This window comes from Larus michahellis, chromosome 21, assembly GCF_964199755.1.
Source record: "Larus michahellis chromosome 21, bLarMic1.1, whole genome shotgun sequence".
NCBI lineage: Eukaryota > Metazoa > Chordata > Aves > Charadriiformes > Laridae > Larus > Larus michahellis.
Genome location: NC_133916.1, coordinates 5807648 through 6368912, shown reverse-complemented (window position 1 = coordinate 6368912; position 561265 = coordinate 5807648). Strand labels below are relative to the sequence as shown.

At 51.0% G+C, this 561265-nt stretch overlaps 14 protein-coding genes and 4 long non-coding RNA genes across 63 annotated transcripts; 9 read left to right on the top strand and 9 right to left on the bottom strand.

The window, feature by feature from the left end:
* Nucleotides 1-103703: 103703 nt before the first annotated feature.
* PLXNA2 (plexin A2) lies at nt 103704-277701 on the top strand. 7 transcript variants are annotated; one of them, XM_074564009.1, is made up of 32 exons: nt 103704-103723; nt 126223-127477; nt 128247-128429; nt 177411-177545; nt 208061-208161; nt 213330-213453; nt 214401-214554; nt 215680-215776; nt 218982-219096; nt 229341-229541; nt 231389-231485; nt 231816-232009; nt 238059-238210; nt 241441-241558; nt 245069-245205; nt 248346-248513; nt 249845-249938; nt 251693-251932; nt 252110-252253; nt 253440-253674; nt 255134-255276; nt 257087-257355; nt 262229-262295; nt 262944-263090; nt 263556-263715; nt 264272-264375; nt 269341-269440; nt 271629-271819; nt 272449-272618; nt 274855-275067; nt 275667-275817; nt 277243-277701. In XM_074564009.1, exons 2-32 carry the CDS (start codon nt 126290-126292, stop codon nt 277336-277338), a joined length of 5688 nt encoding a protein of 1895 aa, XP_074420110.1. In that variant the 5' UTR covers nt 103704-103723; nt 126223-126289; the 3' UTR covers nt 277339-277701. The 7 variants fall into 7 exon arrangements, 6 of the variants coding, with proteins under 6 accessions (XP_074420110.1, XP_074420108.1, XP_074420106.1 ...); XM_074564007.1 differs by lacking the exon at nt 103704-103723 and adding an exon at nt 104645-104730; XM_074564005.1 differs by lacking the exon at nt 103704-103723 and adding an exon at nt 105105-105244.
* Nucleotides 277702-305358: 27657 nt separating this feature from the next.
* CD34 (CD34 molecule) lies at nt 305359-318966 on the top strand. Of its 2 annotated transcripts, XM_074564481.1 has the most exons (8): nt 305359-305702; nt 310561-310689; nt 311402-311685; nt 311782-311859; nt 314363-314510; nt 314829-314869; nt 315616-315780; nt 317404-318966. In XM_074564481.1, the coding sequence occupies exons 1-8, from the start codon at nt 305624-305626 to the stop codon at nt 317593-317595; spliced, it is 1116 nt and encodes a 371-aa protein (XP_074420582.1). In that variant the 5' UTR covers nt 305359-305623; the 3' UTR covers nt 317596-318966. The 2 variants fall into 2 exon arrangements, with proteins under 2 accessions (XP_074420582.1, XP_074420581.1); XM_074564480.1 differs by having other exon boundaries at nt 305481-305702; nt 311402-311859.
* An 11807-nt stretch (nt 318967-330773) lies between these two features.
* LOC141733749 (uncharacterized) lies at nt 330774-335380 on the top strand. Its single transcript, XR_012584385.1, has 4 exons — nt 330774-331501; nt 332049-332207; nt 333912-333998; nt 334426-335380. It is a non-coding gene; the product is annotated as an uncharacterized LOC141733749 (long non-coding RNA).
* On the bottom strand, nt 332347-335514 carry LOC141733748 (uncharacterized). The gene is made up of 3 exons (XR_012584384.1): nt 335374-335514; nt 333281-333584; nt 332347-332845 (listed from the first exon to the last, which is right to left on the bottom strand). It is a non-coding gene; the product is annotated as an uncharacterized LOC141733748 (long non-coding RNA).
* Nucleotides 335515-339120: 3606 nt separating this feature from the next.
* Nucleotides 339121-367148, bottom strand: LOC141733746 (membrane cofactor protein-like). Of its 5 annotated transcripts, XR_012584382.1 has the most exons (15): nt 366701-367035; nt 365463-365654; nt 365159-365255; nt 364372-364457; nt 363769-363975; nt 362775-362957; nt 361593-361784; nt 360832-361023; nt 360472-360498; nt 359695-359761; nt 344321-344487; nt 343682-343770; nt 343242-343377; nt 342818-342941; nt 339121-339243 (listed from the first exon to the last, which is right to left on the bottom strand). XR_012584382.1 is itself a non-coding variant. In XM_074564545.1 (12 exons), the coding sequence occupies exons 1-11, from the start codon at nt 366918-366920 to the stop codon at nt 357773-357775; spliced, it is 1554 nt and encodes a 517-aa protein (XP_074420646.1). In that variant the 5' UTR covers nt 366921-367110; the 3' UTR covers nt 353901-355816; nt 357758-357772. The 5 variants fall into 5 exon arrangements, 4 of the variants coding, with proteins under 4 accessions (XP_074420643.1, XP_074420646.1, XP_074420644.1 ...); XM_074564545.1 differs by lacking the exons at nt 339121-339243; nt 342818-342941; nt 343242-343377; nt 343682-343770; nt 344321-344487 and adding exons at nt 353901-355816; nt 357758-357863 and having other exon boundaries at nt 366701-367110; XM_074564542.1 differs by lacking the exons at nt 339121-339243; nt 342818-342941; nt 343242-343377; nt 343682-343770 and having other exon boundaries at nt 344274-344487.
* On the top strand, nt 340313-347606 carry LOC141733747 (uncharacterized). The gene is made up of 3 exons (XR_012584383.1): nt 340313-340922; nt 342599-342704; nt 343215-347606. It is a non-coding gene; the product is annotated as an uncharacterized LOC141733747 (long non-coding RNA).
* Nucleotides 367149-367539: 391 nt separating the features above from the next.
* On the bottom strand, nt 367540-402835 carry CR1 (complement C3b/C4b receptor 1 (Knops blood group)). Its single transcript, XM_074564186.1, is given in 62 exon segments — nt 367540-367900; nt 368553-368637; nt 368908-368983; nt 369138-369167; nt 369409-369588; nt 370910-371092; nt 371388-371570; nt 371658-371667; nt 371878-371893; nt 372121-372255; nt 372257-372307; nt 372456-372492; nt 372495-372620; nt 373255-373434; nt 374172-374257; nt 374807-374903; nt 375155-375346; nt 375578-375760; nt 376712-376894; nt 378367-378561; nt 378794-378885; nt 379026-379125; nt 379301-379492; nt 380101-380283; nt 380458-380640; nt 380792-380974; nt 382016-382198; nt 382487-382681; nt 383228-383313; nt 383480-383579; nt 383745-383936; nt 384041-384220; nt 384570-384764; nt 385612-385697; nt 386035-386134; nt 386386-386577; nt 386855-387079; nt 387363-387545; nt 387740-387919; nt 388036-388218; nt 388852-389034; nt 389229-389408; nt 389525-389707; nt 390417-390570; nt 390633-390689; nt 390903-390955; nt 391081-391146; nt 392459-392786; nt 393124-393235; nt 395444-395630; nt 395738-395779; nt 396022-396045; nt 396440-396646; nt 397220-397305; nt 397638-397731; nt 397868-398059; nt 398619-398801; nt 399229-399420; nt 400180-400262; nt 401007-401103; nt 401824-402009; nt 402220-402835. Coding segments are annotated over 61 exon segments (8379 nt in total). The 5' UTR covers nt 402272-402835; the 3' UTR covers nt 367540-367900; nt 368553-368555.
* A 502-nt stretch (nt 402836-403337) lies between these two features.
* On the bottom strand, nt 403338-414489 carry LOC141733535 (complement decay-accelerating factor-like). 4 transcript variants are annotated; one of them, XM_074564021.1, is made up of 15 exons: nt 413208-414486; nt 412814-413005; nt 411961-412152; nt 411630-411726; nt 411362-411447; nt 410751-410945; nt 409316-409387; nt 408707-408733; nt 407955-408015; nt 407664-407774; nt 407203-407394; nt 406243-406338; nt 405425-405541; nt 404341-404492; nt 403338-404174 (listed from the first exon to the last, which is right to left on the bottom strand). In XM_074564021.1, exons 1-15 carry the CDS (start codon nt 413290-413292, stop codon nt 404170-404172), a joined length of 1680 nt encoding a protein of 559 aa, XP_074420122.1. In that variant the 5' UTR covers nt 413293-414486; the 3' UTR covers nt 403338-404169. The 4 variants fall into 4 exon arrangements, with proteins under 4 accessions (XP_074420122.1, XP_074420121.1, XP_074420124.1 ...); XM_074564020.1 differs by having other exon boundaries at nt 404341-404552; nt 413208-414484; XM_074564023.1 differs by lacking the exon at nt 405425-405541 and having other exon boundaries at nt 404341-404552.
* Nucleotides 414490-415533: 1044 nt separating this feature from the next.
* LOC141733534 (complement decay-accelerating factor-like) lies at nt 415534-424168 on the bottom strand. 7 transcript variants are annotated; one of them, XM_074564014.1, is made up of 9 exons: nt 423169-424168; nt 422489-422680; nt 421722-421821; nt 420636-420718; nt 419948-420142; nt 419673-419732; nt 419120-419554; nt 418697-418793; nt 415534-418557 (listed from the first exon to the last, which is right to left on the bottom strand). In XM_074564014.1, the coding sequence occupies exons 1-8, from the start codon at nt 423761-423763 to the stop codon at nt 418702-418704; spliced, it is 1752 nt and encodes a 583-aa protein (XP_074420115.1). In that variant the 5' UTR covers nt 423764-424168; the 3' UTR covers nt 415534-418557; nt 418697-418701. The 7 variants fall into 7 exon arrangements, with proteins under 7 accessions (XP_074420115.1, XP_074420114.1, XP_074420119.1 ...); XM_074564013.1 differs by having other exon boundaries at nt 415534-417467; XM_074564018.1 differs by having other exon boundaries at nt 415534-418793; nt 419120-419314; nt 419426-419554.
* Nucleotides 424169-424387: 219 nt separating this feature from the next.
* LOC141733604 (complement receptor type 1-like) lies at nt 424388-443661 on the bottom strand. The gene is made up of 22 exons (XM_074564185.1): nt 443010-443661; nt 441181-441339; nt 440498-440689; nt 439861-439960; nt 439226-439311; nt 438612-438824; nt 437888-438070; nt 436520-436708; nt 435839-436033; nt 434785-434967; nt 434228-434416; nt 433701-433880; nt 433393-433562; nt 433047-433197; nt 431684-431845; nt 429795-429971; nt 428779-428958; nt 428107-428289; nt 427350-427538; nt 426823-427002; nt 426154-426353; nt 424388-425907 (listed from the first exon to the last, which is right to left on the bottom strand). Exons 2-22 carry the CDS (start codon nt 441266-441268, stop codon nt 425743-425745), a joined length of 3555 nt encoding a protein of 1184 aa, XP_074420286.1. The 5' UTR covers nt 441269-441339; nt 443010-443661; the 3' UTR covers nt 424388-425742.
* A 1282-nt stretch (nt 443662-444943) lies between these two features.
* Nucleotides 444944-463152, bottom strand: PFKFB2 (6-phosphofructo-2-kinase/fructose-2,6-biphosphatase 2). 20 transcript variants are annotated; one of them, XR_012584391.1, is made up of 17 exons: nt 462942-463146; nt 462022-462147; nt 461812-461908; nt 461349-461415; nt 461121-461195; nt 460928-460984; nt 460339-460463; nt 459760-459967; nt 459427-459573; nt 458779-458883; nt 457997-458126; nt 457293-457355; nt 455781-455854; nt 452877-453068; nt 451448-451470; nt 450298-450767; nt 448572-450004 (listed from the first exon to the last, which is right to left on the bottom strand). XR_012584391.1 is itself a non-coding variant. In XM_074564637.1 (16 exons), exons 1-16 carry the CDS (start codon nt 463015-463017, stop codon nt 448217-448219), a joined length of 1581 nt encoding a protein of 526 aa, XP_074420738.1. In that variant the 5' UTR covers nt 463018-463146; the 3' UTR covers nt 448077-448216. The 20 variants fall into 20 exon arrangements, 19 of the variants coding, with proteins under 19 accessions (XP_074420741.1, XP_074420744.1, XP_074420753.1 ...); XM_074564637.1 differs by lacking the exons at nt 448572-450004; nt 450298-450767 and adding an exon at nt 448077-448232; XM_074564639.1 differs by having other exon boundaries at nt 448572-450767; nt 451403-451470.
* A 61-nt stretch (nt 463153-463213) lies between these two features.
* Nucleotides 463214-468197, top strand: YOD1 (YOD1 deubiquitinase). The gene is made up of 2 exons (XM_074564655.1): nt 463214-463502; nt 463971-468197. Exons 1-2 carry the CDS (start codon nt 463295-463297, stop codon nt 464675-464677), a joined length of 915 nt encoding a protein of 304 aa, XP_074420756.1. The 5' UTR covers nt 463214-463294; the 3' UTR covers nt 464678-468197.
* Nucleotides 468198-471933: 3736 nt separating this feature from the next.
* On the top strand, nt 471934-479664 carry C21H1orf116 (chromosome 21 C1orf116 homolog). 7 transcript variants are annotated; one of them, XM_074564554.1, is made up of 4 exons: nt 471934-472470; nt 475423-475553; nt 476910-477087; nt 477570-479664. In XM_074564554.1, the coding sequence occupies exons 2-4, from the start codon at nt 475467-475469 to the stop codon at nt 478769-478771; spliced, it is 1467 nt and encodes a 488-aa protein (XP_074420655.1). In that variant the 5' UTR covers nt 471934-472470; nt 475423-475466; the 3' UTR covers nt 478772-479664. The 7 variants fall into 7 exon arrangements, with proteins under 7 accessions (XP_074420655.1, XP_074420656.1, XP_074420653.1 ...); XM_074564555.1 differs by having other exon boundaries at nt 471940-472358; XM_074564552.1 differs by having other exon boundaries at nt 471957-472358; nt 476910-477192.
* Nucleotides 479665-494715: 15051 nt separating this feature from the next.
* LOC141733603 (polymeric immunoglobulin receptor-like) lies at nt 494716-501726 on the top strand. The gene is made up of 8 exons (XM_074564183.1): nt 494716-494752; nt 495423-495764; nt 496032-496361; nt 496445-496774; nt 497436-497643; nt 498948-499060; nt 499771-499908; nt 501463-501726. The coding sequence occupies exons 1-8, from the start codon at nt 494716-494718 to the stop codon at nt 501495-501497; spliced, it is 1533 nt and encodes a 510-aa protein (XP_074420284.1). The 3' UTR covers nt 501498-501726.
* A 2342-nt stretch (nt 501727-504068) lies between these two features.
* On the top strand, nt 504069-518284 carry PIGR (polymeric immunoglobulin receptor). The gene is made up of 11 exons (XM_074564457.1): nt 504069-504223; nt 510540-510635; nt 510876-511208; nt 511912-512241; nt 512921-513244; nt 513701-514015; nt 514971-515172; nt 515724-515842; nt 516127-516252; nt 516405-516463; nt 517670-518284. Exons 2-11 carry the CDS (start codon nt 510554-510556, stop codon nt 517799-517801), a joined length of 2022 nt encoding a protein of 673 aa, XP_074420558.1. The 5' UTR covers nt 504069-504223; nt 510540-510553; the 3' UTR covers nt 517802-518284.
* A 4631-nt stretch (nt 518285-522915) lies between these two features.
* On the bottom strand, nt 522916-525491 carry LOC141733828 (interleukin-20-like). Its single transcript, XM_074564779.1, has 5 exons — nt 524852-525491; nt 524676-524741; nt 523557-523709; nt 523101-523175; nt 522916-522993 (listed from the first exon to the last, which is right to left on the bottom strand). Exons 1-5 carry the CDS (start codon nt 525068-525070, stop codon nt 522916-522918), a joined length of 591 nt encoding a protein of 196 aa, XP_074420880.1. The 5' UTR covers nt 525071-525491.
* Nucleotides 525492-534918: 9427 nt separating this feature from the next.
* LOC141733625 (uncharacterized) lies at nt 534919-538143 on the bottom strand. Its single transcript, XR_012584357.1, has 3 exons — nt 537686-538143; nt 536958-537073; nt 534919-535701 (listed from the first exon to the last, which is right to left on the bottom strand). It is a non-coding gene; the product is annotated as an uncharacterized LOC141733625 (long non-coding RNA).
* A 3279-nt stretch (nt 538144-541422) lies between these two features.
* Nucleotides 541423-545815, top strand: IL10 (interleukin 10). The gene is made up of 5 exons (XM_074564277.1): nt 541423-541587; nt 542944-543006; nt 543315-543467; nt 544138-544203; nt 544504-545815. Exons 1-5 carry the CDS (start codon nt 541423-541425, stop codon nt 544594-544596), a joined length of 540 nt encoding a protein of 179 aa, XP_074420378.1. The 3' UTR covers nt 544597-545815.
* The last annotated feature ends 15450 nt before the right edge of the window (nt 545816-561265 follow it).

The following is a 561265-nucleotide window of genomic DNA, read 5'->3' as shown; positions in this document are numbered from 1 at the left end:
TCTTAACAGGAAAATGAGAACTCTTCAAGAAGAGGCAGAGCCTGGTGGGTTCGGTGTACGTGCGGTGCTCCTCCTCTCTGCAGTAATTTATCAATAATTCCATTGCTCAGAGGGCTTTTGAGTACAGGCTGTGGAGCTTTAGCACAATCAGGGAAAAAAAAGGATTAGATTAGAGGATTAGACATTAGACGTTTATATGAATATGAATAGTCTTTGCGGCTACATCAGCTAGGAGAAAATTACATGGGGCTGATAATCTTCATGCTTCAGGGCATAAGCCGATCATGAGAGCTGGTCAAATTATTTGTTGTGAGTCATTTATTTGAAGAATTTAGCCCTTTTCTGTTTGTGTGCAGATCATGATTTTTATTAATACACTTCTTATTCAGGACTGTTTGACAGTACTTTGCATGGCTAGAACTGAGCTGTAAATGGTTTATCATGGATATTCAATCAGTCATTTCCTATCTAGGATTTATTCTCTGGGGAGGGAAGGTGAGGAGAGAAGAAAGAGCATCCCATGGGTAGCACTGAGCTGTGAGATAGAGCCGAGCCCTCTCCCCGCCGCCTTTCCGCTCGGGCTGCACGAGGCAACCTGTGTCTATCCATCAAGCATCTTTTCTTTCTGCAATTAATGGAAAGCTGGAAACTTGCTGCTGATTAGCATTAAGAAATTAAAAATACTGATGTGATCACAATGAACAAGCAGTAAATTGGCGCAGACAAGCCGGAGCAAGACCAGTAAATAAGCAAATGTTTCTCGCTTCTGGGGGAGTTCCAGGCTGAGAGCGGTTTGAGGATTTAAACAGCAGCGTTTTCTTCTCCTGCTTCTTCACGGTCCTTCCCTGGCAGGTGAAGCCCCAACCTGCGTGGAGGGCTCCGTGTCACCCTCCACCGAGTGACACGTCCCCAAGCAGCAGGGTCTGCCAGCCGAGCCCACCACCGCGGCTCAGCCGTTGCTAAAAAGCATCTGCACGTGTGTTTGCCCGCCTGAATCATCACCTCGGCGTGTTTGCCTGCCTGAATCACCTTTCTCCCTATTTCTGTGAGATTATTCTCCTCTTGGCGTGCTTCCTGATCTGCTGACACAGGAGGGATTGGAGCAAACAGGGGGAAGATCAATACAAATTAAAAGCAAATTAAAAAATGTACAAAGGGCCAAAGCGCATCTTTGAAAATCCATTAGCCTCTGATTTGTAGTTTTGTGACCCATGATTGTTTGCTGTGTGATAGAAGTGATCACAAAATCTATTAGCTTCCTTAGGCTGCTCGGAGAGGCTCGTATGGCCACAGAAAATCTCGCATTTAGATTAAGTTGAATAAATCACACGCGGCCTGTGGCTCACGTGTAATTAAAGGGCGTTTCTTCCTGTGGTCCAGCAGCGGAGGGAAGGCTGGTGCCAGGGGGGTCACCTGAGTCCTTGAGCCCACAACGGGGGGGCAAAGAAGAAGGAAAGAAGAGTGAGGAGTCCTCTAGGGCAGGCTCCGAACCCTGCAGCTGATGTGGGGAATGTGAACACCTGAATATAGCTATAAATTCCTCACTGCACCTCTCTGTCTCATTTCCTCGGTGTGTTTTATAAGTTCGTGGGTGTTGTGGTTTTTTTTTCTTTTTGTCAAGCTGGTTCCACTCTAGCCTTTGATTAATAGCTCTGAAAAAAAAAAATCACACTCTGGTTGCGAAGAAGTTTCTGCAAGTGACAGTTTTCCTAACACGTCTGTGCAGATTCACAAAATATTGTAGAGGAGAAACGTGTGTGCGTGTGACTTTGCAAACAGACGTGTTCTGCACATCCCCTTTGTAAAGCCGGGCGAACACGGGTCCCGGCAAAACGGGGCCTCTCATCCTGGCAGCGGCTTTAACAAACGTCCCAGACACTGCGAGCCCATTTGGTGTACATGGGAATATCATGAGATGTTCCCTGACCGTTATAATGCAGTTAGTAGCGATAACGTTGTCCTAGTGCAATGTCTTCTCACTGTTTTAGCAACCTGACATGCGAGTCACCTCATATTATCACTTCAATGAATCCATTAAGCACTAAAGGCTTTCGAGAGCTGGATGCATCGGCAATGAGGGGGCAAACTTACATCGCTGCTGAGGAGGGATTATACTTGGGTTTGTTTAAAACCTTCAGTCTGGACACCAAGCGAGAAGCAAAGCAGTGGGGATATTCCGTAGGTGTGAACAGCGCTGCGCCTGGCAGAGCCGATATTGGATGTGACTGTAGGGACAGAAGCACCTGGAGAGGCAGCGGGAAAAGGAACCTCCCGCGGTGACAGGGGAGGAGGTGCGGGAACAGGAGACGCCCAGAGCCAGGACTTTGGGCTGGTAAAGCTGGACCCAGGCAAGGAGCCACGGGGCTTTTACAGGTGAGGCGGAGCAGCACCGGTTAAACCAAGGCAGGTGACCAGAGCAGTTACCTCATACGCCGAGGCGCTGCAGGACCTGAGACAAAAACAGCAAGTCAAATTCAGTGATTTTAAGTGCAACATAATCTGCATGGAAAATGGAGCCCTCGTTGTGTACAGGTAATGAGCAGCATGGACACCGATTTAAGCATTATTGCTCAAAAACTTTCCAGTGAAGCGTTTGTGGGTAGTTCTCTGAAGTCATAAGCTGAAGCTGCAGCAAAGGCCAAAAGGGGAGCAGAACCGTATGAATTATTGAGGAGGAAATACAAAATGAAACAAACAAAAGAAACCTTACGCAGCTTTTTAAATCCTTGGCGTGCTCACAGTGACAGCACCGGCCACCATTCGGGTCTTCCAGCGGCAAAACGGCCCCACGGAACTGGGAAGGATACAAAGGGCAGCGACAGGGATGTCGCGAGGACTGGCCAGGCTGCTTCGGAGAGAACTGCTGGAGCAGAACCCTCACCTTGGAGCAGAGGTGACGGATGAGGTTTTTTTAAAAGTGTGTCAGGAATGATTATTCATGAATTCTCACATAGCAAATATTAGGAGACACCTGCCAAAATTATCTGGTAGTAAGTTTAAAGAAACAGAAGGGAGTAATTTTTTTATATAATTCATAATCAAGTTGTGTTACTCCGTGCCACCAGGTATCACAGATGCTAACAGTATAAATGGGTTCAGAAGGGGATGAGACAAATTCATAGAGTCGTTAATGAATACGTGGTTCATGTATCCGGGTGGATGTCGCTAACCAGGAGGAACGTGCCAGGGAAGGAGCATCTGCAGCCGGAGCCGGCGCCGCAGCCCCGACCCTCTGTAACGCGGCGTCTCGGTGGAAAGCACCTGGGCCAGTGCACGCGTCCAGGGCGGAACCGGCTCTGATGGTATCGCTGGTGGAAAAGAAAGCCAGAGGGAAATAAAACAGCAAAGGATTCTGCTGATGCCAAGAAACCTTAACACTTGTGAGCTCCGAAGCGCCTGGCTGCCACGGTGCCGTGAGCTCAATGGTTAACGAGAAGAAAAATGGTGTTTCCGCTGCTCCACAACCTGCTACCGTCACATAAATTGAAACCGACAGAATTACCATTGATACAAATTAAAAACAAATAAAAAGGGTACACAGAACTGATTCTCAGAGTTCAAACTCCATTACCAACTGATTTACTGTGCAGTGACCTGTGATTGTTTGCACTGAGAAAGTACCGCGCTCGGATCCTATCGGCCTTGTGGCTACGTCTCACGCCAGTCAATAAGCTATTTAATTTAATGGGAAACAGTATTGACAGACCTGGAATGCAGCTCAAAAAAAAAAAAAGAAGGAGAAAAAAAGATGCAGCTGCAAAGAGCAGATAAAGTCTTCAACTCGGGGGTTCACTCTTTGGGTGTTTTCCCTTTTGTTATCTCATTAATTAAAGTCCCGAAAAGTCTCAGCTGGATTTGGGAGTGTCAAAGCCTTGCAGGAAAGGTGCTGGAGGCATGATTACTGCGGGGACGGGGGACGCGGGGAAGAGATAATACGGAGTACAATGTAGTACCCTGACCTTTCCAAATAAACAAATCTAGAAAGAAACGAAGTTGTTCAAAAAAAAAATCTGTCAGACGAGTGGAAGGGAGAGGAGGGGGCCACTTGTGAGACGAATTCCTTCAACAAACACAATTTTTGTGGTGCCTCTTAACCGGCTCCTTGGCTGGAGGGGTGCGGTGGAGGGTCAGCACCCCGGCCGCCCCCGGGAGTCACAGCGGCTTTTGTTTCACGTTTCTAGCAGTGCTTTTTGAGATGATGTGGTTTCCAGCATATTCAGTAGGAAAAAAACTACTGGGACTGTTGTGATGTGGCCTCAGCTTTGGGGAAGAGGGTCGGGCAGTGGGGCTGAGCCGGGCTTCGCTCCCTGCTTCCCCGAGGCCCTTCTGGTACTCCCCCACATTCCCCTGCTCATCTGTGAAATGGGAGTAACGCCGCTTACCTGCCCCGCTGCGCTGCCAATTGCTAATAAGTATGCAGCTGCATGGTGTCCCAAGGAGCGGCTGCAATAATAATGATTATTATTGTTATAATAAACACTCATTTAGCTATTTAGGTTTGCTTTTCCTGAGCAGGCACATGGCTTTCATGTTCCAACAGCTATTTAATTTCTGTCTGTGACTGTGGACGCAGACGTGCACGTTTGCTTGTAAATTAACCCTGTGGACCAAGGCAGTTTATTCTCTGGGTGCAGGAGCTCGGCTGGGGGGAGCCGGTGCCGGGGACAGGAGCGGGGACCAGCCCCTGCTGAGCACTCGTCATCCCAGCGGGCGGGAGCTCGCAACCTGGTGACTCCCCCGCTGCAATTTCTATGGCAACACTCCGAGTTTCCCAGATGAAAGTTGCATTTGCAATGTTCTCTCTCAAAAAAAAAAATAATGAAGTGTGCGCGTGTGCCCAGGCACCCCCCCTCAGTGCTCTGCGGAGGTTTCCAATTAGGTGGCACAGCAGGGTCGCTCTGGTGCTGCTTTTGACAAGGAGAACATGGCCAAGAAATGGCCACGGCAAAGGGCAAGGTGGGAGAGGGGAGATGGTTTGGGAGAGCCCGCAGGTGGGAGGAACGGAATGCCTGTGGAGCGCGCTTCTGCTGCTGCCTCTCTCCCTCTCCGGGTCTCCAGTGCCTCACATGGAGCCGACATGGTCATTGACAGGAATCAAAAGCCAGTTGAAATTCAGAAAATTTGGAAAAATTTATTTTTTAATAGACCCGTAGAGAGCAAAGGTTTCAGAAAGAGGAAGGATACCACAAAGAAATAAGGATGCTTGATCAAATCGTGTTTTAATTTTTAAATTGGTCAAGGAGCCTTTCCAATGGACAGCCCTCTTTCAGACTCCTGCGTGTCCCTAGATGCAGCGGCATGATTCAATTTCCAACTTCATTAAAGGTCACCGCCCCCTTGGAAATGAATTCACAGCTAACGAAGTGATATGTCGATGCATAAACTTCAGTTGATTGCTTCAAGTTTTCTGTAGTTAGTAGCCTGTAAAGAAAACACACATTTAAGGAAATTAGAGTAGCAAGACAAATGAGGTGGAACCATCAAGATGAGCAGAAGCTGGAGATAATCCATATTTTAAAATATTGCGGTGGCTTTGCAGTGTTTGGAGGGAGCGCTATTACGTGTTTTTTATGCAGAAGGCTTGGGGCCTCACAGCTCTCCTCTGCAATGAGACGTGAACAACCCGAGGGGGAAAGCCGATGTCTCGTGCCGCAGACAAACCTGAGCGTACGTGTCTTCTATCCCATTGAACCAAGCGGCTGCAGGTGCGCTAATCCAGACTGATCCCGCTCCCCTGGAGTCGCTCCTCGGTCAGTGCCAAGGCTCTCCGGCACTTCTGGCCCGTGGCCGTGTGGTGATGTCCTGGGAAGGGGATGGACCACACAGTGGTCGACACTGGGGGGGCTTCGCCCCGATCCTGGCAGCAGCGCTGGAAGGTGGGAGCTGCGGCACCGCAGGGATGGGGAGGGGGGACCAGGGTCCTCATGCCACGCTCGGCAGCTCCCAGGGATGGGAATCATGTGCCTCCTCCTGCCGCCGCAGCCAAAAGCAAGTCAGCCGGGTGCATCCTCCATTTCATTCTCTCTGTTCCTGGATTCTTCGTTTAATATTCCCCCTGGCCTTGGCTAACGCAACTGTTAAGTTCCTGTGCTGCTGTCTTTGGTGTAACAAGGAGGATGTACGAAGGCACAGGCCACAAGGAAGCGGCTTATGAAGCAATTCCATCAACAATCTGGGCCATATTGTGCGTTTCCTCAAAGCAAACAAACAATTTGCAGGTTTGACACGGCAGGGGTGCTAATCCCTGGGGGTGGGAATTGGAGAGGGCCCTTCCCAGGGGCTTCTCTGCCACCGTGCCCGTTTGCTCTTCATACATCTCTTTGTGTCACGAACAGAAGGGGAAGAGGAGGACTGGGGGCTGTGTTATTCTGACTCAAGAGAGGGAAACAAATGAGGAAATTGCGTGATTTGCTACAAATGGGCTTTTTTTCCTGCTCGTGGAGCAGTTTGGTGTGCAGACGGGCAGAGGTTGTGGTGCAGGGGCCCGTCCCAGGTTACACGCTCTGATCGGCACCAGCGTACGGGGAGGAAGCAGAAGCCTCTGGATGCTCGTTTGCCAGTAAACTGGATTCTGGAGAAGGACCACCAGACAGCAGAGACTGCGCTTTCATGAGCCCAGGGTTTCTTATTATGTATGGCAGCTAAGATTTCTTATATGGGAAGCATTATTTTAAGCAAAAAAGGCAGATTGGGAATGCAGACACAGAAAAGCATGTCAAATGAGAAAAACTTTGATCAAAATTCAAATCCAACTCAGCCTCTAGCTATCTTCTGAACAGCATGCATTCTCCTGGATGGTTTTTTTCCCTTTTTTAAGAACAGGAACATGAAGAAAGCACTTGGTATGAGGGAGGTCAATAGACACACTGCATCTTAGAAGTTCAATTTAATCTCATTTTCTTTGGCCTCAGTGATTTGCTTTTCCAGGTTTGGTGGACCCTTGAGAAACGTTTTATCCTCTCCTTTCAGGTGCTCGGTAATGTAGTGCTAAGAGGACTTTCCACTTTGTGGCCTAATTATGGAAAAATTCATTTCTGAGCGGGCTGTCTGGGCTGCTTTTACGCTGCCTCCCTGCTCTCAGCTCAAAGGAGGCCCCTTGCAAGGCATCATTTACAGGGAGCTAAAACCACCCTTTAACAGGTATTTCCCCCGGTGGCATTTAATCCCGGGCGTTCCTGCTGCTGTGCCAGCACCTCGGCACTCCTGTGTCCCACGGGGGCAGAGCAGGGGACAGCTGTGTCCCCCGTGTCCTCCCTGTCCCACCAGTGCTCGGCTGGACCTGGCTGCCGCCTCGTGCCCAGCTCTCCCCGGCAAAGTACCCGCCTCCCAGGAGCTTCTGGAAAAAAACAACATTTTAAATAACTCCTGAGGCTGCCTTGCATACGTTGAGAAAACAAACCTAACACAGACCATAGATTTAAAATGTAATTACCTTGATAGGGGAGATAGGCTTGTGTGGTACATTTTGACATTAAGTTACATTATGCTGCGACAATTATTCTACTTTAATGAAGGGAAAAAAGCGTTTAAGATATGTTAAAAATCAGCCTGTTCTGACACCATCTACAGTTTCGCGATATGTTAAAAACATATTGGAGTATAATCATAAGTGTGGCTGAATATATTTCATAAAAACATGAAACCTAGCAAACTTTGTAAGACAGAGCGGTAAATATGTCCTCGATACCACTCCTTCTACAACAGCCTGTCTCTGGAAGAGCAGCAGGAGCTGGGCTCATTTTTATATTTCTTTCATGGCAAGAACACGAGAGCACCCAGGGAAATTCTCAGACAGCAGATATAAAACAAGCAGGAGGAGGTCATTTGTCACACGATCCATAATTACATGTGCAGGGCAGGACTGGCTGCCGCTGCCATCGGATGGAGAATGCTGGGTACGAAGGAGTTCGGAAAGGAATGGGGCAAATGAATGAAGAATAAGTCAATGGTGGTTAGTAAAAAGAGGAGGTTAACTGCGATTTCTGGGTGAACAAGTCCCTAAACCAGAAGCTGGATGTGCGTGGTAGGAAGATAAGAGTGAGCCCTGTTCTCGCACACGTTTGGGTTTGGGCGCTGTTGGGGATGTGGCAGGACAAGCTGGTACCTGAGAGGGAACCGTGGGGCAGCCCAGGGGGGAGCGACCTCGGACCGTCGCCTGGTCCAGCCTTCCCCGGGCGAGGGAGCTGGATGGGGCGGTGGTACGATGGTCTGACCCGGCACAGCAGCTCTTCGTAACATTTGCCCTTAGAAAATAAGTCCCTTGACAGACTCCAAAGCAGGAATGAGGGAGTATTCGAGTTTTGAGCTAATCCTTTATCTTGGCAGCAGTGAGGAGGTCGGGGGGGGCTGCTGCCGTGCTGGAGCAGGGTGATGCGGGTGAGCAGAGACGGCGACGGCAGGCAGGAGAACGGGTGGCCCGTCCGAGAGCAGGCAGCGGAAAATACTGAGGTACAGCATAGGCAGTGTTTTAACTACATACAGAGGCTGCGTGGTCTAGCTCCGCAAGCCGAGTGCTGAAAACACGCCTGAAAATGATGTGCTGCCATTAATTTTAGATCTGCTTTTGAGAAAAGTCTTCAAAATTCATTTAAGACAGCCTGTTTCCAAAGTTCTTGCTGGCAAACTTGCTTAGTTGAGATAAATGAAAAAAGAGTGGAAGATGGATGTGATTATGGCCAATGATGTCATTCTTTTTTTTTTTTTTTAAGAAAATGACTATGTGTTGGGAATGATTTAGATTTGTCAATTTTAGTGAACTCTTAGAAATAAAACAAAATAAAGGAAAAACTTTTCCTGTCCTCAGAAAGCATTAGCTGGTGAAACACAAAATTCTGCATGAGAAGATACTCTTTGCTGACTGACAATGATTGCTAAAAAATTATCACAGATTTCACTTCTATTAAATAGCCCTAAGTTATTTTAGGAAGAAAAACAAAACAAATAGGGTTTGATGAAAAAGGCAAAGCCTTGGCTCTATTTCTCTCCAAAAACTAATATCCTGTCCTAGAATTGGTAACAGAAGTGGATGTGATTGTCCTTGCAGTTTACTCTCTCCTGCAAATGGGGCAAGGAAATGCTGCATCACAAATACAGAAACCCACAAATCACCGACGTTTCTGAGAGTGAACTCTTGAAATGCTTTTGCCTGTAACAATATCGTTCACCCAAGGGCACGCAGCTCTTTACAGGGTACCTCCCCAGGATTCCCCAGAAAAGCAGGTGATTTTATTCCTATTTTGCAGGTTGGGAAATGAGAAATGGAGAATTTAAGTGCTTTGCTCTAAGAACAGTGAATCAATGTCAGACCCGACTGAAGCCCCAGCCTTGCACCCTTGCGCTGTACCTGCAGGTTGCTCTCCCCCGCGCAGTACTGTCGAGGGCATAATTTAATTTGGTTTTTCCCTTGGGAACCTTCTGCAGCCACAGATGTGCAGGAGAGATTTGTCCCTTAAATAATCAGATTAAACAAGTCTCATGCTTCATGGTAGCCCAAACGCTGCATGGGACAGGGAGGATTTGTTCTGCCCCTTGCAGAGCGCGGCACAATTGTCAAATACAATAGAGGGACGTATCGGGGGAGGCTTGTTTTTCTCTGAAGCACTGTGTGTTTGACACTCTTGATAACAAGATAGTGCTCTCCATCTGAAAGGGAGGTGGCCAGTCCCATCAGGCTGCTGCCTGATTTAGTCTGACTATCAGAAAAGCCTTGCTGCGTTTTCAGGTTAGGCTGGGGAGCGATTCAGGATAACTGATTTTTTCTTTCTTTATTGCTAGCGGTTAAGGGAAAAAATGTATGTAGATACGTACAAAGCCTGTGGGGTTTGCTTTTATCTTCTTGCCCTCTTCTTGTGATTTCTGTGGTGACCCAGACAGCGTGCCCGCTGGCACCCAGCCTCTCCCACCCCGCGCAGGACGGGATTCCCCCAGGCTTGGGGCCTGTCCCCCCCGCTGCAGCGCGACGTGCATGACCCCAGCCCTCCAGCGCTTGCCCAGCTTCGGGGCAGCAAATACATCCCTAAGGATGGCAAAGATAAAATTCACACACTTGGAGTTAATTACATGCTTAAGTAGAGCACTGGAGCCGGGGCTGCCTGGAAGACCCCCACCGCCAGCATCGATGCTGGCTCTGAAATGGCTGAAATGTCTGCCCTGAGCCTGAAATCCCAACCGAAACGGGCTCCGGAGAGAGCTGCAGGAGCTGCACTTAACTCCTTCCCAAAGCCTTTCTATTAAAGGCTCATCAGCCCAGCTGATAGAGCAACATTAAGAAGCTCGGAGTGTCCAGAGACCCCTGCCAGTGAAAAATGTTCTCTCTGAAGTTGTGGTTGGAACATCAGGGACTCCTCCTGCACTGCTTTTATTAACATCATAACTCACGGAGCCTTCTCCCATCTCCAGGAAAACATTCAACAAAGCATTGAGGCTGCAGACCTGCAGGCGAATCGATAGACTTTGGTTTTAGCAAAAATATGCTGTGATCAATATTTAAACAGGAGCCAAATGTACCTCTTTCTTTCCAGCTGCCTGCCAGAGCTGTGCCGGGAGCAGGGAGGGCATCGCTCCTTCCAGCGTCACTAGCCATGACCTCCCCTCGGAACCAGCCTTCCCATGCCAGGGGCTGCCCAGCAGCGGGACCTGGGCACCACAAGCCTCTTCTGCGGGAGGCTGGAACCTCAAATATGTGGAAAATGGATCAAATACATGTGTGGAAAAATCCCTCTGGAGCAGGAGCAGGGGAATGACGATGCTGCTGTCTCGGGCTGTGCTCAGCCGCTGGCAGGGATCAGCTTCAAAGGCAAGGCCAGTGGAAAGGGACTCCGAAAGAGACCTTCGGTCCACCTGGAGGCCAGAAAATGCTCGGCAAAACCTTAGATTTCCCCAGAAGATCCTGGAAGTGTGTATGTGCCTGAGCAGAGCGGAGGGACTGTCTCATCAGCGGCCATCAGAGCCAGCTGTGGGTTATTTTGTTCTTCCTGGGGGTGCCAGCCGAGATGGCCACTAAAGATGGCACTTCCTGAAATTTTTGATTTATCCCTTTTGTTGGCTAAGGTCAAGAATGAAAACAAAACTAAATACCTTCAGAAAATATGGGATTTATTATTATTTATTTATTTTTCTGCCACCTGAGTGGGCAGATTTCTGTCAGTTCAGCCTGTTTTTATCTCGGTGGGATATTACTTCACATCCAGCTCCCTAAAATCAGTTTGTCTGATTGTAGCTCGGACAACTGAACAGAAACCTTAGGCCGACGATTTCTTCTTGCTGACTTTGGTCATTTGTATCGTGTTTCAGGCCTTTCTTTCTAAGGGGAAGTTCTGGCTGAATTGCTTTCAAAGCAATATTCATCCTTAACTTCATCATAAAGCATTAAGGAGAATTTAGATAATCAAATCCAAGTCCTCATCTCCTAAGAGATACATACGATCTATACTGTGTAATTACTTCTCTTTTCAGAGGGGCTGTCATCATTTGATTAGTTCAGATTAAGGCTGATCCGGAGATGCCGGCGGGTGAAGATGTCCTGCTCCGCGCCATCCATCTTCAGGCACCCAACCAGCACAAGGATCAGGTTGGAAGGAGCACTTTGCTGGGAGATATAACCATACGTAATCGGATAATACAATAGGAATGGAAAAAAGGGGTGAGTATAAAGGGGAAAATTCTCACGCTGAAGCCCAATAGCTTGTGAAGGAGCCTCCCAGGGGAAAGAGTGAAAGCTCTGTCAATCTTGAGTAATTTAATATGGAGCCGACCAAAGCAGCAGATACCAACCAGAGCGAACGATAGTGTGTTTGCTTGGAAAGAGCTGGGCACCTGCAGGTGTTGCCCATCTTTTTACTTTAGAATCAGCATACAGGAACATACTTTTCTCTGTGTCGTCCTTGAAACCGCAAGACTAAGCGCATTCCTTACTTCAAGCATATGCATGGTTTTAATGACATGAAGGTGGTCAGTGAGTGCCTCCTGCAAGACACGTGCTTTGTGTTTTGCTGATTGAAGATCTAAATACTTGGATTCAGGAGAGGACCATGAGTTGAGTTTTAAGTTCAAGCACGTGTTGAAGCTTTGGTCAGACACTACGGCTCCAAGGACGCCCTCATGGTGGCCCTTACCACCAGGCTGTCTGTCCTCTGGCCGCCTCGCCTGGCCTCACGCACGGCTGGGGACATCCTGGATCAAGCGCCGTGGCCAAGGGACTGAGGGACCAAGAGCCAAGAGCAAGGGATGGTGCTGCACCACGCGCTGTGCGCCCAGCTCTGCTAACGACCTCGGGCATCGTCTGGGTCAAGCGCTCTGCGCCTGAACCTTTTGTCAGATAAGGACAATAATACTCGCCTGCACCAGGGGTGATGGTAATGAATTAACGCTTTTTATCAACAGTGCTAAAGAAATGCACAGTTTTATCACTGGGAGGATGGAAGTTTGGTGTCAGCACTGCAGCATGTGCTGTTTCAACCTCCCGTCCCACCCTGCCCCATCAAGGCTGCGTAGAGCACCGTTACGGCTGGAATTCTCAGCCACTGGAAAAGTAGGGTAAATGTGTCTGGGTATTTGAATAAAACTTAATTTCATTGTAACCTTGGAACAAGAAGAAAAGTATTAATTTGATTTAAGACACTGGCAGAGATAGCTATTTTTTATTATAATAATACAAATAATTCCCTTGCTCTGCCCCACTTTTCTTATTTAGATTGGAAAGAAGCAACTTGATCAAATTAAATTAGGGCAGCCTGAACAATTAATTAATATTTATTAAGATTTTAGTGCAAGAGTCATACTTAGAACAAAAGCTTGATTATGGCTTTAAACCTTCTTGCACAAAACCTGACCTTTTCCCACTGGGCTGTTCTCCAGCAGCCGATAGCGATCTCCAGCTGCGAGCGGCAGAAGTGGGTTCGGAGAGGAGGACTCCAGGCTGGACGGGCTGGGCTTCAGCACGGCCGTTTGAACACATTTAATGTTCCAGCTTGGGTTGGCTTGCAGAAAATTCCTCAAGTTTTATGGCTGGTGAAGGGGAAGAGGATGGGAAAAAAATAGGCTGGAATAGGAATAACTGGACACGGGATTAATTTCTTGTGTCTGGCAAACAGGAAAGCTGCGGGGGATTTTCAGTGGTAGTACAGTGGCTCCTCAGACGGGATGCAGACCCGTTACCATGCTGGGGAGAGATGCGTCATGGTCACAAATGCGGCTCCTTGGTGTGACCACATTATCATCTTCAATATTATTGCTACCACGAGTAAATAATAATAGCAATAACAGCAAGATGAGTGGAATGCAAATTAGAAACTAAGTCTTAATTAGAGAGGGTGATTAGTGCCGTGTAGCCACATTTCTCCATGCTACAAGCAAAGTCTCTGTGAAACTTTAAGTTGTAAGTGCGTATGGGTTGTTTGCCCTGAACTTCTTGAGGCCTTTGCTTTATGTCTCCACGCTATTGGAGCAAGGGACCAGGAGGAGAGGTTGCCAGGCTGCGGGCTCTGACCCACTGAACGCCTGCGCGTGCCGAATATAATGTGCTTATGCAGAAAATGCTGAGGGATGAATCAGGCTGGAAAGCGATTAAATTACTGCATGTCTGTGCAAGTGATATGGATTCTTTGTGTCTATTTTCATTTCCAGGGCTCTGCCTTTTTTTCGGTTTTCCTGGCTGGCACAGCATCCTTGCTGACCCTCCTCTGCGACTACCTCTCGCGCATATGGTAATGCCGCAGGAGCCCTTCCCTCTATTTTAAGATACAGAAATGTGGCTAGAAAATGTGCATACCATGAAACAAGCCCTCGTGCGTTATTCCTGGCACTTCCCTGCCTCCCCTTCCTCGCCCTGACTGCAATATTTGTTGTAGTTTGTAACACGCAATTGATTTTATTTCTCTTTCACTTGGCCATCCTTGGGCTTCCAGTGCCCTCTATTTTTTTTCTTTTCTCTATCAGAAAAGAAAGTGCAATCTCAAAGGGGAAAAAATGGGTGGATAAAAAAAATATTCAGCTTGGCGGTTATCTCCTGCCTGGATGTTCTCCTGAGACCGCTGCAGAAGGTGGTCACCACCATGTTTTAATTAACAATCTGCACGTGTTCCAGCTGTTTGACAATTGTAGCTGAGCTTGTAGGAGCAACAGGGGGGATGGTTTTTTCCTCTCCAATTTCCACACTTAAATCCTTTCTTGCTCTAACTGTGCCCACATGCAGTTGTACACCTGAGTAAGTCTGATGCTCACGTTGAATCAATACTATGATTTATGCATAAAAGCCCAGAAACCCTGCAAAACAATTGTGCAAGTAATTTTTCATGAACTAGACTTAAAGCGCTTGCCAACAGGCTAAATTACCCTCTTGTTAAGTGTTGTATTTTGTTCTTCCTTCTTTCTTCTCTTCCGTGTATGCCTTAATATTGATAAGTGTTCTCCAGCATGAGAGAACATTTGCATTTTTGCTAAACATCATGTGGTTGAACACATCAAAGGATCCTTTTGTTCTTTCCCTATTGCTTATTCCCTCAAATTCAGGACTTGATTTTGGAGATAGCTGCCTGTGCCGTGGCTGGAGGTTCTGTAGAGGCTTGTTAGTACGACTCAAGCCTCAGCAGCCTCCGAGCAGTTCCCTTAAACACACAAAGTACCGTGGAAAGCCTTTCCCTGTGATACTTGAGTAAGATGTTTGTGTTGAGGTTCCCTGTTTGATTCTGTGCTGTGCAGAGCTGACTCAGTGGCTTCCCTGGGTGGTTAGACTTCAAGTAGCTGCTACAAATCAAATTAATGATATTAATAATTTCTTTCCTTCCTTGTGTGGCTGCTTACAGATCTTGACTGCTCTTTATTTTCAAGAAACTGGTTTTCAGTCCCCCTGTCAGCTGTCTTTCCCATGCACTTGGTGCACATCTTGGCTTTCTGATCTTGATTTCAGAGGTGGAAAATGTACTCGGCCTGAAGGCAGGAGCTGCGCGGTGTGTGTGCCTCTGGTGTGCGCACACGTGTGTGTGCTCCTCCTTCCACGCGGCCGTCACACACTGAGTCGCGCCTTTGGACCTGCTTTGAGGGATGCTCCGTTGGCAATGGGATGCTCCGTGGTTGGGTTTCAGGTCCTCTGTGTGTACCTGGGGCTCCCCCGCCACAGCTCGGGGCCTCCAGCACTGCTCCAGAACGCTGGCGTGGGGCACGGGCACCCTCCTGCTGACAGCGAGAGCCCGAGCCCCAGCGTGGTCTGTCCTTGTCGCCAGCTCGGTGGTGGCTTCTGCAGTGCCATCCTTCAGGAGGGGCTCCCTCGGCCGCGCACCTGCGTGGGAGAGGGCTGGGAGGAACATAATGGGAAACAGACAATCTGCCTCTTTTCCGCATTGCACTTTGCAAAAGGAAACGAAAACAGGTTGGGAAGACTGATTCCCTACGTATAAACCCCAGCCAAATGAGATAATCGAAAGCTTTGACCGGCTGTCTCGGCCTCTGGCAGCCAACGAGGCCCCGTTCCCCTCCCCGTCCCGGCACCGGGGTCCGGGCTCTGAGCCCAGCGCCGAGGCAGCACAGGGAAAGGAGCAGCTATGGGCTTTACTCTACCTAGTCTTCCTCTAAAAATGCCGCCTATTAAAAAGAATAAGACTTTAGCAATCTTGTCTGTCAGAAACAAATTGCTACCGCAACATCGATGTTCCCCAGCTTAGTTAATGTTTATTTAAATGACCGTTTTCTGCTGGCAGATAAAGGATTGAACTGTTTTGTTGCTATTGTTGCTTTTTTAAAGTCCTTGAATATGAAGGCGCCTGAAGCCAGCATTTGATTCTCATTATGTTATGACATTTTTTTCACCTGACATAATTTGGATAACACTCTGTTTAACTCAACAGCTGGAGGGATATGGCTTTTTCTTTAAATTTTAGAAAGTGAAGCTAGTTCTGTGAAAACCTCCAGCCTGGTGTGGGTAGCAGAGTGCTCATTTTCCCTAAACGTCTTTACACGGTTCTGGAAATTATCACCCAGGGTTTTTATTTACTGCAGTGATTAGTATAGCATAACCACTCAGACGGAGAGGAGAGCGGCTAGCACAAAGGGCATTTTAATGGCGCGCACACCTTTCCATTAGGAAACAGATTGATAGTTACCCACTCTTAGATTTCCACCTCTTAAGGGATCATTAAGATCAATTAGCCTTCTCCCGTCTAGCACGGGCTATAGGGTTTCAGCTGCTTGTTTTTGATTCAAGCTTACATCTCACGGCTTGAACTAAAGCAGGTATTTAAGAGGAGGCAATCCTGCCCTGGCTTGATTTAAAGACTTTAAGTAAATTCCTTTCAGGCATCCCTGTTCTGCACCGCTCCGCATCCTCTGCCCCGTGTTGGGAAGCCCTGCGAGCCACGCTGCAGAGCGGGCTACCATTCGCCTCCCTTGGCTTTGCTTTGCATCCAGGCTAATCCATCCCCGATCGCTGGGCGTTCGGCAGCCCAGACCGTATCCTTCACCCCACGTTTCAGAAGAGCATCAGGTCCTTGCAAAGTCCAAATCTCAGTTGGAGCCAAATGGATTTTATCCCCCTAAGACAGCATTGCCTTCAAAATGGTATTTCTAGGGCGCTTTAGATTTCTTTACCACCCTTCTCGTACCTTAACCACAAAGCATTCCTTCCTCCCTGATCATATGCGAGTTGAAATGAAAGTCAGATTTGATTTAAGTTTTCTTAAATCTTACTTCTTAGTGCTCCTCTGGGCGCATTATTGAAACTCCAGACACTCTTCCCTGTTTAAGGAGTTAATGAGAGTCATTTTAAACTCTTGAAACATACTCATGGTTTACCTGCTATACGAAATATATTTCCAGGGTCTCCCAAACAGCTTTGCTCTATAACACAGTTTTAGGCAGCAGTTTGCCACGCTGCTTTGCTAAACGGCTGCACTCCATATCCTGGCATTCCTGCATTTTTCTTTGCCTCTGTGCAAAATACGCCTGTCTCGGATTTCCCGTGGTCCTTGGGAAGGTCACTGCAGGCTGCCTTCAGCCACAGTAACGATCGTGCACTGGATCTGGTCACCCTAAAGTCAAGGTCAACATACAGCTCCGTAGTTTAATTTTTCATAACCTTGTGTCTGTCTGCTGCCTTGTGTTTTTTCCTACAAAGGCCAAGTCCGCTCTGTTTTCTTAAAATCCTCTGACGCCCCGTACCAGCGGTGTTGATTCCTCATTAAGCCTGTTCCATGTTTCATAACTCCCTCCCTTTTCGCCGCAGGCTTCCAGATGTTGCTCCCAGTTCCGTGCTTGGCTGCAGGCAAGGAGCAGCTGGGCGAAGGGCTGCCAAGCGGCTGCTGCTGTGGTGGTGTCCGGTTCCTTTCTTTTTGTCAACATTACCCAAAAGCTGCCTAAACATGTCAGTAGAAAAAACCCATGAAGTGTTACAGTAGTTTTTCATTAGCTTTCACACCAAGTCTCACTTCCAAAGTTGCAGAGCGCTCACAACTATCACAAAAGTCAGTGCGGGCTTCATTTAATTTAATTAATTAATCCATCACTATAAAAGTTTGAAGGGAAATGGAGTAATATATCTAAAATACAGGATCTAGTAATTTATGAGTTATGGCATAAAACCAGTAGCAGTTTTTCTCAGAATATGATTTACAGACAGGGTGCAGGTTAGCAGAAGCAAGTGCCCTAAAGCCATAAAATAAGGTTGCTCACCGGCAGGACCATGCTTCAGTCTGACAGGAGGTCACATTTCCTTAAAACACAGAAATCAGTGTCACAGGGAGCTGAGGCCGCCAAAAAGCTGGTCCAAAACTGGCCAAGCGTCAGTGCGGCACAGTGGAGGGAGGGGGTGTCTCGGGGGGCACCTGTGGAAGGAGCGAGATGGGGCGATGCTCTGAGGGCAGAGCTTCCTCTCCCTGCACCGACAGATTGCCTTACCTTCGTCCCTGGAACTACCTCGCTGCGTGTTTATTATTGTGACTTGCGTGCCTGACCTCGGCTGGGCGAGCGTGAGCAAAAATCAGCATTTTAAATCTTAGGAACGGGAGAGACTTCCTGATGTTAGCGGTGGTGATGCTGCGGCAGACTCAGCATTTGCAGGCTGGGTCTCGAAAGGCTCAGACACTGAACCAAACACTCGGTTGTGTATCAGGACCTCATCTGAGCCTGACCATCAAGCTACAAATCTCACCTTCACCGGGGTTTTGATAGGATTTCCAGAACTTCCTTCTGGGGTCAGCCCCAACATGTGCAGAAAGTGCCTTTCTCACCTTACTCGGGGTTTTCATTTCCCTTTCATTCCATGAGCTCGGGAAGTGTTAGAAGCTGAACAGAGAGTGAAAATTATTTTTATCCAAATTAACCTGACCCTTCCAGCAATGCTGGGTTCAGAGTACGGAGGTCCCTCATCTGTTTATATTCTCTCCTAAGCCACTGGCTCAGAACAAAGGAGGTCAGCAGCCATCATTTCTTTGACCTCTGAATTGCTAAACTCTTCTCACTTCTGGCTGTCTCTTGCTGGCTCCAGAAAAACAAAAGGTTTTGCACTAAATCCTTTGCCGGTCAAGAAAGAAATCTATCCCCAGGGGAGAAAAGGCAGCAAAGGAGAAAACAGACTCTCAGATTAAATTTTAAAATTGCTTTATTAACACTTTTTTCTTTCTGAGCCTTAGTTCCCCTGTGAACAAACACATCTTGAAACCTTTCTATTTCTTAATAGCACCATCTCACTTATACCGCAATAAAAAGATAAATGTTGAGGGAAGGATGGAAGTGTCTCTGATTCCCCCTTAACTCCTTAAAAATTGCTTTGGAAACAAAAACCATAATATTTCACTGGTCATTCTGCATTCATATGGACGGAGCTTTATTTGCGATTGCGAATGCGGCGCGATGACCGTGTTGCAGATCGGCTGCTTGGGAAAAGCTGCTCTGCAGAGCCCCCAGCCTGGGCCGCTCCGGCTGCCCGATGCTGAGTCTGGGTCTCACCTGCCCCAAGCATGGGCTGTTTTGCAGCCCCCCCCAGCAGCGGTGACTGTCACAGGTGTGACAGACCGGCCTCGCATCTTTCGATAATTTCCTGTGAAAGAAAAATAATGGACACACATTGATTCACAGGTACAGAGGATGTGAGCTAATTGCCTCTGGAGTGCTTAAAGCCCCAAGCCTTTAACCGGTGCAAACAAGCCCCCACTACTTTCTTTCCTGACAGGTCACTGGAAATGCCTGAGGGTATTTACATGGTGCTGATGGGGCATTTGGATGACGGTGACGTTTCCAGCTTTGCGGGCCAGGCAGACACCTGAGCAGATTATAGTTATTACAGCACAAAGCCACTCAAATCGCCCTCTGTTCTGGGTACCCAAGCGGAAGCAAACCTAATTGTCTGATGTTCAATTCATCTCTGTTTGCAAATGGACATCATAACTTCATTTATCTTCCTCCGTGCACGCGCCCCGCGCTCTGTGGGGTGAGTACAGCTCTTCTCCCGCTGGCCTTGGGAATCCACATGGATCTGGCGCTCTTTGCTGGGGAGACCTGGGCTCCATTGGTGTCTGCCGGTGGGTGACAACTGCCCCTGTGTCAGTGTCACTAATGAACAGTCCCCCTGTGCCACACCGCGGTGGGGGACAGCCCTGGATGCCAGCACCCACCGCCAGCACCGAGAGATGGAGCCGACGGGCATCGCCTGCGGCGTGATCCAACAGAGCAGGTTTCCCACCACCTATTGCCAATTCCTAACCAACAGCGCTCTCCAGTCTTTACAGCCTCATACAGCCTGTATTTGTTTATCCTTTCATTTCCATAGGCTGTGTGTACCCTACACACAGCGTTGACAGTGATTAATGTCTTTCACAGTTTGATTCCATAGAAATTGCCTACGCCAAAAAGCTCAATGTATTTCCTTAAACAAATCAAGCATAATAAATATTAATGCACAGTGTCCTCGCTGTACATTAAGCCTGGATCTTTGCAGCTAATGATTTGAATGGCTGATAAAATTGTATTTAAATATTTTATGCAGAAGGAGCTCTGTAAGAGCTTGTACACAACGCCGTGGGGGCAGGAACGCTCCAGCCGGTCACTCGCTGGCACTGGGCTCCAAAGAGCCGCGGCGATGCAGGCTGGCCGCGCGGCCACCACCGGGTTAAACGGGGTCCCTGAACTGGGGGACGCGTGGCCAGGGCCGGGGATGCTCTCCTGCGGCCTGCCGGCCCCGAGCAGGGCTGCGGCCCAGCTCCCGCCTTCCCGCGCTGCTTCAGCAGGCGCTGAACGCGGACAATGCGTGTGAGGCACAAACGGAACCGGCGCCAGGGCTGCTCCTTTCTCTACAGCCTCGCTGCGCTTCTTTCTTACAGGTTTTCGGGGTCAGTCAATTCGGAACGAACCTGGTCAGAGGAGGAGAGACACTGGGTTTCGCTGAGGAGAGCCGAGTACCGCCCCGGGAGCACAGGCCACCGTCTGCTCAGCTCTTCTCTGCCTTGGGGACCACGAGACGGCTTTCGGGGCGAGCTCTGGCGTGCGGGGAGGTGCCAGCTGCTGACAGGGGCAGAGTAAGTGAATATTTCTTGGGAAATATCACCCGACAAGAAACTTCAAAGGCTTAAATCCCCCAGAATTCCTTGGCTTCACAGGGGTACAGGCTTAGCTGCAGCTTTGTCACTAGTCCTTGATATCCTAAAGATATACCACGGGGCTTTCAAATGAGCCTCAGCGCAGGCCACGTTTGTCAGTGTGTTGGAATACGCAGCGATGCTCTCGTGTTATCGCTGAAATGTGCTTGCCAAAGTACCCTGTACTATGCCATCCCTCTCTCCTCCTTTAATTTCAGATCCATGTTGAGGATTTTCCCCTCTGTGATATATTCATTTCAAATATTGACTCACCAGATTCTGTGATTGATAGAACTCAAACATATTAGTCTTATTACATCCTATATACTTTAATTAACTTCAGCGGGTGATGTTAATCAACTTGAATGCTGAGATGTGGAGCAGCTAAGTAAATGAAAGGGAGATGGAAAAATATCTCCGTACATTATCTACCCTTGTGTATAGCTCCTACTCCCAAGCCTGACGCATTTAGAAGCTCATGTTTTGAACCAAAACCTGTACATGGGACATTTGATATCAGGTTGCTTTGTTTAAGTTAAAAGAGATGTTCAGGCTGTACAGTAGTTTTGTCGAGTTATGAGAAACACTGAAAAGAAGTGCTATTTAAAATAGTGATGCTTCAAAGAAAGCGTCCAAACTACAGGGGATTCAGTGCGGGCTTGTGTCTCCATAAGGTGGTGTGTAAACTCACACGTGAGCCTTGTGTACCAAAATTTAGTATTTCTGGGGTCAACAGCTAACGGGGAAAGGAGAATCAGGCTGATGTCCTCAGCAGCCAGTGTCTTAACTTTATAATCACCATCAAAAGTGCTTAAAAAGAAAATCCAAGTTTCCCCACAGCCTTGGAATAACATGCACTCACGGGAAATATGGTTTAATACTTCGAGGTTGCCTTATGTCCTGGCAATCTTCCTTAATTCCGTTATCATACCTTTGTGTGTTCCTCCTAGCCGTCAGCATTTGCAGTCCTGCTAAACTTTTAGCTTTGATAATAAAAGAGGTTGTGATTCCTATATCAAGACGAAGAGCCAAACACCTTGGTCTAGTAGAGCAAACGCTTCAGCAGGTGATTCGTCTCGCTCATTGGGGGATCCACTGGGTTCATTAGTCGATGTACCTGGTTCAGTAGATGGCACATTTGATTAAATAAGTGATGTGTTATCATTTTGGTTCTAAATGAATGATTCATTTTTCCTTTGGATAATTTACCCACTGCCGAGGAGGCTGTGCTCAGTTCATCAGGCAGTGTGCCTGTTTGGTTTTCAGTGAGCCTTCCGTAAGGATCAGCCCTAACTATACCTACTTGAATGGCCAATATGTCCGTGAAATTATCAAATTCTGCACTAAGAAGCACTTTATATGCAAAACATAATGTGAAAAATGTCCAATATCTTATGCAAATCGAATGGACTGTTTCTGAACTTGCAAAACGTGCAAACATGAAAATATTATTTGCAAAAGACAAAACTGTAGTGATAAAAAGGGGAAGATACTACAGAGGTGGCCAGGGGCGGACAGTTCTGGCCTTGCAGAGGCCGGTGTGGTGTGTATTTAGTATGAAGTTTACTGTCCCGCAACCCACTGACCAACCCAGCATCCTCTCTGCCGCCGGGGTCACAGCCACCTGGATCAGTAGCCGTCCTTGGCAGCGCACAGCAATGCCACACTCCGGTCAGGACAGAGACCGAGCCGTCCCCAGCCCCGGGGACGTGTCGGCTGGGAGTTAGATGGGCAGGAGATTGCCTGCGCTGGAGTTTGGCCAGGACACTGGGACGAGCCAAAACAGCATCTCCCTGGGACAAACGGTTCCAATTTAGTCTGGTCTGTTGTAGCCAACTGTACCCAGCCCAGTAACAACATCCCCTCTACATCTTGCAGCTGTATAAATCATTCTGCCTTTAATTACTGAAACGTGGTATTACATACATACAGCATAGAGTAATCTCAAATAAATGGAACTCTGCCCTGAAATTAATACTTAATCTCTTGGTTTGCTGATTTTTTTCACTCGCTGAATGCAGTGACCTTGTAGTTCATACCGTTCGTGGGACTCTGCTCCACATTAGAAGCCATTTTCAGGAGCAGAAATGGTGTGAGAAACCCGGAATTTTATAGCAGCGAGATTTAATTTAGATAGCAGGAGCTGATCATTGAGACGTCTTTTGTACGATACTAAACTTCCCACGTTAACAACTAACAAGCAAGCAGCAGCCTGGGAGCAAAATGAATGCGTGGCACAAAGAAAGCTGCTCTGGCGGCCACAGTGGCCACTGCCTCGCTCTTCCCACTGGCGCCACGCGTGTTCCTCAGCCCGAGGGGACGGTCCCCGGTTCTGTGGTCTCGGGAGCCGCCCTGCCCGCACACCCAGCACAGGGCAGGGACCGGGGGCTCCGTCCCACCGCCCGCTGGCGTCCTGCCCTTTGCAGCGAGTCAGTCTTGTGCCCTCACCTTCATCAACCGGGGAAACCACCCTTCTCGCTTCCGCAGCCTTTGACTGTCTAGCTTTTTTTAGAAGACAAATTTATCGGAACAAAGACTGTCTTTTCCTATGTGCATTGAGAGCATCTGGCACCAATTATGAATCAGGCTTCTAAGTGCTTAAATACTATAAATGCAAACCAAAACTGCCAAAACCTCTTTTTTTTCTCTCTCTCTACACAGCTGGGTGAATCTCTGCCATCTTGTTATCATAAATGACCTTGGTTTTGACTTTGTGATTTATTTGACATAAATTTGGTGGGTGCAAAAATCAAGTTATTTCCTTTGATATTGCCATATGAAGTGCTCAGCTCTGCGTATAAAACACGTCCCCACACTTCTCCTGATCAATTTGCCTGGCAGCCTGGAAGCTGTCAGTAGTCTGGATAGGTTTCACTTCAGACCTGAAGATATAGCCGTTCCCCAAGTTTAACCAAACTTTTTTTTTTCTTTTCTTAATCTTGGTAATCAATAAAATGCAATTGATTTTTACAGGCATAAATCATAAGGGCCTTTTAGTGCTCGGCGAGTACGTTCAGTCTCGGTAATGAGCCTGAATGATCTACTCTTTGTTTTGCTCTATGAGCTGTTTGTCATGTTGAAGAGGCTGCTGTGAATGACTCACTTCACTTTGAAGAGAGATTTATTTTTATAAACCATTCTTCCTTTTCTTGCAAAAACATATCCCCCCCCCTCCCCATCTTGGTGGTATAATTTAAATGCCTGTTTCCATGAGGACTTCGAGGGGTGCGATCCCGGGGTGCCCTTCCCTCCTCCCCACCATCCTGGAGGCTCCTGGTGCTGCCTGGACCGGGGCTTCTCTGCTGCCAGGACTTTTGGCTGCGGGCACACAGGCCCATGCTGTCCTGGCACATCACTGGAAGCGCTGGTACAAATTATTCCCAAATGAGATACTGGTATAAAGTAAGAATATAATGTTTTTTCCACTCTAGTGATACAGTTTATTTTGTTCAAAAAGAAACAGCCATGCTCACAGGTATAAACCCCGGTGTTTTCCTTCCCAGCTGGCCGTGGGTCACTTCCAGCCCTCCCCAGGGGCTGCCCGCGGTGGGTTCCACTGAAGCCCGGCAGATGCTCATGGCAGAACCGCTGAAGGGTCACAGCCACGTGTGGACAACCTCGAACCACGGCAAGGAAAGCTGTGTCGGGAGGGGTGAGTGCTGCCGACGCTGCGGAGCGGGACGGGAATGCAGGGATGGAAGGATGCGGGGATGCAGGGATGTGGGAATGCTGTTCCCCGAGGCTGGAGCCACTGGAGAGGCTGTGCAGGGCCTCGGCGGGGACGTGTTGTCTGCTGGGCACACCGGGCTGCAGGACCCTGCTCCTCATTTACACCATCTTCGGTTGTTCTGCGGCTTTACCGCAGCCCGGGGAGGGCCATGGGCTCGGCTGATTTTTAAAGCTTCGTATCGTGAAGCCGTCTGAGTGATGTAATTCCCCGGAGGAGACAGCAGCATATGTAGCCTTGAACTTATAAAGCTGAAGTTGTTCGTGTGCCTCCCGTTTCTGAGCTCTGCTCGATGGAAAACAGGTCAGCGACTGCTGCTGCTCGAAAAGCGTCTCCTTGGTTCAGTGACCTGGTTTGGTGTAGTTTGTAGGGTTTTGTCCTGCCGTAGGACTTTTGTCACAGTGCGAGCTAGAGAAGCAGGCTCTTCTTTTGAAATTCATTTATATAAAAAGTAATATCTACCTTGTCTGGGATCTTCTTCTTGACAGTGACTTATAACTGATGTTTCAAAAAATATGCAAAAATTCCTGCAATGTCTCCAGCCTGTCAGCATTATATGCAAGAAAATTGCTTCCTGACCTCCATCATTTCATAACCTGAAGCATGAGGACTCATAATCTCAGCAACTGTATATGCTACAGTTCCTGAAGCTGCAGATTCTCATCTTATTATTATGGACAGATTGGACGCCAAATAGTTATAGCTTAATTTAAATGTCCATTCTAATCTTTACTCTTTACTTCCTCCCTAGCTTTTATTGAAGTAAACAATCTATTTGCAAAATGAAATGCTTAAACCAAAATATGAGGGTTTTTCTGTGGGGAAATTCAGACCTAGAATTATTTATATTAGCTGGTCAGAAATTGGTAGCTGTTTTATTTGAGAAGTTAAAAGCTTTTTAGACAGCTTTCTTTTCCTTCAGAACATAAATATAAGAACGGAGATCCGTTTGTCTTAATGTTTTGTTGACAGAAACTGATGGCGTTATGGCTTTGTGCTAATGAAGAGTGTATTAGAGGTGTACATTTCATTTTAGCTGGCCGTTTTCTTGGGTTTTTATATTTGTCTTCACCCCACACATCATTTACAGCAGCATCTTGGCTCTTGGTGCCAGGTTTGGGCAATTCCTAACACCTGTTATAGCACGTTCTGGTCAGCGCCGGCTGCCATCGTCCCCCAGGTCTGTTGGGTTTGCGGAGCCCTGTTGGACCGAGGGAGCCCCTTGTGCCCATCTCGGTTAGCAAGCGATCTACAAATTGATTTCTGTGTCTGCTCGAATCAATATTTATGTGCATTAATATTGTTTCCAGCATCTAACCAACAGGGACATGAATCTTCAGCCAGTTCCCCTACACTCTCCCTTTTGGGGGTTGTTTTAGTTCACAGGCACCACCTGTTAGGGAACGTTTCGTTCACATGAGGTACATGTTGAGCAAACCATGGGAAGTCTGGATTAACAGCGCTGAATAAATCTACCCAAAGACCTTCCTTCCTTCCATTTTTCTAATCAGGAATGTTGTCATCTTCTTTGACAGATTATTAACGCCACACACAAGCATGTAATAGAGATGGTGTTTTTTCATTCAGGGATTTTTGTCCTGATAAACAGACTGGCATAGACAGGTTACCCCAGTCACTGCACGAATGTTTGCTGTTAAACTCAGCCAAATTCTTGAGATCCCCTGGCCCCGAGCCAGAAGACCTCTGTCATCGCTCTTGGCTCCTCCTCTGCAATCCATCACCAGTGACCCGTCACCCGGCAGCTACCAGAAGAAATCTGGCATCTGGCGCATGTTTTTATCCCAGCCCAGGTTCTGGTGCCTTTCCTTTATCGTCGTGTCTGGCTCAGAGCTGCTGAAGCAGAGAGGGATCTTTATGTGGAATTCAACAAGCTTTGGATCATGCTTTTCTTTCCTTAGATATGTCCTCTTTCTGTTTATTTTTGATGTTCCTGTGTGTAAGGGAACAAAAATTACCCCCCTCTCTATGTTTACTCTGTATCTTTACTCCATCAATTCTATATGTTCATTTTACTGATTATTTATTTCTAGCTGTTTATCTTAGATATTCCTTATCCTCAGCATTTCTCATATTATGGGGTGGCTGGTAATTTAAGAGATGTGGGGCATGTCACGGCTAGGCCAGCACTTCAGTTAACCTAGTTCAGTAGTGAGTAAAACTTATAAAAACCTGAGCTTTTGGGGTGCTGTGGACCAGGGCTCTGGACTCCGCGTTGCCCCAGAGCAGATGGTTCGGGTTGGAAGGCGGAGAGGAGCACGGTGGGATTTGGGCTCTGCAAACGTCACTGTCCCCAGGCACAGAGCCTGGGGCAGGTCCTCTCCTCCTCCCCTCCACCCTGGGCTCCTGCAGCCACCTCGCTGAGCCCCAGCAGGTCCTATCAAGTGCAGGGACCAGTGGGCTGGTGTTTTTTGGCTCCCTGGACACTGCCACAGGAGTAACCAGAGCACGGTGGCATCAGGGTGACCGAACCCTTAATGCACATGGACCCTTCAGTCCCCCTGTGTGACCCAAAAGGCCGGGAGGAAGGCAGTTGTCTCATTCATCACCGTGGGCTTTTTTTCTCAGGAGACAGAGCCAGTGTTATCACGTAGTCAGCGCCGGCATCGCCCCTATGGCAGGGGGTGTGCACAGCGCTGGGGGCAAGGACGGGGTCCTCCTCAGGACATCATTGCTCCCAGCTGGAGCCCCTGTTCCTCCCCGCCCCAAGCTCCGATGACCGTCAGCTGGCTCTGCCCTGAAATACCCCTCCCAGGGGCATGGCTCATCTTTCCCCAGTGGGTTGAGGGCTGTGGGCTCCCTGCAGGGGTGTGGGGCAGGAGCAGCCCCCCTGGCCGGGGCTCTTGGGGCAGGAGGTCCAGCAGGAGATGCCGTCCTTCCAGTGCTGCCTTGGTTTTGGGAAGCAGCAGGCTCTCTGCAGTGACTCTGGAGGCAGGCTGTGCTCCTGCAGTAGGAAAGATAAAAACAGACCATGGGGAGTGAGGAAGGGACAAAATGCAGGTGATGCGGCTGGGTCTGTGCTGAGGAACAAGCGTGTAGCCAGGCTCACCCTGCAGCCCTGGGGCTGCTGCCTTTTGCCACCGCTAAAACCAGCGGGAGAAAAGAAGCCTGCGGTGCTGTCGTGCCCGCAGCTGTCTGCGAGTGTGGGGAGAGCAGCTCTGGAGCACTGGCCGTGCCCATGGAGAGAGCCTGTGAGTACAGAGCAGCTCCACAACTGTGTTTTCTGATGTGATATATAAGCTGTTGCTTTAAATTATTCATTCGTTTGCCATAGTTTGTTTGTTTTATATTTAGTTTGACATGGTCTAGAGGTTGGAGTAATTTTCTAACTCACTGAATGATCTTTTTTTACTCTCTTAAGCACCTTCTCTGTCACACAAAAACAATTTTCAATCAAGAGCACAAAGCACCCACTCGCAGCTGATGGACTTTATTTCCTGTGAATGTAATTTAGCGGCTTTGGATAAATTTCATTTAAATACATTTGCATGGTGAGGCCAAGTTAGCCTTTGACTTAGGATGAACCAAACTCCTTTCCATGCAAATACTTACAGAAGGGAGTGACCCCTGTAGCATCCAGGTTAAATACACTTTTGCATAATGGTGTGTGCTGTGAAATGCAATTAGGATAGTTCTGCCTCTCTCTTTCTTGTCTCTTTTTTTTTTTTTTTTAAAGGAAAGTAATTAAAGTGTTTGAGTGTCGTGGAGAGGATTTTTTTTGTTTGTTGTTCGTTTCAAGCTGTGTTCCACAACCAGCGTTGCAGTGGGAATTGCCCTGCTGGCGGTGACAGCCTGGCCAGAGCTCCTGCCCTGGGTCAGCCCGACAGAAAGAAAGGCCATAATGCCCCTTTCCTCCCCAGATTCTCTTCCACTGAGTAATTTAGTAATTACAGCATGTCCACTGGAGAACAAAACCTTGGCCTAATTTTGTTTTGAGTGTCATCGGATGAGAGCTTGCTGAGTAGCTGAGAGCAGAGCGTTTGAAGACCAGGCTGTAGCAGGACAATTGAGGTTTGGCGGAGGAGTATTTTTAGTTTTCATTTAAAGATTTCAATGCGCCTTACAGAGGAGAGAAAGGACCATTTTACAGACTGGAAAATTGAGACATGGGGAAGAGAAATGACTCGGTGAAGGTCATACAAGAGGTGAGTTGCTGCCTGTGATCCCCAGGGTTTCTGCTAGAGTTCTGGTTCTCATGTTCATCTAATTTTCTGACTATAGATGATAACCTCAAAGAAAGGGTGAGGGAGGATGAAAGTCTACAGCCAACGTTGTAGGTTAGATGCAGTAATTTCAGACTATTTTGGCCTCAAAAAAAATCTACAAATTAATGAAACATCATCCAGGCTGAGGTTAGAGATTCTTGATCAGCCCATCATGGAATCAGACTTGCGAGACTGGCATTTCATTTCCAAAGCTGCATTTATATACTTTCAAGGAAAATAAATTTTAAATGTTGTCACAGAAATTACTCATACAAGCAGTAGTTACACCCAATCATAGGGCAAGAATAACATCATAAATTAGCTATATAGTCAAAATAGCTTATATTTGTGGAGAATCCTGTATGACTGAACCACTGTTTTAAAAAAAACCAAACAAATACAGGTAAAGTGTGTGAGAGTAGATCCATGTAAGAAAATCAAGACTTGATCTTGGAGAGTTTGAGAGAAGAAAGAAACTTGAAATGAAAAGCAATTTGATCGGTTAACTTTTAGCAAATAATTTGCTGAGCTCACTAGTGTCCGTGCTCTTTGGAGATGCACTTAGAGGCAGCGGCTCTCTTAAAATGCCTTGTGTGTTCAGCGCCTTCTGTAAAAGAGGTTTGAACTCTTGTCAGTAAACACTAAATAAGTTATAACAATAATTAAGAACCTGCCACTTCCTATAAAGCCTTGCCTTTGCTCTACTTTTCCAAAGGTGAAAAAGATGGTGGCTGTTCATGGACAACGGTGTTTTGTCTGTGGTTCTTGTGGGTCGGGGTACGGACCTGGTCTGAAGGTGCTGGTCAGAGATTGCCCAGCCCAGGGGGCTTTGTGAGTGCAGAGGAGGAAACAAGTTCTTTCCTAAAGCCTCGAATGGCAGCGGACAAGTTTCAGCTCCCACTGGTTTTACCTGGTGATAGAACCTAAGTACCTTGAAATATCTTGAACGCAGCACTCAGCCTTTGTTGAGAATTTTAAGCTTTACCTACTAACCTGAAAATTCATTTTGCTTGCAATAATGTGGAACACTTCAAATTCCTATTGTTTCTAAAATCACTTCAGATAACTCCTTCTAGCTGTCTTTATAAGCCTGGAATGTGTTCAGATTCACCAAAGTATTCACCGCTTAAAGGCGCGCCTTCCTTCTGCACTGGGAAAAATAAATTGAGGCTTTCAGAAGCAGAAAACGAGCAGGCTGTGCTGTGAACTGGCATTGCAATTGCCGTTCCTCCTTGAAACTGCGATGCGTTCCAGCTGTTTTGATTTCATAATCCATGGTCTTTCAGTGGGTCAACTGCATGACCCTTAAACTTGGGAGGGATCCAATACTGTGAGTTTAATCTGCCTAAAACTGGCCAAGTCTGAAATCCTGAGTCAAAATTGAAATAGAGCTAATCTAATATGTATTGATTTTTATATTTTTTTGACTGAGCTTATCTAGGAAATGCTGGTTTTCAAGAAATGTCTGGGGTAAAATTCACTTACTCTTTTGTTTGTTAGAAAACGTGAGGGATAGATCTGCTATCATTTCGGTGCCATGTTCTTTCTATGAGTTTAGGGAAAGCAAGAACGGTTTAAATCCAAGTTAGAAGTAACACTGGATCATTTCAAGCAACTGCTTTCTCAGAGGTGCTTGTCTTTTCTTATGCCACCGAAGAAAATGTGTGTGGGTAACTAAAACCACAAGGATTCGCTAGTTCACCTGAAAAGCAATTAGTTGTTTTACCCTTCTGAGAAGGGGCAAATTGGGTTATGTTACCACTGATGCCTAATCAGTAGCTGAGGGTGTTCAAGCCTATGGGTTAAGTTTTTCTGGAAGCCACTTATTGAAAATGAGAGTGAAATTTGGGCTCCTAAACTACAGCTTTATGAATTCACCCTTCATGAGTGAAGCTGAGAGAGATCCCGTTTGTCCTGAGTGTGTCTGAGTTAAGCACTGAGGTTTCTAACATATCGTCTTTCCACAACCCTGACCCCGGTAAGGGATGTGCTCTGTGGGCACGGGCTTAACACGAGTCGAATGCCAGGGAAAGAAATCCTGCCATCAGGAAGCCCTTCCAACGTGGGTTGTGTGATATTTATTTTTTTTGTTGTCTTACACTTATTTGAGATAAAATATTTGCAGTTGTCATAGCCAGCCTTCACAACAGCCAGATCTAATAGCTCCAAAAAAAAGATAGAGCTAAATGACATCAGCTCTGACAAGATGTAAAAAGAGGGGAATACTGCGTTCCGTACGGAGGCACAAACCTGAGCTCCAGCCCAGCTGGAGAAAAGACAAAGAACTGGCCCAGGGTTCATACATTAAAATGCACAGAGATGTGTTGATTCACACCGGGTAGGATTTGATCCAGAGCATTAGCTCCCTGACTACGTACCAAACTCACACAGAAATCCTGCCCAGAGATATTTTCCTAAAGAAGAATGCTTCTAATAAATTGGATTTCTGCATAGAAAGATAAAACCTTTGAGAATATTTTGCAGCATGTTCCCATGGAATGTAACATTTCCTCAGATGGGCAATGGTGTAGCTATCATATTTAATTAATCTTCTTCCTCAAAGAGGTTCTTATCCTCCCACCTTTGTAATGCAGTTCAGGTCACTCCGCTGGGATTTTCCCCCCGTGTCTGGCATTAATGCCCATTCAATGCATCAGTTCAGATGAGAGGATGGAGGAGTTCAAACTGGAGGTGAGCTGGGGTTATGCGGTTTGGCAATGCAGGAGGTCTTTTGCTGAATATAGATGCTGCCTCCTGATTCAAAGTCACGCAGGAGCCCCGGTCCGCTCATCCTAAAAAAGGCTTCGTCATGCTAACCCTTCTAAAGCGCTCTCTGCTCCCCTGCGGGGCATTTGCTTGCGATATCTTGGATACGATATATTTTTTCAAAAGCAATAGAAGGTACAAAAGCAGAACAAATTATAAAATATTTTCTTGGTCTTTTTTTATTTCGTTTCCTATTTTTCCTGTGCTCTGTATTTTCATTCCTTTAAGACTCCCTCATCTTACCCCCACGAATGTCACTTATGTGGCACAGGCAGATGTTTCTGATGCAGCCTGTGCTTGCTCCAGTGGTGTATCCCTCTTTGAGCCATCGTCCATTAAATACCTGCATCCCAATATACTCTGCCTGGCCTAAATCTGAAGTGCATTAGAGTGATGGGGATCAAATGCAAAGTTTGGATTTGATTCAAATTCTCAATCCATGCTAAACTGAGGCTGTTCTTAGCCGAGCTTTTAGTTAATGTATTTAACAAGAAAAAAAATTCTGCTGCGGTGGCTGCTTTCATCTGTACAACAATGAGAACTTGCGGCGCTACAGACACATCTCCTTGAAACTTGAGTTACCTGCTGAAACCAAGTCTCTTTCTGCCTGTTCTGAATTCACACCTTCTTTCAACAACTAAAAGCTCAGTATTTTGCTAGTGTGTGTACAGCATGGCTGTTCAGTGGCCACCAAGCACTGTGTTCAAACACAGCACCGCTGGGCTGATTCCCCCGGAGCAGTATTTCCAGCTTAGCTACAGCTCAGCTCTTCCAAACTCTCCTCCTGCAGAAGCTGGAGATACACATTTCCCTCTCCAGTAAGGGGCCCCTTAACCAATGTGTGCGAGTCTTCAGTATTTACCTTGTTGACCTCGGTTCTCCGAAGCCCCGGGACATCTAGAAGGCGGCAGAGGTGCCTTCACCACCCCCCCGCTCTGTGGGTCCCAGGGTCGGTCCATCCTGGCAGTGCCGGTGCGGATGTGACCGGAGCAGCACTTGGCATCCCGCAGCTCCTCTGTTTCACAGGTTGCCTCTGACAGATTCAAATCTAGATTTATTTGCTGAGCTCTCAATAAATTATCCCGGTGTTGACAAACCAGCTGAACTGAGAACAACACTCGGGGAAATAAACAAATAGGCAATGAGGAATTTATGCCTCTACATAAACTGTCAAATCCCTGGATGATTTATGTCTGTCTAAATATGGTTGCTAATTGTTAGCTTCTGTTAGGCTTTCCTTATGGTGACGGGGGGGCAATGGAGCCCCTAAAGCAGGTTTGTACCTGAAGATCAGATTTTCCCAGGGTGGATGGGAAGCTGCTTTGTGTGGGATGGAGAAGTGAAAGCCAACTGCGGACAGGCAGCGAAGCTACACACTGCCTTACCCCGTAGTGCGTCAGCTCCCCTTCTAAGAGGAGGGTATTTCTTCTGCTCGCTGACTCAGTCTGTCATGGGGCCTTGACTTTAGGGCATTTCACCTCTTACCTCCCTTTCTCCTGTGTACGCAGGACCTGGGGCAGTGGGGTGTCTGCCCGAGAGCTGCTGTGACACAAATAATAAGAGTTACCTCTAGAAGAGCAAGTGTGAGAACTTGCTGTTCTAGATGTACAATAGTGTCCGAACTCAACCAAAACTTATTTGGAAATAAGTACTAATTTTCTCATCCTCTTTTGTGTAGTCTCTTGGCAAATGTTTAAGAATCTGCCTCTTCCTGACAGCAATACTCACGCGAATCATCAACAAATCTGTTCCTAGGACGCTTTCTCTCCTACTACAAAGGGTTAAAAACACAAACATCCTCTGAAAAGAAGCCTTTTTCTGGGTAGATGGGACAAGGAACATTTAATTTAACAAATCTTTTGTGTGCAAAAAATGACTGAGCCAGTGAAATTCTAGGAGAAACCCATGTGCTGTGTCGAGCAGGCATCTCATCCGTCTTGAAACTGAATTTTTATTTTTTTTCTGGAAATAAAGAATGCCGTTCCACACCCTCACTGCTGTCTCCTTCTGCAGAAACAAATGCCTCTTAAAAACCCTGGGAGCTTAGCAAACTAAGAAAATCAATGGACTTCTTTTTCCCCACCAATATCTAAATAGACATTTTTATGTGTTTTTACATTGCTAGCTGTTGAACAAAAGGTCACTACTGATTTGAAGTCAGGCTTTATAACCCAGATAGCTTCCAAAAAAAAAAAAAAGCCATTTCTTTGGCTTTTCTTTTATCAGAGGGTGAATAAAAAGATAAAATAAACAAATGTATAAATTTACGTATCACTATGCTACGTCACTGCAACAGCTCTGCAGAAAAAGTCACGCTGTTGACAAAGTCGGGGTAGAACTGCACCAATGAACTTGTATCGCATTTGGCAGCACAACCTTCCCGATAAGTCAGAGTGGCATTGGTCTATAAATCACGGAGATTTATGGACAAATACTGTAAGAACAACAACCTTTCTCCCTTCTAATATTCACTTCCTAGTTCACGTTGTAGCCATGGATTTCTATCGTGGGCTGTTCTTTGGAAATGTATTCTGTCGAAACCAATCTGCTAGAAATGGTCTCCAGATTTAAGCCAAAATCAAAGAGAATCAGGCTTATGCTGAAGGAGGAAGCGGAACTTAGTGCAGTTAAACTGACCCTACTGGGTAACAAATGTCTGCTGTTAGCGTTGCCCCAAATGAAGTTTTACGTTCATGAAAGGAACCCCTCGGGTGGCTGCCGGGTGAGGGACCGGCCCTGGCTCCGAGCGGAGGCGTTGTGCTCTGAGCTGAAATCCTCTGGAAGCAGGTACGCTGGAGGGAGGGTTATGTGCAAATTCCTGTTCCTCCTGTTGTCCCTCCCAGCAGTTCCAAGGCTTTTATACCTGGTAACAACTTTCAATATTTATCTTTGGAAAACATAGCAAAGCTATGTTGTGTTTCCAAAATAACAATTGATGGCCAAAGAACAGGAAGACCTTCCAGGAGGACATTTTCCTTTCAGCTGAGCAGGAGACTGGGCTCTGTTTTGAGGAGGATGCTGCTCTGCTTCGGTTGGGTTTTGCTTTGACTCTTGCTGCTGGGGGAGGCTCGTGCAGCCCTCCCGGCATCCCAGCACCGTGGGGCAGGAGGGGATGCTGCTGGGCTCTGTCTGGGCACATGGGATCCCTCTGGTCCCTCTGTTGGTGTTCACCAGCATCAAGAATGGAGACGCTCTGCTGCCTGCCAGCAGGAAAAATAAATGAGTATTCAGACCACTTGTAACTTAACAAGTGCCTCTTTTCTAAAAGCAAACAAGGGCCTGGGCAGAGGTGGAGGGGGATTCATGACGCGGGTGGAATGCTGGCACTGCTGGAGAAAATGGTAGCTTTCCACTGACTCTGAAAAGGCCAGAGTACTATCTTAGGATTTTTAAGGGCAACACATCCTTTGGTGGAAATACACCAGATGACCTAGACCGCCTGGTAATCTGTCCCTTCTAAGGGACAGTCAGTCACCATAGAGTAAAGCCCAGCGGCTGGGCTCCTGCTGCGCGGACGAGCAGGATTTTCATCCAGTTGCAGAAAGAGGGCGGGAGGGAGCCCTGGGACCTGCCTGCTCATCCCGGGCGGGACCAAATCCCAGGAAACGTTTGTGACAAATCTTTGTCTAAGCAACACTTAAAGACCTCTGGGGATGGGTATTTCGTAGGCTCCACAAACAGTCCCTTAATAACCTGCTACGGAATGAAAAACAAATTGAACGAGGACTCCAGCAGCTCCCAATTCAAACATCACTTTAGAAAGACAAAGAAGTAAAAGAATTGAGTCAATTTACATCTTTTGGCAGGAAAGTGTAAATCGCTAGATGGAAAGAAAGGCATATGGTAAATACACTCTTGAGTTTGTAGTAAGGGAGGGAAACTGGCGCAGCAGCAGCTGCATTTACGAATTGAAATGTGAAAAGTCAAAATAATCTTGTTGAAAATATCAGATACAGCTAATAGCACCCAGTACTAAATTAAAGGAATAAACATCAAAGAGGCTGCACAAGGTACAGTGCAGGACGTACTGGGATGGCACAGCCGTGCCCATGGGCCAAGTGCCATCTGACTGCGTGGAAGGAGGAGGAGGAGGACTCTGGGCAGCCGAACCAGAGCTACAGCTGCCATAATAAAAAAGTTTCTTCCAGGAGAGAAAATCAATGAACTTTTTTTATTGCTTTTATTTAAATTAAAAAAAAATCTGCAATAATTTATGACATTAGAGATGAATGAAATTATTCTTTGCAAAAAATCCATTTGTGACATCTTACTGCATCCTAAATATAGTAGGCTCTGGGATGCGCCGCTCGCTTACCAATAGAATCGATGATATTCATCACGCTTGTGATAGGCACGTGGCAGCTATGCTCAGGACTGGCTCGCTCCAGTATGATTGCTCTGTCGGGTGGAAAAAAGCAAGTTTAATGTGACATCATCAATCTAAGACCAAGAACAGGATAGATTTTCTGATTACGAGGTTAAGTGATGCATCAAGAGAGAGCACAGCTTGGTCATTGCTAATCATTTAAATTTAGGAAGACTGAGGACCATGACATTATTGGCTGGCATTAAAGAGCAGCTCTTTGATACCAGCCATTTGTATGTGTCTTTTCTTCTTCATGACTATATTTATTATCCAAGCAATAGGAAAATGGGCTTGGGAAGCCATTCTGTTCAGTCTTTTGGTCTTCAGGTCTCTCTAGCTGGTAACAGCACCATGATGTAACCCAGAAACCGAAGGAATGCTTGCACAGGACTGAATATAGTGCACGTTTTGCTCTTGGATCAGCGCAATCCCAAACCACACAAGAGGGAAGTGTATCAGGCATAAAAGGAAATCTGGCACAAGATTTGCAGACCCTATTGCCCATGAGCTGTTAACTTCAATGTGTTGCTGCTGTTCTGTAGGCTCAGGAGCCAGTTTCCAGATTTAATCTGTATTATGCAAAACGAGGGTTGATTCTTCCGCCGCAGTAATGTGAAATGCTGAGATTCTTTGGCCTCATTTGATACCACAGGAGCTGGAAATGATGGGGAAAGTGGTGCTGGTGTCTCTGTACCTGGGTGGGGAAGACGTGTTGCTGGGATCTGGGTGGCTGAAGCCCACTGGTGTTTAGGAAGATGCTCAACTGAGGCTCTCGACAGGTCCTTGGGGCAGTGTGTTCTCTTCTGCACAGACCTGTCTGCTTGTGAGAGCAGCTCTCTTGAGTCACACAGTGTAAAACCATTGTCTTCAGTCACTGCTTTTATTAGAAATGCGATATTATTGATAGTGAAGTGAAATAATGTGAAAAAAATGTCAGATTTAATCTTTAGCCAAGCAGGGAAGTACAGGGAGGGGCATCCATTTGTACACATAATGGGCTGGTCCACCCTTGTCTCCTTTACCCTGTTCATTCTTCATACTGTACTGGTTTTAAAGCTGGCTTGCGGTCTGCGAGAGGGTTCTTGTGTTTCTACCACCAGCTCTGTCTATGCAGGTGTCCTGAGTACTCCATGTGCTAGTCCTTGCTACGTAGATGTGCCTGGGCGAGCTGCTCTGTTGCTTCTTGGGAGACCAGGGCGAGACCCAGATGAGCTGTTGTGACTTTTGTCTTATTGCTGTGAGACCAGAGAACAACCTGGGAATAAGCAGTCCCCTGAAACGTGATTGTCCTCCACGTTTGTTCTACATTACGCTTTCTATGTGATATAACTTCCCTCAACCAGTCCGACAATTCCCATTAACGCAGGTTGGTTTGCGTTTTCTGAAATGCCCTGCCTGCTCCCAGTGAACCCCTGGTCCTCAGAATTCAGTGAAGTGAGTAGATGAATCAAGGCAGACCGTCCTGCTGCGGGGCTGACTCTGTTTCCCCTGGCAATAATCCCTTCATTAAACCACTGCTGCCCTGGTTCAGAATGTCATATCTTAGTGGAGATGAGATATCTTAGTGGAGGATGAGACTCCTCTTTTGTAAAAGAAAAAAGAAAGACAAGGTTGGACCCTCAAGAGCGATTTTTAATTATTTCCAGATCTTCTGGATCATTAGGAAGATGAAAGATGGCATCAGTTAAGATGCAGGGCACACTGATATAATGTAATTGATTTTTACATATATTTAACTGATGATTCATAAAATGTGATATGGCTGAAGCAGCACAGCCTTAAGTGCAGGCTAAATATGAAAGGTCCAAGCTCATAATAAAGAGATTACCGGGTCTGCCACTTCTGAAGGTGAGATCCTGAGGACAGGATTTTTGAAATTCATCATCATTATTCTTATTTATTATTTGCGTTACAACAATGTCTGCAGGCTAGATCCCGATGCTGATTGTGCTAGGTGCTCACCAGCAGAACAGAGACATGAAACGCAGGTTTGGAATGGTTCCCATCAGGGCGCCTGTCGGGGCTGGGATTTCGCCCGTGGAGCGTCGCCCTCATTGCGTGCTGCTACGTGCTGCCCAGGATCCATTGGAGCATTTTTTTTTCCTAACTTCTGTAAAGGGGCTTGCCAATCCCACCATCTTTAGATAATTTTGGTGACTCTGGCTTCCTGGTATCTACCCTGCCAGCAGCTAAAACTGGGGGTGCTCCCAGCACCCTCGCCGGGCGAGGGGCACCCGCAGCCCCCTGCCTCCCGCAATGCTCCGTCGGCTTCGCCGTGAAGGTCCCCCACCCTGGGAGGGGCCGTAGCTCGCGGGACAGGGTGGCTCGGGGCAGAGGGGCGAGCTAAGCACACCTGAAATAATCTGTGTCGCTGCCACGACTTGTCAGGCTAAGGGCGCTGGGGATTAGAGCTGACAGCCAGCCTAGAAAACCTGTGCAAACCCTACTCATCTAGGAGATGTTCCAGGCTTTGATAGCTTCAATTTTTCATTTCAGGGACTTATATTGATTGCTTTAAGAATTACACACACACACACACGTATATACACATACACCAGAGTACAGGAAAATCAGAGCAAACTTTTTCCCAAACAGTCATATCCCAAAGGACTGGGAAGGATTGATTTTCACACGTTCGGCTTTTAGGCTATTCACATCTCAATCCAGACAATTTTCTTTCAAGAGAGTCCACTACAGTCCACTTAATTGTATTTTCTAACCGAGCAGTGGAAGAGATTTGTTGGCTTTACTGTCCAAAGAAGACACAAATCTTTTCTTCCAATTTTTTCCCTGGAGTTGATAATATAGTGAGTGAATTTCTGACCCTAAAAGCAATAAAATATCAAATTGTTGAGTCCAGCACCACAGGGAAAAGATTAGTTCATGGAGGAATTTAAAGACTTGGAAAGGAGGACCTGGCTGTATGTTTTTCTATTTTTTTATTGGGTAGCAATTACTCTTAGTATAACTTTCCAATTTGGTCAGGACAGTGTGCTAGCTCTGATTCTGTGCTCCACGTAATAACTTGGAAAAATAATCCCAGTATGGGCATTAAAAAAGCATTAGTTTTTATATTTTCTTTGGCTCCCAGTTTAATAGTTGAATGTATCATATACGACCAGGTTAGGTATTTCAATGACATCTTGTAAATTGGGTTAAAAATACAGTTTTGTAATACCGTCTATCCAAGTTTGCAGGTTTATTTAAGGCTCAGACGTTATAAAATAATCAGTTAAAATACGTGGTTTTATTTGCAAGCTGCACCGCACCTCCCTTACCTTGGAAGTAAGAGCGTGAGGACGGTTAGGTCAGAAAGGTGCTGCTTTGTTGAGTAGCAACACAAAGACAGTTATCTAATTATCCGACCACGTTGTTCAGCACTTCACAAGCTGAAGAATTAAAAGAGCCAACCCGGTGAGATCCAGTGAGGGCTTCACTCGGTGCTGGACTGTTCTAAGCTCTCCGGAGGGCGGGTGGCAGCAGGAGCAGGGGTGCCGGTGTCCCTCCTGTCCCTCCGCGCCGTGGCGCCCCGGGGGCTGCTTTGAGGGGTGGCGATAGGCGAGAGGAATCTAGTCCGAGAGATGACAGGATGCTTCTTGCACGAGGAACCCAGCCCAGTTCTGACCTGATTTCGACAAATTCAGAGCCTCCGTTAAAGTGAAATGTTTTTCAATGCTTTTATGAAAATATTTTTTTTTAAAAACACAGCAAAAAGTCATTTTGGTCAGAGTATTTTGCAAGTCAACGGCTCCACGCTAGACCTTCTCTCAATTTTTCCAAGCTGACTGAGGAATCTCATTTCATAAAACAGCTTACCAAAAGTGCCCCCGTATACAACCTGGGAAAACCAAAAGTAAAGCTCCAACCCGTTTTGTTGAAGCACAGGTTACAGCCCCTGGGGGAGAAAAAGTGGGGTGCGCTCAGCAAGCAGGCGTTGACCCTTAAATGCGGTGTTGCACGCATGGAGTTGTAATAACAGTTACTGCGAATAACTGTTTATTCCATTCCAGCAAAACAAGCAAATAAACTGCCGATGGTGGTTTGAAACTTCATACAGTGTAATATTCCTGTAATGGAATGCTTTTAGAGAGGAGCCATAAAAATAAATTGAAAACTGCTTTTCTGCTGGATACAGCTGGCATAAGCACCATCTGAGCAAACAGGATAACACGAAGCTTAACGTAACATCGCTGGTTTTATTACTCAGAAGCGACAGGTCTTATAATAGTATAAATTCACTTAAAAAATGGACTTTTTTAGAAGCCCTCTGTGTTAATTCTGAGCAGTATAATTACAGGTCTTTTTATGATTTAGGTTAGAGACCAATTATCTTGCTTCTGAGACTCTTGAAAGAACTGGTTTTCCCCTTCTCATCCAGGTCTTGCTCTGCTCTGAACTTAGACGCGCGAAGCAGTAAAGTGAAATTGTTCATAACCAAGGGAAGTAACTGTATCTCTCGGCTTGGCTTTGCTTTAAGTACATTTTCTGCAAGATGGCTGTCATAAGAAATGCAAATTAGCGACGAGGCGCTTGCTCCTGTAAACCGGAGTACATAAAATGGTTGCGTGGTTCTTGGGAGTCATCACTGTTGTGCAGCCTCCCGCCTGTCCCTGTGTCACTCCGTCCCGGTCACAGGCTCATTCCCTGTCCCTCGTGCAGCCGTTCGTGCCCTGTTGCCATCCCAGTCCCAGCGGCTGACCCAGGCTCACCCAGAAACTCACCTGTTTCAACAGTGAAGGTCATTGCGTTGTCTCTGGAGACTCGGATGCAGAATGCTGTATAAAAAATATATACTGTCCTTTAGGAAAGATATTCCAATTCTGTGGATTATAACAAAAAAAAGTATGTATTCTAAGTGGGTATATAAGGAGTTGCTCAAGTTCACGTATCTGCTTACTCTTATGTTTTGCATCTTTCACCAAAAAATTCATCAGTGGGTTGTATGTGGGTCGCAGAATGGCCTTACCTGGCGCTTTTGGAGCTACCTCAACTTATCTTTGTGAAAAATTAAAAGCATGTCCTATTATAATGACTATAGAAAGATAGAGAGGATTTCTAATTGCTAATCATATTACTTAATCTTTCAGCCAGATCTTTAGCTGGTATAAATTAGAGATATTCTTTCCCTGCGTTTCCTGCCGTGCTTACGGTAACCTGCTAACGGCTCTTCTAGTGTGAGGTGGGCTCGTCTTAGAGAATCCAGAATGGGATTTTCACTTCAGCTTTCACTTGAAACGAGTACAGAAAGAGCGTGACCTCACTGCTTGAAGTTGTTCTTGCAAATAGAGCCTTTAGTCTTCAGATTTCCCTCTGGAAGGTCATAACAAGTGAAAGCTGTGATATAGCCCAAGGAAACTACAGCACTACCACCAAATTCTCTTTCCACTTTCTTTACTAAGCAGCCATCTTACGCTTTATTTTCCTTGCTTTGTGCTCGATAGTACTTGGTGATAATATTAATTTGTGTCATTCGTTGAATTCTAACTAAAGAAGGCTTTACATCTCCATGAAGGGAGTTGCTTCATTGCTGCAACGTGGGGTTCTCTGGGACAGACTTCCCTGGCTGTGTAGCAGTACCTGCGCACAACAGCTCTGGATGTGAAGCGACAAATCTGTTATTAATATGTGACTAAGTAGCCCAAGGGTTCGATAATGTCTTTCTCCTCAAGGTCACCAGTTCAAATATAACATAAGCTGGAAGCTGAAGTTATTACCGTTTGATGGCTTTTTGTTAGTCTGTGTAAAATTAAGATTGCCCATCCTGCACGTTAATGGACTTTTTCCAGGACATGTCTCGATGTTGTGTGCTTGGAGAACTATTGGATGTGCAGAATGACGATCCTTTACCGGTGGGCAAACACTTTACTCTTTGCTGGTGCTGCAGAACTGATGTCAATTGTTTGCTATTTTCAGAGGTGTAATGCTATCTCTGTTTTGCTGTCTTCTCCGTGGCTTACATAGCTGCGAGCAGGTTATCATGGATATATTGACAGTATTTTATAGGGAAATGCAAGCTTGCTCTGCCTTTTCTCCAAGTATTTTCATCTGGAGGCTGTGTTGTCACAGTTAACCTAAACTAATAATTCTGCCGAGACGTAGCGCTCCGCGACGGGCTGATGCTCAGCTTCTGGTTGTCTTGAAATGCAGATGGCTTTCATCTGCTAATGGATTGTCCCATCACAGTGGGAATAGAATTCCTTCTACCGGGACACCAGTGCTCCTCAGGAAACCAAATCTCTCTTCCCCATGAGCTCCTGGAGCCGGTAGCAGAGCGCAGCCACCATCACATCTCCATGACGAGAATGGACATGGCCCTCGTGTGAGCGCAAGCTGGCGGCAGGCGAGCACGGAACCTGCCGGCTTCCCTTTATTGCTTTTAATCAGGCGTGCAACTCTGGTGATTGGGTCTTTAATATGTGACAAACATCTGATCTGTTCCCCATTCCTCAGGCCTGTCTCGTTGCCTTTCTTGTTACAGCAGAATGATTATGGAGCACTTTGTCAATAATCCAGCAAACCTATCATACAGGCGATCAACGGGAGCTGGTTTTGTCCGAACGTGCCTTAGCTGTGTGTCTGGAGAATGCCAAGAGCAGGGATATTGCTTTGCCACTGATCAGGAGACATTACCCTTACAGATATTCCTCTCTGTTGCTTTTTTCTATATAAAACCTATTGTTGCCGATTGGTATCTCAGGGCTCTGCATAAAAGGAAATCCCCCGAGTCCTGTCCTGCTCTCCATCAAGTCGGTCTGTGATGAGGGCATCGGTGCACGGCAGCCCTGGGCAGGGCCCTGGCCCACGGCGTGGAGCGGGCAGGGAGGCAGGGCACGGGCGGCAGGAGGAGAGCCTTGTCTGTGCCTTGTGGTAGGGAACTTGGAGGGGCGAGATAAGCAGGTGGCCCCAGGTCCCTGGGAGCAGCGCTGGGCACTCGCTGAGTGTGTGGCAACCTGGAGCCTGCACCGTTCCCGTGACTCTGTGTGAGGAAAGATACGGAGCTGTGGGATGGGTCCCCGTAAACATCCTGCTGGGGGTTTTCCTCCTGTGTCAGAGGCGCTTACCTGCAGGAGTTGAACTGGGAGCAGAGTTGCCCATAAGAGAAATACCAGACACCTCCAGAAGGTAATTCAGCCCATCTGCAGCCCAAGAGCTTCCAGAGGTGTCTTTCTGGTCACTGCTCCGTAGCCATTAGCCATTGGATTTCTAACTTGGAAACCTCAGTTAAGTGCTCAAGGTGGGGTAGAATGACTCCAAACCCTTATGTTTCCATTTTTCACTGTTTTTAATCCTTTTATGAATCCAGGATCTTGCTGGCAGGGACTGAAGGCCCAGGGAAGTGAAGCTACAGCATTTCTGTTCAGTGATAACGCTGTGCCGCTGCGGCCTCCGTGGCTGTGGCTGTGACCGGCGTTCACTGCCCGCCTCTGTGCTGCAGCCCTCCTATCGGCACATCAGGAGAGGAAAGCTCTGGTAGTTCCTCCAGTGTATATCCTTGCTGTTTAACTTAATGGCCATTTTAAAGAAAAACATGGGTGAAAACTACAGAGAGAAAATACTTTTGTTAGCTGGTAATTTGTAAAGGCTGGTGCAAAAAGCTCCACCTGACCAGGCTGTAAGATGTTTCCCAGTGCAGAAGGCAGGAAGGAATTTTATCCCGTTTGGTTATCTGCTCAATTCTTCAGCCCCTGGGTTTGCTGCTGAGGTTTGTCTCCACTGTTAACTCTGAGAAGAAGGTGCCCAAAGGCTTGGCTAGTATCGTCAGTCCCTTTCTGGCCTCCTGCTCCCTTGTCCTCGCTGCCTGTCCCCCACCACGGTGGCCTTCAGTGACCTCCTGAGCAGCTGTGCGGCCGCAGAGAAAACCTCTGCATTCGTGTTCTGTGGGTCTAAAGGTTTCCAGTATGAAGTTAGTGGTGTCACTGCTGCTTTGGGGTCCAGAGAGCACTTGTAGAAGAGGCAGATACACTGAATTTGATATCCAGGGATGCTGTCCAAGGACAAAGCGGTTTGACCTAAATTCTTCCATGTAATGGCGGGGCTTGCAGTAATGAATTCTGTCTTATCTGCGTGATGGGGTTATGATTTGCAGACATCAAAATCTGTAATTCAGTGAATGCTGCTCTAAACTTGGGAGGGCGGCTAAATAAATAAATAAAATTTGTCAATGCAGAATAATGCGCTTGCACATGGTTAGCAATAGCCAGGCAACTGTATATCACAGCACAGAATAATGTCAGGTTTTGGAATCGGATAAATTGCAAATAACAACGCAGAAAGCCACTGAACCTTGAGGAATATCAGCAGCTAGGCTGGATGAGGTGGCTGCAAAAAGCCATTGTTTGGAAGAGGGAAATAGAGACCAGTAAGACAGAGGAAAAGAAAATGGGGAGGGAGCAGCAGGCCATAAAGCTGTGATCAAGTGCAGGAGAGATGATAAAATGCCACGGACAGCCTAGAAAAAATATTAAGAAGCAATAAAATGCAGCATCAGTGGAGATAAGATGATAATTTGTTCTTCTCAGCAGAGCCATTTGCGCACCAGGGCCCTTTCTAGACTCAAAAGCCAAGCTTGGCTCTGCCTTGCACCTTGTGCGGTGATTTACACCTTGGCAAAGCGGGAGGCAAACCCTCCCACCAGGGAGTAAGAGTATTTGTGTGGCTACCTGTGCGTGTGTGTGTATGTTTTGCAGGGAGGCAACCTATTTCTGGCAGAGGTTAAATTTATCCCAGAAAGGGCTTGAAGGTCGTTTCCAAACTGCTTGGGCCGGTGAGGAGTTGTGTGTCTGTGACTTCAGCGCAAATGAGGATCAGACCCACTTTTCCCTAGGAAAAATGACTTGGCAAGGCAAGGGGAGATGTGAGAACCAAACACCTGTAACAGCTGGTGGGAGAGGTGATACGGATGCGAAGGACAGTATGTACCACACCCATCTTAAATCCGGGTGAAGGATTTGGGGGGATTTTTGCGCGGGGTGGTGCCGGTTGCTGTGGGGACACACAGTGTACTCACCGGACACACGCTCCCTTTGCTCCCAGTCGCAAGTTTCAGTTCAGCCACAGTCAAACACGGTAGTTCAAGACACCTTTGACTCAAAATAAATTAAAATGTCACTGGGTTTGGCTGACCTTTAGAGTCGTGATGTTAGTCCGAGCATTGAGCAGGCAGGTGGGTGCAAACGTGTGTGTACCACAGGGCAGAGCCACCGCCAGGGACGCAGGAACCAGCCTGAGAGATGGGGAGCGTGGACCGGAGCATCCGGGAGAGCCTCTGGGGCCGGGAGGGAAGGGAGATGCATGGAGCTATCTCTCAGCTCCATCTCTGCATCCTCTAAATGGCACAGGCATTGTTCAGCAGTTTTCAAAGATGCTGATAAGAATGATACAGATCCCTGGTACTTATTAAGCTGATGGCTTTTAAACATTAAATCCCAGCTATAATTAAATTAACTGAAATTGTTTTTTAAGGAAAAAAAAAAAAAAGAATTCTAAGCACTCCCCAGTAACATTTAAAAGGTGAGGGAATTGCCTGCAGGCCTAAATAAGCATTGCTGCAGATTGCATCCAGGACTAATTCGCTAGCTAATGACTGAAGCTGCAGTCAGGGGACGAGAGAGGAGAGGGGGAAGAGGGAGGAGGGACAAGCTTCATGGCTGGGGAGGATTTTGTAGTGGTGTTGCTGTTTTTCCTGGAAAGGGATTCCAGGCCGTCCTCTTGCGAAGCCAAGGAATTAGCTGCAGAATGGCATGATTATCCTGTTTATCAGGAAGTGATTTCTTATTAATTTTTTTTCAGTTCCAAATAGTTTCATGCAATCGTCCAGCACAGATCTCCCCAGCCTGCCCTCCCTCTCTGCGAGGGCAGCCTGACTGGGGGTAGCCGTCCGTCGTGGAAGAGCAATTAGTCTCTTTGGAGCTTTTAGTACCTCCAAGACTTTGGCTTTCTCATCCTCCCTGTCCCACAGACAGCCTTCGGGAGGGAAGGAGAGAGCACGGAAATGGCAAGAAGCAAAGATCTGGGGCTCAGCTCTGCTGAGCTCGAGTGCAGGGGGGTCTGGCAGCAAGTGGAGGGGGGACCCCTGGCTGTCTTTGGGCTCCAGCCTTTCTGTGCCCGCTGTGCTACGGACTGGGGATGCTGCTGGACGTGACAGCAACGTGGGAAGGGATTTCCCATCCATCCCAGCACAGTGGGATTGCCCACATGTGGATTTCCAAAGGCCTGGAGAAGGGCAGGCTCTGCTGGAGCCTCCACTGACCTTAATCCAAGTGTAGCCAAGCATCAGCTTCCTGAGCAGGCAGCCTGGGAGCTCTTGTGAGCACAAAAATCCATTTTTAAAGAGAAGACCTGAAGGAAATGACAAACTAAGTTACACAGACTCTAACCTGGCTTGCTGTTCTGTATTTAAATCCATTGTTATAGCCTCGGGCGTCCTTGAATAATTACTTTTGAGGACTGGCTACGACATGCTCCATTGGGGTCCAGATGATGCTGCACAAGGTGCATCACGGCTCCCCAGGTTCCGTGATGCCAGCGGGGTCCGAGCTGGGTGTGTGGGGCTCTGTCCTGCCTGGAGAGGAGGAACCACCACTGATGGAGCCCCCGACTCTGTGGCTCCCTGTGCCGGGTCTCCTCCCTGTCTACGTGTTTTACATGTGGGCATGTCCCAGGCTGTCCTTTAGCAGACAGGCTGCTCTTCACAGGGGCAGCCCACCTCAAGGCCTGAGGTAGAGTCAGATGGTCCCTCAAACATCCCTGGGCCCCTTTGCTGGAAACTATCATACATGGGGGAAAAAACCCAACAGTTCTCATCACTCCTATGTAAAGGACTTGGTGCTGATTAAGCCAGTTTCCACTCCGGCAGCATCATTTGCCTGGGAGGGGGGACAGCTCTGCAAGAGGTCAAATGAGGAACAAATTTCTTCTGGGGAAAATTAGGATTTGGGTTCAACGGGCGAGAGAGACACCCTCCAGTAGAGGTTAGTCCTCATGCCAACAACCCAGGGGTGTCTCCGGTCCCTGTTCCCGTCCGTGGATGTCGGGTTGCGGTTGGAACCTCGCTCGCCGTTTGAGATCTGACCCAGCAAAGCTCCACAATACCCGTGTCCATGGGGGCTGCCAGGGGGGGCTGCCCGGGCGAGCGGTGCCAGACTGTTGGGGCAGGGACACGGGCTGAGCATCGCCCTCGGCACTGTGGGTGTGCGGCAGCGCCCGGGGAAGAGACGGGTGCTCTGCCCGTGGCGCCGCCGCTGCATCCCTGTCACTCCCCTTACCCCAGCCTGGGGTCAGCAACTTAATGCAGTGAAAAAAGACTGAGAGCGGTGTTGGAGTCTGACACACGCTCAAAGGTGGTTCTGCCCGACTAAGAAAAAACCGACCAGGACGTTCAGGGTAGAGCTTGCAGGAGAAGCGCGGATGCAGGGAACTGTGCCTAAATCAGAGCATCCCCAGGGAAGGCACGTGCTCTGGGCTGAACTTTTTTAAGTTGTCTGGGCTGCGTGCGCTGCGTCAGCCTCGCGCTCGTACCTCCGCACAGGGGCGGGTTTAATCTTTGCAGCCTGCTTGAGTAGGTGAGAACAAAAGTGAACGTGAATGTCAGAATCTTCAGTTTGTAGCAGGGGTTCTGAGCTGCAGCACATGCTTTTGTCAGATCACCTTCGCCAAGATCACTTCTGCAGAAATCGCTTCTGAAAGACATTTAACATTTGCGTTCTGGCTTTGAAGATCTGATTAAGCTATGTTCTGTTTTGAAGGAATTGAAAATGCACTTGTTAATTTAATAGATGGCTTCCTTTGGTTGCGGGATTTGTCCCTGTTAGGTACATCATTCAAAAATTATCTATTGTGGTTGAAAAAATAATTCCAAGACACCTGGATTTGTGCTAATATCTGTCTTCGATTTCCTTCATACTTCATTACTGGTGCGGCCCAAAAAGCAATCTTTTCTTAATCAGGGCTTGTTTTTCCTGTCAGGTTATTGTTCATCATAATATATGAAGCAACAAGAAGGCATTTTCTTGATTTTCATAAGTTAAGCTAACTGTCCACTGCTGACAGCCCTATTAGAGCAGAGCAAGTTGAATGTTTAAGTCATAGAGTTTTATATCAAATCTATCACTTTGACAAAGCGGATGTTTGTTCCTTTCCTCCCACCCTCTGAATTCCTTTCCTGGTTGGGTGTTGTAACCTCCGCTTGGGGGAGGACGGACAGGAGGACAGGCAGATGGACGGACACGCAGGTGACAGGCTGGCAGGGGCATGCGGGAGCCCAGCGCTCGGCCACAATTCAGGCTGAGGGGTTTCTGTTCCCTAAGGCAAGCCAGAAGCGTGGCAGTCTTGGAAATCGCACTCCTCCGTGTCCCGTTTCCCTCTGACCCTCTGTAGGATAACGACCTCCTAATTCATCCCAGGGAAAGCACTGCACAGATTAATCATTTAATATTAGAACAGCACTTTGATAGCCAAAGCACTACACACCTGCTAATTAACAGTAACCGTGTTTGGACCATTGAAAATTAATGTATATTTTATTTCCCAGGGTGTGTTTGACACCATGGGCAAGAAAAGGATGGCTGTGTTATGGGAAAAGGGGCAGGGAACACAAATTCCTGTCTCTTGAAGTGACCTCAGGTGTCTGAACCCCCCCAGCTTTCTCTTTTCCTGTCGGACTTCCCGAGATTAACCTCTCGGCTCTGCTTCTGCTGAATAGGCTATTGCTGCTGCGGGAAAGCCAAGAGAGAAAATCCTCTCTGGAGGCAGTAGGTGAAAATGCACCGAAGTTGATAAAGATGCCCCATATAAATCTCTAGATGTGACCCAATAAATCCAAAGTGACATTTTCTGTTTTTTCCCCGTACTGAACAAGTTGCTTTTGTTCTTCAGGTCTGAGCGTCTTCGCACTTCCATGTTGTAAGTTGGCATAATCTGGCAAAAGTAACAGATAGCGATCTAAACTAGAGCAACATCTGGCACTTTGTTTAGCATGAGGAGTAAATCAGTAGGGTTGCAGCATACATCTTTGCTATCATATCGCTGTTCTGAAATGAGTCATTTTGACTTTCTTATCTGTACCCTGGAAACCTGTGTCCTTACATATGAGTTTTATGCTCTGATGCAGTATGTCAGGAAAAAAATTAAGTAAAAATAAAAAGATTGCATCTCTTACCCACCAGTTGGTGGTTTCTTCTGTGTTCCTCCTGACCAGTTAATGCCATAAAGTTTATTTCCATTAGTTGTATTATTGCTTTTTATCTGCTTTTCCCCAGGGCACTTACTGTAACATCAATGCACCAAATCTATTTTTATGAAATTGCCCTGTAAAAAATAAAATAAAAAAAAAATAAAAGGCCAGCAAGAAAAAAAGGTGATGGATTAGACCTTAAAGCATCGGAACAGCTCCTTATACTGCTTTCTGCCACTAGCTTCATTTGAAAATGTTTTGTTCCTTTGTCCCCCGATTTTCTGTGGTCTGTTTTATTATCGCCTTTGGTATAGCATGCACCTAACGCGATAGTAAGTGCGAGGCTCTTGAAGTGCACTTTGCAGAGGAGCTGGTGAGGAACTGGGTAACTCCACAAGGCTGGTGGGGAGGCGCTGGCGGGGTTTCTGAGCCAGCCCTCCGCCCTCTCGCTTAGTTTTGCTAATTGGAGTTTGCCAGCGACATCTCGCAGCCCTGGTGGTGCCGGGCCAGCGGGAGAGAAATCTGCGCTATTGAGTTTCCCCACGGCACCTTAGGATTTACTCTACATCCCCAGACAATGAGCTTTGATAAGTTACAAACGAAAACAAATATCCCTTTGAAACAACAGTGGTGGGGTAGCCTAGTGGGTCCTTCAGAAATGGAAGAAGTAACACTGAGTTTTGTAGCGATGCACAGAAGCAGTGGCTCAGCTGTCCAGTCGTATTTCACATGCCGCATCGCCAGCAGAGAGGCAATGGTTTGGAACAAAAATCTCAGACTGTGATCATGTGGTTTATTTTCCCCCCAAGATTGTTTTTTTTTTTTAAGATATTCTTTTCACCAGCAAAGGTCACGTTATCATGGCATCCCAAATAATAATCACATCCAAGAGGTGCAGCTGCAATTCATCCCGGCTCCTGGGCAGGTTAGATGCCAGGGGATGTAATAAATGGGGCAAATGAATGTGTGAATGGTGAGAGTGGTTTTGCACTGATCAGTTTTCTTTTGGGCTGCACAGTTTATCTACTGCAGGGTTTTTTTAAAAAAATCATAAAAACATTTCACTTGCAAACCGCAGTAGTATATGTGGTTTTCCATTTATCCACGTTTAGGAGGTGTTAAATGTACTGGAACACAGCAATAACTACAGACTGCAGCTGTATCCCAGCCTGAACTCGTTAAGGCAATAGGTGCTAAAACCAGGGACTCCAGCTCCTGTCTGTGGGTCGTGCCCATGGGATGGGGGTGGTTTAATCAGGCGAAGGGTTACGCTTTAATTTGAAACTAATGCTTCTTGCTAGAGGTATCCAATGTGGAACCACTCCAAACCACAAAGCGGTCCCAGCCTCCTGTGCTCTGACACTGCCAAGTCCCGCTTGGTTTGGACCACCTTCCTCTGAACAAGGAGCATCTCCATGGGGCTCCAGAGGGGCATTCAGAGACTCGATTGGATCTTTGAAGCGGGTTATTCATTTTAGATGCATTAAACTTGGCAGTCCAAACCCTGCTGTACATCCCTATTTGACGTCCTTCTGCTGCCTTGGCTCCAGAAGAGCATTAGCGTAGTTTTTTTTTTTATAAAATTATATATGCCAAAGGCTCAAATCCTTAACTTGTATGGAACTGATTTATAGTATTACTTGGCAATCTTGAAGCTGTTCAGTGTTACCCACCAGCTCTGTGTATGCATTTTAAAACAGAAAGGGAGACAATTTACTAATCTGGTGTGCAGCTTAGTAAAAACTTTAAGCTTTCTTTGGAAATGGCAGCTTTCTGCTGCACTTGGAGCTCACAAGCTTCCCATGAAATTATTATGATTTCTTTTGAAAGCTGAAGAGCTTTAAATTCCAAGCGTACCTTACGCCTGGCTTTGCTTCCTCCTCGCTTTGGCACGTGACGGCAGCAGAGGTGACTTTGAGCGGGGCTTGCTGGGCTGGAGGAACGCAGCTTTTCCTCGCAGCGGGCTGAAATCGCCACTTGCTCTCCGGCAGACCTGGCTCCTGCGTGGGGCTCTCCCGCCTGGCTGTCAGGCCGTCAGGAACGGGGGAAGCAAAGGAAAGGGGCTGCAGCACAGAGTTAGTTAGAGCTGAAAGCTGGTGTTGACATTTGGCCTTGTTTAGGAGCTTCAGAGGAGGCATGCTGAAAAGAGATGGAGAAAGACGCCTTCAGTCTTTTTTCAAGTAGGATAAAACCGTCTTAAAGACACCATTAAGAAAAGAGCTATTGATGATAAAGGCCAATAAAGATGTAGCTGAATCTTTATTCAGCTGGAGAACTACTGAGCCTAGAGAACCAATAAAGTTGGGTTTGTATTTGAACTTTTCTGTTTCATCTGCAAGGGCTGGATTTGTGTTGGCTTTGGCTGGAGAGCTGGGTCCCGCGTTACCGCTTTGGGAAAGGGATAAGATTTGTTGTAACATGGAGTAACCCAGCTGATGAGCGAGGACTCTAACTGTATCCCAGCACGTCCATTTAATCAGATAACCAAATCCTGGCATCTACAACCCTCTTAACAACGGAGACAAAAGTTCAGCCAGGCATATTAACCCCTTAATTAATAATCCTGACACATAACTACTTTGCTGTTACCCATTAAGCTTCTGCTGACATTGATGGAGTACCAGGACACGTTGTATGTGGTACGTTCAGTGGAGCTGGTGAATGGTGCCTGGGTAGTGCTGGTATGCAGCAGATGTGCTTTCTGGGGTGTTCGCCTCGTTTAGCGATCTCCCTGGAAGTCGGATTTATTCTGTAGTTCTTCTGCAGGGTCTGTTGCCTGAGTCCTGCGGATATGGACTGTCAAACAGTGGTTATACCCGCACTGGCTTCTCCATGCCCTTGCAGATAGCTGCCAAGTCTGCCTCAGTCCCCAGATCGGTGGCAAGTCACGGAGAAGGAATCTCCATTTTATCAGTGGTCTGGGATTCCTGAGAGTGAAAGGAGAAGTTCTACCATCCAGATAAAATCTCTGCAAGGGGAATGGCAGAAGGCCATATGTTCAGAAGGGGTCACTGTGATAAGTGGAACCTTCTCATCACTAAGGGGACACCAAAGAATGAAACAGCCCATTCTGAAGAATTATGTCCTATGCGCCGTCCAGCAAAAATACCATATACAAATTCTAGATGAACTGAAGCGTGAGCAATGTGATCATTGATGTGGCTCATGACCTTTAATTGCTTTTGAATTTTTAGATGCTGTAGAGTGTAACGTGATACCCTGAATGTGACAAAAATGTAGTGTTTCATCTTGCAAATGATCCAGAATACAGCCTGCCACATTCGTTTGCATTAGGACATCATGCTATGTTCTTCTTCGAAATAAGTAAAATTAAGTTGAGCCAAAGCTTATAATTCAGCTGGCTGCTGCTCAGCTGAAATTTTAGGGTAAGAGTCAAAAGCAGAATAAGAATATTGTAGTTTTGAGTGACGTGTAGAAATGTGCAGGAAGGCTGGAGGCGCCCTGCGAAGAGGCTGCAGAGCGTTGAGTCCAGCTTAGCGCCAGGCTGAAGCTCGCATTAATATCTCAGAGCGGATGGACCAAAAGCAGTAAGGTTACTCATGAGTAAGTTTTTACTTAACAGAGGAGCATGCTGTCAGTTAATATTCGGTATCATACACTTGATACAAGTGGGTTTTAAGCAGTGCTGAGGCCTTGTGCAGCATTTTTTTAGATAGATCTTTTCCACTTCACATTCTCTGATAAGGTGCTGGGGTTTTTTTTAAACCGTCATGCCATGACTTTCCCAGACGAAGTACTGGAAGGTAAGGAGAGTTGTTGCTGGAGGGCAGAGCTGTGTCCCTGTTCGTGCCCAGTGCCAGCGAGCAGGGAGCATCGGTTTCTAGCGCAAGACCAGGAAAACTCACTGCACGCTGGAATGAGGGTATCTTCCTCTGCTCTTAGGAGACAGGGCAGACACGGCTTCCCAGAGGAACGTAGAATTGCAAATGCAAATTCCTACCAAAACTGCATTTTCATGCTGTATCTTTCATCTTTGGCGTAACTCTCGGTGTCTATCTCTCTAAGAAACTAATGCTCTCTACCACACACTAATAGCAGAGAAAGTCGAGGGAAGAATAAAGGAAATCCTTTGTTGTCTCTAAAAAGACAGTCAAAAGCCTGAAAGAGTCACCAGTGCTCCTCTTCTCTAGGTCTTAAAAACAGAGACTCCTCACTCAGAAAAATCCATTAAAACGATAGAAGTGTTGCTACAAACTGGATGCGATCCCCCTGTTAGGGGGCTATAGGTAACCAACCATCAATATCTTGACCTGATCACTCAGCTGGCTTTGGGATTGGCCACAATGTATAATTCAGTAAATAACCTTGAGCATAAAAATGAGATTCTACTCCAGGAAACTCTTTAATCTCCCTTGTTTTTATGGATCAGCAAAGGTGTCAGAAGTTTGACACTCTAGATAATTGAGCTCTTGCATTTAGAGCACAGCCTACAAATAATGGCAACTTTGCTTTGAAATAGTCTTTCTAAACTTTGGTTTGACAATTAGCATTTCAAAAGGTTGCAACTATGTAGCTGCCATCGCCTAATGCACAGTTTGAGTCAAATGTAAGGATTAATAGCACAGCACTAAAAACAGCCATAAAATCTACCTGCCTTGGAAGTGTTCCTGCTAACTCTCTAACAGACGAAGATCCCGTGTCACGTATCGATGGCGCAGAGCTGGCGTCGCCCGTCCTCAGCATGGGGCGGGAGGAAGGGGACGTTCGCCGCCCTGCACGGGCCAGACCTGGCTGCTGGAGCTGCTTTCTGCCCCAGATAAGTGCTGCGACACGTGGACTTATTTGCACGAGAAAAGCATTGAGAAGTTTCCCATTGCAAGACGACTTTGGGCACTCCCGGGTGTAGATGGGAACCCGCAGCTCTGTCTCCCTCCTGTGCATGTGCTGCAGGCAGAGGCTGAAGTAGCCTGGGAGGGACCACAGCCACGGGGTTTTCAGCAAAATCTGTCATTTCTGCGACTCTGGGCCCGCTGCAGTCAGGGATAACGTCTGTTTTGGCCATGTTGAAAACAGAGGTGTCAGTGCCAGGTGTTTTATCAACCATCGCTGACGTTGTCAAGGGGATACTTAAGAGGCGATCCGAACAATGGGAATTCTCCGTGTGCGGAGGAGAACAAGAGGCTAACGTGGCAAACGAGATCCACTCAGTTCTGCACTAGCCAGGGATTCGAGGGTTTATCTTCAAGGGTATTCACAAACTAATCAATATGATACGTGTTTAGAAGAGAGAAGCGACGCCCGATGAAGGCTAAAGCCACCCACGTTTCTGCTGGGAGTGCGCAGGGTGACACGGTGCCGTTGATGTGCTGTGCTGGAGTGTACCGGGCATGGAAACCTGCCCAGATCGCTGCGGGAAAGCGGAGCCAATGCCGGAGCAGTGCTGCAGTGCCGGGACACCTCCAGGAGGACAACCTGCCGGCCGCTTTTCGGCATTGCCCAATGCGACGGAGGAACCTCATTTGGGGCTTTTTTCTCTCTCCTTTAAGTGAAGGCAAACAACAGGGGTTTTCTTTACAGCTCATTCTTTAATAACTCGGGTTAGTCATAATGAAATCTGTTCTTAGGGTAGAATTAATATGAGATAGTAATGGTGATTAGGTAATTAGCAACTACCAAGAGTATTTAACCTTCCTGGTGACAGCGTGTCTGACATCACCTGAGCTCGTGCAGACTCTGTGAAAAGAATTAACAATTTCAAATTACCCCATTTAAGTTATTAATTATGAAATACAAATGGGCACAGAAATAATGGCAGTGCTGCCCGGTATCCTGGTGGTTTTTCCACCTCTGCATATCTTAAATCTATATATTTTCTGTCTTCCATTTCATAATAAAATTGAAATAGGATTGCAAATATCAAAGGACATCTGCTCTGGCAACCACCGGCTCCTCACACTGTTATCCCTGCTCCCATGAACAATCAGGAAGGAAAATTTCCTTTTTCACCCCTTTCCCCTGAAAATTCAGTTCATACTGAAATGTTACAGTGGGCAAGTATTTTGAGTGTGGTTTCTTTTGAGTCCCAATGTTTTCCTTTGGAGCAATATTCACTTTAATCAGTAATGTTTTTTTCCTCTTCACACATGTCACTGCAAGAGGTTATTGAGCTGCAGCCATACCCGAATTGATTTCTTTGCGCTGCGATGTAGCAGCTCCCCGAGCGTAGGTACACCTCACCCGGGCCCCCAGGAACAACGGAGCTTCTCCTTCTCTGGAGAAATGTCCCCAAACGGAGCTCCCCCACCAGCTCTGCCGACGGAGAGATTCAAAAAAAGTGACTCTTACTGAGAAGTTTCACAAGCAACTTGTCGGAGGTATTTGTATACAGATGTGAAATCCTGTTCCAGAGGAAGTTCGCAAACGTTTGCTCCTGTAATGCCTGTGTACAGCTTTGGAGTTGGCTTTCATAAATTTTCTATGTAGTCACTTCATGGATTGTAAACGTGCCTGTGTGAGCGCGTAACTCTGCTTGTGCGTGCCCACCCGCGCCCGCAGGTCTCTGGCCGTCCCAGCCGGGCTGACCCTCTCTCTTTAATGCACATTTATAGCTCTTCTCCGAGTTCCTCACACTGCATTACAGTTTCTCTTTATTAGCAGCCAGTAATGTATTAATGCATTCCTCGGTGGGAAGTGTGCTCCTAACTATTACCTTGGACACTCATTTAGTTGAATTTGATAGTGACAACACATTGACATTGGTAAGGTTAATGACCCAATACTTTATTTCATTGAACAAGTTGAACAACATTTAGTACATTGTTCCACAATGTCCTAGAGAGCTGTCTGCGCTATTACTTTAATGGCACTATGGCATCTTTGCCCTTTAAGTAATTGGCACCGTGAAAATATTCTCTAGATCCTGTCACAATTGATTAGTACTGCATTGAATTACAAAAAAATTACTTTTATTTTCCTTTTTCAATCTCTTTTCATGGAAGGAAGGCAAAATTTGATCTCCACGGATGGGAAAGGCTGACAGCAGTAAAAGTAGAGTGGAGAGACAAAGTCCTAACTGCTGCTGAGACTTTTTGGATCTGGAGCCAACACGAAACTCCCCTCATCCTGATCTGACGAGTTCATCCTTTCTGGATTTCACAGGAGATGGTCCTATTTCTGCTTTTCTCTGGCCAAGGCAAGCAAGGCGCAGCGCTTCTCAGTGTGTTCTGCCTTTCCCCTTGCCCCGGCGTGGCTGGGGGGGTGTTTGTGGCTTAACCCCATCCGACATTGCGTCTGCTGGAGCTCGGCCTCACTGGGTGCTGCTGGGAGGAGGCTGGTCCCTGCAGCGAGCTGTGGAGCACACCGGCGTCATCGTGGAGCACACCAGCATCACTGCGGGCTCCTCCACGAGATCGTCTTTCACAGGACATGACTGATTGTGCTCATACTTTCTAGAGGGAGGAGAAAACAAATAGGGGGAATAAATTGAGTGGATGATAGATTACAGCGAGGTCGGCTCCTATTTGCCTCCACTGCGAGACGTGCTGATGTGCTCCCTTCACACTGCATTTGTCAGGAGTCTTCGTGGCTCAAAAGCGGGGAATTCTCCATCTTCCAAAGAGGCTGGAAAGATGAAAGGAAAGATGCATAAGATGAATTCTCCGTTCAGGGCGAGAAACAGTAGCACAGCTCTGAAATGACAACATCTGTAAAGAGAGAGGTGGCGTCTGGTGGCAGCAACCCAGAAGACAACCAGTGTTTTCAGCATGGGACTTGAAGGTGCAAAGTAGAACATCATTTTTGTGTTTGTAGCAGCAACAAAAAATGTCTTGACTTCAGATTCATTTTGTCCTTCTATCACCTTCCCCCTCTCTTTTAAATTACCCTTGATTGTACAACATCTGCTCCCTTCATGCTTGCATATGGCTGTCTCCTTAAATCTGCATTTCTGTCGAGGGGCTGCATACAAATATCCAGCTGAAAGTTTTCTTTCAAAGATCTGATTAAACAACTTATTCTCGAAAAGAAAAATTAGTATCGGCATAGCTGTAACAGCCGGCAGCGGGGGAAGGGGGTACCTATGCAGAGAAAGGGTAATGACAAGTGTCAGATGGGGACACTGACAAGGACCAAAGATGAAGCACTTGAAGGATCAAACTCTGCGTCTTCAGACAGGAGGTTGTGTTTCATTCTTGAATTCAAAAAATAAAATCCTCACAGATGTGAAACTCTGAAACATGAGAAGAATATAATTTTTTTTTAGGCATATGAGAAAAATTCCTACAATTGACATGCTGAGAACGTCTCCTCACCAGACAGTTGCTACCCAAAATACTCACCAAAGGTTTTCAACAAAGCTCTGGGTTGCAAGTGTATAGGATGGCAAGATAAAGGCATATGTGCCTCTAAGCTCTATTTAGTAAAACGTTATCCCTCTTTTGATTTTGGACCTAAAAAATAACTGTATAAAATTATAGAACTGTTCTGTGATCATCTATATGTGCTTACAACACTGTGTAGCTTTTTCTGCTGTCTTTATAGGATAGGTTAGAGGGCTTTTAGTTTTATGGTAGAGGAAGTAGATCCATCTGTATATGGTAGAAGGCTGAATTTTTTCAAGGGTTAAAGCACAGAAACTTTGGATTCCTTCCTGGCTTACCGTATGCCTGTAGGCCGCTTAATTAACTTCTCAGTGCCTTGACCTCTGATGTAACAAGTCCTTCTGTTATCTCCTGTCCAAGTCCTTATTTTGAGCCCCTCACCGTGGCATCTGGCTGCGCTCTGTCACCTCCTGCCCTGCATGAGGTGGGAATTGGCCGAGGGGGCACCCTGGGTCCTGGGGAGAACGGGGAATGCTCTGCCCATAGACCACGCCGCCGCGGCTGAGGATGCTCCTGTCCGCAGGGGCAGCTCCAGCGCCCGCTGTAGGACAATGACATCCAACATCACAAGGTGAGGCAGGAGCATTTCTCCAACGCTGCGAGAGAAGGGCCTCGTTTGATGAACAAGTTTATTCAGGTCTTTTTTCCTAACCTTTCTCCCTTCTGCCTTCCCTCCCTGCGGACCACCCTCTGGCCCTTTTACCTCCGTTCCCCAGCTGAGCCTTTCTGGAATATACTCTATATTTGTCTCCTGCGTCCCTGAACACCCATTATTATGTAGAATAATAATGCAGGAGCTCTGCTCGGCACCTCTGCTCAGTGGCTCCAAGTGGGTTGAATTGTAGCCAGCGGCAGGGGGTGATAAATGTAGCGTAAGATGCCTTTTCCACAGCAAACTGCAAATTGCCTCAGCAGCACGGCCCACAAAAGGTTCCTGCGGAGCAAATTTATCTCCCATTGTCGACCCAAGGAGGGAAGCGAAGAGGACCAGGCATCCTATTTTTAAAAAAGTCACATTTGATCTTGCTCAGGCTCAGAGTCCGGAGTATTTTAAAGGACTTTTCGTGGAAAAGGCAGGCCTGAGAATGCAGCACAGATAAAGGGATTTATTTTTAACTGCAGCCCGGGTTCATGACCATGTAAGCATTTCAATTTTAAGCCACTCAGTTTGAATAATATATTTTGCCAAAGTGAATGTTATGTCATCTAATAACTCATGGGTGGGAGGAGGGATGGTGGCTGGGGAAGGGAAGAATAGGACTGTTAGAGAGAAATCGCCCTCTAAAGATTACCCTGCGCTTCCTAAAAAAAGGAGGAGGGATGGCGAGATACCGGAGGGTTTATCTGCCCACTCTGAGTTCACGCTGCGCCTCCTCCCATATGGTTCAGTCCTCAGATAGCAGCATGATGGACATTCCTGAGGAATGCGAGGTGATGGATATATAGTTGGAAACCTCTGGTGATGGATGGCAGAGAAAGGGAGAGGGGGACACTTGGTGATTGATCGATAGCAACGCAACCGCAGTATCCACAATTAATGGTATGAGGCACCTCTGATATATGATAACGCTAAATACCTTTGTATTTGATGCTCGCTTATCAGGTTTCTGCTATACTGTCCTCTAAATGTCAGTTAATGAATTAAATGGGATATTTGGTATTAGTTTGCCGGGCAGGAGGAGCCGTTCCTGAGCATCCGCTGCCGCAGAGCCGGACCTGGGTACCGCCCGCATGGCCCTTCACTCGGCTGAGCTGGGCGATGGGATTTATGAGTATGTTTCCAGGAATAAATGCTTGACTGCCTTTAATTGTATCCTTCATTAGCATCCTAGAGTTATTATTTGTATTATAGTAATTGTTAGTATCCACCTCTGAGATCAAAGCTCCACTTTGCTGAGGAACGGGCAAACAGAGAGCAGAGCAGCTCACGAGCATCCGCAGGTGGGAGACAAGGGTGGGAGGTGGAAACAAGGTACTGGGAGGCAGGGAAAATTGCCTGGGAATAGCCGGTGGGTGAAAGGAAAAGGCAAGACTTGAATCTCGGCATCTGCACGCTGCTCTGCGCCTTCCTTATGTGCCAAGTCCCATGGAAATGCAATTTGCTTGTGTTCGCTTAACTTCAAAATCAGGTTAACAGTTTCAAACTCTGATGTACGCCTGCTACGTACCCTTCCAAAGCGTATTAGTAACTGCAAAGGAATTATTCTGGCATTAGGAGTGTGTAAATGAAAGTAGATTAGCTCTCCTTGCCTCAGTGTACCTATTTGTGATATAATGTTAAGTAAATACTTTAAGGCTGGTGTGAAGTCAGGCTTAATTTATTAATGTCACGCCTCATTAACATTTCAAAATCCTTCCTCAGAAAGAGGATTATTAGTAACAATAATATTATTATTCCCCTGGTGTTGATTTTAGCTGAACTGAGATGAATAGCTGGTTAGTACCTGTAAGTCGAGAGGCGATTAGCAGCGCCCAAGGGTGACCTGACCGGGCTCCGGGCGCTGGCAGCAGATTCCACCCACCCGAGGAGGCAGGAGCTCGGTCCTGTGGGCAAACGGGCAAAGGAGTTAGTGAGGAAACATCCAACAGACTTGCACTATATATTCATTTCCCTTCAGCTTAGTTTAAAACAGATCACCCTCTTTTCAATTCCAAGTTGAATTCGAGGGATTAGAACCTATTTTTCTGTGTTAACATAATGAAAAATAAACAGAAAGTTGTAGGTTTTTTTTTTCAAATGGCCTTTAGGCTTAAGGTTTATTTATACGCTATCTGTTTCCCAAGGACAGAAATAAAAAAGTATTCTCTCCTCGTCTTCATCTAAGATGTCTTCATATCTTTTCCCATGAAAATAATTCATGTCGCTGAGAAAAAAGTCTTCTATGAATCACTGATGAGTCTTTGATGCTTAATGTGCTGTCCAGCATATGCACGGAGTTCTCTTGGAATTTAGTTTAACAAGAGAATCTGATTTTCTTCCTAACATCATTAAAGTTTCCCCTTCAAATTTCACTTAACAAGCAAATGAATGTTCTCCTAGCATAATTATAGTTTCTTTTTTTGAGTTTCATTTAGAAAAAAGCCAGCCTCATCCGTCCTGTGTTTCTACACAACAAGGAACCCAGCCAGCTGAGCCGTGCTGTGAGTTATCTCCTCTATGGCCTGTAGCGTGGTTTAAAACATGAGTCTGACAGGGCTCCTGGGGAGGCAACCTTCATCGTGCTCAGGGAAAACACGGCGAACCCGCGTGTGTAGGAGCTTGGTGCTTTCTGAACCATTTTCTATAGAAAGCCATATTCTGCTGAGTCGGCTTCTACGTGCAGTTGTTCAAAATGTCATGGGGTGCTTGTCTGGGAAATCTTTGAGCATATGGGTGTTCTGGCATGACCCGTCTTTGCTCAAACCTCTGTTCACTCCTGAAGGAGACTTTGCAAGCCCCAAGAAGCCTCTTCGTTATTAATATATTTTGTTCTCTGTCCATCGGTCCTCGCTTTTGTGTGCTAAAGCTTTTCCCGAGCTTCCCCTCCAGAGCAGCGGGGACAACACGCAATGCAGAGCCGTTGGTACACGCTGTAGCAGACTGTAGCAGACACGTTGCCCAGATTATTTTCCCCCCATCAAGTTCTTGCTCATTTCCTCTTTTCTCGCCCCCCACCCCTGGCATTGCTGGCTCTGCAGCTCCGCGGTGCTTCAGCCCCTGCTTTCCCGTGTCTTTCTGCCGTGGGCTTGCAAATCATTCTCCTTCAGAATAAATGGCATATATCCCTAACATCTGAACTGGTAGAATGTGAATAATTAGAGTCGAGTGCAAGTAATTTTTTGAGTCAAGGCCTTGGTGTGTCATGGGTTGTAAAATTTAATCTGCCAGCAGCTCCTGGCCTCATATCAATTACATACAGTAAAATGAGGGAAAGTGTCCCATATTTCTGTGCAGTTATGGGAAATGCCATCCTTGTGTTTGAACATCGCATATTATCTCCGTTCTGAGCTGTATGGCTGGGTCACTTAGCCAGAAGGGTTGGGAATTATTTCTGTTCTACACAGGTAAGACGTTCTCTTTCTTAAAAGCACCCAGAGGGTTCCTCTCCCCTCTGCCCCCGGGTGCTGGTGGTTTGTAGGTCTCTGTTACCCACGGTGGTGTTGGTAGGTCTTTGTTACCCGTAATGGAGATTGCAGACAGGTAGAGACCTGTCCCCCATCTGCAGAGGAATTAGGTCCCATACGCAGCAGTTCTGTCTCGTTTGCCCTTTAGACAACCGTGCCGTGTGTCGTCACTGGTGAATAAACCACTGGGAGGGACAGTCAGCAAATGAAATGGAGCTGGTGGGCAGTAGCGTGGTGGTCTTTTGGCTGATGCTGTCTCCTGCCTTGCTGTGTGATGCCATCAAAATAAATAAAAAATTAGGAGCAGAGGCAGAGTAGACATGGTGCTGAGGGACACGGTTTAGCAGTAACTCGGCAGTGTCCGGGTGACGGTTGGACTCGATGATCTTAAAGGTCTTTTCCAACCGAAAGGATTCTGATTCCCTGAAGCAGGTGCTGTGACCCAGTGGGTGATCCGCTGTGGGAGCCTGGGTGCACATTTCCCACTCTCTTCCTCCCCACCGGCCATGGGCCAGGGGTGTCTCCCCGGGCTCCTGCCCCAGCCGGGGCAGTTTTGGGGCCGGTTCTGGGCCCTGGGGCACCAGCTCTGCAGGTTGTGCAGCCACGGGAGCGAGGGAAGGCACGGCGGGACTGCGGGGAGCCAGCCTGCCCCGCTGCAGCTGCACAGGCGCGCGGCCTTAGCCTGTGAGATTTCAGGGACCTTGATCCTCTCTCCCTGGGGGTAAACTGCCTCCCGTTAACTTGCCTTTACCAAAAGTAAAAGTTTGCACGTGAACATTCACTTCAGAGCCGCTCCGAGTCCAAAGTCGCTGCTGCCCGGCGCTTGCTCCGGCTGCAAATCTGGCTGTTGCTGTGTGTCTGCAGAATGATTAAACAATCACGCTACAATACAAATAATAATAAAATACACAATGCATCTCAAAGTGCCTGAAAGAGAATGAATAATTAGCCATATAGTAGAATATATAAACAGAAACTGCATTAAAACCAGAAAAATATGTAGGGAACAAGCTATTGTTACAGTTCTCTCCCCCATCTGAGTATGTCTGGGGATGCTTAAACCCTACTCCTGAGAAAAAAAGCCCTTCTCATTCCTACTCTATTTGTATGCTACTGTAGCAGTTTTGAGAAATTAAAAATAATTGATACATTTGAGAAAGCACAAGCAGTAACTATTTCATATTTTTAAAAGCTTTGCAAATATCCAGGAAAAAGTGCTGTGCATGCATAATACGACCGCTAAAATCTGCTCAGAGTGATGCAATGAAGGCCTCTTTTATGGGAATAACGGTGTCTGCGTGTGACGAACCGGTAGCTGGAGGGTTTCTGCTGTAACTGAGAACTGGGAGGGATCCCTGGGTTTCAGACCTTGAGCTCTTTTTCCTGGGCTGGGGAGAGGCTTTCCCCTCCATCGGCAGAGATGCTCGAGAGCGCGCTCCTGGCCGTCACCCACCCTGCTAAATATGGACTCGGTGCTGGCCTGAGACACCCTCATTCTGTAATGACAAGTGCCTTAATTACAAGTAATTTGGAAAAAGTCGTGATGGCTATGCGTGCATTAAATGGAACAGATTAAACCTGAGACTGGGCATTTCTGTGTGATACTCTGGCAGCGGTTTTGTACAATGTTTTTGATGAATATCTAACACATCAGTGCCCTCAGCTGTATACAGTATCTGCATTAGGAGTAATCACCCAGAGTGGACCTCCAAAGGAGGCTGTTTTATTAGGTAAAAGGGAATGAAGCACAGAAAATAGTATTAAAGATGAACAAACGCCTCCATTATTTCACAAAATTAAATGCACTTTTCCAAGTAAAGAAGGCAAAAGTCAGTCATTATCTGTCTGTAATACATCGCAGCAGATAATAAAGAGGGGTTTATGATCTCTGAAAGCAAATTAGCGGATATTTAAACAACACATCTTTCTATGAAGGAGTGATAATTACAAAATCAGGTCAAAATGCAGAACAATCTCACCCTGCCCCAAGCTAATGTTACTTGAATAAGCTGAAATCTCCTACATTCTCTCTCAGAAGAAGGATTCATTTGGGATGCAGCTGTTCTCATTATTGTTTATCATCTGGACTCATAAACCCTTGTTAGTGTGTGTTGCTACTTGTCAAATCCCAACTCAGCCCTGCTTTACGGGCTGATCCGCCCCACGCTGCTGCCTTCCCGCGGCTGCCGCACAGGCCCCCACCGCCACCTCTTTCGGCATTTTAGGTAGGAAACTTGTCTTCCTCTGGCTTATGCAGCCACACGGTTCCTACCAGCAGCACACATGCGGTCCTGAAGGCTGGGGGTCAAACCAGCGCTCACTCAGATCAAGAGGTGAGGTGCACGGTCGTCAGTGAACTTTGCGTCCAGCCCTTTGGTGCACTTTTTCGTTGGTGTGTCCGTATTGTTTTGCTTTTTCTTATTTCCTCAGTGAACATTGCATCCAGCCCTTTGGTGCGCTTTTTCACTGGTGTGTCCGTGTTGCTCTCCTTTTTCTTATTTAGGTATTTCCAATAACACATTTTCTTTAACATGCAGGTTAGGCCGGGCTTTGGGAAGAGTGTTTTGATAACCTGCTCTGATACAACCCACGTGAGTCCAGGGCTGTGCATCCCAGGTGGCTTTGGAAACCCCAGGAGCTGTGAGGGATGCAGTCCGGCCTGGACGCAAATCTGCTCCCACTGACGTGAGTGGGATTTTTAACCCAATACTGGTAAAAATGTCAATACACAGCACATCCAGGGGATGGATCCCCTGACAGGTATTACACCGTTTTGACAGACAGAGGGAATTAGGTTCTAAATCCTTTAGTTATCTTTTGCAAAGTTACCCATAGTCTATCTTGTAGTGATTTTAATGACTTTTCTGGGACAGGAGAGCTGCCAGCATAGCTGGGGGACCGGGCGATGACAGTCACATTGAACCTCGCAGGAAACGCGGGTAATGATCGGTCCTTGTTACCAGGAGCTATAATATCAGACTAAAACAAGTGTTTCAGATTCAGGACACCTCTTTGCTCTCTCCCTGGCATGTGAACTCTGAATTATCAAGCATTCAGCAAAATGCTTTCAGTTTCCCACTGATTTAGCCCAGAACAGAATTTTGCTGATAAAAACAAAGGATGAACTGATTCCCTAGACCTTCATCTTGTCTAATCCTTTGTGACCCACAGTATGAAAATTGAACTGATTAAAGCACTAGAAAACGTACTGTGGGAATCCTGTCTGCATTTACCCCCGAGGGAAGACTGGAACAGACTAAAAGGTCTTTTCCCTGCTCTAATTTTGGTGATTTTCATGATTCGCTTTGCTCTGCTGTGGGAATAAAAAGGAAAAGGCAAAGCACCTGGACAAATTGTTTCTGGCCCTGGATACTGATGGAAAGAAAAATGTCAGAGTAGATGAAAATGAGGTGGTTCCTGCCAAAGGAGGGCGGCTGGTGAGATCAGAGCGCAGCCGTCAGCCCGGCCTGGCCTCTCATTGGCAGCGGGAGAAGCCCTGGGATGATGGGGGAGACCAAGCGGCATCACTCGCAAGAAGCTGAGATACGCTCAGCAGAGGAGAAAACCTCCCTGCCCCCCAAGAGATCATGGGTTGTTTTTCCTTCTCGCCAAGAAACGGGAAAATCAGGAATTCCCAAGCATCTCTCCGTCCAGGTTCGTGTTCCGTATCCCTCCCCAGAGCTTCCTCACAGACACCGCAAAACCCACCCATCCTGGGACAGGATTCGAGTCCCTGCTGCCCCACAGACAGCTTGGGCTGGGACTCCCTTGGAAGATGACTTGAGTAGCAAATGCAATTATGCAATTTAATGAATTTAATGATTACCACCACCTTCCTAGTTGTGGTAAAAATATTACTGTAGCTGCATCCTTGGAGGAACTAAAGAGCAGGCTGTGAACCATCAACCTTTCTGCCTCAGCGTTGCTCCCAGGCATCTCAGGATATGTCTGCAAACATTAAATTTCAGCGCTCTGCTGTCTGACAGTTTGGTACTGGAAGCGGGTCCAGAGCAGACTCGGAAGCAGATCAGATGGGTGATAACTGTGTAATTTATGGAACTCCTTGCCTGTGTTACCGAAAAAATAATTGCAGCAGCTAGCATAAAATAATGAGATGTGTTTGTGCTGCGTATTGTTTTCTCTTACTTTTATGGCACCTGACATGCAGTGCCTGTGCCGGACAGCACAACGTTATTGAGAGAGTCATTCGTTACACACTGCGTGGGGGAAATCCTGGTTAGAGCTGAGCTCAACTCGGAATAGGACGGTGCAATCCTCTTGGCTGTGCCACGGTGCCGCGCTGGCACCTCGCACCGACAGCTCTTCTGAGGGCGAGGGGATTTCACTAAGGGGCTGCCCGGCCAAGCCGGCGCGGAAAACAAATGGAAGCCCAGAACTTCGGCAGGTTTGAGGAGATTTGGAACTTTTCCTAGGAAAGGTGGTGGTTGGAGGCCTGGCACTGCACTGGGAGCACATTACTCGGAGACTCAGAGTCACTCCGAATCGTCCAAAACCAGCCTGAGAAAACGTGCAAGTGCCACGGGGCCGCGCCACGGGGCCCGCTGCAGTAATGCCAAGCAAATACATGTTGTCAGCAACGCAGAAAATGAGTCTTTCTTTAGGACAAGAGGTTTTTCCTGCATCGATATTTCTGCTTAGCAACTCTAGCCAGATTGAAGAATCCAGCAAGAAACTATATCTGCTTAGAAAATTCCTAAATATCTCCCCAGCTTTAATTGAATGGCTTCCTTTCTAGGTAACAGCCATACCAGGTACAATTTTCTGCATTAAAGCATTTATTGTGATTAATTTTGTAGGCCTTATCATGTGCATGCACACCGGTTACTTATTTTTGAAGCCTGTTCCCCTAAACATGTGTTTTAATGGATTTCCAGGGGCTGGTGGGAGGGGAAGAGATTGACCACTTGAGATTCCTCAGTTTCCCTTGTAACGACTCCACAAATTAGCGCTGTCACTAGAGATGATGCCCCAAAGTCTACAGCCATGTGCTGTACTGAGCTATTAAAAAAACAGCAGCTTGAATTTTGGAGGTACCAAGAAATCGCTGGGATGATCTGGACGCTCGAGTAGGAATTAACTACAGCCTCATCGTGGGAAGAACAAACCTCCCTTGCGATGGCGCTTGCCTGACTCGATAAAACGCGGTGGGTTTCAAAGCTGACGCCCTCCGGAGGGTGAGCACAGCATCCCAGTCTGTGGGTTTCGGGAAGCAAACGTAGAAGCCAGCAGTTTGCAGGGAAGAGCGGAGGAGAGGGAAGGGCCCCGCGCCGGCCCCCGGCAGAGCCCGAGCCCCGGCAATCCAGCCGCCAGATGAAAAGGAGCATCCAAAGTCACAGGGCTTTGCTACAACCTCCTATTTCCTTCTGTGTCTCTCCAGTTAATTAGTTATGCTCTTCTTCCAGTTAATTAGCTCAAAGAAAAACAGCCCTTTGTACTTAGCCTTATAAATTACAGTCTTTTACTGTCTTCTATGTTATAAGAGATGACACTTTCTGCATTTTCTTAGCAGGGTCACATTTACAATTCTTAAAGGTTTGGAAGGAATCTCACTTAGCCGTGCTGTGTAGCGTGGACATGGGGAAAGGCGTTTCAAAGTTACCATGGTTTCTTTTAAAAAATTATCAGAGGAACTGGGAGAAAAATTTGTGAGGATCAAAGAAAATGAACTCTACTAAAAAAGACTAAGTGATGAAAAAAGTTACTGAAGAAATGCATGAAAGTGGCAAAAAGAACTTCAGATGTTCGTAAGATACCATCTGAAAAAAACTGGCGAGTATTCAATTAGCAGGTTGGAGGTTGACAGCAGGTTGCTACAGTCAGTTTTAAGGCCGCAAGCACGTCGGAACAGACTCATCTGTTAAAAGAAAAGGGATCGCTGGCCTCTTCTCCTGTGCTGGGCAACGCAAGGCACAAAGCGAAATCAGATGCACCAAATCGTGGGGAAACACAGGCTTGGGGAGACGCAGCTCACACAAAGGAAGGCGGGAACAGCGGCCCCGTCTCTGCTGGTCCATCACACATCCCCTCCGTGGAGCATCCATGACATGAGCCCCACGGGAGCATCGTGCCACAGCCCGTCTGGCAGAATCCCCCTGTCCCACGAAAGGGCTCGGGGTGTCTCTGAGCACTGGGAGGAGGAGGAGGAGGAGGCTGGACCCTGGACCCCCGCGAACCCTCGGCTGCCCCTGCCCCGCGCCAGAGCTTCTCCTCACCACAGCTTATAAGAGAAAAAGGTAATTCACAGCAACTGCAGGAAGAAATATTCAGAGAAGGGAATTCAGTGATCTTGGACGGTAAACAACAATACGTTACCAGTATTAACGTTCGGAAGAGGAGACTTCAGAGAAAGATCGATTCCACTGAAGAGTGTTTCTTCCAGATTTACACCAGGGTAAGGCAGAGCAGAACTGGCCCCGTGCGTGCATTACTGCCTGACTCATCATCCATCAGCCTCTGCTTCCCGCTCCGGCAGAGCCGCCCGGGCTGGGATCCGCTGCGTGTCACCCCCCCGTGCCGTGCATCTCTGCGGCGTGGGCCTGGGCTGTGCTCCCGCTGTTTGTGCAGAAACACACACACCCCCCAGCAAACACCCCCGGCCCCACACATACACAAAACGGACACACAGACGGTACTGTGGTAACAGCCTGTCATTGACTCAGGGAAAGGATTCTTGCAAACTTGACATCAAAGTCGGTGGGTAATTTTTTTTTGGCCATCACTCCAGCCAGAAGTGATGTTAAGCGAGGGGGCCCCTGAGCTCCGTTTATTGTTACAGAAAATAGTTCATGTGCTTTATCATCTGTTTGAACCTTTCCAGCTCATTTTGGGGACTGGACATTGCTTTCCTCGGTGGCATTCGGAGCACGGTTCTTAAGCACACCGTATTCTTCTACGAGGTTATCATGTAATATGGAAAATGAAGTCTGGGCTTGTGCCCCCAGAGCCGAGCCGCGCCATGTCACATCGCTCCGGGGAGGGGGCTGAGCAGAGCCGTAAATCACCCTCTCGCTGGCGCTGCACCTTGCGCCCGTGTTAACCAAAAACGGGAAAAATCGGCCCGACAGGGGGACAGCAGAGTTATGATGTGTCGTATTGATTGATCTGCACAACAAAAGTGAAAGAATATAAAAAGAGAGTTTAGATAATACAAAGGGAGACATTTTCAATACCGACTTAGGGTCATAAGAAATTCTATAATCATAACTTTAACTCATCCACGTCACTTAGGTTTTGCAGCACAGGATAATATACGACACATCAGTCAGAAAGCTCGGTGGCAAGCAGGACAATATTTTGAAAGCTGTGTCCTTGGAATAGCGTCCCCTTCAAAAAAGTGGAGAACCAAATCATCATGGAGTACATTTATCTCTCTCTAGGCTCTGTGCTGCGTCCCCAGTTATTAGGAGAAGAAAAAAGCCCTGCCAGACCGAGCAAAGCTTAAGTTTGCCATGAAAAATTCACAGAACAGCTGATCTCACCTTGATGTCTTCTGCGGGTACGGCCACATAAATCCAAGTGCCCGCGGTTAGTGCTGAGCTGAAGCACCAACGTGGAGAGATTAGATCAGAGAGAGAGCGGGAGCGGGAGAGGAGGAAAAAAGGTTCAAAAGAAATCAAGATCTTAATCCCAGCAGCAAAAAGCTGGAAGAGGTTTCAAAGCAACCACATAGCTACGAAGCGTTAGCAGTAGCGGGCATGTTTCTCATTTTACGCGTGGTGGGATGAGCTGACACGCTGGAGCCAGGCGTTAATGATGGAGAAAGGGCTCTGCGGTCTGAACAGACACCGGCCGCATCTCCAAACCTTCCAGCTGATGGCACACAGCTCAAACCACAGTTGTGGAGTTTGGAAAGAAAACGTTTCAAAACTCCTTCATTTTCCTGGAAGTGTGTCTGAAAGTTTAATAAAGAAAAAAAAACCTTTTCCTCGCCCATCTTGGACTGAGAACCAGATTGGGCATCGATCCCTGGCAGGGATCAAACAGTTATCTGGCAGCAATTCCACAGGTCATTTTTAGGCTGTAGCCTGTCCCTTAATTATTTTTCAGGTTCACCCACAGACACGTCTTTCACCTCCAGCTCATCCCCCCAGGACGCACCATCTGCTGAGGCTTTTGAGGGGCTTCGTACTCGGGGCAAGGCAGGGCTCACCTTTGGGGAGCAGCCTTTGCGCGGGACCTTTTGTCACTCAACATCAAAATTCTGGAAGCAGGTAAAAAATTCACCCCGGGATTTTTTGGATATGAGCCTAAACTCCAGAATCCACAGGGTTCCATAGCGCCTAATTACAGCCTGTCCAAAATGCTAATGGATCCCAGCAATGCAATATTCATAGTGGAGAATTATTGCCTTGCACGTACTGTACAGTTAATCTAGTTGTCTGGGTTATTGGACAAAAAGATTCAGTAATGGGAAAACAACCTGCTGTTGGGTTGCATTTTTCTGGATTATTGATTGAGTTTTTCAGTTTAATGCAAGGACACGGTTGCGTAGTACGAAGTGTAATTTAAGCATCTATTTATTAAAGCTGAATTGCGCTAGAACTTCTGTTCAAAAGTACACCTGACAGCTAAATGAATAGCAAATTATTTCACAGCGATCAGTGCTATTTTCCTGTAGTTTCTGTGCGGCTAGCTCCTTCACGTACGGTAGGCTAAAAGAATTCTCAACCTTCTATTTAACACAATAAACTTTGTCAGATGTTGTTATTATTTTTGCTGAATGGTGTATCCGAGTGTAATATATGCATAAAAGTCTCATTGACTCCTTGAGCAGCCGAAGTCAGGTGGAAACAGGCTGCGGTCGTAAGGAGAAATCAAGCAAGGTGGCTTTTATTTAATCTGGTTCAATCAGTACATAATGATAGGCATTAAAAACGCTGGCGAATCCAGTCAAACAACATTATTTGCATTCAGCAAGGGCTCTGGCTGTTTGCTGTGCGGAGCGGGGAGCGGCGGTGGGATGCTCTGGGCAGGGCAGGGGCTCCGAATGCCACAGCACACCTTGTCCACGGAATAACAGATACCCTCGCCATGGCATCACCCGCCTGAGCACCCCAAGGGGGAGGGAGCACCCTCAGCTTGGCAAGGAAGGAGTTAATGAACTGGAGTTAAGGAGGGCTGCCCAGCTGGGTGCCCTCACAGCTGGAAAGAATCACCCTCCTGCAGGCAGGTGCTGGCAATGGCCAGGGTTCTAAAGGCTTTACAGGGCAGGTAACTGCCATAGCTCTCTTTAGAGGCTCTTGCTGAATTTTTTGATGAGATGATGTCTTTGAAAGAAGAAATAGAGATTCACTTGAGGTTTGCTCAAGAACAGGTTGTAACAGCACATCTCCTTCAGCCAAAATAAGGTATGAGAAATAATAGTATGGGGGGGGGAAAAATTATGCTGTGAATCACTGTATGGGCACAGGAGTTCATCGCATGGGATAGGGAAGTGCAAGAAATGGCTGTGTGTAGCCTGGAGTGGATTAAAGCAAAGATTTGGTCTTTGTTTAACCTGAAAAGTTGTGAGGTGACTTCCATGCGTTAATTGCTCTGGCTGGAGGCAGCTGGGGTGGCAGTATGTATTCCATGGTGATAACTTCACCTCTTGTGCTGGCGCTGCTCTGCTGCAGCTTTTGCAACAACAAATGCTTGTGCTTCCTTATTTCTGGGGTTTGGTGGAGTTTGGTTGTTTTTTTTTTTTTCCATCGAGTTCCTTCGCTTGAATTACCCCGTTCTCTGTGAAACGCTCCTGTTGCGGTTTGCCTTCAGAAAAGTGACTGTACGGGCTCTGGGTAAAGCCTGTGCTGCCCCGCGCCTTCCCGCGAGCTCTGAGCGATGCCCTCCTTCGCGTGGAGGCCCCTTCCCCGATGGGTGCTAAACAGCATTTGTGCTTTATCTAAAATTGAAGGTGCTCAGAAGAGGCCGACCGGGGGGAGGGAAGGATGTGGGAGTTTTATGCACAGTGGGTGGGAAAGCTGGTCATAAAGTTTGACCTGATTTATTTAATTTTCTGGGAATGGTAATAATTCTTCCCTGAACTGACAGTCTGCACGTCAAAGTTTCAGCTCAATTTGAAATGGTTGAAAGATGAATTCCAGGGGAAAAATAATGCCGGTTGTGTAGTGGACGTGCTGACAGTCTCTAACCACGGTGTTGCTCTCCACCTTAATGCACCGCAGAAAAAATTATAGGCTGGCAAAAAAGGGCTGTATTTCATGTGATTATGGATTGTTTGTGTTGCTGTCCATTAGAAAGTAAAAAGGAGAAAAAGCGTTGTGGGGTTTTGTTAGTATTTTTAGGCTTGCACTGAAAGCGTTTCAGTCTGGAATAACTGAGATACACGCGAAAATAGTAGTTTTGATGGTGATGTGACCACTTTGTGGGGGGAAATGTCTGCGCTAGAAGAATGTAGCACTATAACTTTATAGTGGTGCTGCTCTGAAAATCATATGCATGATTTAATGTTTTCCCTAAGTCCATAGCATTTTAAAAAAATTAATTAATTCTGGCTCTTATTTGCCTTGTCATAGGACCTTTAAAAATCGGGTGTCCTGATTCACTTGCTGTTCACTCTCCTTCATGTCCTGGTGTAATTTATCATACGAGAGCAAAATGTCCTGTGTAAATCACAGCTGAATACCTGAAGAAGTATATATGATAGGGACCATCAAATTTCCTTTTTTTTTTTTTTTATGATAAAATGTCTGAGAGCTGTTTCTGATAGTACACTGGGTATCTTTTATTAAAGATCTAATTCCAGGAGCTTTAGGTGTGGTTGGATTTTGAAGGTCTCGGGGGGTTAGTTTATGAGAATAAGAACAATTGATGAAAATGGGCTGCTGTCTGTTGTGCTCTCCCGGGCGGCGGTGGGCAGCGATCCCCGCACGCACCACTGGCCGTTACACTGCGCAGCAATAACGTGGCCCATATACTGTGCAAGGACCGCCTGTAACTTTTAGTCCCAGATTCTTTAAAACATTGATGTATCTTTATCAGGGAGTGTAACAATAGGGCAAGGGGTAACGGTTTTACACTCCAAGAGGGGAGATTGAGATGAGATCTGGGGAAGAAATTGTTTGCTGTGAGGGTGGTGAGCCCCTGGGCCAGGTTGCCCAGAGAAGCTGTGGCTGCCCCATCCCTGGAGGGGTTCAAGGGCAGGTTGGACGGGGCTTGGAGCAACCTGGGCTGGTGGGAGGTGTCCCTGCCCAGGGCAGGGGGTGGCACTGGATGATCTTTAAGGTCCCTTCCAACCCGAACTATTCTATGATTCTCTGTATGTTATTTAACTTCACCTATTAAAATGTGCCCATTGACTCCAGTGGGCAAATGGAGTGTGTTAAAGCCGAGCGTGTGCTTGGATGTACCTCTGCGGTCTGTACTGGGGTCCCTGCAGCCCCGGAGCCCGATGGCACAGAGGGGTCTGCGAAGGGAACGAGCCCATTCACTGGCCACATCTGGCAGCAGCTTTCTTGCCTTTTTCATAGCATTATCAGGTCTGAATTCAAACCTAGCTGGCAACGGGTTTAGTTTATTTTTTAGGATGCACAGTTTGGCTGTGTTTCTCCGGATTTCTTTGTTTTCTTTAAAGAGCTAAATAAGATTTGCAGAGTCCATATTCCATCCATTGATGCAAGTGTAAATCAGGGAACTAGCCTGCCCTACCCCATAAAAGGCTCAGTACTCTTCTCTACAACTGCCCATTAAGCTTCACAAATGGATAAATAAGGAACTGAGATGTGTCATTTATTCATAGCCCTTGGAAGGCAGGGAGGAACGCCATAAATCCATGGGCACCTTGGACTTCAGAGCTGTCACTAGGCAACCTGGAGCATCGCGGCTGGCGTCGGTGCTGGGCGAACTGGAGCATCGCGGCTGGTGGTGGTGCTGGGCACACGTCCCTCCGCTCTCCCAGCCTTCAGACCAAAGGGGACCTGCACTTCGCTGCCCACCACCCAGCCCATGCCCAGTCCCCGGGTAGCCCAAGGGACCGTGTGCTCTTTGCTCTGTTTGTTTCCACCTCTCATTTTCTGCCATCTCACCTGCCCAGACCCCGAGACTCTTCATTTCTCTCCACCTTACAGTTTTGAGCTCTGCAGACGTGGTTCCTACTGCGCCAATACAGTTTGCAGGGAAGAAAAGCCCCAAAAATTTGTGATATAACGGTATTGCTAAAAGAAGCAGGAAATAATTAAGAAGAGATGGTTCTTTAGCTCTCCCTGCGTGTGCGTACATGTTCTGTATGTGGAAGGGAGGGCTTTTGCAAATGCACTAGGAATGATAATTAAACTCAAAGCTCATCATTATTAAAATGGAGTTAGGGGAATGTTTCTGGCCTTCAGGATTATCTGCCCATCCTCATCGCAGCATTATTTAAAGCCGAAGGCTTGGAGAGACCAGCATCATCTGCAGTAACAACAACATAACTCTCCGAATAACAGAAAGCTGGGGATTTGAGGGGCTGAGGTAGGAGACAGGAGCACCGTGCTTGCTCCGCAGCAGAGCCCAGTAGTGAAGGGACGGAGGCAAAGGTACGTTTCTCAAAGAAAATGATGCAAATGAGAAAAGAATCCCTCTGGTTAGTGAAGTTATTCCAGCAAGTGGCTATATAAATGTCTTTATATTGTTATTTCCGATATTAGTTTGTTGTTCCTCCATGAAAGCTGATTTATTTGAAATGTTATTACTCGAAACACCCTAATCTTTTTGTAATAATTCATATACTGGAGATTACAGTTTTGGAAGGCAGCCCAGCTCTGGCTGGAATCCTATTTATGGATTAAAGGATTTGAACAGCATTGCAAGCTAGATCTCCGAATAGCAGGATAATGTAAACCTGGTTCCATATAAAATGCTTTACCTCTGCAATAGTAACCCCATTAAAGGCAGATTGTTGGAGGACGTTGGACAAGAGGACTTCCATTACGGTAAAGCAGGATATCTTGCACCCCTGAAGAGCAAGGATTTTCAGAGCAGAGTCTTCCCCTGGTTAAGATGCCCTGAGCTGCGTTTTGTATCTCCCCTTTCTTCTGGAAACCATCATGCCAACTAATTATAGGGTCTTTGTGGTGGGTTTGAACAGACTTTTTGACAGAAGAACCATTGTTTCTGGTGGGAATTGAGCCACCACAAAAAGGCGAATCAGGTACCCCAGCAAAGAGCTGCTCCTGCCCCGTAACGGGAGGAGGGCGGCTGGGAGCTGTAATTTCCATGTAAACGGCAGCCTGAGGGCCCTCCCCAGGATTCACTAGTGTTATTGGAGGGACAAGGCCACCCCAGGAAACTGTAAGCTTTTGGGAGCGTTGTTATTAATTTTCCATTTAATGTAATAGCGCGTGGGGAACCCAGTCGCAGGCTGGAGTGCCGTTGTGTTGGTAAGTGCTGTGCCGCATCCAAGCTAGAGAACGGGCAATGGCATAATTTAATTATAAGCATGCTCATAATCCATGAGAAGATAAGTACAGAACTAGTCTAGAAATAACGGCACTATGGGAGAACAGTAAAATTAATGGTTTCAGGACACGGGCAATCTAACTGTTTTCAAGCCTTTTTCACACATTGCAGCAAGTGAGGTTTGAGACAAGACTTGAAGCAGAGCGCTGGCGTGGCTTTGGGGGTGTTTCTAGGCAGCTTTTACCATAATCAATGTGCGATAGAGCCTGGCGCCCTGGGCCAAGCGGAACAAAAGGTGGGAAAGGGAGGACAAGCTGTGAAGGGCTCTGAAAACTGAGGCGACCTGTGTGTGATGCAGTCAGGAGGGATGAGCCAGGGGAGAGATGCAGGGAAAGGGGTGATGCAAGCAAAACCTCCTGGTGTTCTGAACAAAGATGAAAATGATGTGGTTGTTGCAATAATTAGGCCACAAGATGATGAAAACCTGGAGAAGGTTAGCTGCGTGCCCCAGGGAAGGCTGAATCTAAGAGATACTATGCAAAAAACCTGCAAGATTTATGGTGCTGTGGATGTAACGTCCTGGAGAGACTTCTGAGTTTAAGCTGATGCTCAGCTTTTTTTTTGTATGATATGTTCCCTATAGAAGCTGTGGAAGGCATTTGGGAAGCGTGTTTAGGAGAAAACTAAGATCTCTCTTTTTTCCATATGGGTGCAATGCGAACACTGAGGAGGAGGTGGGGAGGAAGACTGCTGTGATCACCTGCACGGGATCGCAGGGGGGATTAGAGAACACAAATATTGCAGGCATCACCTGTTCTGGAAAATACCACTGTCAGGTGATGCAGATGCTAGTCTGCAACCATCGTGTGTCAGGCTGTAACAAACAGTTAGGTGCTCAATGGTGCTCAATACATGTGTAGCTGTAGGTATCGCTTGTACCCACCCGCCCACGTGTGGTCTGGAAGCAGCAGCCTGGTCTGTGGAGCTGAAAATGATTCGCCTTTTCCCCTGCCCCGCTACAGCATTGCCCTGGGCAAAAATCATTTCACTGCTCTGGATCTCCGCTTCCTCTTCTGTGGAATGGGGTAATATCATCTGCATCCCAGAGGATTTGAGCATTACTTATTATTTCTATAGGGATTTGAAGGTTAATAGCTTTACACAAGCCTAATTAATTGCTATTATTTAGTTTAATATTCTATCAGAGTGCTTTGTCCATACAAAGCTTGCTCTGCCATCCTCCGTGTAAAAAGCTTTAGAAGCAGCGCGTTTTGGCTGCGGTACAGAAGGGTGTAGCGCAGAGGAGGGACTATGCAATAGCGATACAGGTGTGCGGGTGTTTATTCCCTGGCGCATCGGTGGTCACTCAGAGCGCTCGGATACAGGCAATGGTAGGGCAGCTCTTCAGTGGAGACAAACTCAGGTGGGACAACAAAATAAATTAGGATAAGAAACACTTCCTCCTATGATGGTGGTTTTCTTCACTCTATTCACGCTGTTGGTTGACTTGTACTAAGTGGAGATAGGATTGAGAGACCGATAGCTCGAGCGTTAAGTGTTGTTTTTGCAAGGGTAAGATTTCACGCCTCTTCAGACTGTTTTCAGAGAGCCCAAACACTTTTGCAAGAGAACTGTGTTCCGTTAATGCTTCTGAAATAATTCATGGAGGCTTTTGATGTGGTCATGTTCTGGCTGACAGCCCCAGTGTTTAATGGAGTCAGAGACCGAGCTTTGATAGACATTTGTACAACTTTGAATGCTTCTGCATGTAAACAGAACCAGCGTGAATCCTGCTGCAAATAGCTCCATTTCGGCCTGGGGCAGGGAGAGCTTTCCCTGCGGGTCTGCCAGACCCTGCTTTCCTGGCGCCTCTTCCTCGGGGAATTGTGGCACAGAGCGATGCAGGCGAAGCCTGAAATCGGGGGGTACTTGCTGTCGCTACAGGTGGTTTTTACTAATGGCACCGTGCAGGATGATGGAAGGCTGCAGCTCTCCTCTGCGCTGGAGCCGTTTGTCACCTCCCCGGCAGCGAGGGGTGTCCGGGGCTGCTGCAGCCGGCGCCGTGGGGAAGGGCATCGGGGGTGAGCTGCCCCTCCGCTGCAGCGGTGCCACAAAGAAAGAGGGTTGACAGGCAAAAGAAATAAGGCTGTTCCAGCCTGCACATGGGATTTGGGAGGGTTTGGCTGTTCCCTGCGCGGTCCCCTCTAAGCAGACGGCGTGAGGGCTCTGCCCTGGCAGGCGCTCGGTGCTGCGGAGCCTCGTCTGCCAAAGGGGAAACCGTAGCCATCCTCCGCCGTGTCTGAACAGGAACCGCAGGCTGATCCTGATTAAATAAAATGTGCCGTTAATAACAAACCAACCAAAAAGATAAGAGCTTTAATGTTAGTGCTTAAAAACCCCACGGTAACAAATAAAGACTGCTGTAGTGTAATGTCATTTGAGAGGGGACACGTGGTGCGCCTGAGAGGAAAGATGGATCGCGTACATTGTGTGCCTGACAGTAAAACTAATAGCTATTGGATGGGGTGTTAAGTATATCATAAAATCAGTGTTGGCCACATTCAAGAAGATGCATTCGAAGTGTTTTGAGGGCCTGTACCGAGCCGGCTGACAGCAGCCGAGGGACCGCAGCCATCGGCAGGGGCGAGGGAGGGCACTGACGGGCTGGATCCCTGGGGCTGGCCCGCGGCACCCCGGGTGTAGGGACGCGCTCGGTGCTCCAGGGTCGAAGGGTTTGCTCTGACAGCCCTCACAAAACCTGTTGGGAACCTCAGCCAGCCCCCACTGACCGCAGATCCCCCGTGGGGCGGCAGCAGGGTGTGCACAAGGCAAGGTGCCTTACGGAAAGCGAGGAGTGCACAGCATGTAAGGCAGTAACGTTCCCCTCCCTGAAGCTTCCAATAGTTGCTGGTAAAGTGAACTTTCTTTTATTCTGGGAATTAACCCAGGAATGATTAACTGAGGGTTATCTGCTGCTGGGCAAGCAGGAGCAGGGGAAGAAGAGCAGCAGTATGAACAGGGATTCCTGCAACCATTCCCAGCCCTTCCTTGTAACTGGCGGGGCTTCAGACTTGACTTCCTTCACGGCATCTTTCTGAGCTGCCTCCTGGCAGCCTGGCTGCGTGTCCCGGCTGTGGGCGTGCAGCAGGGCCGGGAGAGGGGAGAGCAGCCCGCCGGGGCTGGACCACGCGGTGCCACCTCTCTGGATGTGCACGTCCTGGTCCATAAATACACTGTCTGTACATACAGAAGGGAATATCCGAACCCCCACAGGGCAAGGAATGCTGGTGTAGGAAGAGGAATGCTTCCATGCAGGGAAATCGGTGGAGACAGACACGGACTTGGATTGCTTGCTCAAAAACTTCCCAGTGTCTCTGCAACTAGCCAAAAATCCCAAGTCCTGTTTTTTTCCAGTTTGTGGAAGGCTGATGTAATGTTTAGCTGCAATCCCATGGGAGGAAACCAGCGGAGCTGTCGGGAGGTCACATAGCTGGATCTGGGCTCTGTGCATCCGTTCCTCTCCTCTGAGGGCAGTGGTATTTCCAGGTGGCCAAGCTCTGTGCCGGGCAGGACAACTAGGGATTTATCTCAGAGCTCCTTTGGCAAAAAGGTCTCAGTTATGTGGTACTTAGCCCTGGGGGTTAACTCAAAGTCTCTTACTGGGCCAACATATTCATTTGGAGTCTCAGGGATTTTCTGGGGGTCCATCATTGGCACTTGGATGCTACATGACATAATTCCTGTAACAGATGACAGGAATTTTAAAATGGAAAGAAATGAGGGATGTTGTCTTTGTCCAAAATGTCATGTGAACATCAGCTAAAGTTAATAGAAGATGCTGAAAACACGGCTGCAGGTCTCCTCCTAATAATTTACCAAAAACCCCACTCTCTGCCTCTTTCAGGATGGCCAGCTGCTGCTCTCTCTTACTCAGCATCCCCCCAGAAAAGCTCGGGGTCTGCTCGCGCCGCTGTGACCACCTTTTGCTGCTCAATTGAGTTCGCTGGGTGGCACAGGGAGGTGATTACAAGAGCTACGAGGGCTTCCAGGAGCACCATTTCCTGAAAATAATGGGCTTCAGCAATTCAGTTCATGACTCCATCTCTTTCTCCTTCAAATCCGCTGCTGCCAGCGGGTCACACGAGTACGGAGTGAGCAGAGTGTGCTCCTTTGTGATTTGAGGGAAGGTGACTTCTGTTTTCCTTGCAGCAGCTTGCTGGAGAAATTTAGGCGGGTTTGTGGCAAGCGGCAAAAGGCTGTATGGAGACAGGGCGCTGCCAGGCCGAGCCTGGATGTGGCGTTGTCTCCTCGCATCCCTGGGCATGGAGCCGGGCTCTGGCCGACCTTCCTTTGGCAACGAGCTGCTCCTGCCGGGAGCTGTTGTGGGGGCTACAAAAAGGGAAATGCATCCTTGCGAAGCCCGATGTCCGAGCTTGCGGTGCCAGGGAGGTGTGGGGAGCGGGGTGGGTGCCGGCATCGGACCAATGTGCCTCACCGGGCAGGGGGGACGTGCCCCACTGAACCTGGGCAGCCAGCGCGGTGTTGGAGCTGGGCAGCGGGAAGGGTTGGGCTGCGCCAGCTCGCGGTGCGATGAAGCAGACGTAGACAGCTTGGGCTTCTTGTCATCCGCCCAAGTCGGGGCATCGCTGTCCCGGCAAATGCAATCTGTGGCTGTAACAGTGGAGAGATGCAAGAAGCTGGGGATGTGCAGGGAATTGATTGCTCCGACCTGTCCTGGGAATGGCCGGCGCGGCTGTGCCGGTGGGGCTGCACCTCTCCAGAGTTCCTCCTCTCTGTGTTGGGCACCTGGATGGCCCCAGCACTGGTGGCTCTGGTTCCTGGTGGGAGCCCGGGCACTGCCACAGAGTCACTGCAGACAGCGATGTTATAGACAGCAGCCCCAGAGAGCATGGCCACTGCGAGCCCCTCGCTCCTTAAAACGTTAATTTGGGAATGCATCCCAGATCCCGCATCTGTCCCTCGAGCTCACCTTTTCCATGAGGTGGGAGACGGTTAGGTACGAGCGAAGGAAGCACTAAAGCCCTCCCTGTATGGGGAGAGGAGGAAAAGGGGGGAGAAACGTGTCCCTGCTGCTCCCCCCCCCCGTGCCCTCCCAGCATTCGCCCTTCAGCCTCCTCCTCTTTCCAGGCATGAGCATCTCCCAGCTTCATCTCCTGCCTTCAGCTGGCGATTCCATGCTGTAGGGAAATGCAAGTGCTAATTACTCTGGTGTATCCCTACAATTCACAAACTGCTCCGAAAGAGGCTGTGAACACGTTTTCAGCCTCTCCCAGCCTGCAGCAGAATCCGTGCGTGCTGGTGCAGCCTCCCTGGCGCTGCTGGAGCTCGTCCTGCTCCATGCTGGCACAAGAAAGAAGTGAGTACCTGAAGCTCAATGATATAATTTAATAATTATATTTAAAAGTCTACCTGGCTCTATAAATTTTTTATGACAAATTAATTAAGAGCCCAGTTATGGAAGCTTTGGAAAGGAGACATAAATATTTAATCTTTATTAAAATATTCATATGCTACGTGTTTTTTAATCTTGAATAAATATTTTTGGATAATCAGTTGCTTTTTTTGTTGTGCTAAAAGTTTGCATTGTAAATTCAACCCTGATTGATTCAAAGAAGAAATGTGCAATCTATTAATTATGTAATAGCACATACGCTGCTCAGGACCTGGAAGAAGTACATATATCTGTTTTCCATAACCAGAAGAGTTATCAAGGTAATTTGCTTATTGAAACTCAATGAAAGCTTTGATTTGTGTAATTATGGCAAGATCTCTACTTTCATCTCTATGTAAATACAACTTTGAGGGTTTTTTTCGTAGTTCTTCCTCCCCACGTCTTATTTATTTGAAAGGAAGGGATGGCCCTTCACAGGGGATTGGGAATGGCTGGGAGAGCTGGGGGTAGTGTTGAAAAGCTCTATTTTGTTTATATATGTTATATCAACTGAAATGTTGAACTCCACTCTCAAGTCCGAGGCTGGGACGCTGCAGGTGCTGACGTCTGTCCAAGCACGGCCCGGGGAAGCGCTCGCGGCACCGCGCAAAGCTTCGCGTCTCGCTCCAGCCATTACTGTTCCGCAGCTGTCACGGAAAGGAGTAGTAATGACTAAGTAACTATTTTACCAACCCTGTTTTCAGGGGTTTTAAGACTATTTCTAGTGCTTCTTGGACTCTTACGTTGTCTGAATGAATCACAGCAGCATAAATGGTTTCAAAGCAAATGGTCCTCAGCGCTCGTTTTTCTTAATGAGCGGCAATGCAGGCGGCAGGCGCTGACCCTGCCGTCTGCACCCGGATTGAGACGCTGCTTCAGACTCTGTCACTGAAGCTTAAGGATCCCTTAAGTCTCTTTTTTCCGCTGCAAGAGAAATAAAAGGCTGTTATTGCAAATTAGAATGAAAGTCAGAGCTGCTAAAGACACTGCAACCAAAACAAACAAGGAAAAAATAAAAGGATTGTTTGGGGGGTTTTGTTGCTATTCTCAGAAGAAGGATTATTGTTGATTTTTATGAAAAGTTCATCCTGGAGGCAGTCGGCAGTTGCATTACTTTAGCAAGATTGAGCTGTTTAAAATTTCAGGGTTGTCCGCCAAAAAAATAATAATAGGAAGTTGTATAGAGAGGAATGTGCTGACAGCAGTAATGTTTGGGCAATAATTCATGTGTTGTAGATGATGCTCTGGAAAGCTGCCCGGCTGGCTAATGCAGATTGGGGATGCTCTCGTGCTGATGGCTGTACAGTTGATTGGCGGTTCTGCTCCATCATGAAATCAGCTTGCAAATGAAATAGAGACGGTTTCAGAGGGCAGGGCTTGGGGATGCAGCGCTGGGCAGAGGGCTCCAGCCAGTGGCACTGTGTGCAGGTTGGGGTCCGGTCCTTGTTAAAGGAAAGCCCTGGGTTGTCAGCCCGGTTTGATGGGAGCTCCTCTCCCCTCTTCCATTTGTGTTCAGATGGGGGCAGCTGTCTGTGCATTGGGCTGAAGGACAAGGTGATGTTCTCCAGCAGCAGCAGGGGTGATGACTTCTCCCAGGAACACTAACTTGAACAGTCTTTGGCATCAGACCCGCACCGCGGGGGTCTGTCTTGTGATAAGAGCACGTGATTCTTCCAAGCAAAATGGTGCTCTTGGCCCTGGTGGTCTGTTGTGGGGCTCCACGTGGTGTTACTGCTCCTGATTCTGCAAACCCGAGATGCTCTGGGGTGGCTGCGCTCAGTCTCAGGCACAGTTTGTGTGTCGTGGGTTTGGTTCAGTCCTGTCCCAGATCATCCCGCAGCACAAAAAAGCAGCAGCTCCTTCATTGTCCTGCCGCTACAGCCCATTTCTGTGCTTCTCCACAAACCCCAAAATAGGGATTGCCTGTTATTAACAATTTCTGAGTTGCTCTAAACCCTATCAAAGGGACTTAATATGAGATAGAAGATCTGTTGGTGATATTATATTTTAGATTATTTTCTCACGGATTCCTTTCTCTAGAAGGGGTTGAAATGACAGATCACTGTTGTGTTATTTTAGCTCGGTGAACAACGCTTAACAGTCCCAGTCAGCGTGCCTACAGCCAGCTTAAATGCAAATTGCACACCACCGGCAACTTTATTACACATGAAAAACAAATTTCACTGAGCTCATAAGTTATCAGAGGGAGAACAATAGTCTATTCCCACTCCCGAGCAGAAACACAAGAGGAGGCCGCGCTGTCCTTGAGAGACCTGGCCGCCAGCCATGCTGCAAAATAGGCTCCTGGGTACCTACTGGCGTTGTATGGAGCATCTTCATTAATAATTAAAAAATAAGCAACACCTGAGGAATAACTAAGTATGTTTATTGACACGAGTGCCTTGCTCTATATCACGGCTTGTTGGTGTTGTCGCTGTTTAACCTCCGCCAGCTGTGGAGGAAGGGGCTGCCGGCCGTGCCCGCTCCTGCACCGGCCACCTGGCCGCGAGGATTTATAAATAGGCATTTGCTGCCGTGCTGGGGTAGGGGAGATCCTACTGCACCTTCCGAAAGGATTTAAAGACAGGGTTATTCAATAGCATCTGGCCCAGCCATGGAAGCAGGCACCTCTCTGAGCCCACGGCACAGACGGGGCGACCGAGAGCTCGTTAAAATGATCCTACTGACTTCATCAGCTTGGACGTGAGAGCCTTCTCCGACGGCAATATCTCTAGGTGTGAATATCCCGATTTGGTGTAGAACCTCAGCACTTACAAATCGTCGGGGGATTAATATTTTTCCTTGCAACTACTTGGAAGCATGATTGGGATCAGCTGCAGCTGTGAATGTCTAATTACCCCTGCAAATGGCTCCTCCAGAGCCTGAGTAACTTTATTCAGGCATTTGTTGGTTTCCAGATATTACAGGCACAAAAAGTATAACGGCCTTTAAAGCCTGACTGAAAACTTGACTTAAGCCCCCGGAAATAATAAAAAAGAAAGTAAAGAACACAGTAAAGCTGCAGAAAAGGATTAAGAGGGGGAAAAAAAGCCAACGGGGACAAGTAATTCTGGCTCTATGTGATGGGGTGATATAATGCTTATGCTGTCACTGGAGCCAGGGGCTGCTTCCAGGTCTATACACAACCTCTTCTTTTTTTTCTTTTTAAATCTGCAGCCATTCTCCTATATTTTTGTGCTATACTGGCATCATTTAAGAAGGAACTAAAGTTTAAGAGCAAAGATATGATTTTTTTTTTATCTATTTCCCAGAAGTGTTTTGTGTAATAAAGAGCCTGGAAATGTTCTGCTGCCTCTGAAGTCTTCACCGAGAAAACAGGGATGCTCTCAAAATCAGCAACAAAAATTTAGGTTTGGTTTGTTGGTTTTTGGTTGGGTTTGGGGTTTTTTTCCACAACTTAATTCTGTTCCTCTGCTGGTGCCCCCTGGAAGGTAACCATGGGTGTAACCATCGCTGTTTTCCTCGTGAGCTTCCCTGGCTCCCGTCCCCTCTCCCGTTGGAAGAGGGTTGTGTGTCCCAGGGGCTGCTGGTGGCAGCGGCAGCCACCGCCTCTGCCCAGGGCACTGCGCCTGGCGCCCCTCACGCGAGTCTGAGCGCCTTCCAATGTCAGATGGTATTAATAGGGTTATAAATTCTTCCGGCAGGAGTCTGCATTTTAGGATTGATGAGTGTGATCAGCAAACCATTCAAATAAGTATCCTTATTATTAAAACCCTGCTAGGAATAGGATGACATGCAGAGAAACTAAAGCAAAGCAATTTCTCCTTCATTTCTGAGCCTTACCCGGTTTTCATGTAGGCTAATAACATTAGTTTTTAATTGTTTCTTTGCGTAGATTGACTGCTTTTGTATTTGTGTGTTTCCACAAGTTGGGATTTGTATGGCTTGTGTGGGAAGTGGCCGTACATGCACAGACATACACATCGCGCTAGCCAAAAGTGTTGGAAAACCATCCAGGGCCAGGACTGGGAGGCTAAAATGGAAAAAATCTAGCAGCTTTCCCATTACTAATATCTACATTTTTATGAGCTTGGTTGTAATATAATTCCCACCTACTGGGACAATTCCTGAGCTGTTTGTTCAATATTTGCCTGGTTCTGAGTCAGACAAAACTCCCAGATCTCCAGGCAACAAAAATTACCATGGATCCCGTAGCTCCGCAGTTGGTGACTGGTCTCGGCTCAGGCCAGGATAATCGCTGAGATTTTTGCCTTATCTCTGCAGCAGTTACGTGACACCAGTTGTACTACAACGTGTGTCTGAGTGTTAGAACAGGATTTAGCTCCTGCTTTTGTAAAGCCAAGAAGTAAGTGACTGATGTGTTGAGCAAACCGTGCGGCAGCTCTCCAGAGGGAAACCTGGAAACCCTCCTCCCGGTCCGGGGGTAAATGCAGCAGGAACACGCGTGAACAGCAAGGAAAGCTTCAAATTGCTCAACTAAGCAGAGCGCTTGTGTCTCGTGAAGGTGTTTGTGTGCAACCACAGCAAATGGGCCCCCACCGGTATGAACGGGTCTGAGCTGGGGGCCGCAGTAGAGGAAAAGCCCCAGTGGGCACATCAGCTTTCCAAAAAAAAGCCTCTCTGGGTATTTCTGGTACATGTTGAGTGTCCTTCAGTTCTGTTTCAACCTTTTAAATTTATAGGCTCGCATTTCCTGAATGGCTTAAGGTGGTTTTTGTATAATTGCAGTAACAGAAAAGCCTCTGACCGGCAACAATTAGCCAGGTACCAAATCAGGGGTCCCAAGTGCCTCCTCCCAAACCCAGGCTTTCACTGCACGCTGGAGAATTTTTGCTTGGTCTTCAGCACAGAAATCATGAGAAATGTACAATAAAGATCTCTGTTTTCCCTACACAGGTAATTTTGGATGTGGTAATAATCTGTTTCCTGAAGAAAAAAAAAAAAAAAAAAGTAGAAAGTTCGAGAATAGAGAAGAGGGGAATAAAATGTGCTACAAAGTGTGAGCAGAACTCCTGGGAGCATCCCTGGGAGCTGCGGGTCTCGCCCCGCGCAGCTGCGTGCGGCTCTCGCCAGCGCACAAACCCAGGTGCTGTCTGATTGCTGCTCGAGTTCAAGGGGGCTTTAAAATGTGCCATTTCAAAGGATGAAGCGCCATGGCACAGGTTAAGAGCCGTCGTTGCCGGAAGGGTGATCTGGCAGACACGTTCCAAATGTGACTTCTTAAAGATGACGGGCACTTCTATAAAACTCTCCCCATTTATCCGCAAAACTCCTGCGGATCAAGACCTATGAATTATTAGCGTAATGAGATTAGGCATACATTTATGCTACATGGTCTTAAGTTGTTTTAAATTCTGAAGATGAGATAGGGTCAAGCAGGAAAGGGCAGTGCGGCAGAGCGCCGGTGGCAGGCTGCGTGAGTGACTTGTCTTCCTATTAACATTGTCACATCCCTGTTGGGTGCGTTTCCCATTTCCCTCGCTCCCTGGGAGTTGGCTGGGAAACTTAATCTCCAAAATTGGCAAGGAGAAAAATTTAGTGTTTGTGAGGACTCAGACTGTAGGAGGCGGGAGGAAGGATAGAGGGGAATGCGAGATAGAAAAAGACTGGGGAAAAAAGATGAAGAGGAGGGGTAGCGTGAAGGAGGTGGTGTTGTCCCCACTACACAGCATGAGCACAAGTGCTTTGGGTATTTCCTCTTGTAAAGATTTTTGTAACCTCTGAATATTGGCAGGAGCACGTGTATCCCCACCAGCCCTCCCACTCTTCTGATTTTCTTCCTGGAGGAGCGGAGATGAAACCCCCTGAGGAGAGCTCTCAACTGAAGAGACACGAGAGCATCAATTTTTCTCTCATTAAACAGAACGCTCGGAGGCTTGTGCCGCACCGTTTCCCGAAGGTCGTCCTCCGCGTGGCAGGGTGGCACACGGCCATGTGTGACATGTTCCACAGCCTGCAGCTGTCCCCAAAACCGCTTTGCCAAAGAGAAATAAACATGCAAAAAAACCAAAAAGCAAATTGGCAAAACATCCCGAGACTGCTGGGTTTTGCTGAGCTCTCCTGTGAGATCAGCTCCTGGCAAAGTCCGCGTGCTCTGGGTCCTGCGCGTGTCCTGCGCTTGGCTGCAGACCCCCCCGGCCAGGGATGGACCTTGGGGAACTTCGGGAGCCCTGTGGGAACCCCCGGTGCCACGCCTGCACGTCGGGGTGCTCTGTGAAGGGGTTTGTGTTGGAATTTTACCCTCCAAATGACGGAAGCCCAGGGCAGGACAGCTTTCCCTCTTCTCCAGGTCCCCTGGCTTCTCCCTGGTCTTGCTCGCAGACTTATTCTCTCGTGTGGGTTTTTGAAAACACCCCCCCTGGAGCTGGCGTGGGCAGCGCCTTGCTGGGGGGGCAGTAGTTTGGGGGGTGAGGAGACATAATTTAGACATTTTGCAGACATTTGCTAATTCCAACAAACAGTTTGTCTAAGAACTAGAAGGGGGGAGGGAGGGGGGTATCACTTTAAATAATGATTTGTAAAAAAGTATTCTGAATGTCAGCATTAACTCGAGAAACGGCATTTCCCGTTAGCTGGGGGCAGAGGGTGTGTGTTGGAGAGAGTTGGGTTGTTTTCTGCAAAAAGATCTGCTAATTTGCAATCAGTAAATCGTCTTTTTTTTATTATTGTTATAGGAGCACGCATGAGCAGTTTCTCCGGATACTAAACTTTCTGCTAAATACTTATATTTGTTTTCCTAAACCCTGTTTGTTAAAAACAAAACCGAAGGTCACATTCAAACACAGGGAAAACAGGAGCAATGCAGCTCTGAGGCAGTCTGTAACCTTCCATCGAAGGGAATGACCACAGCAGGCTCCTACCGCCACCCTTTTGCCTGCCCAACGTTAGCAACTTGCGTCGTGATTTGGTTTATTTGCCGTAGTGGGATGGTTTCCCGTCCTGTTGCTTTGGTTTGGGCAAGTCTGGGAAATAAGCGCGAGAACTTTGTGTGCTTCGATTTTCCTTGTCCTCCGTTCTTTAAAGTTATTCACCTTGAACATGAGCACTTCTCCAGCTCCTCAATTAAATATACATACCCTAGTGTTCTTGGAGGGATGCGTAAGGGGAGTGACAAGGAGGGAAAGCATTGTAAGATGAATTATAGATCAGGATTTTGATAAAAACAACAGTCGCTGTACGCCGCCTGGTTGGCCTTTGTGGGGTTAAAGACGCCGACCTCTTGCCTGACAGCGAGTCCGTTTGCTGCCTGGCAAATGTGTCTTCCCTGAGAGTCCACACCCTAAATCAGAGCAACCACAAAGAAAAATGGAAAAGGCTTAAAATATAACAGCCTGTAGGATATTTTGGTAAATGATCATGATGTAAAATTGCGTAGAGATGGATTGGTGAAGGGATAGACAGTTATAAAGTTAAAGAAATGATGTCTCTGAAACTAATTCTAAATTAATGACGCCTTGTAGATCTTTACTGCCTTCCATCTGAGGAACTCAAGCTGACATACTGACACTTATTAATTAGGATTCATTTTACAAGAGTACAAGCTGAGGATGAGAATGGAGAAGTCACTCTCGGCCCATCATAAGTCAGATGTCAGGGATGGAGGCAGCAATGAAGAACGAGAGCGCGGGTTCCCAGCCCCGTGCTTGAAGCCTGTGGTGGTGCAGATCAGAGAGGCAGGAGAAATAAATTCCGCACAAAGGTGGAAACAACGCTCTGGGCGAGGAAGATTTATTTTGCTCGGAGTTGAAGTCGATGCGAGGGAGGAAGGAGGTAACAAATTTGTGCCACGAAGAAAAGCTCAATGTGAAAACCCACACGGGGTGTAACCCTCTCGCAGAATTAATTACAGTACGATGAGCTCCGTGGATACGCTGTGCTCTGTTCATTTATCTAAAATATCTCATCCAGACTATACTTCCTAGATAACAGGCTCTGATCTTACCTTTCCTCATGTTTACTTGTACCTGCTTATGGGTTTAATTAAAACCGAAACATCTTAAAACAAATGGACAGAAATGAGAAGTGATGAAGATGAGAAGAGAGCGGTGAGAGCAGAGGAAGGCAGGGATGGGGAGGGCTCTGCACAGCCCCTGGCTGGGTTTCACGTTGCTTTGAGGAGCCATCAGGTAAAATTAATTTTTAACAACGTAGACTGTACAGACTAATTTCTGTGCCAGGACCAGACTGGGTTTTTTCTTGATCAAGTTTAACAGGAAAGGCTTTAAATTGCGGTTCCTGGACTGAAGAGATAGGACATTAATCTAAACTATTATGCAAGCCGGAAACAAAGTCAATTTTTTTTAATGATGAAATAGCTTATCTGCTAGAAGATATCCTCCCAGATTGACACACTACCCACAACTGAAAGTCTGCATGAAATTACTAAAATTATATTGGGGGAAAAAAAAATGCAGATTGACTAAAACTCTAATTAGCTTCTGTGTCTCTTTGTGATTGAACTCTTATGGTGAGGCTTCATTGTGATTAAACACTGTCTTGGTGGAGGCACCCAGCTTTCCAAGACCAGAAAGTGGGAATCCTGTAACGGACTGCAAGGCTCACAGAAGCACGCTGAAAACTTTTGAATCCCTTACATCACATCCACCTTCTCCCTGCCAGCAGCCGCGGAGCACACTGCGGCCCGGCCCCTGCATCCCTGGGGCCGGGATTCTGCCTGCTCCTGGGTTTGCTCCTGCTGGGACGGACCCTCGACTGGGATCGATACCCCTGAAGTCGGCAGAGCTGGGTTGCCCAGGGCCAGTGAGGATCTCCCTGTTAGTTTTGCGTGCGATACCGGGTGCCAGAGGCGTTGGCGGAGGTGAGGGTGTGTTTAACCAGGACCCCGGCGCAGCTGATGTGCCGGCGCTGCGCGGGACGGCGTGGCTGCAGCTTGCCAAGCTGCACTGCCAGTCGCCACTGATAATCCTCTGTTTGGGTAGCACGCTCACCACGTCTGTCTCTTGGTAGGGTATGATGCCACCAAGGCAAGATTTGCTCAGACTCGACAATAATTTATACGGAGCCAGAGCCAAAAAGATAAAACCTACTACCAGCGTTATCCTTGTTTTACCATAGAGGAATCCTCTCCTGGTGGAGACTAGTCATCTGCCAGCCCTGCTAGAGTCCTAGGGAAATTAAGCTAAATTATGTAAATGTTAGGGATCACCATTCTAAACATTTCAGTGCTTGGTTCATTCTTTCTTCCCTGAAGAGTATTATTTGGTAAAGCAAAATAGCTCTTAATTAACCGCCTGCCTTGTTCAGATGGGAAAACTGCTTGATGGTATGGGAAGGATCAAACAGCAAGCTTGATTTTAAAATAAAAAGGAAAAAAATTGAATATCCTTTAATACAGTTAACTAGATTTTGTCCTCTTCTGTACGAATGGCTCGTATCTCAGTTACCCACTGACTCCTGATGTCTTCCCTGGCAAACTGGGGCAGCATTCAGCCAGGTGCCAAACTGCGGTATTAAAATGCCACAGAATGAAAGTGAAATATTAGTTTCCCTTCTCATATCCAGCCCCAGTCTGCCTTTGAAGAAAGTGAGCCATATAAAAAATGGATGAAAAGATTCCTTGGGAAATTGCAGCATTTGCCTACAGCAGAGTCTGGTATTTGGGGACAGATCGACAAGAGTATTCAGGCACTCGGAGGGTTTTACTGACTCCCTGTGCAAAGCTAACGAAGCATTAGGTGCCCACCTAACGAAGGCAAAAATGATCAGTCTCTCTTATTCCAGCCCTTTCTTCTGCCTCAGAATGAGCCTGAAGAGCAGATGGGAGCCTGAAAGCCCGTTTTCACGTGGAACCAAATTGTGACTCTGCTCCAGGGGCAGATGGAGAGTCCTTGGGCTCCGGGAGCCTGGCTCCAGGGATGTGGGTGCCGTGGGGCTGGGAGACCCCCTGCTGCCCTGCCTGGGGGGGGGCTGTTTGAGGAGGGGCTCTGAGGATCACGCGGAGCAGCAGGATTTATGTTAACAGATACACTTTTTGGCTTAAAAATCCGCATTGTCAGATGCTCTCACCCAGTCAAGCATTAGTGTGTGTTTATCTTCGCGGCCGCGTTGTATGATCTGGGAGCTCAGACTGGAGAGCACTTGTGGGCTTTTTGGTTTTTTTGCTCCTACTGCTCTGTAAATCCCCAGATGTGCTTTATTTCAGCAGGTTGGTGTCGCTTTAGCGTAGAGGAGTGGGAGGAAAGGGTAAGGTCTCGGGAGAGGGAAATAGGTTGTTTTTTTCCAGGGGAATGCGGGGATGGGGGGCTGTGGGGATGCAGGGATGGGGGCGCTGGCAGGCAGGAGCTCCTGTGCCAGCTTCTACAAACCATTGCAAGGAGGCAGAGCTACCGGCATCTGTCGCTGCAGTCGGTGGTGGAGGATTGCTCGGTTCTTTCAGCCAAGGTTGCCTCCTGTGCTGGTTGTGTTAAACAGCACTTCTTTTTCCAAAAAAAATATGTGAGCTGGAGCCTTTTTTTCAGGCTGTAGCCGGAGCGTCTGGGCTGCGGGACAGGAGCGCTGTGAGCTGCACCGGGCTTCGCAGCCAGCGCCGCTGGGCTGGGCTGGCAGCCAGCGCCGGGGAACATCCCTCACCCCTTTTCGGGAAACCTGAGCAGAGCCGGCCTCTGCGGCTTGATTTTTCAAAGGGATGGAGCCTGACTTCTGCTATGTGCTTCTGTGAGGGCTTGTAAAAAAATAGTCTGTCCCCTTCAGAGAGGGACTACATGGGGGTCACTCACCCTAGGAGATTTAAAAGGGGATTCAGTTATCTGTCCTCCTCTGACCTTAACATCTGAAGCAGCAGAGAACGCCTCTGTTCGGGCACCTGGGAATAACACCGCATCAGTCTTCCTCCTGCGGGGTCCTCTGCCTTGCCCTTTTTATTGTCTGAGATCTTGTTCAAATCCTGGCTCTTTCACATATGATCAGCTTCTGCTTTGCTGGAGTCAGACAGAAGTAAAAACAAACAGACCTCTATTCCCTGGTGCAGCTGCTGGGCTGGGTAATACACGGCCCTCTGGCCTTTTTCCCTGCGGAGGCTTCGAGCCCTTCCCCTCCCAGTGCCGCCCCCGTTAGCGGTGGGACTGTGCGGGGATGCTCCTCCATCACCTCCCTCCCCTCGCCGAAGGGCCAGAGCAGGGGGATGATGTGGCCGGACCCCGCTGGGGCTGTGTCACCCCTCGGCAGGGCCTGTGCAGGGCTCGGAGGGAGCTGCTTCTCCACCGTCTGCGGGGAATGTGCCCCAGGACCACAGTCCCAGCACACGGATATTTATTTGCGGGAATGGGAACATCCCACTGTACTTGCAGCATCAGTGTCCCTGTGCTAAACTTACCGAGGTGACAAACTGATGTGCTGTGGGACACCTTCCTTCTCCCCAGCAGCCAGGGCCGGAGGAAACGCTTCTCCACCATTGCATCCCGCAAGCTTGTTCATCAGGAGGCCTCTGTCCTCAGCCCTTGTGTTTAGCTGGAAAGTGCATTGTAACCACTCGCGTGCCCAAGAGCTTCATTGAGGCTTTTCACAGCTCTGTGAACGTTACACAAATTGATTAAATACTGTAACTAATCTATGGCTATTTAGGCGCTTCATGGTTGTCACCGTACCGCGAGGCTCTGGGGAGCCACGACACGGACTCGCTGATGCTGGCGCAGAGGAGAGGGACCGTGCCCGACAGGACCAGAGGAACATGGATGTGCCCTTCGGCTTTCAGCCCTTTCCAAGCCCGCCCCAAGGTGGGAACATGCAGTTTGCGGGAAAGAACCCACTTGTATTTCTATAACATTCTTTGTCCTGCAAGATCCCCACGCATTTTTTGACCTAGTCTGATAATAGTTATCTCCAGTGTGAAATATTGTGAAACAACAATACTTTACAAAAATTCAGAAAAAAAACCCCACATTTTCCTCTGACTGTAGTTGGAACTTCATGGAGCAGAATCTCTATGTGATCTAAAAACTTAGCAGGAGTCCGGCTTGGAGGTCATGAACAGGGCCAGGAAACACTGTGGTCAGGATTTGATTTAAAGCATTAATATTTCATTTTAATGAGGAATCTCTTGTACCCACGCGCCTCTCATACACCTCAGAGTGTCAGTAGTAAGTCTTTAGCTTAATTTTACACGACTGGAGAAACATCAGTAGCGTAAAGCTGCTGTGGCATGCAGGGAGATTTGCTTACGCCCTCTTAGAAATGATTGATCGTGTTTAAGTATTGGCACCCAGCTAACCTTCCTGCCTGCTGTCGAAAGCACACAATATTTTCTAGGCTACTTTCCATTTTCCATATTAGCATACAGAAGGCGAGAGATCATGCTTAAACGAGTTTGTTTAGCTTTTAGTAACATTTCCGAATGTCTCTAAAAATCACCCCACCACGATTGGCTCAGCGATGTATTTCAGGCTTTGATTTAAATGTCTCTCCATTTGTTTGGGGTCAGATTAGACCATCAGTAGTGTGTGCACACAGCTTACCGCTTCCATCTCTGGGAAAACGCACACGCTGAGAACCACGTTAGCCAGAAATGCTAACAGAAACGGGCTTTGCAGCGTGCGGGTCCTGGGCACGGTGATTCGTTTCCTAAAAAAGCACCTTCAGTTCTGGGCTGTGCCCCGTTTGGGGATGTTTTGCACGGTCTGAGATCCCCGGTGAGGGTCAGGCACTTTGCTGGCGGGAAGAGGCAGGGTTCTCCTCTGCCGCCTCAGGGTCAAGGCTGCAGAGACACTCCGGGAATTTCAGCCTTCTGTTTATCGCAAATTTAACAGGTAAAAGGTGGAAGCTGGCAAACATCAGAAATTTGGTGTGTGCGTTGTTGATGTGATGATTTATCCCCGTAACCACCTGCGACGCTGTTACCCCGTCCCTGCGTCTCCCTGATGGCGTCTCATCCAGTTTGTTCCTCCCGCAGCCCAGCCCTTCTGGCTGCGCAGTCCTGCTGCAGACATTCATATCCGAGGGATAGAATCAATGTCTTGATTTCAATGCTATAGGCGTTGCCTATGGAAATCCCCTGCTCAGTCAATTAGTAGGAGTGAATTTCATATTACTTACACCCAGACTCCTAGAAGGCAGGAGATTCCAGCATCTCCATCTATATTTGCTGGGATTATTGCTTAAAGGTGGCTTAGCTACTAAGCCACTGCTGCAAAACCTCCATTAACTTCTTTACTTGTTGTACATGTGAGCTGGAAGGATTTCAGTACCGCAGGTCGAATAAAGAAATCTGACACCCATTCTTCGAGCAATTAAACTTTGTAAAGTAAACTACGTGTATTTCATTAAGGAAATGGATCCATCAGCACTGGGAATACCATTTATGAATATTTCCTTGTAATGGAAAAGTGAGCATGTTGACAGGATGAATTATTAGGCGTATTTACAAACAGCTGTTAAAAAGCCTGTGTGGATGTCCCAGCTGTATTTTTTCCCTTTTTATGCAGGGTTTATAGCAGTTAGACTTTGAAAAGCCAGCTTGATTGGCTTTCTTGCAGACAGAGGTAAGCTTGATTAATTTATTCATACTCCACGAGGCCGCAGTCGCAACTGGGGGAGCAGTCTGTCCGTCTGCGGTTTATTCACGGGAGAAACCCAAGGGCAGACAACCAGCACGCAGCCTACCTCGTGCTTAATTACAGCTATTGTGCGCGTCTGATACTGGAGTCAATGTGTTTGAGTCTTTCCCCAGTCATGCCGATTTCTCGTGGAATTCTTCTCCTTCGCTGTGGACTGTATGAGATGAGAACCGAGGTCGTGAGTGGGAGTCTGACACCAGGGAAGAGGGTTTGGGTCTCGGTGACGCTGCACAGGCTCTGACGTGGTTCACGGGCTGATGCTTCAGGTTGAAGGGGACAGATAGGAACGAAGGATTAAGACCAAGATATTGCCACTTGAAGTATTGTGAATGCTACTGCTAAGCATGTCAACTTGGAAGCTGTAGGAAATGTGAATCCGTGGCATTAGACAGATTACAAGTACAGAATATGCAATGAGATTATTGCCAAGATTTTCAGATTTTTCTCCTGCCTGCATCCCCTCCTGCTGTCACTTCCCCGCCTCAATCTTTTGCTTCTCTGCCAATGAAATAGATACAACAGCTCTCGGTTGGAGAGGTACGACAGGACCTTGTGCTGCACCCAAAGCGCTTTGGGACCCCGGCGTGCGTGGCATCGCCGCAGGGAGAGCTTGACCTGAGAACTGCTGCCTCCGCTTCCCGCGGCGAGATTCCCCCCTGTCCCCAGCCACCCTCCAGCAGATCCTCTTTTTTCTCTTTGACTAGACGCCATGTGGAAAGTTCCTTGTGTTGTTTCCGTCTGAGTGCAGCAGCATCTGCTGCTGCTGCTAAAGAATTGGGAAAGGACCGGCCCCAGCCTGTGCATTGCCCCTGGGCAGCATCAGCCCCCCGTGGGTCCCGGTGAGCGGTGATGCTCCGGAGCAATCGTCACCCACCTCGCTGTGCCCCATTGTCACCCCAATTGCAATGCCCTTGGCCATGTGCTCAGGTCCATCTCTATTTACCGAGGCTGGAGGTAACAGAATGCCTGTGCTTAAACATAACGCAGCTTTAGCGTGTTTTCTCTTTGGGGATCCACCACCGTCTTAGGGTTCTCCCACCATCCATCTAAATCTCTCCAAGCATTTCCATCTTCTCTGCTCCACAGCCAGTTTCTCCAAGGGAGAGACTGTGGAGCTGGAAGTTGGTGGAGAAATGGAGCACTTGGGGCTTGAGAACCACTTGGAACAAGCCTGACACTGTAATGATGTATTTGCTGGGGTCAGTTTTCGTATTGTCTGAATCTGGGTCTCTGGTTTCCTTCCCCCAGCTCCAGCAGTTAGCCGTTTGCCATATAGGATTGCAGGAAGAATATTGTTCCTGTAGCACAAGAGATGATAATGTAATACAAGCTGTGCGGATTCTCTGTATTTATAGCCATAAACCAAATTTATTTAAACAAATAGGCGTAGTCTGAAGCCAGCTCTGTTCTCGCGTGTCGCGATTCCCCCAGTATTTTGGGTCTCTTTAAGCCAAAACCAGGAAACGAATATAGTATTTTTAAAAGGAGATTTTAAAGCTAATTAAAGAAATGGAAGTATCTATTTTGAAAGAAGTCAGATTTGGCATAGCATCTGTATGTAGTACACCTAGTTTCAAAGGAGGTCTGGTGGAAGGACACACTCTCTCTCTAGGGTGCTTACGTTGATGAGAAACCTATTTGTAAGGAAAATTGACTTTAGAAATGGTTGAGAACAGGCTGCTGCCTTTTTTTTAAGTCTCTGCCCAATGATTGATTTGGTCCATTGGTTCATCAGATCATTGCTTCCAATAATATCATTTTGCTTATTTATTTCATATATGATCGATATGATAAATATTCCAGAAACATGGAAGTGCCAACTAGATTATTTCTGGCTGCAGCAGAGTGGCGAGGGGGCACGCTCCAGCTTACACTATGTGCCTTGTGAAGCAGAAAAGCAATTCAGTCAGAGTAAAGGCTACAGATGAGGCTGTATGTTCTCTGCAATAAATGCAAATGATTTGAATTCATTTCACTGGTAAGAGGAGAAGAGAAAAAAAAAATTAAAGCTAAAGATGTTGCAGATCAAGGAATTCAACTTTAAACAGACGCAAAATTAACATAAAAGAAAACATGGCAATAAAGAGAGGGGGAAAATAGATTTCACTAAAATAATCTGTTTTAATGAATAGACCATGATCTATTTCTGAAGTACCTCTCTGTGGTAGTGTTTTTTCCCCTTTTCTTTTTTTTTAGAGCATGTACAATAGCATTATGGCCTAGCTGCAATCAGTCTGCTGCGAACAGCTTGTATATATTTGGATGTTCACTGGCCCATGAGAGCAAATCGTCCTCCCTTACCGTCAAAGACTTTCTTTTCCAGTTCCTTTATTAGGTAACAAATGGCTCCCCTTCCCTTTGTTCTTCAGTGTTAAGCACCCTCAGTTTTTCTGGCTCTGTTTTATTATTTTTGTTTAGATTTGTTAAAGACTTATGTCTTTATCGCTTGCAAGGGGTGGGGGTGTGTCTCTTCTGCTTTTCACTGAGAAATACCTTGTAATGAAATACAGCCCAGAGCTTCTCAATGCAGAATATAGACCCAGCTGGGATTCTTCCATGACACATTCGCTGCAGCATGGTGGAATAATTCTTCTGAAGCCTCTTTAACAGAAAGTAAATTCTTACTTGTTCATGGCAAGTGCCATAACTGCTAAACGGGAACCCAGGATCTCTCACATTTGGTGTCCAACGCCGCAGAGGAAATAAATGATAAAATAATCTTGGATAATCTGCTCAAATCTCTTCTTACTTACATTTAGTTTGAATTATTTCTAGGCTAAAGAGTTCTTCAAAGGAGCTCTGTTCTTCTCTGCATCCTGAGAGCGAGAGAAGGAAAGGTCATACTCTCATGGGAAACCTGCTGGTGCCACTGCGAGGGCTCCTGGACCGGCGCCTGGGTGGCCAAACACAAGGTGAGGGCTCTGCTCGTGTGGGAATTACCCCATCAGGCAGAGAAACGGGCTCTAAAGCTTGGTTTTGGAGTGACCATGAGTAACTTGAAATGACTCAAGCCCTGAAAATGCCGTGGGAGGTGGAGCCTGAGGATGCTGCGGTGCCAGAGATGCTGAGGAATTCAGAGATGTCAATCAGATATTGGCAGATCTGCATATTTGGTTTCCCCCTTCCCCTTTTTCCCTCTCCCTGAGTTAAACCTTTGGCCCAAGCAACATCAGAAATCATGGAATAGTAAAATACGAGGGTTCGTAATTAGAAACAGCCTTTTCCTTTTGTCTGGGCTGGGTATATTTAACTGGTCCAATTCCGCTGCCAATACATACTTGCCAAGGAAAACTTTCTCTTTTAAACCTTCCACTTATCCAAATAAATAGAGAGGAGCTGGAAGTAGGTCTTGGCACAGCCATGGAGCTGGGAAAAATAATACACTTGGTCTCCTCTTGTTTTGATCTAGTCCGTTGCTATCATTTTGAAATCGTGAGTTGCTTTGCTTAACTAGCTGACCAGCAGGTGCACAGCTTGCAGACCACATGGCAGTGTTTCTGGTGTCAGTCACGGAGTAAGAGGAACACAGGGGTTTGGACAGGCGCTTTATTCTTTTTTTATTCCCCAGAACTCCATCACAGATCCCAGTCAGCAAGGGCATGCTGCCCACCAGGCTGGCACAGGGATGATGCCATCGCCACCACCCTGAGTGGCCTTCTGGGAGGAATAAATGGTGGTTTTGGTCCTTCTCAAATGAGAAGAAAGCTGCTTAAAACCAGCCCAGCTTGCTGAGACACCAGCAGCTCAGCAGAGACCGCCTGGGAGAGCTCTCGGGGCTCTCGCTGGAGGAATCCCGATGTTTTCTCCTGGGCTTGGTGTAAGCCGAAGTGGAGTCCCTTGGCTTGTGGTGGTAGGTTGGATCCCAGCGGGAGCTCGGACAGTCCGCACTGGAGTGGGGCGTGGGCTCGTCCACGTCTCCCAGAGCCGAGCGCTTGGCCCGGTGTCTGGAACGCTCAATCCAGAGCCCACCGAGGGCAGTGGGCGGCCATCGGCAGAGCTGCCGGCACTGCCAGCTCCCCTTAATTAAGGCAATGCAAATGGGCTGCAAGGGAGAAGGTGCCAGTGAAAGTAAAAGCAGCTCATGAAAGGGAGCGCAGGCAAGGAAGGGAGAAATTATTCACATAGCCCTAAAGTTTACTTTTAAGAGGCCTTTCTTTTTTCAATTTAATATATTTTCCTTGATCATTTGAGAGAAAAGATCCATCCATAGACAGATCTCCAAAGAGATTATTATTTTTTTTCAGCGTTGCTATTGCTTTAATCCGTGGTCTGTTCAAACAGGGAATGTTTAATTGGTGCACTGGTGAAATAAAATGTTTAAATAGTTTGAATGGCAGACTTTTTCCCTCTGTTGTGACATTAATCCCCCAATATTCCTGGGCCCCTTGCTGGGTATTGAGGCAAAGAAAGGAACCAGAGGAGGTCCCTCTCTATACATCTGCCCGTGATGTGAAAACTCCCTGGATACACTTATCATACATGATCCAATACATCAATTAAACCGAAGACCTTTCTGCAATAATCACTCACACACATGAAATAAATCACTCCCTGTATGATGGATCTTTTCCGGCTCAGGGCGGACTGCTTGGCAGAGGAGATGCGACGGTGGAAGGTGGGAGAGGGGAGCCCCGGTTCCCGCTGGTCACCCAGTCTCCAGCAGATCCAACATCTCCCCAGAGCTCTGAACCCAGGGCTCCTGGCACAGCCCGGCCCAACGCACGTGGGCGCCGAGGGAGATGGAAGGGGATTCCGGAGAAGCGGCTTAGATGGAAAGGTGTTCTGCTAAATTAGGAGGTAAATTAAAAGGTTGGTGCTCTTGAAGTCTTCTTTTGTTGTTTTTTTTTTTTTTTTTGCTTTGGCAGTCTGCATTCTTCATGATTGCATCAACACTGATATAAGAATGTTTAGAATGAACCTGTACCTCTTCTGCCTTTCTCTGACTTCTGCCGAACTCCCCGAAGAGAAAGGAGTTTCTATAAACTTCTGAGTTTGCATTTGGCTACAAACATCTCCCTCCCTTTCCTGAAAAGATTCCTAAGAAATACTGAGAAGAGTAGGAAACGATAAGCAGAATTCAGGCTCCTCGTTCCTCAGTCACTTACAAAATGCTTTGCAGAATTTGCAGCAGCAGATTAATGCTCACAGACCCACAAATCAAAGGGTTTCCAGCTCCACTCCCCTCCCACCCATTATGTAGGCGAAAAATCTCAATCTGCTCAGACAAGAGGGGAAAAAGAGACGAAATTAAGGTTTAAAATAATTTAGGTTTGCATTTAATTTAGTTTTGCATTGTCAGTTATACACACGGCCTACAGAAAAATTAAAAAGTTTATTGTAGAATTAAAGGCAGAGCCACAGCGTGTTTGACAATACGCTCCGTATTTTATGTTCATTAGGACAGGGAGTCTGAAATACTCATTTCTTTATGATGAAGGAACTAAAGATTTCCGATGAACATGCTGCAGTGAGCGTGCTGAGGAGATTTATTGCTAAAACTCCTTGTTAATCACAGCGACCGCCTTTCAGGCTTCAGAACACGAGTAACTGGGTTGTAGAGATGCTTCTGCCCCCTGACACCCCTTCGGTGGACAGGGGAAACGGGAACCCTGCGAACACACTTTAGCAGGAACTGAGGAAATTCAGATGCAGGGGTTTAGAGCAGAGGTTTTGGGAAACTACAGTTCCAGCTCACTGTTAAAAGCCTTCCACCTTGGATACCCCTCTCCTAAACACTGGACATCTGTGTCCTAATGGGCCCTGCTGCCGTTTTTGAGGATTTCTGCAAATCTTCTCCGAACTGTGGGTGCTAAGAACCTTAAAAGCTGCCCAGAGGGCTCACCAGTAACAGCCTGGGGTGGAGATGGTGGGAAACGGGACCAATATTGGCCACCAGCATCTTGGAATAAGGGTGGATAATGCGCCTTGGCCTGTGCGTGTCTGGAGTTCAGAGCACAAAGACTTTTTCCCCTGTCAGTAGAACAAGCCCAGACTGGATATCTTCAAAGGCCACTTCAAGTGCAGTGGGCTTGTTTGTAATTGCGTTATTAGTAAATAATTAATAATGGAGACAAACCAGTGACAGGAAAACCCACGATCTTGTTTGCTGCATCTGCTTCAGCCGACGCAGAGGACCAGGTGCGGTGGGTGCTGGTGTGCAGCTCAGAAGTGACCCCACGGGCAGGGACACGTCCCTTCCTGGCTGGAGAGCCCCCCCGCGATCGATGGCGAAGCAGGCGCGCTCCTGTCAGGACAGGATTTGGCCCTTAGGAAATCATTAAGCTGTAAATTCTCGACGTGACAGGCTGGAGTAGTGCTGGTCTTCTGTTTCATGTCAAAGGCTGTGCGGAGACTCCTTCGTTAGCGGGTCGATAATTGACTCAATGGGCTGTGATGGCTCAGCCAGGCTCCGGGGGTGGAGGTGCAGCCGCGCAGCCCTGCCAGGCTCCAGCAAAGCGGGTCCCAGCCTCCAGCGTCACTCCAGCAGCTCCAGGGGCCGCTCTGGGGGCCAAGGTGGCACAGCTGGGTTGTAGGTCCACAGCTGGGATGGGCAACGCTCCCAAAAGTGATGGATGGATGCCCGGCCCCGTGGCCTGGTGCTGGGGAAGGACCCTGCGCCCTGTTCCTGGGCACCCACCAGTCCCAGTCTCTGTCCTGCTGCCTCTGCACAGTCCTGAGGGATGGCGATGGGCTCAAAAATGACGTTGATGATGTTTTTGAAAACAGACCGGAGTGCCACAAGGAGCTGACAACCTCTTCACATGACCTGTTTTTTGGGCTGTTTTGCTTAGTGTGTGACTGAGGTGGAAAAGCTGCTCCTGGCAGCGTGCTGGGAGGGAGATGTGCAGCCCCAGGAGGGTGCAACACAAAGATGCAGCAGAATATTTACTTAAAACAAGAGATGGGAGCTGCGTGATGTGTAGACCTTGAGTGGTCACACTGTGGAGCCAAAGGAAGAGCCAGGCAAAGGCCATGCAGTTACCTTCTGGGTATGGGCTGATATGACCAGTATTTCACGTTGCATTTTTTTTAAAATGGCTAAATATCACTAGTATCTTTGCAGGGTTACTTTTGTGCTCTTCCCTGCATGATCCCCCTTTTTTCAGCTGAGGCAATTCTTAGCTGTAGGAAGACGATTAAAAATGGCATATTGTCTGCACCTTGAATTCCTGACACAACCTCAGCACAGACGTTGTCAGCAATTGTGTTTTTGACAGTAACAAGACACTCTGTAACTCAGGATTCGGAGACTTTCTGTTCTCCTGCCCTTGCACTTAATGAAAGCAGAGTTTGTTTTAGAAAGAAAAAAGCCTTTCTGAGTTAATTTCGGCTCAGTTCAAACCAGGGGATACAGAGGCAGGAACCGAAGCTCACATTTATGAGAAAATTTGAGGAGGGGAAAGGATAAGGTGTGTTAGGAAAAGAAAAATCCTTTTCATTTTTTCATTTTCCAAGAAGGTATTGTGAACAGTAGAGAGAAAAAAAAAATCACTTGACAAGGTTCTTCTAAAGAGGAAGAATAGCATAAAGTGCTGGTTAAATTCCCATTGATCTTTCACTCAGCTTCCCATATACATGTGGGTTTGACTATTTGATATTTCCTTTCACTGTCATAGGTAATAACTGAGTGGAAACAATCATTTCTAAATAACTGCCTATGATTCTTCTATTGTAGTGATTAGTGCTGAATAATTATTAGCTCTGCTGAATATCGCATGGATAGCTATGATGCGCGTAACTAGAAGCTGTCAGCCGCTGGCACCTGCGCCATCGCCTGATGCTGCGCCGCAGCCGCCGGGCGCCCCGTGCCTATAGACGGTACCTATAGACGGTGCCTATAGATGGTGCTCTTCCCCTCGCACAGCTCCAGCGGCTCCCAGTCGGCGCTGGCTGAGCATCACAGGCCTGGGCTGTGCTTTCCTGAACTCGGTGGCTCGTCCGAAATGCCCACACGGAAGGAAAAAAAAAAGAAAAAAGGATATTTTCCTGCTTTAGAAATTAGGAAGAGCAGAAGCTATTTTATTACCCTGGGAATGGCAAATGCAGAGCAAATACTGACATCGGGTCCTGCTGCGTCTGCGGGCACCGGGAGAAGCGCCGGAGGCAATGTATAAATCCATGTTATCCAGGACTTCTAGCGAATATGAAGAGCCGGGTGCTGGGAGGATTGAAAGGCTCGTCGCTTCGCACGGCTCAGACAGATTCATGACCCCTGTGCTCTGAAGCCGGGGAGTTTATCAAAGATGAGGACAGAGAGAAATTGTGAATACACAGGCTAGAAACAGAGACCGATCTTTCACTGATGCCTTGCTTCACCAGCTGCTTAAAGCCGGCTTTGTCATCTGCGGGACGGACCCTGCCCCACAGAAAAGGAGCGCTCGGCGCAGCTCCCTGTGTCAGAGGATGATGGGGATGAGAAGTTGTGTGCCAAGAGCTTAAAGATGGCTTTATAGCCGCTCTCTCCTGCTCGGCCAGCGGTTGTTGGGCTCCTGGTTTGCTCCATTGCACAGCTCAGAGCCCTCTGGGAGACGGGCTGAGGGGCTCTGTGCCCACGCCGGCACCGCCCACGCTTTCTTCGTCAAAGCTGCGGGTGCCCGCGTGGGTGACCCTGCTGCCAAGGACGCAGCCGCTGGCACCCAGGGGATCCCACGCTGCTGTCCCCCGGCACCGGCCGAGGGACCTTTCTGTCCCCCAGCACCAGGCGCCCGGATGCGTACGGCGATGGGCAGTGCCATGCGTGGACTCGTATTTGCACTCCTGGGTATTTAGTTTGTGTCTCTGTGGTGATACTGGGAGTGTGCGTAAATACGCCCGTGTGCAGAGTCTTGTGGACACAGGGTTGTACGCTGATGCGTATGCGCATCTCTGCATTTGTCACCATATGTATTTGATTGAATTAGAGGCAGGGCCTTTCTTCCGTTACGGCTCCGGACTTTGATTCCAAGACTTATGCCTACCGCCCTTTTCAGGAAAAGGTGAATTTCTCCGGCGGTTGTTTCAGCACAGAGCTTGCTAATACTTAAAGCCCACAGACAACTCATTAGCCCAGCACCACATCCATCACCTGAGCAGACCCAGGTGAACCTCCACCTGTTTTGTTTCTCTCCCCACATGCTGGAACAGCCCTTTGCTCACATGCCCCGTGCGTGAGCTGCTCGGCAAGTCTCGGGGCTGCTCCCCAGCCCAGCAATCCTGTAATTAGCTTGAGACAGACTCTCCATACAGGAACATAATTGACCATCAATAAATAATAAACAGAAGACAGGATGCAGGCAGTCCTGCAAAGAGGAGAAAAATGGTTGTTGAGACACTCTGACCTGCCTTGTACGGCTTTCTGCAAAAGGAGAAATTGCATTAGTGGGATGCACATTTAACCAAGGCTGGTATTTGTAATAGGATTTCGTACCGTTTGCTGTGAATGCATGGCACACTAAATGTATTAGGGACATAGTGAAAGAGAATAGTGAAAGAGAAAAGCTTGCTAAGGAACCAGTGCTGCCATCCACTGAGTGTCTTCTGTTTCCTCTTTTGAGCTAAACAGCTGCAACCTGTGTACCTTTCCGGGATGTCAAATCCCCTGCTCCAGAACTTCCAGTGGAAGCTTTTCCTGGGAGTGGGGCTGGGCTTGTGACTGGGATGTGCAGGGAGGCGTGCCCGTGCTCCACTGATGGTTATACAGGCACTATTGGAAAGGAAATCCTCTTCTGAAGGATGGTAAATGTAGGGAGGATGGGAGGAACAAGGCAAGCTAACCTGTCATTTGCTCCCAGGAGAGGGGCCAGTGCAGGCTCTGGTTTACAACCCTCCCAGGAGGGGGGAAAAACGCGGGATCCAGAGCTGCACAGTGGGATGCAAAGACATTCTCTGCCAGACCCCCCCGTGAGAGGCTCCTGAACCCTCTACATGGGGCAAACAGCAAAACTAACAGCAATTTTGTCTTTTCCTCCCCAAACCGCTCTTCCAGGGTCATGCTAAGAGGCACCAAGCGCTGCATCAGGTGTGTCCCTCCATGCGATGAACCAGGGGACGATGCGGCGAGGCCACTTCTGCAGCCACGCTGACGGCAGTGGAGGTGAGAGGGGCCGGAGGGGAGCTGCCCTGTGCGCTGCTTTCCAAAAGGAGGTTGGGTTGGTTTAGTCACTTAGGTTTATTGAGGAAGAGGCCCAGGACGATGGCTATAATTTTCTCTCGTAAATATTCCAATATGTAATAAATAAATTGTTAAAAAATTCTTGATGACAAGAAATGGAAAACAGCAATCCATCATGTTATTGATTCCCTCCACCAGTTGCACTCCTCAAAATTGCTCCCGTGCCGCCTCGCTGGGGCAGGCTCGGCTGGACCGTGGTGCTTGTGGGTTTTTGGAGCGGCGTGGCTGTGCGGTCCTGTCCTACTGCGTCACTGGGACTGGCTTTGCCTCCTTATTTGCAGGCATTCCCAGGCCCTTGTAGGGCATGGGGGTTGGAACTAGATGATTTTTAAGGTCCCTTCTAACCCAAACCATTCTTTGATTCTCTGGTAACCGGTGTGGCTCAGGGGTTGTTGGAGATGCTCCTCACTTTGGGTACCCTACAGCTTCCAGGTATTTTCCAAACATTTGTGCTAGTCCAGCAGGAGAGGCCAGGAGTGAGCCACTCCATCCCAAGGAGGGAATCCCTGGTTCCCAGCAGTGGGTGCCCGCAGGGCTCCCTGTCCCAGCTGGCCATGGGCCACATGGTTTTGGCAGGTCAGGAGGCGTGAAGGTCGGTGGCTTCAGGGGCTCTATGGCACCTGTACAGCTTCTGTTCTGCTGGAGGTGAACAACTGTCAGAAAACCGAGTTGTCAGCTTCATTTCATAGATGGGGAAACTGAGGAACAGAGCCCCCAAGTGCCACCGTCCCCACCAGAACTGTGTGTGAGGATGTACGGGGGGTCGGAGCTGGGAGCAGGAGCCAACAGCCTCCATTCCCCTCCCTCCCACAGCTGATGGCAGGCAATGTGGGACAGCTGAGGGCACAGGTGAAGGGAGCCTTCACCTCCATCACCACTTGGCCCCAGCCCAGCTGGAGCCGGCGCCGGGGGACCCGCAGCCTTTGGGGGTGAGGCGGCCCCGCTCCGTGTGCGGGGCTTTGTTTCGGCGCGGTGCGGCTTCCCCGGGGGCGGGGTGGGGGGGGACGTCGGAGGGAAGAGGGGGGACGCTTTTCCCCGCACCGCTATTTCTGCGGGCTGAGCCCCGCTGCCGAGGCTGGGGAAGGGTTAAGGCGGGGAGCGGGGGCGGCGCGGGGGCGGGCGGCGGCGGCGGGCGGGGAGCGCGCCCGGGCTCGGGGCTCGGCGGGGAGCGCGCCCGAGCTCGGCGGCGGGCGGATGCCGGGGAGGGCGGCGAGGAGCCGGGGCTGGCCGCCGTGCTCGGGCAGGGGCTGCGGAGGCATGAGAGGCTGGCGGAGCTGAGCCGAGCCGCGCCGAGCCGAGCCGGGGGAGGCTGCGGGAAGGCGGAGGAGTAGCGGGCGCCCGGCCCTGGATTTCCATGGTGGCGGGGGCCGTGTGGATTACCCCGCCGTGAACCGGGGAGCCGGCACCCCGAGGAGGCGGGCGGCACCGGAGCTGCGAGGTCTGGTGAGTGGCTTGAGGCTGGCGATGGGCTTCTGCCCCCCACCGGACGTCCTCGGGGCTGGGGGTCCCCCGGGCATCCCCGCGGCCGGGAAGGTGTGGGGAGGGGGGTCTGGGCTCGTCCCCCGTTCCGACCGCGGCCCCTTCCCCGCGGCCGCCTCCGGCGGGTGGCAGCGGGCGCTGCGGAGCGGGGGCGGCTCCGGCGGTGCCCGCCGTGCCCGGGGAACCGGCGCCGCCGCTCAGCCCGGGAGCGGCTCCCGGAGGCGCTGCCCAGAGCCGCCTGCGGAGGGGCGGAAAGAAGCCCCTCTGAACTCCCCCATTCCCGGTCATCTGCCTCCCTCTGCTCCCTCCCCGTGCTGCTGTACGTGCGTATACACGGTATTCATGTATGTATTTTCTCGTTAATTCTGTTGTCGTTTGTTACCGCTCAGTCACGGTCTGGAGCAGTCAATGCACCAGAATAAACTCATTTCCATAAAAAGTTACTATAGGCAAGGAGGGACTCTTTTCAGAACACCCCTGAATCTTGGAAAAAAAAAAAATCCCTGTTAACACTTCCCTAAATCCATGCAAGACCCTTTTCGAAAGGCGATGAGGGGAGGGAAGGCAAAGGCACTTGTGCTGCCTTCAGGGAAATCTGAACTTGTGTGTGATGGTCCAAGTCCTCCCCAGCCCCACAGCCTTTTGGGTGGTGGGTTGGTGACAGCGGAGGCTGCTCGGTGGGAGCGCTGGAGATGCCACGCTGTCCTCTCATCGTGACCTCCGTTTAACCTGGCACGGGCAGGCTTTGTTTCCATTCAAGCCATGGCCAATACTTCCACGTTCCTGGAGGTGAAGTGAATGATGTTCAATTAATCTGTGTTCTAAAGGGGTATCAGAAAGTCAATAGGTTAATATTAAGTGAGGTGAATAGTAAGTGGTAGAGGAAAAAAACTGTAAGTCTGTGACCTACGGTTCAAGATACTGGCTTGGAGGTGAGAGAATGTGAAGTTAGCAGAGTGCCATGGTGTAAAACCCACTGCTGACAGGGTTTCCCTGTTATTTGCTGAGCACTTGATGCTTCACTGGTGGCTCGAATGTGTTTAATAGATCTCAGCTGACTGGGGGAGATGGTCCTGTCTCTCCTTCTCTGGATGGCTTCATTGATACGGTGTCTAAAAGTTAAATCAAATGACCTACTTTACAGCTGAAAGACAGATGCCTCAGAAGAAATCTGTACTATCTTCAGAACAGATGTTTAGCTTTTTTCCTTTAACACGGAGGTGTTAGATCCTTTAAAATGCAGTGGTTTTTTTTTTTCTTTATTGCTGTCCTTTTGCCATTTGTTGTTGCTTTGAGGACCCTCAAAGCTTAAATGTGATATTTTGGGGTGGTGCAAGGAACCAGACAAAATAGCTTTGATTTAAGAAACTTGGTGCAAGCAATGAGAAACACGAATGTACAACCGCTGTTGTGAAATGGCTTATCTAGCAAACCAGTCATCTTTCTCAACTCTTCTAACCACAGCGCTTGTTGCAAGAAGATAAAGTAACCCAATTTACTCTTCATTGTCTTTATAGTGTTGTTTGATGTAATTAATCGCGGAGTTTCCCCCCGGCTTATAACAAGTTTGTGCGGTGGAAACAGGTAACAGATGCTGCACAAGATCTGCACACAATCCACCAATATGATAGAAACAGCTTTTTCTGGTGCTCTTACTGCGCTCAGTCTTGCTCTCCGCGTTAACCCTGAGCTTCCCCTGCCCCTCGGCAGAAGGGAACCTCAGCTGGGCGCAAGGGGGAAAACGCAGATCCAGGCTGGCTGCGGGCGCCTGGAGAGGAGCTGGCTGCTACTGCCCCGTGCTCTTTAACTCTCTCCAGCAAATTGCATTAGTATGTGACAAATTGGCTTGCAAAGCAGCTAAATGGAAATGACATTTGGAGCAGTTTGCTGAGCAGACCCTGTGGTGTCTCGGGGAAACATGTGATTTGCAGTATCTTCCTGAGATCCCTAATTTAACTTCCACTACAAGGCTTTCCAGAACTTACTTTGGGAACTCCTGTTGCAGCTAAATGTGGGAGTCTGGAGCGCGTCTTGGAATTGCTGCCCAAGAGCTAGGGCAGATGCAGGTGCAGACTGTCTCATGCCGTAGGGAGCTCATATGAAGAAATGAACTGGGAAAGAAAGGAAAAGCTAATACAAGAGAAATTGCACGGGGCATGTGGCAGGAAGGCTTAAGGTTGAAAGCTGTGCTTGCTGTTGGGTGCCAAGATGATGCTTTCCTGCGGGAGCTGGGTTGTGTCTCAGACGCACCTTTGTTGAGCTGAGGGGGTCTGGGTGGCTCTCGGAGGAGCGGACGGCGCCGTGTCGCAGCAAGAACGCTCACACCTGCCTCATCCCCTTCCCTGAGCGTACACGCGTCCGTCTGAATGTGGCAGCAATCAAGCTGTTTTAATTGGCCCCTCTGCAGCTTGAACAATAAATATGTAATGGGGGAGAGTGCCCCCCCTCTTCGGCGTGGCGTTGAGGCTGTCATTTTTGACGGGGAAGCGTGCGCTCTCGGCTCGCCTCGTCCCTGCGCGCTCGGGCGCCGCGCTCCCTCCCGCCCGTCTCCTGCAGCGTGTGAAAATCGCGCTCCCCCAACTGTGTTTGGCATCCTTAAAAAGAAAAAAAAAAAAAAGATGAACCTGAGCATGCAGTGCTCCTGAGACAGGCCCCTTCACATTTCTAAACACTCTTGATTATTCAGCTAATCTTTATTTCATGGGCCTGTTACAAGAAACACAAACGGGGGAGAAAGTAGAAGGCGGTGACACATTTAAAATACACAAGAAAAGTGCTGGCAGGAATATAATCGTTCTTATTCCAGCGATATGAAATATTTATGGGCCTAAGTTGTGGCAAGATTCTCTGACCCCCCCCTCCCACCAAACTCCTTCTGAGATGTTTTTCCCAGTAAAATACTAATGGGGGGCAGAGCCCTGTGTCCCCCCCCCCCGGCAGTCTGCAGGGCAGGGGCACCCAGCTGCCCGGGCACAGCCTCCGTCTGTCCGTCCCTGCGGAGGGGAGGCAGGCGGGCAGTGTGCTGGCCAAGCTGCCCAGCGCGTTCGGGGAGCGCAGCATTGTGTTACAGTCTGTTAACTCGAAATAATTCAGAAGCGTCCCCTCGGCGAGCCTGTGAAAAGCCCCCTTTGAGGTGCCCGTGTTTTGTAGGAGCCCGCTGCTCCCCCAGGGCATTCTGCTATTAATTCATTAGATCTGAGGGTTTTTTCCTCTCTTCCCCCCTCTTTTCTCTCTTTTTTTTTTTCCCCCCTCTCTCTCCCTGGCAATTCAAACAGTGATGAATGGACAAAAATCCCTCAAGGGAAACATTTTTTCACTTAGTTACAAAGATTTCATGGCTAATTAGAGTAAATGTGGTTTTTAGAGTGTTAATCTCTTAACCAGCTTGGCTAGGAGGCCACCGCCACAACAGCAAAGGGGAGGGCAAGGGGGAGCCAAGGGGGGAAAAGGTGCTACCAAGTTCTGCCCTGGTCCGAGCCACAAACGCCGATGGCCGGATCCGATGCGTCTTTATCGCCAAGAGCATCCTGTGCGCGACCTCCTTAGCTCTGCTGATGGGGTGCCCACCTTCCCTCCCGGCGCAGGGCGAGGGCACGGCTCGGCTCTGCGAGGCTGGAAGGCGTTTTGGTCTGAGGAGGCCACGAGCTCTTTGTCTGCAAAAGTGGTGCAGAGGGAGCCTCCGGGATGAAAAGCAAAGCGGGAACAAAAGCAGAATTGAGGGCAGCGTGCTGTCCTTGGGCGGCAGAGGCGGCTGCCCGGGGCTTGTGTTCAGATTCTTTCTCTGCAGTGAAAATATATGTATTTGCTGTGTGGTTTAGTGCCAGTGAGGGAGACGGCCTGTGAGTGCACCCGCCGGGTGCCTCTGGCCGGGCCCCCACGTGCCGCTGCACCAACTTGGCTGTGGGGTGGCCACGACGCCTCCAGCCCACCTTCTGGTCAGGCTTGCTAGTGGAGCACGTGGTCCAGGTGGCACGTTATTGTCAAAAGCAGATGTTTTGCTGATGGAAGTCATCATCCCCCCTTTGCTGCCATGAAGCGGATTTATCCGCTATCTTCGTCTGCTATCTTCTTCCTCCGGTCCTTCCCATCTGCGCCGCATCCTCGGCATCTGCCTTTCCAGCCTGGTTTTGCTCCAAATGGCTGTGGCAAAGTCCGGCGAGTAATTTGTGAGCTGGCTCCCCACTGCAGCCCACCCTGGGCAGCGGGGCCAGCCGCGGAGGGAGCTGGGGAGGAGGTGAGAATGGGATGTGGGCTTGAAATTCCTCCTCATCCCACTAGAGGGGATCCTCCGGATCAGGCTGGCGGAGCCCAACTGAAAAACGAACATAAAACCAGTAACTGGCAAAGCTGCCCCGAGATGCAGGCTCTGGCCGGGGTGTGAGCCCCGGCCCCGCGGAGGATGAGGATGGGTTACAGGGGCTGCCGGTCTGACCCGGCGCTTTGCTGAACGCAGCACTTGGGGGTGGGGGGGCAGGAGGATTTTGGTGCTTTTCAGCCATTCCCAGCCGAGGCAGCCTGGCTGCTGCCTCCCCCTGCTCCTTGCCCAGGAGAGAGTGACTCCACGGCATGGCTTGTGGCTCCTCTGCCCAGCGTGGTCCGAGCCCAAGCGCTGGGAGCTGCTGGAGTGGGGGTGAGGATGCTCTAGCAGCACTTCACCAGGAAAACACAAGTTTAGCAAACACACGAGTGCAACATATGTCAGTGATGTACCTAATCTGCTGCGTGTTCTCTGCTGGGTTTTGAGCCTGCGTTACGATCCATCTGTGCAGTTCGGGGGCCCGAGCGATGCTGTCAGCCTGAGGCTGGGTTCCGGGATGCTGGCTGCTGTGTGGTGGGGGGCTGCCAGGGCCGGGGTGCTGGGAAAGAGGTGCCCTCCCCTCTGTTATCGGGTAGAGCCCATCTCATGTTTCTCACCATAATCGCTGCTTCTGTTTGGGTGAAATTGAACTGGGAGGTGGTGACGAGGGGGGGGAATGAAAAGTGAGATAAATGTATCACATTATGAAAATTTAATCCTGCTTTGCCTGGGCTAAAATTACATTCAGAGCAGGAGATAAAAGGCATCAGAAACATGTTATAAAAAAGTCCAGATCATCTTAAAAGGCAGAGCGATAGCGAGCCTGGGAGAGCCCTGCCAGCCAGGGCAGCAGGGAGGGCCAGCCCCGCGCTGCCTGGGGCTGCAGGGACAAAGCCCCGTGCCGGGATGCACGCTCGGTACCATCTCCCCTCTTGGTAGAGGAGATAGTTCCTCCAAGAAACAGATCCACTGGGGAAATTTTTGTTATCCAGCCGATGCATTCCTGTCTTAGCGCCCTGCGTGTCTTGTCTCCTGTGGGCTCCTTAGAATCATGATCTGGAGGGTTGTGTGATGGGCTCCTGGCTGACTGGGGGACTCCTGAAGCACAGGGGACCTGGCGAGGCCCTGCTCCACGGAGGTGCTGCCTACCCCAGCCATTCCCTCTGTTGAGGCGGATGGCAGCGATGGCGGGAAGAGCCCAGAGCCCGTCCCCAGCCCCGTGTGGTTTTTGGGGTGTAAGGGGCTGATGGAGAGCTCCTGCCCCAGCCAGGCCCCGGCTCTGCGGAGCCACTCTGGAGCCACTGCGTGTTGTGCTTGGTGTGACAGCGGCTTCCCAGGCAGGAACGTCCCTCACAGCCCTTTTCCTGCTCCGGCACCGCTTCCCTGCTTCATAAAAGTGAAAGGTGACGTCTGAGTAAATATTACACTGACCTCTCACCTCGCCGCCTCCTGCTGCCGCCGCTCCTTTCTCGGGGCTTGTTAACGGAGCCGCCGGCTGAGCCGGGGCTGCGTGGCTGAGGAGGGGGCTCGGAGCGCGGCGGGGGCTCGGCGTTGGAGCCCCAGCCCAGCATCTCGTGGCTGGGAGCTGGACGGGAAGGGCAGGCTCCGTCCTGCCAAACCTCCTGCCCAACCCGGTAAGTGGGGGTTGGATCAGCCTTTGCTCGGTCTCGGCGTGGGCTCTCCTGGTGGGTGCCGGTGCCACGTAACGCCGGAGCTGGGCTCGCAGCCCAGCCGTGGGCGCTGATGGTGGTGGGAGCAAGGGGAGGTGCTGTTTTATGGTGGCTCTGCTCCAGCAGAAGCCTCTGTGGGAACAGTTACAGCAGAAAACGTGTGTGAGCGGGAGGCTGTTGGGAGGAGCTGGGCACGGACACGGCCACGGCCTCTCCACAGTGACTTGGAGGGGCCGGGAGGGCTCCCCCAGGGCTGGACCAGCAGCTCCCGCTGCCCTGACCTCGACTGGGGCGTGGGGCTCGGCAACGGGAGTGCTGGGATGTGGGGGGGAAGCCCTCGGGATGCACAGGCAAATATTACTCAGTTTTCCCAGTCAGCGGATGGTTGGATGGGGGAGTGATGGTCCATGGAGAGGCCATTCCCTGTGTATATCAGGGAAGGTTAAAGGAAACAGCTTATTTTGCTTTCAGCTCCTGGCTGGCTTTTAACAGCGTTTGAAGAACAGCGGGATTAACTCCCGCAGCAGCTCGGTGTCAGGCTCCGGAGCCCCGTTTCCCTGCACGGTGTCTCGGGAAGCAGCGCTGGGGAAAACAGGAAAGCTGTGGGGCAGCGTGGGGCTGTTGCTCGCCGGCTCTGCTGCCCATGACGCGCGCCGGGAAGGAAGCGGATCCACCGCGGCGGGGCCGGCAGCCGCCGACAGCCCCTGACTCAGCGTGGAACGAGTTCCTTGTGTTATTTCCAGGCTCGGTGAGCCTGGGAACAAATGCCTCCTGGAGAGATTTATGCGTAGTTTTTCCTCTGTAGAGGTTTAATGTCAGTGGCAAGAGAGCTCGGAGCGATCCCTGGTGCGCGGCGCGGTGTGCTGGAGGGAACGGGGCGTCCAGCGAGAGAAAGGCAAACATCTGGGGGTGTCCAGGGGCTCTCCTTCGTGTCGGTGCTTAGCACCGCTCGGGTTTGTTAACCTGGGAATGAGCTTCCAAAAAGTGAGTTTGAGCTCCAAGATTCTGAGATTAATTATCTCTGTGGGAACAGTTACAGCAGCAAAAGTCTGTGAGAGGCTTTGAATTCTTTTTATTTGTTTCCCGATTGCTGGACTTTCAGAGTTTACCTTGTCGGGTTTTCTTTTTATAGCCTAAAGTGGCTGCTTTTCCCCCCAGGAGCGGGAGGCTGAGGTTCTGGGAATTGGCTGTTGGAAAGGCAGGTGCTGGAATGAACAGGAGTGTGTCGGTAGCTGGACTAAAACATTCCAAGTCGTGTTACCAAACCGGACAATTTCCCACTTCTCTGAGAATGTTACGAAAGCAGCAGCGAGCGCCGCAGACCACAGTGGGCTGGTTGCTTGCCCAGGTAGCCAAATAGGAGGGATTCACATGTAGCCAGCTCATGTGAAGAGCTTTGTTGCCCGTGGCTGGGTAGATTTATGGATGTCAGAGCAGAGAAACGGTGAGTTGGCTGCTTAACAGGGATGTTACAGTTCAACTCCATAAAACACGCAGGCTGTCTCCTTTACTCATTCATTTGCCAAGTCCCCAAAAAGTCGCAGCGACAGGAGCAGAGGATGGAGCACTGCCCTCATGAGCATATTTCCTGCCTTTGCTGGTTTATGTCACAGCCTGTAATGTTATTTAAACAGCAACAAAAAAGCCTGTGAATTTCCTTTTCGTTTTTAATGGAAGTGCGAAGAGCCAGGGTGGGGAGGAAAAGGGAGCATGCCTGTAGGTTTCCTAACCGGCTAAATTAATCTCAGGCTGAAGGTTTGCCATCTCGCAGGTTTTAAATCCGCGCTGAAGGTAAAACACGGGAGCTCCTGCTCCTCCCGGGTGTCGAGAGCAGGGAGCGCTGGGGGGCTGCAGCGCTGACAGTGGTGTGGGAGCGCGGGGGCGTCCCGGCAGCAAACCCCCAGCCCCAAGTTTCTCTCCTGCTGCCGGGCTGCGGCTGGTTGTTCTGTGGGACGTGGGGGACAGCGGGGTGTGACTGCGTGCTCCCAGCATCCCGTTATCCTGGGCTCTGATGAGAAGGGATTTTGTGGATGCGGTAGGCACCTGCTTTACCAAAATCCACAGGGGCACCGGGGAGCCCTGGTTTGTCAATGGACGTGGATGCAAACTTCACCAGTACTACTGCAGGCTCCTAAACGTTTCTTCTGCTGTTTTCATTTTATTTAGTGTTGATGCTGAGGGCACGAGTAAGAATGAAGGTTCCTAAATCCCATCCTTGGTTCAGCCATTGACTCTGGGAGATGCAGGGGAGCCAGGAAGGCACGAGCACTTGTCATGGGCAGACTGTGAGGGGAGGGCTGGGCGTTCTTCGGGTTTTCTGAGTGAGTTTGTTGTGCATTGAGTGCTTTCCAAAAATGCTGCTTATGCACTTGCAGGAGGGAAAAGCTCTTCTCAAAATTGTGAGTGAGCAAATTGGGAGTAAGAGCTTCTCAAAATCCACCTTGGAATGAGAAATGCTTCTGTGTTTGCCCTAAACCTTCTAAAAATTCTCGCCTTTGATGTCTGCCCCTCTGTTTTCCCAAATCAATTTAACATTACAGAGGTGTCATCTGTGGTGTTACAGAAAAAGGAGGGGCCAGATGAACAGCATCCCCAGTAAGCAATCCATTTGGCTGAGAGATGGTGCAGCAGCAAAAGGTTCACTGCAGGCTACTTCTCCCCTCGTTATAAAGTTTTCTCTGCGGTTCACAAGGAGTTAATTGCAGCGGGAGTGACGAGCCCTTCTCTGATCAGTGGCCTGTGGTGTGTTTGGCTGGACTGGCAGATGAGGAGCCTTATGGAGCTGGAATTGCGTTAAAGGCCCATTTGGTGGCAACAGGTTTAGACTGTCTTTAAAATCTCATAGCAACCAAGGAGCGTGGGCAAGCACTCCGGAGTTCACTGGGAGAAAGAGGCAGGAGCCCCTTTGCTTGTCCGATGGGATATAATAAGGTGCTGGTGCAAGCGCTTGCGTAACTTGGCTTTTCACGGCATAAATTGTGTGACAGGGGCAAATCTGTTCCATCGGTTCCACCAAATAAATTTTCTGACTTGGAGGTGGTCACAACTTGTCTCAGGCTGAGCTGAGAAGTGCTAGAACAAATTCTCAGAAAGAAACAAAAGCAGAGGCTCTTCTAAGGACTTCCAAGGCTGCTGTATAACTTGTTTTAAAAAAATAAACCCTGCCCAGGGTCCTGGGTCACTGGGAGACTTAACCTCAGGAGTGACAAGTTGGCTGGGATCAGACCGACTTTGCAGATGAAGTTCTTCACTTCTGAGTGTGAATTCAGCAACATGTGGGGGTTTTTAACCATTCACTTCCTTGCAGACGTGTGTGACGTGAGCCGTGTGTCAGTCCCGTTCTTGAGAGGAGCTCTCGTTTGCTTTGAAGAGGACGAGTGATCTTCAGTAGGCCAATTGAAGGGCTAGCTGCTTTTAAAATTTTCTGGGCCAAAATTTTCCAATTTTCCAGACCGAAATTCGGTACCTTGAAGAGCCGATATCAGTGGTGGTTTAGAAAACACGGTGAATGCTCTCAAAGTTTCAAAGCTTTAAGTTGGGGAGCAGGTTGAAGGCGGTGGATGGTGAGAGGAAAGCAGGAGTCCTGCTGGCACAGGGCTTTGGGCAGCTCACCACCCCTGCCGGCATCTGCTCGCACGCTGCAAAGACCTCTTGAAAACCAAACAATTTTGGCTTAATTTCCTTCTCCTTCCAAGATTTAAAACAAAATAAAAAAAAACAAACCCAAACAACCCAACAAAAAACAACCAACCAAGCCCAAACCAGTGTTTTTTTCCTACAAATGGTGCAAATTCTAACTTGAGAAAAAGCAAAATATTAACTCATTTGTTCATCCCTGACATTTCCTGTTACATTCTCTGCAAATTTCCATTATAAACATGACACTTTGCCCGACTATCTGCTTTAGCCATCTTGTTACTGAAGAGGATACAATATTAATTTCCTTGTCACTTAGTTTTTCTGATGTATGTGGGATCATTTGTTTAACAGTGTCCTGAATGTTAGTGTAAATCAGTCGGGCTTTGCTTTGGACCTCTAAAAAGACGATGGAAGCAGCACTGATGTGATCCTTGAAAATGCACCAATTTTCCTCAAACTGCATGGAAACTCAAATTTGGGTGCGGAGAGAGTCTGTTTTTGTCCGAGCATCTCGACCCTGCTGTTTCAGTGGAAGTTCTGCAGCTCTCGGGCTGTATATGGCTCAAATCATTGAGTTTTGCCTTGGTTTTGTCCTCAACGATCCTGATGAATTCGATATAAATGTATTGTGGATCTGGAAAACCAATTTGTGGTTGTAAAGGAGATACTTGTAAAATTGAACCAGCTGAAAGTATTCCTGCGACCTCCGCTGGTTTCCACATGTCGCTGTGCTCCACTGTATTTTGTAGAGCAAACTCCTTTGGTGCCGCAGCCTTCCTTCGGTCTGCCAAAGTATTGGGGCAGTCCTGCAACAAATTCAGCTGCAGCTTCTCTCCCCCCTAGATTTCCCATATGTTTTATGGAATGAAGGAAATTTCACTATCGGTTCGGAATCCACCAGCGCTTTGGTGATGCATCTGGCCAGGGCTGGTGAGGAGGCATCACTCCGCATGGACCGTGGGCGCTGGTCCGTGCTTGGACATCTGCGGTGTCCTGGTGCTGCCCCGGGAGGTGGGATGGGGACGGCTGCTGTGCTGGGACGGGACGGGGGCCAGGGCAAGACAGCTTCCACGGAGGAATGTTGAATTAAAGGGTGTGCGAGGAGCTCTCCAAGCAGGCAGGCTTGCTGCATTCCCGTGAAATATGGCCTTACAAGTCCTTGAAGGATTTATTGTTTTCCGGGCACTGCTGGATCCAGTCCGATAGGCTGGATATAGGAAGGAAATGACTCAGTTGCTCTACAGACAAGTGCAGCTTTGAAATTCAAAGAGGCAGGAGACAGCTGAGAGGCTCCAACTCATTCCCATCGGGAGTTGGGTCCTGGTGTGTCTGTCACTCTTTGTGCGCCGCGCTCGGGGGTGGCAGCGGGTGGGGAGGGAGGAGGCCGCACTGGGTAGCGGTCGCGCTGCCAACCAGCTGGGGCCTCGAAACCCCTCAGCGTGAGGACACCGCGGGGGAGCAGATGACAGCAAGTGATGCCCGGGGTCGGTGGGGGGAGAGGGCTGTGGTGGGGGGAGCAGCTGCCGGGCTCCGCACGCGCCTGGCCATTGCCAACGGATTGCTGCGGTGGGGGCATGGCGCGGGGCAGAGCTCGCAGCAGTGTAAGGGCTCTCTGGTTTTCCGAGGCGTGTTTCCCACCCACAACAGGGTAGAGAAGCGTGGAAGCGCAGTGACCTTCCCCATGGATGGGCCGTGTGAAGAGTTTGGGAGCTCCGGCTCCCGTGTCTCTCCTTCCCTCTTGCCCATGTTGCCTGGAGCTGGCCGCGCGGTCCCCGTGTTTGGTCTCTGGTCTGAGCTATGCAGGGATTTGCCAAGTGGAGAAACGCTAATGATTTTTCAAGATAAGCTCAGGCTTTTGGGCCCTCTTACCCATCAAGGTGTCCAGTCCTTCTTTAGCCTCACGCGGTAACTTCTGGCTGGTGTCAGATGTGGCCGTAAGCAGATGCTTTCTCCATCATACTGTCGAGTGTTGTTGCAGAGAGAAGTTTTTAAATGACAGAAAGATCCTTAGCAAAGAAACAAGAGTTAGTGTTAAAAATAAAGAAAACAAGACAGCTTGTTTCATCTAAACAGAAGGGTTATTAAACAGGCTTGAATTAATCAGTGATCTGCCAGAGCTCTGAAATTGAAAAGCAGGGCAGAGGAGCATGGAGCAGATGAGTGGGAAGGAGCCACTTTCTCGGGTAGACACTGATGTTCAGCTGATGGTGGGATGGAGCTGAGATGGCTCCAGGCTGTGGGGTCCTTGGCTGGAGCTCGGAGTGTGAGGCTGGGGGCATCTGGCTGGCACTGGGACCCCCCCAGGCACTGATGCACGAGACCCCCGGGGATCCTGCCAGCAACCAGCCCCTGTCCCCGTGGCCATGGGCTCTGCGAGAGTCGCTGCTTGCCGTGCTCGGTGAAGCAGATGGGGCAGGGAATGAAGATGCTTTACGTTTCCCAGGGTTCAGGCACCTCGAAACACTTTAAACAACGGCATCGAGCACCCCAGCGATGCACTTCAAAGGGCAGGCAGCCCTGGGCGAAGGGGCTCCGAGAGGTAAAGTCACTTCCTTCGTGTCACTGATAAAGCTGGTGTTGATTGCAGTTCATAGCACATACCTCCACTAAGACAGGCCTGACGGGGGCTGGTTAATGGTCCCTGAAGGGTTCTTCAGTGCTGTGTGGCCCTCTCCTGCATCAACCTGTCTGCTTTGGTTTTGTTGTTAATTTGAGGGCTTTTGCAGTTGTGTTCTGCCTTTCCAAATCCTTGTGATCCCACGGCGGGACCTGGATGATAATTCTTCCACTTCTGCGGTGGGAATACCGGCATTGTGACTGACAGCTGAAATCTGGAGCAAAGCAGTGAGCCGATGGTGCTGGTCACGCACCAGGGATGAATCTCTCCCCTTGCGTGTCCCTCCACCTCTCATCCCGCCGGCTCCTGCCCCGGTTTGGTGCCAGACCATCCCTCCCCTCCCGGTGCGGCGGAGCGACGGACAGCACAATGGCCTGCGGTTGTGTAGGCTCGACTTGGTGGTTCTTGCTCATAATCTGAAAAGATAATCCCGTTCTGGGGTGGCATGGAGCATCGTAACCAGTAAACACCTCTCGAATGGGGAATCGTGCCTGAATGCGCGCACAGGCAGTGGCGTGCTCTTAATAATTTCAGCGCTGCTGGCTGAGTGAAATCTATAGCTGCACAGTTGGGGATTCAGCATCTCAGAACCTAATTTTAACAAATGTACAATTTCCTGGTTTACTTAGGTAACAGCACTGTGGCTACTGTGTAAATACATCTGGCTGCCGTAGGGAGTGTTGGGGATAACGAACACCACTCGCTGTACGGGGCTGGCACAGCCAAAGGATTTCTGTTTCAGGATTTCTGTTTAATGGAGTGGCTGGGGACCCATTTAATTTGAAGCTGGGGTTCTTCACTTGCCTGTGGTGCACTTGGAGTGAGGCCAGGAGAAGCTGCTGCTTATTTTTCTCCTCCAGTTCGATGGCCGCTCTGTGATCTTCCCTTGTGCTGCACTGTAATATTCTCTTGTAATAAACTGCAGCTGGATGTCACCTGGGGAGAGAGTGCCGGGCTGGGGCTCAGGAGATAAAACTCCTAGCTTTGCCACTGGGACCTTTTGACTAGCCTTGGGCAAAGCATTTAATCGTTTAATCTGCTTGCACTTAAGGTCACCATCTATTAAACTCTATTTTGTTGGGAATAAAGTCCATGAATGATCAAACGATGTTCAGGTGTACCGGTGAACAGGGGTGGATAAACCTCAAGCCATCAGGGCTTGGGTAAGAAACTCAGAAAAGCACTTTCTGAGGGACGGAGTGACCTAGATTGCCTGGAGGGGTTGGGGACTCTGTTTCTGGAGGTCCTTAAGGACAGTTTAGAGAGACATCTCCTGAATTATGATTATAGCTGGTCCTTGCAGCAGGAGACTGGATTAGGGAATCACAACTTTCTGGCTACAAATTTGTATGATTTAATGTTATCCAAAGCCATTGACCTGTTTATACAGGTTTGGATGAAACTGAGAGTTCCCAAAACTTGAATAAACCGTCTATGAAACTTAAGAAGTGCTAAATTTTCCCTTTGTGTCATACTTCAAGGCAACTGGGGAAAATAAGGGTCTATTCTGCTCTGTGCTCCAGTGCATGGTGTTGTCGCCAGCCTTGGGTCTGTCCTCAGGGACCACACAGGGAATAAAGTCCTCTTTTCCCAGCACCTCTCCTGATGCAAGGTAATTTATAAGCTGTTTCGCAGCAGTGTACTTGAAGCTCAATAGCTGCCAGCTGTGGTTTCTCAGATAGCAAGTGTCAAGTATCAGCACAGGGAAAGAAAAAGGTGTCTGATTTCTGCCACCTGGGTGTCCTAGGTTGATTATGAATTTTCCTGGACGTCTTTTGGGGTTGGTGGGTTAAATGTCCCCAGCTGCAGCGCACAGCTGGGTGTAAGCCACGCCGGAGCCACAGCTGCGGTTCTGCTTTAGATTTGCCAGAGGAGCCAGTGCTCCCTTGGAGACGGTGATGATTTTGTCAGTGTTAAAGAGATGCCTCCTCGCTCTGTCTCAGGCATGTTTCAGCATCCTCAGGGATCAGAGGTACCTGTGCCTGTGTTTGCTTGTCATTCTCGGGGGAGAGCAGCCCTGCTCTGGTGAACAATCTCTGACCAAAGGGTTTATGAACAGGAGCGCACCAAGAACGGCTAAACCAGTCCCTCACACATACTTTACTACAGTGGTTTATGCCTGGAAACTCCCTTTTGAGTTTTCCATCAATCGAACATCCGACTGCATCATGTATGAAATCATTATGCCCATTTCACAGGTGGAACAACTGAGGCCAAGTAACACAACTTGTCCAGGTCTATTCGGCAAGCCTGGGACAAAGGCAGGAGTAACGTCGGGTCAGGGTGCTGCGCCGTGCTCTCCGAAATGCCGTTGCACAGATGGTGCTTACAGCAGGTCTCCCCCTGGGATTTTCTGTTTCTCTTTACCCCAGACCTGTTGGGATGTGTGTGCTCAAGAGGGAGATGTGGGGGAGAGGTGGCTTATCCGGTATGCATTGTATAAACAATATCTGAAGTCTGGACAATATGAACAAATTTTGTGCATAATTCATGCGACCGTGTTTGTTATCAGGGAAATGCCTTTTCATGGCTGGGTTTCGTTCTTCCCCTCCTCTTCCTTGTCCCAGGGCTGGAGGAAGCAATAATCACAATGCTGTATTTTGCCCTCTTAACTCTTTCTCAGAAAGCTGTCGAGCCTGTGAAATACCATCCCCGTGAATAAGCAGCGCCGGGGAAGTGGAACCGGCGCGGTTCCTGCCTGCGGCTGCCAGCACAGCCCTGCGGAGCGGGGACAGGCACCGCCGAGGGGCAGCGGAGCAGGAGGGCGAGGGGTAAAGCCGGTTTCCAGCCCAAAACCCAAAGGGTTCGGTGCTGTGGGTTATGCTGGAGGAAAGGCTCCGTATTCCTCCTCCCTGTGGTTCAGTAACCTCTGCAGAAACCTCAGACCTGATGCCAGGCACTTCGCTGGTGATTCACAACTTGCTCTTATTGTTGTTAGAGTCAAAATATACTTTAAAAAACCCCAAAGAAAAGGCGCTAGGAGCCCTCCTTATTGCTTTGTATTACAAAACTGTAATTACTTCGCATCAGGCTGCCGGTAACTTCAATTGGTGTGAAACTCTGAAGCAAATGACTGAGCGGGGTTCGAAATGCGGCGCTGCTGCGGTGTGCGATGGGCGCTGAGGCTCCCACAACCCTGCTCCGGGACAGCCGGGCAAATCCCCTGGGATGTGCCAGGGCCTCTCTGGCTGGAGAAAGAGGCGAGGACACAGGAGGAGGGAAGGGAGTGAGCGGGTGTGCGAGTTTCTGCTGGGAAAGGGGGGATTCGGCAGCATGGGGCGCATCTGGCTGTGGTGGCTTGGCCGAGGAGGCAGGACTGAGAGCCGGACCTCCGATCCGGGCTGGGGACATCCCAGAGCTCAGGGGCGCTTAGATCAGACAGTTTGGCTCAGAGCTTTTGTCTAATTAAAACAAAACCAAACCCTGTTAATTATTGTAAGGTCTTCCTCCATAGCTGACAAATGTGTCCTGAATATCACTTCTTCAAAGGGGATAAATCACTGCGGCAGCTTTAATGGTTGGAAAGGTTTCACAGGAAAAATCCCAGTGGGCTCCAGGAGGGATGCAGACCCAGCACGTGTGTTCTCACTTGCTGTGAAGAAATGGCCAAACTCTGGGCTTTTTTCCCTCGTTCCGGTTGGCAGATACGATGTGGAGCCAATGCAAAGAGAAAGGGTCAGGCTGGCGCGAGGGTGAGGTTGGTCCAAACGGTTTGTTCTTGTAGTTTAGTTTATATAGTGTAGCCTGCCCTTTGGGTGACCCTTTCGATAATTCTGGGGGATTTCTGACAGCCCGGTGACCTGCCGGGGAGGTCAGCAGCGCGAGCCAGCCCATCTCCCTGCTTCGCAGCAATGAATCTTATTTGACTATAAAAAGCAAAAAGGGCAGAATCCACCTCGAGCACAGAAAGCCATCCCGGGCCTGGCGTCCCTCTCCCTGCAAGCTCAGTTGTTTCTCCGGAGGCTTCATTCTGTGTGGCAGCTCCCCAAACTCATGCGGCCTTAGGAGAAAAGCCATAGTGGGTTTTATCGCCCTGCTCTGCTCCCCCTTTGCCAGGTGGCTGGGGACCCTGGTGGCCTCCGGGTTGGGAGCGATGCAGGGACAGTCCGGGAAGAGCGGGTGGCACTGAGATGCTGAGAGCTGGGGCCGGGAGGGTGCTGGGGCCGGCGCAGATGCATTCGCTGGGTCTCGGAGGTGCTGGGGCTGTGGGAGCCGCCGCCTCCGGAGGGGATGGGGGGTCCCGGGAGCGCAGGACCCCACAGAGCAGACCGGGGAGGACACGGCGGTGCTGGCGCGGGGCGGTGGATAAACCGCTGCTCAAAGACCAACCCGACCCCAAAAGAAAAGATAGCGGCACCGCGAAGCACACGCAGCTGCCGCACTGGTGATATCAAAATTGGTCCTTTGATCCGTCATTTTCCACAGGAGAGTCTCTTTTTGGTTTTTGCTTTAATTTTCCTTTTTTGCGCTTTTTTTTTTTTTCTCATGTGCATAAAATACCACTAATGACAAACTGTGGTGCCCGTGAGTGAGTGACAGCTGAAATAAGAGAAATGACTAATCGGGCCTCCTGAAGCCCTGTCGCATGGAGATTAAATGAGCCCTTTTTTCTTCCCCCCTCAATGAGAATCATGGGCATTTGAATAATAATATTATAGTCTCCATTAGGATGACAGTGGGGGAAAAAAATCGGCTCAGACCTGTGATTATTCCTTCAATCTAATAATTATTTAAATACCAGATAACTCCTTTCAGCCTAATTGAGGCCTTTCAGCTGCTTGGGTTTATATTGTGTCCCTGAATTTACTCTCTCTTTCACCTTGCGTTACTAATAGCTTCAGATTGCTTTTGAGGCTGTGTTTTAAACTCGATTTCAAAAAAAAAAAAAAAAAAGGAGGAAAAATCAATGGTCAAATAATATTAAGGATCAGTTAAAATTGCCCGCTCTCCTGTTTCCCTGGTGTTTAACCCCCAGCTGCACCGAGCCATTCCGGACCCTCCGTAGGGCACGCAGTGGGTCTCTGATGTTTGAGATCTGTACTGCCGAACGCTGCGTGGTCCGTGTCCTGCACCCATGCGTTGCCCCCGGCCCCGGGAGCTGCTCCCGCGGGTGACATGGAGCCGGGGATGGATTGTCAACCCCTGGCGCGTTCAGGTAGGAGGTCAGTTTGCGGCCATGCTCTGCCGTCTTCAGATCATGTTTGGAAGCACAGATCCTTCTTCCTGGATGATCTCTCTTGCCTTTGGCAGTGGCTGTTCGCAAATACTCTGCAAACCCTTCCCTTGGCTGCAGAGAAGCTGGGTTTCAGCTGGCGGCTCTGCACGGCGGCTCCAGACTGGCCCTGCCTTTTGGACTGTCTCTGCATGAAAACCGTGCCGGAAAAGATCTAAAACTGCTGTGGTCTAAGGGAAGAGTTTCTGTTGTCTCACATGTATATAACATTTAATTATTTAAATTTATTAATGTCTAGCTTGCACTGTTCTGTTCTCACTTCGCAATTGAACAACTTTTTAAAAAAAAATTGGAAAGGTGCCAAGTAGGAAAACTGTTGTGTGCTGAGCTTTACGGCGGAGCCTCCCCGTTCTCTGCAGAATTTCTTTCCTTTTCTGGACTGCCCTTGAGCCAGAGCCCCAGAAGCTTCTTAGAGAATGAGACCGAGGTAGGCTTTATTTTTGGGCTCCTGCTAGCGAAGGATGCTCTGGCCTCAGAGGGGAGCCCGTGTGTGCTGCCCGGGGCAGAGCCTTTTCTGTGCCTTTCGGTGCTGTGGCCACCACCCCTGTGCCCTCCCCGAGGCAAGGGGAGCTGGGTGGCCGTGTCCGAGTGCTTCTTTGGGGCACCGTGGTGCTCGAGGTCTCTTGTGTCTTGACCTGGAGGTGCTCTGCCACCGATTCGGCCGCTCTGCGGGGACTCCTGTACATGCAGCTCTCCTGCCAGCTTCCCTGGGCTCCTCTCGAGCTCTTCTGTGGTGCCCTGTGTGGCACCTCCCTGCCAGTGACACGCACGGAGTTCTCTGTGTCCGGCTGCACTGCTGTGTTATTCAAGAGCAAAGCTGCTCCAAGATCCCGGTGCCCATGATCCGCTGGTCGGTGCCCACCGTGGGTCACCAGCAGCCCTCCCGTGGGTGGGCGGCATGAGCAGGTCCTCAGGAACAGTTTGATTTGTGCCCTTTGGAAAGATTCTGTATTCAGAGAACAGTTTTGGGATGTTAACTCAGAAATTTAATGAGAGGAGCTGGGCGGGTCACCCCGGTGGTGTTGTGGCACGTTGGGGTCCGCAGTGCGGGCAGCTGCTCTCTGCCACCATCATCCAAACAATAATAAGAATGCGGCAGCCGCTGCGTCCAAGCTGGGAGAGAGAGAAACTGCTTCAGCCAAAGGTGGAAATTAAGAGACTGGAAATAAGAAGCAAGCAGCTGGGGAAATGTATCCCTGAGCAGAATGAGAAACCCATTACCGCTCTCTTTCTCCTGTCTTGTCAGTGACACTGAGACGTGCAGCCCAGGGACAGAGCTCCTTTGTCACCTTTCAGAAACACCCGTCTCCGGCTCCCGGCGTTAACAAGCCTAAAGAGCGGCCATTCGGTGACACTCGCTTATGAGCTCAGTGTAGGTTTTCAGCAGCGTGAATTATTTTAAATACCAAAACAGAGATCAGCATCAATCAAAGCGGTGGCTGCCCGCAGGTGGGGACAGCTGAGCGTGGGCTGTGCGAGGAACAGCCTCCTGCATTTGTGCCCAGGGCAAGGGAGGAGAGTCAGGTCTGCCAAGGGTGCGGATTCCTCCCCAGTGTGTGCTGGGGGCTCGCCTGGCTGTGGCGGGAGGTGATGGGACTTCGGTGCAGAGGGGGCAGGTGGGATGGTACCTCGTCCTCAGCCTCTTCCCAGGGCTGGTGTGACCCTCCGGTGCCGTGAGGTGGTGGAGAGCATCTCTCCACAAGGCAGGCTGAAACGGTTCCTTTGATCGTCCAGCCTGGAGAGTGTAAGGGATGCATAATTTGGGATAAAGGAGAACTCTGGTGGTTTTATGCGTTCCAGCATCAGACACACCTGTGATGATGAGCAAGGCAGAGGGTCAAGCCAGGAGCCCAAGTCACGGTCAGGTTTGGAGATGATAACGAAGATGAGACACAATCCAGTGACCTCCAGTGATGTCTGTGGTGACAAGGGAGGTGCAGAGCCCTGGTGTGGGGCTGTTCTCAGGGTCCTGACATGGTGCCCGCTTCAGAGTGGTGTTCTGCTGGCCCCACGGCTCCGCTGAGCTGGGTCCTTGCTGCCTGGCAGGGTGCTCGGCTGGCATCGCTTCCAGGTGCTCGGTGGGAGCCCGAGGAGGTGCTGGAAGTGTGGAGCTGAGCTGGGAACGGAGCCAATACCTCCTGCATGGGATGGTCCAAGCCAGACCAGTCCCTTAGATGAGACAGACGTGGAAATGCATGGATTTGGATTGTCTTTAATGTTCATATTTTTGCTAGGGGAGTCTGCTCTCTTAGCAGAGGTGCCAGGTGATGAGGGGGAGCAGGCAGAGGGTCATAAGTGTCCTCTCCAGCAGCTCCTGTGTGTGTGCTGTCTGGAAGGGAGGATGGAAAGCTCTGATGTAAACATGCCTCGGGCAGCCAGAGCCTCTCTGAGGCAAGCGCCCGCTTCCTAAGGAAATTCCAGCTCGGCGATTCCTAACTCAGCCTGACAGCCGCCTGCGCCAGCCGGGAGGATGGGGATGGGGACCAGCGGGGTTTCAGACATCCCTGAATGAGGTCTAGGTGCTTTGGGGGCACCCACAAAACCAAAACAAACAGCAAACCAACCTGCCTGTCTTTCGTGCCTCACTTCCACAAAGATTTTGGCCAGAGGTTACCTCACCTTGTCCGTATGGGTGAAAACACGTCGCTCAAAGGAGACTCTACTGCTGACTGGTATCCATAGAGCTATCAGGAAGGGCGTACGGGCAATTTGGTTGGCATCGTGTCTTCTGGACCCAGCGTCCAAGCTGTCACTTTGTGTAGGTTTTGATCATCAGCTGCAAGTTTTGTTAGGGCGGGAAATTTGTCCGAGACTCCCAGATTGGAGGTTCTCCCCTGCACGGGGTGCTGCTGGCAGTGTTTGGTTGCTGATCTAACCTTGTGCCCCCACCCCGGAGGCAGCTGCTTTTCAGCAGTAAAGTACCTTGTGAAGGCAGTGAGAAGTTTCTGCCTGAAAAGCACCTGCAGAGGCACTTGTGGCTCTGGGGAGGGGTGGAGGGGAGACGCTGGCGGCTTTGGTGTGTATATGCTCAATGAACTTGCCTGCATGAGACCTCTTCCTCGGGTTTCCAAATTAAATCATAAAGGATTTAAAGGTAGAAAACACCTCTTATTTCCTCTGTTGCTTCCAACAACATACCCTGCAGGAGACATCCTTTTAGCCAAGACTGCAGATTGATGGTTGGGTGTGCGAGCTGCGGGCTTTGTCTTGGGCTGAAGCTGATTATCCCCTCCCATGGCTGAGCAGAGTACATTATAAACAGCTAAACCACATAACGAATTAACAGGCAGAGGCTGAACCAAGTGGCAAAACATCAAGCCTGAACTGTTTACCAATAAGTTAGGAGACCTCCTTAATTCTTGCTGGGCTTAGAGACGTCCTCACTTTATCTCAAGGACTGTGTAATTAGAAAGCGTCCTTTGAATTTTATCTGCAGGGCACACTGGATCTAATCCTTTGCTCTGTGTGTTTCTTTTCTTTCCCCAGAACCATGTGAGGGACGTTGCTGGGACACAGGACACGCACGGGGAACACTAAGTTTGCCTTTCCCAGGATGGATCAGAGGAAGAACTGGCCTCGGGTACCGGACTCCGATGGCTGGTCGGTGGCTTTGCTCTGTCTCTTCCTGGCATTGCTCTCCCGAAATGTGTCCAGCAACGCCTTGTTCAGCACTTTCCACTCTGAGAACCGGGACTGGACGTTCAACCACCTGACTGTCCACCAAGGCACCGGAGCAGTCTACGTTGGAGCTATCAACAGGGTTTACAAGCTTTCAGGTAACCTCACCATTTTGGTGGCTCATAAAACTGGTCCTGAGGAGGACAATAAATCCTGCTACCCACCCCTCATCGTCCAGCCGTGCAGCGAGATCCTCACCCTCACCAACAATGTCAACAAGCTGCTGATCATTGACTACTCTGAGAACCGGCTGCTGGCTTGTGGCAGCCTCTACCAGGGGGTCTGCAAGCTGCTGCGCCTGGATGACCTCTTCATCTTGGTAGAGCCCTCGCACAAAAAGGAGCACTACCTCTCCAGCGTCAACAAGACCGGCACGATGTACGGTGTGATCGTGCGCTCGGAAGGTGAAGATGGGAAGCTCTTCATTGGCACAGCGGTGGATGGGAAGCAGGATTATTTCCCCACCCTCTCCAGCCGCAAACTTCCCCGGGACCCAGAGTCATCAGCAATGTTGGATTATGAGCTCCACAGTGACTTTGTCTCATCCCTCATCAAAATCCCCTCAGATACCTTGGCCCTTGTTTCCCACTTTGACATCTTCTACATCTATGGGTTTGCCAGCGGCAACTTTGTCTATTTTTTGACTGTCCAGCCAGAGACCCCAGAGGGTGTCTCCATCAACTCCGCCAGCGATCTCTTTTACACATCTCGCATCGTCCGTCTCTGCAAAGACGACCCCAAATTCCACTCCTACGTCTCTCTGCCCTTTGGCTGTGTCAAGGGGGACACGGAGTACCGCCTCCTGCAAGCAGCATACCTCTCCAAGCCAGGAGATGTGCTGGCAAAGTCCCTCAATATCACGGCCCAGGAGGATGTCCTCTTTGCCATTTTCTCCAAGGGACAGAAGCAGTACCACCAGCCACCCGATGACTCTGCGCTCTGCGTCTTCCCCATTCGCACCATCAACGCTCAGATCAAGGAGCGCCTGCAGTCCTGCTACCAGGGGGAAGGCAACCTGGAGCTCAACTGGCTGCTGGGGAAAGATGTCCAGTGCACTAAAGCGGTAAGGATGCTCCAGCTGCCGGCCATGGTAGCCCTCAAGCACCATCATCAATGCCTAGCCCTAGGGCACGTGAGCTTGTGGAATAGGATCAGTCTTTCTGTGCCTCAGCTTCCCTGAACACAGAACAGACATAGTAGTCCTTTTCCTCTTTAATCCCTGTTGTTATCAGGCAGTTGGTGATGACAATGGAAGGAAGAGGTAGCATTAAGGCAGACGAACAAAGGTGTGCAGCTTGCTGGAAGTGTTTGCGCTTCCCAACCTGGGGCTCTGGAAGCCAGAGGAAGGCTCTCGCCCTTCCCTGAGCAGGAGGGTGGTATCAACAAGCTAACAAGATAAATACAAATGACAGTTGCATCTTTTGTATTTTTATTCAGCTGATTTCTTTAATCTTGATTCACATGCAGATTGTTCTGGGCTGACTTGAGAATCCCTGGGGCCTTCTTTTGCCAAGCATATTAAGTTTGGCTGGTGGGAAGAGATAAACGTGGGCAAAATTAAATGAAAGAAGGAAGGCAAAGAGAAGCTTGAGCTCTGGCTTGCAGAGGGGAGAGGTGAAATGAGTGGAGGAGAGAGTTCCTGCATGGCCGCAGTGTCTTGGCCTCGGGCAGTGAAGGGAACAAGCCATTGCAGATGGTGGCTGAAGCCGGGCCTGGTGGTGGCTCCCACCCTGCTCCCAGTATTGCTGGTTCCCCTCCACATGAGCCCGGGTGTGTGGGGCTGCCCCGCGCTCTGTTTCACTCACGGCTGCCCCAAACCTTTGTCTTTCCAGCCAGTCCCCATTGACGACAATTTCTGCGGGCTAGACATCAACCAGCCCCTGGGAGGCTCGACGCCGGTGGACGGGGTGACGCTTTTCACCTCGAGCCGGGACCGGATGACTTCTGTTGCTTCCTACGTCTACAATGGCTACAGCGTGGTGTTCGTGGGGACTAAGACTGGCAAGCTGAAGAAGGTAAGCCCATTTCCACGGCTTCAGAGGATCCATTTTTCATCTCTCTTGGGAGTCTCAGATGCGCGTAGCTGCTGCCGCGTCTTACAGTTATTTCCCAGCGTGAAACTGGGGGCCAGTCAGGAGCAAAAATCACAGGGTTTGGGTCACAGCGAGCCTTGTGTTGGTGAGGCTGGTGAGGTTGGTGAGGTTCATCCATCAGCACTGTTAGTACAGAGTGGTGTTGCTGCGGTTTCTTTTGAAGCGGAGAAGTGCCAAGCCTTGGGAAAGGTGCAGCGGAAACTGCTGCAGCCTGGTCCTGGGAAAGGGACCAAATGAGGCCACACCGTTCCCATCACTCTGCGCCGTCACAGCTCTGGAGCATCCCCTTGCACGGGCTGAGGGCACCTTCCCGTGCTTCCAGCCAGCAAAGCCTTCAGCAGCAGGGTGATACAGGGCTCAGCACCCTGCCGGCTCTTGCACTGCCTGTACATTACAGCGTTACCCTGTTGTTTGGGGTTTTTTGTGTTTTATTATTCAGTAAACTATTGTCTGTGTGTTTGGGGGGCTGATGTGGAAATTAGCGGGGCAATAATGGGCTACTCTGATTAGAGTGAGGAGCTGGTTTTCGGTTTCTGAGTTTGAGCGAACCTCAGCAAGCTGTATCCAAGGTCTGGGATCTTTCCTTCTTTTTGACACACCGATGGAAATCTTGCAGAGTTTTGAGTTGTTTCCCAGCGATTCTTTCTGCAACTTGTGTAGAATACCACAAGTTAGAAAGCCTTCGGTGATGGCAGAATTGCTGATGGTGGACGTTTGGTCCCGGAGAGATAGGAATGGGTTAACTTGGCTGCTTTTGGAAACCAAGCCTCAGGGCAGAGTCCTACAGCTTCTCTCTGCCTCTTCCCTCCTGCTCTTCCCTCTGACAGTTGGGTGATTGATCAGTCCTGGAAGATAACATTCCTCCCCTTCTCATCACAAAGCTGGGGCTAGTTGCCCAGGGCAAAGAGATGCTCCCGCTGGTTTCCTCCCCCAGTGCAGGGGGTGGGGGGCTCCGGTGGGTTTTGTGATTTTGAAGTCAAACTGTGATTTTATTTATTCCCCACCCCCCCATATCTTCTGAACCACTCTTCATTTAGCAGCGTGCAAAGGCTGGTCGGGCCCAGTCGTACATCTCTTGAGTGTGGTCCTGGCCAGTCCTCCCTCAGGAGTTCCATACTGAAAACAGTGTGGAAACGGCCTCGGGGTGTGTAGGCGGAGGGGAACCCCCCTCCCAGGGTTGGTCTGGGGGGACCGGAGCTGCAGCGGGAAGCCAGCTCATCAGTGTGTGCGGGAGTCTGAACCAGCTCCCGCAAAACCAGCCTTAGAGATGCTGCCCTGGAAAGCTGAGATCCTTCAAATTAACCTAAAAGATAAACGATAGCTTTAGGTGAACCGCTAAATGCAGATCCTGCTTCTTCGTACCAGGGAAAGAGTTAACAAATGTAATCAACAGCAGGCTGTTAATTTTTTTGTGTCCTTAAGCAGCAGGGAATTTCTTCCTCATCTATCCAGGAAGGTACAAGGACAGGCAGATACTACACTTGAATGTCTGCATCATTTTAATTACATCAGTTCATTAATATTCATTCAGCACTTTACAAGTGCTGAGCAGTAGTAAATGAGGTGCCTCCCTGGTGCCTCTCCGTGCCAGTGGGGCGGTTTTGGACATGGGGGGAGTGGGGTGTGAGCAGAGTCCTCTCCTCCCTGCCCGCCCCTGCCATGGCACGCGGGGAGCGCCGGGATTTTTCCAGCTAAATGCATGGAAGAGGCACCCTCAGCACATCGCAATGCCTAATGCTGTCGGGGCTCACACAGCCACGCAGGCCGGTACCCGCTGTTGGCAGTGCTTTGGGGGGGCCGGGGAGGTGCCTCATTTAGAGGCAGTTACAGCGAGGAGCTCCTGCCGGTACACGGGGTGTTTACTGTCGCCTCCCATGAATTATGCAGGATTACAGAAGAAGCGGTCTCTCCGGCACGGTTTAATTCCTCCTCGTGCTGTTCTACATGGAGCACCCACCTTTTTGAGGCGGAGTTGGTCTGTTCGTGCCTATCCACTTCGCTCAGTCCGGAGGCGGGCGGCTGGGCAGGACTGGGGAGATGGGGAAGGGGGGCTGCGGGAATCCTTCGCGTTTTACCTGTCCTTGAGCCAGTGGTATCTGGGCATGAGAAAACTGGTTCGTCTCTCAAGGAAATTCAATCCAGGCGTTCACTGCAGTCAGCCTCTCATCTGCCAGGCACCCTCATTTCACAAGTGTCAGAGTTGTCCGCAGCCCATGAGACCTTTGCCTCCTGTTACCATTCGCTGGAGCGATACCGGTCCCGTCCTCCGCTGCGTGGTGTGGGGGGAACGTTGTTCTTCTCTATCAGCGGTTCTGTACACAACTTTAGTAAACCTTTTCCCATTTGACGTGTGGGATTATCTTTTACATGGCCTAAGAGAGGCCGCGTGAAGCGTAGGCAGCAGCTTGGCATTGACCCGTGGGGCTCTTGGGAGACTTGCCGCAGAGCAGGCGCTGCCGACCCCACGGGAAGTTAACAGGTTGTCTCCGGTTTTTGTGTGTGTTCCAAGACCAGGCATGTCTTGAAGACAGTGAGTGCTCAGGATGCCCAGGACTGTTTCCATAGCTCTTCTTCCCCATATGTGAAATGAGGGTGGTAAAAATGTACACACCTCTGTAAGTGCCAGAGATTTACAGATAGACGCCTTGTCTTCTCCCGCTTGCCACCTACCTACACAATTAATGTCTGAAAGCTACATCACACCTATTCCCTCTCCCGCAGCCGCTGATTTACTTTGGAAACAAGCTGGTGGCTCAGTCTGGGGTTTCAAAGAAGGCACTTTTGTGTTGCTGGAGGAAAGAAGTCAGGGAGCCAGCTCTGAAAGCTTTCAAATTTGCCTGTGCTTCCCTGGTGAGAATTCATTACTGAAAACGCGGCGTTATCTCACTGATGTCCTTCTTCCCATTAGCTGTTCACCTAACTGCCTCGTGCCACGGTCCCTGGGAGCGCGGCGGCTGCTGCTGCTTCAGCCTCCCTCCTCTGAAGGAGCTGAGCGGTCCCCATGCCCCTGCCTGCCTGCCTGCACATCCCTGCCTGCGCTCTTGGGTACAGGCCTGTGTTTGCTCGTTCTTCCCCTTCTCTATATCCTGGGCACATTTGAAGCCCCTTTTTGCTCCTTTCAGCGGCCAGCGCTGGCGGTGAGTTCGGCATAGCTACGCCGCGCCGGAGGGGTATTGGTGCTGGAGCCGCTGACAAATAAGTCAATAATATCAGGTAAATCAGCTGACAGCGAACTTGGCGTCTTTCCTGCGGGGAACCAGAGCCTTCGCTGGGGTCAGGGTTTGAGTTCGGGGTTGAGGGTGTGTTTGTACCTGCTGGGGCTGCCCCGGATGGGTCGACTGCTCCTCGCGCAGCTGGTGGCACACGCAAGAGCATCGTCTGTCCCTGGTTACTATTGAAGGGGGAGAAGGATGAATCGATGGATCTATTCTCCATTAAAACTCAGTGCTGGAGGAGGAATTTTCTCACACAGCACTGGCTCGGCCAGCCCGCTCTGCTTTCTCTCGTGTCGATCTGCCTGCACGTGGGGCATGGCTCGGGCAGGGGACTCGCTGTGCGCTCGGTGTGTGTCCCGTACGAAATGGCTTTGCCCCCGCCTGCCCCCTGGCAGCCCACTCTTCTTGGGAACGACTGTTCCTCAGCAGTTTTCTCTAAGCGGGTGAAAAGCAAACGTGCTGACGATGTCGTGACCTTTCGGATAAAGCACAGGTCCACGGGATGTAGTTCTCCCTGCACTTGGTGGTCCAGCTCTCCTTCCAGAGCATCTCAGCTTCCTGGCTGGGGGAACAAGGGGAAGGGGGGTCACGTTAGAGACATAATGGTTCAGAATTGTGGATTCCTGCAATAAAACAATTTTCATCGCGCAAAATTAGAAGAGACATTAATGCAACAGTTAAGAGCAACTAACTGCTGTGGGGGGGATGTGTCGGCTTGCTTGTTCTGTTTATGGGCTTCGTACAATTCCATCAATATTGATGTGTGATGCCTTTGATTTTGACACTAATCATTGCTAGGAATTAAATTTGCAGCCATATAATTAGGACTGCTATTAATAGGGCCTCAAGCTAAGCACTGCTGTGCTAGTTGTCTTTTTCCTGATGGAAAACGGCATCCACGGAACTCAGCTAATGTGGTTTGCCTGTTAGATGCTGAGACTGATGTGAAAATTATACTTGCTATATTTAGAGGGGCTCCTCTGAAAGGCAGATTCATGGGAAGGGTCTGACACGGAGATTTCCCAAGAACTGCACCGGAGTTGCCCTTAAACTTCCTAATAGTTTGCTGCTCTTCTCTTCAGAGACATAGACTTAGTGGGAGAAAAGGATTGCAGGAAGAAACGAGGATCCCTCAGTTTGAAAGGCTGCTATCACAAGCCTTGTTTCCACTTCAGCTCCCCTTCCTTGTGCCAATCTTTCCCTTTATTTCTCCCACCCAGTGCTGCTTCGACTCTGTCCCTGTTTCATCTCATCAGGCTGAGCGCGGTGGCTGGGATAGCAGCATGGCTCACCACTAAAAATCAATCTTGTATTTCATCCCGAGAGGTGTGTTTCTTATTAGATCTAATAAATCAGTGAAGTGCCCTTCATTCAGCTTGTCAATGGAGGACATTGTTTGTGATCTAGAATAAATAAATGTCTCTTCTGTGTCTGGCAGCGCACCGACTATGTGTTGTTTTGCCATCGGGCTGGTTGTGCCTGCTGCGGGAGAAATGTGGTTCCTGCGGCCTGGCCACCCCTTGCCCACCTTTGCGGCAGCTGGGTGCGCTCCTGGGTGACACATGCGATGGCTCCCAGGGGAAGGCAGTAACGGTGACGTTGTACCTGGTTTTCACCCAGCACTGAGTTGCTCCAGTGGTAACAGGGCTTTGATCTGTGTGCTTGGAGATGCTCGGGGGCCAGGCTGCTCAGAGCTGCTGTATTAGAGCTCTCCGGGCCAGCTCTGGTGGCCGGGCTCTGCGTCCAGGAGTTGCTTCTATGAAGGAAACTGAAAATGCCTTGTCTGTCTCCAATGCCAGTCAACTTTGGTGCTGTAGGCAAGAACCAAGGTTTGGTGATTTCAGATGCCCCGAGGTGAAGCATAGCGTGTGCATCTCGATTCATACCCGATCCTCCTGGATAAAAGGGCGTCAGACGTTGTTCTGAGCTCCCGTAGCACCCTGTCCCGGTTGCAGCTTGAATGGATCCTGGCACACGGGCTCACCCCTGAAGAGCTGCCTGGGGTCAGTCTGGAGGAGAAGTGCTAGAATAAGTAGTTTTCAGGATTGGAAACGCTGTCCTGTTTCCCTGTTGAATGCCTGAATGCGTGGTGCGTGATGTCTGGCCTTGCTTCCAGCAACGAACCTCCGCTTTTGCAAGGGACAGTGGTAACTGACTGGATTACGCAGTCAGGGGAAAGGCGAACTTTAAGTGTGTTGTTGTGTCTTGGTATGTGATAGTTTTACTCAGCTTGGCTGATTTAATTTGTTCCATTAGTGGGAATAAAATAGGTCTTTCACAATGAAATATACGTCCAGACCTGTCCTTATCTGACTTCATTCTATGGATGGTTATCTCATCCTTTTAATTTATCCTTAATTATCGCCCCCGCACACATTCCGTAGCACTTTAGGAAAAAGTCAGTTGCATCAGTGTGTGGAGAAGCCAAGAGGACATCAGGCTGTTGTTGAACAGATGAAAATCATCCGTTTGCAGACGCCTTCCGAAGGAGATGCCCGGCTCTGGCTGTAGGTTGTAAGGTCAGGTGCTTTGCTGACGCGGTGATCGATCCGTCACCCTCCGAGCGTGGCCCTCTGTGTCCCAGCAGAGGTGTAAGATGGCAGATGATTCTTGCTTGGCAGGAGAACTTGTTTAATTGAAAGGTCTGAGAAACAAGCCTCTGCTTCTTGCCCTAGGATGTGAAATAAGGGCGTATTTATTTGGTACTGTCTTGCTGGTCTTTTGCTCTGGTGTGGTCGGAGAAGCTGAGATGATTTTTTTTTTTTTCCCCCTAAACAAGCAATTTCCAGCCTCAGACAGTAATTCCCCTTTGCTTCTGTCTGTGTATAAAGGCTGCTGTCAAACTGTGACCTCAGAAATGTCTCCCCAAAATGCCCAGTGGTCCCTTCCATTTGTTATTGTTAGTAGCCAGAAGTTGGAGTCTTACTTATTAATTGGAATTTGTGCAAAGGGCTATGAAAAGTGATGGAAGCCAAAGGAGAGCGCTAATGTGCACGTTTCAGGGCTGGAGAAGGGGCAGAGCTGCCAAGTCCCTCTAGACTCTGGTTTTGAGCGGTTCAGGAGTGTCCTCACCACCTCTTAATGGCATGAAATTGGCCGCCTCTTCTCCCAACATTACTTCTCCGGTTCTGTTATCTGTTGCCTGGCAGAGCAAGTGAAATAAGAGGGGGGGGGCGGGGGAAAAAGAGAAGCTGGGATGTATTTTTCTAGCTGCTGGAGAGCTGAGGGGGGCAGGTGTTCAGGAAATGCCATGTACGTGAAATGGAGCCAGGTGGGCTCGGAGTCTGCCTTAATCTGTTTCTTGGCTCATGAGACGGCGATGACTCCGGTTCTTACTCAGGTTCAGGCAGCTTGAAATTCTGGAGGGCGACAATTATGTTTTATTTGTTTCCAAACGAAGTGGAGCTAGTAAAGGCTGCGAGTGGCCGGAGAGCCTCCTGTGTGACAAACAGCCTCGGAGATCTCACCAGCCCCACCAGCAGCAACCAGCACCCCCAAGGCAAGGCGCTCCGTGTGCTGAATGGGATTTCTCTTGGAGAGATCTGTCTCTGGGATTTGGGCCTGGCGCTCCCAGTCAAATGCTCTTATCGATTGTCTTACCCATGGGAAGGCTGGGCCGGGTTCTGCTGGCGATGCCTGCGGGAGGATTCCTCTCCTGGGAAGGCGGGGGAGGAGGATGCTGTGGCTCCCGCGCTGCTGGGCTCCCCCGCAGCATCCGCCCCCGACACTGCGAGGGCCTGGGAGGGGTGACACGAAGTCCCCCTTGGCACCTCCCTTAGGTGCACACAGCCTCAAACCAGAAAAATGTCTTCGTGTCTCACCTTCCCCAGTGCTCTTGGGTTTTTCTGCAGGTTTTTCTGCAGGCAGGATCAAAGCTCGGAGGGCACGCATGAGGGTAAAGGGAGATATGAGGTGCATCAATCCGTGCACTTTGGGACTAGTTACCAAAGTAACTATTGGGAAATAGTTACCAAAAAGGCTGTTTTTCCCCCTTGTGCACATATGGTTTTTTTTCTTCAACACATTTAGAAGATAATTAATCCCCACACCTTTTACAAGAAAAGGTATTATCTCCTTTATGAGCATGAAGTGAGGCAGAAGTTATTCCTCCTCCGTTCCGTGCTAGAAGCAGAGCTACACTTTCATCTAGTTCAGTAACGCATTTCTTCTTGAAGTAATCTTGGTGAAAAATATCAGGAAATACCAAAGTATTTTGTGAATTCGTGCTGGCTTTTCTGCCTGTCCCCTGCTCTCCTCTGGGTCTGAAGCAGTTGCTGTGTTCTGGATGCCGTTGGTTTGGGGGGAGGGTGGTGTTAGGCTCCTGCCTTTCTATTTATGAGTCAAGAAGTTCATGCTTTCTTTACTATATATATTTTTTTTTTTTCTGCAGGCTTTTAAAATCCTCAGAGGTCAAAATAACATGAGTTTTGGTCCATTTGTAAGATCTTAAATCCCTGGGTGGTAAGAAATACTGTGAGAAGACCATGCTATGTTGCTTTCATAAATGCCTTCTTGAGGCAAAAAACCAAATGTGGCAAACACAAACGTGCTGGGAGGGACAGGGGAATCCGCAGGGAGAGTCCCGTGTGCTGGCACGGCCCCTGCACTGCTGCTGCAAAAAGGATGGGATTTGGGGAAAAAGCCGTGCAAAAGCAGTACCACCATGGCTTGGGATGGGACTCGCCGTTAGGCTTTCCCTTGCGCATCTGACTGATGCCGCCTTTAATATTTCCTCAATCCCACAATCAAGTTTACTACCCGTTGTTGTTACGGTTGCTTTTTGCTGCCGGCCAGGACAACGACAGCGTTAGCAGGGCTGTAAAATACTGCATGGTTTGCAAAGGCAAATCCATCACTTGAACGTCTGCCCGATATTTATGGATGTGCCAGGCAGGCGTGGATTGGATGCGGCCAGTCTCTATATTAGCATTAGTCCATTACGCCTGTTATGATGCATAGTCTCCCCACCTCCCCCTGCCTTTTTATTACCCTCTTTTCATTTCTGCGGAGATGCATGGACAGGCAGATGCCTACATTTCTGTGGCCTTTGGGGAGCTCTTTCCAGGAGCCGAGCCCAAGCGATGGAGGGAGAGAACCCTCTGCCCGTGTCAAGGAGCTCCCATGGGATGGGGAGTGTGGCACCCAGGGGAATTCTGCACCATAAATGTTCCCCAGGGCCTGTAGTGGGGCCACAGGCTTTCCTGGCTGTGACTTAAACAAAAATAACAAAATGCTAAGTCTAAATGTGACCGCTTATTACCAGCAGTGGCAGCAACTCCTGGCTCTTCTCCCAGCCACCCGCCCTGCGCGCACACTGTCCGAGGCACATGCAGTCTTTCCATGCACTTAAGTTTTGGTTGTGGGGTTTTTTCTTGCTGCCACCTTAAGCGTAGGTTGGAAAATTATGGTCACTCATTTCTCACAGAAATCTGGGATGATGCTAATCAAGGAGGGAGGGAGCCACATCCAGCGGCTGGGGGACAGAGATGTGGCGGTCCTGTGAGGTGCAGGGTGCTTGGATTATTCTTCTCATGTTGGTCACATGTTTTGTTGAGCTGACATTGAATATGTTACTCAAGCTTGCAATTTTCTGCTCTGTAATTTGAATTTGCACGTTGTAATTTACGCCCCAGTACACGGCCGTATCCCGCCTGAGGCTCGGTGAGTCCTGGGGATGCTGGAAGGGATCGGCGGTCCAGGACCGAGGGTACGTGGCAGAGACCCCGTCTCTCAGGCGGCTCTCCCTCCCATGCAGGTTTCCCTCTGCATCCATTCCCTGTCTATAAAATGATGAACCTTTTCCCAGCCCGGTGCGCCAGGGCCTGCTGCCAGCCGTGCAGTCCCACCGCGAGGGGACGATGGCTGGCAGGGGACGAAGCTGCCCCGTGGTGACCGAAAGCTGTCGTGGGGCTTACACAGGGCTTTGTCACATTCCCGGCCAGGGCTGAGCTGAGGGCAGCTCCCACCAGCACCACCAGTCCGTGCTGGGCAGCCTGAGGGGACCAGGGGAGGACGGTGGGGGAACAATTGTCTGAGCGAGGGTATAGGATTCCTCCCAGACACATGCGAACAGGAGAGCGCAGGCAGCAGCACGGGCAGGTCTGGAGTAATTAATAAGTGGTTGTGGCAGCATCTGTCCCGTCATCCCCTGCCTTCTCCGCAGCCGGGGACCCTGCCACCTCTCCCGGTTGTTCCTTCTCGCTTGGTTACATGTCTCTGCATCAAACAGATACATGTAGATGAAAGCGATGTGCGCTTAAAATGAATGTACACATCATACAGCCTCACTATTATACAGCGTGGGATTTTTCTTTTTTTTGTGGTAAGCTGCTAAATTATTTATTGTGTGCTGGGCTTTAATCTCCTAAACCTGCCTGCAGGCCTTACGCAAACCAGCCTGAGCATCCCGTAAAGCACGCACGCCAGGCAGCACAAAGCGCTGCCGTGACTGTAGGTGGTAATTGTTCGTCTTGCTTCGGCCTCTTCCTCCCCATCGTCAGCTCATTAAAAGCAGTGGGGCCTGTTAAGTTGGTCATTGCCACTAACTTGGAGAGCGATTTGCATTTGCTGCTTGGAGAGGATGCCAATCCGGAGATCCGTGTTAGCGGGAATGAGCACGAGTCGGTCCCTTGAGCTCCTCAAAGTAAAGAAAAAAGGGTGAGGGAGAGACACTGGGGTAAAACAAGGTCTTTCAAACAAACATTGCTGTGCCTCCAGCTGGGAGCACTTACCTTCCCCAGTGGCTGGGAGCATTCGCAGCCTGCAACCTCGCAGCTCTGAGTTAACATTTGGCTGACTAATGCGATGTTTGCTTTCGCTAGTCATCCTGCAGCCAGTGGCTTATTAGCGGGAAAACAGAGCATCCTTTCGCCTGCGCTCGGTTCTGAGATTCTTTGATGCTTTTTGCCTGACACTCCTAAAGCTTCCCGCTCGGAGAGACCAAAGGCAAGTGAGCATGCAGAAGCGAAGGGGTGATCCTGGTCTTATATGCTTAAATTAGTGAGTGGCAGAGTTGGAATAAAACAAGAATCCACCCCTCCCACCTTCTCCTTGCTGTTGACTCTCAGACCAATGGCTCTTCTTGTGTATATTTGGGCTAAATCATTGTGCAGCGCTTTGCAGCCAAAGGCCAGCAGGCTGACCCACTCCGGTTTTCTTTTATACTTTTTTTGTGTCGAGCCTTTCACATTGGGAACTTGGTCTTGTTATTGAGAGATAAGTAATTGGAATAATCTGGAAGGTACAGGTTGAGGGACAGGCGTATCGGAAGAGAGACCGAGCATTTTGAAAGACGAGCAGGCTTTCTGCCGGCGGTTTTCCCACCAGCAAAGGGGATAACATCACTTCATCGCTTCCCAGTGAGTTTGTCTGAAAACTACTTTGTAATCCAAAGTGCAAAGAAAACAAGATAAATACTGATCTTCGCACTTAGTAATCAACTGATAAATATGTTTAAATGTCCTGTATTTCAGAACAAAACACAGAGTGCTCATTGCATAGGGCACAGCTAATATTTGCCCTTGGTTTTTACAAGGCTGCCCACTGTGACGGGGCGCTGCCGTGTGGGGTGCAGGTGTGGGCTAACGCCCAGAGAGCGGCTGTGCCGGGGTGCGGGCGTGGGCTAACGCCCAGACAGTCTCTGTGCCGCGCTTTTCCCACACCGGTGTTGTGCTGGTGATGCTGTTCCTGTGAGGAGCTGTTGGAGAGTTTCTTGCAGCTGGAGATGTGTCCTGCAGCTTGCACTTACTAATTAAAAGCTAAAGTGGGAATTCCCTCAGCGTGATTCAGCCCAGCTGCTGTGAGAGCCGACCCCGTGTTTCCAGCACTTTTCCCATTGAACTAGTGGGACGTTTCATCAAGGGACAACAGGCGTCCTCTCCCGTTTCCCTGCTGCTCATTAAGCTCGGCGCATGGGATGCTGCTGTGTGGGGAAGGGACTGGGGGCCCTGAGCTCCTTTCCTCCCTCCAGGAAGCTGTTTAGGAGCACGACTGGGGACTTACCAGCTGTAAACGCCAAAGACTTAACTTTGGACTTATTTCCAGCAGTTTGGACTGGACTTACCCCTGCCTGTGAGAGGGAAGCACTGACCTTTAGAAAAGCCGTGGGGCTTAAATGATGGCAGCATGGTCGGAGAGGAAGGTATCCACATCACTAATCAAAGCAGAGTGTTCGATGTTGGCAGCTGAGGGAGCGACCAACTCCTCTGCGTACAGGGGAAGCCCTATTGCCGTTCCTGGGGTTAGGCTGATACCGGCAGCTTCGGAGCCCGGATTGCCATGGAAATGCAGCAGCGACGGCTGCAGAAGCTGTGTGCAGATACAGGGCAAACAGCACAAAATGCCAGTTATGGGGTGCGAGAACAGCGGCTCAATATTTGCTTGAGAAAACAAACAAGCCTAATGTTTTTCAAGTGTGCCGCAGCGGGGCTGTGATTGGTAAGAAGCCCGTGATCAGAGGCACCAGGCAGCCCTGGTTCAGCAGGACCAACGTGTTATTCCTTGAGGAGCGTTAAAGAACAGCCGATGCCTTCTGGAAAATGTTGATAAAGCTCTCTTTTTAGAGTAATTTCTGCTTCTCTAGCACAAATGTACTATTTCTTGTTTGTGTGTGTTGCTTTCTTCATTCCCTCTTTTATTATTAGGGACATTTACATGAAAACAGCATTTTTTTGCTCTCGCAGCACATTCCCCAATTGCAGCTGTGCTTCCTCAGCCGGAGATCTCCACCTTCCCTCGGATGGGGTTGCCCTCTCTCCTGGTGGGACTGCACCCGCGCCGGCGCAGGGACACGCGCTGGGGATGCTTCACCTTCAAGTGAGGCAGCCACCAAGGGATGTCACGGCTCCAGGTTCATCCCTTGCTGTCTTTAAGGGATCTTGTGAGGTGGTCGGGATGCTCAGAGCATTAATTTTGTCCCGTGTGCAGGAACTGTTTGTACCTTTTCAGGAGAAAGAGGCCGGTGTAAACCCCCGGCAGGGAGGGATCCTCGCAGGGTGTCCCCGAGCGACTGCCTCTGGCTGCGGGGCTTTGGGCAGCCGGAGAAGCAGCTTTGAAAGGACGAGCTAAGGGGGGATGTCTGGCAGATAGTGAGTATAGGTGGTAGTGTAGACTAAAGAAAAAAAACCCCAAAAGCTAGCAGTTAGTGCGTGATGACATAAGCAATGTGGGATGATATATTTATTCACCCCAGACCCTGCTTGCGAAGAGGCAGCGTGAGCCAAACTCCTTCCCCTTAGCAGGCACCTGGAGAGGGACCTGGAGGACCTTTGCTTCCCCGGGTGCCTCCCTCAGCTCTGCACGTGGAAAATGTAAACTCCAGATGTGTTAAAGCACATCTTTAATTTCCTCTTGCTCTGTTTCTGCTGTAAGCTTTGCTTTGGGGGGTTGGCATTTGGGTGTGTTTTTCCTGGCACGTTGATAAGCTTGGGGTAACAGCAAAAAGGAGCAGAGCCCACAGGAGAGGAGGGGCTGCGGGATGGGAGCCCCCCCCTGCCCCACACGCCCTGGGGGCAGCCCAGCACTCCCGTGTGCCTGGCAGGAGCTCTCTGGCTGCTGATTCATGGGAGCGAATGGTTGGAGAGGTGAAATTCCTCCCCTCTCCGCTGCTCTCACCCCTGACCCTGCTACATTTCTTCCTTCTGACCCCTGAATTTCAAACCCGACCTTTTGTATCATGCGGGAGGGAGGGCAGGCAGGAGGGCGAGGAAAGGGCGAGATGAATTTGGGTGGATTTGGGACTAAAACTGAAAGGCAAGTGATGCCTGAGGCGTCAGGATGCTGTGGGGTGCTGGGGCTCCATCACACAGCGTCCATCGCGAATGCTTGCCAGTGCATTTCGTTTCCTGAAATGCAAGACTGAAGCGAACGGCTGAGGTATTTCATCACCACCCTGTGCTTACTCTTACCACCCTGCCAAGCAGCCCTGCCCTGCGGGGAAGTGGCAAAATCACTGCAGGTGGCTGTTGGTGTGGGGCGATGGCTCTGATAGCACAAGGCAGGGCGAGCTGTGTGTGATGCTCCTGGTGTTTGGTTTTTAATGTGCAGGTTGGTGGCAGGTCCTGCTCCGTGTCTTCTCGGGCAGCAAGTGCTGGGGACAATACAATGGGGCATGGCTCAGCCTCGATGGGCTGTGATGTTTCTGCGTCCAAACCCAGGCAAACGCGATGTGCTTGGTGCAGTCGTCCCATCTCAGCTTGCTTCTGCGCATCCCTGTGCTGCTCCTGCCCTGCTCTGCCGCAGCAGCGGCTTGTTCTCACCCCTTTAGATGCTTTAGAAAAAGCAAAACGTGCCTTTTCCCCTGCAGTAAAATGGCAGAGGACCCGGCTCTGCCCCGGCTGAAGGAAGCACATTTCCAGTGCACAAATAGGACTTAATTGTCCTCCCGGGACCTTCACCCACACCCTTTGGTCTGGGGCTCCAGCGCAGCCCTTGGCCTTCAGCCCTGCCTGCGCTATGGGGTGAGCTGCAGTTCATGACTTCTACCCTCTGACATACTGCTGGGGGGGGGGGAATTTAAAAAAAAAAAAAAAGAAAGAAAGAAAAAGCCCTGCTGCCTTGTGCAGAGGCAAACTGATGCTGTAAAGTGGCCCAATCTGTCTCTGTCCCCCCCCAGCACGTTGTTTGCTCTCCGAGACCCCGGGGAAGGCCCCTGTCGATAAGGTGCTGCATCTTGTCGTAGTGGAGACGAGTCCTCCGGAATGGATGTGGAGGCTGGGAGCGCTCAATATCCTCCCTGACAGGTAGAGTCTCATTTAATAGGATCCTGCCATATTCATTACCCTGGCGAAGCGGCTGTCGGCCAGGAGCGCAGGTGCAGTGCGCAGCCCCGCGCCCCCCCGCCGCCCCCGCCTGCACAAAGGCTCTGTGTGAATAAGTATGCAGTAAATGTCTCCCTCGCCCAGATTTATTCCTTCATTAGGTATTTAAATACATTCTGCTGTATAGGATGCTTCTGTGAGGCTGCTGCCTTTGCTCTCTGTGGAATAAATGTGGTGGCTGCGGAACGGCTCTGCCTGGTGCCGAGCAGAGCTGCGGCGTTTTTGGCAGGGAGCGGAAGGATGGGAGCGGGGCGGCAGGAGGGATGCAGTGGGAACAGGGATGCGATGGGAGCGGGGCTGCAGGAGGGATGCGATGGGAGCAGGGGTGTGATGGGAGGGGGCTGTGGGAGGGATGTGATGGGAGCAGGGATGGGATGGGAGCAGGGATGGGATGGGAGTGGGGCTGCGAGAGGGATGCGGTGGGAGGAGGGATGGGATGGGAGCGGGGCTGTGGGAGCATCGCTCCGCACCTGGTGAGGATGTGGGGGCTTCATGCAAGGACACCCCAGGGGAGGGGCTGTGTGCCCCCATGGGCTCTGGGTGCTGGAAGGGACTGAGGGTTTGTGCACATCCACGGTGTCATGGACACGCCATCTGCAGACATATTGACTTGTGCATGGTTGGTAACTGGCCCTTTGGCCACCCCAGACCAGCTCAAGGACCTGGCCCTGCTGGCTTTGTCACGGTGGGGATGGGACCTGAGTGGCTCTTCCCTGCCTTCCCCTTTCCCCCTGGTTGGACCATCCCAGTGCGTAACATTTTTAGGCAGTTGCAGCAAAGTAAACGCTCTAAAACCCTACAGTCATCGAACCAAACGGCTGAGGGAAGAACAGAGAAGCTAAAATTAGCAGAATTGCCCCAGGCAGAGGGCCACCTGGGGCTCTGTTTAGTTTCACTCTTAACTTTCATCTCTTTTATTTATAATTTGTGGCTGATTGATTTTTTTTTTAACATCCTTTTTTTTTTTTTTTAAACATCTTTTTTTTTTTTTTTTTCTTCTTCTTTCCTCCTCTGAAAATGAGGAGCTTTGCTGGCTCGCGATGTGGCCAAGTCTCACCCCTGCAAACCCGAGGGTGGCGTTTGCCTCCCCTTTACCTTTCCTGCCCCGATTCTACCCGGTTCTTCCCCCTGAGCACCAACATCTTCTGCCATCCAGAAGGAGACGCGGTGGGAAAGCCTTGGGTCCATGCCTGGGACACGCGCCCAAGGCTTTCCCACCGTGTCTCCTTTTCTGTCCTGTTTTTGCTGTGTTTTTGTACTTGGTGCTTCTCCATCCCAATCTATAACAGGTCCATCCCTCAGGACTTGGACCTCCACGCTCTGGAGGACCCTCTTGTGATGATTTAGGGCCGCGTCACCCAGTTGTGTGCTTTGCTTCACACCTCCACCGGTGATTTAAATTGATGTAACGGGCTTTGTCCTGGGCTGCTGAAACAGATATATGTCCCTGCCGCTAACGTCTCTGGGCTCGGAGCCGGGGATTGTAACTTCTTGGAACACATCAGCTGAATTTGTTCAAGTCCTGATCCGTAGACCCAGCAGGCTCCTGAGATCTAACGGCTAATTCTGTTGCAAAATGTCATAATTGGATCTGTGTTTTCAAAGCTGCCTTTCATTTGAGGTGGTGAAATAGTCAGATCGCCGGCAGGTGTTGGGCAACCAGAAAGAATTTGATGTTTTTGAAGATCTCCTAAAATTTAGGGGAAGCTGCGGGCGAATGAAGCTCCGAAGCGTGAAAGGCTTCAAATACAAACACACCTATTTATCTATGTCCAGATAACATTGTCAGCCGGTATGTACTGATGGGGGGACATGATACAGCTGTTTTCTTTGGAGGTGATGTCTCCTACGTCTCTCCTCCCTGTCCTTTCTGGCCTGGGGTTGGGTTTTGCACAGCATTTCTACCCAGGCAAGTGGCTGCACCCTTGTGCTGGAGATGGCTCGGTTGTGGGGCAGCAGAAGACTCGAGTCTCTGGCTCGTTCTGTTCCTGGCTTTGCTCGCACGCCGGACCCGTGCCAGCTCTGCTGCTGATGGAAGCAATGTGCCCGCAGTTGTCTAGAAAATAAACAAAATCTCATTCAGCTCTGGTCAGCAAGGCGATTTTTTGGGTGAATTCCAGTGGAGTGGAAGCTGGAAAGGGTTTGAATCGATGGTATAAGGTCTAACAGTGCCTCACCAGACCCAAGCAAAGCACCCCTCCCGCCCTCTTCGTTATATAGTTTATTCTTCTAATGAGTGTTACTTCCCCCAGACTGACCCACCCTGATTTTCTTTGGTGTGAGGTGGCCTGACCTCTGTCGCGCTGAATCACTGTTGTTGCTTTGCTGCTTTCCCCAGAGCTTCCTTCTGCTCCCGGCTTTCAATGCCTTTGGCTGGGGATAAATTCACAAACAGGAGCCGGATAAAGCCCATCCCTGAGCTCGTCTCGGCCGCTGCGCTGAGCGGGACGGTGCCAGGCTTGGCCTAAAACTGCTTGAAGGTGTGTGGTGGAGGGTGGCAGCCAGGCCCCAGGGTGCTGCGTCCACCCTGGCATCGGGCAGTGGAAGATATTTGGTGGTTTGTTTGTCACTAAAGCCTTTCACAGCGTGCCTTGACATGGGAAACTTGGGTGAGAGGAGGAGCGAGAAGCAGAAGCCCTGGGCGCTGCCAGGGAAGCGACCGGAGCTGGAATTGGAGGGGGGGGACAACGTCACTGTGAGTCAGTCTCGTCCACGAGTCTCATTGTAACACAGATTTCAGTCCACGTCTTCGGTCAGTGTGGATCGGGATTTCCTTTTTCTACTGGGAATGGCTCAGTAAATGAAATATTCATCTTAAACAAGGGCATATTTTAAAAGCCCAGAAAATCCAGTACCTTCCACTGAACCATTGTTCTTTTTCTGCCCTGTCTCTGGCTAAATTAAGACTTTCTTAGAAATGCGCAGGTTAAAAGTTTAAAAGCTTAAGGTTTCATTCATAATTCACGTATCAATGAGGCTTTGATTCCTCCCGGGGAAAAAGCCGCCTCTATCTGCAGTGCATGTTGATAGGGTTACCCTGTGCCAGAGCTGGGGACCTCTCCGGCTTTCCTTTCTAAGCTCCTTTTTTCAGCGGCAGTGCAGCAGAGGATGGCTCCCGGGGGCTGCTGATGGGGAAAGCAAAACCTCTCCCTTTTGGGTCATTGGCTTGAATCTGACCCAGGTCAGTAGTTGCCAAAAGTCGTTAACATCTAATGGCTGCTCAGTGCCCTGTGAAATATGAGTCACCGGGTCCTGGTCCCGTTCCCAACATGAGCAGGCATCCATATCCCAAAAACCTGCTGTCACCGCTATCTCTGATGGCCTTGAGTAGGTGAGTGAAAGACCAGCTGGACCCTGTCATCAAACAATACCAGTTAACCGTACTCCAGGCTTGTGCAGCTTTTCCTATCGGCACATCCCGAATTGTTTCTGAAGAGGTGGAGCCTTGCCGTGCCCCTGCGAGGGACGAGGGGGCTGAGCTTGCAGGAGGCCGTTGAGTTGATGGAGGTCGTGGTGTATCAGCGGAGAACAGATGCGCTCTCTGCTGTGCCTCCAGGATGAAAGAGTGAGGGAGGAATAAAACCATATCAGAGGAGAGCGACCAGGCTGGTGAGGGCTCTGGAGACCAGGGCATACGAGGAGAGGCCGAGGGAGCTGGGCATGTTTAGCTTGGAGAAGAGGAGGCTGAGGGGAGACCTCATTGCCCTCTACAGCTCCCCGAAAGGAGGGTGCAGAGAGGTGGCTGTTGGCCTCTTCTCCCAGGGGAATGATGACAGGACCAGAGGAAATGGGCTGAAGCTGCGGCAGGGGAGGTTTAGGTTAGATATCAGGAAGAATTACTTTACTGACAGAGTGGCCAGGCACTGGAACAGCCTGCCCAGGGAGGGGGTTGAGTCACCATCCCTAGAGGTGTTTAAGAAACGTGTAGATGTGGCACTTCAGGGCACGCTCTAGTGGCAGAGATTGTAGGGGGGTTTTTTGTGTATGTATGGTTGGACTCGATGATCTCAAAGGTCCTTCCAACCATGAAGATTCTATGATTCTATATCAGAATAATGCAACTTTTCTCCTCTTACCATCCTTTAGTAGTGGCTACATCCTGAGAGGTGCCGTTAGAGCAGGCGGGAAGGCAGACCAGGCGTCAGTGTTATGGACTGCTGCGGGGAGCCGAGGTCTCATCTCTTGAGCAGTAGGACCCAGCCCTGACCCCAGCGCTGCCTTGGACAGACCAAAGGGCGAGGTACTGCTCACAAGTTGTGTTGGCCACCAAGTGGGACTTCCATGGGTGCCCACATGTGGGGAACGCTGTGCTTTAACTGGCCCTGGATCTTCCTGGCTTCACAAAAACATGTCAGAGGAAGCAAACCTGCAGAGACCTCTCACGGCTGGAAGAATTGCTGTGCAACCAGCCGGGTCCTCCACACCAAACCAACGTGCCTGTCTCTCTCTCTGAGCTTCAACCTGTTGCTTCATTTTCTTTAGGAGAGGAGGAGGAGGGTGGGAGCGGGTCCCACGCAGGCAGCTGGGAAGACCTGCCTTTCCCTGGCTGGGCTGATCCTTCCCATGGCTCCCCTTGGCACCCTGCCCTTCCTCCCCTCACCCAGATGGTCTCAGCGTCTCCTTGTCAGGCATCCAAAAATATTTCCCATGTGCTCTTCCCATCCTTTCCAGCAGACTCCTTGCCTGGCTCAACGCTGGAGCCTTTCAGCTTTAATCTCCTCTTTGTGCCTCTGAGACACCTCTGCAGCGCTTGGCTGGGGTGCTGCCTTTCAGCCGCTTCTGCTCTTTCGCTTTTTGGGTGAAGATCCCCCCCCGCCCCCTGCCTTTCCCTCCCCACGTATAACGCTGACGGTTTTGAGAGGGATTAAGAGAGAGTGGGGGAGCCTAGCAATTTGGCTTGAAACTTGTCCCCTTTGAGAATCTTTTGCCTTTATTATCCAGCAGATAAATCTGCTTTCAGCTGCCTTTCTGTGCCGGGAAGGGGGGTGGCGTGCAGAGCCCGCTGTGTTAATCCCCCCACAGGTGTGGTGCCGCTTCTCTGCCGTCCGGCACCGCTGCCCCCGTCTGCCCAGGGGTGCGGAGATGAGCTGGGGGCTGCTGCTCTCTGCCTTTAGCTCCCCAGTCGTTATTCTTCATAATAAAATTATTTTCAGATATTAATCCCAAGAAGGAGAGGGTTTTTTTTTCTTTCTTTTTTTTTTTTTTTCTTCCGCCCCTCCCAAACTTGACCGAAATATGTGTTGGCAGGAGCCGCGCTGCAGCAGCGGGGCCGGGAGGGCGCTTGGCAGGCGGTCCAGCGGAGAGGATTGGGTTGCAGGAGCAGAAATCCCTCCACACTGTGCGCTTGGTTTTATTCTGCCATGTGGCATCTGCCCTGGGAGTTCTGCCTCTTCCCTGCCCCGACCAGGGATGGTGCCTCTCGCTGCCTGCAGCCGCCTCTGCTCCGCGCTCTTCCCTCGGTGTGAGAAAGCACCGACGACCCTGTGCGTGCGTGCTGTGGCTGTTCGGGTTTCTCTGGGGTGCTTTTTGGTTCGTTTTGGTTTTTTTTTTTTTTGGTTTTGTTTTTAACCTCTCAAGATCTTTATTCAAAATCTGTTGAAGGATGAGCTAAGGCAGCTGCTCTTAATACTGAGCCATCTTCAGCTTAGAGAGCGCCAGGCTGCGGCAGGCACAGCTGTGTCGGACCTGGGACTCGGCAGGTTCAGGGTGAAGGTCTGGGCAGGTTCGGAACGTGGGTGCCAGTCGGATCTTCCCCTGCCCCAGTCCGCAGCGCTGTAGTGGTGGGGGATCAGCATCTGGGGGTGTTTGTGGAGCTGTCTGTGGGAACTGGCTGTGAAGACAGCAACAAGCACGGCTGTAAGACCAGAGATACGGTAACACAAGAAGGTTTTTGGGTTTCCACTGGAGTTACATTTGATGGCCGATCTTTCCTCCCTAAAGCCCTCAAGTGGCTCATCCTCACCTCCTTTCCCCTTCCCGATGGGCCACATCTGCCTCCTGTCTCTGCTTATCCAAAGCTCACCTAATATTTAAATCTGTTTGTAGGCTTGTGGCATTAACTTAGTTAGTAGTAGGGCACAATGCATTGATATGTACCAATCCAGTCCCTTGTTAATAATGCAGGTGCCAGGGGCAGTGATAGAAAAGACACTGAATTTCCTCCTAAAGGGGTGGGAAACGAGCAAGCAAAACCCACCCCAGGACCACAGGAAGGCAGCCATCCTGCGGTGTGCCCTGCTGCTGGGGGGCTTTGGGCTATATTCTACCTAGGAGGTAACAAAAGTAATTTCCAAAGTCCTGGAGAAAATGCTGCCACGAGGCTGCGTTGCTCACTCTGCCATTCCGTGTGCTTTTCCCCTGCAGCCCTGTCTTCCTCCAGCAGCCGCCAGCATGGCACGGGCATGGGCAGGGGCTCTCGCCGGTGGCAGCGCCTGGCTCCCAGCAGCCTGGAGCACCCGCGGCCCCAGCTGGAGCGGTGGAGATTAGAGCAGAGCCCGTCTGGGCTGGCAGATGCTGTGTTAGCTGATCTTCTGGCTTTAGTGCTCCGCTGTGAACCTTCACAGCCATTCCTTCAGATTTTTCCAGGGGTCAGGTTGATAATGAAGGGATTAATTTAATTCCCTCCGCCTTCACCCCAAGCTTCTCACGCAGCTGGTGTGTGCCTGTTCATCTGTTAGTGTTTTTATTGGCATAATTCAGTCTCTGGCTAGTGCCAGAGCTCGTGAAGTCATTGGGTTGTGGTTCTCCCAGTGGACCGGCTGCCGCGGGGTGCAGCCGCACTGGGCTCCCCGGCATCCCCGGCACCCCCCGCTGCCCGTCCCTGGCAGCCGGGATGGGAAGGAAAAAAAAATATTTGCAAATCCTAATAATAATTGAAAACATTTTGGCTGTGATGGAGTGGAGCAGTTCAAAAGCTGCCCTTCTCCTCTGCGCTGCCTGGCAATGTATATTTTTATTTCTGTTTTTCCAGCAGCGGGGACTTTGCATAAGACTGGTCTCCTCTGGTATTGCCGCGGTGCCGTTCAAAGGGACTTAGTGGCCTGTGATAGAGCTGCCAACGTGCCACACAGCCCCTGGTGCGGGGTGCCATGACCCCTTTGAGAAGGGCCCTGCTGGGCTGTAATCCCGTCACCGCTGGCATCAGCTGGGGCTGTTTCGAGTGCAGCTGAAAATAGGGAAGCCCAAATGTGAAGCCAGGTCTGGGGGGCCGGGACGGAGTCGCAGGATGGTCTGGATGGGGCAGGAGCCCAGGCTGGACCATGGATTCCTCCAGACTGGTGTGATGGTGTCCGTGTGGCAGAAGGTCCAGACTGTCCACGGCCCCCAGCCTGGGTGAGGGTGCGGGGTGCGACGCGCAGCCTCAGCACGGGGTGCTTTTGGTTGTTTCTGTGCATAGTGCCGAGGGCGGGTGTGGTACAGCTCGGCAGTGGATTTTGGACAGAATTGCAAAATTAGAGCTGTTTGGGCTCCCCAGACCCCGCATCCCTTCCCCGCAGTGCTCCCGGGGCTGAGCCGCCGCGTCTCGCTGCACCACCCGAGCACAAGCCCGTGACCGGGGGGCTGGGGGTGCCCCCGGCTGATCCCCCCTGACCAGGTCCACCTCGGCACGGCTTCTCCCGCAGGGATGTGGGGGGGGGTCTGTCCCTGCCCTGGGGAGGGGGGGCACATTCCCACACTGACGCTGGAAACGGCAGGGTGTTTGAGGGTGCCTCTGATGGAGAGGGTGGCTGGAAACCGAGGAACGCATTAGTATTGCTGGCTGCAGCTTCCCTGCCTCCGAGGAGCTCTTGTCGGTGGGTGGCTGTGTGTTTTTTTTTCCTTTTTTTTTTTTTTTTTAATTCTATCCCAAACCTGTTTCAGATTAAAAACAAACGCTGTTGCATATCAGTTTGTCAGTCACTCTAGGCCTAATCTCTAAAAATAATCTCTTGCCAGCCCTCCCTCTCCCCCTAGATGGGCAATAATTGTTTCAAGACATGTCAGCATTTGTTTAAGGTTCGTTTTGTGCTTTCTGGAGGCTCATGTAGAAAGTAAAGGCTGTGGTTTGTTCCTTTAAGGGAAAGAAAAGAGGTACTGAAAAAGTATTCCCTGCGGGGAGCTGTGGGTAGGGAGAGAAGATAAGGGGATGTGCTTGCTGTTAAAGAGATGGTTTGGCTCGGCCTCTGGCAGCCCTGTGGTGCCGAGGACAATTTACCTGTTGGCACGGGACAGCCGGGACGGTTACACACCGCCACGTCCGAGCAGCCAAACCGTGGGTGATGCCTCGGGGAGAGGAGAGGGACCTGCTTACTGCTCCTGCTTCATACGCAACAAGGTCTATTTCCAGTCACCCCTGGAAAATAAGCCCTTCTGCTGATTTTGATGTATTTTGATTAAATATTAGTCTACCCCTTGGCTCCCTTCACTGTGTTTCCTACAGGTAGGTCTGTGTGTCGTTTCCCAGAAGGCTCCTCTGGTGCCGTTTGCCTGTCCCTGCCGGCACGCTCGGCCAGCCGTGTTTTTCACATCTGCCTGTGTACGTGGTGCGTGATGGGTCTGAGCCCAGAGCAACATCTCGTCTGTGCCACTCGGGTCCCCTCCGCGGCGGCCGGCAGCGGCGCGGGGCCAAGGCCGAGGGTCGGTGTTTGCAGGGGCTGCCCCACGCTGCTCCGGTCTGGGAGCAGATGGAAATGCCTCCTGGGTAGGTGTTTTCAAAAAGATGAGGGCTTTTTATCTGAAGGAGGTGAAGGAGGAGTTTAAAGGAGATTGAACGCGTGTGCTTTAAAGGAATAGTTTTCCAAATATAACTTTTAGGAAAGAAGAGCTTGCTAGTTAAATTAGGAGAAATAGCTCAGATTCCTGAAGCTCGCAGCTCCTCTGCTCGCATCAGCCGTCTCCCCATCACCTCCACCTGTGTGTGCTCATGGCTGTGCCAACACACGCGGGTCCCACGTGCCCAGGCAGATAAATATCGCATACTTGGTCAGGTAGGTGACAGTTACCCCAGGGCTGTCATGTTCTTACCTGGCTATGCCGTTTCTACTGGTTTTGGCCATGAAAGGGAGATTGACAGTGCTGGGAATTGGCCACCACTCCCAGGAGGAACTGGTTTGTAGGTTCTTCTGGCAGCCTGAGCATCTGGGATGCATCAATTCACAAATGTGGTAACAGTTTATCAGGGAATTGCGGTTTGGATTACAGGAAAATCCCAGAAAGAGCAAATCTCTGTTTAATCCAGTGTGCTCTGTCAGCCTGAGTGTGATTTCCAAAAGGACAAATGATTTTACAGAAGTTTTGTATGCCCTTGGGAACTTTCTCACAGTTCAGGTCCCATTTGTAATAATAAAGTGAAATATATTGATAGTTGCTCCCTCCCTATTTTCTTTGCCTCCCTGCATTTGCCTTTTCCATTGCTTGCTTTTCCCGGCGGCATTGCTCGGTGCCAGAGACAGTGCTGCTCGTTAGAGACGAGGTTTGAAAGGAGAAGTTCAGTGGTCGGTTCAGCTCCAGGTCCCAGAGGGCAGGTCCGAGGTGAGGACCGGAGCCATAGGAGCATTCAGGTGAGTCCGCGATAGCCGTGAATTTCAACTCCACCTTAAATCAAGGGCTGGGAAGCGTTTGAGCTATAATGCTCTTGTGAAATTGCCAACTGGACTGTTAAATAGCTGCGGTTTGTGTTACGAGGAGGAGATATTTTTAATGCATGGACTTGCTGTGCTGAATTCTAGCTGGTGTTTGGTAGCGCCAGGAGAAAAGCGGCCCGTGTTTTACCTTCACATACCTCCACCCCCAAGAGCTGTACATTAAGCTGCGGGCTCCGACATATGCAGATAAATGTACGTGGAAGCGGCAAGTTGGCCTGATGTGCTGGTGGGAGCAGGGGAGCATCCTGCGGGTGGGATGCAGCCCGGGGAGCCCTCGCTGCGTGTTGCCATCCTTCGTGCATCTCCCTCGGAGCCTCGGTGGCCAGCCCCCGAGGGGACAGCCCCGGACCTGCTGAGTGCTGTTTTCCTGTGCCAGCGCAGATCGTACACGGAGCCGTCATCCACGGCTCTGGTGAGACCATTTGAATACAAAATCCCACAGGGCACCTTTTGACAGGTCCCCAGCAGCTTTAAATATGGGACCTGCAGGAAGCTGGCAGTTTGGATGGGCTAAACAAATTATTTCCCTTGCCCAGCCGCTGCCGAAGCTCTTTGTGCATCTCTGATCTATCTCGGAGCCGGAGTAACCACAAACGTGAGCTAACAAGCAGCGAGCAGACACCCCACCTTCCTGGGTTTTGCTGGCTGCTCTCGCCTGCATTATTCAAAACCACCGGGGATGTGATTTGCATTCTTTATGGCCAAGCAAAGGCACCGTGGGATCCCTGATCCCCTTTGGGGGGGAGATTACATGAGACTGCAGAGAGACTGGCAGGGAAATTGCTCAAAATTGCACCTATCATACCAAGTCGGCGTGTATGTGCGCGGATACGGGCGTGCGCGGTCCCCGGCACTCCCCGCCGGCGGGAGGGGAGATGGCTCGGAGCGGGCGAGGAGAGACACGGGGGTGGGCTTCTGCAGAAAAGATGCGCCCAAGAGAAGGGCGTGTGTGATATGGGGATGCTGGAGATGAGAGTGCTCCATCAAAGGGGAGTTAATTTGAGCAGGAGGTGGTGAAACGAAATGCCAGGCAGCATCTTTTTTTGGGAGAAAGGAATCAGGAAGGTGGAGCATGGACAGATGGGATTTGACTGTCTAAATCTTTAAGGAAAATAAGTCTGGAAGCACGTAGGATTCTGCTGTGAGACGCTTTACCTCACATCCCAATTAACACAAGCAAACATGGAAACTGTGCTGAGCACAGGATACATGTGTTGATATTTAATTATATACCAAACCCCAGGTCTGTTACAGCCGCTCCGGGGAGTGGGAGCACAGGCGATACAAAGTGTGCCCGAGTTAATTTAAAAATACTTTGATGAATTTATTAAAGAGGTATTGGGTCCTCTCTCTGTCAGCACCACGTGAGGCAGCAGGTGGGTCCCGGTCCCCTGTGGCCGCGGGGAGCCCATGCCACCACCACGTACAGCACTGTCCTGGCCAACCCGTCCCCGTCCCCCTGCCCAGACCATGCTGGGAGCTCTGCTGTCACCGCTGATGCCGAAGTTGGCCTGTTTGAGACATGGTGTTGCTGTTCTCGTCCCCAAGCACGGCGTGGGCTCGCCGTGGAGGTGGGTGCTGCGTTCTGGCTCAGGGACAGGCAGCAGCTGGGACACGGGCTGGAGCGGAACGCGGGGGCTGAGCCCCAAGGACTCGCTCTGCACTGCAGGGACTGCCCAGTGTCCCTTGGCGGTGGCACCCCGCAGCTGGGACGGGACAGGCTTTAGCTGGGACAGCCCGACTGGCTTGGCTCTGCTTCCAGCCTCCAGTGTCATAGAATCATAGAATCTTCATGGTTGGAAGGACCTTTGAGATCATCGAGTCCAACCATACATACACAAAATCCCCCCTACAATCTCTGCCACTAGAGCGTGCCCTGAAGTGCCAAATCTAGATGTTTCTTAAACACCTCTAGGGATGGTGACTCAACCCCCTCCCTGGGCAGGCTGTTCCAGTGCCTGGCCACTCTTTCAGTAAAGTAATTCTTCCTGATATCTAACCTAAACCTCCCCTGCTGCAGCTTCAGCCCATTTCCTCTGGTCCTGTCATCATTCCCCTGGGAGAAGAGGCCAACAGCCACCTCTCTGCACCCTCCTTTCGGGGAGCTGTAGAGGGCAATGAGGTCTCCCCTCAGCCTCCTCCAAGCTGAACATGCCCAGCTCCCTCGGCCTCTCCTCATATGCCCTGGTCTCCAGAGCCCTCACCAGCCTGGTCGCTCTCCTCTGGACACGCTCCAGTGCCTCAATGTCCCTCTTGTACAGAGGGACCCAGAATTGAACACAGCACTCAACGGGAGGTCCCCGAAATGGTTTCCCAGCAGCATCAACAACAGGATAGAGTGATGATAACACTGCAACTATTTAGGCTGGGGAGAGCAGGCAGAGCTCTGCTGACCTGCTGAAACAGCATCTGGGTAATAACCTGGGAGCTGCGCTGCTCTCCGGCTCCTTTGTTTCTTGTTCACTTTGCTTTTATTGGCTTTCCTGCCTTTAAAGGTGCAGGTTTCTCCCTGCATCTCCCAACTGCTCTACAACTTCTTGGAAGAAAGATCAGGGCCTGACCAGAGCTACTTACTTTTAAAATGCATTCAGTACAAGGAACTGCAGTTTTACTAGAGCATAAAGAGCACCTGCACAAGCTCCTCTTTCACGCCTCCTTTTGCCTTCTTCTGCTCAAGCTTTTTGCTCAGATATCAGCAGGGACCTGTGCATTATTTATTTATACTGCAGTAATACTGAGCAAATCCCTCCACCACTCCTGTGCTGGCTGGTCCCTGTACACAGCCCCAAAGAGCGTATACTAGGATGGAAACGAGGATAAACTTCATGTCCATTTTACAACTGGAAAAGGAGGACAGTGACGTGCCCAGGGGCATGCAGAGAGGATTGCTGGAGCTGGGTTACAAGGTCGTAGCTCCCCAACTCCTCTCCTGCTGCAGGGGGAAGCTGTCGTGGCCCAGAGGTCCCCTTCCATCCCTGACGAGACCTCTGTCCTTGACTCGTGGCTGAAATGTGAACCCATCCCGAAACGGCACAGGCTGCCAAACCGCTGTCAGAGCAGCAGCATCTTCCAGCCTGGACTGGACCGGAGCCAGTGGCTTCATGGGCAAAGGCTTTGTATCACAATCCACCGCGCTGCGCACCCCCCGCGCTCCTCTGGCACCGGCGGCTGCTGCTGCGGGGACGTTTCTGCAGATTCCCACAGAATGGTGCCTTCTCCAGAAACTTCCCTGGCTGTCTTCACCGCAGGAATCCAGATGGCTATTTTTCATTTTTCACACAATCTGGTCACGCCAGGCTCAGCTAGAGGTGAGCGCTTCTCTGCCTGGAAGGGCTGGCAAACCTCGGCTCGCATCAGGCAGGACTGAGGAACTTTGGGGGATTTGGATGCCTCCTGGATTCTGGGGAGAGCTTTACCCTAAAGCTGCAGGCCAGGCCGTGAGTCAGGGCTAATGTCACATAACAGCAGCCAGTCGGTTCAGGCCAGTTTTTGGTGTTGAAGTAACATAAACCTGGTGCAGGTGTTTTCACTGGGAAGCAATGCCAGCAAAGACTTTGGCTTAAATGTGCTACTGAAAATGGCTGGAGCCGCTGGCGGGGTGTGGGCAAAGCTGGAGCAAGGCAGACAGGAATCACTGAATGGTTTGGGTTGGAAGGGGCCTTAAAGCCCACCCAGTGCCACCCCCTGCCCTGGGCAGGGACACCTCCCACCAGCCCAGGTTGCTCCAAGCCCCGTCCAACCTGGCCTTGAACCCCTCCGGGGATGGGGCAGCCACAGCTTCTCTGGGCAACCTGGGCCAGGGGCTCACCACCCTCACAGCAAACAATTTCTTCCCCAGATCTAAATCCCCCCTCTCTCAGTGTAAAACCCTTCCCCCTCGTCCCATGGCTCCCCTCCCTGCTCCAGAGTCCCTCCCCAGCCTTCCTGGAGCCCTTTTAGGGACTGGAAGGGGCTGGAAGGTCTCCCCGGAGCCTTCTCCAGGCTGAACCCCCCCAACTCTCTCAGCCTGCCTGAGAGGATGTCCTGGGAGGCGTCTTCTGACCTGCTCCCGATGCCTTTGCCCTAGGAACAGGCATTGCCCTGCGAGGGATGTGCAGGATGGGTGCCATCCACGGCTGCCCTCATGCTGTGGGTCCCCCTGATGCTGCCCAGGGACGCAGCACAATGCATGGGACACAACAGGGCTCTCCAATGTCTGCCCCTATAAAAAATCCAGCCGCTTTTATTTTTCCAATAAAAGAGTGCCCCGTGCTCTGGGCTAATGACACCTTCCACCTCCCCCTCGTCCCTGCTGCTCCCCCGTGCAATCAGTGCCCTCCGCAGAACGGGGCGCGTTGCCTCCTTGCCAAAGAGGTAATTGAAAAAGTCGCGGAGACGTAAATAATTAAGGCTTGTTGTGGTGTACGGGGAGCATCCTCCCAAGTGTCTTGTCGGAGTCGGTTAGTGCCAGCTGATTGATAGGCAGTTGCCTTGATCGATGTCCCTAACTCAGGGACGCTCGTGTTAAAGTGACAAAGCTGCTGTCAGTGGGTCAAGACAAGTCCGTAGACAAAGGCTGCATGTTGTTTTCTACAGTGAAACCATGAAGCTGGGGATAGTCGTGTGCTGGCATTAAAGATTTCAGGTGGTTGCTGTGGGGGGAGGAGGAGGTCCCACTGCGCTGCTCCTCTGGCGGGTCTCCGGTCTCACCTGCCTGGTTTTCACTCTTGCTGTGTAGCTCAAAAACTCCGGGTGCACTTAAAGATATTTGCAGATGGCAGCGTTTCAGATAGCGAAAGCAAAGTGGAGGCTCCATTATCTGGCTGGCTTTTAGGCAGGCAGTGGAAGTGAAGAAGCTTTTTTCAGGATGAAAACTGCCGAGCCCGCGCTGGATGTGGGCCAGCGGCAGGTCCTGCTCCACCGACCCCTGCGCTGCTACCTCGGCGTTGCCTCCCATATCGCACCTCTATTGCGGGCACGTGGATCGTGAGCCCCTGAGCAAGAGACGGAGCCAAAACCACGCGACAAACAAAGCATCTGTCTTCTGTGTCCTGTGCGGGAGATGGAGCCCGTGGAGGCAGCCTGGATCAATTGTGAAGGCTTTGCCCCTTCTCTCTGTAAAACATCCAGAGCAAATGTAGAGTGACAGGAAAGGGGTCACTGGTCTGGGTCACCACTGAGGTGGTGGAGGAGATAATCAGAACCTTTTCCTTCCAGTTCAGTGGCTGCCAAAAACGCCGGAGCGCCTTACAAAAGTGCAGAGCCCAGCGGAGCGGAAGCACTCAGCCGGCCACGCGGAGGCCTGGCTGCGGCCATGGGGGACTGGCGATGGCGGGGATGGAGGAGCCCAGCTGCCGTGGCCCGGCGAGCCATGGCCGAGCCGGCTCTGCCCTCGCTCCGCTCGGCGCTGGTGCTGGGGCCTGCATGGCAATGGTGGGCTGCAAGTATCTTGCCTCGTATTGCCCGGGAGGTGGCAAAGTTTTCCTCATCGGATGCTTTTCCAAAGTGTTTTGCAGTCCCTCGGGGACTCAGGGGCGTGTTGAAGCATGGCAGCCAGCTTCTATCAGTATTGCTATTAATAAAACTAAATAGCGTATATGCTCCGTATGGGCCTGAGCAGAACCAGACGCCGGCGTTATTTAAGAAAGAGCTGCATTAAATTAGACACCGCTAACGCTGCTGTAAGGGGTTTTCTATCTCGCCGTCTCACAAGGAACATATTGATAGTTTGCTGCTGTTCAAATCTTCCTCCCCAAATAAGGCTTTGCTTGTGATAGCATCGTCAAAAAGGCTCCCTGCAGGGGATGTTTTGACAGTGTGATAAAATATAATACAGTAGATATCGTCCCATTTGCGATTTATGAGGAATTTTGTAACCTAGGGGGATTAATTCTATATCATGTTACGGCACATAGTATAGAGTCTCTCCTCTCGCTGTTTCTTTGCATACATAATGAGCAAACCTGCTTATGAATTTGCCTGTGTCTGAAAAGTTTTGTGGCTGGGTTTGAGCTAATCAGGTTCCCGTCTCCGGTACCTTTTCCTCGGTTTGTCCCCAGACGATCTCAGGGAGCCGCAGTTATCCCAGCTTTCTCAAAAGCGCAAAACAAAATACTTTTCTGTGGAAGTTGCAGTTGCTTTTGACAGCTCGGTGGCTCTTTGCAATCGGGAAACCACGAAAACCCTCCTGGTCTCCCCAGTTCAGCAGCTGATCTCTGCCGCTTGGCGCCTCCTCCGTCGTTTACAGCCCTGCGAAGTGGATGCGAATGCTGGGAGCGAATGCCAGGCGCTGATTTAGGAGCTTTGAGATATGTGGGTTTTTAGAGGCATCTAGACAATTTAACAGTGAAAATCAATGGGACTTGTATGTTTTTGGAAATCTATCTTTGCTGGCTGAGCACACGTGGAAATGATCAACAACTTGAGACGGGAGATTTGTTCCCTGCTACCTCTTTCTGTCAGCTTTTATTTGCCTTCTCTTGCCCTTGTGCGCAATCTATAAGCCCTCCTCTTTTGCATGATTGTCTCAATTTGCATTTCCAGCAGATCCACTGACATTTGGCTGGACTCTGGGTGAAACACTCCTTGAAATTAGCCTGCATGTTGAGTTTGTTCGGGGAAGATAAGAAGGAAAGTGGCAGGGGGGCCTGGGGGGAATTATGCATGTGAAACTGCACTGTGAAATTAGCACCAACAGTCAGACTCTAGGCCAGCAATATTTCTCTGGGATTTGTTTTGGAAGCAGAATTTTTTACCGTGGGCAATAGACTCGTCTCCCTCACCCCACTGGCTTTCAATCCCAGCACAAGCCCGTCTGAGGAAGCCAAAGGATAAATTGTCTGCAAGCTCACTCTAAAGTTGTTCTGTAGCGCTGGCAATATGATACTGAAGAGGAATTTTAATTTCATGCTGTGTAAGAAGAGTGCATGCAACAGTAGCAGCCGTATGGATTTTCATATGAATAGACGTACAGTATTCATGACAGGGTAGCAGTGTTGTCCCGCAGGTTTTCATTCTTCTTGTTTCTTTGCTGTTTTTGCGTTTCCCTTTGCTGTCCACCCATTCTCGCACTTGCTGAAATGGAAAGTATGTCCTTGCCAGACGGATGTACAAAGTGACGAGCCTGTTTCTCGGTTATATTGCAATTGGCTTCAGAGACCTTTTGTTGCTTTAATTTCTGTGCAATCCAAGTGCAAGTCTGTTTTGCTCCAGAGGGAACGTTTTTTTAGCCTTGTGCCTCTCTTGCTCAGCTTTGCGGGTGTCTAAGCAAGAGCAGTTTTCAAACAGTAGAGCCCATTAATGCTGCTCTGTCTCAAGGACGCTCTGAAATAACGCGACTGAACTGGCTGGCTGGGGGGGGGGAGGCAGGTCACGGGAACGGACGATTTGCCAGCGGCGGATCTGCACGGACGGGACGGGGCTTCACTGGGAACGGCCGATGGGTTTCATCCCTTTCTGCTTCCGAGTGCCGCTGACCCCTGTAGCGTCCACGCAAGGGATGCAAGTCGTGTCTGTGGCAAAGAATTGGCTTTGTAAAACTATCAGCATGGCACTTTTTCCTGGGGGTGTTTTGTTTTATTTCATTCTATAATTTTGGTATGTATTTGCCAGGGAAGGAGCCTGGAGTGATTTTTCTTGAGGTTGCTGATCTAACACGTTCTCTGCGGCCGTAAAATTTGCTTTAAATGAACTTCTCCTAATAACATCTGGGAGGTGCGTTGCTTTGCCGGTTTCCATGCTGAACTGGGCATTAATGCAGCTGCACATCCCTGCGTGTCCGTCAAACCCTATCGGTTTTGCCAGTTCGGACAGGTGAATAAATCTGCCTGCCTGCAGACGCCGCTCCTTCCGATCTCCCTGTGTGGTAGGAGAAGGCATGATTTGGGGAAATCTTTTTCCCAGCTGCTGCAGAGGTGTGTACGTGCAACAGGAGACGAGCAGAGAAATCCAAGGGAGCAGTCCACGCAGAGCTGGCCCGGACATTAGCAAATGAGGCTGGAGGAAGAGTTTGCAGCAATGCAAATGATTCTCGCTCCATCCTCGTCTCCTCTCTGACAGCCGCTGGCAGCACGCGAAGCCAAAGCCCAGCAGTGCCGGAGCTGGCTCCTTGCTTTTCTTGCCAGCCAGTGTGAAAGATGGAGAAACCCGGCAGCGTCACCAGATGGACTTTGCTTTGCAATCATTTACAATCCTGATGGGTTTGTCAGGGCGCATCCTTCTCTCCAGTCCCACCGTGTCCCTTTGCATTGCTCCGGCTGGGTGGGATGGGAGACGTTCCCGGGGGTGAGGTATTTAAGAGACAGGTAGACGTAGTGCTTAGCGGTGTGGTTTAGTGGTGGGTTTTGTGATGGTTGGACTCAAGGATCTGAAAGGTGCCTTCCAGCCTAGGCAAATCTGTGATTCTGTGAGGGGAGACGGTGGCTCTGGCCGGGGCCTCGCACCTCTGGGCTGACCCCGGTGACGGATGCGTCCCAGCAGAAACGTTACACGCTCGAGGCATTTAGATTTAATGGCTTCCTTCACGGCTGTAGATTGATACAGCTGGGAAACACATTAAAGAGTTCAGCAGCAAAGCAGACGCATAATTAATAAAATACAGATTTTCATTTGAAATCATTGCCCAAAATAGCTCACTAATGGAGGGAGAGCTGTCTGTGGAGCTAAAGTGCCGAGTCTGCCCTGCCTGCTGGCACGCTCAGTGTCCCTTCAGACAAGGGTCCAAGCTCCGCATCCCGTGCCCCCGGCATCCAGCAAGGGGGGAGCAGCCCGGCTGAGCCGCGATGGAGCAGGGACACCACGAAGTCCGAGCTCTAAAGAGCAAGTGCCCAGCCACCACCGGAGCCTGGGTAAGTCCGGCAAAATCCGACCAGCCTGTGAGATCAGCCATTTCTCGGCCAAAATAAGTTAAAAGCAATTTGAAGACAGTGAGTTCACAATTAGGTTAAGCCAAATAACCCCCCCAGCTGCTCCCCTGTTGAACATGGTGAGCTCCACGGAGGGATGGTGGGTTTTTCTCCGGGGTAGGTGTGAGCGCAGCTCCGGTGGCCGCAGCAGGGAGGGGTTTGGTGCCTGCACAGCCTGGCAGGAGCTGGCACCGCTGCGGGAGCCATCGCTGCTCTGCCGGCAGCCTGCCTTGGAGAGGCTGCGAAGAAGCTGTTTGAAATGTGGGTTAAGAGGGAAGCTAAAGTGACCAAGAAAAGAGCCCTTTAGCACTTGTAGAGCCTTTGAGATCCTCTTATAAACCAAAGCATGCAGGTAGCCCCCAGGTGTGGGAGCACAGAACCACAAAACGGTGTTAATGAGGCTGCGGAGCATCCTTCCCGGCTCCTCCTTCACGGCTAAAGCAAAGGCGAGTGTGTTTTATCTTGCAGAGCCTGCAACTAATGACGGTGCAAGTTCTTCAGAAGGAAAAAGGGGACAGTCTGGGGAAAAGGACCTTCTGGGCTGGCTCGTTCCCAAAGATACAGGAGCGTATGAAGCTGCTCATGTTGCTTGCCTGCTAATTGGAGTTGGCTGTAACTGATTTAGAAAGTGATGGCCTTAGGGAGCTGAGATTGTTGTTTGTGTTTGTCTGGGATTAAATACAGATGGAATTAAAAGGAAAAAAAAAACTTGATTCAGGAAGGAAGCTTTGATGGAAATAAATTCACACTGGTAAGAAGAGAGCGGGTAGATGCTGCGGTCGCCTGGTCTGGGTTTCGGTAGCGTTCCCACAGAAGCACTTGGGGAAACAATAAAAGGGTAGAGACAGAAATAGAAAGCAAAAAGATAAGTGGACTCTGATGAAAGAAGTCATATTAATAATGGAAACTGGAGTTTTTGAAGCTGCTTTAGAATGAATTTTCAAGGCATAAAGCCTCTCAGGAGCAGACTCTTTGGAGGTTGGCTCAGCCGTTCGGTTAAGTCTCAAATCACAGGACTCCAGATGTGGAGAACAGGACCCGGCTCTAGACCAGGCTTCCTGCTCTGCCCCCCCCGAAACACAAACTGTGAACACAAACAGACAGTGAAATACCTGCTGCGTCAGAATCGCCAGGCCGTAGGACTCCAGCGCCAGCAAAATTCAGGTCTCGTGGTTTTAGGTCACTGAAAGATTTCTTTGCAGCCGAGTGCAAACCATGACATAGCTAATAAATCATGACACTGACAAAACATGAGGCCTGAAATGATTAGCAGATTACATTATGCAGATGTATGGATATGGAGAGGGGACTGTGTTAAAGGAAGAGAAAGGCAAGAAGTAGCCCAGCTCCTCTGATAATAAGCAGCGGCATCAGGCTGGAGGTGCAAAGAGGCTGCGGCAGTACCAGCACTCAGTCTCAGGGAAAATCCGCCCCGGAAGGTAGTTTTCCATACCAGTTCCGTCTCTTGGGTTTTTTGACTCAGTTTATAGCTCTTACTCTAAAAGCTTTAGAAACATTTGATGCCTGATCTGTTTTCAGTGAGAGCAATTCAAATAACTTACCTTGTTAGAAACTTCAGCTTCTGGGGTAGGAAGGTGGCAGCTGGTAGCCTCATGACCCCCTGTTGTCCTTCGGGTCGCTTAAAAGCTGGCCATGGGTGAAGCCGAGCAGCTCCCTTTCCTTTGACACCTCTTTCTGCCCCCGTTGTCACCCCCTGACACTTCTTACCGCCAAGCTGCAAATCTCCTGCCAGTGCTCATTAACAGGAATGCGAAGACTCCTGGATCCGTCTGGAGACACTTCCATCACCCTCTGGCTAAAAGGTGGCTGAGAAAATGTCCAGCTCGCTGGGATGTAGCTTTGATGTGGCTTTATCGCCTCTGAGCCGGCAGCAGAAGGTGCTGGGGTGGCTGCTGCACAGACCCGGTCGGTGCCTCGGGCCCAGCCTCCTGCCAGGCCGACCCGGGACTGCGTTCCCAGTTGTACGTTGCTGGATGAGCAATGGAGAAAGTGAGGAAAAAAGGCAGCCAGCCTCCAAGGAGCTGCGTACAGCTCTTCTCATCAGCTAGCAGCTCGCCACAGACCTTTAGATGCCTTGCTTTGGGGAAGGCATGGCCGATGGAGAGAAGAATTTGTTGAATCTAAGGCAAAGAGGCCACAGACCAGTCAACACACAGACTCCTGTGTCACTGGTGTTCGATACTGGGGGGGTTTGGCAGGAAGAATTTCCCCAAGGCTGGCTAAAAGCTGAAATAATTACTATGAGACAGAAAAATGAAATACACCCGGGTCGCTGCGACCACTGACAACCGCAGGGTGCAGACGTGAAATGCCACCTGGAAGGCGTTAGTGTCCTCATCCCTGGGTTTGAGTGGGTGCAGAGAGCGTGGGCGGAAGGGGAAGGGTGAGCACGTCGCCGCGTTGGGGGGTTGGACACGCGACTCGGGACGTGCCTGCAGGCTCCCAGCTCCTGAGCCAGAGCGAAGGGGAGGGAGATGGGCAATTTCTAGCATTGCCTTTGGAAACGTGGTCACCAGGCGCCTGCGCGACAGGGGCTCGCTGGCTGGGGTCCTCTGGGAGGCCCCTAAGCTGCAGGTCAGTTGCTTGGCTTGAAGTGCTGTTCCCGTGTAAAGGGAGCGATGGCAAAGCACCAAACGGTGCCATATCATTGCTGCTCGCTTAAATCCATATTGATGTGTTGCCATCCAACCAGGAGGCTCCGTTCGCAGTCGATAGTTCATCCGCAGTGCATTCCATGGAAAATAATGTGTGTTTGAAGGGGGGAGGAAGAGGAATTGGCTTACCAATACAATGCAAGCAAGCATCTGGGCTCGCTCTCCTTAGGGGCTTCTCTTTAAAAGGAGCTTTGAGTTGATAAATTTTCACTCATTTTTGTGTAAAGAAATCTCCCTGGCTTTGATACAAAGGAGCAGCTTGCTCTGCTCGCTGCTGGTTTGTTTACGGAGCATCGGCGCGATGAGGGGGGGAGAGGGGAGCCGTGCTGGGGGGACCAGAGCCTGGAGCCCAAACATGGGCAAAGCCCCCCCAGCCCCCGCCTTCCGCCAGCCCGTGGCCTCTGTCAGAGTTAGGAGTTATAGCTGCAAAAACATATATGGTTGGCTCTCGCCTGCCACAGCATATAAACAAGTGTTCCGTAAGAATTCGGTCGGCAGAGCTGAAGCTGTGAAATGGTTTGCAGCTCCCTCCTTATGGAAAGTGGGCTGGTTGTTTTTGCAGTCTCCCAGGCGCAGAAATTTGGCCTCTACAGCGACATTAACCAAAACTAGCAAAACAGAGACTAACGCCTTTTTTTCTAAAAACAGCCAACCAAAACCGCAAAACCTTTGTAACGTAGCAGAGGATGAGGATTAAAATCCTGCTTAGAGCAACCTCAACAAATACTTCCTGGAGCAATACCATTTTCAAATGCTGTATTTCAGGAGACTGTCTGATATTAAGTGTGAAGATGAAAGATGTAACTAGTTGAGAACAGGAGTAGTTTGTAATTTCTATCATAGGCAACTTTCCAAAAGGCAACAGAAATATTTCACAGGGGCTTAAGTAGTTCAGATCCTTTCCTCTTTGCTGGGGGATGGATTAAATGGTTAAACAAAGGTATGTTCTCGCTGTGCTTTCTTGGTTTCCCTGCCTCCTCGTTGGCACATCAATCCCACGTTCTCTGTTCCTCTCCCATCTGCTTCCACTTCCCAAATTTCTAACGTCTTACTTTTAAAATTTTGTCTTCATGTATATGAATGGAAAAGAAAAATACCGCTGTAAACCATAAAGGCTCAGTAGCTGGGGTGAATTTTGACCTACACGGTAGAACTCCTTGTAAGCGTTGCTATCGCCTTCCGCTCCGGCGGGCTGTGGTTGTGGTGCTGAGCATCACTCACGAGGAGACTGTTTCTCCATCGGAGTCTTAATTGTGACTATCAGATCTTGAGTTTAGGCAGTTAGGGGTGGTATAGTCGTAATAACTCGGTGGCAGTGGCTTAAGGGTGCAGATGGGTGGGAGAACCACTGAAAATCAGCGTGGTTGTCGGGGAAGCGGTTGGTTGTTTCATGACCGGCCCTTCAGGGACGTAACCGGAGCTTGGTGGAACAGCAGTTTCAGGGGTATCAGGCCTGTTGCAGTCATGAAACACTTAGTGGTGTTTAGGACAGCAAGCCTGTGAGGACAGCAGAGGGGGAGTTGTTTCAGTGTTAAATTACTGAACCACACACACAGTATTTGCCTAACCAGCTAGACCTGAATTGCTGTTCAAACAGTGCTTTTCTGCCTGACGTTGGCAATCAGGGAGCTAATTACACTGGATTAGGGTTTTTCTCTTAATTACATGAAAAATTTAGCGCGGCTGATGTTCATGAGGCTGCAGGGGATTAAGGCGGAAGCCATGTGTTTATCTACAGGTCAATTATGGAAGCGAAAGCAGTAATGTGCTGTAGCTTTGTCTCCCCCATCCATGGACCCCAGCCTGAACCTATCTCATGATGATGTTGATTTTGGGCCATGGGCACGGTAAGGGATTAGCTGTGCTGGCTGGTGTGTACAGACGCAGGGGCCTGGGGGAAGAGCTGCCTCGGTGCTCCTAGCGCGGTGTCTCGCGGCTCCAGGGCAGATCTGCTCCACCTCATCGTGCAGAGAAAAGTACAAGCAAAACCTTTCAGTGTGAACCCAGGCCTGGGCTGGCTGGGTCCTGCCGAGGCGTTCCAGGGAGCTCTGCGGAGGGACGTGCTGCTCGTGCCACTCTTCAGGTTCACCCTTTGGCTGTGGGCCCTCTTTCCCTCCCTCCTCCCAGTTCGGAGATGTCTAGTGGTGCTGGTGTGCTTTGCTGGGCTCACCCGTGTTGTGCTGCCGTGGCTGCTCTTGTGTTCACGTGTGGCATCAGCTTAAATGACGCACAGTTTGCCACCGAGGAAGCTGTGCACAGCAAGCGGCGTGGCCTTGGGCACATTCCCTCGCCACTTTTGTGACTTTTTCCACCGCGAATGAGGTGAAGAGGGAAGCCCAGAGCTCCATGTCCCTGGTGGTGGCTGGGGCTCTGCTCCGGGGTGTCCATGTCTCTGCAGGACTGTGTCCCTCCCTGATCCCGGTGCTGCAGAGATTACAGCCACAGCACCAACATCCTTCAGCTCTCCCCTCCCTCCTCAGCTGAATTTGAACTTTAACTCTGAATTTGTACATTTGAGGACCAGAGAGAGTTGATTCTATCCATCCACCAGCCTCTTCCTCTCCGTCCTCCCCAGCCCGACGCACAGCAGGGTGTTTCATGCTGTCCCAGCTCCGCAGTGGGTGCCCGAGAGCTGCGCTGACTCCCCTCAGATGGGGACAGACGCGTGTGTTGAGCCCAGCAATTGCTCTGCGGCGTTCGAGACTGTTCAGCAGCATCACATGTGTGGCAGATACAGATTATTTAGAGCCAGTTCATCTACGTACCTGCTGATTAATTCTGAGATGCTGTCAAGGGCATATGCTGAAGGCTTAGTGAGTTAGTGCAGGGATGGAAGAGAGATTTGTTTGTTTGTTTGTTTGTTTTTAAATCCTTGATCTGCCCCAGAATAGCATTTGTGAAGCAGCTCACAGGGGTGAAAGTGGTCTTCCTCACCACGCGTGCCAAGAAAGTGAGCTACCTCCAGCCTCCATCTGCTGGAGACCAGGAGATCTGAGCGTGAATGAGCAGATAGGAAAGCACAAGGAGAGATTTGTCTCCTATGGATTTATGTTTGTCTGAATCCTATCAGGAGCCTTTAATGCCTCTAGCGCAGGGCCCTGTATAAGCAAATGTCCCTGAGCAGCGTGCCAGCCCGGCAGCTCATCGTGCCTCTTGGTTCTGCGTCTTGCCTTGCCTGATGAAACCACGCGTGGTCCAGCTCCCCTGTGCCCGGCGATGGACACGGCCCAATTCCGTATCCCGTGGTCAGTAGTTAACACGGATGAGCCGAGGTGCCGCGGTGCAGGGGGAAGGGGAGAGAGCCATGAGCTCTGTGGGCACGGCCGCCCCCCGGGATCCATGGGGCAGTGCCAGTTTGGCTGTGGCTCTGCCCGTCCTTAAGCGACCTCGCCTGCAAGGCTGTTGCTGTAGTAGAATTCAGCCTGTATTACAGACAGCGTGGTCAGCCGCTGCCTGGTGAGGGCTTTTCACTCCTTTGTGCTCTGGCCCAATTCTCAACTAGAAAATACCCGTTTGCGACCTGCACCTCTGCCTGCTGCTGGGCATCGGCAGCGGGGGTGGCCCCGGGGGGGGTGGGATGTTGCCTGCAGCTGGCCTGGGCCGGAGCAGCAGGCGATGGGGGAGAGCCTCATTTCCTGGGATTTAAGCTAAGCTGCGTGCTCTGTAATTTTCTCACATCCTCTGCCCGAGCAAGGTTAGATCTGATCAGTAACACATGACTGGTTCTGCATGCTCAAGTGAAACCCAAAATATGCACGGCCTCCCTGTTCACCTGATCGCTCCTGTCTGACCTAAAGCATTGCAAAACTACCAGGCAGGATTTCTCCACAAGTTTGTAAAACCAAAAGATAACAAAATTTAGATTCTTTTATTTCCTTCTGGGTTTTGGCCTTTAGTGGCTCGCAGTTTGGCTTGTGTTGCAGCGTTCCCGGGAGGTGTTGGGCAGGAAGTCTAAGTCATTTGGAACATATTACTTACATGATGTTTTTGAAAAGAAAAGAGAATAATATTTCCTGAGGAACTTTCTCATTCCCACCTGATCAGCTGGAAGCTGTGGCTTGGGAGAAGCGGGTTTTTCATGTGACAATTTTTGACAGTCGTTTAGTTTTTTTCCTCCTTGGGGAGAATCACGACTTGCTGCTGCTCGTTTAGAGCAAACTCCACATTAGACAGTCTTGTCTAAGTGCCTTTTTATTCCATTTTACATGGCCACTCAAGGTCAACAAACCAAACTAAGCAAGACCAATCCCTTCAGCTGTGAAATGTTCTGCTGTAGGAGGGTGATGGCAGGGGGAGAGCCTGACACCGAGCTGCGGAGGATTATTCAGCTGGAAGGGCACAGGTGAGGTGTGGATGGATAACACAGATACAGTGCTATTTTGGGGACTTTGGTGAGGAGCTGCAAATGGTGTGTGACAAGCAATTCTGAGCAGATACGCAGTACCTCCATCGCTCTAAATAATACCAGCTCTGCGCTTCCTCCCGTGTGTACTGTCGGTCACAGAAGACATAGAGAGGCTTAGCACCCTGCTCCTTCTTCCTTCACTGGCTGTTGCTCGCTCCTAAGATGCTGCTTGCAGCTCCCTCCATCACTAATTGTGTCCTGCAGGCGGCAAACGAGGCATCCCCTCTCCTGTCCTTGCCCGTGGGTCCCTTTGGGTACCTGCTAATGCTGAGCCCAGCTACGGGCTCAGGGCAAAGAGGAGGAAGAGCCGGGGTATGGCCCGGGCATTTGTAACACCCGGAGGGCTGAAGGGCAGAGCGGGACCAGCCCGTCCTTCTCTGCACAACCAGGGCTCCTGTTGCAGCCGGTTAACCCGGCTCTGCATCCCTGCTAAAGACTGCTAGCTCCATGTAGAAGAGGATGCTTTGGCAAAAAAAAACCAACTTTCTGCCTGTTCCTGGAGCTGTCGTCCTCTTGGCTCACCTGTGCTTTCATTTACTTCCCAGCTATAAGGGATGGAGCTGGATTAAAGCGGCACGGAGCGGGAAGAGCAGGGATGAATCGAGGGAAGAGCGGCAGAGGCTGAAGGAGCACGTTGCAGGAAGGTTAGCGTGCGGTGCCTTGTGCTGCAGCAACACCTACCTCGTTCCTTTCTCTTGGAGGCCAACACTTAGTCTCTTTGATGGTTCCCTTGCTCAGTGCCCAAATGTAAAGCCTGCAAGCAGCCAAGTGCTGCCGACTTAATGATTCCCATTTCCCAGGGAAGCACTGAGCCATCTCTTTAAAAATAATACGGGAATGTAAAGGGAGAGGGGTGCTTATTGCTGAACAAAAGAAGAGGAAAGTCATTGCACATTGTGGCTCTTCATTAGGGGGCAGATTAGAAGTGAAGAGGTTTTGTACCAAGCTGCCCCGAGCTGTCCTCCTTCCGGGGAGTAAATCCACAGGACGCTCTCGAGTGTTTCTGCCTTTAATGGGTTGTACTTTGATGCTGGTGGAAGGTGCGAGGCTGATAGCCCTCAGCCCCCAGCAATTGGCTCTTTGCAACAAGTGCTCCAAAAAAAAGCGGAGCTCCTTTGCGGCGTTCCCTGCCTGGCAGCCTGATCCCCGCAGCCCTCGCGGTAATAGTCTCTACCTCTCGCTTTTGAATTGGGCCCTCGCCTACACTGGCTTTCCTGAGCAGGAGAGAAGGCAATCTTTCGGGCACTTCATTCAATGAGTTTTTTTCATCTCACTACTGATCTCAGCTGAGCTGTAGGTCTGCTCGGTGCCATGCAAGTGGTTGGGTTTGCACCGATTCACTGGGGCGTGTGGAGCCCTCCCGAGAGGGCAGGGACAGGAAAGAGCGTCCCTCCTGATGGGAATCCTGATGGGAATCTGGGACTCGAGGAAAAGGCAATGCTGCTGATTTAGAGCACTGTCCAAAGCAATATGACCTAGCCAGCCAGCCAACCCAAATTTGATTCTAATGAATCCATCCCCGGAAGAATACTACTTAATTAATTAGCAGCTCATTTGCATGAGGTGGCACATTATTAAAGTTCTGCTGCTGCAAGTAGGGCTGTGACAAGGTGTGAGCTGACAGCTTTTCAAATAAAAAGTCCTTTAAAGGGATGATCTTCCGAACTGGCAGCTTTGTTCTAAACGAGCCTCTCCTGCAGTAATAAATTAAAGACACGGGGACTGCTGATTAGTCTCTGCATGGTGCCTCTGCACCATCCTCCCTGTTTTATCTTGGAGGATCGGCTCTCCAGAAGGGTGGAGGGAGCAGAAGGATGGAAGAAGGAAATAAAGGCTTAGTGGAGAGAGAGATCAGCTTCAGTGGCAATCAGCTCTTGCGGTTTTGTACTGGTACCTGTTAGGATGCCTGAGCTGCAGCTCACAACCCAGCAATTGGCTTCTTTCACCTCCAGAAGCCAGCAGGGAGGCAGCAAGGGACTCCTCTCCCAAGCTCCTCTTTCCAGCAGTGACTGGGAAGGGCTGTGTGTTTGTGGAAGCTCCTCTCCCAGCGGCAGATCCGAGTGCCCAGCCTCTCCCGGAGCAGCACCTTCAACGTTGGTATGGCAGCTGCTTGCCATTAGCCAGGGGACACGTGGGGCTGCTGAAGGAGCTGAGATCTTTGGTATGGTAACCTGTCAGCTGTGCCTTGGGCTTTAGCACAGAAGGAAGCGTGGTTTTTTTCTTGGTTTTGTTTTGTTATATAAAACCTATCTTGCCTTCCCTGTAGACGCGTTCCAGCTCTTTGAAATGGTAAGATTGAAAGCGTTCAGGTCTCTTTTCAGTTTACTTGTGTGTGCTGATTCTTGCAGCTTCCCTGTCCCGCAGGGGTAGGAAGAAAGCCTTCTCCTAGGAACAATTCTCCACCCTTAGCACTGGAGATGCGGGAAGTGAGAGTTAATTTGGGCGGGTTGGTTTGCTTGCTGGGTTGGCGTTTTTGTGCTTAGCGGTGTATGGGGGTGCCAGTGCCCCAGACTGAACCCCCCTGTCCCTGGGGAGCTGCCTGGGACCCCAGGGGGTTTCTCTGCTCTTCCCCAATTAGCCAGTGGTTCCTCTGCCTGACTCTTCCTCTGGGGAGCTGCAGGTTCCCAGGTTGTGACTTTGAACACTTAGCTAACATTTCCCAAGCAGAAGAGACAGGAAACACACGTGGGTGTGAAAGACACATACATAGAGACATTTTTGACATGAGTATTGAATTCGCAGAAACCTCAGATCTATAAATAATTCGGGTCATGAAGCCTGATCAGAATAGACTCCGGCTGGAACCCACCCTGCCTCCCCCCACGCTGTGCCTGTGCCGCTGCCAACCCCGCGGTCCCTCCCGCTCCCTGACCTGTGGCACGGAGCTCCCTTCCCTCTCCCCGGCCCCTTTTGAGGGTATAAACTCCAGCGTGCAGCCGCACAAGCAGATCCTGGAAATGGAGGCGTCATCTGAGCGGAGGGTACCAGCAGTTTAATCCAGTGGGAAAGCCGAGATGTGAGCGAGACAGGGACAGAGGAGGTCTGTTTCCTCGCACCTGGAGTTCCCTTAAGTAGAGGGAGGGGATGGAGGAGGAAAACGTCTCCAAAAAAAGGGGATTAGGGCTCAGAAAACACGAGCAGAGAAGGTGGTCTTGGCTTTGTGCTGCCTTGATGCTTTGTCTGTATTGTGCCCAGCAGCAGGAGGGAGAAGTTGGGATGCGAGGCTGGGTTTGCCTGGATGGGGCTTTCATGTCTCTTTGAAGTTCAAAAGGAGCCGTGATTCGAACACCAGGACTTTGTGGAGCAGCGTCGCCGGTGCAGCCTTCGCTGGAGAGTTCGGCACTCGCACCAAAGTGCCAGTGACTTACCCACCCCTCGACATTGCCCCTTGAAACCGAGTCCTCGAGCAGCGTCCAGGGGCAGCGTGAGAGGAGATGCTGACATGATGCCACCGGGCTGCTTGATGCTGGTCCCACCAGTCCCTTCCCATTGTGCTGATGGCCCCTCTCTGGCAGTTTGTAAAAGAAAGAGCTGTGTCTGCAGAAATGTAAGGAGTAGTCACAGTGCTGGCAGACAGTGCTTGAGGAAAACCCCCCTCGGTTGCCGTCAGCTCCGGTGCCTGTGAGCGAGCAGGGCTCACTGCGACGAGCTCTTTACCAAACTGATTTTTCTCCCCAGCTCATCCTGTAGAGTTTTGTAAGGGCAACCCCAGTGGGGATTAGCGAGTGTATTTAATGTTTAGTCAGACCGTTAGGCAGTTTAATTCTGGAAAGGATGGATTTTCTCCTCCCTCAGAGACCAGATCATTTGGTCTTGAGGAGCTGTTTTGCTACAAGCCCCTCAGCTGACAGCGCCATGGCTTTCTGGAGTGGACCCATCCACCGAGGCTTCCCGGTGCTATCTTTGGAGTGAAAATAAAGGTGATGCCCACCCGCGACAGACATATTCTATCCTAATTTGGGAAAAAAGCATAAATAAAACGTGACAGGAGAGAAAGAGACTGGGATATGAGGGAGCCTCCAGGTAATGAAGTTAATTGGATATGCTGATTTGAATTGAATGTGCATGTAAGGGTTGTCATTAACTTCCTCACGGACATATCTATGATTTAAAGGAAAGATACTTAATGGGATTACTATTTCACTTTAATTTCAAGGGGGAGACTTCCCACACGGAGAGCAGTGAGCTAAATCACACTCCCGGTGTTCCTGGCTGCGGAAGGTGCGTGCAGGGAAAGCCAGGGCTGGGCTTCTCCTCCCGCCGATGGAGACGTGGGCAGGGATGCTACCCAGCGGCTGGGGCAGGGCCCCGTGCATCTGCAGGAGCAGCTTCACATCCCAGATCTGCCTGGGACTGGCTTGTAGGTTCCTCAGCAAACCTGGTTTATTAATGACCTGCAAATGGCTCCGTCCTAGCTCCCGAGCATCGAGAGTTAGCTGGTGTTAGCAGCGCTCCGACGGAGGCTAAGGGGTATAATTTTGTATAGGGTCTGAAGGGCTCTTTGAAACTTCTAGCGTAGAGATTTGCAATTTCTGTTCTGGATTCTCCCCTCCTTAAAATTGCCATGCTTTTTTCTCTCTGGCTGCTGAAGGCAGACGCCAGCGCGGGTAACCCTGTAAATGTTCTGTGGGAAAGGATGTTCCTGAAGGGGACAGCAAAAGTGGCAGGTCATCACGTGCATCTCACCTCCTTTTTAGCCTGGTGTGAATGTAGAAAAACCCAGTTTAATTAAATTGGATTAGCAAAAGTAAACCCTTTCTGCAAAGACTATTTGGCAGAGGCACACACAGAAAATCTGGACTGATATTTATTTATCTTGTCCTGTCTTTGGGGAGCTTTCGCGTTGCTGAGTCTCTTGCTTGTGGAAACTTCTTTTAGTACCAGGTCTAGGTAGGAAAGACCCCACAGAACCACAGACAGAAGGAGGCAGGGAAAGGCTATTGAAGCTACATTGCGCTCCAGTCTGGTTCAGAAGAGCGCTGCCAGGAACAGTCTTTCTGCTAAATTTCCAGCACTGAAGCAAGAAATCCATCCTAGAGCTTTCTGAGAAGCTTTAATGGGAAATGCCCAAGAGCTGAGATGTGCAGACGTAAATGGCAAAAAAGTGGCAGTTCTGCAAAGATGCACCTTGGCAGCAAAGGCTGCTCCTTGTTGTCTTTGGTTTCTATTTCAGGCAGTGGATGCAGTAACGCTCCAGTGCGCATTCCCAGAGCTGATGCAGTTCTACTCGAAACGTCCATTTGAGACAAATGCCATGTTATTTGATAGTGTTCACTCGGAAGGGCTCGAAACCCTAGCATGAAAGGAGCAGTCTTAAGGCTCCGGGCTTGACTGGGCTTTTCACTTTGTCACCATTACATACAAAGCTGAGCATGTTCAGCCAGTGCCTTGCGCCTCCTGACCCAAGGGCATCAGTTCAGGAGCCCATCCTATGCCTCCACGGGCCATTTCGTGCAGTGGGGCAGCCAGCAGCGAGGTGCTGTCTGCTCCACTGCATCTCCCATCAGGCGCCTTCGTACATGGGGAGAAGCTGCAGTTCTTGAGGAGTTAATGGGTGGCCTTGCATCTATGATCCGGGATGGGGAATCAGTCCATGCATGGACTTATTCAGCTGTTTTTTCTGGCACGGGGCATTTCATCATGAGTCAGCCTCATTGAAACACTCGTAATGAAAACAGACAGGTAATTTAATCATGGAAAGTTCCTACAAAGAGATTCAATGTCTTCTAATGGGAGCCTGCTGGGAGGAACTGGAAGGGAATCCAGATTTATCTTAGCTGGGGCATAGGCTGGGCAAAATACCTAACAGAAATCCGAGTACAATAGGTGTGTTGGAGCTTCACATCACGTTAGGTCCTCGAATGGCTCATGCACTTATCGCCCTGGGTGCTACACTGCAGCATATACGTGACACGATATGGTATTTTGCTAATCTCTGAAGATAACGCAGAGCTTATGCCTGCGGCCAGTATTGTGGGGGCATTAGAGACACAGCTCTGCGCAGTGCCTTCGGAGGGCTGCAGTTCCCCGAACGGAGCAGCGCTGCTTGTCTGGGTGCTCGGCTGGCCCTGGATTTGCAGATTGTGTCGTTAGGCACTTTTCAAGCCACATTTGTAAACATCTGTCAAAAGCGATTGAGGAAGGTGGTGTATCTGTCCCAGACGACTTCTCTGATTCACGTCCAAGCATGTGAGCCTGTGATCTGTCCTCCTGGTCTTCGCTGTGTCTCAGGTGGTTGAACCCATCTCTGGTCCTGGACATCTCTGCTTTCCATTGCACCAACGTGCTTCTCCCCATTCCAGCCTGCTCCCTGTTTTGCTGCGCTCCCACCCATTCCGATCTGCACTGCTTCCTTCCAGGTCTTTCTCCTAAGCCCTTCCCCCACTCCATCATCATGTCGTGAGAGAAGAAAACCTGGTGGAGTTAGGAGGACATAAGGAAACATGTCCATCAGCAGTCCAGCGCCGTGTCCCACCCCTTCCCTCTCCAGCATCGCTGTGCCTGGAGCTGGGGATGAACCCAGACTCGTAGGGTTGGTACCACGCCGCTGTTCTAGTGATGGGGCAGTAGTTTGGCACTGAAAGGGCACCCATAAGTTAGGCAAAGGGATTATTTCTCTCTCCAAACGTCAACAAGAAGCTTCCTGCTGTGGAGATGATCCCTTTCTTCTTCCACATTCACAGGAATCATCATTCTTCTCGTCTGACATCATCATTTGTTGTCATGGAAACCAAGCCCTTAGGAAGAGATGTAGTGGAGCATCCTGGTGGCAGTGGGTGCACCTCCTCCCCGGCATGCCCAGGCACTGTGCTGGGGACGGGGGCTGTGGGGTACCCGGGTGGGTGTAACACACCCCACAGCGAGTGGGGCAGGAGAGCAGCAGGCTCTGCTCTTGTCCCGTGGTGTCTGAGTAACCCAGAGCCATCTCACCTTGACAGGCTCGGTGAGAGACCCCGGGCTGCTCCTCCTGCCTTGCGGGGGAGGCAGGAGGGTGCAGCAGCACCCAGCACCCTCTGCCGGGCTCCGGCTGCGTCCCAAGACACCCGTCCCAGGCACGGCCCCAAGCACTTGTCCATGCTGGAGGAGCCATCACGCACGTGGTGCTGTCTCCAGCCCAGAGCCCCAATTCCCAGTTGGAACTGGCCTGCAAAAGGCTTGTCCAGTGGTATCTCTCTTTATTAGCCCTGTCTGACCTCATTACTAGAAAGAAGCTCAATTTAACGAGCTGCTGGTGCCCCGAGGGAACTCTGAAAAACAGTTGTTTTTCACAAAGGCTGCTGATCCTTCATGTCCGGCGTTTCCATTCCCGTTTGGCCATTAATCAGGTGTTTGCGTGGAAGCAGCTGTGTGTCCCTGACAGCACAATGTCCCTGCTATTTATCCCTCAGGTGATTTTGCAGCCTTGTCCCCGTGTCCGCGGTGCGGGAGGTGGCAGCGGTACGTGCCAGGTGGTGGCTCCGGACGCGGCAGAGCTTGCTCGGGTTTGCAACACCCAGCAAGTCACTGGTCTCATACTGGTCTCAACCTGCCTCTAGTTCTCAGTATTTCGTGAAGGCAATGAAGTATCCGAACTCACACAGGTGTATCTAAAGCCTTTTTTTTGATTTTCATTTCTGAAAGTTCAGGGCTTTTGGTCCAGGCTTGGGCTGCCCGCGTAATCCTGCCGGAGGCTCCCTGCATCTGGCTGTGGGGGTTAAACCTGACCACTCAGACTCACACCTGGTTGTCTTTTATATCACTGAGAACTCAGGAGGTAAGCAGAAAAGAGAGAAATCCAGAAAATAAATGTGCTTTTGTACCCAACATGTCTTTACATGGCAGGAGGCATCAGGGCTCTTTCCAGGAAGAGGATTTATCTGGAGGAGGGTGCAGGGGAGCATCTCTCCTCTATGAGTGTGAAGATATCCTTATATTTCCAGCTGGGGTGGCACATTTCTCAGATAAATCTTAAGATGCTTAACAACCTGCTCTCTTACCTCCTGGGGACATGAACCAGAAAAAATTGACGTCCCTCTCTGCTGCTCCGTCCTGCCTCTTCTGAAGGCTTAGACTTGTCCAAAGCCGGTTCTTCATGCCTCTTCCTCCGTACCGCGGCCAGGCAGGGGGTAATCGAGCAGCAGAACGGGATGTGGCAAGACAGCTCGGCGTGAGGCTGCAGCAGATGGCATCTTTGTGATAAGGGGTTTTTCCAGGGCCAGGCGGTCCCCGGTGTGTCCCGCTCCTCGCAGGGCAGCGTGCACGTGCTGCGCGACACCCCCGGTGCCGAGCGCCATCCCAGCCCCCAGCTACGGCATCGCTGTCGCTGCGAGCCACGGGGCCGGCCCCACCAAGCCCTTGGCTCGCCTGACTGCTCCCGTCTCCCCGCCTGACGGTTGCCAGTGTTTGCAGCTATGTCGACACCATGTTGTAGTCAAATGGCTATTCAAATATGCAAATCCTGGTAGGAAAGACAATGTAAATTGTTTGTTTATCCTCCTCCCTTCCCCTTGCACAGCCCCCAAGGCCATAAATTATTAACTCTTGGAAGAGATGGCATATCCTCAACAGCAACCGCTCCTGGCAGGGATGGGATTTGTCACAGCTCCGGCAGGTTTTCCTGCAGGAGCGGGGAGTTGTCTTTTGGTGGGGTGGACGGTTCTGGGAGCCTGTCAGACTGCACAAGCCATATGGCTGCCGCCTTCCTTCTCCGCTTGCTCAGCAGCACGGGCTGGGCTGCCTTCGCCGTGCTGAATCCTGTAAACTTGAAAGGAATGGAATGGCAAATTTTTGGCAATGGCAAATGGCATCTCCAGATTTTTAGGCAGAGGTGGTCTTGTAGGAGGCATCTGTGGCAAAAGAGATGATGGAGGTTGTCTGAGTCCTATTCTTTATGCATCTGGAGAAAAAAAACATCTCTGCTATAACTTGGCTTTGTTGTGTTGCCTGTGGAGTCTTGTGGTCTTCCTTCAGGCTTATTTTGGAAATAATCTAAAAAGTTTACGATCTTTGTTTCTCTTGGATGGTCAGTCATAGCACACTGACAGACAGTCTGTTTGCTCCCCTTACGACCGCAAAACTTTCTCGTTATTTCTCATGGACTGGAGAAATCACATCAGCCTCAGTGGAGAAGGAGCCTTTGCTTTAACGCCGGTGCCAGCTCTTTGCTCTGTCTCCAGGTTGTGAGATGAGATTTTGACTTAGATTCCTTTTCCTACCTTGTCATCCTCCCCTCGCTCCCCACCCCCCAAAATAAAATTGGAATTTGGCTGCTATGAAATCACCTGTAATCTGTTTGTGCTTCTTCCAGATCCGAGCAGATGGTCCTCCCCATGGTGGAATTCAGTATGAAATGGTGACAGTTTTCAAGGATGGGAGCCCAGTCCTTCGAGACATGGCCTTCTCCGTCGATCAGAAGTATCTGTACGTCATGTCGGAGCGACAGGTAAGGCATCTGCTTCTGTACATCTGTGGCTATGGCTTCCTTCCATATGGAGCGTGTTGTTGGAGCGCATGGAGCTGAGGTTGTGCGCTGAGCCCCGCGGTGTGGGGATCGGTACGGGTAGAAGGAGCGCCTGCAGAAGCTCAGTTTTATCTGCTTCTGACCAGAGATTGTCGTCGGTGCTCAGGGGAGAGAGTAGTGCCCGCTTGCTCTGCTCTGCGGGCGTTGGAAGCGGAGCCTGCTGCTGCGGGGGAATCGTGGCTGGGGGCTCTGAACCATCCCTGCCGCGATACGGAGATCCTGAGCCGTGAGCGTTACGGGTTCACTCTCTGCGGCGAGGCTGCCGTTTCGCGTAGTTTCGTCTGAGCATCCTTTATGATGCCTTGATTTATTTATTTACCGGAATATTTTAAGTTGGTTGCCGAGTGAGTGATGCTAGCGCACAGAGGTGGGACCGAGCGCGGTGTGGGCACGTGCTGCGTGAGCAACGTTAATACTGAGTCTGCGCTGTGCCATCCATTGTCGTGCCAGTTCTGCTGCTGCCCTGGAGGTGGTGCCACCCTGGTCTGGTCCTGCCCGCGGTCCCTGTCCCTGCCGGCGGTCCCTGCCTGGCACACTGGCTGCGCGGGGTGCTGGCCTGCTGGGTGAGCCTCACCTCCGGCATAGCGAACGTCCCTTCTCGGCTGCGTGTAATCGGGAACAAATAATGTAATATTTACCATAATTTCTCATTTTAAAAATGGGAGTAGTTCTATTTATTTATTTATTTTTAATACCATGGTATTACAAGGAAAATTCACTCGTGTTTGTACAGTTTATAGCATCGGGGTGGTGGGAATTCCTCCGCACGCTCACAGTGCTTTGGGTAGGGCAGGCCGGTTAACAGACATCCGTCCTGAGCAGCTGAAGTCTGCAGTCCAGGGACAGCTTCTTGTTCCTGGGAGGTGATTTCTTTGGCGACAGTTTCACCACACAAACTCTTCCCCGGAGACCAGCAAACCCGCGAGGCAGGTCTGAAGCAAGAGCATCATCTTGCTCGGCACCCACCTGAGCCATCACTCAGCATCCACGAGGGACGGCCCGGCGCCGGGACACCGCTCCCCGCTTTGCCAGTGTCTCTGGGACTCACCATTTACTGTCCACGTGGCCCTTCCTCTCAGCCTGGTTCTGAGCTGGATAAAGTGCTCTGATGAGAGGGACCAGACTGTAGAAAGCAAAACTGGAATGATTATGATGGGAATTTATGGCCAACGGTCCACGGGAGTCTGTTGCTTCGGGGAGATAGCACAATGTAAATAATCTGGGACCTTCTGTTCTTCTCCGAGACAGGAAAACACACAAAGTCCCCACCATTAAGCCAGACTTCTGGGTTCACTGACTCTGCTGAGCATTTTATTGGCTGTTACTCACGACTGTGTAATTCAGATTAATAGAGCTGGTGCCTTGTGGGTGGTGGAGACAGGAGAGGGGTTGCATCTGAAGACGTCTGGACGCTATTAAATTGTTCTCTGTTGAGTTAACCCTCTGGTCACTAACAGCTTTCCATGTCTGCTGGTAAACAAATATCTGTCCTCCCTCCCACCTGCTCCGAGGGAGATGCTGTGGAAAGGTCTCGGTGTAAGTGCTTGAAGATCTCCTGATGGAGGTGAGAGTGAGCAGCATCATAACAGCTCGCCTCGCCCCAGGGAGCTTCCAGCTCCTCCAAAGCCAGCGAAACCGCTTGGCTAACCTGTAGCAAACCAAAAAATATCGGCAAATACTTAGCTTGGTTATAAAGTTATTTAAAGCCAGGAAATAAATACTTTAGAAGAGTGCAAAGTCTCCTTCCTGCTAAAAGACTTCACTGAATGAATCCCTGTGGTTCAAGAAGGCTTTTTATACGCTTGTTACAGCAACTCAGTGATAGAAACTGCCACAAACAGCCACAAATTTAGGTTCCTGTTCCAGCTTGGACTTGGGTTAGATGGTAATAATGAGGATCTGTGCAAACTTTGAAATTGAATTATTTTATTAAAATGTTAATGTTGTGGTCATTTTCTCCAGGAGCCGTGCGCTCCTCGTGCTCTCACCAGGGAGGAACCCATCCAGCGTCTGTCTCAAACGGTTGAGGAACTGGTTTCCTTAGGAGGAAAATCCAGTGGGAATGCCTCCAACTCATCTTTTATGAGGCAAGGGCGGCTTAATATTCATCAAAGTGCTAATTTGCTTAATTGTGAAACAAAAAAATGCGAAAAGAATTAGCAAATAATAAAATATTCCTGGAACGTTAATTCCATTTCCAGCTCCGGCAAAGCACTTGCCTTGGGGGAGACTCCAGCAGCGGGGGGACACGGTCCCTCCTTCCTCCCTGGATTCACTGTGGGATTTGCCTTTTGCCCTTGTCGAGGTGCGTGCTTCGGGTCCAGAAGTCCCGGTGTGCCGTTACATACGGATTTTGTCAGCTCCTGTGACCCCGCTGCCCTTATCCTGGCAATGTGATAGTTCAGCAAAGCGGAGGGGAGAATATATTTTTTCCTGAGTGCCGTTTTCTATAGCAGTGATGATTGAAAAAGGGGCAGTCACAGGAGAAGGAGAAAGGTCCCTCAGCTTCAGAGGGCTGGGGCTGTAAATGGTGGGAGGTGCCCTCAGAATTACTGAGAATATACAGCAAAAATGCCTTCTGAAGTCTTGAAATCTGGAACAAAATGAAATTCTGCCACAGTAAAAGAGAGCAGCTGTTCTTAACGTTGAGCTGCTGCGCGTTAACATACTGGGGGAGGATTGTCCAGAGCCTGTGATTTTAAATGTCTGCTGAGAAAGGAAGAGGATACGTGCTTATGTCAAAACACATCTTTCAAAAAACGGGTTTTTTGGGGGGATTCAGCTAAGAACCGTGTGCTCCCCGGTACTGATCGGTAGCGGGTCTTGAGCTCCTGCGGCTGTGGCGTTGGGTAGAGACCGGCGCTGAGACGTGGTGCTCTGCGTTGGACCGATGATGCTGAATAAACCCAGATGTGTGGATGCTTCCCAGCAAAGAGGAGACGTAACATTGTGGTCTGAAGCCCATCTTCCTTCTGTGCTAGCAGCAGCTAGGATCAGCTTCGTGCTGAAAGGCATTAGGGAAAGCAGTTGTTTCGTCCTCAAACGCGGAGTTGCAGTTGTGGGCACGGTCCTTCCCCGCTCCCCTGGCTCCCGTCCCAGCCCTCTCTGTGCCTCGCTCCAATTTCTCCGCCGTCCTTTTGAGCTCTCCCTCAGCCTTTCATGTTTCATTGCCAACTCCTTGCAAAGCAGAATATTTGACATTTGATTTCACTCCCACAAAGCACAGAAGCAACAGTTGCACAGCCCAGTCCGGGGGAGAGGAGGATAAAGAAACTTTGCTTCCAGCCACTTATTCTGAGTTCTTTAACCGCATGATTTAAGAGTGCTTATTAGGAGCTTTTACAGGCTCTCTTCCCACTCCACCTGGTTCCAAATAGCTCTTACGGCAAAAGAGAAACGGTTCTGACCCTGGCTGTTTAAAGCAGAAGTTCATTCCTCGGCATCGCTCTAGCAAGCAGATACCATCTCTGCCCACAAGGCTGGGGCTGCGCGAGGTGCCGCTGGATGGGGACGTGTGGCATTGGCGGGGCCACGTGGGGTGCCGGGCCGGGAACAGCAGGGGGGGCCACCAGCATTGGCGGAGCCCCCACATTGCCGGGGGATGCTGCGGGGGGGTCGGTGCCGGGGGTCCGGCACCGCTGCGGCGAGAGGACTTTGCACTGTGGCTCTTCCCAGCCCGTGGCCAGCGTGAGCTGCCTCTTGTTTTCCATGGGTGGATAAATTCAATTTACAGTTTCCATCAGGAACCCCCCCACCACAAAATCGCGTAGCGTTGCTGCTGTGACGGGCTGCTTCGCTGACCTCCGCTGAGGCGCTGAGACATGGGGGTGCACCCAGGTGGGACCCTCCCAGCCATCAAGCGGCAGGCGAGGAGTTAATGGCAGTGCAGGGCAAACCCAGGGACAAATGTCTCGGGGCCACCAAGAGCCCCCAGATTTAAAAATCTTCCCATTTTAATGGTGGGTCCGTCACGGAGCATGTGCAGAAAAGCTTCTCCGATTTCTTGATTTCAGAGGGAAAGACTGAAGGAAAAGTGCTGGTTGTATTGAGTAAAGTGGCTTTATAATTTAGTCCTGAAGCATTAATTGTCTGTGCATCAGGGAGACGGTAGGTTTTTTTAGTGTATGAAGGCTCAGTGCATTTCAATTAAATAAGCCCTGTAGGACGAGAGCAATTTTATGACTCCGCGGCTGCGTAACCCCGTTTTACTGGCGTTATCTGCTCCGTGCAAGTTCGAACTGTTGCAGCCCTGGTTTCGCAGGCAGCGGGTCTGACTCCGCTCCCACGTACACCGTCAGCAGCCGCGAGCTCACCCCGCCAGAGATGGTGGGCACGCTGCAGCACCGGGATGCTATAAGCATCCGCGGAATTGGGGCCAGAGATTTTTGCAGCTCTTGATAGAAGAACGAATTTGGTTATTTTTAATCTGGGAGCGAGCGGAGGCTCAATCAAACGCATGGCAGGCGCCAGGGCAGGGATTGCCGTCTCCAAAAGATTTCACCACCTAATCAAGGGCTATAAACACCAAATTTAAAGCAGCGGGATCGAGATACTTGCAGGGCTTGTTGGAAGGAATATCCTTGCGCTAGTGAAGAGAAAAACGGCCCAACGGTTCTGTTCCCTTCCCGAACGTGGAGCTGTGAGCCCCGACTGCAGGAGGAGCGATGGGCGCTGGGGGTGCAGAGGAGCCAGACCCCGAGCAGGCACCCCCCTCCTCTCCCCGTCTCTTCCCCCTTGCAGACACACCACACTAAGACATATTTTCCCTCCTTTGTTTTCCAACGCGCGTTTTTGTCAGCTAATGATCTATCACTTGTTTGTGCTAATCACGTAAAATAGTTTGATGAAGCGCTGGGGTCACGCCATGCGGGTTCTGCTCCCTCATGGGTGAAGCAGCACCTTCCTAATGAGATACCTGGCCAGGACGTCACAGATGCAAAATTCATCTTCCGTAAGCATCCTCCAAAACCCCTGCGCGTTTCATTGCCTCGGAAACACTGCTGCTCTCAGCTCAGCCATAGTTACTTCGGTGGTTAATTCTGCCACAGGGGGATGATTTTGTTCTGTGTTTATACGGTATGTAACAGAGCGGCATCCCGCGCCGTGGCTGGGAACCTCACCATTCCCGTGGTAGAAATAATAACTCATAATCACCCAGTGAAATGCAGATAACATCAATTAGCGCAGCAGAGCTCAGAGGGCCATGGACCTCTGTAGCCTGAGATGTACGTGAGGAATCCTGTCCTCCTCTAGCGGGTACCAGATGCTCCGTGGTCGGTCTGCCTGTGCGCGTGATGCTGAGCCCCGCGTGATGCTGAGCCCCTCCATGCTCATTGCAGGGTAACTGTGCCTTCGGGGGAGACAAGGTGGGTTCAGTGGGCGCAGGCTGACTTTTTGCGGTTTATAAGTGAGCACTCACACCTAAGCGATTTCTTGTGGCCGCTGTGACATTTTTATACCCGGTTGATGTAGTTCAGAGAACCCTTATGCAGAGTGCTATGAGCGGAGCTGCGCTCCTGCCCGGCGCTTGGTGGGAGGCAGCGAAGATTAATGCCGGCCCCTAAAGATTCCCCTCACGGTGTGGCGAGAAGGACGCGGCCCTGGGGAGGGCAGAGCCGCCGTGAGTGATGGCCCCGGCACTGGGAGGGGGCTGCGCTCGCTGCCGGGGGTGCACGGGAGGACTCCTGAAGGTGATTTGGATGGAAGAGGTGGAAGGAGACGGTTTTTGTGCCTGCAGCCGCTTTATCCCAACCTCGTCTCTTAACCAGCGGCGAGCAGTGCCGTAGACATCAGTACCGTGCGCGCGTCAGCGCTGGGGGGCATTCACCAGTATGACCAGTATTGACCTGGCTGTGAGCATCTCGCGTGCTGGGGAGGGCAGAGGGAGTGGGCAGCAAAGACCTGTTGCTTCCCCGCCTCCCTCTTCCATATACATCATTGTGGTTTTAGGTAAAGAAACTGTCTTTCCGTGCGCTCCGTTAGCTGTGAAATATTTGCTTTGCAAATGCCCCCGTGTCAGGAGCTGCAGCTCCGCAGGAGTCTCTGGGGATGATTTGTTGCGCGGCTCCCTGTCCTGTAACCCCGAGATGTTTAAGTCCTGTGAAAACTGCTTTGCTTTGGGCTGAACTTTCTGGATGCCGATCGAGAGGGAGGCAGGCGGGGGCTGCCCGGATGATTTAAAAGAGGTTGGAATTGGAGTGAGGGTTGAGAAAAACAAGAAAGTCCATCAATTCTGGAGTAGCGAGGCTGTAAATACTGATGGTGTCCTGAAAAGAACTGAGAAAACACAATAAAAAATGCAAGAGATGTGGATAAAAGGGTCTGGAGTCATCAAGAGGGAAAAAATGAACTGATTAAATTTTTAACTACATTATATGCTAGTTGAACAGCCAGTTAGCTGGACATAATCTTAGCAAAGTTTGAACCGCTGGGACAAGGAAAATGGCTCAGCAGAATCCCAGAGGTGTCCAAAATCCCGTCTCCCATGAACTATCCCGCCCGGCCATCCCAGCGCAGATAGCTGTGGGTGCAGCGGGACGCATCGGCCCCGTGCACAACTTGCCTGGGGGGGACTGGCTGGAACCCCCGGTGTCACCAGCCACGCTGGACCTCGGGCTGCTCCAGCACCTTGGGGTGCCTAAACACACTTGAACTTGCGTTCCCCCACCACCGCTGCCGGAAAGGTGTGAAATTGCCGTAGGCTGGGGCAAGGCGGGAGTAGAGGAGGGGGATGGAAGAGATGGGGAGAGCATCCCCCGGTCCTTGCTGCTGCCCCCGAGCATGGGCTGTGCCCCATGGGGAGGTTGGCACCAGCTCCGTGCCCTCCTCTTCCACCGCCACCTGCTCATGCTCCTAAAATTCATGAGTTGATGCAGGTTATTTTCTGCTTTCCTCCCTGTAGTCAATTAGGAATAATTAAGAAATTCAGCTAAAAACTTTTCTGGGATCATTAGCAATAGCTACCTGACAAGAAGGATGTGTTAATTAACATCAATTGACCACGGAAAACCCCAGCCTGGCCAGGTGGGCCAGCGTGCTGTCTCCTCCTCCTGCCCTGCCGCAGGCCGTTTGTCACGCCTGCAGAGCCCTGGCCGCGCTGGGGCTCGGTGTCCGTGCGGAGCTCCGGCCATGTCGGTGTCCAGGCTGGTCCCAGTGCGTTCCCCCGGCCCCGCAGCCCGCCGACATCTGTGTACAACACACGCCCCGGCACCCCCGGGTGCGGAGCTCGGTGCAGGAGGCTTTGAGGTAACGAATACTCGAAAAGAAAACTTTCCTGGAAGAAGCGGTAAAAAACGCCCCAATGTAAAAATTCAGCATCCGGGTCAGTGGGTTTGTTTTTTCTAAATGAGTTCTATTTTAGACATTGCTCATATGGTTGTTTCTTTCAAGTGTTTGCTGGGTTTGCTTTCAAGATTTGTTTGTTTTGCTTTGTTTTTCCTTTGTATTAGTCTATTTTTTCCCCTGCCAGTCACAGCCACAGGGTTCCCGTGTGTTTGCTTCGCCGTTTGCTTCCCTTTCCAATTCCTCCTCATCCACAGACCTATTGTTTAATTTTCAGGCAAGCAACCACAGTGCTGAAATATTTCCAGAATTTCCCTTACATGCACGTACACGCACACGCAGACACAAACCCCTCAGCGTCGGGTGTTTGTAAGGGGACAGTTGACATCCTGGATGGCTGGGGGAAGGTCTAACGTCCCTCCGGATTTGATGCCACCGCCCCGTCGCCATCTCGAGAGCCAGCGGAGGTGCCTGGTGCCTCTCTGCGGGTGATGCTGGTGCTCATGGCTGTGTTTGAGCGGTGCCGGGCGCGCTGCGGAGCTGCGGGTTTGCTGCGGGATTTGCACGTTTGGACGGACAGACAGAGACACAGGTCTCCTGTCCTTAATAGCAGCGGTGAGAGAGGGAGAGAACTTCATTCCCAAGAGAAAAAATTACTTGAAGGAGAAATCTGAAATTTCACTCTCGGTGCTCGGCTATGAAATTTAAAAGCAAACCTCAGATTCCTCTTTCTCCCCACTAGAGCTTTTTAAACTTTTTTTCTTCCCTCTCTTCCTACGCTGCTGTAATAGTTTGTCTTCTCGGCAAATGAGGTTGGCGGCTATTCAGCCGGGGAGGAGGGGAATTGTTCACACCGGGCGCTAACAAAAAAGAAACATAACTCACAATATGGTGAGGGGAGCTCTGAAATTGCACAAATTATTCTATTTTATACTTTAATTAGTTTGAATTAGCAATGGGAATAGATGCATAAAATGATCCAGTGAAGGGTGAAATGGAAAAAGGGATACGGTATAGAGCATCACTTTATTATTATGAAGTTTGCAGGAAGTAAGCACAGATGATGTGCAGGCACTTGCCCGGCTGAATCCGTCTCCCGTGAGCTCCGACCGAGGGCTCTGCCAGGGAGGACGGCGTGTTGCCTCCCGCAGCCCTTGGGCACAGGTTTGTGTGTGGCCACGGAGCCGGGGACGGGGGGCTGGGGACAGTGGGGCACCTTCTGCAGTGGTGGGGATGGGATGGGGAGCCGCTGAGAGCCCCCTCCCGCAGCCATCCCTCCAGGCTTGGCTCCTGGCTCTTCCTTGAACCTCGGCATTATCGTCAGCCAGAATTCGGTGGCTCAAAGGCGCAGAAGGATTGCAGAGCGTTCAGATCCACCCTGAGTCTTGCAGCATCTTTTGCCGTTTTCTATTTTTCCTCTCAAGGTTCTGAAAAGTTCTACAAACTCAGATTGGCTGGGTTTTGGCTTTCCATATCTGTGTTTTTTGGTTTCATTTCAAATCAGTTGAGGGAAATACAGCTACAAACACAGATTCCTGCGATAACTTTGAAATGAGCAGGGCTAAAAAAAATGCAGCGCGAGTCCCAGCCCAAACCTCTGAATGCGCTCAGCCAGCAGCACCCTTAGGCCAGTCCCAGTGGCGCAGCTTTAACACAAACAAGTATTCAGCTTGTTTCAGATTCCCACCAAACTACTTGAAAAGTTCAGAAACATTCAGAAAAAAAAAGTTCCTGTAGATTCCAGATAGGTTGCAAATGATGGAAGTGCCCCAGGGGAATTGGCTGTAATGGCGTTTCAAGCTGGGACTAAATATAAAAGTTAAGGCTGGTTGAAAGCAGAAAAACAACTGTTCGTGGGTTTTGTTCTCGCTTTCCCTCCTCCTTCCCTGGCAAAATGTTAAAACTTTGCTGTAGTGAAAATGTTGAGATTTTTCTAGAGCGCAGCCAGACCGTGGGTATGGAGGGGAAGGTACTGGGGTTTCCCTGGGGAGCCTGGGACATTTCTGGAGAGCAGGGAAGTTCAGCATCCCAAATGAAAATCCTGAGCACCAAACCTGGTGCAGCTCCTGGCCAGAGCTGTCTAAGCAAGAAACACCTCCGTCCCCGGGGGTCCTTCCATCCCCTGGGGTTCCCTCCATCCCCGGGGGTCCCTCCAGCCCCTAGGGTCCCTCCATCCCCGGGGGTCCCTCCAGCCCCTAGGGTCCCTCCATCCCCGGAGGTCCCTCCATCCCCTGGGGTCCCTCCATCCCCGGAGGTCCTTCCATCCCCTGGGGGTCCCTCCATCCCCAAGGGTCCCTCCAGCCCGTCCCTGCCGCCTTCCTCAGGAGCCACTTGATAACTGTGGCATTTCTGACCGATGCTAGTGAAGAAAAGGAGCTCCATTAATAATCTTCTATTTATTTTAGCAGCGCTCAGGAATGTGCCCGGCAGACTAAACACTGCGGGCTCCCCCTGCGCGGAGGGGGCCGGTTGCCAGCCCCGTCCCTGCCCAGGGCTCTCTTAAGCCCCATCCCTGCCAGGTTTGCTGGGGGCCAGAGCGAGAGGAGCGCAGCGTTCCTCAGAGCTGGGGAAACAACAGCGGCGTCCTGAAGGTTCCTGTGCGGGAAATCATTTTTATTGTGATCGAGCTTAGAAAGTTCTTGTTTTCCTTCTTTCTCCTCTGTGCTTACCTGCCTGTTGGGTTATCACAGCTGCCTGATTTTCACTGGCTGCTTCGCAGCAAACACCACCAGCCTGTGAACATTTTGCTCTCTGCTAACAGATTTATCCTCCCCAAAGCCCTGTGAGATGGAACAGCAATATCACGTTTTAGACGAGGAATTGAAGCATAGAGATGCTACGTGACCTATCCTAAGTCACACAGGAAATCTAATGGCAGAGGAAGAGATTGAACTGAAACCTCCCAAATCCTTAGTCCCATAACAAAGGACCGTTCTTCATGTCATCACTGTTCAGTTCGCTGCTCCGTAGTCGCAGGGAGGTGGATATGGGAAGAGAAAGCGCTGGTCATGGTTTGCAATGGCAAATAGTTTACAAAGTCTTCATCAGTGTGAGCATTGCCTTCCTAGCTGTGGTTAATCACACAGACTCTTAGAAATGTGCCTTTAAAAAAATAAAAATCTTTGTAAACAGGTGATTTCAGTGCACAAAATCACTTGGAAAGCATTTAACTTTCATCAGCAAACCCCCAAGTGCCTGTCACGAAGCGGGATGCTCCTTGAGGGCGGTGCAGGCAGTGGTGCCGCGCAGCCGGCCGGGTCCTGGGCAGCATGTTCCCATCCCGGCAAAGCAGCTGGAAGTAGCCGTAGCCGGCGGCGTGTTTCCAGGCTTGACTGAGCAATGGGTTGATGCGTTGTGGCAGCCCTCGAGTTTCAAATGAGATCTCGTGTGCGCTGTAGCTGCCAAGCTACACCTGTGAATATTAATAGATTCTGTGTTTTTCTTCTTCCCAGACTGGGAACTTTTTCCTTCAAAGCGCCTTGAACTCTGGCAGGGCCAAACTGCTGGTTTTGATGGCAAAAGACGAAGCTCAAGTGGGATTTTGCCTTTTCTGTCCTGAAGTGCCTGTGTTACATAGAGCGTCTCCATGGCTCTGTCGTTCCCAAGTACTCACAGAACGGCGTCACCGATTTCAGCCGCCTCTTGTCCGTGTGATCAAAGCAGGGCAGAGTGTTTTGTGCTTAAACCTCACCCGGGCAGGGGCTCAGCCAGGAGGTTTCTGCTGCGTTTGCAAAGGGCTGGACCGAGAGGCAGGACCGCCCACCGACATCCAGTCTTCCTACCGTGACTGCTCACCTTTCTTTGTTAGGCAAAAATTGGTGGTGTTGGGTTTTTGGTTGGTTTTGGTTTTGTTTTTTTTTTTTTTAAATCTAAGAGGTGGCAGGAAAAGATGAAGCTTCAGATGCTCGTTATCCTTCCAGTCTGCCGACTGCGGCCCAGAGGGCTGCTCAGTTGCAGAGCAGTTGGCACGGGCGCTTCGGAGCGTGCTGGAAGCTGGCATGGAAATACTGCTTTACCCGGCCTTCGGACGGGGCAAAATATTGTTTCAAATATGCATTACTGAAGTCAGGGCAGCCATGGATGTCTCAGCGGAGGAGGAGGGAGGTTTAAGGCACTAAAGGAAGTCCAACACACTCACATAACTCCAGGTTTGCTTGGTTATAGGAGTATTTTAAGTGATGAGCTCTACTCTGAAGTTGTGCCACCAAAAACAATGACACATTGCCTCCTCCCCTCCCTGGCTCCACTTCAGAGTGTGTCTCTCCAGTTTCTCTTGCAACACATATTTATCTGCTCTGTGCCCTTATGGCTGTTTAATTAGTATTCATGTTTCCTTTCAAATAGAAATTGAGTTGAGTGCTCAGAGAGCTGGAGCGACTTGCCTTGCGAGCACATCACGCGGGCAGGATGGTGCCTGCTGCTCTCCCACACGTGGCGTTGAAAGACCTGGAGGAGACCAAATTAGGTTGTCAAGGCGTCAAAGATGCTTTTCAAATAACTGAATTAAAAGACCCGTTTGGAATCCCAGACCAGCAGCAGAGAAATAAGAAGATCTGAGTAATACAGGGGCCCAGAAACAAGACCCAGGCACGGAGGGTCTGTCAGCAGCTGGGGGGGATGCAGGTGGTGGTGGGCTCCATCCTGCCTCAGCCCGGGGTCGCAATGACCCAGAAGACTGTCGGCAGTAGGGACGTGCCCTTTACTGTGTTAGTGACACACTGAACGATCCTGGTCAGTGCTGTGGACTCCAGAGCACTACCATGATGGAAATCAAAACCAAAACGATGGAAATCAAAACCAAAATGGCCAAAGTCAACTGAGATTTAAGGTAGATTTGGTGAAGCCTTGCTGCCTGCCAGCTGCTTCTCTTGCTGGTTGTCCCGGCGAAGGCTGTGTGACGGAGTCGGCCCCGGCAGACCCAGCTGCACTGGATGCGCGCTACATGTGAGCATCTCCCCTCTAATCTGCCATAATAAGGGTATTTAGCACTACGGTTCATGAATGATATTTTCATTGTCTCCTAACAAACCACAGTTGTAGCAGGCTTTTTCTCATGCCTTTAAGAAGTGACTCACAGGCAGGCAACTGTCAGTGCCTTGGGTGCTATTAATATCTCCAGAAGAACATGATGATAAGTTGGGTTTTGGGTGTGTTTTTTTTTTCTTTTTATTTGGGGAGGAATCAGAGGGGAGGATGGGTGTTAAAAAATAACTCCTCCTCGTGTCGCTGGGCCTTTGTGTGAACCAGCCGGCAGTCCTGGCCACAAAAAGAATTTGCTTAAAATCCTTCCATCCAAAAAGAGCTGACCACACTAGAATCGCATTATTGGAGAAACTGTGCCAGAAACAGCATTCCTGTGACTGCGGAGAGGAGCGTGCAAACTCCAGTTGTTAGTCAAAGACAGCCTGGATTTTTCCATTTTAGGTCTTTGCTTGCAGAGCGCCTGGTCCAGGCTGGTGGCTGGGACCCAGCTCGGTCCCTGTCATCTCGGTCCCTGTCATCTTGTGGGAGAAGCGTCCCTGTAAGGCAGCAGCGGGGTGCCGGTGGAGCTGGGTTTCAGCTTGGCGTGGGTTCGTTGCATCAGAGGATGCCCCATTCCAGAAAAACTGCATCTCATCCAACAAAGGACCTTGGTCCATCGAAGTGCGTAAGGAGACGGTCAGCTTAGGGCTCTCCCTGTCCTTACAGGGGTGCAGTGGGGCTTGGGAATACAGTTCCACCTGCCACCACCCCTGAAAAAAACCCCTGTCCCCTTCCTTGGTGCCTGCAGGGATGGGGGACTGGAATGCTCGCCCCGGCTGGGCTCCCGGCCGGTGGCAGCAGAGGTGAGAATGTCATTTAGATCCCAGCTGGCAATTTCCTATCCTTTCCTAATGGACTGAATGTGGTCCCCATACCTATAAATTTTCCTGGCTTGGGTGAGTTGAAATTGGAGACTTAATGCTATAGAAGGGCAGGTTTTTATTTTATTTTTGTGCTCTGTGTAATCACATTGATGGCAGCAGTGTAACAGTCTTGAGTTATGGGTGACCAGAGAAAAAGAAGGCATCTCCTTAGCTCCCTGTTGTTATTGTCTCTGGGTGCAGAGGAAAATGTGTAGGCTCCAGGCTAGATTGTGTAAATCTCGTTAGAAAGCCATTCCCAGCTAATGAAACCCTGGGAGAGAGGGATTTGGCTTCCCAGCCTTCAGCCTTATAGCAAAGGCTGGAATAAATCCATCTTCAGTTATGTGTAGGCTGTTCTCCCCTCTCCCCCGTTGCGAGTGTGTATTTATTGGTGGAGTCGAGACATCATGGTCGTCGCTTGAGATCAGCCGCGGGTCAGCAATTTGTTGCGTCCGCACCTGAATGATTTCAAGTGACAATTATCTTCTCTTAAAAAAAATAAAAAATAAAAAGAAACTAGTGTGCGGAGGAATCTCACCTGGTCTTTAATCCTTCGATGGAAACGGCGATCCGACATGTAAATAATGATACCGCCCCCACCGCGAGCCCGCTCCGCAGCTTGCTTGGCAATATGTATTAATTCAAGGGGCCGGAGCTGTTAAGGAAAGCTGTTGAAACGAAGTATCTGTGAGAAATGCATCTCATCTTTCCCTGTTTGTGTAGGCTGAGAATGTGCCTGCCGGAGCCATAGATCCCACTTGGGGTCAGGTTTGTTTGGCTGCGACTCTGTTGCCCTGAGCGTGGCTTTACCAGCTCCTGCTGAGTGAAATACGATTGTCTTTGTCCTCTTTCGCTTGATGGCCGTTATGGTGTTTGCTGAAGTTTTGAGCGCATCTGCTGTAGTATTGGTCTCAGTAATACGCCGACGCCGGCTGTCGGCCCCAGGCTGCGTGCCCGGCGTGTTCCTCCCGGCAGGTTTTGGGGGCGATTGGGAGACCCTGAGGTGCAGATCCCGCTGCCACCCACGTGCCTGCAGAGATCCCTCATCCCTCCCTCTCCAGCCCATCCTCGTACCGTGCCGTCTCTTCCCATTCCAGCGTCTCGCTGCAGACGCCGCAGCAGGGTTGTTTATTGCTCTGTTCCCTGCTTTTCCTTGTTTCATCTATTTTTTCTCATGCGCCTTGCCTAATGCAACCAGACCCAGGGCAGCGTTTTCCCCCTCCGTGTCTGGCGGGTCCAGACCTCGCTCGGAGTTTGCTGTGTGTCCTCCAAGTGTCCGTTGGCTTTTGTTGCTGAGAGCAAAGCTCCGGCCAAACCTGCAGGGCTGGGGGACGGTGCCAGCGACGGGGACACACCTGCGCGGACCCACGGCCCCTCGGGCGCACGGGGAGTTGCTGTCGTAGTCCCTTGCTGTGCCCGGGTGCGTGGAGTATTTCAGGCCATCAGAGTTCAGTAAACGTGTGCTTCCTTTAGTGAAACAAACTTTCTGTGCTTGGAACCGACCTGGGAAATTCGCTTGGGTAACAAAAGGTGCCGGTGGAAGCAAAATCAGCTGCGCCAGCCTGTAGTGGAAGTGGGAAACCACATAGCCCTCGGTAGGGACTGCGTGCAACAGTTGGGATGAAAATCCAGCAGCGCAGGAGCGTCCGGGCCCTCCCGGGGCAGCACGGGCCGCTGGGAATATTTGCATTGTTTTGCATTCGCTTTATCTCCCGCCCGTCCCAAAGAATAGAGGGTATCCTCTGCATATAATGAAACCTCTGAAGGTCTGAATACTTTTTTTTTTCTACTCTAACTAATCTTTTTTAATACTTTACAGCCTCATGTTCTGTAATTGAAAGCATTTTATTTAGAAAATAACATTTAGTGCCACTTTGGATTTCCAATTATTCTTCAATCGGACTTTGAGGGGCCTGATGTCTTTGTCATTTTGATACGCACAAAAGATGGCAACATCAGAGCAGCCAACAGCAAATTACTTTCACTGCTGATTACTCGGCTTGGGAGTAAAATACGCAGGGCCAAATTTAGTCTCAGCGTAAATGTACTGAAAGGAATGAAAGTGTTACACCAGCAGCAAGTTTGTCCCATGGCCTCTGAGGATACTGGGAGAAATTAGAGTGACAGTAGCTGTCAGTGGAAACCACCATGACCGTCTCCTTGCTGCGGCTCCTGATGGGAACAGCCCTGGGGTGTCACACAAAGGGTCTGGAGTGGGTTTGAACCGGGGATTCTTTGGAGTCCGGGGAAGGGGAGAGACTCGGTGACAGTAGAAAAAGCCTCCAAAGAATGGAAGCTGCAGCGATGCCGACTGTATCTGTCTCTTCATGTTTGTGATGGACTTTAAAGTCCTTGGCGACACCTTCTGTTACAGGAGGAAAAGATGAGCGCCGTGCAACAGTAAATGCTTTATAATAATGACAGATTTTCTTGTAACTTGTTGCAAAAGGAGAAGTTACTCCCACCTAACAGCTGTCCTTCGTACTCGGCCAGGACGCAGCGGTTTGATCTGCGTCTTGGAGAAGCTCTAGCGTTAATGCTGGCCTGTGATGAAACAGCTAATTAATGGCGTGTGCCGCTCTGCCAGAAGAGTGTGTGTGTGTGTAAAACCAAGTGTTGGACTTTTAGAGGAGATGGGGTTGACCTGAACCTCGCTACATGCCCGTAGCGAGGTTCAGGTCAACCCCATCTCCTCCTCCTCACCTCGTGGGGTTTCTTCTGCGGACTCACCCAACCTTTCTCTGCATGCATCCCTACGGGAAAAGTGAAATGCCTTGCCCAGAGTAGTAAATAAATTGGCGTAATCCATGTGTATGGTCTCGAGGCTTGAATGCAAACAATACCTCAAACTCCAGCCCATCCTGGTCCCGCGGTGGTCGGGGCGGAGGGTGTGCAGGGGCTGCGCGGGTACCGGCTGTGGGGGCGTATGCCTGGCTCACGGTGGGATTAAACGCGATGCCTTCTGCGTGGAGTGAGCAAACGGCATGTTTTGACAGCTCTTTGTTTTCCTCTGTTTTGATACGGCCCTTAAGCTTTGCCATGTTGTCCCCTGAGATGTTATTTTTGGTAACCAGCCCCCCTCACCGGCAGGCCTGTGTGCGATAACGGCCGGCGGGCTACAGCCGCCATGGGACGGTGGTTTTCTTCTTTGGGGGAAAGGGCTTAAAGCTCATTTTCTTCCAGAATTAGAGAGTTTGGGATATACTTAGGAGGGTTCATTTCTCACACTGGTGGTCAGGTTCCTAAATTATATTTTTGACAGCCATATGTAATGATATACAAATGGGAAAGTGATGGAGTAGCAGAAAATTGACTGGCAAGGACAGTGTAATGTAGTTAGAGCGCAATACTTACTAAAAAGCCATGGAGACTACGGCAGCATTCCTGGAGCAAACGAATAGTAGGACCGTGGTCAGGCTGTGAAAACAATAATGATACGACTCTGTGACCTTTAAAGCTACTTAGGGCATTCAAATGCTTTGGATTTTCAAAGGCTCTATAAAATTACACAAACTGGTCATGCCTGTGACTTTCCTCCTTGGTTTCTGCAGTATTTAAACAAGCTGAAGAACCCTGAAATGGTTCACATAATGTGGAATCGAGGGCTGCTCACGTGCCTGTGTTGCAGCGTGCAGCATCCTTCGTGACCGGCTTTGGAGAAGAGTTGAGCAGGGTCTGGGATGGCCGTACTGAATCCCTCCCCCTGAGACTGCCCCAAAGCGCTTTGTCCCCTTGGAAAGGCACCATCCCGTGGGACATGGGTGTCCAAGGGACCAGCCCTGCAGCCATCCTGGCCAGAGTGCCGCTCTCCCCGCCTGGGGGTGTATGGTCGGACTCGATGATCTCAAAGGTCCTTTCCAACCATGAAGATTCTGTGCTCTCCCGGGAAAGCAGGCAGAGAGGTAAACGGGCATCAGAGGGGCTGGGAGCCATCATTTTCTGCTCAGCCTGTTCTCTGGGCAAAGCTGCTGCTGAATAATAATGTCAGTCACACGCGAGGTGCAGGGCAGAGCCGAGGTTGGGCTATTTAAATGATACTTGCGTGTGCCAAGAAAACAAACAGAAAGGGCCAGTCAAAGCTTTTCAGTGTCATTGACACCCTCGGACGTGCCAGAGCTGGGAACAAAGGCGGCATTGTGGCGGAGCACAGCCCGCGAGTCTGTTCGGAGCGGGCAGATGCGGGGTTGCCCACCCTGCTGCGCCGCGGCCAGTTGGCCACGTGGGGTCCCTTTCAAGGTGGGTGGCGAGACACGTCCTCCCGCGCAGCCCCGGGCTTTCTCCTGAGCAAGGAGGGTAAACATAATGTGGCCTCCGTGTCCCTGTGCGTGCCAGGGGTGGCAAGTGGCCAGGCACTCAAGGGGGGATGCTGGAAGGGCAGGGGTGGGGAGAAGCCGTATGGCAGAGGGAGCTCCAGCTCTGCCTCTGTGGGAGAAGGGTGGCATCGGGACACTGGCCCCGACACAGGGTGCCCCAAGCATTTTTGGGCAAGTTGCCGCAGGCCTTGTCTGCGTGCCCCTAGAAAGCGCCATGCAGAGACCTTCAGCCGAATGGGCTCTGGAGGAAGAGCAGCAGCGGTTCATGGAGGCAGCCCGGGGACAGCCCTTGTGCTGTGCCCCATCTCGCGGCTCTCACCAGCGCCAGTCCCTCGTCTATAAACCAAGGATAATGTTTCATCTGCTCCTGGGAGCAGCTGTGGGCTGTGATTTCGTGTCTACGCACGTTGCCCATTCCAGCAGGGCTACAGCTTCTCGTAAAGCTCCTGGGCACGCCAGAAACGCGGGGAACGCGCTGCCCATCGGGGGCACCGGGTGTCGGTGACCGTCAGGTGCAGCCCCGGGTCCCTGTGGGTTTGGCCAATTTGCTCCGTCGCGGGTACATGTGGCAACGGAGCCAGGCAAGGGTTAAGCAGGGGCCCCGGCGGAGAGGGGGGAATAAGCAGAAATAAGCAGCGTGGCAGGGGAGCGGGAGGGAGCCGGGGGGTCCCTCGCTCTGCAGCGAGCGCTGGGCTCCAGCTGCCTCCCATACATATGCTGCTCATTTTTCATACTGAACACAGCTGCCGCCAGCATCTCTTTCCTACCCCTGTTCCTGCCAGTTTTATGAGAAAAGAATAAAGAGGGGAAACAGATAACTGCAGAGGTTCATTTGCCAATTGTCAGGCTGCCGGTGCATCAGAAATAGAGTCATCGGTCTGCTTCCTCCACCGTGCTGGGGCTGCGCAGGCATCTTTTCATTAGCAGCATTATTTATTCATGGCCCCCCCAAGCTGCTATCTTTTTTTTTTTTTTTTTTTTTTGGAAGAAGGGACCCGCTGATGCTCCCGTTTTTTCCAGGGAGGCTTTGGCCTTGATTAACTTGCTCCATGTGCGGGTGGGATGGGAGAAGCTGCCTTTCCCCGAGCCCTCAGCCCCTACCCAGGGCTGGAGCCCTTGCCTTCGCCGGCGGGCTGCGATCGATCGCGTCAGCAAGGGCAGGCGCGGGCAGTGGGGTCGGGCTGGCGCTGCCGGCTGCCCCTCTTTCTTTAGCTTGGTAATTAGAAGCTCTCAGAGAGAGGGAAGAGAGGTCACGCATGGAGTGGGCCTATTAACCCTGTCCCTTGCCAGCTTCCCTGCAGAGAAATGCCCTTGGAGCAGCTGCTCTGGTGCAGGCTTCCAGCGGGAAGGCCGCTGAGGGGGGGAAGATCCCCTTCCACCTCCGCTGCCCGGCACACAGGTGGGGATTCGCCTCCCGTGGGCGGGTTGCAGCTGAAAAGCAGAATGCCAGGGACTAAATTTTGCCTAAAAATGTTGGTAGACACATCTCTCTCATGCAGTGGCCAGAGCCACCGCGGTGGCGCCCCATGTCCTGCCAGAAGCAGGTGTCCCGCGGCAGAAGACAAAGCGGGTCATACACCCGCCGGTCCTTCTCCTGCTGCACCCGTGCAGGGTTTTGGCATTCCCAAGTTGGCCCTTAATGAACTGATCTTCCGTGAGTCTGTTCAATGCCATCATCTACTTTCAGCCTCCGGGGACAAGGAGCTGCACGTTTCGATAGCTGGGGGGACTTTCCCCTCATTTCCAGCCTCGCCAGAAACTGAGGGCTTAGTGATTTTCATGCAAGTGGGTTTATTTTGTGATTGCAGAGTCCGTTCAACCCCGTGGCTTTTCCCAGAGCAGACCTGTAGGTAGGCTCAGCAGAGTCTGCAGGATCCCTCTCGCGGTCTGTCGGGTCTGTCGCTGTACTGATGCCAGTGATATTTATGGAAATATATACAGAAGTTCCTCAGGCTCTGGTGGAGCAGAAATAGTTTCATGGCATTGTTTGCCCAAAATGCCACCGTTTTGAGTGCTGTATCCGGACAGTGAGAAGCTGATGTCAAAGTAACTGTTTACAGCAGGAGCTGATGTGGCTTCTAGGGACAAGTGACTTAGCATTGCAGCACTGGGAGCATTAATGCAGCAACTCTGAAGTTTATGTATAAGCTCTGAGCTTCTATCCCCTCTGCCTCTCGTCAGAGCCGTGCCGTCGCCCCACAGCTGCTCTTCGATTCCGCTTCTCCCATGCAGCACAACAGCAGCCCAAGGAGAAGCAGGTAAAGATGAAAGCTCCTTGCCCAGCCTGCTCTGGCTACAAAACCCATCCCAGCTTTTATTTCAGAAAATGGGAGGCCCTTGGTTAGTTTTCCCAGTTTCCCAGGGGCACTTCCAAGCCGCAGGCAGCGGTGTTTGCTCTGCGGTGCGCGAAGGGAGGGGAAGTGGGTGTTTAAAGCGCTGACTTGGTGGCGGCACTGAAAACGAAGTCATGTCCCAAAGGATGGGAATGTTGTGGGGAAGGTTTGATGGGTAAAAACCACCATGTTGTGACTTGTGACCCACCGAAACCCCTAATTGTGTGTTTAAAGTAAACCCCAGACTAGCGCTGTTTCTTTTGCCTCCGTCTTGGCAAGTTGCCTTTGGCTTCGAGGGCTCCTATCACTCATTTTGTGGTTAGCTGGGCAGGAGTCACCCTAGTAGTTAGGAAAGGAATGTTAAAGGCCTGTTGTGTAAACCAACCGCTGTCTGAACAGACTTTGTTTTCAATGTAAATCTGCTGCAGGGAATGATTTAACCTTCGTTTATTCTTTTTTTTATTATTTCATTAAATAAGATTTATACAGGTATAGTATTGGAAAGGTCATCCATCCCCTGAGCTGTGGGAAGAGCTCTGCACATTCCTCTCTCTTCGCTTCCCTGCTTTGCCGCTTCTTTCAGGGTGGGAAAGCACAAAGACTGGGTTTTGTTGCCTCCTGGAAAGTTAATTTATATCTGTGTGGTACACACACCCCCTCAGCCCTCCTGCCCCCCATTCCCACACTTCATGAATCCTCCGGGCTCAGCGGTATTTCAGCTGGAGAAACCGCCGTGGAGGCTTTCCCCGAGGGATTGCATCCCAGCTGAGGGAGAGCAGGGGGGTGATTCCACTCCTTTCCCTAAGAAAACACCAGGTGACGTACCTGCTGACTGCAGCGAGGGCTGGGCTTTGGGCTGAGCTTCTCTGCCTTGCCGTGCTGCTGGCGATTCGCTCTGCCCACTTTCTGCAGGCTGCTCCTCTCGTATCTCTGAGATACTTTATGTTTTTCTTGTTTACTGATACGTTTTGAGGCTGAATGAGGTGGGTTTTTTTGCAAAGATATTTAAGATCCCATAGCAGCAAAGCACCAGTGATTTGACACGCCAGAGGTGTGCGTATAGCCGTGCTCTGTTTCTCCTCTCAGCTGGGCTGGCCGTCCTGCTCTGAGCACAGCGGCTGCCCAGAACCGTCCCTGGTCACGTAGAGAAGGCTTCATCCAGGCGCGAAGGTTCACGATCCAAGGCGGCAGAGCTGGGAAGGATGTTTAGCAGCTTTCTTAGCAGCAACCCGTTCTCCAGGGCTTTCCTGAACCCAGAGAACAGATGGTTGGGCTGGAGGCTGGGATGCAAGGATGAGGGACTCTTGTTGACATTACCTTTACCAGAGTGCCTTTCATCATTAGCATGTAAATGCCACCGAGCACCCAGGAATTATCCATCTATGATCTCTTCATTATAAGAGGCCTCTGATCAGGTTAATCTTGCCTTCCCCACGCGGAAAGGAGGAGCGGGAGCAGCTGTATCCACCAGCAAGTGAAAGCAGAGGGAATTTCTGAGACGGAAGGATGCTGCGAGCATCGGGTTTTAAGTGAATCGGCAGTGATTGCTTTGGCTCTTGCACAGAAATGCAAGGGCTGAAGCAGCGGGGTTGATGGGGGTGATTGAGACTACCAGGACTGGTCCTCTGCAGCAGGTGCCCTGGAGAACGTGTGCGGTGGATGCTGGCGCGCCCCGGTCTCCTGCCGGGAGGAGGGGAACCGAGGAGGCTTCCAGCCTGCTGCGTTTTTCCAGCCTCTCGGTGGTCTGCTCTCCCTCTTGGGAAGCAGAAGCCAAAGCAAGCAGGGGGGAGGGTGGAGGATATGTGTTTTAACAGTAAATATGGCCTTGTTATTTATCAGGGCAGAGTAACTGAAGTAATTTCATGTCGTTTTTAAATGCAGCGCCTAGGGATCTAATCTATCTGTCTAATATTAATGGGTAATATTTGGTTGCCTCATTCATTCATTACTGTTTTCATTAAGACTCTAATCCCATTTAGGAGTCTGTTTGTCATTTTAAACTCCTCTGTTTTATCTTAGCCTGCCACAATCCTTTTTAACAACTTAACTGAATTCATGAGTTCCAGGCTAGCAGCTTGGGGGAAGGGGCCTCTGCTGTCTAGCATGTGGTTTTTATGGGGAGAGAGGAAAAACAGACGGCTGAAGGCAATTGCAAGCAGCAGGCACTGAGCTTTCCTGTGATACACACCGCTGAGATTTAGGTCTTTCATAACAGATCTGGATGTCTGCGTTTCAGAGCATGGGGCTCCCTTCTCTGACGGAGAGTGCATTGACACCTACTTTGAAGCCTCCATCATTTCCAAACCAGCGTAAGGAGCTGCTTGGAGCAGGGCCGTTGCTTATAAATGCTCAGGGTGTTTCCAGACAGGCGTTATCGTTCCCTCCACAGTATCCCCGCTTCCAGCTGTTATCACATCATGGTGGTGATGCAGGCTGCAGGGATGGACACTGTAGTGTTACCCCCAGCACACCTCTGCCGGTGCGGACTGAGCAGCGCAGCCTCTGACGTCAGGGAGCAGGAGGCTGCGTCGGTGCGGCTGGTACCTGCCAGCGCCGTGGTGTGGTACCGGCGCTGCTGCCCGGGGAGAAACACCCAAACCCCCCCAAACACCCTGCGGGAGATGGGGCCGGAGGGACGGCTGTTGGCGGGAGGGGAGGTTTGTCCTGCTGTAGCTCATGGTGCAAATGGTTCCTGCGCCGGCCGCAGCCCTGCGGTCAGCGTGGCTGTGTGCTGTCCGAGCTTGCACGCTCTGGGGACAGAGTTAGCACAAACCTGGCCGTTTTCTGCCTGGAGCCCTGCAGAGCAGCGCACAGGAGACATAAAGGGGTTTCTATGAAGTGGACCGAGATCGTCTCCCCGAGGAGGAAACAGCAGAGCCCGACATGCCCCTGCCTGCGCCATCCAGCGTGTTCACTGCAGGCAAAAGTAAACCCCGAGCCAGAGCGGTGGCCGGGGCGTTGGTGTCGCAGAGCGACTTCTTCCCACCGCTTGATGCCGGGGGCTCCGTCCCCTCTCCTACCTCTCCTCCTGGCCGGGTCCCCGCGCCCTGGGGCTGCAAAGCACTCGGGAAGCGTTGGTGGGGTCCCCACGGCGCCGCCGGGCATCACCTGGAGTGCCGAGCCGGAGCCGGGCATCCCCTGCGCCGCGAGGCGTCCAAGTCTAATTAGAATCCCGGGGAATCAAACCATTGTGCTGTTAATGACTCTCTGGCAATGTTCTGACTAAAACAGTAATTTTAATAAGCACAGCCCAATTGTAAGTGTTCGTTGAACACCTAATTACATTGGTTATAACTCCAAAATTATTCAGAATTCTATTTTTTGCCACTTCCTTGCAAAATAGAGAGAGAAAAGAAGCGCACACTTTATAATTATTCACCTTAATTAATTTTCTGAGCTTCTGTTAAAACTTTGAAATGACTGCAGGGAGTGTGCTGTGAGTTACATGGCAGCAAGGCAAAGCACTGAGCGCAGGGGCTGTGAACTGATGCGAGATGAAAGTTCACTGTGTTGGATTGATCCCCACCTGAGCCCAGAAATTTTGGAAAGCTGCTCCCCTTTTATCCTTATTAATTAGTTCCCCCGAGGCCTGGACTAATCAGTGCCGCAAAGGCCACTGCTCGTGGCTGGGTGGCCGTGGCAGGGTGGTCTCGCCGAGCAGCGTGCCATTCGTCAGAAGACGGTGCCAGCGCTTCAAGAAGCCACTTGCGATGGCAGCAGTGATGTCCCCCAGCAGGGACATTCGGATGTGCCACGCGGCCGCTCCGGGCACATCAGCCCCTTCATCCTGAGATCCGGAGTGAGCCCAGAGGGACCCCCCAGGGCAGCGAGGAGGCTGTGTCACCCCGGCCGGGGCCACCAGCACTCAGAGCGGCTGCGAGGGATCTCCCGCTGCTCGGTGGCAGCGCCGTGCTGCTCGCCTGGAAAGAGCCTGGTTGCCAGAAACTCGTTTGAACTTTTTTTTGCTGTGAAGAACAAAAATGCGGCTCCCCTGAGGCGTGGTGGTTTTCCAGGGGAGGAAACGTGTGGATGTATTGCAGCATAACCTCGGGCTTGTGGTGGAGACCTTTAGCACCTCATTCCTTGATATTAGTGTGTCTACACATTTATCACATCACCGACGGTTCCTGTCAAGTAGCGGTTCTGTGGGAGAAGGGAGCAGTTTGCTGTCCCAAATGAGCCAGATGCTGTGCTGGGGACACCGTACCCCCAGCGCCGTGCGGGGCAGGAGCGAGCGTGTGGCTGCACCTCTGTGGGCAGCTTTGACCTCATTATTCAATCCATAAATTTTCCTGCATTTGCTGATTCCAGAAGCCTGCCTAAATACGTCAGCCAGTGTTTCTGTCCCTGCGCTGGAGCTGCCAGGTTGAACAGCCTGAGCATTCGGGGAATGGTCGCGGGCGGCCCATGTTCGAGATGGAAACCCGTTTCTCTTCCTCCAGGTTTACATGAGACTGTGCTGCTCCTGGGAGCAGGGATGGCATCTCTGCCCGGCACTTTGTTATTCCAACAAATCTCGCTCAGATGTTTCATACTGATGCAACGATTAACTCGAGTCCTGGTAAACCGCAGGAAAGCGTTTGTCTGCAGGAGCCTGTGTGCCAGAACACGAGTCTGCTCTGAGCCCGAGCCCTGCCGGCTGCTGCTGGGTTGGATGGAGGAAATTCTGGCTTGAGGATGATTTTACAGCTTGATTAAGCTTTACTCTGGGGCGTTTGCTGGTTTTTTCATTGTCTCGCGCTTCCCAGAGGAGGCAGCCCGTACTTTCAAGCCCTCCCCGAGGAGCCTGGCGCCGTACGCGGCGGGCAGGTGGGAGCCAGGCAGCCAGGTATGCTGGGAGAAGGGCTGATTGCTCGCTAGGAAAGCTAGCCGGTCTCCTGCGCTCAAACACAGCTTGGCCTCGTAAGATGCTAATGAGGTTCTTATAGCGGTAAAGCCAAACTCATTGAAAAGGTTGCTTGGATCAGAGTTTAAGGGACTTTCTCTGTATGCATCTGCAGCGCTGTAATTAAATAATCCCTTTGTAGCCATGGAAACATTGTCTCTGTGTCCTCTCCCACTCGCTGCTTTTCTGCCAAAAGTTACAGGCGTTGATTTGGTTCTGACAGCCCTTCGGTAGCTCTGATAATCCTTTCTCTGCTGAGCAGTGTGGGAGAAGAGAGCCGGGTTCCCCAGTACTGCTGTACCTGTCGGGAGAACTCCTCCTCATCCGCTCCTGGGTACCTTCATCCATTACGGGGACTACCGACTGGAGCAGGTTCTCCTGCCTTTGAGGAACCAGCTGCACTTCAGGGATGCTGCTCAACGCTTTTCAGGTGGAACACTGCCCCTTTGCCTTCTCCCCTGTGTCCTGGCTGCTGCCCCAGGCAATGCTCTGGCTGCATCCCTCTCGCTGCTGGCTCTTCCGTGCTCGCTGCTGGAAGTCTTAGTGCGTCCGAGATCTCCGCTGGCTCTGCTCCAGTCAATAAGTCATTTCCAGGTGGGACTTTTCATACAGTGTGGGGCAGATTGGACCCACAGCTCTTGCTCCCCAGAGCAACAAGTGCTCCGCAGCCCTGCATGCTGGTTTTTCCCTTGGCAGAGATGATATCACAGGAGGACTCCAGATTTGAACAGTTCTGCATGAAGACGCAGGGAGGAGAACCAGCGAGAAGAAGAGTCTGTCAAACTTTTTACAAGCCTGTAAGAAAGTTTGACTTTATTTTCCCCAGCTCTGTCACCCTGACACGTTAACGGCTGGAACTGATGAGTCCTCCTTGCTCCTTCCCACACTTTTTCATGTCTCCTGCAGCAGCATAAAGTGGTGCTTTTTCATGAATGAAGGGAAGAATAAAATCTCATTGGAAAGTTCATCAACTTTGGGCTCCTGCTCACTGAGTGATAGATAGCTTTAATTACATTAAAGTAGTTGGCATCTCTACTCCACTCCCCAAAGTCATTAAAAATAGATTTTCTGTTTGAAGCCGGCCCCCCGCGGGGTCTGCAGGCAGCGTGCCGTGGCGGGGGGTCGCCCCGGGGGCTCTCCGGCCAGCCAGGTCAGAGCCCCGGGCTGGCAGCAGGCATAAGCTATGGAAACTGTGCTTTCTTTGTTTATTTTATGTATTTATTTATTTGGAACTGGTTTCTCGCACTTATTTTATTTTCTCTAGGGGCTGGCAGAGTCTGACTTCGTGTGTTTTGGAGAGTCTGTATTGATTTTTTGTTTTTCTTTCTTTTTTTTTCCTGATGGTATGGGTCAGGCAGTCAAGGAAAGCAGTAATGAGACTTTATCATTTAATTATTGAGAAGCAGGTTCATAAATAGGGAACTGAAAAACTCAGGAGCAGAGTTTTGTCATGGACAGAAGGAAGAGAGGGAGCAATCAGGCAGGAGAGAGGAGGGCTCTGCCCTTCGGAATAAGGAAATTCCCCAGGAGCGTTGGTTTCTTGGCTGTTGTCCTTCATGCGGATGCTCCTCGGCTCTGCTGAATCGCCTTATCGCTTTGCATTCGCTTTGGCCACACTGATGTGGAGCGTCCGTCACCTTTTCCTATCCCCGGCGCGCCGTGCTGCTTGCTTCGCAGAGGGGTGGCCTCGCCGGGGTCTGCGGCTCTGACGGGGAGCCGTGGTCCATCTCGCAGGCCAGGAGGTGCAGGGTTTGAGGCTGTGTTTGGAAAATTCCTGCATGCCCCATGTTTCTGGTAGCTGGAGCAGAACTCTCCAGGCATCCAAAATTGGCATCCGCTTTCGAAAGCTGAGGCTTCGCCGCGAGGTCTGTTGGCGCTCCAGGACGGGGCTGAGCCGGGAGCTCTGCCCTCCGGGGCCGCAGGACCTCGTGCTCCTGCTCTGCCGATAAGTTCATCAGCTCAGGGAACAGCTTTCTCGGGGCTTAGTCTGGGGTGGGGAATACGCTCCTGAAGCGGTGATAGACCTTCTCAAATGTTTGCTCCAAGAGCCAGGAGCATTCCTCTGACCTATCTTCTCTAATGTAAACAAGGAGAAGTATTTACATTTAAAAACTAAATACTGAAAACCAAAGCCCTTTCCAAATAAACCATTCTGCTGCATGCAGAGCTGCCCCGGGGGCTGGCAAGGATGAGGGAGCAAACAGACCAGGCTGTGACAGATGGGAGTCACGTTGGTCGTGCATAGTTGTGAGGTGCTGGTGCCTGCAGGGATGGGGATGCCGGGATGGGGATGCCGGGATGGGGATGCCGGGATGGGGATGCCGGGGTGGGATGCCGGGGTGGGGATGCCGGGATGGGGATGCCGGGATGGGGATGCCGGGATGGGAATGCCGGGGTGGGATGCCGGGGTGGGATGCCGTGAGTGCCTGTGGCCATCGGAGCGGGGCCAGGCGGGCGGGACCCAGAGGTGGTCACGATTTGGGGTTCCTGAGCCTGATGACAGCACCCACTCCTTCCCTGCTCTCTTTGCCTCCGCTCTCTCTTTTTTCTGTTCCGTGGTGGCAGTCCGTGGCTGAAGGGGACAGGAGGGGAAATTCTCGGACTTGGGAATACGCTGTCCCCCACCCCCATCCGTGTTGGTTTTCCTTCCCCCGGCAGGCATTGGTGTGCCATGTCTTCTCATCTCTCCCTGGCGCAGCGGTTCACACACACAAATCCTTTGGTCTCACAAGGATAACTAGGCTGGCAGAGAACAGTTTTAAAATGCCTAGAGCCAAGGGAGCGTTTCCAGCCTGCAGCCAGGAAGAGTAAGGACATCTGAGCTTTGCTTCTGTACTGCCTCTGAAGGAAGTAGAGCTTTCAGTCCTCTGTGTTCATGATAGGTATGGGATGACATATGCATGTATCCTATTTCTCTCGTTTTTCCATTAAAATGAAACATATTCTTTAGAGGGTTGGAATATTTTCCATATTTGGATCATGGACGGCCAGTTGTGCATTGCTATTGTGAGAGCTGGACAAGTACTGCAAAACCCCCCAGCCTTTTTCATGCATGCAAATATTTATGTGCCTTCTTCAGTGCCTTATGCCTGTTCATAATCTTTGTGAATTTCTTCATTTAAACATTTACTTGGGTATTGGGGCAATGCGGGTTTTCTGGCATTAATTTTTATGAAGGGTGAATTTCACAGTTACAGGCGTAAGTGTTGGAGAAAAGCAGATGGTTTATTTGGTTTATTCTTCCCCAAAGTCTTAGACCTCCCTCCAGCCAGGGGCCAGAAACCCGCGGCCGCGGGGTGTATCTGGGCGGTCGGGGCTGCAGAATCGCTGACCTGGGGGCACCCTCGGGGCTCGGTGGGAGCAGGGACCCCAGCTCGGGCAGTGCCAGCCCACCTCCGCGCCTCTGCCACGTCTGCTTCGGTCCCTGAGTGCTGCCAAGAGGAGAGCGGGTGAAGTTCTCTGCCCTGCATTTGCAGGCAGCAACAAAGACAGGATCAAATGGGCCCATTTGGGCTAGAAACCTGCGGCTCTAGGCATTGTTCAGAATTTCTGGGTGATTTTTGAAGTGTTATCATGTGCAGAAGCCACAGCTTCTAAGCAGAAAAAGAACCCAAATGCCTAACATAAAATCATCTGTAACGAACTGTTATTCATATAATTCAAATCCTCCGTTATTTATAGAGCACCGCGAGAGCATCCAGCTCCTCGCAAACATGAAACAAGCCCTGAGCTGCATATAAATCACAGGGACGGATCCTCTCAAGCCTCACATCGTGGGTAAGAGGTGGGGGACCAGCAATGCCCATTTGGGGCTGCCCTGACCTCCGGGGTGGGTGAGAGCCATCGCAGCGACGTGGCTCAACAGATCGTAGGGGAAACCCAGAGACCTCCCTCGCCGCATCCTGGCGCTGGTGGCTCCCAGGGGGTTTCTCAGAGCCACCGCAGCTCTGTGGGCTGCTCGTTTGGTTTGAAAAACATAATGTTTGCTCCCAGGTTCCCATCCAGGAGAGTGCGATGTCTCCAGCTCTGGTCTGCACTGGGAGATTTCGGCTCATTGCCGGCAATGGGGCTGCGGTGCCGTGGCTGCAGATCCCCGTCCAAGCCTGGAGTCAGGCGCTCCGGGGACGCGGTGCCTGCTGGGGGGCTGGTGGGCTTGCTCCTGCCCCACCGGGTGCCCGTAAAGTGCTTTGAGGTCCTTAGGGGGACATGCAGCCACGTGCTCAGATGAGACCCCAGGAGGGGCCCCTGGGTGCCTTTTGCAGCCAAAACCCAAACCCAAGCCTTTTTTTACCCCTCTCTATTATTCCATCGCTCTGCATTTCTCTTCTCCATTTCTGAAGCTCTTTACAGGCTAAATGCATCCCCAGCGTACCTGGCCCTGCCTCTCGCACCCCCTCGGTCCCTGCCCTGGCATTCCAGCTCCGGGGCCACTTTGCTCTTGGCACACCCCAAGCTGAGCCCCGTGCCCGTCCTGCGGACTGCATCTCGTCGGAAAAAAAATGCCCATCCCCGCACAGTTTTTTGTTTTGGGAAAAGCTGTTGAGTAGGGCTGAGGAAACAAGAAGAATCGCAGCCCTATTGGTGTCGTGTTTAGAGAGGAACTGGGTTCTCACTGTGTCAACAGCACTTGGCGTGAAAGTGGCCGTTGTGTGGCGAGACACTGCTCCTTTCACCCCGCGCGCCCCAGCTGCTGGGAGCCGGGCGCTGTTTTGACGGACAGAGCGAGTGCGACGCCGACAGTTGTTTTAATTTCCAGCCAGTTGCAGGCATCGCTCCCGGGGCCCGAGGGGAGCGGCCAGCCCCCGGCTGTGCTGGGGACGGCAATAATTATTTACAGTATTTGATAATAGAGATGTAAATAGAGGGCCAGTGCAGGAGCACCGCGCTGCGGCGTCAGGACAGGCAATGCAAACGTACCGTGCCTGCCCGAGGTGGCGAGGGGCGGGCTGGAAAGGTTAAAGTGGAGTTTCTTCACTGGAGTCAAGCGGCGACCCGTGGTTAAAGCTGGGTGTCATTTTGGAGCCGTTGGGGTTTTCGGTGCTGATAAACGGGCCAGGACTGTGCTACACCTCGGCGTCGTGCAGGGGTGGGCGACCTTTGGGGTGGGTGATACAAGCGAGGGGGGGCTGCAGCAGCGATCCGGGTTGGGGTTCCCGCAGGCACTTCCCCTTCTCTTCTGCTCCAGTATCTCTGGCCTGGGAGAGACGGGCAGCCCGCAGGGGGGACACGCATGGGGTGGCCAAGTCCACGCTGGTGCTGGAAGGGCTCAGGAGGAGCAAGCAGTGGAATACCCATGCAGGCTAAATAATCTGCCAACCTGCAAAATCCCAATGGTTTTTATTCCCTGCCAGCTTTCCTCCCCGAAGCAGCTTCCCCCGCGGCGAGTGTAAGATAGCAAGCTGTAAATCAGGGAGGAGAGGACGCAGGTTTCACCCTGGAGCGTCCCCGGGGGCTTGGGAGGGTTCCTGGTGCCAGGGGCTGGCCGGGTTCCAGGCTGCGGCTCCGCTGCGCCCGTCATTCATGGCGTGGCTGCGCCCGAGGGATGCAGTGACTTCGTGGCTCAGTCCCCAATATTTCCTCCTCGTGGCTGACTTCTGCGTGGATGCTGAAACAAATTCATTTGTGAATCGCTGTTGTGTTACTCGCCTCAAAGCGGCAAAGCGGGACCCAGAGCAGCTCTCGCTTGGCTCCCCGCCGTGCGGTGAGGAGCTCTGAGCCCCTGTGTTTGCTTCCTCCGCAGGTGTCCCGGGTGCCTGTGGAGTCCTGCGAGCAGTACACGACCTGCGGGGAGTGCCTGAGCTCGGGAGACCCCCACTGCGGCTGGTGCACCCTCCACCACATGTAAGTCCAGCCTTGGCTGTTTCGTTTGAGCTGCTGGTGGTGATCATAAACCCAGCTTTCGAAGCCACCACGCAATCTTTGCAAAAATGAATTAGGTTGAAGTTCCTTAAATCCGTTCTTCCCTTCCCTGGACATTCACTGCATTGCAGCGCGGATGCCATTGAGAATTCCTGAGCTCCTGTGAAGATGTAAAGAAGAACAAATTCCTGCTTTAGGGTTTAGTATTTAGGAGAAGGTGGCATGGAGACGATGCGAAAGCAGAATTTAAAGCGGTGGGAGCAAAGGCCTCCTGTTTTGCACACTCCTGCTTGCCCAAGCCGCGAGTCCCTCCCAATTAATGGGGAATGTTTAAAGGCAACAGCAGACTTGATTGTATGAGTGGGACTTTGCTTTCAGAGAGGTTACAGCGCTGGAATGGAGCAGGGCAGAGCACCAAGCCCTTTTAGGTGTATTGGGAAGAGATATTTAAGTTCTGCGTGGCAAGGTGAGGGGCTGCGTGCTCCCGCTGTCCCCCGTGGGCAGAGCGGGCAGCGGGGCCGGGAGCTGGCAGCCCCTCACGCACATCAGCAGCCACAAAGGGATAAGGGTTGGGGTGGGTTGGTTTTTTTTCAGGGGAGCTCCAGGAAACACTCTCTGCATTCAGGAGGTGTCTGTGTCCTTCCTTTCTCTCCCCTGCCATAATAACGATCACTTCCTAAGGCGGAAGGGGGACCACCGGGCAAAGGCGGATCGGAGGAGGAGGGGAAAGCCTCGAGGAGCGGAATAGCAATCCCTCCGGCCGCATGCCAGCCCCAGAGCAGCCCCGTTAAATGCGCGGCAGTCGGGGCGGAGGCAGAGTGCGGGGACCCGCGGCGGCGCTTGGCCACGTGCCTGAGGAGCAGGTGCCGGAGGGGGAGCGGGGGGCGGCAGCTCCTCCGCAGATCCGGCCTGGATTCGCCACCTGTGGGCTTTGGGGTGCAAACTCGCCCCCCGCAGCTTGCTCGGTTTGCGGAGTCCCTGCCAGGCTTGGGGAGATGCAGGAGAAGCATTGCAGCCGCTGGCCGGGAGCATCCCTGGGCATCCGGCGGACCCCCGCAGGCAGGGGATGGGGGCAGCGGCAAAGCGGCCCCCGCCAGCAGCACAGACACGTGGGGCACAGGCGCCCTGGGCATCTTCTTTATTTTTTAGCTTTTTTCTTTTCAACAAGCCTGTCCAGCCCTGCAGCTAAGCCACCATATGTGCTGTTGCGTCTGAAAGTCTTTACTGTCACGGTGACTTTGTCAGAAGGAAGTGATTGCCATCCCTTTGCCTCTTCCCTCGGGGCAGCCGTCCCCTCTGCCTTTCCAGCAGTTGGGACAAAAGCCATCTCAGCCTTTTGATAGGAAGAAATTGTTTGCTGTGAGGGCGGTGAGCCCCTGGCCCAGGTTGCCCAGAGAAGCTGTGGCTGCCCCATCCCTGGAGGGGTTCAAGGCCAGGTTGGACGGGGCTTGGAGCAACCTGGGCTGGTGGGAGGTGTCCCTGCCCAGGGCAGGGGGTGCCACTGGGTGGGCTTTCAGGTCCCTTCCAACCCAAACCATTCTGTGATTCTCTGATAAGGGAGGCGACAAGGAAGCGAGGAAAGGGGACATGATTCTATGATTCTATGATTCTATGATTCTATGACATGCTCTACCCAGCATCTGGCCTGAGCTGCGGGTCTGTGGGTGCTCCCCAGAACCAGCTGCAGGGTACGAGAGCATCCGCTGACCTGGGGACAGTGGCCTTTTAGTGGCTGGTGCTGCTGCGCCGTGCAGCGGGAGGGGACGGGGGGTGAGGGCGTTTGGAGCTGCTCCGCAGACCTCTGCAGCAGCGCCTCTGCAAGGATCACCGAGTGCTGTCCTAATGCTAATGAACTGAATCTTCATAAACCACCTGGGAAACAGGTAAAGGTTGTTATCTTCATTTTGCAGAGAGAAAACTCTCAATGTCAAGAGGAGAGAAAAGTGTCATTTCCTCCGCCCTTTTGGCCATGACATTTCGGCATTAACCTATTCCCAAGAAGGGTTTCTTCCCTGATGGTATTTCTCAACCCTCCCTTCGAGCATCTGCACTTTCATGGCCTGCTTGGAGCAATGATCATTTTTTTTAGCTTTTGTCTTAAGCTGTAAATAATTGAGTTTATCTTGCTGTTCCTGAAGCCTCTGTCATATTTGTTTGGAGGCCCCAAGTGCCGGAGTGTTTGTATTTAATTTGTCATCTCTCTCCTCTAATTCTTACGTGTCCCTCCTGCCAGATGGACCAGCTGCTGCTTTGCTGAGCGGAAGGGCTGCGGGTCAGGGTGCGATGCTCACGCTGGGGCTTCTGAGGGCTGGTGAAAAGAGTGAGGGGCGGAAAAGGAGAAGTTTTTGTCCTTGAAAGAGCAAGGGAGCGGCTGGCCGCCGGCGCGAGCCTGGCTGTGGTAAACACCGGCACCGAGCCACACTCGGGGATTGAAATGCAGTTGTTTGTTCCTGCTGCTTGCTGGGGGTTTTGCTCCTCGGGTTCGGGGGTAGCGAGACCCTCAGGCAGGTCGGGAATGCCTGGGCAGAGCTGTGTCCTGCGAGGAGCGGGACAGGGCAGCGCTCAGGCAGCTCCTCTCTGGGCACTCGGCAGCCACGTTTGCAATTGCCGGAGCTGGGAGCGCGGGCATGCAGGTACTGAGCTATCAGGGAGCCAAGACAAAATCAGAATTTTAAATGATGTGTTGGATGTCTGAACAGGTACAGTTGTGAGATAGATGGACAGACCACCGCTCCAATCCAGGTGGCATCAGGCAGCACGTCCTGCCTTCCGTGCTGGCAGAGAGGAAAAATAAAGCAAAAGTGAAAGGATCTGAGTTGTCCTGGGATAAGCTGTCATTATCCAATATTACATAAAGCTTTTCTTGTGGGCTGGTTATGAATTACTGTCTCGTAGAGGCCCGGTCAGGCTTGAGGCTGTGCTGCACGGTGGGGTGCTTGCATACACGTGTGCTTACCTGGAGTGAAGGGCAGTGATAGCGGCGACGCTGGTGAACGAGCTCCCTGTGAGGATTCCATCAGTGAGCTCCGGAGGCAGGACTCGGTCCTGCCGGCAGCGCAGGCTGGCCGGGGTGGCTCTCGCGATGGACTTGGACCCAGGACGCAGCCCACGGGCTGGGCACGGCCACTGGAGCAGACCCAGAACTTCTGCCCTAAACGAGGTGCTTGATGAGGTGGTGGCCGTGGGCAGCACCTTGCGCCGGGCTCTGAGGAATCCTGGACATGGGAGATTTGAGAAGATGCTAAAAACCAGGAGGAAAGGCAAGGTGCTCATCCTGGAGGGCTCCTCTGCTCACTGGGGGACTCCGGGGCAGCATCGCGATGGCCGAGCATCCCGTCCCTGCCCAGCGCCTCCGCTGTGTCCCCCCCACCGGGGATGGGGATGAACACCCATGAGAGTTCATCCTCTCCATGTGAGAGAAGGATCTTCTGCTCCTCCTCTTCTACAGCCAGCGCTCCTTGGGAGCACGCGGAGGCCTCAAGGAGATTGTTAAAGAGTCTCTTCAGCCCAGTGGGATTTGAAACCTGCGAGACTTCCATATGCTGCTCTCTGCAAGTGTGTTATTGTCTACAGACCTATTTATCTCTGTTAGGGCTGTTGCCATAAATAGTATGATAAAAAAGAGCCATTCCAGCGAGTCAATGAGATAAAGGCTCCAGTCAAGAGCTCACTTTAAAGCTATCTTACAGATTCACTTAAACCTCAATAATTCTTCCTTTGGCAGCATTCATATTTAGCTCCATTATACTCCAAAAAAAAAAAAAAGGAAAGAAACCCAGAGGGTGAGGAGGAGGACAGCAAGACTGTTTGCTGGGCATCCCACGGGTGGTTTGGAAAGGGAATGTGTAAACTCCGCTTTCCTCCATCAAGAGCAAACGGCCTCGCAGGGGGGATGGAGTCCACCCTGTCTGGTTTTGCCGGGTGCCTGTCAGGAGTCAGAGCTCGGCGCGGTGGCAAAGCTCAGCCTCTGCGTGGGCAGGGGGTGTTCTGTTCCTGCTGATGCGTGTGTGTGCCTGAGAGCGCCCGAGCCGCTCCCCAGGGGAACCAGGAGAACAAGCCGTTTGACAGCAGCACCTTGTTAATTTGAGTAACATATACACACCAGTAACTGTCAGAAGGGAACTTGCTGGTGGCACGTGGAGCTGGTGACAGCATCTCGATCCTCTGACCTTTGCGCCACCGTTTGAAATAGGGTCCAAGATCAGCAGTGAGTGAAAAGCGATAAAGTTTGCTGATACCTTGTGAAGACCATTAGCACCAAAAGGCCAATGTGTCATCTGCGCCCGGGGAAGGGGCCTGGAAGAAAAAGATTTCCCCCAAATGACATGAAATAGAAGATCGCTGAGGGATGCCAGTGCTGTGCCGCAGTCTCGGGGATCCGCTTTGAAACGCTGATAATTCTTCCTTGGTTTCCCAGCGGGTGCTCCTCTACCTGCTGGAAGCAACTTCACTTTGCTCCACTGGAGGACACCTGCAATAAAAAAACCGGGATAAGGTGCCACCCTGGAGCTCGCGGGATGTGAGGAGCCGTCCTAGTCACTTCGGCATGCTCGGCAGCTTGCATTCCTGACGGCGGGCATGGGAGAGAGCTGGGAGCCCAAGGCGTGAAACTGGACAAAGCATCAGCCGGCAGCTGCCAGAAAGTCCCGTCCCTGGCCCTGCCATGCTTCTCAGCTCCAGGAGGAGACGATTAATGAACTATGTGTTTTTGTTTTAATTAGAATGGAAGCATCGTCTTGTTACTGCCTGTTACTGCTTTACAGTTTAGTTTCTGTGCAGATTATGGATTTATGGCATGTAGGGGCCCCGGCCGAGCAGCAGCAGAGTGTCTGGTCACCCCGCGCCCGCAGCGCCCGTCCTGGCACGGGGCACTTAGCAGCTCTGGATTGTGTCCCAGTGCAGGAGGGACCGGGAATCTCTCCTGAGATACTGTGATTTGTCTTTCCTCTGATCGCAGAATATTTTTCAGTGCCCTTTGGTCCTAACCTGGCGTCTGTGCCCGACGCCTGGTCCCGGCGCAGAGTATCGCCCTGCTGATGACTCCCCTTTCCCTCGGCCGAGGCTTTGCCCTCCTGCTTAGCTCGCCCCCGGTGCTGTTTGACATCTTCCCCGGGCGCTCTGGGGCTCTGATGTGTGCTCCTGTGTGGCAGGTGCTCCCCGAGGGACAGCTGCGAGCGAGCCGACGAGCCCTACCGATTTGCCGGCAGCATCAGCCAGTGCATGAGCATCACCGTGCAGCCCAGCAGCATCTCCGTCTCCCAGCACAGCCTCCCGGTAGGTGCTGCTGCCAGCGGGGAGGGGGGCGGCCCTGTCACTGAGAGGCATTTCCAGCATATTTCAGATTCACAGCGAACACTCCATTCTCCACCTTTTCTCCCTGCCCATCGGCACAAATGTTTTCCCATGAAGTCAGGGACTGGTGAGGAAAGGGGTCATCCGAGCCGGGGAAGAAGGGGGTGGGAATGGCAGAAACAAATTCCCCTTCCCCTTGGGCCTCAGCTCGCATTTCTCTTGGTCCGGTTTCATTAGCTGTTGAAAGGGAAGGCTTTGTTTCCCAAAAAGCTCATCTGTGAGCTGTGCTCAGGCCTGGCTCTCTGAAGCATCCCAGCTGCTGCTCTCCGAGCCCCCCAGCACCCAGCGGCAGCTGGCCTTGCTGCAGCCCCTTCCCGAGCCCCCCGCCCTCCCACACTCCGTGTCGGAATGGTGTGGGGCTCTTGGCAGGGGGCATGCGTCCCTTCGGGCACCACTTTGCCGTGGGGATGGTCCCCATTCGTGCTGGGGTCAGTCTCGTTTCTGCTGGCCATGCGGGCCGTGGGGGCTGCGGTGCGTGCGGGGGCTTGGGGGCACTCGCTGCTGCTCTCCCTCCCAAGAGGCAACGTGCTGCGGCTGCTGCCGCAGGTGGCATTGAGGGTGGCGATGCTTCCGTCGAGCAGCCAAGGGGACAAAAAGCTGCCATTGCCACCTCTCTTGAACTGCAGTACCCAAAGGCTCAGCAAGGCGGTTTTGTGTCGGTAAAGAACCTGCATCCTTGGCTTTCATTTTCCTCCTCCGCTTCCCATGAAAGGGCAGCTGGCTGCCTCCTGTGGGCGGACGGGTAATTTAAGGGGGTCAGTATTGAATGGGAAAACAGCAGGTACTGAAAACGTGGAGGAAAGTCGGGCAGCTCTGACCGCTAACAGATTGCTGGCTGTGTTTGGTTTCCCCCCCCTCCCCGGCTGCAGCTCAGCCTGCTGGTGAGCGATGCTCCAGACCTGGCGGGCGGCGTCACCTGCCTCTTCGGGAACCTGACCGAGGTGGAAGGGAAGGTTTCGGGCAGCCGGGTTGTGTGTGTTTCGCCAGCAGCGAAAGATGTTCCTGCCATACCTGTGGATCAGGGTAAGTAACTGGCTTCTGGGCAGTCATGCGACATCTGTGCCACCGCAAAGTGGAAGCATCTGCTGGGTGGAGCAGACCCTTTGGGGCTGCTGCTGGAGAAATCCATGCTCCTGTCAAAGACCGTTGAGTCCAGGGAGCTAGATGTGCTTTGTCCTTAAGGAATGCATCCCACACAGGCTGGGAGCAGGCAGCACCATATGCTTGCCCTGTCCCTACGCCCTCCCTGCGCTGCCAGACAGGTCCCCAAGACAGGACAGGAGCCGCCTGTCCCCCCCGGGGTGGCTCATGAGTGGGACAGGGGCTCCCAGCCTTCCCATGCTGGGTGGATCTGGAAAGCAGGAGCCCTCCCCTCGGCCTGGCTCAGCACCCACAAGTAGGTGGATGCAGTTTCTATTTTTCAGTCCTGATCTTTGGGTTGTTTCTTCATTAATGTCACTGCTGTCATATTTTCTCTTCCCATAACCAAAACGCTACTTGCTTAAAACTCATTTTCTCCTTGGCATCCTTCCAGGTGTCAACTGTGCTTCCCTGCCGCTATCTTTGTATTTCTAAGGCATTATATGGAGCCTGAGACTCCGTGAACACTGGGGGCCGAGAGCCACCGTGGTAGCAGACCAGTGTAGGCTTACCCACAGCAGCTCTGGAAGAGCAATCTGTTCTTAATTAACCCAGTGCTGAGGCTCCTGAAGAGCTTCACTAATGCCCTCGTTTCCAGCATTGTCTCTGATTCAGAGTAGACTGAATTAGTGTGTTTATACTGGAGACAGAATCCTTGTAGGGAACAGGCTGAGAACCCACACTCATTTCAGCTGTGACCCAAGGCAGCCTTTAGACCCCAATGCCTTTTGCCATCGAGCCTGATTTGGTTTGGAGGCATCGCTGGAGCACCCTGGGGTGCTCGAAGGCAGGGTCTGGCCGGGGGGATGCTCAGCCCCCAGCTTGGGGAACTGCTGCAGACTCACCCACGGGTGAGGGTCCTGATGGCAAGGAGATGAAAGCAACCTGACTTCCACCTTCAGCAGATGGCTCAGCATGCTGGCAGGCGGGGAGCGGGTGCCCCCGCGTCTGCTGTTGCTGCCTTCATTACTGCTGCGGGGACTGACGGGCTCTGGTTTGCGTCCCCAGACTGGTTCGGCGTGGTGCTGCAGCTGAAGTCGCGGGAGACGGGGAGGACGTTTGTCAGCACGGAGTTCAAGTTCTACAACTGCAGTGCCCACCAACTGTGAGTGCTCCCTCCCCATCTCCGAGAGGAGCCAAACACTGCATGAAAAGAGAAAGGGCTGGGAAATGGGTGCTGGGCTCCAGGACCAGCCTGGGGGGGTTATCGCGCTGCTTGGTTCAGCCAGCAGACACCTGCGGTAGAAGAGGAGCCCGCCGGTCCCTGCCTTCTCTGAACTCCTCTGGGTGCCTGTGGTGCTTTCTCTGCCTGGTGAGACGCAGGCGGAGTGAGCCTGAAAAAACCTTAACCTGCTGGTGCCCCCAAGCTGCGCGATCCCGCAACTGTGAACTCGGATCCAGCTTCACAGGCAGCTGGGCAAGGCAGCAGAGGGTCCAGGGTGGGGGGCAGCGGGGCGGTGGGCTGTGGGCAGCCGGAGGAGGCAGAGCCCTTCCACACTGCACCAGCCAGGAGTGCAGGGTGCTGGCTGCTGTGAGGATGCTCCATGGGATGAGAGAAGAGGGCATGGCCACCCAAGGAGAGAGCGGCAGGGGCTGACCTGGAAGTCTCCAGCCCTGGGGTCTGAGCGCAGTGGTTTATTTTAGATGGGGTGAGCAGGAGCTCCCTGCCGCCTGCCTGCCCCCGGGCTTGGGGCAGAGCCCCCCTGAGAGCCCGATACAGCTGCCCAGGCATGTGGCAGGCACCATGGGATGCTCCGTGGAGGGGCTCCATGGGGGGCTCAGTGCTGCTGAGCATCATGGAAACCTATGCCCCATGGGCACATCTGCTGCTGGAAGGCAGCACGCAGCTGGCTGGCCTTAAAAACACGTTTACAGACCTGAAGCGTTTATAGATTTCTCTCTGGAAACACAGCAAGCCCCAAAGCACCCAAATGAAGCGTGGGCAGGACCTGCCAGAAGTTGGATAGGAAAAGGCAGGCCTGACCCGCAGGGCTGGGCGGCATCTTGGGTGGCATCTCCGGCAGCCAGCTCTGCTCCAGGAGCGTGATTTGCTGCTGGAGCTGCCCGGTGGGAGTCAAGAAGTGCCAGCACAGGGTCACTCCCCATCTTTCTGCATTAGATTTGAAGCCTCAAGCCACACGACCTTCCCTGCTGCACTTGGAAGCGTGCGCTGATGGGCTTGGCTGGCCTGCGGTTTTTCTAGGCGTGCATTCAATTTTTTAAAATTTTGGTTTGAGCCATAGCACAGAGCGGGGGTAGCAGGATGAAAGGAGCCCTGTGAGTCCTTCAGACCCCTGTGCTGCCTCTGCTGGTGGTCTGTGTCCCTTACCCCCGTGATCCCTGTCCCCTGCCGCGCTGCCCCTCGCACACAGCTCTGTCCCTCCGTCCCTGTCCCTCAGTCAGGCTGTACGGCACCAGCCTCTCCTCTGGCTGAGAGCGTTTGCAGTCCAGCGGTTCCTCTGCATCCTTGTGTTTGGGAATTTGCATGAGGGATGGCAGCACTGGGAGCCCTATTTTCACTTAGGAGCAGAGGTTTGAATCAGGAGAGGCAATGCATCTTTTCTGGCCTGTCATTTGGCTTCATCTGAGCGTGCCTTTCTACCAGCTCCTGTTTGGAGATAAAGTGCTAACGCGGTGGTAAATTCTGCAGCACTTACATCATCCCGAACTCGTTATCAGTGAGTTCAACAAGGGCAGGAGCCTGGCAGGAATGAATCACAGCATGCAAAAAGGAGGAAGGAATACAGGTGTCAGCCAGCAGAGGAGAGAGACCTATTGATCCTCAGACTCCTCACTGCAGCAGCGAGAGCGTTTGGAGAGGGCAGGGGAGCTGCCGAGCCCTTTCTGGCTGCGGGGCAGCACAAGAAGTGGTGGTGGTGGTGTGTGAAACACGTACCCCCTGGGAGGCGGCTCTAGGCTGAGAGGTGGTGACCTGCTGTAAGCCTCTGAGAGCTCAGCATCCTGCCGGGAGCCCCTTGTCCTGCTCAGCCAGGGCTGAAAGCAGCAGCCAGAAACCCACGGTGCGGTGAGTGATGCTGAACCAAGCCCTTGGCCTGGGTGGTTAGAGAGGTCCTCCTCCCCCGGACCCAGCGGTGCGAGGGCAAGCAGAGAGCTCCGTTGGCCCCAGACGGGAAAGCTGGAGGCCAAGGCAGGTGGGAGAAGGGCTACAGACCGAAATGGAGACAGAAATGGGTCAAACAAATAAGTAATTAAATAAGCTTGCAGCACTTGATATTATTGCCCAGATTTGTATATGCATGATTAGAGTAAGCTTCCTTGGCTATTAAGGTCACTACGAATGCATCAGAAGGAAAATACAATTGAGTTATTAAACCAGGCATTCTCGTGGCAGCAGCCCACGAGAGGCATTGCCCCAGCACCTCTGCCCAGCTGGCGAGAGACGCCCTGCCCAGAGACCCGCTGTCCTTGTTTTCCCGAGTTTCCTACCGAAGGCCACGCTCCCGCTCCCCTGGTGATGCTCATCCATCTGCCCTGACCCTGGGCTCGCGCCGGTGCATCCCTGTCCCCAAGCACTGCCTGCTTCAGGCAGCACCACGGTCTCTGGAGCCACAGGTTGCCACATGGAGCTGAATCCCATGGGATCCATGGAATTCCATGGGATTCAGCTTCTACGTAGGCCAGCAGACGGTCACCAGAACGCTGCCACACGGCAGGGAGGGCTGGCCTCCGAGATGGAGGAGGTGGTTACTGCAAATACCAGCAGCTGTCGTGGACCGTGCATCTAACTGGCAGCCAGTTAGTGTGGAATAAAACCCACCCAGGCAGTTCGCTGGCAGCTGGGCCACCCCCTGTCTGAGAAGGGTCTGCGTTCTTTCAGAAACATTTCATAAACAGTTAATGTCTTCCAACATGAATCAAAAGTGCTTGCTGGACTCTTTGCACTCCGAGGCCAAGCAGAAGTGTTACTGTTGACTTGAAGCATTCCTGACTAGGAAAACATGTGGTCCAATTTTTGCCAGGTCTGCCTTGCTTTCCACTTTCTAGAAACTAAAAATCAAGTTTGGTGTCTGTGCAATATTGTGCTTTATTTTACACCAGCGCAATGCTGTGCAATGAATCCCAACTTGTGTTTTATTACTGAATGAATTGTGAGGTTGTCTCAAGCCTGTCTTTCGAGTGTGTGCTTTCCCAATCCTGTTTCTTTCTTTTGTTGTATCAAAACACCCCTCCAAAGAAATAACTTTCCCAGGAAGGACCCTGAGCCTGGAGTCCTGGCTCGGCCTGTCCGTTACCGTACAGACCCCCGCAAGGTGATAACCGCCTCCCTGACTCCTCCGTTCTCCCCGCAGGTGCCTGTCCTGTGTGAACAGCGCTTTCCGCTGCCACTGGTGCAAGTACCGGAACCTCTGCACCCACGACCCCACCACGTGCTCCTTCCAGGAGGGACGGATCAACGTCTCTGAGGTACCGGACCGGGGTTTCAGTACTCCTGAGCTCGCTCCTCTTTGCTTGTCTATGACACAATTAGCATAATTGTGAGGTTTTTCAGCTTTCTGTGTGTCGGGGCTCCTCTCTCGGCTGGCATCGAAAAGTACAGATACAGCTTTAAAGGAGTGTAGCAAGAAAGTGTCAGTTTAGCAAAAACCATGTCCCGACCTGAATGCCAAAGCTGATCCCACCCTTGCTGCGTGGGTGCGCCCGGGCGCGACGATACCCGTAATTGCTGTGGTGCTTCCTTCAGGGGTCTCAGAGCCTCCTGCAGACCAGCGCGTTCCAGCAGCTCCGCTTTGCCTACGAGGCCTGCAGGGATTCGCCCCACGGCAAACAGCAAGTCAGGTGCAGAGCTCCTGGTGGGACTCCTTCGGTGGGTTGTGTTGGCAGGGCGGGAATTTATGGCAGGAGCCCGACTGTAAACTGATAAAGAAGGGAATTACAGACGTGAACAGCCCCAGACTTTGGAAAAGAAAATCGATTCAGGTTCCAGCCCCGTGGACCAGGAGCCATCTCTCTTAGCAGTTAATAAAAGGTGGGGGGCTTAAGTCCAAAAATGCTTTTAACAGTTGGAAGGAGGCATAGCCCATTAACGGCTCTGCCAGATCTTCTGTGTGTCCCGAGGCCAAGGGATCCATGGAGGAAAGGAGTTTGTTAGCACAAATTCCTGATGAAAGGTTACCACTAACCCCTTGGTCTGGGGTTTCTGCACCCGTTGTCTTGTCCGATTCCCGTGCTGCTGTCTGCGTCGGGTTCCCCAAATACAGAGCAGACACAGCCTCCGACGCTGGTGGAGTCCTGGTCTTCACCCTCACTGCCCCTCCACGTAGCTTTGTAGCGCCTGAAATGGGTGCAGGTCCTAAAGCTGGAGGGAAATGGAAGGTTTAAAAGGTGTTTTGAAGGTCCCGAGTGTCTTATAAAGTGGGAAAGGCAGCAGTGAGGACATGTACAAATACTGGAAAAGGAAAGGAGGGTAAGGTTAGCCAGCGTCAAGGTACAAACCCTTATCCGTGAGTAATGGAGGCAGAGAAAAGCAGGAGAGATGGGCCAGTGGAGTAAAACACTGAGCCGTTAAAAAGAAGGGACTGAAGCTGCCAGGCTGTGGCTATGCCAGTGGGAAACTTGAAACGTAACTCGTGGGTCTTTCTGGGTGAAATGCTGCCAGGAGGCACATCAATACAAGGCAAGGAACGTTAACGAACTGCATGAGTACGAACCTGGGTGGGAATCTGCAAGAGCAAAAGTGTGGACAGTGGCTGTCCCTGCCACCGGCAAGGGAGGAGCAGCGGGGCTCACGCAGCAGCCTCAGCGCGCTGCCCCGTGCGGCAAAGAGAGCGGATGCCCTAGGGGAAGCGTCCACCCTGGGGACAAACCAAAAGCTTTCTCAGTCCAGTTCAAAGTCAAAAAACTTCCTTTCAACGTAACAAGAGAAAGCAAAAACCTTTGCTTTTCCTTCTCTCAAGTGTCGTGGGGGTTTTTCTCCTTCACGCTCAAAGCATCGCTGTCTTCCCAGGCTTTGCAATTGTGGTTCTCCGTTTTATAGGTCTTCAACCCCATGATCTCAGAAGTGTTTGACGAGTCTCTGGTAAAGTGGGACAATCCCATTATCTCTGTTTTTCTCCTGGGAACGCACAGGACTTGCCTGAGATCAGACAGAGGGAGGGAGTGGAGGAGTTGGTATCTGCCAGTTCCTGCTGGGATCACAGGACTGTCGCGTCTCCAAAGAACTTCCTCTGTCGTCTTCATCTTGTAGAGGTGGTTTCTTACCAAGGGATGTTATGAGATATCTAACACCTTCCTGGTGGTTACTTTTGATAAGGGCTGATGGTAACGGTACAGATGCTCCGCTGTTTGTCATGACTTCTCCATGAAGTCGGCTCTGAACACACAGGCAAAGCCAACCACCAAAACCTCATTTGTTTGCTGATTGAAGGCGAATGAATTGCAACCTGCGTACACAGTGCAGCGCTAATGCCTTTATTATGGGCATTTCACTCCGGCTAACACAAGACATCAAAAAAACGCCTCATAAAGAGCTTCCTCTCTTAAAACAATTCAGATCCCAACGTTCTCCTTGTCTCATGGCCTGATGGATGAGCAAAATGGGTGTGCTTACCAAGATCGCTCCCTTCCTAGCAGAGGGTCGGTTGTGCCTGGGGCCGGCGCGGTGCTGCGGGTGCTGCGGTGATAACGGTGGCCGTGCCGCCACCACGGAGGGAGCAGCGCCGGCGCGGGCTGCCCTACTTTCGGTCCCATGTGCCTCTTCTCATGTAAGATTTGCACACGTGTTCACACAGGGCTGGAAATTTTCTCCTGCCTTTATATTTAATTTAAGAGAAAATATCTTGAATATTCCCTTTTACTCCTGGCCCATCAGAATTTGTGTCCCAGTGGGATTCCATGTGTAACGAGCTCCCTTTGATGCTGCCAGGAGTCCTCTGTCTTGAGAAGGGAAAAGAGCTCGGAGCATCAGCCGCTTTGCGAGGTGAAGGGGGAGAGAAAGCCCTTCTTTGTGAGCTGTACCCTTGCTCCGTGCGACCTTCTGGCTGTATTGACCGAGCTAAATGCTGCCTTTTTGCCCTACTTTCCATGAAAATACAGCCAAGAGAAGGAGCTTTTTCCGTCTCTCCGCCTGCCCTGTCAATAGGAATTCTTTGCCACCACCTAAGGGCAGAGCTGGGCGGTAGGGGCAGGGATGAGGAGGACGCCCCCCGGAGATGGGCTAGTGCTTCGTCGGGGCTAGTGGCCTGTGGAGCCATCGGTAAGTGATAACTGGGATGCTTGAGAGGAGATGCCCCTTGAGGGTCAGACCTCTGTTTTGCGTCGCGCTGTTGTATTTGCGGAAGTGAAAATGTGCAAAGGCTGTTTGGTTTGGAGTCGTGGGCAGATAAATACGGAACCTTCACAGCCTTTAAAGCAGAGATGTCTTCCGGGACAGGGGTATCCTTGATATCCTCTCTCTGGTGGAAAGTTTCTGACGTGGGGTAAACCCAACTCTTTTGAGGCCTCTGTTTCGAGATGGCCAGTTCTCTAGGAGTTAATAATTAGTTAAGCAACTCTATTTTCTCACCCTTTTCTTAGCCTGAGGCTTCATTTGTCCGCAGAAGGTTCCTGCCCAGGCATTGCTATCCAAAGAGCAATGGGAAGGCAAAGGCCTGGGGCTGGCTTGCACCCACAAAAGCTGGGTTTCTCCAAGAAGAGGTCTCGTGGGTGTGTGGCACTGATTGTCTCGCTTTACAAAGCTTCAGATCAGGCCTGTGATACCATTTTAATGCGTCTGAGGTGGTTGGGTTTGTGTGTGTGTGTGAGGCTATAAGATGTCTCTCCCTAAATGTAAAAAACATGCAGATGAAGAGGAAATTAGATGCATAACTATATTGTTACACCCCATCCCAATGGAGAGCTAGAACCAAATAAATCCTATTAGTTTCCCAGACTGTGGGATCCCGTCCCTCTTTGATGTCCACTGTGTGTAGATAATGTCATTTCCATGTGTGAGATGCTGAATCGGGGACGGAGCGGTGCCGATTCTGGGAGTTTTAGTGCAGAGCCAGATGCCAGCTCTGGTCCAACTCCTTTAAATTCACATTGCTTTTAAAGCAACACCTTTGCTCCTGGCTGTGCCCTTGGATGCTGAGTGTTGCTTGATGCGCCTCAAAGGAAATAAAACAAAATCAAACCTTCCTCGTATCTGTCCTTACGTTCCCCACCATTGAATCCCTGAATGGGAACTATGATGTGTAGGAGATAACTCAGAGCCACGTCTAAGTCCCCCAGAGTCAGCAAATGACTTTGCTGGGTCACATCTAACTTCTGGAGAGATGCGTTTGGCTGAAAAAAGTACCAATAGTAACAAAAAGCCCAGCTGCAGCAAGATTAACTCATCTCAGTTCGAGAAGATTGGTTTGAGCTTATTGGCAGCACTTTTTTTCATCAATAGATTTATGATGTGTATAGCCTGCAGTGTCCGGAGGTGGGAGGATGCTCCACAGGGCTGCAGGGAGCCAGAGGGAGATGTTCCCACCTGGAACCTGCCCGTGTTCCAGGGAATTGCTCCCATCCTCACCTCTGGTACACAAAGGGTTGTTTGTAGGCGAGAAAAAGGCTCTCCAGCCTGCCGTGGTTTTTTGCACGGCTGTAAATATCACAGTACTTCATAAATTAATGTCGAAGACCCAGGTTACGGCACGCGCATCCAGCACGGAGCTCGGGACAAAAGGGCACTGGGTAGGAATTTACCAGCGAGAACAGTCTCGCTTCAGTTGCCTTTCTTTTCATGTTTGGTTTCTAAGGAGCGAGGTCTGCTCTCCTTTCCAGTAGCATAAATGAAGAATAATGTGTTTCCATGAGTGATGGGAACCGTAATTTATATCATTGGGAACACAACTGTGAGCCAGGGGTTTACATTCATGTGCCAGATTCGTTTATATTTATAACTTTAAAATATGTGTAGCAAGTTAACATTTGTGGAGGGTTTTTTTTTTTTTAAGATGAAAAGTATGAAAACGTTATATTTCCTTCCATTTGGACTAAATCCCATAGTCAAAAGAAATGCCTGCCATTTCTAGGCAATTTCTGCAAATAAGAGCAGAAGATTTGACCTACTAAAACTGCTCTGTTAAACACAAATAATAACCATGGGTGCTCTGTTCTACTCCAGAGGCAGATGCGTATTGCGGGTCTTTAAGGTATTTATAGACCTTGGAGTCTTTGAGGCTAAAAAGTGTCGGAGAAGCACAAAATGTCTTTGTAAATTGTGTGTGATGATACTTCATACGCGGAATATTCCCCCGGAGCCTGTGTCACTCATGCATCGGAGCCTTGTCTTCCTCCAGCAGATCTTCTGATTTGTGTTTATTCTGGTGTGCAGAAGTCAAGAAGGATAATGAGAGGATTCAGCATGTGTTTGTTTAGCGAGAGGAGGCAATAATGGCCTTTCTAACTCACTGCAGGATTTACTTCTCATGAATTAAAAAACAAAGTAAACTGATTATGGAACAAATTGTGTATTCCACTGGCTGCAGTCTCCCTTTTATTCTGTATTTTCTGGATGCTCGGCTCTTCCTGGCACTAGCATGGGAAAGTGCAGAATCGAGCACCCAGACCTGAGCCTCGCAAACTGGGGATGGTCTCGTTATTTACCATCGCGAGGGGACCTTTCCCACAGCCACAAGGCTCCCACTCCAGCAGCGGGACTGGTGCTGCCAGCTGCTTCCCAGTTCATCACGAAATTCCTATAAAGTGAATCAGTGTTGACAGAGGCGTTGCTAAAGCTGACAATATACCTCTAACAAAACAATTTCTGTTAGTGCTGGCTGCTAGATCTGGTAGCAGGTAGAAGAGGAGGTGAATCACAGAATCACAGGCTGGTGGGGGCTGGAAGGGCCCTCTGGAGATCATCCCGTCTGTCCCCCTGCCAGAGCAGGGTCACCCAGAGCAGGTGGCACAGGAACGCGTCCAGGCGGGGTTGGGATGTCTCCAGAGACGGAGACTCCCCCACCTCTCTGGGCAGCCTGTGCCAGGGCTCTGCCACCCTCACAGCAAAGAAGTTCCTCCTCGTGTTGAGATGGAACTTCCCATGGTCAAGTCTGTGCCCGTCGCCCCTTGTCCTGTCCCCAGGCACCACTGACAAGAGCCTGGCCCCATCCTCCTGACACCCCCCCTTGAAGTATTTATAAGCGTTGATAAGATCCCCCCCGAGTCGTCTTTTTTCCAGACTGAAAAGCCCCAAATCCCTCAGCCTTTCTTCATAAGAGAGTGGATGAACCAACCTGCCAGGAGAGCTGTCGTATGGCATCACCCCGTCAGCTCTGGGTGCGCAGCTGGGACCCTGCAGCAGCACCCACGTGGGACCCCTACCCTCTTGCCCACGCTCCGCGGGACATGGGTGCACGTCACTGCGGCAGCGATTTAAAATCAAAATTTAGAAACAAACAAAAAGAAGGCCTGAAAGCTGAAGGGTGTCCCTGGATGTGCGATGGCACGATCAGGGAGGAGAGGGGCCTCGGGCAGTGCGGTCTGCGTCTGAGCGAGCCCCGTGCCCTCCGCCAGCCCCGGCAGCGTTTGTGGCTCCACTCGCTCGGCTGATAAATTCAGCAGCCACCGCCAGCAGCACCACGGCTCCCCACGAGCACCCGGGGCTTGCGGCAGTGTGGCATCTTCCTACGTATCGCTCCATCCCAAAATGCCTATCCCCTTATTAGTGTGATCACTGTAGCTGTCAGCCAGCACAGAGGGTCTGCCTTTCCCGGCGTTCCCCCGAGCGGCGTGCACTCGCAGGCTGTGTTGCCTTTTTTTTCACCGGAATCTCAATGTGACGTTTTTCTCCCACTGAAACCAAAGGAAAAAAAATCTATTATGTCCTACTCATCTCTAATGATGGCAGAACAATTTTTGCTACCAGCATTTTCAGCACTAGAGAGCAGATTTGAAAATGTAAGTCCTCTCCCATGTCTCTAAAGCAAGAAGCATTTCTTTAACAGTCCTCTCACGAATGGCAGTGCCCAGGAAGGATAATGGTCCATAACATATTCATTATTTTCAGGACTGTGCACTGAGGTTCTCCCACCGGTGGTGTGGCTGGAGATTTTTTGTTTTCAATCATAATGTGATAAAAGATACTGCGGCTCCAGGATGCCTTTCCTCCCAAACGCGGGCTTTCTGCAGAGTGGGGACCTCTCTGGAGCGGAGCCGTTTGTCTCCCCTCGGTCCCCGCTGTGACTTTGAGGTTAAATGCAAAACCTGAAATGCAGCCAGAGCTCGGGCAGGAGGTGTTACAGGTGCACGGTGCGTAATGAGGAGGACGGAACGTGCGTGTAAAGCTCGGAAGAGCTGGCAGATGGATGGAAAACACCAGGAGTCTTAGGAGTTTGCTGGAGGTAAAGGCTGAGCTGGGGGTTGGACCCGTGATACCAGGGTCTGTGGGAACCTCAAAGCTGAGCTTCCCGGTGACGTTCCCTTCCTGCCTGTAAACCTGCTCCACTGCAGAAAAGGGCTTTCCTTTCCTTCCCAGCGTAGCCCGCTTTCTGGCTGTTGGAGTTTAAAATCGTTCTTGGCTGTTAATCCGTGAAAGTCCCTGTTAGAAATAAAATAAAAAATATATAAGGAAAAATGCTACTAAAAAGGTTTATGAGGCAGCACTTTAAGCTACTGGCTTCTCCAAACCGGGGCAGCATCTGTTTCTCATTTACAACTTGCCTGAGCCAGTAGCGAAACGCCATCCCGTCCGTCGGGCTGCGAGCTGGGGAGGCAGCGGGCTCCGGTGCTTAATGGTCATCAGCGGGAGATGGGGATTGTCTCCCTGGATACCCAGGCCTAGCGGGAGCCGGGAGAGGACGGCTCTCCTCGCGTTGCCATCCGGATGATTTACTTCAATTGCTAGGCAGGGTGGCAAAGGGCTTGGGATGCCAGTTTGGGATTTGGCAGAGGGGAGGGAGATGTCCATCAGGTTTTCTCTAAAACTTCTACTTTAGCTTGGGATTAATCATTCAGTGTGCGATACTTACAGGTACTTAGGTACCTAGTTCCATTAGATCAAAGCAAATTAGAGCTAAACAGAATGTAAATGCTTCTGACGGTCAGAGCCTTTGTGTCTGCGTGTTGCAGTTCCCCATATATAAATTGAGGAAAAACTGTCTCCCAGCGTGTTATGAAGAGACAATGTTTAGGATGTTGAGATCTTATGGGAGGAATGACATACGATTACCAGGCATCGATAGCTCTTTTTTTTGGTGGTTTGTCTCAGAGTATCCTTTAGACGTCGAGTTTGTGCCAGTGGGGACCTGGAGCTCTGCTCCTCTGTGCAATGAGGTTTGCAGGGAGAGTTTCCTTTTATTTTGCATTACGGCATCTTGCATAGTGAAGTCTTGAGCTACTGCAATATTAAAAACACGCTATTAATTTACAATTGCATTATTTTGGCCAGATAGCGGCAGAAGTGGAAACAAATGACACTTCTCTTTACTTGATGTTTTAATTGCTGTGCTTAGTTTTCAGAATATGTGGGTTTGGAGGCAGCAGCGCTTTGCTCCTTTCTCCATTATTGCAATCACACAGATGTTTGAAATATTTTCACATGGTTTTCAATGGAAAATTTAATAGGCTGCTTCCACTTTCATGGCATTTTGCAAACTGAAAAATGAGGCTGTTTTCAGAGACTGAGGAACTATCCTTACCCATTTTTTCGCTGCTTCCAGCTGAGAACTCCTGAGCCTTAACTTGTTTATGAAATTACCATCAGGGATGAAGTATTGTTCTGTATGTAATGCCAGCTTTTCACTCGCCCTTGGGCCAGTTTGGGAAGCCTTTGGGGTTCGGGGAGGAGCCCGTTCCATCCCGCAGGGGGTGGTAAAGCTGCAGGGGGCTGTCAGCCAGGCTCCTGCCCCGTGTCGCAGGGGCAGGACCTGTTTCATCTCCTCTCTCCTGCAAGAGGCTTCAGTTCCTCGTCAGGAAAGGCCTGAAGTGAAATGTCTTTGTGCTGTTTTGTCTCAGCCCCCCCCCTCCCTTCTCCTCCTCCGGACTCCCGCTGAGCAGCCTCTCCCGGCTCCTGGAGCTCAGCATCCCTCCCTTTTTCTGGTTCTCTCCCCAGTGCCTTGGCTCTGGCCTGGCAGGTGACAGATAGCGCTGTGAGGCTCCGGCTGTCACATACTTCTGCATTTGCATTTGACTCGGGAAAATACATTCCTGGAGCACCTCCCGATTGCATCCCAGAGGTGCAGAAAGGCTTTGATCTGCAGGGGTGGGGGGGCTGCTGCCCATTTGTTTGAATCTTGCTGAGCTGGGCTGGGGCATCACCTTGCTCCTGCCCGTGGGGCTGGCAGGGTCCCCATGGGGCTGGCAGGGTCCCTGTGGGGCTGGGGTTGCTCTTTCCAGGTTGATGTAAAAAGCCTTAGGGTGCCCGAAGGGACTGTGTCCAGAAGAGTTGGAGGCTTAAGGTTTTGAAGCTGTGAAGAAGGCAGAGACCTGGGGCATCCGAGCTTGTTTGGCATCCTTTGGGCTGGCCTTTCTGCTCACCTGATGGTCTCTCCGGTGAACACCCAGTGGCAGGAGACCTGCCGGTGGCATCACTTAGTGGTAATTTTGCTGTTTCCACAGTTCGTGAAATGACTTGTGGCACTCCCGGTCACGGCCCAGCATCCGCCCCACAGATACACACTGAGATACAGTTGTACAAAAATTAATTAGATTTTGTTTCAGTCCTCCCTCCTCTGGGAGAGATTCCTCCTCGGATCCAAGGACGGACGCTCTTTTGAAAGCCGTTAAGACCTTTATGGCCACTCTTAGCTGGGGGACACTCCGAGTTTATTGCAGATGCCAAACCCCTTGCTACGGTTCCTAAGAGAAAGCGCCAGTTTTGCAGACTAGCCGGAATTTCAGAAGGCCCGGGGGGATCAGGATTAGGGTGCTTAATCCCATCGGTGAAAAACCCATCCCTACTGTTCTGGATACTGACTGCAACCAAATCCTCCAGTCCTTGGATGTCCTCCGCTTCCCAGGAGCACAGAGCAGGGAAGAGCATTGCTTTAGAGACGGAAAGGGCAACTCATTCCCGCTTGCCCGCCTGGCTGGCAGAGGCAGGGACCCCCCTGGGGCCCCCCTGGTTAAGGGAAAACCAGGACAGCAGGAGCATCACCGTGAGAGGACAGAGGTGTCAGCGCATGGGAAGGCGTGAGCACAGATAGAGCAGAAATTAATGTCACCTCCGAAATTAACAGCACGCTGGGGTAGTTTTACTCAGATAAAGCAAAGCGGCCCAGTACCTGGGAGCGAGAGGGAAGCACATCCCATGCTGCTCAGTCTGGCTCTGAAGCGGCACACGGCCGAGGGGTGTGAGGAGGGGAACGGGGTTAGGAGGAGGCGCGGGGAGCGCAGCCCATCGCCCTCCCAGAGCAGCTGGTAACGCGGGAGGGCAGGGTGAGAGCCAGTGTCCCCGCAGATGAAACCCATGGCAAGCTCAGAGCGGGGAGGATGCCTTCCTTCTGTTCCCTGAATAGCGGCGTTCCTTCTTCTGCAGTGAGAAATTCAGCACCAGTCCCAGGGTGGGGGCACTGTAATGGGGGTTTCTTTATTTCTGCACTTAACCTGCAGCGTGGGTGGACTGAGAAGCGGCTGGTCCTGCGTGGGGGGGATGTGCTGGGACGTCAGCCCTGCTGCCGGAGAGCTGCCCGGACCCATGGACACACTGCTGTAACCTCCCCCTCTCTTTTATTGCCCCCCAGGACTGTCCCCAGCTCTTCCCCACAGAGGAGATCCTGATCCCAGTGGGAGAGGTGAAACCCATCACGCTGAAGGCCAGAAACCTGCCCCAGCCCCAGTCCGGCCAGCGCGGGTACGAGTGTGTCCTCAGCATCCAGGGCGTCATCCACCGCGTGCCCGCCCTGCGCTTCAACAGCTCCAGCGTCCAGTGCCAGAACAGCTCGGTGAGGGACCGGGACGGGAACCTGGCCAAGAGCTGCCCAAAATGGGGGTCAGCTCTGAAGGGGTTGGGCTCAGCCGCGGGGAGAGTGAAAAATCCCTGGGTTAAACGAATCCCGAATCCCAGGTGGGAACCCGCCGCGGGTGTGCGAGGTGTTTCATTACACCGGCCCGGAGAAGACCCTTTGTCCGGCGGTTCCCTGCCTGACTGCGGGGGGTCAGCGAGGGGAAGGGGAGGAGGAGGAGGGAGCCGAGGAAGGTGTTAAGACAGGCTAATTCACGCGGGGGAGATAAGGCGAATCACAGACCCCTTATCGGGGAGCTGTCGCATTCCAGGTCACGGTAGCTGGATGAATACCGTAATGCTGAAAAGCAGCGTGGTGCAGGGAAGGAGGGGGAAAGGAAAACTGCCAGGGGAGAGCACGGCGCGGCAGAGAGAGGGAAATTATCCGAATGCTGCTGCCGGAGAAGCAGGCAGGGGAGGATGGCTCTCCTCCGCAGGATGGGGCTCAGCCCTGCCAATGGAGCTGGTAGGATTTTAGCGCAGAACGCCCCAAGGCAGGTACTCGGGGATGCTGAAACATGGATGGCGAGTGCAGGCCGCCCTCCGAGCCCAGGTCTGGGTCTGGCGTGACACGCTTCAGCTGGAGGACAGGCAAGGAGGAGCACGGTCCTTCCCCGCCTCCCCGCACGTCCGGAGAGGTCCATGGGCAAACAGGGCACATCCAGTTTGTTTTAGGCAGCGGAACAGGGTCTACTTTAATATTCAGTGCAGATGGTCTTAAATTGTTAATGAAGTTTTGAATTTTTAAAAATTTCACTGGATATTTATATATCACTGGCCATCTTTGGGCCTCGCGGCTTGGTGGATAATAAATGTATTAATATTATATAGTACTTTTCCTATCCAAAGCGATTTATAAACACTGGAGAAGCACTTTTATTGCTGTTAGGCTAATAGGAAGCGGTAGGTAGAGAACGTAAGGGCAGTTCTGTGCTCACGAGCTCTACCACTGGTACAGAAGATCGAGTTTTGCACCAACTTAGTAAAGCCCAGGCGAGGTGAATCAGTACAACCACATGTAAGTTAAAACTGTACAATTATTGCACGGGGACAGAGAAAGCAGTCTGCTTTGGTTTAATCATCTTTCCCTCAGCCCGAAGAGGATGGCAGTCTTTGCTCACCTTTTTAAGTCTTTTTAACAGCTCTTGATCGACTTAAAGGGGGTGTCAGAATGAGGCCTCCTTGGGGCTAATTGTGATAACGGGAATTTCAGAACACACTGGGAATTCCCCTAAAGCATCCAGATGGACCCTGCCACGGCGCCCAGGATGTCCGTGAGATGGTGAATAATTCAATAATTCAAGGCAGTGCTCTCCTGGCCTGGGCTGAAGCACAGACCGGAGAAGAACCTCTCTGCACCATCTCTTTTTTCTCAGCTGTTGCCTATTTCATCAGCCAAAGCTCTGCAGCCTGATTTTTAAGCTCCCAGTCACACTAGGGTGCATGGTGACTGTGTTAGGAGATAGCCTGAAGGCAGCAGTCCTTCCAGTATGATTAAGTAGAGGGGCTGTATTGATAAGCTAGAGACTGAGTGACAAGAGCAACCACTGTGAGTGGAATAATTAATCTATTACCTCTCACAAGGACTAGATCTGATTTAATTATCTCTTCCTGGTGAGGAGGGAGGGAGTCAAAGCAGGACCCTGGAGATGAAGTGTAGTGGTTCAGACATCAGCACGCGTTTTTAAGCAGAGAATAATCATGGTTTCTTGAAAAAAAAATAAAATTCTTTTCCTGTTAGTGTCCCTGATACATCCTCCCAAGCATTTCATTCTCCATCTTCTTCAGTATCTCTACGATGGGATGGACATAAGCAACTTAGCAGTGGACTTTGCTGTGGTGTGGAACGGGAACTTTGTTATTGACAACCCAGAGGACCTGAAAGGTAACGTCCGCGTGAGTTGGCTCCCAAGTCGGGGGTCGGAGGGCGGTGATGGGGGTCGGGGGGTGGCTGTGGGGGCAGAGTGGCGTTAACTGCGCCACTGCAGCTGCAGGCAGGGCCCTTGTGGTCTCGGTGGGTCCCGCTTTGGGTGAGAGCAGCTCACTCTGCTCCAACGATAGCGGAGCTCACTGAGCACCACCGGTACAGCCGTGGCTTTGGGAACCGCGTACGCTCGTTCAGTCAGAACTCAACGTGTGCCTTTGCCGTGAGTCCAAGAGCAGCTGTGCTCCTCAGGAATATTTCCATTCCCGGCTTGTCCCCTCTTCCCTGCAGTGCACCTCTACAAGTGCGCAGCCCAGCGCGAGAGCTGCGGGCTCTGCCTGAAAGCCCACCCCAAATTCGAGTGTGGCTGGTGCAGCAGCGAGGCCAAGTGCACGCTGCGGCCGCACTGCGCCGCGGCCCCCGCGCAGCCCTGGCTCGACTGGTCCAGCAGGAACGTCAAGTGCTCCAACCCCCGCATCACCGAGGTAAGAGCAGTCTCCCACCCCCTTCTCCTTCCAGAGCGGGTTTGTGTCTGCCTCCCTCTCCTCTGAAAAATCCGCCAGCGCTGAAGAACAGGGAATAAAACGCTCCGTTACTTTGCTGTGAAATTAATGTGCGGATCCGCCGGCACGTGGCGGGGTGTGCAGCCACTGTCCCGCCGAGCAGCTGCCGCTCGCCCGCGATGCGGCCAGCGGTGGGGTGACCGCTATGGACCGTTGCAGGGATGCTAATTAAACGAGGGAGCTAATTAGTCTATAGTTGATGCTTCTGATGTTTCTCTTCAGACCACTGAGGGATGCAAAATGTCTCCCAGGAGCATTTTTACCACTAAAACTGCACTCAGTCTGTTAATGTTACTATTAGGAGCGACACTCATATCAGGTGGGGATGAAAGAAGATTTTGGTTTCTCACTTAATTAACTCCCCCCAAAAGCCTCCCTTGCCCTGCCATGTGTCCATACCGCAGGAGGCGGAGGGAATGGATATTAAAGTGTTGGATCCCAGCAACCCGTTGCAGTGGTGCTCGTGGCCGGGGAGGAGCAGGGCTTCTCAGCACATGAACTTCTGCCAGCTGAATGAGGACCCCAGCACAGGTGGATGTTTCCTCTTAACTCAGATTAGTTTTTGCACCCGCTGAGCTGAACTGGCTCCCGCTCGCGCCCTCTGGGAGGAAGGCACCAGCCTCCTCTTTGTGGAGGAGGGGAGGAATCCGCAGCGGTGCTGTGTCGGCTGGGGCTGACTGGAGGGTGCTGCTGAGGAGATTCCATCCAGCCCACGGGGACGTTACCAGGCCCCTGTTACTTCTTTCTTAGACCTTCTGCCGAGCCCCGTTGTGCCTTTGATGGGTGGGTATTTCTCATGTGCTGGGTTTCGTAAACTGCAGAGTGGCGCCTGTGGGGCTGCGGAGGAGCAGGGGAGGCGCTGGCGGTGCTGGCTGTGCACAGACCTGAAAGCATTAAGAAATGTTGAAAGTCTGTCCTTTCCTGGGTTGGTTGGTTTGTTTGGTAAGTCATAGCTATCTTTACAGAGAGATAAAATGAGCCTCAAAGGCTTGCCTGGATATTCACCTTGTCCTGCCAGCGGTCAGAAACCAAAGTTTTCTTTTCCAAGTGCTGTTCTGCTTGCGCAGGGTTGTGCTGCAAGACGCAAAACAGCCTCTGCCTGAGATTTCCTTCACCGTAAACCGTTCAGACAGTTGTAACGTTGAAGAAGTCTTAGATTTATTTATTTACCCCTCCTTGAGCTAAGCAGAGAAGGGGAAAAACACTCTGCTACAGCCACCAAGTGACTTGCGTCTAAGCGCTGCCAGGCTGGCTCTGGCGGCTGGCTGCGGGCACGGCGCTGCCACCGAGTGTTTTATCACTGTCCAACTTGAAAGCAATACTTTTGGTCTCTGTCCAAGGAGAAAAGAGCAGGGCTTTGCTGTTAGAGATTTTTCTCGTCTCCATAACCAGGTCTGTGTCTCAGCCTTCAAAGCAGGATGCGCGGGGTGCCTCGCCAGGGGATGTTTTGAGCCTCAGGAGATCGCCCTGAGTGGATTCGGAGATGGGAGAATTGAGTAGGAAATGTCTGTGCTTTCGCTGCTTTTTCCACAGGGAGGGTCAGCGAGAGAAAATCCAGATTTCAGGGGGGTGTATTGTCCCGTGGCCTCCACCGGCTCTGGCAGTGCTGGGAGCTCTTGTGAATTTATCAGGGGTCTTGCAGTATTTGGCTGTTTTCCTTGAACTCCACCTCCTGCCCTTCTTCTTAGGAATTCATAGCTTTTTTTTTTTTTTATGAAAGTCAAGCTTGCAGTTTTCACTTGTAGAAAAAGAAGGGGGAAAGCAGAGAGAACTAGTGGTCTTTTTTGTGTGCTTTGAGATCCACAAATGGGGAGGGCACTGTACAGGGCTCTTGCAGAATTTTGCTAAGTTCTTGAGCCATCAGCTCTATAGAAAATGGCAAAGCCTGAGTAGAAGCCCTGCAGGGTTGATATTCCTAAACCCAAACCTTAACTTCTCTTATCGCCCATTCTCTCCAGAAAAGTGTATGGGATTGTCTTGGAGACCATGAGACCTTTACAGCCTTCATGGCCACTGGGTCCTTTTTACTGGTACCCAAGGGGTTTTTTTCAGTATTTTGGGTACCATTTGGCAGTGTCAGGTGCTGCAGCGCTGGGAGCTGGGAGGAGACCGCCCTGCCCTGCTGGGACCTGCCTGCTCCCGGCAGGTTTAAAGGAGATGCTGGTGACGCTGCACACACCGGCTCCGGCAGACTTGGCCGGGGAGCAGCGTTTGGTCTCGTACCGGGGCTTGCGATGCAGCCTGCATCACTCAGGCTAAAAGAGCCTTTAACACGGGCTGTTTTCCACTCCTTTTGCATCATTTGGCCGGGTTCACTCTTTCTGTCAAGCCAGAGGTCAAGGGCCCTGCTCCCAGGTGCCGGTGCCGCCGGGGGATGCATAACTAGTAAGAGATTGTGTTTTAATAGTCATAAAAGAAAATGAGCAGTAGGATATACGCGGGCCTTTTCTTTTTCTGAGTGAGAGGCCCAGCTGTCACCAACGGTGTCCCTTGAACAGCATAAAACTTCCACACGGTCTGTGGTCTTAGCAATAAATAAATAAAAATCAGTTTTCTTGCGAACAAGCGGCACTCTGATCTCCTATTCATTTATTTGCAGGCCTCATTAATATAACATCAGTGCAACAAACAGCTGAAGGGGGGGCAGTGTCAGGCTGAATAATGGAGTTGCTCTGCTGAGATAACAATTAGGTTCTGAATGTGCTATCAGCGAAGGCAGAGACAAGGAGGGATCATGCCGGGATGACAATGCTTATGTGCTGGCTCCCCGCTGGGCTCATCAGCCGGGATCCAGCTCGCTTGGAGCGGGATGAAACAAGACAAAGAGAAGGAAGGTGGATGACATTTTGGGAGGGGGCAGGGGTTATGCTGTTTGTTCTGCCAGCCGGGTGCTCTCTCCGCACCCTGACAGATGCCAAGTGGTTGTTGCGTGGAGCGGTGTCAGGCTCCCGGCTTGGCTCCAGCTCCCAGAGGGAAGCCCCGTCGGACACGCGGCTGGTCCCGGCTCTCCCCGTCTCGTGCACAGACCTCGTCTGGAGGCTAAATACGGCTTGGGGTCAGAAACGCTGAACCGTGCAACCGGCAGGACGTGAGGCTGAGAACATTTACCCTGCATCGTTCCAGCAGTGTCTTCTGCAGGCTGGGGAGGGAAGCGTGCTGGCACTGTGTGGGGACTCCTGGATTCCAGGGATGCCCTGGATGCTGGGCTTGGAGATCCCTGGGATCCCCACCTTGGTATCAAACAAGAAGCAGCAACAACAGAAACGCAGTGGTGCATCTGCGTCCCTTAGGCGATGTCAGGGTAACCACGCTCCTGCCACCGCCCACCTCATCTCTATTGGGATCCTTTCTGGGAATAATGCACGGACAGGACTTCGCACTTGCGTAAGTCCTTTCCCTGAGAGCAGGAACGTGCTTTTTTAGAGGCGGTGGATGGCTTATTTGTCTCACGCGAGGTGAAGCTGGTGCAGAGGGGAGACGTGACCTGCTCGGAATAGTTCGGGAGATCAGCAAAACCAAAGGCTCTACCTCCCAGGCTCCACTCTAGATCTCAGGGACTTTCAAATTGCTTCAGTTCTGCAAACAACCTAAAAAACTTCTAGCCGAGGTACAGACTCCTCAACAGCAAACGTACAATTCCTGGTAACAGCCTTGTTTTTCCTTGGCTGCCCGTTGCAGGTTCTCTTGATGTTCCACAGACCCCTGAGTGAAAAGCCACTGTACTAAAGTGTATTTCTTGAAATTGGGGAATATTTCTTCTTACACCTCTGTGTCTCGGACAGAAATCCGGACTGCGGTTGCAGCCAGCCCCGCAGCCAGAGCAGCTCCCTGGAATGGCCAAGCCGGGGGTTAAGGTTGCCCATGGGCTGGCTCCGCTGGAGGAGCCTCGGCCGAGCCTCTGCCCGGCACCGCGGTGACCCAGGGACGCTGCTGGGGGGTGCTGCTGGGGGGGGGTCGCCAGCGCTCGCTGCAACGGGACCTTTAAGACTTATCTTCTTTCTGCGATTTTGACTGAATCTCTCCAGCTGTAATTAATTGAATGCATCTGTTCTAACCCTGGGGCTGCTTTATGGCACAGTTACTTCAAAACTGTTCAATTAGCGGCCACTAAAATCTAGGTCGAGTGGAGCTCCATATTGGGGATTTTCCAGGTCAGGACATTTTCAAAATACAGCATCAGCTCTGCTTTGTTCGGCGAGGCCGGTTGGCTGCGCCGGTTGTGGTAAGGTCGGGAAATGGCAAACTGTGACTTCTTTTCTTTGGGGTTTTTTCTTTTTTTTTTTTTTTTTTGAACAGTGATGAGACAAGGAGCCTGGCGGTGTTAAGTGCTCCGGCAAACACATTTTAACGTAATCTAGAGCTGCAAAGGACAGTTGTAACTGTCAAGTAGGCGAAGTGCCGAGTTCAGGTGATTCCCAACTAGCGATGTAAACGTTACCGGTGCAGGACTCGGTGTAATGCAATACAACTCGACTTTGCAGTGTCTTTCATGGGCACACAGTGCTTCGCGGAGCTAAATGATACGAGACATGCTATGCGGTATGAGTTACAGAAAACAGCAGCACAACAGGCAGCGTGTGGTGAATAAATGAGAAACCTCAGTCGAGGGGAGAGGGAGGCAAAAATTGAAGCGTACGCAGAGGAAGAGGGGGGTGGTTTGATGTGCGGGGCAGCTCCTGGCTCCGCTGGGTGCGTGGGGCCGGCTGAACCCCAGCAGGGGTGGCCGCGTTCATTAGCGGCACCCAAAACGGGAGCGGAGAGCAAGACACGCAGGGATGTGCGCCAGGGAGAAGGAAAATGGCTTCAGCAGGGATTTGAAATGTGGGGACGAGCTTGGAGCCCCAGGAGTGATGGGCGACGGGGGTGTCCTGATGGCGCGAGCAGTTTGCATTGGGTGGGAGCGGGGGGACGTGGCTCTGGCAAGCACAGGGGGTCCCCCAGGGCTGCTTTGGGGCACACACAGCCTGCAGCGCGGCAGGGGCTGGGGCGTGCTCTCGTGGTGGGGCTGGTGGTTCGCAGCCTGCCCAGCCCCCCCAGGGCCGGGGACAGCGAGCTCTTTAGAAGGTGAAGGAAAAGCAGCCGTCCATCCAGAAACGCTACGGAAAACATTTTGAAGAGCTCAAGTCTTTTGCCAAAGACAAGGGTGGAACAAACAAGCGTAAACAAGATTTATCCATTAAATTAATTAAATTGCATTATTATGGATTATGTTTGTTTATTAATAACAGCTGTAGTGTGGAGAAGATTAGTAACTCACCCAAGAGCAACAGCAGACCAGTGGCAGATTCAGGACAACTCTTTGAGAGTCTTAGGTCCAAGTTTTGTGACTATACATTATTGTAATTTATACTCCTAATTGAAGAGGATATTGTCCTTAATGAAAGTCTGTAGAAGCAGAGATGATTATGGCTGAGGCAGGCTATAAACAGCCAGCTTTAAAGCACGCACCTCACTCTTTAACATTTGTAAGTCATTTGAGGTGCCAACTTACTAATAAAATGTGACATTAACGTTCAGAGAAGAGCCAAGGCAGAAGTTAGCAAAGTTCTCCAAAGCAGCAGGCAACTTCTGGAAGGTGACTTACCATCTTCTGTATATATAAAAAAGGAGCCAGTCTTATCCTTGCGCAAGGGTTTCTGGGGGAGACGTTGCCCACACCTCTTGGCCAGCTCAGGAACCGACCTGGATGTCCTCTCTTGGAACTCAGCACAGCTGGATTTCAGCATCCTTGGGCTGAAATCCATCTGTGTTGGGTTGGGCTGGGTTTGGGCTTCTCCAAGACATCTAGAGGGCCCATGAGAAGGTGGTGCTGGCCTGGGTTTGGCAGTAGGAGCAGGTGGAGGTTGCAGCACTCAGCCTCCCTGGGCAGCCTGCAAAGCAAAAGCGTGTCTCCACGACAGACACAGGGCTGAAGAAACAGGGGTGTTGCGGGGACACCAGCTCAACTTTCCTGTGTTTTGTTTTCCTCTAGATCCTGACGGTGTCAGGCCCCCCGGAAGGAGGGACGAGGGTGACCATCCGTGGTGTGAACCTGGGCCTGGATTTCTCCGAGATCGCCCACGGGGTGCAGGTTGCTGGGGTGCAGTGCACGCCCCTGCCCGAGCAGTACGTCGTCGCAGAACAGTGAGTGGCCTCCAGGACCTCACCCATCACCGCCGCGGGACCCCAAGGCTGCCCAGCCTTCCCAAAGCCTCTTCCCTGACCTTTAGCGAATGCACAGGAGGCCAATAACTCATCCAAACCCCAGGCATCATCTCTCCACCCTTCCCAGCCCTGCAGGAAAGGGTCTGGAGGTGCATGGTTCCTGGAATGGGGCATGCCTTTCCTACACCAGAAGCGAATGAGGAGCTTGGATGCTCTCTCGGGGGGTTAAGCAGCCCTTTAAGCTTTCATTAAGGGTTTTGCTTCCTTCCACGCGGTGGTTCCTGCTTTGCTAAGCAACTTTTCTGATGAGCACCTTGCTGTTGATGCTGAGCCTCTCTGCCCCCTCCGCTCCCCATCGCACTTGAAATTCAGCCGGCGCTGCTGGCTACACGCAGCCATTTGTTAGGCGGGTGAGGCGGTGACAGCCGCTTAATCCGAGTGGGCCTCCACTGGAGTCAATTCATTTATTTCACTAAGAAAAATGTCAACCGAAAATTAGAAAATAGGCATGTAACAGAGGATGGGCGAATAAACCTCCCCAAGTGACACAAGCTCCTGTTGCTGTTTCGGGGGGAGGCTGTTCTGGCGTAGCCAAGGTGCTGGGGGGGTGTTGGGGGTCATTTGTGCAGGGCAGGAGAGGAGCAATGCGTGATGTCTCCCCTTGGGTTGTCTAATCTCACCTGCTGGGGACCAGGATGGTGTCCTGTGTTCACAGGGCCATGGCTGCTCCCAGCGAGCGTGGGGGAACCCAGGCCCCATGAGCGGTCCGAGCAGCACGGATCTGCCCCAGCTTCGGCAGCACCTCATCGCCTTTGTCCTCTGCTGGTGAAATGCATTTGGTGGGTCCCAGTCTGACCCCCAGTGCAGTGGAAGGACCTGTCACTAACACATGTTGGCGTTGGCTTGGCTTTTTGCTCGCTCCTTGTCTTTGTTTCCCCATCTGTAAGACAGAAATGACATTAATCTCCTCTCCCGAGCAGCGGGGATGCGCAGTATACCCGTTAGGAAGTATTTTCCGATGGCTGGGCGAAGGGCGCTCTGGGCGTGTTGGTGTTATTACGGGAATGGCTCCCAGCGCTGCACCGACAGCGCTGTCACTGCTCGCCGTTTGGGCTGTTCTGCTGAGAAGTATTTTGTTTTATTTTATTTTTCAAATAAAGGCTGGAAGATTATAAAATTATCCTCCTTTGATGGTATGAAACCCTGATTTTATAATCATGACTCTAATTACGGCTCTTGAGCTTTCAAAGTTTGTTAACATCATTAAAACATTTACCCTGGGCAGATAACAGCAAGCGTTTGCATGAGAGCTGCCTTTTAAAGATGAATACAGATAAAAGGACCCTCTTAAGGGTTCTGTGGGCAGACTGAATTCCAAGACTGTAATGACTCACCATATGCTCCAGCCACGCAATCTATCAGCCAGCAATTAGGTTAATGTTGGTGAAAGGGCCACTTAGCCCAGCAATCAGCACCCTGCAGCTCTGCCGAATGCATCATTTTGTAACAAGGTACCTGCTGGGAATTTGGCTTTTATCAGGAATCAGGCCCAGGTGTACCAGGTCACTTGTGCCCTGTCCTGTGCCCCTTCATGCCCGGTACCCTACGGCAGCTGGTGATTTGCTGGCAAATAGTTGAGTATTTGGTGTTTCCCCCTGTATACGCTTGGTGTATCCTTGCTTCTTGTGGGAGAAAACCTCCGCTCTCCTCTCCTGCCCGTGGGGTGTCAGGAATCACTTCACCGCGGTTTGGTGGCCCGTGGGCTGGCAGGAGCCGAGATCACAGCTCCCCGATGCCAGCCCTTGCCCGGCAGCGCAGAAACCCTGCCTCCTGCCCGGCTCGCAGCGGGGGAAGGAATGAAGTAGCAGAGAGAGGAGCACGGGCGATGCCTGGTTGAAAGGCAGAGAGAGCAGCACGTGGCAGATTAAGGCACGCGGCTGAGATGCTTCAGTTCCTGTCCTCCAAAGGCAGCGTCTCTCTGGGCAACCCGTTTTGATGTGCAGTAATAAGGACTTGCACATTAGAGCTCTTTACTAGCGTGTGTGTATTTCATTAGGCCTCCTGGCATCACCTGTGCGCGCTGTCTGCAGGTTCTTTTTTCCTTTAGTCTTTTCATTTTATTTTATTTGTAGTGAATTTAAAGCCGCTGAAGGCAGCTGAAACGCTGCCTTCGCAAATTGGAGCGTTTCATGCATTTGCACGTGACCGGCAGAAGAGCGAGCGTTTCCCTGCTGCGCTGCGGAAGCACCTTCAGCCTCACGGGGAAGGATGGGGAAGGATGCTCTGGCGCCTTCTCTGGTCTCACTCTCGGGGACAGACACCAACAAGTGTCTTGTCAGAGGCGTTACAGCATCCCCCTGCCCCAAGGCGGGTTACTCCCATCCCGAGATTTCCAGTGCCTGGCAGGATGCTCTGGAATTGGTCTTCCCAGCGTTGCCATGGGAGCGAGCAGCATCCGTCCCCTTCGGGTACAGCGGGAGAGCCCTGCCAGCTGACGTCCCTTCAGAAACCTCTCTCGAACCTGCTGGCACGGCAGGCGTTTGCTTGGTCTCCCCTCCAGTAGGTGTTAGGCATTCCCAGCGCCCTGGGATTTTTGGATTGAGGGTTTCCTCCTCTTCCAGCCGGGCCCGCTGCGGTTAACCCCAGCAGCTCTCCCTGTCCTTACGGCTTTCCCTGCCTCGGGGTGTGCCACGGGGCTGAGCTGGGCCACGCGACGAGCACGAAATCAGTCTCTTTCAGTGCCACCAGCTCCTTTTACCGGCATCAGTATGTTCTGCGTTAGCCAGCCCTGTCTCCCTGCACAGGCTGCTCTCCACGGCTGCCTCTATCATCCCCGAGCAGGTTTCTCCATTTTTGATTAACTGGGAGACTGCAGTGTGAGCTGTTCCCTTAATGAACTCATCTGTTACTCTAAGGACTTCGCACTCACTTTGCTACTGGCTAATATATTGCCATTAGTGCTCTGCTTTGCTCTGGAGTTTACAGCTTGTAATAATTATGTCTAATTTTGATTTTTTTCTTTAAATTACTACATGGGGTAAAAATAGACTCGGTAATTAACTTCTCCTAAAGAGTCAGATATCAAAGTTAAAGTGTGGGGGGGGGGAGGGATGGGAAGAAGAAAAAAGGGCAGGCAGCCCTGCGCGGAGCCGCAGAGGGCACGGCTGGCGCCTCCTGCCAAAGCCTCACCGCCGCTTTTCTGCTTCCAGGATCGTCTGTGAAATGGGGCAGGCGCTTCCCGGGATCAGCTCCGGCCCAGTGCTCCTGTGCATCGGAGAGTGCAAGCCGGAGTTCACGGCCAAGTCCACGCAGCAGTACGTGTTTGTGGTGAGTGTCCTGCTGGGGGGGGATGGGGACAGCGCGTGCCCCCCACGGGAACAGCCATGTGTCACATGTCGCATGGATGGGGCTCAACACCAGAAGACAATCCCAAAATCGCCATCTTTTTCATTGCGCAATTTCTTGGTAGCCCAGTAAACGCGCCCAGTTCTCAGGACCTAGATCTTATACCGGTTACAGAATAAACAGGATTTGTGTGGGAACCTAAAGCCAGGGTTCCCACAGCGTTTGGTTTCAGCTTTGCACCTCCAAAGTAGTGATAACTGTCTGGATTACCAGGCTTGGTTACTCCTGGCAAAGCACATCGTTGTAATCCCGGCAGGAGCGTTACACAAAGCGTAAATTTGTTCTGTACCCGAGGACTTCCCGTGCTTGAGGAATTGTCAAGGAGTTGGAATCACACTCAAAATTTTCCTCTGTTTGGAATGGGCGTTGTTACTTTGGTGCTTAGTTAATGGGGCTGAATCTAGGGCTCTGCTTCTTGCTTTTGGAGGTGTTTCTGTGCAGACGTGCGTACGCATACAGGCACCCATAGACCTTTTTGCATGAACGCAGAAACCGGCACCGGGAGAGCGAGCCCCAGCGTCCATCCTTCCGCAGCTCAGGTGCTGAGGTCCTGCTAGAAACCTAGCTGTAATCAACTCCCTGGGAGACCCCAACGTATCTGAGTTAGTTTCCGTGGCTATAGATTTAATTTTTTCACCATGATGCCCTTTGGGATGGAAGGGTAATTCTGCATCCAAATATTCAGGGATTTTTTTTTCCCCTGCAAGGATGCTGGCTCAGAGTCGGCTTTCCCTGTCTGCCTAATGGAGAGCCGTGCTTCGGGTTGGTGGCCGTCCATTGCTTGAGTGGGTCGTTCCTTTCTGTTGTTTAATTAGCAGCCTTTTGATTCATAAACCTAAAAGCCCCAGCTGGGGTTTCTCATATCTGCAGTTTTGCCTAAACAGGGCACTTCATCCACCCACATTGATTTTGTGCTTAGTGGAATCTGTACGCAGGGAAATGCCAGCACTTTCCAATTGTCCGCAATTTGTAAACTAATTGAGAGATAAATCAGGCTGGTCCCTGCCACCCTATCGGCGTTGGAAGCGACGCCCTCCCCTGGGATTTCAGTTATTCAGCGACATAGCGGGGGTGCAAGATATCACCATATTTTGCTCAAATATGCCAGAAACCCGCCTGATCGTCATGGGGCACTGCCGGCGCGGTCCCCGGGTTTGCCGTTACTGAAAGGCAGGTTCCCGTGCGACACAAGGAGGATGCTGTCTTGCTTTGTGTTAAATAATAACCAGGAGCCAGTGGAAGGTAATTGCGGAGATGAATCTTGGAGTAGTACCTTGCAGCAACCTGGTGAGCATATGCCGAGCATTATCATCCTTTGTATTGTTGCTTCTGATTTCCAGCACTTACCCTGATTATATCGCTCCTTTTTCTAAGGCAGCTAAAACTTCTAGCACATCATTTCCTTTTGTTAGCTGGCCTCTATTTTTCTCTTTAGTGCTGCCACAAATTCCATTACAGCTGGTTTATGCCATTAAAGTCAGTAGTAAAATTGATTGGTACCTTAAAGCAGAGCTCTGTTCTGACCCTGAGAGGGTTCATGCCTTGGTGAGCTCATCCGGTGCCTGACACCGCGCGGGAGCGATGCTGTCACCTTAATTACACCCGTTTTATCTGGGGAGGTGGAACCTTGGAGCTACATTGGAGCTGTAAATCTGTCATAATTATCGCCAAATCGTGGGTTGAAGATGGAAAATTCTTATTCAGCTTCAGGCCCTCGTCCGGCGCTGGCCTCACCCCAGCCTCAAGAGTTTTTGCAGGTCTCTAGGTGAGCCCTCGGCTCTCCTGTCTTTTCCTTGGGTACAAGAGTGGCTGCTCGGGGTTACAGCCTGAGTTTCTTGTTTTGGGCAGTGCTTTGAGTTTCCAAGGATTGCAGCGCTTAGCCGAGGTGATGCTCACACCAAAAGTGTCGGATGCTTGTAGCCAGGAGGTGCCGAGAACTCACTTTGAATGCAGAGGAGGGCTCTGCTTCCCAGTATGCGTGTGGCTCTGGGCACTGGGGTGTGTATGGAAGGTGCTGGACCTCATGGAGACGTTCAGTAACTGCTCCTTAATGTCCCCAGGCTCCCGCGAGCAGACTGGCCCCGGGGCCGGAGCCGGGGGCTGGCCGGGATGGGGCTCTCACTGTCTAGAGCGTTCACGGCGTTGGGGCTCCTTCCTTGGGAGCAGTCGCCAGGTCGGGCTGGCGGCTGAAGGAGGGTTTTGATGGGCAGTCGTACACTGAGCATCCTTTAGAGGTTTTTTTGCATTTTGGAATCACTTCTCTTGGTTGTATGAAGCACTCCCAAGCCTGCCTCGTGTAAATATCGCTATTACCATCCATATTGTCTAGTATTGCCATTAACTGGGCTAATCACAGAATATCCTGAGCTGGAAGGGACCCACGAGGATCATCGAGTCCAAATCCTGACCCCAGTTAGGATCAGAGCTGCGAGCTAACCATGAGCAGTTGAAGGATGAATCTCTCCCTCCTGTAATATTATTCCATAATTATCCACAACAGGGTGGATTGTGGTTTTTTTTCTCTGGTCCATTCAGGAGTCGGGGGTCAAACAGGCTTTTGGTCTAAGCCACTTTGGCGAATGCTGCGGCACCCAGGAAACACATGTTGCATTGTGAAAACAGTAGGGAAAACAGGACAAACTCACCGAGCTGCCAAGCAGGTGGTGCCAGGGGAGCGGAGCTGGGAGGCTGCCAGCCTCCGCAGATGAGAGTCATAAAGGGGGTAATGTGGAAGCATTAGTAAAACAATTTGGTAATATTCGCTGATTGAAAACAAATAAAAAGGTACCTGCTTTCTGCAAATTCTATTAAGGGGAATAAATAGCTATCATGGTGCAAGGCAGGATGAAAAGTGGCATCGCTGCAATCGTATCACCGATAGAATGTTGAGTGGGATCTAAGTTCGCCCACCAAGGATGGCTTTCCACCAGCAGCGGGAAACAGGCTCTGGCCCCGCAATACTATCGCCGATTGTTCATGTGAAGCTGGGGCTGTTGGTGCTGCCTTTTGCTAAAGCTGTGCGGTATTTCCCATTACCGGACCCTGGTGGGGTTTGTTGATGCTTTGCCACATTGGCAAACTTTAAATATTTGGGTTCAGATTTCAATTGCGGCAGTTTACTTGGCTCGGGATATATTTCCATTTTGAAACTGTGGTTCAAATAGCTTCCCTTTAAGAATAAAGTTGAAGAAAGTAAATGCAAAATTTTGCAGAGGCTAAATTTGCAATTGTTTTGTTGAGACGTGTCCCTCTTTCAGAGCTGGACTGAAAATTTAGCAGGTTTGCTGGAGGCCCAGGACGCATCCCTGTTTCGCTTTTCCATTTTACAAAGGAGTCCCCCCTCAGCCAAAGCATGAAGATGCTCGGGGGCCAGTGCTGGCAGCTCCCCTCGCAGCAGGCGGGAGCGCTGAATTTGTCATTTGCTCTCCCCAGACGCCGGCGGTGAGTTTTCTGAACCCCAGCCGCGGCCCGGAGTCGGGAGGGACGATGGTGACCATCTCCGGGCACTACCTGGGAGCCGGCAGCCGCGTGTCGGTGCTCCTGGGAAACCAGACCTGCGAATTCTACGGGTAAGTGGCCGAGCCGGCGAGCACCTCCTGGCTATCACGTATCTGCTGTAGCTGAGCACGCAGCCGCCGCAAAAATTCATCTGGCAACCCCTGAAGGCTCCCATTCCCTCTTTTATTACATGAAACCATCTTCTCTCTTAATGTGACTGAGCCTTGCTTGGCAAGGGAGGGATTGCATTGCGATTAGTGCCATCCATTATTTCATTTTAATGCCGTTACAGTGTTAACTGGTCCAAAAATCTCAGGCAAGCATCACCGCGATTGTAAAATGTTTATAGTAGTCATCAGTACCTGCCCCCAGCCTGGCCGATCGGAAGGAAATGTAACGTTTATAAGGAACATCTAGTTTCTCTTTTCACAGATCAACAGCTTGCGTTACTTTTATTGCAGCTGCTGCTGCAGGTACCTCAACCTCCGGGAGATGGTCTGAGCCGGGGGTGGGCTGCTGCGGGGCACAGCGAGGGGCTGCTCGCACCTTCTGCTGAGAAACCTGCGCAGCCATCAGTCTCCTCCGGGATTTCTATGGCAAATTTGCTTTTCACCCAGCAGTGTAAACACAGAGTTGACATTTGCAGGGTTTAATGGGTTTTTCTTGGGGCTTAGTTAAAAAAAGATACATGCGGTATACATCTGTGTGCACCCCGTACACAGGCGTACACCGTGCCCCGGCGCAGCCGGCGGTGCCGTTTCATAGTGTGGGCGCAGCCTGTGCGGGAACCTCAGCAAAGCAGGGTGATGTGCCGAGGGATTCTGCCCCTCGCATCCTCGCCCAGGCTTCCCGGGAGGAACCGAGGAAGTTTCTGGGAAAGTAAAGGCCCCTGGAGGTGAATTTCTCATCTGGAAGACGGAGAGTCTTCCAGTGTGGGAGCTATGGGCGTTCAGACGTGGGAGCACGTTGGGATATTAGCGGTGCTTGTCCTAGGTCTGTCCTGGAATGGTGCTTGAGGAGATCTGGGCGTACCGAGGCCTTCATGTGCAGATGAGCTCTCCGAGTGCTAAGCACTGGAGCTGATCCATCAACATTTCCCGTATCCGAAGCAGAGATGCCAGATTGCTGTCTCGGAAGCAGACGGGTAACGGCGTCACCGCCGGCGGAAGCAGCCTCCAAGCTGGCCTGGGAGCAGAAACCTAATCCCTTAAATATGTGATTATATTCAGGCAACCTGCAGATACTGACCTGTGAAACCTGGGAGAGTTTTGAATTCTCTGTGTGTTCTAATTACAGCAGGCAAGCAGAAACTTAAACAAAGCAAGCGGCAGTGTATGAACGGCACCATCCCTCACGCGGGGTCACGCTGTGCACTTTGTTTTGCTTGGGCTGTTTTGAGGCAATGAACTTCAATTGTACTCGAGGGTGTGGGGGAGCCTGATTAGATGAAGCAGTTTCTAATGAGATTCACTCTAATTACAGCTTCCCCCATTCTCCCCTCTCTGATCGGAGGAGTGGGTAGATTCACCATGACGACATAATAATAGCACAGAAAGCTAATTAACTGATCACAGGGAGCTGGGAGCAGCTCTGCCAGCAGCGATGCGTCACTCTGCATCTCACGCCAGAGCTAAGCAGGCGCGGTGGGGTCTGGGGGGGCTGAGCGGCTGCGCGGGCGCAGGCAGGCAGAGTGGGCAGCAGGCAGAGCAGGCAGCAGGCAGGCGGGCAGCTCTTCAGCTGCACGGGCATGCACGGCAACCCTCCGAGAACCAGCAAGGAGGGTGGAGAAACACACTCCTCGCACAAGGATGCCTCTGTGGTTAAATTAAACCTAGGTGGAGAGTGAGAATAAGATGAGGGAGGAGGAGAGGGGGAAGGGGTAGGGGTGTAATCGCAGCAGTAGAAACAGTCAGGTCCAGTTTGTTTCAGATATTTTAGGAGGCTGTTTCCGTTCCCGCGGTTGTGGTGGGTGGGAGTGCCGAGGTGTGAGCTGGGAACGTCGTGGTACCCACTGTTCGATGCCCTGTGCCAAGTGATGTGCCCACGCTCCTTAGGGAGGGTGGGGAGTGTGTAAGGGCTCTAAAAGGGGACCACGCAGCATCCCCTTTCCCGGGTGGAGACACGGGAGCTTTGCTGGAAGCCGAGCAGGGGCATGGCTGCACCCAACTGTTCAGGCGGCTCCAGGAGCTGTGCACCTCTGAGGATGAGAGGATGGTGAAGACGTGACGTTCAGGAGTGCCAGTTTTTGATTTAAGTGCCGAACTGTCAGTGAGGTGCTGAAGACCTGCCTGCCCAAAGCTACATGAGCCACGGAAACAGCGTGGCCTCTCTGGTGAGCCAGGGGCAGGTTTGGGCAGGCAGGATGACCGGCAGGTGGCCGTGCAGGGCACTGGCCTTCCAGGGATGTCACTCCAGCTCTTTTTGTAGGAACAGTGTCCAGGCTGGCCACAGAGCTGTGCAGTTCCTCACAGCTCTGTCTCAGCAGCAGGAGCTGCGCCACTCGTATCTCATTGCCCTTCTCCATCCATCCATCCATCCATCCATCCATCCATCCATCCATCCGCCCGCCCGCCCGCCCGCCGACGCCTTTGTGCTTTGACAGCGCCTCGTTACCCTGTCACCGCGACCTTCTCCGGGGCTGCGATGGAAGCAGATGGTCTGTTGTGTCCAGCCAGGTGGCGCCGAGGCCGAGGTCACCCTGCTCTGACGGGCAGACAAAGCTGGAAGGCAGCGGTGACGGTGGCATCGCCCTTCCCAGGCGGGGGCTTCCCGGGCTCCATTATGCCGCTCACAAGGGCCCGTGTGTGCGGTGGGGTGGGGAGGGGAAGAATTTGGCTTTTGAGTGAGCTTCTGCATCCCCTTTAAAAAGCAGCCATCTGTTTTCACACGCCCAGCAGAAGGCAGCGGGTTCACAGAGGGGTGCGGGCGGCTGCAGTTTGGCACAAAAAGTAGTTTCAGGGAGCTTGCACGTCTCTCTCGGTGGGCAGGCGGAGGCCCCTCCCCGGCGGAGCTCCATTCCCTCCCTCCCTCCCGTGCCCGTGGAGCCCTCCTGCCCGTCTCGGGAGCTCATCCCCTTCCCAGGTGTCGGGGTCTGGGACTGAGTGATGGCTCAGCCCTTGTGTGAGCTGCCCCGCTGCAGCTGCGCCAGCACCAAGGGTGATTTTCTGCCACCACCGCCTGTTAACGCGTGCCCGGCTTCTCTCTCGCACAGGCGATCCATGAACGAGATCGTCTGCGTGTCGGCCCCCTCAGCCCACGGCCTGGGGGCTGTCCACGTCTCCGTCAGCGTCGACCGGGCTCAGCTGGAGCAGACTTTGGTGTTTGAGTACATCGACGACCCGAAGGTGCAGCACATCGAACCCGAGTGGAGCATCGCCAGGTAACGCCAGGCTCTAACGGCAGGAGAGGAGCCAGCTCGCCTGGGCTGGGTCTTCTCTCTCAGCACACGCTCAGTGAGGGCAAAAATGGGTCTATATGGAAATGCACGTCCCGCCCAGCATCCTGGATTTGTCAGTGCTGGGCGTCTGCGGCATTTGCATTTACCAAAAATCAGGTCCAGAGTTACTACGGTAGTTGTGATTACCGAGGCAATTACAGCAGTAGCAGTGTGCACCGAGATTCCGGGAGCACGAATAAAGCCCCAAGATCACTTCCATCTGCTGAAGAAGTGCACAATTGCTCATTAAAGGCTCCTTCTTGTAGTTCTGGAATAAAACAAAACCAGCAACCACCAAGGAAAGAAAAAGCTGATGCTAATCAAAATGTGCTGTTTGTCCCAGTTTCACTGCTCGGAACGGGGTGGCCGGCGCTGTCACATCACCGTGACGTCGTTGCTGCTAAAAACCCCTGGCCGTACTTGTCCCCTGGTGTTACTTTAATGGTTGTGCTTACAAGGGCTGTAACGCAGCTATTCATTTCAAATTCCAATTATTTTTTAAAATTGCCCTTGAAAGAAGTAAGTGTCTCGCAGCAGGAGATGTCTGCTTTGAGGCCAAATTCAAGTTCGCGGCGGGTTTGGGGTGGGATGGGTTTGAGGGGGCGGCCAGGGCTGCTGCGGGGTGGTCTGAAGGGGGCAGCTGGGCTCTGGCGCAGAGGGGCTGGAGACTCGGGTGAATCGGGGCTGCGCTGCTCCAGTTAGCACATGAAAGAAGAAGCCAAGAGTGAAAGACTTTGCTCAGGGGCATTGGCTGGAGGAGAATTGGGGGTACTTTAGCCTGGGGGTTTGTGTCCTCCCTGGCCCTGATGGCACCGGGTGCTCTTCCTCCCTCCCCTGCTCTGTGTGACAACTTGCTGTGTCTGCAGTCCAGATGCAAGTGCACGTCAGTTCCTTCACTGCACGTACCATTTATCGTGTTCCTTAAAAACATCGCTATGTAAATCATTAAACACTGTGACTAATTTATTGTCTTACGTATTTAGTCTCAGCTCAGTTGGTTCCTTTGGTCCCATTTCTCATCCCGCTGCCTTGCGAGGCTGTTAGGTGGGAGAGGGTGCAGCCGAGAGCAGAGGAGCTGGCTAACTTGTGAGACGCCGCTCCCCAGCGACTCGGGGAGTGGCTATTAATCCACTCCGTCGCCTGGTGCCTGAGGTGTCTGCAGAAAACATCTTTCTGAGATCAACGAGCGTCCTTATTGCCAAGCAGAGTCTCCGTGCACAGCCCCAGCCCCTCCGTCCCGATGCATTAATCAGGTGTCTCCCGATTCTCTGCAGCGGACACACGCCTCTGACTGTCACCGGCTCCAACCTGGACGTCATCCAGGAGCCGCGCATCCGCGTCAAGTACAATGGCAAGGAGTTTGTCAACGTAAGTAGCTGCTGTCGGCGCGGTGCCACCGGGCTGTGCCTGGGAGCATCCCACTTGGATGCACACGTATGGATACTGGTGCCAGTGCTCCCTGCGTGGTGAGGCTCGCCGTGGCTAAAGCTGCTCTGGGGGTATTTCCCTAGACTGTTAGCAGCAAACCCTGGGGACCCTGGAACACACAAATGGGAGAACACAGCAACTGCCAAGGAGTTTTCAAAGTGTTTTCGGTCATCTCCATCACCTCAAATTCGGTCTTGGGCCAGGTGAACTTGTTTCACTCCTGAAATGCCCCCTTTTGTCGAAGCCCCTGAGCCCTGAGAGCTCTCCTCTCCCCAGCATCCTTCCCCGGACCAAGCTCAGCTCTACAGGCACGTTGTGATGGAAAGTCCAAGTGCAGCCATCCCCATCCCCAGCTGCTCCACGCTTCCCATTTTAGTCCTGCTCTTTCTGGAAAAGCCCGGAGCTGGGCGCTGGGACCTGCCAGCTACGAGGCCGCTATGTTTAACTAGTCTCTCCCTTGCTGCCTCTCTGTAAATAATCCTCCTATTGCTGCAGCTCTGGGCCCGGCAAGCCTGTACCAGCCCGGGGAGGGGAGGAGAGAGGGGAACTGCTTCCGAACAAGCAGCTTTCAGGCCATTTTTGCAGCTTGATCACCATGGTAAGGCCAGGTGCTGCTCCCTGCGCCCTCCTCGCCGTACCACTTGGGGGTATTTTGGTGAAGCTGGGCGTTATTTTTATGCCTCCTCCTCCTCCCTCCTGTCACCCTGACGTTCCTGAAGCAAGGAGCTGGTAGCAGAATTTGGGTTTGATCTGGAATGCCACCTCCTGCCCCTATCTGTATTTTTTCAGTCCAAGAGTGAGAGACTGAAACGAATCCTCAGCTAAATGGGAGCTAAGCGATGTTCTTGTGTGCTACAAATAAGAATTGTACCTCCAGGACCCGTAGAGATTATTTTGACCAAGTAAAACTGAAAAATATTATTTCTATGCAGTGATCTTTCTGACTGAATCTGTATTATCTTGGAAAGGGCAAATCACTTAGCAGTCTTTTCCTATTCCCTTTCTCCCTTCCCCTCTGAAGACCTTATTCTTCTGAGCTCTTTTTAAAAAGACATCTAATTTTGTTGTTAGCGGTTGCAGTTATAGTGCTACAAAAATAATTTTGAAGACACAAAATGGAGTGAAATTAAATCTTCCCCATATGGAGGGAAGCCAAACGGTCGGGCTCTTGCTGTTTTCTAAGGCAAAAGTCTTGTAAATCGGCCAGCTCCCTGCTTCCAGGGCTGGGGGAGCTGGGGGTGTCCTCAGCCCGGTGGGAGATGACCTTCACGTTACCTCCAGCCCACCAGTGTCGGGTGGTTGTTCTGGCATTAGGGAACTGCCTCTAATCACCCGTTTGTAGCGGGGACCAGGTATTCCCTGTGGGTCTGCTTCAAAGCCAGCGTTGCCAAAGAGGATGCAACTGGAAAGAAAATAAAATAGAAAGAAAGAGGGCTGTTACCCGCTGTGTGAGCCTCTAGTGCCTTTAAAACACCGCTCGTTTTGAAGCTCACTCTCCATCTCTGCTCCAGTGCCTTTCTACTGGCCAGAGGGGAAGCAAATTCCCCCAGACCATGGCTGTCATGCATCCAGCCTGGATTAAACATTTCCAGCTAAACCTGAATCCGCTGGACTTTTCAGGAATTAGAAGATCATCGTGCAGGTCAGGGTGAGGTTTTTCCCTGCTGTCTTTAAAAGCATCTCCTTCCCCGCAGGTCTGCAAGGTGGTGAATGCCACGGCGCTGGCCTGCCTCGCCCCCCCCCTCACCCCCGAGTACCGGCCCGGCCTGGATGCCGTCGAGCGGCCCGACGAGTTTGGGTTTATCTTTAACAACGTGCAGTCCCTGCTGGTCTACAACGACACCAAGTTCATATACTACCCCAACCCGACGTTTGAACTCCTGAGCCCGACCGGGGTGCTGGAGCAGAAGCCGGGGTCACCCATCATCCTGAAGGTAGGGAGACCCTTACCTGGTGGGAAGCAGAAAAAAAAAATCCCCGAGAGAGGAGTTTTATAACCCCTTTGGAGAATGGGGAACGCTAGGTGCAATCCCATTGTTTCCACAAGCTGGGAATGAGGTGAAAATGGGAGAAATGCTCTACATCTTTGTCTTCTCCCCCCTTGTCCCTAGGGCAGGAACCTGTGCCCACCCGCTCCTGGAGGAGCAAAGCTCAACTACACCGTGCTGATCGGAGAAACGCCCTGCGCCGTCACCGTCTCCGAGACCCAGCTGCTGTGCGAGCCCCCAAATCTCACTGGACAGCACAAAGTGATGGTGAGGGACCAAATGCTCCTGTCAGCATCCTTCCTCCCTCCCGTCCTTTCTCCTCCTCCTCCTCCATCCCCCTGACTCACTCAGACACTGAGTGCAATTTCTTGTCTGAGGATCAGTAGGATTTTAGATCTTTATGGCTGTCTAATTGGAAGCTTAAAATATTGATGTGGATTAGCAGGGAGATCTTATTCCCTCCTTGAGACTCACCACCTACTATCAGAGCCTTCTGGAAAGAACAAATCTTTCCGGCGGTGCCTTCAGCAGCGGGTACCAGCCTTTTTCTGCTGCTGCTCGCTCTTCCTCTCACTCCGAGTCAGTGAGACCGTTTTCAGTGGTTTGTGTTCTCCCTCTTGGAGGATGGGAAGGGATTTTATCACTCCTTGTAGCCAGACCTGATCTGCTAAGGGGGTGGAGAGGTTTCGCCTTTTCCTGGAGCAGAAGCAGCCAGGGACATCTGAACACTGGACTGGATGGATCAATGGCCTTGTCCAGGACAAGAGTCAGTGCCTTCCTCTGCTTTTGGTTTTGGGCATCGCTGCTTCCTCTGATCCTCTTACAGACCAAGCACGCAGCTGCAGAAGTGCTTGAGTACAGCCCAAATGAGACTGTAATTGTGATTTATTTCCCTTTAAGTTCAGCATCCAAAAGGTACTCAGATTATCACAGTGCGATTCACAGAAGCGCAACCTGGCTGAGAGCTGCTCGCATCTGTGGCCAGGGCACATCCAAGAAAAGCCTGTCCCAGCATTAGCCTCCAGCGTGTTTGCTCTGCGGCTTCCACATGGGGCTTCCTCTTCCCTTCCCTGTTCTCTCTATCCAGTTGCTCTGGCTTCTTGTCAGTGAAATTATCACTGGGTTGCTAATGTCCACGTTTTACAAAAGGGAGTTGAAAGCTTATAAAATGAAAGTCAAATGGAGCCATCAGATAATAAGAACAAAGCCCAGATAGTGAAGGGCTGGCACATTTATCATGACTTGAAGCCTCCCTGTGTTCGCATAAGCTGCACCCTCGGTGTTCGAAGGCGATGGGAGCTGCTGTAGTCTTGGCTGAAATAAATGCGGTTCAATGCTTCCTCGGGAGTCTGTGCAGCCCGAGCAGTGCGTGTCCTGGCTGGGAAGGACAGGGGTTTGGGACAGGCTGTCACCCTTACCTGAAGCTGCTGGTTACCCCCGTTGTGCTTTGTAGGTGCGTGTTGGTGGTATCATCTTCTCCCCTGGTTCGGTGAGCATCATCTCGGACAGCCTCCTGACCCTGCCGGCCATCGTCAGCATCGCGGCCGGAGGCAGCCTGCTCCTCATCATCGTCATCATTGTCCTCATCGCCTACAAGCGCAAGTCCCGAGAGAACGACCTGACCCTCAAGAGGCTGCAAATGCAGATGGACAACCTGGAGTCCCGGGTGGCCCTGGAGTGCAAGGAGGGTCAGTACTGCCCGTGACCAGGCACTCTCTGTGTGCTGCGGCCCCGTGCTCTGGCTGTCCCCGCTTGAGCACCCCAGTCCCCCGTTTTTTGGGCGAGGAGCAGGGTGCGTGTCCCCGCGAGGTCTGCGCGCCTGTCTGCCGCGGGAGGGTGGGCAGCGACCGGCGCGTGGGCGCAGACACGGCTCTGCTGCCTAATGCGCAGAGAATAGGATTAGAGCTTGATCCTGCTTAAGCAACACGCCTGGACCCCACCGCCAGGACGGCGCGAGCCCCAGGGTGCCCGGCACAATATGCCCCCTTGTCTAATGGCCTTTTAGTAAAGAGCTTTTAAAAAGGCACAGAGTGAGACAGGGAGCAGAGGAGGCTCAGACCCCCAAGAAACAGACTGCATCCCAGGTGGAAGGCGGTAGGGCTGGAACGCTGGTCCAGTCCCTGCTCCCGTCTGCAAGATGTGAGCCCAGGGGGACAGGAGCAGGTCTGAGGGAGGGGAAGAAGCTCCTCAAGCTTTTGCTTCTGGGAAATCTGGTGTGTTATTTGGACTAGCTAGACCTGCTGCTGGTGGACTTCAGGGCACACAAGTCTTGTCCCTCGCAAGGAGGCGGCAGAGCCTGGCCGCTGCGGGGGGAGCCAGGGCAGGGGTGGGCAGTCATTGCTGTAGCTGGGGAGGGATGCTGCTGCTGTTGTGTACGGCCTTCCAGCTGGAAGGGAGCTTACTGAATCAAAGACAAATAAATAGAAAGCTGCAAATTTCATAGTGTGACCTCTGTACGTATGGAGAGTTGCACTGGATTTGTTCAGCTGATGTGAAAAGGATAGCCTTGAAAGCACAGGACAAAAAATGAGATGTGTTCAGGAGAGACCACAGCTTCAGCGTGGGCACAGCCTGGCTGGGGGCAGAGACCTCACCAGGCCAGCATTTCATACTCTGGAGAATGAACACAAGGACACACATACAGCTGCGTAACACGGTGATGTTATGTTATGAGAGGAAGAATAAATTCTTTCGTGACCCCCGCAGCAGGCAGTTTCTACTTGGATTTGATCTGCATCAGATTTGATTATTTTGGCAACTGTTGATAGAGGAGGAGAAGAAGAAAGGAAAATGTGGGAGGTACCAAGTTATGAAAATAGACCCTCATTTCTATCTGCAGCCTTTAAAGGTGCTTTAGGTGTGTATACACAGGTGTGAGCTGCATACAAATTAATAAGCATCTTTTGTTCTCGGCTTGTGCTCGGTGTGGTGAGTGCTCTTTCGCTCTCAGTTGCTGAGACAGTCTCCAAGGGTGAGGGTCTGTCTGAGCAACGCACCGAGCTCTCCTCCGAATCAGAGCTGTCTGTCCCATTTATGGCTGCTGCCGTGCCCCCGAGGCGAGCAGCCAGCCCTCCCCGCGCCTCTGCCCGCAGCCTCGGCTCCCGCAGCTCACGTGTTTCTCTGTCTTGTTCTGTTCTCCCCAAATAGCTTTTGCAGAGCTGCAGACGGACATCAATGAATTAACCAGCGACCTGGACCGCTCCGGGATCCCCTACCTCGACTATCGGACATATGCCATGAGGGTCCTTTTCCCCGGCATCGAGGACCATCCCGTCCTGCGGGAGCTGGAGGTAAGGAACAGCCTGTGCTCCGGCCCTTCGAAGTTTCCCTGAGCCCTTGGGGAAGCCAGTGTGAAACCCTGAAGCACCTTTACACCTTCCACACCAAATCTTATTAGAGGCACAGGGGTTAGCAGGATGAGCCCCGAGTTCATTTTAACTAAGAAGCTGGTGTTTTATCTCCATCACACATTGCTTGTTTCCACTTGGTTTCTTCTCCCCGGTGTTGCTTTAGTTTTATTTTATGGGGTTTTATATCACTGTAGGCCAGCAGCAAAGCACGCCAGCTAAGTTATCGGTGTCCTTTTAAAGTCCTCCATAATCACCTTATGGTGCTGGGGCAGGCGGTGGGCCTGGGAGCATCCCGCCTGGGAGCATCCCTCACGGAGCATCCTGCCCTGGAGCATCCCTCCCGGAGCATCCCACCTGGGAGCATCCTTCCCAGAGCATCTCGCCTGGGAGCATCCCGCCTGGGAGCATCCCTCCCGGAGCATCCTTCCCAGAGCATCCCGCCTGGGAGCATCCCTCCTGGAGCATCCCGCTGCTGTTCCACGGCGTGTCCACGGGAGGGCAAGCGCCGTGCCTAGCCATGGCCGGCCTCCCGTTCGGCTGCCAGCAAGCCCTTTTGTCTCCCGGGTTTTTCCACCAGTTTATGCAAATATATAAATAAAATTTTAATTGAGGGTTTAGAAAACTTGGTAACATAAAAGGGTCCGTCAGATCGCCTTGCAGATGGGCCCTGCGCACAGCGAGAGCACCAAAATAAATGATGGGGCTTCAAGAAACATTGTCTGCCACCGAGTGTGGGGCTGCCGTCCTCCGTCCAGGATGCCCAGAGGTACCCGGCTCAGCGCTCCCTCTGGGACGCTGGACACTGGCGTTGCTCCAGTGAATCCTGAAAGTCCTATTGCCCTCACACAGCCCGGGGGGTGGCCCAAACCCCAGAGGCATAAGAGGACGAAGCGTTGATTGCTGGTGCTCCATACAGCTGCATTGCTTTTCCAGGCAAGCATTACTTAGCGTTAATGCATCAAATTAGATTCCTTTCCAGTGGGCCGCCAACGCCGAGCAGTTGCCGTGGTGTTGGTAAAACCCAGCGGGCTTCGAAGCAGCCTCTCCCAGCCCCTTCCCATGCCCTGAGTTTTCCAGTCCCACACATTATGTTCTCTGTTTAAATTTCCAAATAAGCTGATGCTCTAGCAAACAAATATGAATGCTTTTTATTTGTTTTACTTATGAAAAACAGAATTGCAGAAGTGATAAATGTGTTGCCAATTACACAGTTGCTTAATTATGTAACGTTAGTAAAACCAATACATAAGTCTCCAAGATGTTTGGTAAAGAGTTGCTTCGTGTAGTTCATCATTTTCACTTGTAATGAATTACTTGAATCCGCAACTGGCTGAAAGCCTCAATTAATTTTTTACACTTGTCCCATAATAAAGCAATAGTCTAAATTAGTATTTAATTTACTTATAAGAGTGTCACTTTTTGTGCAGAACAAGCAAAATTGTCTGTCATTTATAGGGCTGTTAGCCTCAAAGCAGCAGCTTTATGGCATGCAGAGGGTGCAGCTCGGAGCAATGATTAAGGCAAGCTGTGCCGAAATGCTGGGGAAGGACAGAAGGGGTGACGCTTGGTCAGGACCAGCCATAGACTATGTTCAGGGATGCTGAGACCCTGAGAGATGCTTGTGCACCCAGAGTTAAACCATTCACCCCCCGACCAGGGCTGGCAGAGTGACCCCATGGTGGTGCAGGGCTGCTCTCCAGTCCCTTGTCCTCCATGCCTGGGCTGATGGGCGTTCTTTCCTCCACTGCAGGTCCAAGGGAACGGGCAGCAGAGTGTGGAGAAGGCCTTGAAGCTCTTTGCTCAGCTGATCAACAACAAAGTCTTCCTGCTGACCTTCATCCGAACGCTGGAGCTGCAGCGCAGCTTCTCCATGCGCGATCGCGGCAACGTGGCTTCGCTCATCATGACGGGGCTGCAAGGCAAGCTGGAGTACGCCACCGACGTGCTGAAGCAGCTGCTCTCCGACCTCATCGAGAAGAACCTGGAAAACAAGAACCATCCCAAACTGCTCCTGCGCAGGTAACGCAGGGCGATGGGGAGGGGACGGGGCTGCGGGCAAGCCGGCGCAGTCCCCCAGGCTGGCACGGCCACACTGCTGGTGGCATATGGGGGCTCTGCGGGACCAGGGGGCTGCTGTCAGAAGGAAAACACTGCTCTCTATGGGTGGCTTTGGATGACCCATCCATTTCCTCACCTGTCTCCAGGACACAGGGTTAACTCATAGAATCATAGAACGTGTTGGGTCGGAAGGGACCTCTAAAGGCCATCTAGTCCAAATCCCTGCAGTCAGCAGGGACATCTTCAACTAGATCAGGTTGCCCAGAGCCTCATCCAGCCTGGCCTTGAATGTCTCCAGGGATGGGGCCTCCACCACCTCTCTGGGCAACCTGTTTCACCAACTCTACGGTGTGATCCCACAGGTAGAATCATAGATGGCTGAACAGGGTCTTAAACTGGATCCAAGAGAGCTATTACCTCTGATGTGACTCTCTCTCACCCACAATCTCTTACCTTGCCCCAGCCCTGGTGTGGCTGAGAGCAGGTGATGACGGCAGCACTGTCACCTCTGCCGTCCACCTGCCTCCTCCCTGCCTGCGCCCGCCTGCCCGAGCTCCTGAATCTCTCACCGGTGTGTACAAAGGTGCCCGAGAGGTTCAGCAACAGGGTTTACCCCCCGCTGCCAGCCCTGTGTGGGGCTGCCTCAGGGCAGTGTGGTGGCAGAGTGGTCAATGGCACAAAAACTGGGGCTCTCCATCGCCTGCACGTTGCTGGTACCGAGCAGTGCCCTGCGCATCCAGGCAGGGCAGAGGAGACACCGGCTCAGGTACAGCAGGGTCAGCAGGAGCAGAGATGCAGCTCTTTCAGTCATTTGGACCCGATGATCTTAAAAGTCTCTTCCAACCAAAACGATTCTATAATTCTGTGAGTCTTACTGGGCTTCAGGCTGTTAAGGGCAGGAGCCTGATTTCTTACATACAGTACTTGGGGTCCTCATCTCCCACGAGCTGTGGTATTATCGTGGTGAGTAAAGCATTAACATGAAGAGAAGTACCTCGTGGAAAAGTGAATTGCCCCTGGAGCTGCCAGGGAAAGGCGGGCTGCCCAGCAAGGCTCGGTCCCCCTCCTGATGGCAGCCCATCCTCTATAGCCTGGGTGACCCCGAGACCCTGCCGGCTCTGAGCTACCTCGCAGCATTTATGGGCTTTATCCTCGCAGCAGCCGTGTCTGCCTGGATGGAGCAGCAGCGTTTGTGTTTCATAGCTGGGAAGGAGTTGGATGGACTGAGTGACTCACCCATGATCGTGCAGGGAAACAGCAGAAAGAAAAAGGGGAAGAAGCGTGTGTTGATGTAGGCCAGATCACTGGCCACAAGTCAAAGGCTACCCCTGTCCTCCGTGTCGGGAGCCACCTCCATCCCATGTCCCTTCGCGTCCTGGCCTCGGCTGGCGGCAGGAGTGCGGCTGCCCCATGGGCTGCACCCGCGGCGCTGCCGGCATCTCGCTGCGGTGGGTGGACGGAGGAGCGGGGAGAATTTCAGAGCTCTAGGAAAGTTTCAGGGATTCCTCCAGCCATAATGAATACACTTGACAGGAAATTGCTTTAAATCTGGCTGTGTTTGTGGAGGCAATAACTCATCTCGGAAAAGGAAGCCGTCTTAATTTCCCCAGTGGTTTGACGAGTCGCTGGGAAGGCATCTTCTGCCTCAGCCATCAATAATGACTTTTCGCGCCGCTCCAAAAAATCCACGGCTGGTGATCAGAGCCATGCCCGCTCCTCCCCGCAGCATCCAGCAAAGAGCCGGGGCCACGGGCAACGCCAGCAGCGTCGAGGCCGGCTGTCCTGCTCCAGGATTTAGCCATTTCATGGGAAACTTGACCTGGAATGTTACCAGCGATGGGGCATCTACCATCTCTCTGGGCAACCTGGGCCAGTGTTTCACCACCCTCATCATAAAAAAATTCTTCCTTATATCTAGTCTGAAATCTACCTTCTTTTAGTTTAAAATCCTTGGTTTAAAACCCCGTTACCCCTTGTCCGGTCGCTCCAGCCCCGTTATACCTGGGACTGAGCCCTGTCCCAGCCCGGTGCCCCGCGCGCTCCCAGGTGCTGGTGGTGCACAAAACAGCTGGAACGTCGTGTTCTGCCTTAATAAGGAGTGATCAGCCACAAAGTGAGATATTTCTTATTTTTATTTTTTGAGCTCTCTGGTGGCAGCGGTTGATAATTGGCGCTCAGTTCTCTCTCTCTTTCTTCCTCGTTTTTCCCCTCTCTCTTTCTTCCATAACTACCCCTCGCGGGAGGCAGCAAAAAAGTTGACATTAAATCAAATAGCTGCTCTGGTTCCTGGCACAGACAGCAGCACACAGCAGTTCAGAGACCTAGATATAGCAGGGAAAATTAATAAAATACATATTTATTTTTTGGGTTCTCTCAGCTCTTTGTGTGCAGTTTTGTTTTTATTCCTGGTGCCTCAGAAAGTCGGAGGAGCAGCCAAGGCGCTGGTTGCTGGCGTCAGGCTCCTTTGGAAAACCATCTCTGGATCGTGCTTTGCCCCTGTTATGTGGTCAATACGAGAAGGGTTCTCTCCAAGCCTAGGGATTCTCCCCTGCCGGGTTAATCTTCAGGAGCTTATTTTTTATTTTTAGAGACGGATCTATAGCAGCGTTTCAGACACCAGCCCGGCCAGTAAGAGCGATGCCTGCCCTCCCAGAGTGGCAGAGAGACAGCCAGGCCAGGGCTCGTGGTGGCCGGCAGAGTTTACGCGATGGCTTCCCCAGCCGTCCCGCTCCGACCCCACCTCAAAGGCAGGGACGGTGGGGAAAGGAAATACACGGACTTGTTTGCAAGGAGCCCTCGGGGCTCCTGCGGCTGCAACCCGCAGCGATGCGGGTTATAAGCAGCCCCTTTCCTCAGCCAGGGTGGGAGAACGATGATTAACTTAGTTGTCGGCGTTCCCCGGGACTGGGGCACCGCAGGTATCTCACGGCGTCAGTCTGTGCCGAGATGCCGTGAGACCGAGAGTCGGTGCTTGAAGGGAAGGAGAAATGGGTTTTGACAGAGATGCTCCGAGGCGTTTCTTTTTGCTGTTCCATTCAGCTGATCTTGTATTTCTGCTAAAGAAATAAAAGGGAACAGCCAGGCACCCGAGGATCCGATACCCTTCTCCCACACAATGTGCCCCAACTTCTCTGTCACTCCGTATTTCAGTTATTTTCATGGTGTTGGTGTCAGGCCATGAGCCACCAACAGGGACGGGACACAGCATTACTTCACTGGGAGGGCTAATGGGGAGGCTTGCCAATTCTTAATTTAATTTCCTATTAATAAAGTAGTTAATTAAATTAATATTCACTCTGAAGTCCTGAATGTATCATTTTCTGAGTTTTTCACCTATTCTTTAGTTTGTATCACTGACTCTCCCATTTTCCATGGCTTGCTGGCGCAGTGGTGTGCTGGTGCTTCTCCTCCTTAATTGGGTGACTGAAATATTTTATACAGGAGAACAATGTGTGTGTCAATTTGTCGGATGAATTTTTAGGCAGTTAATCAATTCAGGCTTAAATTCTTTGGGGATCTGCAGACATTTTCACAAATTCCTGGCAGATGTTGTGATCCTAAGAGATGATGGAGAATGTGACCCCGGGTCCGTTTGCCGACTGGCGTCAGTTTTTGTTTGCTCAAATCTGTGCGTCCCATTTATACATGATCTGCTTGACTTTGGGATCAAACACTGTTGCTTCAGTAGTGTGTGTTTTTCATTAAACACCAGAGTTTTTAAACATGCGGGGTGCTGTATAAATACGTACCAAGTGGCAGCCCTTAGTTCAAGGCAGCGGAGCAGATGGGGGGAGGATGGGGAAAAGGGGTCCTGAGCGGGACGGTGACTCGCTGCGGGTCAGGGTACGGGCGGAGGAGGAGGTTCGGTGCACGGTGGTGGCCGCTGGGCATCTCCTGGGCGGGTTGGTGGCACGATGGTCGAAAAGGCAGTTGGCAGGAATGGCACTGGGAGCGGAGCTGCCGGCCGAGGGATGAAGTGCAGAGAGGTGCCCAGACCCGGCAGGGGTGCTGCCTTGCTGCAGGGTCCCAGAGAAGGTGCAGGAGGTCCTTGGAGGAGCGGGTGCTGCAGAGAGCAAGGTGTTGGATCCCCCGCTCTCTGCTTGCTGAAATTTAGACCAGATCTTGGTGTCGCATGTGGCATGAGGGGAAGGCTGGTCGCAATGGCAAAGCCAGTGGTGCAGAGCCAGCCTGCCCGGGGGCATGTTGGCAGCTGGCTGGGCTGGCCGCAGCCTTGCCTGCCTGCCGCCCTGCCTGCCGCCCTGCCTGCAGCCCTGCCACGCTGCCGCCCCCAACCTCAGCTGCGTGCTGGGGGCTCAGATGTGGCCTGTGAGACCCCCTGCCACCAGCACAGCCGCCCCGTCCCAGAATAAAATGATTGTGGTGCTTCAAGGAAAGTCTCCAGGTCCTGCAGAGCCAGCATTAAAAACTATCATTAGGAGGTATTGTATTTAAATTAGAGATAATCTCGGGCACAATGTGGGGAGAGGACGCGGGGTGGGACCGGGGAGAAAGCTGCAATTTCCCTGCCATTGTCACTCTGCTGTCCCTGATTGCCAGCAACCACTGTAAATTCCAGTGATTTACTGAACCAGGCTGTAATTTGCACCATGTGCAAGGAGCCGAGTGTCACCAGGCTCCCTGTCACCAGTCCCATCAGGGCTGTGACGGGCTGTCAGCTGGGCAAGCTGCTGTCAGCTCAGTGCATCCCGGGGTGGGCCAACGCTGGCCACATCCTGCTGCCTGCCTGCTCCAGAGCTGTGCCCGGGCAGATTTGGGGTCTCTGATGCATGATTTGGTTTTGTATGTAACATGCGTGTCCTTGTGGCTTCCCTAGGACGGAGTCGGTGGCTGAGAAGATGCTGACTAACTGGTTCGCCTTCCTCCTCCACAAGTTCCTGAAGGTAAGGAGGGATGGAGCTGAGAGCCTGCTGCCGCTTTGCTGTCTCCCCCGCCAGCCCTCCCCACGGGGAATCTGGGCTTGAAACTCTTCAGTCAGACTCCAAGTCAAAAGATGGAGTAGGGCAGGTGGAAATTTGCTCGGAGATGGCTATGCCCAGGGCTGCTGTTAGAGGGGCTGAGCTGAGCCGTGCTCAGCCTTCTTCAACCCTCAGATCACCTGTGTAATCCTCATGTAATGGAGTTTCTGTTGCACCTCTTTAGTACTTAGGAGAAATCCTCACATCTCCATGCCTGGGCTTCCATATTTTTTAACTTTATTTGTGGTTTTGGAAGCCCCACAGAATTTGGTTCATGGGAGTGAACAATGAGATCAAGATCTCAAATTCCTTTTTTACAGCTATATAGATTCAGTAGAGGTTTACCAAGCCAAAGACAATATACCCGTTGAGCAATGGGGCTCATGGTTTTGGCTGTCCTCTCCAGGAGCTGCTGGGGGCTGAGCCTGGGTTGCACATGGGCTGGAGACTGAGTCAATGGGACCATGTCTCTGCTGAAATGAGTCATGTGCAAAGCCTGTCCGCAGGCCAGGGGCCCTGGAGGAGATGCACCTTCACCTCTGGGTTAGTTTTCCTGCCTGTCTCATTGTGTAGGAATGTGCTGGAGAGCCGCTCTTCATGCTCTACTGTGCCATCAAACAGCAGATGGAGAAAGGTCCAATTGATGCCATCACAGGAGAAGCCCGTTACTCCCTCAGTGAGGACAAGCTGATCCGGCAGCAAATTGAGTACAAGACTCTGGTGAGTGATCGCTGTAGAAGCTGCCATCAAATCGCTTCTGTCCTGCCCACTTGGGCATGAGCTGTTCTGACCTTTAGGCCAGCGATTAGGACGCTGCCGTGAAGCACAAGTGTTGCCAGTGCAACAAAGCCTCGTGCTGCCAGACCCGTGCCCAAGTCAGGCGTGTCCCGAATTTGCAGGTACAAATAGCCTGAGGTAAGGTTTAGAAAGGCAGGGTTTGAGGGCGGCATTTTATCTCCCTGGGAACTGAGCATTGCTGTCCCTCTAGCAAGTGAAAATGGACATCCAGGACTCCTGCCTTTATAGTTGTAAAGATGTACTAGATGCAACAGCAATGATCCCCCACAAATGGGGATGTGGTGGGCTTTTTTATGAGAATGGGTTGTTGTGACAGACGTGGTTACAGTTCTCCTGGATGCTTGTCCGAAGCCTTTAGAGCATGGTGTGGTTCTCCTTCCCTTCCAGATCCTAAACTGTGTGAACCCGGATAATGAGAACAGTCCAGAGATCCCTGTGAAGGTGCTGAACTGTGATACCATCACTCAAGTCAAAGAGAAGATCCTCGATGCAGTATACAAAAACGTCCCGTACTCTCAAAGACCGAGAGCTGTTGACATGGACTTGGGTAGGAGCTTCTCTGCCTCCCAGGAAGGGGAAGATCAGAGAGGGGGACGTTCTCAGGGATTCTCCGTGGGTATTGCAGAGCTTGAAAACTAGAGCTCAGGCTGCACAACAACCCAGAGGTTTCTGCCCCTAGAAAGCATGGGCGCTGCTCCGACCGGATAGGTTTTATACTCTGTGGGATCAGCTAATTGTCCACTGATCACGGAGGCTTCGGGAGTCATTTGCTCTTTCGCTCTGCTGAGCAAAGCCTGTCCCCAGGGTTTTGTGTCCTGCCAGAGCCGGGGTGGGGGACAGTGGGGCTGGGAAGGTCCCATGCCTTGGTTTAGCTGAACACAGCAAAACCCTCTGCGTGGGAATTAAAATGCTGCCCTTGACCTTCTTTGCAGTTATAAGATTGAAGAGCAGAATTTAGCATTCTCTGGGTGCCTCTTCCCTGGGAGGTGGGCTCTTCTGCAGGCTCCTTGGGCCAGTAGCTGCTAGGGCCAGAAGTGGATAGAGCCTGTTGGTGCCTTCTCCTTCTGACCAGTGTGTCTGCCTGGTTTTTGCCTCTCCCGCAGAGTGGCGGCAGGGCCGGATAGCTCGCGTGGTCCTGCAGGATGAAGACATCACCACCAAGATTGAAGGAGACTGGAAGCGTTTGAACACCTTGATGCATTATCAGGTAAGAAAGCAGCCCCAGCAGACAGCTCCCAGAAAGCTGCTGGGAGGGAAGAAAAGAAAAGCAGAAATTTAATTCCCAAGTATCTCGTCTACCAAGACAGACAGGGAGGTCACATTTGTATGATAAACCAGAAGGGTTCAATGTGCTTATGCATTAGACAGGAAAGCAACCTTGACATGGATCTTAAAGAAACTAGCAGAGTTGAAAATTGGCTAAATTAAACCCGCCAGCCGTGCTGGTGAGAGAGAGGGAGCCGCGGAGAGGGCTGAGCTGCCGCTGCTGGAGACGCAGGGCCGGCGGGGGACGGCCCATGGGGCTCGGGTCTTCACGTGGGGGTCTGGGACAACCAGGGGTGCAGCAGAGGAGGCTCTGTCTGCCTTCAAAGCTTTGCAAACACCACGCGGTCAGACATTCTAGAGCTGCATTCTAGGCTGCAGTGGCAGCTCGTCTCTCCTGCTCGTGATCCTCCTATGTGTTGATTCTTGAGCATCATGCAAGGTGTGAAGAAGGGACACGGAGCAAATACTTCAAATACTGTCACTTGGGAGGGTCAAGGGAGTGCTGCGGGGAGATATGGGATGAGGCTGGGTCAAGAAATGGTGAATATCAGGGGCTACTGCTTGCCAGGGTACGTCGAACCTCCTGAGTCCCAGACCTAGTCTTCCAAGCCAAGTAACAGGAGTTTTACCACTAAGGTCATATAAAACAAAGCTAGACAGTGAAGATGCTCTACTGGGTATCAGCCAGGTGGGCAAGGTGACCTAAGAAATTGTTGCCGTCCAGTTGCCCCACTCGCCTGCCCCAGCCCAGCCTGGGCTGCAAACGTTAGGGTGCAGATGACAGGGGTGCAAATGTTGGGAAGGGCTTCCTACGGTGTGTGGAAGGCGGAAAGGGAGGTAAAGACGGAGCTGAGGAAGGTTTGGTTGAAGGGAATCAAAGGCTTTTACTCAAAGCCTGTCTGCAGCAGAGGATAACTGCATTAATTGGGACCCGCGACCTACTACTGTCCATCACTACCTACACAGAAGTGTTTAGTATTTAATCTGGCATCTTTCCCTGTTTATACACCATCTCAAGTCCATCAGCGTGACTCATGCTGTGTAAGTTGAATGTGAGCCAGTATTGACAGGAGCCATATAATCAGGGAGTGAGGCAGAGAGAATGGCATAAATATGCAAAGTGCATGTAAAAAAGCACCTCGAGGGTCAACTTTTCCAAGCAGCCCCAAGGATTTAAAGACCGATTACTGTAAAATGTCACAGGAGTTGTGCAGATGAATTCCATTGTTTCTAAAATCTGTTTTACCTGACAGTTGCAAGGGATTAACCAACACGCAGGGAAGCGGCGAGACTTTATTATGCCTTGATCTTTAAAAGTCATCTTAAGGAAGTCACAAGTGAAAGCTGTTTGATGTGTGTTGGGTGCGAGGGGAGGGATTATTTTCATTTCAGCGCCTGTGGGAAAACCTGAGCCACAAGTTTACCCTTAAAATAAACAAAATCCTTGCAGCACTCGAGATGCTGCAGCTACTCCTGCCATTTGAATGTCAGTTTTGCTCTGGGACAAGGCAGAAGTTTGCTGCCAAACATCTAAACAGGTACCGACTGCCCGTGGCTCTCCCCACGCTGGCCCGAGCTCTGCGCAGCGCCACGGAGCCGTCTCAGCCATAAAAAGAAGCCAAGTTCTGTGCACCGCAACAGAAATCTTGTCAAGGCAGGGCTTTTGCCAAAAACAAACAGCAATTTTTTTTTTTTTTTGGTATTCTTACCAGTTTTTTTTTTCTGTTTGAGTAATAAATGTTTTTATTAGGTATCAAAAATACAGATGCTCCAGGACTACGCAGTAAAACAAATATGTGGGCAAAGGCACAGCATAGAAGAGGGTATCAAATCATTTGAGTTTCAAGCGCTGCCGTCTCACCATTGCAGCCAGGAGCGCTACATAGAAAACAGGTGTGGTTCAAGCCATAAAAATGAAATCTAGATTTCTCCGGCTTCTGGAGGACTAGTGACGGTGACTTCTAAATTTCCAGGGGAAAAAAAAGAAAAAAGAAAAAAAAAACAAACCAAAACATAAAAGCTAGCTCTTTAAAGCTCTCTCCATCTTTTATTCAGGGCTGTCTTGTCTTTGGCTTTGGTCGGATGCCATCTACTTGTATCTGCTGCTCTGCAGGCGAAGCGCTCTGTGGATTTGCGCGCAGTAATTGGAGATGCGCAGCCCCAGTTTCCATCCGAGAGCTCCGGGCGCTCCGCGGTCTCTCGGGGAGGTGCTGGCACCCGGGAGCAAATGCCCAAGCAAGGACCAGACCCCGCCTGGTCCCCGCAGCCCTGTCCCTGCTCCCCCCAGCCCCGTCCCTGCTCCCCGCTCCGGGGGTCCCTGTGCTCCCTGTCCCCAGCCCGGGGGTCCCTGTGCTCCCCAGCCCCATCCCCGCTCTGGGGGTCCCTGTGCTCCCCAGCCCTGCTCCCTGCAGCTCCTGGGCTCCAGCTCAGGCTCCTGCCAGGTCATTTAACTCCGCGAGTTTCTCAGCTCCACACCTGGCTGCTGCATTTTGACACTATTACATTTGTTTTCTGGGTGTTTAGGATGGTAAAAGTACAATATACATCTGCATCAACCCATAAAATACGTTTTTCCTGGGAAGCCTTCGCATGCAAAAGCCCGATTGCGTTTAAAGAGAAACATTCATCTTTCTGTAATGTTTTTGAACCTCTTTATAGAATTATGTAGGGAACTGTATGCCTGCTGCTTATTTCTTCATTTATAAAAATAGATGTGGAGGTTAAATAGGCGTAATGCTTTGTTAAGTTCTCTGGAGCTTTTAAACTATGTTGTAAGGAATTGTATTACATTTGTGTAGTATCCTTTTGGTTTCATGCCTATTAAACTCCATGGGAGAGTCTCACTCTGCATGGTTTTACTCAGGAAAAATGAAACACTGAATTTAATATCAAATGATTTACAGTGGCTCATGCAGGGTTAACTCAGAGGCAGCAGAGCATGAATACCTGTCAGCCACTGTGAGTCTGGAAGGGCCGAAAGACTAGAAAACTATTTTAAATGAAAAATTAGAAGCAGGGAGGGAAGATTTGAGTGGAAAATGAGATGTAGGAGCGGAGGGTGGTGTGGATGTGGAGCCAGCATCCCCCCTGCATCCCCCCTGCATCCCCTTGCATCCCCCCTGCATCCCCCTTGCATCCCCCCTGCATCTCCCTTGCATCCCCCCTGCATCCCCTTGCATCCCCCCTGCATCTCCCTTGCATCCCCCCTGCATCCCCTTGCATTCCCCCTGCATCCCCCTTGCATCCCCCCTGCATCCCCTTGCATCCCCCCTGCATCCCCCCTGCATCTGGGCTTCGGCGCTGCTGCGGTCCCTGCTCCGGTTTTTCTTTTTCTTTTCTTTAAGGTGTTTTGTGCCCCACGTTTCCAGCTTGTAGAAGAATCGGAATATTTATAAAGTTGTAAAACAGCCAGCCAGCTTCGCAGGCGTCTCTGGGGTTTTATGGGAGTGTGGCAACAGCGGAGCGAGATAGGAAACGAATGTGTGCTACATCTGATGCTAATTTGCACGCTGGTGTTTTTTAGCTGACAAGAGCCATTCGACCCAAAATTTAGAGAGTGAAAGTGCTCTGTGTGTGTGTGTGTATTTTTAATGCCTCTCTCCCAGTTAACCACAGCCTTGGTGGAAATGGATCCCAGCACGGCGGCGGGGGAGCAGCCTGGGCCGCGGTGCGCTCGGGTTTCTCCCCAGTGAAAGTGAACCGAAGTGGCAGCTAATGACAGGCTAAGAAAATAATATCACCACCGAGCGTTTCTGCCATTGACTTAATAAATTGGATGAAGTGAGGCAGGAGCAGAAGGGGAAATAACAGAGGTGTTTGAAGTGTTTTGCTTAGACAGATCTCACTTTTGTACTGTGAAACACAAGTGACTATTATTTCCACTATCACTAGCAATAATAACAACTCAGATTTACATGCAAACTTTCGTCTGAATGGAAGCCAAAGCCTTGAAGGCAGCGATGTACCCAAACCCCTTCTGCAGAGAGCGCGGGGAGATGCTGGGGAGCAAAATCCAGCTGCTGCCCGGGAGCTTCCCCGTGCAAAGGGAAGGGGCAGGTTTCCTGGCAAATAATGGAGAACTAATCCCCAAAAGCAATTTCTCCGGCATGAAGGGGCATTTCTTTCGTGCAGCTCCTCTAACTGGTTTGTCGGCTGGGCCCCGGCGGGTCCCTCAGCCCGCGAGGTGCGGTGACTCCGCTCTCTGCTGCACCACGGGCCACGAGTTCAACGGTAAAAGACACTCAGGCCCGTTCCCTGGAAACCTGCAGATTCTTAATTAAGGGAAATCAGTTAAAAAACTTCCAGTGACTACTAGATTTATAGGGAGGATAAAATTAAACATGGCTACTAAAATCTGCTATAACAAAATCTTGTTAGCACTAATGTTCATTTATAGTTTGACTTCCCAGCATTTAATTCCTTCTCTGGTGTAGTGGAGGGACTGGCAATTTAATACCCTGAAAGATGGCTTTATGACTTGCTCAGCTGTAAATCAAACTTTTAAAGTTCGTAAAAATTGCTAAAATAAAAAATGGTTTAATAGGAATGTTTTATGGTCCATAACGTTATTATAGTCGTTTTATTCCCTCTGCATTGTTACTTTAATTGGATCACAACAATTCTTGAGATTCTCATTTTTATGGGATAAAGCGTAATCTTAAATCACAACGACCCAAAACATCTTCAAGACGTCTTTTGATTTATCGCTCCTTGCCGTAGGGCTGCTGCCCCCCCCGGCGCAGGGCTCAGCTCAGGACCGGTCCCCGCCGGGGCTGGCGGGCAGGATCGCTCCCGCGTCCTCGCAGCCCCCCGGAGCTGGGACCTGCCACTTCTGCTCCCCGGCTGAGCAGCTGGTGATAGCAGGTGGATCTCGCTGATCTTTTCTTCTCTTCCTTTCCCTCCCCAGGTATCAGACCGCTCAGTGGTGGCTCTCGTGCCCAAACAGACCTCCTCCTACAACATCCCTGCCTCCGCCAGTATCTCCCGGACGTCCATTAGCAGATACGGTGAGGAGCAGAGTTAGGGGCTGGGACAGGGTGGCTCCCGGGCAGCGACTGGGCATCGCTCCTGCTGTGCCACGCGTTTACGGCCAGCCTGGAGCGAGGCGTGACACCACCGCGTGTCGTGCGGCCCACAGCTTAAAATGAGAATTATCCCGGTATTGAAACCGCCTTTGTTGCAGGAGGGCAACACCTTACGGGAATTAGGTGGGGAAAAAGCAGCAGCCTCCCCCAAGGAAGCACACCACCTCAGCCAAAATGAAAGTACATTCAGAAAAATGTCCATGGCTGCTGGTTTTTTTGCAAAGGGAACAGAGGAGGTGAGAGGAGGGAAAAGGAAATGCCAAGCACAATGTGAGCAGCCTTTGGAAAAACAGGAAAAGCCCAGGGAAAGGCTTTTGGGATGGATGGATGGAAGCTGGGGAGCTCCCATGGGGCTCCCGCTGCGGAAAAGCGGCTCCGTGTCCCTTGCACGTACAGAGAGAAGCCTGATTCCTTCATCTATTTCTTCTCTAAGTGGAGGATCCTGAATTCTTAGCTAATGGGTCAAAAACGGGTAACAGCAATCTTAACTCGGCGTGCTCGGATGTGCACACCTGGGAATTCATTATTTGCATAATGGCAGGGCTCGGCACTTACAGAGGGTCCCTGAAGACGCTGCAGCCTGAGTAAATGAGTCTGCGAGGTGCCAGGTGTGCGTTTATAGCACTAAATCCACAATAATAGTAATAATACACTTCCATAAAAGGCAGCAGTGGCAAAATCTCTGGTGCGCTGATCTTTCATTATCTTTCATTTTACAGAGTGTTTTACAAACGAGAGGTCTCCTGACAAACCCGTCTCCTTCTCTTGTTTATAGCTCCCAAAATAATGTTGTTTTTTTCTGGAGCGAGCGTTCTGAGGAGCCGTCCACAGCAGAGTCTTTAGGCAAAAGCCGGGAGGAGGCCCTTCTCCCTGTGAGGTGTGATCACCCCGCTGCCCAGCGCTCCCCCCGCTTCGGGGGACGGGACACCCGAGGCTGGGTCACACAACCTGAGTCCTCATCGGTCTGTGTCAGGTGGAAAAGCTTTTGCAAACTACCAATATGAGCTATCGTTGCTCACGTTAAGATTAATACTTCTAATTGTGCAGACAGAATTTAAATGAGATACTTATTTACTTCCCCCATTATATATCAGTACAGAGCTATGTTTAAAAATAGAATTACTAGATGCTTCCCTGGCTGTCCCCCTGTCTGTCTCCTTAATTATATCAGTTGGAGTACTCATTTATCTAAGCCTTAATCAGGGATGAAAATCTAGCTAGTTTGGTAATGACTTGCGTATTTCCCTCGGCTGATTTATGATTGATCCCCTTACTCTTGCTGAGGAGGCTGAGCGGCAAATTGGAGGCGAAACTTGAGAAAAATGCACAAGGTTCCCAGAGAACAAAGAAATTTAGTGAGAGGAAAAAACCCAACAACGCGCGGTTGTGCTGTTCAGCCCCGTGTCTGGGCTTGGAGGCACCGTGGATGGGATCCAGGGAGGCGCATTCTTTGGGAAGTTAAATGTATCTCACATCCCTTCGTGGTTTCCAAGCAATTAAGGGGAAAAACCTCTGCCTGCTCCCCTGTGAGCTCCCCGTTCCCTGCCGGGAGGAGGGCAGAGGCAGGGACGGGAGGGATGCTGGACCCGCGCATCCCCGCGAGCGGCACGGCCGGGATGCAGGACTGGCCTTGGGCTCTGCAGTCGGTGCTCAGCTTGAGCCCGCGTTGCTCTAATGAAAGCCTCAAGAACAGGAACAGCAGTTTCTTCTGCCCTTTGTGCCGGTTGTGCCAGGCAGGTTGTTATTATTTGCAAAATCCTGACATGGAGACTCCGGTGCTGCAGGAGTTGGTGCTCAGGGTTAACGAGCATGTGGCCCGTGGAGCTGTCTCACGTGGACCTGTGTTATTGAGTTCACGTAGGTAAAGGATGCGAATCAAGTAGAAAAGTCCCACATCTGAGTGCGAAAAGATAAAGGCTTGAGTCTGAAGGGCTCTATTCAGTGAACACCAAATGCCTGTCGGTGCCTGGTACATTTCATTACCCCATTAAAAAAACCCAACAAGCCACTGCAGATGATTTTTGGCATTAGCGAGCGTCACTGCGGAGAGTCAGGGAAATGAAAAAGGGGGTTGCTTTGAGCATGACCGACTTCTCTTCCCGTCGTCCAGACTCCACCTTCCGCTACACGGGCAGCCCCGACAGCCTGCGCTCCCGGGCCCCCATGATCACCCCCGACCTGGAGAGCGGGGTCAAGGTTTGGCACTTGGTCAAAAACCACGACCACGGAGACCAGAAGGAAGGAGACCGGGGCAGTAAGATGGTGTCCGAGATCTACCTGACCAGGCTATTAGCTACAAAGGTAACTGCTGTGTGGGAAATTCCCTTGGGAAATGCATCGGGAGATCCATCTAGATGCAGTTGCCGGGGGTCCTGCGCAGCCCCTAGTGATGCTCAGCTCCCGGGGGAGGGGGACTGTCCCTGCCGGGCTTTCCTGGGTGCCCAGGGTTGGGTGGCTTCTGGAGCAGCAAGAGGAACACAGATCGCATTCCCTCACGCTGCAAGGTGATCGCTGCAATACCTCATCCTTCTGCACGGCATTAAACCACAAAGAGTTGGAGAGATGCAGCAGTGCCTGTAGATGGGTAATTGGTTTCCTTGGCCAGACAGAGTTTTCTGGCCTGTCTCTGTGTGTTCATCGCCGTAGATAATGCAGATTTGCGTTTGAAAGCAAAAAAAATTGTTTCAGGTTAGAAATAAAGAGTAAGTGCAGCTGTGAGTAGCTGCAGGCTGGAGCGTTCCCTGGGGTCCTCCAGCAGCGCAGTCAGCGTTCGTAAAGCCCCCAGCCTTGCTTATTCCTGGGGGTCCGTAGTGGCACTCTGCAGGGCTGTGCGGAGCTGGAACCCCATCTGGCGTCCCCTCCTGCCACCGCAGCTTAGCCAAGCGTGCGCCCATCCCTCCCTTCACCTTCTCGCTCGCTGCTCCCATTAGGGAACGCTGCAGAAATTCGTGGACGACTTGTTTGAGACGCTGTTCAGCACGGTGCACCGCGGCAGCGCGCTCCCGCTGGCCATCAAGTATATGTTCGATTTCCTGGATGAGCAGGCAGATAAGCACGGCATCCACGACACCGATGTGAGGCACACGTGGAAGAGCAATTGGTAAGAACGGAGGAGGGAGGAGGGTGGAAGGGGGAGCGGACCTGAGTACTGAGCAATTATCTGTGTCCTGGGGTAAAACAAAGATGGGGAAGAGCTTTGGGAAGGCTGGGAGCAACCAAGTCCCACAGCTCCAAAGCATGAGATGTGCCATGAAGCTGTGCTAATGCTTTTCATCCAGCGCCGCTGTTGTCACTGTGCCCCGGGCTGATGTGGCCAGGGGGGTTGATCCTGGTCCGTGCTGCTCTCGGTGCACACACGGACTGAAACCCCGGTGTAGTGTTAAACCACGAGCCCGGCTGTCTCCAAGTCCTCTCCAGGGGTGGGAGCTGGGCACTGGCTGTACATCCGCGCCCCCGGACACTGGAAATGGCTGGGTTGGCAGAGCTGGTCTGCTCGTGGGAAGCCGCGCTCCATGCCGGCACCACCCTGGCATCACAGTCCTGCTGTGACAGGAATGCCGGAATGCCGGCACAGGGGCTGCACCTTCCCCATCACTTCGGGTGGCAGCCGGAGCATTTGGGCAACGGAAGGAGGGGGGAAGCGGGGAAGGAGCCAGCCCTGCGTGGAATGTGGCCAGGTCCAGCCTTCTCTGAACAATGGGAGTTCTCACGTCCCTGCCTCTGCTGTTATTTTAGGATTAAAAGCTCCGTGGGTTAGAAATTTACCTCTACAAGGAAGAAAAAAAAGCACAACAAATGGTTGCTCCCTGAAGACTTTGTATTTTCCCCTGAGTCCCTCATGGTTTAAAAGGCCTCTAATCATCACGGCTGCAAAAGCTGGGTTCCCCGCTAAGGCTGTGGGAAGCTAAAAACAATTTATTGAACGCCTTAGAAGAAGGAGTTATTAGGATAAAAACTCTAGAATCACAAAAAAAAAAAAAGATGAGACTTCTTAAAGCAGTAAAAAAGAAAGCACCGACCAGCGGTTTGCTCTGCCAGAGCCATCGGACCACTCGAGCCCTGGCCCGTCCTTCTGCCCCGGGGCACGGGACGCTCGGAAGAAGGGCGAAAATCTGGTCTCTGTGCTCTGCTGAGCGCTTTGGTCGGCTGCAGCGTTCCCAGAAAGGGAATTTTGGTGGGGAGATGGGCGAAGGCTTGTGCTGCTGGTGCAGGTCAATGCAAACGGGGGCTTGGAGCAGAGAGGTGGGTCCTGGGGGGTGAGGGGAGCTGGCACTGCCGGGACGCGGCTGAGCTGCCGGCCCGCAGTGCAGCAAGGGTTAAGGCTTCGGTGCAGCGAGCTGGGTAGACAGAGAGAGCTGAGACTTGAAAGGTAATAGAAAGCAGCAGCTGTTTTTTTGATCCTGCTATACAGCCAAAGAAAAAAGGAATAATAATTCCCCTTTGATTGCAAAGGCCTCAGGATTTGGGGACAAAGCCTCTGATGCCTGCTGCACCGCTCGCGGATGATGGACTGCGGAGTGGCCGGGCAGCGGCTGATTAGCGTGGGGGCGGCCGCAGACTCCCACTCTAACGACCTCGGCTTAATGGGCTCCTGGCGGAGCCGCTCACCCGGTGCCACCGAAGGCTGCTCCACTCTGCCCTGGCACAGCCAGCCTGCCCTCGGCGCCCGCTGCCCCTCGCATCCTCCACCTTTCCGTGCAGGATCAGAGCCCGGAGCAGCTCCCGGGGCGCGCAGGGCAGCAGCGTCCATCCCAGGCATAGCAGGACCCATCACAAGCAATCTGGGCAGCCCTGGGCTAACTGCTGTTTGGTGGACCCTGCCCAGCTGTTACTCAGAGCGTTGCTGCTTCCCACCGCTTGTATTCTGCTTGGGAACACAAATGCAGCAAACGTTCATTTGTAGCTTTTGTCTTAACATCTGATTTTGTTTTGCAGAATCGCAGAATGGCAAGGGGTTGGAAGGGACCTTCAGAGATCGTCCCCTCCAACCCCCTGCCAGAGCAGGGTCACCCACAGCAGGTGGCACAGGAACGTGTCCAGGCGGGGTTGGGATGTCTCTAGAGACAGAGACTCCCCCACCTCTCTGGGCAGCCTGTGCCAGGGCTCTGTTACACTTAAAGAAATTTTTCCTCATGTTGAGATGGAATGTCCTGTGTTCCAGCTTGTGTCCGTTTCCCCTTGTCCTGTCGCTGGGCACCACTGAAAAGAGCCTGGCCCCATCCTCCTGACACCCCCCCTTTAGCTATTACTGCACGTTGATGAGATCCCCTCTCAGCCTGCTTTTCTCCAGGCGGAACGGCCCCAGGTCTCTCAGGTGTTTCTCCATTTCCCTACAGCCTCCCTCTCCGATTCTGGGTGAACGTAATCAAAAACCCGCAGTTCGTGTTTGATATCCACAAAGGCAGCATCACGGACGCCTGCCTCTCCGTTGTGGCTCAGACCTTCATGGATTCCTGCTCCACCTCGGAACACCGCCTGGGCAAGGACTCCCCCTCCAACAAGCTGCTGTACGCTAAGGACATCCCCAGCTACAAGAGCTGGGTGGAGAGGTGAGCGGCAGCGCGTGGCGGCGGCAGCGCGGGTGCAGGGCTGGCCTGGGCGCCCCGGTCCTCCCGCGCCGAGCAGCCTTGCTCTCGGTGGCCCACGATGGAGCAGGGCGGCTCTTGCAGTGAGACGGTGGCACAGCTCAGCCCTGCCAAGCGTCGTTGCTCTTATTCATCTTAGAATCACAGAATCACCTAGGTCGGAAGGGACCTTTAAGATCATCAAGCCCAACCATTAACCCGACACTGCCAAACCCACCACTAACCCGTGTCCCTCAGCACCACGTCTACATGTCTTTTAAATACCTCCAGGGATGGTGATTCAACCACTTCCCTGGGCAGCCTATTGCAATGTTTGATAACCCTTTCAGTGAAGACATTTTTCCTAATATCCGTCCTAAACCTCCCCTGGCACAACTTGAGGCCATTTCCTCTTGTCCTTAAGAGGACCTTGCTTCAGACCAGGATCCCATTCAGCTAGCTGTAAGCAGGAAGCAAAATGCTGTCCTTTCCCCTGCAGAGCTTAGTTTAAATCCCAAGGAGAGGAGGGGCGTTTTGAGCCGCCGTGTGTCTTATGGCCCCCCCTTGGCCCTTCCTTCCCGCAGGTATTATGCAGACATCGCCAAGCTCCCCGCCATCAGCGACCAGGACATGAACGCCTACCTGGCCGAGCAGTCGCGCCTGCACTCCGCCGAGTTCAACATGCTGAGCGCGCTCAACGAGATCTACTCCTACGTCAGCAAGTACAGCGAGGAGGTGGGTGTCCCCCCGGCACGCGCGGCCCGGGGTGGGTGCGGTGGTGGGTCCGGCAGCAAGCCCCTGTTATGGTTTGAGAAACCCATGGCAATTTCTTGTCATTTAGACAATTATTCTATCACCCGATGACCTCTTCCCACCAGGAAAGGAGAATCAGGGAAAAACAAGGAAACACAAGGGTTGAAATATAAATAGATTTAATAGGATAAGACTAAATAATTAACATTAATAATACTAAAAACCAGTATTGATCCCGATACCAATATAAAATACACAAGGATTATACCCAACCACGGCAAAAAGTTCTCTCTCACCATCAAGGGAGAGAGACCGCTATGCAGCAAACTTTCTAATTTCTATGGAATGTGCCGTTCACGGTGTGAAATAACCCTGTTGGCAGCTTGGGTCAAGTGCCCGGGTCTCGCTCCTCCTCATCCCCGCACCTGGAGAGCTCGAAAGCACTGAGACCTTGAAACCCGCACCCCAGAGCTGGCTGTAAAGTAAATATTCTCACAAATTCAGACACTAGAGTCTTCTAAAAGTGCAGTTTTCCCAAGCGTTAGAAGAGAAATTAGTCCTGTGTCACTCCAACCAGGACATCCCCCTTGCTGCCACCCGGAGCTCCTTCCTCCTCCCTCGTCCTCGATGCAGCGGCGCCGCCGCTCGCACCACTGCCGCCCCGCTCCTCCCTGCTCATGCACAAATTGGTTCGGGTCCTGGCCGTGCCTGTCGCGTGCTTCCCAGGGGACTGAGAGCTAAAACACTGTGGGAGCAACTGCATTCCTCAGCCTCGGCATACGCCCAGTGCAGCACGCTCCTAAATGCAGTGGAAAATCATCATGGCCCAGCGAAGCTCCCCGGAAACATCCCTGTCTTTTGGGAACGGCGCGGTACAAATCCCATGTTGCAGTGACGCAGACTCCTGTTTGCAAAGAACCCCTGGCAGCATGAGCTCCTTTAATGAATGCATCACTTGAAACCAAGTTCTCGCCATCTGTTCCACCCCTTCATTTCAGTGTAAGGAGAACCTATTTTGCAATTATGTCCGTTAAAAGGAAGGGTTTTGTCGTTTAATTGCATGTATGCATTTGTGATACAATGCCCCAGCTATTTTCCCATTGGGGCTTAAAAATCTCATAACTTCTGTGCGAAATGAGACGAGAAACGTTGAGCTGAAGGTACAGGAATGGTTGTGTTGTGCAGGGAACGTGGACCGAGCGGTCCAACAAACCCACGAGCCCGGCTGCGGCGTGGCGAAGCGCTCGCCGCCTTCCTCTGCCACCCCTTATTTAAGTTTCACACATCCATGTTTCGAGTTGCTCACATCTTGCTGCCCGCCCACCCCTGCCACCCCTTCTCATCCACTGACTTCTTTCTCTGTTTTGTTTTTTTTCCCCCCTCCTTTTTTTATTTTTTCTGGACCAGCTCATTGGGGCTTTGGAGCAGGACGAACAGGCCCGGAGGCAGCGCCTGGCATACAAAGTAGAGCAACTTATTGGTGCCATGTCTATTGAGAGCTGAAGAAAGGTTGCGGTGCTCGCGGGCGGCAAAGGGCAGAGATCGCACGGACTCTCGGGAATTCAGAGGGAGAACAAGCAAGAAAGGCGCTGGACACACATAAATACCGAGGCTCTTTCTGGAGGGAGCAGAGACTGGCCCAAGGACCGACTGTGTTCAAAAATCCTGTAGGATCCGGTTTGAAAAGGCAGGAAGAGAAAAAGACAAAGCATCTCAATCAAAGTCAAATCAAGATGGATCGTTTTTTCGAGCATACACAGAAAGAAGGAACCTGGAAAGTCTGGATGTCTCCATGACTGCTGCTTTGCATGAAAATTGTTTGATGTATATTAGAAAATAAAACTTTATTTAAAGGGTTTTTTTTTTAAAAAAAAAAAAAAAGGGAAGAAAAAGGAAAAAAAAAGAAGAAATAGAGCAAAAACCACAGAGGCCACAGAGAAAATCCTGGCAACAAGGTCCAGCTCTGAATCCTGTCCTCGAGAGACTCCCGAGGACGCGGCTCAGGCACTCTGCGAACGGACTCTTACGCCAATTGGAAAGTCTGGAAAAAACGAAATTTTCTTCTTTTTGGGATCTTACAAAAAATATGAGCACAAGTTTGCACCACACCTTTTTACACAAGTAAAATAGCAGTTTAGCCAGAAAATAGTTCAGTGGCTGAGTAACTTATAGGCACTAGAAGGAACTTTACCTGAATTGCAAAACCATCAGATCATCCAACCCGTCTTGAAATCCAGCTTTATCTATGTATTTATATAGTGTCAATATATATATATTTTTTTTAAGTCCCATTTACTGTTGAATGAGGAAAGATCTGATTTTAAGTGCTTTCCCCTTTTCCATCCCCATTGCTCCTTGCCGGGCACCGGCGTGGTGATGGGGCAGCAGCCGGCGCGGTGCCGTGGCCACGGCCAGCTGCGGCCGGCGCGGTGATGGGGCAGCAGCCAGCATGGTGCCGTGGCGGTGGCCGTGGCCATGCCCAGCTGTGGTTGGCGTGGTGATGGGGCAGTAGCCAGAGCGGTGGCATGGTGTGGCCATGGCCATGGCCAGCCGCGGTCAGCGCGGTGATGGGGCAGCAGCCAGCACGGTGCCGTGGCCATCGCTGTGGTCATGGCCATGGCCAGCTGTGGTCAGTGTTGTGATGGGGCAGCAGCCGGCGTGGTGCCGTGGCCATCACTGTGGCCAACTGCGGTCAGCGCGGTGATGGGGCAGCAGCCGGTGTGGTGCCGTGGCTGTGGTCATGGTCGTGGTCGTGGACATAGCCAGCCTCAGTCAACGCGGTGCTGGTTCCTGCCGTGAGGTCTGAGCAGAAGTGGCCGGCTGCCCTCTCCCCATGGGCAAAGCTGAGATGAAACCTCCTCGGTTGCATTTTGGTGGTGGTTTCGGGCAGCCGCCTCTGATTTCTTGCAGTAAAAACCAACAAACCCCCAATGTTTACAGTGAGCGATACTTGAAAAGACTGGCTGTCGTGAGAGGAGATATTTATTGCTTTTCTGTCTGACTTGCAGGGTTGGTCAGCACGGGCTCCCTTTGGGTTTCTCTGCCGGCATTCGCGGTGTCGCCCAGGGTCAGGCGCAGGTCTTGTATTTCCAATGGGGAGGGGAAAGAAATCTTTGCTGTAGCCAAGGGAAATCCCCAACCAGCATCCACAGGCCGGCTCCGCTGCTCTCTTGTCTCTGTCTCGGCGTCTCGTTGTTACATTCAGTTCCTCGCTGGCCCCCACGGCACGTGTTCTTGTGGCCAGTGACAGGCAAATGTTTGTGAGTGTGATTTCTTTCAAAGACACCAAAGCTTATGTGTGTCCCTTTGTAGAGTGCCAGGAGGGGAAGGAACGCTGTAAATATTTCTCTCTGTAATAAATATTGATATTTGTGCAGGCCGCAGTGGGGAGGACAGGGTGATTAGGTCTAATGGAAATACAAGTATTGACTGCGTGAGCTTGGCAGTGGCAGCAAAATAGCTCCCGGCGTCTGCTCGGTCCCGGGCAGTGCCGTGCCAGAGCAGGACCTTAGTTTGCAGCCGGTGTGTGTCGAAGGAAAATCCATTTTCCTATCTGTCCCCCTCCTCCTGCCCAGCAGAGCCCGGGAGGGTCACTGCGGGCTCCCCGGGCACCGAGAGCGCTGCCGGCGTTTGGTCTGGAGACACAGTCCGAAGGGGAGCCGGCAACAGGGGAGGGGAGAAGCGTGTAGAGAAATACTCAGGAAACTTGTTGGTTTAATTACCGTTCAGTAAAAGCCATGCCAAGCCCACTTTCTTTTGGTAATCCACTTTTGTGAGTTTCTCTGGGCCCTATTAATACTCTGGAAGAAAATACTAATGATCAACCTTGTGCAATAAGTTCTTGACATTTACAGCAGCCTGAGCTTTGTAACTGGAGGGCTCGGATTTACTGAGACACGGAGAGAGCTGGGAGAAACGTAGACTGAGAAGCAGAGCAGGATTCCTACTGCCCGTTACCGGGAGAGTTCCCTTCCCGGGGATCCTTCTCCTGCGCAGTGAATCGAATTTCAAAGACAGAAAATGTGCGAATGTCCGGGTTGTCCTAGGAAGGTCTGATGGATGAGCCATCGTTGCAGCAGCCGCCAGCCGGCCCTGCCCTTTGCTGCTGGTGTTACAGGGGATTGCAGGGCGTCGGGCTTTGAAATCCTCCAGGTCTCATTTTTTTTACTGGTTTCTGTTACTGCTGTTTGCAGGATCTGGGGTGCAGCTTGTGTGAGTGATTTCCAGGTCTGTATTCCAGTTGTGGTCATTGTTTTGGGTATTTGTATTCAGATTGTTCACCAAATGCTTATGGTACTCTGAAACCCAAAGAAAGCACTCCAGATGGTTTCCAGACACTTCTAAATATTAGTCTGAATAGTTATTTCTGCAGGATTCACAAAATATGAATACTGCCCAAAGCAACGACCTGGCTTTTCATCAGCTGGGTGCTGGTGAACGTGTGCTTGCCCAACAGCCCCAGTGGGGCCCTCGTGGCCCTCTTCTCTTCACATCTATTTGAGAGGCTTTTGCGTGGCTGCTTTTAAGCCTGCTTTGCTCCTCCTGCTCTCTGCATTCCGGCCAGGAGCACCCCACAAGCAAATCCATCACCCGGAAAGGCGTTAGGAGGATGGCGCAGGGAAGAGCACGGTGCTGGCTGGAAGGGGCGGCCTATAAATAATCTGCCAAGTATGTACTGGTGGTGGTTGATACCAATTATGGATCTTTACAGGCAATTATATGGAATGCAGCAACATATCCCCTTGGGGCAAAGCGCTTGTAATCTATTGCCCTGTTTGCATACGTCTTTTCCGTTACTCCTTTGGGAAGAAGAAGCTTCAGATCTCAAAATGGCATTTTCTTCGCGCTTGCAGCAAACTGGACTCGGGGTTGGGTCAGGAGGGGGCAGTGGCTTTGCCTTAGATGAAACGATTTCGCATCCCTCTCATTGCCCCCTTCCTCCTGCAAGGCCAGTTGGTGTTTTGATTCTCCAGTTCACTTCGTTTCAGGTATTCCGACATCAAAGTGGGAGACATCATTTTTCCAGAATCTCTCTGCCTGGTGTCACTGCTTAAATAATTCCATTTAATCTTCTGCTCATGAGCTATCAAAGCACCCACTCCAAGGGAGAGCAAGGTGCTAATCAAACGCTTCTCCACTTTGAAAGCCTTTATTAAAAACCCATATACAAGAGTCTAACTTACAGGCAAGCTTGTCTTTGCATGAGCCCCGCTGTGGAGCACCACAACGCTGCAGCCCACCAAAGTTACGGAGGATGTGGACATCAAGTGGTCCACGCTTTGCCATAAAGGATGAATTTACGTTTAAAGGGAGGCAGGAGAGATCAGCACGGCCAAAGTGCTGGAGCCCCTGAGGGAGCCAGCAAGGACCAGTCTGCAGCTGCCTGAAGACCCACCACGGGGACCAGCATTGAGAAATGAAACAGCTGCTGGTGGGCAGCATCCCCGGCAGCGCGTACGTCGGGGGGGTTTATCCCCGAGGGAGGCTGGATGTGGCCGTGCCGGATGGCGGCGCTTCCCGCAGGGTCTCGGTGCTGTCACACGCCGGGGATGGCGAGCGCAAGAGACCTTCATCACAGCAGTGCCTTCAACACACTGTCTTAAAATCCCAACAGCCCGTCCCCATGTAAGTTCTCTCTCCTACCTTCTGCTGGACTTCACCAAAAATGTCATGATGTAGGAAACAATTTGGGTAGGCGTGTGGAGGACAAAAGGAAGAGGGCTTAAAGCTCTGGGGTTGCGTTCCTGCATGCTGCAGGCTCCGAGCACCTTGGTGCGAGTCGTTTAAGTCTGCGTGGAAAGGGCCTTATTTGCAGAAGCCCCAAGCAGCCAGCGGGGATGGGGAGGACCGACCTGCTCTTGCCCTGTCCCCGGGGCAGCAGGTTGGCAAAGGGCAGAGCAGGTCCTGGCGCGGTCCCCGCGATGCTCCTGTCCAAGGCTGTGCCTCCAGCCTGTTCCCCGGCCGCAGCCCGGCCACCTTCTCCCTTCTTGCCGGCTCCTCTCCATCCCCTTTGCAGTGCGGTCAGAGCGCACCCGTCACGGGGACTCGGCTCGCCAAACGAAACGAAACGAAACCAGACTGACTTGAATAAGCTGGGACAGCAGGGAAAGCTCATGAGTGACTGTACCCTGGAGAGAAGAAAACATGTTCAGAGAAGGATAAATAACTGACATCAAAGATGCATTAAAATGCCACAAAGCTTCAGCCATCCGATTTCAGAACTGCATTTGTACCATTAACCGCAAGCCAATAACGCAGGGAGCTGCGACCTTGTATATAGTTGCGTACTCGGTAGAGCTAGGTGAGCAGTCCCCGCTGGTAGTGAATGTGTCTTCGGTGAAAACTCCCATACCGCCCCAGCCCCCTCCCAGCCTTCGCCCAGGGCCACCAAAACCAGTGGGTTGGAGGCCAAAGGCAAAGTGCTGGTGACAGCCACGAGGCCACCCAGCACCCGCGTGGACAGGATGCTTTTTTTCTTTTTTAAATTAGACATTCGGTGGGGAAATAATTGGAGTAAAAGTATGCACTGCGAAGAAGGTGCCGTTCAGGATCAAGCTGAGCAACCCTGGATGTGCAATTTAAATGTAGGCTGGTCGGGTTGGTTTTGAAGGGAAAAGGGTAGGAGTCTCCGAACCGATTTTCGCCGCCTGGAAGGCTTTGCGCAAAGCCTCTGTTTGCCATGAAAACTCCCCAGCTTTGGGTGGGTCCCGTTCTGGGTAAGGCTGGGGGCGAAGGCAGCGTGGGACGGCCAGGACCGGCTGCTCCTCGCGGGAAAAGCAGCTCCTCGTCCCGCCCAGAGCTCAGCCGCAGCCGAGGGTGTCCTGGCCGTGCTGCCCACGTGGCCTTGTCTGTCTGCTTGTTCTTTCAGATCCCCCTTTGCCCCCGTGTTACCCGTTCCTCTCCTTTCTTTGTTAAAGTGGAATATAATAATTAAAAAAATAGACATTCCTGCAGTGCCTAAGAACATGCTCAAAAGACCTGCAGGGTCCGTCCCATTGCACGGACAATATCCCAAACTCTCTGGGCCTCCCGAGGCTGCCAAATCAAACACGAGATCTCCCGTATGGCCTTTTCCTTTGAGATTTCTTTTTTTTAATACCTCTATTTCGAATAAGCTTGGAAGTTTATGCAGCAGCTTCTCCGTCAGATGTTTCCACCTCGTGGACTGGAGAGCAGAAAGGCAAGAGGAGCCGGCGCAAGGTAAAGGAGCTGCTGAGCTGATTTTGCCCCGTTATTTCATACCTTCAGAAGATACTGCATCAAAATGTCCTTCTCTTCTTGACGAGCGTTTCTGTGTTAATGGCACCTTGGGGGCCGTTACGAGAAGCGGTGGGAAGCAGCAAGGGGAAGGGAATGTACAGGTACTAAAACTTCTGGAGTCCCCAAAAATGTCACAGAATGTAGAGATGTCGGCTGTGGAACAAATTCTGATTTCTTCTGCCCCCCCCCCCCTCCTTAAAATAAACACGTGCCGGTTTGGGGGGATTTGTGTGTTGGCAGGAATAACGAATTGATTTGTATCCGTACCCATTCCACCGTGTCGTTCTCTGGCTCCTCCCCTCCCCGTTATACTTGACACACTGGAGTTCTGTATTATATATATTTTTTTTTTAAGATGATTGTCTGTTTTTTGTTGTTTTTACAAGTGTTGTGGAAAAAATGTAAGAAAGTTTAAGTATTTAAAAATGTTCCAAGGAAAAAAGGGGGTTTTGTTATTATTCTAATATATTATTGTGTACCTATTGTAAATATGAAACACTCCTATTTTGCAAGCCAAGGACTCACTTTGTACTGTTGTTATATATAAATAAAGTTTACTGGTTAAAAAAGCCTTCCTGAGCGGGTCCTTATTTTCTAACACGTGGTGTGTGGCATTTGTTGTATAAGCGGAGTATATTGGTGAGAAATATTTACTTAGTGAATCACACCAGTAATAAACGGGTAACTGGAAATCTGGAAGCAAGCCCCGTCCGGCGAAGCCGGGGCTCTGGGATTGCCCCTGGCCTCCAGCCTTTGGAAAACAACTTCTGCCATTGCAGCAGGGAAGAATTTTCCGGTAGTAAACGCAAAGCAAAGTGCGATAGATGCAGGGAGAAAAAGGGGTGAAAAAGAACGAGAACTCCCACGCTAGCTGGGGAAGGAGCAGGCAAACACCATTTACAAAGAAAAGGCCTGGACGAGTTCTTCGTGTTTTCCCTTCCTTGAAACGATCAGTCCTTAAGGTAAAACGCGTTTGCTTCCATTTCATAAATTCAAGCTAACGTTCTAGCAAACGCTGAGAGGCATCTGCTGAGTAGTGGGAATCAGCGAGTGACTTCTCCAGCAGCTGTCTGTCAACTTTAATGACCAATATGGTTGCAATTACAGCAATGAACTTTCTCTAACAGCCCAAAATTACTCTGGGTGATGATAAGTGACAGAAAAATGGAGACCCTTAAGGAAGCATTAAAAAAGAAACATGGGGATCCGGAACAAGAGGTCTTACTGCTTTTTCTGAAGGATCTTCGGTTTTGTCTTGCTAAATTAGGTACTAAAAAGGATAAATCTAACCCAGAAGGGGGAGGCACGGCACACTGGGGATCACAGCGGGGAGTTCAGGGCTGCCCCAAGATGTAGTTTTTATGCAGACGTTCGACACTGGGGCCGTTCGTTGTGGTGTGGGGCTAATAGAGTGATGGGCAGCTACTCCTAGTTGGAGCTAATGCAAACATACCATGTCAGAGCAGCATCTGCTCCTCAGGCAGGTCGTTTGATCTTATTTCCCTCAAATTGAGAGCAAAGCTTGACGTGAACCTTCGGAAGGCAGTTGGGACACATCCTGCCGTCTCCCACTTGAAACCAGTAGATTTTAACCCCAGCAGATCGATCCCATGGGCGCTTTTTAGCTCTGATGCTGGCAGTCCTGTGCAGAACTGGGGTTTTCCAACCCAACGCTGAGTGAATATTTACATGATTTGTGAAGTTAGGGAATAAAAGAGGAGATGATTGTTTTTTACTTGTGCCTTGGGTTAGTTTAAATTTATACCAAGAATAAAATATGAACAGAACTGGGATTCCCGGAGCTTTCCTACAGGCTGGAGGAGCGGGATATGGTATTTTACAGGGGACCCCGGGGATGCTGAGCTCTGTGCTGACTTCTTGTGGCCATTGCGTTGTGGTGGTCACCGGAGGCAGGCGGCAGCTCGGCCACTGGCCAGAGGCATTTCCACTCCACGTGTGACCTTTGAGAGGTTATTGACTCCTTCAGCTCCGCAAAGGCGAAAGAAATGTCAATGTGAATCGACAGCATTGACCATGGGGTCGTTTGTATTCATCTGCACCTTGTTAATATATTTAATATAACAGGTATACTCAATTAAAAGCTACATTTTATCTGGCATGCACTTCACAAGGCTTTATCAGCACTGACAAGGTCAAGTGATGCTTGATAAAGGTTATATAAAATGCAGACAGCTTAGGTCCCTCCATCATTTTCCATGTCCAATGCAGAAGTGCGAAGACCCACAAAGACGCGTTGGAAGCACCCCCGGAACCGCAGGTTTGGACCTTGCTTGGGTGAGGTTGTGTGGGTCCGAGCAAACATTCCTCTGAAAGGGGCATTGGGCTGGGGAGCACAGCGCCGCCCACCACCAGGGCCGTTCTGCTCTCGGAAACAGCAGCAAAACAGCTTCGAGCTCATCCTCCACTCCCCCGTTTTAGCTTTGTCTGTGCTCACCCTCCGCACCCGCCAGGCCAGCTTTTATTCCACCTTCTGAATGTCTGGGATTGCTCTGTTGCTGGCTAATCACCATCGCTTTGTAAATAGTGGAACGGCTTTTGGACATCCCGGTGCCGGCTTTTCAAGCCCGGTTATCAGGGCGAGCTAATGGAGGTGACACTTTCAATTATCAAATACAATCGTGGCATTAATATTGACCTGTTTAAATTCCAGCATCTTTTCTCCTCTGTGAACGCTTAGCTGGAGGGTGACACGTAATTGTATGTAATCAGACAGTTACCTTAAACTGGCAATGATAACCACAAGAATCTCTTGCTTTTTGTTGCAATAAGCATCCAGGGTCTTGTTATATTTAAGTGGCTAACACACATCTGTAATGGAAATTTAGCTTAGTGTTGATTGGACACTTCGTGGCTTAAAATGGAGCACGTCACTAATAACCGTGCTAAAACCTCTCCTTCCTAATCCAGAATTGTTTCATGGGACACTCAGGACCCCTCACCGTTTCCCCAGGTGCCGGGTCAAGCTGGAACCTGCAAAGCACTGGTGCTGCTAATGGGGGCTACTGGTCTGACATCAACGGGGTGAGAAGTAGCTAATTAATTTAGACATCTCCCAGAAGAGAGATCTTGTATCTGCTCCACTATGTAGAGATGTTTGTGCAGACAAGTGTATATAAAATAACGTGAAAGTGTAGTAACACAATATAAAATAGATGCACGGCATAATACAACATGAATGTGTCTATAGCTATTTATCTCAAGAGTATACCCCAGGGTTCATGTTAAACTTAAAATTACAAATATCAATGCCAAAACAAAGGATTTGGGTTTTGTTCAAAATAATACTTACGAAAATGGAAACCACTCAGGCTTTATTGTCACTTCATAATTAACTTCAGTGAAGGAATCTAATTACAAATGTTCAATGCTGCCCTATGGCAAAATGTCTAAGGAAAGGGAAGGAGGGCGGCCAGGCTTAAACAACTCAGGTAAAAATTAACTCCATGGTAATATTTGATAACTAAGAATGTCTCTATCAGCTTGTCTGGATGTTAATGAATTGGGCTGCTCTTTTCACATTTGATTACTGGAGTTTTATGGCTGCAATTTCGCCCTTATTGCTCCTGGAAATAGGCCTGTCTATGGCCTGAGCACCAGGAATAACGTTTGGGGGTTTATGAATAGATCCGGTTCTTTCCCTAGTTAAAATGCTCTTTTTTTTTTTTTTTTTTTTCTTTTTTTTTTTTTGGTCCAGACTTACTTCAAGGCAAATCTTGGAGCTCCATAACTGGGTGCCCATGGGGCTGGGCATGTGTCCTCCCTCTGTGCTTACAGCCCCTCTCACAGCGCCCCTGCTTCGGAGCGGGCTGGCAAGGGAGCGGGAGGCTCCCTTAGCAGGGGGAAATACAAGGCACGGGGGGGTCCTTTGTAGCGCATTTAAAACGAAATCATTGAGAGCTCCTTTTCCACGGCTGCCCAGCCCTCTCCGAGAGCTGTGGGGATGTGCTGTGCTCCTCGCGATGGCGGGCACCCCCTCGTCCGCTGGTGCGCAACGCCGGTCCCCAGCGGCGTCACCCCCTCGGGGTGGGAACGGGGGTTGCTCTGGGGCTGCAGACCCCCCCCACAGGTCCCCCCACCTCCCCGGCACCTTCCAAGGGCGGCGGGCGGCCAGCTCCTGGCTAAAGCCGAGCCCAGAACTGGAGCTCCAGCTCCACAGACATAAAAGCTGGAAATACCACGGCCTCCTGGTGTTTCAAAGCAATAAATAACCTCCATTTACTCCTGCAGTGGAGGGAATTATTCTCCCCTGTGGTTCACTCCCAGCCCTGCCGCTGCCTTGCCGTGTGAGCAACCTGCCTCCTTCCCCTCTGAAAAAGAGAACGGAGCTGCTTCCCACCCCTCGCGCGGGTGTGGGGAGATTTAATTACATTTTTGAGAGCCTCAGATGAAAGGCACTGTAGAAGCACCGAGGAGTAATCCATTCATTAGCCGGGTTCCCGCTGGGTGCCAGGGCTGGCTCCGGACACACACCCTCAGTGCAGGACCCGCCGGGATGCGGGCAGGGATGCAGGATGCAGGCAGGGATGCAGGTGGGGATGTGGGCAGGGGTGCAGGATGCAAGCAGGGATGCGGGATGCGGGCAGGGATGCGGGCAGGGATGCAGGATGCGGGCAGGGATGCAAGCAGAGATGCAGGATGCGGGCAGGGATGCAGGATGCAGGCAGGGATGCGGGATGCAAGCAGAGATGCGGGCAGGGATGCAGGGTGCAGGCAGGGATGCAGGATGCAAGCAGAGATGCAGGATGCAGGCAGGGATGCGGGCAGGGATGCAGGATGCGGGCAGGGATGCAGGATGCTGCCTGGCTCCGCACAGCCGACATTGTCATTCTGCTCCAGCCGCTGCTGGCTGCCCGGAGAGGAGAAAGCATTTTCTCTTTTGTTAGCACTCAATTAGGCTGAGCTTTGAGGAGAAGATATAAATGCTTAAAAGTTCTTTTTTTTTTTTTGCCATGTTCGGCTGTCACAAAGGGAAGTGTTGGGATCATCTCGGGGGGGAGAGTTGCTCTTGCACAAGTTTTTAAGCATTCTTTTGACGTTCATTTGATTTTTTCAGCGGGAACCTGCAATCTCTCTGAGCTCCCCACAAAGGCATTGCCTCAGGCCGTACAGGAGTTTATAGACTGGGTCACAGACTTCATGAATATTTTATATGTGCTCAAATAACATCTTAGCCTTTGACAAGCACGGGTCAGAGTGCCAGCCCCCTGCCCGGGAGGGAAGTGGCTCACGGCTAGTGACACAGAACAAATACACCAAACAAATAGATCAAGCCCCAGAAATGCTCAAATCCACTTTGGAAGAGAACTCAAAGGATTGCTCTGTGCCTGCTCTGGCCTTTTTGCCTACACAGGTAGGAGCAGGGGGACGGCCTGGTGCTTCCAGGATTGTAAACTCTGCTGGACCAGGCTGGCAGCCAGCAGCTCCTAAGGTGCTAATGGGTGGGATTCACCTCTCCTGCTACAGGCAGATAAAAGAGATCAATGCCTCTAGAAGATGTCACCCCATCTGAGCAAATCACCCTCTGGAGATGCTGTAATTCCCTGTCTGGCACAGGAGAGGGATATTCCTCCTGCCGGAGCAGCAGCCAGAGCCGGTGCTGCCAGGGCTGGGCGCACACTGGCATGGCGAGGCTGTAGGAAGTGCGTCCACAGTGGTCTCTGCGCCATACTAATTGTAGGTCTCAAACAAATACCTCATTTACACACAGGCTAATAAATTGACTGCCTTCTGACAGAGAGCTGTGAAGCGGGGAGCTCTGCGGGGAGCCCGCTCCCAAGGACGCACCTCTGAAACAAGGCGGAATCTCCTCCATTTGCAGAGGAGCAGCGAGGTGGGCTGGAGGATTAGCAGGTTGGTAATGGGTACGGGTTGAGTAATAATCTGTGGAGTGATTAATATGGATATGATTTTTGGATTAATAAGGATGCAGCAGAGCTGTCTGCTCAGGAAAGATGTTTGCACTCACCAGTTCGAATGCAGTGACCGTTACCTTAATGCTGCGATTAAATCCACATTTAAGACACCTCATTAAATTAGAGTGTAAGAGTGAATTCTTATAACCCGCAGCAAGAAAGGTATCCAGGCCTGGTGGGTGAACAGTGCAAGAAAATCCCTGGAGAGCCTCTGGGAAAGTGTCCGAGAGCTGCCGCGGGCAGCGCTGCACCCAGGCACCACTCGCAGCCTTTTTGCCGCCGTCTCCTTCATCCGCTCTTTGGAGCTGCCGCCCTCTGGCACCGCTCCTGCCCGCGGGCACCAGCCACTGCTCTGCAGCTGCGTCATCTTCAGTGAACTCTGTTCAGCTGCAGGATGAATCTCAAGCCAAAGCCTCTGCTGCACACCTCAGGCGTGGGGTGCCGGAGAGGATCTGAAGTGGATTGAGTTTTCCCGTCTCTGCTGAGCCCTGGAAACGCGGGTGTCCTTCTCACTTCAAAAACCAGGTTAAACGCGCAGACGGATCCCTGACCTGTCTGCAAAGCACTGACCTAGAAGGCAAGGAGACTTTCAACTGCCTTATTACCTACCCTGCGGCTCGGAGCTACAGATCATGTCCCCCTCAATTGCCTTTCATTGCTGTCAGGATGAAAGCCGTCTTTGGCAGAGGGGATTTGAGAACCAAGGGACTGCAAATCCTTTCCTGCCTCCGCTGCCCTCACTCCAGCGCAGACAAGCGCTGCTGGGCGCAGAGGGGACCCCGGCCCTGCCACCCCTCACACGTGTGGGCACACGCGCGCGTGCCCCCTGCGTGTTCGTAAAACAATCTTTTTAATTTTCTGCTTGGCTTGGCAAATCACAGCTGCTCCTTCCCCAGAGCTCCTGAGCACAATTTGCACAGGTTCCCATTTGCATACAGTAGGATTTTTAATTTCTTTCTCGCCGCGTGTTTCACGAATAACCCATCTGAAATACTGCAGATGGCTGGGACAGGGAGCGGGGTGTGGGATACTGGGGGGGGACTGGAGCCGAGCCCACAACACGGATAACACAGGTTTCGCCTGATGGCGGGGCCCAGCTTTGCTGTGGCCACCCTGTGGCGGAGGGTTACGCGAGGGTTTGCTCGCCGCTTATTTTTGCTTTAACTCTGGCTTTGCGTTTACCAAGCCTGAGCCAAGGTGCTTGAGTATTAATTGATTCCTGCAGCTGAGCGAGGCTCATTAAACAGCGGCTTTGGGGTGCGAGTGGCAGCTCAGAGAGGCAGCAACGAGCAGGACGAGAGGTTCGGGACCAAAACTTCTCCCCTCCTGCATCTGTTGTCGCAATTACACCCCCAAACCCACGGCACCGGCCACCAAGCGCACACACACACGGGCACAAGAGCCTGATTAAAACAAATGGCCCTCCCCAGCGCCCCCCATTCAGGGCAATGAGAGGGGTTTCTCCGCCAGCAACACCCTGCAGCTGGGTCAATCGCCGCCGTTCGGGAGGGCGCTGCCCCGCCGCGTCCCCCGCGCATCTCCCCGGCGGAGGCGGGGGAACCGTCTCCGGCAGCGCAACCCCCGGGGTCCCTCCCCCCGGGGCAGCGGGCAGGGTAATTAGCATCCTGTAGTGATTAATACAGTACGATTGGTGCACATGGTGTAATTACGGGGATAATTTACGCAGGCAGTTGATGAGGGCGGGGCTCGCTTGCTGCCGGTGCCGGGTTCCCAGGGCAGGGCTCCGCCGCCCCCCGGCGTTCCCCGTCCCCCGGCGTTCCCCCCCGCGGGAGGAGGAAGGAGGGGGGGCACTGGATTGTTCCCGGGAGGAAAAGGGCGAGGCGAGGTGGGCGCAGGGGGGGCGGGAGAGGTGCGGGGCTGCCGGGGGGGGGGGTGATGCTCCAGCTCCCGGCGCTCTGGCTGCCATCTAGTGGCTTTTCCAGCTTTTTGGTTTTTTCCCCCCTGGATTCAGGGCTTCCGGAGCAGTTTGCGAATCCCTTCCCAGACAGGGCAGAAGTGAAGCGCTGGCCAAGTTTTGGAGGGCTCAGAGGGACATGAGGTAACAGCACATCGCACGGGATTGGCACCGGGTGGGGACTGAAGTCGGACCTTTGTTTTTTTCTGTGCCTCGGCTGCTTCAGCTTGTCACTGTTCAGGCCTTGAATGTGTTTCTGACCCCGTGCGCACAGACAATGAAATGCAACCCTTTCTCGCCAGTTAAGAAGTGATGAATTCAAGAACAAAGGGTCCTGACTAATTATCTGAGACGTCCTGTCTTTGCAGGGCAGTTGTGATCTAGCGGCTTATTTGTAGCTGTGTAGCAGGGCAAATGGTAAACAACAACAACAAAAAAATCCCAGTCTATATGTAGAGGCAGTGGGTTGTAAATGGACTGGCTTTAAAGTATCTGAAAAGGTTCTCCTGTTTGTAACGCCATGCTGGGGGCTGGGACGTAGCACTCCCTTTTTCTGCTCCTGAGCTTTAGGGTTATTGTCTTGTTTGCAAAAGAAATGCAAAAAGAAGTGAGAATTTACAAACTCGGTGCCCAGTTTAGAGGTCCTGTGGTGTGGTCCTTACCCCAAAGTGCTCTAGAGGCTTTGGATCGGTGCTTTCAGTTGCCCGGAAGCTACGCACCTTGCAGCATCGGGAGCTGGGCAGAGCTGGCGAGGGGCATCCCCTGGTACCAATATTTGGGTGCTGAGAGAGGGGACCCCGCTCCAGATGTGCCGGGACCCTCTCTGGCCACAGCACTATGGCCATGGCTCTGCGAGGACCGGCTGCAGAAATGAGCCTTGTTAAACGAGTGGGATAAAGTGTGTTTCGGTAAAAAAAAAAAAAAAGCTCTCCGTGGGCCGGTCTGCGCGCACGTGAGCACAGGCATCATTCAGCCCATCACCGCCCTGGCGATGGCTGCTCTTCTCTAGTGAGTGATTTGAGTTTGAAATAGCTTGAATTCCCTGAAGGGAATTCGACGTGCCGTATAAATGTACAAGAATCTCATTCCCAGGCTGGCTTTGCGGTGTTGTTAGCGGAGGCTCTGGAAGGCGCAGACATCAGAGTAAATGTGACCCTCTTAAAGACGGCTGATGTTGCAAAGGTCAAAAAAAGTGATTGACAGGGAGAAAAGTACATGCTAATATTTCTCCAAGAGGAGAAAGAATTACATATAATGGGTGTAATATTCAAAAAGAGCTAGCGCATATGGTGAGTGATGCCAGCATTTTAATGGCACTTAAGCCTTAAATTTCCCCTTGATAAAAGTTATGTCACTCTTACACAGTGCATCACGCTGACATGCTTTATGGGCAAAGTGTCACGCACATGTACCCGAAGGAGAGCAGCAGTGCCAGCGTAAACAGCAGTGCCGCGGGAGCAGCGGGCGGGTGGCAACCAGCTCCCCACTCGGGGCTTGCGGCTCCCGCCGGTGGAAGCCCCTCCTGCTGCTTGGGGTACGGCCGTTGCGGCGGGTTCCTCCGGAGAGGTGTGCGGCTGTGCTCCTCGCTCCTCTGGGCAGACGGATTGTGCAGGTTTTTTGTTGTCCTGCAATCAAGAAAAAACAAGTCGCCCTTTCTGCTCTGCCTTAGGCGCTCAGCAGCTGGTTTTGATCACTAGCAACAGCATCACACCCTCAGTTTGGACATGCCCAAGGGTGGGACCCTTGTAAATCCCGAGCTCGCCTTTTGTCCAAGCTCAGAATTTTTGTCTCAAAGCTCTGTATTGCGAAATGAGGAACAAGGGCTGCGACAAATCCAGTGCTTTAGGCAGAAAAGGGCCTGGGATGGAGGGCTGAGGATGCAGCGACATGATGGAGCACCCGCCCCGGCAGGTGCTTTCTATGTCTGAGCAGCAGAGATGGAGCACCAGAAACCTTCCTGATTTATTGGTCTCTAAACTGGGTGCAAAAAAAAAAAAAAATAATCAGGGTAGTAATCAAAGTGATAAACTTTACGCTTCTCTATCAGAATGAAATAATTGTTCTGCCTGAGCATCATTATCCTGCCATTTTTCTGCTCCCATGTCACTTACTGAAAATAAAGGCTCACTTCTTCCATTATAATGAGCTACAGTTTCAATAATTCACAAGGATTTTTACTGGGCTTTATTTTTTAATCTTAATCACAAGGTTATAAAATTTGTGCCACTCTTCTATGTGCTACTGAAGTATCGGCAGAAGGAGAAGGCAAGCACAGATTCGCTGCAGTTCGTTTAATGGGATTTTTCCCGTGCTATACTGGAACCTATTGTTGTTATTTCTCCCAGTAGCTACTATTGGGGGAAGGCTAAGATTGGGAGGACAATGTGGACCAGGCTCAGGATGGAATTTGGGGCCCAAAGATCCCATCCAGGCTGTTGATTTAGAGACATTTCCTATTCCCGACTGCTTTGTTACCTGGAGAAGTTTCTAAGCAGTGTAATCCTTGCACAACTATTCTAGGCTAAAGAAGTGCTATTTTATTCCTCTCCCTCTTCTATTGTTTCTTACTGGTTTTGATGTATGATACTTCCATATGTGCTCTGTACATACATATTTAATTTTTCATATACGAAGTTCTGTCTGTCTTCAGGAAAAGGATATGGGATTTTTGAGTCATCAATCTGGTGTATCTTGAATTATGGTGCTATTTCTGAAAGCTTTCTTCATATATATATGAAGTGATTATTTGACAGAATGGCATTCAATATTGTCGGAATAATTATTATGCTCGTTTAATACATCAATTTAAGCTGTTATCGTGGGTTCTTTGAAATGCTGGATAATTACATAAATAATTATGAAACATTCTATCAATGCATCTTAGTGCAAAGTATTGCTGCTGATCTCTTATAAACCCAGAACTGAAAATCGCATTTGTGAAAGGAAGAGGGAATCCACGGCACCGTGCTGAACAGGCTGTTTCCCTCGTGCCCATACCTGAACACCAGGCCATCCAAGCACCAGGTCAAGAAATAAACGGTCCCCACTTCTCTTGCTTCCCTTCCCTCGCCTTTCAGTTTCTCGGTTGCCGCTGCCTGGGCCCACGGAGAAGAGCTGGATGAGGCTCCTCCACCTCCAGGCTGCTCAAAACTTCTTTTCAGCTGCAGAGAACCGATAATCTGGTTGATCTGATACTTTTCTCTGAAGTTGGGCATTAGGATGATGATTCAGAGCAGCACACCAAAACCTTGTCCGCAGTGTAGGCACCTCTGTGTCCTGGTGATGGCCGGGGGGCAGGAAGGTGAGGGGCTGTGGCAGGTGGTCCCCATCCTCGGGCTGTGAGCTCCGGCGGCTCCTCCACGTCCTCATCCTGCCCCGATGCCACGGCGCATCCTTAAAACCATGGGATCACCTGGTTGGTTCCGAGGCTCCTGTTCAAATGAGCTCCCTCAACCCAACCCGGTGTCTTGTATCCGGCGTGTGCCGCGGGTGGGTGCTGCTTTCCGTAACCGGGAATCTCACGACTGATAAAGCCGCACTTGGCCCTTCCCTCTCCGGGGCTGCGGCTGCCGCTGCTGCCTGGCGGGTTTCGCGCAGCGCCTGGGAATGCAACAGCTCTATTGATCTTTACTCTTCTGGAGGTTTATTAACACATTATTAATTAGCGCATGAGGCCAAGGGGAGGTTTGTTAGCACCTTCATCTGGAATTTCCAAACTTGTCATCACTCTCCTCTATTTGCACTGGCACCTATGAAGTGGCTTTTTTTTTTTTCCCCTTCTTTTTAAGAAACAAACCTTGAATGTGTATGAATCTTGGTGTGAGCACTCAGTGAGAAGATAGGCCCTCTTGGTTTGGGAATGGTGGGGGAAGGACGCAGGAGTGGCACCTCTGCCTGTCCCCAGCCCAGGCGGAGGACAGACGGGAGGGGGCCCGTCGGATGCCAGAGCTGCCGCCCAGGGTGCCTCAAATCGGCACTTTGGGCGGATTTCATAAGAATATATCAGTGTTTCCAATCAGTGGGGTCCTTAAAGATTTGATTGGGAAGCATTTGAGTGAAGATCTAGGTTTGGACTGAAATTTTCCTTCCTTTGTTTAAACTTCTCGTTGTCGAGGGGAGGCGGGGGCACCCCCCTGGGCGGTGAGACCCCCCCCCCAGCATTGACCCCCTCCCGGTTTGGGTGGGAGCATCTGGCGCTGCCGGCTGAGCAGTCCATCACGGCTCGGCACGGCTGTCACCGGGAGACACGGTGGAACGAAAACAAAAGACGTGACAAATTTGTCCTTTTCTCTTTTATAATTAACCAAAATATCTCGTTGTGTAGCAAAGCATGGCTCCTAATTAACAGACAGGCGAGAGGCTATTTTTAAAATCCAGACCCCACAGTAATTATATTTGCAGCAGAGAATGATATTTCAGTCAAACGCGACAGACAGTGAGCCAAGCTCCCATGTGAGGCAATTAGTATTTCACACCTGCCAAGCAAATCAGCGGCGGGGAGAGGAGGGGATGGCATCGAGAAGGGGATGCTGCGCTGGCGGGGGGGGCACCGCTTGCAACGTAGACCGAGAATCCTTCACTTGGCTGTACAATGGCCAGTGAAGTAGCTACTGGCTACTGTTGAGGCTGACAAAGAATTGGCCAAAAGTCATCAGCAAAACAGCTCGTGTTAGGGAGAGGGCCTGCGGGAAGGCTGTGTGCCATCCCAGCCCGGCGGGGAAGGAAAACGAAGGGAAATAATCAGAAAAGCTGACAATAATGGCCCGTTTGGGAAGCAGACTCCGACACCAGGACAGTCAGCCCTCTCCCTTCCATCATAAAGTCATTTTTCTTTTCCTGGTCCCGGCGAGGCAGCGGGCGCTGGCGGACGCGTCGCCCTGTGCGTGTGTCTTCCAGCGCCTCTGGGCTCTGCCAGTCGCGCCGTCTGCTCGTAATGGATGTAACTGCACCTCTCCTGTGAGTTGTACATATTAGCGTGTTCATTTTCCCTGTTACGGAGACAAAAGCATGTATTTTCCTTCCCACTGTTTTTGCTGTTCAGGATTAATCTGCCCATTAATGGATAATCTGTCAGCATTTGGAGGCATTGAAGTTGGGAGGAGATTTACAGGCTTGTGATACCATCTGCTTTATTAGAATGGTTTGAAGACGGGACGTTCAATTTGTTCCGCAGGATTTGACGACAGATTATTCTCTGGATTCCAAAATAATTAAGAAGACCAAAAACCAGAGAGAATGGTGAGGAGGGGGATGGGCAGAGGGAGGGGAGGCAGCTCTCGACCTGTCCTCTGGGTAGGAAGCGCTGACTCACCTCGGCGGCAGAGCCTTTCTGCTCGGCTTCGTTCCTCTGCGTGGTAATAAAACGCCACCAGAAGCACGGCGGGGACATCACCGAGCCAGCAAGTCTCAGCCTGGAGAACAGCGCTGCCACAATTTGTCTCTGATGCCTTGGCAGTAATTATAAAGCTTTTTGTGTTTAACGAAGGAGCTGGTAGCGGGGAGGTGGTTGCGTGTTCCATGGCTTGTTCTGGAAGCCAGAGCAACGCGCTGGGGAAGGTACCTCGAACGCTGCGGCTCTGAAAGTTTCCCGTCCGAATTATGGAGGAATCTCGCTCAGGCAGGGGACTCTATTGACCTCCCGCCACCCTCCTAATGAGAAAAGATGATGGTGAAGCTCCGGGGGGAAAGAAAAGCAAACAAATCTTCTTTCTTCCATAAAAACAAACCAACAAACCTGTAACAATTAATCTGCAACCATCTAGGAGAGGTCCCGGGAGAGGGCTCGCGTTTCCAAAGCTCTCTCTGAAGCACTTCTTGTAAGTAATGGAACCTCAGCCTCCACGTATCGATCGTGTGCCCTCTGTCACCAAAGTGCTTTAGCTAAATGATGCGGCGTCACTTCTCATCACCGATGCTCTCCCCAAGATTACAAATGCTGCTGAGAGGGGCTGCGTCCCCCAGGGGTCGGAGGAAAAGTTCTCGGAGGTGGAAAAAACCAGTCGATTTGTAGCAGTCCTCATCTCGAACTTACTGTGCAGACTCCCTCGGGCCTCCCCCTGCCCCAGCCGAAGTCCTGGTGAGCGGCACTAACAGCCATGCCCGTTGTGATCCTCCTGCGTGGGGTGTCACGGGAAAACACAGCCCCTGTCACGCAGAGGCTGGGCACTGCTGGCCGCCTCCTGGGGCTGCCGTTTGCCCTTGGGCGCCCACGTATGCCCGTGTACCATCCTGCTCCCCTCCGTCCCCACTGCGGCATCTCCCCCAGTCCCGCTCCGCAGCATCCCCCAGGGCCTCCCTCGTTCCCCCCTTAGTAGACCCCCGGGTTCTGTCTGTATAAAATTAAGGTGCTCTTTGTTCATCATAATTGCCTGCGATCCTTGCAGAAAAGATTTTTCTGAAAGCACAAACTAGAAATATTCCCATTTCGGCGAGTTCTGCCCGTCACAAAACAGCTGACGGAGGCTGTTCGGCAGCGTGTCAGGACCTTCGGCAGCAGTAATTCCTGCGTGGTACCGCGGGGGGAAAAGTATGCATTTGATGGAACTAAGAAGAAAAATATCTGGAAGAAAAATGTAATTGGAGAAACCACCACAGCGTTTATTAATCGCGGGCGAAGGGGAGCGGTGAGAGGATGGCTGTGCCTCAGCCCGTGCCCGCTCTGATGGACGGGGAGGTGCCGTCCTGGGCATGGAGAAGACAAAGGTGCCGTGCCTGGAACGCTCCGCTCCGGCCTGAAATCCTTCCTGCAGCTCAGGGAAAAACCAGAGTCGTTAACTCTCTGTTACTGTGGGAAGTATATTCATCTTGGTCATTTCTAATGCATCTCTTATTATCTCATACATAGATTTATTCCCCCCACCCACCCCAGATCATCATAATACTGAGAATATAGGTTTGGGATTATGTCCATAATTTGGATGTCGGTTTTATGCCGCTTCTTTAGTTGGACTTTATCAATAGCATTATATGAGATACACTATAATCTGTACGGTGAAATAGGACTGTAATTTTAAACGCTAATGCTCTTGGATGTTTATATTTTAATGCAACTGTCCTGTAATACCCCCCTCCTTCACGGCAAGAGCTAGGCTCGTACGATGCCCCTCGCTCCCCTTCCCAGGAGGTTTAACTGGATAGCATCTGATTGCATATGCGCTTTGATTTTCAGCAATACTGGAAGCTTTTTGTTCTATTATTCACTGTAGGTCTGTGTTGTCTGTGCTTATTATGTGCCATCAGAAGGTACCTGCGAGTCTGCAGCCTTCCCAGCCACTCCTATTGTACAAACACATCAATAAATAAGTGGTGTCTGAATTTAGCTGTGTGCTCAGAACTGTTAGCAGAGCCCTGTCATTTTTTCAGGTCATCTAGCGCTGAAGTTGAAATAGTTTTGCTGTTGCATCCTTCTCTTCAGGAGACAACCAAAGAAGTGGCTCTTAGATTTCTCTTTCATTTTATTTATCCCTCCAAGACCAAGGACACGACTTTAAAATCAAAACAAAAGGATACTTTGAGTGCGGGCCGTTAGATTTTCCAGTGCGGTGGGTCAGTAGCAGTTGGTAATGACTGAGGATGCTCCTGTCTGCGTATTTGAAGAAACCCTCCTTTGAAAAATGGAAAGACTCGTGCCTCTGGGACCTCATTTCCCAGGTAGAAACCAGCAGCACTTTATTATCAGCAATTGCCAGGGTGGAGATGAGAGCCCTTTCCAGTCCTTTTCCCCTGGTGCTATTAAAGATGCCTTTCGCTGCTGCCACTGATGAGTTTTACGTCTCATCTGATGCTTCAGTACCACCTGGCACTAACCTGATATTTACTCAGAGTAAAAGCCATTCCTTTATTTCCTAATTACAGTTTTGGTTTCTCTCTGAGAAATACCACCATAGTTTGTAGGCTGTACTTACTTTACATAAATAACAGCCGCAGAGGGGGTTCTCCTGGAAATAAAGGCAATGTAGACTTTCTTTTGGTTTTTTTTTCCATAATCTTGGTCAGTGTTGCTTGACCAATGACCTCTTGCAGCTACTGCCACCCGCGCTGCCCAGCTGTGGGGATGCCCCCCCACGACCCCCCGCTCTCGCCGGCCGGCTGCCCCACAGCGGGGCAGAGGCGATGCTCGGCGGGAGCCAGGCGTCTTGCTGGCGATCACCGGGCCCAGCACACTGTCTGTAAACTTGGAATAAACAAGGTAGCTCATTAGGTGGCTGTATTTAAAACGTATTCGCAAATACATCAAATTAAAAATGTAATAACAGCCAATAGGAAAAATATCTTCCCTGAAAGGGTTGTCAAGTGTTGGAAGAGGCTGCCCAGGGAAGTGGTGGAGTCGCCATCCCTGGAGGTGTTTAAAAGAGGTGGAGATGTGGCACTTTGGGACGTGGTTTCATGGTGGACTTGGCAGTGTTAGGTTTACCATTGGACTCCGTGATCTTAAAGGTCTTTTCCAACCTAAAGAAGTCTATGATTCTATAATTTCGTTACATTTAAGATGAACAGTATTGCAAATAGCGTTTATTTGGAATTAAAGTTGAAATTAAAGCATCTCGCCTATCTCCGGTGTGGTTCACGTGGTGCATCAACAAGAGGGACGCGCTGCGGTCCTGGTGATGGATGGAAGGCCCGAGCAATGAATCCAACTCGCTTGTTTATATGACATCCGTAAATGGGAGAAATAAATTGCAATCAGCAGGCTGCAGATCTGGATGGAGAAGCTAATCTTTGTACTAAATTACGAGACGTATGCTTTAATGATTTTTATTGGTGTTTTGTGGTGCTGCTGTTTATTATAGTTAAGTACTTTGGATGGTGCGGCAATGCAAAGCAGTCAATGAAATCAGCCAGGTTAATGAGACTCCGATACAGGCCGAAAGTAGTGACGGATAGGAACAGGAATATGACTAGTTCATCTCTGTCCTCTCCTCTTCCTTTTCTTGGGTTCTGCAGCTACTCGTCGCTCTTTGTACATTCAAATGTGCCTATTTCCAGAAAAACAAAAAGCAGATCTCGAGGATCTCTCATGGCTTCAGCGCACCACCAGCAGCCACCTACGGCCACGCTCCGGGTGCTCCACCGTGCCCAGGGCAGGCAGAATTGATAGGGGCATCCTATACGGGTGGTAATTAGCTTATTTGCTCTTTCCGAGGCAGTAGCGTGACTTTAGTGAGAGTTTGTCCTCTTGCACTGACAAAAGCACTATTTGAAAGGGTTATCAGCCAGGTTTCCGTGCTGTTGCTGGCTTTTCTTGTTCCCTGAAGCAAGCTGGAAGCTCCCGCGCCGCTGGCCCTTTCCCTGGCGATGCTTCGAGCTCTCCGACGTTGCTCTTTCTGTCCGGTGCGTGGTGAGGTATCAGCTCCATGGAGCTCCTTCTTTCCGCCACAGAGCCGGCAGGAATTACTTTCAAAGACAACAAAGGTTTTTAGGTAGCGCTGGGGCAGCCGGAGTGGTTTCCTGCCTGCGGAGCTCCATGTGCTGCTGTTTCCAGGTCCCACCAGCAGCTCCGGCCGAGCATCTTCTGCCTCTTTGCTCCTCCTGTGCTAGTCACTGTCTTCACTTTTAGCCTCGTCCCCCCCAGCTTCTCACAGCTTAGAAAGGCTCCAGCTTTTTGCAGGCTTCTGATTTTGCACATTCTCGCCTTGGTTTTCATGGCAATTCCTTCTGACTCATTCAACCTCTGGTGTTGCTGCGGAAAAGATGCATCTGGGGAGCAGTTTCATGGAAAAATGCTTAAGTGACTTGATTTACATTGTAGCCTGCCCCTTAAAACTAGATTAAAGACCTAGTAATATCCTACAAAGTGCTGAACAGACAGAAGGTAGTAAATGAGCATAGCCTTGATTAGATTTGAACCAACAATCTTGAAGTAAAAGTTTAAGGCATAAAACTGTTAAGCAGTCTATCTACCATATGCTTTGCTTGAATGTAGCCATGTGTATGCTTCGTATTTGCTTTATTATTTGAAGATATTGATTTTGGTGGAAGAATCATACTAAGCAATTTGTTTTAATATACCACTTCTATTAACAGCGTGTTATAGTTGCAACAACCATGCATCTTTTTTCTTAAAGATTTCCAAAAGCTTTTTAAAAATACTATATATGATCTATGGATCAAAAGTCTGATATTCTCGGGTTTTTTCAGCTGTCTCTCTCCCAGGAATGACTCTGCTGAGTGCAAATGAATAAGCAGTGGCTGCGCAAGGGGGTAATAAATAGCAAAGCGCCCGCTAAATGCAGTTGCAAGGATTATGAAAAGGCAAGGCTTTGCCTGAGTTAAAAAAAATAACTGTCTTTGGTCTTTAATTCTGAGAACTATGTTTAAGTAAGACTTAGAAAAAGATAAATAGTGGTGTAGAAAGGCAGCCTTCTTTCATAAATGGTCCACGCAGGGATGGGTCTTCAGGGGCGAGCGGCTCTTCCAGGGCTGGGAGAAGCCGATGGCTTCGGAGCAGCTCGGACGTAGGAACTGAGGCAGGAATCTCTCCAGAACAGCCTTCGCACAAAGGATGCCTCGATAGGACTCTCAGGATGTAGTTTCTGAAACACTAATAAAGGAAGCATTTCCTGCCCCGAGAGTTACCACATAAATATAATAACGTGCAAAACCAAACACAATAAAACAACTAGATGACAAGTTCTTAAGGAAATCGCGATAAGGCTGATAACATTAGGGAAGCTTTTGAGCTCTTTGCCCTTTCTTAGATGAATCACAATCAGGTTGTTCCTCGGGAGGCGTCTGCTCGGAGCAGAGAGCTTGGTCCTGCCTTAGCAGCGGACAGGAGCTCCCCGTGCTCAGCCCCGGTCAGGATTTGGTACCGTGCCTCCCGGGAAGACACAGGAGATGTCCCAACAGCATCTTTGAAGCTTTACCAGGAGAAACAGCCCAAGCTTCACTCAAATACCATTTTGTTTGCAGTTTCATCCTCTGCTCCGCCTGTCCTGCCCTGTACGGGCGTAGGGATGCTCATCCCGCTCCCCAAAGCTGGATCTTCCGCAGCGGTTCGTCGGATGCTGGGAGATGGGTTGTGATTTCCAGCCAGCGTTGGTCTATCTGGGAAGCAGCATGGTTCGGTTGCTAAGGCCGAGGATTGGGAGGCTCGGCTTTCGGCTTTCGGGGTTTAGCTGTGGCGTGGCGTTGCTCCAGGAGCCTCCACGTGCCTCTGGTCTCACCCGTGCGGTGGGAGTGCTGTAGCGCAGGAATATTCACTCGCTTCCCATCGCGGTGGGAAAGTTATTAAAATGCCTTGAAACTCTTGAATGGCGATGGATTGGTGAGCGTAGGGTTTGATGGATTTGATGGGGGTTTGTACAGAACTGGTCCTTCAAGGTTGCACATCCTCTGGGTCAGCAGCGCTGGTGCCTGGGGAGGATGGTGGCAATCTAATTATTTCATCTGTCCAAAATAGCAACTTTTAAGAGGTGGGGAAATGACTACACCAAAACTATTGTATGCCATCTGCCTGCTAAAATACTTATAGAAAACATGTTTCCTGGCATATAACTTCCTAGCCATATGTCTATTGCATCACTCACAATTAAATTAAATTACCCTTAAATACTTGGACAAATTCCCAGCCTATGTGAACAAGCCTTCATCACCGTGCTAGTTGAAATCTGGACACTTGATCCTGTAAATGTTTAGTTGAAATTGGCTCAGCCGTTGTTAACCTTGTACAGCTGATACAGGCTGCTTCGAGGTAATTCAAGGGCGTGTTTCTTATTTTGGCCTTTAAATTTTTAACTATAAAAATTTGTTGTGAGTCTGAAAGGAGGAAATAATTTGCAGTATTCATTTGCAATGTGCTCAAGTGACTTTAAACAGAGGTTTAAATGGGGAGCCATATCAATGAGAAAAGGTGTTATCTTCCGCTCGTTGAATAAACAGACGGAAATAACTGAAGGGCCTGGATACAGATGGATATTTGGAATATTTGGAGGTTTAAGGCATGGTCTGACATACACAGTCCACATAGCGGACATAAGTATTAATGAAACCCAACATCTTTGACACAGGGGATGTCATTTAAATGCAGCCCGACTTCCACTGGAAACCAAACCCGGGAGCTTCCCGTGCCGGGTGTCGGGCAGACCCGCTCAGCCTCTATTTTTAGTCCAAGTCACTATTTTTAGCCTGGTTTTGAAAGGTGAAAGAGAACCGGCAGCCAAGCCCGGATGATTCTGTTGGTTTCTGTCATTCAGGAGCACGGAGCCGGGCTGGAGGAGAATGGCAGGAAACCCGGCAGGGCGGAGGGGAGACCTCGGGGGGGCTGGGGGGAACTGGGGGAGACTGGGGGATGCAGGGGGGCTGGGGGGCACAGGGGGACCGGCCACCGGCGGGGACACACTGTGGGGTCGTGGTCCGGAGCTCCCCTGCAACTCCCCTGCAGACAAGGGGCTCAGCACGGGCTGGTTTGTTTTATTTTTTTCCTACAGTTCACTTATTTTTAGTATGAAAATAAAAATTTTCTCTGCATTTCTAAGGTTTTTGCCTTCCCGGTACCAGAGCAGTCCCGAGCCCTGTCCTGCCAGAGGCAGCTCGGCAGCTTTTCCTGATGCTTTCCAGCGTGATGGGATGTTGGGCATCACCAGAGGGTCTTCTGTCTTCCTGGGGGCGGATGCTTTGGAATTTCAACTTTTTATTTTTAGTTGCGTTAGTCAACCCAAATTCTCACTTTAATAGAAAAAAAAAACCTACAACTGTTATTTAAATAGGACCTTTCTCTCACGCTGCTTTTCTCATTTCATCTTTTGAACAGATTTTTTCAACTGATCCACCTGCAAACCTGTGTCCTGTACTGAGGCAGGCGTTTCCCTGTGCGCGTGTGTGTGTTTGAGGGAGGAAAAAAGGGAAAACGCTTGGTGGGAGCTGCTGGAGGCAGCCGGGCTGTGTCCACACTCAGGTTTTATACCGTGTTACAGACCATATTTTACTGGTCTTTTGGTCTTTAGTGGAGCTGTGTAGCTCTGTCATTCCCTCATAGGTTACTGAAATAATAGAAATCTTTATATAGCTGTTGGAGCACATTTCTTAGCTACAGATGTTTCCTTCCAAGAGATATTTTCCTGTCATACAATCACAGACTGGTTTGAGTTGGAAGGGACTGTTAAACATCATCTCGTCCAACCCCTGTCCTATGCTGAAAACAAAAGCTACTGGAATTTTGTTATACCAATGCATGTGTATACTGGAAATGCCGCTTGGGGATTTCTTTGTAATACTACCTTATCTTTTTTTCTGCCTTTCAGTCCTTTCGCTGCCTGTAGCCGTATGACCGTAGAAGTGTAATGGGGGCACCCACGTACAGATACCACATTGAGCAACCGCTTCGTTGTCTTTCCTTCCACAGCTATTTTCCTGCCCACCTCATTTTTGAGTTCCTGTTAGCAATGACTCCTTTAGCGACTGCAGCATTTAGTGGTAAAAGAAAAGGAAGAATTTGGACTTAACTAGAGTTTAGTTTCCCAAATGATCATCTCTCTTTTTTTTTTTTTTTTTTCAATCCGCAAAGGCCAAAATGATCGCTGAGGCATTTCTGCTGTCTTTGGTGTCCCCCCCAAAAAAAATCAAGAAATGGAAACATCAACATTAAATTAAAAAAAAAATACATTTTTTAAAGTGATTTTTTTTAAAAAAAGCAATGATTTTGGAGATACTCATCTCTTTTAAGGCCCCATTGGGCCGTATTCACTCAGCTGTGTTCGCTGCCCGCTGCGGAGCATCCCTGGTCCTGCCGGATCCAGAGCTGGTCCTGCGCGCCCGCGGTGCCACCACGGGAGAACCGGGAGCCCCGGCCAACCGTTTCCACTTGGGCAGGTTCAGCCTGGTAATAAAACTGAAGTCAGTATTTCTATACTGGTTTTAATGTTTCTGTAATGCGTTATTAATGGAAATGAGCTCCAGGAAGTTATTTATTAGTCTCGCGTCCCTCTTCTGCTCCAGGTTTTATGCAGAAGTTTGTGCCTGTGGGTTTTGGTCTCCCCCAGACCTTCACTGAACCGTTTCAGTCGTGCTCGCTGTTTGACCCAAGTCAATTTAGTGAAGCTAATGGAGCTACTTCTCTTCAGGTCAGTGATGATTTCGCATCCTTGAGTTCCTTGCTTAATTTGCTAGAGAAAATTTCCACTTCTGAAGTCAGTTTTCTGAGTTTCCCCCCGATCCACAGCGCTGGGACCGTCACGGGGCTGGATGCCAGTGGCTGGACCTGGGGTTTCTCCACTTCTCTGTTCCCATCAGATTGTGTTTACTTTGCTTTGAGGGAAGTTTAGCAGCAGGCTCCACTGTAATCCCTCCTTCCAGCTGGAGCACGTTGTATCCCTGCCTTCGCTTTACCGGGGAAGCAAGCAGCTCTCAGGAAAGAGTTAAGCCCGGCGAGGCTTTGGGCTCCTTTGCTGGGGAGAGGGTTGCTCTTTTGTTTGTTTTGAAGCACTGGCAGGAAAGCGGGGAGGAGAAAATTACCTAAGTGATAGTGAGGTTGCCACGAACTATATAAAACTGTGGAATCAAATCGGAGAAACTCCACCTCGCAGTCTTGAACCATAAGCACAACCCCTGAAGAGAAGCCCACCCCACAACCGAGTCATCTCAAAGGCTTGAACTGAACCCAAGCTGCTCAGAGCTGCCGCGGGACGGGGAACCCACGAGCTGTCCCAGCCACATCCAGTTTCAGTGGGAGCTGCGAGCAGGAATGCTGTTCTTGGGAAGTTTAAAAATAATGAAGTGGAGGCAGCTTTTCTGGATCGCGTTCTGCGTTGCGGAGTTGTCTGGTGAGTATGGACTGCAGCGAATCCCAGGGCTGAGCAGCAGAGCAAGGAGAGGCGAGTGCATGGGGCAGCTTCTTTAGAACTCCTGAAACTGCAGCCCGGGGGGATGCGTTCGACTGAGTGTGGAGTGGAAACTGCCATTTCCCAGTGCAGGGACGTTTTACAGACCAGCACCGGGTCGGGCATCCCGGCCAACACAGGCACAGCGATGCGCTGCCAGCAGAAAATGCTGCTGGGTTGAAACGGAGGGGAATTGAGGTCTAAGAGCTCCCAGGAATATTACAGATAACACGAGGGGATGCAAATGCAGCACGCAAAGCTGTGGAGTGCAGCCACAGCTCAAGTCGTTTCTCAGTCTGCATTGGTGTAAATTAGCCTTACTTTTGTTTTGTGGTAGGAACTAAACATTTTCTGGAAATCAAATGAATCTCCATAAATATTAAAATCTCCTATTCCAGCTCTTCAAATATTCATCATATGAAAAAGTGAATAAGAATGCAGAGATTTTCTCTAGGTAATACTTTTGAAAGGGTTGTATAGGAGGGAAATATTATCAGTTTTGTCCCAAACCCAACAACCATGAAGTAATAAAAAGGGACTAAAAAAAGTGCGGCAGCGCTCTGTGCGCTGCCTAGTGTGCTGGGACAGGAGCCAAGAACCTGCGGTGTTGCCTCAAATGTAATTTTTCCTTACTCACACGAACGTGAGCAACTAGATCCAGGGAAGGAATTTGCTGTATTTTGTTCTTCTGTTTCACGGTGCTCCTTTCATGTTCCCTTTGCTGCCAAGGTGTATTGCCCACCCCAGCCGTTGTGCCCGACCCCCCCAGTCTACGTTAATTTTACAGGAAGGAAAAAACCCAAAAGCTCCTCAATTAAAATTCAAGTCTCTCTGGTCGGGCTGAAGTGAGCAGCGCGGGAGGGTGTAAGACAAAAGTGTTTACCTGAAACGCGCAACTTGAGTTCCTTGTAGTACAAAGCAAGAGTGATACAAAAGTGATAAAAAGCTTTGCCTTTGTAAAGACAAAGCTACCGGGCGACGGGGGGTTTAATGCTGAAAAATGTCTTTTTTTTTTTTTCTGCCGGCACAGCCAATGCTCCGCGTTTCTGCGGGATATTATGGGTCTTTGCTGGAAGTAGAGATTTATTTCTGTTCAGAGCAGAGAAAAGCTTGTGAGCTCATCCCTGGGGCTCCGCGTGTTCTTCACCTCTTTGGGGAGTCGAGTGGATTAAGCGAAGGTTTCAGCTGTGCAATTCCCGATGGAAATCCCAGTTCAGGGAGTCTGTGCTCAGGTTGGCTCCTGGAGGCGCTGCAGAGGGTGGGACGACCGGCCTCCGCGCCCCCAGGGCAGCTTCAGCTAAAACTACGCGTTTTACAGGGGAAAACCCCGGTCCCACGCGGGGCCAGGTGCCACTTTGCAAGTGCCACGTGTGGCTGCGGCATGGGGGGGACAGTGGCCGGGTACCGAATAGCTGCGGTCGGACCCCAGAGCAACGGGCGGCTCCGTCCGGCCTCGCGGGGGGCGGACGGCACGTGAAACGCTCCGTTCTGGGCTTTGCTGCATCCTTTGGGGAACCGCTGAGTTCCCATGAGCGAGGGAGAGGTTTGCGCCCGTCCCTGGTCCGCGGAGCGGGTGATGCTGTGGGGCCGCTCGGGAACCCTCTGCAAACGGCCCGCGGTGCCAAAATCGGGTATTGATAAACCACGTGGAGAGCCGGCCCGTGCTTGTCTCAAAGCTTACATGGAAAAGAGAGTATATATTCTATTTGTACCTAATGCAAGCACTTTCCTTTTTTTAATCTTTTATCTTTTTTTTTATTATTTTTTTTTATTAATCTCTGCCGAACTTGATTTTTCTTTTTTAAAAAAATCTTTTCTGGTCATTTTAGAGCACTCTCTCTTTCCATCGTTCCTTTTGCAAGATGTAGAAAAGCTCTAAAAATCAGGGAAGGAAAAAGGAGCTTTTCGAACTCTCAGCCGCTTGATTTTAACGCCCTTTCGAGGGCTGCACGTCGCAACAGCGCAGGGCAGGAGAGACCTCAGTGCCGGGGGGGTGCGGGGCTCCCAGCAGCCCCCAGCCCAGGCCGCCCCTCGGTGCCGGGGCTGGGCGCAGGGGTGTCCCCGCAGCCCCCGGCCCTGGGCACCCTGCGTGACCGCGGCCCCACACCCATATCCTGCCTGGGAGGAGGAAAAGGGGGAGGGAAGGGTTTTTTTTTTTTTATCAGATATTTCCAGAGGGAAGAGGGCTCCACCCGCTTGAATTCCTGCCACATGGCTGAGCGTAGGGAAGCTGGGAAGGCTGAGTAATGCCGGCTGGAGCCCTCGCAGCAGCTCCGGCTCCGGGTCCCGCGGCTCCTCGCCTTCCTCTCCTGCGGCCGCTGGAACCCGCGGTACCGCTCACCGGTGGCGCTTTGCCGGAGTTCGGCCCGGCAGCTTCTAGAGCATGAGCTGAACTTGGAAAAAATTTATGTTAAACACAGAAAAGTTCGCAAAACTGTCCTGGCACAGGGTTCCTGGGTCAGAGCATTGAGGTGGGCACCCAGTTAGCAAAAGGTTCTCCAAGGTTGGGTTACTGTCTGCACCTTCCAGCCTGCAGGGACGGAGGCGCAGGGCAGAAACCCCCGTGTTTAATGTGCCGCGGGTGCGGGGTAGGGCACAAATTACAGAAAGTTTTCTCCTGTTTGCTGAGCCTTTGCCACTGCAGAGTTTTGCCATCTGTGGTCCTGGTCTGGGGCTCGGGGGTGAGTGTTAGACCAAGTCAAGGACTTCAACATTTGTATTGTTGCTTGTTTTAATTTCATTTGAACTGAGATGCTTCCTAAGCCCCGTTAGGAAAATATCTTCAAAAATCACAGGCATTTACTTTGTAAAAGCTAGAGAGGTGAATACAACAGGTACCGTGAAGTACAGTTTTCTTTCACATATCTACATGCTTTTCCTCCCACATGTGCTTAGCGCTACCAGGTGAAGATTTCTCCGAGGTTAATAAATGGCTTGGTTTAAACTCTCAAACCCTTAATACTAACAAATTGACAAAGTTCAGCAAAGCTAGTAAAAATGTATGGTGCAATAAATGACTCACTTTAGCTGAGCACCGTGTGGATTATCCAGCTCACATCTGGATCATTATTTATCTCATGAGTCCTAAGCTTTCAAAAAACTTAGCCATGTTTTCAATAAAAGTGCCTGCACACGCTACAATAAAGGGAAGAAAAAGTGAAATACTATGTGACAAGTCTTCTTGTGAATTACACTGAGCAATAATCCAGGCTTCAATTTATGACATTCAGTGGTGAAAAGACTTTGATTAGAAATACCTCTGGTGCTTTACAAACATCTGGAATAGTTCAGAGGTGCTTGGGTGGCTGTGGCACTTGGGGAGGTCAAGTCCAGGCGCTGCATTGTTCTAGCGATGTAAAGTTTCCTGCTCGTGTCCATGCAAACACAAAGCCGTACGCAAAGCCTGGATTTAACTTTGTGCTACTCATTTTTCTGGGCACGCAGTCCTGCCTCCTGCTTCTGATTTGTTAAAATTCATCAGAAAAAAACTTGGTGATTTAACCGGCTGGAACTGAATTGTCTTGGAGAGAAGAAACTTCTCCCTTCAATAAAAGCGGTGCCAGAACCTAAATCCCAGCTCCAGACACCTGCACCGAGCCCTTGCAGGGCCCCCGCCTCCCCCACTGCTCCCGCACCCAGAGCAGCTGCGGGATGGATGGGATGGGATGGATGGGATAGGGATAGATGGGATGGGATGGGATGGGATGGGATGGGATGGGATGGGATGGGATGGGATGGGATGGGTTGGGATGGAGATGGATGGGGTGGGTTGGATGGGGTGGATAGAATGGGTTGGGATGGGATGGGTTGGATGGGATGGATAGGATGGGTTGGGATGGGATGGATAGGATGGGTTGGGATGGGATGGGATGGGTTGGGATGGGACGGATGGGATGGGTTGGGCCGCTGCCCTGACACCAGCGCCGGGCGGCTGATCAGGACCTGTCGGTGCTGCTCCATCTCAAAGGGTTGTTTAGAAAGATGAAGTAACTCTTCTTGGAGCTCGGGTTCCCCTGGGCAGAAATACAAATGAAACAACGTATTTTGTATGATTTTGTCTTTAGTGTCTGGATAAGAATCTTAAACAGCAACAGCCCTGGAGTAGAGACTGAAGCTGTTTGTTAAAAGTGGAAATAGATCTTAAGAATAGGAAAAAAACGGGAAGAAATGCATTTTCACTGACTCATGTAGTTCATTTCAGAAGGAAAAGCTGGAAGTGTCATCTTCGTAACGTATCAGGAAGCAATATATAAACTTTAAGTTAGAACAGCAAACCGTTCTCCAAACATTCTGTTTTACCTCCAAAGATGTTTTTGCTCATGAGTCAGAGCTGATCCCAGGCCAATGGGAATGTTTCTATTTACTTTGAGATTGTGCCTGCAACTGCAAATCCAACTTATTTTTCCTGAGGCGCACGAGTGATCTCTTCCAAGGCCTCAGTCTTTCCTCCCAGGATTATAAACCCAAACTACGATGAAACGCAGCTTTGTGCAGAGCGTTGCGCGTCCCTGGCTGAGCCCGAGGATGGGGCGGGAGGAGGGCAGGCACCAGCCCCCTCCTCCTGCAGGAGCCCCGGAGCCTCCGCAAGGGCTGCACCAAAGCCTGGGACCTGCCCAGCCGAAATGTTCGGGCTCTGAGCTTCTCCCACGCGGGCTCCGAGGCAGCCTGCCATTGTGGGGCAAGAAGAAAGTAAATTTGTGAAAGCAGCTAAACTCCTCCCTGCCCTGCCCGCAGGGACCCTCGGGGACAGGCAGGGCTGGGGTGGGGGGACAGCAGCCCTTGACACCTCCTCTGCCCCCAGGCAATGCGTCTGGGAGCCCAACGGACACCCCCGTGGTCACGGCCATGGCCACGGAGGGCGGCAGAAGCGCAGCAGCCACCGGAGCCACCGTAGCCGCCAGCAGTGCCAAGCCAACGCCAGAGATAACCGGTAATCGCCCCCCTCGCCCCCCCTGTGATTCCCAGTAGTATTGGCATTAATCATCAGATTTATTACGTGCACAGGCTTGCACAGTTGGTGCATGGGTTGTGCTCTCAAAGAAGACCCTGAGTATGGTCAAAAGCTTTAATTCTGCCCAGAAAATCCCACCTGGGGCAGCTTAACACTGCCGGCTTCAGGACAGGCCCCTGAGACCCATCCTTTTCCAAACACCCAAGAGATGATGGGACAAAATGCTCGTTGATCTTTTATCTCAACATATACCCATTCCTCGCTCAGCACACGGCACCCGTAAGAGGTCTGCCAGCCTTTCTGAGCTCTGAAGGGCTGTGAAGCAGGGAGCCTCGCACAGATGTACGCTGCCCTTCTTTTCTGCTGTTTGAGATCAGCACAGCGCGTTGGAGGCTCTGGGTCCAGGGGGAGACGAGGGCGACGCGGGGGAGGTCGGGCAATGGCATCCTTGCTGTGGTGCCGCGTATGCCCAGGAAATTAGCCCATTGTAAACAGATTATGAAGCGCATGTAACAATTAGGCAAGTGAAGCAAGTCTAATGCGCGTTTCTTATACAGCCAGTAACACGTTCTGGTACCGCTGGCTATGACAAATCAATATTGTACTTCAGTCAGCGCAATGCCACGCATTGATTTTAGAGGACTTAAGCTTTCTCACGTATCCTTTTCACTACATTTCTTCCAAACCGAAGCTGCGACCGGGTCCCTGGCAGCCAGCGCCAGCTCCCCGGGGCTGGGCCGTGAGCAGCCAAGCCCCCAGCCCAGCCGAGCCCCCACGCAGCCGCAGGGCACCCCCTCGGAGCCAAACCACACCAGCCGGGGGGTCCCCGCAACCGGGAGCCCCGCGACGCGAGCCAGCACGGTGGCAGAAACCCCAGGGCCCACGTCGGCTCTGATGAGCTCCTCTGCCACCTCGGAGCATCCTGGCATCTCGGCTGCCACCACGCCGCCGCACACAGGCAGGGACAGCCCGAAGGTGAGGATGCGGCGGGGCACCACGGGCTGTGGGACCGCCAGGAGGCTGGACTTGTCTCATGGATTTTTTTTCATGCATTTTTTTTTTCCCTTCCAGCTCATCACGTGCCACAATGTCAAAGAAGTGAGCGACACTGGAGCCATCTGCTTGCAGCTCAACGAGTCCAACACTTGCGTGAGTTGTTGCCTGGGGTGGCCGCGCATCTTCTGATGGGGGGGGACATGCAGGAGGAGGGGGCTGCAAGCAAACAGCCAAGGGCAGGTTCCTGCAGCACCCTCAGGCTCGCAGCGATGGGGACACCCACCGTACCTGGGGGGTCGGTTTGGGGTGAGAGTGCACACCGTTATCCCTGGGGCAGAGCATCTGAGCTGTGCCAAACTGACGGAGGTGGGGATGATCACAGCAGTCCCAGGAGGATCCCGAAGGGATGATCACGGCAGTCCCAGGAGGATCCCAAAGGGATGATCACAGCAGCCCCAGGGGAAATGCATCCTCCTGGTTGCATAAAACCTGCCTTTTCATGATTAAGCTCTGGGGTCAGATTAGCTTCTAAAGGATCTCCCACCACGTTTAACAGGAAATTGCCTTTGTTCTTCTTCTTCCTCTTCCCTGTTGGGAAGGCGAGCGCCTTTTTTAGTCTTGCCAACTGCCCTAGCAAAGAAATCACTGCATGTGAGTGAGCACGGGCCGATCAGTGTCCCCATCTGCACCGACTCCTGTGGGAATCCCAGGCTCGCCCTTGGCCTTGTGCACCAAAAATGCAGCAGTAATTAAAAGCAGGAGAGGTTGCAGCTGAGACACTATTGTGGGTGGGAGGAAAGAAACCTTTCACTCAGGAGCTACAACCTGCAACAGAGGCCAGAGGTGTTGGACCTGGTGGGAGAGCTGGTCTGGCAATGCTCTGGATATAAGGGCATATATACATACATATATATATATAATATATATGAGACAATGATTAATTTTACTTCTGCTGGTCAGCCATACTGCCACCACTTAGGAGGAGTGAATTCTTACTTGGCTTCTCTTTGCAAATTGGCGATTCAATGGCGTTTAGACTCGCTCCTGTTTACAGAGACCGCGCTTGAGCAAGAATTCACATGGGAACTCCTGCGGGAGCGGGTGATGCCGATCACAGATGCCATCTAGTGGGCATCGGCCCCTCCTGGGCACAGGGCTTATGCGCACCGTGCTCACATTGCGTACCCGCACACAGACGAACGGGTGCATATATAACATACAGAGCATCCTACGGAGCCATATCGAATTGCAGAGACTCTTAACCCTCCCTCCATGTGAAACCAGCCAAACGGCCCCGCTTCCAGCCGTGTTTTTCTGGGAGCTCTGGCCCCGCAGCAGACCTCCTCCCTGCCTCCACCTCAACTAATCATCCAGTGGGAAAAACCAGCTCCGGCTCCGCAGCCGCTGGACCTGGGAACCAGATAAGAGCGTCTGCGAGGAGAGCAGATAGGAGGGACCGTGCCGTGTCTCGCTTTCCTGCTGGCCTTTCCCAAAGCAAGTGAGCAATACGCTGGCACCGCGCGGTGCTAATTGCAAAGGGAAATTCTGACACTCCGATGAGTTCTTTCCACAGCAGAGAAAGGAAAATACACACTTGGGTCTCTTGTTCCATCTTGGCCTTTCTCGCCCCAAGCCAAGCTCTATAGAAACAGCTGAAAATGATTTGTTTGTTGTTCTCCCATGGATAAGTTTCTGCATTTTTGGATGCTAAGAGGATGTGGCGATCCGAGCACAATAGTGAGGCAATTTTATGGCAAGGAGAGGACGGCACTGAGCTGCCTGGCTCCGCACAAGGCTGCGAGACCAGAGGGCTTTCTCCTCTTTGGTGGATGCCTCCAGGGCGCGAGCGGAGGGCAGGGGCAGGAGACGGGACTGGGCTGGAGCCCGTCTCTGTCCCCAGGGGGTGGGCACAGCTCGGACGATGTCCCCAGCTGGGAGGATGTTCGGGAAGCTGATAACGTCTTTCAGCAACTGTGGGCTCTGTCTCCAAGCCTGACCGTGGCTGAAAATAGACCCAAGGAGAAAGCCTATCCTGTCCGACAGAGAAACTGGCCCGCGGAAGGGAAAGGCAGCAGCTCCTCACTCCTCTTCCTCTTCCACCCAAGAGTCGCTTCAGCTCTAAAATGTGAGAAATTTGTGGTTTTTTGCCTAGCCTTTGATCAGCAACCTAGCAAAAACATTGAAGACATTTCCTAAACAGGAAGGCTCAATGCTTCTTTGTTATTTCCCTCCTTTCCCAGTCCCTGCCTGGGACTCTGAAACAATAGGGCTGTTCAGGCGCCTGTTTCAGTCCAAAAATCGGAGAGACTTGCCATACAATCCAGATCCTAAATTTAGCTTCGTTTAAATGCCATTTGCGAGAGTTGCTAAGGATATCTTCATTTAATTTAATCTCATTAAGTTAAGACACAAGAAAGAAGCATCTCCATTTTCTAGGTGTTGGCACTGGGGCCCAAAGCAGTGGTGACGTGGGAGGCGAAGGGCTGACACCCAGCCCAGCGCCGATCCTCACTTGTTGCTTCTGCTCAGCTTTGCACAGCGGAGACAAGCTACCAAAACACAAGGGGCGAACGCGCAACACTACGAGCAGTATCGCCAGTCGGAGAGCTAAGTCGGTTTGGTTGGCTCAGGGGCTGTTTCTTTGAAAATTTTGCAGAAACATTTTTTAGAGATGAAGGGGTCGGACTTATGGAGCGCGATCTGCGAAGGGAGCGCCCACCGCCTTCCCTCCCCCTGCCAGATCAAGCTGGCTAAATCCGAGGTGGACCGCGACTGCATGCTCCTCATCCTCGTCGGCGAGAGAGGTCAGTTCAGCCAATTCCTTGGGCTGTCGTTGATCCCGCTGGAGAAGGACCTCCATGTGGGCAATGGGAGAGGGAGCTGCTTGTGGGGAGAGGCTGGGGGACACAAATCCTCAGTTACAGCCTGGGAGGAGACCTCCCTGCAACCACTGCTCCTTCTTCTGGGGTCTTGCTAGATCTGCGGAGCCGTGGTGTTGCCTCCAGAGCAGTGAAGGGCCTCACGGCTCCTCCGTGTCCAGCAATGGCCAGGTCCTTCAGAGCCGGCATGAGCCGCAGCGTGACCCTCTATGTAACGTGCCTCTCCTCTTTTAAACCCTATAGATCCTGCCACAGACATGCTCCAGGAGTCTCACTGGGAAAAGGTAAATTCCTTAAGCAAATTCAGCTGCAAAAAAAATGGGTGGCCTGAGTGGCTGGAGAAAGGGGATTTTTAGATGGTCAGCTGAGGCTGGGGCAGGCGGCTGAGACCTGAACCAGCCTCCGCCTCGGAGGCGTTTGTTGAGCGTTGGCACATGGGATGGTTGGAGCCAACCATCAGACGTGCGGCGGTGCACCCTCAGAGAACTAATACAACCACCAAAGGCAGAAACGCTTGAAATAATAGTTGTGTTAAAATTCGGTAGTATTATCTTTAGGAGGCCTAGATCCCAACAATAACTCCTAGGATGTAACTGGCACTCTGCCGCTTTGAAGCACCACGCTGGCATTAATTAATTCCTCCTCCCAGCGCTCCAGTCAGGCTGCCGTGGCCTTGCGGAGCTGAGCGCCGAGTGCCCGTATAAATGGCAGCGGCAGCACACGGAGATGTTTCAGCCCTGCAGATGCAAACTCTAAATCTCAGGCCCTGGGCGCTTCTCTCTGGTCCGAGAGAGAAAATATCCCCGTGCCCCAGAAGACTTGCGGAGGGAGATGAGGCGGTGAGGATGGGAGAGCTCACAGGGCAAGCGCAAAGCTCTGGGGTTGGGTAGCAAAGCCCGGCTTTGTTTACGCGGAGTTTAACGCGGAGGTGAAGAGCAGCATTGTTTTAAGCCCGGTGCCTGTTCAGCAGATGCACATGTTTCCTGTTTGTCAGACTCCCGGCTCTCTTTGGTGGTTTTTTTTTTCCCAGTTTGGAATAAAATCCCTTAAACGGGGGAGCGTGAGGAACCATCAGGACTTTTCTCAGAAGACCCTGATCGCCTTGGTCACATCTGGCCTGCTGCTGGCGTTCCTGGGCTTGGCTGGCTATTTCCTGATGAAGCGGCGGAGCTGGAGCCCCGCGGGAGAGAGACTGGTCAGTGCTTATCGATGGCAGAGCCCCCGGGGGGGCCCGGGGGGGAGAGGAGGGGGCTGCTCCGCCGTACCCTCGGCCGCTCCGTGTGTCCCCAGCCCCACGGGACGTTGTGACGCGGGGCTGGGCCAGCCTGGGCAAGGCGAAGGGCAGGAGCGGGGAGGCCGGACCCTACAGGGTGCAGGGAAACCTCCCTCGGCTTCTAAAATTAACTGATGGCTCCTGCGGGAAAAAACGCCCCTTTCTTGCTCCTACTTCTGGGTCTAACACTTATTTTTGCTCAGCAGTAAGAACTCATCCAGCAAGACCCCTCCAGAGACACCGAAACCTTATGAATTTGTCATTAAAAGTGTCACACTTTAACTCCCCATTTGATGCGTTTTGAGTTATATTTCTGTCTTGTACCGACGCTGTAATAAAGGCTCTATCTCCCCTCACTTAACAAGCGATGGTAATAAAATACCTCAAGAAAGAAAGAGAAAGAAATTTCCTATTTCCGTTTTCCCCTTTCCAGGCAGGAGACCGCTGAGGACTCTTCCCTACCAGTGAGTTTCAGGGACGTGAGCCCTCTGTAAAGTGAGGACGGGCCGTGCTTTTTGTGCTCGTGGGCAGGTGAATGGTTGTGTCCTGGGAAGCCATGAGGTTACTTCATTGCCGGAAGGGATGCTCTCCAAACATGCAGATGGGAAGTCGGAGGCAGGGACTGCCCCCGGGTACCATCCCCGGGATGCTGGCGAGGGACAGGCAATGTCACTGCGTGGCGAGGAGCTGCCCGTGTAAATGATGGCTGTGTCAATCCAGTGTCCAGGGGCGATGTGTCCAGCACACCCACCTCACTGCCACAGACGAGGGTGTCACGACGGGGCGGGCAGGAAGCCCAGCAGCCTGCCGTGGGTGCTGGATGCCGCTGAGCAAACAGAGCGGGGCTATCTGCTACCAGCTGGCAGTGGCCACCCGCAGCCCAGGACCACCAGCGCCCATTGCATTGCTGTCAGACCTGCCACGGTCCGACTCCTGGGGAGTCATCGTGGTGGGGACAGAGGTGGCTCTGGATCCTCCATAGGCATCTGCTCCTTACAGCAATATCCCCACAACGTGTCTTTGCATTTACAGCCCCACACACCTCTCCGGGCTGATGTTGCTGGAGCGCAGGCCTGCGCCTCTGCTAGCACCTTGATGCGAGCTGGGTATCTATTTATAGGCCAAAAGAAAGAAGGCCGGGGAAAGAAAGAGGGAATTTCCATAGCTTTCATTCTTTTGGTGAATGGGTGTTTTTTTACTTGGCCAAAGTGGAAAGCGGAGGTGGTCTGCCACGGCGTAGCTTTGCAAACCCGAGGCAGGGTCAGCTCCAAAACCTGGTCATGAGAAAACAACAAAACCTGACGGCTTCTCTTTTCAGGTCCAGGAGAAAAAAAAACAAACCTGCGGTTCCTGGCTGGTTTTCTTGCTTCGTCTTGCCACGGCGTGGTTCAGGCCCTCTGTTCCCCTTCCCATGCCTGCGGTTGTTTGTAGCTCCTGTCCAGGAAGCGCCGGCCGCCGGCCAAGCCGCTGCCTGCCATCAGAGCCCATTGCCGTCAGCCCTTTCCTTTCCCTAACTCTGCCTTTGTTATTTATGTACCTGTTTAGGCTGAAGACCCGTATTACGCGGAAAACGGTAGCCAGGCAAACACGATGTTGATGATGCCCCCCCAAGAGCAACCTGAGCTGCAGGAGAAGCCAAACCTCAACGGTGGGACTCAGGAGAACGGGACTGGCCAAGCCTCCTCCAAAAACGGCCACTCGGGCAGGCAGCACAGCCCCGCCGACACCCAGATGTGAAGCGGCCGGAGAAACGCAGCCTTAGCGCGAACTGAGAGGGGACAAGGGAGGGCGAGAGTTTTCTGTGGACAGTAAGGGAATTACCTTTTTTTTTTTTTTTCTAGTATAATTTCTGTGAAGGACTTCAAAATCAGCCGAAAGCACATCAAGCTGCCAAAGACCTGCTTCTCTGCCTCCTCCTGTTGACCACACAAGAAACCTTTCCGCAGCTGTTCTCTGCTTTTGTTGTTAGAAGAACATAATGAGAAACACAAGTGCCCTTAGCCCCGCACAGCTTTTCAGCAGAGGCAGAGTGAAGCTGCAGACGCCTCGAGCCAGACCCCACGAAGTTTTGGTGGCAGCGTGTTAGGCTGATTAAAATAGTTAAATTGGGATTTCAGTGACAAAAAACCTCTCAGGTTTCAGATAATTTTGGATAGAGTTGGGTTTTTTTATCTCATCTTTGTGTTTAAGTGCAGGATTTCTTCCTCTTTTAAGAACACCAGGCATTTAATCCCCCTTCTTGCGCTTTACGTCTTCTTTAGTATTTCCTACTCCAGCAGAATTTGCTGAAGCTCTGTGTAAAAACTTTCCACGTGGAATTGAAGGCTGAAATGTGAATAGACCTCGAGCTTTTTTTCTTTGTTAACCCCACCAGTACGCAGGTAGTTGTTTTAGGGTAAAAATCTTCCCCAGTCTCATGCCAGGGACTGGAGGGGGGTGTTTGACAGGGCAGAGCCAGTAATCGATCCCTCCAGCGATGGAGAACCTTCGCTACGGCTGTAGGCGGCTCCGCAGTCCATCGCCCTCCCTCCGACACGGGGGGCAGTGCCCCGGGTAGGACCTTGGGAATAACAGCTGCCAAAGGGCTCCCGGTGGGGCAGGACAGAAACCTGGCTCCGTGATGGGTGGTTCTCCTCTGCATCAGCAGTGGCCACAGGAACAAAAAGAAGTATTTTTCGCATCGGTAAGTGAAGGCCAACGCCAAAATCCCAACAGCCGGAGAAGGTCCCCCCAGCCCTGATCCTGCTCCAGAGGCAGGCAGTGCTGCCGCATCACCGCGGCCGAGCCACCTGCAGCTCGGTGGGTCCAAAATAAGGACAAAAATGGTCCTTGAAGCTGATCTACCCTCTCAGTAGTGAGTTTATGGCAACCTTTTCTCAGTGCTGAACACCTGAGGGGAAGGCTTTTTTTTGGTACAGTGCTTGAAGGAATGACAGCGACATCCATCATTATCTGGGGCTGTTTGCGTGGGTGCGAGAGTCATTTAAACACGGTTTAAAATATTTCCGGTTTTGTTTCTTTTCTTTCGGTGTGAATTGCTTCTCCCGGATCGCATTGTAAATAATCCCGGTTGAACCAAAAAAAAAGAAAAAAAAGGATTATTAAAAATCAACTTCTCCGTTGTGTCCTTGGAACAGCAGCGTGTTTATCCCGGCGGGACGCGTGGCTCTGGCCGCGGTGAGAGGCCAACGCCTCGCGGAGAGGTTGTTTCCCAGCAGAAACGCGGTGACTAAGGGCTGGGGCTGGTTCCGCGCGTGTTTTCCATGTCTTTCAACAGGCGCGTTTGCAGGACGAGTGACGCACAGCTCACTGCTAAACCTCCTCTCTTTGATTTGCTGGTGCTTTAAGATGCCCAGCTAATTCCTGGGTAAATAAATGAGACTCTCATGGAGTGATGTGCAGGGCTGGGGGCTGACCTGACGTCAGGGATGGGGGGTTGTGTGTATGTATGCATGAAGATGAAGATGATGAAGATGAAGGGTTCCTCACTGTGTGCGCTGTGCACTAACCAGCAACGGGCAGGGCGATGAATTTGCAGGGCGATGCACGGGAGTCCTTTAATTCTTGGGGAGATGCTGGAGCTCCACGGGAAGCAGGAGGTTTGGGGCTGGGTATTTTTACCCACCCGGCCCCCTCCCCTCTGGGCTGCCCGACCCGTCCTTGTGCATGGGCTCACGGACAGAGACACACCGGGTACGTCTTGGGGGGTACCGAATATGGCTAGAGGCCAGTTTTCTTGTAGTGCGGGGTAATTTGACCTCCACCGCCTGGCTGCAAGGGGAGCGGATGCAGGAAAATTAAATTACTTTCTCTCCCGAGAGCCCCGGCTGCCGTGGGGCGTGGGGGACGCTCTCCCGGAGGCTGGATGTGCACTGTGGGGTGGGACAGGGGGCTGGGGTTGCCTTTTTTTTTTTTTTAATTATTATTATTATTTGGCAATTGTTTATCTAATCAGCAATACTCGCTCTATCAAAAGTAGGCGATCTAATCAAACGTCAGGTGCATTTTTCACAGCTCAGGATACGTCCTACAGCCAAGCCGAGACAATAAAGTTACAGTCAATTGCTTTGGCAAAACAAAAGCTTTCCCTAAAACACCCCGATGGAGGGAAAGGCGGGGAGCAGCGGGGGCCAAGAGGAAGAGGCTGCGCTTCCAGCTCAGGAAGTTTTTTCCCTGTGTGTAAACACCGGCAGGCTCAGCTCTGGCCTTGCCGAAAAGGTTGTTGTTGTTATTCCTTCCTTATCAAACCCCTTGCATTCCTTCCTCGCCGGCCCCACCGTCTGCCTCCTCCTCTCGCCAGCCCCCGCTGCTGCTCGCAGCTGCTTTTGGGCCACTTCGGGGGGCTTTCGGGGAGCTAAATCCATCCCAGCTTCCACCAGCCACCTGCTTCCCATAAACGCGGCTCAAGGCTGAAGCAAGTGCTCTTGGCTGGCCCGTGCTCCCACCTCCGGCTCCTGCACACAGCGCGTATACGGTGTGTTTGGCTTCTGCCGGCGCAAAATGCCCTGATGAAAATAACTGGCATGAACGCATCCTCTGGGGAAGAATGGTGGCAAATAAATATACAAGGTATATAAATATATTTAAATATAAATAAATATATAAATAAATATAAATATAAATATAAATATAAATATAAATATAAATATAAATATAAATATAAATATAAATATAAATATAAATATAAATATAAATATAAATAAATATAAATATAAATGTGACCCAGCCATTACATGACACGTCCATGTCCCAGCCTGGAACAGAAGCAGGAGCTCCGACACCCGTCCAGGCAGCCCTGGATCCTTCTGCAAGTTGAAATCAAGGACTTTCTCGGAAATGAAGGAACGCTTTTCCTATCTGAACTGCCAGAAAATGCTACTGTCAGTTGAGGGTGGCCTGCTTTGTGCGTTGCTGAAACCAGTCAGATTTAGCCGAGCAAACAAGTTTTAATTAAGCCTCATTAACTATGTCCCTTCCCTTCCCTTTCATAACAAAACCAGCAGAACCCTCCCAGGTGAGAAAACTCCTGCCCTGCGCTATCACAGCAAAGCAGCGCGTCCCAGGTCAGAGAAAAAATAGCTCCTTTCTCTGTTCACCGGTTGTTAATGTCTTTTTCATCGATTTAGCGCTGGGAAGAGCTGCCCCAATTCCCGAAGGTCCCTCAGCAGCAGGATCAGTCCTGCACTAGCAGCAAGACGCCCAACTCCTACTTGTGGCCCTTCCAAGATACCGGCGTTTTGCCTTGGAGGCCCCCAGAGACAGACGAGCTTTGCTGCTGCTCTCCGCGCTCCAGATCTGCCGGGGCAGAGTTGCTTGAGAATTGCGCTAAAATTTCGGTTTAAGGGTAGGCGCCTGGCGTGGCTTGTCGTGCTGTGACGTGCTCACACACACACACCCCCCCCCAATGAAATTTTGCTCACTGCAGTTTAGCTTAGAGGCTACAGAAATTCTGCTTCTCTCTAATGACAAGAGGTAGGTGTTGGCCCCGCAGCCCAGCAGAGCTCGGTGCCGGACCCACCGCCCCGCTGGAGGGGGGTCATGGCCTCGGACTTCAGTGCGCCAAGGTTTCTGCATGACTTCTTTGAAACCGCAGCAGAAGTAGCCCAGGGTATATTATATATACAGCAATGCTGCTATCTGCTGGCTGTGCTCTGCTAAAACATGGACTGCTTCGCTCCAGGGGGAAGCTGGGTGGTGGTGCCCAGGCAGAAGCTGCACCTGAAGAAGACCCTGCTCCACCACCGTCCCCCGCTGCACCCCGGGGCGCTGGCAACGCAGCCACGGGGCCAACAAATTAACAATAGGAGATTACAAAAGAAGTGATACATACAGTGGGCTTTGAAGCTCATGTGCAAGGAATGGGGGACATTGAAAACGGAATTTCCAAACTGAGTATTTCCCATCTGCTTGTTCCATGCCTGATCCCGCAAACCTCGTGTGGGAGGTCTGCGATGTCTGCGGCACCATCTGCTGCCAGGCCAGCCGGGCTTTTCCATCCATCCCAGCGCAGGGACCGCGGAAACTCGGGTTTGCGAGTTTGCGAATGCGCCGCGTTACACTTCAGGTGCTGCTGGAGAAGCGGCGCTGGCGGAGCCAGGGCACACCCAGTGCCCTTGCACCGGTTGGGGACCAGCGCAGCACCAGTTCTGAGCCAGCCAAAAGCTGTCATCATTGTGTGGCCGTAAAGACGTCTCCCAGCATTGCTAAAGGATGATATTCAGGCTTTTTTCCTTTTCTCTCCTTTTCTAACCATAGAAAAGAGACTGGCGTCACGTAACGCCCGTGTGTCTCGGCTGTCTGCACCGACGCGATGTTTCTGCCTTTGCTTTCAAGGTAAAGGGAACAGCATCTGTGCGGGGCTCTTCCATCCCTCAGAAAAAAAATTATATTTACAACTGTTTGCATTACAGGCACTTTGCAGGTGTTTTAATTCTAAGTCTTTAATCTTAGCCTTCAGATCCATTTAATTTGCCGGTGTTTTGATTTGTAGTAACAGGCGTAAATGAGATTATCCATCCCCTGAGATAAACTGTCAAAGGCAAATGCTGAAGAACTGGGCTCTAAAAACATTTTAATACGCTGGTGTTGCAAACCCGGAGATGGAGCCATAGATGAAGGTAGTTTCCTGCGAGCCAGGACGCGGGTCAAACGCAACACCCCGAGCGAGAAGGCCCTTTGGGTGCTGCACGGAGCCGCGCGCAGGCTCCCTCCTCTCACCATTGCTTAAGGTCCCATAAGGACCTTCAAGTTTTCATTTTTTTAACCTTAAAAAAAACCCGGTGGGCCAAGACCGGGTAAGGCTGGGACACTGTTTCTGGGGCAGAGGGTTGGTTTGGAGGCGATGGCATCCAGTCAGATGGAGTCAGATGTGGGAATTGCGCTGCGTTATGATTTTCCTATTGAAAATTGTTCATGTTTTTCTTCTGGAGAAAAAAAAAACAAAACAAAACACAAAACACAACAATTTTGAACAGTTTTTCTGTTAGTTTTCTAATGGAAAGTTATTTGTTTGGGGGGGAAAAGGAGCCTAGTTCCAGTTTCTCACTCTAACTGTATAAATAAAGGCCTGAAACCAGTTGTGTCTCTTTTTGTCTCGCGTAAGGCACAGAAGATGCCCCAAGGGCCTCTACCAGAAAGTTCATTTTTCGGGTATGTATTTTTTTTTTATTCCTGTAAATTAAACAATACATTATGCTACCAACTCTTGGCTATTTATTTGCTATTTCTGGTACTTTTACTTGAGATTTTTTTTTTTCTTCATTTTTTTTTAATCTTTGTGTTTGCATCTTCCTTCTTTCCTTATCTTCTGCCTGCCCCAGAGGCTTACTGCTGCTTTGGCAACATGCTAACGTGTTTAGGAACGATAAGACGTCTAATTAATAGTTTAATTAGCAGTACAAGGTCTTAATAGCTTATTAAAGGAAATACATTCAGAAAATTCTTTTCCTTTTCTTGCGTTGGTACAATATAATTTACCAGCAAATGGTAAACCAGTTTTGAATGGCGTTCAGACTTTTAGTAAGGAAAGTGGCGCTGGATTCGTGATTTCACGGGGGATTTTGCACCACTAATACTATTATTTTTGTTGTTGTTGTTGTTTAAAAACAATTTAATTACCAAAAGCAATTGCGAAGGAACAATGTGACGGGGGTGTGGAGGCAAGAGGCTGAAAGCGGAGTGAAGTCCAACCGCCGTCTCTCCTTCTGCACAGAAACAAGCCCTGGGGAAAGGGAAACTTGCTCTTTACAGGGCTGAAATGTCAGGTTGTGCCAGAGCCGCCGTCAGGCTGCGATCCCCCACGCTCCTTTTCCGCTCATGTTTGTTAAAACTGATTATTTTTATATGAAGGCATCCTTGACAGAGTGACGACCACCTCGAAACCCTCTGGATCCCTCCTGCTCGGCGTTAAATCCCGGCAGCGAGCGGAGCCGCCGGAGGGAAACCAAAGCGCGGGGCTGCAGCTCGGATTCCCCAGGCCGCCGTGTTTTTCCTCTGACCCACACAAAGATTTCTTTCTAAATTTATCGCAGCAGTTCATCGGCAGTCCCACTTAGTGGCAGATTACCAGGCCGGGCAGGCAGGGCCCATTTAAATGAGGGCAGGGGAGCCTGGAAAAGCCAAGCTGGGGCTACCGCAGGCGGCGAGGGGGCAAGCGGGGCTCCCAGCAGCCTCCCTGCGCCGGAGGAGCCTTCCCCCGAGCTGGCTGCGGTGGGAATGCCGCACCGAGATGGCAGCCTCCCAGCTCCTGGCTGGGTCCAGGGAGGTTTTTGCCGGTCCCTGGAGGCCCCCCCCCGCTCGCCCCCCCGCTCCCCGGTGCTGGCACCGCTGGGGAATTTCCACTGGGCTGCGGAAGGAGCCTCTGCGCCGGTGGCAAGGGCGAAGCAGCGCTTGGCTGCAGCGGGGCATGGCGGAGCGGGGGGCCATGCAGCACCTCCCCCCCCTGCAGCTGGGCATCCCGAGACCCTCCGTATTCCCCCCCCCCCCAACTCATACCTGCACATCCTGGGCTCCTGCCCACCCGGGCCGGATGCTTTTGCCCCCCCCCTCCCCACCCGCAAGCTGTAGAAGCAGAGAGATGCTCTGTGCCCTGCGGACCCCCCGAGGCCGAGCGCACAGACGGGGGTCACCCCTCCTGCCGTGGGTGCGGGGTGGTGCCAGCTGCGCGCTCGGCAGAGACGAAGCCCCAGAGCAGGGAGGATGCGCCGCGTTCGGAACCGCAGAGGGAAATCCCGCAGCTCCGCGGATGGCACGACTGAGAGACTGCTCGGGCAGCGCCAGCGCCTTACGCGGCTGTCAGCAAATCTCTTCATCTGCGCTGTGCCGAGTCCCCCACCCGTTACACGGGGAACGATTATCCCCCTGCTCCCTAAGAGGGAGCGAGAGTAACACCCCCTGATGACCGGGGGGGTACTGGAAGGTGGCCACGGAGATGCGCAGTGACACACGGAGCGGCTGCAGACCTGGAAGGAACACGCAGCATTTTAAAACCAACCTTTAGAGATTAATTTCTCCTCCTGCTGCCTTTTTTTTTTTGTTTTTTTGGTTTTTTTTTTTTAAACTGTAGAAAATCCCGAAATAGGTTTCTCTCTCCCGTGCAGGATTTTAAAAGATTTCTTTGCCGTCCTCTGCGGCCGGGACAGAAGAGGAAAATGCCGCCATGGGTCGGGGAAAGCACCTGGGGGGGAGCCCGGACTCCCCCCTTGCCCAGGTCCCCCCCCCTCGGGGACACACGCCGCCTCCTGGGAGTTGTAGTCGGCGCGGGGTGACCTTGGCTCGGCCGGGGGGGCCCTGCCGCATCCCCGCCCCCGCTCCGCCCCGGGCCATGGCCGCCCCCCCGGGGATGCTGCGCGCCAGGCAGGTACCGCGGCGGGGGGGGGCGGCGGGCGGCGGGAGCGGAGCCCCGGGGCCGGGCTCATCCCGTGGGCATCGCAGGAGCATCCCGGCCACATCCCAGCCGCATCCCGCGCACATCCCGGTCACATCCCTGCCGCTGCCCACCCCCCCGCCCTCCCCGCGGGGAGCGACGCGGGTGGCCACCCCCCGGGCGCTCCTCGCCCCCGGGTCCGGGCACGCAGCCGTGGGGAGAAGCGAGCCGGGGTCCAGCGGGCACCCGGGGCTGGGGGGGCACACGCTGAGGGGGGGGCTGAGAGCTTTGCATGGTCCCCCCGGAGCTGGTCTGCTTCCCCAGAGTGATGACGGTGCTTTAAAATAACAAAAATAATAACAATAATAACAATAACAATAACAATAACAATAATAATAATAATAATAATAATAATAATAATAGCGGTAACAGGCCCCCTCTCCCCAGACTGGCCTGCTTCCCCAGAGTGAAGATGCTTTATAATAACAGTAGTAGTAATAATAATAATAATAATAATAATAATAATAATAGCAGCAGCCCCCTTCTCCCTGGACTGGCCTGCTTCCCCAGAATGAGGAGGATGTTTAAAAAAAAAAAAATCACCAATAAAAATAATATAATACTATAACAACAATAATAAAAATAATGAGAAGCAGCAGCTAATTCTGTTACACTTCAACAAAAAGGGTTCACACGGATAAAATCTTGGGCAACCGTGCCCAGGCTCACTCCTTCCTGGCGGCTAAGTGGGAATGACTGTCCTAGGCCAAATGGGAAGAACGGGGGGAATTTAAGGCCTCCCTGGCTTATTTCTATTTTAACACAAGGCCGCGGGGGTTGAAAGTGGCCGCTTCACAGCTTCATGTTTTCTCTCTTTTTATATTTCGGGATGATTGCTCCATATAGCATTGTAACTTCCATGCGATAGCTTGTTATGTTCTTGCTCCTTCTTTTTTTTATTTCTCCTCTCATGGAATATATGATGCAGTTTCTGTTTGTGGACTGTTTTAATAGCGAGGTGGCTGAGACAAAGTTTACTCAATAAACTTGCCTTTCCCCTTGAGCAGCTTTAGCTTAGATAAACGGGCTTTAAAGTCCCGGTTTAGTGTGGGACTAGGACTGTTTACCATTCATCATTGTTAGTTAATTGCTATTTGGTTAAATATTTAGCTTGGATTGAGTTCTTTTGTGCGCTTTTTGTAAAAAATAATAAATAAAGGTGTGTTTAGTAATGTGGTAAAAGGCTTTCTAGAAGGCTTTTTAAAGACATTCTGCAGTAGGGAAGCTCCATAGAGTTGTTTCCTATATTCCCTGTGTAAATGTTCTTAGTCGTAGTTTGCTGAGGTGGGATTTGTAATTAGCCAGCCTAAAGCAGCGGGGACGCCTGTGTTCTGCAGCAGTGACCCACGCGTTATATAAACAAGGGTTTAATTTTGGAACCTTAATATCTAAGAGGCTAAAGTTTCTTTTGCTCAGGCATGTTTTCGTACGCTGCCCCTTTGACACAAAATACTTCTTCCCTACATTATGGGTTGCTACCGAAGTCTCCTGCGGCTGCGTTCATGGTCCATTTGCCGAGTGTTTGTACTCGGGATAATTCCCTTTGGTAGCATCGCTCCGGCCGACCGCAGCAGGGTTTTAAGAGCTGGCATCGCCCTGGCTGGCCCTTCTGAGCCCCACACTGGCCAGCTTGGAGATGAACGGGGAAGCCAAAAGGCATGAAAGGGTGGGTGGATGGATGGATGGATGGATGGATGCCCAGAGAAGCAAAGGGAGAGGCCGGAGCAGTGTTGATCCTCTCCTGCTCTCTTCTGCAGAGAATTTGCCTTTGGCTTTTTCCTGCGGTCAGCGATCATTCCGCACATACTCAGTTTAGTGACACTAACACAGGGATCTCCTTGGAGGGGACAGAAGCTCAGCTTGTCACTTGCTGTCAGAGACAGACATAGAATCACAGAATGGTTCGGGTTGGAAGGGACCTTAAAGATCAGCTAGTTCCAAAGAGAGACATGGTTTCTCATCTGTTGTCCTGCTGTAGGTGTGTTACCAGCCTCGACTGCTCTCTTCTGAAGCCATTAAAGAAGTTAGAGCAACAGGAAGCAAACTGCATGAAAAGTGCTTTGGAGGAAGGCGTTACCGTGGACGTGGAAGGTCGGGTGGCTTTTTCCCCCCATCAGAAGGCAGCAAGTCCTTCTCAAACAAACTGGTGCGGTCTTGATAACATGACTTCTGTCTCTCTTTCTTTGCGATGGTCCAAAGCTGTAGGGCATCTGCGTGTTGGGTTTAGTGGTTTCCATCACTGCCGCTCTCTCCGGTCACTAAACCTCCAGCATCGAAGCTCCCAGATACACCAGCCCTGGGCCACCCAGAGCAGCTCCCTTCCGATGCCAGGTACCTAAGCGTGACAGGCTTCCCCATCTTGTCCTCTCTGTGAAACGGATTTACAGAAGGCAGCTTTTGTTCTTCGTGCTGTAGGAATTACAGTAGTATTCTGGAAAAAAAATACCTGCCTTTAAAGTATGATATGGCATTTCCGCTAGAGCCCTATACTTGCTTACCTGGGTCCACTTCCATGTGGTGGCCCTTCCACAGCACACCAGTCAGCTGCCCGTTTTCGTAAAGCACTGAGAGGAGGGATGGTGTAGGCTTTGCAGCCTCTAAAAACGTTTTAATGGTGCGGTTTTCAGTGCTGGCTACACTGGGCTGCGAAATGAGTAGGAGCCGTGGTTAGATACAGTATAAAACCTCTCCCCTGGCACCCTACAGTTTCACAGCGACTGTGGGCCGTCCCGCTGCCTGCCCGGTACGGTCTGTCACTTCAACGGACCGATGCAAACGGAAGAATCGCCCTGCCCTGCCGGGACTGCGCCGCCGCCTCCTGCCAGGGACCTGCCTGCAGGGAGCATCCAGGGACGGAGCGTGCGGGCTCGGCAGGGCCCTGCGTCCTTCCCATGGCCTGCACCCAGCTCCCGGGAACTCCTCACCAACACCACAGCCATCACTGGAGTATGTTCAGTTACCGTTTTGTTTGGGATTTTTTTTTGTTTTTTTTTTTTTTTTTTTTAGACCCATCACTTTGAACCTACAAACTCTGAATTTAATCAGAGTTAATTTTTTCCCCCGCCATTGCACATCACGAGATCCTTCCTCCACTCCTCACTCTTCTGCCATGGATGCGCCTCGCTGATTCTGTATCACCTCCAAACGTCGCCAGCTCACTACGTACCCGTTTCCCAGAGCATCTGCAAACACTCCTTTCATGGTACCAGCCTCTTCCCTCTCCAGATGAGAAAATCCCCCACAGGCAGAGGGTCACTATAGGCAATTTTCTTCCTCTTGACCACAATTAAACTAAATGCCATTGTATGAAAAATATTTTATAAAAATGGGCAGCACAGGACCTCCTGCTGCTGTGTAACATGCTCAGTGGGAGGCTGTTTCCAGCTGTTATTTTATTCTCTCTTTTCAAGTGCTCCACGGCAGAATGAGACGAGCCCTGTCAGTGGTGATGCTGCTGGAGCTGGGGCTGGACCCAGAGTTTGTGTCCCATCCGCCCTGAGACACCTTCCTCCCGTTGCCAAGGAGCTGTGCCTGGACCGCTCCGGCATCCCCGCTCTTCCTCTGCCTCCTCCCCACCTCCCACTCGGCCTCCGCCACAGCGGCGTTAGAAACGCTGATCCTGCGAACACCACCTCGCTTTTGGGCGGGTTTTTTGGCAGTTTCAGGCAACTGGGCTGTGCACATGGACAATGCCAGTGGCGGGACTGTAGGTTGGGCTGTGACAAGCTGGGTGTTACTACCACGGGGTGACAGGCACCTCTGCAAGATGCCTCAGGTTGCCATGGTTACAGATGGAAAATAGGGCTACGGGTTAACTCAGGCCAGTGTCGCATGAAGCACAACATCCCACGTCATTTTGCGCACACCTGGGACGGTGAGAGCCGGGGGGGACGGCCACCACGAAGCCCCGCGTCCCCACCCAGCCCCGAGCGGGTAGGTTAAACTTCCCGAAACTTCCCGAAACGAAATCAACTTGTGCAACAGCCTCAGGGATGGAACTGGGGTTGGGGGGAATCAGCCTCCGGACAAACCCCAGCAGAGGAGCCCGGCTCAGCCTCGTCACCGGCTGTTTATTACTTATTGGTGCACCCCAAATTGTAAGGCCTTAGGGAAGTGCTGATTTTTTTTGAGTTTTCACGCTCCGAATATTTAAGGGGAATTCTCAGCCAGGCACGTGCCTCACCTCTAGGCTGCGGTTGCATCTCGGAGGCAAAGCAGGTGCCTTCGGCTGGACCGGAGGGCAGGAGCCAGCGACGCAGCCGCTGATGGAGCAGCCAGTGATGCAGCCATGCCACCGTCCCGGCAGTCCTGAGTGTCCCCAGGACGTCATCATCTTCAGGGCTCGGGGAAAAACCTCCCAAATGAAGCCTGGAGTGAAAAAAAAAAAGAAAAACAGTTCCCAGGTATCAGTGAAGAGGAGGTAAAGGGCTTGCTGGAAACAGCACTCTTGTCTTTGGAAATGCCGCATCCCTCATTTTGATGGTCCAGCCCTACGGAATGACAAGCGACAGTGTGGGAACGGCTCGAAAGAGTAGGGGCTTGTGCCCAGTGCAGTCAATGGGCAGTTAAATAGTGTTTACACTAGTCATCTCTTAATAATGTAGCTGATCTTCAGTGTGCTGTTCAAAATATATAGTTAAAGAAGTCCTAAAAGTTCGTACCTTCCTCACAATATATTCTTATTGCCTTGGCTTTTTTGGGAGGAACAGTATCAGAAGCTGGTTTAGAGGTTTAACACCATCCTTGCCATTTCTGAGGTGCTGGCCCTTCCCGCAGCTGATCCTCAGGCTCCTGCCCCCGCAAGGCGTAAAGCCACACAGTCACGGCCTGAGGAGGAGCTGGTTTGTGTGTTGTTTTTTTAAAAAAAAAAGGAGAATAGCTGGCAGGAACATGAGCAAAGCTGAAAGTATTTTCATCTGTTTTGTTTTGTAATGTTTAATGTTTTGGTTTCTACTTTACGAATTCTACAAAGGAATCACTCAAAACAAAGGTCTCCCATTCTGGAAAGAGGGAAAAAAAAAATCTACAGTGCGACTAATGTGACTAATCAGAATTGGCTAGGTAAGAAAAAAACCCACAATATCTTGAAAAATGACAATATCTATTTTTTCTTAGGAAAAGAAAAATAGAAAAGCTCAACCTCTAATTGAGATTTATTTGCAAAATAATTCCACGCTGGGAAAAGTAATCAACTCGTGCACAAAAATATTTTTTGAGATTCATTTTTGTTATTCGCTTGGATTTTAGAACTTAGTTGTGGTTTTCAAATGATTCTTGCTATGTAAATGCAAAACACCTGTCCTAAGTTTTAATCTGTTGTGTACCCTTGTTTTATGAAAGGCTGCAGAACAGAGCTGGCCAAAAAGACACAGTTTAAAAGAAATAATCTTGGCAATTTGAGAAGAAAACAGCCGGGAAAGGAGTCTCTCTTTGCTCCCTCTTTTTCCCAAGTATTTTAAAAAGATAATAGTTTATAATGACTTATTTTTAGAACCATCTAGAAGGCTCAGCTGAGGCCCGGAGGCTGGTGTGGCTCAGCGCTGTACGAGCAAAGACGGTTTATCCCCAGCCTAAATAACTGACAACCCCCGTTTCGCGGCTGAGACTGGGGGCAGAGCTAAACCTCTGCCGGCACCGAACCCGGCACCGAACCCGGCACCGAACCCAGCACCAAACCCAGCACTGAATCCAGCACCGAACCCGGCACTGAACCCAGCACCGAACCCGGCACCAAACACGGCACCAAACACAGCGCCAGACCTGGCACCAAACCCAGCACCGAACGCGGCACCAAACGTGACAGCAAACGCGGCACCGAACCCGGCACCAAAACCGGCACTGAACCCAGCACCAAACCCATCACCAAAACCCGGCACCAAACCCATCACCAAAACTCATCACCGAACCTGGCACCAAACCCTGCACTGAACCCAGCACCAAACCCGGCACCAAAACCTGGCACCAAACCCATCACCAAACCCCAGCACCAAACCCGGCACCAAACCCATCACCAAACCCCAGCACTGAACCCTGCACTGAACCCAGCACCAAACCCGTCACCGAAACCAGCACCAAACGCATCACCAAACCCAGCACCGAACCCGGCACCAAACGCATCACCGATCCCAGCACCGATCCTGGCACTGAACCCAGCACCAGCAGCAAAACGCCTCGGGTGGTGACGGGCTGGGTTTATCCCGCTGAGCTGCTGAAGCCACGGTGAGTATGATAATGGTCGGTAATAAAAATAAAAAGCATTTCAGGAATTTTTCCGATAAGCACAAATAATTCGTAGCATCGAGTTTTAAATACCCGGGGAGCGTCCCGGCAGCCCACGCTGGATGCTGCGGCGGGCGCGGAGCTCGCCCTGTGTCTGGCAGCCCCCGGGCGCCCGTGGGTGCTGCTGGGGCGGCAGCGGGGACCGAGCCAGCCGGATGAATCACCGCACATTTCCCACCCTCTCCCCAGGGTTATAAAAGCAGGCACGGCCAGAGACGGGCATTTTGAGATGTGCCCGGTATCCAGAGGTGTCTCCAAGCCCCGCTGCAGCCCCTTGCTGTAGGTGCCCCCCTGCAAAACTGTGGGCAAAGCGGGGGTCTGCTCCCCCCGCGGGCTGCTGGAGGCACAGCCGTGCTAAGAAAGCTGCTTAGGAACAGCTAATCAATTCCCACCCCCCCCGTTTATTCATTTCCCAGTTGGAAAATATTGCTTTGTCATATTCAGGTTGGTGAAACTTTTAACGGGGGATTTTTTTTCCTGTCCCCAGGGTGTGACGGCGGGAGCTGGGAGGTGACGGCGGGACTGAGAGCTGGGATGGTGGGACAGGCAGAACCTCTGCTGCGCCGTCCGCCGGGACCCGGGAGCTGCGGGACCGGATAATGCGGGGTCCCAGCAGGGACGTGCAGGCGAATCTCTGGCCGCCCAGGTGAGCGCCCGTCAGCCCCCCGGTACCCGCTGCTCTGCAGCGCGTCTTTCTCATGTAATTAAAAATACGAAAAGCCCCAAATCCTGCCTTTCGCCTGGGAATCTCAAAGCACATAAAAGGAAATCTCTTCTGCTGAGCTGCAAGTGAAAATACTGTTTACTGAAGCGACAGCCCTGCTCAAAACCACCAAGGTGTTTTCCAGACAGACACCCTCCTCCTACCACTGCTCCCCTCCCCGAGGCGCCCACCGGGCCCTCAGTGTCCGTGTCCCGGGGGGGGGGACGACAGCCGACCCCCACCCTGCCCCCACCTCGCGCTGCAGCCCCGGGTGTGACGCTGCCCGATGGCTGTGTCCCGACATTCATTGTGACTGGTTTTATTTTTTTCTAAAACACACAAACAGGCTCAGTCAGAGACGTGAAACCAAATTCCTGCTGTTCCCCCTGTACTTGCGGGAGAGCTGCTCCTCTGCCGGGTAAATCGAAGATACTGAAAGAGTCCTCGATTAATTTTTCCTTTGTTTTACCGGCCAGAAGCTCTTTCGGTCGCTGGCTGTTTCTCACCGCAGCAGCGACGTGTGTGGACCGAGCTCCATCTCGAGCTGGGGGGGGCCCTGGTGCTTCACCTACCGATTACTGCTGCAGAAACGAGAAGAAAAACCATATAATTAACCCCTCATTTCTGATAGAACAAAGTTGTTATAGCTGAAGTGACACATTTTCTGGCTAAATATTTAAATTGGTAATTAATATACATCCTTTAGGGCGGGAAAACAGTTGTTTCCCATAGTTTCATAGGCTTTATGGGAGAAATAAACTACCGTAGTTTGGAAAGTGGAGGCTTAAATATGTTTATTTCATACTAAACATTGTGTAATTCTGCTTATGAGATACTAAGTCAGCTCCCTGTGTGGATGTTGTCCGGGAGGAAGTAAAACCAACAGGGATTTATGGCAGCTCCTAGGGGAGGCACCGCTCCAGGGTTTAACCGGCAGCTCTGGCGCAGGACGGCGGCTCGGGGAGGGCAGGAGGGTGGAGATGTTTTAAATCTTTCCCCAGCGAAGCAGGCGTTACCTGAAGCCCCGTTTTCCAGCGGCTTGGTCTGGTTTTGCTAACGGGGGAGAGCGGATTCCCAGGGCCAGGCGCTGCGTTGAGCCTGTGCCGATGCCCGGAGCCGGGCAGGCGGAGGCCGGCGAGGCAGGACGCTGCCATCGCTCCCGTCGCTCCATCATCGTCCCGTCGCTGGCGCCGGAGGACGGCGTGTCCCCGGGGTGACACACTAACGGGGGACAGGCCACCCCCGGCCCCTCCGCCGCCGCGACAGCACCGCTCCCCCACTCCGTTCCCAGCCACTGCGTCCCCACGTGAAACGGGAAACCTTGAAAAAGCAGAAGTGTGGCTGTAATTAGGATTAATCTATTTTTAGCAAGCTGTCTGGTGCCCTGTCCGTGCTCCAGCTGAGATGTTTAATTCTATCTAGCTTGACTCTTTCTGCGGTTGCACCCAGGAATGGTAGAAAAATTTTGCTTTAAACCTTGAATTTGTTGCTTTTTTTGTTTTTGTTTTGGTTGGGTTATGGCAGAGTTTTCATTTTTTCCCCCCATGTAAAATAGCTGGAAGATCCAGCATTAAAGTAATCCAAAGGTTGCTGTATAAAAAAAGTTGTACAACTTTTACTATCATTATTATTCATTTTACTTGGCAGTTTGGAAACCCGGTCAGGGATGAGGAATGTGCCGTACCCGGAGCTGCACAAACAGCCCGGAAGGAAAAGTGCCTCTTCCCAGCTATAGTGAGTAAAACCGTGTCGTGAGACCAATATGATTTTTGCTAAATAGCCTCAGGACAAGGTGTTAAAGCCCCCTCTGCCCAGCCGGCTGAGCGCCTCGGCACCTGCTGAGCCCGCGTTTAAATAGCTGCCGTTCCTATCTTTAACCTTTTGTAATGTGTTTATAAAGGGAACTTCAAGTAAGATTAGCAGTTAGGAAAACACCGTGAAACGCAGTTGGATGGAGATCAGTACATCCCTCCCTCCCACTGCCCCCCCCCGCTTTCCCCCGGGAATGTTTGGCTTTTCCCAACACTGGTGCCCCCGTGAGCGTGGCTGGAGCTGGGGGAAGGATGGTCCCGGTGCCCCCCCAGCGCCGTGTCCCTCCCCGGGCAGGGGCTCGGGACCTTCAGGCAGCGTAGGGGCATCAGGGCTCTTTGATGTTTTTCAGGTCTATTTGAAGATTTTCAGGCCTATTTGATGTTCTGCTCGCGACAGCCACGCTCTCCGAGGGGCGGGAAGCAGGAGGGTGGTCCCTGGTGCCTGGGACGATGCTCTCCTCAGGGACAAATGGGCTCCTCAGCATCATCCCCTTCTCTCCCAGAAAATCCCGCAGTGGGCCCAGGGGCCCCTTCTGCCTCACACCTAGGGGCAGGCTCTGTTTTTCTCTACGCTCCGCCTGTCCCCATTGTACCCCCTCCCCGTGTATTTCGGTGACTCATGAAGCTTCAAAATGCTGAGGGTGGAGAAGGGCTATTTCTGTGCTCCCGCTGCCATCCCCGCTTCCCTCCGGCTGCGCTGGCGGGGCACCCCAGAACGCACAGCACCCCCACCATGCACCGCATCCCAGAACACAGAGCATCCCAGAACGCACAGCACCCCCGCCACGCACCGCATCCCAGAACACACAGCATCCCAGAACGCACAGCACCCCGCGCCACGCACCGCATCCCAGAACACACAGCATCCCAGAACGCACCGCATCCCAGAACACACAGCATCCCAGAACGCACCGCATCCCAGAACACAGAGCATCCCAGAACGCACAGCACCCCCGCCACGCACCACATCCCAGAACACACAGCATCCCAGAATGCACCGCATCCCTGCCACACACCGTATCCCCACCACGGACCGCATCCCAGAACGCACAGCACCCCCGCCACGCACCGCATCCCTGCCGCCTCTATTCTTAGCAGCTAATAGCTGAAATAATGACTTTTGTCTCAGCGCTGTTGGCTCCTTAGGTTCAGAAGGGAGGAAACCTGCAGCTGGGGGAGCTCGGCTGTCCCCAGTCCCTCTCCCACAGTGGGGGGGTCCCGTCCCTGTGCCGCCCGGGGATGCCGTGGGACAGCCAGCAGAGCCCACAGAGCCAGCAGAAGCTGAGGACGCAAAATACCTTGGATCCGGCCGCAGCTCAGGGCAGCAGCTCCGCTTTGAAGCAGCTCAGATGCTAATGCGGTGCCAGCTCTTTGGAAAGGATCTCGGCGCTTCCAGCTGAGATTTTTCTTAGACTTCACAGGGTAAATTCCAGGTTTTCAAAGCAGGGGGGGCAGGTTTTCACCCGCAGGTTTCCATTTCCGTGCCTGCTTTATTGCGCGGGCTGGGTTTGCAGGAAGAATGTGTTTTATGCAGATGTGACTGCCCAGCACCGACACATCCCCAAGAGGTCTCAGGAAGGAACCCCCACCTCGGCCCTCCCAGTCCTTCCATCTCAACACCAGCTACTCCAGCCAGTTCCCTTGAGCCACCCCCCAAAGAAGACTGAATAAAACCCAGCCCGATCTTTGTGCAGTCAGTTGTGCACACCCACTGTGCACAGAATCAACCTTAAAACTGTTTCAGAAGGGTTTTTATTGTTATTTATATGCCTGCCTGTCCTTCCTCCTGTTGGTTGGGACCCCAGTGAGAATAACAGCGTGTGGACGCGCTGGGCTGGCAAAGAACTGGGAGTGCTGGCCGTTCCTCTGGCGTTCACTAATGAAACTTGGCTGGAAAACAATAAACCTTTCGGAAAAAACCCTAAACCTAACTGTTTGTTGTGACTCTGTAACTTTTCCATTGTTGTCACAGCGGAACAAAACCTGATGCGCAGTACACCATGTAGAATATCCCTTCATGGTCTTTGGGAGCCGTTGTAGCAAATATTCCCATTTTGGAGCTGCAAGTCTCCAGTTTCCTGGAAATCGGCGTGTCCCGGTGACAGGCAGGATGGCACTCTGAGACCGTGACTTGTCTGTTGTTGTCCATGTACGTGTGAAAATATAAGGAAGACTTCGAAGTCTTATTTCTGCTTTTCTTTGAAAAATGAAAGAAAGTATCTCCTTTAAATAATTTCCTATCAGTTTCCTCTAAAAGCCACACTGTTCTGGCAGCTTCTGGTTCAGACCACAGTTCAGTCCCACTAATTGCCTGGGGGCTTTCTGTGCAATAAGGACTATAATTAAGCAAGAGGCACAACTTGAGTAAAATCTGGGAGCAAGGAACTCCCGAATTTCCCTGTCAGCTTTGACCCTGATTCTGCATGCAATGTGGGTCAAATTATTTAATGTCTATTTAATTCAGCCTTCCCATATGCAGAATTATATTAATTTTAAATAAGCAAACATTAAAAACTTGCCAGTTTCCGTAAGTAACAACTAACTTTACTTCTTTATTTGCGGTCAATGTAGACAATTATTTTACCGTAACATAGAGTTAAGTAAGTTTTTTTTTTAAAGGATGATTTTGTATTACAGCATTCAGATTAAAAGAAAATTTTAAGAATTAACCACCCTCTGACTGGTGAGGGGAAACAGCCCTGGCAGATGGGCTACTGTGTTACTGTCCCTGCTGGAATCCCTTGAGCAGAGCTGGCTGGGAATTCTGTGCCGAAATAAGATTTTTGTTGGAAAACCTCACTTTGCTGAGGTTGTGAGTGTTTTGAAGAGTCATCCCCCATCAGCATTTGAAAAACGTATACTATTTGGCTTTTTAAAGCAACTTCCAGGGCTTTGGCTGGTAAGCTGAAGCAGGCTGTGCTAAGCGTGATTACTGTTTGACACTCCCCTGCCCACCTCTGCCTGACTCCTTGCTCCTTCCGTGCCTCCCCAGGGTGACGCGCCGAGACGTCACTTACGTGGCTATTGAGGCCGAGGGGTTATAGATTTACAGCTGCTACGTCTCGGGCAGGAATTTGTTTGGCATAGTCCAGGCCTTCGGATTATTTTGATCTCAGCCTTTTAGTTAAACAGGAACATGCCCCGATTTTAACAATCGCTGTTTCCTGCAGCGGGAGGAAGGTGTGGCCCGTGGCATTTGCACCGAAAGGCGAGCCAAGGCTTCCCCAGCAGGGAGCTGGAAGCGCGGGCAGCACCACCGGGGTTTCGTTCCTCACTAAAAAGACCAAGGGCCTTCCTCAGTGAATGGCTGAGGTTATTTTCTCCCCCACAATCCCAATAATGACGTGCAGGAGGGTTAGATTTGTGTAGCATCAGACCTCGTATGTTATTGCTGTTAAGGTCATTGTAGCATGAGAGCAGGAGACGGAGGTGCCAGAGAGCCAAGGATGCACCTTTCCATAGTTTGGCATGGAAGCAGTGGCAAGCCCACACTTCCTCTGCTCGCTGAGGAATTGCTCCCTCATCCTTCCATGATGCCGAGGGAAACTGCCAACTGACGGCAGAGTTGGCAGCGGCGGCTGGGGGCTCAATCCCGCACACCCTCCTGAAGAAATTTCTGTTTTTTCCCCCCTAACGACCAGCCTGAACCGTTGCACATCCAAGTCCCGATATCTTCTTACATTGCCTAGCACTATCAAAACTATTTTTCTTTTTAATCAACACGTAAGCACCCATGGCACAGTGGTGGTCAGCCATTAGGTCCCCCCTCCCTCGGGAAGGGACACTTTGCTGCCATTTGCACGGTGAGACTAAGCTCCCTCCCTCCCACCGCGGCCGTGGATTATTTCCATTTACCAAGCTTTCTACTGAGGGACTTTGCTCCTTGTAGCCAGTTCTTATAAAACCAAAGTTCTGCCTCCTGCTTTCAGACACAGTTTGGAGGTAAAAAAAAAAGGAAAAAAAAGAGCCAGTAATAAAACATGTACACGGGCTCCAACTGAAACAGAAAAGCAGTCTAGATTTCTCTCATGGAATCACGGCCTCTATTTCCTTACTTCAGCTCACAGAAAATGCCAAAGTCTGCCCAACGTTTAACTGACTCAACTGTGTAATAGGACGGGCCTCATTATTCAGTTCCGAGTACCGGAGCTTTCCAGTGTGCCGTGTTCCCTCACCTGCACACCTGAGTGTTTCCCAGTGCAGTGCGGCTTTCAGCCTTCCTGGGAGCCCAAGTGCCACCACAAAGTAAATACTTACAGTCAGGGGAAGGTAGAAATGTTCCACGGCTGGTCATTTTCAAATGAAAGTAAACCATAAAATAAATGCCGCCTTTCCTCTGAAAGCAAGCAAAAAGATATAATTTGAAATAAATCAAAGCTCCATTTTACTTTCTTAATATACCACAAGGCTGGCAAAATCACTGTGAGCTAAAAGCACCAGTCAACTCTCCCGTTTTGGAGCCTCCGAGTCTTTTATCTTGCTACAGCGCTGTACGCAATCGTGTTCCGGGCTCTGCGGGGTCCCGCGGGTCCAGCGAGATGCCTCTGCCTCGTCCGGGGTGTTGTAAATCAGCCGCACGCTGACGGGAAAACGGGGAATGCGGAAAATCCGCCCTGACCCCGCGTGCTGGTGATAACTCAGGGTAACCGAAACCAGCCCAGGCGGCTTAACATCGCACCCGCCACTGGCCTACTTGGGCGAGCATCGCTGCTGGGTGACTCATTTAAGTAGCCGTAGCGCTCTTACAATTTTACCCTGGTTAACTGAAGCAGTTAATGCTTGCAGCTCTGGCCACAAAGCCTACGCGTAAGGCTCGAAGTCCCATGGGTTTGATTGCATAAGAAACCAAGTCTTGTGGCATTCAGTTGATCAAGCACTACTTCTTTTGGTCACACGGAGGTTTGATTTCCCCTTGCATCAGCTACAACAGACCTTTTACTTTTTTTCTACTGGTGTTCAATTTGCAAGGCTCATCCCCTCCACCCCGCTGTGCTGCTCCCCCAGGCCCTACCTCATAGGAACTTTTTTCTTTTTTTTTTTTTTTTGGTGGTAGAATCATATCTGAGAAACCGGGAGCTTGCAATTCTTCTCATTTGTGTCTGTGCGTAACAGGTGTCATTTTCAGTGTAGTACAGACAAATCCCAAAATAGCTCAGGCTCTTCAGACGCTGCGAAGAGAGAAAAATAGTGGTTACTTCAGCTTTGGTTGTAGTGAAAAACCCAAAGCTCGCAGCCAGCTCTGAAGTCTGGAATTAAAATGGCAGATGTAGCTGTGTAGTAGTTGATCTCTCCCTTGATTTGGGGTTTTTCAAATGGACTGCTGGCGCTCTCGCTTGCTCTTTTGTATATGCAGACTGACGCACGGACTCCCTCACACAGTGCTGCCTCTCCATTAGCTTCTCTTTGATTCCCAGACGCTGTATCTACCACTCATCCTCCTCCACATTTTCTGGTTTTGAGGCTAGAAGATGGAGAGCGCTGCTGCCGGGTGCTGAAGCTGCCGAAGGCACCAGAGTCAGTGCGAGGAGTAGTTTTGGGGGCAGGGGCAGGGAGAGCGCGTCCGTCTGCAAAGTTTTTCTTGCCTGGTGATTCCTGCCGTGCTGAAATACATTGCTGTTTGTGGACTTTCTTTGACGGAGATTAGTGGATTCTGGTGACTCCAGGAATGCTGTTATTAGTTCCCCTGCCCACGCTGAGCATTGTGAATCTGTGTGTGTGATAACACTTATTAATCCTGTTCCGATTAAGAAGAGCCTATAGCTTTCTAGCTCTTTCAGTACCTTATTTTACACCGTGCCTCTGCCCGGTGGCTGAACCACATTCAGATCAATGTATTGCGTCTAGCACAGCAGGGTCCGTGGGTCCAGCAGCAGCCTCGTGCTTTTATGCCCAGAAGACCTGCGTTGGCTCACAGGAGCAGTTCCTTTTAAGTTGTTTTGTGCTTTAGGGTAACTGCCCGCTGAGCATTTGCAAGACATGGGCCTAAAATATTTTATTTTAGGAAGTCAAGCAGTGGTTCCTGTCACCGAAACAGTTAATCAAAAAGCACTAACTCTCTACTGGAACGTGTCTGTGTGTGCGTGTGTGTGTTTTTGTTTTTTAGAGCCAAGAAGATTTGCTTTGGTTTTTTTAAAGCAGAAACCACCACAAAGTTGGCTGTGGTTTCAGCTGTGCTTGTTCGAGATTTGTATTGCTGACTACCAATCCTAAAAGAGTTAACCTAGTAAGTATGACTCAGAAGCAGAGAAGGAGATGCGAGGCTGAGAGCCTCGGAGGAAGCACAGAAAGAGAGGTGAGGAACATAATAATTACCAAAAAAAGGTGCAGAGTCCAGGAGCGACGTTCCCCTCGGTTTGCCTGGCCCTGGCACCGCTGGCACGGGCTCCCTGGAAAGCTGCAGTTCCGCTCTTATAACACAGGGAGCAGGCTGGAGAATTTAGAGCTGCGTCACAGAGCTCAGCGAGAGAGTGAGAGAGCAAGCTCCGTCGATAGGTCTACCAGCAACAGCCCTGCTGCAGCAAGAGGGGAGAGAGGCAGCAAGAGAGGCAGAGAGGGCTCCAGAGAGAGAAGTGACACCAACACCAGGGACTGGGCTCCTGCCACCATCCAGTCTCATTTAAAGATCATATTCGGGCTCGGTTGGCGTAGGAGGCTTCGCCCATTGACGATGCTGGAGACCCGGCGCGCTTAATCCCGCGGGGAGGGAGAGTGGGCAGACACCGAAAGGGTTAACGGAAAGGAAATTTCTGGAACCTTCTATTCTGCGGCGCTACACAGTGAGCGGAGGGCTGAGGACTGCGCAGATGGTGCACGGGCAGAGCTCTTCGGTCCGGTTCGTCTTTCCCACGTACGTACCCTTTGATCAGGATGGGGCTTGAGCTGCATCTACGTATTTTAATTATTTGCAGGGCGCCCCTTTCCCCCGGCGTCCCTAAGTTCGGATCCCGAAGTGCCTGTATTATTATTTTGGCTGGGTATGATTGCTCTGTTCTGCGTCAGAGCTGTTTTCTCAATGGAACGACGGCACAGGTTGTACTAATGTCACTCTTGTCGGCATTGCTGTACTGCAGAGGAGGGTAGTAGTCGTGGGGGAGAGATGACAACTTTGCAAAGACTGCTGTTTTCGTGTTTTGTTTGGGCTTTTTATTCCCCTCTGTCTCTCCAGAGGCTGGCGTGTTGGCGAGGGTTTGGTGGAGGGGTTAACAGGCTCTCTGCGTTTCAGAGCTTGGAGGTTTGTCACTGCGTAGTTCGGAAAGTGGTAAACGGTGACGCAGTGATCATTGCAGGGCATGTCGGCCAGTTTTTAAAAGCACTGGGGACAGGTAGACGGCGCCTTCCAGACGCTTCCACACCAGCTGAAAGGGGTTAAGGATGAGTCGAGACGGGAAGCTAGCATTTAGGGATTAAATGTCATCATTTTGGCGTTGGAAAGTTGTTTACCTTGCTCTCTCCGTGTCTCCATGCTGGCAGCCGTCCAGCTCACATGTGATAGTCTTCCCTGTACTGCTGCATCATTAACTAAGTGGCGGAGCCGGCTCCCCATTGGCCGGGGAGGGCTCAGGGCCCAGAGGCGCCCTCCCATTGGCGGAGGAGGTGATGGCAGGTGAAAAGCCCTCCCGGATTGGCCGAGGGCTGGGTGTCAAATCTCGACGTTGATTTCACTTGCTTCAAAGTGCCGGCAGCTCCCTGCCCGCTCCCTGCCCATTCCCTTCCTGCTCCCTGCCTGCTCCCTGCCTTCTCCGTGCCCGCTGCCTGCTCTCTGCTGGTTCCCTGCCTTCTCCCTGCCTGCTCCTTGCCCACCGCCTTCTCCCTGCCTGTTCCCTGCCTTCTCCTTGCCTGCTGCGTGCCCTCTCCCTGCCCGCTGCCTGTTCCCTGCCCATTCTCTGCCTTCTCCCTGCCCGCTCTCTGCCCGCTCCCTACCTTCTCCCTGCCCGTTCCCTGCCCACCCAGCTCCCAGCAGCAGGCAGGACAACGGCAGTTCCCCCCTGGGACCGGCGGGTGCCAGACCCCGCACCCCGGGTGCTGGGGAGGTTTCGTTTCGCCCTGCTGTCGTGAGGATGACGTGTCAGAGCTGCAAACCACGGGGAAGGGGAAAGTCCTGGCGTCTGGGGCTTTTCTCCTCGTTCCTTTGCTTTCCTGCTACTCCTTCGTAAGGCAGTTAAGTGTTAGCAGGGCTGTAAACTGCTCAGGGCAGGGATTGCACCTGGAAATTATGTCGTGGGAATGACTGAAGAAGCAAAAAAGACTCTTGCCCAAACTCAGCTTTTGTTTGCATAAGTGTGAGTTTGCCAGAGGCTCGGTGAGGGCCGAAGACAGTCCCAAGTGACAGGGCTGTAAAGGCTTGCAAAAGAAGTAACAGTGTTAGAAAGCAGGGACTGAAGGAGGATTGGGAAGGACTAGGTAAGGATGAATGGGAGACTGAGGGCAGAGGGCAGCTCCAGAGAGAGGATGAGGACATGAAGGGGAGAACATTTTTCTCTCTTAACCATTTACTATACTATTTTTTCACCTCTCTTCTTAAAGCGACCAGCAATGAAGATGGCAACTCTGCCTGGAAGTGCTGAGGACACAACCAGCTTTGAGCTTGGTCCTTCTGGCTGAGGAAGTCTCCTGATTATGCAGTGGAGCGGTAACTTTGCTTTCTCGTACAGCAGGGAACATTATTCCATAGCCTTTCATCATACCGAGGCTTAAACAAGTTTAAGGATACAGTAGCATAAGCATTTAATCGACATTACTCACTTGCTGACATCTCCGGCGTCAGGTCCGGTTGTTTAGCAACAACCGCTGGGCTCAGAACCGGCTCAGACGTACTGCGTCCGCCGTCTCCATCGCTTCGGCAACAGCCTGTCCTCTGACCGGCAGCCTGAGGGAGAGGGAGAGAGAAGGGCTGTGTTTACACACGTACACCCACCCCGACTGAATTTTGGTGGTTTGGTTACAAAGGGCGCACGCGCTGCGGTTTTATCCCCGACTCCATTCCTTTGCGCAGTGCCGTAGAGGGGAGGACGCCATTTCCAACGGCAGTGCGGTGGTAGGAACAGGGAGGGAAGCAGAAAAACAGGCAGTAGGTGCCACTCCCCACTTCTTTTCCTCTTTCCCATCTCCACCTTTCTTGCCTCCCCTCCTTTTCTCCCAGATTCCATAGGGAATTTCAGACTCTTACCGCAGTCGTCACAACCCCTCCTGACTCACTGAGCCTTCGCTGGCTGTAGCTGGCTCCCTTGGAGCATCCTTGCCTCCTGCAGCGCCAGTTCCGCAGAGCAGGGGAACAACAGGAATAGCAGCGACGACGGTGGTCCCTGCAGCAAGACGGACAGGCATAAATACACACACATATAGAACGGTCCAAGGCAGCCGCGGAGGTAATGCTTAGCTGAGGAGCGGGGCTAAGAAACGATGCTTGGTTGCGTGGAAGACGGGTGGGTTGAGTCTGCTTTACCGAGTGCTGTCTGAATGGAAAACCCTTTGCATTTCTCCCCATGGCAGTTGTGGGGCGGAGGACCCCATTAATTTGCAAAGCTAGTGCTTCCTAATGGCATTTCTCAGTCCTTTGGAAGAAGGTGCAAACGGCAGCCGGTTATACTTGCGCAGGCATATACGTACTTTTTGAGTATCTGTGTTCAGCGTAGGGATGCATTTGTTTTTATTCCTTTCGCCACCATCTTTTTGCCACAGCGATAGTTTAATTGTGACTAAATGCAGGGAGGGTAAAGAGACAGAGATAAAAGAGGAGTTATTTCAATGTTAAACTTCAGCTGTAAATCTCATTACTTGGGAATTGAGGTTACTGTCAGCAGGTAAATCTGTGGGACTGGCAAGAAACAAGGCTAAGAAGGGGACATGGCATATTTCTGTAGGACAGTAGCGATTTTGCGCATAGGGCTGGTATTGTTACTGTATGTTAGCTGTACGTGGCTAACTGTTCCATAATGGTTTTCTGCGCATTGCCGCAAAAGGGCTTGAGAAAGCTGCGATTTCTTCCTCCCTCTGACACTTGTGTGTGTGTGACATTGTGTAAGCTGATTCATTTTTCTGTATTCTGGTTTCCTTCCTTTGTAAAGTGGGCTTTATTATATCTCTCAGCCTTAGTGCGGCATTATGACGCAGCGTTCGTTAATGCGTTGGGTCTGTTGGCAAAATACGTGCAATTTGCTTGGGAGTTTTGACTGTTCAAGAATTGCAAAATTTGGTAAAGAAAGTTAAGGATTGCAAATGCTCACGACATAAATTTAAAAGCGTTACCATCTGATTCTTCTTTGATATCGAAGGAGGGCTCTCTGACTGACGAGACAGCCATGATCTCTTCCTGCACTTGTTTTGCCGATGGTCATGTTACATCTGTGACGCAGTCCGATTTTGCTGTTGGGTCCAGTCTGTGCTTTACGGAGTTGAGCTGATGAGGGCACAAGCTTGAATACGGTTAGAAACATTAATGTAATATTGATGTTAAAGGTCGCAACCATACCTGAAGTGGCAGGAATATCAGCATCCACCTATTTCACCACCCCCAAACGGCGCAGGAATTGGAATGAACACAGCAGCACCCCTAGCCATTTTGTTGCTCACAGAGTAGACTCTAAGCCTGCAGCGCTGCTGCTGCTGCTGCTGTTCATTTCCATGTCATACAAATACAGCGTTGGGCTCTGTGTCAGGAGCTTTACTGATGCTGTGAGAAGCTTAAAGTCTACAAGCAAATGTTTCTCTTTTCTTATTTGGGAAAATTGATTAAAATGTCCAAATGCTAAATATTCTACCCCCATTCCTTTTACAAATCACTTCCAGGCCTATCCAGAAAATTCACTGCTGCCATGTATTTTTTTTCTAGAGCTTGTTCACCATGTTTTCTTACAGTTTAATAGGGGTGTGGCTGGGGAAGGGTAAGATTTTAGTTGGTTAAGTATCTGTATCGCTGCTGCTAATGGGCAGAGATGTAGGCAAGAGATATGAGTTGCCCATATCCTCTATGTATCTGTACATAGATATAGGTAGTCCCACGCCTGGGTTGCGAAGATGCCCGTGTTCTGGAATGAGAAGGGAGTACTCCATTCTGTTCTCACCCACCCAAAAGTCTTGGTGCAAAGGCGGCAGTAGACACGGCCAACGCGGGAATCTCACAAAATGGTTTCAACGGCATTCAGAGATGGCAGTGCCGTTTATACTGGCACGGCTCCGAGAGAGGTACCGTGAGCCGCCTGCTGCAAGGTCATTCCCCTGACTCATTGTCAGCAACCAGTTGGTTCAGGAACTCCCAATCCACATTTCTTGCAAGACTGGCAGTGCTCGAGTCCTGAACCTGGGGAGGAGGCTCGAAAATTAATGCTACTGCAGTAGTGGGCCACTGAGTGCAAAAGCTTAGATCCAAAAAAATTCTGCGTCTCAGAAGTGTTTTAAAATCCTTATCTATAATTTCTTTCTTGAGCTAAGTACAAAAACTTAGCACTAGTTCCCTCATCCCCTTTCCCCCAAGACTTCCTCTGGACTGCTGGGAATCGGGCAGGTATTTAAGAATTAGGCATCAACTAACATTGTGTTCCAGGAAAAAAAAAATCTGTATATATTTGCATTTCTGTCCCTGTAGTCTTTATCAGGCGGACTCCGCAGGCTGCTCTGAGTTCACCAGCGTCTGTCAAGCCAGCGTTGTCTCACGTGCTTTCAGTTTCAGGTACCTCAGCTCAATAGCTGTCTCGTCCCCTCCTGGGTTTCCACATTTTTCTCCAGTGTTCCTATTTGTCCATGTCACCAGTATTTTCAGTTGACTCAGGGCAACCAACCATGGCTGTGCTAGGGCTGGCTCTAGTCTCCCCAGCATCACAGGCAGCAGTGGAGTGGTTAACGTCCTGAGGATTTGAGCTAAATAGCTTATTTTGTCCCCATCTTTGCAATAACGAAGCTCAATTTGGGGAAATGTTACCTGGCTCCTTTCAAACAGAGAGGAACATGGGGGCCACTGCAGGACAAGCACGGATGCGAGCGGACCCCTCCTGCTCCCAGTTTTGCCAGCCCACCTCCCCAAGCCCTGGGGCCGCCTCCTGCCCTGACCGTGCTTAAAGTCAGCCTTAGCCTTCAGCATCATTATTCTCCAGCATCATTATTCTCTAGTTTTCAAAGGGAAAGAACCTGGCTGCTAATCCTGATGCCAGTGACGACTCTTCGCCTACAGGGAGGCATATGTGATAGCTTGTCTGCTAAAAACTGAGCCAACACAGTGTGATTCAGACCTTAAGCTTTCCAAGGAAGAGAGCTATTTCTGAGTTAAGCACATCTCTTCAGCTCCCCACACAAACACTCTTTATCCAGTGCAAATGGTGCATAGTAGGTGTCCAACAGCAGCCACTGGTTTTGTATTTGGATATACAGCTCAAATGCTTCTGAAACATTTGACGATGGCTCTCAAACATACAGTGGAGTTTCGGTGATAGACAGAATGATGGAACCAAACAGCTCACGTGCGCAGGGGACTCAGACGGAGTTTGGTCAGTGCTTTTCTCCACCTTTTTTGCCAGGTCCTTCTACTGCGGACAGTCTTAAGATACAGCAGGGTACTGAAGGCATGTTTCAGATGTCTGGTTTAAGGGCAGGTTATACTTCAGTAAACAGCTGGCAGTATTTGTTTCCTTATTCTCTTCACTGGCACAGGACATTCTTTTGTCTCTTGAACGACACAAAGAAAAATACGACTTCCCTTGACATTACCTGAGGTAGCTGGAACGGTGGCGTTGGGGGAACACCATGTTCCTGAACTGACTATACAAATCACAACAATCATCTCCCTGTGACTGCTTTCAAGACCTGCAATCAATACTTTATATTCTAAGGTGATGCTTAGGTACAGAAGTTAGCAATAGAAAATTACTTTTCTGGTCTCAGCTACTTTGGGGGATAATATTTTTTACTGTAGCTAGTTTTGTAATGTGCTGTTCAGTCAGGCTGTGTATGGCTACATTTGATGAGATTTCAGTGCTGCACCTTCCTACTGCTCTTCCACGACCCGGGTCATGTAAGTCCAATGCTTTTTTTCCCCTGTGTAAGTTTGCCCAGTTTCACCTCATCGTGCCTTGTAAAACCTGAAATCCTCAATAGGATTCACCAGTTCAGTAGTTCCTGTGCCCTCCAAACAGGCTGTGGTTTTTGCCTAGGAACTCTCATGAAAGCAAAGGCAGCAGAAAACTGTCTGACTCTGGGCAGGTCAAAGCAATTTCAGATGAGCAGCTGGGAAGCAGAAGATTAGAAACCATAGCCCTAATATCTAGCACTCCTAGAATGGTAACCGTGCTCCCTTTAGTTCAGAATAGCTTTGGGGCAAGCAATAACAAATAGCAAATAAGTGTTATATTTTACTTAGCAGTCTGAAACAAAGTTCTGGGATTTAAAAAAAACCAAACAAACAGGTCTTGTGAATAAATCCTAACTATTTTAGTGATATTTTGCTGTTGTGAGAGGTCCCTTCCACCATAGACGGTTGTATGATTCTATCTCCAAGTTTCTCCAAAAGGTCTGTAATCTGGAAATTAAAGGTCTCTTGCACGTTTTTTAGCCTCCTTTGTTAGACCTAAGCACCACAGAAAATGTGGATCAGCGCAGCAGAATCACAAAAAGGCAGCTGGTATGGCCCATCACATCCTCCGGTGTGCCTGGGTCAACGCTAGTGTTGAACTCTCTTGCCCTCAAAATGAGGTTTGCTGCATCCGAACCACCAATATCTGTTTGCCAGCACTGACGACGCGCTCTCTCAAAGCTCACCCAAAGCAGCAAGAGTTACCACACGGCAGTGTGCCGTCAGGGAGGCCACCACACAGAGAGAAAAGGCCACCATGTGCCTCTCAGACCTCATCACAAGCCAAATTTCAGCCATCGCAGACACGACCTGTCACCTGGCCTGCCCTAAATTATCTGGAAAAGCTGCTTCTCCCTACATCAAACAAACAAGCAAACAAAAACCTGGCCGCCTTCTCATCCCCAAACCCTGGAACAATTGCACCGTTTTAAAAAATGGGTTAGAATGACAGGCAGCTCGTTGACAGTTCAGCACAGTTAGACAAACACTAGTGAGTGCTCTGACAGATTACCCTTAACAGGAATTGAAATTAGTGACTCCAAACGTCAAGCAGGCCTGACTGTCCCATTGCTCAAATAGAGCTAAATGGGACAAAAAGCTCTCTGGGCTTTTACCCACAGGATGCCACAGGCCAGTGTTCAGCCACCTTGGGGTTTTGGGGCGGGGAGGCAGATAGCACACGGTTTGCAGACCCAGAGTGCCTGGCTTTTATCTTCACTCTTTATACTGCAATTGTAAGGCTACAATGGTAAGACTAACGGAATAAGCTATGCTCACTCAGGAACACAGTCTGGAGGGTTTATTTTGATCCTCATCAAGGAAAAAAAATGTTTCCATTATGCTTTTAAACTCAGGAGGGAAGTCCATGTTTTCGCTGCCCATAATAGCAGTAGCATCTCTAGAGCCATCTTCTCGTCCCAGTCACCAACCTCCCAAAGCAATGCAGCATCTCCCCTGCCTTCGCCCAGCCCGGGTCAGTGCTGCTGCCGCACAGAACACCCTACACACCGCCGACAGGCTCAGCCTGCAAGTTAGGGCACATTTGTCCATACCTGACCTATGCAACACCACACAGTAACAGAGCTGCACAACAAACAGATGCAGTTACACGCTCCCCCGGGCGGAGGAAGCTTTTTTTGAAACCTTAGAAGTTCACTCATTTCAATTCCCCTTACAGGTCACCACTTGCACTGTCACACCCCTCTGTCCTGCACCTGGCCCTGCTCTGACTCATTCCCTGACTGCGAGGATGATGCACTGAGCTCACATTTTCTGCATGTCAAACGGGAGTATTTTCTCCAGGGCAGACCAGAGCCTGACAAACCATGAGTTTGACTCTGTGACTGGAAAATGGAGGAAAAAAAAAAGTCTATGATGCACACAGGATCATGCAGAGATCTGTTTTGCTTACTGTGGAAGCCCCAGAAATGCCTTAATTTATAAGTTGCATGTTGTGAAAAATCAGGTCTGTGACATCCAGGCTTGCCTTGTTCCTGCAGCCTAGATTAAAGGTCTTAGGCTAGGGAGGAAGTTCCCTTTCATGGGGGAGGCAGGGATTTCTTCCCTTTCTGCCTTTGTCGCGTGTGCAAAGCATAAAGCAGTGTGAAGTCCATGAAAGGCTTTGAGATGTTCCTCTGAAAGAAGGCACAGAACAGTACTGCTACTAAAATGTGTCTGGAAAAGGAGGAAAAAAACAGAATGCTAATATTGTACTTTTTCTGCTATTACTTCGTGAAAACTCCAGAACACTTTGACAAAGCCAACTATAGCTGACAGCATTTGCTTGTCTCCACACACACACACGTATGTGTCCATATGTACACATCCAGCATGCAGGAAATGCTTGGGACAAGCAGTGGTTTATTTTTCCGCATGTGTGCATATTAATAGCTGAATGCTGTGTATGACAGCATCTTGAATTGCTTTCTTTTTTCTCCTCCCCTCTGCATGCTGCCTGCCCAAGCATGCTATTAGGTTTGGAAAGATCTGTCACAGACGTACCCTACATAAAAGGGTGTACCTGCAGTTCAGCCGAAAAGGCTGCTCGGAGGGAAGGGAAGCTTGTTAAAGCATAGAACGATCTTCGGGTAGCCTGGACGAGGGGCAGCAGCATCTTAATTATGCTGAAGTGAAACCTGGTTTTATCAAACTACACAGAATGGATGAGCCATTGGGCTTTAAGGGCTGCATGGTATTTCTGGGAAGGTTAGTCTGCATAGATGTTCAGACCCAGTTCAGACTCTGGAAGTCTCCCACCTCTAGGGAAGCTCTGCTTTTCAGCAGCACAAACAGAAGTGACATTTCCACCAACTGTTTTTGAAAACCCTAATGGAGATTTCTTTTTACTGTTAAGGCACATGCTTAATATTGAGACAAGAAAAAAAACAAAGCAACCCTCGCTCTTAGCCTGTTTCTGAAAGATGCTGCTGCGGTACTTCATCTGTGCTGCAACTGACCTCTCAGTCCAGCTTTTCAGTAGTAAATCTTTCGCTGATAATACAGGGTGCCTCATGAATAACTGTGCCAGCAAGACAGACACTGGGGAGGGAACCTGCTTTCCACTTGTCTTTCACCCTGTTGCCCCAGATAATGGATTTAGAAACTACAGTAAATATCCAGACACAGTAATCTAGTACAGTCTTTCCCCTTCCTCCACCCCCCTTTCTTAGAAGGACATGCTCTTTTTCTCTGAGCTTTTCCTCTGCCGCCTGTGGGTGCGCATTAGGATATCGGCACTGAAACAGATTCTTTGATCCGGTTACAAAACTAATGCAAGGAGTTGCCAAAAACCCAGGGCATGAATAACTCCTACTCCCAACTCCACTTCTGTTGCACTTTATTCCACTTTACATCAGCTTCTGCATCAGCACAGGTTAGCCATGGTGGCCAGGGTTTGGAAGTTACCAGATAATGCATGTGTGTAGTCATTCACCGGCTTCAAGAGGCCACATCTATCCCCGCTGTACTGAGACACATACACTGAAGGTAACGACCACGGCTGAGCTGCACCACAGCACTGCCCAGATGTAGTCCATTGCCAGTAGCCATCAGCCACTCACCCACACGCTCTCCTACTTCCTTGACAACCTTCGTTAAACCATTTACAGTTAGATTCGCAAACGCTCCCTTTTTAGCTTTCGTTCTGACCCACACTCAAAGTAGTTTCCACGCAATTTATTTTCATTGCCCCTACAGAGTTTAAAACTTGTCTCACAAAGATCTGCAACTCCTTGCTGATGAAAAGCCTGCTATTTGCAGCCCATGTGACACCGCTGAAAAGGAAGTTCCATCATGATAGTCACATTTCCTGTCCCTCTCACAAAAAGCACCTGACCTGTCCTCTCTGATGAATCCGAGATCAGTACGTGATGAAAAGCCACAACACTCTCTGCCTCGGACAGAATGAGGGTTATAGCCTGGCTCTATCTGCAATGGCATAAAAAAGCGTTCCTGTACAATGCAAACTTCCTCCCCACTGCAAGGCACATCACGCTCTGCACTGCAAAGAAGTCAGACCTTTTTCACTCCTTGCTGGTAAGAGCTTCAGTATATTGCACCCAGCTATGAAAGGAAATTAGTCATTGCCAGAGCAGCGGGTTTCTTCATCAGGTATTTCACTTCTCCTACATCAGCCTCAACTATTCACAAGACGCAAAAAAAAAAAAAAGTGTGCCAATAAAGTAACTAACCCGAAGTTAACTGTCTTACTTTCTAATAAAATTAAACAAATGACTTTTTCTCTAGGTATGGTGGAGATGAAGGATTTTCTCTCTCAGCCTGCAGCCAAGCACGAGATGTGTCTTCCTCTGGAAGCTGGTTTCACATGGTGGCTTAGATTTTCCCACTTTGTATCTAGCACCATTTGAAATCAGTGTTCTAGGAGCAAGAATTACAGCGTGGGAGGAGATCAAGCAGCTGCTAACTTCACCGACGGGCTCTGCTCCTTAAAACTGCACTTTTTCCAATGGTTATTTTTTTGCCAGCCATCCACTTTGTAACATCATCTGATTTCTAGACACTTAAACAATCACTGTATACACCCTCTCAAGCTAGGGCCACAACAGGAACAGCTTCCTTCAACTGTATTTCTACTTAATAAACAATGGATATTGAGTTAAAGTTGTCCAGAGTAAAGTGATCCGAAAATTGCATGAAAACCAACGTAGTACTTCTTGCATCCTGACAGGCAGAGTACGTTTCCTTTATTATATGATCGCTAGGACCCTAACATTTAATTTACTAACTTAGAGGAAATGAATTTCCACGCAGTGCTTGGGGACTCCATCACCATGGAATTATCATTCCACAGCTCCCAGAGACTCGCTCTGCAAACACAGATATTCTCTACAACAATCTGATCTCAGCAGTTAAACACAAAAGTGCCTTCAGCAATCACGATGATGTCACACTGGTGCACACAGAATCCACTCCTTTTTCTAGAATTATTTTTTTTTATTGCTGGTACTTCTAATAAAGTTTCAGAGGACTTCTATTCCCTTGCATCCAAACCACTGAAATGAAGCTAAACTATTTTTGCTTGACCTCACTATTGTCAAACACGACACAGAAAAGACGATCGCTGTGTGGACGAAGCATTTGATCAGACCACTTTAAAGAATGCGTAGCTGTCATCTACAAGAGGATTCTTCTCTGAGCCAGGAAAATGTCTCTTACACAGGCTGACCGATTTCTCTTGGTGTTCAGAGTCTCAGTTTTTGTCTAGCACCATTTGAAATCGGTTATGATGTAGGGGGAAAAGCAACAATAATGGAAAACTTCATTCCCCCGCCCCCCAAAGTCCTTTTAAATAAACACCATCAAAAGCACGCTCTCGCTTCACAAACACGTACGGTATTGCTTTTCTGTTCTCTGACCTGAAGTTACACCTACAGGCTGAACATCCTGCACTAAAGGAGGACAGTCAGCATCAGGCTCAACTAGGAGGGATGCTGAACGAGAAAGCAAAGCATCTGTTCAAACACCTAACTAAGATTCTTCATCTCCAGCAAGCCAGGGCCCATGTGTGAGAGCACAGCCACCTTCTGACCACTTCTATTCCATGTGCTATTTGTTTGCCTTAACCTGTTATTTACTCAGATTTTTTTTTTTTCCTTTTAAATAAAATTGTGTGCTACTTGGTATTGGGCTCTGTCTCAGGTAGACAGATTGCATCTTTCCCTGCTGGAAAATACCTAATTGCTGCAAGTCTCTTCATTTCAGGCCCCAGCTCCATTTCCCCCACCCCACGTGAACCGTGCTCAAAAATGAGCATTTGCACTGATTTTAAGTGTAACTCTGAGAAACCTACCCGTTACCGACACCTCACCCAACATAATATCAAACAGGTAACGCTGTACCTCTGTTTTGTTACTCCCACTGTGAGAACATCACTTATTTTACCAGTAGATGGCAACAACACATTTTTACTACATGCAGCCTTTTTCTTAGCACAAAGTTCATGTGTTCATGACTCTTAATTATCAGTTCCAGATTCTAAAATGAAATAATTCACATGGGACTGAGTTTTAGAAAAATGGTGCAGAACTCATGACAATTAGGGCAAATTAATTTGTAATGTTTAAGTCAAATTGCCTAGTAGCTGCCTATCCCATCGATGCTCACTGCAATACCAAAACTTAACAAAAGCTGTGTAGTTTACATACTGTCATCATTTGCAGTCCACACCAACTGATTTTGGGTATCACAACCACAAATGTAAAAAAATACGGCATATTAGTTATTTTTCTATTCCACCTTCTGAAAGGCTTCATTCTATAAGGCAGCTGACTCCATACATTTCTTTGCAAAGAATGTTAAGTGCATTTTGAGTGTGAGCCTCAGACAATTAAAAATAATCACATTCTACTCAACATTTTACTTAAAACCGCCTAAACTCTCTTCCCTAAGGATTACATCTGTCACACACTGGACAGAAGTGCCAGAACGCACTATGGGATTCGGTCTTTGACTTAGTGTTACATCAGAACAGCCCCGTGATAAATCCGCCTCTTCTCCATCAAGTTTTTACCAAATTTCTCAGGAGTGAACACTGTAAGGTTTTGGAGGTTCTATGAAACTCTCTGCAATTCCAAAGGAAAACCAAAAGGCCACTCAGCAAATTAGAACGCATTCTCTACACTACCATTAAGCAATTCTGTGCACAAACTGCAAGCTTAAATCTCAAGAGTTACCACCTAATGCAAGTTTGGTACATGAAAAATCATCTTAAGAATCTGCTTACGTGACGAATGAAAGACAAACACTTACTGCTACGTAATTTAACATTTTTATTTGTAATATTACAAGTCATCACTCGTCTTTACATCTGGAAAAAAGCGTAAAAATAAGGCCATTTTTTACAGTTATTTCACTTCAGCATTAAGTGCATTTCAGCATATTTTAAAACATTAAAGATGCCACACATAATCAAGCTGTCTAGTGACCACCACACTGAATTCCCAGTATATTATCATAGTATTTACAAACAATTATCAAACTAGGTATTGGCTAGCCAATGAGCAGCAAGTCATTCTGTGCAGCCAAAACTCCTTTTTAATAACCAGAGACTATTATGAACTCTTAACAATACAACTGCTGGGATTGTCCCAAAAAGCCCTAGAAAGTCCTAAATAGCGTTATTCAAACAATCTGTTCCCGACGGCGGAGAGCACTGCCAATCCACCACAGACAAGAAAGAATAGTTTAAATGCTGCCTCAGCCATCTGAAGTGAGGCCATTTGGTTTTTCTGGGAAAATTGGTTCTTATGTTGACAGCAAACTCAGAGATTCACAAAGCCACAACCTGCCCTAATTAAGCTTTTGGTTTTAATAAGGAATTAGGAAGAGCAAGTGTGCATTTGAAGTAACAGCTATCAATGGACGACTGAGTCTCAATCCATGGCAAACGCTGTGATGGGAGCTCCTGGAGCCACAGGCTCGACTAAAACACATCCCGAAGCGATAGCAAGCAGCTACATACAGAGACCACAACCACTGCCACCACCAGCACACCCGCTCCTCCACTCCCCCAACTAACCCGCTTTGGTCTTCCTTGAACGTGAAAAGAGAAGGGAGTCAGACAGGGAAAGGCTTCTGTTTCCCAGCAGATACCAGACGCTAAATCTAGCATTGCAGAGATAGATTTAGCATCATAATCTGTATACAGAGATTTAAAATGCCGTATGTGAAATACATGATTTCAAATAAAAAAAGCAAGGAAGCTCGATGCATATAGCGCCCTTTCTACCCCAAAAAGCAACAAAATTATCTCCAAAACTAACATCAAGGCTCAAGAAAAATCAAGCGTCCTAAGGAACTTCTACTGTGCTCCTGGTAGGAGATGGCTACCACCGGTTTCTCTGCAGTTCCTTTAATTAGTATCTTCTGTCAATAGGCCAACAAATTCAAAGGCAGAGGATACCTTTGCTACAAAACTGTCAATTTTGCATTCCAACAAATGCACTGTAGTCTTTCTAGGACTATATTAAAGAGCTAGAAATATATATGGCTTTTTTCCTTCATAAAGGCAATGGAAAAGCTATGCAACTCTGATTTAAAGGCACATTTTAATTCATTAGATATACAGAAACCAACTTTGGCAAACAAGGAGGTAGTATATATAAGATCTAAACTGTGATAAAAAAAGACATAGCCTTAAAAGGCACCAATCTCTTAAAGAAATGAATAATAAAACATTTCAGAATATAAGAGACAACATAATCATTTATATCACCTCAACCACAAAAATGAACATGAAACACATTCGGATTTTAGAGAGCAGAACTAATACCGGATAGTCTTCTGTAAGAAAAGAGGCAGCACTGAAGGCAGCAGGCAGCAGCTGGCACTGTGACAGTGACAACGTCCAGTACTCCCGCCGACACAGCCACTCTTGCATGCTATGGGTACGGGCCTTTAAGTCCGTTTCACGTACACAGAAAAGACAATATGAATGGCCCATAAGGAAAAGCATATATGTATGCCTAGTAATGATCTCCTACTCCAGTTAATCAGTAGTGTAAGACATAGTACAAGATATTTGTCTACAGAAACTCAATGCAAGTGCAATCATTTTCCATTTCTGATTGGCATATTCAACTGTGAATTCCCTCCCACACCCAAAAAAGGTCAGTCATGGTTTACAGATCTTATATTCGGCAGTATATGGAGTGCTGTCACGTTTCCTACAAACAAAAAAACAGGTCAAATCAGAGATTTTACATTTAAATAGTTTTAACATTTATTCTGAAAGCACGTCCTTACTTTTATCATTAAATCAACAGTTAAAGTCATGAAACTACACCCTTATTTGTCCTCATCTTACAAGGCAACTGTTAGACTGAGGAGATATTTTCTTCATTTCATCTACCAGACTGCTAAGAATGACCCACGGAGTAGAAGAGCATTTGATCCAACAGGATTATTTCAAGTTATGAACAGACCATGCCCGAGTATTACCAAAAACTGAACACAGACAGAACAGCTACAGGATTCCTAACTAATTTGGAGACTACATCAGGAGCATTCCTTATAATTTATTTTAAATACAGTATGTTGTTTAGTACACATTTTATAACCAGAAGCTGAATATTAGTTTGTGGGAATTTTGATTTTGTAGTCCACTAACAGCATATTTACAATACTTAAACACAGTAGGATTAAAATTCATAATTACATCCATATACACGTATTTTCAAGTTCTTGAATAACTCCTGTTTTGCTTTACAGAAAAAAAAAACCACCAAACCTCTGCACTATTACGCTAGGTCTCTAAGGAGTTCTAGATACCGTAAGAAAAACTCAGTTGTTAATAGTGTGTACACATACCAGACCATTCATTTTTCTTATCATTGTCACGTGCAAAAGGTTGAGATTGGACATAAGAACTCTTGATTCCTTTTTTTTCCTCTCTCCAAAAATAAGCCCAGCTAACGCAGAAAACTAATCCTATCTCAGTTAGAAACATCTTACTTCAGAGATAAAGACGGTATTACTTAATCCATACATTATTTCGGAATAAACTCCAAGCTGAATTTTCCTATATGCCATCTCAAACTTATCAAAAGTACCGAAAAGTCACTTGTTCTTTCAAAGTAAGTAAAATCAAGACTATGCATTTGAAAAGAACCTTTACATCCAGTTAGAATAAGAGACAGAACATTTCAACCATTACCTTCTCAGAACTGTGCAGTGGAGAAAAGTGACACAAATGAAATACTAGTCTACGAAAGTATTTGTAGTGCAAACTCTAACTGTTAAGGTAGTAATTGCAAAATACTGAAAAACGAACAGTCAAACTAAGCTGTCCTGTCTTAACTCTGTCCTGTTGGAACAAGGTTTGAAGAGTCAGATTTTTGAAAGAGCTAATTTGACCCTACACAAGTGCAGGAGCAATCCTAACTATCATCAAATGCATTCAACTACTCGACTAAGCACTAGTTTTAAATATAGTAGAGGAAATCAGTTCCAAACAAACAACTATATTTTGATGCTTTTTAGGGCTACAGAACTCTGAATTTGAAAAAGAAATCACCTTTTTATAAAAAGATTTAAAAAGAAGACCTTGTTCGCACCTTATTTATTTTATTTTTCTTCTACAAAGCTGAATACGAAGATGAATCAGTAATTCTGAGACATATAATCTGGTTTTCTCTAAAAGCATGCACGCTATCTTTATAATTCTAGCATCCACGTAATGCCACAAAGCTGGTTTCCAGCTCCAACAGTCTTGTAGTTATAGGGAATTATACTATTAGCTAACAAAACTAACACACCACTAGAACCCATTTCACATTACCGGAACAGGTGCAAACGTTCTACTTAGTAGCTATACAGTTTCTGTCTTACAGAAAAATATGTTACTCATTCTTTAAAGACAACCCAAAACTAAGATATGTGATACGCAATCACTGGAAGCTATCATTTACGACACTAAATGATAATTCTTTATGTAATGTATTCTGTTCTCCCAAAATGAATGAATGGTTATAAAAGTCTTTCCTATAGGAAACTGAGGTTCACAGCTAGCTAGATTCCATGCTCCTCCTGAAATTCAGAGTAAACTATAACAAAAGAAGACACTTAAGCTTCATTGCAAAAGTCCAAATTAAGTGGAAAGTGTATACCTTTTTAAGATTCAATTAATTCTTTTGTGCAGTTTCTTCCATCTCAGCTGGGACATTAGTTTTTAAAAGACATGTTTCCTTGCAACTCTCATCAACTGTATACGAGCTGAACAGCAGAAGGGGAAAAAGGTCTAATTGAATGTCCTAGAGAACTGTCAGTTTAAACACAAGAAAGAGAGGGCAAGAAGAGATTTTTGCTGTCATATGAACGTTACAACCCAGCAAGTACAAGCTGCTGGAGGCACAACAGTTCACACAGGCTCAGCTGCATCAGGAATCCAGAAAACTAAATAGGGAGATCGAGGCCTTAATAAAAGAAGATTAGATCGGGCTTTTCAGACAAGAAAGAAGTTTAATAGTCAGATGTTCACAGCAATGAAGCTTAAGGAAAGCACTGGGCGCAATAAGACTTTTCACATTGTCAAATTTTCAGGAATATAACATTCCTTAATTTTTGATGATGTTCTTTTAGATGCCTCCTCCTTTCTACACCCTGAGAAGTCTCTCCACAGATGTAGGCAGAAAGTGCTGCCCTAATACTATTAACTCCCACGTACTCTTATTTGGACCTTCCAAGATTGCATATTATCCAAGTCATGGACGAAAAGCAATTGCTCAAAGGCATTAAATTCCTTAGCAGCACACAGGTACAAGTACTCTGCTTACAGGGCCACTCTGGCCCTTGTAATGGTACTGTACGGCCTAAGTGGAAGATACTATAGCTAAAACATCACTGGATATAAGCCAGCTTCAGGGTTCTCCCAAGTAGGACTGCATGTACTTCATTACAAATAGGAACCACAGGAATATTCCACCTGGTTTACTTTATTTAAAGCATCCCTTCCATTGCTTCACATACCCTTTTAACAGATTTTGTTAAAAGGTAAATCAATTTTGATGAGATGCTTATTGTAACATTCTATGCATACCACCTAACTTGCTCTGAATTTTCAGTATTTTGCATATTACAAAGTATTTCTCCAACAAAACAGGCTTTTTTCAAGAAGTTAAAACATGACATTACTGCAAGAAGCAATGTACAAAGAGGCATTTAAATCTCCTGCCACCCCTCCATGAAAAGCATACGTAACAATCAGTTGGTTTGAAGATAAAGTTCAAAAGGCTCTATATGTCTCTTAAAAACAGAAGAACACACTACTACTTATGCATCTAATATTCTACAGTTGATTTTGCAAGTCTTTAACATAGGGACACCAATCATTGCTGCTGCAGGAGAAAAAAAAACCTGAAGTGGATTCACACATTAAACATTCTAGTAGCAAAGCTGACTATTTACTTTTTCAAACAGCATAGGAGCCAAATTTTTTTTCACCTTTTCCTTGTAACTAAGCCTGTATTGTTTTATTCAAGGTCCTTCTGATCCAAAACACAAAACACAGTAGTTCTCCAATTACCCTCCACTACCATTGGTACATCTTACATAGAAGAGAGGAAGCTCCTTAGTTCATCTCCAAGGCTTCCAGTTCACGTAAACCGCCCAGGCCTGTAAAGCCTGTGAGACCTGGCGATGCCAGAGGGTATCCAAGCAATAAAATAACACAAGCCCACACAAGCCACTACTACCACTGGTTTTAAGAAGTAAACTGACATGTTTTAGAGCAGATGCAAACAGTACTTTCCTCGGCAAGGGTACCTATGCTAAATACAAGCTTCAGAACAGGGTTCTTCCTTCCTCGAAATTAGTGCAGGCGTTAATTAGCAGCTTATCTGAATAGCAGACACAAAAACAAAGCCGAATACATTGTTAGGCACTTCAGCTTCACATCAGCTGCTGTGATAAGCTCATACATAATCGTCAGGCATTTGAAAAAGAAAGGGCAGATAAAGCTCAAGAAACTTGCATACACATTAGCACTGCTTTTGCTCAGTCATTTAGAAATTTGCAATAATAATAATAAAAAAGTAGGCTTACTCACCCGTTTTGTGAACAGCATTTCTTATAGATGCAGAAGGCTGCCAGGCCCACCACAAGTGCCACAACCACTTTAGAAAGAATTAAAAGAAAAAAAAAAAGCCTTAGAGGGGTAAAGATCACCTCTAGGTCACAAAAGAGCCTCAAAGATTCTTAGCAGAAATAGCACTGTCTTCATCCACAGCCCTATAGACCCCACCCCCAAAAATACTTAAAATTTGCATGGCTTGTTTCACAAATATGTATTTGATGCTTTCGTCAAGGCTGTTCAAGATAGTTCAGCTCAAGAACAGTGACCACCAAGATGGCAAAACCTCAGCAGCTCAGTATCATTAAAACAGATATGTCAACATCCTAACATTATTTTTTACAACAAGTTTATAAAAAAGCAGTAGGCTTATAACAGCCGGTAACAAATGCAAGGACAGAAAATGGACTAAGCACTTTTGTTCCCTGGCACGGTTGTTCATTCACACTTCCAGTAAGCCCAAGCTCTGAAGAGTTTACGAAAATGACCAAGTTGTGGAAGACTGCCTTTGAAATCTGATGCCTCGCATACATGAAAAAATACACATTTTACATGAAATTAATCTATGATTGCTAAGCAACCTTAACTCTTCTCGAACTATGCAGTCTTAGGAGCCGACAAGCGGTTTTAAAATAACCAAAACTCCAGAATCGTGTTATATTACTGCAGTCACAGCTGATGACCAGAATATCAATTCCACACAAAAAAATACAATCCACATTGTATCTTGTTCATGTTTTATAAGATACTTACCACAGATGATGACTGTAATATACACACCTAAAAAGAGAGTGAATCAGTATCACAAGAGGAACACATGTGCTTCTTATTCAAACATTATTATTAAAATATTCACAAAGTTATTTCAAATAGATCAAGCCCTTCTGTCAACACAATCCTTGTAGCAGGACAGTTTATATTGAAGTATTTATTTAACTTAAAATATTCCTATTTTTAAATGGATTTTACTAAAACCTTTTTTTCTTATGCCAAAATAAAGAAGGAAGTTTGCATTATATGATTTCTCCTGAATATAAAAGAATGTCCCCAAGAAGTAAAGTGTCTGTTACACGTATTTTCATTCTAGTGGAAATTCTTGCAGTTCATACTTACTTAACTGGCAAGTTGGCATTCCAGGATGCCATTGGTTTTCTCCAACATACTGAATACGAGCTTCACCATGCAATGTGTAGCCTGTGTAACACTCAATTGTAATGAAATCCCCGACAGAATACGAAGGTTTCTGTCCCTCAATTATTCTACCATGATTTATGTATGGAGTGAAACCAGGATGTTCAGAGCCACCTGGAAAGAGATCACGGTGAGGGGGAAGAAAACGAAATTAAGTTCAAGAACAGAACTGCTACATGAAGCAGATTCAAGAAGTTGCCATCAAACACATTTGGGTAAATACCAGAAGCTCAGTCAATTCTTAAGTCAATATCTTTATATGCAAAGGCTTCCTGCTTCCTAGAGGCTGCAGATACTTCTGCTGACAGACATGGCTCAGACACATCAACAGAAATACACGTCTCAGCTTCATTAGGGCAAACATTTGCATCAAAGAAAGACAATCTCTGTTTCCATCATAACAAGTGATTGCGTGGTGCAAAGGGCGACAAGAATAAAGTCTGCCATCATCAAAAGAAGAATCTTCAGAAAACACTCCCCAAACACATCTTTCACAGCAGCTTTTGAACCTTAGCAATTTCCATAAGCAGAACTAAGACTGAACAAGGACTCCCACTCTGCTGAAAACTGTCCTCAGTTGCTGAAAACTCCCCCCCCATGACCCTCCCAACCCTACTAACATTGCCTGTCGGTGCCCTGCTGACGGACCTAACGGACAGGGTTGTCGGATCGCTGGAACTTACCGCATACACAGTTTTGTAAAGAACTCCACGTATCCCGTCCTTGACAAGTTACTGTCATCTCTTCAGCGCCATCAGGAAAAGCACAATCAGCATTGCACTTTATCTGAACAGACTCTCCTTCTCTATATACAGGTTTTGCATGAATCGTTACTCCATCTGTGATTTTTGGGGCACCGCATACACCTTGAGTAACTGATATATGAATTTAAAAGTAAGTTTAGTGATAACAAAGTTTTAATATTCCATAATTCATTAACTCACTCCATAAATATACATTGCTTTTGTATGAGAAAAATAGATCAGCATATCTGAAAAGTTTAACTTCACCACAATTTTAAGTATAAATGTTTCTTTTAGAAAACTTAAAATAAACATTACCGTAGATATTCAGTAAGGCAATATGATGGTATGATGTGGTAGCTAAAAAATTCGTATTTGTTCACTAATTATTTTTGTAAGCTCTAGAATTATTTCCAGGTGCCTTACCAGACTCATTCATTACGGAACCCCCAAACATACTCTTTGTAGAAGTGGTTCTCATTCTTGGGAACTCGTTATTAGAGTATGCAGGGAAAAAAATTCTCTCATTTTGATCTACAACAACATTCCCTCTCCCTCTAGCACAAAGAGGAAGGAGAAAGGTTACAGAAAGACCTCTGCAATGTCCCCAGCCCTGCAAATTAGTCCTGACTTAATAACGTGCCTGATCAAAATCTAACATTCTAACCATACAAGATGCCTGGAAAGTAAGAGTTGAACAGCTGCATAAGAGAACACAAGACACGTAATGATTTTGATTACTCAAGAAGGACACTACAGGTTTCATTTTGCATACTCCTAGTTCTTTGTATCAGAATTCAGAAGCACATCTTTTCTCCTGTATTTCCACATGAAATCACTAGAAAGACCACCATGATGCTATTAGGATGCAGCAGCACCACAATATGTCCACCCCACAACTTCTATATGCATGTCTGCAACTGAATTCGCTCTCATCCAAAAACTCTTTGGAGTTAAAAGTCACTCCAACACCTAAAACAGATGCCCACAGATGAGGCTGCATGTCAACTTCCTTAGCTTCTGATTTCCAACTACAGTGTTATGATTTTAAATTTTAGCTAAGACGGATGTACAACATTCTCAACATACAAGAGAAGTCGGATTCTTTATTTAAAGACTTACTTTTTTGACAAGTTGGTTTTGGAGGAGACCAGTTGTTATCTTCTCCACAGGTAATTACGTCCGGTCCGACCATGAAATAGCCTGGATCACACTCAAACATGACTGAGTCCCTATAGCTATAGGAAGGTCCCAATCCAGTTATTTTTCTCCCGTTTTCAACTGTCGGGTTATCACATTTGACCACTGAAATCAGTGAAAGAAAAACAGCTTGGAAACATGTGTTAACAGTATCTGTGCAACAGAGACAGCATCCTCTTACTGCTTGTACGTTTCCTTCTCTAATTCCTCAAACTGTTTTGGAGGAGCTTCATAAAAAGGTTATCCTCTTGAAGGTGGAGAAGGTCCTTGCCTTAAGCTATTGAGTTTTAACGGTACCAGTCAAATAAGAAATTGTAGTAATTGATATAAACATGTTCCACTTCCAATTCTGAAATTCTGCCACATCCTGTACCATGGCAGAATTTCAGAAAACAATGTGATATTGAGTTGGGTTCAAATGACAACACACAAGCATCTGGTACTTCTCCCTATGTCTGCAAAGCAAGACTTTGTCCTTGCTAGACTTTACATTTATTTCTGCATTTGCATAGTAGCTGTGTTTAGAAAAAGAGTTCTTCCTTACCTTTTTACTGTTCATAATCTAGCTTTCACATTCTTGCTCTTTACACAATTTTTCTTCAGCTACCCAGGCTTTATGGTCTCTCAGTTACTTCACTTTGTCCTTGTCACTTCTACCAACAGCATGCTCATACATATATTTTTAAATTTTTAACTAAAACTTTAGTCATATTACGTGTCATAATCACTCAATATCCATAACGCAGCTGGATCTAATCTCCACTGGAACTATATCAAATTTAGTACCAGAGGATCTGTTTCTTCTTTTCTACAGGGAAGTCCATCACCCCTTGCCCCCTTCCAAAAAAGGGACAGATACTGAAGTTTTGGAGTCACATAGGCTATAATAAAGTAGTACATTAAAAATCCCAACAACCTCTGCATTGTGGAGGTGCTTCACTCCAAACTCCATTTGAGTGCGCATCGTACGTGCAGAAAATAGTATCTGGGCCAATCAGCGAGAAGGGATCGGCGCCTCTCGGTACCTCATCGCACGAGTAGGTTACTGACGTTTGATAAACGTAGCTAGTGGCTTCCGTGTAGCGCCCGTTGGCTATGCTTGGAGGTGGTTTACATGGAATTACTAGGAATAAATCACACAAATTAGTCGACAGAATTTTGCTGTTATCTTGTTCATCTCAGAAACAGCAAGCCTTGATTTTCAAGTTATTTCATTTAAAATCCAACATATAGCTATTTCTAAGACAAGTTACAGTTATAACTAAGTTACCGATGGTCATCTATTATAGAGAGTCTCAATCTCAAGATAAGGTTGACTTTAACTAATATGAGCTAATTACCACAATAACTGATATTTTTCAGTGATCATTCCTCAGGGACATCCCAAGTAGCTCCAAAAAACTAAAAATTAGTCCTACTTTACCATCATTTCTTGTACTTGAAAGCTTATGGCACAGCTGTTTTTAAATGAACTACCACTATCTGAATATAAACTTAAACACAGTAGTAATTTACTTACTTTCACATAAAGGAAGATCTCTATTCCAGTCAACACCATTATTCTTAATTACACAGGAAATTTCATCAGGTCCAGTTAATCTGAATCTAGAAAGGTAAAAAATATTTATAAAGAAGTGAAACTTAAGGAAGCTCTCATTTCTCCAACGAGCAGCTAGAAACTTTGTTTACACAATTCTGTCGTGTGATTAGGGGTCCATGACATGCCAAGTTTTTGTTGTAATGAGAATGGTATCTTAAATTTTATGTATTTATTAACAGCCTCAACTTTGAAAACAAAAGAGAAGGAAATGAGACATCACTAAAGGAAGTGATGGAAGTCTTGCCATTTTAAGATGCGTACCCTCTAACACTAATGCTCAAAGTTACTAATACTAAAAAAATAAGTTGTTAAAAGGGAGGAAAAAACCTTGTGAGAGGTTAGCACTTTTGACTTCATTTGCTATACACTGACAGATGAGACATTATTCAATATAATAATGAAGGGCGATAAATATATAAATTTATTCTCTCTGCCACAGAAGCATTAAAAGAAGTCATTAGAGGTAACACTCTAGTTTTCACTCTGCAGAATCTCACTGAAAAGCTTAAGCCTTGGTTGATGCAAACAGCAAGTAAAATCAGGGAATCAAAAGTCAAATTTAACTGTAATTTCATTTGCTCCAGGTAGAACTTGGAGACACTTCAAGTCAGAACTGGAATGGAACCTGCATAAGAGAACTTGGGTTTGGTTCTAATCTGGTCTAAACAGAAAAAACAAAAGAGGATTCATTCACCAAAATACTTACCCGCCTTCACAAGATAAAGTAGCTTTTGAACCAAATGTAAGATCTGTCACGGTAATAAAACCATGTTCTAATTCTCCTGGATGTTTACATTTTCTCTCTAGGGGGAGGGGAAAAAAAAAAAAAAAAAATCTATATCTTTGTAGTTACATCCAAAGACTAAGTCTTTGGCACATACTGTTCTTACCATCATTAGCATTTTTCAAGCTTTGTTTAAATTATTACAGAATACAAATTCTCACTTGAAAAACAACTAAAATTGTTAAATATCAAAGGGAAAACACAAAAGAGGTCATATGCACATTACCTGTACAGAACTGCTCTATGGGCGACCACTGAAAGTCTTCACCACATGTACGAGTTACTGATTTTCCAGGGATTCTCATATACCCTGGCCGGCAAATGTACGACACCGTGGTTCCAACAGGAAAGCTCTGCTGTGTGCTGAAACTCTCTCCGAGCTCTGCATATTGCAGCCTGTCTGGAGGCAGACACGTACCTGTCAAAGGAAGGAAAAAGCAATACACAATCTTGTCAACAAAAAGAGATACAAGTTGAGGCATAATGGCACAGATGCCAGGCTCATTCAGTAGGTTTTAAGGACCCATCCATAAATCAAAGAGGTGACATTCTTAAGGGCCAAGGCTATTTGTATATTTCACTAGGTTTCAGTTTTTTAATTTATATTTTAATTGCACCCAATGTCCAACCATACGCTAGTACAGGTTACTTATTTGCTGGTGTTCTCAAATTCTTCTTTAGCATTCTACCCAGACAATGCGTTTCCTTTCCAGTTCATATTTTCTGTCTGTTTGCCTTACTCTTGTACTTAAAATATATGACAATTCATTGTACACCCATCCGCAGTGAAATGCCTATTTAGGTTGCTGCGGGAGAAACAAACCAGCCACACTCGCACAGCTCACTTCCCTTCCTGAGACAAAGGGCCAGGCAGATCACAAAGGGGAGTTTAAAACACTATCCCACGGGGACCTACAGACCCAGGGACGTTTTGAGGTGCGGTTAATGTAAATGTAATGTAAAACTCCTCCACGCTGGAGGACCTGGAAAACATTCCAGGCCTTGTGGCCCAGGCACAAATGTCAGACCCGCCCAGCCTTTGCAAGACTTACCCACGGCAGAGGCCACCACCTCTATGACCATACCTATTTATTTCCTTTCCTTTACATTATTGCTTAGAGATCTACCAAACCATACAAGAAATTTAAACCCCCAGCTCAGGGTGAGAACCAGGCACCCATCAGCACCTAAAGCCAGCCACCACGTCCGTTTTTTGCAACACCTCCTTTCTCTCGCCTTTTCGCCCCAAACCCCACCGAAGCCGCCCGCAGAGACCGCCTAAAGCTACTTCCTTCTCCCTCCCCACCGCCTCCCCGAGCGGCCCATCAGCCCCCTCAGCCCCGGGGGAGGACGAGCTCCTTGCCTCCTCCCGGTTGCTCTCGGGGCCGGGAGGCCGCGGGGGCTCGGCCGTACCCCACCAGCCCCCTCAACTCGCCCCCCCCGCCCAGGACGCCCGTTCCTCACCCTGAGCCCGCGCTCCACCTAGCCACGACAGCGCCATTATCGCCAGCAGGAGGCCCGGGCGGCGGGCGAGCAGCTCCATGTCGGCGGCAGCCCCGGCGGGAACGGCCGCTGCGCTTCCCTCGCTCGGACGACCGCGAAGACGCAGCGCGGGGCTGAGGCGCATGCGCGCTGCACCACCCGCCTCTGCCCTCAGCGGCCGCCGCCCCGCCCTCCGCAACATGGCGGCGGCGGGGCCGACGCCTCTGCCGGTAGCAGCCGCCCTGAGGCGAGGCGTGCCGCGCCCCGGACTGAGGGGACCGACGGTGGGGAGAGGCCCCGGCTCCGGCCCGAGGAGACCGGATGTTGGGAGAAGCTGCGGCCTTGGCGGGGGGGCAGGGGTGGGGAGAGGCCCCAGCCTGAGGAGAAGCCCCGGCCTAGGGAGAGGCCCCGGCCGGAGGAGACCAGGCCCTTTCCTGGGCAGGGGCCCCTGGGGGCCGCCCACGTCCCCGGCAAAGAGGAAAAGCTTCAAAGCGTGTTTAGTTACGCAGCTCCTGCGCTGTGAACGCCAACAAGAGCTGATGAAAAATAAATGCTCCTGGCTGCCAGGCCAGGATGAACCACTCTATGTGGGGCTGCCACTCCTTTTAACGACAAACTGTGTGTGTTGCAGAGCTGTACTAAAAAAAACCCAAACAACCAACATAAAAAATAAAGACTTAAAACTCGAGATGGACACTAAAGTAGAGACAAAATCTAAGCAATTTTTGTCCCACGTTCAGCTTTTATTAGGTGAAGCATTCGTAGAGAAACACTGCAAATAAGCATTTCTGGAAGAAAATGCAGAGCAGCATCTGGTGATGCTGCAGACGTGAATAGAGTTGTTATTAAGACAGTCTTTGGTTTAACAAATGGTGACTTCCACACATGCAGGACTGCTTTCCTGGGTCTTGCTTATCACAGGGGTTGCAATTAGAGAAATGTTCTTTGTCAGATGGCAGCAGGACACAGACATCCCTCTGAAACAGCAGCTGTACTGTGTGCAGTCTGAACTTCGTTAGATCCTTACAGTAATTAACGGGAGCAGAAGGAGCATTAACATTGATTCCACAGTAAAGTGCCTATTTTGCCACAGAATTTCAGTCTCAACATGAGCGATGCTTCCATGCAACCTGCACGGAGATCGGGTTGGATGCCTGGTTAGCGGCAGCAGGAGTGCCCAGCCTAGGGAAAAGATGACGTGCTGGTGTTAAAATTAGACTTTTCCTGTTTCCACACTGATGTCTACACAACATAATCACATTGTAACTCAGGACGGGGTGGGGGGGCAGGGGGCGGGGAGGAGAGAATTTCTGGGAAATGCATTGTTTCAAAGAAGGAATTCCTGAAAACCAGCCTTTACAGAAATAAAAATAAACATAAAAGAGCTGTTTACAGGTGCCATTTTGTAGTCAAAGCTGATTATGTTCAGAGTGCTGCTAACAGTGAAAATTCATTGTTGTCTGTAATAGGTTCGGCATAGAAAGGAGATGCAGCTGGAAGTGAAAACGGCGTTGCAGCAAGCGTAAAAGCAAGCAAAAATCCCCAAAGGCCCAGTTCGGTGCCCTGTTCTGACGCTGCTGCTGCTCAGGCAGTATTTTAGAGAGCAAGCTCTCCCATAATCCTCCCAAACAAACCAACGTTATGTCGGAAGCAAGGCACGGTCTGGGAGCCTGACCTGTGAACACCATCTGTTCAGGTTATGGAAAAGGAAACACACACATCAAGGGTGGTGTCAGAAAGAAAAATAGGATTTTTCCACTTGAATGACTATATCGGAACAATTTAAGTTTGCAGCTATGACTGATATTTTATGTTGAGGAGTATAAATCCATACCATCTATGGAAGACATGAGCGTTTCTGTTCAGCTGCCTGGTTCAGAGCGGTTTGGTAACTGTCATTTTCGTATGTATGATAGTAGCTAAGTGAAAAAGAAGAAGAGAGTGAACTGTAGTGGTTTGTAAAAGAACAGTCGGGTTGGTTTCCTCTTAGGAAGAGTCTTGAAATAAAACAACATAACCACACCGTCGATTCCAAGTTGCTGTGCCTTGTACAGTTTGCAAGCATGAGCTGAAGAAACAAAAATACAAGACCCGGGCACACTCAGGCAATTGTTTCAAGTGTCTAAAGCATATAAAACTTGGGACTTGGCAACAAAGGACATGAATGCGCATCCAGAAGACCGCCTTACCCTTGCTTCTGCTTAGAAATAATTTTCCAGACAATGCCTGTGCCCAGGAGAAGCAGGACTCCCGCAGCCGCGACTCCTGAGAGAGAAGAGCACATATTATTCTCACTGTATTTTTTAAAGCGTATCAGCACAAAAGATGCATCTTCAAAGTAAGCAGAGGGGAACGGTGCCACTGAGGCCACTGCATAAAGCTAAAGACCTGGCCACAGAGATGTCTCCGAGCTGCTTACCTAGGCCTACTGAGCCAGACTTCTGTGATGCTGAAGTGAAGAGAAAAAGAAAAATCAGCAACTTATTCCAACAAAACACAGTGTTTCTCAATTGTAGTTAACCACTTTATCAATAAAACTTTTACTGCTAAGGCCTACAATACGGGATTTCTTAAAACCCACACCATTAGATACTTTTGGTTTTTTTTTTAATATACAAAAAGACATGTGCGCGTTTCAAATGCATTTGCACGTTTCTGTGTGGTCTTTGCCTCATTCGCAGTTCACTCACTCAGTTTGCAGGCTGGGACAGGAGGGTCCCAGCTGAAATCCTCTTGGCACTGAATCTGACTGATGCCTTCCAACGTGTAACCGTCATCGCATTCAAGAGTGATGTTACTCCCAGAGCGATACGTATTTCCTTTTATGCCTTTCTTAACACCTTGAACTTCTGGGAATACACATCTGATCTCTGAAAATAGAAGTAACCAAAAGGGATTTTTAATGAGAGGGAACTGAAATACAAGAAATACAGCTGTGGGTTATATATGACGTTGTTCTTGAATTCTTTCTGAATGTAACAAGGAATTAATTCTTGTTGCAGAGGGCAGTTTCTTTCTTTGTGGCTGCATAAGAGGGCTGGTGTCTCACTCCCACGTGTGCGTATTTGTACAGATCAGCTCCTCCACACTGACATGACAGCTGGAAAATCGGGTGTAGTAGGGGGACCTTGGGAGCAGACTGATGGAGAAGGAGATTTTTCTGATACTGAGCTACCAAAACATTTGGAGGAGAAAGGCGTAGCAGGGGAGAATTCTGTGGGAGCTTTAGAGCCAACTGCCTGTAACCCGCTTCTAGTCTGTAGAAGTCCCTTGCCCTTTGAAGATGTCACCAGCCGTATTATTTATCAATAATTAATTTATTAATTAGTCCAGCCATCTAAGCTATTTATACCACTAATTTCAATTGAGTGAGTTGGTTGCTTCAATTCAAGTGTCTAATCACCTTTGAGAGTCCAAGCCCAAGAATTCTGCAGGAGGAGGGTCTCAGTGGAGACCAAAGGGGTAACATCAACGTGTAACTTTCAACCTTTGTTTCACGTCTTTTTTTTTTTTAATATTTATTTTTACTTTCACACGTAATAGTTACTAAGGACACTTCAAAATGACAAGAACATGGAATGGCAGGGAGAAATCTTCTGAGACTGCTTCCTTAAAAAGCCGCTGACTTATTTACGTAAGCATTTGGTACGTTATTTCCTCTCATTGTTATCCCAGCATGTTTCAACTCTTGAGTCACTGAGGTAGGGCCAGCTCCACCAAGGAAGCACCCTGTGTGGGGAATGAATTTACTCTAGTAAATGTCCAGTTTTCTGTGCAGGAACACCCCCGATAGGAATCTTGTAACATTCATGAAATTCCCTTTAGTGAAGTTTGCCCGATGAAGTCTGAGGGGCCAACTCACAGATACAGAGGCATTTTCCGAGAGGGGAATAGTCGGGCTCAGGTGTAATCTATAGACCGTCCATCAGAGACAACTTCTCTGATATAATCAACTCCTTTGTTTCCTGTTAGTGGTAACTGCGGAGTGAGAGGCACAAAAAGGGAAGGGAGAAAGTTTCTACTCTTCTACTTAAAGTAAAAAGGTTTTAACGGGAGAAAGTTACTATACAACTCATTCATAGTAACAAGAGCAGAGACGGAAAACATGCAAGAATTAAAATTGTCTTCCAGAATTTGTGGTTCTGCCACCACAGTTTCCAAACAACATGAACAAACTAAGCACTAACACACCTTTGCACTGAGGAGGAGGCTGGTTCCAGCTTCCCGACAAGGTGCAGTTAATGAAAGCATTCCCAACGAGTGAATAACCAGGATTGCAGCTGTAGGATACAGATGCTCCATAGGAAAAAGTGTCAGAGATGTTGCCGTTGAGCTTCCCATTGGTGATGCTTGGAGGATGGAGACACTTCACAACTGGAAAGTCGGGGAGAGACAAACAACAGTGTAGACATGAGGATCCTGATGGACTTCCAGAGAGTAGCTAAGGCACCCTATCTTCACAGCCTTGATTGTTCCTTTTTAATTTCTGTAGGCTCAGCAACTGATTTTGTAACACTGTAACTCCATCAGGCTTTGGAAATGGGTATAAACTTATTCTTATCACTCATTTTGTAGTAAAAGACTCAGATTTAGTCCTTATATGAACCTTTCCCTAAGGCAACTCATGTTAAAAGTCCTCTCTTCTTTGCTCTCTGCAACAAAAACACACCTTGACAGACCGGAGGAGGATGGCTCCAGGCTCCAGACTGTGTGCAATAAATGGATGCTGCCCCAATGAGAGAGAAGCCGGGCTCACAGATGTAGCTTACAGATGTTCCAGGAGTGAAAAACGCTTTTCCTGTGCCACTGTGAGACCCGTGGGTGATGTCCGCAGGCTTGGAACAGAGCAGCGCTAAAAAGAGAGAAGCGCAGATCAAAACAGAGCTCATAGAGGCAAGAGGGAAAACTTTTGAGCACCTGTGGAGAGCTGTACGCTCACTCCCACAGCACTGAATCCCACGCACGAAGCCAGCCCTGCCCAACCCTCAGCACTTGCTTTGCCCCACATCATCCCTAAAGCATATGGAATTGCACACATTCCCTCTTGCTCAAAGGAACATTGCCCAGCATCATCTTTCCTGGGTGATTAGTTCAGATCTACAAAGGGAATTCCACACTTATAAGACCATCTTATTACAACATCTGTCCAGGTTCCTTACAGCTGGCAAAGCTGGCCTAAGCTCATATTTAAGGTCTTCATACTGAGAAACCAAGGCACAAGATACAGAGGCAGTAAGAATGGGAAAAATTAGGATAAATGGGTCTTCAGATCTAAACACTAGGCTCTGGATTCCTCTCGCCTCCTAAACATCTTACAACATGCTACCAAGAGTGACAAGGTCAAAAAGGATGGCCAGCTAAGGACAGATGGCACGTGCTTTCCTCTTTCATAGACCAGGAACAGAGGATCCCGCGTGCCCCCAGGCTGGCACTGGGGCTTGTGGAGGTCTTTTGGGACATTATTAGTGTTGCATTCAGTTGTAATGATGTCTCCAGGCCTATAGAGGGACTCCAATCTGATTGCTTTTCCATTCCCAGCTCACGCAGCCAGCTGTGGACAGCGAGGGTAGAGGGAACCCTTCACATTGTAAAACATGTGCGGGAGAGAGGAGCGTTTGGCCACAGAGCCCTCGTTCTTTCTTTTGTCGTGGAGTTTGTTGAAGCAACAGCTCATTTCAGCAAGTCCTTAGCCAAACATCACTACATGTTTAATGCATTTAGAAAGTTAAGAAGATAAGGAAGGGGATGGCTCCAGACTCCGTATGTTGTACAACAGAGTTATTCCCAACGAGGGAGAAGCTGTGTTTGCAGCATTGGCGTACAAGTGCTGCTGCATTAAAAGTGTCTGAGAAATGACTGACGTCTTCCCCGTTATTAATCCTTAGAGGAGGCAGACACTTCACTAGTGAAAGAGGAGAGGGAGAAGGTGAGAAGGTGACATTAAATTGTGACAAAAGGGATAACAAGAGAGTAAAAAAGTGCAATTAACCCTCTTCACTGCAAAAAGTGGGACAGGTTGGGAGGAAGAGTTAGCATTTAGTAAATCTTGCCTTTATAATGAACCTACCTGGCTTCATTGTGGTATCAGGATGATGATAATGTTCTGCCACTCCATCTAGAGACAGCATTAAGAGTTTAAAATACATATTTGGTTGAGCAAACACAATGCACAAATTTACCTTCATTTTTCATCATCCTGCCTTTATATTTCCAGCAAAAATTTCACTCCTCTCTGGTAGTGTCCTGCCATGATGCTACCAAATTTCTCACTTTCGGGAACTGAAAAGTACATGGATTATGGATTGCAACAAGCAAGGTGAGAAAAACGCAAATCATGCTTATACTTACAGCATTACCCAAAACCTGGCTCATCTCCTGTGTGAGAAGAGGGGCATAAATAAAAGCAACAATTTCTGGTTTCTCCTTAAAGTAGTTGGAGCAAACAGGAAAAATAAAGCCACTTTTGGCTTCAGTGATGGGTAGGAGCCGTCGGGGAGGAATCTGCAACGCTAACGAGTCAGAGCGCTGACACTTACCCTGCTCACAGATGGGCACGGGTGGCTTCCATGTCCTGTCAGCTTGGCACTGGGCTGTGCCGTGGCCTCGCAAGGTGAAGCCTTCGTGGCACTTAAAGCTGACAGTATCCTTGTATGTGTAGCGATATTTGAGAACAAATACACTCCCATTCTGGATCTGTGGGACTGGACATACCACCTCTGCAAAATAAATTCATTATCTCAAAGAGGGAGCCATAGGTATGCTGTAATCGCTGCATATCTAAGGTCCATTCTTAACGTGCCACTGCTCAGAGAAGTTTCGCAGGTAGCACTTGGAGACTCACAGAAGAATAATTTCAAGAATTGAGGGCTTTTTAGTTCCTTTAGGTACCCTAGGGTTACCACATTATTGTATGTATAAATATAGTTTTGTGCCTGTAACCAGAATAATGCAAATACATTCCAATAAATACATTAAATGGTGTAGAATTCCATAAGCGCTGCCAGTTGTTCTCACGACTGCGTTACTATGCCAAGCTCATGCCTTCCAAAGCAATTCCATTTGGAGGAATGATGAATTGCAATGCTCAACCCCTGCAAAACAACCTTGTGGTTTGGATAACAGTACAGTATTTGGAAGATCCCAGTTCAGTTTTACTCAATATCCCACTCTCCTACTGCAAGACACATTTCTTCCTTAATTTATTATTTATGTTTGTGAAACAAAAGGGACAAATCCCTGCAGGCATCTCACAACTTCATTCTACGTAACTCTGAAAGATAAAAAGCTAGCATGTGGAAGGTTTTTAGAAGAAACCAAACGAGTAAGCAAACCAGAACAATCCTAGAGGAATATTATGTTTAAAAAGTCTTAGTCCTCAAGGTTCTATTTATTTTAAGGAAATGCCACTTTTTAATTTTAAGGACTTAATTTGGCAATTCTGTGACCTACTTACTCCGACACACGGGAAGAGCACCACTCCATGCGACATCTGCTCCAAAAACCTCACACCGCCTATGAGACTGCCCAACCAGTCGGTGCCTGGAGTTACACGGAAAGAAATACCAGTTGATACCAGGATTTCGCACTCCCACTCTGAGACTGCCCCCAGAGGTTTCCTTCTGCAGCCTCCTGATTCCGGCTGGTCCCTGAGGTGTTTCTGTTGGTTTGACACATGGGGACGAAGGACACCAAGTTCCTCCTTCCCAGATCCAAGAGGAACAGCAATGATCCAATTGCTGTGGATTAGATTGGTCAGGTGCTAACTGAGGGCTCAGATCCAAGTGATGTCCAAGCTGGTGGAGCCTCCTCGCAGCACAGGCTCACTTGCGCTCCCAGCTCCTGCTGGGTGCCCGTCTGAGAAGGCAGCCTGAAACTGAAGCTTGCAAAGTAATATATTGAGCACAGGCAGGGAACAATGAGAGATGTTTCTCCCACAGCCGGCAACTGTGGCATAACTGGAACTAAAATACAAATTCTGGCTTGCTCTGGGAGAACAGCAGAGCAGAGGAGGGGGCTCAGAGCCTTCACTATAAGTTGCCCAACACTGAGCTCAGAAAATTAAGTCAGGAAAGGCAACGTGGGACTCACCCTTCGTCACACATGTAGCTCATGGTTGACCCAAAAAGGAGATCTATCAGAATAACTCTGCCATTCTTTGGTGCTTCTGGGTATTTACACTGTTTCCCTGGGAAAGAACAAGGCTGAGTTTACACTCCTCTCTCGCAGTTTTGTAATGCGCTACGAGAAGCTATCTTAAGGATCTGTCCACATTCAGGCACCAATAAAGATGTGATTTTTAAAAGGCCAATAGCTGCCCAAACTATGTGACTAGTGAAGCCATGTATGAATCATTTTTTAAAGAATTGTTTTAAGAAACCCACAAATGTAGCTTAGACAATTTTCAACAACCAACACCAAACTGATGGAGCTATTCACTTTTACAGAACGCTAGCGCTTCAGACCACGTGTGGTTTTTGAGGCATGTCAGAGTTGGGGACATTCCAGGGTGTCTCATATATCCTGGCCGGCAGCTGTATCGCACGGTGTCCCCAACAGGAAACTCCGTCAGATTTTTGAATTCCTCAGTTAACTGAGCAAAGGTTAAGTTTGGAGGGGCTCCACAGCCACCTATCAGGAAAGAAAACACAGGGACAAATAGGGAGATCAAAACCACAAAGTCATTTTGAAATGTGTATTGAGTATGCATAGATAAAAGTTTACAAGCAAAAGAGAAAACAAAGGGGAAGGAGTGAAGGACTCAAATTTTGGAAAGAGTAAAGGAAAGGATGCATCCTACAGGCTTTCAATGGCAGAAATTCCCAGACTATCCCTAACTCCCACCTTGGAACCCCAGTGTACCTGCACACCGAGGGAGAGGGAGGCTCCAGTTTCCAGAGTCGGTGCAGTAAATGGATGCCTCTCCCAGGAGGCTGTAGCCAGGGTCACAGCTGTAATTTACAACCATCCCAGTAGTGAAAACTTCCAAGTCCTGGCTGTTGTGATTCCCTTTGTCAATGTTTGGAGGTGAAGGACATTGCAGCACTAAAGAGAGAAGACAAAACAGAATGAAAAAAGGGCATGCAGAGGGTAACATGCAGGAAGGATGGACGCATAAAGATGAACACAGCATTCCGCGTGTGCTGGAAGGACGCTTAGACCCGAGGGTGTCACTGGACATGCCGTCGCCCCTCCCCACGTGCCAGTTCTGGGGGTTGGAGCTTTGCCGGCTCCAGGATGAGCCGAGCACGGGAGGGATGCTCGGCCAGCCCCGGGTGGCCGGGGACCGTGGCAGCAGCCGTCCCCACCTGCGCAGCGCGGGTACGGGAGGCTCCAGTTCCCCGAGGCCGTGCAGGAGACAGAGGGGTCTCCGAGGAGGGAGAAGCCGGGCTGGCAGCTGTAGCTCACGGACATGCCGCTGGTGAAGTTTGCCCCAAGCTCGGCGCTGTGTGTGGCGTGGGCGATGACGGGAGGAGGAGGACAAGGCAGCACTAACGGGGCAGGAGCAAAGAACGGTGTTTTAGTGATTTTGCCAAGGGAGGAGCACGTCTAACACAGCAAAAGACCATCAAACCTGACGTGACACGAGGGAGGCGGAGAGCAGCACCTCAGCGCAAGGATGGCCCTAAGCATCCTCTTTCTCCACGCCGCTGTGCCCCACTCACCTGGCTCGCAAGTGGGGAGAGCGGGTGACCAGCGGCCATCGGGCTGGCACTTGACTTCTGGGCTGCCCCACAGCACGTGGCCCGGGCGGCACTGGAAGGTGACGTTGGCCCCGGGCCGGTATACAGCGCTCCGTCCTTCATCCACATCTCCATTCTGGATGTCGGGGCTTGTGCAGGTGATCTCTGGAAGGGAAAAGCAGCGGATGGGCTGGGGAAGCGGCTGCCAGAGCTGGGGGTTCCCCTGTTGTTTTTGTGAGGTCAAAGTTTGGGGAGGGCCATGCAATCACGATGGTCTCCCTTTCCACTGTGGGTACCGGCATTCCCAGCTCACCTTCACACCGAGGGTAAGGGATGCTCCAGGTTCCATTGACCGTACAGTATAGAGTTGTTTTTCCGATAAGAGAATAGCCGGGGTCACAGCTGTAATTTACAGACTTTCCAGGGGTGAAGATCTTCACATCCTCGCCATCGTGCTGGCCATGGGCAATCGCTGACGGGGAGGGACAGAGCTGTCCTGCAGGGAAGGAAATCTTCAGTGAGAACAGGATGGGCTTTGTGATTTTCTGCTTTGTTTTCCCATTTAGCTCTAGAGAACTGAGTCTCTCCGGGTAAAAGTGTGTGGATTTTCAATTTTCTCCCCTTCCTTCCTTCCTTCCTTCCTTCCTTCCTTCCTTCCTTCCTTCCTTCCTTCCTTCCTTCCTTCCTTCCTTCCTTCCTTCCTTCCTCCTGTACTCTCTTTGTATCACTGCCATACCCAGAAGTGATAGAGGCAGGTGAACACACCTTCACACCGAGGGGCAGGGATGCTCCAGGCTCCAGAAGAAGTACAATTAAGCTGTGCCTCTCCGACAAGAACGTAGCCAGGATCGCAGGCGTAGCTCACGGACATGCCACTGATGAAAACTGCCGTGGCTTGGCCACTGTGCTTTCCATTGGCAATGGCTGGGGGGTCAGAGCACTGCGACACTGGGGGAAAAGGGCAAAACCATGCTCACGTCAGTACTGACAAAAAGGAGGAATATGGAAAAATGGGTGACTTGGTGCAAAGGAACATTGCAGCTGAGCTGCCAGCCTGTAAGAGACGGGGATGTCTGAGGCCGGTGTCCCTCAGCTGCTACTCACTGCCAGGGTCAATCCAGATATTTCCACTATCTGGACTTGGGAGCATTTATTTCTGAGGTCTCATCCCCAGTGAATGTCAAAGGGCTCTTGCAGCAGGAGCACCAGCCCCTCCTGCCTTGTGAATGGCCGCTGCTTTGCAGATCATCCCTGTGTGCAGCCTGCCCCGGACGCAGCCTCACCAGAGGGGACGGACACCTCAGAGCCCTACCTGCACACCGCGGGGACGGGGATGGACACCCCCCACTGCAGAGCCTTACCTCCACACCATGGGGACAGGGATGGAGACCCTGCACTGCAGAGCCCTACCTCCGCACCACGGGGATGGACACCCCACACTACAGAGCCCTACCTCTGCACCATGGGGACGGACACCCTGCACTACAGAGCCCTACCTCTGCACCATGGGGACGGAGATGGACACCTCGCGATGCAGAGCCCTACCTCTGCACCATGGGGACGGACACCCTGCACTACAGAGCCCTACCTCTGCACCATGGGGACAGACACAGACACCCTGCACTGCAGAGCCCTACCTCTGCACCATGGGGACAGGGACAGACACTGAACACCGCAGAGCCCTACCTCCGCACCATGGGGACGGACACGGACACCCCGCACCACAGAGCCCTACCTCCGCACCATGGGGACGGACCCCCCACACTGCAGAGCCCTACCTCCACACCATGGGGACAGGGACGGACACTGAACACCGCAGAGCCCTACCTCCGCACCATGGGGACGGACACGGACACCCTGCACTGCAGAGCCCTACCTTCGCACCATGGGGACGGACACGGACACCCCGCACCACAGAGCCCTATGTCCGCACCATGGGGACGGACACCCCACACCACAGAGCCCTACCTCCGCACCGTGGCGGCGGCCCGCTCCACACGCCGTGCTCCCCGTCCATCGTGGTGCAGAAGATGGAGGGCTCTCCAGCCAGCGGGTGGCCAGGGTTGCAGGTGTAGGTGACCACGTCCGCGTAGGAGAAGGTGTCCGTCGAGTGCCCGCTGTGTCTCCCGTGGGGGATGTCTGGAGGCGGATCGCAGATGATACCTGTGGGCACGTACGAGGTGGTTTTAGCATCAGTGTTTTGCAGCGGCACGCGGGTTCTGCAGGACACACACGGTTCCCAGGAAGGGAACTGACGGGGATGGACCCATCTCAGTGGTGATGCTCTCTGTCTTTGCCTTGGAAGACCTTTCCCAAGGAGAGCACTGATCTGAATTTCTCTGTGCTGTGTTTGGTTTCTTCTCAGTCTGTTCAGCTCCTGCCACAATGTACTTACTCTGGCAGACGGGAACATCACTGCTCCACGTCACTCGCCTCCCAGAGCCTGAAGTGACACAGTGCCGCTGGGATGCTCCAACCAGCCTGTACCTGGGGTAAAATAAAGTCACTCCTGTCACTATAGGACTGTTTTTGGAGGTCGCATGTCCCACAACCCACTGGGTGGCAGGGAGAGCAGAAGCATTGCTGGTTCCATCTCCACGAGGAGAAGGAGCTTGGCTGGGACTCACCCTTCGTTGCAGGTGTAATTCACTGCTGACCCGAAGAAGAGATCTGTGATAACGATAACTCTGCCGTTCTCTGGTTCTCCTGGATGATCACACCTTCTCCCTGGGCAGAAGAAGACCTGGTTTTAAGCTTCTTTAACTCAGTGCCATAGGAAAATGGACACTAATTCTGGGAGTCTGCCCAAACCCCATGGAGAAAGGAACTGAAAGGGAGAAACCACAAGGCTTCAGTTGTCACACGACGATTTAAACAAACTAGAAGCATCTGCAAAACATACGTTTGCAAAACTCCTGGGCTTCAGACCACGTTTGATTTTCAAGGCACGTAATAGTTGGTGATATCTGGGGATGTTTCAGGTATCCAGGCCGACAAGTGTACTTCACAGTCTTCCCAACAGGAAACTCAGTCTGATTTTTAAACTCGTCGTTTAGCTCAGCAAACAGCAGCGTTGTCGGTGTCCTGCAGCCAGCTGCCAGGAAACAAAACGCACATAGGGAATACGTGCTGGCTGTGAAACACAGGTGAAGAGAAACAAGTGCATGGGCAGGCACTCTTACAAGTCTCAGGAGTATTAATCTCTTCTACGAATTCTGACATTTGTGCACATAAATTAACATTTAGCATGTAAGGACACATGTGCCCAATTTATATGTTCTTTAAAAAATGTAATGAAACACCCTCCCCCCTAAAAAACCGAAACAGTTTAGCCAGTTCGGTGTTTCCACTCTGCACATCCTACAACACTGCGCTGCCACCGCACAGCGTGTCATCTTTGGGCTGTAGAGTGCAGGAATCTGCAATTTCAGAAATTAGAACACCCCATATTGTCTCCTTGTGGGAAACCACGGGCTTTAGCAATGCCGCTACCGGTTATTCCTGGTGCCACAAAATGAACACAGCATCCCGCGTGTGCTGGAAGGACGCTTAGACCCGAGGGTGTCACTGGACATGCCGTCGCCCCTCCCCACGTGCCAGTTCTGGGGGTTGGAGCTTTGCCGGCTCCAGGATGAGCCGAGCACGGGAGGGATGCTCAACCAGCCCCGGGTGGCCGGGGACTGAGGCAGCAGCTGTCCCCACCTGCGCAGCGCGGGTACGGGAGGCTCCAGTTCCCCGAGGCCGTGCAGGAGACAGAGGGGTCTCCGAGGAGGGAGAAGCCGGGCTGGCAGCTGTAGCTCACGGACATGCCGCTGGTGAAGTTTGCCCCGAGCTCGGCGCTGTGCGTGGCGTGGGCGATGACGGGAGGAGGAGGACAAGGCAGCACTAACGGGGCAGGAGCAAAGAACGGTGTTTTAGTGATTTTGCCAAGGGAGGAGCACGTCTAACACAGCAAAAGACCGTCAAACCTGACGTGACACGAGGGAGGCGGAGAGCAGCACCTCAGCGCAAGGATGGCCCTAAGCATCCTCTTTCTCCACGCCGCTGTGCCCCACTCACCTGGCTCGCAAGTGGGGAGAGCGGGTGACCAGCGGCCATCGGGCTGGCACTTGACTTCTGGGCTGCCCCACAGCACGTGGCCCGGGCGGCACTGGAAGGTGACGTTGGCCCCGGGCCGGTACACAGCGCTCCGTCCTTCAGCCACATCTCCATTCCGGATGTCGGGGCTTGTGCAGGTGATCTCTGGAAGGGAAAAGCAGCAGAGGATGGGCTGGGGAAGCGGCTGCCAGAGCTGGGGGTTCCCCCGTTGTTTTTGTGAGGTCAAAATTTGGGGAGGGCCATGCAATCACGATGGTCTCCCTTTTCACTGTGGGTACCGGCATTCCCAGCTCACCTTCACACCGAGGGTAAGGGATGCTCCAGCTTCCAGATGTCAAACAAGAAACCATTGTTTTCCCAGTGAGGACGTACCCAGGGTCACAGTAGTACTTCACTGATGTTCCAGGGAAGAACACTTTCACATCCTTGCTCTCATGCTGGCCATTTTTGATATTTGGAGGGGAAGGACACTGTAGCACTACAAGGAGGGGAAAAAAAGTCATAACTGGAGAAGGGCAGGTCCCAGAACCACCCACTGTAGGGTTAGGCAGCCTTTTCACTTCTCGCTTTCCCATTAACTTTTCCCAAATAGCTAGGGATGGCAATGTATGCATTATGTTTCCATCCTACCCTCACCTATCTTCCAGCCTTTATGGTTTTTTTGAGCTTATTGACATCGAGAATGGTCTCTTCTCAGTATTTAGGCATTTGCAGTGGCTATTTTTCACCTGTGGCCCTAACAGCTTGCTCTGGGCTTTCTGTGGCTGTGTACAAGATCAGACACCAGCCTGGCTCTCTCCCTCTGGATTTATTTAAGGAGATGAAAACCCTACGTAACAGGGGTCTGATTGGGGATTATGAAGATGGGAGGACATTCGCATGTTTTTCCTTTCCCATCCTGGCCAGTGGCCCCTTTACCTCCAAGGTGAGGTGGTTGCCCCCTGCCAGGTGCCCTCACAGTGGGTCAGAAGAAATCAGCTACTACCCACCGCCTCATCGGCACTTACTCTTTTCACAGATGGGGACAGGAGGGTCCCATGTGCCCCCAAACTGGCACTGAGACTCTTGAGAGCCCTTCAAGGCGTAACCAAAATCACATTCAAAGACAATGGTGTCTGTGAGTTTGTACACGGTCTCCAGCCCAGTCGTTCTCCCGTTCTCGATCTCTGGTCTCTTGCAGCCAGTTGCTGGAAGTGAAGAGCACAAGGCGCTGCTGAGACGTGATGCCCAGCCTGGTGCGGAGCGGCACTGACCAGGGGCAGGACCTGCTGCGGAACCTGGCCATCACCGTCATCGGCACGTCAACGTTATTGACTCTTATTCTTACACAAAATATCATTATTTTACTGCTCCTGAGAGTCTGTCCTTACTGGGGGACAGAAAGGGAAATCCACAGAGGCACGTGGAGCTCCTCCTGCCCATGGGACCTTTGGTCTCTACCTCTCACTGGAGATCAGACCGAGAGCCAAGAAGGAAGAAAGTGCCCAGGGAAAGGTAAAAGAAGCCAACACAAACACACCTTCACATCGGGGTCGGGGACGGCTCCACGTTCCGGCGGTGGTGCAGCTAATGGAGGCGTTCCCGATGAGGGAGTAGCCGTCCCTGCAGCTGTACCACACAGCCGAGCCCGGGAGGAAGGTGGCCGAGGGCTGGCCACTGTGGTTCCCGTTGGCGATGCCTGGAGGGGGAGGACACTTCACCTCTGCAACAGAAAAGGAAAGACAGATAAGAAATATGGACAGAGCAAGAGAAAAAATTTTAAAAAATCCAACCTTCAAAAAACATAGGAGGAAGATAATTAGTTCCATTAACCCCTTTGAATAAATATCTGTCATATTAGCTGTCTTCCTATGCAGGTGCAGTCCCCACTGCAGCCGCTGTCATTCCTTCTGCCACTCACAGCCAGCCTCGCCGGCAGGGACAGACACCGAAGAGCCCTACCTCCGCACCATGGGGATGGACACGGACACCCCACACCACAGAGCCCTACCTCCGCACTGCGGCGGCGGCCCGCTCCACACTCCGTGCTCCCCGTCCACCGTGGTGCAGAAGATGGAGGGCTCTCCAGCCAGCGGGTGGCCAGGGTTGCAGGTGTAGGTGACCACGTCTGCGTAGGAGAAGGTGTCCGTCGAGTGCCCGCTGTGTCTCCCGTGGGGGATGTCTGGAGGCGGATCGCAGATGATACCTGTGGGCACGTACGAGGTGGTTTTAGCATCAGTGTTTTGCAGCAGCACCCGGGTTCTGCAGGACACACAAGGTTCCCAGGAAGGGAACCGACGGGGATGGACCCATCTCAGCAGTGATGCTCTCTGGCTACAATGACCCAAATTATCCAGAGACAAACCTTTTATGGAAAAAATCACATGTGGAAAGGAAAACCTGCACCCTCCTGTGAGTGACTTCCTTGCTCTCCTTGTCTGGAGGTGGTGGGACAATTCTTACCTCCCTTTTCATAACCATTGGTGACACATGCAGAGAGAGATGAGTGAGAAATACTCACCCCAGTAATACGGAGTTTAAAATATTAATGGTTTTCCCAGTTTGGATAAATAAAAGACCTTTGGAATAATTTTCAGAAGCATTGTAAACAAAACAAAATTAAAAGAAAAATGGAAGGTTTTACACATACAGTGACTTGAGAAATCTTTGGCAATAAAAATCTTTGTCTTCAAAGATGTGCCACTTTCTCTTGCAAGCCATCTCCAAGGACCTTTTGTTGTGGCCTACTTACGCTGGCAGACAGGAGCATCCCCACTCCACGAGACGTGTGTGCCAGAGACCTCGCATGTTCTCTGGGAGCCTCCAACCAACTTGTACCTGGAGTCACACAGAAGGATTTATTAATTTACATTAAGAGACTTGAGATTTCTTTACAACCCTCGTAAGTGGCAGCCAAGACTTGTGACTGGGGAACTCGGTTCCTTCATGTAAAGCTGAAAACCTGCTTTGCTCTCAGCTGAACTCAGCTAGTCCCAAGACTCACCCCGTCTCACAAGTGTAATTCACTTTGGACCCGAAGAGGAGGTCTGTGAGGACAAGAGCTCTGCCATTCTCCGGATCCCCTGGGTTAGCACATTGTTTTCCTGGAAGGGAACGTGAGCCACCATTACCCTCAGCTGCTCACCCGCGTCCCGCCCAGGGATGCTGACACAGAGAGCGGACTGCGTAAAGAAACCCATAAAGCTTGAAAAATGTGAAAATCCAGCCGAGCCTGACACTTTAGGTTTTTCAGCACTGTCAGGACGTACTTTTACAGAACTCCAATGCTACAGACCACGTCCGATTCCTGAGGCAAGTGATGGCCGGTGGCATCCCCAGGTGCTGGGTGTACCCGGGCCGGCACATGTATTCCACCGTCCTCCCCACGGGAAAGACGGTCAGGTTCCTGTATGGCTCCTTCAGCTCAGCAAACGCCAGGCTGGTGGGTGCGTTGCAGCCAGCTGCCAAGAAAGAGAAGCCAGCCCAGTTGTCAAAAGAGTCAGGAAAAAGCAGGTTTGGGGGAGCAGGGGGGAGTGAACATTCAGAGCACTGTTTGAACACTTGCCCTGCTCGCAGACCGGCACGGGTGGCTCCCAGGTGTTATTGAGTTGGCATTGTACCACTCTGTGCCCGTGTAGAACGTAGCCTGGCTCGCACTCAAAGGTGACAGTGTCCTTGTGTCTGTAGGTTGTCCTAGGAGACACTATTCTCCCATTCTGGACCCGCGGGACAGGACATCTTGCCTCTGGAATAGAAATGCAGGTCCTCAAAACAGGCACTTACGCAGCGTGCAGGGCTGTGCCGCTGCGAAGCCACTTAGGGTTGCAATCCCTTTTAAGACGCAAGTCTGAAAATAATTTTCCCGTAGATGACGCACTGCCCGCATCCGATGATGTCAAGTGTGGAGGGGAGAGAGCCAAGCTGAAAGGTGGGGCTGGGGATGCTGGAGGCAGTGGGCTGGTACAAACAGCCCCTGCAAACCGGCACTCGGGCACGGGGTGCAACTGTCTGGAGGTTTCCCAGTCTTTCCAAATGTGAAGCAGTAGGGTGGGAGGATTGCACCCCGGTGTTTGCCCCCGCACACCCAGCCCTACCTCCGCACCGCGGCGGGGGCCCGCTCCACACGCCGTTTTTCCCGTCCCGGCTGGTGCAGTAGATGGAGGGCTCTCCGTGCAGCGGGTACCCGGGGTCACAAGTGTATGTTACGGATGTGCCGAAGTGGAATTCATCCAGCAGCCTGCCCGTGTGCTTCCCATTGGGAATGTCCGGAGGCGGCTCACAAGGGATACCTGCAGAGGTGCAGAACAGGGCTTCTAAATTCAAGAGCAGCACCAAACACTTGTCCTCGAGATGGAGTAACTGCAATGAAGTGACCTCCTAGCCGAGGCAACTGGATCCCTTCTCCCTGGCCAGCTATTTCTATGACAGTTAGAAAACAGACCAGTAAGACAAACCTCTGTGGAGGAAACACCTACATGCTTTATCTTTTCTGCTGTTTAAGAAATAAAAACCCAAATATTTATTTTGTATCACCTGTGTAAAATCCCGATTTTTCAGCTGCACACAGTGCAAAGGCACGCACAGGCAGAAATTTGAATGTCACCTTAGGTTAATGTGTACCTGGAGAATGTGTAGAATGTTTTAAAATCCCAGAATGTACCAGTAAATGTTTCTTTCTTCATGTGAAACTGTCACCCAGTCAGCGACAATACTCAGTCAGCAGAGAAACACCCAGGTGCAATTGCTGAGGTGCGGCACGGCAGCTCTTTGGGTACGTAACGGTGCCTGGGTCTCTCGGTGTCTAACAACGACAGCCCTTAAGGTGAAGATAATATTTTTCTTTCCTCTTTTCTAAAGGGCTTGTGATGTTAGTCAGAGAGAGGGTACCCACGTACTGCTGAAAAAGCTCCAGCTGAGACTTTGCTTTCTGTAATCTTTGCTTTCTATAATCATTGCTTTGAGATCTTGTACCTTTTCCCAAAACATTTTCCTATGACACCAAAACCTTATGATATTTTTCATGCCCACAGAGCAGAGAAATTCCCCCGTGAAAGCTTTGATTGGAAAGATTTGGCAGTTTCTGCTGGAAAGTATTTACCGAATCCATGCAGAGCCCCGGAGCGGTAAGCTACTTACGCTGACAAGTGGGAATGTCGCCACTCCATGCAACGCGTCCACCAGAAATCTCACACCGCCTGCTGGATTGTCCAATTAACCTGTGCCTGGTGTTAAAAGGATTGAGCGTTCAGCCCAAGTCGTGTCAGTTTGAGTTCCCACCTCCTCCTGAGCGCCTGGGACGGTGCCATCGGCCCTGCTGGCAGCAAAGCTGTGGCCCTGAAGGAGAAGTTCCCTTCCTAGCTCTGCCTGACCAATTTCACGGGATGTACACGTACACATAAGGTAGGGAACACCTTATGCGTTATATAGGTACAGAACTCTACATAGCGGCCTCTGCAGAGAATCCATTTATTGGGAGTGAATGAATAGGAAGCAAAAAGGGAGACTTACCTAACAGATCCCTCCTTGCTCTGCTAAGCAGTAGCCAAACCCAGGACTTACCCCTCTTCACAGCTGTAGACCACTGTTGACCCAAACAGGAGATCTGTTAGGGAAATAATTTTCCCATTCACAGGCTCACCAGGATGACTGCATTTTTTCCCTGGGGAAGGAAAAAACCCTCGTTTTAGGGTTCTGCCTGTACCACTGTACAACAGATGCAACTATTACTCCAGTAATCCATCCCCATTTCCAGTTACCCCCAAAACGGGTTTCAAACAGCATAAGGTTACATGGCTTTACTAGTCACATACTATTTGAACACCAGAATAATGTTAAGGTTTTTGCAGCATGGACAGAACCCAGCACCTATTCCTTCTTGAACAACGGACACCAAATCAAGGAGCTATTCACTTTTACAGAATTCTAGTGCTTCTGACCACACTCCGCTCTCAAGGCATGTAATAGTAGGTGACATTCCTGGGTGTTTAGAGTATCCAGGTCGGCAAGTGTATTTCACAGTCTTCCCAACAGAAAACTCAAGCTCATTTTTATGCTCCTCACTTAGCTCAGCAAAGTGTAACCTTGTAGGAGCACCACAACCACCTATTGAGAAAGAAAACAGACACGAGAATCAGGCAGGACAGGTACAAGTGCAGAAAGAACACTGTTACAAGGAAAGGTGTTTGGTTTGCCTTGCAAAATAGTTTATTTTGAATATAGCCATCATTAAGCAAATACAACATATTTTCCCAAAGGATTCCAGAGGATCAGGTTCTTATTCCCAGGATACACTTAAACCTTCCACTCACTGGGTTTAACCACACTTTTTTAATGGGGTTAGGGGGACATAGGTACCCGCGGCAGCTATGTCACCGTTTACCTGTGGTCTTAGGCCTGTTTGAGAACTCCTGGTAAGGGTAGAGTCTGTCGCAGACAGGAACAGAGGGGTACCAGTTGCCGTCCTCCTGGCAGAGGACTTTAGCACTGCCTTGCAGTCTGTAACCGTCGTGACACTGAAATGTCACCTTTTGCCCAGGAGCGGAGATAAGTCCTTGACCATCAATTAGCCTTCCGTTCTCTATATCTGGGTTCATGCAGACGAACTCTGGAAATGATGGCGTGCCAAAGCGATGTGCAAAAGGAGTTGGAACAAAACAAAACAAAAAGGCCACAGGCTGTTAATATTGCAACAACAAAATCCGTGTGACATCTACATAAACCTCCCCAGCCCCACCTTCCCAATAGAAGGGCTTGAAATTAATTTGTACCATGCAACGCTTTACATGGGATTAGCCTTCTCTGAGGATGTGGTTGCAATGGTCAGGGTCTCCCCTGTCGCAGAGACACACCATGAGCCTCTCGCCCACGGGGACGGAGCACAGACCCACCTTCACAGCGAGGGCCGGGGCGGCTCCAGTTCCCAGATGCCCCACAAAACACAACGGCATTTCCAACCAGGTAGTAGCCGGGATCGCAGCTGTATGTTACAAACATTCCCAGGGTAAAAAATGCTTTGCCCTGACCGTTGTGATATCCATTAGTGATCGCTGGAGGCATGGGGCACGGTCGGACTGCAGGATGGAGACAGAAAGTCTAAGTCAGTGAGAGAACGGCGTGCAAGGGGCCGGGAGTCGGCGTGGAGCTGCGTTGATGGGTTAAAGCCCATGGCGGGAAGGGCTCCCTCCCCCGCAGACGCCGTTCCTGCCTGCAGGGAGCACCCTCTGGGCAGGGCTGCCCTCCGGGAAGCAGCGGGCACCGCACTCACCCCTCTTGCAGATGGGCACCGGCGGGTCCCAGGCTCCCCCCGGCTGGCACCGAGTCTCGTAGCTGTCGTCTGTGGCATACCCGGCGTCACAGTCAAAGTGAAGGGTCTCTCCAGCTTTGTAGGTGCTCTGAGGGTTGTAGACCTTCCCGTTCCGCACCTCGGGTATCTCACATCCGATTGCTGCAGGAAACATGGAAAGCATCCTTTAAACTTCCATGCACGGGCCAGATCCTCCAGCCAGGACACACGGCATCCTTTCTGCCAGCCCCACACCCAGCGGTGCCACAGCCACCCACCTTCGCAGCGGGGCAGGGGCCGGCTCCACAGCCCGCTCTCCGTGCAGCTGATGGTCACGTTCCCGACCAGCTTGTAGCCGTTCTTGCAGCTGTAGTACACGACTGTTCCCCGGGAAAACTTGCTCAGGGACTGCTCGCTGTGCAGCCCATTGGCGATGTTTGGTGGCCGAGGACACATCACCTCTGGAGAGGGAGGGAAAAAGCCCATGAGAGCGTCTGGGAGAGGTGATGCCTGAGAGACAGCTCATCTCAAACCTCCTCCATGTCAGACATGGGGGGAGGCAAAGGGGGAGGGCAGAGGGCTTGCACCCCAGGCACTGCTGGGGCTGTCCTGACAGCCAGCCTTTGGATGCCCCATCTTTCCTCTAAATTTTCTGGACAAAGAAGGTTGACTCAATTCATAAAAATCCGTCCGGTCTGGCCCTGCAGGCTGTGTCAGACCCCATGTCCCTGCCTGGTCCCCAGCCCCGTCACTGGCCAGCTGTCTGTGCTGCCACTGGAGCACCAGGAGGAGGACAGTGGCTCTGGAGACCCCTGTGCACTTGGCCTCACGTTAAGTGACATGCCAGCTCCTGGACAGACACTGGGGGGTCACCAGCGCCCAGCCTCAGCGCTGCACGTGCAGCCACAGGCATAGAAATACCTAGCTCCAGATTCATAGATGTAAGCTCATTCTTTACCTATTATAAAACTGCATACTTCATTAAAGGATAATTTAATCCCTCACTGAAGGGTTCAGTGACAATGGTCAGGGTCTCCCCTGTCCCAGAGACACACCACGAGCCTCTCGCCTGCGGGGACGGAGCACAGACCCACCTTCACAGCGAGGGCCGGGGCGGCTCCAGTTCCCAGACACTCTGCAAAACACAACGGCATTTCCAACCAGGTAGTAGCCGGGATCGCAGCTGTATTTTACAGACATTCCCATGGAAAAAACTGCTTTGCCCTGACCGTTGTGATATCCATTAGTGATCGCTGGAGGCATGGGGCACGGTCGGACTGCAGGATGGAGACAGAAAGTTTAAGTCAGTGAGAGAACGGCGTGCAAGGGGCCGGGAGTCGGCGTGGTGCTGCGTTGATGGGTCAAAGCCCATGGCGGGAAGGGCTCCCTCCCCCGCAGACGCCGTTCCTGCCTGCAGGGAGCACCCTCTGGGCAGGGCTGCCCTCCGGGAAGCAGCGGGCACCGCACTCACCCCTCTCGCAGATGGGCACCGGCGGGTCCCAGGCTCCCCCCGGCTGGCACCGAGTCTCGTAGCTGTCGTCTGTGGCATACCCGGCGTCACAGTCAAAGTGAAGGGTCTCTCCAGCTTTGTAGGTGCTCTGAGGGTTGTAGACCTTCCCGTTCCGCACCTCGGGTATCTCACATCCGATTGCTGCAGGGAACATGGAAAGCATCCTTTAAACTTCCATGCACGGGCCAGATCCTCCAGCCAGGACACACGGCATCCTTTCTGCCAGCCCCACACCCAGCGGTGCCACAGCCACCCACCTTCGCAGCGGGGCAGGGGCCGGCTCCACAGCCCGCTCTCCGTGCAGCTGATGGTCACGTTCCCGACCAGCTTGTAGCCGTTCTTGCAGCTGTAGTACACGACTGTTCCCCGGGAAAACTTGCTCAGGGACTGCTCGCTGTGCAGCCCGTTGGCGATGTTTGGTGGCCGAGGACACATCACCTCTGGAGAGGGAAAAGAAATTGCCCTTTGGGTCAGCTGGGTGCCATTTTTTGTGCTACTAGAGCCGTTTGGGTTAATATCAGGGTAATATCCTGAATTCTGCTCAGCCTTTTTTCCACTTGCTCTGCCAAAGTATTAGTTAACAAGAGGTACAGCAGCACCAAGATTACAATCGCACGGCAGTTGGAGGCAATTGCTAGTGATAAGGACAGTCCCAAGAGGAGAACTGACAGGCGGATCATGGGATTTGGCAGAAGATGCACGTGGACAAGGAAGCAGGAAAAGAAGTGAGAAGTTGTGATTACTTCCCGTTCCAGGAGGAAGGTGAGAACATCCCACATCTGACCAGAAGCAGAATCACAGAAATCCCCATGGGGCAGCAGATCCTGCCATCCCTGCAGCTGGCCCAGGGCTCCTGAGCGTCTGGGGAGGTCACAGCCCCCTGTGACGCAGCAGCTCGGCCCCAGCGTTAACATCTCCCCATCCCTCTCGCAGCCCAAGACAGGGCAGGCTGCGGCCAGCCCCGTCTCCCACCCCAGCTCCTTTCTTCTGCGCTGTTCTCGCCTCTCTGAGAGCCAAGGTGGCAGCACTTTGGTTTGGGAAGAGAAGCGGGAAGGGCAGATGCAGCCCGGCTTTGCTTTCCCACCGAATTTGGGAGGACGCGGGAGGGAGCTTTCACCCGCGGCTGTCACCGCGCGCTGGGACACTTGCCCTTTTTGCACTGTGGCAGAGGTGGGCTCCATCTGAAGTCAGCTCGGCACGTGCTCGTGCGGGACCCCTGCAAGGTGTACCCTGCGTTGCACACGAAGCTCACGGTGTCCCCGATCCTGTAGGAATTGTGAGCAGCGGGCACTCTCTTCCCATGCTGGATGTGTGGGAACGGGCATAGGGCATCTGGAAAAGGGGGAGAAATAAAACCTTGCTCACCTTCACAGCTCTCAAGCTGTTCCTGCCCGCGATGGTGTCCACGCAGCCCGTTGATCCCTGAGCAATGGGATGCGGTGGAGGGTGCAGCTGGGGTGGGCGCCCCTGGGGCTGCAGGACTCCCCCCCGCGCTGCCAGTGGACCCCGCTGCTCCCTTGGCCAGCAAGAACTGGGGGTCCAGGATTTCATGTGGTGAGGTCAAGAGCCTTTCACGGCCTTTCTGCATGGTTCTGACCCCCGGGCTGGGGAGCACGTCCCCTGGGGCCATCCAACCAGGGAAACGTGGGCAGGACCCTCCAGGACCGACTGCGGTGCAGGGCTCTGTGCTGTGGGGGACGCAGCCGGGTGAGAGAGCCGGGCAGGGGGTGCCGTGCCACACTGCCCGTGGCACCGCTGTGACGGTGGGGGATGGACCCGCGCCAGCGAGGACAAAACCTCCGCTGCACCTTACAAGGGACCCGGCTGGGAACCTGCTGGTGCGTGTCCAGGGGTACCTGGGGGCTGTTTGCATTGAACCCTCAGAGAGGGAAAGAGACGGGAGGCAGACATGCAGAGAGGCGGGCGGGCATGCAGATGGCCAGAATCAAAACCGCGAAGAAATAGCTTTTTGCTCACTAGGCAAATATTTGCACTAGATACGGGAATGTAGAAAGAAGGTAAAAGGCCTTTTGCTGGTAATATCCTTTAGGTTACTGAATAAAGGGCCACAGCTCTGTTCCTCTGAGCTGTCGAGGTGCAGCCTGTCCCCACTGCACCCGTCGGCGCAGCCCCGAGGTTTGGCTTTGCTGGCAACGGCAGCTCTGCGGCACCATGCAGCACACGCGAGCAACGGCAGGTACTGCCACAAGGCTGGCGAACCGAATGCACGCACAGCAGCTGAACGCATGGAAAACCAAGTATAACAGAAGAAAGTAGGACTTAACCTTTTTGCAAAGTGTTACCTTCATGATTTTTTTTTTTTTTTTTTTAAAACCCCATAGCCCAACCCTTTGCAGTGACTGATGCTTGGCCCCCAGCCTGCCACTGAGCCCCCGCAGCCAGCTAAGGCAGAAGGATCAGCCTTTGCTCCCTTAAGATGCCAGTGAACAATTAACACGATGGAGGACACAGGCAGAAGTCTTCTCCACACAGTACCAAAACACACCTCAAACCTTGCCGGGGCAGCCAGGCTGCAGCACCTACGCTGGCAAGACGGAGAGGGTTGAACAAAACCATACGCAGAGACGGAGCCGAGTTTCTGTGGGTTTGGGCTACCCGGTCCCAAACAAAAGGGCACCTCGGGCTGCCTGCCAGGCTTTCATGCCCTCTGGGCTTTCAGACTGAACACGTCTTGTTTGTTATTTTACTCTCCTGCCTCATCCCAATGCATTTCTATTTATCACAGCAAGTTTCAACTTGTCAGAGCTCAAACGCAATCTGTTATTGGAACGGGCTCCTCGTCTTACTGCTTTAAGATGCTGTACCCGTAACCGGCGTTACTTTGGCAGTTCAAACACATAGGTCGAGCCCCTTGTTAAGAGAAGCTGGGCAGGTTGTGAAAGACTCTCCATAAGCTCCTGTGGCGAGGCTGTAACTCCCTTTCTCCTGGCTGCTGAAGGGCACGGGGTGGCCCCGGTGCTATCCCAGAGGGTCTTGTTCATTAGCGCAGGAGCTCAGAGGCTCTGTGATGTCAGGGTCCACCTGGGACCAGCACAGGGCTCCTATCTGCCCCCGCAGGGAAAAGCAAAAGGATCAGCGAGGAGAGGAGAGGATCAGCAAGGAGGAGTAGGAGGAGGAGGAGGGCCGTGGGAGGAAGGCCCCAGAGGCGCAGACCGGACGGTCTCCCTTACCTCGAGCCCCAGCTGCGGTGGCCAAGAGCAAAGCCGAGCTGCCCAGGAGGCGGAGGGCGAAGGTGAGCACCATGCTCCGGTCCCCGGCGCAGACTGGGGCAGCCAGGGAGCTGCGGGAAGATATGGGCACCCCAGTTCCCCCCGCTGCCCCCCGCATGCGGAAGGAGCCGCAGCTGCGGGGCTTCCCGGGGCCACGGGACAGGAACCTGTGGGGTCCCCGGCACAGGGCGGGCGCAGCCACCACCCCCAGGAGGCTGCAGGTCCCACATGATGCTTCTGCTGCTACTTTTGGCTCGCGGTGCAGGGGAGGCCGGGCCCCTGGGACCCACTGGCATCCGTGGAAGAGGGGAGGGCACAAACACAGAGGCGCCATTAGCCAAACTGTGCCCTCGGTGGAGAGCATCCTCGGTCAGAAGCAGCCTGGGCTCTGCCCCACGTCCCCAGGCGGTGACAGCAGCTCTTCCCGCGAGCCAGCTCGCCTGCCCGGGTACGGGAAGGGCAGAGCGGGGCATTCCCTCCTCCCGCACACGTGGGACTGGCGGCAGCTGGGGACACGTCTGTCCCTCGGGGCCGTGGGCGCAGCCCAGCCCCACACACCGCCCCGCAGCCGCAGACCCTGACCCTCCCGACCCGACCGCTCCAGCACCCATCCAGGCCGGCCTCACCCCTTGCCGCCGGCTGGGGGAATAAGAACCCACAGACAGGACTTTTTGACGTAGGTGCAGCCGCAGCAGCCTCCAGCTCCCCACGCGGCACAGCAGAGGATGCTTTCTGAGCCTAAAACAAGCAGCAAGACGTGCGTCACACAAGTCTCTTTTATCCCTTTTATTGACAGAGAGCTTCCAATATTTATGTACCCAACATTTATACTTCAGAATTGCACTTGGCTGTTTACACTCGGATTAGAAAGTAAAATTACGTACAACGCAATTACAAACACAGTAGATAAGCTCTCTTCAACAGTAAATTTTGGCGACCGTACCCATAAACTATGTCACAGCATTGCAGCATTCATAATTCCTTCCACTGGGTTGGGGAGAGATCATTTCAAGCTGATCCCCTAAATCGGGTGTTAAATCATTTGGAAAAACCACTCTGGACTATGGGGTAGGACCAATTGTGCTGGGATTTAAATAACAAACCACACGGCCAAGCTACGAAGCTCTACCTTTGTGTTTTTTTTCATCTACGCACTCGCATAGCTTACGGTAAAACATATATAAAAATAACCAACAATCTGCAAGTGCTTGTTCTGTAAGACTGGCTTCCGAAAAGGGTATCTGGCAGTGCCCAAGTGACAGCTGCCCGAGTGAGGAGAGTGCTCTGCTGGGAAGGGAGAACTTTGCGGGTCTGTTTGAAACAAGACTAATGTGTTGATGGAAGTGTCTATTTGCGGTTTTCCCCTCTAATTAGATGCGTGTTCCTGCTTAGCAGGAAAGCACTGGAGAAAACACAGAAACAAGAAGTTTGTAGTAGACACTTTTCGAATACTTCCCGTTCCCAACTGGGCGTCATGAGAAGCTCAGGCAGGTCATTTACCTCTGCGTCAGCCAAAACTCCGAACCTCAAAATCTTGCTTCACCAGCAGCTAAAAGTCCTACTGTCTCAAGCTGGATTCAGGCGCCAGCTGAATACAAGTTTAAATCCAATCACAGTTTTGTTTCCCTTATAAATAGGATTCCCAGGAAACCTTCACATCTTTACTCCATTTTACGAGATGCTACATACCTCTTTAGCTTATTAAACAACACAGCGATGCTGAGTTAGAGCCAAGAGAGGACACCAACACCACAACTGGGCTTTCTATCAGCCAAACCAACCAAGGGCATTTTTCCCCGTGTCTTTGGTTTAGACAAGGCGAGTGAGGCCCCACCACCCGAGCTGTCCTCGTGGCACTGCCAAGGCCAACGCGAGCTGGGGACGGCAACGCCGCCTCACTCACCCCTCTCCTCCCTCGCAAACCGTCCTCACCGCGGCCATGAGAGGTTAGACAGGATGAAAAAGTGCACAAAAGATGTGGGGTTTGTGTCCTGTCCCCCACGGAGGAGTAAATTAAGGCTTGATGTGCGTCTGCGTCTACTTTGGGTGCAGCATCAGGGCACCAGTGGCCAAAAACCCACTTTTTCTCCCCAGCATCACAGCAGCCCCGCGATGTCCCGGAGCTGAGCAGGGACCCGGCCGAAGCAGACTCGCCGTGGGGGTGCACGGCACCACCCGAAAAAGCCTTTTAAGTGCAAATTCACGCAGCGATTCCTTGCATCAGGGTTGCCCCGGGCAGGCAGCATTCAAGCAGAGAAGTGAGAAGGTTCCCATGCAGCAACTTTTTGAGGTTTGGTGGCATCTGCCAAGACACCTGCAAGTTCCGCATTCGTCCCGGACACCACCTGCCCGCGGTCGAGCTCTGCTGCCCCCGAGCGCCCACCAGCTGGGCTCCTGCCAGGGCTGGCAGCCCACGGAGAGCTGCAGCGCTTCCCGAGAAGCGTTGAGTCACGGGAAGGGTGTTTCCGCAAGGCATCCGGAGAAAAAGATGCTGCCAGGGCAGAGACCTTCAGCTGAACTTCAAAACACCTTTTAGCACACACAGGATGAATCAGATCGGTAGTTCTTCAGAATAAGGCCTTTAAATTTTTTTCTCTCTGGTAAAAATTACTGGTGTGTGAGGATTGCTGTGTGCACAACAGCTCAGACTTGCCTTGAAGTAACGGCTACAACTGCGCTTTTACAGGAACGTTTTCAACGCTTTCAGTACCCACAGACAATACCCAACTTATGCATCCTATTTGTACCAAACTTAATTGTTTTGAGTGAATATCACTCACACAAAGACATTCACCGTTAATCCCGTTGGCAGGGGCAGCGCTTTCCACCTCAGGACACTTAAGAAACCCCTGAATCCTGCTCAGGACCAGGCAGAGCACGACCTTAGTGGGGCAGAGAAGCTGAGTGTGCGGAGGTACCTAAAGCGCAGGATTTTCTGGAGCGTACTCTATTGCAGCGCGAAGGTCTTCGGCATCGTTGGGACTTAACATGGGGATAACAGCACTTGGTTTCCGAAGAGCATCCTCCCCCGGGCGGCCGAGAGCCGCCCAGCCCCGTGCACGGGCTGCTGTGTCCAAGGCAAGGCGCAGCTCGAAGCGCGAGTGCTTTGTCATCCGAGGTGGGTGGGTTGCTGCTTTCACGGCCAATTTCACAAGAGGGGAAAAAGCAGAGCACTGGGATCAGCGTGATCAAATCCAACATGTCTACAGGTGCCTCCCCGCTGTGCCCGTTCGCTAACTTAGATGTTCATAACCAGCATCGCCAGGAGGAGGGGGAAGATTCCTACAAGAGACAAATAAGAAGCTGAAGTCTTCACTCCAAACAACATCCTCTCCCTCCCTGGTCCCCTTTACCGCCCCCACCCCCCCTTTTCACAGCATAATCTTAAAGCAACAGAAATATAAATCTGACAACAGACTGTGGTGGAAGGTTTTTAAGCTTATTTCAAGCGGAACACAGGGAAGACAATAACATAAAGATAGACAAGAGAGCGGTACCGGGGTTCAGGAATACGTGTCACTTACCCACAATGATGATGTTCGCTCCACCTGGAAAGGAAGTGAGGAAAAACGTGAAACTGGGCACTCGGCACGGTAATTCATCGAACTACACAACACGCAGCACCTCAGCTCTGAGCCGATGAGCCCGGAAAGACAATTCCGGCAACGCACAGAGCGGGATCCCTGCTCAGCCCAACTCCACGGAGGTTTCCCTGTTAAAGCCCAGCTGTATTTACCAGGATACATTTCCACCCGCCCGCGAGTCTGTGCCGCAACCTAATGATGCTCTTTTGGCACTAGATTTTAACTGAAGCTGTTCCAGGAAGCATGAACGGCTTATTCCTTAGCAGAATTATCTCATTTGAGGATTCATAGAGGAAGGAAAAAATAGGTATTTTGAAGACAGAGAAGAAGCAGCAGGACGGAGACAGGAGAGAGTCACCTCTGCATTCAGGAGCGGGCTTGCTCCAGACTCCCTGGGACTGTTCTCCTGCCGTACACTGAAGAAAGGCGGCTCCAGCAAGGGTGAAGCCATCCTTGCATTTATAAGCCACAACGGAGCCGTAGACAAAGCCGGTACCCTTGGTGCCGTTGTGCATCCCGTTGTCAATCGTGGGGGGCTCTTCACAGACACCCTCTGGGAGCCGTTCTGCAGGAGGAACACAGCAGGAGCGGCTGAGGGCTTCTCCCAGCTGAAAAGGTGAATGGGTGTACGGGGAGGGGGAGGTACAGCCAAACCCCACGCCTCTACCAGCAACAGAAAATCCTTAGAGCTCTCTTGCTCAGTACTGGACCTCAGGTACTGCCCGTTAGCCACAACTCCAGCACCTCACCCACCAAAGTGCCTGATCAGGCTAGAAGAAATGTTTCAGCCATTTCTAGCTTCACATAACACTATACACTGACTTCATTACACCAGCTTTCAGCATTATACTAAACTGAGTGGACCATCTTTCACTGGTAACTGCAAAAAAAAACCAAAAAACTTTCTTCCTGTGACTGTTTTTTTTTCCCCTGTAATTTCTACTCTTCCCTTGCTTCTTCCACTTTGTGAGCATAATTTCTGAATTGTATGAGAATATCACACCTACAGCCTCACAGCATGAGTCGGTATTGAAATAACGAATTTTACAGTTGATTGAATTAAGATACGTGAGTAAGAGCAGCCTGAGCCCACCAGGCCGTTATCTTAATGGCTCTGCGCAGAGATTTTCCCTCTTACTTTTACAGTATGGAGCTGCTGTATCCCAATCGACTCCATTTCCTGACACCACACATTTGGCAGAAGACGAACCCTTTAATTCATACCTAAAGAAAGAGAAGTTGTTTAGTACTTTCCAAAAGACAACCCAGAAAGGGTTCTTCCCTCCCCCCACCACCGCACACAAGCAGAAGTCGTCCCCGCTATGAAACGGCGTCTGGCCACATCAAAGCCACTAAATAAGGGCACTAATAAGAGCCGAACCGAAGCAGTTCGCTGCATTACTGAGCCCACGCGTGTCGCCACATGCTCATCTCACTGGAGACATAACACATGGTTTCACTGGAGATCGCACTGGGAAACCGGGGGGTGGTGGATGTTACTGCCTATGATCCCCGCCTCCTGACCCCCAAGTCGGTCCCGGCAGGAATCCACTCACCCGGAATGACAGGTGAATGTCACAACTGCCTCAAACACGAATTCGTCTGCAACCACGTCCCCGTTCTCTATCGTGGGAGGAGTACAATGCTGTCCTGGAGGAAAAGAAAGCAGCACGGGAATCACTTCAAACCCAGACATGGGCATGACCCAAATTCCAGAGTAACATCTCACGCGTGTACAGACCACCCGCGCAGCCCCTCAAGGCAGGAGAGGAACAGAGATACTCACGTATGCAGAAATCTGGGTCTGCAGACCAAGTTGAAGTACTCAGACAAGTGACAACAGAGGACTTCCCCGTTGCTTCGGTGTAGCCCGGTTTACACTGATACCTCAGCACAGTTCCAGCAGGAGAGCTGTCACCCACAGCCGTCGTTAACTCAGCGAACGGGAAGCGCGGGGCAGGACCGCAGCTGGCTAACACTTGGAGACAAAAGCAGGGTCAGTTACGGAAGAGGACCCAAAGGGTCTGCAATAACGCGAGCAAACCGCATGCTTTGGGCCACACAGCGTTTTAACCTGTCTGAATGTCAGTGTCTGGGATCCAGTTTGCATCCACCCCATTTAGCAAACAGAAGCATGTATCACGGTTTGCTTAACCGGAGGAGAGATGGAGGTTGGGTACCACCTCTGCCTCGGAGATGCTCCATCACTGGCCACCAACCCAACCTGCAGGGCCCCGATTCCGCTCAGCTCAGAAGCCAAACATCCCCAACAGGGCTGGAAGCTGGTGAAGCAAACCCCTCGGGGGTGGGGGAGGGCAGTTTTGTCTCCCCCTTCAGTGCACTTTTGGATTGTTCACAAATAAATAGCTTCAGCTGTACATATCTAGCCGTCCTGCGCTGCCACGCTGAGGACCCAAGCCAGCACGCCCTGCAACGGCACGGCTACCAGTGCACAAGCTTCGGATACTGATCGGCCCAAGAGCTCTTAGACCTCCTTCAGTAGAATTGCTCAAGGAAATAAATTTATTTGTACTCACTTGGGTCACATGTTGGCAGAGGTGGCTTCCAGGTACTGTCTGCTTCACAAGTAACTATGCTACTACCATTCAACACGTGGCCAGGATTACACTCAAAGGTCACTGTATCTTTATATGTGTGCTTAGTGCCAAAGCCGGATACCTTTTTCCCATTTTTCACGTCTGGATTTTCACATTTGACCACTGGAAGTGAAGATCAGACAACGAGAATATTTATTACAAGAGGGAAAAGCCGTGCAGTGACACCAGAGGCATTAGGCGAGAAGGTTACAAAGAAAGCTGCCGTGCTGAGAGGCTGGTCCCCAGCGGGGTGCGAGCGCTCCGTGAACACAGACGGCATTAAGAAACTGCACACGGAGAGCTTCAGGTGTCATCTGCAGGACGCCCTGGGCACAGGCAGGGAGAGGGAGGCTTCCAGGGGGGCTGAAGAGTCCATTACACCAAGCCCTGTCTCTGCCCACCACCTGGGAGATCGCTGCATTAAGCTTTCGGGGAATCATTTTAGACTCAAATCAACCTTCCCATGTTCAGCTGCCCATCAGGAAAGTACAGAACGGGAGAGGGATGAGGAACAAAGTCCAAAGAACGCGGAGATAAAGAAAGCATTTACCTTTGCATTCAGGGGCTGGCCCGCTCCATATTCCATCGAGGTTATTATTCGTCGTACAGTGAATTGCATCATCTCCAATAAGACTAAAACCCTCGTTACAGCTGTAAGTTGCAACCATGCCGTAGACGAAGTCATTGTGCCCATTCATAACCTGCCCATTCTCGATCCCAGGAGGGGGTGAACAGGGAATAACTGCATGGGAAAACAGCAGCAAGAAAATGCAAGAACATTTTCATCAAATATGAAACCAAAGCCTAGCTACTAAAAAAAAACCCCAAAAGCAACCACAGACAAACAAAAGACCAACCCAAACAAAAAATGTAATGACAGCCAAAGAAAAATCTGGGAAGCAGCCCTAAAGCAATCATCTCAACCTAAAGTCTTGAATGCATTTTTAAATTCTGGATGTTTTCCAGGTTTGGGTTGTTTTTTTTTTTTTAAATGGATAAATGGTAAACCAGCAAAACAGCATCTATTGTCCAAGAGGAGACACTGCAGAAGAGGCCCCCTGGAGGCAATACCCATGGTCTCACCGGGCAGTTTGGGACCTTCACCCACCAGTGATGTGATGGCATTTCCCACCTCCGTTATGCTAACAAGGCCGAGGCCAGAATGCCTTTTACGGCAGTAAACCATCTCAACTATCAGCAGCTGGTTGTCAGGCCCATCCCATGGGATGCTAAAAAAGCCCAAATAGCACCAACAAAACTCTTCGACTCCTCGGGAGCCGCTTTTCTCCCAGATCTGAGGACAGAGCATTTAATTCTCATTCCCAGCTCCAGCGAGAGCGCTTGTTTGGGGGAGAGAGAAGGAGTCAGTCTCATTAAAGGCTAACGTTAATTTGCATTAGGTGCCTAGAAGAGAGTGTCCACCTGCCATTCCCCAGACTACCAGATATACGGTAATAGCTTCGAGAAAGAGATGTGCACAAAACATTTAAGATCTGCTTACTGTCACAGTGGGGAATTTTATTCCAATAAACATCATCGCCTTTAAGTATACATTGTGAAGTTGGCTCCCCAACTAGTCGGTACCTAAGAAAAGAAAAGGTTGAATCTCTTTGAAAAAAGCAAAAAACAAAAACAAACAAACAAAAGAACCACCAATTTGGGAAATTCAGAGAGTTGTACAGTTTCTAATGGTACTCGCTGGAGGAGCTGAACCCTAGGGGAAAAACAGCTAGCCCTCCTATAAAATACAATTTTCTCAATACCTAAAAAATGCAATATACGATGCAGTTAGAGGAAACTTCATACTTGCAGAGGGCAGGTACGAGCTCACAGGGGCGTGAGCTGGACGGCGTCCCCACCCCGAGGCTGTTCGGGCCCGGGCTGGGCAGTGGTCGGTCCAAATAGCAGGTTATTTTCCGAGCAGAGGTAGGTGTGACTGACATACCTGAGCTGCTCCCTCAGTCACCCCGCTCCCGGCACCCCCAGGACGCCACAGCCCGAGACCCCTTGGCTGAGACACGGAGACCCAAACCCATGGCAAAAACGCTCAATTACTAATGAGCACCAACACCAAAGGAGCAAAATTCTTTGCAAAGCAGCTGAAAATCAGTCTGCAAAGACGGCGCTCTGAAGCCCAGGAGATAATCTGTTTCAACAGCAAGGGCAGGAGATGGCCTGAGCCCGTGGCTCCCCGCTCCAAACACCCCCGGCCGTGCCTCTGCCTGCCAAGGAAACGGCCCCTAGACATTAAATGCCTCCGAGTCCCCCACGGGCGCCATCTCCCAGCCCCGGCTCCGACGATCACCAGGAGCCTGGGCCAACGCTTACCCCTCGTTACAGGTGTAGTTCACTGTCGCCCCGAACCAGAGGTCGGTCGTGTAGTGAAACTTGCCATTCAGGATTTCCGGTTCACCGCAGGACTTTCCTGGAAGGGCAAGTGATCAGCATTAGCTTTATTTCACAGCGTGATAATGAAATGCATGCGACAGTGCTGTTCAGTGTCATTACAGGCTTCCTGATCATTATTGGGCACCTAACTTCCCTCAAGAGCAAGGGCCAGCACTTTCAGAAAAGAGACAAGTTCCACATTAACTTCTGAGAAAGTGAAAGTTAAAACAGAGATAAAAAGTAAATAAAACCACAAATAAAGCTAAGGAAAAAATTAAAAAGCTGAAGTTTATAACTTACTGAGAAAGAAAACTGATAAAGAGCCCAGCGGGCTCAGGGTGGAGGTCTTGGTCTGTGGGGACACAGCAGGAAGGAGAAGGGGACGGGGAGGGACCCACTGACACCCCCTGACACCCCCCCGGGGCCAGTACAGCTGCATTACATGGGGAGAACAGGCTCGCACAGCTTTTCCCACGCTGTACCTTGTTTCTGCGTGAATATATTACAGCATTTACGCGATGCCACCAGATGGTGAAGTAGTTAAGGAGGGCAGAGATTAACGTGTCTCTGAGATTAACGTTCCTAAGCAGAAAGGGGAACCCCAGGCAGGCCCGTAGGCCGAGCGCTTGTTCTCAGCCGCCCTAAAACCAGCAACCCCGGGGCGCATCCTCCTCAGGGGGGCTGAACCAGGCGCAGGGTCTGGGGTGCAGCAGGGGATGCCCCCAATTCCCAGGGGCCTGCGATCTGGGGAACCCACCGATGCAGAAGTCGGAGTTCTGTGACCAGCGGGAGCCAACCTCGCAGACGACCACGGGGGCTATGCCCCCAGCCATCATGTACCCCGGGCGGCACCGGTACCTCACCCTGTCCCCCACGGCGTAGGATTCCTTCAGGGCCTCGGCCGGCTCCGCAGAGGCAAACCTCGGCGGCTGCTGGCAGTCACCTGCGGGCAGGGGGGAGGAGGGTGGTGAAAGGGGGGAGGAGGGTGGTGAAAGGACGGGGGGAAGATGATGAGAGGGGGGGAAGATGATGAGAGGGGGGGACTCGCCCTATCCCTTCCCCACACCTCCCAGCCCCACTTCCCCACGCCGCCCCATCCCCGCGGAGCCCCTCTCCCCCCGCGGAGCCCCTTTCCCCCCGCGGCCCCGCTCACCCCAGGCGCCGGGCAGAGCCAGCAGCACCGCGCAGAGCCACCACAGCCCCATGGCCGCTCCCGGTGCCGCTCCGGTTGCCGGCTCCGCGGGCCCGCGGGGACGGATGCGCAGAGCAGCGGCTCGGCCCCTTCCGGGGCGGGCGGCCACCGGGCTGTTCCTGGACTCTCGTCACCGAGGCAGCACGACGTGGGTGGGTTGTTTTTTCCCCGTCCGGTTATTGAGGGAATCCGCGGGGAGGGGGGTGTCGGCTCCGCGGAGCTGCAGGACGGGAGCCCCGCGGCCGTTCCCACGGCGCGGCCGCTTTCTCCTCTCTTCGGTACGAAACGGTGCTGCTCCGCAACCGGGAAACGGCCAGAGCCGGGCGCCTGTCGCGGGGTCAGGGCTCTGACACGTATTTCCCCACCGGCCGCTCCTGCCCGGCCGGTTTCCCCGGGAGGTGAGTAACGCGGGCCGCAACCTGCGTGATTTATCCGTGGGAGTGTTTGCCTGGCGAGGGACGACGGGCCGTGGTTGGTCCATGCCATCGCCCTGCCTTTGGTCCTCCAGTCAAGGACGTTTCCTGCGAAGAGCACTTTGTCCTGCGGCCACACCTGGGTGGCACCATGCCCGCGGCTTCTGCTCATTGCACCCCTCCCTCTGCGTCAGCTGGGGGAGGTTTGGGGCGTGCCGGGGGTGCCTTGGCCCCCCTGGAACAGCCCCCGCTGCCTCCAGCCCCGTGCTCGAAGGGATGACCAAAAGGGGACGTTGAGGGACGGCAGCCAGGGCACGGGGCAGCTCAGGCGTTCAGACGGGCATTGCCTCTCCCTCCTCAAAGCATTATCAGGATTGCACCCGTCAGCACAAACCCACGGAAACATGCTGCGTCCCAGTTCGATAACAAATACAATGGCAGAATCATGGAACTGCGTGGCACCTCTGTGTCCTGCCGGTAGCACTGCCCGTCTCTTGCCAGAACACCAGTGAACTCAGTCTCTTGCCAAACACCAATAAACCAGAAAGGCAATTTTTACAGCTTCTGTGTTATCACTGTTCATTTTGTCCCCACGTCAACACAAAAGAAGGAGTACAACCAGCAAACGCCAAGCAGGGAGCAAGTTAGTTTAATCCTGCTGGAGCTGCAGCCCAGTTTTTGGGGTAGAGCACACGACTGGTGCAGGAATACTCGGGGTCGGCCAAGGGAAGGCAGGTTGTACCTGCAGAGGAGCACTCGCCTTCCCCGATACTGCCCGGGGTGGAGATGGGCTCCGCTCCAGCAGCCTCCACCGTCGCAGTTCCTAGGAAAGGCCAGCCACGCTGTCACGGCCAACAGTGTGACACAACAGCGGCAATTATCTGAGCAGCAGCAATTACCTGAGCAGCAGATTACATCCGGCAAAGAATGAGACTGCAAAATCATTTAAAGTGCTCTGTGAGAAGGTTTGATTAGTAAATATGAAAAAAAAAAACCAACCCCCAAGCCAGGACACTAGTATTACTTATTTGATATTCCTTTTATTTACAAAACAGGTTCGCTATAAAAACTGTCATTTTCGCACTTGTATCTACACACTAGTAAATGAACCTCAGTAAAAAAGTAGTTTAAAAAATACAAGTAAATCTTGCAAGAATGTGCACAAATAGGGTGTTTACTGTGAAATGACTTTCCTAGTGGAAAGAAACATTTACTTAATTTTAAAAGCTTCACTTTAAGAGCTGCAGAAATAGTTTTTTCCTACTAAAATAAGCAAACAAAAAAGTAGGCGTTAAACCAACATGGAGCTGACTTTGAAGTACGTTTGATTTTCCTGCTTCTTTACAAAGAAATGCTTGGTTGTGAAGTCAGACGCTTGACTCCAGGTTGCCTTATTGCACTTGAAACTTCCTTCCCGACAGCGTCAGGAGTTAGTGTCGCAACTCCCCCTTCTCCCCAGCCACCCTCGTGTGGCTTCGGACGCTGCAGCCATCGGCATTTATCCTGCAACAGGGAAACGAGCAGCTAATTAGGGTTAGATGCTGCGTGCTGCAGCCCTGGGCTTCGGGAGGAATGCCCTTTGCAGCCGAAGCTTTGTGGCACCCCGGTCCCCAGGGTCACCTTGGTCACCCGAAGGGCGTTTTGGGGTCTTCCCCGCGCCAGTCCCTACCGTCGTGTGCCTGGCGCCGGGGCTGGCAGAGGTGCGCGTGGGTGGGTGCCGCGCAGACGGGGCAGAGGTGGCAGCCGGGGGTGCGGCGGGGGATGAGGTGAGCCGGGGTCCCCTCCCCGGCCAGGGGACAGACGGGGCAGCGCGCCGTGTCACTGTGGACAAGGGAGAGGTGCAGGCGGTCGGCGCAGGGAGTGCAGACGGGACGCTGGGGGCTGCGGGGAGAGAGCCAGGGGTGAGCCCCGAAGGGTTCATGTCGGGAACCACTCCTCGCCAAGCCACACCACACAGGCTCTGGCACCCGCAAAAGCTAGTTTCATTAACAATTTCAAAGATAATTAACTTTTTAAACTCAAACAAGTAGCGATTCATGAGTGCAGAACTGAAACGGCTCCTCCAGGGTTAGGGCTAACAGCAGGCAGAACAAGCACTCGCAGGAACAGCATGAAATAAATAACGGGTAAAAAGAAGTTCCTACTTAAAAAGCTAAAGCAGGCGGAAGCGCACCTCAGACTATGTTTATTTTAACCAGATATTTATTTGAATTTGCCTCTGTCAATGACGACTCTGTTAAGGAAGCTTTGTGGGCAAGCGTCAGAAGATGAATGAGAGCATACAGCAGCACTTTGCTCACCTTGTCCCTGCTCTATCCCAAACAAACCAATGCCAAGAAGTGGGAAAAGCACTCGGCAGCGACATGAAGAGAAGGCCCACGCTGCGGGGGCTCTTACGGCACCGGGGCTCTTTGCCGCGTAACTATAACCAGAGCTCCATTGGGCCAAAGAAGACGGGAGGCTGCGCCGAGGGAGGACGGCTGAGGAGCACAAGCTGCTTCAGAGATGCCCAGGGAAACCACACAAGCGTTGTCCAAAGAACCTTCCCACCAGTTCCCCCGCTCTCTGCTTGCGAGCAGGCACCGCGCTTTACCCCGATACTGAGCTAAGAGCAAGTGCAACCAACATTTACACCCACCCCCCCATCATTATTATTTTTTTTAAGTTAAGCGGTTAACTCCCGCCTTTGAGAACGCGGGGCTGTGGTGCCCGCTGCCGCGGGGAGCTGCCTGCCCCGGCCGCACCGCACTCACCCCTCGTCCTGCCGGCGGGGCCCCCCCGGCCGCTCCCCGGGCGCTGCTGGACCCCCTCCCCGCGGGCCGAGGTGGGCGCGCAGCCAGTCCTCGCAGACGGGACAGACGTGGCGGTTGCTGCGGGGAAGCACCATTGAAGACGTGCGTTGAGTCCTTCCAGGGAGACTCAAAAATCAAGTCGGGCCCCTCCAGCCTCCCCGGTACAGAGGAACCATCCCAGGCGGGATGGAAACCTGCCTTGGGCTGCAGAGCCAGCAGGGAACGAGATCAACCCCCCCTGGCTTTGCTGGAACCTGTGAGATGGTTCTGCGCCTCTTCTGAACCGCTTCATAAATCCCTACTCTCCTGCTGGCTGGGCCCCCAGTTCCCAACCCCACCTCATCAACCCTGCAAGCCCAATTAGCGCCAGTTCCGTGGGGCAGAGGGGGGGCAGAGAGGGCAGCTCCGTATCGGCCCCGAGCGCCGCGGGGAGCGACCGGGCATTGCAGCGTACAGGGCAAGTGCCGGGGAGCAAGACGAGTAAGGAAACAGGAGAAACACGGGCACGTGCTGAACGCCTTTTTTAAAAAAGAATAAAGACAAAAATTGTCCAGAGTGTCGTTCAGGGGAAAAAACAGCAGAGAGACTAGTGTTTTAAAATTAAATGCAGTAATACTCAGCACAGTATCAAGACAGGAAAGAGGCTGGAATAAACAAGGAGGTGCAGAATACCCTCATTTTCTACTCAAATAAAATCAGTTCTACTCTACTCTAAAATGATTTTTATTCAAGCCCACCGTGGCATCTGTGTATTTTTAAGTGGAAGACAGAAGACAGACCTTTCACGGTCCATGGGCTGCTCTGCATCGCTCCGCTCCGGAACAGCTTCTGCTGCACCCTCACCCCTCAGCACATCTGCCGTTTGGGTAGGAGAGCTGAAGGCAGAGAAAGAGAGAGAGAATGGCCTGAATCCACCAAACACATGGCTTTCCAAGAATGACTCCTCCCTACGGAACCACTTTATTCTAAATAGCAAATACTTTCTACTGCTAAAACTGGATTTAAAGGAACCAAAGGAATTCAAGCTACAAAATCCACTCTATCCATGTAAAGATCATAGAATCATCATCATAGAATCACTGCATGGTTTGGGTTGGAAGGGACCTTTAAAGCCCACCCAGTGCCACCCCCTGCCCTGGGCAGGGACACCTCCCACCAGCCCAGGTTGCTCCAAGCCCCGTCCAACCTGGCCTTGAACCCCTCCAGGGATGGGGCAGCCACAGCTTCTCTGGGCAACCTGGGCCAGGGGCTCACCGCCCTCACAGCCAAGAATTTCTTCCTCAGATCTCATCTAAATCTCCCCTCTTTCAGTGTAAAACCCTTCCCCCTCGTCCCACGGCTCCCCTCCCTGATCCCGAGTCCCTCCCCAGCTTTCCTGGAGCCCCTTTAGGGACTGGCAGGGGCTGGAAGGTCTCCCCGGAGCCTTCTCTTCTCCAGGCTGAACCCCCCCAGCTCTCTCAGCCTGTCCCCACAGCAGAGGGGCTCCAGCCCTCCCAGCATCTCCGGGGCCTCCTCTGGCCCCGCTCCAACAGCTCCGTGTCCTTCTGCTGTTGGTGCCCCAGCGCTGGAGGCAGCACTGCAGGGGGGTCTCCCCAGAGCAGAGCAGAGGGGCAGAATCCCCCCCCTCGCCCTGCTGGCCGGATGCTTTTCCCCCACAAGAAGTGCCCCTTTCCCCCTCTTTTCCTTTCCAAGGACCCGTGGGAGGGCAGCAGGAGCAGTTCCTTGGGTGACGGCGGTACCTTGTGCCCGCAGGGCTCCGGCTCTCCCCGCTGCCGATGCTGGAGACGGAGTAGGAGCGCGGCGCGTGGGGCTGGGCGCGCAGCCACTCCTCGCAGGTGGCACAGCCGCGGGGCGCGGGCTCGGCGCGGGGGGCCAGGGCGGCATGCAGCCCCTCTTCGCAGCCGGGACACACGTGGCAACTCGTCGTGTGGCTGCGGATGAGAGAGAGAACAGGGGGAATCCCTCCTGCCGAGCCCCGCGCGCAGCCGGCGAACGCCAAGCCCTCCCGTGAAGCAGCCGTCGCCTCTTCGGCAAGCGGCGTGTTCATTGCGGAGGCAGAGTCAGACACTGCACAAGGATGCGCAGCACTGGCCATGCGGAGGCTCGGCAAGGTTTGGAGCTAGAAATCACACTGGTGAGCTCCGTGGGTATAGTCAGAAGAGTGGCACATGCTTCTGGGCAGGCGAACAAGCAAACGTACCAAAAATAGGAATGCCACGGCACCGGCTGCTTCTCGTCACCTGCTATCTTTGGGTGCATCGGCAGATCCCTTCCCTTTGTCTTGTGCTTTTGTAAAGACACATTAAAAGAGCTGAAGAGAAGGAAAGGAGAAAATTCAGAGAATAAAAAGCAACTTAGCAACACGGAACGACAGGGTTAACCGTGCAAATATCTACTGCGTGTAACTGCTATCACTCAGAGCTTAAAAGGAAATACCCAATTATCCTTAGGGAAGGTTATGACTGGAGAGGGGCAGCTTACGCTCACTTACTGCGTTTTATTGTCTTTCCATTTCCTGATGATCACAACTAGAATCCCAAGGACCAGGAGACCTAACAAACAGAGAAGCAAAATTTTAAAAATAAGGAACAAATTTGGTATGTAACCGAAGCGAAATGCTGCATTTTGGTAAAAGACTGGCAGCAAAATTCTCTGCTGTGGGGCTGTCTGTCCCCCCCCCAGCCCCCAGAATAACGCAAATTCCCCCTCGTGCCTCTGAACGCAGCTCAGAAACCGCTAAGTGTGGTGCCGTGCTGATCTTCTTAAGGGTGGGATCCTCATTTATCTGCTGCTTTTATGGGCCGTGCCTGTTTACTTTGTATTTTAAACACGCTCCGCATTTTCAGTGCTTCATCTCTTTTGCAACAGGGATGTTCCAGGCTTCACTAATCTCCTCTCTTTCAGTGCCTGCCAAGGCCTTTTAGAGCAGCTTTATCAATTAAAGGGTGACAGAGTGTGCAGTTTTTGGTTGGCTTCTTACACTGGCTTCTTTGGCTTCTTGCATGTCATCCCCCGTCATTCTTGCATTCATCAATTACAGCTGATGTAATGTTTTATCCTGAGAGGCAGAGGGTCCGTGCGCTGCTCGCTGTGCTGCTGCGGTACCCAGCAGAGACCCCCGAGTCCTGGCACTCAGTACGAGGGGCAGTTAAGTGAATAAACCAAACCCGCCGACTCCGGCTATTTAACAGCAAGTAACAGCTTTGCATTAGGAAAGTATATTTTCAATATCAAACTACTTACCAATGCAAATAGGGATGAGGATCCTTGCTAGAGAAGAAAATAAGGAAACTGGTGTTAAAAAAATGAAGCCAACAGTGCTGATAACTAAACGGGGAAGTTCCTGGATCTATGCCCACAGAAAAATGTTATTCAAACTCAGATAACCATAACGCTGCTGAGAAGGCAAAACCCTATACAACAGTGTGTCATGAACTGCTACACACATCATTATGCTCCTTTCGAGTCCCTCAGCCCATTGCTCTCCACTGAGAGCGCTGAGGTCCGTAGCTCCAAGCTACCTCCATCCTCAGCAACGTCCAAATACAGCCGGGATAACGCCACTGGTTTCTACCGAGGTGCTGGGCTGCAGGGAGGGAGATTCAAGCGTTAAAAATCCTCCCCCGTGTCGTGCCAGCTAAGGAGTCACTCAGCCGAGAGCAGAGACAAGGGCTTACACCAGGGAATAAGCCTGTGTGAACCCCTCGGAAACTGGAAGACAGACTCACCAAAAGAAATGAAGAGCGCAAGGAGAGCAGAAATCCAGTGTCACGTGGAGTCACAGGTGCCCAACGTGGGTGCAATTAGAGCGATTAACAACCCAGAGACAGAACGCCTCTCCTGAGCTCTTACCTAGCCACTTGGGATTCTCTGCTGCGTTATCTTCCAAGGGTTCTGTTTGGTTTGTCGCTGCTGTAGTGCTAACTATCGAGAGAAAAAAAAAATAAAGGAATGTCCTGGTTTGAGGTAAAACAGAACCAATTTTCTGACTTGTAATTTTACTTTTTAGCTGGGCCTCTTCTAACTGACTAACGTCTGAAATTAACAGTGTATCGTTCAGAAACTGTTCGCTCTCAGAGTGATAAGACCTGATTGTACCAAGGAATGGTGCGCACAGAGGCTCTTGCTTAGATTTATTGCGATAACAACCAAGGTCAGCTAACCTCGCCTTTTGCCCCGTTGGAGGGTCGGAAGCGGAGAAGCGCAGAGGGGTCCCACCTGCAGGGAGGAGCAGACGGGACAGGGGACCCCAAACTGCCCAACAGGGTATTCCAGCCCATCTGCATCACGCTCAGTGTAAAAGCTGAGGGATGAAAGGGGCAAAGGGGGCTCTGGCTCGTGTTTTCTTCAATGGCCAACGTCTGAGGAGGACCCTGTCTGTTCGTCTGCCTTTGATCCTGATCCGAGCATTCCTGACTCTAGTTCCGGAATTCAGCTCCTGTCCATCGCTGACTCCAGTCTGGGACTTTCCCTGTGTCTGCTGGTGACGTGATCGTCATCCTGGGAGCTGGATACAGTTTTGTACATACCGTATACTTTTTTTTTTTAAATTATTATTCTATTATTATTTACTATTTCCTTATTTATTATTATTTTCACTAAAGTAGTTTAGTTCTTTTTCTAAACTCGTAAATCTCCTTATCTCTTCCTCTCCTCTCTGAGGAGGGGGGGGAGTGGGGGCCATCTGTCGTTCTGATTGGCCAATCCAGCCAAAACCACGACACGCAAAACCACACAAAATTATATTTTTAGATAATTCTCCTTTATACATAATATATAAAAGCCTTCAGTAAGGAGTAAACGTAGCATGGGCAGGCGGGCTCTGACCTGGGCATCTGTGGCTACGACAGCGAGAGCTGCGGAAGAGTCACCCAGGGACCTCTTGGTGACACTCCAAGCCTCATGGACAGAGGGGCTCCGCTGTCCCACTGGGCTTTATTGCCTGGGACACTAGATATAAATCCATTCTGAGGTTTAGCCCATCAGCTTTGCAGTTCCTGAAACACTTCACACATGGTTTATTAAAATTCTGCCTCTTCCTCTTGAAGGGAAAAACGTAGAGCTGTGTACGACTGTGCTCAGGTTGTTCTTCAGCTGAGCTTGGCACCCGGCGAAGCAGAGACCTGGTGGCCATCCCTGCTGCGCGCAGACGCTGCTGCCCTGCAGCCCAGCCCTACAGGAACGCCTGTCCAGACTGGGGCCCTAACTCCAGAAGGGAATTAGGACTAATTAACCGCACAGCAAGAAAAACTCCTCAAGAACAGGATAATTATCCAGCAACGCTCACCCCTGCATTCGGGAGGAGGCCCACTCCAGACGCCGACGAGGCTGTTCTCCGTCGTACAACGAAGAGTTTCGTTTCCCACCAGCTGGAGCCCAGGGTCACACGTGTACGTCACAACCGAGTCGTACACGAACTCCCTCGTACCGTTACCGGTGTGCTTCCCGTCGGGAATAGCTGGAGGCGGAGGACAAGAAATAGCTGGGGGAGAAAAAGCAAAGAGCTCAGGAAGTGGCACCTGGGATGCTCTTCTCCACGACGGGAAGAGAGGAAAACCCAAGGGCTGCGCGCACACAGGCTGGCATTGCACCAGTCGCAGGGGCTGAAATGGGAGCACTGGGCACCCTCTCGGCACACAATTGCTTTTAGGTGCCTCCGTTTCAGGGCCAGCGGCAGCCCACAGGGACACCAAGGCCACTGGGTTGCTCCTTTACGTCAGTCTTTCCCGTGCAGAAGGCAGCAGTGACGCTAGTGGCTCGTCCCTGCACTTGTCACGCCCGCTGTCTCCTTCCCAGAGATACCGACCTGACTCAGTTCAGCAAAACGGGCGCACGATTCGCTGTTTCTGAGTTGGAGTATTTGCTATTTCCCGTCAAGCGCTGGACAACCCCACTTACCCTGACAAGCTGGAATTTGACTCCAGGCAACTTCACTTCCCCGTAGGGAGCACCAGACGAGACGCGATGCTCCCTTTAACGCGTACCTGCAGGGGGAAAAGCCACATCAACAAATCAGTTTGTTGTCACCCACCAAGAACACGTCACCCCAGAGAGGTGCCGAGGACTCGACAGGCAGAGCCCCTTGTTCCAACTCACACACCAGCGCATCCCAGTCACACTCCGGCCAGGCGACTGGGATGCACTGGGCAACTGGCTTCACACTCACCCGCGGTTACAAACCACATCTGCTTTTGCACCGAACAGATAATCATTTGTAATAACTTTGCCGTGTTCTGGATTTGCTGGAATACCGCAAGATTTCCCTAAAAAGGAATAAGATTATCCTTAGGACGCTACAAGGACAGGGAAAAAACTCACAAACATACTTTTTGTGACAGTGTGGCAATGACAAACCAGGCATCTGATGGTATGTCATACTAAACGGCATTAAAGAAAAGCAATCCTAAACTAGAAATCAGAGGTGGCGCCGGAACACAGCGCCGCGGATGCAGCTGTGGGAGGACGTCAGAGAAAATGAAACGATGCAGGACACTCACTCTGACATAGCTCGGGAACTTCTGACCATGTTAAATTGTCACGACAAGTGCTGGTGGGGAGCTGGTCTGTGATATTCTCAAAGCCTCGGCGACAGATATACCTCACCGTGACACCAATGGTATAAAAATTCTGTGTTTCATCTTCTTCTGATATTCTAGCAAAAACCACACGTGGCGGGCTGAGACAGGTACCTAGCAACAATGAAGACAACCAAAAGTGTACAAAGCAAAAAAAAAAACCACAAAAAAGCAAAAAGTTACAAAGCAAAAATAACAATGTTTTGCATTCAACTACATATAAACATAAATCCAAGTGATAATGCACAAGCCTCCCTAAGAACGTGGATACCATGAATATTTTTAAGAAGGTGATTGGTAGTTTGTGCAATTCAAAAATATCCCTAGATGACTATTTAATAGAAAAAGATTTTAAATGTTTAAATTTGCTCGCTTTCACGAGCACAGTGCCCACCTCCCCTGCCAATTCCACTGGCGAAGCGTTTGAGGTGGGGAAGTGCAGCCAGTTCTCACCGCGGAGGTTTGCGAATCCCCAGTGCCAAACCTTCCCCCTTGGCTACCTCTCGCGTCGGCGTCCGGCTGCATCAGCGCCTCGCCGCGACAGTCTGCCCCTCTCTCCTCTGCTTCCCCCAGCTACCCGTCTACCTTTATATGGCTCCAAGGGACTAAGCAGAGTTACGAAAAAGGAACAGTAAGGGATTCTCTGAGCAACAACTTGGTCGTGTGTCGCTTCGGATGAAGAAACCCTTAAACCAGCGATTGCTAAAGCAGCAAATGCTTTCACAAGCAGCGTGCATCTCTAAGCAACTCGTTTCAGAGAAGGTGAAACACTTACGACCACAGAACTCCGTGAGGTTGGACCACTGGGAGTTTGCAAGGCACTGTATGGTGTCCGACAGCAAGGGGCGTTTAATGTAGCCCGCGGCGCATCTGTACGTAACTTTGGAGCCGACGCTGAAGCTCTCCAGGTGTTTGGTGTCCTGCGGGGGCTCTGCGTGGTTTATATCTGGCAACGGCCCGCAGTCACCTATAGGAAGATAAACCCGGCTTTAGTGGGGCTTCTGCCGAAGCTCCCTGCGCGGGGCACGGCACGGACGCCCACACGGTGCCCGCAGGAGAGCGCGGCACACGCACCCACGGCCCGCCCACGCAGCGGAGCAGGCGTGGGGCACACGGAGCCCACCCGGCACGTCCCCCCCCTTCACCCCCAGCCCTCCCCGTGGGCTCACCCCACGCCGCGGGCAGCAGCAGCAGCAGCAGCAGCAGCGGCGGCGGTGGCGGCGGCAGCAGCGATCGGCGGCGCCCGGAGCCCATCGCTGCCGCGGGGCGCCCGCAGCGGCGCCGGGAGCGGAGGGGACCCGGAGCGGAGCGGGCACCGATCACCGCCCGCGCCGGGTGCGCAGCCGGGGGCTCCCTGCCTCCGCCGCCGCCGCCCCCGGGGGGCGCGGCCCCTCCCGCAGCCCTTCCCAGGGCTTGCTCAAGAGCAGGCGGGGGAGCTGCTGCCACGCGTGGGCAGCGGGGGCGGGGGGGCGGCTGCCGGCTGTGTCCTCCACCCCCCGGCCCGCCGTTGGGACCCGCAGCCAAAAGCACCGTACCCCTGCCCCCCCCCCTCCCGCCCTCTCCCCGCGGGCGCAGCTCGGGGGCGCTCCGTGGTGAAGGTCTTTGTGTGCGGCTGGACGCGGGGGTGGGCTCGGAGCGCTCGGTTCCCCCCCTGCCTGCTCCCAGCAGCACGCCTGGCACGGAGAGGGGGGTGCCCTCCGCGGGGCCCTCCCCGCACCCGCTGCCTCAGCCTCCCCTTCAAATCATCCTCTGCGCCTTCCGGTAAAGACACCCCTATCTCCAAAGCCATCAAGTCACAAAGGAAAAGAAGAAGAAAAAAAAATATCCCCAAAGGGCAGCCTGTGGGTCTTGCCAGCTCCGGCTGCAAGCCGTGCAGCATGCCCCAAAGAGAAGGTCCCGTTCATCCCCAGCACCGGCTCTGCTCTGTGCGGGGACAGGAGCTGCATCTCCATCAGTGCCTCCTGCCCTCTCCACCAGCATCTGGCCCAGGGAGCCCAGCAGAGCCCAGCTCAGCGGCACCAGCTCCCCAAAAACCGCCTTCAAACGTCACCTGCACGTCCCTAGGATGGGACGTCTGTGAAGAGAGGTGATTCTGCAAGAAGAGAGGGCTTTCCTTCAGCCCAAGGGGTGCACTGGAGACCAGAGGGCTGTAAATCATCCCCACATTGAAGCTGCTAATTGAGCTGCTTCTGTTAACACCTGTGCACAAAACAACACAGCAGGGATACCGGCATTTCCACTGTAACTCTCCCAATTAGACACAAAATTCTTTGAATGAGATGCAGCGCTGCCCGTGGAGGCTCAGGGACGTCCTTGGGCCCAAACAGGAGCCATTTGCCTGGGCTCCTTGCCCGCCTGGGAAAGCTGAGCTTCTCCGGGATCCCTGCCCCCAGGGCCTGCGGGAAGAGCCAAGGGAACGGCTGTGGCCGTATTTGCTGCCCCGTCCCGCTCTGCTGAGCAGCGCTGCCAGTAAGGGACATGTGTCACCCTGCCCCGAGGAAAGGGCAGCCCGCAGCAGCCTGCCCTGCCTCCCTCTGTCTGCCTTTGTTAGCCAGAAAACAGTCATGTTTCCACCGAGAAACTCTTAAGTTATCTTTTTTACTTCCCCCTCCCCCCCTCACTTTATTTCCCTTTCCAGCACAATTTAAGCTCCAAGGATATGTGACGAAAACATTTGCAATGAGGCCAAGAGGTGTTTTCTTAAGGGAGGAGTCAAGCAGCCTCAATAACATATACTTTTAAATACTTACTTGTGAACGTGTTGACAAATTACACGGAGATGTCTTGGCCACATATTTTTACAGGTGACCGGTCACACGAGGTCTGAATTGGGATAGTGGCTGCATAATACAAAAGGAAGTTGCTAATAGGAAAAAAAAAATGCTTTAAATGCTGGGGAATTCTCTTGCAAAGGCTTAGAGCAGTGACGTCAGCGTGGGATGGCAAGAGGTTGAGAAGTATTTGGCAAAGACCTCTTGTAATGTCGAGTCTCTGCAGGGAGCGGCTCTGTTCACGGACATCAGAAGAACCAGCCGCTGGAGTTTCGACTCAGTGGAACGCCACTGCTCTCAGAGTCCCCATTAACCCCTTGAACCAGGCTGCTTCTTTCCTACCTGCAGCCACAAAGGAGACATCTGGACCTGCTGAGACCATCAGGCTCAGACCAGCGTGTCCCTCTGCCTCTGCCACCTGCGTTTGCTGGCCCGTTTTGCCCATGATTGCCCCAGTAACCGGCTGAGCACCGACTGCCGCAGCAGCTGAGCCCTGCGATAGCGGGTCTGTGCCTGCTCCGCTGCGGCGGCCACAGGCGACTGCTTTATCTTGCTCCCACATCCCTTCCCTGCGCAGCAGCAATCGGGCCGAGCAGATGGCAACGGCAGAAGGGAAGGGACGTAGGGAGGGAGCCCGACCCGGGCTGCTCGGGGCACCAGCGCTGCCAGGCTCGGACTGGCACAGTATGAGGTTTCCAGCAAAAATGGAGGTTTTGCTGCTGGGGTTGCTCTTGGCTTTTCACAGAAATCCACCCTCGGCTCCTTGCCCGGTCCCACACGCTGCTGCCACCCTGGGCAGGGCGGCAGCCTGGGACGTCACCCACAGCCCCCAAAGCCTTTCGGGACTGACCCCCGGCTCTGCCCGGGCTGAGGGGGCGGCTGCAGCAGAGGGGCTGCAGAGCCCGGGACGGCTACATAGGATGAAGGCAGGCATGCGTCGCTCCAGCTTTCTTTTTCAGACCACTTAGGAGAAACACTCACATTCCCAAACATTACTGCATGGATTTGCATTCCTTTCCTTCTTTCCTGTTTTTTGTTTTTTTTTTTTGTTTTTTTTTTTAACCAAGTTAAACTTGCATAGGAGGCCATTTAGGAAATAAATAAGAGTGCAGCTAAATACCTGATTGAACCTTTGCTCATCAAATCTGAGCACTGCCAAGATATCTCTAAAAATGGATACCTTCCTGAAAAGAGCATAAAATATGAAAAGGGAATTCATTCATCAGGCAGCTGAATTCACAGGCTAGCCTTTATAAACAATTACCATTTATTACTAAATGTAAACAAAATCCCAGAAAGGCTTTGGGAGCTTTAGCCTTCTGTAGAGGACAAAGATGGTAAGCAACCGACAACGTAAGCCATTTCCAGCTTCTCTCCTGCCGTCCGGCAGCGCTGCGGAGTGTATTCAGCAGCCACTTCTCCGTCTGCGCGGAGCCGACTTGCTCAGAGGCTGCAGCCTCCCAGAGCTGCCTTCCTCCCGCTGGAAGGCAGAAGTAGCTCTTTTACAGTGTGAGATGAGCAGACTCCCAGGCCCCTCCTGGCTGTTATCTTTCACGTATTCTGAACAGAAACACAAACTGCAAAGAACTTACGTCTCATACAAAAAAAGCTTCTGCTGAAGAAAGTGCTTAAAGTACCGAAGATATGAAGATCAACATTCAATTTCGCATGCAAAGTGCTAGGACTTCCTAACAGAAATGACCTCGTAACTTCGCAAGACAGTCATTTCGCTTGCAGCACAACCCCGCTGGCAGCCCGCATGGGTGTATCTGCAGCTGGACCGTGCCGCAGCCAGAAATTCCTGGTAAGTCAAGGAAGCAGCTCAGCCCAGCAGAGATTTGGGTCTTTTACAGCCTTTCCTGCCAGCCTGTGTTTACGGGGATTGTTATGGCAGCAGGTCGGCATTGCTAGGGAAGCACGGAAACGTGCGGTTGTGGAAACACCCAGTCAAAGGGGTTGTGACGTGACCGAGGTTGGCCAGAAATTACGCAGAAGGGCTGGGGGGTTTCAGAGAAACTGCAGCTCCCCACCCCCAGCCTGGAAAAGGCTGGTCGGATCAATAGGGAATCGTAACTGGATTGGGGACGTTAGGAGGAAATTGCTGAAAGAGAGAAAAACTAAGATGGGAGGAGCAGCTGTGGGGATTGGCCAGCTCTTGGATAAATAATTTTCAATCCATTTCTTGAAACATTAAAACATATCAAAATAAATGAAAAAACAAATATTTGTATGTGCGCATGGGACAGACCTGATCTAGCTTATTCTTTGTTTTAAAGCAAAGTGTAGGGGTCCTCACAAGCGCAACCGTTGCGTGGTTGCACCTTCAGGAAGCGAACACGGCGAAGGGCTTGCATGCGGCGTGCTCAAAGTGCTATTTTTGCTTGAAAAGATAGCAATATATCTAGGTTAGGTGGGACCCCATTTAACTGTGAGCCTCATCTACATCTGCAGTGAGATGGCAGGAAGAGCAGCGCGCGATAGTTGCCTTTGAATCACACAAGGGCGAACGCCTCCTCCCGGGGTTCCTTCCGCGGGGCGGTCCCTTCGTCACCGTGTCGCTGGAGGAGAGCAGACCCGTCCCAAATAAACTGCTTCAAAGCTACAGATAAATCTTTCCGTGCACTTGCCATCGCGCTTCCCAAGAGCCGTACGTGCAGCCTGGGGGAAGGAAACATTCACACGGAAACTGTACTTTCAAGGAGAGTTAAGCTTTCTGCCCAGATTATTAAAACCCCACACACTTTGGGGATGAATTTTAGCATCTTTAAGCACCTTTAGAAAGGCCCAAACCAACTCCTCCTTCAAACACTAGAGGCTGTTTTCCGTCATGGTTCCGCTCTCCCCTGGCTCATCCCTTGCCTCTGGCACCGAGGGGCTGCTTTTACCCTGTTTTGGGGCAGTGGAGCCAACTTCCTGAAGTACGACGCAAAGCAGCGTTTCTCAGGCGTTAGATCGTGTGTCAAGCTGCTGCTTTGACACGATCTCCTGAAGAGGCGCCAAAAATGACAAAATAGTAAAAAAAAGAAAAACCAACAGGAAGGGATTTTTAAATCAAACGTCGGTCTGAAGTTACATAACAAAGTAGAAACTTTCAGGGAAAAAAAAAAAAGGACAAAGTTTTCTCACTTCCTTCCACATTGTATGATCCAGGATGCTTCTAGCCTTCATTTCGTCCTACCTAGGGCCCAACATCAAGAAATTTCATCTCCTTTAAGGCCTGCAAAGCCCTGCTTGTAGCCCTTTTCCTACACCGATACCACCGCAACGTCTTTCCTACACACGCTTTCACAAGCGGCCAACCATGCAGCCCGGTTACCCTGCCGTTAACCCTGCAAGTGGGATTCTTTAAACCCTTGTTTATCAATCCAGACAAACACCTTAGCGTTTCGGTCCCAGCCGTCAGCCTGGTGATGGTGACGGGTTGGAACAAACCCCACCTTTGAGAAATGATGCAGAAATGGGAAAAATCCCTCCTGGCCACGCTGCACCTCCACAGGGACATTTCTGGACCTGGCCTTAAGCACCAGCCTCATCTCATTCCTGGAACAGCCCCGGGCTGTACGGGTTGACACACAAAGTCCATCACAAGAGGGGTGGCAGATTTTCTGGTTTTGACCCAAGAGACGCAGCTCAGGGATGGGCAAGCCCAGCTTGATCCCGACACCAGCGAAATGCTTTTCATCCGGCCTCCAGTTGGGTGGTGAGACCCTCCAGTGGGTGTTTTGTCTTCATTACTTACAATAACACGCTTATAGAATCATAGAATGGTTTAGGTCGGGAGGGAACTTAAAGACCATCCAGTTCCAACCCTCCCTGCCATGGGCAGGGACACCTCCCACTAGACCAGGTTGCATCCAGAGGCTGTTTCCCGCACAACTGACACTCACCCTTCTTACGGGTAAAATAATCCTTTGCAGCGCATGGGGAACCTGTTGTAGCAGCATTTCTGCCATGTTCGGCTTCTCCTGGCTGCCCACGACCTCGCTGGTGGAACAAGGTTAGCGTTAGTGCATTGCGTCTCGCTGTCGGAACAAGGACAAAAGCCCTCCCTCTTAAGGCTACGTGGTATAAAGGTATCTCTTGCTTTTCAGTGTGGCAAAAAATTAGTTAAATGAAAGCTGTAATAAGATGATGGCAAGGAAACAACTGATAAACGAAAATACATGTCATACAAAGATAAGCTTTTATAAGAGGAGATGGTCAGTGCAGTAAAACTTGAGCTTTGAACCAAATGCCCAACCAGTGGAAAACATAAGTTATACAGAGGAAACTTATAGAAGAAAAGAACATGACCAAAAAAAATCACTCACTTCCACAAAATGATGCAACTTTAGACCATTTTAAGTTTTCAAAGCAGCCAGCTTGGGGGAGGATGCCAGAGATCCCCATGTACTTTGGAGGACACGCTTTGGAGGATCCTTGGCCGATCCCAGGAGAATAGTAGTTTTGGGTTTTGTACAAAGGTACAACAAATCTGAATGCTGAGGTAGCACAGCCCCGTGACACTGAAGAGAAACATGTGAAAAAATGAAAGCTCCAGGTATATGGGACTGGGAGTAACCAGGGAGTCCCATTGATGAATTCCCCTGAACTCCAAATGGGCCTCCAGGACTGACCTGGTGTCCTGGAGAAAGAAGAAGAATGGGAGAAGGAGATGGTATTTTGGAGTGACTTTTTATAAAGGTTGAGCTTCATTTCCCACGTGGAAGCCTTCTTAGACACTTGGATGGCATTTCCACGGGAATCTGAAAAGAAAGAAAATCACGGTGTGAAGTTCATTGAATGGCTTTTTCACAGAAATGTGATAAAGGAGCAAATTAAGTTGGGGAAGGTGAGACTTAGCGTGCAATCATTTCAACTCACTTTGGGGAGGAGGACTCCTTTCCATTTCTTTTGCTTCAAGTTTGAGAGCTGCTCTTTTCTCTAGGGCATAAAGAGCAAGTATTGCTAGGAGCACTGCGCCTTTCTTGCGCGGCCCCATCGTTCCTTACTCGCTTTAGCAGCACTGCATTTTTGCTCTTTAAAATTGCAATATGACATAACGCCTGACGTGTCCTGTACTAAGCAATCGCAGTCTGTTAAGCTGGTGCATGCTAAACACCGACCTCGCCATAAATACTAAACTCAAATGAAAGCACCTTTGCATTCAGGCGCAGCTCCGCTCCAGACGCCGTTTGTTTTATCCCTACTGGTACAGCGGATGCTGGCATTTCCAACGAGATGAAAGCCGGAGTCGCAGCGGTAAGTCACGGTGGAGTTATACGCAAATCTTTCCACACCTTCGCCATCATGCTTTCCGTTGCTAATTTGAGGAGGTGAAGAGCAGGTAATTACTGCAGGAAAGAAGGTCAACACGAGCATTACGAAAAACTTCAGTAATAATGAAAAAGCAAAATGTTTCTTGAGTCCACCTAAGGTTCTTGAAGAGAATGGACTTTTTGGACAACTGGAGCTGGGTGACTAGCACAGCCTTCTGTCTCCACCACCTCCCTTTTGTTTCTGACGACTTTCTGTTGTCTCCTGGCTTTCTCCCTCTCACTCCAAGGCTCACAAAAATAAACAGGCAACTTGCCATGCCCTGGCTTGTGATTCCTGGAAATCTCATCCCATCCGCTTCACCCCTACCTTAGGTCATGAGAAAATACGTTGACCTTGTGGGAACAAAACTGCTGAAATACAGTGTCAGCAGCAAAATGGGTGTTTCTCAGCTGCGGTGTTGGTGACAGATCCGCCACATAAAATCAACAAGAGCAGTGCATGAGGACTAGACCTTAGGATGCAGGATCTATTGGAGTGAAGTCAAAAGTAAGGTTGGATTAATCTCACATTCGCAAGTTGGAAGTTTACTCCATTCAACATCGTTTCCTTTAAGCTGGCAGTAGATGAAATGTCTCCCGTTTAATTTGTACCTAAGTGAAAATACACAAGAAAAGAAAAATTTGTGTAACTGTCCGGAAACTAAGAACAAATATTCAAATTTATCCCGTACGTACAGCGGGGACAGTGAGGGGCAACAGGGATCTACATTTCATTAAAGCACCATTTGGATCAGCTTACTGGAAGCTAACACATCTTGGGCTGACAGCACCGACACCTTCATCAATCTCTGAATTATATCCTCCTGCTCAAAAAAATTCATCACTTGGACATGATTGATACTATCTGATCTTGATTAGATGGATAACATTATCCCTCCGCCCTGATGTGTATTTCCAGAGATTAGCTGAACCCCAGAAGGGTGGGACATTGCTGTCATTTCCCCAAAGTCCATCCTAAGGGAGTATCTGGAGGAAAAACCCTTCTGTTTCATTTGAAGCAGCTGCAAAGACTGGCAGAAGGAGCCCGCTGATGCCAGCCAGCCCCTGCTGGGGAGGGAGGAATGCTGGCTGCGGCCCTAAGAGCTTCAGTTTGCAAGTCAGTCTGCTGCGTATGTGCCCTGATTGAAAGCAGGCAGAAAGCGTGAGTCAGCTCACTGCCCGATGCCAGGTGTGCTTCGTTGCAGTTTTCTAGCAGAACATCATAGATTTTTAAAATTCAAACATATTGTATTCAATTTCTCTCAAACAGGTTAATTTGAAATATTTTAAGTAACCTGCTTTGAAGTCTATAGTTATAAACCAGTGGTCCAGCCAGCCATGGGATAGATAACCTGGGGCAGTTAAATTTCCTCTGGATGACACTTGGAGGAAAAGGCAGCTGTAAATTCAGGCCCCGGGCCCGTCCCTCCAGCTGTGTCTTATTCCTTCCCGGCCCAAAGCTGTAATTCAAGTGGAAAAGCAGCCTCACGCTCTGCACTCGGAGCCACACCACAGGAGCGGTGAAATCGCAGCCCAGCCCATGTCCACAAGTTGATTGCACCGGACCGGAGTTTGTGTCCTGGCACCGGAGCTCGGGCACTGCCCCGCGACTCACCCGTCCTCGCAGAACACCATCACTCTTGCGCCGAACTGGAGGTCGGTGAGCACCAGCGTCCTGCCCCCGGGCAGCGCTCCCGGCTCGCCGCAGGACCTCCCTGCCGGGGAGCAAGGCCAGCGTTAGCGGTGACACACGGCGATGGAGACATCAAAAAGGAGAACTAAGGGACAGGCTTAGAGGGTTATACCCAAAAGGACCAAAGCATTTTACTTCCCAGGAGTCACAGCCGGGCTGGCAGGAGCCAGAACCAGCTGCGTGGATCCCCGTAAGGGCTCCGCACTGGCAGCCGGGAGCATCTCGCAGGAGGGCAGGGGAGAGGACGTGCAGAGGCGTTTCCATCTCAATGGACTGGCAGTAAGCTACTCGTCTGTGACAAATGTATTGCTGCCACCTCATCAGTCTTAATATTACATGGATTCCCCCAAGAAACGTGTTTTGTCTTCATTTTGAAGCTGGCTAGAATTGCAAATTGGCGTTTGTCCTGTGCAGAGGCAGTGTCCTTTTGTGAACATATTTACTAACATGAAAATCAAAACAGATCCGTTCATCCCAGCAGGAAAATTAAAAAAAACAAAACTATTGATAGTCCTGCTAAGTATTAGTTGTTATGGTAATACCTACTAAGTATTAATGTCAAGGAATATCCACCTAATTTTGTACTGAGCATGTAGCTGTTGGGGTGATAACGACCCGGCTGCATTTTAGCTACCTGACCTGCTCCCAACTCCACGGCTGCTTTTGGACAAGGGGAAGGAGACACTCACTCCGGCACAGCTCCGCAGCTTCCGACCACGTCAGGTTTTCAAGGCAAGTGCTGGTGGGGGAACTTTCCGAGGTGTTCTCGTAGCCGGGGCGGCAGACGTAGCTCACGTTGGTCCCAACGGGAAAGAAATTAATCCTCTCGTCCTCCTTGGTCAGGGCAGCAAACCGCAGCCTTGTCGGGGCAGCGCAGCTCCCTGGCAGTCAAGGAAAGCGGGCCTGAAAGAGCCGCCCGCCAGAGGCACGCAAAATAAACATTGGAGTTACAGAAATGGTCTCATACAGAGCTTTTGGAAAGCTCCTCGCGTTCATCGCGGGTGAATTCTGTGTTCGTACCAGGCTGCTGCCCCACTGAATGCATCTTTTGGAAAATGGAGATGGAGGTGCGTTAAATGCACGGGCAAAGCTGTTAGTGGGAAATAAGAATTCTCATGCACGTGCAGCCGGGGCTCGGGAGATGCACGAGCATCCTGAGCTCCAGCCACCGTCCGACTGACCCCCTCAACGACAAGCACGGATCCTGCGCCATCAGCAGCTCTGACCAGCGGCAGCCAAGGGAAGGGGGTCTGGACCTGGCCGGGAGGGGTGATGCCACGGCAGAGCAGCCGCCGTAAGGGGCAGAAGTTTTAAGTCAAGCGAGAGAGAGGGGTAATGGAGCCGTGTTTCAGAGAAAAGAGGTATTTACGGCCGCAGGGCTCGGGCAGCTTTGACCAGCGCTCGCCGGGCAGGCACTCCACCGTGTCCGACCTCCCAGGGATTTTGACGGCGCCTTCGATGCATGTGTACGTCACCCTGGATCCAACGGGGAAGCTGCTGTCACTGGACGGTCTGGAGTGGGTCATGCGAGGTGGGGGCCCACAGTCACCTGCGGCAGGAGACCTCCTTGGGTGAGGACCCCGTGCCCTGGCCCCTTCCCCAGCCCCAGTGAGCATCCCAGGAGCGCGGCTGGGCTCGCCCAGGCTTCCCCTCCAGGCAAAGGCTCCAGGCGGGGCTGCATCCATGACAGCATCCCTGAGAGCATCAAGCACTGGGTCCCCAGGTTTGGGGGGGTGGTGGCACCACCCTCCCCAGCGCCTGAGCAGCAAGGTGGGACCTAGGCAGGTCTCGCTGGTCTTCCCCACGCATCCCGCATCCCCATACTCACCGCGAGCCACAGGCATGCCTAGGAGCCCCAGCAGGGCCAGGAGCAGCGCGCGGTGGCCAGACCCCTGTGCCACAGGGGGTGCCCCCCAGCTCAGGGTGCCTGGGTGCTTCCCCTGCCCTGCTTCTCCAGACCTCATCGCAGCAATTCCCGTGCTCCGCTGTCGAGCACCGTCGGCTCCAAGGGGCTGTTTCTGGAGCTGGGAGGAGATGCAGCGCAGCAGACTCTTACAAGCCTCTAGAGCAGTGTAAACCTTTCCAGAACACCCGCGGAGCTAAACCCTCCAGCAGGGACATGGAGAGCGGCCAGGGGTGGGGACAACTGTCATCCACAGCCTCGGGTAAAGCCTCCCAGTCCTCCTGCCCCACCATAAGGGATGGGGAAATAAGACAACCCTCTTGTTTGACCTGCGACTGGCGGTGAGTGCTGACCAGCGCGGCTTTATCAAACGCAGATGCTACCAGAGCAGAAGAGACCCCCCCACAGCCCCAGGCTGCATCCAGGGTAGGAAAATGCCTACTTAGTCATTTGCTGGCAGGTAACGCAGCACTGATCTTCCATAAACACAGTTAACGGAAAAAAAAAAAAAAAAAAAAAGCATTATCCTTTTTGTTTGTTAATTTTTTTTCTTGCTCGCCTGACTCATTTGTAGTTAGGAATGGGTGTGAGCGAATGCATCTGTGCACTGACTAACACTCTGAAATATCCCGTCTGACATCAGTCACGACGACTCAAACGCACCCTGAGACACGTGTGGGACGTAACACCCAGTTCTTATTCATGCTTATGGGTTTCGAGCCTTGCACGGGGAGATAAGACACGTTGTGTTTGCAGTCCCAGGGGAGCTCAACACGGAGGGGTGCGAGGTGTCCCACCAGGAGGGTGCAGTCCTGCTCTCCCTGCGGCACAGGGAGAACCGCAGTGCCTCCGAGAATGCCTCTCCTTGCGGAGCTCACCGCGACGTGGTGAAGCACAGGATGCATTATCACGAGCATCTCTCTGCCTGAAGATGTGAGACACCACCTCCTCCCTGCCTTTTGTGCCTTAGGCTCTAGTAACGTTTTAAGCAACTCTAATAGCTCGCAAAAGCCCGCATCTGGCAATGATATACCGCTGCAAACTGCAGATGAGTGCTCCCCCTGCTCCCACCCAGCAGCGCGCTGCTGTGCTGGCTGCGGCTCCCAAGAACCCCGAGGACCTGCTAGGGCTCTCTGTCAGAGCCACCGTGGGACCACTGTAAGTCAGTGACAGACTACAAGACACCCGTGGTTACACCTGCATCTTTATTGTAATCCTGAAGGGAAGGGGTAATTGCTGCATCGCAGAGCTCTGATCACCGCTGATCGAGTAGTAAGAGCACTTCGATTCTCTACCCTTAAAATTACAACATCTATTCTTAGCCTTTGCTTGCCAGAAATAGGGACATGGAAGATGACACCCCGCAGACCTCTGTCGCGTACAGTCCTGGGCCAGAAACCTGTTGCCTGCTTTAAATCCAGGGATAAGAGAATAGAAGCCTTTGCAAACGCACTTCTTATATGTAACTGCCCTTAACTTGAGGAATAGAAATCACGAGCTAGATTAACAGAAAATCAGGTAGTTAAACGCTCACTTCACTGCTATTTCTGGACAGAAGCAGCTCGCTAATGCTGTGACAGCCTGAGTTCGGTACGGCACGGGCAGGGGATCTGTTGTTGCCCAAACCACCAGCCAAAAGATCGCGGCAAAAGCACCTTTAGAGCCCCAGGAACTCATCTCCGCTAGAACTTTACTTCCCTGGACCTCAGTCCCCCTTCTCTCAGCTTAGCGCAGTTTATTCAGTGACTTGAAGGAGCTCAATTTAATTTCTTACTATGCTTCCTAAAATAAACTGTGAAAAAACACGTTTGCTAAATATGGAATCGAGCTTGTCAGATTTAAGGACAAGAGCTAAAATCTCTCTACGCTCTAGCATCTAGCGTGGAAAAAGCAGTCTCCCATGAACCGGTTATTATTCCTCTGGCTATACGCATGCAAGCATGAACAATAGTGTCACCGAGAGCCTTCGTATAGACATTGTCACTACAGAAACCGTGTGGTCACCAAAGGAAAGGTGACCATTACAGTGCATTACAGGACTCACTTTTTCAAGTTTTCTAGTTCCAGCTCTAGTTTTTTAATCTCCAGAAACAGTTTTTGTATTTCCAATAGAGTTTTCAGTTCTGCTGTAGGCACACCGCATTCAAAGACCGCTCTGATGTGATGAACCTCTTCACATACATCAGCATCATCTTCTTTTGTCTGCTAAAAAGTAAAGTAAAACAAAACAAACAAACCCCAGGAAAAAAGCATGCAATGTTGCAGTGCAGCAGATGGAGAGCCACCCACGGCCCTGCACGTCTGTCCCGTTTGCCACACTCTGCCCCGGCGCAGTCTGCATCCCCCAATGGCACCGTAAAGCAAAAGCTTTTAAGACGTTCAAGCGGATATTTATCATATTAGACGCCAGGCAGCATCCACCCAGGGACTCAGCCAGACTACGGTACTTACACACTTGGGCAGCGGTGTCCAGCTGCCATCAGGCAAGCACGTGGCCGTCCAAGAATCTTCTGAAGCCGTGACTGCATCCTCTGGAAAGTAGTATCCATCAAGGCATTCAAAAGTGACAGTCGCATTTGTTTGGTACCACGTTTTAACTTCCGAAGTGCTTTTCAGCCTTCCCTTGGCCACTTGTGGTTGTGGACACAGAACTGAAAGGAAAACCCACAGCAAGAGGCGGCTCAGCAAGAGCTGAAGTAGAAAAAAACAGAAATCTGTGAAGACTGAGCCAGTGCAGGTGACCTTAAATCTGTGGAACTGTGAAACCAAGCCTTAAAGCACAGTTACTTCCCCAGGCCCTTCGAGAGGGGAGGGTGAAGGTCAGAACAGCCCCTGGGAGATGTTACACGTTTGCTGTTTTCTGTCAGTGTCTCAACCCAAGCATCCCTACGCAGGAGTCTGCAGATCGACGTTTGTCAGTACGAATGTGCACTGAGGAGAAAATCAGTAACGATGGTGTCTCCTGCCCTGTCTCAGCGCCTGCTTTATACAAGACTGCCAAGGAAAACGCAGCTATTGCCTGGTAAACGTCAGCTGTTTCTTCTGCGAAGAGGGAAGGCAGTAGGGGGGGCCCCGAGGGCAGACACAGATGCGCAACACGTGCCCCCGGCCGGTACCCACCTGGCTGGCAGGAGGGCAGGGGCGGGTGCCAGGCGCCGTCGGCCAGGCACCGGCTCTCGGCATCGCCGCGCAGCACGAAGCCTTCCTCACAGGAGAACCGCACGCCTGCCCCGTAGGGAAACGTCAGCCTCTGCGGAGTCATCCTGGCCCTCTCCACTGCGGGCTTGGGGCACCGGACCACTGCGGGGACAGAGCAGGGGGGGCTTTGGCCGCTGCCCTTCCCCGGGGACAACGCGGGACCAGGTCAGGCGGCGCAGAGCCGCTCTTCCCCATGCTCTCTGCGTCACTTTTACACTCCAGAGAACTGATCCTCAGCTGCCTGCAGCCGCCCCCAGGGAGACCCCACCAGTCCCTGGGGTTACTGAGCAGCTCGTGGTGCTGAGACCTTCGCGCAGGAGCCGGAGGAGCCGCCTGGGCATTGGGTTTGGAGCTCCTGGACCAGGGCAGGTAACAGGGCTGGGGCTTAGCCCCAGCATCGTACCCAGCTCCTGGCTCCAGTCTGAGCCCGTCGGGGAGAAACGACTCACGCCTGCACTCCGGGGCCGGTCCGCTCCACGTCAGGTTCACCCCGTCGTCAGAGGTGCAGTAGACGGACTCGTCCCCAACGAGGGACAGACCCTCCACACAGCTGTACTTCACTTCTGTGCCGTAGGGAAACTGCTCCGTTCTCAAGCCAGTGTGCTGCCCGTTGGTGATTTTTGGAGGGGGGCCACAAACTACGAGAGAATAGAGAAAGGAAAAATGATGATTTTCTTCATTCGTGCAGGGAGACAGAGCAGTGCAGGGAAGCAGCAGGAGAAGCCGGTTCCCAATGCTCATACTTAGGGCTGCTCTCCTCAAAGTCCTCCTCGCTAGGTTTGGCCCTGGCTCTGCCAGCGTTCCCAGACTGACCCAGCTACTGACCACCCCCGCACGGCACAGCCCAAGGACCTCAGCGTGGGCTCCGTCCCCCCTCCTTCAGCCAGCCTTCCCTTGTCCCCATCCCTTTTCCATGAAAAATTATCCTGCTCATCAGCAGGGTCAGGGAATTGCAAGTGTCATAAACCCCTTGAACAGTCTGAGAAATGGCTGCGAGTTCCTTTACGCAAAACATTTAATCAATTACAGTTTTGATAGAAGATGAAAACCTTAAAGCCATGTAATGCTGTGGACTTGGACCCCCTCTCCCAACACCGCCTTCTCCGAGAACTGATGCTCAGGTTACGTGATTTTCTCCCTGCTGTTCCTACCCGCTGCAGAGATGCGACTCCCAGCACCCGCCGCACTGCCCACATCCGCGCTCACCCTTGTCGCAGTACGGCACCGGGGGTCTCCACGTCCCGTCGGCCGAGCACTGGATCCTCTGGCTGCCCCTCAGCACGTACCTGGGGTCGCACTGAAATTCCACCTGGTGCCCAACGGTGTATTCGTCTTTCCTGGGGCTGGTCTCCCTCCCGTGGAGGATGGTCGGGCTGGGACACTGCACCCCTGAGGAACACCCGCGTCAGAAGGAGCTCCCATGGTTTGGCTCGGGAGGGGAGAGCAGGAGACATTTGCATGCGGGTGTTTTCCCATGGTGGCGGTTGCTGACCCAGAGAACCTGCCAGGCGGCCTGTTAATGCTGACAGACTTCTCTCACCAGGCCCAGCATGCTCAGGGACGGTAATTATGTGATAACAACCGTTTCTCTTGGAAGGCAGAATGATCTGAGCCCTGTGATTAACTATAAATTGTGCTGAAGGGATGGCATGTCACTAGCTGCATCACTCCATCCTTGTTTGAACAGCTAAACAATCAGCGTGAGTTGCAGCTACTTCTTTGCAGCCACGCTACCCTTTGATAAGCAAAATTATTATTAGTGAAGCCAAAGCACGGCTCAATAAAGTCTTTATGGCTCAGCATCACTTGAAAATTTTGTTATTTCCACATCATTACATTGATGCTTTGTTGGAAAAGCGAAGGGAATGGCATACTTACTCTGGCAAAGCTTTGGGATCACAGACCACGTGAAATTTTCAAGGCAAGTAGTTACTGGGGAGACGTTGGGGAGCAGAGTGTATCCATATCTGCAGGAGTAGGTCACGGTTGTCCCGACTGGAAAGGTGTGCTGAGGGCTTCGGTCCGCGTAATCGACGGCAGGAGGGTAGGGGCAGCGACCTGGCGCCAGAGCAGGGGACAACAGGGACCCTGAGAGCTGGGCGGTCTCCCCACAGTCCTGCCGGGCACGGAGTCGAGCCCTGCCTTTGGGGGGGCCCAGCCTGCCCCCGCGCAAGGGCACAAACCCTGGAGAGAAGCGAGGGGCAGCAGCGACACTCAGCATCGCTGTGGGGGAGGGGGGCGAAGTGAAAAGGGAAAAAATAACGGTGACAAATCCACCAAAGGACGTGGTGAATCTAACGAGTCTTTATTCTTGGGCATTTTTGCATCTCGCTGGATGCACCTCGCAGCAGGGCAGGACAGCCTGCCACCATACCCGGGGCGGTGAAAGAGCAGAGGGGAATCAGAATTGTTTTGGTTGGAAGAGACCTTTAAGATCATCAAGTCCAACCGTGAACCCAGCACGGCCAAGTTACCACTAAATCACGTCCATCAGCGCCACATCTCCACCCCTTTTAAATACCTCCAGGGATGGTGACTCCACCGCTTCCCTGGGCAGCCTGTTCCAATGCTTGACAACCCTTTTGGTGAAGAAATTTTTCCTAATATCCAATCTAAACCTCCCGTGGTGCAACTTGAGGCCATTTCCTCTTGTTCTATCGCTTGATACCTGGGAGAAGAGACTGACCCCCCCCGCGCTAAACCCTCCTCTCAGGTCGTTGTAGAGACTGACGAGGTCTCCCCTGCATCCTGCTGCCAAACATCAGGCAGCACAGCTGGCGGTGGTGCCCGTCCTCCAACCCCTCTCCTGCCAACACCGCACGTGCTTTTAGTGAAATACAAGCAGGCAATTACACATAGGAGGCAAGGTACCGAGAAAAGAGATCTGAGCATACCTAGGACGCAGGTGGGCATCCGTGAGTGCCATCTGCCATTGCTCAGGCACTGCAGGGTGGTGGCACCCACGGGGACGTAGCCGGCATCGCACTTGAGCGTGGCCGTGCTGCCGTAGGTGAAGTTCTGTGCAGGTTTCAGCTGCCCGTGTGCGATGGCTGGGACAGGACACTGACCCTCTGTGGATCACCAAACAGGGCTTTTCAGGGTTATTCTCACTGAGTACAGCTACGGTGACCAGCGGTCACTGCTCCTCCCTCTGGTCAGAGAAGACAAATCAGTTTAACAAAAGCAGCAACTGAGGCAGAGAGGTTAGGGGTCAAACAAGCGTGCTTGAGCAGTCATCGCCGGTAGACTCCAACGTGTAGCATTTCCATTGCACACAATCAAACATGGTCTCTCCATCGCACACAATCAAACACGATCTCTGCCCTCGCCTGACGGCACTTGCTCTAGCAGGTTGCAGAACGACTCCCCTGCACGCTCAGGAGCGGGGTGACGCCAGGGTGCCGGCACCCCATCTCCAGATTTACAACAAACAAGAGGTTCTCCAACAAGTGTGTAACCTCTACCACACACGCACGTCACTCATGTCCCAACAAGACACTTTTTTGTCCAGCTACTGTATATCCCATGAGAAATATTTTGGGGCTGGTCACAAACTACAGTATGAGAGAACATTAAACCAAGGCAGCTATAACCGGCATTCCCTCACGCCTTACAAGAGGTGCTGGCAGGTCACCAAGCCACAGTGTGCCTGTGTTAGTGTCATACCTGGTTCACAGCCTGGTAGAGCATCCCAGGCGCCGCCACACCTGGACCGTGTCGGGGCAGCGCCGGCAATGCTCCTTGAATACCGATACCCATGGAAAGAGCATCTCTGAAGACCTCTGTGTTTTCCCCAGGCCCCAGCTTAGGTATCGGCGCTCTGTTGGTTACGTTTGGAAAATGGACCAAGCACCGTGAATTTAAAAAAAAAAATAAGTAAATTTAAAAAAAAAATAAGTAAATTTAAAAAAAACCTTGCAAAGGCGGTGCTGGCAGCTGGGGGGCAGCAGATGCCTCTGCAGGGAGGGCTGGGGATGCTGCACACATTGAAGAAGTTTCTGAAAAGGCCCATTTTTAAAGGAACTTTCGACTTCGCTGTCAGAAACTGAGTTATTCCCCTTCCTAGAAACATTAGTCAGCAAATCCCCACTTCTCCTGTCCTGAAGCCAGTCTGCGGGATGCGTGAGAATGCACCAGCTACCTTCGAGATGTCTACAGGCTGCCTCAGCGCTCGAGCATCGACCTTGGTATCAACCTGATACCACTCAAATTGCTAACTATGAGCCTTTTAATTAAACAGTAAAAGCTAGTGCCTGTCTAATTGAGTCCCCCCATCCCACCACCATCCTCATCTTTGAGCCCCAGACCGTAGCAACATCCTCTGACCCTGGGAGCCACTTGTCAGCTACCGCACGGATGGGCGAGGCGAAGGGTGACATACTGCCTGCGACACGAGCTCCGAACCCCAGAGCAGGAGCAGTTCTACAGAGACCCGGCCCCGGGCTGTCCCAGGGACAAGCACGTAGCCTCCGAGCCAGCCGCACTTAACACCGCTCCCAGGGGGTCTGTACCCCAACGTGAGACTTCTGAGAAGCATTGGGAATTTTGGGTGGCTCTTTGCGAGTATCTAGACGTGCAGCAGAAAAGGAGAAACGGGCGATTAGCAGCACCACCGAGCTCAGATTGTCCTTACAGGAACACCAGGCACAGAAAGGGATCAGCAGCGGCTGCAGCCAGAGGAAGGGCTCCCGCTGAATTTTCCTAACCTGATCCTTACGTGTTTGATCCGCAAGCAAAGATGAGCCACAGAAGCAAAGAAAATGAGCAGGGGAGTGACACTCACCGAGACTCCCAGCCGGCTGCAGCACGAGCACCACCACTGCCAGGAGCTGCCCCAGCCCGTGGAGAAACGCTGGCATGGTGTGGAGGAGAGACGCCAGCATGATGCAGGAGCTGTTGGGCCAGCACTGTGGGCAGGCGAGAGCCTGTCCCTGCTGAGAGCCTGCTGCAGCGTGCCGGGGAAGGGGAAGCAGCCGTGGGAAGTTGGGGACAGGCCAGACGAGCCCCGCTGACACTGCCACCCCCCGGCCCTTCTGACCTGCCCGAGGCGAGGGCTGCCCTCCCTGAGCTCCCCAGGGAGGATGTACCGTGGGAGAGAGAGAACACTGCTCTGCCTTCTGCCCTGCTGGGGACAGTGGGAATAAAGGTATTTCAGAGCTGGAATGGCTCTGCAGCACCCTGGCCTCGTGTCCAAAGCGCAGGGAGCCGCTGCTGGGTGGTGCGGATTCACCTTGCCGCACACCCCCGCACTCTGCCCAGGGAACAGCAGCCCTCCGAGCCTAATGCAGCACTGATTGCTGAAGCACCTCCTCTTTCCTTTCCTGTAGATAGGACAGAATTATTAAAAGCCAGACACAGCTGTCATTGCAATTGCAGCTTTATTGTAATCTGGTGGTGAAGGAGTATTGGTCCGATCACAAGATGCGTGCTAACAGAGCGCTTCCCCTTTACTGGACATTGCAGAAAAAAAATTCAGCTGCTTCTTCCTTTACGCTTTTATTCCCAACAACCGCTGTTGGTGCGCACACAAAGATGCAGCGAGTGGCACTGCTGTGGCCCCAGCTACATCTGTCCTGCCTGGGAAGAAAACCTGGCATTTTTTGTTATGCTAGAAGACAGGCTTTGAAGTTTTCTTCATTGCGCCTGCTCTGAAGGTCACCGCTAATTAGGCAGTTAAGTGCTTGTTCACAATAATGAATGCGAGATAAATGAACAGAGCAGCAATGGGGTGTGCTGGATTGCGGCTGAAGGAGGTGCAGCAGTTGTGGGCAAGTGTGGGTCGGTGGCTCTTGCCATGGTCGTGCCTGTCTGTACGGCATCTGCTCGGCTCCGACAAAAGTTTACTCTCCACTCGGTTCCTTTCTAACCACGCACTTGTCAGTATAACAAACGCATCTAAATGGAAAGCTTTGAAATGTAGAAAGTGATGGGCAAACCCAACCCAGCGAGCTCTAACAGAACGAGCCAGAAAAAGTCACTTTCTGACTTCCCCATATGACCAAATGTGTTCCTTGACTGATTGGTAGATTTTGTTCTGGCTACTTAAGTATTAGCACAAATTAAGAAGTCATAAAAAATGCTCAGTCAGCATGATTATCCAACACGCAAAGAGGACGGGTCTTATGATACCAGTGACGACAGTCAGCCATATGCTGTGATTCTTAGATCCTTTTCAAGTTTCTGGATCTCCAGGTACAGTTTCTGGACTTCCAGCAGGGTTTTCAGTTCTGTCAGAGGAATTCCGCACTGGAAAGCTTCCCTGCGTCGAAGAATCTTCTCACATGTATCCCGTTTTTTCTTTAAAAGAACCCAAACAAAGGCAGAGGGCATGAGACTCCACTGCAGGGACCTACGTGCGGAGCATCCCCCTCCCGCTGCAGCCCCTCGCCCAGCCCTGCTGTAACGGAGCAGCCACCTGAGGTCAGACCAGAGCTATTCCAGCTCTAAATGGGGCGAGATACAGGCAAAGCCTGGGCAGATGGTGGTACTTACACACGTGGGCGGTGGTATCCAAGTGCCGTTAACTGAGCAGGTAGATTGTGTATTTACTTGTTGATTGCCATTGCGTCTGCAGTAGAACGACAGGGTTTCATTCACCTCGTACCATAATTTAAGAGTGCGAAGCGTCATGTCCTCCTCTATCAAGGGCGGGGGACAATGAACTGAAAGGAAAATGCATGCCAAAAAAATAATGTAATGGGAGGAGGTGGAGGAGAAAACTCCCTGCGAATCCCACCTGCGTCTGGGGATTCAAAGGAGCAGCCTGTGCAGACCAGCACCTGCCGGGGGCCGGTACCCACCTGGCTGGCAGGAGGGCAGGGGCGGGTGCCAGGCGCCGTCGGCCAGGCACCGGCTCTCGGCATCGCCGCGCAGCACGAAGCCTTCCTCACAGGAGAACCGCACGCCTGCCCCGTAGGGAAACGTCAGCCTCTGCGGAGTCATCCTGGCCCTCTCCACTGCGGGCTTGGGGCACCGGACCACTGCGGGGACAGAGCAGGGGGGGCTTTGGCCGCTGCCCTTCCCCGGGGACAACGCGGGACCAGGTCAGGCGGCGCAGAGCCGCTCTTCCCCATGCTCTCTGCGTCACTTTTACACTCCAGAGAACTGATCCTCAGCTGCCTGCAGCCGCCCCCAGGGAGACCCCACCAGTCCCTGGGGTTACTGAGCAGCTCGTGGTGCTGAGACCTTCGCGCAGGAGCCGGAGGAGCCGCCTGGGCATTGGGTTTGGAACTCCTGGACCAGGGCAGGTAACGGGGCTGGGGCTTAGCCCCAGCATCGTACCCAGCTCCTGGCTCCAGTCTGAGCCCGTCGGGGAGAAACGACTCACCCCTGCACTCTGGGGCCGGTCCGCTCCACGTCAGGTTCACCCCGTCATCAGAGGTGCAGTAGATGGAGGTGTCCCCAATGAGGGACAGACCCTCCACACAGCTGTACTTCACTTCTGTGCCGTAGGGAAACTGCTCCTGCCCCAGGCCAGAGCTCTGCCCGTTGGTGATTTTTGGAGGGGGGCCACAGACTGTGGAATAAAGGGAATTGATTAATAAATAAATAAATAAATAAATGCCGATTATCATATTCAGGTGAGACTCAAAATCACTTGAGGGAAGTCAGTACAAGAGTTAACTTCATGTTTGTAGTGTGGCAGATCCACATGAAGTTGCTGCCTGGCTTCTAGCCTCTTACACCGGCTCAAGGCTCCCACTCCTCGCTCGGCTCCCACCTGGGTCACATCTCCAGGGAGAAGCCACCTCAGTGCCATCAGCCCAGGAGCCACTGATCGTCGTCCTGCTCCCCAGAAGCAGATGCTGAAGGCAGGTCTGTCTCTGACTGCTCTTTCTGAATACTGATGCATGAGATTTCTTCTCAGCGCGGTGTTACACATACCTGTATCACAAAACGGTAACGGGGGAGACCAGCTCGTGTCGGCCTGACACACCGTCAAGTCCTGGCCCCTGAGGAGATAGCCCGAATCACACGCCAGCCTCAGCTGGGTCCCAACTGTGTAGTCATTTTTGCTTTTATAGACCTCTGTTCCATGAGTAATATCTGGCTTTGGGCAACGAGGTACTAGAAACAACAGAAAATAAAGGATGTCATGTATTTTCAGAACAAACTCAGTGAAGATGGTTTCTGTGGAGAAGACAGTTATTAAGAACATTTGAACCCTGGAAAAAAAGGTGGCTATCATCCAGATGCAGGTCTCAGTGCTTCCTTTGCAACACTAGAGGAGTTTCTGCTTCCACAGTCAGGTTTTTCTGAGGCTGCTGGGAAAGGCATGTGCTGCAGAGCTGGGTCCATGCGCAACCGAGCCTCTGAAGCGGAGCAGGCTCCTTCCTCCTGGCAAGCTTTTCCTGAGATTTTGGGCTCAGGCAGCTTACAGCAGCTCACCTATATTGCTGTGGTGCCCCCATCGCTAGGGGATTTTTAGTTTCAGCAGTGTCACTTATTTATGCTGTTGCATTTTCTTCCGAGAGGGGAAATGCATTGGGAACGTCCTCTGCTCCCAAGCCTCACGTCAGCAAAGCAGCCCAGCTGTCGTCCGCAGCACAAACCACATCCCCTTCCAGCCGGGTAAGTGTCTCCCAGGCTTCTCAGGAGCCTGTAAGAGCTACCAACACCCACCTTCCCATCCCACCCCCCAGACACCAGCTCAGCCCCCTGCCCAAACCCCGGACTTTTCCAACAGCAATCCCCAGGCAATATAATTAATCTGGATCTTTTGCTGCCTCTTTCTTCCAAGTTAACACAGGAGGACTACATCTGGAGATACACTGCAGCGGAGCAAAACTCTCCTTGGCTACTACCACCATCATCTAATGCCCCCTGTAGATCTTTCTGTGGATGTCAGCAGACAGCTCCGCTGGATACAGTGACCCCAACCTTTGCAGTCGAAAACAAGCAGTCGCCAAGCCAACGTGCTTCGCCAGCTCTCGCCTACCTGGCGTGCACTCCGGTACTGCTGGATCCCATCTACCGTCAATGGTACACTGAAGCACAATGCTACTGCTATGGCCTCTGAAAGCAAAGCCATCATTGCACGTAACTTCCAGTGTGTCTCCATACACGTAATCGTCTTTCGCCCATACACGTAAGGGCCTTCCATTCCTGATGTCTGGATTTGAGCAATGAATTCCTGAGAAATGCCAAACATTGGTGAGTGTGGAACCACGGCAAAACCATCTGGCCGACAGCAGGTTGATTGTACACAGGAGGGCGAATGCTTTGTAAGACACAGACACATCACAACACTAAATCTGCCCCACCACCATCCCTGGGCGCTCCTGGGGGACGGGATGTTTGTTTGCAAGGGATTCTGCAGCCCCAGCCTCCCCTGGGATGGCACGAGGGGCCCTCGACACCGCAATGACTTTTTCCACAGGTTGAAGGGACTAGAAAGCATACTGGTAAATAAAGGAGAGAAAACCCTGGGGCTGGGGAGCAAATCAAAGGAGTTCAAGAGTCCCATGCAAAGACCAGAGATGCCAAACGTCACCCGGAGCACCCCCTCGCTCTCCCCCACCCTGCCATCTGCACAGCAGCGGACCACGTACAGTCTCTTCGTTCGGTAATAATTTTGCCAAATCAGAAGGGCAAGCAAGCCGAAGGAACGTACACTTACTTTCGCAAGAATGCGGAGTTTCAGTCCATGTGAAATCCGGCAGACACTTAATGTGCCGTGTGGTTTCTCCCGGGCTGAACTGGTGGCCCTCCCTGCACTCGTAGGTGATGACAGTCTCCACAGGAAACAAATTGCCAGCAAGTCTTGCTTTAACAGCATTAGGCACATCTGGAGGGTCGTCACAGCTACCTAGGAGTGAAAGAGCCATTTAGGGACATCGCCAGCGATAAACCAGCAAGGCCCATAATGGTGTGTAAAGAGAAAGAATTTGGGTAAAAATCAGGGGCTCACGTTGTTCTTTCTGAGATGCACTTAATCGTTTGAGTTCAATAACACTAACGACTGAACGCAAAGGAGACCAATGAAAACATATGCATAATTTCGGACTGCATGGTAATTTTCCCTGTTAGAACGAGATGTAATTTCTAATAAAATTTATGCTATCTGAGGCTCCCAACAAACTTCAAAATAAAGTGTAGTGAGGTTAATTTAGTCCCTTTGAATTCTCCTGAGAAATGCTCACCAGCTGGAATGGGACAAGGCTTTAGCCTTTATGGCCCCAAGTCATAAATTCCTGAAGTCACCTTAGTGCTACAGAGACATCAGGAAAAAAAAAAATAAATCAAAAATCAAAAAGTTCAGTCTTGGAGCCATCACTTTCATGACCTAATGCTTTCTGAGATGTGCCCTCGTGGCCAAAAAGGCCAATGGCATCCTGGGGGACATCAAGAAGAGTGTGGCCAGCAGGTGGAGGGAGGTCATCCTCCCCCTCTGCTCTGCCCTGGGGAGGCCACAGCTGGAGCGCTGGGGCCAGTTCTGGGCTCCCCGGTTCCAGAAGGACAGGGAACTGCTGGAGAGGGGACAGCAAAGGCCCACCAAGATGATGAGAGGACTGGAACATCTCTCTGATGAAGAAAGGCTGAGGGATTTGGGTATTTTCAGTCTGGAAAAAAAGAAGACTGAGGGGGGATCTCATCGATACTGATCAATAGCTAAAGGGCAGGTGGCAAGAGGATGGGGCCAGGCTCTTCTCAGTGGTGCCCGGGGACAGGACAAGAGGTAACGGGCACAAACTTGACCATGGGAAGTTCCATCTCAACATGAGGAGGAACTTCTTTGCTGTGAGGGTGGCAGAGCCCTGGCACAGGCTGCCCAGAGAGGTGGGGGAGTCTCCGTCTCTGGAGACATTCCAACCCCGCCTGGACGCGTTCCTGTGCCACCTGCTCTGGGTGACCCTGCTCTGGCAGGGGGTTGGAGGGGATGATCTCCAGAGGGCCCTTCCAACCCCCACCACTCAGATTCTGTGCGATGGGCGGGAACTTCAGGGAAGCAGAGCTGCCGGAGCAGCGCTGGGCGCAGCACACTCACTGCGCTGGCAGAGGGGCAGCGGCGGGTCCCAGAGCCCGTTTTCGCTGCAGGTGCAGGTGTCGCTGCCGTTCATGGCGTAGCGGAAGTTGCAGTCGAAGATGACGGTGTCTCTGTAGGTGTACTCAGCCCGGTACCCGCTCAGCAGCTTCCCGTTCTCCACGCTGGGATGCTCACAGCCCACCACTGCGGCAGGGAAACACCACCACTTAGGAAATGATGCTCGACAGGGGAGATTAGGAGACTAAAAACATTCTCACATGCGTTCACCAAAAAGGCTGAAAACGGACATGACAAAGGCTGGCGTGATGCTTTTGAACACCTTACAATATTCATTATTGTTATTATTTTATACTTTTTATTAAGGCAAAGCATAAAATGAACATAGGAAAGGGCAGCAGGTATCACAGCAGCTTTCTGAATTCTTTGCAGGCATTATGTTTTACACAGGCCGGCAGGCAAGACGCACCGTCTGGGCTGCGAACGCTACTGAAATCCCACTCCGTGTCCCCTGCTGAGTCGGTGACCGCGAGCAGCCACGGTCCCTGCCAGGGGAGACCCTAAATCCTGTTGCTGCTGCCAAAATGAGAGGGGCTCGTCTGCAAGAGGCGATTCCACCAGGTAAAGGAGAGAGACGGCTCCGAGAAGAAAACAGCTTTAGCTGTAGGGAGCGGAGAAGGGGCTACGGGTGATGCCACCCCGACGAGCCTGCAATCGCCCACCTCACCTTTGCACTCCGGGGCTGGCTTGTTCCAGACACCGTTTATGTTGTCTGTGGTCGTACAGAAAATAGAGGCATCTCCCACCAACGAGAAAGGTTTCTCCCCCCTTCTGACAGCGTGGCACCGGTATGTGACAGATGTTCCGTATTCAAAGTGCTCTTTGTCAGCTCCGCTGTGCTCTCCGTTAGCTATTTTTGGAGGGGGTGAACATGGAATTGCTGGGGAGGGAGGGGGGAGAAATGGCAGAGGGAGGGAAGAACAAGAGAGAAAGAACTTAATTTGTTTTGAACCAAAGGGCTGGTAAGAAAAAAAATGAAACACAAGGTGCCAGAAGGGTCAGAAATTAAGGGCAGGTCTCAGGGGAGCTGCACGCCAGCCCCCAGACAGCAGAGCTCTGACCTGGGCACAGAGTGGTTTGGGGATGTACCAGTCTTACATGAAGCTGCCTTACTCCCAGACAGCGAATAAATATTTCTGCCAGATGATGCAGGAAGAAAAACACAAAAGGAAAAATGTCTTTCCAGGCTCCCCTGAAATCCTCAGCAGGGCAACCCGGCTGCTTCCGTATCCACCCCCAGTAGCATTTCAACTGTAAGTCCATTAAGGAACTCGTACTTACCCTCACAGAAGGGAATATCTCTGTCCCATGTAACAACCCCGTTTTTAATCACACATCGAATTTGAGAATTTCCAACCAGTCTGAACCTGTGTGAAAGAGGGGAGAGGGAATCACTCGACAAACTCAGTTTTGATGTATTACCTATAACATCACCACCAGGATGGTTCTGGCTTCTTTATCGTAATTACAGCTGATCAGAAATTTGCCATCAACGTCATTTTTTCAAAGACACACTGGCTTTTGACAAAAGCACTTTTTAATTAAAAAAAAAAACAAACCACACATGACTTTTAAGGAAAAACATCGACTGTATCAGCCAGCTATAGCTGTCACTGCAGCTCTGAGTTCAGTATTGATATATTTTCTTCAAGACAACACTGAAACATTGGAAATGGTTTAGAAAGGGCCAGGAGAGTAAGCTTGAGTTCGGGAAGAACTGCCTCAAAGTATGAGATTAAGAAAACTCTGACAGTCTTGAAGTTCTCAGAGGAAAGCTTAAGAGATATTTCAACCACAGTCTGCAATTACCTACACTGGTAAGGCTTCTGCCAGGACAGCCTTTAATCTAGAGGAAAAAACTTCAAGAAAATCGCCGGGGAAGAAGAGGACCCGTGCCCTGAGTGCCGCCGGCTTACCCAGTGTTGCAGGTGAAGTTCACCGCCGCACCAAAAGTGAACCTTCCTTCCAGGATGAGTCTGCCGTTGGCCGGCTCTCCAGGGTAGACACACAGCTTTGCTGGGGGACAACAGGACTGGAGTTAGCTCTTATTTCACGTTCTTGAAGAATCAGGAAATGGCAGCAGGAAAGCAGAAGACTCCTCCAATACTGAGCAAGGGGCTGGGGACCAGAGACATCCAGATTTCCCCTCCAACCCTAAATTACTCCATCATTCACGATGCATCATGACCTGCAGCCAGGGTTACTGCAGTCGAAGTGGGGTTTTGCAGTAACCCTGGCAAGTGCGACAGTGTTTCTTCCCAGCTAAAGCATTCTCCTACTGCAAGCTTGAAATACTCGTTTTTTTTGAACCAAGAGTTACGAAGTGCCTGAGCAGAAGAACATCCTTTGAGTGGGCAATCAAACACAGTCAACATCAAAACAGACTCCAGCTTTTGCCATCCTTGCCAGTACTTTGCGGAACACAACCAGGGCTTCGTGTCAGGTCACTCGTGTCCCACCATCCCACGAGGTCCCTTTGGGTGTCCAACACAATGAGCTGACGGCATCACCGAATAAAGAACAAAATCAAAAGTCAACCAAATACATACTCACGTGTACACATGTCCAGTGATCCGTGCCACCTATTGTTCCTTCCACAAACAAGACTGGTTCGGGCATTGACACTTCTCATATAACCTGGACGACAGACGTACTCCACTCTGGAATTCACGGGAAACATAGCAATGCCCTGATGCTCCTCTTTGAGTTCTGCAGACGGGATACGCGGCGGAGCATCGCAGACGCCTACCGAAAGAAACTCCATCAGAAAGACACTGGGAGGAAAAGCGGTGGGAGTTCGGGCCTGATTTACTCTGATGGTCCAGGCGAGGACGTTTTGGTGGCCTTAAAACTTCTTAAAGCTAGAAACAAAGAGCAGAAGCACAGTCTGCGACTGGGGGTGGCCGAGGCTGGGGGGCATCACCCCACGAGGTCCTGTGCTCCTCGCACCTCATCCAGCAGTTTCAAAGGCTGGAGACAAACTCCAGATTAACCGTTTCCTCTCCCCCATTAGCATAAGTCATTGCACCTTTTTCAGCTGGAATAATTTTACATCTGTTTTACACAGAAAGGAAAAAAAGGCAAAGGAAGATAGATTCTGATCACAAAGATTTACGATGTTCTCAAAATGCAAAGGCAACATGGAAAAAAAAAAAAGGATCCAAGTCTTGTAAACCCCGGGAGAAGGTTTCCCTTTGAGGGATCTCAGATTACCCCCGACGGACTCATTCACTTACTCTGGACAGCCACGACAAGAGCAGCAGCGAGGAATAACCCAAGGAGAGCAGCACGATCCCTCTGCCTCCTCGGCTCCGAAGCTGGCATCTTTCTTTATTCCAGCCTCCCCGTCCGGAGACCCCACAGAAGTTACCACATTCTTTTTCTAGGCCAAATACCTGTAAAAAGAGCAGGGGGGTTATTTACACTCAGGAGAACCATAGCTCATAGGGATGGGTCTCATTTCTCCATCCCTCAGCGGTTCCCACAGTGGTGGCCGTGGACCGGGAGCTGCAGGAGCTATTGCAACACTCCGGGAGAGCGGAGCGGCTCCGCTGCTGGCTCCTCTCCGGCTGACGGGACCCAGAGCCGGGGCGGAGGAGCTGGGGCAGAGCCGGGTTTGGGTGAGGGAGGCTGGGTCCAGCTGAGCAGACCCAGAGACGGGAAAATACAACGTAAACAGCACAACTAACTGTAGCCATTAAGCGATTCCCACAGGCTTTATTGCACTAGTCTCATCCATTCGCATTTTTGACAAATTTTGATTAAAATTTGAAAATAAACTTTTTAAAAAGAAAGACTGAACAGCTCGGCTCCAACCATAATATAAATACTTATGTAGCTTGTCAGCTTCGACTTAAAAACACTGGATCCCCAACATAGCGTTCTTCCCAGCCGACCGGCCAAATCGGTACCTGCAGGGCCATGAGTACTGCGTTCAGTTTTGGGCCCCTCGCTACAAGAGGGACATTGAGGTGTTGGAGCGTGTCCAGAGAAGGGCTACAAAGCTGGTGAGGGGCCTGGAGGACAAACCTTATGAGGAACGACTGAGGGAGCTGGGGTTGTTTAGCCTGGAGAAGAGGAGGCTGAGGGGAGACCTTATCACCCTCTACAACTACCTGAAAGGAGGTTGTAGAGAGATGGGGGCTGACCTCTTCTCCCTGGTGACAAGTGATAGGACGAGGGGAAACGGGTTCAAGTTACGTCAGGGGAGGTTTAGATTAGATATTAGGAGACATTTTTTCACTGAAAGGGTTATTAAACATCGGAATAGGTTGCCCAGGGAGGTGGTGGATTCACCATCTCTGGAGGTGTTTAAAAAAAGAGTAGATGGGGCACTGAGGGACATGGTTTAGAAGTGGCTCTTGTCAGGGTAGGCTAAAGGTTGGACTCGATGATCTTAAAGGTCCCTTCCAACCTCAACAATTCTATGATTCTATGATTCTATGAGTTTATCTGTACCTTCTGGAAAAAGTCCCCTGAAAATTATCTTACAGGTAAAACACCTTGTTTTAGTAATAAATCTCTTGGAAGCAAATTCTTAGTCAGATGAAGTCCCGCTGGAGTCAGTACAGCCCCCTACCAATAAATTACATGCAGAAAGAGAGAGATCGGGCAGCGTCTAACCAAAAAGATACATCAGTTCTCTGCTAATAACGTTAACTGATTAAAGCTACAAAGCAGACAAGTCCTTCAGGAGGACAATTACTTTACAAAACAGAATTCAAGTGCAATTTGGACTAACCTGGCACCCCCAGACGTCAGCAAGGGTCCTCTCTGACTTTGTTATCCAGGATCATCACTTATGACCCTAAACCCTCCCAACGTTATGTTACGCTCCACGTGCCTACCTTCCTCCTGGGAACGAGAGTCTCGATGCTTTCTGCCCTAAACCTACCGCTTCCCGTGGCTGTTTCATTCCTCTGGCTTTCCTTCAATCCTTGTTACAGCTCTTGGTTTAATTTGATTTATTTTACTCATCTTTGCGCCCGATAGAGTTGCAAGAAAGCTCCAACCTAGTTCCCAGGAGCAACGTCGCCTAAAGCCGTATTGCTCGAAGTGGTGTTACCTGGAGGTCTGGCAGCAGGAGATGGAGAGACCCGGCGTGTTCGGCTCACGCAAGACGAAGTGATGGCTGCCCTTGTCCTTGTCCAGTCCCCCAGCCCCACGGCGCTGAAGGAGGAGTTACGCCTACATGCTCAGATATGGCTCCATCCAGAAAAGTTTGAATTCTGCAGAAACCGGAGAGTTATGCCAGTTGACCCATAAATCATTAACTCCTCCTCTAAGCAAGAAGGAAGTTGTATATTCAACCCACAAAGCGAAACACTAGAAAACTGAATGCGACCCAAGCAGATGTTGAAATTGTTTGTTTTCTGTGTGGAGCTGCCAACTCTTTGTTGAAATGATCCTTGCTGAGCAGGACGCTGCCCATTCCACCCCGCAGCAACGGCACCTGGCCAGTGGCAGTCCCCAGCACAATGAGGACCTCCTCGAGAGGAACGCTTCACCTGGGGCATGTCAACCACGAGCGCATCCCTTCTGACCCTGAAAGCCTACAGCCAGTGTTCAAAACATGGTTTCTTCAAACAGCTCCACCTAATCCCGTTAAAGCAACACCAGCTGGAGCTCAGCAGCACACAAGGTCCCGGGGAGCATCACTCAGAGCTGACCACCCAGGCCCGTGATGGGAACCCAGCTGCCTTTCGTCTCTGTGAAAGCTCTTCCCCGATCCGGCTGTCGCTGGCGGGTCATTTTCCAGTAAAAAGAGTTTTGGCAGAAGTCGTAACCATTTGCTCCTTTTGCATTTCGGCTGCGCGCGGCTTCATCCAGGCTTGAATCCCCATCAAGAACCTGGCAACGGCCTTTTTGCCCTGGGCTGTGCTTCTCGCAAGTAGTGCTTCGTTCTGCCAAAGCAGGGGTTTTTTGGCCAGAAAAATTTACCACATCCCTGCATTGAATGGGATATATTTTACCTTTCTGAAGTTCACCTGAGTCCATGCCAGAACGCAATGAAAGAGGTTTAGTTCCTGCTCTGCAAAACACAGCAAAGGGCCGCCTGCCCTCGCCCCGTGAGCCGGGGCTCGCTCACAACGGGCCCCTCATTACTCCCGACCAGGCACTGACCTCCACTAAACAGGTACAAGAATCCAGTTAATCGCAAAGACAAACACAGGATTTCTAGATTTCTTTTTTCCCCCCAGATGACTCGGAACAAGCTGATTTATGCGCCCAAAAAATCAGCAGCTTCCCCACGGGCACCGGGAGGTCGTTTAGCCCCTGCACGGGGTGCGCAGGGCTGCCAGCATCAGCCGGGGCACAGCCGTGCCAAAAGCCATCTCCTGCTCCGACAGCTGCTAAACACCCCTAGCGCCTCCTCAACCCACCACTTCTAGCGGGATAAAGAGGGTAAAAGAGGTTCTCCTTGACCACGTCTCTCCCGGCTGCAGCTGGTGAGTCCCTTCGGGACCAGCCGGTTCCCCTGCAGATGCTGGAGTCACAGGTCGAGTCACACCAGTTGCTCCTCTTGACTTTCTTTTTTTTCCTGGAAAGAGATGTGCTTTAAAAAAAAAAAAAGGTGTTCCTACCCTAACAGCTCCATGGAAAACCTGAAAATCTGAATTCCAACAGCTCCAATAAAAATACCCTTACACCCGGTGAGGGAAGGGAAGGGCAGCCGTAGCTCCGGGGTGCAGGATTCACCATTTCCAGCCCAACTCCCAGAAGCCAGGGATGCCTGCCCTCCCCTGCAGACACCCGTCCTCCAAACGCTTCCCAGAGAATCCCTGAATTCATAGAATCATTTTGGTTGGAAGAGACCTTTAAGATCATCGAGTCCAACCGTGAACCTGGCACAGCCAAGTTACCACTAACCCACGTCCCCCAGCGCCACGTCTGCACTTTTAAATACCTCCAGGGATGGTGACTCCTTACCTCACAAAACCAGCACACAACAGATCGTTATTGAAAACAATAATGGAAAGCAACAGAGGAAACTAAATCTATTTTCATTTAAAATCTCTTTATTGTAAATAAATGCTCATGGGATATTTATGCACAAAGTACACAACACAAGTTTACATACAGCGCATTTTTCCTTAAAACCTAAAAAAAGACATTAGAAAGCAGTAACGTGGCAAAATTGAAAGCAGACGTGTAACATCCATCTCAGTAAACACTGAACAGAGAGCTGCAGTTGGCAAACGGCGTTCAGAGACAGAGGAGCAGGGGAGAGGTGGCGGTGACACCAGCAGCGCTCGGAGGAGCCGGGGTGAGGGTCTGGAAGGCACCAGGGCAGGTGGCTCCGGGAGCGCGGCCAGCGACGCCCCCACTCCCAAGGCTCCGCCGTCACCCGCTGCCGGGAAGGGGACGCCTGACAGAGGTGGCAGCTCTAACGTCACCGCCAGTGTACACAAACTCAAGCTACCCGGCCTGGTTTTAAGCTTTTTTCCCCCCCCATCACTTTCCAGTTTTCCCCATCGCTGGCAGCAGAGATGGAACAGGTTTTGCCCAAGCGATCGTTTCTCTCTAAAACGACCCATAACGCCAATGAGGCAGGCAGCCCCTGGACCAGCGATGCAGGTCCCGGCGGTGGCCCTGCCACCGCTCATGGAAGGTGTCAGCAGCCACCACCGCCTCTGCTGATAGAAACGGGTGGAAAGTCAAGGGATATAGAAAAAAAAAAACCCACTCAGGGGGACATCAAGCCCACCCAGACCTCCACACCCACCACCTCTGCCTGCCCAGCCCAAGACGTCGGCTCCGGCACGACTGACAGCACAAGCCTCTGCTAATCCTCAGCTCAGGTACATTGTGCAACTGGTGTTTACTCTCGGGTATTTGCCCGCACGGTGCCAAGGCGATCAGGTGATTTCAAGGAAATACCTGGCACGGGGACTCGCCAGCCCGGCTGCGGCTGGGGGGACGCGTGGGCTCGCTGGCATCCCCCCAGCACGGCCACCCCCAGGGCTCAGCAGGACCCCGGGACCTGTCACGTCAGGTATCGTTCACCCGTGGGGCAACGATGATCATCACAAATCTGCTGCTGCTACGCTCTAGACGCCTGTATTTACACCTTTCAAGAGTCGAAACGCAGGAGGAACAGGCTATAGTTAGGCTGTAATTAAAGCACCGAGGCACAAGTGCTGCCGTCTGCAGAGGCTCCATCCCAAGGACCCGCTGGATAGGAATAAGGGACCCCCTGTCAGCGATCCAGAACTGCAGACCTGATCTTTGGCAGCGATTAAAAAAGTTACAACTGCCAATATACCAGCAGCTATATTCACAAATCCTGGCAGGTAAATATATATATATTTTGTCTCCTTACAGCCATTAACTACTCAACGATACAAATATCATTAACTCCTTAGCAAGTTATTACAGCATATTGTGCGCAAACATCCTACAGTACATTCCTACTCTCTCTTCCCCCCCGCAGAGCCGGAGGTCTCTCGGTAGGAGCAGCCGGCATTTCCATTTTGTGCGTTTTGAGCGTTATTGGAGAACGACAGCAAGTCTTACTGTGCAAAAGGCTATAAATCTCTTCCTTCAACAGAATTTTTTTTTCCCCCCTGGCTTATTTATAGGCACCACAAGATTTAAAACCGAAGAACAGGCGGTGCTGCTCTTGCAGACGGCTGCAGCAAACCCGCTCCCCGCCGGGAACAGCCTGAGGAACAAAACTAATAAAACTCCGTTTCTCACCCACTGAATTTCCTCCCTCCGCGGGGCAATTGCTTCAGATCGACACAGCCTTCTGCTCCTCAGAAGTCCTGATGGGTCAGGAGTAGTGTCCAGGCCCTCGCTGTGGCCCAATCTATCTCAGCCTTTATCAAATTAAAGCTCTGGGAGTGTTTAAAACAACCGGGTTTGAGCCCAAAATCCCCAGGTAAACCTCAGGCTTCCAGGCTGCTGAGCTCCTGCGCAGCCAGGGCCCGAGCACCGACAGTTCTCAAGCACAGATCCCGACTGTGGGAACGGCCAACGTTTATTTATACATTTAAAATAAGCAACCCGGGTCCCAGAACTTGCTCATATAAATCCCGCAGTCACTGGGAGCAGCAGGTCCAGAACAGCCTCCTGCTTCCTACCGAAACGCTCCTTCTTCCACCCAACCTGAGGATTTTGCCCGTAGCGCAAGAACGGGAGGAGTGCGGCAAAATGGAGTTTGGCAAAACACAAAGCAAGATTCGGGGGAGAAAACCGTAAATTCAGGGTTTTGGGGGGGATTTAAGGAAGACGCAGCCATCGCAGGAGCTGCGCCGCAGGGGAGCTTCACCATCTACACGCTGAATACTAAAGCGGCTTAGACCCTACTGAAGGCAGCATTATGCATCAGTAACGTTCACAGCTCATTTACAGGCAAGTTTAAAACCTTGCCGTGGGCCTAAAATTTGGTACGTTAAAAAGGCAACTGAGAACAATCCTGTGCTGCTCGCAGACCCTGTATGCACGGCCCCGCTGCTCCCAGACACCGAGCAAAGCCACGCTCCCGCTTTCTGTTGAAATAGAGAAAAGCGCCCACAAAACCCAGGGAAAAAGGAGAGGACGAGGCTTAGATCAGGCTGCGAGGCTAAAACAGGACTTGAGCTCAGACTGAACAGCCCCGGTAGCTGTTCCCAGCCTTGGAGCTGTAATTCCCTTTGGTCCCTGGCAGGAGACGTGGGGTCAGCAAATCCTGCGGGACAAGTGCCCTCTTACACCCTGGGCCAAAAGCCCTCCCGAGCAAAGGGACGGGCTCGGGCCGGGGGACGCAGCTCAGCAGCCGTGAAAGAAACATCAAACCAGACCCGGGGCTCTTTGGATGGTTAAACACCACAACGACGGCGTTTGAACTTGGAAAGGGTAAGAGCTAAATAAAAACTTGGGGATTTGGTCTGGTAATACGTCTTCCAAAGAAAAGCTGCTTCAGCGAATAAGGATATAACCATTTTGTCCTCGCATACTGCGGTTAATTTTGCCATCTAACCAGGAGGAAAGACGGGGGACACTATTTTAATAGCTCAGAAAGCCCCGGGATACATTAGCTCACATGTAGTAAAAGCAGTTTGAAAAATCTCCGTAATAAATATTCTCCCATCTCATTGACAGACATTGTCAGCATTCAGAAAGAAAAAGACGCAGACAGACGCTAAAAAACACATTTCAGAGGAGAGTACTGGCCGAAGCGCGCGCGGCTCACTGTGCTCCGGGGATGCTCGAGGCCCGGCCGCAGGGCTCTTCCCAGCCACGGAAATCCCAGCCGAATCCCAGATGAGAGTGCAGCCCTCTACACCGTTAAACCGGCCATCCTCTAGAAATAAGAGAGAAAAAGCACAGGTTACGCCAAGGGTAAGCCAGGAGAGCAGCGCACAGCGGAGCTCAGCCCGGCGCTGGGGACGGCCGGACAGGCGCTGCGGCAGGAGGGTCCAACCAGCTCCACGGAGTTGCTCTACGGGACGGTCACCGTCTGAGGATTTACTCATTTACTCCTCCCTGAGCAAATAACGGGCTGCTTCGCGTTTTGCATCGGCCTTTAACCCCTTGCAAAGCTCAGCACAAAGGGTTTCCCAGTCTCGCCCGAGACGGCGCAAGCTCAGCATTACCGGAGCATCCTGTGGGACGGGCAGCAATAACGAAGCAGGCTGGTTACTCAGGGTTACTTGCTTTTATTTATCTTCTCCATAGGAAAATACACTTCCACGACAAACATAAAAAACCCATTACAGTAAGCATTTTGCGTATTAACCACAATAAAAACTTAGAGCTTTGATAGAACTCCTTCCATTGCCTCCCCGAGAGTCCGACGGAAACACACGCGGGTCAGTACAAGCGAATTGTGTATTTACAAATGCACAAATGACACAAGTTGAAATCTGGCGGCCAGGATTTCCTACACAGCTGCTGCTCATGCAATGTTCTCAGAGCACGGAAAATGCTCGGAAAGGCTCCGTTCGGTGCCCGCTCGGCTCAGCTGCGGCACCTCGACACCGCGAGCCCACCCGTAAATCGATAAGGGCAATTTGTCTTGTTTCCCAACCAGTGCGGTTTTGCAATAAAAAAAAGTGGCACAGATATCAAGCCGATTTGCTGCCAATTAACAGTAGGCATCAACACTTAATATCAGTCAGGAAATCCAGACCCTACATATTTTCTATTTGCAATTAAAAAAAAAAAAAAAAGAATTAATATCTAAAGAGCTTTCCCAACAATGACCCTTAGGAAGTAACCATCACGTGATCCGTAACAGCTGCACACACGCTACTTTCTCAAGCAAAGCACCAACGCTGAGAAGGAAGACGGTTTTTACTGGAATCAAGGATGTTGAACCAAATTCCCTTCACTCATCTGCAGACCTTCCTAGGAAGTCTGTGTTTGTTTAAACGTAAGGGAAAAAAGCACTTGAAGCGCAGCGTTTGAAAAGTCATTTTGCCAAGCTGGCATATACATTCATTTTCTAAACACACAGCTCCTTTCGGCTCAGAGTAAAGGCAAATCCAAAGGGGAGAGGCTTTGATTTTTAGCCTATGGATAATTCTAAATTAACATCACTCAGTAGAGGAGCAACGATTTACCAGACTTATGACAAGCTCTCCCAGCTCAGGTTCTTTCCCCTTTTCCCCTCACCTTCAACATTAAGGCCTCTGAAACGCAGGGAGACAGGCAATTTTAGGAGAAATGCGCCTTTTTTGCATCGCTACTGGTTGGACCGTTCCCAAGTCGGCCATTCCCAGCGTGGGAGATGCTCTACAGCAACAGCCGAGCTTGGTGCTTTGTGCGCTTCCGCAGCTTTGGCAGCACAGTCGGTAAGAAAACTCGGCAGCGTTATTAAAAACGCCGTCGCAAATTAGAGAACAGGAGACAGAGGCGCGCGCCTCCAGCATCAACCCCACACCTTTGTGTCCTACAACATGTGCGTCAACGCCCGTGATGGAGAAAGACAGAGCAGTCGCGTTGAGAAAACTGTTGGAGAAGCTTCACTTCAAAGGTCAAAGTGCGATTAAAGGGAAAAGCCGCCCATCCAAACGGCGGCGTACGTTCAGGCAGGAGTTCCTCGCCCTGGAGGAAGGTGGGCAGAGGCAGGAGCTGAGCCGTGTCCTGTGGCGGCGAGACCTGCGCCCCGTCACCGCGGGGACCACCCTGCCGCAGCGGAACGGGGCAGTTCCCCACAAACCCGCATCCCCTCGTAACGCCCGGCATCTGGGAGCCGAACCAGCCGCCGCCGCACCTCCTTTGCCCCGAGCCCAGCTCTCCCTTTGACGCCAGAGCAGCAGGAGCAGAGGCGAGGAGGGAGCAGAGCTTTCCGGGAGCAGGTCAGCAACAACCCCGGCAGCCCAGGCACAGGCACCCAAAGCCTCCAAGGACACGGCTCGTGCCACCTCTGAGCCCACCCTTCCGCATGGCACTGTGGGTGCTCCCATGGCGGAGACCCGCCCCCCCCAAAGGTGTGGGTCACCCCAGCGCACAGGGACAAGCACGGCACCGCGCCGAGGATGCGACACGGGACCGTCCCACAGCCCCACACAGGGACGTGCCGCGCAATACAGCCGGGCCCCTGGAGAGAGCACCTAAATGGCAAAAAACATTTACAAGACAAAAAAACCCCCATCAGCGGGGGATGTACTGCATGAGGCGAAACACCCGGTCAGCCAAGCGAGGGGTTGCAGCGGGGTCTGGGGTCTGCCATGGCCACCAGCAGAGCGGGGGCACGGGGCCGGCGGGAGCGGGGCGAAGCGAGGGCGTCTCTGGCCTTTCTACGCGGGGTGGTGGCCACGGTCCCATCCCTGCCCCTTACTCGGCAGCTGAGAGGGAAGCCAAGGTCTCATGGGTGACGCTGGCTGGTGGCTCCCTGGAGAGGGGGGACAGACAAGGACACGTTCTCCCCTTAGGGTGGGAGAAAGACAGCCCTGCTCTCTTCACCCCCATTCAAAGATGCTTCCAAAGGGAGGTGGCAGTGTGGACTCGGTGACAACTGCCACCGGCACAGGTTTATCCACGCGGCCGCTTCCCAAACACACGCTAAACCCGCCCAGCTCCGAGCCACGGGGAGCTGGGGCCGCGCGGCTCCGCTCCCCCGCCAAGGCTGCGACCCAACGTCTCCTGCAAAGTCCCTGCGAGAAGGACGGCCACCGTGTCCCGTCCCAGGCGGGGAGGAGACGCGAGTGGGACCCGCTCAGGACGAGCGACGTGGCTCAGCCCAGCAGCGCCAGCACAGAGCGCTCCCACATCGGGACCCGCTCCAGGGACGGAGCAGGCTCGGGGTGACACACACTTTTTCAGGCAGCCAGCACAAGCACAATCCACCGGTAAGTCCAGCCAGAGCCCCCAGACCAGCAGGCTCAGCCCCAGTAACATATTCCTCCCCCACTGAGGTCCCCCTTAATGACAGGTTATTACACAGCAAAAGACTTCCCTCTGCTCCACGCATTTGTCTTTCCCCAAAGCAGTTTCCATGCGACATTAATCAAGAGAAGTCCTACTTACTAAACCACAAGAGAGTACATACAAGCTGCTTTCAGTGGTACTCACAGGCAAGCATTTCCCCCTTGAGGCTGCAAAGGAAAAAGAAACAGCACAGGATAGCTCAGAGTGCATTTTTAAAGGAGATACTTTAAAATAATAGTAAAAGCAGCAAAGCAAATGAGGAAAGAAGTGAAGCAACCCCAAAGGTTTCATGTCAGGGAGCTGAGGGCAGGCCTGTACGACAGCAGAGCTGATACAAGGACATCGCGCCCAGCCACCTCCTCCACGGCCGGGCATCTCCAGGGCTCCATCAGGCCAGGGACAGTGCGGTCCCCCCCCCAGCACCCAGGGCTCCCCAACGCTCCTCCGTCCCGGAGCTGCCGCTGCTCCAACACCAGGGTTACGGAGGGTACAACCACCAACGGGCAGCGGTCGGGGTGGGGGTGCCCGTCCCGGGGCTGCCCCGCTGGAGGCACCCGCAAATCGAGCCCTCGGGGTCCCCTCCAGCGGAGACCCTTCACCCAGGGCCGCGGCAGGGAAAGCCCCGGCTGGCTCAGTTCCCAGCGGAGCCCCGGGACACAGCGGCTGTCTCAGCCTCATGCTCTCCACCGAGCACGGGAACACCAGCAACGGTCACCTGTGCTGCATCGCCCTTCTTTTACTCCATCGCCCTTCTTTTCCTCTCTGGCCACTCGCTCTGCTGACGGGGCGGAGGAGAGCAAGAACTGGGCTCACTGAATACCATTAACCTCTAAATTACCCAAGTTTATTTTATTCTTAGACAGCTTTAGTAACGATGGCTGTGTCTGCACAAGGACCTCCTCGAAGGGTGCAGCCCGCTCTGCCTGTGGTCTCCCAGGCACAGAAAAACTCCTAATTTAGCAGAGAAACAATTTTACATGAGCAAAGAAACAAACGGGGCTTCGGCATCCAACACCAATGAGGACCTACGTGCTCCTAAGCTGAACGAAACGCCAAGCACCAAAACCCAAGCTGCTTTAATTCGGACACCCAAAGAGCCCAAACTTTGCTCAACAAGCTGATGACGTTGGGATCTGCAGGGAAACGGGCACCGAAAAAAGTCACGGACGCAAAGATTTCCTACCCAGTCGCTCTGGGGCTAAAGCAACGCTTGGCTGCAGCATGGAATGAGGACAGAGAGGGCATTTCTAACTCTTTCCAACCAGGTTTTTGCTGGAAAGTGAGATGTTGCCCAGAATTAACCGTCCGACCAAAACCCTACTGCACTGATAGAAACTCGCCTGCGTGGAGCCTGATTTTTGAAGTCTCTGGCATCAAAATTCTAGTTTAATGGGGTGACTTTTGGATTTTGGGGTGGTTTTTTGGTGGACTACTATTTTTTTTTTTTTTTTAAAGGGAACCTAACCCAGAATGATTTTCATGCGTGAACAGAGATAGTGATTAAGACCTGGGGAAGGGTCTGTATTTCAGGGGGGGCCATGGGCGAGGGCGGGGAGCGTAGGGAAGGTACCACCTGGACACCGACTTGCAGCTGCGGCCGCTCGGCCCCATCTCGAGCTTCCAGGGAGGGGAGAGGCCCCAGCAGGTCGAGAGGTTTGCTCCCAACGCTGTAATGTCGTGGGCGCTTTACCGTGTCCGCGCTGGCCCGCGGCGTAAAGCTGTTTCTTCTCATCCTTACAGGGGTTTGGCTGGCGGGAAGGCTGCTCTGATCCCAGACGGAGGGTATCGCAAGGAATGAAAAGGGGAACCACAGTTTAAAACCACGTCGCAGACCAGCACGTACCTCCGGCATCTCCACCCGCAGGCACCCCAAGCTCCCGGCAGCCGGGACTGCGGCTCGGTCAACCCAACGGTAAAAAAATTTGGCCCCCATAGTGAAAAAAATTAAATAAATACAATTATTTGGAAGCTTCTGGCAGATACGCAGAGGGATCCCAACCCTGCCTGGGTCCTGCTTCTCCCCAAACCCTGGCACAGCCCCCCCAAAACACGGTGGCATCAACAGCAGCAAAGGGATGTGTCCCCATCCCAGAGCATCACTTGGGGGCTCAGCCCGAACTGTGGGTCACCCCCTTGGTCTCAGCCCCGGCTGGGGGTTCGGACCCCGCTGCCCAGGAGGGGGAAGATGGGGTTCCACCACAGACAGGCTGATTTCCAGCTCATCTCTCAATTTGAGGTATGGGGGTTATACCCACCACACCTCCAGAAATTCATAAAACAAAACAGTTTTTAATTACTCAAAACCAGAGCCATTTGCTGATATTTTAATTTATAGAGTGCAACTGGACTTGGTTGTATGGCTGGAGGGGCAAATTTCTCACACCATCCCACGTTTTGTTCCTGCTCTTGTTTAACTCTGCCTGGCTGCGTTTCCCAACTAAAATACAATTTCATGAGGTGTCTTCGGGGTGTGCAGTGGAGCTGCTGGAGCCCCTCTGCTGTGGGGACAGGCTGAGAGAGCTGGGGGGGTTCAGCCTGGAGAAGAGAAGGCTCCAGGGAGACCTTCCAGCCCCTGCCAGTCCCTAAAGGGGCTCCAGGAAAGCTGGGGAGGGACTCTGGATCAGGGAGGGGAGCCGTGGGACGAGGGGGAATGGCTTCAAACAGAAAACAGGGAGATTTAGCTGAGATCTGAGGAAGAAATTGTTTGCTGTGAGGGGGGTGAGCCCCTGGCCCAGGTTGCCCAGAGAAGCTGTGGCTGCCCCATCCCTGGAGGGGTTCAAGGCCAGGTTGGACGGGGCTTGGAGCAACCTGGGCTGGTGGGAGGTGTCCCTGCCCAGGGCAGGGGGTGGCACTGGGCGGGCTTTAAAGGTCCCTTCCAACCCCAGCCATTCTCTGATTCTACGAGCCCCACATCGGTCTGTGCCAGCACGACCACTCCGTGCCTTCCCCGGCTGAGCATCAGCAGTGGGAAACGACCCGCTCTGTTGGTTAATCTGGCTCAGAGCCTACTGAAAAAGTCCACTTTTTCAGCACTTTTACTTCCCTTCAGGATTTTTTTGCTTAAGTGTCTTTTTTTTTTGTTTTGTTTTATTTTTTTTATTCTTTTTTTTCCCCCTGCAATCAACTTAGGGGGGGGAAAAATCAAATAGAAAACTTTCCCTTCTTTGCGTTTCTTCTCCCCCAAAGCAGCTGCATTGTCCAAAAGATGCAAAGAAGAACAGAAACAGCCTCTGACTTCCCAGAGTGGGCAGCAACGATTCCAACGTGGGCATCGCACAGAATCGCAAAGCGATAAATGCCCGACTGGAGACCACCAGAACGGGACCGGCCACAAAAATCTTGCCAAATATCTCGAGTTTAGCACTTCGCAATCAGCTGGATTTAGCTCCGCAAACCTTCCGGCCACAGAGGCAGGTTCCTGTTTCTCCACCCCCTGTTCCTGGTCCCTCGGCACAGGGACACAAAAATAACCATATTCCGGGCAATCAGCCAACAGCTCTTTATAAAACACAATGACAAGAGGCAGGTAAAAGCCTAAATGCACCAAAAGAACTTAAAATGCGATGCGCTTAGATTAGGAAAGTGGAGAGTTGGTTCCTGCTCTTTAATTGGGGGATTTAATTGCAGGCAATGGCTATTCACCGTTCCCCGGCAGATGCGTCCCTCTGCAGAACAGCGTTTGCAACAGGTAACAACTGAAATAGCAGCAGCTTCCACAGCTTTAGCAGTTCTGTGCTTTGGAGAACGAGGTGGATGGCCAGTTAGCTCAGCCACGGCAGAGATTTATTTATTTCATAAATAAAGCCGGGCAAAGCCTGCGGCGTTCCCACTGCTGCCGCCAGCAGGTGCCCAGTGCGAGGGGGGCAAACTGGACCCATCTCCTCCCACGCTGATGTCTACAAAGTTTAGGAACGCCCTGGTCTTGCCCTGCACCGAATACTTGTAAGACACACACAAAATCTGCGGAGACAAGGGAAAAACCTCCCCTTCTCCCAGCCACCAGCAGCAAACGCTGCCCCGAGCCACCGCGAACCACCCCAGAGCCCAGCCTGAGCCCATCGGCAGCTGCGGGGAGAGAAAACTCATCCACACACTGAGAAAAAATAAAAATAAAAAAAAATCACTAAATCACTTTAAACATTTTGGCAAGTCTTTTCGCAATTATTGCAATGAATGCAAACGAGCACCAACAACAAATACTTCAACAAAAACTGAGACCGAGACCCGGAATGTAAAATCTATGTCATAAATTTGCCCATTTCTGCTTCCTAGAACAGCTCTGAAAAATACCTCCCCCCGGCCTGGGAAGCACGTTAATTCAGCCTACAATTAATTCTGCTTTTGGGGATTATTGCTGGAGCAAGTCTTCCTGGTCGCTGAAAGCAAACGGCCATTTCTAGCAAATATTTAAGAGTGTTTCGGTTCGGGTGTTCCTTTTCAAAAAGGGAAAAAGCCGGAGCTGCGCGGCGAGACTTACTGCGTTCAGCGAGGGTTTGTCGCGGTGGGTGTTCACTGCTTCCACGTTCAGGGTGATCGTCTCCACCTTACAGCCTTTACCGAAAAGAGGAGTTTGTATAAGGAAGGGTAATTTATTAAATAAACAATTTTTTTTTAAAATACTGAAAACAGGATGGAAAGCGAGTCGGAATAAATTTGTTATTTTTTTTTTTTACTTTTCAAAAACGAACAAGCTCATAAACAAGCAGCTTTGTGTTAACACAATTTTACACTTTTAACTACTTTCTGGCTTCGACCGTCGCTGCAGAAGCGCGGCCCTGGGTTACGTGGGCTACGGGTCTACCCAGAAAAGCCTTTTTTAACTCACCGCACCCCAGAGCCAAATCCAAGTCTGGAGGCATCAAACGGTGAAATCCACAATCGTCACGTGTTTCAGGGGCCACGGGAGAGCACCCCCGCACCCACACACCTCTCCCACTGCCCCCCACGCCCTTCCCCCTCTCCACTACTCTATTTTAACGTACATTAAAAATATTTACAGCAAGTCGCACACGGACACAAACTGGCAGCAGGTTTGCACCCACTCACACAAACCTGGGATGGGGGGGGGGAAATAGAATCATAGAATCATAGAATTGTTGAGGTTGGAAGGGACCTTTAAGATCATCGAGTCCAACCTTTAGCCTACCCTGACAAGAGCCACTTCTAAACCATGTCCCTCAGTGCCCCATCTACCCTTTTTTTAAACACCTCCAGAGATGGTGAATCCACCACCTCCCTGGGCAGCCTATTCCAATGTTTAATAACCCTTTCAGTGAAAAAATGTCTCCTAATATCTAATCTAAACCTCCCCTGACGTAACTTGAACCCGTTTCCCCTCGTCCTATCACTTGTCACCAGGGAGAAGAGGTCAGCCCCCATCTCTCTACAACCTCCTTTCAGGTAGTTGTAGAGGGTGATAAGGTCTCCCCTCAGCCTCCTCTTCTCCAGGCTAAACAACCCCAGCTCCCTCAGTCGTTCCTCATAAGGTTTGTCCTCCAGGCCCCTCACCAGCTTTGTAGCCCTTCTCTGGACACGCTCCAACACCTCAATGTCCCTCTTGTAGCGAGGGGCCCAAAACTGAACGCAGTACTTGAGGTGGGGCCTCACCAGTGCCGAGTACAGGGGGATGATCACTTCCCTAGTCCGGCTCACCACACTATTCCTGATACAGGCCAGGATGCTGTTGGCCTTCTTGGCCACCTGGGCACACTGCTGGCTCATATTCAGCCGGCTGTCAACCAACACTCCCAAGTCCTTTTCTGTCGAGCTGCTTTCAAGCCACTCTGCCCCAATCCTGTAGCGCTGCATGGGGTTGTTGTGTCCCAAGTGCAGGACCCGGCACTTGGCCTTGTTGAACCTCATACCATTGGTCACAGCCCATCGGTCCAGCCTGTCCAGATCCCTCTGCAGAGCCAACCTACCCTCAAGCAGATCAACACGCCCGCCCAGTTTAGTGTCATCTGCATGTAAAAATAAAGACAATATTTACCGTAGGCAACGGGCGTCAGCTTGAGGATGGTGTGGAGGGGGCAGCGCAGGTAGGGCAGCTCGTCTAGGATGGAGAGAGGTGTCGCGGGGGGCTTACGGCTCTGCCACCCCCCTCGTCCCAGGGTGGGACACGGCAAATACCAAACACCAGCCCCGCAAGTGCCTGGTGCCCTCCTGACCCCCGACAGCCCCCCGGTCCACCACGGACCCAAGCAAGTTTTATTTCAAACTTCAATAGAACTTGTAATAAAGTCGGTAAAACTTTCAATAAAGTCAGTAAAACTTCCAATAAAGTCCAGTATGGCTCACTGGAGTTTAATAAAGCCGCTTGCAGCAGACTGGAACCAGCTCCCAGGCCAGCACGCCAGGGATCAGGGTTCCCGCCAGTCCTCCCCCGGCTACCAATGCATCAGAAAACTTTTTCTTTACATTAAAACAAAGAATCCCCTAGAGAGGATGTAAATGCTACTGGTGGAAAAAAAACAGCATCTGTATTTCTCACAAAAAGAGCCTCTTGCCAAGCTCCGCGCACTGCTGAAAGGCAACGGTTAAAGAGCTTCAGAAATGTTTTCTTTTTTTCTTTTTTTAAGCGGCTCTTCCGTTGTGAAAAATCAAAACAGTAATTACAAGCCACCCCCCCAAAAAGCTCTGCAAAGGAAGCAGTGAGAGAAGCCAGCCCCCACCACCACACGTTTATTTTTGTACCTGCGCTCTTGTCAAGAAAATAAGCCACCAGGCACCTCATAACCGCCTGGTGGGAGATAACGAGGACGTTGCCTTGCCGTTCTAGCTCCATAATTACCGGCTCCAGGCGCTGGACCAAGTCCTGGTAGGACTGAAAAAACAAAACAGGAATTTTTCGAGGGGTTTTGTAAACAGAGGCTTAAAGCAGAAGTAGCAATTAACACAGCTTCGCGCTCAGGAAAGCATCGGTTAAAATATCGCAATGCAGAAGTTATGGATGAGCCGGTAAATACAGGGGGGAAAAAAGCAAACAGCAGAAGGTGAAATTTAATGTCAACAACCCTCAGATTACAGGAGGAATCAGAAAACTGGTAACTCTTAACGAGCGCAGTAAGAAAAACAAATAAAATAGGAAATTATACATTTTAACAGGGCTGTGAAGTAAAACCAGAAATGACTTCATACCACACCCACAATCGTTTTCTTTCCACGACGGTTTTTCACAGGGACAGTTCAGGCCCCAGCCCAAGGAGCGGGATGCAGAAACCCCCCGTGCCAGAGGGGAGCAGCCAGGGACTCGGCAAGTGGCTCAAATAATATTATCGAAAGGCATCATTTGCACACCACAAGGAAGGAAATCAACAAACCTTTCCTCTAAGAGAGAGCTGGGGATCCTAATGTTTTCAGTTTCTCATACAAATATTGGCAGGAAAAGTTAAAATGAAGTAAAGCCTTTCAATTCTACACATACGTATTCATTTTACGTATGCTGCATCGTATTGTTATTTCCGAAGGGTCCTCACCTCTCCTCCAGGGTAGCGATACAGATATTTCTCCTGATCCCTCAAGGCAAACTCATCTGGATACTTGGCTTCGATTTCCGCGTAGGTCATTTCTTCACAAACCCCCTGAGGGAAGCAGAACCTGTTACTCCACGCTCCCTTTCAACAGAGGTACAACAACGCAAAACCAGCAAGGGGCTGAGATCAGAAATCCCTTTATATGGCAAAAATTTTAGGTACCATAACTGACACGGCATTTGGGCGCTGCACGTCCAGGGTGGTTCGCAAAGGGGGGGCTTTTGGTTTTATTTCAAAGGCCTTGTTTGCCAGGGATGGAAAGGAGCATTCGTTTCCACCGCAACAACCCTGCCGTTTCTTTTGCCTGACAGAATTAGAGCGGGAGCAGCGACCTTTGTCCACCCAGGACAGTGCGACAAACGCCCGCAATGTTCAGGGTTATTTTCTCTCCCCACACCAGCTGGAGACGTTCACAGCAGCTCCAGCATTGCCAGCCCTGCACCAAACCACCCTAACCCTCACCACGGTGGCTGGAGCATGGACGTGGTTATAAACGAACGGGAAATAGTCAAGTTTACCATGATGAATTTGTTTTCCAAGGTTATTTTTCCACCTAGAAAAGCTGAAGGCTCCAGTCGGCATTTCACTCACAGCATCGATCTCGTTGAGAATCTTCCACTGCTCGTACGTGACCCCCAGGGACTCGGCCGTCTGGATCGTCCTTTTCAGCTGGCTGGTCCACACCTTCAGATCAACAATTTCCTGCTCCTCGATGAACTTCTTCAGCGCCTGAGAGAACTGGAAGAGGAGCCAGGGGAGGTCAGGAGGGAGCAGGGGCCGCTGCCGCCGTTAAAAGCATCGTTTCAAGGGCTGTGGCTGTCGCGGCAAGATCCAGCTGCGGGGCTGCCCCTCGCCGAGCCCGGCGCTGGCCCTGGGCACACAACACGGACAAACGCGGCCACCCGGCTGCTGCCAAACACATACCTGCTTCCCGCGCGGCGACAGACCAGAATCCCCACCAATCTTGCCAACAAGATTATATTCACTCTCACCATGTCGGCAAAGGTAGATGGTACGCGGCTGGACATGAATGTTCATTAGGTAATAGACGATTTTACTCTGGATGTAATCCTGGACTCTGTTTACTAGGAACCGCTGTCCCACATTGATCACTTTAATGAAGGAAAGATCTCTGGAGTCAACATAAAATAAGAACACCCACACGACCGGTTTTAAAAATGAAGCACGTGCACCTGCGGGTGTAATCCAGCTATTTCTCCGCTAGTAAAGGCATCAGCGCTACCACTGGCTCGCTCCAGCGGACAGAAGAGACCCTGAACTGCCGCGATTAACCACGGAACTGCATTACGCTGCAGTACACTAGAGAAAAATCCTTTCAACATCACTTGGGACCCGAAGGTATCATCTCCCCCGAGCAACCGCGCGCCGGGGGAGCAGAGGCTGCAGCAGGCGCGTCGCAGCCTCCCCGGCCACAGAAGAGCAGCCACAAAGCAAAGCAGCTCGTGTCTGCGAGGACAAAACACCCCCCAGGGCTCCGCTTACTTGTCATACGCATCGGGATCAAGGGGCTGGTAAGTGACCTTGTAGCACTCAATCCTCTTCAGGAAATCATCCATCACGTTCTCCCTGTCCCTCTCCGGGTAGTCGGGGCTGGAAACTTTCACCTCCTGCTCAACAGACAGCGGCGCTTTGTGAGAGTTAAGCAAACTCGACACGGAGATGAATAACATTATTCTTCCCTTTCGAAACAAATGAGCGTTGTTCGACACTGCCCTGCGGACAAACCTGCTCCCGCAGAGGAAACAAAGGGGGACTCTGAAGGCGCAGGGGCGCCTGGCCCCACAACAGGCACAGCTGGCTCGTGGCTTGCTCCCCCCACAAGCCCCTCGCCACCCGCCTCCCCCCCGCAAGGAGACCCGCCTCAAGGTCAAACACCTCCCAGCCTCGTTTCATTTCCACGTTCTCACATAACTAACTGCATCTTCAGCTTTTGTAAACCCGCGAACGATAGCTGCTTATTTCCAAGATGAAATGTAATAGCAAAGGCATTCGCAGGCGCTGCCGTGGCGGGTGACCTTGCACCGAGCTCTGGCAAGCGCTGCCAGCCGAGCCCGGACGACGCGGCACGCACCAGGATGTTGGCAGCGATGACTTCTGGATCGTCACAGACAGACTCCACAAAAAACACCTAGGAAGAAGTCAGGGAAGCACGGTTCAGACTCAGGAACTCCACCCTGAACCACAAGTCGGGAGCTCCTGCCCCGGGGAGCAGCGATGCCCTCGGTGCAGCGATCCCTACACCACGTTAAATGCAGAAGCACTACCTTGAAAGCGTTTTCTTTAGCAAAATTTAAAATCAGGTCCCGTCTTTCTCGAGTTGTGTTGGTTGCATCAAACACCTACCAGAAAATGCAAAAGCAGCAATGAGCAAGTCTATCTAAAGCTTTCAAACCAGTCCCAAATCCTTTGGGATTATAATCAGGTCCCCAGACGCCCTGGGCAGCACAGAACAACCCAGATGCAAAGCTGTGTTTAGCCAAGAAAAGTCTTACAGCTATTTGCCCGCACTCCTCCAAGAGGTAAGCCTTCACATCTTCTAGAGCCACTAAGGCACATCGTCTGCGGGAGAGAAACGGGTATTTTCAGAGCCGATGGAAGCGTTCGGACATCCAGGCTTCCCACCCACTGGGGAGAGGTTTAAGTACCTGCCCATGGAGCACCCACCCCTGCGTCTTTCTAAGAGCCCCGCAGGCTCTGCAGAGATCAGGAGGCATCTGTATCTACAACCTACTTTAGATTTCATCCATCGCCGGGCGTTCGCAGCCCTGCTCTTTGTGCCAGCCCCAAGTCAACGACAGGGCTACCTCTGGTAGGGTCCCCGCAGGGGCTGCGCTACCTCCTCCCCTGCTTCTCGGGCGTTAAATGCTGGTTTGTGCTCCTCAAAGGCAGAGCCTGCTGAGCCCCGAGACTAACCAGACTGCCACGGGTGGGCTCAGCCCCCCGACAGCAACTCACTTGCGGATTTCCATGGCTTCTTTGTTATCGTGCCTGAAGAAGTCATAGGACTTGTAAGACTTCACCGCTTCCCGGCGATACACTCCTAAATTAAACACTTCAGACAGAAAAGACGAGCACGTGAGACTGACGGCACTTCACAGACAGATCTCACCGCGCTTTCGGCCAAGGGCAGAGCCAACCCCATGGTGGAGGCCCCCCTACACGTACCTTTGGTGGGCACCCCAATCCAGTTGAGGTAGCGGGTGAGCTTCTTGGAGACGTAGGTCTTGCCGCGGGCGGGCAGGCCGATCATCACGATCAGTGTCGGGGAGTTGGTCATGTAGGACGCCCATGCTGCAAAGGAACCCCCACCCCGGGAGCATCAGCAGCACCAGAGAGCTTGGGGCCGGGAGCCAGCCCAATGCCAAGGGCATCCATAACAGGCTCGTTGGCCTGTCCTTCCAGCTAATTAACCCCAGGACCATCAGCAGCACTGGAGAGCAGTAGTGCTAGGAGCTAGCCCAATGCCAAGGACATCCATACGGACTCGCTGGCCTGTCCTTCCAGCTAATTAACCCCAGGACCATCAGCAGCACTGGAGAGCAGCAGGGCCAGGAGCCAGGCCAACACCAAGGGCATCCATAACGGGCTCGTTCACGCGTTCTCCCAGCTAATTAAGCGCTGCGAGCGGCGGCTGGACCACTCTGCGGTCTCCCGGGTGCTAGCTAATGAGGCGGATTAGCAACGGTGCACCCGCTGCGTCTAATGGGGCTAATATATGTCTTTTAGCTTTAAAAATATTTACCGATCGGGCAGGAGCTGCCAAGGGCATCAGAAAGGTGCTTTTAACAAAACGGTCACGTTCTCCGGGGAAAGAGCCGAGCTCAGCCGGCGCCCGGCGGTTTGGGGGGAAAAACAGCCGGGGGGGGGGTTGCGATGACGGTACCCGGGAGTTACAAAAACGAGGGGCTGGGGGCGAGCAGCGCCGTGCACCGGGACGGGATGGAAACGCGGCGTAAGGAAGACGCGCGCTTTTTTAAGCGGCACGAGCATCACCATCCCCCTAATTACATATTCCCCCCCCCCCTTAAAGACGTTATATGCGCATCCCCCGCTTCCTCCCCCTCCCCGGGGCCGGGGTTACTCACAGCACTTCTTCTCTCCGCCGCGCAGGGCCCCGCTCCTGCCCCGCCGGGCGCCGCCGTGCCGGGGCGCCGCCGACATGGCTCCGCGCCGCCGCACCGCATGCAAATCAGATGCTAATCAGATGCTAATCACATGCAAACCGCACCGCCCGTGAACGGCGCTGCGTCACACGCGCCGGCGCGCTCCGCTATGCAAATGAGACCGGCGTCCGCCGGCCGGGCAGCTCTCTGATTGGCCACTCCACCGACCAATGACGGGGCGCGGCGGGAGGTCTCGCGAGAGTGGGCGGGGCGGAAGCGGAAGCGGCGGTCGGTCGGTGGGGCGGCGGCGGCGGCGCGGGGCAGCCCCGCCGAGGATGCTGCGGCTGCGCTGCAAGGCCCGGAGCGGCACCCACCCCCTGCCCGGCCTCACGGCCCACTCCCGCCTCCGGGACATGCAGGCCGCGCTGGCCGCCCTCACCGGCGTCCCCGCCCCGGCCCAGCGCCTCCTGCTCGGTTTCCCGCCGCGGAGCCTGGACCTCAGCGACGGCGAGCGGCGGCTCGGCGACCTCGGCATCCACTCGGGTGAGGGCCGGGCCGGGCCTGCGTGGGGGGGCGGGCACCGGCGCTTTATGGCCTCTGCTGTCCGGCCGGCTGCAATTACCGTAATTAAAGGAGGCTGCGGCCCAGCCCGCCCCTCGCCAGCTGGCTGCCGGGCCGGTTCCTCCTCCTGGGGGGAGCTGTCACAGCCGGCTCGGGAGGGAAGGACTCCTCGGTGGTGGTTTCACCCGCGTCCCTGGGGGGCAGAGGCAAAAGCGCAGGGCTGTGGGGACGGGGACCCAGGAGACATCAGGTGAGTCCACTGGAACCCACCACGGAGTTGCGGTCCTACGGGCTGTGTTGGCTGAGGCTGTTTTCCATCAGAATACCGTGCTGCTGGGGAAAACGAGGGTGATCCTTAGTAATAACAACAACGCAGTAGTGTTTAACAGCTTCATCTTTAACTCCCATCAGCTTATTTCTCTCAATTCTTCCTCCTCCTGTGTTTGACAGGTGATACTCTGATCGTCGAAGAGGATACGTCCAAACCCAAGACTGACTCACCTGTTGTTGCAAAAAGAACAATGTCAAACTCCATGAGGGAAGCGGCACCGGTGCTTGTGAGGAGGGTTGTCCCGGCGGATAACTCCTGTCTCTTCACCAGCGTGTACTACGTGGTGGAGGGAGGCGTTTACGACCCGGGTTGTGCCCCAGAGATGCGCAGCCTTATAGCCCAGATAGTAGCAAGTGATCCTGATTCTTACTGTGAGGCAGTTCTAGGGAAAACTAACAGGGAGTATTGCGACTGGATCAGACGAGAAGAGACTTGGGGAGGAGCCATCGAAGTGTCCATTTTATCCAAATTTTACCAGTGCGAAATCTGTGTGGTGGACACACAGACAGTCAGAATCGACCGTTTTGGGGAAGATGCCAGTTACACTAAGCGGGTCCTTTTAATTTACGATGGAATTCATTATGATCCACTTGAGCGTAAAATCCCCGACTCGGACATTCCTCCCCAGACCATTTTCTCCACAACTGATGATATTGTTCTTGCGCAAGCGTTGGAGTTGGCGGATGAAGCCAGACGGAAGAGGCAGTTTACCGACGTGAATCGCTTTACGCTGAGGTGCATGGTGTGCCAGAAGGGACTAACTGGACAAGTGGAAGCCAGAGAACACGCCAAGGAGACTGGACACACCAACTTCGGAGAAGTGTGACATCTACATGAGGAGGGTTACATCGACTACCTCACCAATCCAGAATAAAATTCTGGATTTCCAGATAAGCTGTATGTAATCACAAAATTCCGTTCACAAAGCTTGAAAAGCGTATTAACTTAATGATGGCCAAGACGCACAGGTTTGTTATGGTTAGTGACTTTTCCAATGGGTTTGGAATAGGTATCTTCTCGCATGCTAATTTATAGTACTTTGGCGGTGGTATACACTGGCAGCTAAAACTTCATTTCTGATATAATCTCTTTGTGTATGCGATCTGAGCGGACATACAAAATCAGGCTTGTTCAACACTAGCATAAAATCTAGCCTCTGAGTTGCTGAATGAATCTCCCTGTATTATGTTTTCGGAGTGATTTAATTAATGTAAGGGTTTGGGAAATACACGTATCAGCATTACTTATACTAAGAATTAGACTCCGCGCGTACAAGCGGTTCTTGCAAGGGAAACCGCTCATTTGGTGCACAATTTTTAATGGAAGGAGTGTCTCCAAAGCTGCCCTATACTCTGTTACTATCAGAAGTAGACTGTATTGTTTGTGTGAAGTCATGGCTTTAGAGAAAGAAATGGCCTCTAAGCTTTAAGATAGCCTTCTTTAAATTAATGAGTAGATGGTTAAGTGTTGAATAAACTTATTAATCCTCCGTAGGTAGTTTTTAGTTGCTTGAAAAATAACTTATCAACCCCCTGGTGTTTACACTGCATCAGAACATAGGCATGTTTCTTGGGATACTTTGGATTCTTCTTCATAATAGTATCTGGCAGGAGGGAAATACAGTAGTTAGGGAAGTGACTTAATTTGCATCTGTTAAATACACTTAAGCAGACTTTACTTGGGTATAGCCGCATGGCCACAGTGTTACTAAGCTGTACCAGATTCCAAATACTGTAAATTAGCACTTTAAGGTATAGTTCTCACTCTGCCGGCAAAAAGTTTTGCCCTTTTTCGAAGGACAGAGTGCTAACCCAGAAGGGAGGCTCGAAGTGTCTTCATCTGCATTCTGCCTTAATGTGTTTCATTTGTCACCGATGACTGTTCAGTAGCAAGACTTTAATTCTGATAATGAAGGGTGCAGTTTAATTTTCGGAACAAAATAAGCTGAGTAAACTGCCCTACTTCTCGTACTGTTCAGAATCAGGGAAGCTGAAGTTGGTTTAAAGTATCTTACCTCACAGCGGGGTCGTGAGGCTTAACGCAAGTGCTTTTGAGGTCTTTTAAAAGGTGCTGTAAAGGTGCACATTACTGAAAGGGATTTTTCTTTGAAATGCCTGCAACACATACTTGTTTTATTGAGTTTTAAAGTACTCTTAGCCTGCTATTCTTCTGTTACTCTGTTTAGAGTTACCTTCCTTGCACTTGTACAAATGGGGATCAAGAACGTGCCTCTTCGGACTAAGGCAGAAATAAACCCACTTTCCAAGTGGAACCTAAGATCTAGTTTTAAAGGCCTCCGTTCTTTAAGGCATCTGGCTAAACGCCTGCTGCAGCAAAAACTTATTTTCTATAAAAAGTATGTTTCACTGAAGTTCTCAGCAGAGGCTCCCAGTTGGACCTTGAAATACAGGAGGGTCTCATTGAAAATGGAACATAATTACGTAAGCGCGTGCTTTGCTGAACTGAGGCATGAATAATTAAGTAAAAAGAATAGAATCACCAAGAGCACTATGGACCAGGCTTCTTTTAAATTCAATATTAAAATACACATTAGCGCTGTTGGGAGTTTCCTAGAGAAAGCCACTTAGCTTCCGGTGTTAAACCCCACTTTGATTTAGCCTACCATTAGAAAAAAAGCCAAAACACAACAAAACCCAACATTAAAACCAGCCCTCTAGAAGCTGACGCTTATAAACCTGAAGAAATACCTGAGAGTTCAAAGGAACTTGAAGATTACACTGTGTTTTAACTACTTGAGATGAAATACTGTCTAGGAATGAGACCAAGAGACTGTCCATCCTAAGTCGTATTGGCAGCTCTCACACTGGAGCAGTGAGACGCCTTGGACAAGGAGCTGATCCTCACCATTTGCCATCTGTAAAATGGACATAATACCTACCTCAGAGAGGTGTAAAGGTCTTTGGGTGGCTTTGAAACAGAAGGAGAAGATACATATTTGTTGTCTGCCACGTTTGCAAATGCATTGACTTTGGGGAGCAACACTTAGATTTGAGCTTTGTATCCTGGGTGGATTTCTGAAGGTGTGTAAAAAATATTTTTTTTTTTGGTATTTCTCAGTTACAGTATTTTTAAAATTAGCTTGTTTAATCCAGAGTGTTTAGCTTTGCTATATCATGGTTGCATTGGAAATCTGCTAACGGAGAATCCGTTCCTTTTGAGGGGGATGTGTCAATATCACTGCTTGGATGTTTTCTTTCATTGCCCAGAAAATAAAATCTCTTTGGTTAAAAAAAAAAGTCAACTGAACTGCTGTAATTCATCTTTGTAAAAGCTGATGCTGTTACACGCTGACAAACTCTTTCAAGGAGCGAGTGACCTGTGGGACTGACCTTGAGTCGGAAAGCCTTATGTGATTTCCCTAAACTCTCCCAAACAGAAAGTATCTACGTTATTTAAAGTGTAAGATATGGATATATTTAAAGTACAACTCCCTTTCTTTTATAAATGTTAGGGGTTTTTTTTACTATCTTTTATCAGCATTTGCCTGCCCTTAATGATACAATTACGGAATTATCACAAAAACAGCATCCTGGTACTAGTGGGATAAACTACTGAACATCAGTGATATGTTTGCACTGGACTGTTAGTAATTACACAGCAAATTAATGACGGGTATTTTAGAGTAGAGGTGTGGAACGTAGGCCCAGGTACTGGCAGGGAATAGTGTCACCTGCCCGGAATAGTGTCACCTGCCCAGACCAGTCCAGAAAGCCTGTAAGAAATTAAAATAATGCGTGTCCTTAACCATTACTCTTGTTGCCATTCCCATTTAAACTGAGCGCTCATTTCCTTGCCGAGTACGTCAGCACGGGGGTCAGTAACTAAACGGCCCCTGGAAACTGCGGGTTTTGCCTCGAAGCTGCGCCTGCTCAAAGCTTGGTCGTGTTCCACCCATCTGCGCAGTTCTGGATCTTCAGTTAAAGAATTCTGGTTTCCTGGTGCCAGTCTGGCCCTTCCACCAGCACCAAATTCCTTCTTTACTCAAAGAAGAGCCTCACACGCTCTGATCACGTGGCCTTTCACAGACGTGTTGTGTTGTACGAAGAGATGCATGCCGTGGTTATAACAGCACCTTAAAAGCTTGTCCGAGTTTACACGTTGAGCAGATGTTGAGCAAGGACTTTCACCGCGGCAGACAGCGCGTGTTCCCATCGCAGTAAAAACGTTTCTAAACGTCTTAGTTACCAATGTAATTCGGCAGTACATCGTTCCGGTTTGTGTATCGTCAGTACGGATCAGTTGCTATAACATATTTCCTTAAACACGTGCCCTGAATTGCAAAATTGTTGATGCACCAATAAACGTGAGTGATGCATGCTTGTTCAGCCTAGTCTCTGCCTCAGTTCTTGAATTTCAGGTTTGGGCCCCGTTGGCTGCTGCTCCCCAGTGTGTTTTCCGGGTCTTCACATAAAGGAAGTGCAGCCTTGGAGGCGTTTCCATCTGCTTTCCCTCCACCTCATTCCCTTTTTCCCTTGGCACTGAGGCAGTCACAGCGAGAGGGACGCAGCCTCCCAACCTGGTCAGGATGAAGCTTCTTCACTTCCAACTTGTTCGACAATAACTTTTTTCTTTTTTTTAGTAGTAAACTATTTTGTCTGTATAAGTAGCGTCGGGTACGAAGAGAAAAAAAGCGTAAAGAGTTTCACATACCTCCAGAATCTTTTATGCATTCAAATACATAAATCGTTAGGTAGACAGACTTGGACAGGAAGGTTTGGGTTCAGTAGCGTACGTACGTACGTCATGGATGCCACTGCCTGAAAGACTGGTCTCGGGAGTAAGTCAGTAATATTCCAAAGTTTCTGAAGGATAAACTTAATTCCTTAGTTCTGGATAAACTTATGTAAAAAGAGCAATTGCTGGGGAGAGTGCTGAGAAAAGGAACATCTCGTTACACGGTATAAAATCAGCATCTGAAATCTGCACCTTTTTGCGTGCACGGTCACAGCAGAGGCCACTTGTGACGGTTTGGGACCAGCGCCTCCTGCACCCATCCTGCTTTTTCTAGAGCCCTGTTCCAGACCGTCACAGCCCTGCAGTCGTCACCCGCCCCGGGGCAACAAAGCCACCGTGAGACTGCGCTGGCGGCGCAGGAGCACCCGTCATTTTTATAAACATTTTTGACCTCAGCAGCGTTATCTATTTGCCCTTCTCAACTTTGAGGGAGCAGGAGGAGGGGACAGGATAAATGAAGAAAATGCCGAACGAGTGCCCTGAACACAGAAATCCCCGTATCGATGGGGATTTTTGAGAAACCAAGGAAGGATCAGGGCTGGGCAGCACCGGGGGCTCCTGCCCCGCGCAGCCCCCGTGGCTGAGCCCCGCAAACCTCTCCCTGCCAGGGAAACCCTTTAATAAGAGGAGGGGAAAAAAAAAAAAATTAAAAACTTTCAGCTTGCTATTTTGAAAATTACAACTCTTTATCCTACAAATGAAACGCCTGCCTGCATTTTAAATCCAACTGCACCCAGCTGTGGAACTGCCATCGGGTTTTGCTCTGCTCGGGACTGGGCAGAATAAAATGACTTCAAATTGGCTGAAATCAATATTGCTTTTTCACTCCCGTGAGCGTGAGCACCTGGATGCTTTCTGTTACAAAAGAATGCAACAGGGGAAGTTAACAAAATTAGGTTGTCCGAGATTGCAGTGTCCTTGTCTATTATTTTTAATTAAAGCCTTGTGGAACTGTGTTATACCCTGAGAGCTGACTCCTCCTTTCTGATGCAGAGTTAATGCTAACCAAGGTATGGAAACAGATCACCTCAGTTCTCTACCTCTTTTCTGTAAAACAGGCATCATAAATAGGGTTGCTTGCTCGGTTCCCAGCCTTATGAAGATTTAATTATTTCCCTAAACTGCTGTGTAATAGTAGGTATTAACTACCTAGTATTTTTCATAATTGATTCGTCAGCATACCTACTGTACGGACAATTTGATCTAAGGAAAGTGTCCAACAGTCTTACAGAGTCAAATAAATGTCATTACGTTAACAGGTATCTTATCGGTGACGCCGTGTGGATGCGTTTCCTTCAGGGCCGGGACTGAATCATTTGTCTTCGTTTGTTTATGAAGAGGGTGAGGCACAACGGGTCTGTTAACATGCCAAAGTCCTTTCACAGCATTGTGGAGTTTTCTCTGCATCATTTGACTACTTACATGTACTTCATGCCACCTATATGAAATCACGCTTTATTTTGGGTTGTAGCTATTTATATTCATTGGAGGAAGAGGAAAAGGGGAAAAGAACAGGTTCTTTCTGGGCACCCGATTCAGAGAAGCTCAAGACTTTTCTTGATGGATCATGACATTTTCCTGACCTGCTCGCAGCCCTGCAGGCAGCAAGCTCTATTTATGTTACGGCACAGATTTAAGCCCTTGTGCTGGCAGCGCGGAGCTCTCGGGACACACTCGCCCTGTCCCAGAGTGGTCGCTCAGGCACACCGTGTTTGCACGCGCAATAAGAAAATAGCCCTGGGTTTAGATTTGCTCCCTCTCTTAAAGCAGGCTCAGAACTAAGCGCAACCCGGCAAACCCAGTGTGAATCTGACCCTGTGCACGTCGCTGCACCACCCAGCACAACACCAGCCAACGCTTCCAGAAGTGCCGGCACCAAGTCCCGCACTCGGTTCTGTGGCCACCGGCTGCGGCGATGCCCCAACATGCCGCGCTCGCACCCCTCACCTTTGCTGCAGGCTGGGGGAGACACGACCGGACGGGCTCCCACAGCCTCTGCCTTCTGGATTTGCTTGTCAGCACACACCTTCCATTTCCATTTCCATTTCCATTTCCATTTCCATTTCCCTTCCCCTTCCCCTTCCCCTTCCCCTTACCTCGCTAACTGGGCACAGCTGTAGCTGATGGGAACCTCTGCTTTCTCTCCATCCTACCATGGCTTTAAACAACAGATGTTTCCACTTCCCTGTTCTGTGCAGCAGGGAACTCGCATTGCAACACAGCCTGTTTCTAAAGCAAAAAACAGCAACCCAATAAAAACGAAATCACCGAAGCACGAAAACTTGAATGGATCCGGTGGCTATATCGATTCTGCAAGTTTGCTGCAGGGTTTCTGCTTGGATGTTGATTGATAGTTATTCAGTGAGGAGTGCCCTGCAGAGCAGATGCTCCGCTGGGAGGGGGAAGCATTGCCCTAAGCATTGCTTATCAGAGGGAAAAGCTGTAATTTTACTAGGAGAGCCCAAAGTCGGGGTAATCACAAGTCACGGCAGCTCTTCCAGCTGTTTCTGCAGCACCACCCGGCAGATCGGGTACTGGAGGTCGGCGTCACCCAGTGCTGCAGATGGAATAACTGGGCTCTCCTTTACCTCCCCCCAGAGAGTGGCAGCAGCGGTGGTACCCCTGTCTCCAGAGGAGGGGACGCTGCCAAAGGACGTGCCCCGGCAGCAGTTTCTGAGCAGGTGTTGGTGTGAGTGAGGAGGGCGACGGGTGTCCCGGGGGCTTTAGCTTTACCCAGGCTCGAGGACTCAGGCAGCCCAGTGAAGAGAAGAGCTTCCAGCATTAGGGAGAGAGGGAATGAACACGCGGAGGGGCTCAGCGCCTGCAGGGAACGATGCCAGGAGGGGCAAAGGGGAGCCGCAGCCAGGCAGGAGGTGCAGAACAAGCCCCAGAGCATACATGACTGCAGCACCCCCTTCTCTAACACATAAATAAAGCTTAGTGGTGAAGCTTCCCTTCTAAAATGGCTTTTTACCTGTCTTTACAAGAATCGTACACTGTACAGCAGCAGACAGCAAACTTTTGGTCTCTGCCAAAGTTCTGGTGATACGCAAGTACGTACTTGTTCTAGTAACGATCTGTGTTTTTAGAGCTGAGAAGGAGCCGGGTCCTACCCTGAGCAGAGGGACCTCATGCACAAAACCACCCAAGAGAATAAACCAGTTGTGGGGTAATGCCTTCAGCAGCGCAGGGCGCAAAGGACTTAATTATTATGTACAAAAGCGCTTTGGTCAGGGCTGCGCGTTGGGCTCCTCCGCGTGTCAGCGAGCAGCTATGCGGCAGAACAGGCTGCCGGATTAAGGAGTCTCCGGCGAAACCCGCGCTGAGGACATCAGAGGACACCAGCCAAGCCGGGAAGTGAGTGAGCTGGGTGGTACCGCGCAGAGCTGCCCGCAGCCTCCCGGGCACGGGCTGCCTGTGCTGCCTGCACCTCTGCCTGCGCTGCCTGCACCTCTGCCTGCGCTGCCTGCCCCGCGCTGGCTGGGAGCAGAGCCTCTCTGGCAGGGCTGCGAGCGATCACGGCGTGCAGGGACCCGGCCGCGTCAGGGCAGCACATGAAGGTGTTTTAGGGGCTCGGCGGTGCTGGGACCCCAGCCCGCAGCACCACGAACCCGCCCTGCACAGCTGCGGGATGAGTTTCTCTCGCCCCGGTGCCGCAGGCTGCAGGTGAGGGGCCGGGGGCTCGCCGCCCAGCACCCACCCGCCCAGCACCCACCCACCCAGCACCGCACAGCCTTATCTCGGCCGGGCAGGTGAGTTAATGTGTAACCCGGCTCTGTTTGGTTAGCCCAGAAAAGCAAAGAAGTCCTGGGATAGGCACGGCTGGGACAAGGAGCCGGGCAGCGTGGAGCGACGGACGTCCTGGTAAAAAAAAGAAAATAATATAATAATCTCTCTTCCTTCTCGGCTTTTGCTTTCTGTCCTTTTCCTGCTGCGTGGGCTGCGGGCGAGGGGCTGAGCGTCTCTGCCCGGGGAGGACACGGGGCTCGGGCACCGATGGGGGTACGGACACGCGTTGCTTTGGAAGGGGAAAGTGGTGGAGGTGTCACGGGAGGTGGCACCAGGGAAGATGGACGAGGTGGGTTGAAGGTGGTGGCGGGAGGAAAGCCGGGGAGACCAGCAGCTGCCGGCGGGGAGAGGCTGGGAAAACTCGTGCTGAGGACAGCAAAGAGCTCGGGCAGCTGCTGCGTGCACTTGATTTTCTTGTTTAAATAGATCTGCCGCCATCGCCTCCCTTCGCCCCGAGGTGGGATCCATCCCGCTGTGCCGCTGCAGAGCAGCGGCCGCTGGGACGGTACCTGCAAACGGCGTTTTGCTTCGTTTTCTCTTTCGAGCTGGCCGGGTCAAAGCCCTTTGCCAGCAGCTGTAAGGCAGGGGGATCCGGCTGCTGTGCCTCAGACAGCCAAAATACCGAGGTTCTTTACCTTTGCTGGAGAGCCGGGATAGAATACTTGCAGTAGTGCTGGCCTTAAAAGAAAGTAGCCTCTTCCTATAAAGCAATTAGCATTAATTGCTACCCAGCGCCTCTTTGAAGTTTGAGGGCTCAGGGAGCTTTGCAAAGGACAGTTACAGCAGCTGTCACAGAAGCTGCGCGAACTGGACTTTTATTTTAGATAAAAAATAGCTTCCTCTAAAAGCATTTTTAGTGGGGGAAGACATACACACCATTGAAAAACAGCTGTTCACGTGCCATGTCTTTTAATTTAAATGCTCACTCATATTTTCAGTTTGTGGCTGAACTCGGCGAAGTAACACAGGCTGAACCGTGTTACTCAGCGAAAGGAAGGAACAAGCAATATCCTTCCGAATCATAAAAACCGGGATCTTTCAGCACTGATTTTTTTTCCCCTTTCCCGAGTCGGATGAAGGCGTTAGAGCCACAATTGCACCCGAGAACTCGTGGGCAGGAAAACGAACTTCTCCTTTCCTGCCTAGATCCTCCCCGGCCTCCGACGAGCGCTGGGTGAACTTTGCCTCCCAGCGAGGGGGGGCTCGGCGGGTGCCAAACCCCGGGCACCCGCTTTGTGTTTGCAAACGCCGTTTGAACCAGGGCAACTTATTTTTTCCAGTGGGCCGATGGCATTGGGCATTCCGACGGTGGAATTCTCTCTGTCGAACCCCCTGGTTAGAGGGGGGCCATGCTGCCGCTCCCGGGGGGGACAGGGGACGCTGGCACCAACCGGCTGCTCCGGCTGCAGGGGTCAAGTTGGAGCAAGACTTTCGCTTCCCCCGAGGGTTTTGCTCTCTTGGACGCGTGTGGGAGGCGGTGAGCAGCGTTGCAGCAATCCCCGCCGCGCAGGCGGTCGTCTCCTGCTGCTTGGAAACAGATTTCGTATTTCACGTTGCAAATCTTCAGGTGCACAGCAAAACCCTGTGGCTTGCAGAAGCCTAAACCCCCCCCAAACTGGGTTTCCCCCCACACCCAGTTTCTCTGCTTCCCAACAGCTAAAAGCTCTGGCTATGAAGTTATCCAAATTCCAAAGAATCACGGCTATTGCTGTTCCAAAAGCACCTCTTACTCAAACGTAATTTAAGCAGCAAATAATGCAAAGCTGAGACCAAAACACTAAACTCCTGCGCGGAAGGATCGGATCCGTCAGGGTGTGGGTGTTGAAATGTAATTTTTGCGGCATGTCCCAATTACAAAGGAATTCTTTCAGGGTCTAACGCTCGGAACAAGCAGCCAGTTCTGCTCGCTTATCGCTCTGTCTAATTCCCTGATCCTGCTACAAGGGGGAAAAAAAAAAAAAGCGGCAGCGTGTTCCGGGCAGGTCACGGCACAAAGAGCTCCTCTGTCCTCTGACGAGCAAATCCTCTCGCGTGGGCCCGTGTGTGTTGCAGGGGGCGTTTGTTTTGCCGCTCTCCCCAGCCCAGTTCTCTCCCCAAGAATGGGCGGCGCGGGCGGAGAAAACACATAATTGGTGGTGGCAGTGAATTTTGGAAGGTTAATGCTTTACATCCAGAAGTAATTACGCCTTTTGTAGGCTGCTCAGCCTCTCCCCGCAGGCAGCGGAGCTCTCTCTTGGCCAGGCACCCTCTGAGCATAACTGTCCCCTCCGCCGCCGGGGACGGTCTCGCTGTTGGGAACCCTGATGTCAGGTTGTTTGTCAGCAGACGTTACGGTGTTTGGGCGTAACAGGCTGCATCCAGGAGAGCAGCAAAGGTGCATCACCGCGAGCAGGGAGGGGACCTTGGGGTGCTGCTTGCGACACCCCCGGGGTGGCCGGAGACATGGCCCATGGGGGCAGCCCGGGCACAGCTCCCAGCACTGCCCTGCTCCTAGCGAACCATGCCAGGTGTGTGCCCCAACGCTCCCCGGCGTGCCCCGAAGGACCAGGGCACCTCCCTGCGGCCATGACACCTCGGTGATCCCCGGGGAAGGTCCTCGCCGGGAGGAAGGTCCCAGCAGAGCGTCACTGGGAAGGGTGGGTGTGGAGGAGGGCAGAGGTCCGGTGTGTCAGAGCTGCGATTGGGCTTGCCTTGGGATGGGATCGCTGCTGCCGAGCTTACAGCTTCTTCCTTCGCTTGGGAACCACCTTGTCCGCACCTCTGGGATGATTAGAGAACCCCCATGGTGAGATGGCCGTGGGTAGGCAATCCAGAGCTCGCTCTATTTCCTATTCTTTTGGGGAAAACTTCAGTTCCAAGGATGCTTTAAAAAAGCCCAGCCGAACCTTCTCCTGGAGAGCAGCAGCCTCATGTGCAGCTTCCGTCGTACTTTCCATCCATCCAGCAGCTCCACAGCCCGCCTGCCCAGCGTGCCTGCACCCCCCGGGGGGTCCCGCAGCTTAACGCCTCTCCTTTCTTCTGCTTCAGCCGGGATATTGCCCCCCACGCCGGACGCCGCGGCAGCCTGTGCTATGCCTAGGAAGGAGCTGGGGATGGCTGGCTGCAACTCTGACAGCTGCGACAGCATGGTCAGCACGGCCTCCAACCACTCGCAGCGTGTAAGTAACCCTGTGCTGCCCACCCGGGCACAGCGGGGGCTCAACTCGCCCCTCTCGGCGGCTGAGGAAGGATTTCGGTCAGATCTCTGCTCAAAACCACTCTCCGTCAGTGCTTTGGAAGCACCTGGGGGCCCTGACACAGCATCACGCCAAGGGCAACGCAAGAACCAAATTAATTCCTGCCCCAAAGCACTCCCAGCCTTTCCGTCCTGCCAGGCGCGTGGCAGCGATCGGGAGCCGGAGCTCCTGCAAGGTCTCCTCGGGGACGTGGCACCGAGAGCCCGGGGCTCCTGCCTTGCCCGCAGATGCAGATAGTGCAAGCGCTGGGCAGGAGGAGCCGGGCGCGCTCCCCAGTGAGGGATTAGACCAGTTGGATAACTGGGTCAGACCGGCTCCAGCCAGGGTGACTTCACCTGGAAAAGACAGCGAGCTGTACTCCTCCCAGCTGACAAGAGATTAATTTCCTAGTTAAGGCAGGGGTGAGTTTGGACCATGGGTGTAGATGTGTAATTTTTCACTATCTGTCCATTAAAGCTTGTTTGTCTCCGAACACCGATTCCAAGATTGATGGATGGACTAATTACATCCTGTCTGACTTGGAGCATAATTGATATGTGCAAGTGCAACGCTCAGTCCTGAACAGGCTTTCCATTTGATGTATTGCAAACCAGAACCAAACCCTCTGAAATTTATTAGCGATGGAAAAACTGGTTGCAACATCGCATGGTAAAAGGTTTGGATAGGTGTCTCTGCAAAACAACCCCACCTGGGACAATTTCTCCTCCCCGCTCGCTGATCTCCATCCTTTCCTGCCCTTCAGTTTTTTCATGATATATTGCATGTATCGCCTTGTAACTTGGCACTTCCACTGCAATCACGTCTCATGGTACTTGAAATACAACAAAAATTAAACAGAACCTTGCTGGGATATGAATGGGAGAACAAGGAGAGGGACCACCACCCACAGATAAGCCTTCAGTGTTTACGATATTTAGACAAGCTTCTAGGATTCGGCACTGCTGATCAGTACAGGTGTCTGTACCTATAGACCACCCGCGTTACCCATCTGCTCATATTTCGAAGTAAACTAAAGAACTCAAAGGTAGAGGCCAAGTTTCCAAGTTAGAAATAGCTCATCTTCTGATGCTTATAGGGGGGTAATATAAAAATGGCCTTAAGTGTATGTATATATTTTTATAGGAAGTTGTTTAGTTTTCTGTAGCTGTCAGTACCAATTTTTGAAGTCACTGGCCAAGTCTCCCAGCCAGGAGCCATCACAGGTCCCTCCTTACCTGTCAGGGCTGTGACTAGTAATACACCCGCGTCTCCTACCTGTGCTGCTTTTTTCTTTTTCAGAGCGATAACAGTTACGACTACTTATCTGTGGAAGAGAAAGAGTGTCTGATGTTCTTAGAAGAAACTATTGGCTCGCTGGATGCAGAAGCAGACAGCGGGGTCTCTACTGATGAGACCGACCACGTGGAGCCCTCCAAGCTGCCCAGGACATGGCCCAAGCGAGACTCCGTTCCCCGGGGTGAGCTGCAGACCGCGCTCCAGCCTTGTTTGCAAAGGGACTTTCACGCAGGGTGCGTTCCCTTGGCAGGCAGGGAAGGAGCATTGCCCCGGTTTTATTCACGTGGTAAGCTAAAGCCAGCTTGCTTTCGTCACTCCGTGGCGAGCGGTGGCTGTAGGCAGCGAGGTCAGTAGGGCACCGACTGCATTTTCCCAGTTCTCACATGCAGGAGCTGCCTGGCGAGGTTGGCAGAACCGCGGGGCAGAGCATCTTTGCTCACGCTCTGAGCTTACACAGGTTAACGAGGCTCCTCATTCACTGTGTGCTCTGCCAAATCCACAGTATCTGACTTTCTTAGCTGTGGTCAGGGTAAGCTCTCTGGGTGAACTCTGCCACGGCTGTGCTGGTTCGTCAGGTGTGGAGAAGCTGCTTTTGCCCACAGGACAGTGTCCTGTGTCCATCTGCAGAATGGTGCGTGACTTCACATCTCTCTCTTTGCCTAGATTTGGAAAATGGGGCTCCCCGTCTGAGCGTGGGTCAGCAGCGTGCAGCTGACCAGAAGAGTGGTAAGAGCATCTCCACCTTCTCAAGCTCAGCTCCAGCAGCGGTTCCAAGCCCAGGCTATTACAGTCTTCCAAGGAACATCACTGTAGCAAACGCACAGAGAGCAAACGGAGCTTTGGACAGCAAAGTGACTGTCCGCACAGTGGAGGAACCAGTGCCAGTAGGTAAATCTTCACAGGAGATGGCCAAGAAGGATGGGCTTGACCAAGCCAATACAAGAAGCCAGGTGAAGTCCCTGGAATCTTTGATTATCCAGCCTCCAGATCCCTTCCAGGATGACCTGGTGAGCCACGAGTGGTCACGGAGCAATTGCTCAGCCAAGGAGACCAAGGCTTGGACTTCATGGGGCCAGCCAGAGAAATCCACGTTGGAAGAGGTCCCTCAGGACCCAGATGCCAAGCGCGGGCCTCCAACTGCCCCCAAGCCACGGAAACTGCCACCAAATATTATCCTGAAAACCAGCAAAAACAGCCCAGTGCCACTCGCCACAGAGCCTGGCCAGAAGGTAAAAGCACCACCGCCGTCCTCGGCCGGCTTTGCCAGCAACGCTGCTGCTGAAAAGGCAAATTCAGGGCATCTCGACCCCAAGGAGAAGGAGAAAGCCCGACGGGAGGCGTTGGAGAAGCTTGGACTGTCACAGGACAGGAGGGAGGTCAGCACCCACCTTCAACCTACCACACAACCCCAACCAAGGGAGATGCCATTCCATGTCACCGGAGAGCCCGAGGCACACCGTGGGGCAGCGGAGAGGTTGGTGCCAGGTATCCGGCAGATGAACTTCAAATCCAACACCCTGGAGCGCTCTGGTGTGGGGCTGAGCAGCTACATGAGCAGCGTCAAGGAGCAGAGCGTCAAGACCAGCAGCTCCCTGGGCAAGATGTCCTTCATCGAGCGGCTCGCCCCGAGCTTCCTGAGGAGCAGCCGCCCCCGGCCGACGTCCCTCGTGGCAGGGAATGACTTTGCTGGGCTGAAGGAGTCCGGGCAGATGGAGCCGGAGAAGAGCAACAAGCGGCGATCCCACCTGCTGCAGAGCTTCCCCAAGCCTCCCCGCTCCAGCGTCAGCGTGAAGATTTCCCCCAAGGGGGCAACCGATGAGAACCGGCGAGAGGCACTGAAGAAGCTGGGTCTGCTGAAGGAATAGCCCACCGAGCCACGGGGCTGCTGGAAAAGGGGCTTTTCACCCTGGATCCAGGTGCCTTCGCTGCTTGTCCTCAGGCAGCACAACCATAAGCATCTTCTGCTGTGATCTCCTGCCCCAGCATCTTGGGAGCGGCACCACGAGAGGTATTCAGAGCTTCACACCAAATAAAGTAACGCCCCATGTACATAATATTTTGTATATAGCAAGTGCATATGAGCTATTTATAGAAAGCATCACTCAGCACGCGGATGGGGCATATTCTCCTACAAGGTCTTTAATGCATTTGGGGCTTCGTCGCAGCAGGGAAGCCATGGAATTGGGGGTTGGCTTATTTTAAAAGGGGTCACCTGTGGCTAAAGCCTCTCTGGGAAGAACCGCTGGACTCCGCTGCTCCTTTAGGATTTTGTGGGGTTTTAACTTTCTCAAAGCCTCCGAGGCCGGAGCACTCCCCTGCCCCGTGCAAGTGCCTCCCAAAAGCCACCACTGCCACCTACAGAACTGTGGGTGCGAGGGGCAAGGGAGGGGGTTCAGCAATGCTCCCCCGCGCACGAGTGCTCCTCGTACAGCGCCCGCGGGCAAGGGGCTGCAGAGGCATCCCGTGCCTCCTCTGACCACCTCTCACCTCCAGCCCCGACAGCCCGGGTTAGAAGACGCGTGAACAGCCGCATTCAGCATGAAGTGACAGTTAAGGACGGACAGACTGTGTTTCAGTGGCAAAACAAGAAACACTGCCCCAAACGAGAGAGATGCAAGTCTGAGGCAGCGCCTTTTCATTCCCTTTCAAACTCTCCTCGCATCTTTCAGACCCAGCCGATGCTGTCAACGTTTATGCTGAACACCTTTTATAATGAAGGTGGTTTATTTCTGTAATAAACTTGTATATGATCAGAAAATGACGGTGTAGTGTAGATTTATGTTGCAGTTACAGCTCTGGTAAAGCTAAATAATAAGTTTTAAACTTCATGATTGAGGGACTGGAGCATCTCCCTTATGAGGAAAGGCTGAGAGAGCTGGGACTCTTTAGCCTGGAGAAGAGAAGGCCGAGGGGAGACCTTATTAACATTTACAAGTATCTAAAGGGTGGGTTCAAGGAGGATGGAGCCAGACTCTCTTCAGTGGTCCCCAGTAACAGGACGAGGGGTAACGGGCACAAGCTGGAACACAGGAAGTTCCAATCAAATATGAGAAAAAACTTCTTTACGGTGAGGGTGACAGAGCCCTGGAACAGGCTGCCCAGGGAGGGTGTGGAGTCCCCTTCTCTGGAGACCTTCAAGACCCGCCTGGATGCAGCCCTGAGGGATGTGCTCTGGGCAATGCTGCTTTAGCAGGGGAGTGGGACTAGGTGATCTCGAGAGGTCCCTTCCAACTCTGAAAAATTCCGTGATTCTGTATGTCTTGACTCGGGGAGCGTGAGGGACCCAGACAGCAGCCAGGCGTTGCAAATGATGAGGTCTGGACCAGAGACCCGGGGCTCCTGCACCCCCAGGACCCACACGATGTGGGGTTTTGTGTAAGTGCTTCCAGTACAATAAGCAAAGTCTTCCACGGCACTGCTGGGCTGGGACGGGTGACATGGGACCTGCCGCTGTTCTGGTCCATCCCTTCCCACCTGCACCATCTCCGGCATCTGTGGGGGCATCTCCCACAGCAGCCCTCTTAGTTGAAGAGCTGCACTAACGGCTGGGCTTGAAAGGATCATTTCATTTCCTTCACCAAAAAAATCCTTCACGCAATCCTGGCTTTCAGTGTTGGACATCTAGAGAGAGACTCCACTAATAAAGCGAGCGCTTTTGTTCCTAACAGCCAATTTAATTCCAAACCAATGCAGGCTTTCTTTAGGGAGAGGGGCTGACCCGTGGAGGCAATTGCACTACACAATTTACTGACGTTAATTAACTGCTCGCAGCATTAAGATAAAGTTGCACTCAATCGTTTTCATCGCTGACCTTGCAGCACAATCAGCTTTTCAGGGCAGCGTTGTGAATACTAAACAGGCTCCCACGGGCAGAACCAGAGCCAGGCTTCTCCTTCCTCTCCGAACAGGCATCGGCAGAGCTTTGGTTTCGCACGGACAGAAGGGGAGGGCATCCTTCTGCAAAAGCTGCATCATTTCCCAAACCCCCACGTAATAAAGGTGTGCACAAGCGGAGGGAATAGCACCGACCTGCGAAAAGAATCCAAGGAACGCGAGAAAATGATGCCTGATTAGCTACACTTCATGAAAGCAGGGAAATGCTTGTTTGTAAATTAAGCAATTAACTAAATTAGTTCTGGGCTGGCCAGCAGTAATGCAAACCTGCACATCAGGGAGGAAACCAGGAGAAGCTGCACGGGCTGAGGTCTGACCGAAAACCCAACAGGTTTCTCAGGCAACACGGTGCCGCCTGTACATTGGCTCCGGAAGGGAGAAGGAGCCCGGAAGGTCGTTACTGAGCCCAGTCCGAGCCCAGCGCCTCATTTCAAGCCTGGCAGCGGCCAGGCAGGACTGGGGAGCCGCTGCGTGGCTGCCCGCTGTGGGGACAACGACAGCCTGCAGTCCCTTGGCCACCAGGCGGGGGTGGCTCAAAGCCCAGCGCGGCCGGGGAGGCAGCTCTGCCACGTGCCAGGGGCTTCGCCAGCGGTTTGAGGGGTTTGAGCAGGATTAAGGTGGTTTGCAGCGAGAGCTGAGCGGGGCACAGGCACGGCCCTACGCACAGCGCCGCGGGTGCGAGCCTGTCCCCATATGAGCCGGTCACGTTAAACACGGCCAGAGCTGAGATCCCCCCTGTGCCACCTGGTCCAGGCGGCTGTGGGAAGGTGCCTCTGGGCTAACGCATGGCCAGCGAGCGAGGGGGCTGCTCTGCACTCACAAACCGGGTGCTCCCCTCCACGCCGTCCCGCTCCCTCCTCCCCGGCTGCCTGCCTGCACCCAGCGCTGCGGCCACCCTGGCAGAAGCAGGAGGCAGAAAGAGTGGAGCCGAGATGCGGCTGTGCTCCCCTGGGAGGGCAGGACCCGTCCCTCAGCATCAGGGCTGGACTCGGGTGGCACCGAGCAGAGTCCTGTGTCTGCACTTGCGTAAGGTGCCAGCCCAGGAGTCACACAGCCTGCGGGGATAAACACCTTCATTTCACCGGCTGCAAACATATCTAGCCTGTAAAATGTCATCTTTTGCTTGCTGGATTAAACAGCAACGCCTGCTTTTGCAGCAGGGCTTGCCCGTGGTGAGTGATTCACGCCAGGGGACCCAGCGGCAGCAGAAGGTCTTCGCCCCGTGGAAAAGCAGAGATCGGGAGCTCATTCCCAGAGGAATGGCCCTGATCTCCTGTGGCTGTTGCTTTAATTTATTCTCATTTGTTGCCATTTCATACCAACCAGGCCACGTGCACGACTCCTGTTAATGAACATCGCTCTGCCCCATAGCAGCTTAATAAGCAATCTTTGGAAGTGAGATTTCTGCTAGGAAATCTAATCAAAACTTAGCTTTCCTGCTTGACACGTATGTTACACTGTAGTACTCCCTGGTTTTGACTAAATAAGCCAAGGATTGGAAGAGAATCCTTTGTTTCCAAAACAATCTGGTTTAAAGAGAAGTTAAGGTTCTGTTTCAGGCCAAAAATGCCTTGAGAGAGACCTTGATGCCCTCGTCCTTTCTCATTAGATAAACAAGGTGAGATTACCTTTGAGGCTGCAACAGTCACGTAACCGCATTACGCAAGTGATGTGCAGCAAGACAGAGCATTAAGTAGCACGATGCTGGGATCCACAGTAGGTAAAGAGGAGAGGTCAGAGGAGAGGAGCGTGTATGAAAATGCACCATCAAACCACACTCATTTTCATTATACAAGGACGGACGAGGAATAAAAGGCAAATAAACTGCCCACATATTGCTATTCCTGCTAAAATGGCAAAGTCCACACAGGTTTGGGAGAGAATAGAAAGCCCAGTCCTGACAAACTTACCCATGGGTGCCAGCTAAGTTTGCTGTCTCTGTGATGTTTCTACATGGTGTTAGCGGATGGGACAGGGAATACAGAGCCCGGCTCTCCCAGGAGGAGCTGGGGCAGCCCTGAAAGAAAAAGCTTCTATCTCAGAACAGAGAAATTTGTCCTAGGAAGGGCCCGACAAACGATGGAGCTACCAGATATCTTGCAGGAGCTGGCTTCAGAGGGCTGACCCCTCCACTCAGAGCTTAATCTCGCCTTTCCCTGTCCTCTTCCATTTACACTGGGCTGTCCCTGCCTTTAGAGTCGATCATTTGCACTTGAAAGCCCGCAGCCGGAGGAGCTCCTGGCTGGGTGGGAGCCTCTCCTGCTCCTGTCTGTGCATTGCCCGGGTTGCAGCCTGCAGGTTCCCACGGGCAGCGCCAGATTTTCCCCTTTTTGTTGGCGGGAGGAGCAGGGAAGCAGCATCTCTCTCGGCAGCCCTGCATTTAGTCACCCAGATGATTGCTCCCCAACACCGGTGCCAGGCAGGAGGGACCACAGGGAGCGAAGCAATCCTGCTCTGCTCGGTGTAACCCGTAATCCACAGACTCAACAGGAGAGCTTTACCTTCGCTCTAGCCCAGCCCGCATCCCTCCGCAGCGGCGCCTCCAGCAACGAGCCGCTCCTCGGCCGAGCGCCCGTGGGATCCCCACCACCCCCTGATGCAGGAGCAGCCCAACCGGCCCCAGTTTGCAGACTGGCAGGAGCCTGGGCAGGGTGATGAGCTTTTCTTTTATAAGGGGGAAAAAGCTGGTGAGCAATCAGAGGAGCTATGGGCTGTGCTCCACCGGCCCCCTGGCACAGCTGGTGCGAGGAGCTGCAGCAACGCTGCTCGTCTCACAGACAGGCAAGGGAAAGGCTGCTCCTGCCTATTAATGCCTATTTATTTCTATTAATTCCATTTGGGGATGCCTGGGAAGTGGACAAGAGAAAAGCAAGAACAGAAACAAAAATCTACCTCCAGGTTCAGCCCCACTCCAGCCGAGTTCCCGGGCTCTTGTCTGGGTCCCTCTGAAAGCAGACTTCGTACTACTTAATTCTGGGCATAATTTGCTTGATTTGGGCCTGGAAGGCAAAAATCACAGCAGACCCCAGCCAAGAAAACAGCCACAAAGAGAGATCATAATATTTCAGAAGTAACCTGAAGAGTTGGTAAATGCACCCTCGGTGCCTTGATGCAGATTATACGGACTGTGTTTATGTGGTGCAACAATGTTAGAAAAGACCTAAAGAAAACACTCGGCTTTGCATTTTGCATGGGGTATTCATCTCCTCCTTAACTATCAGTCCCGTACCGGCTCAGACGTATCATTTCCATGTCTGCATGAGCCTGTCAAGACCTACTATCCCAATTAAAAGCATCCTTGCGCACATCTTTCATTATAAAGACAGAATTCAGGAGAAGTGGTTTGCTAAACTCCGGCAGTATCAAAGCATGTCAGCTGTACCGGGCCACAGTCTCCGGGAGAAATTGGTCGTCTTAATAACTGACTTTATCACTGTGCAGCAGCTTCAGTGCGGGCGCCAGCAGGGAGCCCTGGGGCTGGTGTCCCGCGGGAGGTCGGGGGGGCGGGTTGGCTCCTGCTGGCCCGACCCGTCTCCAGCCGGAGAACATCACCCCTGGGCTCCGAGACCCAGGGTCATGCTGGAGCCACTCCAGCTCTGCGGGACGGGACTGTAGAGGTCCAAGGGTTTTTAACCACATCCCAGCGGGGTTTGGGCAACAACCGGTAGCTGAGACTCTGCCCTTTCCCTGCGCACCTGCAGATGGAGAGAAGGTCTGTCTCCGCCTCCAACTACACGGACATGAAGGAGGGATAAATTACCCCTATTCCAAGGAATATTGCATCTCTCTCCTTCATCAGAAAGGCACCAGGATAATCCCCATGCTTTGCCTGATCTACCCAGGGCCCCTTTCTCTTCCATTCGGTTTTTCCTGGGTTGTTTGTTGTCTTTACTCGCCAGCGATGCAAATTTACCTGGTATCTGAAAACCAAACTAGACCCGATGTTCCTCATTCCTACCCTTAAAAACTCACGCTCCGGGTCTGCCACGGCAGCCGCCGGTTGGGGCTCGGTGAGCCACCGGCTGCACTCAGCAGGGCAGGGGGTGAGCCCGCTCCTGCTGCCCCGGCATCTCACCTGCTCTTTGTTTCCAAATTTGCTTTAACTTCAAAGCCCAGCAAGAGCCAGAAAGGGTCACTGTTGCTCCTCGGACAGGGGTTTACACGCAGTGATAACGCATCTCCAAGAACGCCGCCCTCGCTAGAGTTTAATCATTAACTCCTACGGGCGCTGCAGAGCACGCAGGGGTTGTTACGAATTGTTAATAACCGCTCCAACTGCAGAGAAGCCGTGCTGAGGAGCTGACAGCAACCTCCACAACCGTGCATTGGTGAAACATAGGGGTCGAGAGCACCGCCGCCATGCCCGCCGCTGCCCGGTGCCCGCCGTGCTGCTCGCTTGGGCTGGCCACAGGGGAGAGATTCACCAGCCAGCACGGGCTCATTACAGGAAGGAAGAGAAATTTCTGTAATAAACATAGCCCAGAAAAACAAACGCTGTAACTTGTCTGAAAGTTACGTCTCCTTTAGCAGTAGAAGAAGGGGCAAAGCAGCAGCACTCCCCCAGGAGGGGTCATTTCCACATGCTCCTTCCCTGCCGAAGCCATCCTCCTCCCTGCTAGCCGCTTTCTGCTCCCAGCTGAGCATCCGTCTCTTCTCCCAAGGAACAGGCGATAGGACAAGAGGAAATGGCCTCAAGTTGCACCAGGGGAGGTTTAGACTGGATATTAGGAAAAATTTTTACACTGAAAGGGTTATCAAGCATTGGAACAGGCTGCCCAGGGAAGTGGAGGAATCGTCATCCCTGGAGGGATTTAAAAAGACGGGCAGACGTAGTGCTGAAGGCCATGGTTTAGTGATGGGTTTTGTCAGCGTTAGGTTGATGGTTGGACTCTGTGATCTAAAAAATCCCTTCCAACCCAGGCGATTCTATGATTCCAAATGATGCTGAGAAAATGGCTCTTGTTGCTTCCAGTGTTGCTGCCCCTGATGAATTTATTTGCTTTTTTTTTTTTTTGTTTAAAGGAGGCGGGGTCCCCAGTTGTCCCTGCTCCAAAACCTGGGGTCAGCTTGGGACACCCAGGGACCTTCTGCAAGAGACCAAGACGGGTGTTCTTGCCCCGGATGGGTGAGGAAGCAGCACACGGTGCTGCTGCGGGTACAGCTGCTTGTTCCTACCCCTCCAAATCAGCTCTGTCAAAGGCCATCTGCCTCCACCCAAAACATCTTGCCACCTCATTGCTCTTCAGAGCAACTCGGGACATCGTACCTGGCCCGACTGGCTCCTCTCGGGAGAGCTCGTTTGACAGCAATCCCGCTGCGCCTGACGCTGCCTTTGATCTCTCCCTGCTGGGGCAGGAGGTCCCGTCCTAAAACATGTCGCTTCATGGCATGGCTTGCCTGTTTCTCCCAATTCTGCAGTGATTCCGCTCCTTTCTATCTGTACATGGGCTATGGCATTTGCTGGGGGAAGCAGTGTTACAAAAGCGTATCCCTGAAATGTTATTAGTAACTAGTGTTGAAAGGCCTTATGTGTATTCCAACAAACAATGAGGATTCCATCCTTGAATATATGAAGCATGAGCTAACGAACAGAACTCCTAATCAAGGGAGGCAAGTGTATCATTTTCGAGGAAGCACATCGAGCATAAGGACCTTGAGGATGGTACTAATCTACACATTTTGAGAAGTTTAGCCAACTTGGCAGGAAAGTGAAAATTCTTAATGCCCTTAGATGAACTACCTTCATTATAATACTAAAAATCGCACCCGTAGGCCAAGAAGACCCTTGCCCAGGTGAAGACCCTTCCCTTGCGCACGCGTGGTAGCTATAACTTGATGCTGTAATCGTATATAAATTACTGACCAATGAAACATAGGCAGGAGGTACTAAGATTATAACGATACTGTAAAACGCGTATAAACATGGCGCAGGGAGTTCTGATGGGTATGCACCATAGGAGGAACCATCCCCCGTGCATCCAGCGCCGCAACAAAGAACGCCTGCCTTCTAAAACTCAACACAAGTCTTAGAGGCTTTCCCTTTAACTGGATTTTATGGTAACCGTAGCAAGGAGCCCAGGGGATGCCAGACCCCAGTGGCTCGCTGCCTGGGGGCAGCGGGTTTCGTGCGCCCGTGAGATGTCCGAAGGACATCGCACGGGCGCATGAAACCCGCTGCCCCCAGGCAGCGAGCCTCAGACGGGTCCAGCATACCCCCCCCAGCAAGGAACACGCTGGCAGAAGTGGAACAGTGATGGGCAAGGGGACAGTTAGCCCCAGAAGTGACACTCCACGAGACCGTACGCTCCTCGTGCCCGTCAGCCAGCAGCGGGATGCTGCCTTCAAGCCCTCCTGCCCCCCCGACCGGGATTCCCTGGTGTCCTTCCCTCCCTTCCAGATGTGCTCATTATTTTCCCCTTTTCTTCCAGCTGCTGGCTGAGCGATGGCTTGTGCCCCTTTCAGTAAGGAAATCACAGAATCACATCGTTGGAAGGGCCCTCTGGAGATCATCCCCTCCAACCCCCTGCCAGAGCAGGGTCACCCACAGCAGGTGGCACAGGAACGTGTCCAGGCGGGGTTGGGATGTCTCCAGAGACAGAGACTCCCCCACCTCTCTGGGCAGCCTGTGCCAGGGCTCTGTTACACTTAAAGAAATTTTTCCTCATGTTGAGATGGAACTTCCCACGGTCAAGTTTGTGCCCGTTACGCCTTGTCCTGTTGCTGGGCACCACTGAAAAGAGCCTGGCCCCATCCTCCTGACACCCCACCTTGAAGTATTTATAAGCGTTGATAAGATCCCCCTGAGTCGTCTTTTTTCCAGACTAAAAATACCCAAATCCCTCAGCCTTTCTTCATTAGAGAGGTGTTCCAGTCCCCTCATGGTCTTTGTAGCCCTTTGATGGGCATGCAGAACCTAAGCCAGGTCCCGTCCTGTACCCAGAGAGGTCTGGAATCTGGCAAAAACACGGAAATCCGAAAAGCAGCAAAAATAACTTGCTAAAAGAGCCGTTTTTCCAGCCGTGGCCCGGGGACTGCCGGGTGTCCCCCCGCTGACAGAGCCACAAGGCGACTAGCAGAGGGCAGCCCAGCCTGCTCCTTCGTGCGAGCGGCACCTCCGTGTCACCAGCTGGGGATGCGACGGCGACACGGACGCGGGGTGGCAGTGCGCGCCCGGAGCTCCGCACCCGCGGCTCGGTGCCTCCGCGGCGGACACCGGGGACGGGGCGAGCGGGGGGGGGGTCCCACGCCAGGAGCCTGTAGATGCACGGGGGGGTTGCTGCTGGCGCACTCCCTCGGGGTGCGGCGGGGTCAGGCACCCCCTCACCCACACGATAAATCGCAATTAACGCCCAGGGATGGTCCTTGCCCTGCCCGCCCCCCCCCCCGGCTCAGACCCGCACCCGGGGGCTGACGGCGACAGGGATGGGGACAAGGCACAGCTGCCCACGCTCACCCAGAGGAGGGGACTTCACCTTTCCCAGTACTAAAGTCGTAAAAATAGTTTAGGAAAAGCAAAGCAGGATATGTGCTAATTAACCCAGTACCACAGTTAAAATGAATTATTAACATTGCTACGGAGGTAGCGAGGCTTTGCCTTATCGGAAGCAATAAAACAATTATGAGAACAACCTTTGAGTGCACAGAACGCTCCCCAAACCCGGAGCGCAAATTTACCCCCAGACCCTTTGGTGTGTCTCCAGAGCCGAGGTCTCCCCACAGGGGCTACATGTCCCCACAGCGCCGCATCTGCCCGTGCTCCCCACGACTGCCTGTCCTCCCCATCCCACCACAAGCGTCACCTTTACCCCTGCGGCAGCATGTGAGGTGACACTGCTGCTGAGAGTCACCAGTTGTCACCCAGACGAGGAGAGCTGGGGCGACCAGGCTGTTGGAGACCCCTCTTGCCCCAGGCTGAGGTTTTCCTGCAGGACAAGGCGCAGCAGCTCAGCTCTGGTCCTCAGCTCGCCCCTGCAAACCCCTCTCTCTGCCTCACAGAAGTGGCATCAGCTCTGCTGCTCCTTTGGGCCCTCGACTGCAGATGTGCAGGGGCATCTCTGAGCACTGAGGGAGGGAACTGCACCCCAAACCATCAGCTTACCCCTCAGCATCACTCAGCGGGGTCTCCCCAGAGAGGGGCTTTGTCGGGGGTTCAGACTGAGCATTTCAGCTGCGTTTGCAGCACGGAGAAATGACACCGAGCAGTCTTAGGGGTTTCCCACCATCAGTTTTGTGTATCGCATTTTATTGCTAATACAAGGGCAATCCTATTGCCTTGCTACTGATGTGGCAATAAATGTCCTTAGATTAATTCTGCTGAAGCCTAATCACTATCAAGAAGTTTATTGCACAGGCTTCGTACGAAACAACAATTACTGCAATATAAGCAATCGTATCATGTCAAAGAAAGCAAAACTGCTTAACAGAGATTTATCTTCATCCAGGGAGATTCCAAAGTGCTTCAATGATTGACTTACACAAAACACAACCTATCTTCAAAGCACGCCTGCACACAAGGAGGGGAAGAGCAGGACCTTTGGACCCCCCCAGGTCACAACAAAGTCATTTCTATCAAGTCTCCCGTGAGCACGCTCACACCACCCCTCACACCGTCAGCGTTACCCTGCAAACCTCGGGGAGAAGCAGAGCGCTGGGACCAGCCCAGCACCTTCTCAGAAGTGCCACAGGTAGATTTCCTTCAATCAAACATTTTTTATTTGGAGGAAAAAACAGACCAAAGTCCCTCGCAATAACCCAACTATTACTGCGCCGACATAGTTTTGAAATCGCTATCACCATATCTGCACTTCTCTCAATTAAAATTATTTGGTTAGTGCAAAGGGGAATGGTGTGTGTGCGTGAACAAACTGCCCTTAGTTACACCTTCGGATCCTGCGAGGCAGCGAGCAGGATTATCGCGGAGCCAACTGGAATTGCTCGTGATGAACGAGCCTCAAACGTACCTGGGTTTTGGTTGTACCTGGGCAGAGCCCTGGGTTTGGTGGCGGGCGATGGTGCCTTTCCTCTGGCAACACAATTTCCTCCGGCAACACAACCCACCAGCTGACAGATTTTAAGCGTGCGATGGTTAAAATGCAGCAAGATTAAATTTAGCGAGAAATTAATCACCACAAAATGGCAGCTTCCTGAGTGAGCTTAAAGAGATTGTCACGTAAAGGCCATGTGCCTCGGCCATACACCGATTTGATTTCTCAGCTTTGTTCTGTTCAGCTGGTTGGCAGTTTGGTTCAGGGTCAGGCCACGCTGGAAGGATCCGATTCGGTCCTTCTAATGGGAGAAATCGATAACCGAACCGGTCTTCCTGGGAACTGCAGCAGGAACCCGTGCAAGTACTTATCGCTCTGGAGCTGGGCTGGTTTGTGCTTCTTGGACAACACTCAAGCCACAGCGGCCACCAGTGCCCTCAGCTTCCCAGTACCAGTTCCTTCCACTTCCAGACCTCGCAGGGGACTGTCACACTGGAGGTGACAATTGCAGTGAGGGTCACAAGATGATCTGTGGGCTGAAGCCCTACTGGCAGGGCAAGAAAACGAACAGACAAATAAACCAACCCTAAGCAGGAGCCTAAACATTCGTTTTGTAGAACTGTGAAGGGCTACCAGAGCTTTGCTGGGTGGGAAGGAGATGGCCTTCTGGAAGAGGCAAAGCAGGTATTACAGGAAAAAGAAAGACCAGACTGAAAAAAAACCCAACTATGTTTGTTGGTTAAGCAGCACCTGTACCAGCATCAGCACATTGCAGGGATTGGTTTATAACAGACTTTGAAGCAGAAACCATCTTTTTGTCCCGTATTCGTAAAAAACGTGGGCCCAAGAGACAGGCATGAGCTAGATGAAGCGTTCAGGTCCATTCAAACCACAGAAGTTTGAGGAAACTTGCACCAAGTTCTTCCTTTATGTGAAGTTCTGCCTGGAAGTGGTTCACAGCAAAGGGCATTTTGCTACTATTGCTTAGAAACAGTCACTTTGTGTTAAAACTTTGCAGGTTGTCTGTAGAGCAGGGTAATTCCTCTCAAACTCTTGCAATTTCTGCTCTTGGCCTCTTCACTTCCCCCCCCCCACCTTCCATGATGTCACCCGCATCATTAGGTGGCTAAAAACGACCATTTTGGGGTTCCGTAGTCAGTACGTTTGTGGCACCTCTGCTATTCCTGTAAGTGTTTTGACCATCTCCAATTAGCTGAGCTACGCACAGTTAGACCTAAGAAAACTTTTAGTGCATCCGTTCTTAAACTCTGGACATCAATATGTTAAAAAAAGAATTAAATGTCAAGAGTCGAACAAAACCCAACTGAACTGCAAGCAGCAAAACCCGACTTTATTCGACTAAATCCAAACCAGAGACAGAGGAGAACGTTTCCAGCAGCAGAAGCACCACAATCTAAGGTAGGTGACCCTCAATTTGCTCTTAAAATACTATTGTTTGGAGGACAGCGCTCCTGTGCAGCAATTACACGAGCTACTTTGATGGATTTCCCCTACGATACGCAACATCTGGAATTTAAAATCGTTATTTCTGTAGCAATTAATGTATTATAACCCATGCTGAAATCCCTTCTTTTCTTTTTGAAGCTATAAATTAAATTGCTGACTTTTTTTGCAAACACACACAAAAAGGATGTGGATGAGGTGGATCCTTGCGCGGATTCGTGCGGAGAGACTCTGCCCAGTTATGCGGCAGCGGCTGCCTCACTTCGGATGGTGGCAGGACGATGGTTTCATCAGACAGGCGCAAAAAATTGATCATATATAGAATTTTTCACAACAAAAAATTGAAATGAAGACAGGAAAAAAGCCCAGCCATACATGGTTTACTTCTAAGTAAAGCCTGCACTTCTGGGATTTATAATTCCAGCTCTTTCTTTCAATCTTTTAACTTTGTGTCTTTTTTTTTTTTTATGCCCTTTTTGGTGGTTAAAAACAGCAATACAAAACACCTCCTTGCCTAAAGCCTAAGATTAAATGAGATTAAAATGTAGCTGGCAGCTCTGTCCTGCGGATAGGAAACCAAATTTCCTCCCCTACATCAGCGCTCACTCCATACAGGCTTTTTCACGTAGACCCACGGAGAGCTCGGATAACACAGCTCAATAACCCAACAACGCTGCAAGAGCTGATGTGTGGTGAGAAAGACCCAACTGAACCTAATCCACAAATTTTTTGCAATGTGGGTCACCCACCTGCTCCCGGACCCTCCTGCACGTCACCATCCCGTACCTGCAAATCCCACGTCGTCCAACACCAGCAGCTGCTGTGGGTGCCCCAGGAGAGGCTGGTTTAGTGCTGGAGGAGCCGGGCTAGGGCTCAGCTGGAGTCACCCAAGATAAATGGAGTAGTTTTTCCTCCCGGAAAAAGCGAGATCTCCTTGTTAGCGGCTTGAAAGCCCTTTGTAGCAATCGTGGCAGGCACAGCTCTTGCTCTCCAAGGCTCTTTGCTAACACGCTGCTTGTTGCCACAGGGTGGGAAAAGGAGCAAACAAGGGGGGTGTGAACTATTCGTAAGTGATCTTAAAAGACAGCAGCTGTGTAAGCCTGGCACCCATCTCCTAACGAGGCAAGGAAGCACCCATCTCCTAATGAGGCAAGGAGCTTGTAGACACCTCATGTCTCTGTTAAGGGACTGATGCTGGGGAGAATTTAGCATGTTTGGTCGGACACTGGAATAGGCTGCCCAGGGAGGTGGTGGAGTCACCATTCCTGAATGTGTTTCGGAGTCGTTTAGATGTGGTGTTGGGGGATACAGTGTAGGGGAGAACTTTGTAGAGTGGGGCTGATGCTTGGACTCGATGATCCCAAGGGTCTTTTCCAACCGAAATGATGCTATGATTCTATGTTAATGCCAGCCCAGAATACATCTACTTGGGAAAAGAGCCTCATTCATTCAGGTGCTAACCTGGACGTCGGGACCACATCAGCTGGGCCAGCACACAATTAAATTTTGGCCTCCAGCTGGCAAACTGGCAACCGCTTCATTACCTTCAGCATGCCAGGACTTCTCCCCATGTCCCTAGCCCAAAAATGAGGAAAAGAGGGAGTGCACTGGTTCAGCTGTAGTAGTGTATGCCAGAAAAGATGAAAAGGGATAATACTTTTCCTGATTTCTGGATGTAAATAAGGACTTCCAGCTCATAAGGACTTCAGCTCTTCCAGGGCATTTTTTGTTAACTCCTCTTTGCTTCAATTCCTCCAGATTGGTGGGCAATATGGCATCGCTTAAAACTCGCCATTTTTTAACTGGCCACCTGCCCAACAAAGAAATTTTGCACAATTTCAAGTCATTTGTCCCATCTCTGCCCAGCTGCAAGGAGGAAACTACCAAGGCTCTGCTGAAGCCACAAAACAGTGTCGAGCTGCACAGGGCTGGGGTGACCCGAGCGTCTTCCTCGCTGTTTGCTGAGGATGCAGAGAGCTGTTTTGCGCAGACGTGGTCGGCCAGCCGTGCAAAGACACACACGTCTGCACGGCAGAGCTGCCTCCACGGCCTCGGACAGGGGGAAAAACCCCGAACGGGAACCTGCCCGGAGGGGATGCTGTGCCAGCCGCACTGCCGCAGGACCGGGAAGAGCGCGTTTCCGCGGCCCCGTCCCACGCTTCCCACCGGCCCAGCAGCCCCACGGGCAGAGCTGGGGGGAGCCGAGTCTGCAGCAGGGGGAGATGCACGTCGTCCCCAGCACAGGGTGTGCAAGCGCCCGGTGCAAGGGCTGAGCCTGTCTCCCCTCCTCTGCGGCACACGGGGGTGCGGAGCGGGCAAGCAGGGGGCTCCCGTGGGCAACCAGCCCAGCGGTGGCTGGCAGGACTCAGCTCGGCACCGTGGCGGGCGGGAATAAGGCTCACTATGGCACTGAGCTCCTGTCGTTTCCTTGTTTGTATTCCCCGAGCGCTTTGAAGCGATTCCGATGTACTGACAAGTATGAAATACCGCACGTGATTTGCGCCTACCGTGGCTTTAACTGCAGTGGGTGTTAGGCAAATCTCAAACAAAGAATTTTAGTAGAGGCTCTTTAGGATAAAACACTGCAGTAACCAACAGTCAATTTTTAACTCAAAGGAGGAAGTCATTCCAATCTGTAATAGAGACACCCAAACACTGTTTCTGTTCAGATCTGAGAACAGATAACAATACCCTGTTCAAAGATAAATTGCAGGGAAGAAAAATTAAAAAGGAAGAAAGACAACGTTGGGTGTGGCAGGAAAAGTTGAAGGATGTTGGCATTCCTGAGACCCGCAGCATTGCCTATTGTTTCTTGAGCTGAAAAAAAAAAAAGGGAAGAAAAGAAAAGAAAAGACTTGATGCCACAGGTCCGCCTGCAGACGTCTGGCCAGGTGGCGGGGCAGGACCAAGTGCCACGTCTCATGGCTGCTGCCAGTTGCCCGTTGCAGGGTTTGGCAGCCACTGCAGCAATCTGTGAATGGCGCTGCCGGTGCCGCTGTCGGTGTATGCACCCATGGGGGTCACATCCCGGCCCGGCAGACTGCAGTAGCCCAGTGCGGGCTGTGGCTTGGCCACTGCCATGCCCTGGCTCGGCTGCCACACCGTGACCAGCCCCTCGCCAGCCCGACTGACCCCCGGCTTTTGGCTGCCCAGGACTGTCATCACCAGCAATGCCTTTAGTACCCACACAACAGGGGATTTAAGGCAGGAGTGTGAGAGCTGCAGAGCACTATTAGCACTTTTTTCCTTGTGAAAATTCCCTTATCTTTGGGCTAGGCCATGCCACGGGCTGGGAGCCACCAGGGACGCTCTGCTCCGAACGGCCGTCGGAGCGATGGGGGTGGTTTACCTTGGCAGATCCCCACCACAATCTCTCTCTTCTGTTCGATAACACAGACATCAGCAAAATCCCGTACCCAACGCGAGATTTTTGAAGTTTGCCCAGCAACCGTCCGGGAAGGCTGGCCATGGCGGTTCTCTTTCTCTTGGCAGCTTTGCTGCAAGGTGAGTCATCAAGACACCGAGTCTCCAAGACACCGAGTCTCCAGCCTGTTCAGTGAGGAGAACGGGCAAAGCTAGAGCTGGGGACACAAGTATATCCCTGGCTAAATCCTCACTTGGGCACTAGTCACCTCCACCTGCGAAACAGAGACTGGTCAAACCTCCCTGCCCACTGGGATCTGCAGAGGGCCAGCAAAGGCATGGCGAGAGCTGGAGGAGGATCCCAGCTCTCCATTGCTCGGCACTGCGGAGGAGCCACTTGTGCCCACGCAGGAAGAAGAAAGTTGCCAGACCAGGCAGAGTTACCAAATGCCAAAGGTCATTCTTAGATGTTTGCTGTTAACTGCCGCCCTTGACATTTAGCTCCAGGCAGGACTGTCAGGGCTGATGAGGGTTTGTGGCATCATGGAAGGGGCATCGAGGACTTTTCCCGTCTGTGCCGTGGCACAGGGCAGTGGCTCTGCACCATCAGTTATCCTCAAGTGGATAACGTGGCACTCAAGGATAGTAACACACCATAGCCAAAATAAACTCTGAACTTTCTGAGCCAGATATCCCACTGGTGCCCCTCGGAATCACACCCTCGTCTCCAAGGAGCTATGCTGGTTTTTGCCAGGCGAGGAGCTGGCTGTCTGAGTAACCAGCTACTTCTGTTTCTTTCTTTCCCCAAAAGAGCCAGTCTCAAGTACCTTGTACGGACCCAGGTTTCTGATGGGTGAGGTTGGAGGATCGGTCACCCATCAGTGCTTCTACTCCATCACGCCAGCCAACAAACACGACCGAAAATATTGGTGCAAAATAGCAAGAAGCGGCATTTGCTACACCGTCATTTCTACAACCGGCTACACCTTGAAGAGCCACGTGGGCCGAGTGTCTCTCGAGGACACCCCCCAGAACGGCACCTTCGCAGTGACGATGACAGAGCTGAAGAAGAACGACACGGGCACCTACCGATGTGGCATCGGCACCACCAACAGAGACCTGTACGTCAGCCTGACCCTGACGGTTTTGGCAGGTAGGACACTGGCAGGGGAGAGGGGAGGCTCCGCTCTGCCGGCAGCCTGGATCACAGGCAGCGGTGTGGGGACAGATGCTGGAGCATCAGCGCACAGCAGGCATGTTGACTTTTTCTACCCTGTGCTATTAACCAAATATCTATAATGATGGGGTATAAAAGTACCCAGATTTGGCCAAATCAGCCGTTCATATATGTAAAAGGAACCTCTCTCCTGCCCGGCTGGGGTCTGTGCCGGACGGTGCCTGCCATGCTCTCTCCCTACAGATGCCAGTGATTTGGGGCCGACTGAGCTCATCCATGGGGAGCTCCGTGGCTCCGTCACCATCCTGTGCCCACCTGGGGACACCCACAGCATCGAGAAGAGGTTCTGGTGCAAACTGGGGAGAAACGGCTGCGCTCTCATCGCCGACACCAATGGCTACGTGGGGAAGAGTTACCAAGGGCGAATCTTTATCACCCCTCAGGAGAGCTCTGGAGCTTTCAAAATCTTGATAAACGACTTAAAAAAGGAAGACTCGGGGCTGTACAGGTGTGGGACGGGAAGGCTTAGCGGCCCGGACAGCCGGCGGGTGGTGGCTCTGCAGGTGACGGCAGGTAGGACGGGGCGCTGGGGGCTGGGGGTTCCTCGCCGCCCCAGACGAGGAACATGGAGCTAACGCATCCTCTCCAACCTGCAGCCTCCACCCTCCCCAAGAGACCCAAATTTCTGAGCGGCACGGTCGGAGGCTCGCTGTCCTTCAAGTGCCACCACGATCCCAAGGGGAACTACGAGAAGAAGTATCTGTGCAGGTGGAAGGCAGCTCGCTGCGCGCCGCTCGCGGATGCGGATGGGTTTGTGCACGAGTCGTACAAAGGGCGAATACAAATAGCCAGCAGCAACCAGGAAAATGGGAGCTACACGGTGGTGATGAGGCACCTGAGAGAGGAGGATGCGGGATGGTACTGGTGCGGGGCTAAAAACGGGCACACAGAGCACACATCCTCCGTGAAGCTGCACATCCACAAGGGTAGGTGATGGCACGGCTTGGAACACAGTAAATCCTTTCTCTTTTTATAAGTCGCTCTTTCCCCTACGCCTTCGTGGGCATGAGGGGAATAAACTCTCCTTTGTACTGCGCATAAACATAAAAACGTTATAAGAAACATCAGCTGTACGTTTTACCTTACAGTTATTGGCAAGTAACTGAGGTGATGGGAAAGGTTTCCAGAGGTAGGGATGTAAGCTGAGCTTTCAGGGGAAATTTGGTTTGTTTGAATGATATTATTGATTATTTATGATGCGAACCCCTAGCATACGACACCCTGATCCTAGCAAGTACAGCGCGGAGACATGCGCTCTGCTCTGAAGATAAGCTGAAGGTTATCTTGCAGTTTTAGAAAGTGCAGCCTGTAAATACACAGATCCATGTAACTGTTCAGCTGGCAAAGACAGAAATAGTGGGGTTAAAGCACGAACGTTTGCAAAGTATTAGTGGGTTTTCATTAGTGCTCCCAAGCTGCTTTCTATAAGACTCAAAGGAAAGTAGAAATGCTTTGGGTTTGGTCATATCATGCTGCAAATTTTTTCATGCCGAGACGCAAGGTGAAACGCGTAAATCTTTGGTAAATCTAACATGTTGTCTCTGCAAAAAGATGGATATCCAAGCCTCAAAACAATTTTCTCCGTAGAAGCCTGCACTTCACAAGACCCAGAAACATCCACTCTTGTGAAACCCACTTTATCATCAAGCCCGGCCGCCTACAGCACGCCCGCGCAGAGGAGCATCACGGGCCTGACGTACACCGCGGGCACCGTCACCCAGAGCACCAGCACCCTGCTGCCCGCTGCTGCCCCCGGCACCTCTGTAACCTCCCCAGGCAAAATCTATCATGAGAGGTAAGGTCACGGCCATGCTTCTCGTTGGCACCACGCTGATGGTCTAAGACCTGTCTGCCCTTTCTCCCATACAGGTTGTGCACGGGTTGCAAGTTGAAAACACCAGTAGGAGACGTCAGTAATTAGAAAAGCAGAAGGCAAGGTTATCTCGTATCCATCTGTGGCATCTTTGAACTTGTCGCTAAATTTTCTGGTGCTGGTCGGTCCTGTAGATCAGACGCCAGAGTCAATAGATGCGCTCCTGTCTGTTTTCCTTTGCTCAGGACATTAGGAAACATTAGGCTTGAGCAATAGCGCTGGTGAATCAGTAGCCGCTGCATACTTCACTGCACACATTATCCCAGTCCTTATAGGCAGGCAGCAACCAGGGCGGTGTTTGGGTACTCGGTGTTGCATAAGGAGCTATCTTTGGTGAGATTAATCAAAAGGCTGTGAGCTATTTTGGCCAGTAATTATTCTGCGGTACGTCTCTATAGCAAGCCCTGTGGCTCACCCCAGTGCAAGTGGTTTTCCCGGTGAATTCACCTTCCATGCTTCCTGTTGGGAGGATGCTGCGAGCGGCTCGTGCACCTTTCACCCCAGCTACGGCCACCGTCCCGCGCCGGGCGAAGGGGTTTGCATAGCTGGTGCAGGTGCATCAGCTACCGCAGCGTCAGTCGCAACTGAAGACAAACCACACAAAGTCCACAAATCCAGTTCAATATCCCGACCTGTGCCCCCGGCCCCCGCACCTCGGAGCTCGCGTCTGCCGCAGGATGCCCAGCGCGAGAAGCACCGACCACTCCATCCCCACTCCTCCCATCCCCAGCTACCTTCAAGCCGTACCCTCTTCCACCCAGCCAGACAGAGGAGGGGGAACATGTTACCAATCACAAATTGTGCTCATAAAGGGTCAGATTTTGCACCGTTCCGGGCAGAACTCCTTCTGCCTGTAGAGCTCTGAGAACATTTATGTCATTTTTGCAAGGAGACAGCACGTAGACACCCTCCAACAGCGTGAGAGTCTTCAACAACTCACAAAGAAAGAGTGTGAACTTGTGAATTGAGCTCGTTTTCATTTTGGAGGGGATAATTCGTCTGGCAGCATAAACCCCACGCAGTAGAGCAGAGGCAGCTGTAGAAATTAATTCCTCAGAAGCCAAGCTCCAGATCCAGTTTCATCTCTGCTGGACTTTGCTGACCGTTCCCCTTTGATTCTGACAGAGTTTACAACTCCTTTATGGTGTAAAAACTGCATTAAGGCACTTCAGCCACCCCATAGCTGAAACAAAACCCAATTTAATTCTGATGGTTCATCTTTCCAGCTCATCAGGTGAATCACGTCTGCTCCCAGTTGTGTTACCAGCTCTCATTTTACTGATTTTCATCACTATCACAATTCCCGCCCTGACCAAAATAAAGCTTCAAAAGGAGACGGGTAAGTTGGCCAGGCAACACCTTGCGGGTTGCGGTTGTTGTTTTGCAATGGCTTTGCTCGTGATTTCCAAGCGCGGGAGTCTGACCCACGGCAGATTTCCATCTCTGGGGAGACGTAAAAGCGCTGCCAGCGCAGCCTGAAAGCGCAACTGCACTCAGAAGCAAGCAATGTCCGAGAGAAGTTGCTGCCTTTTCTTCTTTATTTATTTATTTTGTTTTTAAATGTGCTTAAACAAAAAGCAGATGAAGGAAATGGAAATTCTGAAGTCCTGCTGAAAGCAAAGTTGAGTTTTTGTGTATAGAAGATTTACAGCTCTGCGAGTGCTCGGAAATCCTGAAGTATAAAGGGCAGGGACCTGCGTGGCACCGGCGGCTACGTGCCAGGCGGCTTCTCGGGCCGAATCCGGCCCACTTGGCGAAAAGCTGACAAAGACTTGCCTGAAAAAATCCTTGCTAACAACTGATTTTCAGAAATATATGCGTATATCTTATTCTATAACATACCGTTCTCATTCTATACCATACCGTATCCCTAGAGATAAATTTAGGGACAAAAACCTTCAGCGAGGACAGTGGTGAGTGGAAATGCCTTTTCCACAAGAGTGAAAATGGGAAACAATCCTAATCCTGTGTCTGGTAGGAGATGCTCGTCTATTTAAATAGGATTTAGAGGTGTTCCCCCCCATTGCCTGCATGGTTTTTGGTTTTAAGGAGAAGGAAGAATCGCCGCGGGAAACCTGGAAGCGGCACCAATTCCGTCTGCCCTGAACCCTGTGAAAGAGCAAACGATGGAGGAGACCCCGAGCCCAGAGAAGGTGCAGGGCGCAGGACAGCCCCTGGCAAACGTAGGTGGGTGATTTCTGCAGCTGGCACCGCAAGGGTCGTCTCCCTTGGTAGGGGAGAATAAAAACAATTTTTAAGCAGAGGATTTGTGGCTTCGTACGTAAAATACCTCCACAGGGTAGACACCAGGTTTGCAGTCCAGGAATTATGATCCCACAGTCCAGGATTTATGCTCTGATGCCAAACTATTTTCTTTATTCCTTACCAAGAGACGTTGAACCACAGGTTTCAAAAGACTTGGATTAAATCCTATATTGAGGTTTATAAATTTATTACAGGGTTGATTATAATTTTTGCTTACGCTTAGTAAACACGTTATTGCTCTTCCTGCTTGCTCGTTTCAATAAAGCCTGATTGCTTATGACCTCTTGCAGTATTACACAGAAGCAATTCTTGTTCACCGTGTCGCAATCACATCAACTCTCTTTTGTCCTACTTGTGCAGGATAATCTATGCTATCCTTGGAAGATTTAGGATGACCAATTTGTGTGTGAGAGTCCATGTCTTCTGGCAAAATATAGAAATAGTGGACTCCAAGACTAAAAATAGTCTTGGAGTATTAGCACTTCAGAGAGAAGCTCTTGTAGAAAACATCTGAGTAAATATTTTAAAGTATATCCGATTTACGGAACTCCTATCAGCAAAACATACTCTTCTCCCTTAAAAAAAAAATAAAAATCCAACTTAGTGGAATAGTGGTTCAAAAAATTATGTGATGGTATTTCTTATTCTCATTACAATGCACTTAGATCCAAGCCCTCTGATCATATAAGCAGGGGATAATATTTTAAAGTCAGGTCGCTGCAGAGGGAAATAAGTGATTGTGACAATTTGCACCCTCTGGAATGAACGACCACCTCTGTGCTCACTACTGCTTGTACTGCTTTTTCTCTTTGAAACACCCCCTGGCTTGATCAGAAGCACAACGCACATCTACAGACATGGCATTTTTCAAAGCTATTTAGAGAATATACCATAGACACCAAACGAAGCCTTCAGAGCGGCTTTAAAACCAAGGCCATTAAGGTCGAAATCAAGAATATTTTGTGGAGAGTGAGACAACCTGCTACAACTATACAAGTTCCCGTGCTGTTTGAGATTTAACTTTACAAGAAAGGAGCTGTACGAAGGGTTCTTGCAGTCCTCAATGTAAGGAATTCAGAGAAAAAAAAGTACACACCCCGCCTTAAAACCTTGAAAATAAAGAATCGACATTCTGTGACAAAACTTCTAAAAATGAGAACGTAAACCAGAAGTTGTTAGTTGTGCCTTTTGTTTCTCTGTGCCTGGTTCGGGGTAAAGCCCGGGATAACGCTCAGCCGAAGCTGAGCGGGAGGTTGACTCCGGCAGTTCCCTCCGACCCGGGTTGCTCCAGCTCTCTGCCCACAGGACTCCCTGAAACACCGGTCCCATTTGAAATACCAGATTTGGCATGAAACCAGAAAAACCCACAAAATCACTTGTAAAAATATTGTAGAGAGGCAATGCCAGATCACAGCTTTTCTTCTATTTTTTGGTTTGTTTTTTTTATTTGTTTGGTTTTGTTTTTTTTTTTTACAGCAAGCCTATGGGGAAAAAAATACTTTTCAAGATGACTGATGAAGTCTTGAGGCACAACCCCCTTCCTCCAAAGCCCCCGTGTACACAAGCTTGGAATTTTCCCTACGGAACGCCAAGGCACAGCTATAAACTGCCAAGCGCCCGGCACCACTTGTTGCTCAGAAGCCGAGCGCCCTGTGTCCGGAGCCAAATCCCTGTGGGTTGCCCAAATGCCGCTCGCTACGTGGTTTGTAGAAGAGAAAATAAACTAACGCGCCTGTAATAGAGCTATTTGTGTGCAACCCTGACCGTCTCTTGCGGAGACAGAGCACCCCGAGGGAATGGCAAAGCTGGGGAGGGGGTGGGAAGGGAGGACCCTCGTGGCTGCAGGCTTGCTCAGTGCTAGGAAAAAAAAAATGAGGATTTTCTGATATTTTAAAAAGTCCTTATCCACTGGGTCATTTTACAACGTGTAAACTGCATCTGACCTCAGTCTATCAAAGACACCCAAATTCTCAAGTGCTGTTTTTCCTCCATCTCTTCTGCAGAACTATCCTCGGCTTCAAAAAATCAAATCATTTCTGCCCAAACGCAGCCCAGACCCAAAGAGTAGCTTTGGTTTGAATGCTCAGATTTTGTGTCATGCCGCAAGCCGTGCTTCGGCCTGAAGAAAAAGCAAGTTCAGGGTTGTTTGTTTTCTGGAGATGCCAAAGTGCTTTGGAACCTGTGACTTGGCAGGAGGACACTTCCTCCTCTGTTAAAGCAAGTAAATAGATTTGCATGAGGCAACAGATCGGTTTTACCAGAAATCTTAAGAGTGAAGACAGTGGTTTGATTAAATAAACTGTTCATCCACCCTGAACTAACTTTTCTTCCCCGAGACGCACCAGCGGTTGCAGGCCCCCATGGCTGGTTCCTACCAGGACTTCCCCCACCCGCGGCCATGCCACCGTCCTCCCGAGTGTCCTCTGCCAGCCCAGGCTCTTTGAAACTCCTCTCCCGGCCAACCGCAGGATTGAGACGAGGCGAGCGGCAAAGCCGACGCGCTGACACCCGGCAGGAAAAGTGCCTGGGAGAGCGGGAGGTCTGGGAAAGCAAACACACCTGTGCCTATTGTGGCCAAGCAAGCACAACTCCATGGCCAAGAATGAAAAGCCATGCCAAGAGCAGCCAGAGAAGCAGCACTGGTGGGAAGGACATGGCTTGCAGGGGATCAGCGTTTGTTGCCATTTAGGAGATCTCAGCTCAAGATCCCCACTAGATCACCCTGTGCAAGCACAGCGACAGCCTTCCTCGCCTCAAAAGCTCCTTCCTCACCACAAAAGCTGCACATACGTGGAAAGAAAAGAGCTCGGCACCCTTAGCTAGCGGAAAGGTACTTCCAAGGCTGGCTTTAAGATCTGACAAATTTGCTAAACGTCCTGACTTCAGGTCAGGATTTCTCTGCTCTCAGGCACGGCAGGAGCACCTGGAGCTGCCACCCTGTTTAAGCTCAACAGCTTTCACTGAGAGCGGATGAGAAAAGCTTTGTGTGACCCCCCAGCTAGAAGAAATTACTGCTTTTGCATCACTAGTACAAGGTAAAGCCAGTTAATGATTCATCCCACATAATACAAATACTTTCATCTTCATTAATTTTACTTTCTCGTACGGTTCCATTTCTGACAACCCCACACTTCACAGGGAATTTGTGTTTGGGCCCCTCTCACGCCTACAGCAGGAGAGCAAAGAAATGAGGTTGAAGATGTCGGCAAAGCTCGTGTTAATTATTTTTCGTTTTAAAGAGCCTACAATGTTCTTGGTCCACACAAACAAGACCAACCCTTGCCCACCCGAGGCAAACCCTTGCCCGCCCAGACTGCTGCTCTTCCCACGAGGCTGAGGGGAGGCAGAGGGCCTGGAGAGAGCCAGGACAGGAGACAGACCTGCTCTACCAGGATAGCCAACCAGGGTCGTCTTAGGGACACTTGGGTTCCAAGAAATGCGCAACAGCTTAAAAGAAACCCAACCAAACCACACCTGGTTTCACCCTACAAAGCTATTCCACTGTTGGTGGGGGGTATCTAAGATCAGAAGCCAGCTCAGTCCTCGCAGGAAGGGGCCGTTCTGCCCGGGACGGTGGGAAACGCTGTCACCACTCAAGGGTGATGCAGCAATGCCAACAGAGGCTGGCTGGACCCTCGGGTACTCGGTGAGACTCAGACCCCATAAGGCGCCCCAGTGTCTTTGTGCCGGGTGTAGGCAACCCATCTGCAACCCGAGGACTCACAGCTGCCCAAGCTGTCCGGGGCTGTCCATGCAGAGAGCTGTCTCACAGGTACCCCGCTCCCAGCAGAGCAGAAGACCTTCCGTGGACCTGACCCCAAGCAGCCACCCTTCCCAAAGGAGGCAGGGGTGCCCACGGCCATGTCGGGGAGCCCACCCTTGAGGCGGCTGTTATGCGAGGTGCAATCAGGAGGTAAACAAGCGCCTGCACCCTCAAAATGACACAGAGCTGGGATGGGCATTGCCTTCCCTGCTTTCATGCGGGGCGGTGCTCACCTGCCCGAGTTTTTGGATGCTATTCCTTTAAGGCACAACAGGTGGAAATGCAGGGCTAGAGGTACCAGGAGTATTTAAAACAGCCTGGCACTGCCAGAGCCCAGTGTCCAGCTGCGGGAGGGAGGTAGGACACTCGCGGGAGGTCCTGGGGTCAGCCACCGGGACGCCAGCAAACCTGGGAGCCGTCAGTCTCCGAGAACAAGCAAGAAGTACAAAATAGTCTGCAGAAGTAACTCGGAGTGTAAGTAACGCTTCTTCGTTGTCATTCTGAAACGCAAAAAATCTTTTGTGCTACCGCTTTGAGATGGGGAAGGAGAAGAATACAAGTCTTGAGACACTTCTAAGGACTCTTCCTCACACGTGTGTGAAGGGAAGCAGCAGTTGGGGAACTGCAGTGAATAGGGGTGCCGGTCTTGCTGGCGGGGGGACTCATTTCTTTAAAAGAAGGTCCAAAGCACAGGATCAGGCTTATGATGTTTATGTTTTCCTACCTGCAGTAGATTTTTAGTCTTTCTGGGGAAAAAAAAAAGGTTAATTATCGCTGCAATATTTGCATTAAGTTTTAACATAGAAAATAAATATTACCGTGGTAATCTGAACTCTTGCAAACTAGTCTATGGTCATTACAGCCTTTGAATCGCACCACAGAGATAGTCGTAGGGATGCGGATTTTGAAATTTAAGAAGGGAATTGTATAGTTATGTCCTAAGTGAGCTCTGAAGAGCTCTCAAGTTTGACTGAAGCATAAGTGAACGGGATGTACGTGGTGTCCTAAAACTGAAACAAGAGAAAGCTGTCAGGCTCTTGTCACATTTATACCAACAGCAAAGGGATGGGTTTCTGCACACCTGAATCCTCACTCTGCAAAGGAAACGTTCTTATAGGACTTTTAATTCGTTTCGTCCGAAGTACAGAGAAATACCAGCTCCTAGTTGTGCTGCTGCTACCAATACACACGCTGGCGCCATCCACCCGTCCAGCAATTGTCACGGTACAGACGGGGGCTGTACAGTAAGTGCTTTTGGATCATTGCAAGTTCCTGCTGCTCGCATATATGGGCAGTATTGAACTAGAAGAACAGTTTAATAGTGTTGAAGTTGGTTTCACTTTCGAGCCCGAGAGACAAGAGAAAAAAAAAAAAGTAAGAAACAAATGAACTGTGATACTCTTATCTGAAAAGTAAGAAGTTGGTGCGTGGGGTACCTAACACCTTAAAAGAACATAAAAATAGGTCACAAGTTAGCGTGTGTTAGTGTATGGTATACCTAACAGCTTAAAGGAACGTAAAATTAGGCCAGCAGCACAACCTCGTCAGGAATTGCAGTCAGTGCCGTGGAGCGCTGGCCGGTTATCCTTTTTCATTTGTTTCCCAGAATACGTTCCTCACACAGGACAGCATTTAAGTGGCACTTACAAGCATTCGTAGCTAGGAGGGTCGCTAGCACTGCAGAATTTCCTGAAAACTGATTTCTTAGTAACTCCTGACAATCTTCAATAAGATCTGCCGAGCCGGTTCTGCTCGCTGCGTCGCGAGGTTAGCCCCTCCTGCACATTGTAAAGGAGGCATCAGTTTGGAACGTGAAACATTTCTTTTCTGTGCGGGTTTAGGTCAGCCTGATCTTTTATCTTAAAGTCGATTGCTTACGAATAACGCCACGAAAATGTTCTATCCAAGTCAATTGGTGGCTTTTCTCCATCCCACTCCAGCAAATAAATCTCCCAATAAGGCCATCTGTGCAGCGATCTTGGGCAGCGTAAAGATGGAGATAGTCCCATAGCTGTGCACATCCGTAGCTGTGCAGCACGGAGTCCACTGCTGTGCCCGTGGTGTTAGTGGGTCTCGCTTTAAAGGCATCTGAGGGGAAAAAAAACCCTATTTACTCCATTCTGTATGTTACTATTTCTCATAGATTTGAATCACGGTAAACATTCTACAAAACAGGACTCCTAGGCTAGAATTACAAATGTGGCAATTAAGTATTCACGTTTCATTGGTCCCACAGCACGTCCTTGACACTGGTCATCGTTAAGAGCAATAGTTAATAGCTAATGGATTGGACTGTGCTGATCCCTGGCAAGCTGCGGGAGGAGTGTACTGGTTTCTCAGAGCTCAACTTCGCAGCTGAGTCAGCAGCATTTGGGAACTGAACTGTGGCATTTCATACCCAGCGAGAGCAGCTGCTTGCTCGGGTTTGCGCAACTCCGGGGTCAGGTTCTGATCTCTTTCAAATCATTTTAAACACAAAGATATTGCTCCATAGGACTGAAAGAGTCACAAAAGCACCATAGAAACACAGAGACGGTCTCAATGAATGACATTTAGAAGAGCTAACCTGCTCCGAGAGCACTTTCTGCTGGAAACCTGAAAGCGCTATTTCAAAGTTTAGGCATACAAGAGCGCTGGAGGGGAAGGTGAGGTTCCCAACCCAGGCCAGTACCGCAGTGCTTTCGGCACTGGGGGAGCCAGGGAAGAATCCACACGCAGTAGACTGGGAATCCCAGCCCAGGGAGGTCTCACACCATAGCTCCTCCAGAGCAACCTCCCACTGCCCTGCAAAAGCACCATGAACCACTTTCCTAGAATCACAGAATTGCTTGGTTGGAAGAGATCTTTAAGATCGAGTCCAGCTGCTAACGCAGCACCGCCAAGTTACCACTAACCCGTGTCCCTCGGCACCATGGCTACCCGTCTTTTAAATACCTCCAGGGATGGCGACTCCACCACTTCCCTGGGCAGCCTCTTCCAACACTTGACAACCCTTTCAGGGAAGAAATTTTTCCTTATATTGAATTTAAACCTCCCCTGGCGCAACTTGAGGCCATTTCCTCTTGTCCTATCGCTTGTTACGTGGGAGTTACTTTCTATGGATGGAGACACTGAAGACATGGCCATGTCAGCAAGGGAGACTATGGGGTTTGAGGGGGTCTAACCTCCCCAGAGCTTTATACACAGCATTCAGATTTCATTGTCCCTCAGTGGACGTGTGATGGAGTGAGGTTTAAGAGCACAGCAACATATCGAATCAAAACAGATAGTTATTCATTCTCAAGATTATACCGAGATGACAGAAACATTTAGTTGGCCTGAGTCGGAAAGCAAGAAAAAAAGGCTGCTATGTTGTGAAGGACACTTGTAATTTTTCCATTTGCGTGGCTTTTCGCGCTGAGCCCACATTGCAGCACATCCGCGTCTCACTCGGCACCAACCAGCGAAGCCCCTTCGGTGCAGCACGTGCACGCACCAAGCTCTAATGCTCTTACGTGGTAGGAAGAAACGTGACAAAATCCAAATGAAGGAAACACGTTACAAGTTGTAGTGAGTTTTTACCTGTCATTATGGTACAGGTGTATAGTTGGGCTTTATTAATGCTCCGACACTTTCCAGGTCTCATGCACAGTCGTGCTCTGTGGGGATTTCAGCGGCGGTTCCCAAGCTCTCGGTCATGAATGTGGCAACTCAAGCCGAGCATGGAAATAGGTGCCTCAGAAAAAGTTAATGCCATTCACCTGGTAATGGCTAGATCTTCTGTTTTAAAGCGTATTACAAGTAGATGTTTTGATTTGTTGGTACTAATCTTGCTAACCATTAGCCTATCCTCTTCTGGTTTTGTACAACATAATTCTTTGAAATCGCTGTTGCGTTATACACACACACAAGCACACTGCAAACAGCTGGAGAGCATGGAGCCGCCCCCGCCCGGCAAAGTGCCCCAGACAACACAACACCATCACCCTGGTCTTGGCGACGTTGGTGTCCAGAGGCCTGGGTCGAGTGGAAGGCTCGTGCACCAACGTGCAAGCTCTGCTGAGTTCAGCACTTCCCTCTGGTTCCAAGCCTCTTGACTCTTCTATAGCCCCCTACAAGACTCTGCTGTCCCATCTCCTCTCTCCTTCCGACTCCCCCTCCACCTGCAGAAGCACCAACACCAAGCACTTGCACAGCCACTTACCTGCACTCCCTTTCGTATGGGCTTGGTGGCCTTTTCTCTCCCCTGGAGCTCTGAGGCTTAGACCTTGTGCTCTGACTAGAGATGGCAAATCCAGCAGCAAATCTTCTTTGAAAGCAAGAAGGAACTAGAGCTCCTTTACCAACAGCTTGAAGAAGTTCTCCCCCAGCATCTCAAACAGCGCTTGCTCGTTGCAGAGCGACCAGCAAAGCTCATTTCTGTGGGCTTGGAGGTGTCACTCTCGCAGTGCGACACGGCGCCGGCAGCAGAGAGGGGGTTTCCAGCCACCCAGCTCAGTGGATCCGCATGGAAATACAGCACAGATTTTTTACGTAACCAGTGGCTGTGCTTGCTCGGACTTGCTATACACGGGAGTTCTGTCCATTCATGCAGTGAGTGGGGGAAGGCTTTAACCACATCTGAGAAAACAGGACTAGAGGCAGCTCAGAGCTGCAGAAGTTGGTCACACAAGCACATGGGAGCCGTTGTTCTTGTGCAGGCACAAGTGCACACACCTCCTCAGAGACAGAGATGCAAAAATTCTGTCCTGCTTTAACATGCACATGGAGGACACGATGCCACCATTCTTGCACACAGCTTTCTGGACACAGCTATACCTTTGTTTCACAAAAGAGGCCTTGGCAACCCTTCCCCACCTGACAAAACAATATTGCCTGTAACCCTGAACTCACCGATGACTTTGGGAAGAAATTAGACTAAGAGACTATTCAAATTTTGCCAAGAAAGGGAAAGCGGAGCTGGGATCCTACTTGCCCTGCAGAGAGAGGGGTGGGAGGGCAGCGAGGTGACCATCATCCAGGAGAGCTGCTGTTAGCAAGGGGCAAATATCAAGGCCCTTTTTGTGCCATATTGTTTGCTCTCTGCTGAATATGTTATGTTTATCTTGTTGGCTACTTCTGGGATATGTATGAAAGAGCATTTTTCATGCTCAGTGAGTTAATTATTAGCTGTGGACAAGTGGCCACTGAGCAATTAGAAATCACAATACAAGGAAGAAAGGACAACAGAACACCTTTCATCTTAACACGGAAATAAAAGCTTTTTTCTTCTACCGGGAATTACCCTTAATAAAATTGTGTCACTTGACACCCTGAAATCAAATTCCTCAGAATGTTTATAAAGCCTTGGCACATATCATCTTCTCTAGAACTTTGAGTACGCAGGTAGATCAACAGCCATGCTCAGGAAATGCACATTCCCACCACTGCACCATGCCGTGTCCAGCAGCGCACTCGGCTCAGGCCAAAGGCAACAGTTCAGAGAAATAAGAGCCTTGGCTTCCTCTGAGCCATCACCAGTCCTAAACAAGGGGATGGTGGGAAATATTCATCTTGAAGACTATGAACACATTTTAAGAGACCCGCAGTTTGGTTTGACATTCCCCAACAGCCATCATTTCGCATCCTGGACAAGGTGCAGTAGGTTTGTTGGAAATGGAGGTGGGACGGTGCTTTATCGGTTTAATTCTGATTCTTGGAGGGGTGGGTGTGAGGGGGATAACCCTGCGTCTCACTAACTTTACCAGCAGCTGAGGAAAGAAAAAAAAAATTGAGGTGAAAATATTACTTTCTCTCTTGAGTGTCCTTGAAGAGATCAGGGAAACAAAGAGCAGTAATTAAACACTGGCTTCAGGTGGGAACTCTGTGCTATGACATAGGGAAGAAATTTGGACATATGGAAGACATTTTTACAGTAAGGGTGGTAAGACACTGGCACAGGTTGCCCAGAGAAGTTGTAGGTGTCCCATCAGTGGAAGTGTTCAAGGTCAGGTTGAACGGGGTTTGAGCAACACGACCTAGTGAAAGACGTCCCTGCCCTTAGCAGGGGGGCTGGAGTGGATGATCTTCAAAGCTGGACTGGATCTCCTTTCCAAACCAAACCATTCTGTGGGCACAGGTTTGCCTAAGGAGTGGCTTTGGCACCCGGGCTTACAAATGAACAAGCCTTCCTTTCACTGCATGAACAATATCAAAAGAAAATATGACCCCAGCTATTAAATTATTAGAAGTAGCATTATCTCCTGGCAAGGGTCAAGTGAGCAGTTGAGCTCCAGGTTGCCACCCGAATCCCATGGCTGCCAGAGCTCAGCGGCTTTTCCACCATTTCTGGACTTCAGCCTTGTGGTGGGCTCTTCCCATTTACAAGTGTAAAATGAGAAATCATTTCTGATTTTGAATCAAGTCTCTTCTGGTTTGGCCAAAATGGCTTTTTATGCTGTGCACGCCAATGCTGTTGCCTGCCCAAGGGACAGTCCGCTCTAATGGACACGTTGGTGGCTTGTAGACATTGCATTAACTGAGTTTGTTGTAAGATCAACTCCCCTCATTTTACAGAAGGGAAGATCGAGGTGCTGGGATGAGACGCACAGGCAGTCACAACACCATGCAGCAGCACAGGCAAGAACAGAGTTAGCAGCTCCCTCTTTCCCACTCAATTGCTTGACAGAAGCGATTAAACACTATATTTCTCTCTAGCTTGAGTAGCCACAACTCTCATATCCTTCAGGCATAAGGATTATTAGATCACTCGATGGTTTAACTTAATCATTTTGCAAATGTGATGATACACCAACTTTTGTGCTTTTTCCAGGGAATGCAAGAAAAATGACTTTACTAGCATTCATCTTCCTGCTCGCCTTCCTCCCAGCCGAATCTGCAAGCAGCAGATACCTCCCCAAGGCAGCAAGTAAGTGTAACCTGCCTGGGACACAGGTCTTGTGGGTGGCCTAAGACCAGAGGTGGCATTGCAGAGGGGGCAGCAGGGTTCAGGGAGTGTCTCCCCCATCGGTGCCCATCACTGCCATGGGACCTGTCAGACCCATGATGCTGCGCAGCCCGGGCTCCGCGCACGTCCCAGTACACCCGCCCTGCGCCGCAGTGCCATCGGGCTGCTGACATTTACCGCCAACATGTTTTCCTCTTGCAGTCTCAAGCCATGTGTTTGGACCACGGCAGGTATATGGGCTGCTCAAGGGGTCAGTTACCGTGAAATGCTTCTACCCTCCCACCAGCGTGAACAGACACGACAGAAAGTATTGGTGCAAGGAATCGGCCACGGGCTGCACGACCATTGTCTCCACCAACGGCTTCACCGCTCCAGGCTACCAAGGCAGAGTCTCCATCACTGACTACCCACTGGCAAAAAACTTCCAGATTAACATGACCGGGCTCACAGAGGCAGAGGAAGGCACCTACCAGTGCGGTGTTGGTATCAATGGCAGAGGGCTCTCCCACAAAGTCAGTCTGGATGTTTCTGAAGGTAATTACAGCCTTGGGGCTCCTTAAACTATTATTTCCTTTTACTTTTCCCCCCTGTTTTGAATAAAGCTCCACAGATAGTCTGCCCAGTGTTTAAGAGCTCATGATGCTCCATGCTTTCGGGAAAAAGCAGTTTTCATTTTCCCCTCTCCTCTTACAGAATGAATTTTTTTTTTTTGACTAAAACTCTGGCATGAAAATGAGATTAAACTAACTTCATCTTAAGGTCACAGAGATCACTTGGAAACTATTGACCTCCCTCAGCCACTAAAATTGAGGGAGACAGAGGGCAGAACTGCCTGTCCCTCCGATGTACCCTCCAACCCATGGCTGTGCGAGCCAAGCCTGTGCACAAGTCCAGGCGAACACAGTGTGCAGGATGGCACCCCACCGCTGGGCAAGGCCCAGAGTGCAGAGCACGGTGCAAACTCATGGCACAGCCCCTGGCAAGAAGGCCCTGGGAGAAACCCTGCTATGGAGCGGGCAGTGAAAGAGCAGAGAGACCTCAGTCCCGAAAGGTGTGACAGACATGGGATGCAGCTGGGGAGATCGTGCCCCGATCAGGAGTGGCACATGATCATATAATATAGCAAAGTATAGAGAAACCCTACGCTAAAAAAAAAGCCTTCGAAGGTATGGGGGAGTCACGCACACCTATGGTCAGGGCGGGCAGTAGGCATTGACTGGTGTCTCTGTACGCACAGGTCCACACGTACCCGAGGGAGCTGAGCTCTTCTACGTGAAGCTGCACAGCACTTTGACCGTGTCCTGCAGCTTTGGGCCCGACTATGCAGACATTAGGAAATACTTGTGCAAGATGGAGAAAAGCGGCTGCCAAAACGTCGTTGATACTTACCATCAGTTTGGTGAGGATTATGTAGGGCGAGTTCTGCCCAGCATCGAGGGCACCCCAGGTTCATTCAGCGTCGTGATAACTCAGATGGGCTGGGAAGACTCTGGCTTGTACGTGTGTGGGGCTGGCTTCTATGGGGAGAGCGGAGAATCGAAGGAGCTGGACGTGCATGTCTATGAGGGTGAGTAAGCGATTCCCAGTGGGTTTTTTTCCCCGCCTTGTCTGTGCTTCTCTTTAACAGTGTCACTAGCAGTCTCCCTCTAAGAAGAACTTTAATTTCCTTTCGCAGAGTGCTGTTATCCTGTCCTCTCATCTAGATATTTCTTTCTATTCATTCAGCCATCTGTAAGATACTAAACCATCACTAATAAAGCTTCTATAAAGACTTAACTTTCCCAGCGGTGGCTAGGTGTCTTCCCCTGTCTTGGTAGCCCAAAACTCCAGAAGGCAAATTCTGCCTACCAGTTTGAGACAAGCTAATGGCCTCTTCCAGGCTTAATTCCTTAAATCTCAAAATAACAGATGTAGAAAGGAGAAGACCTGCCCTCCTCCTAGCAAAGGGAGCAAAACTTTGAGACTTGTGGGTACCCACCCAACGCTTGTGGGTACACAAAGTGAAATGCGCAAAGTACGCAAATTCCCACCAGTGAATTTGGGAAAAAGAAAGGCCTGACAGACCCTTTAGGGTTAATTCCTGGCAGTGCCAGGGGAGTCTCCTACCGCCTGCACCCCTGAGCTTCACCTTGCCTTGCTTTAGCCAAAACAGCTTTGTTTGATCTGATAATATTTATTCTCTTGGGAGGGTGCCACATGGGCAAAAGTTAGATGCGTATAGCAACTCATTTCATTTTTGTCTCCAGAGACAAAGGTTCCTCAAGGAAAGCCCACAATATTTGGAGTAAAAGGAAGTTCAGTAACTTTTGAATGCCGCTACGAGCCCCTAAGAAAGTCCTCAGTGAAGTACTGGTGCAAGTGGAGACAGAACGGGTGCGCTAAGATCATAGACAACAACGGGTTTGTCTCCCCCTTCTATGAAGGGAGAGTGGCCATGTACAACAACCCGCATAACAACACGTACACCGTCATCCTGAACCAGCTGAAGAACAGTGACAGTGGCTATTACTGGTGCATGACAGAGGAGGAGAAGGAGCAGCAATCGTCGACTGAGCTGAAGATCATAGACGGTACGAGCTCGCGCGGTGGCAGTTCTCTGCCTGCTCAGTAGGTACAAACCAACCTCCTTAAGCACCACAAAAGAGCAGATGTGGCTTTTCGGGAAGAGATGTGAGGTCTGACCCTGAACTTTTATAAGGCGAAACACTGTGCCCATCTCCCTAGACCCCAGTAGCTTTAAGATGGAAGCACAAGGCTTCGTTTTTTTGTGAAAGTGTTCATAAAAGTTTCTCGTGCAAGTATGTAAGCCTTGCAAAAAAGAAAAAAAAACAACAACCACACAACCCAGTTTTCACCCAGAGGTGCATATTCAGCACCATTAACATTAATTTAGAAATGTAAGGAGCACTTTCCCTCAAAAATACACCTCCTGGTTCACCACCTCTAGCAGCACCGCTACCTGTTGATGACCATTCCCACCACTGACACCACTAACAACAGCCTCGATGTTCTGTTTGCCCTTGCAGGACAACCTGGACTGGAGGGAAAGAAGGAAGTGGAGGCACAAGTGGGTTCACGGGTCGATTTAACTTGCTCTTATCCATGCAAGTACTACTCCTACCAGAAGTACTGGTGCAAGTGGAACAACACCGGCTGCATCCTCATGCCTTCTTCTGACCAAAGGCAGCCAGGAACGGACGTTACCTGTGACACTGACAACAAGACGGTGATCCTGAGCTTTGACTCGGTGGCAAAGACAGACCAAGGGTGGTACTGGTGTGGAGTGAAGCGCAACGGCCTCTTCGGGGAAACCATGGCAGTGTACCTGGAGGTGACTGGAGGTGAGCTCCAAGACAAAGGCAGGCAGGGGCTTTCCTGCTGCTCAGGGCTGTGAATCAGGCTGCCTTCTGCTGAGAGAAAAGTCCTCTCCATATCCACTAGGTTGCAGCACCTCAAAACAGAAGTGCTCTCATCCAGGCAGCCTCCCAGAGTAGGTGCCAAGATCACCCTGATTTTGCACAACTTGTCATAGATGTCTTCATCCACTCACCAGTTTTTGCTTCCCAGTCATAAAAACCCCGACCAGCCTAAAAATCACTTCCTTCCACACCATTTTAACTTTTTAACCCAGTCCTGACTAATTATTGCTATTACAACTTGTAGCATCCTTTAAATCAAGCGACATCTGACACCTGTCAGGTGAAGGGCTGCGCCGAGTTCAGAGAGACATCTTGCTCCAGGGAACTCGTTATCTTAATAAACAGGAAAACAGTAGGGAGAAGGGGAGGAAGGGCTGTCACCTGCTGCCCTTGGACAGCAAGGGGCTTAGTCGCAGCTTTCGTGCAGTATTTTGTTTTTCTTGGGAAGGAATATTGTTAGAAGCTGAGCAGAAAAAAGTACAGCACTAGAGATGCCACAGACAACCACCGTACGTGGATGATGGTCAAAGTGAAAACAGAGAGAAACAGCCTCATTTCGCTGCCTTTGGTGGGCAAAGAGCAAGAAATAAAAGCAAACCAAGTATTCAAAATTTGTTCAGGAAATACTAGAGGCAGAACTTAGAAACGAAAGACTTCTGAAAAGTTTGTAGGCAGAGAGAGCCTACTTGAGATTTCTGCAACAAGTTATTTGAAATAAGGTCATTTCAGATTTCTAAACCCCGTTTTAAAAAGCCTCTCATGTACAGCCAAATCCACTGCAGCTTCACGTGCAGCAAATACACCCAAGTAGTTTGTGTCACCATCTCCGTGCTGCCGCTCACGCGACTAACGGCTCCTTCTTCCCCGGGACATGTAGGGAGCGGAGCCAGCCGCAGCCTAGACCTCCTGGACGTCGCTGAGCCCCCCAGCCACGCTGACACGCCCAGCCACATCGAGCCCCCCAGCCATGCTGACACCCCCAGCCACGTCGAGCCCCCCAGCCACGTCGAGGGTGGCTTTATTCCCAAAGGGAAATCCTACAGCGACGCTGGGGTGCGAAGTGCAGCTGCCTCGGAAAGGTTGGTTCTCTCCAAGCCTCTCTCGTTTACCATTTTTGTGAAGTTTATATTAGCCCGTGGTCAGTGCTGTGTTTGTACTCTGCGTTTGTGGTTTAGCAACAAAAAAAAAAAATAATAACGTTGTCCCAAAAGAACTTAGCTCAAAACATCAGAGGAAAAGAAGCAAAAAGTTATAACAAAAGGCAAGATATCTTGAAATTAATCTCTAGCCTAAATAAGAAAATACAGTCCCAGAAGGGAACGGGTGGAGATTCCAGGTACAGAAAGACTAATTGAAAATACTTTTGCCGAGACCGGAGAGCTTTCCTTCACGCATTTACAACCAAGCTGCTGCTGTAGCTGGTTCGGCACAAGCTCTGTCCTACGTTTTTATTTGTTCCCCTACGATGTGCTGGGATCCAGTTGATTAACTGAATCGCATCACGCTCACTCAGATTTACCATAGATTTTAGACTGATGGAAATTCATACACATTATTGCGTAATGTCTTGAGTAATGAAACAAAAAATGCACTTCGCAGCTTAATGACCTATCTTTTCCCTCCATTCCAGCTCTGATCCAAGCCACGGCCCCAATAAGCTTGTTTTAATCCTGAGCCCTATTGGTGCCGTGCTCCTGGTCCTCGTGGTGGCTTTCGCCATATTTAAATACAGGCAGATAAAGAGATCGGGTGAGTCCCTGCCTTTTCTAGTCTCTCATGAAACGTCAGCGGTATTAAGATGAAGTGGGCACTTGGTGCCTGGTGCTGGGCTGAGCTACTCCCCTGGTACCCTCCATGCCATGGGGAGACCGGGGACCCTCTTTCTCCCGCTGACCCCATCCATACGGCTCCAACACCCATCTTCAGGTGTTGCGTTGTGCGGTGTCTGCCTGCATGGAGGCGGTTGGGATACAGATGCGCTCGCGCCGGCTCTGAGAGAGCGCATGGGGTATTTACCTCCTCCTTCTTCACAGACCTGGTGTCCGTCGGGAGCTACAGGACCAACATCAGCATGTCGGACTTCGAAAGCGTGAAGGAGTACAGCGCAAGCAATAACGCCTGCGTGCAGGAGAGCCAGGAGACGCAGATGGGAGGGGACGGTAGGTTGCTGCCTGAGGGATGCTCTCCAGCCCCGGGGGGCGAGGGGTGCCGGGACAGGGGTGGGGTTTGCAGAAGGACCCCACAAAAGCCGCAGAAATACCCGCCCAGCGATGACCCCCACCCCCTAATGCCTCCCCTCCTCTCCCTGCAGAGTTCATCACCACCGCGGCCCCCCCAGAAAGCGCTGCTGAGACAAAGAAGGCAAAAAGGGTAAGAGGAGGCAGGAGAGAGCCACTGACCTGGGAGGCACCGCCGCAGCCCTCCAGCCTCTACCAAAGGAGCTGCCTCCTCCCAGGGGCCTTATTTATACCCAGGTGCTCTCCATCTTACCTGGATCCCACCACCTGCAGCAGATCAGCTTCTGCGGGGGGGCACCTTAACCCTTTCCTGACCCCACGTTTTAACAGAGACAATAATACAGTACACCAAAGCAGGGTCAGGAGGGTTGGGGCTGGGTTCTTACCGTAAATATAAAAGACTGGGATAAAAAGATGGCCCGAAGCCAAGGCACGTCCCACCTCCCAGCCTTTCCCCAGCACCATGTTCGCATGTCAGCAGTGATTCAGGGCAGCGGCGGGCAGGAGGGCTCTGCGAGGGCTGAGACTTGCTCCTGTGGCCATGGCGAGCCCCTGCCTCCCCCCTGCCTCTCCTCCCCTTGGGTAAGACCACGGTTGAGGACCACCACTCCGCAGGAACCGAAGGTGCCAGATGCAAGCCCTTCTTTTTAAAAGTCCCTAACCAAAGGTGATACGTAGGTGTTGTAAGTGCCAAGAGCTGAACTGGAGGAATAAAGGAAACTATCAGGAAACCAGTAAAACCCAGCAGCTTTAGGACAGGTGAGCTGGGTGCCCACACATGGGGACAGGCGTGTTGAGGAGTCCCAAACCCACAAATGTTTGGGGTCTTCCCCAAGGCTGAGTGAAGGCATGATGCTCTCGCATCGGCACCGGCGTGACCTGCCGGATAGTTAGCGATTGGAGGGGGGGACATTTAGAAGCGTATAGGCAGTGTTCTGGAATTTGATGCCACAGGAAAGTCTTAACAAACCTGCTCAGCCTTTTCGTACTGCTGTGTTAGTGTGCGGTGGAATGAGCTCCTCATGAGGCAGTTGGATGCACGTAGAAGACTCACAGTCCGTCTTTGTTCAGCTCTCTTTATCTGGAAAATTCTTTTTAACAATATGTATGGGTGTTGGGATGTGGGTTCGGTTTAATGTTGCTAGGTTCTGCTCTTTGCTAGAGATATGTCCAACTGGACATGTTCCAGGAGAGAACATTAATACTCCCCCAGTGTGCCCGTACCACCCCGAGATGCTCATGGCCCCGCGGTGCTGCCCATCCGAATGCCGCCCTCTCCCCTGCCATGTGCTGCTACCTGTCCCTGGCCACCTGACCGTGTCCTCCTGTCCTTCCCCAGAGCTCCAAGGAGGATGCTGACCTCGCCTACTCCGCCTTCCTCCTCACCTCCAGCGGCATCGCGCAGGGCGGCCCCGGGGGGGACAGCGCTGCCCCCGACGGGCCCCCCCCAAACTGGGAGGGCCAGATCTGAACACGAGGGACCGAGAGGTGGCGGCGACCGGGACCAGCTCTACCTTGAGGATGAGAGATGACGAGACGTCAGCAAGCAGCGCTGTTTATTGCTACCGCAATTTGCTATAGCTTGACCTTTTTTTGCTTAAATTCAGCTTCGGGCGGTGATTTAGGAGGAATCGTTTGATGCCAAATGGGGTGGCTGGGCTGGAGGCACAGGTCTGAGCGAGCAGGTCGGACTGGGAACCGGCAGGGGCTGGAGTGGCTTAGCCCACCCACGGCCCCAGCCCCACCAGTGCCCTTCCAACACGGTGGGCTCTCAGAGGCACATTTAAAAAAAAAACTCATTTTCTTTTAAAGGCAGCTGGAAAACCCTCTAGAACGACAACTCGCGTATTTGATTCCTCTTAGCTTTTTCACCCAGAGGGCAGCACCTGCAGACCAGACGTGGTCTGAAGTGTTTTTATGCACAAGCAATAAAGAAAACCATTGGCTTTCAGCAGACCAGGGGGCCTGGCAGTCTGTGGGAGTAAGGATGCTTTGTGGGGGGCTTTCTGCTCCTCCTCTTACTGCAGCATTGCAGCATCACAGCTGGTGTTGCAAACGGCACAGGACGTTAGAGGAGACCCCCAATTAATTGAGATAAACGGGAAATGTTTTGAGTAATCATCTCATGTGCCTTTCCATCAACATCAGGAATTGATCACAGAGTGATGTTAATTAGTATGAAAACCTGTCAGCAGCCTCCATAGCTGATTAGCAACAGGCACCGGTGTTCACTGGCACCGTATCCATTTGCATAGCACAGACCAAACCCTCCAGAGCAGCTGAACCAAAAATCTCCCATTTCTGACCTGGAGTCGGAACAACTGAGCCCAATCCGTGCTCCTCTGCCGCAGGGCCACCCGCTGAGGGCGGCCTTGAGAACCCACCCTTTGCTTAATAAACCCGAGCCACACGTCTCTCAGATGTTTTCCCTGGCTGACTTCATGTTTATCCAGGCGGAAACAAGGATGACTGTAATTAAATGTTGTCTCTTGGTCTTATTTTCGAGAGCGGATCACTAAAGAGAGAAAAGTAATTTACTGATGCACGGATTTCCAAACCGCAGCATGACACTGCTGTCTGCCAGTTAGATGTGGGCACAGAAAGCTGAATACCCCGCAGATAAAGCAATGCAGGAAGCAGCAATGATGAAAAAAATTGCGACAAAGCGGAGAAGCGATTTTCCCTGAACACCAGGAACAGGGTGGGCTGGCGCCTGCCTGGCAATGAGAGGGGCTGCGGAGGCGTGCGACAGCGCCAGGGCTGTTTGGGAGAGAAGGGCCAGAAACTGCCCAGGCAAATTCAGATTCCCCAGCCCGTGTTGGTTATTTGCATAGCGAGCCGTTGTTATAGTGCTATGATTATAGCAAGACATAAAATACCAAGAATGAGGAGTGTTACCCTGGCTAGGGTCTGACCCGACTGTGTTACAGTAACGCCATGAGTATATTTCGGTTTTAGTAAAATATTAACCAGACTTTAAAATGAAAAGAATATGGTAGCTCAGGAAGGTGCCGGGCAATGGCTCTTTGCATTAGCCTGCAGCCGCTGAGTTTTCATCAAGGATAAACCCCCGATTATTTCTGAATGGCAGACCTCCCCCCAGTACGCGCTGGGATGAGCCTGGCTCACTGTGAGCAGGAGGCAGCAGCTCCAACGGCGTTTGCGTCTCGCGGCTGCTCGTTTTATTTGCGTTTTCAGGGCTGCTCTCACACCCGCATGGCAACAGTCATCGCCTCGCGGATGGCAAGGCTGGGGGCCCAAATGTCTGGTTAGAGCTCATCATCCTCCTCTCCTGCCTCCCCTCGGCAGCACGGAGGGAAGGGGCTTGGCTATCGGAAAAGGTGTGGAGGGGCCAGGACAGGTCTGCGCCCGCCCGCAGTTGCTGGAAGTGAATGAATTATTCTGGTGCAATAGGAAAGGCGTGCGCTTGGAAAGTGTCCCCGGGGTTGAGCAGTCATAACGCTGCCGGAGAACGCTAAGGTTTGGAAATTTCGGCGAGGAGAAAACCCCTTTCGCTCTCCTTTTGCAAATCCGCTTCCTCTTCAGCCTGCCTGCTGGCATCCTTTTCTCAGCTCCGCTCATCCCGCATGGGCTGGGAGCAGCGGGAACGAGCTAGAGACGGGGGTGGGCTGAGCACCCCGCCAGCCGGCTCTGCCTGCACCCCCAGCACCCTGCCCGCGGCTCCGGCTCCTGCCCAACCCAGGGACCTCAATCCGGCACCTCGTTTCCCAAGGGGCATTCCCCGGAGCTGCTGCAGTGGGTAGGAATGTGTAAAATTAGTTTGACATGAAAGCAGGAAAACACGCATAGATTGAGGCACGCAACCCTCTGCGCAGGATACAAAATCAATGTGGTGAGCCCCTGGCCCAGGGTGCCCAGAGAAGCTGTGGCTGCCCCATCCCTGGAGGGGTTCAAGGCCAGGTTGGACGGGGCTTGGAGCAACCTGGGCTGGTGGGAGGTGTCCCTGCCCAGGGCAGGGGGGTGGAACAAGATGGCCTTTAAAGGCCCCTTCCAACCCAAACCATTCTATGATTCTGTGAAATGTAATAAATAGTAATAGTTGTGACAACATAAACTGAGGATGTAGAAAAAAAACCCACACATCCCACTCAAGCTGTGATCCAGAGCTCACCACAATCAATGGACAGGTCCACAGCGACCTCACCAAGCAGCCCCATCTTCACCAGACTGTTTGCCAAAGGTGTTGACTGATTTTCTTTTGTTGGTGATGAGCTGTGGTATCTCATTGCGTCGCTGTTTCATTCCTATTGGTTTTTCTTTAGCAGAAAATCATGGTACGTGCAACATATGTCATTCTTACATGGTTGATTTCAAGGGTGATGGTGTTGAAAGATCAGCTTCCATGAACATTGACAGAGCGTGGAGGGATGTATTCACCCGCTCATGCCCTGGCACCAGGACAAATAAAGTTACAGTACAAAAACTCATGAGGAAACAAACTGAGAGAATCAAAGTCCCAAGAGGCTTTCCTTTGGTGTAAGCAAATATTTGAGGGAGGATAGTGAGCAATCAAGGAGATCTTTCCTTTAAAATGAATCACCAAATCCCGCTCAGCGTGAAGCACATGCATATGAACCATAGGCAAATGCTGGTGAGCTCACCCAGCATGGTCACCAACCGGGACGTTTTGAGAAGGGACAAGGAGTCTCCTTCCCCTCTGCAGCTCTTCATTCTGCTGGTACCCGACAGAAGGTGCAGTGCCCACCAGACTGATACAACACTCCAGCAATGCTGGTTTGCTGATGGAGGTCTTCACCAGGGTCCTCTTGTGATGGGGATGAAACCAAAGTAGTAACTAGGTTCTCCTCAAGGACACAAGGACCTTATTCCATAATAGCAAAACCCTGTTAGAGAGCCTCTTCTGCCACTTAAGTCTTCCTTGCATCACCTCTGTAGCATCATTAGAAATTGCCCAAGCTGGGAGCAGCCAGCCCTCCATCCATCCCAGCTGCTGAAGCTTGTCCATGCCCGTGGGCAGGAAAGGGAGAGATGGAGAGTATTGGGCTGTCCCATGTGAACAGAGGTGTTGAGAAGGGGTTTGTGCAAGGCCTAGAGGCAATAACTTTGCCCTAACAGCCATAAGAGCTGCTCAGAGCTGGGGAAAGCATGCAATGTCCTGGCTCTGCTCTTGCCGCCACAGCTGGCAGGAGTTTCGGTACACCTTGCTCAGCTTAGTTGATTCTTAGAGCAAAATCCACCATGTCAGAGATCTACCCTCCAGTCTGACTCAAGCCCTAAGTCTAAAGAATGCAGCAGTAAGACTTTATCACTTGAACTATTAGGACTAGAGGGCTACCAGGGACATAAACATCCAGCTGCTCCCCAAGCATTTACCTGGGCCCTGACACCAGCAGTATGTAACACCGCCTGGCTGCTTGGAGACATGATCCGGGTCGTCTTGGTTCATTTACTAAGACATTAGTCCTCTGCCATTGTCAGATACTGCAGCGCTATGTGTATTAACACCTTGTGGGAAAACACAGTGGAAAATTAAATTAGAGCGTGCAGAACCAGAGGGTACCAGCAATGCGTGTGCAGCCACTGAGGGCTAAAAGAGCCCGAAATGGGTGAAAACAGACCAGAGCTACACATTATGCGCAGTAAAAATGGTCTCGTGGACAAGCCGGGATGACTTAACATCATTCAGGTCTAAACTTTGGTCTTTCTGGTATGCCGGGAACAATGCGTCACCTCTGGGATGCTAGCATTACCAGGAGTGACAATATCTGCTATGAAAGGGCACCACGGTGAGTTCATAAAGTTTCACCAACAAGAAACATATAATTCCTCTGAATTTTGACAAACAGACTCAGCACAGTTTCAAGTGGGGTTTATTTGCAGTAATTGCAACAGATTTCCACAAAACTTACTACTGAGTGTCGGTAAATTACACAATACCTACAAGAACCTTTTTCTATTCAGCAACCACATATCTTGCATAGAAGGTTTTCTTTTACTGATAAGGCAGAAAATATCATCTCAAAAGGAAAGACAGATTTCTAAGGCCTGACATACCTGCTAGGACCTATTCTTGGAAGCATTTCTCACCCTGTGCACCTCGTTTCAGCATTTATCAACAACTCCACACCACTACCATCAATCATTCATTATCAACTACTCTACACCGTCAACTATATGAGCATTTATTATCTCTACACCAGAGCCATTCCAGCAGGCACTCAGCACTCACGAATACACATTCACAATACAAAAATTTTATAATTTAAACAATACTTTTATTAAATGATCACAGCTTATGTCTGCTAGCAAGAGGAACTCTTTCAGATTTTCCCTTGGAGAGCATCCTTTGATAGAAGCCAGCTAAGCCAGCGTTATGCTGATTTGATCAAACTTGGTATTTCCATCTTAATGCAAGACGCTGCTGACGCATTCCCCTGGGTATCCGGCTAGCGAAACACTCAAGTGTTTGATTGACCCTAGCTGCCATCAGTGAGGAACTGCACTGATACAGTACATTATTTGCCCCTTCACCGCTGGTGTGTGCAATGTCCCAGCAGCTTCCTTAGCCCCAGTCGCTGGCGGGTCGTTAACGCCTTCTGCTCTCTAAGGAGATTTCTCTATCCAGTCTAGTAGGATGTCCAGCTCACCCAGGGATTTAATTGCTGCAGATGTGACATTCAGCTGCAATGATATAAAGGAGCAAGGCATAAGCAAAGACAGTGAGTACAACCTGCCATAAAGGGAATCTGAATATCTGCATTAATTGCTAGACGTAGTCATCAACTTACCCCTTCGTAGTTTGCAAGTATTTGCTTAAATTTCTCATCGGATTCCTGTCCACACAGGCACTTATTCTGCTCATGCTAAAAAAGTTAGATAGAATTCATTAGTTTGGGGGGTTCATTTTTAAAAATAAGAGATCGGTTTCTAATTATGCTGGAAATTACTGTATAGTCTGGAAAAGGCTACAGGTCTTTAAATCAGATTTCACCTAAGAACACAGTTTACTTTGACAGGCAGCGGGACAGGATAAATTTCCTCCTTGAGAACTAACGTGGGAGTTGGCTGATGAGTGGCAAGTATAAAAATTTTCTAGCGGACATACGCTTCACATCTTGCTTTTTATATTCTTGTCAAAACCATTTTCATAAATAAAGATTTTGTGACTCTATAAAATGCTTAGGTTTATTTATATACCAAATACTAACAGATGAAACTAAGCTGTAGCAACACCCAAGACTTACACACTGCCCGAGTTTCCTCTTCACGCTGAGGAAGGAGTTGGCGATGCTGCTGATTTTCCGGTTGATGTACGAATCCTCGGTCTTGCAGTGCTTGAAGACTTTGTCTACGTAGAAGTTGAAGAGGTGATGGGTGATGCAGCATCTGTCTAACGACTTAAGGAATAAATTTCATTTTTAAAAGGTCTTCCAAAGTGCTTTAAACCTGTAGTCACCAGCCTTTCTGCCCCCTTCTAGAATAAGCCATCTCTAGCCCCAAACATGGTAGCCAAGCACAGCAGGATATTTTGACTCATATAAAGCTTTTACAGTGATGCTTGATGTAAACTGATAGTATACATAGGAAGCTATTTTAGACTGATTTTCCAGGAGATCCATCCTCAGCAAGTCTCACTGAGTCGACAAAATAATAGCTGATTTTGTAGCTGGGTATTAGATGCTGAGACCTCCAGCAGTGGCCCACGTCTAGTGCCTTAGGGTGTGAGAGAGCTGCAAAATACTTGTTTATAATATATTTCACCTGCCAAGATCACATTCACCTGCTTTTGTATTCTTTAATAGCTCTCCACCCAAATCCCAATTCACCTTGCTATGCCTCCACCGACCGAGGCGGTGAGGAGCCGCAGCTAAAGCTCCTGTAACTGGAGCATCACATGCAACAACAACAAAAAGTACGTCTCTGCCCACCATTTCTGGAAAGAGAGTCAGGGTGAAAGCCCGGTGCAGGAACCGGCAGCGGGTCACCCACCTCTTTTCGCCTACGTGATCCACATCACTTTATCCTCCCTGACCTGCGCTGGCTGCCGGCGTCTGTGTTTCGCCGGAACTTAGAAGTCATGGTATTGATCAGCTTCCCCAGATGCCCAGAGCTGGTCCACCCCCTGCCTGCTGTTAGGGTCCTGGCTGCTCAAAATTCGTAGAATCATAGAATGGTTCGGGTTGGAAGGGACCTTAAAGGCCACCCAGTGCCACCCCCTGCCCTGGGCAGGGACACCTCCCACCAGCCCAGGTTGCTCCAAGCCCCGTCCAAGCTGCCCTTGAACCCCTCTGGGGATGGGGCAGCCACAGCTTCTCTGGGCAAATTATTCAGAGAAACACTGGAGAGAGGGTAAGGACACCTACCTTAACCTTGTGCAGAGAATGTGGGTAAGACAAGATGCTGAGGGTCCTGATGGGGTCTCTGGCTTGCTGCACGGGAGGAGACAGAGATGGTGATGTTCCTGCTGGCTCCAGAGGGGCTTCAGGAGCAGCCCACTAAGAGCTTCCCCAGCTCCACCAGGGCCCGGAGCAATACTTACAATGTTGGCTTTAATTGCAGTGAAACCAGACCTAATCTCGGTCACGCTCATTGAAACCCTGCACAGTCCAAAGCGGAAGATTTTGTTCCCAGCTGTCGGCATCAAATTCAGGCAGCAGGACACGGAGAGGAGGCAGAGGAACAAGTGGGATCCCTTCATGCTGCTGCAGGATGCACACGCGGCCGGCTGCCTGGGAGACCTGCTCAAGGAAGACAACATCACCTCACTAAGTTTCCTAAATAACACGATTGTAATGCTTATGAAAATATATGGATTTTATATAGTACTTGTGCCTCTCCACTTGTATTAAAAAAAAACCCACACTGACTTGTATCTCTTATTCCTTTCTTCTTGACTCCCCGTGTGCAAGAGCAAAAAATCAAATAAAACCAAATGTTTAACAGAAGATCCCAAAAGAAGCAAAAAGAAGGAAAAAAAACCAACCAACAAACAGTAAAAGGCTGCATGGAAATAGACAAAGTTCTTCTGAAAAATTTTCAGCAGAAAAAGACATACAGTTAAATTAAATTTTCAAAAGTCTGCTGACTCAGGAGCAGGAGGAGGTAACTGTGACCGAAAGCAGCAGATCCAAAGGGATCACAGAAGAAAATGCTTTTCCTCAGAAATAGCATACCTCAAATACAAGTTATGTTAGGACTGAAAATTAGGGTTATTAATGGAAAAAATCCTTTCAGAGACACATTATAGGAACACAAAGAAATATACACAAGTGCATAGAGTGAAAGGATAGAGTCAGTATTTTACCTTGTTCTTTGATGTGGGTTCACCCGTCTCTCTGACGTCTGACCTGAAGAGCTCCGAAGAACACGTTTTTATCCAGGTATCGGGAGGAAATAACTCTTGGATTAACTTTTGGGATTTTTCTTGCTTTTCCCAGCACGTATTTCCCTTTGTAATTGACTGAATTAATGAGCTAGTGAAAGGGACCAACTCTCTCACCCACAGGTGTTTCCCTCACCTACGGAGGCGGGAAATCCTGGCATCGCTGTATCATTCTTCGTTCGGGAAGAAGGACGCCACCAAAAGGAGGAACCATCATGGGGGTTACATCCCCCAGACGCCAAGCCTAGGGGCTACCCCCGCCACGGAGCAAGGCTGCCAAGCTCCCCCCGGAGAGGGGCCGTTCCCAGCATTGGGATGCGGCATCACGCCCCTCCCCGGGATGCCAGTGGTCCAATCCCCCCAAGGTGGGAGGGTTGCTGGCAATCGGACATGGCGCGCCAGTAAAAGCAGCATGACTCAGGGAGTTGGCAAGACCTTTCTCCATCACTGTCCTGGAACACAGGGCCGTCGCCTGCCAGGTACCCTGCTCTAAGGATTGTTCCTCAGGGGGGTGGACCCTTGTCTCCATCGGCATGTCCCTGGTATTGGGAGACCAGAGATGCCCAGGTACGAGAGGGCAGGGCTTTGGGACACAGCACCCACCTCGGCGCCAGAATTTCAGGAGCAGGGGTGGTTGAGGTGATTGAGCACAGTCCAAAGCTACCACCCTGCAGAAGGACAGAGATTTCACTCATACCTTCAGAAGTCCACCAGCCCAGCGGCAGCAGGGGAGCTTTACCCGCCAGCAAAGACTTTGACTGCAAAGTCTGTGATTACCCTGTCGCCAGCATTAGCTGCTGAGCAGAACAGATGCAGCCAAGGTCCTCCAGCAGACCAGGCACGTTCTCACACCAACATTTCAGCTCCAGACTGTCCCCAGGGACCCAGGGTTTGCCAGCTGGACCACGCTGTCACATGAATGCGGCATCACTGCTACAAAACCCAGGCTGGGTCACCACGCTGTTGGCTCCAAGGTTAGTTTGGTTGTTTCTGTAACCCCTCTGGAGACAGCTTGGTCCAGTCTACGAACAAAAATGAGCAGTTAAAAAAACTTCTTGGGCTACCTGTACCTGGTAGGGAAGGTCTGATGGACTTAGAGGGCATGGGGGTGGCAAAGATGCCCCTCTAAACCCACAGCCGACCTCCGGAGCAGCCACGATGCTCCGGGTGAGAGCAGCAGCCTCAGCGTGTGCCTGTTGCAATGCAGGCATATCTTGGGTGCCACTGCCTGTGGGCCAGGGCTGTTCTGCAAAGTATTGCTGGGTGAGTAATTTCTTGATAACCAACCTCAATCTCCAGCATATTTCCGTCAGCAGGGAAAGGCTAGGCAAATAGATTTTATGCCCAGGCTAGTCGTAGTATTGCATACAGCTGAAACTGCCCCAAATGCACCAAACGTGCCTCCCTCTTCCCTGTAAACTGGAAAACAGCCAAAAGGCAGGTCCAAATCCGCAGCAGGTTGCATTTGCCCTTGCCGAGGTGTTGGAGGGATCCTCAGCAGCACGGGGCTGTTAATCTCTGCCTTCCTCCCCCAATTCCCAGCCGCTGCCTGCACTTGCGGCAAAAATTTCACTTGGAGCAGAGGAAGCGGCACTGGCAGCGTTCCCAGGCAGCCCTGTGCACACCCTCGGTGGGGAAACAGGGGAAGAGGCAATGAGTTCTTACTTAATTATGCAAATTGCAGATGAGAAGAAGGGATCTCTTTTCTTTTTTTTTCCTTTTGGTAACTGAACTGACGCTCGAGACAGGTCAGCCAAATGCCAGCAGGCACGAAACAGTCACGGGTTAAAATTTTCCATCCAGGACAATGGAGGAAAGATGCTGGGGGGAAAGAGGAACAGGAGGGAAATGTTGGAATGTCGGGGGCCAGGGCCTTGCTCCGTCACAGACCTCTGCATGGCCCTGGGGAGGGGGCGTCCCTTGGCCTCGCTGTCCTGTCACCGACCATCGCAAAGCAGAGACAACAGCGTGACCCTCACCGCAAGGACAAGGAGGAGAATCACCACGTCAAAGCGGGGGAGACAATCAAGACACTTAAAAATTAAAAATGAAAAGCTACGTGTGCAACGATGGCGGTTGATTCCCCCAAGTGCTAGACCTGGGGGAGGTCTGAAACCCCGTTTTTTTGGAGCAGACGGGACAGCATCAGCCGGGATGGTGGCGTGCGTTGGACCGAGTCCTGATGGAAGCGAAACACCCGGGCTTGGCTTTCCCCAGGCAGCCCAAGGGAGGCTCTCAGCGACCTGCCAGCTGCAGCAACACCAAAATATCCCCAATAAAACAGCACGCCGTTTCCCATGCGCTCCGGGAAGGAAGAGGAAAAGGAGAAATAGGGATTTCTGAAACACAGCAACATAACGATGCAGATGAGCTCAGACAGAAAAATAGACACTGACTCCCGCGGGGGCTCTCAGAATAATTAAGGCTTTCGCGTGCGGCAGTGCCGGGGAGTGCGCTGGGAGCAGGGAAGCGGTCCTTTCCCCAGGAAGCCGGCCAGGCAGCTCCCAGCTAACGCAGGAGGGCTCCTCCCTCGGGATTTTATGGTAGGCACGTTGTAACAGGGCGCACAAAAAGTAGTTACAGCCCAAACAACAAGCAAAGGCAGCGCAGAGGGCTGTTAGCCAGCTGCCACCATGCTAGGGAATTAAAAACTAAGCCCTGTGTATTATTCGCTTGTCTGAGAAATCATTTATACAAAGTCCGTGGTGAGCAGCACAGCTCCTGTGTGTCTCGCATCCACAGTGATTCAACGCAAAAAGGCACAAAAGGGGCCAGCAGCCCGGTGAGGCCAAAGGGAATGTCCCGGCACAGTCTGGAGAACAGCCCTCGGAGCGGCCTCTTGGACATCTCCAGCTCTCGGCAGCTCCCACCGCCGCCAGGACGATGCTCAGCCTCCCACTGCCGAGCCGGTGGCTGCATCCCCGCCGCCACGCCGAGCGGGCATCACCGCGACGGCAACGGAAACGTCGTGATGACAGCAGAAAGCACCAGACTGCTGCAGACAAATGGCTTGTCGAAATGACTAACCAAGCAGACGTTCCCGGTGAGCCCGGGAGCGTGACTGGAGACGAGACACCTACTCACCGACGGCCGCTTACCTCGGGGAAACTCAGCAGCATCTCCAGGCTGCGCTGCGTGCCCTGCGCACCCCGCTAACCACGAGCTACTGCAGTCCTGCTCGGCACGATCTGCTGCTGACCCCACTATATTAATCTGAAGTAGAAAAACGCTTTTGTTTTATCCTGAAAAAAATCCCTGAAAATAAAAATAACCAAGCTGCTCTGATGCAAAGGAGCCACACAGCCAAGAACTGACCACAGGCACACACTAACACTGGGTTTCCAGTAAAGTGTTTCGGAGTGATAAGGTACCAGTTTCAATAGTGCGCTTCAATGTAGTTTCATGCTATAAGAAGATCTGATAATACTTTACAGACCATTCTTGGTTTGCCATTCTTTGTCATCACTCATATTTCACAGCAGCTTTAGGTACACCCTCATTTCAGATATGAGACTGATAATCTGCACACAGATCCCCAGACAACATGAATGATAGGAATTCCTCTGGTGATTTTAATAAAAGAAAATTTGAGACTTAATGACAAAGTCCAGCAACAATATCTGAACTCAGGAACTCTTCCTGACATCCTTCGGGAAAAAAATCTGCAAAAAACAACTTGGCTACCTGAAACAAAAATGCTTGTAGGATATCACATGTCTCCTGGTGACGCAGTAGCTCAGCAAAACCCCTGCCAAAGGAATGTAATTCTGTTTCCACAGGCAGAAGAAAATGGTTCCACTTGGTTTTTATGCACTAGAGGTGATTTCCTACAGACTCACAGTGGTGCAAATTGTCAGACAGCCCTACCCTAATTCTAGCTGGGCGCTAACGGGAAGATTGACTGCAGCAGTGGTGCTACGCTGCAGCTCTGAGTAGTTCTCAGCGCCTTCAAAATCAGAGGTTTAATCGTCAATGACCCGGCCCTCCGATCCAGAGGCCATTTCAAATCTCGTTTGAACAAGTGCTGATCTGGCACGGGCCGCTTGAAAGCCAGGGATCCACACCAGCACCCCGATGGGTGTCACCCCCCCCTTGTCACTCTTTCCATTAGCTTCTGCACCGACGCGCTTCGCTCCTTGCAACGGAAACGTGCTCCGCGGCTGCCAGCGCCCTCTCCCAGCCTCCGAAAATCTGTCTGCTCTTCTACCTCTTAATTAGTGCATTTCCCTATCAACAGAAACCAGGGGCCAGTTAATGAGCAGGGTCACCAGCCCTGCCACTCGCTCAGCCCCAGCTCTGCAATGCTGCTGACAAAAGTAAAAAAAAAATTGTTTTTCTCGGTAAACTCATCAAATGACTCAGAAAAAACTCTGCAAGGAGTTATTGGCTGATAGGTGTGGTACATTGTGTGCCCTCTTCTCGGTCACGTTTCTAACCATAACCACTTGAATAATTCTGAAAGTCAAACACTGAGTCCTGCCTTTTAGGGAGCAACGGGCTGAGCACGGCTCATCTTAATGAAATGCAACTTTTATTCAGCCCAGCTCAAGAGATGTCTAAAGCCATGGGAGCAAAATTCAGGCTGTTTTCCAGGATCTCTTCCTGAGTAGCTCATGGTGCACAGGGACTCTCAGCAGCTTTCAGACCTCTCCTCACGGGCAGAGCAGCTCCTTTCCCAGCGCTGAGGGACTTCGGGAGAGCCTGGGAGAGTGTTCCCAACCTTGGGATGATGTCTGAATGACCCTGATTTAGTGCATCACCCATGACTGTCTCCTCTGGGGCTGTTTCTGCTGTTTCCCGTTACCTGCAGCCCCGTCCAGCATGTCCCCTGGTGGGTGTCCCATCAGAAAGGGCACAGTGCACCCTCCCCTGGGAGCATCACCCCATTGCTGCGGGTGGCCCCGGGCTCACCCTGTCCTCACTGGATGTCCTTGGCCAGGTCATCGTCAGCTCCCGGCTGTGCAGGGCTGCACGTCACAGAAAATGACACTGTCTCCGTCACCACCTTCACGGAGCAGATGTGACACTCATCTGCGTGACTCACCAATGGCAGTGCTGCCACCAAGCCAGGATTTCACCCAAAGAGGGTAAAGAAAAATGCAAAAGAGTGTGCTTTTTTTTTCCCCTTCCTCTAAGATTCACCTTTGTGGAAGGGGAAAAGCGTGGTGGAGGATCACCTACACCGACATAGCTGTTCTGCAGAAAACCATTAATTTAGTCACCAGGGTTGGGGGTGTTGAAGGTTAAATACTTGCTTCCCCCGTCTTGATAAAATGTGAAGTCATATTTTGGTTATCACAAATGGCATCTTCCCCAAAGGGAAATGCATATTTCAGGTCTTTACAGTTTATTAACACAGCAAAAGAGCAGCTCCTGCTCGCTTTCCTTCAACTGTCCAGCCCTTGGGTTCCAGCAGCCACCTCTGTGCCCGGGGGTTCCTCTGCAGAGCGTGTGCTCAGAAAGGGCTGAGTCCAGCCAAAGTGATGCTGTCCTCAAAATCCGTCAAGTGAACGAGCCGAGGGTGATGCTCGGGACCAACCCAAGGGAGTTTAACACGTTCCTGCTAAATTTCAGGAACTGGCTGGAGACCAAAAATTGCCCTTGGGAAATCTTCACCCCAAAACTGCAACAGCTCAGGAGTCATCCGAAAGGTCGAGCAGCCCATTGCTTGGGCACAGGTCACACTTCTGTGAGCGTTTCAGCAAGATTTCCCAGCCAGAGTGGGCATTTTGATGGTTTAGGGTTTTTTTTCTTTGCTTTTTCCCACCATGTTAAGGAAATTGGGTATTTCAGCAAAAATGGAGGTATAGTTGCCTGAAAAGCACTGCCTTGCCACTGAAGATGAGCTGAAGTGTTCACGAGAGAATAACATAAACCCCAACATCAATACTGAGATTTGCACCGATCTCCAAACATACGTATATTTCAAAGACTCAAATCTGCCAATGAGATTAAACACAGGGTTAATGAATGAGGCTTTTTCAGTTTCCAGGAGGTTTCAAGGAGCTTTTTGATGTGGGCATCTGACATATTAGCAATTGGGCTTCTCTAAGCAAACGCAATGCCAACGTGTAGAGAATGCTGAAGCACAGGCAAGATCAGGAGCTGCCCGAGAAGCGCCCTTGGTGGCCTGCAAGGCTTCGGGCTGCTGGGGGGACCAATACTGCACAGAGAAACGAAACTTTCTTGAAAGGTCTTTCCGAGGGAGAGAGGTGTGATCAGTGAATATGAAAAAACGCTCTAAGCAAATCAAACTTCCACTTTCAAAACCCACAAGAAGCCCCCATGCACGTCTTCCCTGCAGAATTTAGGTTTGTTTACTGTGCTGGCTTCTAATTTTAAACTTTTTTCTCTCTTGCAATTCTACGACCATAATTCACATTACCAGCCGTCGTGGTGCTTCCCTTGTTCCTGCAGTCCTGGGGTCTCCTGTGGGGACTGGGTTATGCTGCTGACACAGCAGGTTTGCACCATGGAGGTTGGGCAATCTAAGAGAGACATGAAACAGAGAATCAAAGAGGAGAGAAAAATAAAATTAGCCAAAATTGAAGAAAATAGTTCATTCCAAGGACTGGGATTTTCCATAGTGAGCCTGGGGAGCCTCAGCTGAAGCCCATGGATGCTCCAATCACTCACAGAAGAGCTCGTGCAGGCAGTTCTGGGGTGCTGGTCCCCACCAAGGGACTCTTCTTCGGAAAAGGCTTGTTAATGTTTAGAAAATCAAAGCTGAAGTTCTTTACATTGAAAATTCAAATGAACGGTCACAGAAAATGGCATCCGTTATAAGGCACTGCTTGCAGCACATAGAGATTTAAAAAGAAAATTAATTAGAGAATCACAGCATGGTTCGGGTTGGAAGGGACCTTAAAGGCCACCCAGTGCCACCCCCTGCCCTGGGCAGGGACACCTCCCACCAGCCCAGGTTGCTCCAAGCCCCGTCCAACCTGGCCTTGAACCCCTCCAGGGATGGGGCAGCCACAGCTTCTCTGGGCAACCTGGGCCAGGGGCTCACCACCCTCACAGCAAACAATTTCTTCCCAAGATCTCATCTAAATTTACCTTCTTCCAGTTCAAAACCATTATCTCTCATCCCATTGCTATGCTACATAATAATTCACAGAATCACAGCATGGTTTGGGTTGGAAGGGACCTTAAAGGCCGCCCAGTGCCACCCCCTGCCCTGGGCAGGGACACCTCCCACCAGCCCAGGTTGCTCCAAGCCCCGTCCAACCTGGCCTTGAACCCCTCCAGGGACGGGACATTGACAACTTCCCTGGGCAACCTGTTCCGGTGCCTCACCACCCTCACAGCCAAGAATTTCTTCCTGATATCCAATCTAAACCTACCCTCTTTCAGTTTGAGGCCGTTACCCTGTGTCCTATCAATTGCACATGATAGAACAATAGCATGGGCTCAGTGTTATCAGGGGTAATTTTCTGCACCCCCAGGTAAGCAAGAGCAGACCAAAGACTTTAACGTACACAAGGCAGAGCGAGCAAGGTCCCTGCTAGGCAGAGCGGCTGTTTCTTGCTGAAATATCAAACCGCTCCCACTTCTTCCTCCAAAGCTTCAGATGGAGCTTTGAAAGGCGCGGCTTTTCAAATAACCACGGTGATGCCCAGGAGAGAAGAGAAACACCCATCACATTACGCTGTCGCTGCCACCAAGAGCGACGCCGACAGCAGCGCCGACAGCGCCGGGCTCCAGGCAGCGGCACGGCAGATGCCAGACCGTGGCCAGCCACCTCTCGTGTTCCTCCCGTCCTTATTTTTTTGGAAGAACTAAAAACTGATGTGATAGCAAAAGTCACGCAGGGCATTTTTGAGAAAACCGGGCCCGGGATTTGAGCGCGCGAGCGAGCCAGCTGTCCCATCCAACGCCTGGGTTTGCCCAGGAGGGTGAAATGTGCTGATGGTGCAGGCCATAAATGATGCCTAGTAGAGGAGAAACTGAGTGCTCACTGCCATCAGCTCAATTTTTGAATTATCTGGGGAGCAAATGAATCACTCCAATAGGCAGTCAGAGCTCTCATAGATTTAGCTTTCACCAAAACTGAAACTTACGTTTCAGTAAATTCGCTGTAGCTTCTGTACACAACCCAGCTCTTAAACATGGGTTTCGGTTTTGGCTGGGCTAATATTGCCTTTAGCACATATTATCTCGGGACTTGAATCAGTCTCAATTTCACAACCATGAGGGGCCAGGGCTGGTTTCGTCGGTGCTGGTCGCACGTGAAGGTGCAGGGCGGGCAGGGACGGCAGCTCTGCTCCAGCCCTGGCTCGAGGGCAGAGAGAGACGGGGCTGAGGACAACAAAAAGAGCTCTTGCTGGCAAGTCCCAGCCACTCGGCTTCCCTGCTTCCTACCTTGTTTGATAACACACGTCCTGCAGAAACGAGAAAACACAGGGAAATCGGCACCGAATGCCCTGGCAGCAGGGATGTGGACACGCCTGCATTGGAAAGTCTCCTGTGCTGTTTTCCCATCTTCTGTTTGCAAAAATGATTTAATCCAGGCTGGCAGATGTGCATCCCTCCAGCTGCACTGCCACCCCCCTGTCTCGGGCAGGAATGGATGAAATTATGGCTCCGCTAACGAGGAGCAAGACGGGGCTCAGACACAGCAAACAGTGTCCCAAGGAGCAAAACCATCGGGACACCAGAGGAGGGTTTAGGAGGTGAAAGTCGCCCCCCCTGAGCTGTACCTACAGGGTAAGATCACGATCTTCCCTGGACTGATGAGGATGATCCCTCCTTGGAGCTCTGCGGGGCGGTTTGAGGAGGTGGAAGGGAAGAGCCCTGCCTCCCGTTCAGTTGAAGATGGTCTCCAGGAGGTGTGTGGGCAGAGCCACCGCCGCTGCGAACACACCCTGCACCGGTCCCTGCACAGCTCCCCGTCTCCCACGGACCCGGTTTTGCCCCGGGACGAGCAGGAGCCACCGCACCGGCTGCCCTGGGGCTCTGCCAGCCCCTGAGGACACAACCCCCATTGGCAAGGTCCATACTGAGACCTGCACGTCCCCAAAGCACCAAAGGGTTTGTCCCACCCCAAGCCTTGCACCACCCTTAGCGCTGGGAGAACCACCTCCTTCGCCAGCCATCCCAGCCACCACTTGCTCCTAGGTGCAAGTTCTGGGAAAACCATGCTACGAGGCAAGGTTCATTTTTCCAGAGGTTTATCCTGTTATCACCCCCCCGTAGGGCTCTGCCCGACCCCAGAACACACGGGGAGCTCCGGCTTGGCCGTGGGACATCATCCATCCCAGGCAGAGCCAGCCCTCTGCCACCCAAAGCATCCTCTTGGCTCAGCAGAAACCTGAAGACTCAATCGCGTTTAGCACATCTCCCCGCTGCACAACGCGACCGGCAAAACCCCTTTTAGCCATAAATATAAACCAGGAGCATTTCGAGGATTGCGGTTCTGACTTTATATTTTCTGACTTATATAGATATGGCTTTCTATTTTCAGCAAACTGGCTGCCAGGCTCTTCCGAGGAACAGCGATGAACTGCCCATCTCTCCTTTCCTGACAGGCAGGAGGCAGCTAGCAGAGGAAGTTTGCTCCAGATCTCTTTTTCTTCTTTTTTTTTTTTTTCTTTTTTTCTTCTTTTTTTTAAAAATACCATTTTCAGTGAGAGGGGTTTTCCAGCATTCAGATTCATCTTCCACTTCCTAGTTACAGCCCTCAAAATCTACATGGAAAGCAATAACCACAAAGGGACTTCGGTGCCCATTCCCGTTACTGAAGTAAACCTTCCTCGGTCTTCCATGAAAAGGTAAATCCCAGGGAAATTGCTGAAGAAGCACAGGCGAGACCAATGCTGAGCGGAGCAGACACCCCGGGTCCCCCGGGGAAGCAGGTCGTACCCCTGGGAGCAATGCGATTTCAGCAACGCCTTTTCAATTGCCGAACTCTGCCGCTTTCATAACTCAAGTTCACATTTTGCCTTGGGTCTCTGTCATGAAGATGCCTCGCAGGAGAAACGCCCAGGTTGGATCGCCTGCTCTCTCTGCAAAAAAAAGAAAAAAAAAAAAAAAGAAAAAGAAACAAAAAAGAGAAGGGGATCAGAACACACAGATGTAAAAAGTTATAAACAAAGTATTTAAAACCCTCTGAAACCTCCGAAAAGCACATCTGGCGGATCATTTTTTAATCAAAAAACCTCTGCTCACATGGGTGAGGTGAAGCTAAGGCTGTTCTTCCTCCCCCTACCCGCAGCACAGCTGGAGGCGCACTCTGTGCTGAGGCTGTTAATTAGAAATCCCTCACCTTAAAATAAACAAATTCAATAGGAAAAAGAAAACAAAACCCTAACTAAACTTCTAGCAATTCTACTTTACTGCATTTTTCTCTGAAAGGACAGCAGCGTCAGCAGCAGCCCCCGGGCTGATTATTCTGGGAATCCGCAGCGTGAAACTTGTTCCCTTTGCCCTGGGCTTCTCAGAGGGGCCTCGGGAACGGCAGGTTTGAGCAGAGCCGCGCGCGGCCAGCACCGGGCCTTTTCTGGTTGAGTAACGGCACCGGGGCTTCACCCTGCACAGAGGGGCTGGCAGGGGAGCCTGGGGCCGGGCGTTATCACACCGAGGATTTCAGAGCCCAAAGCCATGGCGGGGGCACGTGGGAAATTCCCCGGCAGCACGGGGGACGCTGCAGCGTCCCTGGCGGCACCGGGGACAACCCGCCGTCACACGCGGCACCGCCAGCCACGGCACGTGCTCGTCTGCGTGTCACAGGGGGGTGGAAAAGAAAAACCCGGGATTTCTCAACCCCCGGCTCTGCGCCGGGCAGAAAAAACACCCCAAAACTCCACGGCGTGAGCGATGTTTGGCTTCAGGCCGAGGGCCTGGCGCTGCTGTGGAAAGGGAGTGAAGTCGCCTCCATCATTCACCCCGAGAGTCACGTTACGCTTCCGAGCAGCTGGTTTGCGCTGATTTCTCAAACCATGATAACTAGGTTTCTGTCTTATGACCATTCATAACTATAAATAGTTTGTATTTGTATTATTGGTCAGAGGGTTGATGCTAAATCGCGACACAGACAATATTCTCCAGAAGATCCATGTACCCCAGTAATACCAAAACTAGAAAAAAGAAACTCATCAGAACAGCACTTGTGAAATGACCTGTTCAAGATAGAAGTTGCTCAAAATTGCCTTTGTAGGATGCTCAAAAAAAAAAAAAAAAAAAAAGGCAGTGCAAGAGATATAAGAGATATTTGGGTAAGTCAAAACGGACCATATATTCAGGGGTTTTTGCATTCTTTTACCTCCTTAACTTTCCTGCGAACTCACTCATCTGAGGAAGCCTCGTGCATCCTCCCTGCTCGCTCCGAGCACACGCTCCCCACTCCCTGGAACGCCAGGGCCGAGATCTCACCGGTTTCTATAAGGAGAGAAACGAGACATCCCTGTGAGCATCGGAAAATCCCTGCCAACAGCTTATTTCAGAAGAAAAGAGAAAGGAGGAAGGTAATGACAGCTCTGTGTGCAGCGGGAAACAGCCTCGCAGGGAGGAGGGCAGCATCGCCCACCTGGCAGACGGCCTGACGCTGCGCCAGCTGGCTCCATGGAGGACCCAGCAGAGTATTACCCAGAGTAATACCCAGGGCAGAGTATTAAATAGGGATGTTATTCTCTATCCACCTTACAGGCCACAGCAGGCTTCCAAATAGCGGGAGTTTTATGTATGCAATTAAAAAAGTGCAAGTATTTCTCAGTTAAGTTAATCACTAAAACAGGGAATTTACAAATGTGAGGAAGTGCCCGTTACTTGATGCCTTTAGGTGATGATGCCAGCTTGATTTAGATCAAATGGAAGTTCTGGCCCTGCTAAGAACTTCTTATGTAAGGCGCTCTCTATGTCATATTAGAAATCACAGTAGAGGTCACAATAACGTCGTCCATTCATCATTAGTAACCTATTTCTGGACACTTAGACGTTACAAGACAAAACAATGACATTGGTTAAATTTCCAAAGAGTCATTTGGGATTTACCTGTTGAGATTGACATGAGTCACATTGCGAAGTCCGACAAGGGTGCTAGAAAGCAGGTTTCCAGAAGTGAAAAATCAGACGTCATGCCTTGCTGGCAAAAAAAAAAAAAAAAAAGTCTTGAAAAAAAAAGCAAAAAAAAAAAAAAAGCAGTCCACTTTGTGCTTCACCCATCAGGAACTGTTAGTCATCGGCGATGGGGCTGCTGAGAGGGCAAACGCCATTGCCTCAAACTGCTCTTCACACAAGGTGAACAAAAGGCCACCAAGTGTCCGCTTCCCCCACGAGCGTCACTGACAGCAGATCTCCCGAACCTGAAGGGATGAGAAATGGGGGATTTTTGAAAAGGAAAGAAAGAAACACACCCTTATGGTAGCCTGGAAATCTAGGGGATCCTCCAAGCTATATCTAGAATAGATAGTGCATAAAATCCACAATGTTCCTTTGTCCGAAAGTAATGACAGAGACAAAGAAGGCAAAACAAATGTAAAAATTTGCCCACAGAAAAGTGTGCTAACAAGAGAAAAGCCTTGCACACAGGTGGCCCCTTTAGCAAGCGTGAATGCCACCCTGCTGCGGAGGACGGGACCTCTGGAGAGCACCGAGCCCAAGCCCAGCCTCTGCAGGGTCACCCAGCGCAGGTGGCCCAGGTCCAAGGCCAGGACAGACTTTCCCGCACCCCACGCTGCGGGGGAACAGCGTTTGCCTAAATGCCTCTGTTTTACTGCAGAAACGCAATTCTGCTGTCCTGCTGAGTATTTCTTGCGAACGTGCAGATCTTAGAAGTTTGTGGGAGGTGGGGTAAAAGTGCACGGATGGCTTTTGAGTAACACACTTCCCTTCCTGAAATGATCTTCTTGGCAAACATGAAAGCTGTTTCCTAAAGGTTTAGAAATACACCCACATCCCCCGGACACTCTTTAGGAAAAGGTGCTTTATTCATTCATGCAACCGCCCCGTAGTACTGCAGAGTCAATGCGTTTCCACGGCAGTAAGCAAGAGTGAGTCAGAGCGAAACTGCACCGTCAAGATCTCTGACACGGCAAAGGAAATACAGGTAAACACAGCCGAGTAGCATCCGTGCGCAGGCCACAGTTTCCTTTGTGGAATGGACGCATCTGGCTTACGCTCACACCAAATAAAAATACAAACCGGGTTCCAAAACAGGGAGGAGGGAATTGCACAAGAGCACGCGCCGGGTGTCAAACGGCGATGACTTCATGGAGACCCACAGATTGCTCAAAATAAGAGAAGTTTGGAAAGGAAGGCTCAGCTCCGCGGCGGGGAGGAGGGAGGGCTCCCGGCACTGTGCTGCTGCTGCGCTGGTCCCGCCAATGGCGGGGGAAATTCCCAGAGCCCCTTTTTTGCTTTGCATCCCACAAAAATACCAGCCGAGGCTGAGAGGGCCCCCCGGCTGCAGGGAACCGCCTGGGGCTGCATCCTTCACCCGAGGGAGCGGGATGTGCTCCGGGCTTCGCTCCAGGGTCAGGCTGCCCATGGACCCGCTCCGGGGCCCAGCATCGCACCCACTGGCCTTACCACGTCGATTTCCATGCCCTGATGAAACTCAAGCAGCCGCCCAGGTCTTGCCACCAAAGCTTTATCATGGCAGATTCAAGTTAATCCAAAATAAGCACCGAAATCTCCCAGGGGGGGCGCCTAAGGGGGAAAGCGGAGAAAGGTGGAAAAAGGTCGAGTTTAAAACTACTCAATTTGGTCCGAGCCATCGGCTGCTGCTCGCTCGTCTCCTTTCTCGTAGCTTCTGCCGGCGGCCAAGGGGAGAAACCGCACGGCTGCGTTCGAGCAGGGGAAGACAAATGGGCCACCAAATACGTGACACTTGCTCTGATGCAGCTGAAGTAGCGTGCCTGCGGTGATTCACCGGGAGCGGGCTTCCTCAGCTCCGCTGGAAGAGGCAACGTCAACAGCAAAAGGAAAACAAATCGGAACACAAAATCCCACATTGTCTCCGTCTCACACTCTTCAGCCACTAACGTTTCATCCCCTTTACTCTTACTCATACATACGTACACCAAACATTCCGCTCTTTGGCTCCTAAAATTAAAAAAAAAAATAAATCTAAACATTCGGTATCAAGCGATACTTCGCATTCTTCCAGCATTTTTTTTTGTTTTTTTGCATCAAGTTCCTTCACAGAGGTTTACAAATCCAACTTAAAAGAAGTTCAGTGCAGTGAAGGAAATAAGAATGGAAGTGATTTGTCCAAAGCAATGTGTTGGAGGCAGGCTGGGAAGAACGGACTATTTAAATATAAAATGGGAGCTTTCAAAGAAAACCCTGTGACTTTAGGAAAGCCAAATTCACCTCCACTTTCTCTTTCTTGGACAACAGATTCCAAATTTGCCAGTGAAATCTTTATCACAAGGAAGCAGGGGGGTGTGTGCTAATATATATAGAATGAGAAAATGAAAGAGAGGAAAGCGGAAAACAGGAGAGACGTCAGAGGAATTATCTTCAGCTCTGAAACGATAATTTTATCAGAGCTGGGACATTAAGTCTCAGTGAACACAGTACACCCCGTTCATAGAGACAGCACTGGGTTGCTCGGATGAGGCTCGTGTTCATTTCTAGGAAAAGAAACTGGATTAAAGAGCCAGAACACAAATAGTCATGACCTGCTTATGCACTTTGACACCACACACCCATGTTAGAACAGCGGCTCCCGTGGCACAACCACTCTGTGGTGGGCGAGCAGCTGGGCAGCCGTGCCGCTGCCCACGGGGACCAGAGCATCGCTGCATCCCGGCCGGGCAGGGCTCCTCCACCGCATCCCAGCCAGGATGAGCTCCTCCACCGCATCCCAGCATAGCCCGGGCTCCTCCACCGCATCCCAGCCGGGATGAGCTCCTCCACCGCATCCCGGCCGGGATGAGCTCCTCCACCGCATCCCGGCCGGGATGAGCTCCTCCACCGCATCCCGGCCGGGATGAGCTCCTCCACCGCATCCCGGCCGGGATGAGCTCCTCCACCGCATCCCGGCATGGCCTGTTTCCAGCCTGGCACAACACCAGCAAAGATTTGGGATCACAGCCTTTGAGCTTGCTGAAGGCAGGTAAAACTGACATCGATTTTGGCAGACATATGCATTAACTGGAAAAAAAAATATATTTAAAAATTAAAAATTAAGATTTTTCTGTGTATTTGCAGTATAGCATTAGAACGCCAAAGGAGGTGACAGTGTATTTGTGCAGGTTCATTAAAAGCAATGCTGCTGAGTTGCGCATGGTGCTGGGGCTCCTAAGAGCAGGTTTGATACGGAGACTTAAAAATAGAAACACTTTTCCCCCCCCTAACAATAGGGCATTCAGCTAAAAATAAAAAGTAACTGTGAGAATGCAGAAGTAACCTAACACAGCACCTTTTCTTCTTCGCATTATATCTGAAGCTTTCCTCCTCAGCCACATTTAAATTTACAAGAAGCAAGCAACGAAAAAAAAAATTGCAGAGTCTAAGCACAAAAGATTTGATGGGGTGTGAGGAGAGGAGGGGGGTCAAGAGAACAGGAAACCCAAGTTGACGGGAAACCCAAGTGACATTTGGTTTTAATGAATGACTTAAAACCCCAATATTGCTCGCCAGGAAATGGGGAGAGGAAATTGAGCGATGTTTTGAGAGTATAAATTAGGGGCTCCATCAAGGTGAAGGCTGCAGATTGGCTTTTTTAACCCTCCTGTGATATTGAGCCTGGACCGAGGGCAGAGCGTCTCCTTGCCCGCAGCATGCAAACCTGCCCAGCCCTGCTGCTCCTGCTGCTGGCCGCCGGCACCCTGCCCGCCCGCTGCTCGCCCTCCGCTGCTCAGCCCTCCTGCCTCCACTTCCCCCAGCTCCTGCCCGCCAAGCTCAGGGAGCTGAGGAGCAAGTTTGAGGAAATCAAGGATTATTTTGTAAGTATAACCCCCCCCCCCCACTATAGCCTCTCCTCCTTCTCCTTTCGCTGCCTTTGCAAAGTTCGGTGATTTGGACGAGGGAGAAAACAGCTTCCTCCCGGCAGAAATGATTTGGCCGCCTGTTGTGCTATGGGCTGACGGGGGTGAGCAAGAGAAGTTCAGTTTCACTGCTCGCCAAGAGCCAACACGCGAGGGGGTTCTTCCTAGTTTTAGTTACAACGAGCCCAAGAGATTTCATAATGAATCTCTGTGAACCTTCCCAGACAGACCTCCCCCTCAGTGCTGCGGTGCGAATTCTGCGCTGAATTAACAGCAAAGAAATAGTCCCTTCTTCAGGGCAAGGAGGTCCAGCCTCGCTGAAGTCGACACTAGATGGAAAGGGAAATCTTTTGCTACAGACTTTTTCTTTGAAAGAACCACAAAAGCCTGAACAGGGTATTTTATGACTGGAGAAATGCTACAGTCACCAGCGCTCGCTGCGGTGCCTGTTAGAGGTCACTGCTCTGCATCGCGGCGAAGGGGAGCATCGGGGCTGCTGAGGGAGCAGCGCGAGATACACTCAGAGCACTTGTCATTGCATCAGAACCGATAGAGATGGCTGATCGCATCTGCGTTATTATTTTAATTAATCTCACTATGTTCTAGCAATAAGACAAGATAGTTCCCCAGATTAAATCTCAAGCTAATGTCATGGTTTGCATTTGTTATCAAATGAACACAGCCAAGACTTTAGATTTAAAGCTTGCTGTACATCTCCCAGTTAATGTTGGGAAGGAATATTTTTAACCTCTTGGGAAAGCTCTGCAGCACCTTGGTGCCACAGGGTGATGCTTTGGGTGGTGCCAGACGCCCACCGCTGCAGCTCCGGGGTCTTCCAGAGCTGACGGCGCAACTGGGGCACCACAAGAACAAACACCCTCTGCAGATGGGAGACTTACAGAGATAACAAACCCGAGGGGATTAGCCCCTCCTGGGCAGCCCGGCCGGGGGGCACCGCGCTCCCTGGGGCTGCAGTGGCTTCGACACCTCTTTGGGGAGCAGAGCGGTTGGCAGCAGCCGCAGCCCCAGCGAGCGTGCCGCGCCAGCGGGAGGAGTTTCACATTAGGGACGTCGATGGTACTGAAGTTTGTGATTTCTTTATCTTGCTGTCCTCACCTGCGCTGCAAAGGCTGGGTGCCGCCTGCCTCCGGCGTTACTGTGCTACGCACACAGGGGTGCCGGGTGCTCTTTGCCTTTGCTCCGGAGGGACCATAAATGCAAAGAATGAAAATGATCCTTTGGTGGGGCAAAGGGGAAAAAAGCGTTGACTGCCTGCCTAAGTAAAGCTCACGTTTCCCTTGTACCCTTCTACAGCAATCCAAAGATGATGAACTTAGCATCCAGTTGCTCAGCTCTGAACTGCTGGATGAATTCAAGGTAAGAATTACAATTTTTATCTAAGAAGTCCCTTATCCTTCTTTGTCCTTTGGTCAGCATTTTATAAGAGAGGAAGCAGTTTGTAAATCGGGGCATTTCCTCACGTCACCCAAGGACGGTTCTCCAGCCGAGCAGCAGCACGCGTGTCTGCGGCAGGGCTGACACCTGGTCCCCTCCCTCGCAGCCGCAGCGAGCGGTGCTAACGTGCTGTGGGCGCTCTGACCACCGCCGCGATTTTGATTTCTAAAACCACCCACGCACGCGGTGCCGGTGGCCGGCCCCAACGCGGTTACCTCCTCTCGCCCCAGGGGAGCTTCGGCTGCCAGTCGGTGTCGGAGATGATGCGGTTCTACACGGAGGAGGTGCTGCCCAGCGCCAGGAGGACGAGCGCGCACCACCAGCAGAGCATGGACGACCTGGGCAACCTGCTGCTGAGCCTGAAGGCAACGATGAGGCGCTGTGTGAGTGGGGCTCAGCATCACGGGGGGGTAGGGGGATGCTGCGGGGAGGCAGAGCCAGTCGCAGAGCAGCAGCAAGGTGGGGAGCGGGTGCTGGGTCTCCCCAGGAGCAGGATGGGTGTCGGGATGGTGCAGAGGAGCAGGGCTCTGGGCAGGCAGACCCTCGTAAGGATGGGGTTTCTCCTACCCCTGGTTCTCCAGGCTTTCAGCAGCTGCAAACCAACGATCCGGAGACCCTGTTCCGCTTATTTACAGCCAGCCCCTCCCAACAGGGTCTGGCTGAAGAGATAAGGGGAGGGAGGGCGGGGGGGTGTCCGTCCCTTACCTGGGTGCAGGAGCAGCGTGGCTCTGCGACGACACCTCCCGAAACGGCGCCTGGTGCAGCCGTGACCCCATCGCCTGCCGCAGGCTGAGTCAGCCAGGAGCAGCCCAGCACCGCGGGGCTGCCATCACCCAGCCGGGGCCAGCAGCGAGGGGCACCGGGCTGGGAAAGGGCTCGGGGACCGTGCCCGGGTCCTGCCGTGCTCCTTTCACGGGCGTAGGGTGCAAAGCAGCCACAGTCGCAGCGGGGAGGGGAAGGTGGAGCGCGGTGGCGAGGAGGGGGGAGCCGCTGCGGCGCAGCCCGGGGAAGGAAACCCGTGTGGTTGAAGCCGTTGCTCTTGTCCCCTTGCAGCACCGATTCTTCACGTGCGAGAAGAGGAGCAAAGCCATAAAGCACATCAAGGAGATGTTCGATAAGGTAAGGTCCCCGCCGGCGCGGCTGCGCTGAGGTTGGGAGGAAGCTGCCGTCCCGGGCAGTGGATTTTACTGCTGGCTTCAACTTAGGACAGGGAACAGAATCCAAAAAGAGTCTTTAATTATATAAATGCCTAAAGCAGAGAAATCCAGAGGGCGATGCTCAGAGGAGCAGCCGGTGGGTGCTCCAGAGGGGTCAGGCAGAGAAGCTGGAGATGTCGGTGGAAGGAGGATGTGCGTAGGGATTGTACATCGCTTAAAATCGCCACATTCGGGCTTAAACGGACTTGGCTTTCACCTGCAGATGGACGAGAATGGAATCTACAAGGCCATGGGAGAATTTGACATTTTCATCAACTACATTGAAGAGTACTTGATGATGAAGAGACAGAAGTGAAGACGCCCCCCGGGCAACACCTTTCACACAAAATCCTGCTATTTTTTTCAGAAATCACTTTAGGCTGCAAGAGCACAGGAGAGATTAAGTTATCTCAGGGTTCAAGTCAAGAATTACAAGTCAATAACTCTGAGTTTAGTATTGTATTTAGAAGTTATTTTTTTAACAACTGAATTTAATATTTATTACTTTTAATACCTCAGTGTTTATGTTTACAGTACGTTTCAAAGGAAATGGTGAGGAGCTTGTAAAATACTATTTATTGTTTGATATTTTAATACTGTTTATGATAGTGCTATTTTATTCATAGCTTCAAAACACAGCGTTCTTCTGGGGAGCAGACGAGGCGCAGGGCTTATCCCGAGAGCAAGTTCACTGAGCACGGGCGCCTGATCAGGAGCAATTAGAATCACAGAACGTGTTGGGGTGGAAGGCACCTTTAAAGGTCACCTAGTCCAACCCCCCCCGCAGGGAGCGGGGACATCTTCAACTAGATCAGATTGCTCCGAGTTCAGGAAAGTTTAATTTTAAGCAAATGAGCACTCTCCTCCTGTTCTGTCCCTCTATCTATTTACGCCATCCAATGTTTTTTATGCATAACCGTGTCACTCTCTCTGATTCTGCTGCTGGAATTAGGCACCGAAATATTCAAAATTATTCCATGGCCTCTCACTGAGCAAAATAACCATAAACATAACCAAGGGCAATTTTCTGTCCTGTGCATGGACAGCAACGTGGAGGAGGAGGCGCTGCACTCCGGTGAACACGCGACCATGCCACAGCAGTAGATCAGTTAACCCCAGATACCTCTAGACTTCAGCCTTTATATTAGTCCAGATGAAAGACAAAAAAAATAGCAGTAGGTAGGAATGAAATGTTTGGTTCTAATAGAACTTGACTTAAATGTTGCTAACGGCTGACTTCCAGAGCTGCTGGGTCGGTCATTCTGCACTTTCAAAAGTTAATCTTAATATTTTCCAGTCTTTGATTGGGTTTTACTCGCTGTTTTGCCGTGTTTTTTTTCCTTTTAGAAGTTAGAGGATATTTAATTAACCACCATTTTAGGGTGGCTTGGGTAATTTGCATTCAAATTCATAAAGCTGCACGCAACACTGACAATATTCGGGTTTGTGTCATTTCTAATCCTGCGCACGAGGCGGGGGCTGTCACGAGAGCGGCGTCGGTGCCGCCGAGAGCGGCTGATTTTCGGGCTCCCCTTCTCCCTGCCCGGCCTCCTCCGTGCCCCCATGAGCACCACGGGACGCTGAGCCAGAGAAAAACACCATGACCCACAGGCATTTACTTCTAATATTTAGAAGTACCAGGGCACCGACATGACGAAACACTGTCAGTCTGTTGTTTGCTTTCTAAGTTACCATTGAAGAGAGGCTATTTATACTTGATTAATTCTATTTGGACATTTACGGTGACGGAAGGGCATTCCTGCTGGCGGCCTGCCCGCACGGGAAGGGGTTATCCCAGAGCATGGGCCGCCCCGAGCAGGAACGCCGCGCCGTGGGTCGCTCCTTCTGCGGGAAGCAAGCGGGTGGCATCGGCTCAAGGGCAGCATGGGAGCCAAAAGCCGTAAAACTTAATTTAAGCTTCTTACCAGGACACATTAAGCTCCCATTGAGCCAACTCTGTACTTGTTTTTCCACCAAACGCCTTGACTTCGGCGCTGTAGGAGAAACAAGGACGGCCCCAGACCTTCGGGCAAGAGCCAAGAGCATCCGCGGCTCCATTCCGGGGTGGTTCGCTTTGGCGGGGAGCACCTTGGCCACGGCTTCTGGCACCGTGTGAACTTTGGCATGTTTGTCTGTATGAAAAGAAATCCTTTATTTTTGCTAATAAAGACCTCTTACTGAGTAAAGCCTCTGTTCTGTTCTTGCAAGCTGTTAACGGGGCCGTAAATCAGCAGCACACAGACGCTGTGCCCAGAGTCACCCTGCTGGGGAAGAGCCCAGCGGGCAGGGAGCCAGGCGAGGATGCGCCGAGGACGCCCTGCGTGCATTAATGACCAGGGAAGGGAGAAGACCCGAGGCCCTCACATTTAGATGCAGATTTCTGACAAAATTGGCTGGAACAAAATACCTGCCAGTGATTTCTTACTGGCCCCGACGTGCTCCGTGGGTCAACTCCAGCCTCTAACTCCAGCAAGTGTTTCAGCCATTGCCCTTTTCAGAGCAACATTTACAGTTAAATAACTGGTTACGTGCCCAAATGGCATTGACAATCAGCCGGGGTTTAGCATCCCCGCCCTCCCCTGATTCACAGGAGACAGCACTGCTGCCTCCATCTACCGAGATGTTTTTAACTTCACGCTTGCTCTCAGCCAGGATGAGCCCTTGATCCTAGATCAGACAGCAGATACTAGTTAAAAACTAGACTAATACGAATTAACAGCAGAACCGCTCGCTTTTTCTCAGGCTGTGGATTATGCACCTATGCACATGGATCCATACGCACGGCAGCTGGATCCCGCACAAAACTGAGCGGGGATGCACGCGGGAATTTACGGCTCTGTTACCAATAAACCCAGAATTCCACCAGTATAACCATTTCCAAACTCCAGCTCACGCCGCCCGCCCGGGGCGGCCACCGGCAGGTACTCGCCTGGCCACCTTTCTCTTTCGCTTTCGAGCCTCTTTCATTTTCGCCGCTCTGAGCCCCGTACCTGCAAGTCCAGCAGACTCCAGGTGTTTGTTGGCACCTGGGGTTTCTTTCCTCACTGCATTAGAAACAAAAACATTTTCAGTTAACGCAACAATTTCTGTTTCTGCCCAGGCTTCAGCCTGGTGTTGGTTGGTGGAATTGATGAATTAGCCCATGAGATTATTCTCAGTTAAACCTGCACTAAGCACTGCGTGAAGCTTCACCCCAGGCAGATCTGCGTGCTCCCCAACCCCTCGGCATGTATTTTCATCCCTTTTATATAACTTTTCTCCCGTGGGGAGGTAGGAAACAGCTCGGGGCAGGAGCCCGAGGACCCTCATGAGCGAAACCCGTGCCTGGGCTCTGCCCTGCATGGAGAAAAGGGCAGCGTCAGCTCAGCTGTGGTGAGTTTTTCAGTAAAGCTCAGTCACTCTGGTTAAAGTAACCACAGGAAGGAAGCAGATGGGATGCCTCTTGCTGTACGGAGAATGAAGGTTTCCAGTTACCTGATGCTACAGGAGTGGTCTGATTCCGAAGAAAATATAGGCAGAGCAAGTCAGCGATCTGGATGGGACGGCTGCCGGCTCATCAGTGTGGGAGGAGCTGGCACAGGCGGGAGATGCAGGTCCGCTCCTCCCAAACTGGGTTGGGAAACTGGAGGGACTGGGAAAAGATGCTGGAAGGACTGGGGAAAGGTGCTGGAGGACTCCCTGGCAGGGGCACGGGTTGACTTCAGGGAGAGAGAAACAAGAATCAGGGGGCATTAAGTGCTGGATCACCACGCAAGCTACATGCAAAGAAGTCTGTGCCATTTGTCACCAAAACACGGGGACGTTTGCATCATGACACAGTTCTGGTGGGCAAATGCACACAAACATACCTCTGACTAAACACATGCATCATCTCCAAGAAGTTATAGGAAGGGAAGTCCCAGCAGAAGCCATGCGGACAACCAAAGGCAGCATCTACCATGGAGAAATGACATTTCCAGTGGAGGAGCAACCACCATGACTCATTTCTGGCCATGTCCTCAAGTAATCTTTTTCCCATTGCCAGGTCAGCCCCCTCCACAACAGTCCCTTCCTGCCAGGACGTACTGCCTAAAAAAAGGCAAAAAAAAAAGGGAAAAAAACCGCAAAGGGCAGCCTGCAGAGCTGAGAGACCCAAGGCACCGTTACAAGTCATCCAAGTGACTCACGACACCTACCTCAAACCCAAATCACAGCACCAGCATCACCCAGCTCCTGCTCGTGGCATCGCACCAGGCTGTGCCCTGACCTGATGCCCGCTGCACGTGTGGGGTGCGGGCAGCAGCTCTGCAGACCCCCCTTGGGTCCCCATGTCAAGTAACATGTGCCAAAAACATCAGTATGTGGGAAAAAAAAACCTGCTGTGAGGACAGGCTGAGAGAGCTGGGGGGGTTCAGCCTGGAGAAGAGAAGGCTCCGGGGAGACCTTCCAGCCCCTGCCAGTCCCTAAAGGGGCTCCAGGAAAGCTGGGGAGGGACTCGGGATCAGGGAGGGGAGCCATGGGACGAGGGGGAAGGGTTTTACACTGAAAGAGGGGGGATTTAGAGGAGATCTGAGGAAGAAATTCTTGGCTGTAAGGGTGGTGAGCCCCTGGCCCAGGTTGCCCAGAGAAGCTGTGGCTGCCCCATCCCTGGAGGGGTTCAAGGCCAGGTTGGACGGGGCTTGGAGCAACCTGGGCTGGTGGGAGGTGTCCCTGCCCAGGGCAGGGGGTAGCACTGGGTGGGCTTTAAGGTCCTTTCCAACTCTAACCATTTTATGGCTCTACCTTTTACTACAGCAGCGTGATGCCGTGGCAGTGAGCTCTGTGTGTGCCATCAAACTGACTGACGCAGCGGTGGGCGAGATGAGCCAAACCAAGGGCCGGAGCGTTGGGCTGGGGCTCAACCCTGCCTTTGCCGTGCCAGATCCCACCGGGGCTCGGCGAGCTGCAGGATGAGACCCCAGGGACAGCATCCCCTCCGCCAAATGGGACACTGCTCCCCTGCACGTCTTCTGTGTGCAGCCTTCTGCTTCTCCTGCAACCCCGAAAGCTGCTGCAGCGGGAAGCTACGTGCGTTATCCCCCATCACTTAATGCTGATGAAGTTCCTGCCAATCTCAGTGTAAGTCTCAGTGTTACAGTAACAGCAGACAGCTGTCACATAGATAAGGGATGGTGGTTTTCTGTTTCTTTTTTTTTTTTTTTTTATCCTACAGAACCAAAGGTTTCCTTGCCAGGTATCTCCTTCCTGAGGGCTCAGCCCACTGCCTGATCCACAGCCCCGGTACCGGGAGCCTGAGACACTCACCCGTCCCCGGCCGCTCCTGCTCCTCACCAGGCGCTGCTAGTGCCGCAAAGGTTTCCCTCTGGTGCAGGCTGCATGGGGTTAAGCCACTCTTTGGGTTAAAAAAAGAAAAAAAAGTGTTAAACCCTAGAATTAGAGATTTGGTCTCAATAGAGAGAAGGAAGATTATCAGAGCTTCAAGTTCCCGAGGAGTGGCTGCACTGCTCTTGGGGAGCAGAGCATCACCATCAGGCCTGAAACAAACCCGCCGGGAATGGCATGGCCAATCCAGCCCAACATAATGCAGCCCACGTTACATAAAAATCCCATTTCTGGCTCCCAGCACGCCCCATGGGTCAGTGCCGCCGGTGCCGCTGCCTTCAGACAGCGACGCCAAGAACCACCGCCTGGTTTTCATTTTCCCCTTTAGAAAGTCCACTCGGTGCTCACTCAACAGAAGCTCCATTTGTGGTTGAAGTCACATATTCCTGACTGCCCGGTGCGGGGCAGCGAGCCCCGAGTGGTCCCTGTGGCACAGGACCGGTGGATGGGGACAACCCACTGCGGCCGGCGAAGTCCGGGCTTGCCTAACCGCGCCGCCAGGCAGGAGGGGGTTTCATGGTGAAACCAGCTGAGCCGCAGCGGATGAATCACTGCCAGCGAGCGCCGGAGCAGGCGCGTTGGTGATCGTCCCCACTGCCAGCGGCATGGCTTTTGCAAGGTGCTTCCACTTCCCCCCCCCCCATCGGAGAGAATCCCGGCTCACAGGAAGATGCAAGACCCAGCCAGAGAGAAGAGACTGTGCCCAGGGTTTGCACAGGGAAAAAGTTAGTGGTTTCACAAGTGCTTCAGTTTAATTGTGGCAACTCGCGCCCAAGCTCACACGCACATGGACAAAACGCCTGAGGACTCCAGCAGAGCATCAGCCGCTCCCCGGTACATAAACAAGTTTCACTTCAAATAAGGAACACGCCAAAAGCAGCAACACATGAGAGCATCTGCTGCCTGAAGGAGCAGTTTCTTCTGCTTTTTCTTTTTTCTCTTCAGAACCTTTCCTGAAAGCCATAAGCACCCTTGGGCTGCACAGTGTGTACTTGCTGTCCAGAAAGCAATTAAACTTCACAGTCACCTCCCGTCGGCCAACACGCGGAGGGCAGAGCAGCCGGTCCCAGCTGAGCTGGTGGAAGCGTCTCTGAGCGCAGCAGGGCAGACACAGGCGTCTCCTCTCGGGGGCTGGATGTGGGGAGCAAAACCCCACTGGCCTCTTTCTTGTAACCGGAAAAAAACGTCTCTCTCGACAGGAGGAAGACAAGCACCTTCTCTGGGACCCTTCAGCCTCCCAGGGTGCCACGAGGACCAGGGACCCAGCTTTTAGTGGTACGAGAGACCTTAAGCACTAAATGGGCAAAAACAAAACAAGTAAACTCTGTTTTAACTATTTTTAAATTGCAACAGCTTTCAGAACTTTCCTGATTTCGGTTGTGGTTATAAGTTAATGCTTGTTATTTAATTTTAACTTGCTGCACCACGCGGCTCGTGCCTCTCCGTGCCCTAGATTTGAGCAGCACGTGACTGAAATTGGGGCTTTTGTTATGAAAGAGGTCAGGAGGAGCAGCGAAAGCGGGGCAGCGTGCCCCGGCCGGGCGCAGGCGTCACCCGAGGGGAGTGGGGGGAAGCGGCCCCGGCTCCACAGGCTGCCACTTTCTTATCTCGACTGCACCTGGGTGGCGAGAGCCTGACTAATACCGGCTGCGGGAGGGCACGGGATTACTAAAGCCGGGAGCGTGATGCCCACCGACTCCCCGCTCGCTGCAGCCACGCTTTCGGTGCTGGGGGGCCCAATTCTGGGAAGGGCTCGTCTCCATCTCCCAGGGCCAGCATCCCAAGGAGCCACCAGCCCTGAGCATCCCTTCAAGCCCGGGGACCCAGCCCATCCCCCCCCCTCCCCGTGGGGCTCCACTTTCAGTATTTTAGCAAGTGAAATCTAAGCCTGACGCCTATTCATCTGTGTCCTGGCTTTCCCGGCAGCTCCGGCTGTCTCATAGTGAGAGGCGTGCAGCGGCACGTGCATTTCACCCCACGGCGTGGGGCCTGGCACAGGGGCTGCCCTGCTCTCGGCAGCGGCAGGAGCCCCTTTTTGGTCTCAGCTTGGCGGGGGTGGCAAGTGGGGCTCCCCCAGGGACCGCGCGTGAGGCTGCCCAGCGGGTGCTCGCAAGGAGCAGGGACAGTGGGTCAGTGGGTGCGGGCAGCGTGGTGTCACCTGCGCCCCTTGCAGGGGACAGACCCCAGGTACCGCAGGGTGGGAGCCCCACACCGCCACGGGTTATACGGCAGCAGGCCCCGCTTCTCTGGGAAGTCAAACCACCGCCCAACTGTCACTTTGTCCCCTGCAAAAGCTCAACCATTGGTTTTCTGCAGGCTACAAAGTTTGAGGGCAGATGATTCCGGAGGAAGGGTTTCAGCAGCTGCCCCCATATCCACGTTTCTCCCCGCTAACGCCGTGCAGCAGAGTTGGTCCTAGCCCTTTTCTGAGCTCTGTGGGTTCCTGTCATAAACTCGTCTATGTTCCAACAGCGTGGGAAGATGCAAGGCAAATAGAAAAAAAAAGAAGTGCAGCTTTGTAGGTTAACACAAAAAACGACACAACAAACTGACAGGCAGTAAGGCCCTGTACCTGGCCGTTCCCACCCTGCTTCGCCAGCCTTGCGGTTTACCGGGAAGGGTCCAGCATTCCAGAGCAGAGCTTCAGGAGCCACCCGTCTCCCTCTCCAGGTGCAGCACCAGGGCAGCAGTGGGAACGCAGAGCCCAGCAGCCCCACGGCTGCACCCCACGCGCTCCATCGCAGACTCCCCCGGGTAACACGCGTGGGCATCCCGGCGGGACGAAGGGATTCAGCCCCGGCGCGCAAACCTGGAGGAAGCATTGCACCACATCCGCTGCTGCCGCAGACACGGTTAAGAGCGGAAAGCAAACAAAACTAAGTGACAAGAGGGGCTATGGGATAAGCAAAGCCAAGCAATTCCCTCGGGTGCACCTGCGGCTGGTGAACGGGGGTTGCGTGGGGCTGCGGAGACACTTGGGAGCCATGTGGTTCTCAGAAAGGTGCCTGGGTTTCGGCGAAGCTGCGTTCCCATGCCGTGTGTGCTGGGCTCTGCCGCCAGCCGAGCCCTCGGCGCGCCCCACTGCCCGCCCAGGAGCCCAGCGCCTCCTGCCTCCGGCTCCTCCGCGTGCGAGCGGTTTCGCAATGAGTAAGGACTGGTTACCCTCAGCAGTGCAGAGCCCCACGGCTGGCTGGAGGAGCGGCCGCCTAACAGGAACAGCGGCCGCTCGCTCTCCCCGTTGCGCTGAATCGCCTTATCCTGACACCTCCTGAGGCTTTGGGAAGGATTCGGCTCCTGATACTGAAACTCAGCCCCAGGGTGGTTCACAAGCAGCAGCAGACTGAGAATGCGATGCCACAGAGATGCACCGTGACATTTCTGGGTCCTAGCCCAACTGGCCATCTATTAATTTGTGAAAGAGCCCGGTACAGATGCACTGACTCACTCTTGGGGCTATGAGATGATGACGCAGAGGAAGGAAGGGAATTTGTTGAACTAGTTCCCATCCATGCCAGCTCTTCAGATGCTTAAATCAGAGGGCTTCCCTGGGCTTTCTGATGGAAGAGGAGCTGGAGATTCCAGCCCACAATATAGGTAGAAATCCTCAGTTGGACAGGGATGGCAATTCAGCGGTTTAACCCAGCCAGTTCTCATTTTCCACCTCCGCCGTCTCGGCTCTGCCGCCTTTTGCCTCTTGGCAGGGTCTCTCCACCATTTCATCACACCCTGAAGCAACAAAATAGTCGTCTTTGCTCCAGACAATGGAGCTGGACTGCGAGGTTCCTTTTCTGGTAGTAATGCCAAATTTCATTTTTCCTGAGCTGAAACTTTGTTTCCTGACTCTGTCGCAATGCTGACCCCAGCTGCTGCCACGGGCACATCTTGCACACCCTCTCCATAACCTGCTCATGGCTTCCCACCGCAGGGTCAGCCAGAGGAACGGCTTTGCCTTTCCTGGATGGAAAAGGTGCTGCAAGAGTCTAGCGCTCTATTCCTTTGGGACAATTTCTGGAGAGCACCTTACTATTAGTGAAAAGCACATTTGTTTTCCTTGGCACCTTACTGTTACAGCTGGGTTTAAGTTCCCAGCCACCCCTGCCTGCCATTTCACAGGCTCCAGCAAGCACGCAGCAGAATTGCTCTAACCCTGGGTTCAAGGGAGCCTGATGCTAACAGGTCCTTTACTAACCTGGCATTTTAGAGCATTAAGCAGTTTAGCTGTGTCAACTCGCTTCATCCCAACTCCGCAGCAGGGAGTCCTGACAACCCTCCGATACGCCTGATCCCAATTCTTAGAAAAATACGACCACCATCTGATTTTTCACAGAGAGTTTTGCTTTTCTAAACTGTACAGCTTACCATCAGCTGTACCCGGGGTACAACCCGACCCAGGACAGGAACACAACCGAAATCAACGCCTACTTGGCCAACAGAAGATTGCAGCTAGCTTCCGTTAGATTTAGAGAAGGCTTGCAAGTGTGGTCCATGGAAACAAGTCTACTGCCACACAGAATCACAGAATGGTTTGGGTTGGAAGGGGCCTTTAAAGGCCATCTTGTTCCACCCCCCTGCCCTGGGCAGGGACACCTCCCACCAGCCCAGGCTGCTCAAAGCCTCATCCAACCTGGCCTTGAACCCCTGCAGGGATGGGGCATTGACAACTTCCCTGGGCAACCTGTTCCAGTGCCTCGCTACCCTTAAAGTAAAGAATTTTTTCCTGATATCCAATCTAAATCTACCCTCTCTCAACTTGAGGCCGTTGCCCCGTGTCCTATCATAACAATCCCTGCTCGAGTCCCTCCCCGTGCTTCCTGTAGGCCCCCTTTAGGGACTGGAAGGGGCTGGAAGGTCTCCCCGGAGCCTTCTCTTCTCCAGGCTGAACCCCCCCAGCTCTCTCAGCCTGTCCCCACAGCAGAGGGGCTCCAGCCCTCTGATCATCTTTGTGGCTCTCCGCTGGGCCCACTCCAACAGGTCCATGTCCCTCTCCTTCCAACCTAGACAATGCTATGATAATCCTTGTCAGTAGAGAACTAAGGGCACCAGCAAACCAGCAACGATGCACAACCGCTCAGCGCTCCTCTAGCCTCAATTGCACAACGTGCCTTCCTGTCCCGCACACCCCCCGGGCCCCGAGGACAGTTTGTCCTCCTGGGGCTGCCCGGGGTTGACCAACGCTGTGGGAGAGTGGCAAACGGCCGCGGCGGCCACGTCTGGAGGAGGGGGAGCCGCAGGGCCACTCGCTCTGCCGGCCTCGCCTCCGCCCTCGCAAGAGCAGCAGCTACTTCTCGCATCGACAGACGAGGAAACAGAGATCTTCGTGATTCATCTCCCCAGCAGCAGCAAACACCGATGATCTACCTGGAGCAGAGCCAGACTTTTGATCAAAACCAATCCCCTCGATAGTGAAAAATATTATATTTTTTTCCTTAGCAGGAAGTTTGCTACTAAAAATAAGAAGGTGGGGTGAGGAGAGAGGGTTTATTTTCCTGCCAACTACTAAAAATTTAAAAGTGTTGCGGTGAATCTTTCACATATTCCTTCAGAGTCAGCAGGTCGCACGTAGAGTCCCTTGATTTTGTGTGACGTGTCGGATGCCAACACCATAGCACATACGTACACCGATTACGTAGTGGACAAGGATGCTAAAAGGTTACGCTAAATCTAAATTCAAGTTGAATTCTGCAGCTTCAGCTCCAAAACAAGACACAACCATTGGCACAAACCACATCCTTTCCGCAGCACAGGATGCAGTTGGATACCCGAGAGCTTCCATTTGCAGTGTGAAGTGGTCGGACGGGAGGGCTGCGGCTCGTTCAGGGCACCCAGCCTCGTGGCACAGGGGGAAGGGGGAGCATCAGCTCAGCCGGGGCTCCCCGGAGGCGAAGGTCAGCCCTCCCGACCAGCTCTGTCTCCGAGTGCTCTGGACATGAGGTGTGGAGAGGAACCTGCCCAAAGGCTCTCCAGGCCTGGGTCCAGACATGGCAGGAGGCTTCCTAGGACGTGGCTGAAACGAAGGCAGCCCAGTGCCAGCACCACAGGAGTGAGGGCAAAGTCACAGGTCCCGCAGCAGCACGGGGCTTAGCAAGGAAAGAGGCATCAAGGAGTTCAGTCATTGCCCAAATGCGTAGGAGGGCAACGGTCCTGAACGCTCCCAGAAGATCTTAAATGAAGTTCAGAGGCAAGTCCTGGACGGTGGGAACTCTCAAGGAAAGAAGCTGCATGCTGCTTTTGTCATTTTGGTCAGGCCCAGGCATCTTCTCTGTCTAGAGCTACAAAATACAGCCTTCAAAGCCCAGGGACGCCCTTTGCAGTCTCTCTGTGACATTTCTCCAAGCTGTAGACAAGCGCAGGGTGATGGCAGAGCAGTCTTTGGAGGAGGGCTGTACGAGCAGACACTGGGGAGGGTGTCCAGCTGTGGATCCTGGTTCTGGGAGGGAGTAGGAGCGATGGCCAAGGAGCCGGCTGCTGCTGAAAGAAGGGACACTGAGGCACACTTTGGTGGAAGCTGAGCCGGCTGGTCCCTCGTGCGGCGCTGGGGGAAAGCACGCGTGCCTGCGCTGCCACAGCCCTGGCCCGCCAGAGCAGCCTCCGTTCGTCATCGTCACCCAAAAGCACTGACAGTCGGCACCAGGCTCCAGGTGCCGGGTGTGGGATTTCGCTGCCCGCCCCACCGCTCCTGGCTTCCAGTTAGGCTGGAAAGAGACTTAGCAAGAGAGACTCTCGCATGCTTATCTCATCGCCCTTTATCTTGGTGGCCCATCTCCGGCTCCCAGTTGAAATCAGCCATCTACGTCTTCTTTTAAGTCAAGCAAAGGTCAGGATGAACCGTTTGACTTCAGTACAGGTGCACAGAGACTGCAGTGTTGTTATTTACCAGCTGGAGCTACCAAGGAGGGAACGAAGACCTTCACAAATTCAGGTCCAGACAACTTCATCCTCTTTCCAAATAACTTGTAGTTTCAAAGCATCTCCACTGTGAAACATGGGGAAAGAAGAAAGCTTTATTCAAGGCGCCGGTCTCCCCCCGGCACACAGGCTGGCAGAGCTGCTCGGATTCACAGCAGCCGCTGCCCCAGGCGTGGGGAGATGGGTCACAGCATCCTCCCTCCCCAGGGAGCTCCTGCGGCCACAGAGACAAACCGCAGAGTCCCAGGGGGAGAAAGCCCGGATGTGACAGATCCCAGGGGAGGCAGAGCCCCTCACCTGCGTTTCCCCCGCGTGATGCACCCTCTCTGCCCGCCCGGCAGCGACGGCTGCTCCAGCGCCGGAGCCTCGGAGATGGGGCTGCGAAACCCCATCTGCTAAATGGGGCCGAGGGAACTGGAAATACCGCTGTGAAACAACAGCAGTGGCAGTACTTAGCTGGCTCACAAGGCAACACGAGATCCACCCGGATCAGGAGGCGCAGATATATCCCATGTGAGGACCTAACCATGCAGCAAAGCGCTGGAGAGCCCGGGATACCCATATCGTGGCTATGGGGAGCTGTGGGGTACCTGTATCATGGGTGTGGGGAGCTGGGGGGGGGCACATTCCCCTGTGTGTGGGTGCATTGGGTGCTCATAAACCCAAAGCCGCTACGCTGGTCCCAGCCCTGCCCAGAGCATCCCTGTGCTGCCCCTGCCCCACGTCCCCACGTTTCCGTACTCCGCTCCACCGCAGCTGGCAGGGCTTGCAAAGAGACGTGGCCACCGTCTCCCCCATCAGTGCCTCATTCGAGAATTTTATACCCTGGCTCCCCTTGGAGTGTTCTTCCCAAGCACGATGCGTAGCATCGGTCTCGTCTCCCTCAAACAAAGCCGGATTCCTCCACGCTGCTTTTTTCACCCTCGCCTGGCACCGCTGAGCAAACGGCGCCGAGCATCCCCCGGCTCGCGCTTGCCCTCTCCTCTCTTCTGCAGCCGATTTATTTACAGCGCTCAGCAAACAAACCTGCCTAAAAATTTTGCTTTCAAACCTGAAGCAACAAAACACCGCCCTGCATGAGTAAGTCTCTGTTCTCACCCGACGCCCACACTGACCCAGCGATTCCTTTTAGTATCAGCAGCTTCACAGAAAACAGACCTCTGTTTCTATCCACCTAGACAGACGCTCTGAAAGCGGTGACAGAAAGGAGGAGTCTGGCATGCTGCGGCGAGCGCAGGGCCCCTCCGCAGAGAGGTTTCTGCTGGGGGGGCGGAGGAGGGGGGTGACACCGTGCCCACCCCAGCGCCGGGAGCAGGGACACGCGGGAAAACCCGGGATGCTGCGATCCCCGGAGACCTTCTCTCCGCTACCGGCTTCAACGCCAAACTGGGGGGGGTTTGTGCAGCCCTGGGAGCAATCCCCCACGCCAGGCGGGCGGCATGGGGAGCCAGGGGGGCTGTCGGTGCCCCCTCCGCTCTGCTCTTCCCTCCCCAAACCCAGACAGAAAACATTTCAAGCCGCAAGTCTTCCCCACCGGAGTTGAGATTTGTGTCAGTAAGCACCGTGATTTCCAGAACAGGCTCTCGGTAATAAAGGAAACCCAAACCTCAGCCCCCCCACCCCGAGACAAGGTTGGGGTTTTATTATTAGGATTACGTTTGTTTATAAAAATCTTTTTTTCTTTTTTTTTTTTTTTCCAAAACGTTGAACCTGCGCAAGCCCGTCAGAGCTAACGGCGGCTGCGGGCTGAGCCCCTGGAAAAATCTGCCCGTGCTTCACACCTCCCAGCGCCGCGCGCGTTTGTACAGTCCACGTTTCCGCTTCGCTCGAGTGAACAGCATCATGCAAGCGGATATGATTTACTGTCAGGGCTTTAGGTATTAACTCACTGTTTTGGAACTTGGCAGCTAAAAGAAACGACTCCTCCCTGCTCGGCTGGTGTAAGTGGGATCGGAGACGGTCACCGAAGCTCCTCGTCCATCTCCAGCTCCCGTCCCGCTGCACCTCTGTGGGATTTGCGGTCATTCCTTCCCGCCCGATGGCTCAGCAGCATCCCGCAGCGGCACTTCTTGGGGCGGCTCACGTACCTGCCAGGAATAGGATGAACGTTCCTGAGCCTTCCCTGCTCGACTGCCCCACGGTCGGTGCCGGCACTGCTCACCCCCCGGCGTTAAAACACCTTCTTAAGCAGAAACAGCAACATGCCACCCTGCACCCTCCCTCCAAGGGGCACATCCTCACTGTTAAGGCAAAGATGGGACTTTGGTCTTGGGTTGCAGCGTCAGCGCAGCGCACAGACCCCCCAGCTCCAGCCTCTCCTGCCTCCGTCACCCCCCCAGGGGTGGTGGGAGGTGACACCTCGACAGCCCAGCCCCATTTAGCTGCAGCTCAGCATCGTTTACGTGTAGAAAAACACGACACACAACTCCAGCCTGATTTCTTCCCCCACCCTTTGGATGGCGAGGACGCGGGAGCATCCAGAGGGCACAGGTCTGGGGCCCATCAGCCGCAGCGAGGGACCTGGCACTGCCTGAATGGAACCGGGCTGCTCGGCCAGAAAACCCACCGTGGGGCTTGTCCTGCCCTGTCCTGCCTGCAGATGACTGGGGGCCACCACAGAGGACACAGCATGAAAACCTCGAGGGACAGAGGCAATATGGGATGCTCAGGGTGAGGGGTCCCACAGGGCTGGGGCCACGGGTGCACCCCGGGTCCCCACCGATTACCCAGGGCAAGCTTGCACTACCCCCAGCTCTTCACAAGGGGAATCACCTAAACCTGCGCAGGGACCTCCCAACCTCAGAATTTGCAAATGCAACACCAAGAGATGCAGCCTATGAGGCTTTTCTGAGACAGCTCGAGTGTTTCCTCCCGACAGACAGACCATCGAGCCGTTTGCCGGAGACCGGCGTGTAAAAATGCCTGTTTAAGCACTTCTACACGCAGAGGAGCACGCTCACGTCAGGCGGCGGCAGCTCAGCCCGGGACCCCGGCAGCTCCGAGTTCCACTTTCAACCTCTCACGGTACACTTTGTGCAAACGCCGCTGCACGGGGTAGGGGGGAGCGTTTTGCTAACTTTGTGAAATGACAAAAGCTTTTCAGTCAGTGCATCTCCAAACCACAACGTGTGCCGGCAGTTTTAGCTCGCTGCCGGCCCACGGCTGGGGCTGGGAGCTGACACGGGGGACCCACAGAGCCGTCATGGGGACCCTCTCCCTCCAGACTGCTGCTCCTGCCTGCATCCCGCCCCGCAGCCGCCCTGCCTGGGCTCAGCCAGACCTGCATACAACTTGGGGGGGGGGAAGGGAAGTAAAAAAAAAAAAAAAAGTAGAAAAAACAAACCCATTTAGCAAGAAACAGCAAGCCCCTGGCAAATCTAGCATTTCCAGGTCACCAGGAGTTGAGGGATGTGGAGAAACTTGGAGGTCCCAGAGCCAGAGGACTTGGAAGAAAGGAAGGGAGACATGTACCACCCCAGGACATGCTGCTGCCGGATGAGCCGAAGCTCCAGGTCCTTTGGGGGCTGATGCTATCCCCTCCCCATCACCCCCCACCCTCTGGTTCCTGTCCCCGTGCCCCAGATCTGCCCCGCTGCAGGGACACGTTTTAACAGCAGCAGCGAGAGGTCACACAGCTGACTTCAGGGGAGAGACACTGCTTTAGCAAAGGCATGAAGGAAAATGTAATAGGACCTACAGAAAAGGTCTGTCCGTCCGAAGTGGGTATCGCAGGCTGGGCCGTGCAGACCTGGGGGTCCCGGGCAGCCTGGCAAGGGCAAGCAGGTCTTACCTGGGCCAACGCAGGGTCCTCCCGGGCCAAGAAACACTTGAAGCGACGGCTTTGATGAGCTGCTCAGAACTGGGGAGGTGCTGGGGAAGCCCCCGGGACCGGCCCCGCTCTGCTGTTCGCATCGGGGGTCCCACACGACACAGCCCTGGGGTCTGGCGCACATTCCAAACCTGATGGCACGGGAGTGTGAGCTTTGGAGCAGATTCAGCCTGAATTTCACCCAAATGTAGATTGAAAATACCCCTGGGTGCTCCTGCAGGCAAGGAGAGGAAAGCCTCCTGCATCCCATCCATCCTGTTAAACCCAGCAAGAGGCAGGGAGTGAGCCGGGGCCGAAGGTGTCGTCTGAGCACAGGAGCCCCCGGTAACTGGGGGGAGCATCAGGCACCCCCTCCAGCCCAAAACCAAAACCTCCGTCGCCTGCACCGCATTCCAGCCACAGGCCACGTGCGTTACGGGGTGCACATCCCACCCCACTTCTCAAGAGCCCCAAAAGGCCCAGAGGCACCTGGGGCACCGGGAGCCATTCCCAGAGGAAGAAAGGCTGGGAGATCCCGCCCCCGGCTACCATCCCCATGCCCAGCACTTACTGCCCCATCCCAGGACATGCTGGGGCAGGACCACCAGCGGCTTGTCCCCTGGGATCTCCTGCAGCCCCGCGTCCCCACCGCAGGCTCAGCGCAGAGCCTCGGCGGCGGCAGCAGCAGCGTGCGGCTCCTTTAGCCGGCGCCGCCAGAAAACACCACTCCATCGGTCGGAGCGAAAGGAAAAGTAACCCGGCTCCAAATGCGAAATAATGAAACAAATAATCAGATAAAACCCTTTGTATCACGCGCTCGGAGCCTTCCTGCTCTGTGGTTTGGCACAGCTCGTGGGCAGCGCGCCCGTACCCCCCCCACCCGGCTCAGCTCAGGGGCTGCAGTCTCCCC

Coding starts and splice junctions, on each gene's coding strand:
- LOC141733828 (XM_074564779.1), bottom strand. CDS start 525,070: ATGTTGTCTTCCTTGAGCAGGTCTCCCAGGCAGCCGGCCGCGTGTGCA. Junction 523,710..524,675: donor ATTCTCTGCACAAGGTTAAG/GTAGGTGTCCTT, acceptor TTATTCCTTAAG/TCGTTAGACAGATGCTGCAT. Junction 522,994..523,100: donor TACTTGCAAACTACGAAGGG/GTAAGTTGATGA, acceptor ATATCATTGCAG/CTGAATGTCACATCTGCAGC.
- IL10 (XM_074564277.1), top strand. CDS start 541,423: ATGCAAACCTGCCCAGCCCTGCTGCTCCTGCTGCTGGCCGCCGGCACC. Junction 543,468..544,137: donor AGGCAACGATGAGGCGCTGT/GTGAGTGGGGCT, acceptor GTCCCCTTGCAG/CACCGATTCTTCACGTGCGA. Junction 544,204..544,503: donor TCAAGGAGATGTTCGATAAG/GTAAGGTCCCCG, acceptor TTTCACCTGCAG/ATGGACGAGAATGGAATCTA.
- PIGR (XM_074564457.1), top strand. CDS start 510,554: ATGACTTTACTAGCATTCATCTTCCTGCTCGCCTTCCTCCCAGCCGAA. Junction 514,016..514,970: donor GTACCTGGAGGTGACTGGAG/GTGAGCTCCAAG, acceptor CGGGACATGTAG/GGAGCGGAGCCAGCCGCAGC. Junction 515,843..516,126: donor CAGGCAGATAAAGAGATCGG/GTGAGTCCCTGC, acceptor CCTTCTTCACAG/ACCTGGTGTCCGTCGGGAGC.
- LOC141733604 (XM_074564185.1), bottom strand. CDS start 441,268: ATGCCAGCTTCGGAGCCGAGGAGGCAGAGGGATCGTGCTGCTCTCCTT. Junction 439,312..439,860: donor AACTTCACCTGCAACACTGG/GTAAGCCGGCGG, acceptor TCTTTCACACAG/GTTCAGACTGGTTGGAAATT. Junction 436,709..437,887: donor GCTGCCCCTCTGCCAGCGCA/GTGAGTGTGCTG, acceptor TTTCACTCCTAG/GTAGCTGTGACGACCCTCCA.
- LOC141733535 (XM_074564020.1), bottom strand. CDS start 413,292: ATGGGCTCCGGGCGCCGCCGATCGCTGCTGCCGCCGCCACCGCCGCCG. Junction 413,006..413,207: donor GCTGCTGCCCGCGGCGTGGG/GTGAGCCCACGG, acceptor ATCTTCCTATAG/GTGACTGCGGGCCGTTGCCA. Junction 407,775..407,954: donor TGGAAAGACAATAAAACGCA/GTAAGTGAGCGT, acceptor CCTTCTCTTCAG/CTCTTTTAATGTGTCTTTAC.
- LOC141733603 (XM_074564183.1), top strand. CDS start 494,716: ATGGCGGTTCTCTTTCTCTTGGCAGCTTTGCTGCAAG. Junction 496,362..496,444: donor GGCTCTGCAGGTGACGGCAG/GTAGGACGGGGC, acceptor TCCAACCTGCAG/CCTCCACCCTCCCCAAGAGA. Junction 497,644..498,947: donor GGCAAAATCTATCATGAGAG/GTAAGGTCACGG, acceptor TCATCTTTCCAG/CTCATCAGGTGAATCACGTC.
- CD34 (XM_074564480.1), top strand. CDS start 305,624: ATGCTGTTCTTGGGAAGTTTAAAAATAATGAAGTGGAGGCAGCTTTTC. Junction 305,703..310,560: donor CTGCGTTGCGGAGTTGTCTG/GTGAGTATGGAC, acceptor CTCTGCCCCCAG/GCAATGCGTCTGGGAGCCCA. Junction 315,781..317,403: donor GCCCCGCGGGAGAGAGACTG/GTCAGTGCTTAT, acceptor GTACCTGTTTAG/GCTGAAGACCCGTATTACGC.
- PFKFB2 (XM_074564634.1), bottom strand. CDS start 463,017: ATGTCGGCGGCGCCCCGGCACGGCGGCGCCCGGCGGGGCAGGAGCGGG. Junction 462,148..462,941: donor CGGCGGAGAGAAGAAGTGCT/GTGAGTAACCCC, acceptor GTTCCTTTGCAG/CATGGGCGTCCTACATGACC. Junction 461,196..461,348: donor AGGAGTGCGGGCAAATAGCT/GTAAGACTTTTC, acceptor ATTTTCTGGTAG/GTGTTTGATGCAACCAACAC.
- PLXNA2 (XM_074564009.1), top strand. CDS start 126,290: ATGGATCAGAGGAAGAACTGGCCTCGGGTACCGGACTCCGATGGCTGG. Junction 208,162..213,329: donor TGGTGCACCCTCCACCACAT/GTAAGTCCAGCC, acceptor CCTGTGTGGCAG/GTGCTCCCCGAGGGACAGCT. Junction 214,555..215,679: donor TGCCATACCTGTGGATCAGG/GTAAGTAACTGG, acceptor TTGCGTCCCCAG/ACTGGTTCGGCGTGGTGCTG.
- C21H1orf116 (XM_074564549.1), top strand. CDS start 475,305: ATGTGCAGCTTCCGTCGTACTTTCCATCCATCCAGCAGCTCCACAGCC. Junction 475,554..476,909: donor CCTCCAACCACTCGCAGCGT/GTAAGTAACCCT, acceptor TTTCTTTTTCAG/AGCGATAACAGTTACGACTA. Junction 477,193..477,569: donor GCCCCGGTTTTATTCACGTG/GTAAGCTAAAGC, acceptor CTCTTTGCCTAG/ATTTGGAAAATGGGGCTCCC.
- LOC141733746 (XM_074564545.1), bottom strand. CDS start 366,920: ATGTTGCGGAGGGCGGGGCGGCGGCCGCTGAGGGCAGAGGCGGGTGGT. Junction 364,458..365,158: donor ACTTTATCTTGTGAAGGCGG/GTAAGTATTTTG, acceptor TTACCTTTCTAG/ATTCAGATTAACTGGACCTG. Junction 363,976..364,371: donor AGATCTTCCTTTATGTGAAA/GTAAGTAAATTA, acceptor ATTTATTCCTAG/TAATTCCATGTAAACCACCT.
- YOD1 (XM_074564655.1), top strand. CDS start 463,295: ATGCTGCGGCTGCGCTGCAAGGCCCGGAGCGGCACCCACCCCCTGCCC. Junction 463,503..463,970: donor CGACCTCGGCATCCACTCGG/GTGAGGGCCGGG, acceptor TGTGTTTGACAG/GTGATACTCTGATCGTCGAA.
- LOC141733534 (XM_074564012.1), bottom strand. CDS start 423,763: ATGAGGTCTGGAGAAGCAGGGCAGGGGAAGCACCCAGGCACCCTGAGC. Junction 421,822..422,488: donor AGCTGCGGAGCTGTGCCGGA/GTGAGTGTCTCC, acceptor GCTCCCCGGCAG/GGAGGTCCTGCGGCGAGCCG. Junction 419,733..419,947: donor AGCTGCGCCTGAATGCAAAG/GTGCTTTCATTT, acceptor TTTATGCCCTAG/AGAAAAGAGCAGCTCTCAAA.